Source organism: Globicephala melas, chromosome 14 (assembly GCF_963455315.2).
Source record: "Globicephala melas chromosome 14, mGloMel1.2, whole genome shotgun sequence".
Taxonomy (NCBI): domain Eukaryota; kingdom Metazoa; phylum Chordata; class Mammalia; order Artiodactyla; family Delphinidae; genus Globicephala; species Globicephala melas.
The window spans coordinates 40,980,704-41,398,040 of record NC_083327.1 but is presented as its reverse complement, the minus strand read 5'-3'; the positions used below and the strand labels follow the sequence as shown (position 1 = coordinate 41,398,040).

General features: G+C 40.3%; 4 protein-coding genes and 1 long non-coding RNA gene across 14 annotated transcripts in view; 3 read left to right on the top strand and 2 right to left on the bottom strand.

Annotated features, from left to right (window-relative positions):
• Positions 1–35,352, top strand: part of FYN (FYN proto-oncogene, Src family tyrosine kinase) — a 210,169-nt gene extending 174,817 nt beyond the window's left edge. For both annotated transcript variants that reach the window (XM_060283318.2, XM_030882814.3), the window contains 5 exons: positions 1,696–1,875; positions 3,834–3,910; positions 4,003–4,156; positions 22,882–23,013; positions 33,727–35,352. In XM_060283318.2, coding sequence (XP_060139301.1) covers positions 1,696–1,875; positions 3,834–3,910; positions 4,003–4,156; positions 22,882–23,013; positions 33,727–33,935 — 752 coding nt within the window. In that variant the 3' untranslated portion in view covers positions 33,936–35,352. The remainder of the gene's footprint in view (positions 1–1,695; positions 1,876–3,833; positions 3,911–4,002; positions 4,157–22,881; positions 23,014–33,726) is intronic.
• A 46,255-nt stretch (positions 35,353–81,607) lies between these two features.
• Positions 81,608–126,617, top strand: TRAF3IP2 (TRAF3 interacting protein 2). Of its 3 annotated transcripts, XR_009558666.2 has the most exons (11): positions 81,608–81,800; positions 93,705–94,538; positions 105,169–105,361; positions 108,665–108,843; positions 110,894–110,982; positions 114,687–114,755; positions 115,831–115,947; positions 119,703–119,777; positions 122,203–122,334; positions 125,830–125,950; positions 126,124–126,617. XR_009558666.2 is itself a non-coding variant. In XM_060283301.2 (9 exons), the coding sequence occupies exons 2-9, from the start codon at positions 93,713–93,715 to the stop codon at positions 122,347–122,349; spliced, it is 1,689 nt and encodes a 562-aa protein (XP_060139284.1). In that variant the 5' UTR covers positions 81,608–81,800; positions 93,705–93,712; the 3' UTR covers positions 122,350–123,376. The 3 variants fall into 3 exon arrangements, 2 of the variants coding, with proteins under 2 accessions (XP_060139284.1, XP_060139283.1); XM_060283301.2 differs by lacking the exons at positions 125,830–125,950; positions 126,124–126,617 and having other exon boundaries at positions 105,169–105,355; positions 122,203–123,376; XM_060283300.2 differs by lacking the exons at positions 125,830–125,950; positions 126,124–126,617 and having other exon boundaries at positions 122,203–123,374.
• LOC115866920 (uncharacterized) lies at positions 124,454–185,181 on the bottom strand. Of its 7 annotated transcripts, none has more exons than XR_009558671.1 (5): positions 185,013–185,181; positions 167,579–167,650; positions 139,898–140,022; positions 134,790–134,998; positions 124,454–131,550 (listed from the first exon to the last, which is right to left on the bottom strand). It is a non-coding gene; the product is annotated as an uncharacterized lncRNA (long non-coding RNA). The 7 variants fall into 7 exon arrangements; XR_009558670.1 differs by lacking the exon at positions 185,013–185,181 and adding an exon at positions 184,804–184,955; XR_009558672.1 differs by lacking the exon at positions 185,013–185,181 and adding an exon at positions 172,780–172,794.
• A 438-nt stretch (positions 185,182–185,619) lies between these two features.
• Positions 185,620–363,746, top strand: REV3L (REV3 like, DNA directed polymerase zeta catalytic subunit). Its single transcript, XM_030882819.3, has 32 exons — positions 185,620–185,760; positions 234,720–234,909; positions 240,125–240,199; positions 243,908–244,068; positions 248,916–249,015; positions 253,505–253,599; positions 254,172–254,276; positions 255,279–255,363; positions 255,451–255,599; positions 265,669–265,788; positions 268,522–268,759; positions 280,956–281,098; positions 281,738–285,905; positions 289,172–290,085; positions 291,943–292,022; positions 293,351–293,476; positions 305,722–305,914; positions 307,072–307,183; positions 312,902–313,017; positions 316,494–316,612; positions 323,390–323,508; positions 327,937–328,078; positions 329,690–329,934; positions 330,876–330,984; positions 332,846–333,052; positions 342,053–342,162; positions 348,718–348,832; positions 352,892–353,029; positions 354,844–355,034; positions 355,719–355,965; positions 358,190–358,399; positions 362,634–363,746. Exons 1-32 carry the CDS (start codon positions 185,622–185,624, stop codon positions 362,772–362,774), a joined length of 9,402 nt encoding a protein of 3,133 aa, XP_030738679.1. The 5' UTR covers positions 185,620–185,621; the 3' UTR covers positions 362,775–363,746.
• A 30,045-nt stretch (positions 363,747–393,791) lies between these two features.
• Positions 393,792–400,204, bottom strand: MFSD4B (major facilitator superfamily domain containing 4B). Its single transcript, XM_030882826.3, is given in 5 exon segments — positions 393,792–394,175; positions 394,177–395,387; positions 396,720–396,836; positions 397,946–398,114; positions 399,830–400,204. Coding segments are annotated over 5 exon segments (1,584 nt in total). The 5' UTR covers positions 399,881–400,204; the 3' UTR covers positions 393,792–394,139.
• Positions 400,205–417,337: the final 17,133 nt, after the last annotated feature.

The window sequence follows — 417,337 nt, the reverse complement described above, 5'->3', positions numbered from 1 at the left end:
ACAAAAATTTATTTTCAAACTTTGTAATTACCAATTTTAAATCATTACACGTGTTATTAGGATTTTGTTTCCTACTGAAGATAAAACACCGTGTTGGGGCAGTTCAGGTTCCGGATGGAAGGCTGTATAAGTAACCAGGTTGTTATTAGAGAGGACGATCTCACTCTATTTAAATTTGGGGGGTGCTGAAACACTCACATAGACCACTTACAAAGTGTCAAATTTCCCATTTACGTTTAGTGGTCAGCCTCTATAAGATTTGAATGAACTCTTCCTTGAACCACTTATTCTTTGATAATTTATATTTTTGTAGGTTGCATGCTGTGATTTTATGAATCATGTTTTTAACAGGGTAACAAGAGTTGCTCCACTTTATAGAATTTTTTAGTTCTAAAATCAGTTATATTAAATATAAAGTTAATTCAAACAAGCCCTCTTTTCCAAGTAGAAAACAATATAATCTTAGTAGATTTTTCTGTTTCCCTTATAGTTTTAATTCAAAGTCATAGGACTAATAATGGATACACATAGAATTTAGACTTCTTTTTTTTTAAATTTTGGTGCTGAAAGAGACTGGAGAGAGAATCCAGTTCCATTTCTGTACTTTACAGATGAGGTAAATGATGGTGATCATAAACCAGGCCTGCCTCTGAACCTCCTAGATTTTTTTTTAAACATGTGAAGTTCAGGTATCTCTATTCTTAGCTGCTGTTTAATTTTTCTTAGCTGCTGTTTAATTTTTCCAGTCTATCTGCTAGAAGGCATTGTTCTTGTGGCTGACCATCAGTAGGCTTGAGGAATTTTCCTTTACTGGTTGAAGTGTTGGCAAGTGGACCGAGAGCTTCTTGCCAATGCTTATCAGCACACTTAGCTCAACTTTGCAAGGACTCAGTCAAGCCGCTCATCCATTGCTGACAACCTGAAGTCTAGAGGTAGTCTCCACACGTCCTCTGTGTGTTGCCATGTATTTTTAAATGGCACACCCCATAAAACAGAACTTAATCTCATTTCTTCCATGCTCACTGTACTGCCTAAGGGGTGGCTCTTGGATGGCCAGTCCTGTTCTAACCCGTAGACTTTCATCCTTATGAAGAAGTGTCCAGAAAGTACTAGGGATCTAATGTACAACATGATAAATGTAATTAGCGCTGCTGTATGTTATATATGAAAATTGTTTAGAGAATAACTCCTGAGTTCTCAAGAAATAAATTGTTTCTATTTCTTTAATTTTGTATCTATTTGAGATGACGGATTTCACTAAACTTAATTGTGATAATCACTCCTTGATGTACGTAAATCAAATCATGATGCTTTACACCTTAAACCTATACAGTGCTGTATGTCAGTTATATCTCAGTAAAACTGGAAGGAAAAAAAAAAAGATGTATCCATCCAGAGCTTTTGATACAAATTTGTAATCGCATGGCTGAGCCAGAAGAGGAAAGTGATATATATCAAAATCACAAAAAAATTTTAAAGAATTATAAACCATGATATAGCCATAGCTAAACACATTTTTCCTGTTGAAAATACTTGACTGAGTCCTTACATTTGATTGTCTTTGTTCAACAAAAAAAAAGTTACATTTTTTTTAAGTTAAAATCCAACTTTATGCAAATAGCTACTCACTAAACAACTTCTTTTTCCATCAAAAGAGGATCTTTGGTTTGACTTGATATTGTGGGGTGTCTGCAGGTACCTGGAATGGAAACACAAAAGTAGCCATAAAGACTCTTAAACCCGGCACAATGTCCCCTGAATCGTTTCTTGAAGAGGCACAGATCATGAAGAAGTTGAAGCATGACAAACTGGTTCAGCTCTATGCGGTGGTGTCTGAGGAGCCCATCTACATTGTCACCGAGTATATGAATAAAGGTCAGGCCAGGCCTCTCGGGCTCCCCCTCACGGGAACCTGCAGCCTTGTTTTGGGGAGGGAAATGGAGCTGCCTGCTTGCTTTTTTCTTCCCTTCTCCATGAATCAAGCATTCTTATCAAGACGCACAAATTGTGTGCTCACTAATGAAAACATTTTAAGAACAGTCTATGACCTTGAATTTGCCCCCCAGATTCTTGAGAAGCGCAGTACCTTTTGCATGCTGCATGTGTCAGGAGTTCCAGCTTCTCTCCATAATTAAAGAAATTCATTTTTAGTATCAGGTGATACAGAGAGCTGTAATAGTTTGCTGTTATTTGGAATGCCAGAGCTTGTGTTAAAAATTAAACTTTTTGCAGGGCTGAACAATTAATATCAGACACTGATCTCTGGGTTAAATTTAGTCTCCCTTTTTTCAACATCTTTTTTTTTCAGCTCTCTTCTTAAACATCAGACGTAGAAAGACATGCTTTTAAAGAGCACATTTTAGTCTCATTCTTTTTCTCTCTTTCTAATCAAAGCAATATTGTTGGGGATAAGGCCAAAGATTGCTTTGTTTTGGAAAAATAGATGAACTAAACAAGAAACAGCCTTAAAAGGCAATTTGTTGTACATCAGAGGACACCAGTGTAATTTTTCCTTTCCACGTACTTTCTTTTAAAATATATTTGGAATTATTCTCTGACAGATTGTTTGTCCTTTGTACCCAGGGTTATTTGGTAAATAACTTTTCAATTAAAGCATGAAAAAAGTCACCAATGATCACATGAGCCTCCAGCCTCTGCCTGTGACTGTTTCAGCCCCAGTGTTCATTCTGAGCTCCTTAGGCTGTGTCATCACAGTGGCTCCGAAGCTCCAGCCGTTTTGTTTCAGATATCTTTTAAGGCCTGAATGGCCATGATCTAATGTGGGGAGCTACCTGCCCCACCCTGTATTCCTCAGATACTCTTTTCTTGATTTAAAATCTGTCAATAAGCTGGGCCAGTGATTCTAAACTTTACTTTGTATCAGGGTCACCTAACAGGCTTCTTAAAATACAAGTTTCTAGGCCAGAACTCCCAAGTTTCTGATTCGGTAGATGTGGGGTGGGACCCGAGAGTTTGCATTTCTAACTAGTTCCCCCGGGGTTGCCATTCTTGCTGGTCCAGGACCACATTTTGGGAACCACTCGGCTGGGTGCTCTTTTCCCCACTTCACTCTTGTTAGGGGTGCTGATTGGGAATGAGATTGAAGTGGTGCAGCCTTTCAGTATGTCCCTCCTGTGACATAAAGGGAATTGAGTCCTGTTTTTTCTAGTTTTAATCCCATTTCTGGTGTCCCTAGAAATGGAGTCACCATAGTTTTTTCTTTAAATGTATCAAGTTTTTATTTATTTATTTTGGCTGCACCAGGTCTTAGTTGCAGCACGCGGGATCTTCGTTGCGGCATGTTTTTGGTTGTGGCATGCAGGATCTGTAGGACTTCTTAGTTGTGGCATGCGGAGCTCGGAGTCTTACCCACTGGACCACCAGGGAAGTCCCACCATAGTTGTTTTTTTGTTGCTGTTTTTTTTTTTTGCGGTACGCGGGCCTCTCACTGTTGTGGCCTCTCCCGTTGTGGAGCACAGCCTCCGGACACGCAGCCTCAGCGGCCATGGCTCACGGGCCCAGCCGCTCCGCGGCATGTGGGATCCTCCCGGACCGGGGCACAAACCCGTGTCCCCTGCATCGGCAGGCGGACTTTCAACCACTGCGCCACCAGGGAAGCCCAATAGTTTATTTTTAAAAGGTAAAACTGCCGCCTTCCAATGCATAGATTTTCTTCTGCCCTGTTTTTTTGTGTAAACCTTTTTTTTTTTAATCGATAGCAACTATTTCATTTAATTACCTCGTTACTTCTAATAAGAAAACCAAATACAGCCCTTCGTCAGGAATTTTTATCTTTCAAAGGAAATCGAAATGGTTTTATGTTTTGCTCATAGGAAGTTTACTCGATTTCTTAAAAGATGGAGAAGGAAGAGCTCTGAAGTTACCAAACCTTGTGGACATGGCAGCACAGGTAGGCCCTGTGGTACCTCGATTCCTGCCTTAGATTTACTGACGTGGGAGTACATGGAGCCACATGTAACGTGTGTTCCTCGGTTTCCACAGGTTGCTGCGGGAATGGCGTATATCGAGCGCATGAATTATATCCACAGAGACCTGCGGTCAGCAAACATTCTCGTGGGGAATGGACTAATTTGCAAGATCGCCGACTTCGGATTGGCCAGGTTGATCGAAGACAATGAGTACACAGCAAGACAAGGTGGGCACTTGAATGAGGAAGGCTCCTGGTCACATCCCACTCAGCCCTTCCTCCCTCCTTCCCTTCCTTCCTCTGGAAAATATTTGGACTGTCATTCTTTGGCTAGGTTCTTCCTTCTTGATCTGGTGGGAATCTGACAGCTCTGCAGGTGGGAGACTGTTGTGGGTTCAGTGCGTGAACGAGATGTTGCTTTTTGGTGCGTGAGCGTCTGCTGATGTCCTCCTGGCTCGTGCCGCCCTCCTCCCTGCACCCAGGCTCGAGGCACTTTGCCTTGGGAGGAGAGGGCTGCGGAAGACCAAGAGAGCAGTCGAGTAGTAGCTCATCACTCCATCGAGGTCTCAGCCAAAAACAGAAGGCGCCGCTCATTGGAGAATTTAGCAAAGGAGTTATTTACAATGGCCCGGGCAGGGTTTAGGAAAACCGACAGGGCATGACGCGGCATCCCAGAGCTGGTAACAGCACCAGAACTAAGAACGAGAAGCTGTGCAGAGAGGCCCCCTCGGGTGGAGACGGGCAGCTGGGGCGGATCTGGGGGGTGCGCGGCCGAGCTCACTCTTCAGCCTTCCTCCAGATCTTCTGCCAAACCCCACTAGAGCCAGCGGTCAAAGGAGCCCATTGATGAGTCCTGATGGGTCCAGAGCAGGGAGAAGACGAGTAGAAAGGGGATGTAGAGGGCCGACAGAAGAGAATAACTCAGTCCCTGGAGAAGCTCCACCTCCTTTAATCATCCCCTCCATCCTGCCTCCTCCAAAGATTTATAGGAATTAACCTCTACATAAAATACATCTCAAACCAGCAGCCACTCCAGTGGGACAGCTTTTCAGATGCTTCTAGAGCAGTAGATACCGGGGAGGGAATTCCCGGCGTTATTTCCTTTCTTCCTGGAACCTCACGTAGTGGTCAAAGGATAAATGTGTGGAACTGAATGTGCAGTTTGCAGTCATTGTAGGTTCCTCATGGAAAAGTTAATGCTCGTGTCTGAAGGAAAGGGGTCACCTTCATTGTTATTGTTTTTAACCAAAACCTAGTCATTCCGAGCAAGGCTGAGCAGTGACCGGAGTGGATTACAGGGGAGTGCTTTCTACTAGAGGTTATCATGGCCACCTCTGTCATTCTTCTTCTTTCTTTCCTTCTTTTTTAATTCTTTCATTTCATGCCAATTCTTCCCTCCTTTTATCCTTCTCAGCAGTCTCAAGTGATGAGGAAAAACGCTAAACTAAGACCTTGCCTCGCACAGATGCTGTCCAAAGGCTAAATTACAGGTCGGTCAGACAGCTCGGCTATTTGAATTTCCCCAGCACGTGGCAGTTCTTGTCCTGGAGCCAAATGCCCACACAACAAGCAGCGCGCGTGCACACACACACACACACCCACACACCAGCGCATGGCCAGATGGTGTACCATATCACTAATCAAAGGCTCACAGGCAGCTTTGATTGGCTCCACAGTCCAAAGAGGAATGTGGATGTGATCTTGAGTCAAGATGAGCTACGAGGGTCTGAAGTGCCCCTGGGTCTGAGACCTGGGCCTGAATGAGAGAGTTTACCCTGAGGCAAACCTGTGAGATCCCAGCTCACGGACCCGGAAGGAGAGGAGAGCAGGTGAAGGTTGCGAGACATGAATCTTTGATTTAGGAAGGGGTGGGAATGGAGTGGGTCGTGTCAGCATCGTTCCGTGTGTGAGTGGAATTCTGGGGCTGGAGGGAGCAGTTCAGGATTTGTTTCTCCCCTTCTCCTGGGCTCTGGACTCTCTAGAATGTGTTGTTAACAGCCTTGAACCATCAATAACTGAGAAGGTTGCAGGGCCAGAGCCCGAGCATGCTGGCACGGATGCTGTTGACAGGGCTGGGTGTTTAGTTCACGGGGTGAGATGCCCCTGGCTGTGGCCCTGGGTGATTGGAGTCCGGGGGCAGGCATGTCAGGAGCCCCTCGAGGCTGTGCCCTCACAGTGTGCTGCTGCTGTGAGGCAGGGCCCGCGGGGCCACCCTCAGCCCTGGCCATCCTGCCTTCCTCCCTGGAGAGCTGTCCTGACTGCCTTTCTGGTGGCTTCCTCACCTCCACCATCACTTCCCAGATGCTGTCCTGACGCCCTTCAGAGGGTCAGCTTCACACCCTTAATTTCCAAATAGAATCCTCCACCCTTCCCTCTTAAAATTCTTTTTTCTTCTCTCTTCCCTTTTACAAGTATCTTCCCATCCATGCCAAACACTGGAAGGAGATAAGTAAGAAGAAGTAAATGAACTGGAGAACTGAACCGGGGGGGAAAAAAAGAAAGACTGGGGCCCCGGGATTTTCAAGGAGAATAAAAGAAATGCTGCAACGGAGGAAAAAGAAGAAGCAGGGGCGTTTACAGGATACCTACCCAGTGCCAGGCCCGAGCGGGAAAGATAGAAACAGGCTCAGAGGGGTTAAGTAACGTGTACAAAGTCACACAGCTAGTAAAAGGGCAGAGGCAGGATTTGAATCCAGGTATGGCTGGCCCTATCGCATCTGCCCTCTTAAGCTATGCTGTCTCTCATCAAGACAGTGATTAAAAGAACAGAAAATAAAAATTGAGAAGGTTAGTCATAAGCTCCTTTTTCCCCTTTATGGAAAAGGTTTTTAAGGGGCACTTCTAAAGTGCATGTGTGAGGGAGTTGGAAGGCCTTCATTTGCCAGCTCTGAGACAGCCCAGCTGTTTACAAAATGCCTCCCGAGGGTCTGCCCTGCCCGGGCCACTTTACGAGGCAGGCAGGGCCTGATGTGTAGCTGCTGGTGTGCTCTGCAGATGGCACGCGTGCTTCACGCTGAAGTTTCTGCGGGGGATTAGTCAGTTCCTCCAGACAGCTGTTCCACGTGCCTGAAGATATTTGCACATCAGGTTTTATGTTCCCCACAGGCCACAGCCAGGCCGCATCTTGATTATGGAAGTGTGGGCAGTGTTCAGAAGCGTGTGCCAATCACAGGTATTTTAGGACTGTGGGTGACCATTGTTTCTCAGCACAGTTGTGAGGTTCCCATGCGAGGCACACGGAAATGTCTGTTGCCCCCCTGAGTGGATGAGCTGGCATTTCCCCCGGGCACCAGCAGAGCTGGAATTGGGACCTGGGTTAAACTGCGCCTCCTCTGTTCCTTTCCTCCTCCCTGCCCCACTGGACTGTAAGCAGCAGCCCCGTGTCGGGGAGAAGGTCAAGACCAGACCCAAAACCTAGGGGGGTGGTCCTCGGCCGACAGCGTTCTGGAGGTCGCTAGAAGTCCTTTGGTATCGTTCATTCTCTGCTACCTCTGTGTGTCCCCCAGTGACAGCAGCTAGATCTTCTTTAGTCACAAACTCTTGTTACGTTCTGTCCAATCAGGATCTCTGAGCAATGACAAAATTAGTTATTTGAGCGCCTTTCAAAGTGAAAGGGCTTTGCTAGGAGCTGTAGATAGAAAGAAGCCAAAGACTGCACAGGGGCAGGCAGCAAGCCTGGGGTAGAACCAGATTTGAAACCCAGCCCTACCATCCACCAGCTCTGGGGCCTTGGGCAAGTTACTTAACGTTTCCACACCTCAGCTTGCTTATCTGTAAAGTGCAAATATACTCTTCCTGCTTTGTGCTTTAATTTTTGCAAAGATTAAGTGAAACAGCACATGTAAATTGTTTGGCGCAGTGCCCAGCACGTAGCGACTGGTAAACGAAAAGGACTTTTGTTGTCATATCCTGGACAAGACTAAGTTCTTGGGGGATAAACAGATGGGAAAATGGGCTGTAGACACATGGAAAGGCTCAAACACCATTCTGGAAAGGGCGAGAGGGATCAAAGGTAATTCCCTGGTGGTCACATGTACGTAATCACGAGGATAAAGTTGCCAACAACAGGAATGAGTGGGTTGGGAAGAAGGTCTTATTTTCAAAGAACGAGGGTGAATTTGGCTTGGGATTTGTAGAGCTTGAGGTGGCTGGAGCAGTATGTCCCAGCCTGGTGCCCAAGCCCAGAGAGGTCAGTCGGGGTGCCTTCACCTGCTGCCACTGCCATGGGGCCTCACCTCCCAGCCCTCCCCACCACGGCACCACCCTTCAGCTGACCGTGGCCTCTCACCCCCAAGCCGCCTGCACCCTCCCCTGAGGTCTGACCACAGCCCCTCCAGCCATCAGTTCCTCCAGAGCTCACACAGACCATGGGAGAATTCTTGACACTTTCTTCATGAGTTTTCAGGAGGCTCCGTGCTGACTAATGTTGATTTAAACATAACAAGCTCAGATAGACCTGGCTTATGTATCAGAATGGCTTGCTTTCGTGGACATTGATTACTTTTTTTTATTGAGCCATACTATACATACAATAAAATTAATAAGTCTGAAATGTACAACTCAGTGAACATACATATGTGCCCCTGAAACCAGCCACAGATGAAGACACAGACACTGCCAGCCCCCTAAGGACCTCCTCATCCCCTTCAACCAGTCACCACTCCACGTGGTAGCCACTGTCTCACCTCTATCACCGGAGATTCCTTTTTCCTGTAACTGAACTTCATATAAACAAATCATACAGTATTACTCTTTGGCGTCTAGTTTCTTTCTCATCAGGTCAGTGAGATTTATCCATGTTGCTGCACATAACAGTAGTTCTTTCCTTTTCATTGCTGAGTAGTATTCCATTGTACAGATAGATCCGTGTATCCATTCTACTGGTATTTCTAACTGAGGGTCTTTATGAATTTAGCTGCCGTGGTGGCGGTCATGTCCTCCTATCTCCTGGGTATGTTCCCTGCAGTGGAATTGTTGGTCTTAGGACAGGTCTATGCCACCCAGCAGGTTTTGTGGCTGTATCTTTAAAGATAGAATACACAGTCACTGTGTTGTTTCCTGGTGGTGTACTTCCCTGTAGGCTGCTAAGGCAGCCTCCTGATGAGGCTGAGGAAGCTGTGGTTGGCAGTCAGGAAGCCCGAGTCTGAACTAGCTCCCACTTACAAGGTTGGTGTGTCCCCAGGCAAATCACTTAACCTTTTTCAGCCTCATTTTTTAGCATCTGTAAAATGGAGGTAATAAAAATAATAACCTCACATAATTAGTGTGAGAATTAAATGGGCTCTCTATAAAAGTTGTTGGAGGGTTGTGAAATATAAAAACCATTCTTATAACCTGAAGTTTTTGTGTTTGATGTAAATTTTCCTTGAAAGGGGTCTTTATTTTCTTACCTAAAAAAGATTTTTAAGGAAAAAGCTATCAGTGATCAGTAAAGAAAAATCAACCTTGTAAGAGAAAAAATATATTATTTCATTATTTTACAGCCAATTCTATTTATCTGGGCAGTCACCATTTCATACTGCCTACATGCCCAAGGGCCCCTCTGACCACACAGCTGGGAGCCGGTGGTCTACTCACCATCTTCTCCAGCAGATTTGCCTTCTCTGTTGAGAACTGTCCCTGCCTTCTTGCCACTGTTGTTTTTAATCTTGTCAAGTCTAAACACCCATCACTGCTAATTAGCTGTGAGGCTTTGGACGAGTTACTTAACCTCTCTAAGCCTTTATTTCCTCCTCTGAAAACAGGGATAATAATAGTTACCTTCATCAGAGAATTGTTGTATACTTCCCTGAGAATATACATAAAACACTTAGCACAAAGCAGATGCTGAGCTGATAGTTGTATAATTTTAGTTAGTAGAGGTACCAATAGTAACATCACTACTGTTGATCCAGTGGAGTGATAGTACTGCGTGCGGGCTCCCTCTCTCCCTCCTTCCTTCCTTCCTTCCTTCCTTCTCTCCCTCCTCTGTCTCTGTGTCTGTCTCTCTGTCTCCACACACACACCCCTCTTGGCCTTTCCTGACCCCCTCCATAGGGTCTCCCACATGAAGGACCTGCCTATTTAACCCTTTCCTCTCCTGATTTGAATCATCACAAAGACAGGAACTTAGAGTTGCTCTGTATTTGGGGTTTTTTGTTTGTTTTAAGGTCTAAGTTAACGACAGGATCATTGTTGAGAAAGCAAATGTCAAGGCGATTTAATCTTTGGATCTTTGGAATGTATGTAAAAACAGGGGCATTTAGGACTTTGTATAAAACTTGCTGTAGGTTAAGGTTTGTGTATTAAATAAAAGAAAAACATATCTGTTCAAATGCTCCCAGTATTGAGGGTTTAAATTGAATAGATTATTATCTGGAGGAAAATTCACGTATAAATTTGACTGCAAAGAATTCATAATTGTTGCGGTTTTCATGTTAATTATTTCATGTTAAAATATTGTTACTGCATAAATTAACACATTCTTTCATGGAGAACATATTTTAGAAAGATTTGTTACTTTAATAACTCTTTGTGTATTAGAAATCCCAGATGCCTGTACTAATTAAATATAATCAGATTTTGGATTCAAAAAGCACAGTAGCCATTTAACACAAACAAGCAGGCAGCTAGGTTGAGAAACACAGTCAGGAAGAAGTGGATCCCTGTTTCTTTCAAATTTTGAATTTCACAATTCAGAACTGTGAATTCAATTCCTGTCCTTCCTTTGTATCGCAGTGACTGGGGATTATCAGACTCAGAACGCCAGCTTTCCAGCTCAAGGGCTCCTGCAGAATTATTAATCAGCCTCTTCTGAGGCCCCTGTAATCCGGTGGCAGATCAAGGCTGATCTCGCCATGAGATGCCCTCCCTCTGCCCCCGTCGGCACATGCGTTTCTTGTTCTCTGTCAACAACAGCACTGCAGTTCCCACACACTGTGCTGTGACCTGAACAGCAAATGTCAGGGGAGGAGGGGAAGAAACCCTTTTAATTATTGAATTTAATCTAATTCTTCCCATGCTAGAGAAGCAAATCATCCTTTGACGAAAAGCAGACCCCTTTCCAGTGCAGCCATTGTTTTAAGCGCTGAGCAGGAAGCTCTTCTGTTTGAACTGACCACGCCGCCGCCCGTGCCACGGTCAGGGGTGCTGGTCACGGGGGTGTCTGCTGAGAGCCCGGGGCTCCCCCGCAGAACGTCCTGCCCTCGGCCAGGTTCCAGCCCTCCTTCCTGCTGAGCGGAGGGCTGCATGCCTGAGCCGAGCCTGGTTCCAATCAAGCCTCCCCGATCCCGAGTTTGGTGCACCGCCGTCATGGGCGGAGAGGGCCTTCATTTGTATTCCACCGCGCACCCGGGCTTCCACCGGCTTTTCCGAGAGGGATGCTTTGTTTACATGCGCGGTCACAGCGGAGCCCCGGGGCCAGGTTAAGCGCAGGGGGGAGCGGGTCACACTGCCAGGGAGAGGCACGTGGGTGGTGCAGACCGTGTTATCCTCGGAGAAAGGACGTGTGGAAGCCAAAGACTAAAAGGAAAAGAAAATTCACCCCTTCCTCCCCCGCTCTTTCTTTTCAAATTAAAAGTGTTTGCACGGAGGAGGTGGACTCATTCCCTCCATCCGCATAGTCCGGCTGCCCCCTGACTCTGCTCCTGGGGGCCGGAGGGTGGGGGACAGATGGGCCTGCTGTAAGCCCTGGTCACTGAGAGCCGCTTGTCTGAATACCTTTCCCCTTTCTCTGAACCGGGCGGTCACGTTTTGTATTCCGTGTGGGTCTCTCTCTCCTTTGTGCTGCCTTGAGCAAAGCAATTGGGCAGTTGTTTCTGAGCGGTCAGAGCAAGTCCTTGGTCTGCGCACCCATGTTTCTTAGTAATCATCAAGAAGGAAGCAGATGGTCACCCTCTGTGATTTTAAAGTGTGTAAATAGGAGCTACATACTGCCAGCAAACATCAAAAATGTCACTTGGCTTCCTTGTCTTGCCTTGCTGGCAGAAGGAACTCCTGCATTTGTATCATCCTGATAATCAGGGACAGACAGTGCGAGTGAAAACTGTCCCATGTTTTGAAGGAGAGTGCACAGCAGCATGGGGCTGGTCTCCCCACGGGAGAGGCACGGGCGGGGGGGGGGCGGGGGGGCCGGGGGAGTGGTGTGGAAAAGCAACCCAAAGTGGTTATTGTCTTCTGTACATCGTCTCTTCCTTCCATTCCTTCGTGACTCCCAACCAGACCCTCAGTGTGACCACCAGCTGTTCCCAAGCAGTATCTCCAACCCCAGTGCTTTTCCTTGCTGCCTAGCAGACTTTGTGACATGATGTCAGACTGACCCAGGCCCAGTGCCCCTCCTGGGGGTGACTGGATTCTGGAGGTGATTTCTGTGTTGAGCTAAACCCCAGACATCCGTTTTTCACTTCGCTCTGAATTCTCACCGCCCTGAACAGCAGCATACAGATGGTTCCAGAGCCCTACACGCAGCTTTCTTACCTTTTGTTCTGGATAAAAGATCGCAAGTGTGGTGTCCATCGTACTCACGCTATGAATCAGAGTTTTTGTTCTGCTTTTGCTGAAGGATAATTGGAATTATTCAGCACTTTGGTGTTTTAGAACAGCAAGCAGGGCTCCTCCTTTCCTCAATTCCACCCAAGATAGCAACTTCCACAAATACCACCCCCCCACACACACACACACAGTTGGTACTTCAGACAGAGTCTTTTTTTTTTTACTTTTTTCTTTTTGGCCATACTGCGCAGCATGCGGGACCTTAGTTCCCCAACCAGGGATCGAACCCGTGCCCCCTGCAGTGGAAGCACATAGTCTTAACCACTGGACCGCCAGGGAAGTCCCAGGCAAAGTCTTCCTGATGAGTCTTAGATCTCCTTCCTGAGAGCACAGGGACCAAACACCCATGATTTCAGGAGATGCTAGTTAATTTCATTCTTTACTTTTGTGTTGCAAGTGAGAGTTATCCTGGGTTGTCATTGGTCACCATTGGGGAGGAGGGTGATGGGGAAAAAAGGCAAGCAGCCCGAGCTCCTCCCCTCCCCTTCTGGCTCCCCCATAGATTTGTAGAAGAAATGTCACAGCCTGCTTTCTGTTCTCCTCCATGTAAGGCACTTCGGCCCCTCCACAGTTTACCTGCCTGCCTGTCCTTCCTCAACTGCAAGACTCCAGGACCAGTGCCTTGCCTCCAGCCTCATCCCCCATTCTCCCGGGTGCTGGGTTTGCTCCCCTCTGTCCTCTAGTTGTCCTGATTAGGCTTTTAATACCCGCTGATGGACCATCTACTCCTTCCTGTCTGGTCCTCGATTTGGGGCTCCCCTTGGGACTTGGCTCATCCCTCTCAGCCTGAATATTCCTTCCACGAATTCAGCCACACTAGACTTGGGATCCATGCCTGGCTCGTCAACCCTCGTGTTTGCAGCGTGTTCAGGCCCTGCCTCTGGTCCTGGGTTCTTGTCTTCCTTAGCCGAACGTGGTCCTCCTCCACCCACATCCCCAGGGGGGACAGCACTCCTCCCTACTCCCCACCTCCTTCCTTCTCAGACTGCCTGCTCGCCGTTATGCATTTCAGATGGAATATCATCTCAATCCATTGTACCATTTACTTTTCGTTTATTTTTTTTTAAAAACGTGGTGCTAAAACCTTATGAACCTAAAGTAGAAATTGCAACAGAGTGTGTCACCAGGAATAACTGGAAAACACACAGTTGTATTACTCCAGACATGTTTGGGAAATTCCAAAGTCATTCCTTTGGCCTAGTGTGAAAATTCTGAGTTTTGCTTTGCCAAGTTTGAAATCATTGTTTTTGTTTGAATAACCGCAAAGTTCCAGGTCAGATCAGCTTTACCTCCTTCACAGGATATCCTGCCCTAGTCCTGCCTTGTCACCCCTCCTTTCCCCCCCCCCCACCAATATAATCAGCTTCCTGTTATTGGCGTAGTTCATGGTTTCTTTTATTCTCCAGGATAACTTTAAAGTTGAAGTACTTCACATTATTTAATCCTGGATGTAATAATTTGCAGAGTTTGAGGCTTCATAACTGAAGAGGCTTCTGGATGGATGTGTGGTGCAGAAGAACAGTGTCTGTTGTTGATGTTAGTGCCTTTCCTCCTTGCAGATGCTGTGAGGGTACCGCTTGCGTTCTCTGTAGGGAGGACTTGGCTGCTTTTACGCTCTGCTGGCTTTGCCTTCTCCACCTTGGCCCAGGTTTTAGCCATAGGGGATATTTTCAGGGCTGTGGAATTGGCCTGGTCACCATGGAAAAAAAAAAAGAGAGAGAGAGAGAGAGAAAGGCTTGACAGTCCAGGAATCCAGGAAGAGCCAGTGATGTGAGCTACCCACCGCCCGCGCCCCCACCCCCACCCCAGGCCTCTCCTGGCCCCTTCCTGGAGCCCCAGGAAGAACCGAGGGTCACATTGCAGCGTTCTCATGTGGCCACCTCTACCCAAGCCCCCAGTCCCTGGGTACTTCCTCTTTCCCCTCTCTCCTGAGTCCTCTTGTTCCTAAAGCCACAATTTAAGCTTTCTGTTGGGTTTGCCTGTGAGCTCTGTCCCACAGCTGCCTGGAATGTCCTAGGGCAGGAGGTGACTCCCACTGTGCTGGGGACTCACTGGAAGCTGAGTAAGTTCTCAGTGATTGGTTGCTGAGTGCATTGGGTTTTCCTCATCCTCCTTCCCTCCCGTGAAGTTTGGAGAGCTTTGGCTGGCCTGATGCAACTCAGTGCCTTTGCATTAAGATCCAAATAAAATAATAGGTGGCATTTATTTAGGTATAATGAGGCGCCAGGTACTGTGCCGAGCCCTTTAAATTATTTATAATTCTCATCACAACCTCATGAGGTTATCATCATCCCCAGTTTACAGACAAGGAGACTGAGACTGAGGGGGCTTTTAAATGGTCACCCAACAAAGCCAGTGTGCGTACCCAGGTCTGCCTGCCACTGGAGCCCCTCTCCTAGATGACTGCCCTGGCCTCCCACAAATGGCCACGCCAGCCCAGCCCACAATTTGACGTCTTTGCATTGTCACAAAGAATATTCGCTCCCCGTTTCCTGGCTGACTTCCACACGCCTAGTCCAGGAGGCGGACCTGAGAGTGAAAGGCTCTGCAGCGTTCGTTTGAGCATTTGAAATGCTGCTGCCATCGCCTTAATGCACCAAGGTGCATAAAGTACTGTAAGTAACTGAAGCAAGTGAGAACTGTTTCTGTTTAAGGCAGAAGAAAGCAGATTGCCTGGCCCCTGGGGATAAAGGACCTTCATTAACTTGATTGGGACCTGGGGGTTGGGATGAGCCGTGCTGACCTAATGAATTTAGCTGGTTACCCTGTTTTCACTTAAAAACCAAGCCTTCAGTTAGACTGTCCTGGAGTGTGGTCAGAAGGATTTTCTTCCTGTAACTGTAAGGGTGAAAATAATTATTTGTTCCACAGCTGCATTGTGTCACTCTCTTCTTTGTTCCGTTTGATTAAATTTGTGTAAAGGAAGAGAATCTCTGTGGCCATCAGTGTTGAATAAATTGCTAGGTTGACCCTTTAGCCAATTAAAACATTTATTGAGCAGTTGCTGTTTAACCAGCCTTAGGCAAGGTACTGTGGAGAAGATCAGTATAAAACATGGTCTCCAACCTCAAGGGATTTGCATTCTATTTAAGGAAAGACGCAATAACTAGTAGAGAGACGTGTCAGAAACACGGACGTGGCAGTAGTGGCTGAGTGTTTGGGGTCTGGAGCCAGACTCCCTTGGCTCCAATCCCAGTTCCACCATTTACATGCATCCTCTGGCATATCGTTTTACCTCTGTTCAGTTTTCTCATCTGTAGAACAGGACCGTTATTGGTATCTGCCTCGTATGTGTAAAGCACTTAGCATGACGCCTGACACTTAGCAAGCACTCGATACATGTTTAGCTATTGTGGGAGCTACTATTGTCAAGCATTAAACTGTTGTTTATAGCACTGATTCCCAAGAGCACTGGTGAGAACGATGAAGGCTGGAGTAGTCACAGGTGACTTGATGAGGCAGGTGGGACTTGAGCTGAGCAGGCTTTAGCTAAGCAGGCGGAGGGAGAGATGACATTTAGGGTATGTTAATGTAGAAGAAGCAAGTTCACGGTTATGCGGAGTGCAGGGTACAGGTTACGGGAAAGCAAACTAGGCTAGAGTGACTGTGTTTGGGGCAGCAAGAACCAAAGTTGAATAGATATGTGGGTCCTAGAAAACTGGGTGGGGGATTTTGGCTTAATGCAGTAGGGAACGCACTGTATGGTTGCCGGGAGGCAGGTGTGGACGTTAGGAAGCTGAGGTTTAAAAGGATTAATTGGAAAGACAATGAGCTGAAGGCAGGGCACCATGGCTGGAGGACCAGAGGGATGAGGTCCCAAATCAGGTTTTGGCAGAGAACTTAAACAGGAAAGGGAAAGTTTGAGAGACTCGTCAAAGAGGGAAACAAGAGGCCTTGTTGATGGATTGGATATTGGGTTTAAGGAGAGGGAGAAGTTCCAACCAGCTTTCAGGTTTTTCACCTTGAAGCCCGGCAGAGTAGGAATCTGACCCCCAGAAAAGGGATAGTAGAAAGGAACTCCATTTGCATCCTAGAATATTAAAGTGAGAATCAACTTTGTCAGTCATGTAGTAAAATTTTCCACCTACAAGAATTTCTTTTATAATAAACTGTCTTATTCATAGTAAAATGATTTAATGAAAAATAAATCTAGATTTGTAGTTGCCACCTTTGAGATAAAGGCAGGACATCCTAGAGGCTTTGTCCCTCAGACGTTTGCAAATTGAGAACCAAGACTTCAGATGAAAGACAGAGTCTGTCCAGTGTTTCCCGCCCAGTTCACACAGAGATGCCGGGCAGGGTTAGCCATGAGAGCGGGCACGTTCCCCCAGGGAATCAGCAGAGAGAAGGGTCTACAGCACTTAGGCCTCTAACACACTTGGAATTAGTGAGAGGGAGACTGAGGAAAAGCCTACAGCAGAGACAAGAGAAATGCTAGAAAGAAAGGAAAAGCATCAGGGAAGAATAAACTCAGAAAAGATCATTCATTTCTCGTAGAAATGTTTGAGGTTTACAAAGTGTTGGAGTATGCTAAGTAAGTTTCACTCCTTTGTTTCTGAGATGATTTGTACTACCCAAATGTGAAAAGTGTGCTAAATAGCACAAATGTGACTAGAGCCACAAGTTAAGTAAACATGATGACAGAAGTGACGATAGGCACATCATCTACCCCAGGGGCCCCCAACCCCCAGACCGGTATCAGTCTGCGGCCTGTTAGGAACCAGACCGCACAGCAGGAGGTGAGCAGCGGGCGAGCGAGCGAAGCTTCATCTGCCGCTCCCCCATCGCTGGCGTTGCTGCCTGAACTATCCCCCCTCCCCCACCCCAGTCCATGGAAACATTGTCTTCCACGAAACTGTTCCCTGGTGCCAAAAATGTTGGGGACCGCTGATCTACCTAATTGCTAATAGACACCCACAGGCCTTGAAATGTCATGATGCTTTTCAAGAGTTTTGAAAAGTCAAAATGCTTTTCACGTTCTGGCTCATCACAGATCATTCTCTAGGTAATAACGCGTTATTTCCATGTTTTAAAGACAAGGAGAGGGTGAGGTAGAGGATGCTCACAGGCCCCAGTGGCTCCCCACCACACCCAGGTGGGATCCGGAGTCCTTAGTGTGACTTGAAGAACCCACAGAATCTGTGCTTGTAGCCCATTTTATTCTTCTTTATAGCACTGGTCGCTGTCTGACATATATAATGGCCATTCGTTTATTTTATCTCCTTCCCAAGCTAGCCTGCAGGCCCCCTGAGAGCAGGAGGTTGCATTCACTCTGGTAGCCCCAGCACTAAGGACCACGCCAGGCACATAGGAAACTCCAGAAATACTTACGGTAGGAAGAGAGAGAACAAAACCAGTCCAGCAGGGGTGGGATCTTTTGTTGTCTTGTGGACAAACTTTGATAACGGAATAAATCCACAGCTCTCTCCTTTCTCTTACTTAAAACATGGACGGTTGTTAACCTTACTCTAAAGAAGACCAGTGAGGTGGAATGATTGCTATCCAGTCACCTGCTTCCATCCCAGTCTGTTAAAAAAAAAAAAGGATTTTCCACTTTGTTTGGCTGTGAATGCTCCAAGGCCTCTGGCCACCTTGTCTTTCTGCGGCTCTTACCCCCCAGCTTCAGCCCCAGGCCCCTCAGAGAGCCAAGTCCAGGATTCCCACCACCTCAGACAGGTGCACTCAGACCCAAAGGGGCTCTGAACACCCTTCATCTGGCACTAAAATCAGGGTTTTTCCAGGTGTTTTTAAGTTTCATTAGTGTGTGACAGATGCTTTTCTACTGTAGTTGACAGTTGTCAAACACGTAGAAGCGCATCCAGATGGTTATAGACAGCGACCCTGGTCACTGGGGACAAGGCGAGGACTGGCCAGAGAGCAGGGAACTGACAATAAGCCCCATGAGGAACCGACGTTGTTCAGCCGGAAGGGAAGGTCCGGTGGCCTACCAGCGTCCAGTCACTCATTCATTCAGCACCCCCTTACCTAGTGCCTTTTGTGCATGAGGCACTGGGCTCAATACTGGAGACATGGTGGCCATCCAGAAAGACACGCACCGGCCCCCGAGGGTATCTATGGAGAAAAACGCACTTCTGACAGCTCACACGCTTACTGCACTTAAATGGTAACAGCCGCAAAGAACCAGCCACTCTGGCAGTGCAGAGCTAGGGAAACTGCCCCAGTCTTAGTGCCCGGGCCAGGGTTCCCGTGCCAGAAGCACTTAGGCCAGGAACAAAGGAGAGCAGGAGTCAACCATGGGGCAGGAGTAGGGTGGGACTTGCGGCAAAGCCAACAGCCTGCCTGGAGGCCCTGCAGCAGGAAGGACGGTCAGAGGAGGTCATGGGGCCAGTGAGACAACAGAGGAGGTGAGGCTCCGGATAACAGGAGGAGGCTGGGGAGTAGGAAGGAGGGACCAGAGTGTGCATGTGGGCCCAAGTGGAAGGCAGTGCAGGAAGCAGGCAGGTGGCAGGGAGCAAGTGAGGACTGGAGTGCACGTAGTGAGGATGAAGAGGGACAGACACCTTCAAGGGTGTGAAGTAGACTCAATGTGGACGACACTAAAGCAGCAGAGGCCAAAGATAACTCCATGAAGATCTGTCGAGCTCGTCTAGGTAGGCTCCGTGCTGCTTACCTGAGTGCACAGTGGAGAACCAGTAGACACGGCATCCAGAAGGAAGATTCTCAGCATTCTGGTGTCCTCACTTAGGCAGCTTCCAAGGCAGCACACACTGAAAAAGCAGCAGAATCGTGGGGAGGATACATTGTGGATATTGTGTTTGAGAGGCCCTGTGAGGTCCCAGTGGAGGCTCTGAGGAGGGAATTGGTTTTACGGGTCAGGAACTCAGGAGGGGAGGTCCTATCAGATGATACAAATGCAGGCATCACTGGAGTCAGGACAGTCGTTGAAGCCACGGGAGTAGAATCTCCCTGTTGGTCACAACGCTGATGCCCACTCGTTTCACATCTCCGGAGACTTTAGAGAAGCAGGCGTGAGGTATCTATAAGAAATGATTATTTAAAACACTGCTATGTTTACTCGACACAGAAAATGATTTAGCCTGAGGCTAGCTGGTCCTCTTGCTATTCTGGGAGGTAAGTGACCAAAGTACAAAGATAGTCTACCTGTAGAGTGGTTCCAGGACCTGGGCCCCAATGACAGCACCAAGTCAGGCTCTCAGCAATGAGTTAACCTTGGGAAGTTGGTAAAACCTGCAGACACTGCCTGGAAAACATCGGTGGAAAAGATGCTTTCAAGTCCATACATAAATACACATAGATTATGTGTGGCCTTTGTCTGTTGGCTTAACAGAATCCTAAACTGTTTAATTCAGTAAGAAATAAAAACTAGAGTGATGATAATTTCTGTATTGTTTAGTTCACCTAAACATTGAACGAGCACGCTAAGAGTTTCCAGGTCCTTCATAGCCTGTGGTATCAGTGGCACAGACCATCATACTTGCATCGGCTGCTGTTGTTTCCTCCAGTGAAGTACAGAGGAGAGGAAATTGTTTCGGCATCTAATCCTGTTCCCAAACAAGAGAATTTCAGGAAGAGCAAATCAGCTAGTTACATGACAACACCAAGTTCATTGTGGTGTAGGTGTCCTGACGTTGTCCCCTTTTTTCTACAAATCCATACCAATTAGAAGACAACTTTGATCCTGGCTTTATGCCTGCTGTGATATCTATGAAAAAATCTGAGGGAGGAGAACTTTATTTTGAAGGAAAAGGCAATGTTTACACCTAGGAGGTCCTTCCTTCCAGGCTTCTGAGGTTTCCTAACTTTACCCGAGGAGAGAGCCCATCCAGCCCCCAGCAGGGTGGTATCCTTGGCAACCTTAGGGATGCTGTTCTCAGAGACTGGGATTTGCAGTGTGCAACCGCATGGCCATTTGCAGAGACCCCTGCCCAAGCCCCAGGTGAACTCTCCCTGATGTGGAGCTGCATCTGTACCCTCAGGAGGGGGGAAACGAAAATGAGGGGAAATTGAGGTAATGAGATGAGTAGAAGAGTGAGCACTGATTAGTTCTTCTCAGCTGAAACCTCACTTAATCACTAATAGCTTATCAGTGCTTTAATTGAACATTTTGTCTTCCTTGAAACTGTGAGTTATCTTTAGAGAACCTTCTTTTGTCAACAGTGGCTGCTATTTTGGGCCCAAAACAAAGGAGAAATCAGACAAAGACATTCTTCATTTTTTCCCCTCCAAAATGTATTAGGTGTAAATACATTGCTTATCTTAGAAAGAAAACTAGTGCAAAATAAATTTATGTAAGTACGCTCCTGCTCGCAAGTCAAAGCACATATCTACAAATGATTTCCTATCAGAGATCCATTACAGCCTTTGTTTCAACTTATATTTTGACGGTTTATATATTACAGTTCTTGTTGTAGATGATACAGTGAGAAAATAAGAAAGCAGGCTAGCACAACTGACTGATATATTGATAATTGCTTTTTTTTAATCTGAAATTATGAAATCTTCTCTCAGAAAATCCAAAATGACTTTATCCCAATTTTAAATAGTTTACTTTCAGCAACACTCACATCTTGAGCAACGTGGAGTGATTCCAAGAAGGGAAGAAAGGCTTTTTTTGCTTGTCATTTTATTTGCAGGATTTGTGTCTGCACAGTGGAGAAAAATGTTCTATTTGCTTCGGAGACAGACATAGATTTCCAAGCCATTTGGCTCAAGAGATGGTTTAAATAGGAATGAATTTAATATACCTTTAATTCTCTGAAATAAGAGAATTCCAGCTGAGGTTTGGTCCAGGGCAAAGTTGGCTCTCGACACTGAAGAAAATCTATCACATTAATCCCAGAGGCTCAGAGTCCAAAGCTGCGTGAACAGAATGCTGGAGGATAGGAAGTGTGAGAAGAATGCTTTGAAAGAAACTTTAAAAACAAAATGACTGTTCAGAGAATACCAGACCTTGCAACACTTAAGCAAAGATATAAGTAATTATGCTTGAGAAACGTAGCTAATTAAAAATAACTCGATGCATAAAAGGAAGAAAAACTATAGAATAACTTCTCTGTTCCAGTGTTAATGTGAGATGCAATGGAATAAAATAGTAGGATTTTTTTTTTAATTTCATTTCACGGGCATAGAAGAGATGGAGAGGAAAATTATATTGCCAGAAAATGCCAGGGTAGATTTGCTGAAGATGTTATCATGTGCTGTATTTAAAACAAAAATCTAATTGCTGTAATTTATCCTAACCTCTGGTTATTAAAACACTGCTAATTCAAAGATTTTAATCATTTGCCAGTTTTACACATAATGGCTTTTCATAGAAGAGACTGTGAAAATTTCTCATTTTGTCAGCCTTTGTATGTTTTTTTTAGGAGTTCCTAAGTAAAACTAACATGCTTTAAACATATAATTTTGTTTACATCACTAATAAAAATTGCCTGTTTAGTTTGTTCAATGAAATATCTGAAACTGCTTTATCATCGTTGAGCCTAACGTGTGAGAGTGCAGGCTGCTGAATCAATTTTAATTCCCCGTATATACATCTCGCTTCAGAAGAAGCAGGGTGGACCCCACCCTTCCTTTTTGATTAGAGAAAGGATTCTTTTAATCGGAGACATTTGAAAGAAAAGATTCTACTCACTTTGGCACAACATTTGCTTCTTCGTCTTGAGAAATCAGACTCATAAGACAGTCATTGAGACAAAACCACTGTTTAAAAACAAACATTAGATAGTACCCTGTCTGGCTGGTGGGAGAAAGGTAGGGAGGTAAGCAAGGGATCATACAGTGCAGAAGAAAAAGCTATCCCAGAATTAAAGGTGGCCACTATCAGGGGAAAGGGTGGAAGGAAGAAAGAGAGTGTACAGGGGAAGTAGACAGAGGCAAAGTCATTTCTCTGCTGTAGATGTAGGAGGCGTTGGGGAAATACAGCCCATCTCAGCATGACACCTGGGCGGCAGCAAATTGTCTCCACCCTGGGAGAAGCGTGGTGGCTTGATCTGGTTTTTATGTGCCTCAGTAAGAGCAGACTATGGTCTTACATACTAAAGGATTCTTGAGAGTAGCAGTGTGATTTAATTCTATGTGTATTTATTAAAATATAACTTTATCTGAAAGCAAAAGAAAAAATATATAGTTTCCTAAATCACAAGTTAGCCCTACCTCCAGACCAAACCTATGTCTTACAATAGGTTTGTAGATTCGAGTTCTAAAGGCCAGAACTTTAAGCGGCCTTGAAGCCCAGCCCTTTGATGGGACTTGCTTAAGGCTGCAGAGCCAGAAGCAGACCCCACAGCTGCTCAGTCCTAGTCTGCGTCCTGTCTCCCCTCCTTCCCATCCTCCTCTCTGAACCTGATCCCAGGAAAGCACTTCCACTTGCTCTTCCTTCCCAGCCCCACGCCCAGCGCCATGCTCTCTGCCTGACAAGTAACCGGGTGTTCTTCCTGCAGGTGCAAAGTTCCCCATTAAGTGGACAGCCCCCGAAGCAGCCCTGTACGGGAGGTTCACAATCAAGTCTGACGTGTGGTCTTTTGGAATCTTACTTACAGAGCTGGTCACCAAAGGAAGAGTTCCGTACCCAGGTAAGGGCAGGGCACAGCAGAAATGCGCCTGGGTGGATGCTCTCCCAGCACCATTTGGGGAACCTTCACCCTGTTTGCCTTCTAAACCCCATCCTCAGCTTTCTGCCAAGCATGAGTTTGAAGCACATGGACAGGTATTTAGCCAGAGAAAAGCAGAAGTGGGAGCCCCCGTGGTAGGTAGACAGGCAGCCACCGTGAGCCGTGTGCCAGGATTAATGCAATTAGTAGCTGGTGAATGCTTCAGCCCGCCCCAGTTCGTGGGTTCTCTCCCCTCTCAGTAAGAGTGTGGGTCCCTGGCTCCCAGGGCAGAAGTGTCACTGGCAGAACCTCTGCCCAAATGGAGTTTGCAGACACTTCTGGGAAAGAGGAGAAAAGCCCTCACGGCTTTCTGATTACTCTGTAGCACTGACCCATGGAGTGAACCTGGCAGGAAGATGTCAGGACCTGCCCCCTCTGCAGGCCCCGCTCCAGATGGCCAGAGACAACAGAGGCACATGGGAAACACAACTTAGAAGCCACTCACTGCACGTGTCTTGGTTTTGTTTTTTGTGGGGTTTTTTGTTTGGTTGGGGTTTTTTTGGCGGGGGGCGGGGGGGGTTGGCCATGCCATGCGCCTTGCAGGATCTCAATTCCCAGACCAGGAATTGAACCCGGGCCACTGTACTGAAAGCCCAGAATCCTAACCATTAGGCCACCAGGGAACTCCCTCACTGCACGTTTCTGAACAGTTAAAATATGCTCTACAAAAGCAAGTATAGTGTAAAGACATTGGACACTCTTAAGCCCTGGAATTTTTCTGGATTATCAGAGTCATGCTCTCCAAAGAAACCACGGGTTTTAGGTTATTCTCGCTTGAATTCATTAATTTAGACAGATGGTGACATAAAGGATAATCGTGCCATTTTACCTCCACGCTTTAGTGGTTATAGCGCAGGGATGATCTGCTTTCTGAAATGTTAAGGACATATTTTTCAGTTACTGTTGAGTGCAGAAAGAACCTAGCTCCCCATCATTCCCTGCCTAAGAAAGGAGCTTTTAAAAATAAAAAAGCAGCGACAGAAACGATAGTGGAGATTAATGAGGAATTGAGGGCTCTTGCAAATCCTCAGTTTGTAATCGTATCTTTGCAGTCAGAGGAGCCGGCGAGGGCCGATTAATTTGTAATCCCTTTGTTCCCTTTTTATGATTGTTTCTGGTCATCTTGGGAGAATGCAGAGAAGTAAAGAAGATCTCTTTCTGGGTTGGTCGTAGCCTCAGGACTCCTAGGAGAGCCAGGTTGGCACAGAGGCAAAATTGACAAATTCCCTGTCTCTGAAGCACCAGCACTGGGCGGTTAGAGATGCGGGCGGAAGGCAGTTTTATTGATGCTGTGGCGACTGCTGCCCCCGGCACGCACCAAGTGGGCAGCTGCTCTGGGAATAGCCAGCTAGCAGGGCAGAAAGGGCCGCCCCGGAGGGGCCTGGAGCACAGCACGGGCATTGTTGAATTGCTCCTCAAGGGGGAGAATGTGCAGGTCTCGGGATTTTGAAGATGTGAAGGCACCTCTTTTTTTATTGTCTGAATTTTGAATGAATCTCTTCCTGAGTCCCCCAAGTTTCCAGCCACCCGATGTGTTAAATGCAGCTGTGGGGGAAGGTTAACGTTCTGCGTTTCTGTGAAGCCTTTCCTTCCAGGAAGACAAAGCTGCTTTTTGTTTCTCAGGGTCACACGCAGAAACCAAGACAAAGGGGAGAGGGGGGCGGCAGCCTCGGAGAAGGAAGGCAGGTGTGTGTTTCTGAGGGAGAGTCTTTTGTCACGTTTGGTTTGGGCATAAAGAAAGCGGCCTCACTTTACAACTTAGGCTGGGATTTCCATTCATTCGGTGTAGCGTCAGTAGGTGTGACCACGCCTGGCATTTTGCTCGACCTGGGAAATAAATATAAAGAAGGCATTCACACTCTCAGCAAGCGTTGATGAGAACGGTCCTCAAGCAAGACGCTGTTTTAGTGGCTGGAGCTAGAACAGTGAGCAAAGGAATGAATCCAGTCCCTGCACTCATAGAGCTTGCAAGCCAGATGGATAAAGTGTGCATCAAATCCAGGAAGAAATCAGCCTTTCTTCTTACTTCTCTGTCATTAGAGGAAATCATCTTCGAGGGATGGAGTACTTGAACTCACCCACCGTGGGCCCCCAATCTTAATTCTGATAATGGGGGAGGGGCCCCTGATTCAGGTATCTGCATACAGCAGGTCCTGAGAAGAGCCTTTCACTCAGAATCCCGTGAGGATGGCAAAGGAGTTGGACAGGGGAACCAAGTCCGCTTTACTGCGCGGAGTTACATACTCTGAGCAACTGCTGACGTGCCGGGGGCTTTGATAGCCACCCTGATTCTGCGAGGGCGGCAGAGAGAAGGGGCCACGACTGGGAAGCTTCACAGAGAAGAAGGCACGTGGGGTTTCCCCCTCAAGTTGAGGAAGAGGGTCCCAGACAAGGACGGGCATGCGGAAGGGCGCCCGCTCAAGGAGCCTCAGGCTTAGTCTGCGGGGAAGGCCGTGAGGCAGGGGTACCCGGACCAGCAGCTGGAAAGCCTGGCCAGAGCCCGCCGTGAGGGGCCTCGTGCTGCCACAGGGAGGCCTGGCCGGTCTGCAGTGGTGGCCAGGGGGCCGTGGCAGCGAGGGCGTGATGGGAGCCACGGAAAGTTGTTCCCTGACCTGCCCCTCGCTGTGGACGCTGCTTGTATTCGTTCTTTAACACAGCTGTAATCATATTTAATTGGACTTCTGAATCTCACAGTACACTCTTCTTGAGGGATCCCTTTTACAGAGAGGGATTCCAATTATAGGATGATTACCTTAATGAAGAAGAGCAACCGCTAAGGAACAGTCATTCAGCTTCACCCATTGTTGCCATGGAAGGAAGGCCTTTCCTGTCCGCGTCCTCGCCGTCTGTTGGTGCGACCGCGTGGGCAGTATGTGCCGAGGGGCTGCTTCTCCGCTGCCCTGAGTCCTCGTGCCTGTGGACAGCACCCAGGACAGACCCCTAGTCCCTTTCCACCGTGATTTCCATCCTGACTTCTCAATGCAGTTATTTCTCAGGTGGCTAGAGTGTATTTTCAAGTAATTCTTGTTTCAAGAGCAGTAGGTGGAGATACACTTTTCTGAACTCTTTCATACCTGAGAGTGGCTTTCTGTCACCTTCACACACAGGAAAGTTACTTCGGCTGGTGGTGAGGATGGGGGTCAAGGGGGAAGGGAAAGTGACTTCCCCACTGCCCCATGGTGGGCTGTCATCCTCTGGTGCAGTGACCCCCTTTCATAGAATTTCCCGCTTCCGGTCTCTCCCCCCTTCCCCTCCCCCACCATTTTATCACTGTCACCACCAGAGTTATCCTGGAAAAACACAGACCCGCTTATCCTACTCTACTAGTTAACAAGTCCATGGCTCCCCCTTGCCTTCCAGATAAACTCCAGAAGCCTTTGTTTGCATTGTCCTTCATACCTCTTCCCTTCAGTCATTCCGCAAGTATTTATTGAATACCTACTATATGCCAGGTGCTGTTTAGGCCCCAGGAGTGTAGCTGTGGACCAAAAGACAAAAACTGTCCTCCTGAACTTTTCATGCCTTAGAGGAGACAGACAATAACACAAATAAGCAAAATGTATTCAGCACTGGCTGGTGGTAATGGGTAAGGAGAAGAATAAAACGGGGACGGGGATAGAGGGTAGCAAGGGAGGACCTCCCCAGGAAGATGACATCTGAGGAAGCGAGGCTCAGGGTCCATACCTGGGGGAGGAGCCTCCCTTCAGAGGCAACCGGAGCACAGAGGCCCTGAAGAACCGCCGCGAGGCCCGTGTGTCTGGGGCAGAGGGAGCCAGAGGGCCAAGAGGCCCCAGGCAGATCGGTAGGGTCTTCCTGGGTCACGGTAAGGACTTTTGCTTCTACTGTTAGTGAGATGAGTGACTGATGGGTTTTGAGCGGGCGACACGACCAGATGTGATTTCTTGCTCGCTGCGTGCCGACACTTCGCACCAAGAGACCTCTCTCAAACACGCAAGTCTCTCTTCTCAGCTCCACTCCCTGCCTCCGAATCCTTCAAAGCCCGGCCCAAACGCCCACCCCCTCCTTTGTGTAGCCTCCTTCATGTCTCTTCCTGGGTTGCACCTTCTGCTTGCTTCCATGCCACTGGGTACATCTCTGCTGAAAGCCTTGTCTTTGTGTCTCTATTTCCCAGTAGCTCTGAACTCTGAGAAGGGGGCTCCTTTTATGTGTTCCCCATGCCCAGCACAGTGTCTGCCCCTTAGTACTCTCAGGACGTCTAAGTGAATGCATGGATGCATGGATGGCTATAGGCAGGGGGAGAAAAGATTATGCCTATGAGGCTTTTAAAACAAGACTTTGCCCATAGCCTGCAAAGCCTTTCAGCTCTATTTCGTCATCTCCACAAATAAATATAGCATGTTTTTTCCCAGCCACAAAGTAGCCTCTGTCCTCAACGTTGTTCTGAGAAATTGACCCCGTGATCAGTTCAGACACCATGTCCCAGCACCGTTCTAGGCAGAATGTCCCGGCCATTCAGTGCCCCGGCTCTCAGCTGAACACCTGCTTTGGGAATTTGGCAGGATCTGACAAAGCAGGAACATTCTCTTAAGTGTATCACATTTATTCATCCATTTGAAGCACTTTCAGCTCCTTTAGCAACTGACAGCTGCCTGACTTCCGTGAATGCGTCTAGTCACTTGATAATGACTTGAAGAGGAAGATAACTAGTGAATGTATAGCATTTTCCTTAAAGAATTAGAAGTCTCCACCTTTGTCCTCCCTCTGCCCCACTCAGATGCCTCAGACAGAGCCTGAACTGTAGACTTAAATTCCTCTGTGTTCAGCAGCCCATCACTGTCGCCTGCACCCTTATCCCCACTGGGCCCAGCGTGATGACAGGAGCAGGTTTCTCTTGGGGTGGGAAGAAGTTAGGGCTCTGCCGCCAGGAGAATGGGAGGTGGGATGAACCTTCGAATCTCAGCCAGGGGTGCTTTGTCCTCCCTGCCCCCATCCACAGTCTGCAGGCTTTTTCTTTCAGCTCCTGGTGTTCCCTCCAGAGGGAATCCTTCCTGGAATGCCCAGGAGTCGTGTTGTCACCTCCCCCCACAAAGTTTCTCTTGGCCAGTGTGGCAGGTGAAGGAGAGAGGGCGGGAGGAGAGGGCAGTTCTTCCCTATCTGTGCGTTTCCGCGGCCTTCCCGGTGGGCACCCTTACCCTTACTGTCCCTTTTTCACGTTTCTGGGACAAAGGAGCTGTTCGTGATACTGTATTATCAACTTTAAACAACTTTATGTGTTATGGCACCTGAGTAGCCGTCATCTCTGTATTTATTAACAGAGTGGGCTTAATAAAAACAGCTGTCCTGAGCTTATCTGGTTAAGATGTGGAAAGAGAAACAAAACTAGTCATCCTTGTGCCTTCTCAAGGTCACTCCTTTATTTTCAACTATACTCGTGGAGCAACATCTATCTGCCCAAAATCTGTACTTTGATCTCATAACCAGAACCTAACTTGAAGCGTCCCAGTTGTAGCCTGGTAAGATAACTAGAGCACACGGTGATCTGATAACACGCTCTCGGGCTGAGCAAGCCATTACCTGCGCCCTCCTTCCTTCTGCCCTCCCGGCACTCCCAGAAATGCTCAGCAGACAAGTACACAGAAGGGCTTTTTCCAGGGTTTATGTAGAGAAGCCAGGGGGAGCCTCGGTCGGAAACCCTTATGCACAGTAGGGTCTAACTTCGTTTCAACGGAAAGCTCGGTTTGCTCAAGTAAGCTGGATATCTGGGAACCTGAGCATCATTCCCATTGTCAAAGTGCTTAATTATAAACATGGCACAAAAATCCAGGTTCTCGCAACCCCTAGTCCGACCCAGGATGCAAACCTGAACGGGTAACAGTGAAGATCCCCTATCGTATAGAGATGGCCCCTCGGAGATCCATATTAGGAAGCTACACAAACGGAGAGCTGTAAAGCCCAACACCTTCCGTTCATAGAAGACATTTTTTTTTCAAAGAGCTAAAAGCACAGTGAATGTGGAGGTATTCTCTTGACAAGTGGAGAAACTGAGGCCAGGGGAAGTCGAGTCACCTGCTGAGAGACACAGAGTCGAAGTAGTGAAGTGGCTCTGACAATGAAAATGAACAGTTTTCTTCCCTAAAGATCCCAAAAGAAAAGCGAGGAGACTCCACCGAGTTAATACCTAGCTCAAGGAAGAGGAATAGGAAAGTGTAAAAGAAAAGGAGGAAGGGGAAAAGAAGGAGAGCGGGAAGGAAAACACACACACGTGAAAGAAGACATTGTCGGCAACCATACGTAGTCAGGGTTGCAAAGTGAGAGTTCGGGAACCTCGAGGAAGCCAGCAGCATGAATTGGAAGGTTAATATGGTCATAATGGCAGGAAGCGAATGCAGTCCACTCGGCCAGAGAATCTCAGCTGCAGGATTTGGGGCAGACCAACTGGAAAGGATGCTACTAGTGGCCACGTTTGAGAGCCTGAAGTGCAGGGTGGCAGGAGGCCCTCATGGAAGATGCAGAGAAGAGCAATTTGAAAAGCAAACCCCAGCACGGCAGGCTACACGGATTTTCTGTGAACTGAGGCCCACTGGGTTGTGCCCTGTGAGAGTGACCAGTGGAAATGGCCCATTTTCCTGACTGACGCCAGGGAGAGCAGGAAGGTAAGGAACTGCTGAGGTGGGAGCAAAGGAGGGCAGGCTGGAGTGAAAACAGAGAGCGCGTCTGCTCGCTGGCCGCCAAGCCCTGCGCCCCTTCTCTGACGCAGAGGTTGGGGACCAGGCAACACACCCTGGGGGGCTTTATGGCCATGACACTTCCCACAGTGAGACACCACCGGCTGGTAGAGACCACCCTCCTATTGAAAAACAGTCTCTACTGCAGCTTCCACTGAGAACTGTTGGTGACAAAGTTTCCCTAAAACATACACCATATTTTAAAGTTTCTATCTTTTCTGTTTCTCCCCTGGCCTTCTCCCCACTGAAGAAGGAAGAAAAGGGCAGAACATTCCCAGGCACCCTCCTCCACCACTGCCCCCGTCCCCGCCCACCCTCCTGTCTGCTTCCTCAATTGGAAGCAAGATACGAAGATTCATCTCTTCCAGTGTTCTCGTGTCCCTCGGGACTCTGCTGACCACCCTGGCACTCAGTCTTGTGTGTGTCCCCTTCCCAGTCCCTGGCCCTCACCTCCCAGGTGTTGGATAAAACCAATGTCTTGGGAAAAGTGGCTAAAAAGAGGGAAGATAACAGTTTTCTTTGTCACAAAAATATGAAGCCATCTAAAAAGGAAACATGAAATAGTATAAAGAGGAAAATCCATTTTTGCTAAAAAGAAATTCTTAAATATGATTTTTCAAAGTTCTTAGAGCCAAGAGTACTATTTTTAAAAAAATAAGAACACAACCCACTTATTCAGGGTGTTGTTTGTGAAATAAGAACTGACCCAAGCCTTGCCGAGTGGGCATCTCTTGGTGGCGCGGTTACTGCCGCCGAGGCCCATCGTGAAGGTGTCAGGTCCACTTCTGGCTTATGGCTGGTTGGAAAAGAGCCAGCCCCATTCACATTGTCATTGGCAGCCAAGTGCGTTGTCTTATATCCCACTTTTCCAGCAAAGCTGACGTTGGTATGTTTCTCTTTGGCCTGGTGTGTGGAATCGGTTTTGTGTGCTCCCCATGCCTGGGGAGCCTGGGTAGAGGCATGAGAGGGGAAAGAGGAGAAGTGAGTAGAGGGTGCAGGCAGAACGGAGGTGGAGAGTGTGCCCAGGAGCTGGCGGCGAGGCTGCTGGTGCCCTGTCCCACGTGGTCCGAGGTCCAGCTCCGTCCCTGGTCACAGCTGCCTGGGAAGCAGGCTGCCTCGGGAGACGCTACGTGCTGAGGGTCAAGCTGCCGCATCCGCTGTGTCCCAGGCTCAGGCAGAGCACTAGAAAATCAGGCTTGACCCAAGCGGCCAATTAAACTTTCCATTGGTGGAGACAATCAAGAGTTTCTAAAACATACATGCAATCCTTGCATTTGAGTAGTTTGTTTTTCAAGGACATGCAACATTTACTGACATAGGGCCACGGAGCAATAGGAGAATGATTAGTGATACTCCGTGGTGTGGTTTTGGGTGGTCTCAGTGCCAGAGTAAAGCATTAGAAGGCATTTGGGGGTGGGTTGTACCACCTCCAGAAGGGCCTGTCACACCTTCCGAGGTTTTAGACCTTCCACCTGTGGCTTCTGAGATAACTGGTATTATGAAACCAAGGTCTGTACTGAAATACAAAGCAGGCGCTTTGGAGAAGGCCCGATACGTGCTTATGCTCTCTTCCTGACCCTTTCGGGGTGGCTGGAATGTCGTGGCTACTGCCACTCCTGATGCCGGAGCGTCCCAGCCAAAACCCTTGGGACTGGATGTGCCTCAGTCTGACTCGTTTGTTTTTGTTTTTTTTTAGAAAGTCCATACAGTGCTTAGACCATAATTTATATAACACCCTAGGAGAGTCTGGGGCTGCACTCTGTGTTCAAACACATTCTTACTTCTATAGCGATATGTATGAATGAAGAGAAACAGTCGATAGCCTCACACCAGGTCAGGCTTTACGGCCGAATGAGGTGAGTTTGGATCAATTTTGCTGCCAAGTGAGTTTCCAGAACTTTTGCTTGGCAGAGCTTGTTGGATTTGGGGATCGTGGATAAGGACATGCTGGTCCCTGTCCCGTGCCCTGGTTTGTCCAGAGCTCTGCAGGACACTCCAGTGTCTCCCCTTGCTTCCAGCTCCCCCGTTCCATCCCGAGTTGTCAAAATGAGTTTTCAGTAGTGGGAGGAGGATGTAAGGTAATAAGCCTCGGAGCTGACTGAACGTCCAACTGAAGTGGGCCCCTGTAAAGACAGGCATGGTGCAGAGGCAGGGGAGCCAGATTCACTCACCGAGCCTCTCTCGCTAAAATAAGGGTCACCCCCGAAATGTGACCAAGGTTATATTAGAATAATTAAATCGCAGGCCTACTTCAACACAGCAGGAGTAACACACGGATTTTACCCCCTCAAGGAATTACAGTGGCAGAGAATGAGAAAGCATCCTGAAAGGGTTTGGATAAGCATGTGACTGACAGGGCTGTGCTGGACGGCCACGGGAGCCGGGATCAACCCAGCTCCAAAAGCAACAACAAAGAGAACTGACAACAGATCCCGAAGTCTGAGTGTCCCCCACTCAGGGGGACAGGACTGTGACCTGGGCCCAGCTACTCTGGCCAGGCTTACAGGGTTCCAGCCAGCAGGTTGCCACCTCCTCCAGCATTAAAGGGAGCTGCTACGTGTATGCGCTGTGTCCTGCTGATGACATCCCTGAGAGCTGGGGGAAGAAATCTGGGTTTCTGAATGGCTGGAACTCGGGCTCTTGCTTTTGTAAATTAACTGGGTCAGAAGTTGGAGAGGATTATAGGCTCAGGGCCAAGGAGCAGCCAAAACATACAAGGGCTTGGCAGGCAATGGCAGAACACGATATGGCAGAAAAGGGAAGGAAAACCAGAGGAGAGAGCCTGGCAGTGATTGGGAAAGGGGTCAGGGCATTCGGCTCACCCCAAGTGTGGTATTTCCTGTTCTGTCAAGAAGGCCAACGTGCAGGGAGGTTGCATTCTCCTGAGGGTTAGCAATCTCCCAGAATGTCTCCTGTTAGCTCCAGGCATCCTGATGTTTCACTATCAGGCAGCTCCCCCGGCGGGTCGCAAAGGTCTCCAATGATAGATGGCCTGTCCAAGGTCATCAGTAAACACAGACGCCCTGTCTCCCCATCGCAGTCATCAAACCTCAGGGCACCTAGGGGTCGCTGGGCTGGATGGTGCCCAGCGTGGTGGCGTGATGTCAGATCTCAGACAGCGGGGCACCAAGAGCTTGCCCAGGCACGAGGACGGCCAATTTATGAAGTTCATCAATGGAGCTCACGGGTCCTGTGAACAAAGGACGGTTTATTTTTCATTCCGTGGATTTGTTCTTATCTGCTTCATTCATATTTTTCTCAGATTAATGGAAGTGTAATTTACATACAATAGAATTCAACAATTTTAAGAATTCAGTGAGTTTTGTCAAACATAAATAGTCACACCTCCACATACAGGATATAGCACATGTGTTGGCAGACTACAGCCCGTGGGCCAAATCCGGCTCCCACCCTGTTTTTGTTTTGTACCTTTTTAGAGTTGTAGAAAAATAAATAAGATGAAGAATATGCGACAGAGACCGTATGCAACCCGCAGCACCTAAAATCTTTACCATCTGGCCTTTAGGGGGATGGTTTGCTGATACAGAATGTTTCCATCACTCCTTGGTGTTCCCTGCGGCCCTTCTGCAGGATTCCCCTCCCCCGCCCCCCTGGCAACCACTGACCTGCTTTCTATCACTGTAGTTTTACCTTTTCTAGAATTTCATATAAATGAAATCACACAGTATGTTGCCTTTTGTGTCTGGCTTCTTTCACTTATAATGCTTTTGAGATTCATCCTCTGGGGCTTTGCGTGTGTCAGTAGTGGGGTCCTTTTTTTATTTCTGAGTGGTGTGATAGCCCATTAAAGACAGGGTCTAACTTAAGACAGCCCTCAACATGTTTTAACCACCCGCAGGCTCCACGTAGAAGAAAGAGGAGGTGCAGGGGGCGGTGGCCGTGGCCGGGCAGCCCGGCGCGCCCGCTCTCATGGCCCTTGTCTTTGCAGGCATGAACAACCGGGAGGTGCTGGAGCAAGTGGAGCGCGGCTACAGGATGCCGTGTCCGCAGGACTGCCCCATCTCCCTCCATGAGCTCATGATCCACTGCTGGAAAAAGGACCCCGAAGAGCGGCCCACTTTCGAGTACTTGCAGGGCTTCCTGGAAGACTACTTCACCGCCACAGAGCCCCAGTATCAGCCTGGTGAAAACCTGTAAGACCTGGGTCTGCAGAGAGAGGCCTGGTCCAAGAGGCTTCCCCGCCCCCTCCCCATTAGCTTTCAATTCCGTAGCCAGCTGCTCCGAGCAGAGCAGTGAGAACTGTCCAGGATCAGATTGCATGTGACTCTGAAGCTGACGAACTTCCATGGCCCTCATTAATGACACTTATCCCCAAATCCGAACCTCCTCTGTGAAGCATACGAGACAGAACCTTGTTATTTCTCAGACTTTGGAAAATGCGTTGTATCGATGTTATGTAACAGGCCAAACCTCTGTTCAGTGTAAATAGTTATTCCAGTGCCAACGATCCTAGTGCTTTCCTTTTTTTAAAATGCAAATCCTATGTGATTTTAACTCTGTCTTCACCTGATTCAACTAAAAAAAAAGTATTATTTTCCAAAAGTGGCCTCTTTGTCTAAAACAATAAAATTTTTTTTCATGTTTTAACAAAAACCAACCGGGACAGGTGTTTGTTTTTTATTCTTTTTTCTAAATATGAATATATATAATATATACATCCCTGTACATACACCATGTGGGTGCTAACGTGGAGACCGTGGCCGACGTGGGCCACAGAGCTTCGGGACCCAGAGTGAGGATTTGACTGGAAAATCAACACAAAAGCACCGGTGTTATTCTGAAAACCAGTGGCCTCGTTCTTTGGCTTTTGCAAAACATGATTTGATTTTTTTTTTTTTAATTTGGATTGCACTTTTTTGGTTCATGACTGTGCTGTAGATGGCTGTTACTTTGACTCTTTTCAGCAGCACCCCGCCCCCAGCTGAATTCACAAGTTCTGTTTCCAGTATTTGCTTCGACTTACTACGATCTTGAAACTTAAAAGTGAGCCTCTTTAAAGCAAGCAAGTGGCCAATACTACCAGGGGAACTAGAAGATGGATACCACACAAACTTCTTGTATAAAACATGAATGCTGAAATGTTTCCAACTTTTTTAATTTAATAAACCTTGTAACCACATTTAAATGGTCTAAAACCCATAGCACTGTAGTCGTGGCAACCTGCTAAACTTTCTCATTCAACTAACCCTTATGGGAAGGTGAGGGTGGGAGGTCGTACATTTCCCATTGTAAAATAAGTGTTTGAATGTCCTGTACTGCTAATGAAATGACTTTCTCTATGTCCAAGGGTCCTCCAGTGAAATAACTATGCACTACTTTACATCTCATGGGGAAGCACAAAAAAACGTATTACATTCTTAGTTGCTGTTTGTACCAACTTTGAATTACATATGTTTAACAAGTCAAAAACCCTATTTCTATTGAGTTTTTAATACTGAGTGGCAACTCTGAAGTCTTAATTCCTTTTTTGTTACGATTTCTTTGTGAGTTTACATTTTTGAATTGTTTAACTTTCTTAATTTAGTAATTAAAAAGACAGCATTTTACATTTGAATTTTTTTTTTGTTCATTTGTTTAAATCATGGAAGGTACTTTAGGAGTGACATATCTGTCCCATACCAAGTGGTAAGGAGTCACCTGGAGAATTTAACCATTGTGCAATGATTTCCAAATGGCAGAAACATTCAGAACACCTGGAGTGGGGTTCCCCCCCCCCACAAGAAAGGCTGGGCTATTGTCTAGTTAATTCAGAGGATTGTTAAAGGAAGACTAGGCATACCCTAACATTTTAATTTATCAGGCATTTTTGCTAACTAAAATTTTCTGTGTCCCACTTGTAGGAGAAAGAGACAATTGCAAGAAGAATCTTTCTTGTCCTGGAGTCAATACATATGTTTCCCAGTGTCCCTCCACCCCTGTAATGAAGTCGCTCAGCAGGGGAACAGCCTGGTGTTGCAGAAGGGGCAGTAGGTGGACTGGGCCAACAGGCGGGGCCTGGCTCCGCACTCATTCAGCTGCACGCATTCAACAGCCACCTGGAATCTCGCCCTTTCAGGTCCTGTCCGTAGAAATGAGGGGGTTGGATAAGATTTGCTGTAGGCTCCTACATCTGAGATCCTGGGATTCTAAGATCACTGATGACGTGTAGAATTACACAAAGAGGACAGTTTTCTTGCTGAAATAGCCTTTATATTTAGAAAGTTTCTGACATTTTTTAAGTGAAACGGATTTTCTGGCTAACCAACTTTTCGTGGTGTTGGTTTTGGTATTAATACAATTGCTAAATTGATAAAATTGCAAAGATCTTGTTACATACGATTATCACAATACTGGGCAATTTATTAACACATTCTAGATATTTTTAAAGATATAACTTTGTTTTTCATCTTCACTTCCCAGTAGGTCGGATAATTTTCAAGTACTCTCTGGGGGATTTTTGTGTTTGTTTTTGACTTGGTCATTCAAAAAGATCTGAAAAAGTCATAACAGCCTGTTTTAAACAGATTTTTAAAGGAAAGCAGTCTCTTCAAAGTATAGCCTTCAATTCATCAGTTGAGTTAACTGTGGATTCTCTCACATGAAGCAAAACTCAAGACTTGGGTTAACTTGAGGACACACTTATGAAATACAGCTCGCTGGAACCATTCTGAAACAGAGTAGGGTTGCAGACTAAAGGGAAAAGAGTAGCTATAAATATGAAGAAATCAGAGACATTTCAGGTTTTTTCTTCCAGGAAACTTATGTGATGCCAAGAGATCTTGCCGAGGCAGACCAGTCCAGGCAAATGAAACACCACCTCCAGGGAGTCCCAACACCTCCCAAGAAGCCTCCCTCCCTCGAAAGTTTTAGAAGTTTGGGGTTAGGAAACTAAATGCACTAACCAAAAAGTTCTCTTGTATCTTGAAAGGTGCCTTAGCGGCACCTAAGTGATGGTGAAATATTTTTTTGTCTTTCGTAACCTGGCAGTGAGTAAGGACCTGCTCTGTTCCCTGAGGAGAGCTGGCATCTGGCATTGCTTTGCTTCATACGGAGGCTTCCTAATAATCTCGTTCTTTTTACTTTTTTTTTTTTTAAATTGGGGCATAGGTGTTTTACAGTGTTGTGTTAGTTTCTGCCGTACAGCGAAGTGAGGTAGAGTCCCCTGTGCTATACAGCAGGTTCTGATTAGTTATCTATTTTATACATATTGGTGTATATATGTCAATCCCAATCTCCCAATTCATCTTTTTACTTTCTTAAAATCAAATAATAAACCTACTGGAGAAGACAACTTGCCAAAGCTCAGATGTTGTAAATGAGACAAAATGATTTCTGTTCACCCGTGCTCACTCCTCACACTGTCCACCGAGTCCACTTTGTTCACAGCATACTGAGGGCCGGGAGGACCAGAGAGAGGACCAGTAGATGCAGGGCCTCCCCCGTGTTAGGGCATCAAGTTGTAGACTGAAGCCAATGATGTGTTCCGCTCTACCTCGTGCATGGCGAAGAAAGGTGTGTAAGGGACCAGACATTTCCACAAGATAAGTTAAATGTATTCATAGTCCTTCAGATACAGCCACACAACTGAAGATTCCCTGACAAGCGCCAGAGGGTGTTTACCTGCCTCGAGAAAGACAGGAATCCTCCTGTGGTTAAATCTTGGCACCAGAGGACTTTTCTAGTTGTATTGGAGCTGCAAAATTTTTATCTGAAATTTCCTATGGGACTTTAAGAATGTATACTGTATTAATTGGAATAGTTCTTTCATGAGTCCTGAAGAAGGTAAGGTTTTCAGCAGAATGCAGAGGAGGATGGCACTGAAGCCCGCTGCATGAGGCATGTCATCTGCTCCTTTGTCATGGCTCCGGACAAGAGAACCTCACTTGACATAATAGGCATTTCCTAACAAGTTGCACTGGGATAAAATGGCGTTTGGTCGATTCATTGCCGAAAGGTATTTTAATAGGTTTAGATAAGTTTTGTTGGCTTTCTTACCACTATATATTAAACTGTTGGAATTCAATTAGGCCCTCCAAAAAATTTTCTGGGAGGGAGGGAGGGAGAGAATAAGGGGGAAGGAGGTAAGGAAGGGAGTGAGGGAGGAAATAATTCCGGAAGGGCAAAAGGGAGAGCGAGAAGAAAGGAAGCTCAAACAAATTCTTATCCTAAAAATGATATTGTGGGGTACAGATTTACTAAGGCGGGTACTAATAGTATATATATTTTATTTCTCAAATATAGATTGTAACCACAGAGAAGAATGAAATTAGTATTTCATGAAATACTGAATACTTTTCAACAGGATGAAAATTAGTATCTCTAATATCTTTGCAATATCAAATGAAATTTCATAATTTATGTATACCTACATTCTCAGAAATTTTTCCTAATAAATTCCTAAATCATACCTCATTCTTTCCAAACATGCAAAATATTCAGAATTCCATTGGGGGGATGGAGATATACCTTATTTTTTAAATTACTTCTGATGACTGGAAAGAAAAATAAGTGGTTTTCCAGTATGACAGGGACTATTCTAAGGAGAATGTGATCAGTGACAAATGACTGCTCCCCCCAGCAGCCAGGACCCTATGCTCCTTTCCAGAATACTTACTGCTCTTCTAATAATGTGTTTAATAATATGACTCTTCTCTTAATGCATTTTCCCCGCCAGATTGTGAGCTCCTTGAGAACAGAAACTGCCTTATTGTTCACCAGTCTTCTGCGCCAAGGGCAGTGATGAGCTGATGGTCGATGTTGGATGAGTGGGTGGATGGCTAGATGGGTGATGCCGTCCTGTGGAGTGAAAGGTAGACCTGAGAATAACACACCTGAGGGCCTGCTGAGCATCCCGGGATTTGCTGTGAGCTGCCCAAGGCACTAGCGCTGCCATTGTGAATGTGGGCTCACCAGTGTCCATACATGATTTGAAGCCCCAGTCTGTGGTCTGAAATGAACACCGTTAGTGCTTCCCGAACCTTGCCCCAGAACTCGTCCCAACATCAATGGGAATAAACCTGTAGCCCCTGGGACCTGGGGCCTTCAGAGTCTCATTCTAACTTAGTCATTTTATGAAAAATTGGTATTTTTCCTAAGATATCCATTTTTCATCTTCATATAAAATACTTTTCCCATCCTTCAGGTTGTGCCTTGTTAACCAGCCTGTGGCTTGTAGTATCCCTGGCAAACCTCTGCATGACCCAGGGAGTGCATGTGCCCCGCTTGAGAACCATACCGCATGAAGATGTTGTCCGTAAAATAGTACTGCCAACATGAAAATATTGTAGTCGGGAGAGGTAACATTAACCGCCATCAATATGGAGTCTCTTTATTTGATTCCCTTTTTCACCCAGCAAAAACTAGCCCCCTGACTGAGACTGGGACAGAAGATGGGAGGGTTTGATAATGGGAAGAGGAAAACCGTCCAGAGCTGCCTGGAAGTGAAGGTTTGGTCAGGTCAGCCTGCTGGTACAAGACGGCAGCAAATGGGAGTAGACGGGGTGGAGATGTTGGTCAAGGAGGAAGAAACCAGAACTGGGATGAAAGAAGCCCTTTGCCAGGGCTCTTCAAGGCAATGGGATGACCAGAGAGGTGACTTTGGGTATGTGCAAGGACTCCACCATTCATTTCTTCTGCAAACGTTTGTTGAGTACTTATTATGGGTTAGACCCTGTGCTTAGCACTAGAAAGCCAAAGAGACAATTAGTATCCCCAGTCCAGTGAGGATGGAGACCCATAAGAGATAGTTGCAATAAGCTCTCCGTTGGGAGGAAAGACGGGTGGCAGCAAAGGAGTGCCAGATGGCCCGGAATGGGGAGTGCATGGGAGACTTCCTAGAGGAGGTGTTCCTAAAGGACAAGCAAGGTGGATTATGTAATGCTTAATGGTAAGCTCAGTGTTTTTTGCCTTTGGATGTGTTTCCTTCTGATCCCCAACCCCATTAGGGTCCAGCTCATGCTTTAAATATAGAAGGTGCTCAGCAAATGCATCTAAATGAAGAGAAACCAAAACGAAGCAAAGAAAAATCTAAATCTCTTCTTCTCCCTCCTCCCCACAAATGCAGACATTAAAAGGTACGTAGGTGCATCATTTGTTCTGATTAGTGCACTGCTACCTGGAGGGATGGGAGATAATACCATAAAAGGACAGAGAGTAAGGTTTCAGGCAGGGTTTGGGGATGTGGTTTGGACTATATAGAGTACGAGAATAAGAGAATTGCCTGGAAAGGGGCTTATAATAACGCCTCACTTCCTCTCTTAATAACAGTTAGTAGGGGGTTTTCTCCCATTGATGACCCCATTTCATTCTTTCCCATTTATGAGGCTAGTTTGCTTGAATCATCCAGCAACATGTAAACTCATGAAAGAAGGTATATACTAGCTGTTGCAAGGTATTCTGTTTGTTTTGTTTTGGAATTCTTTTCCCTTTGGTTAATTTCCAAGTGCTTGCTATGTAATAATCAATGAGCAGCTAATTGGCAGTAAGAGAATGAAATGGGTATTATTCAGATAGTGTTTTTAACAGAAGACGTACGTGTAACACTGTGGGGAAATATTAGTAAATAGCAAGAGATTTTAGTGTGTGTGTGTGTGTGTGTGTGTGTGTGTGTGTGTGTGTATGTGTACAAAAGGATTCATTTAAAGCCCCTCAGAAACTAAATCCAGGTGTGTGAATCCTTTCATTTTCAGACTCCTCCCAAGGGGTGAGCGGAGCCCCTAGAGATTGCCCTGGAGCACAAACCACCCTAAATGGAGCCTGAAGGTCTGTCAGTTCCCAGAGAGCAATGAGGAAATGGTAAGCAAATGGCAGCAGTTGCATAGAGAATTAGGGAATGAATAACAGTGCTTTCTGGTAAATTAACCATATTACATTGTGCACAGCAAAGTGATGGAAAAACCCTGTTAAAAATTGAATAATAATTTGCCCACATCATTTACGTAAAATGCATAATTTTCCTACTTCAGTGGACCTTAGTTTGATTTAAAATATGCACAACTCCAGTCCTGTTCACCAAAGCATAATTTGTGAGATAATTGGGAAGGGAAAGAGGAATCAGACCGTAATCAGCCCAATTCTGTGTGAACCACTTCACCTCCTCCCTCACCTGTGCATTTTGGAAAATATTTGTTTATACGTTCCTGAAGGTCTCTAAGTGAAAGTGCAAGGCATTCATCATTGTCCCTGCTATCACTAAACCATGACTTCACCACGTTTGAGAGGGGGAAAGCAATGCTTCGTTCTATTCAGTATTTTTCTGCTTTCATTCAAATAAGTACTAGTTTTTGAATTCTAGGGAAAATGGAAATGTAGCAAAGCTGTACTTAAAACAGCGAGCCAAGAACAAAAGCAACAGTGCACAGCCAAAGGAGACCTTGGAAGATGCATAGATAAAACAAAAAGCTGTGCTTGGCTGGGACTCTCTTTCAGAATCAAATGCAAAATGGAGAACATTGTTTCAACTGCAAAGATTTTGCAGGCTATAATATCTGAAATAGAAAGGCATCATGTAATCCACCTTGACATTCAGAAGCTGTGCTATTGCTATGAGTTATGATACTGGTTCCTGACTAATGGAGGTTTCCAGAACCAGAGTGGTCAGAGGTGGTGTGGAATTCCGGCAGTGGACTGGGTACCCTCCACTTAAACAGTGCATTCCCATGGCAATCACTGTCCTTTTTCCTTCCCCTCCCTCTGCTCCCCACCCCCACCAGAACCATAGAAATTTTATTCAGATATTCACTCATTCTCTTCATCCCCATTTCTCCACAGAGGGTCATTATTTACTTATTCCAGTGAGCCCTTAAATCTCAACTTTTCAGGGCAAGTGTGCAGCTGATTCTCTCTGCTTCTCCTGAGTGCTCTTCTTTTGTTGGCCAAATCCTGCCTCCTCTAAAACCCTGCTGGCCCCAAGAAGCTGAATCTTGAACCCCACAAATCTCAGCACTTCTTTCTCTTGGGTGCCTGTTTTGGATGAGCAAAGGGCGCCCCCCGCAATCCTACTACTCCTCCCCACTTCTTCCTTTTCTCCTACTAACCCCTGCCACTGGCCAAAGATTTATTAGACACTAGTTTTGTCCCTATGCCTCTTGCCACTAACTATAAATTGCCTTTCTGCAAATTAGAAAAAGCTACTCTACCTCAAGACACTTTGCTGCCACCTGCCAGAAAACTATTGTAATAAATATGCCAAGAGATCATGACTAGAATGCAAATGGTGCCCCCTAGAATTGTGCAGTATACAACTGGCACAACTGTATGTGACAGCCCTGTACTTGGAAATCACCTGAATTATCCAGGAAGCTGGTTGTAAAAGTAAGAACACAGCAGATCAGTCTTGCCTTTTTATGACAGTTGGCAATTTCAAAATCTAAATCTTTCGACCATGATCAAAAATTGCTGAGAGGCAATTTCTGGAAGAGACAAAGAGCCCCCAGGCAGCAATTCTTACAAGAATAAAGGGCTCTTGATTCAGCCCAAGATTTGGCCTGCTGGCTGGGCAGATATAGCCCAAACCACATTGGGTTGATTTTCAGGAAGCATCAGTTAGAAAGCTGGTAAGTTTCAATGCTGTGGGTACAGGAGGAAAGTGAACTTGGCTTATGTTTAGGTCAACCATTCCCCCTCCCTGGCGTCGGCTGCTTCGGTTCTTGTTGATCGCCCCATCTGTTCCCCTCCCTCCTTCGCATTCAGCACAACCTGCACATTCTGATGATCTTTTGCCGCAAAACAAACTACCCCAAAACTTAGCGGCAGAAATAGAAATAGTCATTTATTTTGCTCATGAGTCTGCGACTTGGACAACACTCATCAGGGACATCTCTGCTCCATGCGGCCTCAGCTGGGGCAGCCCCTTGGGACTGAAGGACCCACCTTCCCAACAGCTTACGCGCGTCCACACGGCTGATGAGTTGATGCTGGCTGCTGCCCAGGAGCCCGGCTGGGGCTCTTGCCGAGGGCTTTGGGTCCTCTCCATTTGCGCTCCCAGGTGGCTGTGAGGGCTTGTTGACACCGTGGAGCCCATGCTAAACCACCAGTTGACGCCTCATGGAGCAGAGACAAGTTGCCCCCGCCAAGCCCTGCCCAAATTTCAAATTTCTGAGAAAAATAAATGACTGGTTTTAAGCCACTGAAGTTTGGGATGGCTTGTTCTGCAGCAGTAGATCACCAGAATGTACAGGTGGGGCTGAACGTGGTGTGAATCCATTCCCACATCTTTCTGTGATGCCTCCCGGTGCTGTGGAATCAAGGAGGCAAAGAAAACTACATTTCCCAGACTCCCTTACCATGGGGATTATGAGTGTCCATCAGGCCATACCAGTGAGACATATTAACGCAAAGTTGGGAAGGCAGAAGTGAAGCAGAAGCCAATTTCCTGCAGATCTTGTCTGTTTTCTGCTGGAAAGCAAGGTCATGGGGCCCCTGAGGGCCAATCTCCAGCTTCATAGGTGTCAAGAGTCAGCTGAGGAGGTGGCAGTGGCTAAGCTCGGCATCCCAACATGCAGGCAGATGTTCCCAGCTTTCTGACCACATTCTGACCATTGTATTGCAGCTACAATGTTCATGAGGTCAACAGTGCCAGTGGCAGCCTCCTGAGTCCCACCTCCCTGAATGTGGGAAAGGTGGCTGCCCTCCTGGCAGGTCAGTTCTGCCACATTCTGGGAGTCATTCCCGGAAATCCAGCATAGAGCCCTCTCTTCTAGCCCTTCCAGCGAGTTTGTAATTCCACCTTTTTGCCTAAAATCCCTAGCGTGGTTACTATTTCCTGCATTGAACCCTGCAACTGACACCCAGGCGATCCTTAACATGCTGCCCCTTCTCAGCCACTTTTGTTCCTGCTTGCTTGCTTTCCCTCGTTTAATCATTCCTTTGGCAAATATTTATGGCAGATTTACCACGTGCCAGGCATTGTGCTAGACCTGGAGGACAATCGATGAACTAAACAGACATGGCTCCACCCTCGTGGAAGGAGCCAAGGCAAAAGACCAGGAGACAGCAAACTACTACCCTCAGGCAAAATCAGCCCCCTGCTCATTTTGTTTTCTTGGAACACAGCCACGCCCATTCACTTCTGTCTTGGCTACAGCTGATGTTTCCCTATAGTGGCAAATTTCAGCAGTTGCAAAAGAGACTGTATAACCCAAGAGCTGAAAATATTTACTACCTGGTTTTTCACAGAAAATGTTTGCCAGCTCCTGCATTAGATAAATAAAACTCCAAGTCAGAATCCTGTTGTCCCCACATCCAATCAATCGCTCTGTCCATTCTGCGGACACATGTGCCAAGCTCCAATCTCAGCTCTGAGCACTCCATGAGAACCGTCTTATTTAGTTCTCACAACAACCTTTGGAACATACCGTTATAATCTCTGCTTTACAGAGAAGGAAACTGAGATTTAGAGAGATTGGGGCTGGATGACTGAGTAAATGGTGAGAGCATTAACGGAGATGAAAGTCCCAGGAGGAGGAACTGAGAGTAGGCGGGAGCTGGTGGACTCGGTGTGGACTCAGGCACGTGAGGTGCCTGCAGGCATCCATGAGAGGCTGTCCTCGCTGATTTCCTGCTTGGTGTGGTGGGAAGGCATGATTTCAAGTCTTGCCCAGTTTTAGGTTCAAATCACAATTCTTCCATTACTAACTGTATGACTTTGGGCCAGCTACTTCTTCACATCTCCAAGCCTCTTCGCTTCTGTCTCCTCACGAGTGAAATGGACTCTTGTCAAAATGAAATAAGGGAATATGCACACAGCACCTAGCGTAGTGCTTGGTACGTGGAAGGCGTTTGATCTGTGTGGGCACCTCCCCTTCATCTTCAGTCTATCCTTCACGTGGTGGAGAGTAACCTAAAATCTCAGCCGTGATTGTGTTGTTCTCCTATTTTAAAAATATAATGGCTGGGCTTCCCTGGTGGCGCAGTGGTTGAGAGTCCGCCTGCCGATGCAGGGGATGCGGGTTTGTGCCCTGGTCCAGGAGGATACCGCGTGCCGCGGAGCGGCTGGGCCCGTGAGTCATGGCCGCTGAGCCTGAGCGTCCAGAGCCTGTGCTCTGCAACGGGAGAGGCCACAACAGCGAGAGGCCCGCGTACCGCAAAAAAAATATATATATATATAATGGCTCCCACTGACCCCCACTGGTGGAAGGGGACACATTTGGAGGGGCTGCCCAGTCCACACCCCTTTCTTTAAACTCCCTACCCCACAGCACTACACTCTCTACTGAAGGTCAGGTTTTTACCATATGACCCTCCCCGACACCAGAACAGCTGATGATACCAGGTCAGATGCCTGACGGGGAAACCAGTCCACTGACCGGCCGCTAGCTAATGAAGTTGTCTCCTTTAAGTTGGGACCAAGAATTAAGAGGCTGTGGTGACAGATGCTTGGCCTACAGGTTAAGTTGAGTCAGGATCAGAGATGGCCCCATGGGGGAGCAGAGGATGCAGTCTGCAGAGAGAATCAGTGGCTGGAGACCATGGGCCACCAGAGAAAGAGTGCCTGGGAACAGCTGCTGTCCAGCACCTGTATCTGCAGGTCCAACTCTACTTCCTGAGCACCATTTCTATGAGATTCCTCAAACCCCTGCAGACACCATTTTGTCACTGGAGCTAATTCCAGGGAGTTTAGGCCCCTGCAGTCCAGCTCCACTGTTTGCCAGCCTCATCTCTCCTGTCCCCTCTACCTACCATCGCCCCCGCCCTGGATCCTGGCCGTTGAACTGCCCACAACTTCGCAAGCATGCTCTGCACTGCTCCAGTGTTTTCCCCCTTGCCTGGAATGTTCTTTTGCCGTCTCTTCTCTTTTTTTTTTTTTTTTGAGCGTCATTTTTATTTAACATTTTGTTAAAATGAGTCAATCATATTTTTTGTTCAAGTCAGTCATTTTTTCATTTCAGAATTAAAATTTATTTCACTTTGCACTGTTTCCTGCTCAGCATCAAAAGACGTTCTAGGTTGTATCACTTTGTACAGAATTAGATGATATTCCCAGCCTTGTTTCTTTTTTTATTTTTAACATCTTTATTAGAGTATAATTGCTTTACAATGGTGTGTTAGTTTCTGCTTTATAACAAAGTGAATCAGCTATACATATACATATATCCCCATATCTCCTCCCTCTTGCATCTCCCTCCCTCCCACCCTCCTTATCCCACCCCCCTTATCCCACCCCTCTAGGTGGTCATAAAGCACCGAGCTGATCTCCCCGTGCTATGCGGCTGCTTCCCACTAGCTATCTATTTTACATTTGGTAGTGTATATATGTCCATGCCACTCTCTCACTTTGTCCCAGCTTACCTTTCCCCCTCCCTGTGTCCTCAAGTCTATGCTTTACGTCTGTGACTTTATTCCTGTCCTGCCCCTAGGTTCTTCAGAACCAATTTTTTTTTTTTTAGATTCCATATATATGTGTGAGCATACGGTATTTGTTTTTCTCTTTCTGACTTACTTCACTCTGTATGACAGACTCTAGGTTCATCCACCTCACTACAGATAACTCAGTTTCGTTTCATTTCATGGCTGAGTAATATTCCATTGTATATATGTGCCACATCTTCTTTATCCATTCATCTGTCGATGGACACTTAGGTTGCTTCCATGACCTGGCTATTGTAAATAGAGCTGCAATGAACATTGAGGTGCATGTGTCTTTTTGAATTATGGTTTTCTCAGGGTATATGCCCAGTAGTGGGATTCCTGGGTCATATGATAGTTCTAGTTTTTTAAGGAACCTCCATACTGTTCTCCATAGTGGCTGTAACAGTTCACATTCCCACCAACAGTCTTTTGCCATCTCTTCTCTTCTTAACAGCCTATCCATCCTTGGAGGTCCAACTCAAACCTCTCCTCCCTCCTGAAGCCCTCTCTGATCCCTCAGTCGTAAATGGTGACTCCTCCCAAGAACTCCCCGCACTCGGCTCTGGTCACCCCAGGGCCTCCTGCACCCTTCTTCCTAAGGGCTCCTTCTCGCCTCTGTACTCACTGCCAGTAGGAACTTGACACTCAGATATTACACTGAATTTACTCCAAGGGTTGTGAAACTTAAAATACGATCTGAGTTTCTTCAATAAAGAGTATTATGCCAATATAAGGCATTGTTCATTAAAATGGAAATGCATTTAGAGAATGCTTCAGATTAAAGGGATAAAGATCAAAGGGCACGTTTTTGGCCAGGAGTTCTGAGTCTTGCAGACCCAATTAAATTTAGACATTTTATTTCCTGAACTGATTAGAACCGTAACACTGGATTTGGTGCTGGAATATAAAACTTGGTGAAACTTCCAGGCTGGTGGAAAGTCTGTCACCTCCTTACTGCAAGTGGATGTTCTCATCTGACATTAAAGTTCCCGTGTCTCTTGCTGAAACTGGCTAGTGAATCCCGAAGGCCTGACTTAGAAGAAGCTTCCATTGTTGACACGGGACCTGTAGAGCCCTGCCCTTCGTTGGAGTTACAGGCACACCTGGCTTCCAGCAGATCAGGAGAGGGTGTGTCTGTGTTGCATGTTCTCACAGGTCCACTAGGATTCAAGATCCTGCAGACCAATGTTGAGAATAGAAAACAGCTGCTCGTGCAGACAGCGCTTGAGAAAATGGCTGCGTTTTGCCAGCGTGTGAGAATTTCCCCACCAGAATCCTGACTGCAGCCATGGCCAGGCCACTCCTCCAGGGCCCTCTGCCTGGGGCTCATCCCTGGGCTTGCTCTCCCCATCACACTCCCAGCCCAGCTAACCAGGCTCCCTCTGGACCAGCGGCTGGGTTTGGGGCTCTAGGTCATGGGTTGAGCCAAGCCCTTGGCCCTGAGTCCAGGGAGGGAGGGAAACCCTGCTGGGGAGGAGGGACACCAAAGGAGCTGGTGATGGGAGCCCTCAGGACACAGTAGTGGATGCTCTGCTCCAGACAGGGCAGCAGGGCGGTCTTGGCCACAGGCCTTCAGCTTGTGGAGAAGCCAACCAGGCCACATCAGGTGGACTTGACCCGACTCAACCCCTGAGAAAGCAGGTCCCTGCTGCAACGAGGACGGTGACCAGTGACCAGTCTCGTGGGAGCAGCTGAGAGGTGGGACTGGGATTTGGAGAGGGGGATAACCTGACTCCCGTCACGCCAGGTGAGATGCCCGACTCACATCTCTTCTCCTGCCTGATCTGGGGCCGCAAAGCAGGGCCTCAGCCTGGACATCAACCCCAGCACTTCAAGGAGGTGCCGTCCTATTGGATTTGATGAACTTGACCTCTAGCAGAGCATCCTGGAAGATCACAGACTTAACACAGCACAAGGGACTGGTTTTCAGAGCAAACCCCTGGTTTTATAGATGAAACTAGTAAAAGAAGAAAAATTCACTGAAGCGCCCATGTACTTTATCCTGCCCCCAACCTTGTCCTTTCCATAATGAGAATGTCTCCATGTGGAATGGCCTGCAGGGTCCTGTCCCTGGGCTGGCCACAGTGACGGATGCCCTACCTCACTCCTCATGCCCTCTTTTGAGAAATGTAACTCTCTCAAGCACCTCCCGTTACCCTTCAGAGATTCAAATATGCACCTGCAGAGGTGGGATGGAGAATGCTGTGTAGAGGGGATTCTTGTAACTGACAGAAACTTTCTCCAGAAGCAGAATGACTCTAGAGCTTTGTGCCCCATTTGGCGTTCTTAAAACTGAGAAACACTCGGGTGAAGTTGTCCTCCACCTCCGGCTCACAGGGGAGATCCTACCGTTAGTCTTTGGCCCTGCCTAGTCCAGTTAGCAGCTCTTACCCTGGCTGACTGCCTCCTCGAAAGCTCACTGCTGACTCAGGCAGCTGAGAGAACAGGGTCTGAAATTCCCATTCAATGCAGATTCCTGGACTCTTCTGATCTTGGGGCGAGATGCAGAAATGTACATTTTTGAATACATAAAGTTTTTCTTTCTGATGGCACAAGTGTAATATATGTAGATACATGTAGTATCTACTCAGTCTAAAAACAATAAACGTTCACACAAAGCAGTGCCCCCCACCCCTTCCCTACACCATTCCTTCCCACAGGTTATCACTTACCATCTTGGTTTGTGTCCTTATAATCCTCTTGGAACACATACATGGACAGGGCTTTTTCTTTTCTTTTTTTTAAAAATAAATTTATTTACTTATTTATTTATTTTTGGCTGCGTTGGGTCTTCGTTGCTGCGTGCAGGCTTTCTCTAGTTGTGGTGAGCAGGGGCTACTCTTCGTTGCAGTGTGTGGGCTTCTCATTGTGGTGGCTTCTCTTGTTGTGGAGCACGGGCTCTAGGCGCAGGGGCTTTAGTAGTTGTGGCACGTGGGCTCAGTAGTTGTGGCTCGCAGGCTCTAGAACGCAGGCTCAGTACTTGTGGCGCACTGGCTTAGTTGCTCCGCGGCATGTGGAATCTTCCCAGACCTGGGCACAAACCCGTGTCCCCTGCACTGGCAGGCAGATTCTTAACTACTGCACCACCAGGGAAGCCCAGGGCTTTTTATTTACATGAATGAAGCCATACTACACATACTGTTCTGCACCTTGACTTTTTTTTTTTTTTTAATTTATAGAGTACTTTTTTTTTTCTTTTTTTTTTTTTTGCGGCACGCTGGCCTCTCACTGTTGTGGCCTCTCTCGTTGCGGAGCACAGGCTCCAGACGCGCAGGCTCAGCGGCCATGGCTCACAGACCCAGCCGCTCCGCGGCATGTGGGATCTTCCCAGACCGGGGCACGAGGCCGTGTCCCCTGCATCGGCAGGCGGACTCTCAACCACTGTGCCACCAGGGAAGCCCAGTACTTTATTTTTTTTTAATTTTTATTTTATACTGTAACATAGTTTATTAACAATGTTGTATTAGTTTCAGGTGTACAGCAAAGTGATTCAGTTATACATATACATATACATGTATCTATTCTTTTTCATATTCTTTTCCCATTTAGGTTATTACAGAATATTGAGGAGAGTTCCTTGTGCTATACAGCAGGGCCTTGTTGGTTATGTATTTTAAATATAGTAGTGTGCATGCACCTCGACTTTTCACTGAGTAATCTGTCTCAGAGAACTCTCCGTGTCTACACATTGAGATCTGCTTTCTTCTTTTTAACAAATAGCATTCAATAGGATTCCATAGAATGAAAATAGCATCATTCATTTAACCATTCTTCCACTGATGGATAGTTAGTTATTTCCAGATTTTCACTGTTACAAACAACCTACATCCTTGCACATTTTTTGGTGGATATCAGCAAGGATTTCTCTTGGAGAAATATCTGGAAGTGGAATTGCTTTGCTGTTCATTTAAGTACATTCTTAAGTTTAATATGTACTGCTGAATTGTCCCATTAAACCACTTAATCAGTGTATGTAAGTGATCATTTTCGTGGAATCTTCATCTTTTTAACAAGTGCCCAGATGATTTGGGTGTGGGTGTCTAAGGACCATACTATGAGAACATAGTGTTTGTATTGGCTGACCATGGCTGCAATAACACTACACTTACAGAAGTTATCCCCAAACCCAGTGGCTTAAAATATCAAGTTTCGGGGTTTTTTTTTTTCTCGGTGTTACCTGCAGTTGGACCACAACCCAGCTAGGCTTAGCTGGACTCTAGGCTCAGAGTTCCAAGTTGCCCACTGCAGGACTTGGATCCAGGCTTCAGGTCAAGTTCAGGTCTGTTCCCAGAGTGTTTATGCTGAGGTCCAGGTTGAAGGGGTCAGTGGCTTCCTGGAAACGCTTATCTTATGGCTATTACACCCAGCCAAGCCAAACTTGCATACATTTTAAGTACAGTTGTTTCTTGGTAAGCAGGGGATTGGTTTCCATGACCCCCGCAATCACCAAAATCCACGGATGCTCAAGTCCCTTATATAAAATTGTGTAGTATTTGCATACAAGCTACACACTTTAAATAATCTCTAGATCACTTATAATACCTAATAGAATGCAAATACTATATGAATAGTGGTAAATAAGATGTAAATGCTATGTAAATAGTTGTCAGCGCACAGATTCAAGTTTTGCTTTTTGGAGCTTTCTGGAATTTTTTTCAAAAAATTTTAAAATATTTTCCATCCTGAGTTGGTTAAATTCTCAGATGCGGAACCTGTGGATAAGGAGGGCCGACAATATATCTAAGACCATACTCATACTCTTTTAAGACCTCCGCTTGCGTTGTGATCACTGATGACACGTCATGTGGCCAAACGCACATTAGTAGGGCAAGAGAGTATACCGGTCCTTGGTGGGAGCTCTGCAAAGTTACAGCAAAGGGAAGTGAAGAATCAGGGCCAGTTCTTTCACTGCAGTCTACCATAGTGGTTAAGGGCACAGGCTTTGGCTCCAGAACCACCTGATTTTGAACCCCTGCCTATGTGACCTTGGGGAAATTACCAAATATAGTTGACCACTGAACAACTCGGAGGTTAGGGGCACCCACCCCTGAACAGTCAAAAACTTGCTTTTAACTTTCCAGTTGGAGCTCCATATCCACAGTTCCACATTCACAGATTCAGCCAACCCAGGATCATATAGCTCTGTAGTACATATTTATTGAAAGAAATTTGTGTATAAGTGGACCTGGGCAGTTCCAACCTATGTTGTTCAATGGTCAACTGTATAGGGCTACTACTCCCCATTGTTGTGTTGAGATGATTCTCACCAAAAACATGTTTTGGTCAACTTTAATATTTGCTTTAGACAAGTGTCTACTTTTAATATTTAATTTTTAAATTAGATTTCAAAACTGCTTTTGTAGTGGCAGGGTTGTTCAGTTTCCCCGTGAAACACCCATGGCTACAAGTTAGAAAATCAAGTCCTGGCTCCCTTGCATCCTCTCATTAATGTGATACTTACACCTTCCTTTGTGTTCATTCAAGTGGGGTTTAGAAAGATTCACTTATTTCTTAGTTTATTTTTTTCAAAGAAAAAAAATGCAGTAATTACCATAATTCCTTAAAAGATTTCAATTTTAAAAATGAACCACCCAAAAATGATTAAGTGGAGTTTTCCAATAATCTTATCTATTTTTGAACTTTTTATTGAGCTCTAAAGCATTAATACATGCAGAAACTGTTTTAATTAAATAGTGTCAAAAATTATCATGTTGTGATTATTTACTGTATGAAATTCAGATTAAGAATTTTTAACTTGAGAATTTTTTAGGATTCTGTGTATTTCAAACTTCTATTTCTCAACAATTATCTTTTCCCCAAAAATTTAGTCTCATTTGTCTAAAATTTTAAAAAGGAAAAAACCGTCAGGAATTCCAAAGCACTGCTTACGATCAAAATGTTTTCACACACATACACAAAAAAACCTCTACAGATGCTGAAAACATGGCCCAGTTTGACTCCTCTTTAGACTTGGGAAGTTTACGTATTAATATATTTTAGACTAAATTGGTCATTGAAGAATATAAAAAGCAACATAGATGTATTAGTTTGCTAGGGCTGCTATAACAAAGTACCACAGCCTGGATGGCTTAAACAATAGAAATTTATCTCTCACAGTTCTGGAGGCTAGAAGTCCAGGATCAAAGTGTCTGCAGGTTTGGTTTCTTCTTCAGGGTCTTTCTCCTTGGTGTGCAGATGGAACCTTCTCGCTGTCCTCACATGGTCGTTCCTCTGTGTGCATGAATCCCTAACGTCTCTGTGTCCTCATCTCCCCCAGTCAGATTGGATTAGGTCCCACCTTATGGCCTCATTTTAACTTAATCACCTCTCAAAGGCCTTATGTCCAAATACGGTCACATTCTGAGGGACTGGGGCTAAGGGCTTCAACATACGAGTTTTGGAGGGAAACAATTCAGCCCATAACAATAGATTATGGACAAAATAACTTTTAAAAGTTTTAAACAGCTTTATTGAGATATAATTCGATTCACTCATTTATATAATTCACATGCCATCTGATTCATACAATTTAATGCTTTTCGTAGATTCACAGAGTTGTGTAACCATCACCACTATCAATTTTAGAACATTTTCATTACCCCAAAAGAAATCCCAAGCCCCTTAGCCATCACTCACTCATTTTCTTCCCATCCCCCCAGCCCTAGGCAGCCACTCTCTGTTTTCTGTCTCTATAGATTTGCCTATTCTGGACGTTTCATTTAAATAGTATCATACAATAGGTGATCATTTGTGACTGGCCTTTTTTATTTAGCATAATATTTTCAAGGTTTATGCATGTTGTAGCATATATTGGTACTTTATTATTTTATTGCCAAATTATGTTCCATTATATGGATATACCACATTTTATGACCCATTCATCAGCTGATGGACATTTGAGTTGTTTCTGCATTTTGGCTAATGTGAATATGCTGCTGTGAACATTCATGTATAAGTTCTTATGAGTTCATATGTTTTCAGTTCTTTTGGGTATATAACTAGGTATGGAATTACTGGATCATATGGTAACTCTATGCTTAACTGTTTAAAAATACTAAAGATTTCCTCAAATACTGTTATTCACACTCAATAATTGGGGAAAGATATTCTATCTTCATGGACTGGAAAATTTAATGTTATTAAGATGTCAGTTCTCTCTACATTGATCCGTTGAGTCAAGGCAATCCCAGTCAAAATTCCAATGGAAGATTTTATGGAAATTGACAACAAGATTCTAAAATTTGTAAGGAAATGAAAAGGACTTAGAATAGCCAAAACCATTTTGAAGAAGAATAATAAAGTTGGAGAAGTTATGCTATCAGATTTGAAGACTTACTATAAAACTATGAAGCAGAGTGGTACTGGGGAAATAATAAACAAATAGACCAGTGGAACAAAATATACTCCAGAAACAGACCCATACAAATACAGTCATTTGGTTTGCAACAAAAGCACCATTGTAATCCAACAGGAAAAGGATGGTCTTTTCAATATAATGCTGCTAAATCATTTTGCATGTACATGTGAGAAAAAAATGAACCTTCACATTTACTGCACTCTATACACAAAAATTAATTGGAGGGTGAATCATACTTCTAAATATGAAAGGTAAAAACAATAAGAACTCTAGAGGAAAACATAGTAGATTATCTTCACCTTGGAGTAGGCAGACTTCTTTCAACTATAAAAGTAAAACATGATAAATTGGACCTTTTTTTTTTTTTTTTTTTTTTGCGGTACACGGGCCTCTCACTGTTGTGGCCTCTCCCGTTGCGGAGCACAGGCTCCTGACACGCAGGCTCAGCGGCCATGGCTCACAGGCCCAGCCGCTCCACAGCATGTGGGATCTTCCCGGACCGGGGCACGAACCCGTGTCCCCTGCATCGGCAGGCGGACTCTCAACCACTGCGCCACCAGGGAAGCCCTAAATTGGACCTTTTTAAAAGAAAAATTATAAAATGAGAAAGTGATAGGGACTTCCCTGGCGGTCCAGTGGTTAAGACTCTGAGCTTCCATTGCAGGGGGCACAGATTCAATCCCTGGTGGGGGAACTAAGATCCCACATGCCATGCGGCATGGCCAAAAGAAAAAAAAAAAGATAAATTGGACCTTATTAAGCATAAGAACTCATGTTCATCAAAAACACCATTAAGCAAGTGAATCAGCAAGTCACAGACTTGAAGGTATTTGCAATACATATTTCTTACAAGGCACTCAAACCAAGAATATATAAGAACTACAGGTCTATAAGAAAAAGACAAATAATCCATTTAAAAATGGACAAAAGACTTGTACAGGCCCTTCACAAATGAGGATATCCAGATGGCCAGTAAGCAAGCACTGGAAAAAGTACTTTACAACATTACTCATCAAGGAAGTGCAAATTAAAATCACAATGGGATAGCACTGATTGGCTAACAGCAAAAGGGCTGACAATATCGATGTTGAGTGAGGATGTGGAGCATTAAAAGGTCATTTATTGCTGGTAGGAGTATAACTTTGTTCCACTGTTTTGGAAAATTGGCAGCAAAGTTAAGCATATGCCTACTACCCTATGTCCCAGCAATTTCACTCCAGGTATATATTCATGAGAAATTACTGCATATGCCTACTTGTACATGAATATTCATAGCAGCTTTATTCTTAATAGCCAAAAGCTGGAAACAATCTATATGTTCATCAGTAGAAGAATGGATCAGTGAAACTGTGGATAAATTCATACAACTGAGTATACTACATAGCAATCAATAAAGAAGAACAAGCTATTGATACACACCAAAACGTGGATGAAATCTCACACTATGTTGAGTGAAAGAAACGGCGCACAAAAGAGTGCATTCTGTGTGAGTCCATTTATATGAAGTTTTAAAACAGACAGAACTAATCAATGGTGATAGAAGTTAACCTGGGGCTATAGTGGGGTTGGGAGGGTGTTAACTGGGAGAACCTTCTGCAGTGAAGGAAATGTTATAAATCTTGATCAGGTTGGTGGTTCCACTGGTGTATACATAAGTAAAAATCCACTAGCTGCACGCTTAAGACTAGAGCACATTATTAAATGTAAGTTGTTCCTTGATAAAAAATAAATAATTGAGGGACTTCCCTGGCGGTCCAGTGGCTACGACTCCGCGCTTCCACTGCAGGGGGGCTCAGGTTCGATCCCTGGTAACTAAAATTCCACATGCTGCTCTGCCCGGCCAATAAAAAGAAAAAGAAAGAAATAATTGAGAAAGACTGCTCATATTGAAAGAGACTCTATAAGGATTTAAATTTAAGTCTACTCTCTCTTTGGGAGGCAGAAGGAATGTTTACCTTCTCTGAGCCTCAGTTTGTCATCTGTAAATAGAAATAATACCTCATTATGAGATAATATGTCATTTGTAAATAGTAGATAATACCTCTACTATTTTGATAATGAGCTAATGTATGTAAAATACGTCATCTAACTTCTCTCTCCCTCAGTCTTCCCATCTGTACAATGAGTATAAAAGTAGTAACTACCTCAATAATTCTGAGCTACTTCACAGAAAGCACTAAGAACAGTGTGTGACACAGAAAGCTTTTGATAAATGCTAATAGTAGCAGCTGTTACTGCTATTGTCAACGTTATGAATATGGACCAGATTAACTTCAAGGCCCATTGAGCTGCTGGAGGCATCTGTAAAACAAAAGCCAGGAAGATTAGGCGTTTGGCCTCTGACTCTGGTGACAAGGCTGAGATAAAACCCCGGGTCCCTTGATGCCCCACCCGGAGGTCTTTCCACCGGCACACGCTGCCTGAATAAAAGGAAGGAATGGGGCAAGTATGAATTCTGTGTTGATTTTCATGTGCCTGGCCCTCCGTGTCTGCCAGCAGAGTGTCTGTGGTCGTGAAGCATAAGGTGAGGGGAGAAGAGGCACTTCTGCCTCCTCTTCCCCTGTAGGTACTTGGATGACCACTGCTCCTAAATTACCCCTGATATGCCAGGTTCCCTCCTAAACAGTTTACACATTGAAAGGCCTATTACCCTCACATCACAGTTGAGAGAACTAGCAAACAAGGTGTCTAGGTGACTTGCCCAAGGTAGTAAGTGGGGGAAGCCAGGACTGAGTGCAGCCAGCCCGGGGCCAGAATCCACTCTCTAATCTCCGCGCTGTGCCGCCTCCCTAACGTGGGCTCAGCTTTTGTGGGAACCTTTCTTGGTCATGAATCACTCCTTGATGCGCCTCGCCCCCTCTCTTCTCCACCTCACCTTTTTGGGGTTTAAGGAGCCACAGCAGCCTTCGTGGTCCAGGCTCCCCCAGGGCAGAATTCACTGCCCCTAGTGGCACTCAGCTTCCTCTATAGCCTTATCCTCTTCCAGACCTGCAAAGCTGCCTCTAATGATCTGGCATTTGGGGATGCTCCAGGGCTAACCCAGACATGCCACTTGACATTTTTTGAAGATGACGTTTCCTTCCTCTAACACCCACCCCTTTTTTGGAGAGCAATGATTTATAGCACCTGGGCAGCCTAGCCGTCGCCATAAGCAAGTCTGTCAGGGCGAACGTGATTTGGGGCTTAGGTGTGTGAATAAGCCCTCAACTCTGTAGGCTCCAAGGTCCCTTGTGTTCACAAATGTCAACCTGTGCCACCCTGTTAAATCAAAGACAGAGCTGAAAATGTGGACCCTGCAGCGATGCTGGGGGACTGATAGAGATTTCATGTAAAAAGCCCCTCAAATGTTTGGTTCAGTGAGTTCTTTCGGAGCTCCTTTGTCCCAAACCAGAATTCTAAAGTGGAACCATGTAAACATGTGTCAGAGAATAAAACTGTTGTCACCCCCCCATCTTTCTAATTCGCTGGTTTCCCTGAAGTTCATCATAACCTCCAGAAAGGTGTCTATTGGGGGGTTAGAGGGGGCTGCCGTCAGGGTACCAGATTTCCTACACCAAGAAACCTCACAATAGAAAAAGCTTTTCCAAGTCTGGGTTCAGATACCATTTGCCAGTGTCTTCCCCCTCCCCAGGCCCTCCTTGTGTGTTCTGTTCTGCTCCAAAGGCCTCCGGCTGATATAATTTGCAATCTAATAAAGGAGTGAGCGGGTGTTAGAGCACACCAGCCTAGCTGCCTGTCACCATAGGAAACTGTGCTCTTTCCAGACCATCCTACATGGACTTTACACAGTGCCACGCTGCTGTCGAAAGTGATTTGCTCAGCGGGTGTTGGAGGGCAGGAGGCAGACCTTCAGGGGGTTTGCGCTAACCCTACTCGAGTCATATAAAGTCAGCCCCCGAGGCTCAGAGCAGTGTTCCTGAGGACCTCAGACGGCAGAGATCTGGGGTGATGCTCCTCCAAGGCAGACGTGGCAGAGGTGTCTCCTGGTGGCTTTAAAGCCTGACAGCAGTAAAACAGAGGAGGCGGCAGGAGTGGATCTTACTTGGGTTTTGCAGATGGCAGAAAACCCATGTGTAATATCCTTCATTACCAATGCACACTCAGAAAGAATCTGGACGTGTTGAAAGGAAAGAAATGAAGGGGAAAACATATTTAATATTTATCCATTTAAATACAGAAAACAATGCATTTTCTAAATATTTGCAGAGGGGATCACATCTGCCTCTGTTGTTCGGTGAATAACGGAGAGAAGAGTGGAACCCAGAGCTTGGGGCTCTTCCGGGGGCACTCGGTGTGGACCGGAAGTAGAGCCATCTGAAGTGGCGGAGGCTGAGCTTTGGCAGGAATGTGCTCCCTTCCTGGACCAGGACAAGTTCTCCTGGGCACTGAGGCCAACTGTGGGCCTCCAGGTCAATCCTTTTTGTACCAACAACTCCCAGAAGTGAGAAAAAAACGGGCTGAGACGTTCACCTTCAGGGAGTCTGTTCTGCTCAGTAAGGAATCCTAGTTGCCACGCTTTGCCCTCCACAGTAGGCCATGGAAAATTATTTTGGGACTCTGATATCCCACACTTAGGAGACACAGGATGGAAGAGAATATACGATCCATCTTCCTGGTTTTAACGAGCTCAAACAAAAGGAATGATGGGTCCCATCTCTCTCCTATTTAAGATTGAGGCTGTCCTAGGGGGTCTTAATTTACCCAGGGAAATTAACACTAGCTGCAGTAACAAAATCTCAGAAGTCTCAGAAGCGTAACACGCTTTAGTCCCGTTCTAATCTACTGTGGGCTGAGCAGCTCACCTGTATATCTTTCCTCTGAGCCGTGACTCAGGCTCTTTCCATCTTGTGGCACCACCATTCCCGAGAGCTTCTTTGAAGCCTCTACTGGATCCTCTGCCTTCATATGCCCATCAGTGAAGGGAAATGAACTGACAGTCTAGTGGGACCTTTTAGGGGCTAGATCTGAAAGGGGCATTGATTACTTCTTCCCACATTCCATCAACTAGAACCTGTTGCATACTCTGGGGAATGCTGTCTCCGCACGTGCTTGAAAGAAGAAATAGAATTGGTGGCCATCTAGCCGGTCTCCACCACATCTAGGAAAGGAGGTGAACCTTGAACTAAGAGCTCAAGGCCTGACAGCATCCCAGTTCTACCAAGAAGCAACATTGAATAATCCCACTCAATCCTGATATACATTTATGTCACCTACATAGTGTGATTTCTGGACCATCAGAAAGCTCTCTGCTCCAAAATACCTTCTCTCGCCTGCCTATTCTGGGACTTTACCATTAGAGAATCATATCATTGGCTTCAACATCATCTTGATCTTGTCTTTCTCTTTTAAGATGCATGCCAGTTATCAATTTATTGCCTCCTCAGCTCCAAGTTTATCCTTCGTTACCTGCTCTTCAAAAATGGGCCTGTACCCTTCAAATATTTTCCGTTGCAGCTGGCAGCATTGTAAGTTACATCAATAGAGGATGCTGGAGAGACACTGCAGGAGGAAGGGCATTTCTGTCCTGGCTCCCTTATGCTTGCCTGGCAGACTCCTGCAGCTTCCCAGGCTCCTGTAGCACCAGCAGCTTCTCCAGTGCCCAGCTCCTGTAATGCACAGTGGCCAGCAGCTTCCCTGGCACGTCCCTCACCTTGGGTAGTTTTATAGCAGAGTACTTCTGGTGAGATATCGCCCTGCGATCAGCTTTTCCTGCAACCCTAGAAAGCAGATTTCCAGCAAGTTCCCCCGGTGCAGCGTCCCGGAGTCTTCTCTGCCATCTGGTGAGCCACAGCTGTGCCCTCTTCGAGACGGTCTGAATCTCGGCCCTGGGGGCCTCTTCCTCAAGACCTCTGTCTCAGCCCTGTGGGTTGTTGTTCCTTATCTGCCATTCCTAAATTCTTCAGAGCTCTCTTTACTTCTTACTAACTCTTTGCTACTTTAATCCCCTGTTATAGTTAATAATTTTTTATGTTATACTTTCTCTGTTCCAATTATAGATTCTCCCTCTTGAGTGCATCCAGAGTCATAGGGGATGCAAATGTCCTTGGGGCTGAATTCACAGGCAGTCAATGACACTTTAGTGTAAAACAGTTTTGTTTCGTTTTCCTGGCATCTAGAGAGCAGCAGGTGCCTTGGAGCTGAGAGAGGGGACCATAAGAAGAAAGACCCAGCAGGGGATGTTGCAAAAATCCAAATGACAAACTTTGCCTATTTCACAGTTTTGCCATGGGCTGACTATAACTGTTAAGTGTTCATTTTTATCTCAGTGCAAAACATCTTTGGTTCCCTAGGGTCAGCCTAACAGCACCAGAAATAGAACGAAAACACTAGTTTTTCTAGTGAAGCAGCAACTATTGCACTTTGATAAGCTCTGTACGTTTCCCCCTTTGTTGTTTTGTTTCTTAATCACACATAAAAGTGTGTTGCCATAGAAAACAGAAAGAGGACAGCTCTGGACATTTTATTTCATTGAACAGAGCCAGGCTACTCCCTGGGTGTACATTAGCTCCTTCAGACAGGACATTATCACCTTCAGGCTGCAAGGAGAACGTGAATCAAAACTATGAGGATTGTCAGACAATGAAATGGCTCAGTTAAGGAGAGGCTGGCATTGCCTTTCTCTGGGGATTATTAAGAATAGGATGGCAGCTTGTGTCTTTAGGATGGTGTACGTGTGGTCTTGATTAAAAGCAGGAGTAGGAACAACAGCCAAGCTCCCATCCAACTTAAAAAAAAAACAAACTTAAAAGCAACATATCTACACAATTTAAAAAACAAATTGTACAGACGGCTTATTTAGAAAATCAACTGTCCTCTCTTTTACCTTCCTTCTCCCACCATCCACTGATTCCTGCCCTCTCAGTTCTCTTCATGTTGTGGGTTATATCTTTTTCATGTTCCTTCATTGTCATTCTCATGGGTCCTAGGAAGGGAGGAGACAGACACCCATGTGCACAGTCTGCCATCTTGAAAAATAAGCCTTCCTCTCAAGGTTGACTCAATTTTTTCTTAGGGACCAACTTAAGAAACAGAATCCAGTGCTCTGAAAATTCTCTGCTTGCCAAGTCAAAATGCATATATATATATGTATCATTTAAGTCTGTAATGGAAACATACTTCTTCCATCTAGTCTAGTCCTTTTGACCTTCTAGATATTTCTCTGTCCTATTGGCCACTTGTGTTCAGAACCCAGGCTTTTCGTCCTCATCCATCTGGTGCTCTTTGGACAAACATTACCTTGAACATCTACACTTTAAAATTTTCCACATAGGTCAACTGTTACAATGGCAGATTGTAGTATTATTATCAGGGTAAAAACAGCAATATTGGGCTTCCCTGGTGGCGCAGTGGTTGAGAGTCCGCCTGCCACTGCAGGGGACACGGGTTCATGCCCCGGTCCGGGAAGATCCCACATGCCGCGGAGCGGGCTGGGCCCGTGAGCCATGGCCGCTGAGCCTGCGCGTCCGGAGCCTGTGCTCCACAACGGGAGAGGCTGCAGCAGTGAGAGGCCCGCGTACCGCAAAAAAAAAAAACAAAAAAAAAAAACCCCAGCAATATTGCAAATAGTGTATTGGTTACAACCCCAGAGTGCTATGCCCTGTGAAGAGAGACACAGTGGCAAAGCAGCTAGAACCAAAGTGGCTGAAGTGTCAGACCCTCCCACCGTGTCCTTCCCCTCTCCTGAGGATGGGTGTCCCCTCTCGCAGTAACTGTCTCCTCGGCTGGGGCCTCCTGCTGTATACCTACTACCTCTGCCCTTTCTGACAGAAAAATGGAGGGCTGGGTGGTGCATAGAAGAGAGAAATTAAGCTAAATTAATCTTTATCCAACCCACCACTCACGAATCCATCTATACCTCATGTTTCCCAATTCCACTTCTCCTCAGCTGCCACAAACACCACAGAAGGCCCTGCCTGACAGGCTCAGATATGCTAAAGCCATGTTTTAATCAGTCAGGAGCATCACATTTAAGTTCCTTTATGCTCGTGGCCATTAGTCAATTATCTTTGTTTACTGACAGTTGTTTTAAAGACAGCTAATTGGGAGAATAGGATTGACATGTATACACTGATGTGTAAAAAATGGATGACTAATAAGAACCTGCTGTATAAAAATATAAATAAAATTAAAAAAGAAGAAAGACAGCTAAGTAGACAGCACTGGTGGAATGCACCTTTATCTGGCTTGGTGTTAGTGACAGGGAAAAGAGCTGGGACTTCTATTTTGGAAAAAAGAAAAAAAAAGAAAAAGCCATCAAAGCTCCTTAGCACATAATACATTTCAGCCATCAGAGCCAGAATCCAAAAGCGTAATAAAGAAAGGCAAGTGAAAAATGCTTATAATCGTCATATGTTAAATGCCTTATTTCCTGCCAATCTTATATCTGTTTCCAGAGAAGAGAAAGTTGCCCACTCTGCCAGCGCCTTTGTCAGCTGCCAGCTGTTACTTCCCTGGAAAGGGGGTCAGAAGGCTGCTGGTAGCTAGTAGCCAGCCAGAAGCTGCAAGAAAGAACCGTCCCTCATGGGTGTTAGCTGCTGGCTGATTGTCAGCTGAGAGCTGCAAGTTCTGGTTTAATAAAAGCCAGCGATAGATTTCAAACCATTTTTTTCCTTTTTCCATTTGTGCTCTGAAATTGTCGCGCACTCCGAATGGAACTCTGCAAGCACGCAGGCCTTTGTTCTGCCTTGTCAGTGCCAGCAGTAGAGTCCTCTCCAGACAGACACTTTGCAGGGTGGCCAGTGGGGTGAGGCGGGAGGAGAGGGGTTGGGCTGGAGAAGCGACACAATGCCCGGCGGCCCTGTGCAACCCGGGTGCGGATGGACACATCAGAGAGGGTTTCCTGAATGCTCTGAGAGGCCGGCTCAGACTCTGGTTGTTTTTGTGACAGCTGGTGGTGGAGTAGGATGTGCCGGTAGGTCAGAGTCAGAATTTATTGACTGAAGCCCCCTGAAATGAAATGAGTCACCAGCTCGCTGCGCCAGGCATGAAATCCAAATCTGAAACTGTCCCTAGGCTCACAACTGTTCCCATAGGCCAGCAGTCAAGAATTCCCTTCTCTGAGACGTGGTGTGGAACTCAGAGCTCTGTGGATTTCAGAGGTTTGGGCAAGAGGAAGGGGGGCAGCAGGAATTCTGCACAACGGTGTGCTTTAAATTCAGATGCTTAGGGGCTGTCATGTGCAATGCATCAACGATGAAAAATAAACACCCAGCAGAAGCTGGCTTGGAGTTGAGGCGAGTGCACAATAAATTTCAACTGGTTAAATTAATCGCTCACTGCTTGTTGTGAATATTAATCCCAGGGAGGGAGCTGGCTTCAACCCAATCAAAAGACAGGTGAAAACTGAGAACAGCAAAGCATTTGGGATCTTCAGAGGGAAGGCTTACCTGTGAGCCAGGCGTTGACGCTGAGTCCTAAAGAGAAGCAGAATCTGCAATACAGCCCCGCCTGCTTCACAGGCACAGCTGTGCTGCAAGACCTGCCCACCTTGCCCTCAGCCCTCACCTGTCCCCTCGGGGGCTCCTCAGGGACTTGTATGAGAAAGGCCTGGCCTGAGGCTGTGCAAGATGAAAGAGCCAAGGCTTCTAATTTGGTTTTTTTTTTATTGTAGTAAAATATACATGACATAAAATTTATCATTTTAACCATTTCCAGTTCGGTAGCATTAAGTACATTCACAGTGTTCTGCCACCATCACCACTACCAGTTTCCAGAATTTTTTCATCATCCCAAACAGAAACTCTGCACCCATTAAACAGGAGTTCCTCATTCTCCCCTCTCCCAGCCCCTGGTAACCTCTATTCTACTTTCTATCCCTATACATTTGAGTACTCTAGGCATCTCATATAAGTGGAATCATGTAATATTTGTTCTTTTATGTCTGGCTTATTTCACTTAGCATAATGTTTCCAAGGTTCACTTATGTTGTAACGTGTATCGTACTTCATGCCTGTTTAAGGCTGAATAATATTCTGTTTTATGTCTGCACCACGTTTTGTGTGTCCATTCATCCATGGAGGACATTTGGGCTCTTTTCACCTTTTGACCGCTATGAATAGTGCTACAGTGAACATGGGTGAACAAATATCTGTTCAAGTCCCTGCTTTCAGTTCTTCTGGGTATATACCCTGATGTAGAATTGCTGGATCACATAGTAAGTCTATGTTTAACTTTTTGAGGAATCACCAGACTGTTTCCTAATAATGATCTCTTTTGTCGTTTAGGGAATAGAACTGATCTCCGTAGTAGATGGCTATTTATGGAATGACCTTGATAGGACATGGTTGGCTGTGAAAGGTGAGATCCCTTTCAGTGATCAGGAGAAAGGTTACCACCCAGACAAAGGAACTAGATGGTATTGGCCTGATAAAGTTGCAAGAATATTGTCTTCCCTGGGTGGTGCTGAGCCAGGGGTCTAAGACCCTGAAAGAATGGAGAGAAGTCTCTGTAGAGAGGGGGCCAAGCTCTGCACCACCAGGGTCCGGGGTCCTAAGGTGAAAGATGACCAAGGAGATCTTTGCCAATGACGCTAGAATGCCTCATAGTTGATTTTATTGAGAAATTGCTTACTTGGTCTGCCCTGGGCTATAATTCCCCTCCATTGTCCCTAAACCTTCAGCTGAAATCTCTTACGTGCAAGGCCCTGCGAGCAAATGGGAGGGACAGAGAGGTGGGAGAGGGACTCTCCAAAGTTGGGGGAGATGGGCTGCACCCATGCTGAGTGGAAGCAGGAACTGAGTGTGGGGCATGTCAGAAATCCTACGGGAAATGAGGCGGGGACTGCAGCCACTTGGAGTAGAAATTAAAGGAAAAGACAATTGCAGACAAAGGGAAGACTTGGGGCTTTCCAGGTTATCCCGAGAATACCATGCCTTGGAGCAGAAGAACCAGAGCCACTGGAGGTGAAGCTCCAGCATCATATGTGGGCAGAATATTCGTGAATGTTCTAGCAGGCCAGAAACAGAGACTCGCCCTCTTGGAGCCAAGTTTCGGCAAAATGCACAGCCTGTGAAACAACTCTGTGGCGTTCAGGGAGCTGGGTGACACTGGGGCAGCTTAGTTTAGATCTAACTTCCCACTACCATGAGGAACATTCCCCGAACGAGTCACTCCGGGGCGATGCAGAGCAGGGACTGGCCTGGGAAGGTGAACTTGCTCAGACGGAGACGCCTCACACGGAGACAGGACCTCATACCGGTCTGTCGCCTCAGTAAGGCCACCGTGGGTATCAGAACCCTGACTTTGATGATCAGATTGGGTCACCTCTGTCCAGAGATTCATCTGTAGAAACACAAGGGAGGTTTCTTTCATCAATACTGTAAGCAACGAAAGACTTGTTATCATGAAATAGACCCACACTCTGTAGGAAGACTGAGGTGTCTTTTCATTCATCTCTAGTTACACTTTTACACAGCAAACTAAAAGATTCACTATCATTTTAGTTCTGAAACGAGTCCTGTGTTTCTCTTAGCTGAAGGTCTGGGGATTAGAGCCCATGTGACTAAGGGGTTACCCTCCCGTCTCCTCAGTCTGGTCCCTCTTCTGCACGTCCTACCTTGTTCTCATCCCACACCGTCTGCTCCGTGCAGGTTGTTCACACCTGCATCAGAGCCTTTATCACTGAGTCTCAGGCTTTGCCAATACAGGAAAGGAAAACAAATGATGCAAAAAATAAACCACTGTAGGTGCATGTCTGAATTCTAGAGATGGAGGGTGGGTGTGCAGGGTGAGGAAGAGAGGAAGCAGAAGAAAAATGGCTTGATTGTTTAGGAAAACACCTGTTTGGTTATGAAAGGTGAGCCTCCTGGCGGGAGAACCGAAGTCGTCTGCATAACGAGGTTGTAGGAATTAGGGGCTTCTCCCCAGGCATCAAGGGAGACTTGTGCCCCATTACCCAGAACAGGGTAAAAGGGATCAGAATAGGCTCCAAAAATGGCTAAGGTCGGGGCTTAAGGAGAAAAGGAACTCCAGTGAGAAACTCTCCATGACAGGCAAAGCTGCGGGTCCTCAGAATAGCGATACCTCCCTCGGGCCTGCGCTGTAGAATTTTGCTGCTTAAATTGTGGTCCACAGAATAGCAGCATCAGTAGCGCCTAAGAGCTTGTTAGAAATGCAGAATCCCAGGCCCCAACCCAGACTTTACTGGACCAGAATCTGTCATTTCAAAGCTCCCCAGGCAATTTATATGTACACTAAATTTTCATAAGTGATGTTTTTAGAGCACTGGTCTGCAGCTTTGGCTGTGCATTGGAATTGCCCAGGAAACTTAAAAAAATACTGACAGCCCACCACCAGAACTCTCCGGTGATTCTAATATGTAGCAAAATCTGAGAACCACTGCCTTAGAGGGCTCAAATCTGGGTTTTTTCTGGCTGTGCCCCTGTGCGTGGTGGGAGGTGTCCATGGGCCAGGGGTGCACTGATAAACAGGCTATCCAGAAAAAAAAAAAGGTTGATTTGTAGATTGAAATGTTTGCCAGTTTCCACTCCCCCCACAGCACAGCTGATTTCAAGCTACCAGTGCAACGCCCTGAAAGTGGAGTTAGGAAGCGATGTTTTTTTTAATAAATTTACTTATTTGTTTTTGGCTGCATTGGGTCTTTGTTGCTGCATGTGGGCTTTCTCTAGTTGTGGCGAGCGGGGGCTACTCTTCCTTGCGGTGCGCGAGCTTCTCATTGCGGTGGCTTCTCTTGTCGTGGAGCATGGGCTCTAGGCGTGCGGGCTTCAGTAGTTGTGGTGCACGGGCTCAGTAGTTGTGGCGCACGGGCGTAGCTGCTCCGCGACGTGTGGGATCTTTCCAGACCAGGGCTCGAACCCGTGTCCCCTGCATTGGCAGGCTGATTCTTAAGCACTGCGCCACCAGGGAAGTCCAGGAAGCAATGATTTGACTCTCAAGAACCTGTGCTAACCGGCACACCACTGCATGGGGCCAGTGGAGTGTGTCTACACCGAGTCTCTCCCCGTCCTTCAGGACCTTGGAGTACCCTGATGCTATGCAGCCCTCTTCCCAAAGAGGGTGGTTCAGAGTTTAAACATGGGCCACAGTGTTCACAGCTGAGGTCCCTCGTGTGCAGGATGTAGCTGGTGTTAGGAAGGGCATGGGAGAGAGGGTGAGAGTTGGGCCTCCAGTGCTTTCTTGCCCCATCCGTGTCAATGTAGGAGTGGGCCTGCCGAATAGGCATGCCCCATTTTGAGCTTGCAGCTCTTTCCTGAGCTCTGCTATGGCACGGTGGCCTTCTGTTATCACCACGCATCCCCGATCCCTAAGAACACGCTTAACATGCTGCTTTGGGCTTAGGTGTGCTTTGGGGAATCGGTGGGAAGACAGTGCTCCTGCACTGGGTGAGGGAAGGAGAGAGAGGACCCCACACGTGGGAGGCAAGAGGACTCGAAGGATCAGGAATTTAAGTGGGAATCCCCAGGAGGATATGACTCACCATCCACTCCCCAGGAGCCCTTGGAAATGTTGGGGAGGTACTGGACTTCCCACAGGATGCAGGAGATGGACTTAAGGCATTTCGTTTATTTGTTAAAGGAAGGATGATTTCTAAAGTCTGGAGGACTTAGGACAAAGAGTCCAGAGCCTGGAGTTGGATTGCAAGGGTTAAATTCCCAGCTCCACCACGGACTAGCCTGTGGCCTTGGGGAAGTGGCTTAAGCTTCCATTTCCTACTCTGTTTCTACCTTGGGGAGTGTATCGGAAGCTAGTGTGCCCTCGGAAGGCAGAGAGTTGGGGCAGATCCGGGGCAGGAAGGGGTCAAGGAGGGCAGAGGGCCAGGTGGCAGTCATGCTGGGAGGCCGAGAGGGGGCAGCCAGTGAGGAGGTGAGACAGAACAGGCTGCAGCTTCTGTGAGAGGAGTCTCCCGGGAAGTTGATGCCCTGAAAGAAGGGCACCCAGAACCGATGAAGGGAAACGATTAATGAAAAAAGGTCAAAGACAAACATCACCTCCTTCCCAGGTTGTTAGCCCCAGCCTTCTCCCTCTCACCCAAATGCCGAGTAACACTTCCTTTAAAATAGTCAAAGGGTGAGGACTTGAGCCCCACAAATTGCTGGAAACCCAGCCTCTCAAAGGACCTGAAAGCTCCCCAGAAGGCTGCCGTTTCTACCGTGTGTGTGTGTGTGTGTGTGTGTGCGCGCGCGCGCACGTACGAGAGAGGGAGGTTGGCCCGTGCGTTGTGAGGGTCTCATGGCCTCAGCTTCCTTGTCGGCCTCAATGACTGTCAGGCAGGCTCTTCTTTGCTTGTATGTTTCCAACCCAGAACTAGGCCATCTTCAGGGAGTCCCAGCCAGCAGCTTCCTCTCTTAGACTAGCTTCCCTTCCTTCAGAGGATGTGCCCTCTCTCCTGGGGCCTGGCCCTATCCAGGAGTCCCCAAGAGGGGAAGAGCTTAGTATCCCATTCTGTTCCAAGGCCTGTCTTAGTCCTCAAATCCTTTCTATGGTTGAGCTCTTCTCAAGATGATTAATAAGCTTCAAGGAAAATCTATCCTCTACCTAAAGCTCTTGGGGGGAAAATGGTTTCAGATACAATTTTAGTGTGAAACTTCCAGTAAGACAATCAAATCAAAGCCCAATAGGAGTCTTGTACAACATTACATACCTAGGATATAGGTTCCGGTGTTATCAGGGACCCAGACTCCTTTCCTCTTGTTGCTCCCCCATCCTTGGGGTGTTGCTGTCACCACATGGTCCCCCAACAGCTCACCCCCACCACCAAATCCACGCTGTAGCCAATGAGAAGGGGAAGAAGAGGAAGACATGCCCCTTTGCTCGAAGGGCATACGACACTTCTCATTTCTCTTGGATCAGAACCTAGTCCGCATGGCCATCCCTACTGACAGGAAGGCTGGGTAACAGAGTCTTTATTCTGGGGAGCCATTTGCCCAACAAAAGATTCTACTACTGGGCTTCCCTGGTGGCGCAGTGGTTGAGAGTCCGCCTGCCGATGCAGGGGACGCGGGTTCGTGCCCCGGTCCAGGAAGATCCCTCATGCCGCGGAGCGGCTGGGCCCGTGAGCCATGGCCGCTGAGCCTGCGCGTCCGGAGCCTGTGCTCCGCAACGGGAGAGGCCATAACGGTGAGAGGCCCGTGTACTGCAAAAAAAAAAAAAAAAAAAGATTCTACTACTATGGCAGAAGAAGAGAGTGAATGCCGGGGTTCACTCTGAGCCTCCGCTCAGACATCAACAACCCAAACTGGGTTGAGCTGCACCAAGCTTGGTCCAGTTCCCTGAGAGAGTGTCCTGGGGAAGGTGAAGAGCAAGTCAGCTTACCCTCCAGGAGCGCCGAGGTGAGCACTTAGAAGGTGCTCACATCGTCACCATCTTCAGATAAGAGCAAGGTGCCCAGTGGGAAAAGACTATTTCCACAGAGAACAGAAAAGCCCAACAGGGACCTGAGGCTCTGCCCTCACTAATGAGAAGACCCACAGGCTCTCCTCTACGTCTAGACCCTGTGCCAAAGAGAAAGAGGGAGAAATGCCAAATGTTCAATAATTACCAAGGAGAGACAGAACTGAAGGAGACTGAATTACTCTCACTGGCAAGCATATGGTCCTTTCCCCACAAGCTAGTGGAATGGGAGCTCACTAGGAGAGGTAGAATAGCTATAGAAAAAAAAGGTTGTGGAGGGACTTCCCTGGCAGTCCAGTGGTTAAGACCCTGTGCCTCCACTGCAGGGGATGTGGGTTCGATCCCTGATCAGGGAACTAAGATCCTGCATGCCACCGCGTAGCGTGGCCCCCCAAAAAAAAGGGTTGTGGAGTTTTGGGGGTTTTGGTGTAATCTAAAAGTTAAAACTCTCTCTGTCTCTGTCTCTGTCTCTGTCTCTCTCTCTCTCTGTGACACACACACACACACACACACACACACACACACACACACGAGTAAAATTTACCAGCCTATTGTTTTTAAGATGAAGTTCTAAGAGCATGTTTCTTACAGGTAGAACCACCACTATCCCTGTTTATGCAATCTGCCAGCCAGGCAAAGCTGAAAGGGAAGATCTTTTAAATGAAAAGAATACATAATTTTTCTCCTGCCAGGAAGGTGTGAGCATCAAGGCAACAAGCTGAGCCAGTGAAGACAAGTCTGCTTGTAATACCTAAGCTTTCAGGTGGCCTGAGAGGTAAGGTGGTCACTCTGTTTCCAGAACAGAATGCAGAGCAGAGCAGGCAAAAGCCCTCAGGAGGTACGTGGTTGGGCCTTTGGTTTTTTTGTTTTTGTTTTTGTTTTTTGCGGTACGCGGGCCTCTCACTGTTGCGGCCTCTCCCGTTGCGGAGCACAGGCTCCGGACGCGCAGGCTCAGCGGCCATGGCTCACGGGCCCAGCCGCTCCGCGGCATGTGGGATCCTCCCGGACCGGGGCATGAACCCATGTCCCCTGCATCGGCAGGCGGACCCTCAACCACTGCACCACCGGGGAAGCCCAGGCCTTTGGTTTTTGCTCAGCTGGATCCTCACATGTGTTTGGATTCTCTGATTTGCAGTAAATTCTCTAACATACAACACACCCTTATTTAATTGTTAGCATAAGAATGTCTTATTGCTGCATACGAATATTTTAATATCATCTACTATTTTGTTGAGTTTTGTTCCTTTACAGTATTGACCGATAACTGACTCTTGGTATACTAATTGAATTATGCATTTATTTGATAGTTATTATTATAATACTAGCTAATATTTATCGAGCACAATGCCAGACACTGCACAGAGGTCATTTTATCTAATCTTCCATAACAATCTCGGGGCTGCGGTACGCAGTTATGCAGTTGGTGCCCGGCTGAGAAGGCAAAATCAGCCCCAGTCCCCCACCCACCAAGCCCTGTGCTGGGGCAGAGGTCTCATGCCCCTGGAGGAAAGGAGATGTCTTCTTTACACAAAGGCAACAGCCAGAATCAGTGCATTGGGAGCCTTGATCACCAATGAAAGAGAGACCTTATGTCTCCCGTTATCCAGATTAAGAATCCGAGGTACAAAGAGGTTAAGAACTTCCCTAAGGTCACATGGCTGGCAGGAGGTGGTCGAGAGACTAGTCCAGCAGCCAGACTTGCAGCCCAGGCTCTCAACCCGGATGCTGTTGGTGTAGTGTCTTCCCCACCACCGGGAATGCTCAGTCTTAGGTTGTGAGTACCCAGAAGACAAGCATTTGTGTCCACATGAGTTACCTTGGGTTCTACGCAACACGCTACATCAGTGAGCAGATGAGATGCATTCTTGACACTAAAGGAATGATTGCTCAGCTCTTTGGGCAGAAATCTCCAGCTACTGCAGCCAGCTGCTTTAGACTGGAATTTCACGATGTAACAGGAAGAGAAGAGGCATTGAGAACTGTCAGGGAAACAACACCCTGAGGAAATCAACCCTCTAGATTCTGACAACAAACAAAAGTTTGGAGTCTGGAGGTCAGGCAGCCCAGTTTGCTCAGTGGGGAAAGCTTAACGAGAACTGTCCACCTACCTCCCTCGCACCCATACTTCACGTCTTTGTGGAGCCTTGAAAGATCAGTCTGTCCATAAAATATATCTGCCTTCTAACTTTGCACCCAAATTCCCCCCATTTAATGCATTTCTCTGGGTTATAGTTGTCCTACCTGCCACCAGCACCCTCCAGTTCCTTCCTGCTTGCTCCCTGATGCCTGAAATTCCTTGAACATGGAACAAAGGGTTTCATTTCACAGAGAGTGATGAAGCTTAAAATGCAAGCGCCCCTCAGAGAGGTAGCACAGTGATTTAAATTCACACCGTGTAGCTGAGGTATAAATGAGGGATCACGTTTTTTCCTGAGAGGACCTTTAGATGAGGGAAAGGCAGAAGAGAGAATAAGGATACCAGAAAAACTGGTGCTGGAGAAAGGACAGTCTAGAGAGGGTAAAGGGCCCAGGAAGGAGGTGAATCTGTGTGGCCTCAGCATATGTCCGCACCCACCTTGAGCCCCCGGTGGGTACTGGGCAGCCCGGTGCAGGGGAGAGGCGTGGCTTTCTTAGGGAGTCAGCTCTGGTCTGAAACCCAGCTGTGCAGCCCTAACAAGCTGCCTGACTTCTGTGCACCTTAATTTCCTCACCTGTAAAACGAGGGAAATAAAACCCACCATGCAGGCCTGCTTTGGGGACTATTTTATTTTAATTGTGATGAAATAACATAAAATTTACCATCCTAACCACTTTTAAGTGTACACTTCAGTGGCATTAAGTAGATTCACATTGTTGTGTAACCAGCACCACTATTTATTTCCAGAACTCTTTTGATCTTGCAAAACTGAAACTCTATACCCATTAAGCAATAATTCTGCGTTCCTGCCTCTTCTCAGTCTTTGATAGCCACCATTCTACTTTGTCTCTATGAATTTGACTGCTCTAGGTGCCTCAGCTAAGTGGAATCATACAGTACTTGTCCTTTTATGACTGACTTATTTCACTTAGAATAATGTCCTCCAGGTTCATCCCTGTCATAGTACATGTCAGAATTTCCTTCCTTTTATAAGGCTGATTAATATTCCATTGTATGTGTATACCACATTTTGTTTATCCATCCATCCATCGATGGACACGTGGGTTGCCTCCTACCTTGGCTGTCGTGTATAATGCTACTATGAACATGGTGTACAGATTTCTCTTCAAGACTCTCTTTTCTTGAGGGTTTCTTTGAGACCCTCAGTTCTTCTGGGTATATACCCAGAAATGGAATTATTGGGTCCTATGGTAATTCTATTTTTAATTTTTTGAGAAATCGCCACACTATTTTTCACACAGGCTGCACCACTTCACATTCCACCAATGGTGCACGTGGATTCCAGTTTCTCCACATTCTCCCTGACACTTGTTATTTTCTCATTTTTAATAGTAACTATCCTAATTTGTTTTAATTGAAGTATAGTTGATTTTCAATATTGTGTTTCAGGTATACAGCAAAGTGATTTGGTTATGCATGTATATGTATACATATATTCTTTTTTTCTATTCTTTTCCATTATAGTTTATTACAAGATATTCAGTATAGTTCCCTGTGCTATACAGTAAGTCCTTGTTGTTTATTTATTTTATATATGGTAGTGTGCATCCGTTAATCCCATACTCCCAATTTATCCCTCCCCACCCTTCCCCTTCAGTAACCATAAGTCTTGTCTTGATGTCCATGAGTCTGTTTCTGTTTTGTAAATAAGTTCTTCTGTATCATATTTTAGATTCCACATATAAGTGATATCACATGATATTTGTCTTTGACTTATTCACTTAGTATGATAATCTCTAGGTCCATCCATGTTGTTGCAAATGGCATTAGTTTATTCTTTTTTATGGCTGAGTAATATTCCATTGTATATATGTACCACATTTTCTTTATCCATTCATCTGTTAATGGACACTTAGCTTGCTTCCATGTCTTGGCTATTGTAAGCACTGTTATGCTTACACTGTTATGCTTACAAGTGCTGTTATGAACATTGGGGTGCATGTAATCTTTTCAAATTAGTTTTCATCTTTTCCAGATATATGCCCAGGAGTGAGATTGCTGGATCATATGGTAACTCTCCTTTTAGTTTTTGTTTATTTATTTATTTATTTATTTATGGCTACATTGGGTCTTTGTTGCTGTGCATGGGCCTTCTCTAGTTGCAGTGAGTGGGGGCTACTCTTCGTTGTTGTGCGTGGGCTTCTCATTGCGGTGGCTTCTCTTGTTGCGGAGCACGGGCTCTAGGTGCATGGGCTTCAGTAGTTGTGGCTCGTGGGCTCAGTAGTTGTGGCTCACAGGCTTTAGAGCACAGGCTCAGTAGTTGTGGCGCATGGGCTTAGTTGCTCTGCAGCATGTGGGATCTTCGTGAACTAGGGCTTGAACCTGTGTCCCCTGCATTGGCAGGCGGATCCTTAACCACTGCACCACCAGGGAAGTCCCTATTTTTAGTTTTTTTAAGGAACCTCCATACTGTTCTCCATAGTGACTGTACCAATTTACATTCCCACCAACAGTGTAGGAGGGTTCCCTTTTCTCCACACCCTCTCCAGCATTTATTATTTATAGACTTTTTTTTTTTTTTTTTTTTTGCGGGACGCGGGCCTCTCACTGTTGTGGCCTCTCCCGTTGAGGAGCACAGGCTCTGGACGCGCAGGCTCAGCGGCCATGGCTCATGGGCCCAGCCGCTCCACGGCATGTGGAATCTTCTCGGACCGGGGCACGAACCCGTGTCCCCTGCATCGGCAGGCGGACTCTCAACCACTGCGCCACCAGGTAAGCCTATTTATAGACTTTTTAAGGATGGCCATTCAGACCCATGTGAGGTGACACCTCATTGTAGTTTTGATTTGCATTTTTCTAATAATTAGCGATTTGAGCATCTTTTCATGTGCCTGTTGGCCATCTGTATGTCTCCTTTGGAGAAATGTTTATTTAGTTCTTCTGCCCTAACCATCCTAATTTTTAAATATAACCTGAATAAAGCTGCCCATATACATGTCCAAAAGTCAAACAAATGAGTACAGAGAAGACTTGGAGAATAACATGGGATTATTTATCACAGACTTTCTTGAAGGGCAGAGGATCCCTCCTGCTCTCTCACTACTACACTGTGTCTCCTCCACCTCCTCTGTGGGGCTCGTGCTACTTTCTCATCATCCCTTTCCAAACGTTCCTCTCTCATCTGACTTGCCCTGCTGTGTTCAGCCTCCACAGGAAGTAGAATCTGGTCTCAATGTGCTTTTCCCTCTTGGAAAGCAGCTGTCTGGAATTCTGGTGAATAAAATTTTCCACTCCATTATACAGATAATGAAAATCACCTGACATATAGTAGATAATAAATGGTAGCTAATCTTCTGGTACCTATCTCACAGGGGTACTGTGAACAGTTAAGTGCGTAAATAAATGCACACGAAGTTCTTAGAACACTTAAGCGCTGAGGTTAGCTGTTATTATTGTACTGGTGGTAATGGGGAGCTCAGTCTGTTAGGATCTAATCCCTTTGTAGCAAGAGATGCTGCCAACAACTTTGGGTCCAGTTGACCACTCTGAGGAAAGTCACCTTGGAGCAGATAATCTTTGGCCTTTCCAGAACTTTAAAGTGTTCTCCTTTAAGTATGCAAATGTAAGGTGAATAGACGCCATCGCCCTGGGGTAATGGAATGACAGAGCTTTTGTAGCTTGACAGAAGCTGCTGTTCCCAATATACCCTTTGTAGGGGAAGGAGATGAATAAATCTGTACGGGGCTCAAGGAACCTCTTGAAAAGAAAAGGATTGAGAGGTAATCCTTTCCACGTGAGAGTTTGTGTTTCCAGGACCCCTTTGCTAGATTTGTGAGGTCCTGACTGAGTCAGCTGACAGAACAGGAAACAGTTCTAGCGGGCAACTCGCCTAGAAGGAGGGCCACCTGGACGGTGGGGCAGCATCCCGGGGCTCAGCGGGGGTGGGGGGGGTGAGAAAGGTGGTGATGGGTTCTGGCTTCTGCCTGTGTCTGGCTGACCCTCTGGACTAGAAGCAGCCCACCAAAGCAGTGGAGAAGTAACCAGTGGCTCTACGGCTTTGTCTAGTGGCTAGTTTATTTCGAACCGCCTGTATCTCCACAGTTTTTGCTTCTGAAAGAGACACAAGAACATGTTGAGAATCTTACAATTTGCGTGCCTAGCACCCAGTGCACGTCTGGAATAAGGCAAGGCTCACTAAAGGCTGTGGGACTGGAGTTAGCCAGGGCAGGACCAGGCACTGGGAGCCTGGGCGTTTCTTCTCTTCCTGCCTAGGTTCCAGCAGTGACGCCAGAACTGAGTTATGGGGAGAGTTAGCCAACACCAGGGACCCTTTGGGTGAAGACCATCCTCCGGGAAATGCAGGACAGGAGTTTTCTTCTCTTCCTCGTGGTGTGTCATAGTTTCACTCTGCCATTTCAGCACTTAGAATCATAGCATTTAAAAATGGAAACTCGGACTTCCGGGAAGATGGCGGAAGAGTAAGACGCGGAGATCACGTTCCTCCCCACAGATACACCAGAAATACATCTACGCATGGAACAACTCCTACAGAGCATCTACTGAACGCTGGCAGAAGACCTCAGACCTCCCAAAAGGCAAGAAACCCCCCACGTACCTGGGTAGGGCAAAAGAAAAAACTAAACAGAGACAAAAGGATAGGGACGGGTCCTGCACCAGCGGGAGAGAGCTGTGAAGGAGGAAAAGTGTCCACACACTAGGAAGCCCCTTCGCGGGTGGAGGCTTCGGGAGGCGGAGTGGGGGAGCTTGGGAGCCGCGGAGGAGAGCACAGCAACAGGGGTGCGGAGGACAAAGCGGACAGATTCCAGCGCAGAGGATCGGGCCGACCGGAACTCGCCAGCCGAGAGGCTTGTCTGCTCGCCCGCCGGGGCGGGCGGGACTGGGAGCTGAGGCTCCGGCTTTTGTCGGAGCGCCGGGAGAGGACTGAGGTTGGCGGCGTGAACACAGCCTGCAGGGCGTTAGTGCGCCGCGGCTGGCCGGGAGAGAGTCCGGGGAGAAGTCTGGAACTGCCGAAGAGGCAAGAGACTTTTACGTCCCTCTTTGTTTCCTGGTGCACGAGGAGAGGGGATTAAGAACGCTGCTTGAGAGAGCTCCAGGGACGGGCGCGAGCCGCGGCTAAAAGTGCGGAGCCCAGAGACAGACATGAGACGCTAGGGCCGCTGCTGCCGCCACCGGGAGGCCTGTGTGCGAACACAGGTCACTAGCCACACGCCCTTCCGGGGAGCCTGTGCAGCCCACCACTGCCAGGGTCCCGGGATCCAGGGACAACTCCCCCGGGAGAACGCACAGGCGCGCCTCAGGCTGCAACTTCTCGCCGGCCTCTGCCGCCGCAGGCCCGCCCCACACTCCGTGCCCCTCACTACCCCCGGGCCTGAGTGACCCAGAGCCTCCGAATCAGCGGCTCCTTTAACCCCGTCCTGTCTGAGCAAAGAACAGACGCCCTCCGGCGACCTACACGCACAGGCGGGGCTAAATCCAAAGCTGAGCCCCTGGGAGCTGTGAGAACAAAGAAGAGAAAGGGAAATCTCTCCCAGCAGCCTCAGGAGCAGCGGATTAAAGCTCCACAATCAACTTGATGTACCCTGCATCTGTGGAATACCTGAATAGACAACCAATCATCCCAAATTAAGGAGCCCTGTGGATGAAAGGCTCTTGGTGCTCCACCCAGGAGTCAGTGCTGTGCCTCTGAGGTGGGAGAGCCAACTTCAGGACACTGGTCCACAAGAGACCTCCCAGCTGCACATAATATCAAACAGCAAAAATTTCCGAGAGATCTCCATCTCATCGCCAGCACCCAGCTTCACTCAACGACCAGCAAGCTACAGTGCTGGACATCCTATGCCAAACAACTAGCAAGACAGGAACACAACCCCACCCATTAGCAGAGAGGCGGCCCAAAATCATAGTAAGTCTACAGACACCCCAAAACACACCACCAGACGTGGACCTGCCCACCAGAAAGACAAGATCTAGCCTCATCCACCAGAACACAGGCACTAGTACCCTCCACCAGGAAGCCTACACAACCCACTGAACCAACCTTAGCCACTGGGGACAGACACAAAAAACAACAGGAACTACGAACCTTCAGCCTGCAAAAAAGGAGACCCCAAACACAGTAGGATAAGCAAAATGAAAAGACAGAAAAACACACCGCAGATGAAGGAGCAAGATAAAAACCCATCAGACCTAACAAATGAAGAGGAAATAGGCAGTCTACCTGAAAAAGAATTCAAAATAATGATAGTAAGGTTGATCCGAAATCTTGGAGATAGAATGGACAATAGAATGGACAAAATGCAAGAATCAGTTAACAAGGACCTAGAAGAACTAAAGATGAAACAAGCAACGATGAACAACACAATAAATGAAATTAAAAGTACTCTAGATGGGATCAATAGCAGAATAACTGAGGCAGAAGAACGGATAAGTGACCTGGAAGATAAAATAGTGGAAATGACTACTGCAGAGCAGAATAAAGAAAAAAGAATGAAAAGAACTGAGGACAGTCTCAGAGACCTCTGGGACAACATTAAACGTACCAACATTCGAATTATAGGGGTTCCAGAAGAAGAAGAGAAAAAGAAAGGGACTGAGAAAATATTTGAAGAGATTATAGTTGAAAACTTCCCTAATATGGGAAAGGAAATAGTTAATCAAGTCCAGGAAGCACAGAGAGTCCCATACAGGATAAATCCAAGGAGAAATACGCCAAGACACATATTAATCAAACTGTCAAAAATTAAATACAAAGAAAACATATTAAAAGCAGCAAGGGAAAAACAACAAATAACACACAAGGGAATCCCCATAAGGTTAACAGCTGATCTTTCAGCAGAAACTCTGCAAGCCAGAAGGGAGTGGCAGGACATATTGAAAGTGTTGAAGGAGAAAAACCTGCAACCAAGATTACTCTACCCAGCAAGGATCTCATTCAGATTTGATGGAGAAATTAAAACCTTTAGAGACAAGCAAAAGCTGAGAGAGTTCAGCACCACCAAACCAGCTCTACAACAACTGCTAAAGGAACTTCTCTAGGCAAGAAACACAAAAGAAGGAAAAGACCTACAATAACAAACCCAAAACAATTAAGAAAATGGGAATGGGAACACACATATCGATAATTACCTTAAATGTAAATGGACTAAATGCTCCCACCAAAAGACACAGATTGGCTGAATGGATACAAAAACAAGACCCATATATTTGCTGTCTGCAAGAGACCCGTATGCTAACACATATATATGGAATTTAAGAAAAAAAAAATGTCATGAAAAACCTAGGGGTGAAACAGGAATAAAGACACAGACTTACTAGAGAATGGACTTGAGGCTATGGGGAGGGGGAAGGGTAAACGGTGACAAAGCAATAAAGAGGCATGGACATGTATACACTACCAAACATAAGGTAGATAGCTAGTGGGAAGCAGCCGCATAGCACAGGGAGATCAGCTCGGTGCTGTGTGACCGCCTGGAGGGGTGGGATAGGGAGGGTGGGAGGGAGGGTGACGCAAGCGGGAAGAGATATGGGAACATATGTATATATATAACTGATTCATTTTGTTGTGAAGCTGAAACTAACATACCATTGTAAAGCAATTATGCTCCAATAAAGATGTTTAAAAAAAAATAAAATAAAATAAAATAAAAATGGAAACTCAAGGCTTGTCCAAGGAATGAATCTTTTCCTTTTTTCTTTTTTCCTTTCTTTCCATCTATTAAAGCTGTAGAATGACAAGTTCTGAGCATTAGGTCCAAACGGTTTTGTTTACAGAGGAGGGGAAAGCTGACCTTTATGGAATTATGCCTTTTGCAAGAATACTGAGCCACTCTAGAATCTGGCAAGCACAAATCCTCCCCTCCTAGACTTTTAACTAGAGGGAGAGGGCTGGCCCAGCTCTTGACTGCTCTATTATGCACACAGCAGCCTTCCCCATATGTAAACACTGCACTTTGGGAACCGGCACAGTCTCAGCCCCACCCTTTTATTGCCTACACCTTTCCCCACCCACATTAAGCGCTGTTGTCAAGAATTGTGCAAAGAAAACAAGTTATGTGGGCTCCATCCAAGCACATAAGGAAGGACAGACTACAGCAGGGCAACAAAGGAACGGGAGGAAACATCCCCACCTAGAAATGAGACAGTTCAGGAATCCTTCTCCACAGACTATCTGGCTGACCCTGGAGAGGTTACTCTAAGTCTTGAGCCTCAGATTCTTCAAAGGTAAAGTGGGAATGACAGTAGTAAGTGCATCTCACAGGACTGTTTGCAGGATTAAATGCACTAGCAAGTAGTATATGGTAGGTCCTCAGTGAAGAGTTCCTCTCCTGGGACTTCCCTGGTTGTCCAGGGGGTGAGACTGCATGCTCCCAATGCAGGGGGCCAGGGTTCGATCCCTGGTCGGGGAACTAGATCCTGCACGCACACCGCAACTGAAGATCCCGCGGGCCATGACTAAGACCCGGTGCAACTAAAATAAATGAATAAATAAATAAATAAGAAATATTTTTTTAAATAAGCGTTCGTCTCCTGTGCTGCCAGCTAAAAGGGTGTGTGTATTAGCCTGAGAACACCAGGGGGTACTGCTGGGGACCAGAGGTGTTCATTTCCTAGGCTCTCTGACACTTTCCCTGTCATCCATATTTCACTGTAACTGCCTCAGGCATGTTCAGATGGAAGTTTCTTGTGTTCAGGACACCCTCTCTAAACAGTTTACATCCTCAGGCCACTTTTCAGTGGGGCCCCAGCAAGGGCTCCTAGGTAGGAACCATTAACTCCTTCCCCCAAGTGCTGCCTTTCTGCTCGGGGTAAACTGAGATGGAAGGAAGGCCCAGCTACCAGCAATTAAAAGCAGCACTGCAACGCTTGGTATCTCCCCACAGAGCCCTTAGGCTGGGAGAATTGGAAAAACAGATTCCTCTTGTTCTTCCTGATGGGTTGTATTCCAAAGGCAGTACTTGACAGAAGCATCTTTCAGGCTTTTCCCAATCCATTTAAGGGCATTTAAGAGAAATGAAAAGTATCTTCACCCTGCCCTTTCTTTGATCTCCCTCTTTTTTCCTCCTCTTGTCATTCTTCTTGTCTTTTCTATTCTCATCTCCTAATACTGATAGCTTTTTCAAAGTATCCTGGTACCAACTGCTCCACATGCAAAAAAATGCTATTTTCCCCAAACTAAAAAAAGATTATTATAATAATAATTTTGAGGCAGAAAGCTCAAGGCCAAGATAATAAGTACAATTTTTAAATCTTTTTTTAAATGAATGAAGTACTACACACTTGTTGGAAAAGGAATCCAACATATGTATACTATACATACACATATGTACAGTATACATATTTTATATCAATACTATAAATAGGATAAAAGCCCTCTGTTCTGACCCATTCCCCTCAATCCTTTTCCCCAGAGGTGATCACCACTTAACAGTCTGGTATGCATTCTTCCAGACATTTCTGTCATTTTTGGTTGTTTAGCAGATATGTAGTACTTGCCAACTATGTTCTGGGCAGAGTGATAGGTGTTGGAACCAATGGTGAATAAACATAAATAAATATATATATATATATATACACACACACACACATGTATTTGTTATATCTATCGGCAAAAATGAGATTATGTTTCTCAGTGAATAATATCTCAGAGCCACTTTTCCTTGTATGTGGAAATAAATATATACATTAAATAAATATTTATGGTTTTTAACAGCTGTGTAGTATTCCACTGTAAGGATACACCAAAATGTATACACCCTGTATATGTCATTTTAAAAACAAGCAGCATTCCCTCTGCTTGCAGAACATAGAGCAACCTGCTCCACATGGCTCACTTGAACAGAACCTGGTGGTCTGGATAGGGGCTCTCTGGGGCCCTTCCCCTGCTCGAGGGTAGAGGGGTGGCCAGCCGAGTGGGCTGACCCTCGGGACTCAGCAGGCAGGCAGAGCGTCCAGGAACACAGTGCGCCTGCCCAGCACCCAGCTGGCCAGTGGGTAACTGAGTTCACACCCAGGTCCCTCTGACTCCAGAGCTGCGGCCAACACAGCTCCCATTACAGTCTGCCGTCCTGGTCATCCTGTTTCTAGCATCTCCTTTGGCAATAAACTCTGTAGGCACTGATTAAGCAAGGAGAAGGAAAGGCAAGGAAATAAACTTGAGTACGTGAAAAATGCAGCCAGAGGAGGGCTGTGTGTGTGTGTCAGGGGCGGGGGGTGGTTCTCAAAACTAGTCACTTTTCCATGCGTGTGGATGGGGCAGGGTGTGTGTGCACGTTTGTGTGTGTAGGGGGATGGACAGTGAGTCCTCCCTTTGTGATTAAGAGCAGCAAATGCAGTTAGAGACAGTAAGAAGTTTCTGCTTCATACTTCTCCCCACGATCTGCCCCCAGTTTCCTCCTCTGGAGCTGCTAATGAATAACCGATCTTAACACCCAAGTTCAATCCCCTCCCCAGTCACCGTCTCAGGCCAGGGTACCAGGACGACGACAACGCTGAGGTCCAGGGCAGTGGGAACATTCCTCAGCAGTTACTTAGCTGGGTGGTTAAAAAAGAAAAATGCAGCCTAATTGGCCAGTGGCCTTTTCTAGTGAATGAAGGAGGTTTCTGTTTTAAGAAATAAAGTGACTCCTCAGCGGCTGTTGATTCACTGCCCACAGGGAGATTTTTGAGCCAAGGCTTCCTAGCCTCGGTAGAAATTTGCATACAACTTCCACTTCCTGCTTCGGAGCCTGTTCCGGCTTTACCTGGGCCGGGAGAGGGTGGAGGGAGGCCCGGAGTGACCCAAGGTGGAGTGACCCAAGAAGGAGAGAGCGCGATCACCCCGTGGCCCGGTCTGTTTGTCCGTGGTGGCTCTAAGGTAAGTTGTTCAGAGTTGTCACCTGCCGCGCCTTACTTCTTTTTGACCTGTTTCCCAAAACAGTTTTCTCCTTTACTGAAATGTGCTGCCTTACTTTCCTCCACCCGGCTCTCCCCACCTTTCGTTTGTTTGTGTACAGAGAGACCAGCTTGGGCTGGGAAAATGACAGCTACGTTTCTGCTGTGAGAAAATGCTGGTGGTTTAGTATTTCAGACGGGCGAGCGAAGATTAACTCTTTGAGGAGTGGAGACACACACACACGCCTGTGTTTGAGTACTTAGTGTCCCCACAAGTTTCGATTAAGAAGACAAGCCCCATTCTCCAGGGAGGGAGCCGGGGATGGCACAGATTAAGGAATTGGCTTCCAGCCTCAGACACGTCAGTGGCAGAGTTGGAGGGAGAACTCCCAAGTTCTCTTGATCCCTTTTTCACTCGGGGGAAGAAAAATCAACACCACGTTCTTGGGCCAGGAAGTTCATCTCCGCTCTGTGCTGGCTGTGGCGCCCTGTCCGCTCCTCTCCCACAGCCCTCCACCCTCCCAAATGGCCCAGACATCTGCTGGCACGGACAGTAGGCCTGAGCCTTTAGGGAAAAGCAGGGCAGAAGTGCTATTATTTGATCTTAGAAGCTAATCGAGCGTCCTATGACTTTCAAGTTCAAGATGATTTCTTAGCATAGGGGGATATTTTTTGATGAACGGGGGAAAAAAGAGACCAAATAAATAATAAAAGCAGAGGACAAGAAACTTGGTTTCAAGTTCTCACTCCACCCCTTGCTGGCTCTGTGACTTATGCAATTTACTTTGGTTTCCCTAGGCCTGGATTTCTTCATCAATAAAATGTGTGTGGGGTGGTGAGCTAACAAGATTATGTCGAAATTCTAACGAAATAAGGCTGGGGTGATGGGAATCCCAGAGGGGTAGCCATAATGGGTGGTCTTAGAAGAGTGCGTTTTGTTTACTGATTACTCAAATACATTCATCTCACCTCTTGCTACTAAGAGATAGTTAGTCCCTGGAGGAAAAGGACTCCTTTCTTAATCCTTCTCTACCCTCTAGCACTCAGTATACTATCAAGCACCTTGTAGGCACTCGGGTTTCTTCCATATAAGCTGCTCTGATTTGTTTCACTTACCTGCTCTCGAGGCAAAAGGTGAAGCCATAGCCTGGGTAAGAGGCTGAGAGCAGCGGCGGTGTGGTGTGCTGGGCTGCCACGTGGCTCTGCAGGAGGCTGCCTGGAATTTAGGTGTTATTCTTGGCTCTAGTTAAATAGGAGAAAGCAGGGGGTTTCTTGAATTAATTTATGTCCCATTTGGGTTACCCAGGAAGAACCAGTCCGTGCACTTGCCCACAGAGTCAGGGCAGGCCCGAGAGCTGGCAGACGAGCCTGGCTCCAGAAGGCTACGTTACTGACTTAGCAGGAGCTGGAAACCACTCCTTGGCTAGACCAGTCACTGTGTGTGGGGCCTTTAATGGGGGGTGAAGGGAAGCTGTGAAGCACGTCTAGATACCACGTAAGGGTGATGACTAGGATCAGACGCGTTATTTGATGACCGACACACAGAATCCTTAAGCTTTTCAAAAAAAATCCTTATTGTTTCTTTTGAGCTGTTATTCTCCCTCCATACAGTTCAAACAGGCCCTGACTGTGTGGGATGGACTGACTCACGGCTTTCGGTATTGCTCAGCTGTTTCTGTGGAATATCAAGGCCCTGGTATGGCCCCTGTCATGTTTTTATATGGCTCTCTCTATTACCCTGGGTTGGGAGGACAGGAATTTCAAGATGTTTCACCTGTGATGAGTTACTGATTTTTTTTTTCTTTTCAAATAACATGCACCACTATCTGAAATCAGGCTGTTATTTGCTGCCAGCCTAGCTTTGATCCAGAAAGGCCACCCACAGTCATTCCTCATCTGGTGTCATTTGTGATGAGGTGGCACTTGACAGAAGCCCCTGCTCTGCTCCGTGCCTGGGGTGGGCTGACTAGGAGTGAAAGCATGTTGGGGAGCAGACTTTTAACTCGGGGGTACTCACTTTGGGAGGGTGCAAAGATGGAAAATATGTAAGCCTGCTTCTCTCAAGATTAAGGTGTTAGTGATTTTCAAATGCTCTGAAAATAAGAGAAGAAGGCAGTCATAGTTGCACGAATTCAGAATCATAGTTGCAGGCACTCAGAAAGATCGATTAGGCGGGTAGTTTGTCTAAATTAAATCTACGTTTAGAAGAATCGAAATCTCGGAAATATCCTGAATTCTAATCATTTTTCTGCTACAGGAAAATTTAGATTAGCCTTTCAAAACACATATGCATTGCGGGCAACTGCTGCAGGGAAAACAAAAAAGAGCACAGACGAGCCATATTAAACTTTAAGTTCCTTTCAGATCCAACGAAATGACCCCTAATGTTTGATCACAGTTCCTTATCAAAACAACCCTGCAGGCCTTCCGTGAGAAAGCATCTGAGGATTAGAATCAAGAAGCTCTCCCTTTGGGCCTCTCCTGTTTCTCCTAGTGCATTGTCACCGAGATATTTTTAGTTCCTGAAACCCAGGCTGTCCTTCTCCCTCGGACATTTGACATTCTTTGCGTCTCTTGCCCAGCAGGCCTCCTACTCGCCCACATGTGCTTCGATGCCTGAGTGTTAAGCTCACCCTGTGCCTCTGTGTGTGTGTGTGTGTGTGTGTGTGTGTGTGTGTGCGCGCATGTGTACAGATGTGTACACAAACCTTCCTGGGGACCAGAAGTTGTAAATTGGCTGAGGGAGGAAGGTGGGCTTTCATCCCCTCGTGATTCGCAGAGCTGAGCCAGTTTGGCGTGGTTCCCTGGTAAAGCAGCTGAGATCAAGCTATTCAGGACTGACTGGAGCCCCCGGCCTGCTTGACCCCCTTCTTTCATCCTGAAGACGCAGGCTGGCTGGGGTCTGGGCAGCTCCCTGAGCGCTAATGGAAACCTGGCCCTTCCCCACCTCACTGTTTTCCTGCGCTCATGGTTCCAGTGTTTTTCCTCCTTCCTCTCCCAGGCGGGGTCCCAGGTCTCCCTCCCACCTCCAATTTCCCTTCCTCCTCCTCTGTGCTGTCTGCCCAGATTCTTCCCAGTTCAGCAGCTTACCTGTAACACTTTTGCCTTTTGCCTGCATTCATTCTTTCCCTTCCCTTTCAACTGTAATACGTAAAAATCACAGTTTAAGCAAGCCTCTCTCCTCCACCAATAAAGGACGAGTTTTTTAAACTTTTCCTTCAAGGTTTCCCACTCTCGTTGCTTCTCTTCCATTTTCCTTTCTTCCTTTCTATCCCTTCTCCTCCCTCTGCCGATTTTTTTTCCTTTCTGCCCCTTCTTTTCCTCACTCTGGGGTCTGGACTGAATTAAGAATCACGAACGTGTGTTTAGAGAAACCTTATCTGAAACAAAACAAACAAACAAGAGAACCCATGGGCTTGTTTGAGGTTGTTCTCTAAACGGTTTTTACCAGCTTCCAGCGTGGTGGAGTCAGTCCTTTCCCATTAGCCCCGTCATTGAGTTGAGCAGCTCAGAGGAGTTGCAGAGCAAACCTCCGCACATCAGGTCGGGTCACGCTGCACCGCCTTCAGCCTGCTGTGAGCTGTACTGTGCAGGGTATGAACAAGGGCCAGTAAATGTTCCCTTGTCTCCAGGGCTCACCACTGCTTCCAATCCTCTGGCAAACCAAATGGAAGAACTTCTCTGTCTGGGAAATTCTGCAAGTAAACTTGGAAATATTTCCTCACTGGAATTTGAACCTGAGCCACACAGTTCACTCAAAACCAACTTCCACTAAGCAAACCAATGTTGGGAGAGTTTGCATGCGTTGGGGCAGTAAACAAAGAACATTAATGAGTTTAAAGATTTTTTTTAAATCCCAAATTTTTGGACAGTTATGAAAAAAATTACTCCCTGGAGAATGAAGTAAGACCTTGAGAATCTGTGACTGCAAGGATCTGGTCCAAAGTGCATCTGAGGATCTTCCTAGCTGTAAATTTATATATTTATTAATATGTCCACCTGAAATATTCATGCTGTGTGTCTCTAGGACCCTTCAACCCTATTGTTGACCCAAAGAATGCTTTTTTAAAAAAATCCAAGCAGTTGGTAACAGCAAGCCTTGATCATTTAGGAGGTGGTAATGTGGTTTATTAATTACTCAGGCTGCTCACTCCTGCCCTTCCTCTGTTTCTTGCTCTGCTATTTGTCTTCTTCCAGGGACATAACACCTTCATTAAATCCCATCATCCTTGCCTCAGAGGCGTCCCCTGGAAGATATCCCCTCTCTAGATGCATCGCCAGTTATCCTCACCCTTTGTTTGTGCTCTGTCAACAAGTTTTCAATTTACTTTGAGTTCAGTTTATGATTAAAATTTAATGAGATCCAATCAAGTGCTTTTCTCAAATCAAGATGCCTCTGCAGTCTCATGCACATCCTCTATTGTTGTGGCATGAAGGAAAGCCATCACAGGTTTCCAGCCTGGCCATTCTTCATAAAACACAGGTGGCATGTATCCATGCCTCCTTAGCTTCAGGGTGAATGGTTCTGAAACCTATCTATTCCAGGAGCTTCTAGGGTTTACTCAGCTCCTGCCATCCCCTTTCTCCCCTCCCCCACATCGCTGTGCAAGTCAGTGCCCCCAGCTGACAATCAGGTGGGTTCAGTGCCCAGGCTCTGGTGCTGAACTGCTTGGATTTGAACACTAGCTAGGCTACTTACTGGCCCTGCGGCGTTGGGAAAGTTACTTACCCTCCCTGTGTTCAGTTTTCCCATTCCTAAAACGGGGCTGACGACAGTACCTACAAATAGGGTGGCTGAGAGGATAAGTTAATACATGTAAAAAACTTGAAACAGTATTTGACACATAGTAAACATTTAACAAATATTAACAATTATTGTTAACAAAGGGTAAGGTTTCTTAAGTATATCCATTTCATTAGGTTTATATTGATTTATCAGCATAAACTATATCAGAGCTTGATAAACTACAACTGTCGAGCCAAAGGTGGCCTATGGTCTGTTTCTGTACCTGCCTATTGCTAAGAATTTATATTTTTAAAGGGTTGTTTAAGAACAAACAAACTAACTGAAAAGCAGGGTATGAGACAGAGACGGTATGTGGTCCACAAATGTGAACTATTTACTATCCGGTTCTTTACAGAAAAGGTTTGCCAGTGCCTGATCTATGTGGTTTAATGGAAAGAGGTAGGAGATCTATAGGCTAGAATTGGCGGTGACTTTGGAGAAGCTATTTAATGTGCCCACAGCTCTGTACAATAGGAATGGTGAAGTGAAACCACGTACCTCACCTGGGACCCAGCTGTTTTAAGGACCAGATGAGATGACGTATATCGAATCTGCCAGAAATACACATGTTGGTTAAAAAGATATGGTCTCCATACATTAGGTTCATATAATAGGTTTAGCGTCCAGGTATAAAACAAGTGAACATTGTTTAGAAAACAGTTCTAAAGCCAAATCACTTGTTGTTGTAAAAATAACAAAATAGCCATTGTTTTGGGAGAGCTTGATATGGGCCAGGCCCTACAGTCAGCACTTTATTTACACCTTCTTCTTTTACCCTCCTATGGGGCAAATGCTGTCATTTTCCCCACTTTACAGATGAGAAAAATGAGGCCCAGAGAAGTTAAGTAATTTTCTCAAGGTCACACGTCTAATCGTGCAGCTAGCAGAGAAAGAATTTAATCATGGAGAGATTGAATCTAGAGCCTGTGCATTTAAGTCCTGCATATTTTCCACATCCTAGAATATGTATTTATTCAGGGTAAGCCCGTCTGGATGGCAGAAGCCACAGTTAACTGTGAACATGGACATCATATCTGTGAATATGTGCCCTGAGAGAGACTTGTGCCCTATGCACACCAGGATGGGGTCTAAGAGATCTGCAGAAAGCGAGGCGGGCGTGGTGGGAGGAAAAGAAGCTTTGGGATGAGCGATGAGATAAGAAAGGTAGTGCTGCGAAGACTGATAGGCTCTGTTTCGAGAAACTAATAATTTAAGGCAGAATGTGCTGGAGGGGAGAAAGGTTGCTGGGAACAGACATGAGCAAAGACTTGGAGGCAGCAAAAGAGAGAGAAAGAGAATGAATGGGAAATTCTGTGAATGGGACACCAGGGAGCATTGTCACAGGGGATGTCAAAACTACTGATGTCTGGATAAGGTCTTATCTGCAAAGCCAGGCTACGCGGGAAGGGTAGGGGGCAGAAAGGAAGCGAGAGAGGCTGGGACAGAAAAACTGACAGATTTGAAGAAAGATGCTGGTCAGAATCTAGGAGCTGGAACCACAGCTCACAGTCCAAAGGGCAGTGAGATTCCAGAGAAAGAAAACTGCTGTCTCTTGGGTCAGATCAGAGTAAGAACCAGGCTCACACACACCACGGTTTCACCTGGTTGTGTGGCCCTGGGACTAGCCCTCCATTCCTAGCTTGTGCCACCCCAGTCCCACCCACTCCTACCGTGGACAAATGTCCCCATCCTCTGCTGAACAGTCTTTTGTGTTTTATGGGACGGTTCACTCTCTCCTGGGTGGTCTCAGCAGTGCCTCGCTCACATTGATTCTTAATCTTTGTGAACATCAGAATCACTGGGGGAGCTTCTCCGTTTCCTTTTTTCCTTTTTTATCTTTTAAGTAGATATACAGGTACTTGGTACAAAACTTAAAAGGTAAAAAATGCTCTGAAAAGCAAGTCCCTCTCCTGCCCCTGTTCCCAGTCACCCAGTTCCCTTCCCAGAGGCATCCTCTGTTCCAGCTTTCGGCTGTGATGGTGTGGGCATATGCAATCTCAGATCGTACAAAGGGTAGTGTACTCTACACACGGTTCTGCTCTTTCCTTTTTTAACTTCACAGTAAATCTTGGAGATGGTTCCACATCAGTTCACACAGCCTTTCCTCAGTCTTTTCAAAAAGATACAGAGTGTTCATTGTAAGGCTGGACCGTAGTTTGAAAAAGCAGAACACTTTTGGACGCGTGGGTTGTTTGTAGTCTTTGCTGTTACAAACATTGCTGCATTGCCTATCCTCGTAGCCTCTTCGTTTTAAATAATATGTGCATATCTCTGTAGAGGAAATTCTTGGAAATGAAATTACTAGGTCAAAGGACATAAGATCTTAAAATTCTGATAGTTATGGCCAAATTGTACAGATTACACTCCCCTTGGCAAAATATGAGAGAACCTATTTACCTGTGGGACTTAAACAGCAAAAAAAAGGGAGCCCTGGCCCCGCCTCAGAATCTCTAGGTGTGAGGCCTGGACATCTGTATTGTGAGCCTCAGAAAGCGCTTCTGAAGCAGAAACTCTCCTGTGGTCCCTGGCCAGCCAGCCTCTCCCTTCCCCCAGGGGTTTGAAGCGATGAGCTAGACACGGCTGTCGTGCTCCAGCCTCTCCCCGGCTTCCGGCTTGGAACACTCTTCCCTTCATAGCTGCATGGCTTGATTCCTTCCAGCTTCATCCTGATAAGCTGAGACTGTCTAGAGCACCGCCAGCCCTGGGGCTCACCAGGGCCTGGCTGGCAGGTCTTCTGTCCCCCTCAGGGGTCATAGACTTCTCCTCTAGGTCATGGCTAGAAAACAGGGCTTTTCCACTTAAATCCAATTGCCACCCGCTGTTAAGGATGGGAGCACAGGCTGTGCCAGGGTTACAACTGCCTGGACATCATATAGAGAAGGGTCTGGAATAAAACAGGGAAATTAGAAATGGTTAGGAGCGATGAGATACTGAGTTAATTTTTTTCAACGTGCATTATTATTTTTTTTACAATATTGACATTAAAGACCAAAAAGTAGGGCTTCCCTGGTGGCACAGTGGCTGAGAGTCCGCCTGCCGATGCAGGGGACACGGGTTCGTGCCCTGGTCCGGGAAGATCCCACATGCCGTGGAGTGGCTGGGCCCGTGAGCCATGGCTGCTGAGCCTGCGCATCTGGAGCCTGTGCTCCGCAACAGGAGAGGCCACAACAGTGAGAGGCCCGTGTACCGCAAAAAAAAAAAAAAGACCAAAAAGTAAAACTGTCATTTCCGACCCAAGCCACTGATCTGCCCAAGGCCCTCTGATGTGGCATCGGTGTGTAGTTTTTCTCTGTGACACCCTCAGGAGGGTGGCAGGGTTTTTCTGTCAGTTCTGGCCGGGGTCTAGGGCTGGAGGGGCCCTCGTGGTGACTGCAGGCCTGCCCCACCCTCTGCTGTTCTTCGGGAAGCTCTGAGGATGCAGGAGGAGACCAGCCGCTTTCCTGTGTGAAGCAGAACAGATGTCCCAGCACACTGGGTGGTGGACTCACTGTTATTCTGCCAGTGAGGGTTCAGGTCAACCCTGCCGTGGGGGGTTGGGACCTCTTCAGGCATGGCCCAGGCCCGCCTCGGGGCCTGACACTTAGTGGAACTTAATACATATTTGAGAGGAAGAGAGGAAGAGGGAAGGGTATAATTTCAAGAACTCTGAAATCCTCCCTGCCACCTTTCATGAGCCTGAGATCCTCACTGTCAGGGATCCTTCCAGCTACATGGATCTGTCTCCTCTCTGAAACAGGCATCAATCATTCATTCATTCAACAAATATTTATTGAGCACCTACTATGTACCAGGTATAGTTCTAGATGCTGGGTATACAGCTGTGAACAGAAGAGTCAAAAATCATGCCCTCATGAAATTTACATTCTGGGGAAGCGGGGAGACAATAAACAAGGAATGTACTAGATATTTGTATTTATAACATACATTTTATAGTATATATAGTGGTGATAACTGCTACAGAGAATGATAAAGCAGGGAAGGGAGACAGAGAATGCAAGAAGCATGTAAAAATTTTAGAGGGTGACCAGGGAGCCCTCACTGAGAAAGCAAGAGCTGAGTAAAGACCTAAAAAAGAAAGGAATCAAGCCATGCAGATATGTAGGGGAAGAGTGTTCCAAGAAGAAGGCACAGCAAGTGCAAAGGCCCTGAGGTAGGGCCTTTGATTTCCTGTATTAGTTGTCTTCCTTGAGCTGGATCACAAGCAACTTGAAGGTAGGAATAATGTTTTATGTCTTAAGAAATAATTTTGTTTACCTTTCACAATATACCCTCTTGTACCTTTTGAGTTTTGTGTCACTTGTAGGTATTACCATTTGTAAAAAAATTTTAACTGAGCTTATGCCTCAGAAGAGGGGGTACACAGCACAGAGTTGGACACATAGTAAGGCTCAGTAATCATTTGCTGTTTGAATATTTGTACAAATTTGAAACATCAGAGTTCATTTTGTTTTTTAAAGATTACTAATCCCATAGCTTTCCTGAAAGGTTGTTCACTGCCATGCCGGGTTTATTCACTATCATCCGAGGAACCGTCTGTTCATTTTCAGACCAATTTCAATGCTAGAATTCCCACCCTAGGATGGACCTCAGATTCCCAGTCACTGACCGCACTCTGGAGATGACCACATTTGTCACCCTTTTTATTAGCTTCCTCTAAGTCCTTGAAGGTTCCTCAGCTAGAAGAGAATTTGCAACTTTTTAAATATAATTTAAGTTTTTTAGGGAAGCACTTCTAAGGTATTCACATTTGAAGACCCAGGGAGAATATAAACAATTGTACCTGAAGTGTGGAAAATGAATATGAATTGCATACCAAGAAATAGCTAACAGCATTTAGTTCTCTTGCTGGCTGGCTCACTGGCTGCCACTCTTACCCTGACCCCCCCCCCCCCCCCCCCGCATTCAGCTGTGGGCCCACAGATGCTTGCAGGAGATTATGCAACACTCAGCCAGCCCTTTGGAAAATACTTCTGTTTCCTGACCGGCTGAAGAGCATGTTGTATGGCATATCCAATTTCATAGCTATAGAAAAATTGTAAGAAAGAAGGGAAAACAACGGTGAACATTTTAAACTACTCAGTAGTTGAAATATGTGTGTTTTGGGTAGGTATCATCAATTGAAATCAGTTGAAATTTGTGTGTTTTTACAGGGTCTAAGCAATTTAGGTGATGAGGTCTATCCTCTGCAGAGTCAAGGGGCAGGAAGTACACCCAGCCTAGACAGCAGCCTAGAAAAGAGCCAGCCCGGGGCAGGGGACACCAAGGCAAGGAGGGAGGGCCCGCAGGGACTTGGAGCCTGAGGGAATTTTCTGTTGTGCCAGGAAATGGTACAAAGGTTGTTTGCAGCAGATGGGTAAGTCTGATACCAAGTGAGAGTCAGAGAAGTGTTAGAGGGCATTCATTTGGCAGGGAGTGCAGGGCAGATTGAGGTCTCTTTCTATAGGCCAGGAAGATAAATTTGGTGGGAAACTACTGATCCCACTTCTGCTCTTTGCGGCAGCATTTTTTTTTTTTTTTTTTTTTTTTGCGGTACGCGGACCTCTCACTGTTGTGGCCTCTCCCGTTGCGGAGCACAGGCTCCGGACGCACAGGCTCAGCAGCCATGGCTCACGGGCCCAGCCGCTCCGCGGCATGTGGGATCTTCCCGGACCGGGGCACGAACCCGTGTCCCCTGCATCGGCAGGCGGGCTCTCAACCACTGCACCACCAGGGAAGCCCTGGGGCAGCATTTTAAAATGTGTGCTGTCTTCTTGCCATTGGGTTGGGTACTGGGCACAAGAGAAGGGGAATTCATAATTTTCCAATTTGTCTTAGCACAATAACTGATGGGCATCGTGCCTTTGGGCACAGTAAGCCCTCAGTGAGTGTTCGTGGTTGAAATTCTACAGGGATAAAATAGGAATTTAAAAATCCACACACCCCCGCCCCGCACCACCCCTTCTCCCTGTATGGCACTTGAGGTGTGCTATGTACGAGGCCTGCACGGAACAGGCAGCCAGGATTTTTCTTTTCATTTCCTCGCTCCCACTCTCCCTGCTCTGGAGCCTTCTGCAGGCCTCCCGTCATCACCCTGTGACATCTTTTTCCGTGACCTGCCTCCTTGCTTCCCCTGGAGGCTAAGCATCGTGGGACATCATCTCAACCAATCTTCTGATAAGGGGAGGCGAATTTTCTTTCTCATTCTGTCATGTTGATTGAGAGTTCTGTTTTTATAGGTAAAACCAATATTACCTGGACTGTGGGCTGACTGCTCTGTGGGCTAAAGGCTAGTTGAGCGAGCCTTGTCCGTGCAGCTACTACATCACAGGCCAGATGGTCACGCAGGCATCGTGCAAGAGGGAATTAAGCCCTCCAAATGACCTATAGTTGTAAGTGGAAAATGTCACTATGACCTTTTTTCCAGTGCTTTTGAAACTCAGGCTTTAAAAATCTTTTTCTTAAATTGGGCAATAGTCACAGGGGGCAAAAGTTTAAAACTTCAGAAGGTAAAAACTCTCCCCCTCCCCCCCTCAGCTTAGCTCCATTCTCAAAGGCAACCAGTGCACCAATGTCTTGTGTGTCCTCCATCCACGTTTTATACGTGTGTAAGCAGTTGTGCTCACACACACACACACTCCCCTCTCTTTATTTTTTCACACCAAATAGCAGCATCGTATACACATTGGTCTGCACCTTGCTTTTCTTTAATCACTTAACAGTATATTTTAGAGATCATTCCACATTCGTTACCGAGATTTCTTTCATCATGGATTCCAAATACAGATGAAATAACCCACATTCCGATTATTTCTCCTTCCTCACAACTTGGCTGTTGATTTTCACCCGTGTCTTTCCCTTGCTGGTGTATGACTTCTACCACATAAGGGTCCAGTCACATTCTTTGAATCGCCTTCCAGATAAAAATATCTTAATAAGCCTTAGTGCCTTTGCCTGGAGGATAAGTGAACAATTTTTACGTGATCAGGGCTCTGCCAGTGCATTGGTGTCACTCTACTGTTAATTTAAACCACATCTTGAATGAGGTCCCTTAAGGTCCTAAAGCGGGGGACTCCAAGAAATGATCTGACTTCTGACGCTGTGGCATGTTTTCTCTTGTTCCAGAAACTAGGATGATCCGAAGCATTCCTGTGGAGGTTGATGAATCAGAACCATACCCAAGTCAGTTGCTGAAACCTCTCTCAGAATATTCCCTGGAAGAAGAATCCGAGCTCCCTGCTCCAGATACAAGGGACATGGCCCCCAACAGCTTGTCTGCACCTCAGACCCTTCACTCTTCCTCAGGAGACTTTTCTCACGCTCACCCAACCCTGAAGCTTTCAAACCGGCAGCCTGTGTCCCAGCAGGTCACCTGCCTGCGCACTAAAGTCCTGGCAGAGAGTGAAGACAGCTTCTGGAGGAGACACCCAGACCCCGGCAAAGATTTTCCCTTGGGCTGCTCTGCAGCCAGCGAGCCTGAGGCTGAGTCTGTGGTTGGAGCCCTCACCCCGGAGCATCAGTTTTCACTTATGGAAAAACGTAATCAATGGCTGGGATCTCAGCTTTCAGCAGCTTCTCCTGACACTGGCCATGACTCAGACAAATCAGACCAAAGTTTACCTAATGCCTCAGCAGACCCCCCGGGCAGTAGCCAAGAGATGGTGCCACGGGCCCGGATCCACAGGAACCGAGCGGCCCCAGACCTGCGTACGATCGACACGGGCTATGATTCACAGCCCCAGGACGTCCTGGGCATCAGGCAACTGGAAAGGCCCCTGCCCCTCACCTCCGTGTGTTACCCCCAGGACCTCCCCAGGCCTCTCAGATCCAGGGAGTTCCATCAGCTTGAACCTCAGAGATACCCAGCATGTGCACAGATGCTGCCTCCCAACCCTTCCCCACAGGCTCAGTGGAACTATCGCTACTATTGTCCTGGAGGCCCCGATCACCTGGTGCCATGTAAGTGAGCTTTACCTCCTCTGGACATTCTGGGCTGGGTAACCGAGTAAATGGGAATCTCACGTCAATGTCTTGCATCGTTAGACCAGCACAGACAGATCAGAGGGCAGGGAGGACATTTTGCTTCCTATGAGGCCTTCCGCATGTGATTGGATTTGCAAGGGGCTTTAGAATAATGCTTTATCTTGGCCCAAAGCCCGTTCCGCTTGGAACTTGCTTCTCTAGGAAACTTTAAGTATAAAACAGATTCCTCTCTAGGGTAGTTTTAAGTGAAACTTGCTGAGAGGCAGGGAGACGACTCAAATAACTTCTAGAAAACTTGTTTGTTATCCAAATTCTTGGGCATCTGGGTTTTTCCTTCTTTACATGCTTCTTCTCCACCTTAGATTTTTCAGAGAAAGGGGCCTTCTGTCAAAAAAATCAGAAGGTGCCCAGAATGTCATTGAGACTGAATTCATGCATGACATGAAGATCCAGTTGCTCCTGTGATTACATTGCTAAAAGGCCTTTGGAGGTTGAATCATCAACATCTACCCTACCATCTAGCCACACTTGAGGACTGGCAGTCCCCCTAACTTGTTGAGCTGTTTCACATCCCCCTGCATTTGCCCACATTCTTCTCTCTACCCAAGATGTTTTTCCCCTTTGTGTACATTTGAACCAGTTCTATACCTTTATTCTTTAACTGCTTTTTTGAGATCTAATTTATACACTATGAAGTTCACCCTGCCCCCATTTAGGTGTACAATTCAATTTAGAGTTATACAACCATCACTATATACCTCTTTTAAGACTTAGCTCAAGTGTCCCTCTGGCAGTCTCCCCAGATCAGTCCCTCCTTTGGGCTCTCTGTTTCCTTATGCTCTGCCTGTTGGGGTACCTAATGCCAGTATGGCATTTACTTATGGACTTGTTTACTTCTCCTTCCAGACTGTAAGTTTTTGCACATTCAGCAAAGGTGTATTTTCTTTTTTTTTTTTTTTTTGCGGTACGTGGGCCTCTCACTGTTGCGGCCTCTCCCTTTGCGGAGCACAGGCTCCAGACGCGCAGGCTCAGTGGCCATGGCTCACGGGCCTAGCTGCTCCGCAGCACGTGGGATCTTCCCAGACCGGGACACGAACCCATGTCCCCTGCATTGGCAGGCGGACTCTCAACAACTGCACCACCAGGGAAGCCCAAAAGGTGTATTTTCAATCCATAATTCTCCAGTATTTAGCACAGTGACCAGCATATACTAGATTCTCAATAAATTATTTCTGAATGAATGAATGAATGAATAAATAAATAATATGTATCAGTACAGTAAGCATCTCTGAAAGTGATAAAGTCTTAGACTGAGATAAAAGGTTCATCACAATTCTTGATGTCAGCTCTCTAAGACGCTGCTGGAAAATAACAATAGGGCTTTACAGATGAAACATGGGGCTGGGAGGTGCAATATTTTTCTTAGCAAAATAAAACACCGTATCAAAAGCAGTTCAAATGGTCTGACCAAAGAGTCTGACCAAAGCTGGTGCCTAGCTTTAAAATAAATTATAGAAATAATTACACATCCTATAATCAAATCACAATTTATGTATTTATACATGTGAATTTAATATAGCTTTAATATAGCTTTAGGAAGCTTAATAAAGCTTCCTAAAGCAAATGGAGCAACAGAGTAATTCATAATTTAAAAAAAAAAAAGTGAGGTAAAGGAATTTAACTTAGAAGATGCTTGGAAGAAAGCAGGCAATAATGAATGTGAGTTAAGAGTGAGGCTAAGAGGGGCTTCCCTGGTGACACAGTGGTTAAGAATCCACCTGCCAATGCAGGAGACACAGATTCAAGCTCTGGTCCGGGAAGATCCCACATGCCGCAGAGCAACTAAGCCCGTGTGCCACAACTACTGAGCCTGCGCTCTAGAGCCCGAGAGCCACAACTACTGAAGCCCACATGCCTAGAGCCCGTGCTACACAACAAGAGAAGCCACTGCAATGAGAAACCTGCACACCACAACAAAGAGTAGCCCCGCTCACCACAACTAGAGAAAGCCCGCACCCAGCAACGAAGACCCAACGCAGCCAAAAGTAAATATATATATATATCTGCATGTGCCAAGTGCTCAATAAGTATTTGTTAAAAACAAAAAAAAGAGTGAGGCTAAGAGATGAGGAAGCAGCGGAGCTTCGGGAGAAAGAGCCCCTGAGGTCTACAACTGGGACTCTGGTGTTGGTGTGGGATGCTGGGAAGTCAGCTGATTGGGAAGCAAGGACCTCACTTGTACTTTGAGCACCCAGGGATAGGATGGGTGTGGTGGCAGAGTTCCTTGAGCATGAATCACTCACTGAAAACTGAACCTTGGCAGGGTCAGGATTTGCATTTTTTTCTCAACGATTTCTAGGTTAAAAAGGAATAATTTTGTGGGAATAATACCACAAGATACTTCTTTTTAACATTCTACTATCTGCATTTAAAGATAATTTTTCTGATCATAATACTAATGTTTGTTCACTCTCAAAGTTGAAATATGCTCAAAAGCCATGTTTCCATCACCCAAAAATAATTCCTTATTGGGGTTTGACATATTTACTGGGTTTTTTTCTTTGCATATATATTTAATATAAAACTAAAATAATTTCAGTGTAATTCTTCCAGCATCACCTAAAAATGCTGCATATTATTTCATCAGATGGATCTATCAAGTTGTTTTTAAGTTATTCTCTGTTGTTGGACATTTTAAGTAGTTTCCGATTTCTGATCCAAAAAGCAATGATATGATATATCATGTACATAAGTTTTTACCTGCATTTCTGATTAGTTTCTTAGATTAATATATAGAAGTGTGAATACTTCATCAAGGGCTTTGTGATACTAAGTCCCAAGCAGTTGCCTTTAACCACTAACAGGGGAAAGCCCCATTGTGATAGACAGAGAAAACATGGACTCACGATTGGAGAGTTCCAGGAAGATCTTCTCACCTGTAAATATTTTTCCTGTTGAACCCTGAAATGGCATCGTTAGCAATCTAGTCTTTGGAGGTAAGCATTGCCCTCTTTGGGCAGGCTCTGTTAAAATGCAAACGCTCCCACTGGGAATACCTTTAGTCTCTTAACACTTGCTTTCTCTCATCAGATCCCCTCCCCTTGCTCTCTATATTATTTCCTTCTCTTGAAGTCGGGGAGGAAGGGGAGCCTAGGATCCTGGGAGTGAAGATAAGTGATGAAAGGCAGAGAGGAGAGAACTTGGACAGGAGAAGGGAATAATTCACAGAACACATATAAGCAGCGAATAAGCATATGAAACCAAGCTTAATATTACTGAATTTGAGAAATGCAAAATTTTTAAAGATGTATTTTTCCCAATCAGGTGCACAAAAACAAAAAAACCCTGGGACAACATCTAGTGTTAGTGGGTTTATGGGGAAATGAACTTCCCCATCTACTCTTGGTAGGATTATAAACTGGTACAGTCTTCCAAGAGACAATTTCACTATCAAAATTTTAAATGGGTCCTCTTTGGTCCAGCAGTCTCACTTGTAGGAATCTGTCCTATAGACACATTAAATGAACATATAGAAATACCTGAATGAGGATGTTTATTAAAGCATTGTATTAGAGTAAGAATAAAAACAGTAAAATGCCTATCAGTAAGGGGACAGATTATAGTAAATAATTATAAATTAGTAAATTATAAATAATTATCAAATTATGTTATAAAGAATATACATTATTGTAAATAAGTTGTGATTTATTTATACCATAGACTACTAGGTCCCTGTTACATAGACATAAAAAAGGTTAAGGGAGAAGCATGAAGTGTTGATCCCATACATGTTATTTTTTTTAATTATATATGTTAAAGACTCCATTAAAAAGTGTGTAAGATGGCCCCAACTGTTAACTGTGATCAGGGGGAAAGGGGAACAAGGAATTAGGAAGAGACAGGGAGAGTTTTCTTCTAACTCTACATATTTTTGTTGAATTTGTTAGAGCAGACAGGCATTACTTTTATAATTTAAAAAATAAGTAAAGGGACTTCCCTGGTGGTACAGTGGTTAAGAGTCTGCCTGCTAAAAAAAAAAAAAGAATCTGCCTGCCAATGCAGGGGACACGGGTTTGAGCCCTGGTCCAGGAAGATCCCACGTGCCGCGGAGCAGCTAAGCCCGTGCACCACAACTACTGAGCCTGTGCTCTAGAGCCCGTGAGCCACAACTACTGAGGCCGTGTGCCACAATTACTGAGCCCACGAGCCACAACTACTGAAGCCCGCGAGCCTAGAGCCCGTGCTCCACAACAAGAGAAGCCACCGCAATGAGAAGCCCACACACTGCTACGAAGAGTAGCCCCGCTAGCTGCAACTAGAGAAAGCCAGTGCACAGCAACGAAGACCCAACACAGCCATAAATAAATAAATAAGTAATTTTAAAAAATAAGTAAAAGTTAAAAAGAAAAAAGAAAAGTAAGGGGGAATGAGAGTGTACAGGTGGGCTCAGCCTAATCCACCCTGCATGTGCCTTGGTCCTAGTTCCCAGGGGCATTATCACAGGGAAGAGGGTCAGGGTCGGGCTGTGTTTGTCAGGGAAATTCAGTGCTTACAGTTTCTCTTCAGGGCAGTGCAAGCCCAAAATATTTATGAAGCCTCCAATAGCAATGGCTCCCAGGAAGGTTGCTGTGAGGATTAAATGAGATAATGTATTAAGGACACTAGGAAAGTGGCTGGCTTGTAGTAAGCCCTCAATAACTAGCAACTCTTAGTTATTATTGTTATTATCTAAATGGATCCTGTAAAGTACCCCTCTACTTCTAGATCCCTCTCGCTGGCACAGATTTTAAGCATTCAAAGCAGGTGTATAAATGCTTAGTTTCATGTCAGGGCTGTAACTGCATTTAATTGCCAACAAAACCACTTCAAAAGAGCTGTTCATCTAAGTGATGCTCGTGCAGTTGGAAACCATGGCTACGTGGTTCTACTCGGCTTTAGAAGAGTATTACTTCCTCATCCGTTAATGAAAATATAAATAAATAATGATCACCATGCAAATGGCATACCTTAGCCTTTGCAAGTTAAAGAAAAAATGGTTACTGGTCACCCCTTTCATGTCAAAAAAAAAAAAAGTTATCAAAGCAGGTGAAAACAAGAAGTGGGAAAAGACTGTTTCTTTCCTCCCCCCACCCCTGGGAGAAGTCAGCCTCTTACTGCCTCAAAATCCTTCCACTGAAGGTCACCAGACTGGAGATCATGGCTATGCAATCAAATAAAACCCATGACGCAAATAAATTAGGAGAAAAGAATGTATTAAGTCTAAAAGACTCATTTTACTGTAAAATTCTTGCTTTCTCTACCAAGGAGACTGAATAAAATAAACCTGTGGGCACATGCCTACTATTGCTCATATGGACCCCAAGGAGTGATTATTTGTATGCTAGAATGCATGCACAATCAAAAGTAAGGAAAAAACAAACCAAGTGGAAGAGATGAGAAAGAAAGGCGTTGCCTTTCAGGAACTACAGCTGTTTACAGCTGTGAGAGTTCCTGTAACAGTTTATGCGGGCCCTTTTGTTTTCCTGGCTAAAGTGATTGCGTTATATCATCATGTCTTTTGACAACTTGAAAATCAGGTTTTATTTTCTCTCTCATAAATTCTTTTAATACCATTCTTAATAAGGAAGAAAAATGTTGAATGTTTTGACTGAGAAGTGGAAAGCCTCGTTTAGGATTTGGTTTACAAATTCCAAGTGGTCAAAGCCCAGTAACACGAAGACCATGTGTACCCAGGCCAGGAGGATCATAAGATTGACAAGAAACATACAGTTCTGGGCACCTATTCATGATGTGCAAGATTTGTATTTTTGTTTTGTGATTCACACTGCGTCAGAATCTAGGAGTTACTGTGCTAACAAATCACTTGTCTATCACATTCTACAGAATGCACTCTCTTGATGGAATTTTAGGCATGAGGACAAGTCATTGGGGGAGATATTTTAGGCAGTGATTCTTAAGTCTACCACGTAGCTGGCTGCTGGCTTGCACACCTCTCTTAGGCACTGAGTGTGGGTTTGTGTTTCCAAACAAACATCCATAGACACACAGATTTCCTCTTTCTCTCTCCATTTATTTTGAGCTACTAAGGAGAACTCTAACCTATTTATTTCTATTCACCGCCTGCCTAGCCATAAAGGTTCAATGATATTTGTTGAATGAACAAAAAGAAATCTGTTCCCTACTTCCTGGGAAAAGGAGTGATTCCCTAATCATGAGTAGAGACTTTGTCATATCAAGCCTTGGAAAGCCCATCTTTACTTGTCTAATAGGAGAGCAGAGGAAAGAAAGGAGGTCAATGAGATTTGGAAACAGACCTTGTTCATTCATTTATCAACTTATTCAACAAATATTTGCCCAGTTCTCTGCTAGGCACTGGGTGTGCAGGGGTGAATACAACACACATGGTCCTGTCTTTGTGGAGTTCACAGTCTACTGGAGATAAGTCTATAGATAAGAAGAAATGGGCAAACAAAATAACAAAGTGTATGTGTTATAAAGGAAATAGCCAGGTGTTAGAACAGACATTAATAGACAGGATGGTGAGAGGAGGCCTCTTTGAGTAGGACACATGTGAGCTGAAATCCAAAGGAAAAGAAGGTCCAGGAAGCAAGGAGTTTGGTGTAGTTAATGTACCAAAAGCAAGTGAGTGGGGCTGGAGCAGGGTGAGCAGGGAGAGAATGATATGCTAGAAAATGAAGGAGGCAAGGACTGTGGTAAGGAATTTGGATTTTTTTCTAAGTTAAACTTCTTTAGGAAAACAAAAAATTGAACTCTATAATCCTGAATAAGGAACTTAGAACAGTACTTGGCATGTAACAAGTACTCGATAAATGTTAGCCATTATATATATAGTACCCAGCTAAACTAGCAAGCCTTGGTCAAAATAGTGGAACAAAACTATCAAAATTTGAGCAATGAAAAGACATTCATTTACCCAACAAATACAGATTTTCTTTCACAACTTTTCCACACAACCAGCCAAATTCCAGACAAAACCAGTCAAGTTCCACTTACAAAAAGGAAACCTTGGGTTTCCCCGGTGGCACAGTGGTTAAGAACCATGGGTTCAAGCCCTGGTCCAGGAAGATCCCACATCCCGTGAAGCAACTAAGCCCGTGCACTACAACTACTGAGCCCTCGTGCCACAACTACAGAAGCCCACAAGCCTAGAGCCCGTGCTCCGCAACAAGAGAAGCCACCGCAATGAGAAGCCCACGCACCGCATCGAAGAGTAGTCCCACTCACTGCAACTAGAGAAAGCCCACGCACAGCAACGAAGATCCAATGCAGCCAAAAGTAAATAAATAAAATAAATTTATTTAAAAAAAAGGAAATCTTATTTTTGATTGACCCTCTGATATTCAATATTTCTTTGCTTTAACAATCAAAGGACAGCATAGAGAACTCTATTGTCAGTACCCTAATTTCAAAAATAGATGAGGTGGATCATTTTCATCTGCTCACACAAAGCAGTGTAAGTTTTTATCACAGGTGGCCATTTCAGAAATGAGACTTACAGCTAATCAAACACTTAGCCCACATGCCTTAGTGATTTTAATGATATGATTAGTTGCTATGAGACAAAAACCTGTTGTGTGAGGAATAATCTGTTAGAAATCATATGTCCTTGATTCAAAGGCTTTTGATTAACAGCACTAACATCCACCTTCTGGAAAAGAAATAAACCCTATGATTAGAGCTTGGTAGTCCTTTTAAAGCAAATAAAACCTTATTAGCCACTTTTTAATGGATATGGGAAACAAGAATGGCTCTAAGCATTAAAAACTTTCAAGGCCACTGGCAACGTTGCTCCTCTTCTCCTTGTCTTCCTTCTTCCTACTTCCAGAGGAGACACTGAAAAATACCGCAGATGGAGAGCAGATGAGACATAGACAGTCTAGAAGACCCAAGACCTAGCAGGCAGACTGTGTAGTGCTCCATGGCTTCGCTTGTGTGCGTGTGCGAAGTTGGCTTTGTAACTCTTCAGTCTTCATTCATTCATTTATTGAGCATCCCCTGGGTGTCGGCACTGTGCCTGGAGATGTGGTGGCAAACAGACACAGTTCATGCTTTCACAGAGCTTAGAGTCTCGTAGGGAAGGCAGGTAAGAAGTTGACAAGTAAGGGTCTTGCTTACTTATACAAACATGATGAGCACTAGGAAGAAAATAAAATAGGGAGAAAGGATTTGAACAGATGAATTCACTGGTGAACAGGTGATATCTGAGCTGAACCCTGAATGTCGAGATGTTGATCTGTAAAGACACAGGGCAAAAGAGTCTGGGCAGAGCGGATGGCAGACTCAGGGTCCCAGAGGTGGGGTACTAGCTTGGGGCGTTCAAGAAGAAGAAAGACAGCCAGGATAGCTGGGGCTTGGTGAGCAGAGTATATAGTAGGAGGTAAAATCAAGAAGGGCAGAGACCCGATCCTGCAAGGCGGATTTTAAATGCAGTGGGAAATCTCTGGAGGTTTGTACCTATAGCTGGTTTTGTAAATGGTCCACTCATACAAGACTCACCTAAAAACATGGCTGGCCTAGTGACCTGATAGCAGTGGCACTTTTTAACCCTGTTCCAGCTAGGGAAAACAGCAGCAGGAGAGACCAGCCCTGTAGCCCTGGAACTCCAACTGGTGAGCTGGACCCCTTGCAATGTGTCTGACCTGCCCCAGGAAGGCTGTAAAGACAAAACCTCAGTGGTATATCTTGTTCTAGACCATAGGCGGCTCTGTGGTCCTGTCTCCCCATTCTTAGAGATGCCTTCCATGTCCGGGTCTTTATCAGCCAACGGGCTGGGATAGACTCAGTCAGATCCTTTTATCCTCCTCCCTTTCCTTAAGCCCCTAATATCGTAACCAGGCCTAAGCAATAGCAGGGCAAGGGTCATGGTCAGGGCCAGGAGACAACCTGGGTTAAGAGGGGTGTGGTCAGTTTTGCCAAAGGAAGCAGGACAGGAAGGACCTAGCTGATGTCACAGGTCAGAGCAGACAATAGACTAAATCCAGGGATTCTGACCATGCTTGAGAGACTGGCTTGGGCACATTTCCAGGGTCAGTCAGCCAAGTTTCCTGAGTCCAGACAGTGGGGCCACACTAGTGAAGTGAATACACATATTATTTGTCTTCTGTACTTGAGGCCAATAGTCCCCTAGATGTTCCCGTGAAAACTTCAGTGGTTCCTGACTACTTACCAAACTAGGCATAAAGTTCTCAACCACATTCTCGCTCTCCACATTCTGGTTCCAACCTTCTTTATCTGTTACTTTCTTGCTCACTTCCTAGTTTTATTTCACTTTATATCCCGGCACGTATCCTACCTACACAGCAGGCAAATTGGTTATTATTTATATAATCAGAAAAAGAATAAAGACCAATAAATATCTTTTGAAAACCAAGGTTCTTTCTTGCCCTAACTAGCTATGCCTCCTCCATCCTCCAAGTTCTTACTTGGGCAGAGGTGGCAATGCTTGGATTACCAGGATGTGCTCATGGTTCATTTTGCAGGGTTATCCACTTGGCTCTCTCCAGTCCCTCTCCAAGCTAGGCCCACCCCTAAGATATATCAGAGCTCTCAGATTTCCCACACCTGAGCCCCTTTGGGCCCGGACAGTTCCCCCAGAGCCTTCCTCTCCCACCCTTCCTGGGTTCCCTTGCATCCCTCCTCTGACCTTCACTTCTCTTCTCTCACCTGGTCAGGCAGGTTGCCCTTCTTCCTTTGGGACTCTGCTACTCCTGGGCCTGGCTGGGACCAACTTTCTCCTAGGTTACAAATTCATATAAATCACTGCCAGGCCTGGCTTTGCTCTGAGACTGCCCTCTTCTAACTGCCCTGGCCCCAGGTGCACATAGCCTTTAGCAACAGAGGATTGAGAAAGTTGGGAGGTGTTGCCAACTGGTTGGTTACTTCCCAGAGGTATGAGCCAAGTTTTCATTCATTTACTTCTTCTTGAGGGATTGTGTGTGTGTGTGTGTGTGTGTGTGTGTGTGTGTGTGTGTGTGTGTGTGTGTGTGTGTGTGTGTGTGTCCAGGGAAGGAAAAGAGCAAGTAGTGATTCTGTATCTATCCTGAGGATAATTTCTCCTAGCCTTGGGTTCTAAAAACTTGGGGAGTTATGGTAGGAATAGTGGTGATCTGGGTCCCTTGGGATGTATCTCACCTGCCCCAGGAAAGCTGTAACAGCAAAACCTGGGCAGTATATCTTGTCCTAGACCAAAGGGGTCTCTGTGGTCCTACCTCCCCATTCTTAGAGATGCCCTCCAAGTCCTAGTCTTTATCAGCCAGGCAGCTGGAATAGGCTCAGTTTGGATTATTTTAAGCATCTTATTTAAATAGGGGCCTATGTGGAGCTTTGTACTTTCCAATTAGAACACCAAACTCATGATTTCACAGATGTTTTTATTTAGGAAAAAAATAAAAACAATGACTCAATTTCATGAAAGCAATCAAGTAAATAATAGTACAGAAATATGGCAAACATCTTAGAGGTGGTAAACGTTATCTGGAACCCTCAGTTGGTATCAAGACAAAAATTTGCACTGAGCTTACCTCTCCTTTCACACAAAGGAGCTAGGGTCAGCCTTCCCTGTTTTCTTTGCTGTCTTTACCTGCAGATGGCCACGACTACCCTCGAACAGCCTACCAGCAAGTGATCCAGCCGGCTCTACCTGGGCAGGCCCCACCTGGAGCCAGTGTGAGAGGCCTGCACCCTGTGCAGAAGGTCGTCCTGAACTATCCCAGCCCCTGGGACCAAGAGGAGAGGCCTCCACAAAGAGACTGCTCCTCCCTAGGGCTCCTGAGGTATCAGTAAGTACGATGGGGCCAAATTTCAAACAGTTCTAACATGAAAAAGAATGATGCCAATGCAATCAAAATGTATCTAAACTCTCTGTTGGTTTGCTACCCAGGCTGCTGACCAAGTCCCACACTGGAACACCCCACCTAGACTTTTCAGGTCAGGAGGAAAGGGAAACTGGTTGATAAGAATCTCTTTACCAGACACATAAAGCCACTGGTGACTAGTCAAAATGCTCTTGAAGGAAAGGCTCTTAAGATGCTAAGTCACACCTGCTTCTTTTACTTTCAGATCCCCTGGCCTTTTAGCCCCCGAAATAGTTTTTTATTTTTACTATGGCTGACTTCCAAAGCTATGAAGTTCTTTTTTATATCCTTAGTTTCTACACCTGTTTAAGACCATTTCTTACTTTGAAATTTTAAATTCAATTCATTCTTAATAGAAATTTAAAATAACCTGTTATTTTCTTTTGTAATAAAAGAATTCACACATGGTGAACACCATTATTAGGTCTTTCCGATACTTCTTCCAGAAAAACAGTTTTGGTTTTTCTTGACTTTAATTGTTTAATCCTTTAATCATATTTCTCTTCATTGTTCTTTTTTTTTTGTAAATTTATTTATTTATTTGTTTTTGGCTGTGATGGGTCTTCGTTGCTGCGTGCGGGCTTTCTCTAGTTGCGGCGAGCGGGGGCTACTCTTCGTTGCGGTGCTCGGGCTTCTCATTGCAGTGACTTCTCTTGTTGTGGAGAAGGGCTCTAGGCGTGCAGGCTCAGTAGTTGTGGCTCGTGGGTTCTAGAGCGCAGGCTCAGTAGTTGTGGCACTGGGCTTAGTTGCTCCACGGGATGTGGGATCTTCCCAATCAGGGCTCAAACCCGTGTCCCCTGCATTGGCAGGCAGATTCTTAACCACTGCACCACCAGGGAAGCCCCATTGTTTTCTTTTGACTCTTCAAGTTTTCCTTTTCTCTTAATTTATAGATCTAAACCATACAGGAACAACTCATGTACATGGAGCTTCCTAATTGATGACAAAATTGGAAAGAGAGTAGATAAAATGTTTGCTCTTGCTCAAGCACGACTTTTATATACCACTCAGAGTAAATCTATATTCTGTTTTGAGAATGGAATGAGATATGAAGGTCCTATTAAAGCAGTTTTTTTCAGAAATAGAGAAATCGGTAATCAGATCCAAAAGTTTATTGAAAGAAAAAAGCCCACTCTATTTACAATGGCAGATAAGGCACATCTGCCTTTCCTCTTCACTCAAAAGCCGACAAGCCCTCAGATTTTCTTTGCAGACAGATGCCTTATTTTTTTAAAAACAAAATTGCATGGAATTTATATAATGGAATTAAGTAATGATTTACAGCCAGATAAGCACTCTTGCAGAAAAAATATCTAAAATTCCAAGAAAACAAACAAAATTTAAGCATCTTTATGTTTACTGTTGAATAGGAGAGGCAATAGTAATTTTTAAATTAAACTTTTATTTTGAAATAATTTTAGATATGCAGAAGAATAGCAAATGTAGTACAGAGTAACCGCTTTCGTAACATCAATTTAAGCCTGCTATGGTCTCCTTGGATTTATTTTATCATTTTAAGATAATGAAAAATAAGTACAGGTAATGAAGCTAATTCTCCTCTTACTGGTCTTTTGAAAGAGAACCTTAATACAGAAAATTTACTCTGTCATTACTCTCCATGAATATTGTTTTATATGAAAGTTTTTGAATATTATCAAGGCCTTTGCTTTGTCAAGTAAGCAACCGTCTTTTATAACAACTAAGCAACTTTGGGTACAAAGGCATTTAATGCAAAAAGAATATGGAACTGGATCCCCATTAGATGAAGGCATATTTCGTAAAAAAATTTTTTCTACATTAATATAAAATAAAAATAACTTCCTCAAGCATTCACAATTAGAAATATAATATAGTTGAGATTCTGTATAATTTTATTTTAAATCTTGTTACATAGGACTTTCAGAATTTTTTTAATACTCTCGGGTAAAAATATGAAATCATAAGCAACAATCTAGGCATATACACACAGATTTTATATTCAAAACTTTTGTAAAATTTAGAATATAAAACAATTTCAAACATAACAAATAACAAACATTCCTGTTCCCACTACCTACGTTTTTTAAAATGTTAACAATGCCACATTTACTTCATATTTTTTTGAAGAAATAAAACATTACAGACACAGTTTTAGTCTCCATATCAGTTAGAATTCAGTTACAGAAAACAGAAGCAACTCTAGCTATTGTAAACAGAAGGGATTTAATATAGGGAATTGGGTACTTACAACATTGTTGGAGGTTGGAGGAGCGAGTTTTAGGCTGGGCTTCCAGGAATGATCCCAGAGCAAAGTCACAGAACAGGAGACCAGAGAGGCTGCTTCCTCTGGCATGGTCAGAGAGGCGGAGGGTCAGAAAGCCACCGCGGAGCCCTCCATTCTAGGCCATGCTGCCACAGCACACTCCAGAATCCGGAAGTTGCCACCACCTCAGCTACTGGAAACATTTTGTTCCTGCTAGGTCTGCACTGGCAAAAACACGGATGCCCATGCCCTGCCCTTGACACTGTGAAGCTGTAACGGGACACTGGGATGCCTCCTGATGAACTCGGCACCTCATGACAGACAGCCCTGAACAACAGAAACCACAGAAGTGGCAGAAGCATGGCCTCCATTTCCATCTACCTTCCAAATCTCACACGAGTGCATCTGGTTGTTCCTCTCAGCAGACTGTTCATGGGAATATTTGGGTGACCAAAATAATAATAAAGATGCCATATAATAATATGGTACAAACCTCTTTAAAGGGTCTTCAAAATCAGATTTTCATTCGTATATTAACATAGATACTTTTAAACCTACATGGTCTTTTCTATCTTTTGAGATATAATTAAATGTTATCTATTGTGAGCTAAAAGTTGTCTTTTTATCAGAATGCCTAAACACCAAACCTTGTATGTCACCCATTGTATTACTTTGTTTTCTTGGTGATCTTGTCCGAACTGTACCTGAGACTTATCTTCCCCATTAGACAGTCCTTAAATTGAGAAATCAAATCCTGCTTCCCTCTTTGACCCCTAGCACAGGCCCTTATAAATGGCAGCCCCCCAAATTGCTCATTGACCAAAATCTCTGCAGAAAAAAACTCTGTCCTTCTGGGTCAGGAAAGAAATGGAGGCAGAGGAGAGAGAGAGCTCACTGGTATTTCCCATAGTCATTAAAGGCTTTCTGTCCCCCTAGGTTTGTGTTTATAAAACATGAACATTTACTGTGAATGTATTCCTTTCCAGGGGCCGGCTTTATAACCAGCCACCTCATAGAGCTGGTGCTCCTGAGGGGTCCTTGGAGTGTCCTGCAGAGTTGAGACCGGAGGGTCCCCAGACTCCATCCCCAGCTGCTATCCCTAGACCCCCAAGTAACCCTCCAGCCAGAGGAACTCTGAAAACAAGCAATTTGCCAGAAGAACTGCGTAAGTTGTTTGCGATGTTGTTTTTTTCCTTCTTCTTGTCAGGTCTTATACTTTAAGAGTACTTGATGATTATTCATCTATAATCTTGGATATCTCTCACATACTACACAGTGAAATGAAATTTCCTTTTCTCCTTTTTGTTAAAAAAGTAACCAGGAAAAAAAAAAAAAAAAGTAACCAGCATTTTGTAGGCCTGTTTGTAGTGATTCTGACACTACCTGCAATACTCACAAAGTGCTTAACGACTAGCTTTTTCTTCAACATGTACTCCAACAACAAATGACCCCCACGCTTTTTCCCTCTTCTAAATGATGCTCTTAAGTGGACTTGTCCCTGGATAGATTGATTAGATGTCCATGTGGTATTGGCCAGGGATCTAGCGTCTCACCATAAATTAGCAGCAGCCTTCAAGAACGAGGTCATTTCCTGTAGGAATAAGCAATCTTGTTTGGAAAAAGCAGTCTCACATTCTCCATACTGCTTTACAACCAAATGCAAACTAAGCCTCTTATTTAAAGAAACATTCGACTAAGTGTCAGGTGATGATGCTTTTTCCACATTTTGCAGCCAGAACCACTTTGAAATATCACCAAAATGTTCTCATATTAAGGTCTGTCAGGACAGTAAGTTCCAGAAATCTTAAGAAAACAGTCACTACTTGTGAAATTGTTATATTCTGTTGTGCTTGCTGGAATTCTAATAAGCCCTTTCCAAATCTAGGCACTGCTTTGAACCAACTTAAAATTAAGCCCTTTGCATTTGTTAATTCCAACTGGGGGAATCGATGCTCTTTGGTCATTTAAGGCTCTGAAAGATTTCTATGACAATGATACATTGCTGTTTTTTTTTTTTTAATTTTGTTTTAATCTTAAAATCTTAGACATTTAAATTTCGAGCATTTCTGGAGAATGGAAGATGTTAGGATATAGTCTGGGTGTCCGTTTATAGACCATATTTATCTTACCATAACCTATAAAGGGAGTCGTAAAATTCTTACAGAGGAATTGGTTGAATATTAGGTGTCGAGAAGAAAATAGAGTGCTATCAATATGCCTGGCTGCTTAAATGAGTCAACATGACCGTTGAACATACTTCCATTTGAGAGCTGTGCTTCAAAAAACAAGAGCCTAAGCGTAGATAAGTAGGTTCTCTCCAATCCCCGCTTTCTTCTCCACCCTCTGCCCCAGGGCTTCCTGAGATGTAGCCAGTTGATTCCAGACTAAAAGCCAATACAGAGAGATTATTCATCTACCACATTAACACGCTAGCCAGATAATTACCCAAGACTTTAGCCTGGGAAAACACTGGTTCTCACCCTGACTGGGTTAGGCTTATGGGCACAATCCCATCTGCTGCTCTAGGCTGACTCAGGGAGAAGCAAGGGAGTCAATGATGCTGGACCTGCCAGAGGCGGGCTCTCTCCTTCAAGCTGCTGAAGTTCTTAGTAACATTTCTGAGCTGCGCTTTAGTCTACTCCAACTTCCTGGCCTTTCCCCCACCAGTGAGGGGAGAAGGGGGAGGAGAACCATTTTCTCCCTCTCCTCTCTTGCTCTTGTCAAGTTCAGGGCAGCGGAGAGCATCATGAGATCAAAAGAGGACACTGCTGGGTGGCCCCTTAGCAGGGCTCAACTTCCTGGCCCGCTGTGAGAGTATTTTTTGGGCACAGAGCCAAGTGTCTCTAATATACCAGGGGTGGCCTGATCTTAAGGCCCCGCAGGTTCTGGGTGATGGATTTTTTTGTTAACGCATCATGTGGTTTTTCAGAAGACCTCCTCTGCTTGTCTCAGCCTGCCAGAACCCTCTCTCCTTTCCATGCACCCTGAGTAGTCTGCATTCCCTTGGACAGAACCCCCTGCCCCTTTGGGCCTGCAGATCTATGTCCTGAGGACACCAGTTCACCCTGCTGTAGCCATAGCCCTTAGACCACTCCCATCCTGAGGCTTCCCTTCATTATTCTAGAAGGACAAAAGACATTGCATACACTTTTCAAGTGTGGTTTAGAATAGAATAATTTGACTATTTTCTAATAAATGTGAAAAATCTCTCTTAGGGAAAGTCTTTATTACTTATTCTATGGACACGGCCATGGAGGTGGTGAAATTTGTGAACTTTTTGTTGGTAAATGGCTTCCAAACTGCAGTAAGTATTTTATCCAAAGAGAAGACTGAACTGTTAAAGTGAGTATAATGAAAAGAAAAACAAGAAAAATTATAAAGAGCTGTTGATGTTTTAAGCTATGTTATTTGATTTACGTGATTATGAACTAAATGCTTATGGATTCAGGTAATTATTTTCTAGAGTTTAAACTCTCCAAAGTCTCCAGCATGTTTTTCCTGCATGCCTTTTGAGCGACCCCGAGTGCCTCCGTACAGCCAGAACGGCATAAACGCTGAGCACGTATGCAGCTGGTGCCTGGCCTGAGGAAAACGCCGGGTTCTCACTGCACTTGGCATCTTTGCCCATCCTCACCAATCATGCCTGCTTTGGTTATGCTTCCTGTGGTACAGGAGGCTGCAGGCTTCACCAGGTCACCTACTCATCTTACAAGGTCCTTTCGTTCTGCACTGGGTCGTGAGGTCTGCAGTGGAGGCCCCTGCAGCCTGGGGGCCCCACTGTGCGAAGCTGCTGGTCCATCCGCACTTTGCTGCAGCAGCAATGCTTCTGGACAGGGAGGTACCTGGCCAGGTTCTCGGCTGGTCTAGGCTAGTTCAGGAAGGTAGACGCCCCAGCCCTGCTGTTCACTGTGATCTTAGCCTAAGAAATCTCAGGAAGCACATGCTCTTCAAGTCCCCTGCAGTGCTTTGAAAAAGCTCAGCTTAAACCCATGTAAGTTTTCCTTAGGATAAATAGAGAACCACAGGAGGCTACTCGGAGGACTGGCTTTCCTCAAACGCTGAGATCGCTTCTCTTCCTTCCCAGAGACCTCCTCTGGGTATTTAGAGATGGTCAATTCTAAAGAGTGGTGAAAGATTAAGGGAAATATCTACAAATAGGAATGTTGAAGGATAAAGGATAAATGTTGACATTTAGTAGCTAAATGTCAATTTTAAAGATTATTTAGCATTTCTGACACGAGTTTTATTCAAATTTTTTCTTCAGTCTATAATTATTTTTAAATGGAAGTACATGAAAATTGTTAGAAGTATATACTTTATACACTCCAACTTCATGACTATATAAATACACGACTGTATAGAGACCAACATTTCAGTTTCTCATTTCTGGGATAAGAAACACTGTGGCAACCATGATATAAAATCAAATTACAAGACATAAGGTCAACATTTCAGAAAAGATCTTACTTTGGGTCCTTTCCAAATAAACATAGTGATTGTCTCTGGAGAAGAGGACAGGTTTTTGTGACCTTAACAATCAGGGGCTGCTTAGGCCAAGTTTAAAATTGTCCTTGATCCTCATCACTCTGAAGCCTGTGGTAGAATCCCATAACCCCATCCTGGACAGCTAAGTTACTATATTGATACATTAAGGTCCCCTTAGTGGAGAAAAATAAACTTAATGGGTAATTTAATAAAGGGACAATTTTCAAAGTTCTAGGTGAGTTTTAGGGAATCCACAGGGAATAAATAGTTCAATATCCCAGGACTAGCAAAAGCAGGAGGTCTAAAGAGGCAAGGGAACAGCAACACCTGCAACCTAAAGGGGGTGCTATATTGGCTTGCCAGGGCTGCCACAGAATACCACAGGTGGGGGAGCTTAAACAACAGACGTTTATTTCCCCACAGTTGTGGAGGCTAGTAATGTAAGATCAAGGTGTCAGCAGGGTTGCTTTCATTCTGAGGTGTTTTCCTTGGCTTGTAGATGGCCATCTTCTCCCTGTGTCTTCACCTGGTCTTTCCTCTGGTCTTTCTTTATAATCTCCTCTTATAAGGACACCAGTCATATTGGATCAGGGCCCACCCATAAGACCCCGTTTTACTTTAATCACCTTTTCAAAGGCCCTATCTCCAAATACAGTCACAGTCTGAGGCACTGGGGGTTAAGACATATGTTGAGACATATGAATTTGGAGGGACGCGATTCAGTTCATAATAGTGGCTGGGTGGAAAAGTTGGCCTGACAGGAGCTGTGGATTTTAGTAGAGTTCTGGAGAGACTAATGGAAGATCTCCAGCACATTGTGCCGCCCAGAATGTCCACCTCCATAGCGAGGAAGGATTTAGGTGCTGGGGTAATAATAAGAATGACCATTTATTGAGTACTTACTTCATGTCTGGCATTTTGATATGCCTTTTCCACACTAACTCATTTTAATCCTCACAACCACCCTAGGAAGCAGGTTTATTAACCACATATTACAAATGAAAATATTAAGACTTAGAGAGTTTCGGGAATGTTTCCCAAGTCATGCAAGTGGGAAGGGCAGGAGCCAAGAGGAAAGCCAAGCTGCCTATCTCTTCCCAGCCCTGACATCACATTGCTTCTCTCTCATAGAACAGAAATGGATAATTGGTACAACCTCGGAGAGCTGCAGAAGCTCTCTCAAGATTACCTAGTGTAGTCACTGGCCATTGGACATTTTAAAGCAGGAATCGTCCAAACCAAAAGGAAAGCCATTCCATTTTTGATGTTCCATCAGTTAAAAAGAAGGACATTCTGAACTCATATTTGTACTATATGTATCTGAGTTTGGTGTACACAAGGCAGGATCTTGTTCCATAGGAAACTTAGAACCACGTTGAAGAGATAAGGCAGACATCAATAAGACATTCAGTAAATGAAAGAATGCTGTAATAATGTGTTCATCGTCTAGCACCACCAGTGGTCACAAAGGGGTAGAGTTCATTAAGGTGAGGAGAAGGAAGTCAGTGCGTGAGGAGGATTCACAGAGCAGGGGGGCTTGCACTGTGCTTTAGGGTGCAGGGGACACCAGTGTGGGGAGTAAAGTAGACAGGACACGCGTGGAAAAGAGAGGTAAGCCTGGATCATGGGTGGCACAGAAGCTTGCTGCATGGCTGGGACTTGACTTGATGGGCCCTAAATGGCGGCATAACATGTAGGAGCATTGATCTGGGAGCAGTGTGGCTGAATCAAATAACCCCTCTTCGAGGACACTCTCCTTGTATCGCCCATTTCCGTATATAACCCCTCTTCCAATCGTGAGCACCTTGTGCACAAACACACTGCTCTCTGGCTGCAGAACAAGGCTGAGCCCAAGAAAGGCCTTCTTATTTAGTCTTCTGTAAAACAGAAAATAACTGGTTTTTCTCCCCTTCGAAGGCTTGATATTTAATACCAGTTTTTTCAAGGCCCAGGAGTTCTACTTCTTGACTTTCATCATAAACCTTTTCCCCACCATCTCAGTAATTGTTTTTGTGACTGTTTCTTGGACTTGTTTCAAGTTTCATGCAATCCTTTCTAAATATATAGATCGAAACTGGACATAATACCATAATAATGACCTGGCTAATGCAAGCAAAGTACCATATCGTATCTCAGTACACAATGTTACGCATCCATTAAAATGCTCCAGAATCATGTTTGCCTTCCAAATTACAGACATATATATATATATATATATATATATATATATATATATATATATATGCGTATGTTGCTGGCTTACATGCACCTGGTGGTCTACTATGTCTCTCAGATTTTTAAAACATAATTACAAATACTAAATACTCAAATGCCTACTAATCTTGAAATAGGAAACATTTTAAGAAAATTGTATCTTGATTTTTACATTTACCGGCTCCTCCTTGCAAAAAGCATTAGTGACTTTTTCAGTCTTAAATATATATAGCTTCTTGTGCTTTCTCTTCCTTTGCATCTAGACAGAGCTTCTCATTAAGAGTCACTTTCCACATCTTTTTCTTGTAGATTGACATATTTGAGGATAGAATCCGAGGCATTGATATCATTAAGTGGATGGAACGCTACCTTAGGGATGTAAGTACATTCCAAAATTCTGAACTTTTTTCTTGTGAGTAAGATAATTAGCTTGGGGAGTTATTTTATCAAAGAAGCACTGACACACCCACCAAGGGCAAAGCAGACAAAGTCCCAACAAAGCTTCCCTTGTTGGCAGCCGTGCAAAGACTTGGAAAGGAAGGATGGGGTCACCCTCCTGGACATGCACAGGCAGGAAGTAACCGTCGAACCAGACACAGGTGGTTGATAACAATCAGAGCAAACAATTTTTTGACCAGAATAGGAAAGGAGGAAATGAAGGCAGGGAGTGGGGAGGGAGCGGCAGAATTCAATTGAATCTGAGGCCACCCCAAATGTTTTGTGGGATCAGGCTGAAGGGGTTTCCAGGGCAGCCTCACAGGCCGTGCAGCACATTGCCCACAGCCCCCGGCGCCCCCGGTGCCCCCTCACAGCCTTGTGATTTGTTTTCCACTGACAGAATCTATACCGACCACTGGGACACTTTGTGCTTTAACAAGATAGAAATTGATTGCTGCCAGCCTGTCCGTGTCGGCCGCCTCTTTCGGAGGGAGCGGTGGGGGACAGAGTCTCAGCAGGCTGGGGTTTTGAGGCTTTTCCTTTTGTCTGCAGCCTGATGTTTGCCTTGTGCTGAAGGGTCTGCTCCTCGGCAAGCAGGGCAGTCAAGGGTGCAGTAACTGACAGCTTAGATCCTGCTGCCCGAGGGAGGGGGTTTTCATCGTTGTCGTTGCGGAGCCATTTTGCCACAATGCAGAGTCACTTAGTGATTCCGGTTTTCATTAGACGTTTATTAGCGATGGTTGTAGAAATCGGTGGGCAGAACCGTGTCCATCTAGGAGAGCCGGAGCCATTCGCTCTTGGTGTTTGAAGGGAGCTGGGGAGGGAGACAGGGGAGGAGGGGAGGCAGGAGTCTGCCTGGGCTGGGGCCGTGCCTTTCGCTTTCTGCGGATGGAGGCCCGGCCCTCCATCCTGCAGTGTATCAGAGAAGGCTCACAGTCCTGCTGGCCGGTTTCCAGCCTGCCTTCACCAAATGGACCACACTTCCATAAACATGCTTTCTCCCTCTCATTAACAGAAGACAGTGATGATAATTGTAGCAATCAGCCCCAAATACAAACAGGATGTGGAAGGTGCTGAGTCGCAGCTGGACGAGGATGAGCATGGCTTACATACTAAGTACATTCATCGAATGGTGAGTGAGGAAACCAGCACCTCGCCGGCCCTGGGCCCTCGGAGTCGGGCACTTTCTTCTGTGAAGGCCTGTCCTTCACCAGAGACCAGCCGGCTGATGGGTGAAGAACCCCCGCAGGAGAGGCGGGTGTTGGTTCTTGCTCCGCCTACCTTCAGGACCTGGGGCAAGTCCCCACACCTCTGGGACTCAGTGTACCTCTCAGTAACAGGGAGATTAACGTGTGATCTCTAAGTTCCAAGATTCTGGAAAGCAGTGCTTCACTGGCTTGGTTGTTTGTCAACAAATGTGAAACCTGGGGGGTGTGGTGGGGTGGCGGGAGACAGGGCCGTGAGGGGAGTGGGCTCCTGCATCTGTGTCCTGTTCTGTCCCCTGCCTTTTCAGAGAGCCAGAGTAGTGCAGCCAGAAGGACACCGCCTGTTGTGTCAAAGAGACTGTTCAAATCTAGCTTCCTCCTGCACAGGCTGTGTGACCACCGGCCAAAGGCTTAAACCTCTTTGTGCCTCCATGTCCCTATTCAGAAAATGGGTCACTAACACCGTGTTGTTGTGAAGATTGGATGAAATAATATCTGTGGAGCACATGGCACAGATCAGATGCTCGGTCAAGGGAAGGGATGTTTCTAGCTCATGATATATGAGCAACACCTGAACTATGGGGGCCTGGTCAAACTCAAACCAGGGGGAGACATTTATAGGAAGTTCGACTTAGCATCTGACAGAACATTCTGACTGAAAGTATCACCAGCTTTGGAACTGGCTGTGTTATGGACAAGCAGCCTCCCTGCTTTTCATGACTGTATAGAGCCTGTGGAGATGGTGCCTGTTTGACTAGGATGCCGGGCTAGACTTGTGACTGTCACACTCTCCTGTAGAGTCCCTTTAGGTGCCCATATGTGCTGGGGGCCCTGGGCCTCCCACCCTACCCAGAGCTGTCTGCATTTCTCAGGCTGGTTTACCAAGGATTCTGAGACTTAAAAAGGCTTGAAACTCACTGGTCTAGAACTTGTAAGCTCCATTTCAGCTCGAGCATTCCACAAGGGGGAAAGGCACCTGGAATGGGCATAAAAGGTCACTGATTAAGACAGGAAGATGGGGCAGGAAGCAGACATGGCCCAGATGGAATAAGTAAGCAGGACCAGGCAGGAGGCAGTCAGGCGGTCAGGGACACGCAGCTTCACCTCAGGGGAGGCGGACTGAAATCCAGGTCTGTCCTGTGGGTCGGGAGTACCGGAAAAAGGCAGGCTGGCTGGGTGGGTGTTCCCCATCTGGGTCTTCAGAGTCTCTGGCTCCTCTTCTACCAAGTGCCGACCACTTACTTGAGCTCAGAACCAACGCAAAGCAAAAGCCGAGGCAAGGTAGGGAGGTCAGAGAGCGAGGCCAAGGAGTCAGGAGATAAGTATCCCTCCTGTTCCATTCTTACCCAGCCTGACAGACCCTGGTGAGGCCCAGGAAAGCCACCCTTTCTGCCCTAAAAGGTCATGGCTGGTTCTGGGTGCTGCTATCCCTCGGCTGTCTGCATGGCCCCGAAGCACTCATGTCTAGGAACTGCCAGTCCTGGAGCCGACAGCGCTTGTGTGTGAAGGGCTCCAAGTCCTGTCAAGCTCTGCTGGTGTGTGGTGACGCCAGGCAGTAATAGGCAGCTGGACCTCAGGGCTTTTCTGACGGTGCCCAACCATGAACCAGATTGTCCCCAAACTTGGTTTCTTGGGGCAACAATGTCTCGGGCCCTTCCTCATCACTGGAGGGGTCGAAGAGGCCAGCTGCAGAAGTGCCTTCCTGCCCACCTGGCTGGCTTCCTGGTCCCCTCCAAGCAGCAGGAAACTCCAGGACAGAGGGAGCGAGGAGGTACCCATGAGTAACTGCATCATAGAGCCAATGGCTCCCAGAAGGCCCATCTCTGGAAACATAAGAGATGATGAAAACGCACCACTGCCGGGGTAGCCTAGTGGACAAGCAAAATTGTACAGTATGCAGTGTCCTGGAAGTCAGGGACTAAATCCAGTTCTTCACTTTTACCTTACAGGCCCTACACCCTTCCTCTCACTTGTTTGTGTTCGTGTGGTTGGTGCTTTTAGTTGCACCTCACTCGGGTCATTTTAAAATATGCCTTTGGTGTCGTCTTCTGATTTTTAATGTGAGATGGCACTGAGAAAACACCTCATGGAAGATTTGTGTGTGTTGTGACTGTGTGTGTGTGTGTGTGTGTGTGTGTGTGAGTGTAAGAGTGAGTGTTTATGAGGCTGTTTCTATGGTGATTTCAGTCATCACCACTGTCACTTTCTTCTCTGTTCTGTTTTTATTCCCATGCATGGTGAAGACTTCTCAGTTATAAAAATCAGTTGGAAGATGAGATAGTTGGGAACACATAATTCCTCATCTCCTTTGTCATCAGATGATTGAAAGCTTTGTGCTGGTTACAGGATTTGAAAGGCTCTAACTCCTCTCACGTTGAAAATTCTGGTTTTGATAGAGTTCTTGGCAGCTAAATCTTGCAGGGCCACCACAGTGTCAGAGCAAGTTGGAAGTGGTGTGGGAAACCTAAAGCTTGGCAGACGGAGCTTTCCTCATTGACCTCCTAGCCTCGCCTCCCTCGGCCTCCCTCAGCCTCCCTTGCCCTCCTGTGCTCTGGCCTCAACGCATTACTGGCTGGTCCCAACCCCACAAACATTTCTTCACACCTCCAGACATTTGCTCATGCTGTTTCCGCTGCTGAGAATGTTCTTCCCCTCCCCCCATTTTCCCTGTCTGACCAAATTCCTATTTTCTTTTAGTATCCAAATGACAACTCCCTTGTAACTCCTTCAAACCACTGGTGTAGAAAAGGATGGCCCCCACTGGGCTTCCACAGCGATTTGTTCATACCTTTCACACTGCACTGTGGTCGGTAGTTTTCCTTCCTGCCTGCTCATTAAACCGCTGGCTTTGTGAGGATAGGAATTATATCCATGGTGTCTGGTAAACTGGTTCTCAAAAAAAAAAAAAAAAAAAAAGATCCTGATTTGTAGCATTTGCCCATTTCCATGGTACAAATACTCTCACATGGCCGATTTCAACCTACCAATGTGAAGTCACTGAACACAGAATTGGGAAGAGATGCACATGAGTGGCTTCTGTGAACTGCTATGAGGCAACTCAGCACACCCTGTAAAGTATCCTAGTCCTTGAAACCCTAAGTCCAGCACAGAGCATGACTTTTTTTTTTTAATCTCAAATAGATCTTTGATTTTTTACACATTTTAAAAATATTTGACAAGTGGTTTTCAATAACAGTAACAATAGTTCCTTTATTTTCCTAGATTTTCTCGTTCTCTTAGGTGTTTTATTTTCTTACGTATTTTATTTGGAGAAGGGGTCCTTACCAGACTGTCAAAGGGACCCATGGCATGAGAAGATAAAGTGAGTGTCTTTAGAAGACTGGGGAGAGACAGAAGCTATTGTTAAAGATATGCACAAGATGGAGAGCCCAGTGTGAGCACGACCCGGGCACTGGGGTGCGGGGCCTGCCTTCACAGCATGGGGGAGAAGGTGGTGGTGCCGGCCGGGCCCCCTGACCACAGAGCATGACTTTCAATAGGCCTTCGATACATGACCGATGAATGAGCAGATGGCATACATGTGTGATGGAGAGTTTAAAGTTATGAGTGTGTGGCACTGAAGGAAATCAGAATAAAAATCCCGTGCGGGCTTGCATGATCGTGAGTACCATTGATTCATCCTCATTCCTGAAATTAATCCTTCAAGTGTGTTCTCTTCCAGATGCAGATTGAGTTCATAAAACAAGGAAGTATGAACTTCAGATTCATCCCTGTGCTCTTCCCAAATGCTAAGAAGGTAAACAAACAAACGGTTTGTTTGTTATCTGGGATTTTAAATGGAAAAGCTTGTCAGCCCTTTATCCATCCTTCGAGATAGCAGTGTTGCCAGAAAGATCAACAGGTTGTAGCACTCAGTTGAGCAGCGTGAATCAGGAAGGTTTCAGAGCTTTACCTGATAGACCATCCTAATTGTTCAAGCAGCCATCACACACAGAGAAGTAGTTTGTGTTGTAACTCATGAGACGAAAAGAGACTGTTCATCTGATACTTCTTATCTCTTGCACATAAAAGTCGAGATGTGTGCATTTTTTGCAGGCTGTTCCACGGAAATGTTTGGTTACACACAGTTCAGCTCTCAAAGCTGTAGAATATGGGAATTAAACCTATACAGTTACCGAAGGGAACTTTGCTGTGGGTCATATGAGGGTTTTTTCACTGGAAGGGCAGGCCAGCAGATTTGGAGAACGGGGGCAAAAACATCTGAGGTCCCACGCCAGGCTTGGAGAAGCGAAGGCAGCAGTGTAGTAAACATCTTGGGAGCCACACCACGGCACCCTGAGCTCAGGCCCAGCCCCACCCTGGAGGATCCCTAGATGTCAGGACTGCACTGAGACTTCTGCCCTGGGTGAGGGAGGGTTCCATTTATGGGAACGGGACCCCTGGGGTTGCGCAGTTCACAGCCTGCCAACAGTGTGCTTTCCATCCCTCGCCCAGGCTCTGACTGCTCTCACTGCAACATGTCCTTCCTGGTCTCCCTGTGTCCGCTTTGACCCTGTACAAGCCATCCCCTGTGCTGCCATCAAAGAAGAACATCCGAAATGTAGATCTGATCTGTCTCTGTCCAGCTTAGAAATTTTGTGGTGGTTTCCTACTGACTACAAGATCACATCGGTCTTCCTTAGTATGGCGTGCTTGGCCCGTCAGAAGAGGGCTGTGCTGCCTGCCTGGCCTTCCCTCTCGCCACCGTGCGCACAGATGACACTACGCCCTGGGCACGGTGGCCTGTTTCAGCTTGCCCTCACACACGCCCCACTCTTTCATGTTTCTGTGCCTTTGTACTTGTGCTCCCACTGCTCTGCCGTGCCCTTCCTTGGTTGTGTGTCCAGCGAACTCTTGCTTATCCCCATAGCACCCAATCCCTCTAGCCTCTCCTCCCCCGTGCCGATGTACTGAATAGTCCCTCTCTTGAGAGCTCTTAATTATAGTACCTGGAGTCAGTGGTGCGTGGCTGGGGCTGTCTGGAGTAATTGTTTAGAATTACTGGAGCGTTATGGTGATAGAAAAAAGCAGACCAGCTTTTAGTTGGTTTTGTTAATGTTTTTTAAACTTCCTCAAACAGTCCCCTTGTTTACCCGCTCTCAGGGCAGACTGCAACCCCCCTGCTGCCCCGGCCACTTGGCATGTTATGGCCTAGAAAATAGTTACATTTTGACTCCATCATAAGACTGTGAACTCCTCAAGGCAGTAATTGTGTCTTTTTCATTTGGGCATCATCAATACCCAGCATGGTGCCTGACCTACAGCAGGTGCTCCTGTCTAAGCTCATCCTGCAATCCCCAAAGGAGTCCTATCTACTCAGTGAAAAATCTCTGAGGCCCTATCTGATACAGCCCCCTCTACTTCCAAAACCCCCCCCCCCTACTCTCTTTCATTCATTCTTCTCTGGCCGCACTGGCAAACATGCTTCCACCACAGGGCCTTTGCACTGGCTCTCCTAGCTGCCTGGACCCAGACATCCACAAAGCTTGCTCACTACTCTGTCACGTCTTTGCTTGTTTTCTCAGTAAGACCTCTCCCTCACACCCTATTTAAAACTGCAAATCTTTCATCCCTGCCCAGCACTTGCTACCCCTTTTCTCTGTTTTATTTTTCTCCACAGCCTGCATTACCGTTGAACCCACTATATATTTTACTTATTCATTGTCTTTCTTTCCCCAACAGAATGTCCACTCCCCAAGGGCACTCTGAAACTGCACCCTCACGATCCCTGGCTTACAGGTTCTGCTTTTGCCTGATAACTGCGATCTGGTGGGCTTCTTCTGTGAGCCAGCCCTGTCGCTGGAGTGAAAGGATAATGAATTAGATTAAGCCCAAAGACTTGGCACCCTTCTGCGGAAGCCACAGAGGAGTTCACACCACTCTGCATGACTTCCGTCCTACCCCTTTTATGGGATCATGGTGAAAAGCACACTGAGATGCAAAGGGCAGGTAGCCTGGGAGACTGAAGGAAGATGCTGGACACATGTGCTTTCCATAACAAGCTACACAGCTTGCACCCAGAGCCATTTCACACTCGAACCCCTTCCGAAAGCAAAACAGTACAACTCCCAGAAGAATTGAGTAGGAGACGCCCATGAAGGAAAAATTGGGAACTGAATCTGGGATCTAGAGTCCAGGTTTTTCTCTAATGGCTTTTGCTTCTGTCACTCTCTCTCCCCTAGGAGCATGTGCCCACCTGGCTTCAGAACACTCACGTCTACAGCTGGCCGAAGAATAAAAAAAATATCCTTCTGCGGCTGCTCAGAGAGGAAGAGTATGTGGCTCCCCCGCGAGGGCCTCTGCCCACACTTCAGGTGGTTCCCTTGTGACTCCCTCCATCCCCAGATCTGGGGGCCATGCCACGTTTGGGCCCCTGTTCTGACGAGCACTCTTCTGGCTGAGGCTGTGTGGCAGCGTTCAGGGCTGTTGTTTTCAGTCCCTTCCTGAGGGGCCCTCCCACCCCAGAAAACCTGTTCTGCAGAGTCCTCTTCCTCCCGGCCACCCCAGACCTCAAAGGACCTTGTCTTTGAAACAGAGGCCACGGATGCTCTGCATTCCCTTCTTCTTAAGGCCACTGCAGGTTCCTTCTAAGAGTGTGACGTGTCCAGAACGGGCTCTCAGCACTTAGCAAGTAGACAGTACAAGTGACATTGCAATACATGTCAACGACCACACTCTCCCATCACTTTGGGCTACTTTTCTGAGTTAGCCAGATGCTGTGTGTCTTTAGACCACACTGATTCATGTACAAATAATAAAATATTTACTCTTTTGTAAAATTGTGTTTCACTTATCTCAAAGGACATAGATATATATTAATTTATCTAGGCAGGTGCTTCCCGGGACATCAATAAAGCTGCTTAAATAGAATATTAGACAAATGTAACAGACTACTTTGTATTAAAGGATTAAGGCCAGAGAGTTAAACAATCCCTTTTAACTTAATCTTGAAAGCTTTATTCCTGCAGTAGAATTTTTTGAACAAAACAACTTTGTACCATACACAGCCATGATTCTAAATAAAATCATAGTTCTTAGGAAGATGAGTACTTATCAACTATAAATAAGAAACCTTGCTGATGAATTGCAAAGAACACTAGTTTTCTTTACATTGTAACCTAGATGTCTACTGGGTACAGTGAATGTCTTTGTTTATTTTTGTTTTTTTGTTTTTTTGCGATACACGGGCCTCTCACTGTTGTGGCCTCTCCCATTGCGGAGCACAGGCTCCAGACGCGCAGGCTCAGCGGCCATGGCTCACGGGCCCAGCCGCTCCGCGGCATGTGGGATCTTCCCAGGCCGGGGCACGAACCCGCATCCCCTGCATCGGCAGGCAGACTCTCAACCACTGTGCCACCAGGGAAGCCCAATGTCTTTGTTTTTAAAACTAGGAAGAGAAAAGAAAAGCTAGTATACCCGAAGTCCTCATTTGTAAGACTTTATGACGAGTACCTTTAGAGTCATAGCATTTGGGACCTGGTAAAACTGACGTACTTGTTTAGTTAACTCAAAGTGCCTGGAAAACACCCCAGACACAAACATCAAGGCTTCCTCCTCTCTTTTTATTGTCTTTTTTGGAGGTGACACCATCATTAAAGATTCTACACAGAGTTGTACAAAAGTGGCATCAGCAATGATTACTCTGAAATGTTTCTAGTTTGTGGAGGTTTAATAATGTGATGTTATTACGCCTTCCTCACTTCGGAGGCCTGTTCTGAGCCCTCAGCCACTATTCCTCCCCGAGGTGAATGATGAAGGAAGTTACCCTGGTCCTCATGCATTCATCTGCAGGTTTGCAGGGGATGGAAGTGGCCTAGGGCTGACTCAGTAATAATAACCTCTTAGCCTCAAAGCTTTATTCAGACCTAAACTGATGTTAGGGGTGACGTGTGCAGAGTGCAAGGCTAGAGTCTTATCTGATATTTAGTGACTAACTGAAAACTTACAACGTGATTTTTAATTTCAGTGACTGGTTTCAGAATATCTGCCTGGTTAGTTCAATTTCTGTATTATTCAAAGGCATCTCAGTTCATGGCTACAATCGAAGTATTAGACTAGCTCTTTCTCAGCGCAGTGCCCCCCAGAATTGTTGTTGATACCGTTTTTCTTTGCTTCCTATTAAACAAATCACCTGTTTAAAGACTGAGCTCTTCTCGGAGCCATGTCTGCGAGGGAGGCAGGCCCTCCGTTTCGAACATTCCAGACCCTGTTTCATGATGTTTTGCCAGGAGCCTTCTTAACCTCAGTCACTTCATCAGCCACTTTGCCAAATGCCCCATTGTCACCATCACCTTTGCCAAATGAATTGCAAAGTCCTGTGACCACTGGGAAATGATCCAGAAAGAGTCTCTCAAAACACACGATCTTTCTGTTTCTTCTTAATGAACCAAGAAGAATCAGTGAGACCCACCTCCTAGTGGCAAATGAGAGAGAAGGAAAGTTAGAGTATGGGAAAATGTCACAAAGAAGAAATGCCTCTCCCCCTGAAGAATTATGCAATATTTTTCAAGGTATATCGTTCTATAAGGGCCCATGAACCAAATAAACCACCACCAAAACGAGAAAGGATGAATGAAATCACCAATGAAAATTTAATTCCCATATCATTTATTTCTGCCAGGGAATCTTCAGTCTGGAAAGGACCCTAGAAATCATGCACCTCTGCAGTTTTGTTTCAGGCATGAGAAAAGTGAGGTGCAGAGCACCCGTGGCTCTGCTAAGCTCACCCTTGGGCTAGAACACCCTGGCTTCCAGTCTACAGACATTTATTCGGTGAACCTAGAAAACTTTCTGGGTTTTGATGGTAGATTTATTCAACAAATGACCCAGTGTCTCCTGGAGGTATACTGGGCCTCATGAACATAGGAGAAGGCTGAGGGAAGATGCACCTCTGTCCTCTGGTGGCTGGAGGATTAAACGATCATGTTGCAACTTGTTCTGTGGGAGATTCTTTGGGGGGTTAATTATTGCTGTACGGAGGGTGACTTTTCTTGAAGTAGTTTGGCATGTTTATTTTATCCTGCTATTCTATGAAACCAAGGCACAATTGAAAAGATCTTGACACCTTCCAGAAGCTTACAGACAAAACCCGCCAGTAGATCGATTTCTTTTCGTTGTATCTGGCCAATCTCCAAAACAACAACCATGAAAAGGCTTTTATTTTTCAATACTGTAATAGTCATCTTTCCCTCTCCTTTTCTGTTTTTTCTCCCTCCCGCTCCTAATTCTACACGAGTGGTACTCGTTGGAGTAATACTTAGCTGTTTGGAACCCCTGCATTACCCTTCATGAGAAATGTGTGGGTCTGGCTAACTCTCCTTTGGGTGGAGGGAGGCTGCAAGAAGGGAGACACATCAACAACACAGAGGAGCCTCGCTCATTCAATACAGCTGGCACTGGGGAGGCCTGGTGCCCAGGCAGGACAGCATGTTCCTAACTTAATACTGATTTGTTCCATTTTCTATTGCAAAAGGCTTTCAGATAGAATCACTGGTGGGAGGCTTTCACAGACCCTGGGCAGTCACGTGCTGCCCACCCACCCACGTGAGCTACAGCCCCTCCATCTGTGATGGTGCATTTGCTCCCAAATCTTTAGCCTCAAGCCAAGCAGGTGGGACCTGTAAGAGGAACACTGTAGTGTAGTTCTCTATTTAACTGCCCAAGAAGCTTCTGAGTCTGGGGCTAGGTCATGCTTACTGGGGTGTGTAGGAAGTGATAGTTGAGCCTTTGCTGAACAATGAAAGTCTTGGAGGAGCGAAGTGTACCTGGGCAAAGGTGACCATGTTCTGGACCTGCCTGCTCTTTTCTAGAAACGCTTGTACGGAAAGAGTAATTGCAGCCCCCAGATCTCCCAGGACTCGTAAACTAAGACCAGGAGGGCACACGCTTCTTGTCCCTGGCCTGACCTCCTTTGCTGCCTTCACCAGGAAGGTGCTGACGGTAGATGGGGGGGGTGGGGGGGCGGCGGCGGGGAGGGAGAGGGAGAGGGAGGGCGAGAGGGAGAGAACTCATGCCTGATGGATCCCATTAGGCTTAGTGTGCAAAGCAAGTTGAGATGAAGTAGCTGCTCTGGTATGCGTCCAAAACTGCTGTTCTATTTTTAGTCTCTCCAGCGTGCTTCTTAGCCCCGCATTGTGCGCCTGGGCACCTGGATCGGCAGCGAAACATGGAGCTGAGCCACTCATTTGTAAAGCTGGAAGGAAGGAGGCCGTTGATGCGGGGCTTGTTTATCGCTGACGGGGAAGGGAGACCTGGAATGTTAATGAGGACGGCTCTCTGAAGCATGCCTTCATGGTTAGCCAGGAGTTCAAAGGAAGAGGCAGGCTCAGTCCTGTGCCGAACAAATGTGAACCGTTGATAGAGGGAAGGAGAAATCAATTATGCTGCCGCAGGCCTCCATGTCATTGTGTTGCAGTTGTTAGGAAAGGTAGGACAAGGACCAGATCTCAAAAGGAAACAAAGCCACATGGCCTTGAAGTATAACGAGTTTGCCATGGCAACTGATGGAAATGAGCCTCCTGGGCACTGAGCAGGTGTGTTATCTTACAGAATAAATATACTTCTCTCACTCCCAGGTTTTTATAATAAAACCTGTGTTTGGATTACTTTCCCCTCCTCTTTGTTACCCAGAGAAGCTGGCTGTTGCTCAATCAGTCCAAGGCTCTAGTGAGGGAAATGTAATCGGTGTCATCAAAAGGGCTGCTTTCGAGAAGCTGCCGCCCGGCTTGGCTGCCAGCCTCGTAGCTGAGCAGCAGCTGGGCCACAGGTACCTGTCTGGCTTTTGCCACCTTCCAGGCGACGCCCGGCACAGAAATCCACCTGGTCACGCAGTCACGGAGGCGTGACAGGGAGGCCCTGCTCTCAAGCTGGCACGGTGGTCAAAAGCTGCGTTCTTCCAGGGAGAGGAGAAATGTGAGAAGGTGAGTTAGGGACCCGACCAATTTTCAGCATCCTGTGTTACCCGGGATAGGGGTCAAGGGTTCCCTGAGTTTAGAGATTAACAGATTCTATCTTCCAATCTGTTGTTATAACAAAGTTCAGTTACTCAGAAACTTGCAGAGAGCTGCTGTTTCCCTGAACTTTAAATCGTCCCTCACAATGGGGTCTGGGGTGGCAGATTCTCGGGTCTGAAATGCACACAAAACGTGGAGATTTTATAAAACGCTCCTGAGTCAGAAAGAAAAGTTGACTTTGCACTGTTACAAGGCCAAAAATAATACAGCAGGATAGTCCTATTTTCATTGCTCTCACTTTGTGACTAAAAGAAAACTTCCACTCTGGCTTCAAATTGATTTTCAAAGCAAGATGCTCATTCATAAGAGGCTCCTAGAACATGGACAGTTCTAGACTAGGTTTGGGCAAAACAGCCAGCCTGAGGAGAATTGTGCAGTCGGGGCAGCAGCTAATGCTCCACAGCACCTAAACCCCATCCCCTGCTTCTGTATGGGCTCCTTCTTGCCTCCAATGAGATGCCCAGCATCAGCTCCTGCTCCTCTGGTAGAGTCTTGTCCCCCCAGACGATGCCCCGGCTGCCCCTCCACACATCACCTTATCTTTGACCCTAATAAGAAAAAATAATGGCTGCCTGAAGAATGAATTTAAGCTGTGGTGTCAGCGTGGAAAGGGTTTCATGCACTAGCCCTCCTAGGCAAAGGGGTATCACCAAGTCCAGGCACTAAACCATGCTGTGTAGTATGCTTAAGAGGGGGCGGGGGCATTCCAAAGTGAGTGGGCAGGGCTTTCCCACAGTCAAGTTTTTAAAATTCAAGATTCTAAACTAGGTCTTTGGATACTAGCCTATACTTATTCTTTGAAAAGACACGTGAAGCAGAAGTCTCTGATATCCCAGTGTGTGCATGAAAGTTCTGGTTCCATCCTGCTACCATTTCTAATGAAACTGTCACGTAAAAGCTAAACCAGAAAGGTCAGGGGTATGGTGGGGAATGGGGAGGTTTAAGCAGCAGTCAGTCACAGATCAGCAACCAACATCCAGTTATTTACTAAATGCCTACTATGTGCAAGGGGCTTATGCTTGGCACAGAGGTCAGTGATACATGCTCTTGCCCTCCAATTATTTAAAATCTAACTGGGGAGAGAGGCCGTCATGTGAAAAGAGATTACCCAAGGCAGCGTACAGTAGACGCTAAGCAAACAGACCAGCTGGTCCCTTTTCCCTGCTCCTCACTATGACTGGGGACTGAGCTCTCATTATGCAGTTTCAAGGTCAGATTTTCAAAGAAGCAGATGATTGGAGACTTTTCCTAATAAATAGAAGATGTGCTCACTCCTCCTCTCCACATACACCTTTTAGATTATAATATTCAGGCCCTATAAATCACCATGTAAATGAGATCTGAGTTAGGAGACAGAATTTAAGAAATGGGAAAGTATAAAAATGCATCACAGAGTGTGCATATTAAACCAGTAAATGACAGTGCAGCCCACAGGGCATACATCAGGCCTCTCTAGACAGCAGCTTAGACCTGTGCCTCAAGAAGCGCCAGACAATACTGTAGTTGCAAGATGAGGAAGTGCTTTTTACACTGCAGCCTCCACATCTGGGGGAGCAGAAACCTAGCCGGTACTGGGATCAGCTGCGAGAGAGCAAAGGGATTTCTGCACTCTGTTGGGTAGGGTCTGGGGAGTGTTCGAAGTTGAGTCTGTCAGCTAAATATACAAGTAACTGAGCGAGAGAGCAGAGAATGATAATGTGCTGGAATGGGCAGAGAGACTTTCTCCATGAATGAGTATCGGCATGGTCCAGTTTCCCCAGACAAAATCTGTGGCAGAAAACTGACCAAGCTGATCTGTGATGTGTCTTGACGTGTTTCGTACTTGAGTGAGTGGTAATCAGACAACCCTGAGTTTGAATCAAACCTGTTCGCTTACAAGCTCCGTGATCTTTGGCAAGTTACTTTACCTCTCAGAGTCTCAGCCATTGAAATGGGGACAACAGAACCAACTCCTAGGGAGGTTGTCGGGACAAGGTAAGACGGGTGATATAAAGCTTCTAGAATAGTGCCTGGCACAGAGTAAATGATAAATTTTCCTTCCTTTCTTGCCCTTTCCTTCTTGCTTTCCACCTCATAATTAATGATTACTTATGGGAACTTTGGATATTTTCTTATTTCTAAAAAGTCAAATAGCAAATCCTAACAACAAACTTTCATTTTAAAAATGAAGCCTTAGGAGAGGTCAGCATATGAGCTTTTAAGCTGAAAACTTCCGTCTAGTTTTTCAGAGAAACTAATCAGCACAGTTTGTTTTCTTAATAAGGCCTGCAAGAGGCCATAGCAGACTCAGAACAATCACAGCATCTGGAGACAGCCTTCTTCCTCTAGCATCTTGCTAAGGAGCAAAACTCCAGCAGCACTGGCTTGGACGATTAGAGTTATAACACATCAAACTTGGCAATGAGGTTTGACTTTAAAGGAAACTAACTTTAGAGATTCACAACGGGGCCTCAAAATTAGGAAAATGGATTTGAAACTATTTTGAAAAGTAATTTGAAAGGCAGTATTGTGTTCATATTATACCTATTACTTAAAAGCAAGTTTTGAATTCAGGTTGGGAAAACTGCTATGCTCTCCCCTGGCTCTGCTTTTCCAAGAAATGAGGTATCACTGCCTTTTCCTCCCAGTCCACTGTGAACCGTCCAGCCAGGGAGAAAAGTGGGGGTGGGCCTAAGCAAACATTTAGATTGGAAGTTAATTACCATATTGATTAGTGTTTCTTAAACCTCTTCCTTTTTTCCCAAAAGGAAAAAGTTCTCTTGAGACCACCTTTTATGTTGACTTAAATAATTTTCATCATCTTGTTCCTTAAATACGTGCCAATGTATAATTAGGTATAAATGCTTTATACTTATAGCTCATTAAAAACTATAAGTACACAAAATGAAAAAGTTCTAGACGTCTGTTGCACACAGTGTGAATATACTCAATACTACCAAGCTGTACACTTAAAAATGGTTAAGACAGTAAGTTTTAGGTTATGTGTTTTCTTTACCACAATTAAAACAAACCATAAGAAGAAATCAAATTTAACAAGCTAGATAAAAACAAGATCACCAGATAAATTCAAATAAGAAACATTAATTTAGTGTAAAAGTGGTAAAGTTTTGCTGAAACTAAGTAGCCAATGTTGGATTTAATTACAATGTATACATGTAATTATAAAAGCATAATAAGATGCTTTTATGCATTTTATGTCTCAATTGTTGACCTAAATATTTGATTATGAGCATGATGGACAGTCCTTTGATTCGCAATCATTATCATTACCATAATTTTTCCTTCCATCAGGTTACTCATTTGAAACCATCAGTTGATTATTTTAATTGGTCCAACTCATCTAAAAATGGTTTTCTCCAAAATATAATATTGATAATTATTTTTTTAAAAAGCTCCTAACAAAAGTCCTTCATGGAGAATATTTGCAAGCTGATATGCCATATAAACACACACACACAAACACATCTGTCAATAATCTGAAAAAAGTGGCTGTTTTGCCTAGCTTCTTTTGAGTTCAATATATGATACCAAGAGACCTGTAATGACTCAGTTTTCTCTCTACTTTCCTCTATTTGAACTATTGTAAAACTTCACTTATACCAGTGCCATGATTCATTTGGCCTTCACTTTGCATGAGTACATCATTTGTGTATCAAGTCAGCCAGCTCAGTTCTTTTTTCATCAGCCTGTGACAATTAAAGTAGCATGGTTATTTTTATGATGGAAAGTCAAAATTAATTTATTAAATAAAGACATAAATCTCATCAGTGAGCAGTTTTAGATTTATAGTTGGTAAGAAAACGCAATATAATTTTTACTGAACAGAAATCAAGATGGTTTTTGTATTTTGATGCCAGGAATGCCAATCTAAAACTACCACCAGTTTAAAAGTTAAATATTGACACATTACTAATCACACGGTACCAACCCAATTTTAAACACAAAGCACCAACACTAAAAGTATGTGGTTATAAAACGAACATCCCAGATATGCTTATATTTTATAATGTAAGTTTTTTTTCGATCATCATTGAAATGAAAACACATTATTACTGATGGATCATCAATAATACATACACAGACCTCTAGTTTGAGGAAAAACTGATACTATATACATAGATAATAGAAATCTTTAAAGAATTAGAACACTGCAAAAGTGGAGTGAGGAGGGCATCCCACGAGTGGGATAGCTGGTGCCAGTGCCCAGGCAGCTCAAGAGAGCCACCGCTGCAGAGGGTCAGCTTAGCTCAGTGTCAGAGCCAAAGCAGGCTGAGAGGATGGCTCAGCGCAGGGTGGCCCAGGTGGGCTGAGGATTGAGGGTGGGAGGGGCAGCCCGGCAGGAGGTTTCAGAGCCCACGTGGGGTGAGGGGAGTGTTCTTGCAAAGGCATAGCCTAGTGCGAGATGTTGGCGTCGAGGCAGGGTGAAGAGGATATTTCAGAGCCCAGATGGGGTGAGAGGCGTATCTGTGTAGGAAGGTGGTCCAGCACAGGTTGTTATAGCCAAAACAGGTATGTTACCTAATAAGATACAATAAGAACACAGCATCACTTCTGTGGTATTCCTGACAAAGACATATGCATAACTTAATCATGAGAAAACATCATATGAGGGACATTCTGCAAAATGACTGGCCCATATTCTTTCAAAGTGTCAAGGATATTAAAGTCTAGGAAAGGTGGAGGAACTATTTCAGATTGAAGGAGACTGGAGAGACATGGGGAATAATTACATGGTGTGGTTTGGAACTGGAATCCTTTTGTTATAAGGTATGTATGGAGAAATCTGACTGGAGTCTGAGGATTAGACCCCAGTGTACCAATGTTAATTTCTCAATTTTGCTGTTTGCACTGGAGTTGTAGGGGAATGTCTCTGTTTGAGCTATGTCTCTGTTTGAGTTGTAGAATGTGAGCTATGATATTCAGGAGTAATGGAGGAATTGGATTGACAACTTCCTTTCAAATATTTCAAGGGAGAAAAGATCTTTGTACTTTGCTTGCAATTTTTCTGAAAATTTGAGATCGTCTCAGAATTTTAAATTTAATGAGATTGAGGAATGTTGTTTCTTTCTTTAAAAAAAGAGGACCAAAAATTCATGTATAAAGTCTGACCAACTATATAGAAATGTCTTGCAAAGTGGTAAGAGTTCCCATATTAAGCACTTATAATGGGTCAGTCAGATGTTAAACTAAACAGTTTGTGTATCTTATCTTATTTAAATTTCACACCAATCTTACAAAGTGGGTACTACTAGTATCATTTTACAGATGAAGAATCTGATGCTCAGAGAGGCTGAGTAACTTGCCCAGGCTCTTAACAAACCTACTGTACTGCTCAAGAAAAAAAAGATTGGAAAAAAATTTCCAAAAAGATTGGAGATTTTTTTTTTTTTTTTTTGGTGGTACGCGGGCCTCTCCCGTTGCGGAGCACAGGCTCCGGACGCGCAGGCTCAGCGACCATGGCTCATGGGCCCAGCCACTCCGCGGCATGTAGGATCCTCCTGGATCGAGGCATGAACCCGTGTCCCCTGCATCGTCAGGCGGACTCTCAACCACTGCGCCACCAGGGAAGCCCAATTGGAGAATATTAATAGCAGTAGTCTCAGGGCAGTGGGACTACAAATAACTTTTGGTTTTTCCTTTTGTAGTTTTCAATATTTTCCAAAATATCTACAATGGCATGTTACTTTTGTAATTAGGAAAAAAGAGAAAGTTGTCATTTACAAAATAATCATTGTGGAGCGATGTTGTAAAAATATGTTGATTATTCAAAACCATACTGAACAACCCAAACTATTACTAGTGATACTATCTCTTAGTAGTGATATTATTGATGACTTTCATTTTTAATTTTTTGCTTCTCTGTAATTTACTGTTTCTATAATTAATTTATTCATTCAACAAATACTTACTGAGCATCTACTATGATTTATTTTTATAAGAAGAAATAATTTTTAAAGAAAAAAATGTACTGTATAAGTCCAGAGTTGTAAATTTTATTCAAAAGAGCAAGGAGGAACAATATGTGTGCTTGGAAAAAGACAGGGCACCAAGATGTTACTAGCAGTTATGTTTCAGTGGTGAGTTAGTGGAAAGTTTATCTTTTCTTAATACTTTTCTATGCTCTCCCAGTTTTCAACAATATGTATTACTTCCACATTCTATTCATGGCTGTGTCTCCAGTGCTTAGAAGAGGAAGTGGCACATGGTAGGAGTTCAAGAAGATGTTTTGAATGAACGAATGCTTTTGATTACAAATACCAAAAATATACAGTTTTTAAAAACAGCAATAAGGAGTTCCCCAGTGGCCTGGTGGTTAGGATTCTGGGCTTTCAGTGCAGTGGGCCGGGTCCAATCCCTGATCGGGGAACTGAGATCCCGCAAGCTGTGCAGTGCGGCCAAGGAAAAAAAAAAACAAAACAAAAAACAGCAATGACCTTTATTTATTCATTCCATTACGGTAGTTGGCAAACTGTGCATTCAACCTGTGCTTTCCTAAGCTGGAGAAGACATAAGAGAAGGCCCAGGTGTAGTAGGGCGCTCTAGTGGCCATTTAATGGGTGGTGGTGAATGGGGAGAACCATGTGATGGGAAGACAGGGTGAGCAGAAAGAGGGGAAACTATTCAGAAGAACACCATAATGTTATTTTATTGTATTTATTAAGATTTCTATTCAACCTACTTTTAGGAGAATTGATGACACACCACTATACCAGCGTATACTGAGGACAGATCTTGTGTTGTATAGCTAAGTTTCTTGGTAGTGGTACCTGAGGTTCACAGAGGAGTGGGATGAGGTTGGGATGACTCAGTCAGAAGCTCCTGTTTTGCTTGTAATTATGAAGCTCATTTTTCTGGTTTTATAAAGTAACATGGATCAAAACCCTAAGAGGGACTGGATATTAGACCAGTGTGGGAGAGATGTCCCTTAGATGGTCCATGAATCAAGCTGACCACCCAGCATCCATCTCTCCACTTGGCTCTTCAACTCTCAACTCATTTTGGAGGGAGGTTATGTGCTATGTGATTTTGCCAAATTTGAAGATTCTCAAAAGTCACATGAAGTAGTCCTTATGTGTATCCAGGGATTACTAGAAGAAACAAACCTTGCTGGTCATCCTTGAATCCTTTCTTTCTCTTACAGCAATACATGGGCAAATTCTGTTTGTTCTACCTTCAAACTCTCTCCAGAGTCTGACTACTACCCAGTCTCTTATCTTACTTGGATTATTGCAAGAGCCTCTCAACTATTCCCTGCTTCAGCCCTTGGCCCCTTGGTATATTTTCCTCACAGCAGCTACAGGATTCTTTTAAAACCTAACTCAGATCATGTCTTCACCCAAACATCTGCAATGGCCATAGCCCTTATAATAAGGTGCCCACTTGGGTCCCACAACTCTCTCTTATGTCTCTGACCTACTTTTCTACAGCTCTCCCCTTGCTCGCTCCCCTCTAGCCATCTTGACTTCCTTGCTGTTCCTCAAACATGCCAGGCAAACTATGCCCTTGCTGTATCCTCTGCAGGATGCTGTCCCCACCCCATCCAAACGGCCCTCTCTCTCTTCCTTGGGATCTCTCCTCAAATGTCACCATATCAGAGAGACCTTTCCTGACCATCTCTGTAAGTGGAAACCAGCTCCCCAGACACCATCTCCTTTACCTTGCTTTTTTTCTTTATAGCAATCATCATCATTGGGACAGTTCTGCCCACCAAGTATGTCTGATTTTCCTAAACATATGATATGATTGCACTTCCTCACCTTTTGAAGTTGGGTGCAGCCACCTGACTGACTTTGTCCAGTGCCACGTGAGGAGAAGGGTCGTGTGTCCCTTTCGGGCATAAGCCAGTGCGCAGTTCACCACTCTATCTTCTCCCTCTCCCACAGAGACTGGCCATGCTCCAGATGGGGATTCTCCGGGCAGCCTGGGTCCCAGAGTGAAGCTGCACAGAGCTGAGCCCCCAGCTGACCTGCAATGAACACCCAGTGTAAGTCAGAGATAAACCTGGTTGTTTTAATCCACTGAGATTGGGTTGTTATTACCACAGAGTAACTAGCCTATCCTGACTGACACACTCTGCCATATTCCATACTTGTTTGCTGTCTCCCCCTCCCCCTGTCTAGAATGTAATCTTTTTGATGGTAGGACTCTATTCACTGTTATATCTCCAATGCCTGGAACAGTGTCTGGCACGTGGCAGGTGTTCAATAAATAGCTGTTGGCTGACTGACTGAATGATAAATTGATCACCCCAGCTGAAACAGGAAGATTTAACAATGGCAGGTGTTACTGTTCCTGGATGCATCTACAAAAGCATTCCTTCGATCTTATCTGAATGGGAACAAAATGGTTCCAGATTCAAGATTAGAAGTGCAGCCGCTCATCTCACCAGACACAGTCTGAAAGCACAAATCACCTATGGGTACATAACCTAGCGAGCTGTGAAAGCACATAACGTAGTTAAAGTTACAACACAAATGGAGATGTGGCATACTGCTGAGGGGACTCAGTGACAACCGTAAATAAAAAGCATTGGCAACATTTGTGTCGATGCTGACTGCTGATGTGGTTTCCTTTCCCCTGTGTGGACATTAGCATTTGTAATGAACTGAGCTTCAGAGGCCTGGGATTTTATCTGCCGTTATCACAAATTGGTGTAGGAGCCCCTCTCAGGACTTTTGCAAAAGCCATGTGTGCTTTTCTGAGCCGCTTTCTTTTCATGGGCTTCCTCCTGGTATGCCTGAATTTGGATGGGGATAATGCATTTCCTGTATCATGTGGCACCGTACAAGGAAACGCATTGTATCCCCTAGGAGGAAGAGTACATCTGTAAGTAGTTTTTAAGAGTGTACTGAGGATCTTGTTAGGGTGGCTTATTCTCCCAGTTCCATTTGGTTGATGAAGTGGATCACGTGACAAATGTGCATAATAAACTGCTTCAGTTGCTGCCAGTGGGAAGCTCAACCTATAAAATGCGGAATCTCACGGACTCATTGAGGGCCGAGCAGGCTGATCACTGAAGAGAGAAGTCTGCCTCATTGTGAACTGTCATTTCTCACTGCCTCATACAATGCACCAGTGTTACTAGGCTTTGCTTTTACTTCCTCCCAAAGTAACTGCCTTTCCACTTTATTCCTAATTCAAACTGGAAAGGCAGTTGTTTCTGTATATGATTCCCCAGAGAGCAAACATTATTAAGATATGCAAGTAACCATCCATTAAATATACCTGCGAGGAGTCTTTATGTTTTGTCATTTAAAAAGGAAACGTATGTACATCAGAAAGTAGGATTGTGGGAGCTTTTTTTTTTTTTTTTGCCTCTTTCATTCTCTTTTCCCCTCATCCTTTTCTTTATTTTCTTTCTCTGTTCCATTAGCTTATTTTTTCTCTTTATATTCATTGGTAATTCCCTAATGACTACAGTCATAAGGGATGTAACTTGTCTCCCATTTCCATGGGTGGTACAGACAGTGACATCCAAGCCAAAAACCACAGGTGACCAACCTATTCCAGGAGTGATCTAACTTGCAGCTCATTCTAGATGCTCCTGGGTCACTAAGGAACAATGACTGGAGAAATAAAAAGCAATAATGCAAATTTTAGCCCTAGATATGATCATAGGGAAAATGAGGAAAAAGGAGGTAAGTCAATTTGATTCACTTCTACCACGGAGCATCCACATGTGCTCAGCACCAGACTAGGCACTATGGGGAGCCAAAGAGAAAGCACACGGCCCTTGAAAGTCAGTGAATAAAATATGGTGTACGCTGACATATCCAAATGCCATAATAGCACAGGCAATAGGGCCTTAAGGTGGTGCCAGGGGGAAGATCTCAGTGAGAACTTAAATGGTCAGGCACAGATTTGGGCTGGAGGCAGGAACTGAGCTAGACCTTGAAGGACAAGTAGATTTTGAATGCTGTCAAAAGAGCAAAATAGTCTATTAAAGAGGTCAAGAGTGCATGACATCTTGATCAAGTTCAGCTGTTTGGGACACCTCACAGCCCCTATTTCCCAACTAATCACATGTCAGCTGCACAGGTTATATAAGAACATTAAATATATATATATATTTTTTTTCATCAGATGTTAGTATAAGGCAATTAACCACAACATGAAGTACTGAGATGTCACATCTGTAAGCTTTAAATCGATTGTGAAGACAGCAGAGTTGTTTTTCTTGTCTACCAGTGAGTGTCATGGATTAAAAGTGCTGCTGAATTTAAGGAAATTACATTTAAAAAATGTAATCTGGGAAATGAGAGCTTAATCTTCTAGCAGCAAAACAGTTTATGAAACTTCTTTTGGAGACTTTTCAAAATGTGAGATTTGGCTTTAGTGAGTTTAGGGAATTTTCCTTTGGCGACAGAAAGCTGGCACTGGGACACTATAGAAAGCCCCCGGCACCTTAGCTACCTCCTTCTGACTCTGATTTCTGGCAAGAGCCAGAAAATCCCTGGCTCTTTTCTGCAGAGGAATGGCAGGACTTGACAGCAACTGTTGAGTTCACACAGAGATGGGGAGTGCCTTGTTCCCAGGGTCAGCTGGGGTGGGGCTGAGAAGCAGCCCAAGGCCAAGAGCTTGACTTCCTGACCCTTGCAGAAAAGTGCAGTGCTCTTTAATTTATTCCTGATCGGAATACTTTGCTGTGGTTTTCCTTTTAGAAAAGGAAAGACATGCCCTTTTAACCATTTCCTCTCAAAAGACCTTTGTTAGATTTGATTTAGTTGTTTCAATACCAAAATAGCTACCACATAGAAAGTATTACTAAAAATGTCTCCTATTCCTGTTTCACATAACTCAGTAATATGTTTCTGAGGTCTTGCGCCTGGGACTATTAGTCCTTTTGGTTGTGAGGGACTGGAAGGAAAAATTAAATAGAGTTTATGAAAAATAGAAAGAAACCCTTTTGGACCATCTCCTTTACTCCGAACGCTATGAAACCTTGAACGTAGGGGTACACACACATGGTTTGCCCGTGTGCAAGCATACACACACATACTCTGACACATCACCTATTTTACTAAAAAATATTATGATAGAAAACTTCATTATTTTTGTTTGTCCTGGTTGTAGTCCTTCAATGATGGGCACCTGAGAGGCAAATGTTTGCAGGTAGCTGAAGGTACAGCTATGTGTTCTGCCCGAAACCTAAAATTAGATTGAGTTGACAATTCTATCTGGAAAGATTTTTCCCTCAGTGTTTTCATTCCCAAAATGAAACAGTCCTTACAGTCCCCTCAGTTTCCTTACAGTCCCCTCAGTGTTTTCATTCCCAAACTCTGCTACCTCCCACTTCCTGCAGAGACTGGAGTCATCGTAGATAGTACTCAAAAGTAATAACTCCTGAGAGACTCTCTCTGCAAAATCAGCATGCAAAAGGCTGTTGGCCGCAGAAACCAAGGACTCTTGGCTATAGCAGTAAAATGTTAAAGCCACGCAATAGTAAAAGGAATCTGGGTTTCCTGTATTTTAAGTTGTCTATTGTTTCATGCTTCGCTTTAGTGAAATCCAGAGAAATGAATTAAAGAGTTCGCTTTTAGAGTCTTTATAAATGTAAGGTATTTTTGTTGTTATTCCTTGAAAGATGATGAAAATTAGGTGCTGAAATTTAGAGGCCTTCTGAAAATGACTTGGAATAATTATATTTGTTAAACTGGGCAGCCCTGATATCATATGCTACATAAGTCAACGTTCATTATTCTTTAATGATTCTTTGCAATTCTTTTTTCTAGAACTTTGCAAGCTTGACTTGTGTTCACCTTGCTGTGGAATGTTTTAAAGGGCATTTTATCTAATAGCAGAGGAAAATGATAAATTATAGATGTCAAATCTTATAGTAGTGATTTAGGTAGCTAGGGTAAGATTGTAAGCAATAAAATAAAAAATTTCCCAATCAACCTCTACATTAGAAGCAAAAAAGAAATTGCTGTCTGCATAATTAAAGCGAGACATGTCAAGATGCTTGTTAATATGCTAATATGAGGGCTTTTTTTTTTTTTTTTGGCTGCCTGGGTCTTCACAGCTGCTCGAGGGCTTTTCTTTAGTTGTGGCGAGCAGGGGCTACTCTTTGTTGCAGTGCGTGGGCTTCTCACTGCAGTGGCTTCTCGTTGCAGAGCAATGGCTCTAGGCATGTGGGCTTCAGTAGTTGCAGCACATGGGCTCAGTAGTTGTGGTGCACAGGCTTAGTTGCTCCGCGGCATGTGAGATCTTCCTGGAAAAGGGATCGAACCCATGTCCCTTGCATTGACAGGTGGATTCTTAACCACTGTACCACCAGGGAAGTCCCTGAGGGCTTTTTTTAAAAAAAAACAAAAAAACTTGAAATCATAAAGCAGAATACTTGGAATATTTATCAGTTTAAGCAAAGAAGTTCTGTATTTATGAATGAGTATGAAGTGATTTCATTGTAAGTGTGCTCTGGAAATACAGATATCAAGAAAGAAAAAAAAAAACCCTCAGTCTCTTAAGCATTTGGGGTCAAGACAACAAGGTGGTTAAGTGTTGGCCAGGGTCTAAATTTTCACCATGTCCCTGTCAGCTGTGTGACCTCATGCAAGCTATTACTTAACCTCTCTGGGCCTCTGTTTCCTCGGCTGTAAAATGGAGAAGATAGTGGGTCCTACCTCATAAGGTAATTGTGAGGATTACAAATAAAGCATTTAAAATAGAATCTAACAGAGCAAGCACTCAATAAAAATGGTTGTATAATATCTTTCCTCTGCCCAAACTCCCTGGAGCTTTTCCTCTTACTACCAGTGAAAGCTGACATCCTTATCATGTCCTCTAAGGCCCCATACAACTGGCCTGTTTTCTTTCTGACCAGATCTCAGACTGCTTTCCCTCCATGCTCAGCTCACACGCTGACCTCCAGGCTGCTCCTCAGACACACCAGGCACCCTCTCATCTCAGGACCCCTTGTCTTGAAAGCTGTCCCTCAGACATCCTCAAGGCTGGCTTGTCACTTCCATCAGGTCTTTACTTCAAAAGCACCTTATCAAAAAAAACAAAAAGCACCTTATCAATGAGACTTTCCCTGGATCACCATCTAATATACCTCTTGATATTTTACAGTCCCCTTTTCTACCTTATTTTTCCCCTTAGCACTAACTACTTCCTAACATACTATATATCTTACTAATTTATCTTTTTTACTGTCTACATCTTCCACTAGAATAGAAATTGCAAAAGGCAGGGATTTTTGTTTTAGTTGCTGTTGTATCCTCAGTGCCCAGAATGGTGTTTGTTACAACAGTAGCTGTCAATAAATATTTGAAGGCTGAATGAGTGGATGATTTTCCTTAATTTCTAAAAAATAATAATTATATCCTATACATATACTTCCTCAATCCAAAGTTTAATGAAATGTAGTTTTTTTGTCACATACATTTTCCTTGGTTGCAGTGATGACTGTCAACCATTGATACAGCAACAACAGCTCCTTGAAGGCCAGATAAGCATATAATGAAAGTGAAAGGACAAGGTTAGGCCACCCTGGCCGTGATGCAGCTGTTTCTTCTAAGCCTTCATTAGTTCACCTGGAGGAAGAAATAATGCTGCTCGCTGCACCTCCCTAGTTCCTTCTTCAGCCACAGATAAATCAGGGACAACTTCTGATTTTCCCTTGCTACCCTGTTCTTTTAATACCTACAAAGGGGTAGGGAAGCTTCTTAAGTAAATATGGCACATGATTTCCAATACCTGAATGTATGCAAGGGCAGAGTATATAGAATACTATTGAGTTACCAATGGGGGAGGATCTCTCTCTCTCTCTCTCTCTCTCTCTCTCTCTCTCTCTCTCTCTCTCTCTCTCTCTCTTCGCCCCCAGGGGTTATTTAAAGGGCATTTCTAAACACGGACACGTTACAGGGGGTAGGAGGTAACATGGAGGATAAAAGTCCCTGAACATCTACTGTGTTCCCAGCGTGGCTTCACATACTACATCTCCTCACAACCAACCTGCATGGTTGATATTATCATCCCCAATCTCTAGATGGGGAACTGAGGTGAGACCAAGGCTCAGAGAGGATAAGTGGCCTGTCCAAGGCTGCCTGACTATTAAGTGGCAGAGCAAGACACGGAGCGGTTATCAGGAACATGTCAACCACTTTTGTTTTCTCTTTCCTCTTTGCCCCTATAAGCACTTTCCTAAGCATTAGAACAATTTGTGTGTCTTGAGCCAACAACTTCTGAATTAGAGAGTTAGTGCTCATGATGGATTTCTGCCACAGCTTAAAGTTGGTGGCTTAAAACTATTGGGATCTCAGCAGCTTCTCCTCTTCTCATCGGTGAGGTAAGGACCTGCACCCTAGGGATGGGCTGACATGAGAGGAAGAGCAGCAGAAGTTCCCATGGGCGCTTGAGTCAGTGCAGACTCCTTTCACTCAACTTTATCCTTTCACTCAAAATCTAGCAAGAAGGTTGCACACAAATATTTATCCCTATAAAAATTTTCCACTTATTTTCATGTTCATTAGTAAGCTATCTTTCTTTTTTCAGTGTTCTCTGCAGGACTGTGAACAGGATCCAACTGGGCTTTACACCCAATGTGAATTAAAGAAATTATGGCTAATAAATATTACAATAGCAGCTATGATTGAATACTTACTATGTTGTAAGCACTGTGCTTACAACACATGCTTTTACACAAGCACAACACTGTGCTTTTACATGAGTTACTTAGCTTAATCCTCTAACAACTCTAAACTCCTATTAACCCATTTTTACAGATGAGAACATTGAGGGTCACACAGGTTAATTGGCCAAGGTCAAATATCATGAAAAGGCATATCTGTCATGTGAGCCCAAGCAATTTGACTCCAAGCACCAAAGTTACGATCACGAGGCCATTGGTCTGCAACATTAGAATCACCAGAGAGCATTCTAAAACTATCCTTGTCTGGGTCTCACCCCGGAGAGTCTGACTTAATTGGTCTGGGCTGGGCCCCAGGCAAGGATGCTTTTTGAAAGCATCCAGGTGATTCTACCACAGCCAGGTTGAAAACCCCAATATATAACATAGTCTCCATGCTTAAGCATACTACCCAAGGTCAGCTGCTAGGAAGTGGTGGGGCTGTGTGCTGAATTCAAATCTGTGTGGGTTCAGAGTTTGGTTCAGTCATTACCGTCACCTTGACCAGGACTCTACCACTTCCACCCCAATACCACCTTACAACTTTCGCAGCATATTCCAAGACGGAGAAATAAAGGTTCTCCAGTTAGCATATCTTATGAAAGACGTTGCTTTCAGGAAATATTTTCATGACTTCTTAAATAATCTAAAGCCTCTTATTCTCCTCCTCCTCTTCTTCTTCCTCGTCTTCTTTTTTAAACGTGTGGCCTCTGGAAAATATTTCAAGTATAATGGCAAAACATCTAACTTTCCTATGAGCTTAAAAAAATGAAGTGGTTCTTCAGAGTAAACAAAAAAATCTTTTCATCTAAAATTTTACTTTAGACCAATTCAGTGCCCTGGGACTTAGTTCTAGTGTTTGGCTCAGGTTTCTGGCACTGAGCACTGGGCTCTGGCCTCAACCCTGCACAGGGTCACCTTACAGCTGCACCTCAGGGCTACTCGCCAAGAAGCTGGTCTCATGGCAGCACCACCCTATGGCTTAATACCAGAACACTGAGCGTTGATAGCGAATCTGGCTGAAAGCAATTCATGTGACTGCAACTCTTTAGCAAACAACTTATGGAAGCCACCTGGTGAAGCACGGTACCACCCTCCCACGTTTCTGGGAGAAAAGAGAAGTAATTTTCATTAGTTTCTCTAGGAGCAGAGAAGGGTGTTTATCAAAGTTTAATTTACAGCCAGTAACTTGTGGATTGATATAACCATCACATAAAAGGAGAAACATCTGTCACTTTCATTTGTAGCCGTGTTTGTAGCAGCTCTTTCAAAAAGGAAGACTAGAGGCCTGCTATCCTGGTTTGGGGGCTGTATGGTTAGGCCATTCAAGATGGCTGTTTCCTTGCTCTCTATACATCCCCTCCTTGACCAGTGCCTGCTTCACTCACATGACTATCCAATCCTCTTAATTATAGGGCTTAATTAGTCCCTGGTAACTGATGAGCCCACCTGACCTGGCTTCCCCCCTGTAAATGGTAGCCTCCTTCTCCGCCGCCCCAGTAGTGAAGGCTGCTGTCACGTCCTGCCTGTTGTCTGCCACACATAGTGGGGTTTCCCTCCAGGATCCTTTGTGTAAGCTCCCCCTATCCAATAAACCATTGATGGTTCTGTTGCTATCTCTGGGCTCTTCAGTCTCTGAGGCTGGGCAACTGCAGAGCTTGAAGGGCTGGGGGGTACAGCCCAACAGGGACAAAGAGATCAGTGTCTGAAACCTGGTTTTCCCGCTAACCAGGTGGGTTTGGGCAAATAACTTAATCTCATTTTGCCTCAGTTTCCTTATATATAAAATAAAACTTCGAGCTTGTTAAATGAAGTCTAAATCTCAGTCCTAAAATTGTATTACATGTATAAATATTTATAGCTTTTCTAATTGGTGTAACCACTTGAAACTTATCTTCTTACTAGAGAAAAATCTGGATTTCTAAAAGTCTGTGGTTGACATTAAAGATGGAACTTAAGAACAAGGAATTGCAGAGTTTTAGCTGTAAGAAGCTAGATACATAATATGCCCCAACTTCCTCATCTTATCTTCTCCCTCTTAGTCTTTTTTTTCCTTTCTTCTTTTTTCAACAAATATTTTCTGAGTTCTGGTATACACCAGGCACTGAGCTAAGTGCTGGAGACCAAAACTGAGTTCTTAGCCTTAAAGAACTTCCAGTACAGTGGACACAGACAAGTGAACAGGTGATTAAAACACAATGGAGTGAGGCTACAATAGAGGTGAACATAGGGTGCAATGGAAGACAGAGGCCAGTCTCAAGGTGAGGTAGGGGTGGGAGTCAGGGAAGGGTTCCTGGAGATGACATCTAAACTGAGACCGACCGGGAGAGGGGCCACATTTCTAGGCAGAAAAGCAGCATATACCTTTGAATATCACAGAGGCAACTCTGGAAAGGTGGGGAATATTTCCCCAGGGCATGCAACTGGCCAATGACAGAACTGGTGGTACAACTAGAGCTCAAGGTGCTAACTCCAAAGTTACAGGCTTGGTTGAATGTCAATGACATGAAGTAATAGTTTTTGTTTTTGTTTTTTCGGCACAGGTGAAACATCACAGTGCCTGCCTTTGTTGCCATCACCTTAATTAAGACTCAAGCTCTTCCCTGGTCTCTCTCCATTTAGGATCTCCCCGCTCTGGCTCCAGTGTCTTCAGCAGTAACTCATCAACACAGTACAGTCACATCACAGGCCCATCACCTGAGAAGCACCACAACCAGTCTACTCCAGGAATGAAGATCTTTCAGCTGCTGAGTGGTGTGGATGGATAAAGAGCCTGGCTGACTGGTTTAGGAGACAATCCAGGTTAGTGACAGCTCAGTTACAGGACAGTTATAAGGCATCATGGTTGTCTTCAAATATTTGAAGGGTTGAAGGAGGGGTTAGATCTAGTCTTTGTGGGTTGAAGGGGAAGAAGAACCAAATGGATGTATATACGTACAGATAAGTTTATCTTCCCTAAATAAGAACTTGAGGCTGGTTGCATTGGAAGTAATGAGTATCTTTACAGCAGAAGTATTTAAAACCAGGGCAGAATGACCACTTGACTGGGATGTTACCAAGGGGATTCATGCCTCTAAGATGTGATTTATAGAAGTCTAATCAAATCCTTCTGGCTCCAAGCTTCTGTGATTCTATATTTTCACACTTGGCCCAGGCCAACTGAGGTCTAACTGTTCTAGTTTCTTATCTACTCTTCACAAAGTATTTACTCTCAGTTCTAATTAATTAGCATTTGCAAGCACATTATTTTTACATTTCTAAGCAAAGATACTCTTATTGTTTTTTTGTAATATTTAAAAAGGCAATTTAGTGTTGGGTTTTCTTTTTCACATATAGCATTGATATATCGATATTTACCTCTAGGTAGTGAAGCTACTATACTTCTGTGAGAAAATGGGCAGTGGCACACGCACACGTGCACACATATACACATGTAGTCTGGTGTGTGTGTACTGCCTTATTTTAGGTATGCTTTGTCTGTGTACTTGTATGCTGTTCATGCTAGGATCCATCCTCTTTCACACCCAAAGAAATTTTACAAACTCTTCCTTTCCTTTCTTTCACGTCTGTTTTTATTGTGGACACTGTGCTGCTGTTCCCTGAGTCTAAAGATGCGGGGGGAGAGAAGGGAGAGTGCTGTCAGTGAAAATTGAAGATATTACTGGCAGTTCTTGCAGGTGCAATTTTGATTTTGTTAACCACAAATTATTTTCAGAGAGCAGTGGCAAAAGATGATTTATATTGTTTTTTAAGGCAGAATTCTCTGTTGCCAACATAGTAGAATAAGACTTATAATATGTTTTTACCTGATTTCTATGCTTGGTGCATGTAATGTGTTATAAATCAGATATATTAAATAATACTTTGTTTTAAATTAGTATTTGGATAATATATTATGTGGGATCTAAAATATGTATGTTTCAAAACCACATAATAGCTTTTCAAAAGGAGAAAAAGAATGCAAGTTTATTTTCTAAGTGTTCAAAATCAAACAACATTAAAAGGACCTGTCAAAATGAGCTGGCTCTTCCCTAAAAGCCATGGAACATAAATTACTTTAACATACTCTGCAAAGGAACTTGTCCTGCACTAGCTCCCATAAGCTGCCTTAGAGAGAGGTTTATGCTCAACTACACATTAGGAAAAAGAAGCGTTCCACAGCTGCTGGTTCGTAACAGCTTATTGTGCACTGAGAGCGATGCTGGGAGCGGCTCAGACAGTCCCTAAGCACTCGGTGCGAAGTTGTGGGTTAGGGCCTCTGGGAGAGCTGTTGACTGTGCGCAGGATGAATAAATCATTTCTCTCAAGGTAATCTGTGGCGGGCTTCCCCTCAAAGAGTCGTAATCATCTGGCCTCTGCATGCAAATGTAAAAGTAGAGCATTCTGTTGTACTGAAATGGCAGCACATGGAAAAGAGCACCACCAAAAATGACAAACAGAACTTGCAGGGGCAGCAGCAAGCAGCTCTGTATTGGCTGATAGACTTTTTCCCCCTTCCAGCTGTTGCTCATAAGATAAAAATGTTTTCCCTATTGATTTTTTGTTTGTTTGTTTACTGTAAAGAATGGTAAAAGTTGGGGGGGGACACCAGGCAAAATCCCCTAAAATCACTGCAGGGACAGAGCCAGGACCTGAGGAGGGCAGGTGATTTTAAAGAGAAAGAAAAGGACAACTGGGAGCAGAGGATGGGACAAAGTCTGCAAAGCCAGAGAGCAGATGACAGAAGATTCTACAGCTGCTCACTGCAGCTGCTCTAATAGTCTCCTCTGCTTCAGAGTAGAGACAAATGTGTTTAGAAATGAAAGGCAAGAGGCCATGGGAAAAATGTATCTTCCATTTCTAACCAACTGGAATACAGTCTTCACAAAGCTCATCTTGTTCTCATGAGGTGGTTATTTTTAGGATTCAAATATAGGCAAAATACGAACCAGCAAACCCTATGTGCTTCTTAGCTGGAAGCGCAACTGGGTTGCGCCAAGTTACTGAGAGCACATTGCAATTTCTAAGGACAAACTTGTAGTTGGAGCCTTGAACATTAGAAATGGTAGCAATTTAGTAATATGATAGTTTATGGCCTTGCCCAACTGTTTCTGAACTCGTAAAATGCTTTGTCACATGTAACCTTAATTTTTATATGCTTTAGGCCACATACTGGCTTTAAGCCATTCTTTCTTCTTTTAAACGCAATATGAATAAGGGTAGTTGATCCCTCTACTCTGACATGATTTCCAAGAACTCTGGACCCTATTGAGCTCTGTGCTATCCTGAGGAGTGGCTCTGGTTGACTTGAAATCCTAGCCTGAGGAGATAAATACATGATTGGGGAGGGGGGAGGGGCAGGCCAACTCTACCCACCCCCATATTTCCTTCAGGGGCCATAGGCCTCCTAAATGGTAAGGTTTTCGCCTCCTTGATAGCAGAGAGCATTTATGATTAGAAAAAGATGTTCTTCAAAAATGTCAGCAACTGAGAGAAGTCACAAAAGAGGAGGAAGAGAGTGAACTGTAACTGCATAGTTACTGGTCTGTTTTACAGATTTAAAAAATATAACAGGCTCAAAAACTTTAGTAAACTTGTGTAATGTCACACAGGAGGATCAGAAGTCAAAGGTCTGTGAGACTCTAAAACTTTCTACTACAAGACAGCACGGCGCGGCGGTGAGCGGGTGGCGCGTCCCAGAGCTCCCTAGAGCTCTCCCTTCTGAAGGGTTATAAAATGCAGACAGAGAATGTGTATTTCATTGATTCAAAAAAGTTGAAGTCATTTCTGAGGCTATATGCCTTTGCGGGGCAGTGGCACCCTCCTCCCAACTCCAGCAGGGCACTTAGAAACCACGTGAGTTTGCTCCAAGGCCTCCCGCCAGGCCTGAGTCTATGGAGGCCTACGGCTAACAGGTGCATGATCCCCCAGCTCAATTAGGCACGACACAAATCTGATGGGCCAGCGGTCCACAGTGTATGTTGTAGTCTGAGCAGCCTTAAGGATAACAAACATGCCACTGAATGCAAAGCACTTAGTTCTTTTTTTATTTATTGGAGTATAGTTGATTTACAATGTTGTTAGTTTCTGTGGTACAGCAAAGTGAATCAATTATACATATACATATGTCCACTCCTTTTTAGGTCCTTTTCCATATAGGTCATTATAGAGTACTGACTAGAGTTCCCTGTGCTGTACAGTAGGTTCTTACTAGTTATCCTTTTATATATAGTAGTGGCAAAGCACTTAGTTCTATTGAGACATGTTCTTACCAACATGTTTAGAGAATTGAGATGATTGCAATGAGCAATTCAACTAACAGAATTATTCTGACCTCCAGCTTGAGCCATATTCATCATCTGACCCCACTCTGTCTAATCCTAAAGTACCTCACATGACTCCCCCAAATCTGTCCGTTCCAGAGACGAGGTCTCTTTGTTGTTCCCACATGGCTCCCTCACTCCTGCCTTTGTGCCCCAGCTGCTACTGAATCCTCTAACATGCCTTCACTTCCCCTCACCCAAGCAAATCCTACACCATTTTTCAAGGCCCATCTCAACACCCAAGTTTTCTCCAGTGAGTGTGCCTTTAACTCCAGTCAGCTTGCCTTTAACTCCAGTCAGCAGTGGCCTCTAAAATCCTGAACAGCAGTAACAAGTATCTCCACTCTTCATTTTCATATTGATTATGTTCAAAGTAGAACTTGACTGTGAGTGCTCTGTAAACTCTCGTTATCACATCTTTGTAAATACCCACCGTCATCAAATTGTAAGCACCTTGAAGGCAGAGGCTCTGTTGACAAACTAAAATGACTGGCAAAGAGTACCACAGCAGTGATTTTATTCCTAACCCCAAATCTATTCTTGTGTTCACTTTGGATTTAAACCAGATATGAGCTGATGAATGCCGTCCTTTGAGACTCAACTAAATTAGCTCAAGTCCTGTTCCTTTGTGCAGTGGGAACCCTACATTCCTCCCTAACTGTTTGGGGGATTCTGGAAAGGGGTGGGGGTAGTTTACAATTTCTCTTTCTAGTCACATCTGGCTCCAAGTTCTTGCTTCTGTAGACCTGCAGACTTCAGTAGCTGGAAGGAGCGTATTGCTATCCCCGAGACCACCATCTCCAGACATGAAACTCAGCTCCTTTTCTTGTTTCAGTAAATGGGCTGAAGCAGGAATGATGCCCACTTAACGAGAAAAATCAGAAGTGAGGCATATGTGTCCTGGGTCTTCACATATTAATGCTTCATTGTGGGTACTATTTGCCTTTGAAGATTTAGAAGAGAAATGCTTTGTATTAATTCTTCATTACATAGAGTAGAATGCTAGAAATTTACTTAGAATTTTTCTTTGCCATTTTCTAAGTGACTCTGATTTATTACTTCAGCCATAACCAAGGAATAAACGAAAGCTGCTTCATTATTTTTCATGTAGGACAGCATAGTAATTGCTAGTTAAACATATACAGAGTTCTGAAGTTTAATCATAATTTTACTTCAAATAGATATTACTGTGTTTTCTGGTTCTTTGGCCCAAATGGGATGCTTCTTGTTGAGAGGGGCAGTATAATGTATTGGATGAATACAGACTCTAGCGTCAGACTGTGTGGATTCAAATCCTATCCTATTACTTACTAGCTATGTGACTTGATAAACTACTTAACCTCTCAGTAACAAATGGGGCTAAGAATAGTACCTAGCTCATATGGATTAAATAAATACGTGTAAAGTGTTTTGAACAGTGTTTGACACATAGAGAACACTCTGGGGGGGTTAGTTGTTTTCTTTATTTGGTATCACATGGTTTATGCTATATATGCATTGTTATGGGCTGAATCGTGTCCCTTCAAATTCATATATTGAAGCCCTAACCCCAAAGACCTCTGAATGTGACTGTCTCTATTAGAGGCAGGGCCTTTAAAGCAGTAATTAAGTTAAAATGGGGTCATTAATCCAAAATGACTAGTGTCCTCATAAGAAGAGGAGATTAGGACACAGACAAATAGAGGGATGATCATGTGAGGACACAGAGAAGGCAGCCATCTGCAACCCAAGGAGGGAGGCCTGAGAAGAAACCAAACCTACCACACCTTGACCTTTGACTTCTAGCCTCCAGAATTGTGAGAAAAAAGTCTGTTGTTTAAGCCACGCAGTCTGTGGTATTTTGTATGGCAGCCCTAACTAATACATGTATCAAAATTAAATTTGGTAAAAAAAAAAAAAAATTAAATCTGGTGAGAAACTAATGGTTTGTCATTACATTTCTCGCAGCATTTAATTGGTAGGTTATCTTTAAGTTTTGATTTTTTGTGAGTCTGAAATCATAGTGGTTAAGAGCACTGAGCTCTAGTCTTGGTTCTGTCACTTTCTAGCCATGTACCTTTAGGCAAGCAAAGCCTAAAGACATATATAAGGACTGTTTAAGCCCCACTACTTCATGGGTATGTCAAGACTAAATGAGATAATACGTAGCACAATGCCTGGCACACAATAAATATTAAGTTAATGAAATTCTGTCTATCTAAATGTCTTCTGATGGTGGTGCAGAGGGGAAAGGGGAAAGCATTTTCTCAGCGCCTGACATTTTCTGCTTTTTTAAAAGAACAGGTAAAAAATAAAAAATAAAAGATAAATAAAAAACAAGGTAAGAAAGCCGAGGTCCATAGAAATGAAGTGATTTCTCCAAGGTTTTAGAGAGTGTGGTGGAGCTGGGATTCACAGGCAGGTGCGTGTGACTCCAAGGTAGACTCTCTTTCCACTATACCACATTACCTTTCCCATTAATTTTCCTAGGTTCTAGTATGCCGTTCCCAGTACCTACCTAAATGCATATATATATATATATATATTTGATGCATGGGGCCAGAGCACTAGGAAATTAAATATCATTTTCAAAGGGGCTTTTCACATATGAAAGAAAAGCAAAAAAAGAAAAAATAAAATAAAATCCAACCTTTAGGTAGAAGTAATTCTAGCTTTGGTAACTCTACTGTCCTGCAATGGAGACGTAAGTGATTTATATTCTCATGTTGTGGTGTCCTGATTTGAACCAACAGACTGCGATTTCTAAAGGATTATAACTTGTGCTTCTATTGGACCAACCCCAACATCTAATTTTAGCACAAAACTTGGTCTGGCAATATTTACTCCCAGTTAAATAAGTGTGTTCTCAATTGCTAATGGCTCTCTATTTCATTTTGTAACTTTTCCGTACGCCCCCAACCCGGGTCAGGAGTCACAGACCAGCTACCTATGGAGTTATTTTAAGATACCCAACAAGGCATTTTCCAACTAGTTTCTTTAACAAAACAGTAAGGTAATCATTTCTTGAATCATTTGGTTTTTACTAAATTACTTCCCAGAAAATATTTAATTCCATCACGTGAGCAGTTAACTCACATATTTATTTTATTTTTGTTAAAAATAGACTAGCCCTTAAAGATACCAACTTTTAAATGTCTCAGTGTGAATAGCCACGTACACATTTCCACCACTTTAAAAACAGAAGTCCAAAGCTGGGTGATGGGACTATTTTTCTAAGTAGAGCTAAGATGGTTACGTGAACTACTTTGCTCTAGAAAGTATTTTTGCTACTTCACTAGTTTTGTATTATGATAGAAGCTTGGTTTACATGATATTAGGTACTTGGGTTTGAAATGTGAAAACCCCGATGTTCAAAAACTCTTTAATCCGGTAGAAATAGTTTGAATGCTTACTGTAGATCACAGTGCAAGTCTGCAAGACAAATAACTGGATTGTTACTGTCAACAGAATGCAACAGCAAAAGGCTGAAAACTTTTTAAAAATCTTCACATCTAAAAGAATACAGACAGCATAATTTGAGGCAAACAAGGAAGCAGAAAGGCTTATCCTGCTCCTTTTGCCCAATTTCAAGGGTAGTAACTATGTGGGAGGGCTCCATAGTTATGTCAAAGGGTCTGAAAATCCATATATTCTCCAAAAACAGTTTGAGGGTTGCATAAGAAAGAGGTTAGAAACCACTGGCCCAAGCCTCCCTTTGACTTTCTTCCTTCTGCGTCTTCAGGAAGGGATGAATAAGAAAAGGAGAGTAGCTGTAAGTGGAAGTGGAGATGATGGTAAAGCAGTATTTGATGCCATTTTCCTCAACCAAGTTGATGAAAGTTGTGGAATGGAGGACAGTTAGGATGCTATTTCTCCTTTGTTCTATGCTAACTCAAGTACTGAGTTACAATACCCTCAAACAGAATTCAGCCACTGCATGGACAGAGACTATTCACCTGAATTTCTGTAATTTGAAGTCCCTCAAAATGACTGGAAGGGCTTGGAGGGTTTCTAAACAAAGCAGGCAATTAAATTGCATTATTTCCTAAACTAAGTCAATATCAAATTGAAAAAGGATCGGTAGAATTTCCAGTCAGGTGGCACAGTAAATTCATGCTTCAATTCATCCTGTATGCTCTAAACACATGGTAAGGCAGATAAAGTAGAAAAAGAGAAAACCAAAAGGTCATTGCTGGGCTCAGAAAAACAAGATAAACATCTTTGTGCACTAGAAACACAACAGAAATGCAAAGCAGTGAGCTGGACTAAAGCTTCAGCCTATCAGGGCCTGGGTCTTGAAACAACTAGTGGCAACTGGAAATTTAGTTCTGGTGGAATACCAAGGCTAAAATGCTCTAGTCAAGATGGAGACCAAAGCCAGCATTGTTCTGAAAGCCAGGAACTGGTGCAGACCTACCATCCTGGTTTCCCTAGGACACTCTCTGCTTTACCAGTGAAACTCCTGAGTTTCCGGAAACCCCATAGTTCCGGGTAACCAGAGATGATTGGTCACCTGACTTTTCCCAGCCTCACAAAAGGAAGCTGGACAAAACTACTGCCAATATACTTCCTGGACCTGTGGGTTTATCAGAAGCAGTGGACCCAGGAAAGGAAAAGGACAAAAAAACATCATTACAGCAAGTGAACTGAGATACCACCTGGCTCAGTTAATAGATTAGACGTATTCCTAATATCGATACGGAGCTGGAGTCCTCTAAAGCCATTTTAAGATCTTGTTTATGGACTGGAGTCTGGAATGGGGACAAGGGCAGATGAAAATATTCATTAAATTGGAGATGGGGTAAGAAAGAATAACAGAAGTAACTCCCACTCAGTGATTGTGCAAATCAAAATTCCAAAACACAAAGAAGTTAATGCTAAAAAGACAGTTGTGCAATGATAGAGTAAGCAGTACCAGACTAGATCTCCTGCTATAAAAAGTTATAAAAATAAAACAATATATAAAACAACCATTTTCAGAAGTTGAACAACAGGCTGTATGGGACTTTGTTGCCTGGGAAAAGAAAACAAATGAGTTGAGTTCCACAAATGCCCCAGCTTTCTGCCTGGAGGCTCTCTGTGAATTCACAAAGAAGGAAAACTTAAGCAGAGGATGGTGGTTTTGCTGAGTTTAAGAGACTGGAGCTCAGGAAGTAACTGCAGTTTGAAGAACAGAGTAGCAGAGAGGAGAAAGATGTGCAGAGACAGAGTTCCAGAAATCTGCGTAAGGGTCATCTTGAGTGTTTGTTTGAATATTAAGATGCACATGCATAAGATAGGACCCCATAAGGCCAGGCAAAACTACTGGGAGAAGAACAACTCTCAGAGAAAGAACTACCGGGGATCTGAGACTTAAGCAACACTTTAACAGAGATGGGAAGCATTTGAGTTCCAACCGGTAGAGAGACCTCTTGAACATGTGGGTGCTAAGAGACAATCTTCCATGGCATTTTTCCATGTCTTGTGACAATTTTGTCCCAGATTACCTTTCCAAGGATATTTGTATATCCAATAGCCTTTCGATGCTATAGTGTCACCCTCCAGGACAAAGGGCAAATTTGTTTCCTGACCAGGGTAATAAAGAGAATGGCTCCTTCCAGGGCAAAGTTTGGACAGGTTTGCTAGCAGCTATCTTATAAAATGAGAGGTTTCCTAAGCTCAGGGTTCCTCAGCTGTGATACAGATCCACTGTGTGTGTAACATCCACTTGGATCCACTCTGCAATGCCCCCATGATGTACAGGAACCAAGGGAAACCAAGGAGAATATGAAGCTCAGGATGCCTGTTGTGCTGTAATAAAGTCCTTTGTCTCTGACCTAGGAGTCTCCTGTTTTCTGCCGGCATCTAGGCTGCTGTTGTAGGCTTGCAAGTAGGATAAAATCTCAGACACTGAATAGTCCCTGACTGACAGCATTTAATAGAGACTTCAGAAAGGCAATACTCTAAACGTATAGCTAAAGTAGCCCTAAAGAGTTCTTTAAAACAGGCGTTGGCAAATCCAGCCTACAGAACAAATCCAACTGGTTTCGAATGCCTTTTGAGAAAATAATGTTTTTTACAATTTAAAGTGTTGTTTAAAAAAAAAAAAAAGAAGATGCAAAAGAGACTATAGCCTGTAAAGCCTAGAATACTTACTACCTGGCCCTTTAAAGAAAAACTTTGACTCCTTCTGCTTTAAAACCATCTTAACAGGGATTCCCTGGTGGCGCAGTTGTTGAGAGTCTGCCTGCCGATGCAGGGGACACGGGTTCGTGCCCCAGTCCGGGAAGATCCCACATGCCGCGGAGCGGCTGGGCCCGTGAGCCATGGCCGCTGAGCCTGCGCGTCCGGAGCCTGTGCTCTGCAACGGGAGAGGCCACAACAGTGAGAGGCCCAAGTACCGCAAAAAAAAAAAACAAAAAAACACCATCTTAACAAAGCTTTAAAACAAGACTTGAAAGGACCAAGCTGATCTGGAAGTAAATTAACTGCCTGCTGGAACAAAATACTCTCAAAAGGAAGACTAGAAAGTCTAGAAGCTCAACAGTATGGTGAATACAAGATCCAGCAGCAAAGAAAATTAATAGATGCATAAAGAAGCAAGGAAATGTAACTCATAACTAGGATAAACTCAGTCTATTACAATTAATAGAAAAGGACTTTAAAATGTCTCTTATAAATATGTTCAAGGATATAATAGAAAACATGAAATAATTTGGAAACAAGTAGAGACATTAAGAAGTTTTAAAAATCATATATAACTTCTAGAGCTGAAAATACGTTCTTTGAAATAAAAAATTTTAAATTTCTTTGGAAGGGCATTACAGCAGCAGATTATACACTGTGGAAGCTCAGTGAACCTGAAAAATGGACAATGGGAGTTATACAACCTGAAGCACTGGGGAGAAATAAAAGAAAGACAGAGCCCTAGTGAAGTGTGGAACAACATCAAGGAGTGTAATTCAGAAGTAGAAGAAAGAGTGTGGCAAGAAAAAATATTTGAAGAAATGATGATTGAAATGTTCCCACAGTAGATGAGAACCATTAAGTCACAGATTGAAGAAATTCAGTAACCCCCGAGAGGGATAAACACAAGATCATCACACCAAGGAACACCATAATTAAGTTGCCATAAACCAACGATAAAGAGAAAATCTTAAAAGCAGCCAGAGGAAAAAAAGATATATTACATAGAGGGGAACAGAAATAAGAATGATTACCAATTTTTCATCAGAAACAAAGCAAGCCAGAAGACAAGTGCTGAAAGCAAACAAACATGCAAATAAATAAACATCATCAACTTAGAATTCTTTATACGAAAATGTAACCTTGAAAATGAAAGCAAAAGAAAGACCCTTTCTGGATGTGTTGGCAAGTGGGAAAGTCTACCCGCTGGGTTATAGTCTGCTTCTGAGTGGACTTGACTGCTCTGTGGGACCCAAGTGAACCTGTAGGTTTGTTTCTGTTTTGTTTTTTTTTTTTAATTAATTATTTTGTTTTATTTTTGGCTGCGTTGGGTCTTCATTGCTGTGTGCAGGCTTTCTCGAGTTGCAGCGAGCAGGGGCTACTCTTTATTGCCGTGCGCGGGCTTCTCCTTGGCGGAGCACGGGCTCTAGGCACGCAGGCTCAGTAGTTGTGGTTCACGGGCTCCAGAGCGCAGGCTCAGTAGTTGTGGCGCACGGGCTTAGTTGCTCCACGGCATATGGGATCTTCCCGGACCAGGGCTCGAACCCGTGTGCCGTGCATTGGCAGGTGGATTCTTAACCACTGCGCCACCAGAGAAGTCCCTCTGTTTTTGTTTTATTTTAAAGCTGTGCCACACAGCTTGTGGGATCTTAGTTCCTCAACCAGGGATTGAACCCTGGCCCTTGGCAGTGAGAGTGATGAGTCCTAACCACTGGACCGCCAGGGAATTCCAGAACCTGTAGGTTTGACTGCAGAGGGGGGTTGAATATAAATGTTGCCATGGCTGCTCTTTACTGGTACTGGCCACTTGCCAGATTCTGCTCCCTCAGATCACAGTCTCCTGAAAAGGAGAGTCATCTGGGACCTACCAGGCTGCACTGAATTGATCTGGTTGTGCCTTACACACACACACACACATAGGCATAATGACTGATTGCTTAGAATGAGTTCCTCTCGATTACCATTCTGGTTGTGCCTTAGACACACACACACACACACACACACACACACACACATAATGATTGATTGCTTAGAGTGAGTTCCTCTAGGATTACCATTTTTTCTCTGAATTAGTTTTTTCTTTAAATTTAACCTTCAGTTTTGAGTCACTTAGTTGGCTGCTGCACCAAGTGATTCTTTGGTTTTATAGGTTGCCTCCCAGTGATGCCCGATGGGATCAGCACAGCCCCAGGTGCCAGTTGCTAATGCCTATAAAATACCACCATCAGCGCCCCCCCTCCCCCGCCAAAGGAGAATCATTTGAGAGTTCTTTGGACTTCATCTTCAAAAGTAGCCAAAGAATTCAAGTGACAGGCTATCCCAGAAAATCTTTTGCAGTTAGTGAAATTAGGGTATAACTAAGAACATTCAGAATACTACACACACAGTTTAGGTGATCTTGGTATAGTGGTGGGACAGCAGTGATTATAAAATGAAAGTAATTAACATGTACATGCTCTCTTGGGGGAGACTAAAGGAAAAGAGGTGTTCAGCCTAGAAAAACATTTCTTAGTGGATTTCCTATGAAGTCAATGTGTCTTGGGTTTAACTTTGAAACAAATTAAAGAATTTAAAAACTGGAAAAAAAAAAAAAAGACCCTTTCTGACAAACAAAAGTGAGAGAATTTGTCACCAACAGACCTGGACTACAAAAAATGGTAAAGAAAATTCTTCAGTGTGAAGAAAATAATACCAGATGGAAAATTGAATACACACAAAGGAATGAACATTGGAAATGGTATACATATGGATAAATATAAAATAAATTTTAGGGAATTCCCTGGTGGTCCAGTGGTTAGGACTCTGTGCTTTCACTGCTTGGGCCTGGGTTCAATCCCTGGTCAGGGAACTAAGAGCCCACAAGGTGTGTGGTGCAGACAAAAAATAAAATAAATTTTAAAAAGATTATTAACTATTTAAAACAGAAATAATCACAGTGTACTGTGGGTGTATAAAACATATGCAGAAGTAAAATGACAACAAAAACACAGAGGATTGGAAGGGAGAAATGGAAGTATACTATTGTAAGGTGAATAGTATTGATATAATATTATTTGAAGGTAGACTGTGGTAAGTTAAAGATATGTGTTTTACCCTAAAGTAACCCTTAAAAAGCTAAAACAGAGGCATAACTAATAAACAATAGAGAAGATAGAATGATTTAAAAATATTCAAATATCCCAAAAGAAGGCAGGAAAAAAGAACTTAAAACAGATGGGATAAATAGAAAACAAAGAGCAAGAGAGCAGACTTAAATCAACCATATCGATAATTATAGTAGCTGTAAATGGACTAAGCGCATCAATCAAAAGGCAGAGAAATCTCACTGGAAAATAAAGCAAGACCTAACTGTATACTGTCTATGAGAAATACATTTTAAACATATAGATTAAAAGGACTGAAAAATACAGACAATATAAACACTAATTATAAGAAAACTGAAATGGCTATATTAATATTAAAGTATACTTTAGGTCAAAGAATATTACCAAAAATAAAGAGGGATGTTTCATAATAATAGAAGAGTCAATCATCAGAAAGATATATAACAATTCTAAATATGCATTCACTTAATAATAGAGCTTCAAAATACAAGAAGTAAAAACTAATAAAACCAAAGGGAGATATAGACAAATTCACACTAACAGAGATTTCTACTCCTGTTTGACTAACAAAATAATTGATAGAACAAATAGACAGAAAATCTGAAGAGATAAACATGACTTTTATAACACAATCAACCAACTTAGTCTAATTAACATATACAGAACGCCCTATCTGAAAACTTCAGGATACGCATTTCTTTTCAAGTGCACACAGAACATTCACCAAGAAAGATTATTTGCTGGGCCGTAGAGCAAGTCTCAAAAAAATTAAAATGAAATTAAAAAAATACGGTTTCTGACCATAAAATAGAATTAAATTAGAAGTCAATATAAACGTGCAAAATCCCCAAATATCTAGAAGTTAACGTAATTTTAAATAGCCCATAGGTCAAATAAGAAATTACAAGAAAGTATTTTGAACTGAATAATAATGAAAATACAACATATCAAAATTTGTACAATGCACATAAAGCAGTGCTTAGAGGGAAATTTATAGCGGATCATCTTTGATTAGGGACCATAAAAAAATAAATATAAATACTTGAATGTCTGAATTGAATTAAAAAAAAAATTAAATAGCAAGCTATCGAAAGATAAGAGAGTTCAAAAGGAATTGATACATACCTTTTTTTCCCACAGTATATTTCTCTTAAAGTATACGAGAGTCCCATAATACCTCTAAATGAAAAGAAATGCCTATAGAGAACCAACTGAAGCTAAAAGTATATTTAAATTATAAATCTGTAAAATAGAATTGGTGAAATAGATTTTAAAATTTTAGTCAGCATGACTAATACTCCCACGTCCTTTTCCAGTTACGTTCTCATAAAGACAGAGTCATACTTTCAATAAATATTTATTGAGCATTTACTATGTTTCAGGAATATACCAGGAATATGGGGGGGAAGTAAAAAGGAAAAAAAGTCTCATCCACTCATGGATTTTGCTTGGGGTGGGGGCAGACAGACTATAAACAACAATTAACAAGTGAAAATACATAGTATTTCACCACATGGAATAAGTGAAAAATAGAACAAGGAAGGTGGGGTGGGGGAGGGGCAGTTGTAATTTTAAAGAGTGGACAGGAAAGGCCTTATTGAGAAGGTGATGTTTGAGGAAAGATCAAAAGAAAATAAGGGAATGAACCATGTAAAAATCTGGTACAAGTGGCATGAGTGTGCCTGGTGTTGGAGGGAAGATGAAGAGGTCCCTGCGGCTCGTGCAGGAAGAGCCCAGGGAGAAAAGCAGAAGATTGAGTAGAGGGTAAGGGGAGGCCGAGGGCAGGGAAGACCAAATAGGGCCTTGAAAGCCTTGGTAGGGACTTTAGCTTTTACCCTCAGTGAGATGTGACGCCTCTGGAGCGTTTTGTGAAAAGGAGCAGCAAGATTTTGGATTTTCACAGAAGCATTCTGGCTGTTGAGGTGAGTACAGATTGAAGGGGAGCAAGGGCTGAAAGAAGAAGACCACTCAGGAGGCTACTGCAAGAATCCAGAAAGAGCGCTGAGAGCTGCTTCCACCAAAGTGGTAGCAGTTTATGCAAATGAGCCAGTAGGGAAGGTGGGAATGATGATGCAGGAGAGGGGAAGGTTGCTGATTCACTGTCTTTGAGTAGGGGGGAAGGGATAGGATCTAGTACACAAGCTGCAGAGATACAGAGCTTGGTATGTTTCATTCCAAGGAAGGAAGGCAGAGAATATGCACAGATACTGGCAGGTGACTGTGCTGGTGGCCAGGGGATCTGTGGATATTCTTCCCTGATTACTCCTATTTCTCAGTGAAATAGGACACAAGGGCTGAAAAGGAAAGAGGGAAGGAGGTATTGGTGGCTTGAGGAGGAGAAGGTATGAAACAGTGGATTAGGAGAGTAAGCGAATGAAGTTGGTCTTCACAACCCACGATACATTTGAAACAGTTCTCTAAACATTTTGCTCCTGAATCTATGTACATGAAGAAAGCATAATTTTGAAGCCAAGTAATTATCAATGTCTATCTATCTTTATTATCCATATTCTATTCTGGAGAGAGAAAGAAAATTCTGCCTGCTAGTGAAGGTAGATGTGCCTAGGAAATGTATAGCTCAGTGTGAATGAAATGTTGGCAGATTTGTAGCTTTCTTATGTTTTCGCAGAAACTAGATTGAGGTTCTCTGTTTTGAATTCCTTCTTTATTACAAGACTACCTTCAAAAGAGATTCAGCACATTATAAATTTAAATGCAGTTATTATTATGTGTATTTCCCATTTACCTGTACTCTAAGATTATAGCTGAAGTAAAAACTTAAGGGAAGAAATTAATGTCATAGAGGGAAAAAAATACTTATTTAAGAGGCTGGAATGTTAGAATTTTTCCAAAAAGACCATGAATTTTCTAATGACCAACTGATGTGGAAAGCTTAGAAAAGATAAGTGAGTTTTTTTTTTCATAGCCTGCAGATACCAGCTAATAAAATCATCTGAAATAAATAAGGGTGCAAGTTGTGTCATAAACATGCCAAAATTATAAATTTATAAAACCTCTGATGAGGTGGCAAGGAGACTAATTATCATTTTATATTTCTTCTATTGATGCAACTCAGGAAAATAGCAAAGCAAGCTTGGTATTATACAAGACATGAGCAGTGTGTTGGTTCTCCTAAAACATCTTCTCCTAAAACTCTGTATTTGAGAAAAAAAGAATTCATACCTAAATTACCACATTATTGGACTACACTTACAGGTATATATTTTTCCAGAATCTAAACCTTTTGTAAATGTCTCATCATCTCAAATACCCCTAATTTGGGATCTCTCCGTGTCGATATTCCAAGATGGGTACCTCCTGCACCCCCAGCATGTTGATCCAAAGAACAGGTGTCTTTACAACAGATACATTTTTAAATGATGTCGTAATGGGTTTTCCCTTTGTATGTGGGGGGATGGCAGATTATTATTTAAGAAGATTAGGCCACTTCCTGTAATAACTGCTGCTCATGTTTGGGAATAAGATTTTTAAAAAATCATTAGGAATATTTAAAGCCAACTGAAGACTCAATACACTCTACCTTTTGGTGTGAATGAGGCAAAATTAACCAAATTAACTTGCTGGTTCTTAAGCAAACATTCTGGGTTCTAAATATGCTGTTCCAATTACTCTTTTGTTTTTTAAATTTTTGGCTGCCTTGGGTCTTCGTTGCTGCGCGCTGGCTTTCTCTAGTTGCTGCGAGCAGGGGCTACTCTTCATTGCGGTGCGCAGGCTTCTCATTGCGGTGGCTTCTCTTGCTGCGGAGCTCGGCCTCTAGGTGCGCAGGCTTCAGCAATTGTGGAATGCGGGCTGAGTAGTTGTGGCTCACAGGCTCTAGAGCGCAGGCTCAGTAGTTGTGGCGCACAGGCTTAGCTGCTCCCTGGCATGTGGGATCTTCCTGGACCAGGGCTCTGAACCTGTGTCCCCTGCATTGGCAGGTGGATTCTTAACCACTTCACCACCAGGGAAGTCCCTCCAATTACTCTCAAAGACAGGGGAATGTAGTTACAATTCTTAGGCAGAACTATTTATTCTGCTTAGTTCAAGTTTTGGTTTTAAATGGCTTTAGGCAGTTTTTTACTCTTGGGCAAGGGCTGTCCAGCAATTCTCAGGTAGGTTTGACTTTTTCCAGATGGGCAGTTTTAAAAATATTGGTTGAAAATGAGTAATACAAATAAATGTTCAGATTAGATCCAACCCATGATCATGAGGGCCTTTGGTTCTGTGGATGTACTGAGGGAAGCTTGTCCTCTGAAGCTGCTTCTCTATAGGTTAAGAATGCATACCAAAGCAACCTGATTTAAAGAAGCACTACATTATTAATGCTTGAAATATTATGGGGGGGAAGGACCCAGATTTTAACGTAAAAAAATTGTAAAGGGCTATTCATATTTTCAGCCCATGTTACCACTTGAAGTAAAAAGAATTTTTATAGCTCACTGAAATGCTTTATTATTTATCCTAAATTTGTCTTTTCATTCCTTCACAGAAAGGAAATGTAACAAATAAGAAAAAATTTCAGTCATAATGCCCCGATATAAAATATACCTTATAAATAAGTTTTAAAAAATAATTGCTGAACTGAGCATCTTGTTTTATTCACCTCTCATTTGCACATGTAATTGAAGGTTGGCTGTGCTGCACTCCAAATTTCACTCTGCTTCCATCAACCATGTTCAAACTTCGAAAGTTTCTCAGGTTTAAATTTCCTTGCTTTCTGATACTAGTGCATCTATTTTGTGTGAAAGAGGAGAGAGCATGCCTTATGTTGATTATTTAAATACACGTCTAATCCTAAAGCCTTATGTGCATCATTGATATCAAACAGAAGCTATAAAACCTGGGGAAACTTAGAGCCAGCCCAAGTAAGCTTCTTTGTTTGGAGCTTGTTAGATCTTCCTCAGGAAAACGGAGTCTGTGTTGGCCTCTGCCTCTGTGTCTGAGAGAACTCTGTCCACATGCCTAATGGGGTGCCATTACAGACCACTACCATCATTCTCAGCTTCTCCAGGGTAGGCGCTCACCTTACTTACTTGTCCATCATGTAAGTACCTATTCAGTACTTACAGATATTAAATACTGAATACATCTTTGTCAAATTGATAAATAATTCCATAAGCCAGGGTATTTGAACTTGATGACCTTAAAGTTTCTTTTCTGATCTAAAATTCTATGATTTCTATTTGTCTCAACCTCTACCTATAGATTTTAAGAAATCCTAAGGATGTTTACTTAATGAATAATATACAAAAGTTGCCAATTTGGTCATTAATGAGGTGTTAATCCTTTTCCTGCATTATTTTAGTGATTTAAGACCCAGAGTGAAGTAAAATCCTGTTAATAGTTATTCTAGATCAGTGCTGTCCAATAAAAATAAAATACAAGCCAAAAAATACAAACCACAAATGTAATTTAAAATATTCTGGTAGCCATTTTAAAACAATTAAAAGAAACAGGCTTAAATTAATTTTAATATATTACTTAACGCCATATATCCAAAAATATTGTTTCAATATGTAATTAATATAATTAAGATATTTTACATTTTTGGTGTGTGTGTTAAGTCTTCAAAATCCAGTGTGTATTTTACACTTGTACACCTCAATTTGGACTAGTCACATTTCAAGTGCATATGTGGCTAGTTAGTGGCTGTTCTTTTGACAACACAGTGTTACAGCCTGTTGTTCAAGTGCTCTATGGACCAGGAGCTTGTTAGAAATTCAAATCCTTGGAATCAGAATCTGCATTTTAACAAGTACTCCAGGTAATCTGTATGGACATTAAATTTCAGGAGGGAGTATACAAATTCTTTTTCCAGTGAAACTTTGCTTTGGATATTTTTATAACTTTCTCTTTTCCTTTTTTGTTTTGGGCCACACCATGTGGCATGAGGGATCTAGTTCCCCGAGCAGGAACCCATGCCCCTTGCAATGGAAGTGCGGTGTCTTCACTACTGGACTGCCAGGGAAGTCCCCCATGTTTTTAATTTGTATAAATTTTTCATGTGTCATGCTTCCTGGGTTTCCCACTCCCCACTTTTAAAATAACTTGTTTTTTATTCTAGTTATAAAAGCATAACCTGTTTATATAGAAAAATTCGAAATTAATTTTTCTATAAAATAAAATTTTTGTATAAAAAAAACATCACTTGTCATCCTACCAACCAGAGATAACTACTATTGACATTTTGGGTGTTTATCCTGCCAGTCTATAAAATGTTGTTTATTAATTATATAATACACAAATAAATTCTTATAATTAAAACAATAACATGTAAAATGAGGTGCCCTCAACTACTTCCTCAAATGCAGTCCCCTCCTGATCCATTCACCAGGTGAAGGACATTTGGGTTGTTTGCAGTTTTGGGCGATTATAAAGTTGCTATAAACATTGGCTTTCAGGTTTTGGGGTAAATATGTGGGAATGAGATTGCTATTAGAAAACTTTTTTAAAGGCTGCATTGTACTTCAGCATTTGAAGGTATATGAATATATATTCACTTATTCATTCAATTAATGAATATTGAATACTAATGCTGTATTAGGCAATGAGAATATAGCGAACGTAGTATTGGTCAGCATTGGTCCCAATCCTCATAGAATTTTTGTTTTGTTTTGTTTTGTTTTGTTTTTTGCGGTACGCGGGCCTCTCACTGTTGTGGCCTCTCTCGTTGCGGAGCACAGGCTCCGGACGCGCAGGCTCAGCGGCCATGGCTCACGGGCCCAGCCGCTCCGCGGCATGTGGGATCTTCCCGGACTGGGGCACGAACCCGTGTCCCCTGCATTGGCAGGCAGACTTTCAACCACGGCGCCACCAGGGAAGCCCTAGAATTTGTTTTTAATCAAATCCCTATTAATAGACATTTAAGTTATTTCCAATTCCCCTATCATAAACAATGAGTTTTAAAATTTCAATTCAGTCATCTGCTGTCTACCCAAAATTTTCCTTGGAGTTTTCAAGGGAAAAAATGAGCAACCAGGCAGTTAGTCTTGGTTGAGAGAGTCACCCGACTCTAACCACAGCACTGGTTAGAGGTGGGTGGGAGGTGGGAGGGTAGAATCTAACCTCAGGTAGCTGTTGCAGGTTAATTCTAGGTTAATGTGGAGAACCTGGGATCATCCTTCATCTTCCTAGGCCAGTGGTTTTCAAACTTTAGTGAATACCAGGATCACCTGGAGGGCTTGTTAAACCAGAGATTCCTGGACCCCACTTTTGATTCAGTAAGCCTGAGATGGGTTCATTAATTTGCATTTTTAACGAGTTCCCAGGGACATATTTTGAGACTGCCCTAGGCTATTTCTGGGAGTTTCTGAGCCTGATATCTTAAATTTAGACTCTCCATCAGTGGTTAGGAATTCAGAGATCTAGAAGTAGCTATCTTTGAAGTTACTGGAGAAGTTATTAATGCAGATGAAACATCTGTGGGCCTAGAGGCTCCTTTGCAGGATCACCTGACAACTCCAGTTCTTGAATTTTATTTCTTTTCCTCTCGACTACTATATCTTCACGCAGATTTTCCCGAGTTACGCTGGTTGGCAGGGGAGCCTGTCCTCTGGCACTCTCAGCACCATCAGTAGGCAGGGAGGGACTCCAGTTGAAGGGTTCTTCTGGAGCCGTGCCTTAATATCAAGCTCCAGTTTCCTCATCTGGGTTAGAGATGATTGGGTTTCCAGCTGCAGGAGCCTAGTGATAATGGCAAGGCATTTACCTGACTTCAGAAGGGCTGAGACGAGACATGCTTACCCTGGATTTGGGGGGATCTTGAGGATATGAGCTAGCTCTGGGAGCTGCAGGGCCCAGGTCCCCCAGGCAGAGGAACCACAGTTCTAAGAGTTGCTGGTAAGTGTAAAGCTAACTCAGAGAAGGCTTTTTGGTTTTCTTCCCTTAGCTGGTTTGGTGGGCAAGTTCAAATGAGGGATATGTGGGTTCATTCCCCTCATAGTGGTTTGAACCCAGTTTGAATCCAGACACTCACTAACTCCAGTGCTAACTAGTTCTTGGAAATTTTCCTCATCTGTAAAATGAGGACAGCACCCCTATCCCTCAGAGTTACTATGAGGACTAATACAGTAACATATGTAAAGCACCTTGTTAGCTCAGTACTCGACACACAGCAGGACCCTCTTTATCTTCTGGGAGCGTGGGTCGGAGTGAAGTTGTGGCACATCATGCTGTGGGACCTTCAGTGGACTCATCACAAAGGATGTTTGATTTTCTTTGTATATATGGGTACTGGCATTACTACCTCTGGAAAATGAGGCTAGCTAGCATTGGGGGCCTGCTGTCAAGTCACTCACAAGCATACACGTTCTCTAGAGAGGAGGTAAGACTGGAGCCTATAATAGCTGCCAGGATAAGAGCCTGGGAGTGTAGGAATGTAAGGTCAATTTAGAAGAATGAGAGTATAGGTTGGCATGACAAAACCGTGCTTTCATTTGTCATTCCCAGATACTCTAAAAGGTTAATAATACTTGTAAGTTCACTGTATACATTATTCCAACAACCTGACTTATTTGCAGTTTAGTACCTATGTTTATACTCCAATTTCATGTTTTACTAGTCAGGAATCTTTTCCTGTTGTCTTAGGCATATCTCAGCCAGTGAAAATAATTTCCCCCCATGTCAGAAACTTACTCAAAGAATAAAATAACCAGAAGCCTGCTTTTAAAAAAGTCTGTAAAATGAAAACTTTGGATACAACAGAGTATTTGTGAAGGTTTTTTTTTTAAATAAAAAGTCCTTAAAAAAAAAAGGATAAAAACAAACTCCACTGGCAGAGGAAACAGTAAATCATTTCAGAATGGAATGTACAGAGTGCACTCCCATCCCCACACTCCTACTGTCCTGAGTTCCTGCTACTTTTGTTGAAGACGCATCATGGATGTGAATCTTCACTACAGTCTTCTGACTCTGCTCCCGTATCTCCCATACTTAGTGGAAGGGAAGATGGGTGGTGCTGTTCCCTAGGACTTCAAATGCTTCAAAGGAAGCATTTTCTCACTGAAATGATGTTAAAAATGGTGTTTGGGTTCCCTTAACTGTGAATTAGATAAATTACTGAGAGCTAGCCTGAAAAGCTAATAGCCATTTCAAGATTGTTTCTATGAGAAACACATTTGTAGGTCCAAAAATTGGCTAATGACCAACAAACATTTGAAATACAATCTGTTATAGATTGGGAAATGACTGAATATTTTTAAAAAATTGATTTATACAACTTCTTTCAAGTGTGCAGTAAGCCACAAGCATTTCTTGAGTCCCTGAACATGTTGCATTAACAAATGTAGTGCAGTACCTGTACTAACATATCACTTAAAGTTCAGACATAACTTGGGGGTTTGTCATACTATTTGCTCTACTTTTGTGTATGTTTGACATTTTCATAATAAAAATAACATTTATTTGAAATTCTTTCAAATAAAAATACTGCATTTCATTAAAAAAAACCCTTTCAAACATAAATTTCAAAATTCCTCAGGGGATCAACCTAGGGCAAAATTGGAAGGCAATATAAGAACACCTAATAAGAAGTAAAAACTTGAATTTTGAATTGCATCCATAATATAGACAGCAAATCAGCTATCAAAATGTTGAAAACATTTGAAATAATGGACCTATTTTAAAGCCTCCAAAATCTCCTATCAATGTTGTTTATAATTAAGAATCTTTCAAATGCCTAAGTAAAAAAAACAAAACATTGCAACTGATGTAAAAAAGGAAAATGAAATTCATCTTTCAGTATATTTATCTCTTTAAGATGTAGCTTGATAAAAGTATGCTAGACTTCCTAAAATATAATTTTATTAAATTCAGAGTTAAAACATTTACTCTTTAGATATCTACAGCCAACTAATAAATTTCCTATAACATCTTTCATATATTTTATAAACAAAATATTTTAAAAACCTACAATGTCATGATGTAAAAGAGAGCAATAATTATAATAGACAAAATAATAAATGAAATATGATATGCCTTCTGCTATGTACCTATGAGTTATACCAAATAATCATTACAACAGATGTCCTTAGAGAACAAAGGAGAATGAGAAAGTATAAAGGTAGAGGAAGGCATGGAAGATATTTTCTGTTATCATCTACTGTGTGGTCTTTCACTGCACTATTTTTTAAACAAAAAAAGGTTTCCGCCAGGGCAAGCCCCACTTCAAATGTCCCCTTACCCTCCTGACTAGAGAATAATGTGTTTGTGTAGTATATGATTTCATCAGACAAGGCTGTGAACACATGTGATTTATTCAATGATCCTATTCTGCTTCCTTTTAAAGATAAAGAATGCATTTAAGTCGACTGTGTATGAGACTGTGGTCATTCCTTAGAAGGCTCCATTCAAACAGAGAATAACATTACCTTATTTTAAAACATTAAGAGTGTAGCCATGTCTTTGGTCTTCATTTTCTTTCCAGGCAATATCAATGAATACTTTATTTTAAAAGAGAAAAATATAAAACACAAGTAATTACTTTGAAATTGTTTTAATTTTCTTTGTATAAGCAAAACAGCCCTGTAAAACATTCACTTTTCAAAAATCTTTATATATAAACAACAGTGTAGGATGGAAGAAACAACTAAAAACAACACAGCCACCCACACAACAGCTCCTAACAGTAGGTCCCGTCAGGGTGCAGCTCTCATGAAAACAAGCTGCTCACATTCCCAGAACCACAATCCCCAGGGAGGAATCTTGTCCTCTTTAACTTGCTGGGTGGTAGAGCCCAGAGGAATTACTCAAACTATGAAAATCCCAAAGCATGGTCACCTAGGGGGAAATGAGGAGACATATGACTTGAGCATGATAATTATTTTCTTGTAGTAACAGTAAAGAAAACAACCTTAAGTGGTAAAGGCTGCATGAGTTCCAACTTCAACAGGTAGCTAACTGTGTATGTATTTTCCAGACACAGCATTTGTTAGCTAAGGCAGAACACACAATGTATACTTGCCACTGTCTTTCAAGTAATATTCTCTAAAGTATTCACATTTATTGATTATAGATACATGTAAGTGGTATTTAAAATAATAAAACATAGTAAACACCAGACATACTATTCTAGGTACTTCATATAGTTTATTTCACTTAATCCTCACAGTAACCCTATGAGGTAAGAACAATTATTATTCATGTTTTACCAAAAAAAAAAAAATCTAAGTCATACAGAAATTTAATGATTTGACCAAGATCACATAACTAGAATGCAAAACTAGGTACCTTGTCTCCAGAGCTCTTGCTTTAAATTTAGCTCCAGTTCTGTCTCATGAAATCGGATTTTTAACCCCACTATCACAGAACTATTCTTCCAAGACTATAAATTCTGTTTCTTCTCTGTGAACTTCCACCTCTTCCAATGAAAATGCATAATTGTTCATCTTCTGCCTCCCAACTCACCTTCTGGTTTCACCTGCTTCCGTGTACAATCTGGACCCCTAGTCATTTCAACTATGCCCTCCTCCCCAACTCCTCCCCAGGCCTCTCCTACACAGTCAAACCAAGGTGGTTGCCTGCACCAGCTGTTTCTGTTCCTACCACTGCTTCCCAGCAGTCAAGCATTACTGCTGATCCAAGTATTAATGGTATTAATGGTCCCAATTCTCCACCCCTGTGTGAACTCATGCCCTTTGCCATGTCACTTTGCAGCTTCTCTAAAAGGTGAATTCTATTTCCCACCCCCTTGAATCTGGGCTTGGTCACACAACCTGCTCTGTCCAATATGAGGCAGAGGCAGAAGTGCCAGTGTGTCAGTTTGGAGTCTAGGCCTCAAGAAGCCTTGTATGTTTCTGCTTGCCCTCTTAAAACTCTTCTTCCAGACAAGAAGAAAACAAAAACATCTGAAAAAAACAAAAACACTAATTCGAAAAGATACATGTACCCCAATGTTCACAGCAGCATTATTTACAATTGCCAAGATATGGGAGCAACCTAAGTGTCCATCAACAAATGAATGGATAAAGAAGATGTGGTATATACATCCAATGGAATACTACTCAGCCATAAAAAAGAATGAAATTTTTCCATCTGAAGCAACATGGATGGACTTTAGCATTATGCCAAATGAAATGTCACAGAAAGACAGATACTGTATATCACTTATATGTGGAATCTAAAAAATACAACAAACTAGTGAATATAGTTTAAAAAAAGCAGACTGACAGATATAGAGAACTAGTGGTTACCAGTGGGGAGAGGGAAGGGGGAGGGGCAATATAGGGGTTGGGGATTAAGAGGTACAAACTATTATGTATAAAATAAGCTACAAGAATATACTGTACAACACAGAGAATATAGCCAATATTGTATAATAACTATAAATGGAGTATAGCCTTTAAAAAATGTGAATCACTATATTGTTCACCTGTAACTTACATATAATATTGTACACCAACTATACTTCAATTAAAAAAATGCTGCAGTGAAAAAAAACCCAAAACCAAACTCTTCTTCCATCTCCATGAGAAAGGCATGCTCAGGGCAAGCCAAAGAGTCCCAGGAGGATGACAGATATGTGAAACAGAACCCAGCCCAGAGGAAAACCCACATTAGGCTTTCAGATATATGAGCAAGCCCAGCTGAGATCAGCCAACCTTCAGACACTTGAGCTATAATAATAATTACTGTCTCAAGCCATTGTGTTTTAGAGTGTTTATTATGCAGTAAAAACTGAGACATCTACGTCAACTTTCTTTCTTGCACTCCCAACCTACTGCAAAAAAGTATCCTTTGTTTTTTTCTTGCCTTTGTTCTCTCACCACTTATTTTCATTATCTGTACCAATTCTCTCTTAATTGACACCAAAAACCTCTAATGGTCAGTCCTATCTCGCTTGGCTCTCTCATCCACCTGACACCTCTGTTAAATTTGCCCTTCCTTGATTGTACGGCACTAGTCTCAATTTCTTCGATTATTTCATGTACTTCAGGGGCTTATCTTCTCTTCCACTCTTCTGGGAGGTTATTCATTCCCCCTAACAGCAACTGTCATTCATTTGACTCACACATCTTTATCTCCACCCCCTATCTCCCTTCTAAGCTCTAGTTCAATTGGTTCTCAAACTATAGTTTGCATTAGAATCACCCAGAGGCCTTACTGATATTCAGATTGCTCAGGCCCCACTCCTCAAGTTTCATATTCAGTTAGTCTGGGGCGGGGCCTGAGAACTTACATTTCTAACAAGTTCTCGGGTAATGCTGATGCATCACTTTGAGAACCACTATTCGAGTTTCATATTTCTAACAGTCTCCACCTGGTTATCCACAGGTGCCTCAAAAATCACATACAGTGTCAATTAGAGGTTTTTTATTGTAAGCCCTAGGAACCAACTTGGGCTAACTAAAGCAAAACAAGAATTTATCAGGGAGTTCACAGAATCAATGTGAAGGCTGGTAAACCATGTTCCAAATAAGAAAGGAACAGGAAAAGAGACTGCTTGGCAGTAGGAGCCTTACCTCTAAGTCTGCAGAAGTAAACAAGTGTTTCTTGTGTTCTTGAGTCCCTCTGTTCAAGATCAATTCCAAGTGAGAGTCCTTTACCCACCCCCGAGTTGTACCAGGGCAGTGATAGAAAGGATTATGGTGGAAGTAGCCACTAAGGACTCCTCTTCTTTCATACTGTCTTAGTTCAGACCCTCATAATCAAGCAGGTAGATTACTACAACAACCTGTTAACTGGTTTTCTTGTTCCTAATCTAACCTCCAATTCATTCTCCTCATCATCTTCAGTTATCTCTTTAAAACATGTCATTTTCTGCTTTGCCTTGTATGGTGTCGTGTTCCTGTCTTGTTTTAAGTAATAAATTGCTTTTCTTTATGTGCAAGTGGTTGGGATACTTTTGCCTTAGCAGACTGATAAAATGGAAAAGTAGTTTTAGAAGGTAGAGAATACATCCTATTATAAAATGAAGATCGATCTAATTAACCTAGTAACCGGGAAACGATCAGAAGTGGTCCCAAAGTTTTGCATAGAGACCCCTCTAGGAGCCTTTAAGAGATCAGTATCTCGCTAGACTAAAAACTTCCTCATCTAAAGGACCCAGTCCTCATTGTATCACCAGCACCAGCTCATAACAGGCACTTAAGAAGTCGTCTCCAGGTCTTCCCTGGTGGCGCAGTGGTTGAGAGTCCGCCTGCCGATGCGGGATACGGGTTCGTGCCCCGGTCCGGGAGGATCCCACATGCCGAGGAGCGGCTGGGCCCGTGAGCCATGGCCGCTGGGCCTGCGCGACCGGAGCCTGTGCTCCGCAACGGGAGGGGCCGCAACAGTGAGAGGCCCGCGTACCGAAAAAAAAAAAAAAAAAAAGAAATTGTCTCCAGGCCCTCCTTACTTTAGATTACTGTCTGTATTAGCCTCCTGATTCCCTGGTTTGCAGTCTCTACCTGCCTGTCTCCTCACTACCAAATCCTTCCTGTATAGCACTGCTAAATCAAGCCAATCATCATTTCCTGCTCAAAACTTTCTGACTCCCCAAAACATACGTGCCAACTCTAAACTCCTCAGTATTCAAACCCTTCCATAATCTGGTTCCAACCAACTTTTCTAGGCTTTCTTCCACTCCTTACATATACTGTCAACCAGTCTAGACGAATAAAATTTCTTTAACCTTTTCTGCTCTTGTTGATTTGGTTCCACTTTTTGGAATGTGTTTGTTGCATGTGTCTATCCTACCCTACCTCCAAAGTCTAGTTAAACACCTGTCAGTGTTCCTAATCTTTTTTTTTTTTTTTTTTTTGCGGTACGCGGGCCTCTCATTGCTGTGGCCTCTCCCATTGCGGAGCACAGGCTCCAGACGCACAGGCTCAGCGGCCATGGCTCACGGGCCCAGCCGCTCCGAGGCATGTGGGATCTTCCCGGACCGGGGCACGAACCCGTGTCCCCTGCATCGGCAGGCGGACTCTCAACCACTGCGCCACCAGGGAAGCCCTTCCTAATCTTTTTTAATCCATGAATCACATCCCAGGTTCTTTTGGTCATGTCTTCTTGTACCCCATACCCCTTAATTCCAGCTTAAGGATTTTCTATTCGAAGATTTTTAAAATTAATGTTTTGTTTGTATAAATACTTCGTAAGAGTTGAACACATACTATCTTAAACTATCATTATATACTTGTATTATTTGTTTTACCAGATTTTAAGAGCATTAAGCTTTGTTACTAATTAATTTTCTGTATTTCCCAGAAATTACTCTAGTGCCTTACACATAGTAGTGATGAGTACAATCTGTTGAACAAATGAAAAAATGTTTATAATATAGGGCTAGTGTTTGAAGTTGATCCCCTTTAGATAGCAGCCAATGGCTGTGCCGGGAATTTCTGAACTGCTGGAATCAGGGGGTATAAATCTTGGTAGCTTGGAACTAGAAGGTGAGTCTAAACCAAAGATGATCAGGTTGTAGTCAAATGCCAGGAGGCCAGACACATGCATCAAGTAAAAAGATCCAAAGGTCAAACCTGAGATGAAATATAGAGCAAAGGGTATGGAATCAGGCAAAGATGCAGTAGAAGCAACAACAGTTTAAAACAGGTTGATGGGGATCTGGGATAGGGGACTTCATCGCACTTACCAAATCAAAATGAGTGGTTTGTTGGTAAAATGGAGTTGCCTAAGAATCAGAAGTTGGGCTGGCAGCTATTTATCATTTCTAGCAAAGAAACACATACATGGAAATAAATTTATGATAGCAAACATAGTAAAATATAAACAGGCCTGCGTTGAGGGGTAGATTTAATTTGAGCTCCATTTTCTTGCTTCTGCTCTGTCATCTCAATTTATTTCACACCTTTGCACAAGTTCACATCCGAGTTCTAATGTATTTTTTGATTCCTTTATATTATGGATAAAGAAAAACATTTTAAGAGATATAGTATCATAGTACTCAATACCAAATAGAAAAATTCAGAAAAAAATTTTTGCTATAGTTTTTAGACTTTTAATCTACCAATCAGTAAAGCTGCAATAAGAAAACTATACCTAATAACCATTGATTTTCCTACATTGACTGTTCACGGACTGGAAAATTCCAAGAATATTTCACAAAGGTTTAAAAAAATTTAATGTAAATTAAAAAAATCCTAATTATAAGAAATGCATATTTTATTATTGAGAGCTCTGAAGAATTTAATTCCTACAACCTACCTTGCCCTATAAACCATTTGTTTTGTTTGCCTGTCAGTGAGGTTGGCGTGAGGAGCAAAAACGCAGTGTTTCCTTGTACTAATTAGCAGCAAGCATTGTGGCAAAAACAAACGTCCACATGAAAAGCACAGCAAAATTCACTTTAAATCCTACTGTAAATATGCAAAAGTCCTCTGCATGAAGTCCTCTACAAAAGTCATCTGCATTTATTTTTATTGTAAAATAAGTTTTATTTTGAATTAAATGCTAAATGAAGTATGCTTTTAAAACCTATGTTATTCTTCCTGATATTACTGAGAGAAGGATAAACTCCCATATTAACTTCTTTAAAATTTAATATTTGGCAAGCAACATAGAAGAGCAGGAAGATCACTTACCAAGGAGCTACGTTACCTGGGTCCCACTTACACTTGGGGTCTTAGGCAAGTTATTTATTCTAAGTCTCAATTTCCTCATAATAAAATCTAAAGACTTGAATTAGTTCAGTGGTTCTTGCAAGGAAGATGCTTTGGAACTGCCTGTGGATATTTCTGACTTGGTAGATGTGAGAAGGGAGGGCCTGGGTAACTGTGACTTTATAATATTTCATAAGTGATTCTAATGCATATTACTGCCTAAGAACCAATGGTCTAAATAATTTCTTGGGTCCTTTGCGATTCTAAAACTCTACTTTTTACATCCAATCAATGGTCTTTTAACAGCTCCTAGCTTTCATCATTATTCTCTTCTTAATAAGTGTATTTTAGGAAATAGAGAAGCTGTAATTATTATTATTAATAATAATTTATTCTAAATTATGAATAATAGCTTACAGTTACTGAGTGCTTACCAGTTCTAAGATATTAACTCATTTAAAATATGTAATTTAATCCTCACAATCACACTGTGAGGTAGGAACTAGTATTATTATCTGTATATTACAGATGGGAAAACTGAGGTACAGAAAGTAATTTGCCCAAAATCACAGAGCAGGTAACTAGGGAAATTGGGCCGGAGAGCCTGAACTCTTAACCAGTATGCTACGCTGCCATTCAATAAATGAACTATACGTACAAACATATCCAGCCCTGTTCCCCATACACATAGCACTGCTTTCCCTGCTACTTTTGGGGGAAAAAAGGGTGTGTTTTTAGAAATTTGTGGGATCAGAAATGATGGAAAGGGGAAGCTGGGAAAGGCAAGAATGAAATGACTTAAGTGAGCTAAGCCTAAGACCCCTGTCCTGAGTGACAACAACTAGAGACTTGGATTCACAAAGGCCTCTAAAAAGGGTAATTACGTGTAGGAATGATTTCCCTTCCGTTATCATTTCATTCCATAATGTTTAAGACATGTTCTTTTTGACTGATCAAATATTAATTTTAAAAACATTAGAAATTTACCTTATTGGATGGACTAGACCCAAAACCATAAAGTAAAACAGGAAAGTAAGTACAAAAGCCAAGTTAGAGAGTCAGAGAGGGTAATAATTGAAATGATCCAGCCTAATACTAATTTTTGGTATACAAAGAACTTATAACACTATACCTTGGCTTATTAAGTATGAGATTCAGATGGTAGAGACTAATACATTATAAGGATAACCTTCTCTTCCCAACAGTATAGATAAAGAATAATCTAGCTGAGGTTGGTGGTCCTGAATTTACAGTGTTAAATGCCAATCTGCATAGCAGTTATTTTTTCTGTCTGGGTGCACTCAGCAATCTGGGAGCAGACGCCCAGTTAGAGCTGTTGTTTTGTCAGGTAAGTGATATCAGGGCAACAGGGCAAAGGAGATGTGGTTCCTGGCAAGAGAGTGGTAATTTAAAATAGAACGCAGCAGGAGATGAAAGAAGTGAAGGCAGGAGAAGGCTGATAGGGAGAAAGAAGAGAAGTCTATGGACTGGAGGTCCCAAGTCAGAGAAACCTGAGAAGGGTGAGAGGCTGCAGCAGAGTGAGGAAGAGTACTGGAAATGAGATGTTAGGGAACTGAGAATGGCTGTACTGGGAGTAACTGAGTGACAGAGCTAGGATGAAAGTTCTGGCCAGACAAAGTCAAGTCTGCATTTATGAGGTTAGAGGTGAAACAGATTGGGTGTATGACAAATCCAGGATGTGGCAATAGAAGCGAGTGGGTGAAGATCACATCCAGGAACTCTGAGGCTGGTGCTGGGTGAGCTGTCTACTTGGGTGATGAATTCACTCAGGATGACGGGAGGAACGCAGGTAAAGAGGAGGACGTAAGCCACATGTCATAGTCATTAATAAATTAAGTCTTGCAAGCCTCTGAATATGCTTAGTACAGGGGACTGGGTATTCGGAAAAAGGTATGCTTCCCCCTTATCTATGAGTTTTCTTAAGACTAATCTTTGCTCTACTTTTTAGATTTAGCAAGAACCTCTGCTTCACATTTTCATCTTAAGGAGAGGTCTTCTCTGCTAAAGTCGAATGGAAAATGAAATTACCTGCTAATTCAGGCAAGAAAAATCTCAGCTCCCTACTCTCATAAATTTGTGAAAATAAATTGTTTAAAAACAAATTACAACTCAGTTGCCCTAGTTCTGGTTTGAAAACATCTGGTGAGACCACTGGGTACAGTTTCCCACTACTCTTTTTTTTTTTTCTTTAGGTATAAAAACACACATACAAAGGTTTCTTATAATCTTGAAAGAACAGGGTGGCAATGCTATTTACTGACAGGCTGACCTTTACACAAAGAACCCCAACCTTCAACAAGCTGAAATTACTGTTACAGATGCCTTCAGAATATTGTCTTCTTCAGAAAGCATCATGTTTTGTCCAAGTCATACAGAAGTGGCTATATTATGGACACCATTTGGTCACCAAATGGTGCAAGGCAGAGGGCAGGGGAAAATTATTTCTGCAGTACCAACTATAAGTCTGATACTGTACAAGGAAAAATAGGAAATGTCAAATATGATTCCTAATGTCAAGAAACTTACAATTTACTTGTCAGTTACATAATACTTTAGCCCAGAGCTATGTCTTACATTTTTTTGAATCACTCACAGCATCTAACACAGGACTTTATAGATATCAACAAGAAGTTAATAAAGTTAAAACAGCAATACAAAATGTTTAGAATTAAGTAATAAAATACATGTTTAATATAAATGACCAAAACAGTTGAGCTTGTGTCATGGCAATCTATGAAAAATCTTGCTCCTATTCTAATTTTATATTTTTATTTTGAACATGTACTGACACAGGAAGGTCCCTATTCCTACTCATTGAAATCTTCAGGGAAGAAAAGAGCCAGGTCAGCTTTCCTTAGAGGAAGGAATTGGAGGTCAGGCTTATCCTGCACTAGGGCATCAAAAGTAACTGAGTCCTTACCCGCAACCTTTCTCAGATAGTCAAGGAAACCAGCCTTGAGCAATAGCTCTTCTAAGCATGCAAAACTATAGGTCAAGCTGTTATTGAAACCCTTTCCCTCTTGGGTTCTTTGATTTTACATTATATTGTTATCCTTCCATTCACTTATCAAAAAATTATTGAGCACCTACTATATATCAGTGATGTATTCCTATTATTTCTGATTCCTTCACTACCTCTTCATTTTTCTACCCTACCACTCACACTTTCTCAGTCCTCAGGTCTATTCTTTTATATCATCTATCTATCTACCTACCTATCTAGTCCTTCAGAAAGTGTACCAGTTCTCTGAGGTTCCCAGCCTTTAGGCTGATATCTCCCAACTTACATATCCAACATAAAAGATGGAAGGTCTTTTTTTTTTATACAAACTATTATTTTATTTATTTATTTTTAAATTTTTAATTGGAGTATAGTTGCTTTACAATGTTGTGTTAGTTTCTACTGCACAGCAAAGTGAATCAGCTGTACATATACATATATCCCCTCTTTTTTGGATTTCCTTCCCATTTAGGTCACAAGATGGAAGGTCTTAAACGTCCTGCTACACCTCACTGATCATTCCTTCTGAGTATTTCCTGCTGGCATCTCTTCCTCTAGGGAAGTACTAGGTTCTGAAATTTTTTCAACACTTTTAGTTTGTCTTTTCACTCTGTACTCTATCCTTACACAATTTCATCTCCCTCTCCGTCAATCGCTAAGTTTAAGAATGAATTTATTTCTATTCTCGCTCTTTCCATGCTTAAGGTCTTCATCAAGCCTGTTGCCCTTACTTTTATCCGGGTAACTCCTCTTCCTCTTTATTTAAATATTAGCTTAAAGTCATATTCTTCAAGAAAGTCTTTATTCTTCTCTCTAGGCTAAGTTGGACAGCTCTGCCATGTGACTTTATGTCACCCTGTCCTTTTCTTTTGAAGTATTTGTCATCTCAAATGATCTGTTTAATGGCTGTCTTGTCCACTAGACCAGGGGTCAGTAAACAATAGTCCGTGGATAAAACCCAGTCCCCCCGCCTGTTTTTTAAGTAAAGTTTTATTGGAACCCAGACACTCTTTCCTATATGTATTGTTGATGATTGCTTTTGTGTTTCAACGGCAAAGTTGAGTAGTTGGGAGAGAGACCATATGGCCTGATAAGCCTACAATTTATCTGTCCCTTTACAGGAAATTTGCCAAACCCTGCACTAGACTATTAGCATGAAGGCTGAAATCATGCCTGTCATTCTCACTTCTATATTCCCAGCACCTAGCATAATACCTGGTACATAAGTATTTTTGGACTAATTGTATTTCAGCCTCAAGCTTTAACCCATCTTGTCAGTGATATGAATGAGATCACATTAACTGGCCTGTGTTTATAGAAGCATTATAATCACTGCTTATCCAGATAATGATTGCAGTATTCTAGTCCAAGGCGGGTACAGAAATTAACCAAATAAAACACAAATGAATGGACTATTGCAACCACAGGTAAGTGCTCTGGAGAAAAAGAAACACAGTACAATTCGAGTGTGTAACAGAGAACCATAATCAAATATATAGCTTGGGAAGGCTTCCCTGGGGAAGTGACCTTTGACCTGAAATTTATTTTTTATTTTTTAAAGATCTCTCTTTTTAAAAAATAAATAAATAATTATTTATTTATTTTATTTTTGGCTGCATTGGGCCTTTGTGGCATGTGGGATCTTTCTGCTGTGGCGCATGGGCTTCTCTCTAGTTGTGGCACCCGGGCTCCAGAGCGTGTGGGCTCTGTAGTTTCAGCACGCGGGCTCTCTAGTTGAGGTGCGTGGGCTCAGTAGTTGTGGTGCATGGGCTTAGTTTCCCCAAGGCATGTGGGATCTTAGTTCCCCAACCAGGGATCAAACCCACGTTCCCTGCATTGGAAGGCAGATTCTTTACCACTGGACCACCAGGGAAGTCCCGACCTGAAATTTAAAGAATGAACTAACTGTGCAAAAAGAGGTGGAGAGAGGAAGAGCAAACCAGGCAGAAAGAATATCACATACAATTGTCTCTTCTTTGGAGAGAAAGAACATGGCATGTACTTGAAACTGATGTTCTTGTCAAATAATGAACAATAAAGTAAATTCCTTCAAAGTTAAGAGTAGGATCCAAAATGGAGCTAATCGGTGGGATATTTATAACTGTAAAATTTGAAACATTCTGTTATTGGCCGACAGTAGGAAAATGGAAAACTCTTGTATGTCCATGGCACAGCATATTATGTATCCATTAGAATAATTTATACGAAAAATTCTAATTTGCATGAGAAATGTTTCTGCTACAATGTAAAGTGAAAAAAAACGGGATTATTTCCACTGTGTAATATACTTATAGAAAAATTTTCTAGGAAAAAAGGGGCTAAAATGTTAATCATGACTGCCTTTGGGTGGGATTGAGTGTCCTATATTTTCTTTATGGTTTTCCATAATTTCTTTCCTATGCATTTCAAACCTTTAAGATTGGAAAAATACATTTTATTGAGAAAATAAGGAAATATAAGTGTTGGTCTGTGACCTACACATCTGACAGTAAATAGTCTTTCCTGGTCCCTGGAGGGATGTAAAATTAGGATCAAAACCCAGGGGAGCTCACTGTCAATAACAAAAATTATTAGTGGACGTTTTCCTGGAATGTGATTTAAGCTGTGAATATGTAAGTGCAGTGGGGACTTTGGGGCCAGGGAAAACCAGCCTGAGATATGCTGCTCTACAGACACACTGCTTCTGAGATTTTGAATCCTGATTATTTAAACTGAGAACTTAATCTAATCTTACTCTATGTGTGTTTGGTTTCTTCCTGCCTAGTCATGATCCATCAGAAATGCCCCAATATCAGGTCTGGACATGTAATTTAAATGAGGTCCTGGAAAGCTCAATCAACAATTCTAATATTACTCTATTCTGAAAGCTTCTTTTTTGTTTCTCAAACATCATCTTTAATTTATAGGCTCAATGGTCTCTCCCTTAAAACTATTACTGCTAATTTATGGAAGTGGAAGAGTTGAGAGTTGTTTTTTCAAAGTGTTGCTTCTCCCTGTAACTGAGTAGATTAATTGGTTAAAAAGATAAGAACAGAGAGAAATTCAGCTCTCACCACAATGATTAATTTGACTTTCCTTTAATTTCTTTTAAAAAGAGACATAAAATCCCATTCTTTTAGTCAAAAAATATTTTATCATTCAGGCAATACATATTTATGTGTCTACCTTATACCCAGACAGCTGCTACGAATAAATTGGGGGAAACCTGCATGAAGTCTTTTGAGAGTGAGGAGAGCTGATGGCAATTGCCTCCAGAGTTTGCCATACTTAATTAGGTCTTCCAAATCCCTTCTGGGAGGAAATGAGTTTCTTTACCATCATGGTTTCATAGAGGTCAGACACTGTATGAAGGATTGGGTAAAAATTTCCCTTAGAAAAGATCAACTACCATTTATATGCATGTGACACCTAAAACCCACTGATCCCCTTTAAACTTTCATCCCAAATGTTTGTTTCATCACCAAGGTAGGTGGTATTATTTTTCTGACAATGGAAAAAAGGTCACCATAATTCTGCTCTCCCAGGTATGAGAATTTTGAAATCTTTTTAACTCAACTCTGTATTTTGCTCTGCTTGAGAATCCATAGCAAAAATTGCACATGACCTTTCCAGGATCTGCAATGATCATGGTTTCTAGCTGCAGACAGTGGAGTCCACTAAAGGAGTTCAGTAGAGAGAAGTAACTCCTCTTTGGGGGGCACTTAGAAATGTATGAGGGTATTTTTATCACAGTGGCATGTAGTGCCCAGGGGCCAGGGATGTTAAATATCCTGCACAATAAAGAATTGTTTCATCCAAAATATCAGGAGAAGCCCCCTTGAGAAACACTGAGCTCAGGGTCAACTTCATGGCATGCAAACTGTGCAGTCATACAGGGCCCTCTGCTTGCTTTAATGGTCTGCAGTTACCATTCTGAAAATCTTAATACTTTTATGTTTGAATGTCTGTTTTATAAAAGAAGTGGTACAATGGATCATACCTGCAAGCAGAGGAGGCAAACTGTTTGTCTTCTTGCTTACTACCCAGTTTGCATACAGTCTGCATAATGCCTCACAAGCACAGGATGCTGGTGAACCTAAGCATACAGGAGCTCTGGGAAAGTGACTACAAGGCAAACATGTTATATCTATGACTGATTTAGTGGAGGCGCTGACAGTTCCAAGAGACTATGCTTTCCATTTCAACCAGAACTTGCTTCAGGTGCAGAAAGAAGATAATGGCATCCTAAGAAATACAAGTGACCAAAGAATTCTATCGTAGCCTTACTTGTGTGTGTTACTTCCCTGTATGACCATTTACACTGAAAATGATGACATAGAAGGAAGGGGAAAGGCAGGGCAACCCATAGTTCCTTTCCCTTCAGTCCTTCCTTACTCAGGTTGGTAGGATATGTGCGTATCAAGAAGGGAAAGAAAAACAGCTGAGTTAGTTTTGTGCTGCATTTACACTGTTCTGATAAGCAAAAAATACATCCTCGTGGCATGTACAAGCTACGAAATATGAATTGTGTCGTTTTGGTGATTTCATGTATGAGTTAAATGCTCTTATATTTGCATTTATAAATGGCACTGCACAATATAACGAGAAATGGTAAAATTCATTCTAATAATTTAAAATTCTAATTTTTCTTAGAATGACATTAAAAAGCAAATTTAAAAACAGCATGACAGGCTGAGGGAGAGATGACGGAAGAAAGAAAAAGCTTTGTATTTTAGTACGTATAATGGCACTTGTTCCCTGCTTTTTGAACAGGGGCCTTACATTTTTCATTTTGCTCTGGGCTCAACAAATTGTGTAGCTGACTGTGACTGAGCTAGTTTAAGCAGAAAGGGATTAAAGGATGGTATTTAGCTCATAGATCTCTGAGAGAACCAGAGAACCAGGCTTGGATAATACATGGCTAGAAACAACATCCAGGAAAAACCAAACCGGGAAGAACACTCATCCCACATCACATCCGCTATTCTAGCAGAAAGCCATCCTAGCACCACTTGCCAGTCAGCACCTATGACTCTCAAAATGGATGCCAGAACTCCTCCCCAGCTACCCAGAAGAACCAGACACCTCCACCACGGTGTTTGCCAGCAAATCCCATCTCCCTGAGTGCAACTGAGGCATCACGTTGCTCATTTTCAGATCTACGTCTTGAATGGGTGCATCTGATTGCTGGAAACTAGGTTACATGTAGTGAAACGCTGAAGCCAACATATAATTGTTAGCATCTTCTCCAACTAACTCCCCATTCAGTGAAGTCCCTTTGGTAGCTTGGGAGTATTCACACCATGAAAATGGGTCAATGCTACAAATCAGGTTCTTTCCCCTCCTCCAGCCATTGTTAATGATTTACTAGCACACCACTCATCCATGCCAGTATGCTAGTATTTTTTAATTTTCTAGCTTCTAAAGTACAGAAAAGCAAGCTAGAAGGGGGGCTGGATAAGTGTTGAATAAGCCATCTTATAATATCTACCAAAAAATTATGGTATCCATTGCCTTGTTCTAGATTATAAATTGCTAACAGACATTGAACAGTATTGGTACAGAAGGCTGAGCAGGTTTTACTAAAGGCATGACATGATGAGTATAGGTTAATGAACTAGAAGAGTTAATAAAATGTCACTTGATATGACTGAAATATATTTCTATGATGCTGGACTATAAACTCTCTAAGGGCAGGAACCATGTCTGTTTTGTTTCTCGCTATATCTCAAATCACCTGGCAAATAGTCACTCAACATTAACAGCAATAACAAAAACAGATGCTTTAAGTTTGTTAAGTATAGAGGTCAATTTCGGCATTTCTCATATTGTATGTAGATAACAGTTCCAAATGATTTTATTGTTTTCAGATGAGTTAAATTTCTGGATGTCAACGTTTATTATGATACTTTCACATACATTATCTCATTTGATTAAGCCTTACAACATCCCTGAAAAGTTAAAACAGGAATTACTATCCATTTCATAGATGAGAAAAAAAAAAAACCCCAAAATAGTTATCTTTCCAAACTCATTTACCTAGTAACTGATGGTTTAATTTTTCATTCTCTGACTCAAAATTCCAGAGCTCTTTCTTACCTCAGGAGAATATAATTATAAAACACATTTGATAATGATTAATTAGGGGAGTACTGTCAGGTTTTCAATTTGAACATTAAGTTAAATTTTATTACATGCAATGGACACAATATCTTAATTTCATGCTGCAAATGTTTTTCTTCAAGAGTGAACATTCTTTCCTTGGAGTTCTAGAAGGATTTGAATGATGGTTGCAACTGCCTTTTCTTAAAGTAAATGAGTTGATTCAAGAGGTAGGAGGAAAGAAACCCTTTTCTAGAAATAGCTAATCTGTGAATCTCATACTTTTACCTTTTTCTAGTTAGGAATAATATAATTTAAATATTATGGATGTACTTTATAATATAGTACAGGGATGCTCGATTTTATATTACTTAAGAATCATGACAGTGGTGGGTGGTCCAGGCCCCATACCCCAAAAATGTGATTTAGTAAGTGCCAAAATATTAAAGAACACACTAGTGCCATGAAATACTGTGAGAATCACTGGTACTGTGCATCTGATATTCAGCTTGTACAAATTATTTTACCAGAAAATGCATTTAGTATGGTAGTCCTATTTTTAAGTCACTTCTATACCTTTCTAAAACTAAAATCAAATTAGATTTTGCCTCTTAAAATATTAAGTAAGGTCCTGTATATTAGTAGAAATCTTGCCACCTATGTTTACAATCATGCTCTCAGGTTGAAAACTGCAAGCTAATTTGCTGTGGTAATCAGTCTCGAATCCCTCGGAACATAAACTCTTATTAGCATTATATGTTATGGGATTTATAGACAGCTTACCAGTGATCTGTCCCTCTGGGCCTTTTGCTTTTCCTACTTTAAGAACCACAATGGTTCCAAATGAGGATCTCTCACACCACTTCAAATATACGGCAACCTACTAACCATTAAAATAACACCTGTATAATGCACGTGTGAAAGAATGAACTCTAATTAGAGTAGATTGAAAACGACTGTCAAAAGTCCTAATTCTGTGGCATATTTCAAACTTGAAACCACGGTTTCTGCCTTCTACTGCTTCAATCTTTTTGATGGGAAGAAACCTTAATGGATTTTTAAGTGAAACTCTCGTTGCACGGATAAGGAAACTGAGGCCCGAAGAAACCAAATTATTTGTCCAAGGTCACGCCCAATATTAGTGACCAAGTCAGACAAAAACCTAACGGTTCCAATATAATGGCCAAGCCAGCTGCATCTGTTACTACCCTTTTTTTGCTCTCCGTTTCACAACTGCACCCCTATTTCCCCCTCCCCCCCGTTTTTGGATAAAGTTGTTTTGTCTAACGGTCCCCCCCCACCTCCTTTTGCTTTTATGCCTTAGGATAGTAAAACCTTACACAAACCGTTAATGAATAACACTGGGAGTCCACACCTGACGTGGTGACTTTCTTGGGCCTTTTCTTCGGCCGAAAATTTCGCCGAAAGGCTCTTAATCCTACGTTCCGCGGGGAAGGGAGGGGAGGAAGGGGAGGAGGGAGGTCACTGGGAACTCACAAGTCCTTACATGTCCAGGCGCGCGCCCGGGACGCAGCCTGTGGGTCCTAGGAGGAAACCAAGGAAGGACATACTAGGGCGAGAGGGGAGGAAAGGGGCGGGAGAAAGACACCGCGGTGGGAAATCCCTGTGCACTGCATCTGCCAAGCCCTGGCAAACCTAAGCAGAGCTGAGCGTGAATAAAACTCATTAAGCGGCCGGGCGCAGACACTGCACAACAGCAGCTGAAGAGGGAGCGCGGTGGCTCGCGCCGCATGTGGGGGAACGAACGGCTGGGCGGCTCTTTTATAGGCCGAAGCCCGCGCTCGCGCGCCCCCGCCTCTCGCACCGCCCCTGGGCCACGCGCGAGGCCGCTGCGTTACCTGAGAAGGGCCGGCTGCGTCCGCCGCCCGCCCTCCCGCGAGGCTGCAGCGGCACGAGGGCTGCGCCTCGCCTCCCCGCGGGCGGGTTTTCTTACCTTGTAAAAAGCCGTTTCCGCGGCTGCCCCCGCCTACTCTGCAGAATGTGAAATGGCGGTCGGCGAGGCGAGCGCGATCACCGCGGCTCCGGCCAATCCCGCCTAGCCACCGAAACGGCCCTGAACACTGGCGCCCCCCTCCCGCCAGGCCCTCCGAGCCCATCCATGACATCGGCGCTCCGCCGCCCGCTCCCTCCGCTGCCCCTCACCCAGGTAGCCGTGCCCACCGGCCGAGTCATCGATCCTCCGCGCCCTGTGCCGGCCGAGCTTTCCGGCAGCCTCAGCTCTCGCTGCGTGCCCGGGGGCGGGGGAGAAAACACCTACTCGGCCCCCGCCTGGATGTCCCGCTGGGGCGCCCTCCCGGTTCCCTCCCTTTCCTGCCGCTTCCCCTCCCCCAACTACTCACAGCCCTCTCTTCGCCGCACACACAACCCCCCTTCTTCCCTCCCCCAGTGGTTGCGTCCGTGACATCATCATCATGGCAACAAGAGCTGCAGCCTGGGACGGAGGAGCCCGTGTGATTCCCGGCGGCGGCGGCAGTAGCAGCAGCAGCACCAGCACCGACGAAAGCGCGAGGGCTTCCTTCCTGTCGCCCCTCGCCGGGTGCTCCTGAGGAGGCGGCGGCAGCAGTGCCCACACCGCCCCGCCCGCCGCCGCTGTTCGCCGTGTCTGAGTGTGAGGGGAGGGGACCGAACCGCGGAGAGGAGGGGGCGCCGCCGCCACCGCGGCTGTGGGGCCGCCGCTGCGGAAGGAGCCGCCGCTGCTGCTGCCGCTGCCAGGTCTCTAGTGAAGAGGAGGTAGTGGCGGCGGCGGCGAACATGTTTTCAGTGAGGATAGTGACTGCCGACTACTACATGGCTAACCCACTGCAGGGGCTGGATATCTGCCAATCCCCCCTCACCCAGGCCCCTGTCAAGAAGGTGCCGGTGGTGCGAGTCTTCGGAGCGACCCCGGCAGGTAAGCGGGCGGGAGCGGCGGACGCCCGGGCAGCCCTCCCCGCCGCGCACTCGCGCGCACGCCGCCGGCCTTCTCCGCAGACCGCTGCCGCGTCTTCCCTCCCCTTGGCCCTCCTCGCCTTTCCTCCCGAGCCTGACGAGAGGCGCAAAAATGGGGGTCCGCGCGGGCGTTGCGCGCCGCCCCCCGCATCCCATCTCAGGCGGGGAGGCGGCGGGCGCCGAGTGTTTACACTGCGTGCGGCGGTCGGGAGCCGGGTCCGCACTTGGGGTCGCGGGCGGGCGGAGCGGGCACCACTCTCGCCCCGGAGGACGGGTCAGGTGGCCGCGCCATGTCCTCCGTGAACGGTTGCGCGGGGCCCCGCTCTGAGGTCGGTCGCTGGTGGGACCGCGGACACCCTCTGCGTCTCCCAAGTTCCCCTTGCTGGAAATATTTTTCAGAGGAGTGGGGAAGTGTCAGCTCTGTTGTCAGTCGCGCCTCGTCGCCTCTTCTCACCAGCGCTCTCCTCTGCCCCTTCTGGAGATGCTGTGGGCTGAAGAATGGTGCCTGGGGCCAGATAATCTTTCTTGTTGAAGTGACCATGTGGTTCTGCTGTGAGTGCAGGTCGTAACTCCTTAGAGTTTAAAGTAAAGCCTCAGAGTCTGGGGGACAGGGCTGCGTCCCCAGGTGCCTTGCTTTCAGGGAAATGTGTATCCACGGAAGTAGGAAATGCGTGTTGATGTTGCCCAACGTACAACATCCCACTTAATAGCGTGAATTTCATAGGAACCACATCTAAGTCCAGCAACGCAAACATTAAAAAAAAATGCCCCTGTGCTGGGGTGTAGCATTGCATTTTAAATACACGTACATCTAAGACAAAAACAATTTTGAAGAACCAGTGGGGTGGGGAGACAAGCTACGTTCTCAAAAGCTCTTGGGGATTTATGATAATGTAAGTAGGATAGTGGCCAAATTTACAAGGTTTTTAATTGTTTTGCTTTTCTACATGCTTTGAACTGCCTTTGTGAAGTAATGGAGCTGCCTCCTAGAAAGAGATGCTCTTACCTCTAGCTATGTACTGTCCTTTGGGATTTTAGATAGCGTTTCCCACTTGATGCTCCTTGCTCTAATCACCATTCATCTTATTACTGCAGTCAGTTTTCCTGTGGGCTATCAAGATAATAGCACTTTCCCAAACACAAGCACTCTAAGCAGTTATCTTTTAATGTGAATTCTCTTCGTTAAAAATTTCAATGTTGTTAGTGAGATTTGATAGAATGCTTCTTTTTAAAACAGTGAAAAAGATTTTGATGATATGGACTTTTTAAGATGGGGCATTTGGGTGCTGTTAACAATTTGTTGAAAGTGTAACACCTGAAACTTTGGAGGCTGGAGAACAGAGGCAATAAAGAGTTCTGAAGGATAGATTTTCTGCTCTTTTAAATATAGTGGTGCTGTCTTTGTTTCTAATTGGAATTTCAGTGTAATATACTGTTGTGTTTTTTTTCACTTCAGGTGCAGAGAAGGAATAAGATAGGGATGTTGATATAGCTCTGTTCAGCCAGATTTTGAAATTTTAAAGGGACATGCTAATAGGATATACTGTGGCATTGCTGTGTATTACAGTTTGTATGGTTTGGGTTACTTTTCTACACATAGTTTTTTTTTTTCTCTGCACAAGTCATTAAATATGTAACCCTGAGTGATTTGCAAGCTCTGTTTTATAGGAAAGTTTTGTTTGTGGAAAAAAAGTGAATTTCAGAGTGAGCTAGGAGGAATTTTATTATGTGAAAAAATATTCTTTAAAAAATAAAGAGTATGGTGTACTTTTGTGTTTCTCAATATAAAAAAATATAGAAATGTGAACTAGTCTGTAAAAAGAAATACGTGTTTCTTCCTCTTGGACATCTTACAATAGATTACCAGCATCTCCCCCTCCCACCCCTTAAAAAAAAACTGGATTAAAAAATCACTGAAATGTATAATGTAAATCAATATAAAAGTTAGACCTTTTTGTACATACATTGAAAAATATAAAACCTGATACAGAGAAATCCAGACTTCAAGTTGTTAAGGATAATTGAATTGAGTTTGCTATAAATATAGTTCACAAACATAAATTTTTGTGTTTCCTCAAAAGGTGAAAAATTTTGACATCACTGGCATACATTTAGAGTTTACAGCTTTCAGAATCAAGCCAGCATTTTTAGCATGTCAGAAACTCCCAGTAAAATTAATATTAATTGAACATAAATAAAAACTGTACAATTATCTGCTTCTGAATTCTCTCCCCAAAGAAAAGTAGTCCAGTCCACCTAGTAAAATAAATTTTGAAAATAATTAATATAAAAAAGAAGTCAATTTGACGTAGTAAAAGTCTGAATGCTAGAATTTTTAATGAAGACAGATTTATTGTTTGAAAGCACAAACTATATCTACTAATTAGTAAAATTAATGAAAAATTGTAACACATGATAAATCTACGTTAGAGTGTCATAAACTTAAGTCTTTCATACATAGGAAATTTTGGAAGTCCTCAATTCTTTACCTTGGTTTGGAGAAAATATGTTTTTAAACTGAGTTTGCTTTTCAAATGAAGTTGTGAAAAATAACAGCAGAAGAAATTTTCTCCCAAATAAAATGACCATTTCAGATTTATATTATAAATTTTGAACTGATTGGTTTATTACATTTTTACTAGTTCAGTTTTCCTATTATTGCATGAAAAGTGTTTTTCTGCTTTAGAAAACAGTCCAGTTGACTTCTGATTGTCCTGTGTTTTGAGGGCATATTTGAGTAATTTAAGAAATAAATTGTCTTAGGTTTAAGAGCTCTCATATCTTAAGTTGGTGAAATTTGAAAAGGTATTTTAAAAAGTGGTACATTCAAATTTGAATGATAAATCCTGACTAACTGATTTAATCCTTTGGTGGTTGAGGATATTGGTTCCTGAGAGAATCAATTAAATTTTCTATATATAAGTGATGGAATTATTTTTAAGAAACCAAAAACCTCTTCTGCTTTTCTTTTACTCATTTAAAAATGTCTTGAATATTGTTTTGACATACAATGTATTTAGCAATATAACAGTTTTTTGGTAACTTGTTTTAGTGGTGGGAAGCAAGGTTATAAATAACTAAAGTACAGGACAGCGTTTTTTCACTTAGATTTGAATATGGGTATGAGTGCTCTGGGAATTCACTTCAAATAAAATCCTAAGGCTTTATTGTAAGGACCTGACTCAGGTGGATCTGGGAAGCTGCCCAGTTACCACATACTAACTCTTGCTTATTAGTTGCCTGATGTAACTCATTTCATGTTGAGCTTAGACAGCTTTCTCAGTTTTCTCAACATCAATTTAAACAGAATTATCCTTTCAAAAAGCTTCCCTGCTGAGATGCAGAGTAGGAGTAAACAGAAGAGTGTGAGTGAGATGTTCACATAGCAAGTAATTAAACAAAGTAGGACAAACAGACTATAGAGGGAGCTGCTTGACTTTAAGATTACTGTAAGGAACTCTGCCATCTCCCCCCCTCTAAGTCTTCCTCCAGCTAGTGAAAATTTTAGTAGATTGTTCTAGATGCTATGAAATCAGGTTATTCAACATAAGAAATTGATAATTCTGAAATGCTGTATAAAGTTATGTAGTTGCATAATCTCACTTTTTGGGTATTTTGGTGGATTATTAAATAAATTTGAGATGAGTACAATTTTGAAAGCTACAGCATTTATCAACAACTCAGATTACGAATAATTTCTCTAAAAAAAGTCTTGTTCATAGGCTTTTTTTTTAAACCATTTAAAAATATTTTAACATCACATAATGCCTATTTGAAATAAATATTAGAAAGATTTTTCAGGAGCACTACTGAGATTTAGTGATTTACCACAAACAAAATTAGTCAGTTTATTTAGTAGGTATTTGAAGCTTGAGTTGCAAATTTTGTTAGTTTTCTGTATTGTGTTTGACTTAAAATAACCATCAGTTAATCAGAAGCTTATTAAGCAGGAGTCCTCTTAAATCTGTGGACACAGTGGAATGTTGTAGTACGTGATTCAGTTCATTCAGTGAACACTTAATGAGAACCTACTGCATATATATTGAGCTATGCTTTAAGTGCCGTCGTTATGAACAACTTTTACCCTCCAGAAGCTCACAATATTGGAGGGATGATAGACATGTAAACATAAGTCAAACATAGTTTAATTGGAATATAAAAGAAATGGAATATAAAAGAATATAAAAGAAATGTGTGTAAGACAAAGTGAGGACTCAAAGGAGGACATGTTCATTGACCACCTAGCAGGCAAAAAGGGGAGTCAGGGAAGGCTTCATGAAGGAAGTATGGATTAAGTCATTTTAAAGCAATTTCAAAAGAATATTAAAATTCTGATAGAGGAACAGATACAAGGTAATTCACAAATGGAGAGAAAACTGCTCTTGGCTGGGCAGCTTGGCAATGCATATCAGAATCCTTGAAATGTTGTTTTTTGACCCAGTAATTCCAGTTTTAGGGATTTTAATCTATGAATGTAAATCTTTTGGCAAAATCTGATTATCTTTTGAATCCATCTACTTCTTTCATTATCCATCACCACCCTAGTCTAAACTACTAACATTTTTGGATGCATTTACAATAAACAGCCTCCTAATCTTGGCCTACCCCAATCTATTCTGTTCCCTTCTAATCTGTTTTCTACACTGTAATCAGGAATCTTTTCAAAATGCAAACCTGATTATATCACCATACTACTTGGTATGCTTCGGTAGCTTTCCATTGCATTTAGGATAAGGACAAAGCTACATGTCTTATGTGGTGGCATCTACATGTCTTACAAGGTCTTGCACAGTCTGGTCCCTACCTCTCTATCCAGTCATGGCTTGAGCCATGTCCTTCTTGCCTTGCTCTTTATGTTCCAGCCATATTGACCTTATTTCAGTCCCTTATTCTTGCCATGCTCCTCCCTCAATGAGGGCTTTGTACCTGCTGTTCCCTCTGCCTAGAACGTTTTTCCTTTTCCTTCACCTAAACTCCAATTTGTCATTCCTCAGGGAAGCCTTCCATAGACTCTCAAAGCTCCATAAACTCTCCTTCATAGCACTTGCTATAGTTGTAATTTTTATATACATTGGAGATTGTTTGTTTTTCCCAGTAACCTCCATAAATGCTGGTAATGCGTTCATTTTTGCTCACCATTATAGAGACAGTGCTGACCACAGTGCTTGAAACTCAAGCATTTGTTGCAAGAATTAATCAATAGATGATAGGCATAACAGGGAACAGCCCCAAATGTTCAACAGCTGAGAAATGGTTACATAAATTGGGCATATTCATTTAGTAGAATTTATGTCATTAAAGTCATGTTTTCATGATTATAATATAATATATAATAATATGGGAAAATGCTATCAGTATATTATATGAAAAAAATCAGTTTGCAAAATAGTCATTTATGCAGAAAAAATGCACCAGAATATAAAGGTTGGTTATCACTGGGAGGTGTATTTTGTATTTTTCAGATTTTCTTCAGAGAACATGTATTGATTTTATAATTTGGAAAAAGAAACTATACAAAATTAAGGAAAAGCTGTCAGAAATATGGGAAAAAGACTTGAGGTTGATATTGGGCTCCCAAATAAGTATCAACTAAAATGCATGATTGCATGATGATAGTGTTAAACTTGATTATATAAATTCAGTTTAGGAACTGCAAAATGATTCTTATATTAAAGAAAACCAGTAATTTCTAGTTTTATTATACTCATTTATATGTAAACTGATTTTAATTTTAAAATGTTTTGCAGAGTAGGATGGCTTTGGCACATGACAGCAATGAAACAGAGCAGAGACTCTAATATATGTAAGAACTTAGTGTATGATAATGGATGCTACCTTTCCTGTCAGTAGTGGAAAGAATTCTTTAATAAAGTGTTGGCTTCCAGATAAGTGAGAAGATTTAAATGTGAAAACAAACAAAAAACGTAGGATAATTATTTTAATTTAATCTAGGAATGGTGAAGGCCTTTCAAAGTATGAAACAGAACTGAAGCCAGATTGCTGAATTTTACACCGTAAAAATAAAATTCTGTATAATGACAAAAATCATAAAGTTAAAAGAAGAGTAGACTAGTAAAAATTATTTGTACACTTTTCACAAAGGACTAATTTCCTCTTAATATACAAAGAGCTCCTAGAAAACAATCCAGTAGAAAAAGTGAGCAAAGAGAATTCATATGAAAAGATGTGCAATTTTATTATAATGAAGATGTAAATTAAAGCTACAGCATACCATTTATCACCTATCTAATTAGGAAAGATTGATTACATAGTATAACTTGGGGAGGGTGAGAGGAAGGGGAAATGGGCATTCTCATATATTGCTGGTGGGAGTATAAAATGTTCATTTTCTATGGAAAGCAATTTGTAAATCATTTTCAGAATTTAAAAATGCACGTATATTTTAGTGGTGGTTTTTTTTTTTTTGGCCGTTTCGCGCAGCTTGTGGGAACTTACCCTACTAAGGATTGAACCCGGGCCCCTGGCAGTGAAAGCCCAGAGTCCTAGCCACTGGATCGCCAGGGAATTCCCTTTTTTTTTTTTTTTAAGTTCTTTTTTACTTTTTCATGTATATTTTGATCTAGCAACTTCATTCAAGAATTTTATCCTTTAAAAGATATTATATATGTGTTAAATGAACATATAAGAATATTTGTGGCAGCATTGTTTGTCATTGCAAAAGGTTGGAAACAACCTAAACATAAACCAGTAGGGGAGTAGTTAAGTATTATTATGGCATATCTATTCAATGGAATACTAGGCAGTCCTTAAAATAATGAGGCAACACTATGTGTACTGCTGTGGTGCCATGTCTGATATATTAAGAGGAAAAAAAGCAAGATGCAAGACTCCATGTGTGGTATGCTGCCATTTGTGTGGCTTAAAAAATATATATGTATGTATAAAATATATAAATATATGTAAATAAAAATATAAATATATATTTATAAGTATATATATTGTACACATATATCTGGAAGGATACATGAGAGTTTTGTAACAGTGGTTGCCTCCAGTGAGGGTAACTGGTGGCCTAGAGGACAAAGGTGGGAGTCTAATTTTTTTATAGTTTACTGTTTGGTAACTTTGGGATGTTTTTTGCCATGTGCATGGGATACCTGTTCAGAGTTAATTTTTTTAGGTTATGTTGTGCTTGCAAGAATTGGTAAGGAAGAACAAAAATAAAAGGGCATAGTAGTCCTAAATAGTTGTCAAATGATTACTGCAGTACTGTTTAATTTTAGGTTTTAATTTTACTGTTTAATTTTAGGTCTTCTAATTCAGAGCTTCCAGTTGATGTTATGTGGCTCTGGGCACTAGTTGAGTGGGGTCTGAAGGTAGGGTGTGGGGTTCCTGTAAGCAGAGAGCATGATGAGCATAACTAGCAGGTATTGCTTTGTTTGATACTTTAAGTACATTAAAGAAGGTGCTTTACTATTTGGAATCTACTTCAGCCAGCCAGAGTATGCAGCTGCCTCTTGTCAAGAAAGGATCGTGGAGCTGTCATTGGAGTTTGTATTCTGGGTGCTGAGGAGTGTGTCATCCAGTGCAAGGTGCAGCCACTGATGATGAGAGGACTGGGTAGCAGGGATGTTGCACTGGGGGGCCTAGCTCTACGCCTGAATTTTGCCTGTATTGGATTCTCTTAGCTGTTTGATGTGCCATTTAGCTTGTTGCAAGGTGACTGCCTAATAGTGCATGTATGTTCTGAAAAAGTAAATCATCATTGTTATTTTGAAATATTGCTCCTGATGTGAAAAAGGTTGGATTTGAAATTCATTCATATTGTTACAAATTTTATTTAAATTAAAAAATTTCTTCCATAATTATATAAAGAAAATGTGATAAATTTTTTTCATCAAGTACCATGTCGATGCCTCCAAATACCCTCTTGTTGGCCAGTGTGCTGAACAAATATTATTTACAGTGTGAAAGGGGTTGGAAACACTGTTCTGGTGAAATTCTCTCATTTTATTTAAAGAAAACTGATATCTAGATAGATAAGCTCAGGGATTTGTCCACTTTACAGTTGGTTGGTGTGGGGCTGGGTCTGAAAACTGGGGATCTTGACTCGGCCCTTACTGCCTCACACTGGCTCCCCAGACCTGAGGGAAAATTGGAACGGCATTGGTTATAATTGAAAGACGAACATACAGACGTTAAGAGGAAAAAAAATGCACGTACACAGTTTAGAAATCTTTGAGGGCCTGCTGTGTCTGATAGTGCTTAGACTCTTCCTGTAGACTAGGTTATATAGTAGGATTTGTTTTGTGATAACTGTAGCTATCTCCTTTTAAAGAATAATATAAAGGTTAGACTATAACAAGAGGAATTTAGGACAGATATAAACAAAAATTGATACTAGAATTGTATGTATATAGTTTTCCAAAGAAAAGGGGAATGAATCAGGAGACCTTTCAAGTTCCTCTGGTGCTGTAATTAAACTTTTTCTGGTCTTGCTTTTTATTGGATTAGAATTTGTTCAATTAAAAATGAGTGAAAAATGATTGGGGTTTAAGTAGGTTGGGGTTAAATAGGCTTCAAAGAAAGTTGCCATTAGCCTTAGATATTTCAGAGAAATACTTAGAAACTTATTAAGATACGGGATACAGGATGGTATATGTCACTTCGGTACCTGGCTGCCATTTTAACACCACAGTGATGCTAAATAAGAGAGGAAATAAATAATGGGAGTTAAGGTACACTAAACTTCGGGTAAAATTGTGTTAACTTATAGTTTCCAGATAAGATACAGATAAGGCAGGAGTAGGTGTCTTAGGCAATTTAAAGAAAAACACTTCACTGTCTAGACATAAAGTAGATGCATTTTGAGACCAAGACAAATTATAAGTAAAACTCTCTTAGTGACAGCTATGTAACCTTTTGGTGTGTGGTTGGGTGGGGTTTGTTTGTTTTTTGTTTATTTTTTTGTCATTTCTTTTAAGTTTTCCAGATGATCTTCTGTGTTTCTTCCAGTTCTCTGTAGATTTTTAAGTATTTCATTTTTTTAAGTGAAAAATATTTTTTTGCTTAATTAGTATTGGCAAACTGGACTGTTTTCTGCAGCAGAAATTGAATATATGCCTAGCAAAGTAAATTTGGAGGAAAAAGGGCAGTAATTGTCTTCTGAAAACTTAGGGGTTTTTTGGTCCAATTCTGTTTTCTTTTTAGATGATAGCTGTGGGAAGTACTAAGATTTTGAGGTCCATTTCCTTGGGGACAGTTATTTAATTTTCTTTGGGTTAAGAGAGCATTTACTATATATATGATTCAAAGAATAAAAGAAAGCATGTTACCTCAAAAATGCTTGTGTAGTATATAACAGTTTAACAAGAGTTTTCTATTTTTCTTCCATTTATTACAACTACCAAGGAAGTATAACAAGGATTAAAAGAAATATCTTATTTTGCATATATATTTATACTTCAAAGTAATTTATACATTAAATTAGGTTTTGTTTGAGATGGTGAAATGAAAGAGTTTGTAAGTAAGAATACATGTTGATATGTGAAAAAATGTGAAGTTAAAACATGTTGACATACTCCTAGTTTCTCAGAACAAGAAAATGACTAATCTAAATTTCATTTCAGAATAAAAACCAAGACAAGCCACATAAAAGCAACCTAAAAATTAAACTGTCATCATATTATTTGTTTTAAAACTATGGAATAATATATCTGAGGAAGATTTCTCTCAAAATTGTTTTTCTCAATTTCAAGTAAGTAATTTATTTTGGTTAATATATTGGGGATGAGGGGAGGTGGGGGTGAACCTTGGCATTGAAGTTGATAAATCTACTCATCCTTAAAGTAACAACTCAAATATTAACCACTTTAAAGCCTTCTGTGACTCCTTTGCCCATTCCCAAAAGATTACCTCTTTGGTCTTCCACAGTCCTAGCCTCTTTTCACATGGCTGATAAAGGACTGACTACACTGAGTGTTGTGTTTGTCTGTAGGAATAGTCATATGGCACTACCCTCGTGTGCCTCCTGCCCCTCACCCCTACCCCAGGATCCTCCACACTGCCTTCTGCTGCTAAGAAACCCTGGATAAGTTATTTTATTTCTGTGAGCCTTAATTTCCTCCTCTGTAAAGTGAGTTTTAATAATTTCTACCTCATTGGATTATTATGATTAAACATGGTAAGCAGCACATATCTGGCATATATAGTAACATAACTGTTACTTTCTTTCTACCCCTTCTAACTCCAGAATCTGCCACATTACTGCTATATACCAAGCACTCTTTAAAATGTTTGAGTTGAATTGAAGTGAAAAATGGAATTTTTGTAGCATTTATTCATTCCTCAGAATAGGACAAACTAAAATACCTGTACATTGTGGTGTAAGGCTCTTTACAGTTGGTCACTGACTCATATGTCTTAAGTCTAGGTAATTACTGGTTTAAAACACTTTTAAAAAATTGGCTATGTTTTATAAGTACCCTACCCAGGCCTGATTTTTCTTTTTAAACTGTTGATGTGTGTATGTGTGTGTGTGTGTGTATATATATAGAGAGAGAGAGAGAGGGAGAGAGAGAGAGAGAGAGACAGAAAACTATCCAAGTCTGATCTTGCCTTGAAAAAGGGCAGTGTTAAGCCATTGATCAAGGAGTAACTACAGTTTTCCAATACTGCCGTTTAGGTTAAGTGTATTTCTTGTGAAAGAGCCTTATTTTCCAAAGCCATTAGTAGTGCCTTCTTTTTTTAAAATGATGATAGAATGAGTTGGAAGTGTGTGCGCACCAGAGATCATAGTAAAGGTGACAGTGGGAACTATCGCTCTCTTCTTTTTTTGTCTTTTGTGAATTAGTAACACACACACAAAAATTGAAGCCTTTGGTTTTAAACCCATTTAGTATTGTGGAATGTGGACCAAATGAATTTATTATTGCCTAGAGTTTCAATTTTCTTCACCATATTTTTTCTACATATATTTCCAGGTTTTCTTTTGTTTTGTTTTTTAATAGCATTGTCTTCTGGTTTTTTTCATGAAGTTATTAGAAATATTTTCAAATTAATTTTGATTAATCACACTTTGGTTGATGTTGCTTAGTGATTATAAAATAGAAGCCAAGTTAGTCAAAAGACTTTAAGGTTACATCATTTTACTAACAGAGGTTATAGACCATTTATTGAGCCCTTACTGTGTACCTTATTCTAGTGTTTTAATTTTCATGACTCTATAAAATAGTTACTACTATCTCCGTTTTACAGTTGAGGAAATGAGGCATGAAGAGATTAATTAACTTTTGCCTGAAGTTATTCAGCATATGTTTACCTCATAGCATGTGAGAATTAAAATGAGGGAACATGTATTAGGCCATTACCTGCCTAAACAGAAGAAGCAGAGAAGCAGAATCTGAGATGTATGTTTCCTAACACTTCCAGAATCTGATAATAGCCATTACTGAGACATGACAGTGACCATGAATGTATTCTTATTCATTAATGTTTTTTGTAATAAATATACCCTGCTACTCTGTACTGACCCTTTTTTTCCTGAGCAATATTAATGTTTCCTCTCAGATTCATGTTATCATTTGAACTGAATTATTTTGTTTTTATGTGTATGTGTTTATAAGGTGACGGTAGGGCTTTACTATAATATCAGTCTGATATAAAATATTTTTATAAGTTAATTAAATAATATATGAATATATTCTCATTGTGAAATTTAAAAAAGCAGAAACAGGCAAAACAAAAATTTTCCTTGGCCACTAATCCTGTTCACCTCCCCACTTGTATCAGTTTTTGTTTAGCAAACCTGCCCCAAAACTTAGTGTATAAAACAATAGCCATGGGCTTCCCTGGTGGCGCAGTGGTTGAGGGTCCGCCTGCCGATGCAGGGGACGCGGGTTCGTGCCCCGGTCCGGGAGGGTCCCGCGTGCCGCGGAGCGGCTGGGCCCGTGAGCCATGGCCGCTGAGCCTGCGCGTCCGGAGCCTGTGCTCCGCAGCGGGAGAGGCCGCAGCAGTGAGAGGCCTGCGTACCGCAAAAAAAAAAAAAAAAAACCCAAAAAACAATAGCCGTTTGTTAGCCCATGATTCTGGCAAGGGCTCAGTTCAGCATTTCTGCTCCTGCTTCTGGCTGGGCTTGCTTATGCGGCTGCAATCAGCTGAGAGGTCGTCTGGAAGCCAATTGGCCTAGAATGGCTTCACTCCTATGTCTGGATATTGGTGCTGGGGTGGCAGAGAGCCATGTGTCTCCAGAAGGCTAGCCTTCATGTGGAGGCAGTAGTAGGATTTGTAGGAGCAGCAAGTGAAGGCAAGCCCCATATATTTTGTCTGATGGGCTAAAGCAAATCACATGGCCAAGCCCAGAGTCTGTGTGGGAGGAATTTCCTAAAAGTGTGTGACTCATTAGGGGGCCATTACTGCAACAATCTGCTATACCTCTGTTGATGGCCGACTCATTTTTCAGAAAACATTCGTCAGTGTACAGTGCGCTACTCTTGAAAAAGTATAGTGTTTAAGCAGTTTATTTACCAATTCAGATAAATTTAGTGAATTTCTTGTTCTCAGTTGTTTTATTCCATTCTCATCATCCTTCAGCATCATTCCTGGTCCCATTCACCCAGCAGATTTAATTGATCACCCACTAAGTGCACAGTAGGCCATCATGAGGTGAGGAGCAGATGGAGCAATACTACTGTGTTCATCATCAAAGTTTCTTAAACTTGTCCACCTGTCTGCTTCATTATATGAACAGTATTCTATAAAAGCAGACAATTACTAACAAATTTTTTAAAATGACCCACAGCTCACACCAGCCTGAACATATCTTATGTACTACATTTTTTAAATGTCTTACAAGGATTTCTTCCAGTAAGAAGAACTATATAATACAGAGGTTGTTTCAATCTGTACTCCCACCAGCAGTAATGAGACTTCTTCCATATTTTCACCAAGGTTATGGTCTCAAATGTTTTGATCTTTACCAATCTAATAGATAAAAATTATAGATCTCAGTGTAGTTTTAATTTGCATTCTTTTATTATGAGTGAGATTGGATGTCCTTCCAGATACTTGAGAGCCATTTGTATTTCTTTTTCAGGATACCACTCGTTTATCTTTTACCCACTTTTCTGTTGTGAGTCTTGGTCTTTTGCTTACTGATTCCAAGGAGCTCTTCATATATTAGGAAAATTGGTCTATATCTGTGAATTGAGTTGCAAATATTTTTTCTAGTTTTATTCTTATGGTAAATACATTTTATTTAAATAATTTTTTTTCATTTTATAACAAAGTTTGTATCTTAAATGACGCTTTTAGAACACATTTAGTTGAGGTTAGGTTTAAGTATTAGCTTTGGGAATGGAAGAACACTTATTTAGAGAACTTACCTTCCAAAACCCTGACTTAAAATGAAAAGTTTCAAAAGGATCCTATCTTTGATATACTTTTTTCTCTTCTAAATTTGGTACTATCATGAGACCACTCCTTTTGACAGACCAGTCCAAGAAGTAGGATCATCCTTTGGAGGGTAATTTTTAGATGATTGACTGTAGAGCATAGGCGGAAAATACATTTCTGTTACTTAAAATAAATTGTTAATAATGTTGCTTTGAGTGTTATCTAGTTCAGTGTGCATTGTGTGTATGTGTTTGTGTGTAATGTGTACAGTATACACACATATATAAAGTGGTAGTGTTTCAAGCAGTGCCCTCGTATAACCCTTTATCTCTTTAGCCAGCCTTTACCTAATCAACCATATAGCTATATTAGTGTGGCTACATTTGGCTGTTGTTTTTCCAGTGGGCCACAAAGAAGAAAGACAAACAGACTGTGACCTTTTTTGAGAAAGCAATAATGCTACCCATTACCCAAATAATATCCTACATTTTTAATAAGATTGTAATGAGGTAGGAAGAGGATAGCAGAGGCATCTACGATATATGCAGCATCTGACATTATGAAATACTTTGACTTCTTCCCTTGAGTTCTATATAAAAGTGGAATAGAAAACTGCAAGGCTAAAAAGATTAGCATGTTTTAAGTCATTTAATGTAGTTCTCAAAAGTTTTTAAAGTTGGCAAACCCTTTCTTCATAATCATTTTACCCAGCAGCATCAAAAAAAAGCAAAACCAGACAGGAATCCTTAAGTGATTCATAGTGAGGAATAGTAGAAAACCCTTTTTTGCCATGCTTTACATGGTTTTTAATTTTTCAAAGTTGTCAAGGTATTCTTTAGGGTCTGTTATATCATCAGTATCTTTATAAATGTTTCATCGACAATTAAATTTTTCTATTTATTTGTTACCAAATTGTTGACATACTATTATTTCCTTGATTGATTCTTTTAAAAAAATTCTAATATTTCTGAGGTTGTAATACATCTCACAATGTGTACATTTAACACAGTAATTTTTTCTCCTGAAAAGCTAGTATTAAACTGATGGTACATCTTATAATAGATGACTTCCTGAAGGAAATGTGACATTTCATAATTTGTTTTCTTTTTTTTTTTTCATCATTTGTTTTCATTCTCTACTTATTTTTAATCTGTTCTGTCATGGAATGAGACTTTCCCACTTTATTTTGTTCTTCACTTTCGCTTTGCATCTCTAATTGTTTTAACTTTTGTATATTTTGATGTTGTGTTATTGGCACATAAAGCTTTATAACTGATAGGTCTTTTTTTTTTTTTTTTTTTGCCGGACGCGGGCCTCTCACTGTTGTGGTCTCTCCCGTTGCGGAGCACAGGCTCCGGACGCGCAGGCTCAGCGGCCATGGTTCAGGGGCCCAGCCTGTCTGCGGCATGTGGAATCTTCCTGGACCGGGGCACGAACCCGTGCCCCCTGCACCTGTTTTTTGGCTGCACTGGGTCTGTGTTGCTGTGCGCGGGCTTTCTCTAGTTGCGGTGAGCGGGGGCTTTTCTTCATTGAGGTGCGTGGGCTTCTCATTGCGGTGGCTTCTCTTGTTGCAGAACGCGGGCTCTAAGTGCATGGGCTTCAGTGGTTGTGGCACGCAGGCCCTAGAGTGCACGGGCTCCAGTAGTTAGTTGCAGCATGCGGGCTCAGTAGTTGTGGCTCGCGGGCTCTAGAGCGCAGGTTCAGTAGTTGTGGAGCACGGGCTTAGTTGCTCCGCAGCATGTGAGATCTTCCTGAACCAGGGATTGAACCTGTGTCCCCTGCATTGGCAGGTGGATTCTTAACCACTGCGCCACCAGGGAAGTCCCCTAACTTCACCTTTTTTCACATCTAGTCCTTATAAGGTCACTAACGTGATCTTTCTTAAACCCAGATACCATCCAAATGTTGACATTGACAGTGGTACAGGAAAATAGGTGAAAAACAGCTAACCTAAATGTTTAAAAATAAGGGATGGTTATACCTATATGGTACCTATGGTCTGCTATACAGTCATCAAAAATCTTACTAAGAAAGAATAGAAGGGAGAAATGTCCACTTGCATGACTAAGTGAAGAAAATAGGCTTCAAAGTAGTTTGTACAGGGCTTCCCTAGTGGCACAGTGGTTGGGAGTCCGCCTGCCGATGCAGGGGACATGGGTTTGTGCCCCAGTCCGGGAGGATCCCACATGCCGCGGAGCGGCTGGGCCCGTGGGCCATGGCCGCTGAGCCTGCATGTCCGGAGCCTGTGCTCTGCAACGGGAGAGGCCACGGCAGTGGGGGGCCCACGTACCGCAAAAAAAAAAAAAAAAAAAAGTAGTTTGTACAGTATGATCCTTCTGTTTAAAAATGTATATAATGTAGGGACCTCCCTGGCAGTCCAGTGATTAAGACTTTGCCTTCCAATGCAGGGGGTGTGGGTTTGATCCCGGGTCAGGGAGCTAAGATCCCATGTGCCTGTGGCCAAAATACCAAAACATGAAACAGAAGCGATATTGTAACAAATTCAATAAAGCCTTAAAAAATGTACATACTGTAAACACAGAGAAAAACAAATAACACCAGAGTATGAACTGTTTATCTCCAGGTGGTAGAATTGAGTAATGTTTTTCTTTTTTGTGTTTTTTTATATGTTTTGAATAAAAGCACTTTGTAGTTAGGGAGAAAATTAATAAACCCAAACATATAAACTATTCACATTATTCTCCTGTTTGAAGCCATCACTAGCTTCCCATATTCTACAGAGGTGTTTCCCCAGAAGTAGTCCATGGGTATAACTGCTTTAGAATCACCTGGTGTACTTATTATAAGTAAATTTCTGGGGTCCACCCCAGGCATATGAAATAAAAACCTTTGGGTTTATCCTAGGAGTGTGTACTAGGAAGAGCCGCCTCTGATTGTTATATACTCTGAAGTTGTCAAATTGGCCTGCAGTATTCAGTAAAACTCTGGATGATATAAAACTTTTCCATGATCTGACACCTGAGTGCCTTTGTAGCCTCATCTTCCTCCCCAAGCACTTTGCTCTTCAGTTTGAACTGCTGGCCCTTGACCAGATGCATATTTCATGGCTCTGCATTTGCTTTTACCTTAAGGAAAGCAGGAACTCTGGCTTTTCTGGGTGTGGAGTGCCTGGCATAATTTTGTCCCTCATAGAATGTTTTTGATGACTGGAATGACCATGTCCATTCAGTGAATTCTTCATATTTCAAAACTGTCCTGAGATATCACCTCTATTGTGAAGCTCTCTTGACTTCAGTCAACTCAGAGTTGATTGCTCCTTTGTGCTGTCATTGTACTTGTATCTCTGTTAGAGCAGTTATCATATTGACTTGTCTGGCTTCCCTATTTAGAGTGTAAGTTTCATGAGGGTACAGCAGTATGCTGCCAGTCTTTGTGTCCTTAGTGCTTGTTGCCTAGACATGCAATAAAAATTAGTAGAAAAAACTCATAGTGGAAGGACAAATATTGTATGATTCCACTTATATGGGGTATCTAGAATAGTCAGATTCATAGAGAAAGAAAGTAGATTAGTGGTTACCAGGGGCTGGGGGAAAATGGGAAATGGGGACTTGTTGTTTAATGGGTGCAGAGTTTCAGTTTGGGATGATGGAAAGAAATGTTCTAGAGATGGATGGTGGTAATGGTTGCACAACAGTGTGAATGTACTTCATACCATTGAATTGTATACTCGGAAAGGATTAAGATGGTAAATTTTGTATATGTTGTGGCACCAAAAACAACAAAAAAAACAAAACCACCTCATGAAGGTAAAGACCTTGACCTATTTACTCAACTTTCTTCTCTGCTGTTTCTAATGTTGTTTAGTTTCGTTGTTAATTGTTTTCTTTTGACGTGGTAGTACTTGATTTTAAAGATGTTTGAAATTGATGTACAGAGAAAGCCCATAGGAGTGGCTTCCCTGGTGACACAGTGGTTGAGAGTCTGCCTGCCAATGCAGGGGACACGGGTTCGTGCCCCAGTCCGGGAAGATTCCACATGCCGCGGAGCGGCTGGGCCTGTGAGCCATGGCCGCTGAGCCTGCGCGTCCGGAGCCTGTGCTCCGCAGCAGGGGAGGCCACAACATTGAGAGGCCCGCATACCGCAAAAAAAAAAAAAAAAAAAGGCACAGTCAGAGAGAGCCCATAGGAAAATCTATAACAAATCAACTTAGTTTATAAAGTAAAGGGGGGAAACATAGTATCTACCTTTAAAAAATCACATATTTAAAGAAAATATTATTATGATATTACAAATAGAAATTAAAATTGAAGTGGCTGTCACCTGCTACTAACCAGTATATATTGGTGAAACAGAAGTAGTATTGCATTGTGGAATTTCAGACTTGGTAAGGTCAAAGGGTCTTTTTCCTCTACTTGGAATTGTTTTCCTGCTCAAGTCCAGGATGATTGTCAAGTGACACATTGAGTACCTTGGCAGTATCCTAAGTGGTTTTTTTTTCCTCCCCACCTCCAGCAACCCCTGGTCTAATTACTATAGTTTTGCCTTTTCTAGAATTTCGTATAAATGCAGTCATACAGTATGTAGTCATTTGTGTCTTCATCCGCATTGTTGCATGTATCAGTAGTGTGTTCCTTTATACTGCTGAGTCATATTCCATTATATGGATATACCATTCACTGGGAGCTGGACATGTGGAGGTTGTTTCCATGTTGGTCTATTATGAATAAAGATGCTGTGAACACTCATGTACAAGTCTTTGTATGAATATATATTTTCATTTCTCTTATAAATACTTAGGAGTGGGATTGCTGGGTCATAAGTTTACTTCATAAGAAACCACCAAACTCTTTTCCAAAGTAGCTATATCATTTTCCATTACCTCCAGCAGTGTTTGGGAGGTCCATTTTCTCCATACTCTCATCAACATTTGGTTCTGGTTTAGTCTTTTTAAAATTGAGTTCTTTCTAGTGGGAGTATAATGATATCTCAGTGTTGTTTCAGTTTTCATTTCTAAGGACTAAGGGTACTGAATATCTTTTAATGTGCTTATTTGCCCTTGACATATCTTCTTTGGTGAAGTATCTATTCAAATCCTTTGCCCATTAAAAATATTGTTTTCCTTCTGCTCTGGTCCCCCTGCCCCATTATTCCATTACTTGGCCCTGCTCCCCTTTTCTCTGTGTCCTTTGGAGAATGGTTTCTTACACTTAGAACTTCCCAAACTCCCAGCTCAGGCCGAAGGCATTTCCATACTCTTCATGTAGAGTTGTGAATCTATATTATTTTATATGGGAACTCTTAATGATTCTGTCTCCTCTCTGAAGTTCTCCTGTAACCCATGTGGGATAAATTTAATGAACAAATCACTTTTCTGGCTCTTTCTCTTGTGAGATGACTAGGATGTTTAATACCTCATTCCACTCTTGAGTACTCTTTTAAGATTTACAGAACCAGTACTATCCTTTCCCCCTTTTTATACTTAGTCATTCCACTCAGGAGGTGGTATCTTAGGTTTCTTGTATCAGCTTCCACATAACACAGACTGGTTGGTTGTCTTTCCCAGCCAAAACAGCATAAGCAACAGATTGAGGAGAAACAGATATGAGAACCCAGCTTTCTCTTAGTAAGCCAGACATAAGAGAGATTTACAAAAATGTAAAGCAATTTGTCTTTGCACTAATCTTTTTCTTTTGGAAAACAAAATGAAATGTTATTCGTGTTAATGTGTAATAGGTTTATTATTATTATTATTATTATTTTTTTTTGCGGTACACGGGCCTCTCACTGCTGCGGCCTCTCCCGTTGTGGAGCACAGGCTCCAGATGTGCAGGCTCAGTGGCCATGGCTCACGGGCCCAGCCACTCCGCAGCATGTGGGATCATCCTGGACCAGCGCACGAACCCGTGTCCCCTGCATCGGCAGGCGAACTCTCAACCACTGCGCCACCAGGGAAGCCCTATTATTTTTAATGAATGAAAATGTCAATACTTCATGTATTTCTCAGTTTTAATATGGTTTCTAATATGGTTAGTATTGGTATAACCCACATAAACAAAATTCTTTGGGGTCCTCCATAACTTTCAAGAGTGAAAAGCAGTCCTGAGACCAAAAGTTTTCAGAACTGCAATAGCTAGGGTTTATTGAGGACTTACTACATGTTTTTACTTATTTAATTCTTAAAACAGTACTATTACGTAGGTATTATTATCTCCAGTTTACTAATGAGGAAATCGAGGCAGAGAGGGATTAAGTAACCTCTCCTAGTTCGTATAGTTAGTAAGTAGAGAAGCTGGGATTTAAACTCAATTGGTCCTTTTCAAAATTTTAACCTCTTGCATTCTTCTTCCCAGTATACAGTTAATCACTAGTTCCTGTTACTTCTTCGTTTAAAATATTTTCATTTCTCTCTTTTCCTGTTGTCACATTCTAGTCCGGGTCCTTGTTGCTTCATTCTTAGAGGTGACAACTTCTATTTGTGCTCCTTCTCTGTTATTGTCAAATTAATTGTCCAGATGTACAACTTTTCTCATTTTTTCCCTCCTATCAATAATCTATAATAGCTTGCTCTTGTGTATTACTTTAAGTCTATATTTTCCTTTTTTTTTTTTTTTTTTTTGGTAGTGTGTATAGCACTTATCCTCCACTTTGGGGACTCAAATTCCATGTATATGAGTCTGTGTAAAGTTGTCACATAGGTTACTGATCATTTTTTTTTTCAGACTTATTTCTTTGTGCTTTATTTTGGACAGTTTCTATTGCTGTGCCTTCAAGTTTATTAATTTTTAATTCTGGCATTTATAATGTGCTATTAATTCAACCATTGTATTTTTCATCTCAAACATTTATTTTTCTTCTCTGATGAGATGAAAATTTTGACTTGTGTTCTTTTTATATTGTCCATGTCTCTGCTTAACATGTTTAAGCATTCTTCTACTTTCCTTAACATATGGATTACAGTTATAATAACTATCTTGATATCTTTGCTAATTAATATCTGTCGTTTCTTGGCCTTTTTCTATTGCTGCTTTTTCTTCTCATTATAGGTCATATTTTCCCGTTTCTTTTCATGCCTGATACTTTTTTATTGGATGCCAGACATTATGAATTTTACCTTGTGTTCTGGATATTTTTGTATTTCTAGAAATATTCTTGAGTTTTATTCTGAGACACTGTTGAGCGATTTAGAAGTAGTTTGACACTTTCAGTGCTTATTTTTATGCTTGGTTAGGTGGGACCAGAGAAAAATTTATCTAAGGCTCATTTTGCTCCACTACTGAGGCAGTAACTTACGATTATTCCACCTGATGTCCTGTGAGGTATGAGATTTTTTCCCTTTCTGAATGAAACACACATTATTCCTGCCACTGTCTGAGCCCCTGGGGTTGTTCCCTCTGCTCCTTTTAGTTCTTTTCCTGCTTGGGGTAGATTCCTCACAAGAATGTGGTGATATTGCTCTAGAAAGACTTGAGGGGGACCCTCTGCAGATCAACCCCACCCTCTCTCTGCAACTTTCTCTTCTCTGGTACTCTACCAGACAAATCCTAGCAATTTCCTCAACTCAGGGTTATTGCTGGGCTCCACCTAGGTTCCTTCTCCCTCTGCTCCCTGGAAACTCTAAGCAGGGAGCTATTGGAAGGAGCTCACATTGTTTCCCTTCTCTCGGACTTACTCTCATGTACTAGCCTTTGTCCAGTGTCTGAAAATTCATATATTTTTCTGTTTTTTTCATTGTTTCAGGTAGGAGGATAAATCTGTTCCCTGTTACTCCATCTAGACTTGGAAGTCCTGTCGATTCATTTGTTATAGGTTCAACTCAAGTATTAGCGCTCCTCCAAAATGTTTCATAATCCATTTTTTAGTCAGGAATCATTTAGTTGCAAAGAACAGAAGCCCTTTCAAAGAAGCTCTAACAAAAAGGAGATTTATTATTATAATACAGAGAAATCTATCAAATCTTCATTGCATGGTCTTTTTTTCCATTCTCTTCTTTGCACACTAGTTTCCTCGGCAGAGTTCTTTCCACTCGCCTTTGACTCTCCTTTGCCAGGGTATTAACTCTGGCTTTAACTTAATATGACCTTTCAGCTCTAGTCCTTATACTATGTAATCAGATTACCTATTTATGGGACTAGCCCTTAGGAGCCAGAAAGTTAATATTAATCTTGGGTTAGCAGGGTTCAGTAGTGACATGACCATGATTAATATTAAATAAAAGTAAAAATTTTTAACTAATAAGCATTTAAAACAAGTATCTTGCCTGAGAAATACCAACCTGTAAATTCCAACTGGGAAATTAAAGTCTCAAATAATAGTCAATAAACACAATGTTTGTACCAAGGTAGCTCAGACATTTTGCTGATTTTTTTTTCTTAATAAATTGATTGATTGATTGACTGATTTTTGCCTGCGTTGGGTGTTCGTTGCTGAGCATGGGCTTTCTCTAGTTGTGGCGAGCGAGTGCTACTCTTTGTTGTGGTGTGCGGGCTTCTCATTGCGGTGGCTTCTCTTGTTGCAGAGCATGGGCTCTAGGCCTGCAGGCTTCAGTAGTTGTGGCACATGGGCTCAATAGTTGTGGTGCTCTGGCTCTAGAGTGCAGGCTCAGTAGCTGTGGCTCACGGGCTTAGTTGCTCCGCGGCATGTGGGATCTTCCTGGATCAGGGCTCGAACCCACGTCCCCTGCTTTGGCAGGTGGATTCTCAACCACTGCACCACCAGGGAAGCCCTGCTGATGTTTTTTGATTAATAAATACCACGGTTCATCTGAAAACATTCACCGAGCATATATTATATACCAGACACTGTCCAAGGCACTAGTGATTCAAACAAGTTTATACTCCAGAAAAGGGGTTGGCAAACTACAGCCCTGAGATCCAAATCCAGCCCCACCACCTATTTTTATAAGTAAGGTTTTGTTGGATCACAGCCCCTCTCATTCATTTTTGTGTTATCTGTGGCCACTTTCATGCTTCAATAGGATCTGAGTAGTTGCAACAGAGACTATGGCCCACAAAGCCTAAAATTTTACTATTTGTCCTGTTACGGAAGTTGCCGACCCTTGGCATAGGGTGATTATATACATTTTTTTAAATATAAAAAGTTTGACTTCTTTTTGCAGTGTTAGGACCTTCTTTAATCAGGTCTTAGACTTTGACCAAAATGAATATTTATAAAGAGGTTAAATTTCTTTCCTAAAGTCCTGACATTAGATTAGAAGTTCTCAGTTTCATTAATTAAGACCATAGGATTGTTTTGTCTCTTAGTTAATTTCTGGTTGGATTTGAGATATCTCACATGAGGGCATCTGGGTTTACTGGTGATTCAGAACACATGTGGTATGGTATTTGGCAAGAGGCTAAAGGCCAAGTGTTGCAACCACCCACATAACAATCTTTTGCAAACCATCAAATGCTTTCTGTAATTTTAGAAATAAAACCAGATTTTTTTTCCCTGCAGTATGTTAAAACAAAAAAGTAATATGCTTTGAGATGGTAAGTATAGTTGAAAATTAACTTGTTTTCAAATGTAAAAATTAAACACAGAACCTCAGGAAATACCATCTGAGTCTAAATGTGCTTGTGAGTTTAGTATGTAGTTCCTCTCTGTTCACGGTATCATTAGTTAAGGTAAAGAAGTCTTATACAGATTTGCATGAAGTTATTCACCCTTCAGGTCTCTGCTACTATGAAAAGAATAGATGTTATTCATTTTTAATATGTGCTTATCTCTTTTAAATGCAATAGCTGCTAATCTCAGTATCAGATGCTAGATTCTCGAACTGCTCCACAGGAGATTCCCACTGTAGAGAATCTAAGAAAGAAAAAGTAAAGAGTCCCTGTGATTGGGGGAGCTTTTATAACTAAGATAACCATACATCCCAGTTTCCTTGGGATGTTCCTAATTAACCCTAACATAATTATTAATAGTGCCCCCCTTTATTGTCAAAAATCCTAGTTTGGGTGACATTATATGGTCATCCTCTTTATCTATAATCATGTTGACCACTGAGCAGCTGAACCTGCTTTAAACTTTAGCATTTAACCAGCCTCACCATTTATTCTGATCCTAATTCTCACAGGCGAGTTGGTAGATTGATGGCTGCAAGACAATACAGTTGTTAAAGTGAAACTTAACTCATACATAGGCTCATCTGATAGCAAGAACCTAGATTGTGTGGGTTTCTGCAGCTCAAAATCCTTTGAATCCCCTTTGAATCACTGCTAACAGTGAACTTTTTTTGTAGTGTCTAGGGACTTTCTCAATCTCTCTCCAATCTTCTTTTCTAGGCTTTTCTTTTCCTATTTTTCTTTCCCATGAACCCATATTTCAGCCCCACTCATATAGTTGGATTTTCCTGAATATATTCTGTGCCTTTTCTAATTTTTATACCTTTCTTATATTGTTCCTTTTAATTTTTTCCTGCTCGTTTTCCAGTCTCCTTCTCCTATCTATGTCTGTTAAATTCCTACCTATCTTTTAAAGTGCGATGCAGATATTACTTCCACGAAGCTTTTTTTGCCACACCCCCATTCTAATTAAATTCTCTTTTCTCTAGGTTCCCTAAGCATTTTGTTTCTGTCTCTGTTATGTCTTATCATGTAACTTGGTGCCCCAACTCTGTCCCTAGCTCTTTAAAGGCAAGAGACTGTATTTAATTCATTTTAAAATCCACAATGCATATACAAAGCCTTTTGGATACTAGGTGTTCAGAAAAAATGTGTGTTCAATTGTTCGTGTATTCCTCTAATTTCTTTAGAACAACTAGGCTAGAAAATATCTTATTTAAAAAAATTTTTTTAGTAGATTTATACCTAAATTTATTAGTAAATACATTAAATGTAAATGAGGTAAATACTCCGGTGAAGACACAGAGATTGCTAGAGTGTATACAACAAAACAAAATCCATGTATATGCTCCTTACATGATACAAAGTTTAAATGTAAAGCACAGGTAAAAATATGGAAAAAGTGTATCATGCAACACTAACCAAAAGAAAGCTTACTATTCCAATATAAGACAAAGTAAATTTTAAGTCAATAGCATTACTAGAGATAAAGAGATATTTTAAGAGATACAGGAAATATTTTTAAAAGAGATTTTCTTTGTGAGCTTTGTAAGGGTAACTTTAATATGCCAAATTCTAGATTTATTTAATACCTTTAATTATTATTTCTTTGTTCTACCTGCATTCTTTTTTTTTAAATTGAAGTATAGTTGATTTACAATGTTGTGTTAATTTCTGCTGTACAGCAAAGTGATTTAGATATATATATACACATACATTCTTTTTTATATTTTCTGTTATGGTTTATCACAGGATATTAAATATAGTTCCCTGTGCTATACAGTAGGACCTTGTTGTTTGTCCATTCTATATATACTAGTTTGCATCTGCTAACCGCAAACTCCCACTCCATCCCTTCCCCACCCCCCTCCCCCTTGGCAACCACAGGTCTGTTCTCTATGTCTGCAAGTCTGTTTCTGTTTCGTAGATAAGTTCATTTGTGTCATATTTTAGATTCCACGTATAAGTGATATCATATGGTATTTGTCTTTTTCTGACTTTCTTCACTTAATATGATAATCTCTAGGTCCATCCATGTTGCTGCAAATGGCATTACTTCATTCTTTTTTATGGCCAACTAGTATTCCATTGTGTGTGTGTGTGTGTGTGTGTGTGTATACACACACACACCCCATATCTCCTATCATTCGACTGTTGATGGACATTTATGTTGTTTCTGTGTCTTGGCTTTTGTGAATAGTGCTGCTATGAACATAGAGGTGTGTGTATATTTTTGAATTATAGTTTAGTCTGGGTATATGCCCAGGAGTGGGATTGCTGGATCATATGGCAACTCTATTTTTTAGTATCTTGAGGAACCTCCCTACTGTGTTCCATAGTGGCTGCACCAACTTACATTCCCACCAACCGTGTAGGAGGGTTCTTTTTCTCTAGCATTTGTTATTTGTAGGCTTATTTAGTGATGGCCATTCTGACTGGTGTGAGGTTGTATCTCATTGTAGTTTTGATTTGCATTTCTCTAATAATTAGCGATGTTGAGCATCTTTTCATGTGCCTGTTGGCCATCTGTGTGTCTTTGGAGGTATGTCTATTTAGGTCTTCTGCCTGTTTTTTTTTTTTCTTTTTTTTTTTTGCGGTACGCGGGCCTCTCACTGTTGTGGCCTCTCCCGTTGCGGAGCACAGGCTCCGGATGCGCAGGCTCAGCGGCCATGGCTCACGGGCCCAGCCACTCTGCGGCATGTGGGATCTTCCCGGACCGGGGCACGAACCCGTGTCCCCCGCATCGGCAGGCGGACTCTCAACCGCTGCGCCACCAGGGAAGCCCCTGCCCGTTTTTTGATTGGGTTATTTGTTTTTTGGTTGTTGAGTTGTGTGTGTATTTTGGAAATTTAAGCCCTTGTCTGTTGCATTGTTTACAAATATTTTCTCCCATTCCATAGGTTGTCTTTTTGTTTATGGTTTCCTTTGCTGTGCAAAAGCTTGTAAGTTTGATTAGATCCCATTTGGGTCTTTTGCTTTTATTTCTGTTGCCTTGGGAGACTGACCTAAGAAAACATTGCGACAGTTACGTCAGAGAATGTTTTGCCTATGTTCTCTTCTAGGAGTTTTATGATGTCTTGTCTTATATTTAAGTCTTTAAGCCATTTTGAGTTTATTTTTGTGTATGGTGTGAGGGTGTGTTCTAGCTTCATTGATTTACATGCAGCTGTCCAGCTCTCCCAACACCACTTGGTGAAGAAACTGTCTTTTTCCCATTGTATATTCTTGCCTCCTTTGATGAAGATTAATTGACAGTAGATGCATCTATTTCTGGGCTCTCTATCCTGTTCCATTGATCCATATGTCTGTTTTTGTGCCATAACTGTTAATAATCAAACCATCATTTGTCCTTGATCTAGTGAATGTCAATTGCGAAGTTTTGTTATAGAATTCTAATCAGTACTCTGATCGTATCTTAAACTTCTCATTTTCTTCACTCAGAATAATAATTAGCTTTTTATCTTGCATAACTTATGAACTGAGGATTGTGGCTTATAAATGAAATAGGATAAGTCAGTTGGTCTCATTTACCTCATTTGTGTTATAGATTATGTTCTTGGGTCATCAGGTATGTGATAGATAAATTAAGTCTAAAGTTAATCTGTTCTCATGTTAGGAGAATTAGGATTATAACACCACTAACTCATTGGAGCATTTCAAATTAATATAGTATCTTCAGCTGCTCAGCACTTAAAGGTACACTTTATATTTCACCATATTCTTGTGAGGTGGATGTTGGTTTGAAATACCTGAGAGCTTTGGAAACCTATTAGGGGGAACCTTACAGTGGGGTTAACATCAGATATAATGGACCAGTAGATTCTTTCATAGACTTTAAGGAAGAGACATCAAATTCTTCCAGTTACTTCCACTTCTGGAAATTCATCTAGATTGGGCCAAGAGGCAGGTTATGTATGTTTGGGGCAGTGGGGGAGGTGGTGGGGCAGTCCAACCAAATGGCAATCTCACTCTCAGTGTTTGGCCCTTCAGTCTACGGTGATGACTTAGGGTCACCTTGAATTGTGTCACCATAGACCTTCATCAAGAGGGGAAAGTAGTAGCATTTGATAGTACAGAAGAATTCTCATTCTTAAATCAGAATAACAAAGTTAATTGTGGTCTGAGAAGGAGCTCAGGGTTGAAGAACTATCTTTTATGATATGTTTAATTTATTTATTTAAATGAGCATTTCTTTTTTCATTTTGTTTTCTAGAGGTTGGATTTTTAAAAAATTTTTATGTACTTTATTTTATTTTATTTTTGGCTCTGTCGGGTCTTAGTTGTGGCATGCTAGATCTTCATTGCGGCATGTGGGATCTTTCGTTGAGGCACAAGGACTCTTCGTTGCAGCGCACGGGCTTCTCTCTAGTTGCAACGTGTGGGCTCTCTGGTTGAGGCGCGCGGGCTCCAGAGCGTGTGGGCTCTGCAGTTTGTGGCACTGGGCTCTCTATTTGAGGTGCGCGGGCTCAGTAGTTGTGACACACGGGTTTAATTGCCCTGCAGCATGTGGGATCTTAGTTCCCTGACCAGAGATTGAACCTGCGTCCCCTGCATTGGAAGGGGGATTCTTAACCACTGGACCACCAGGGAAGTCCCTATGATATGTTTTAAAGAGAGGCAGATTGGTACATTTTCTAAATAGGAGATTAGAAATGGATGATTTGACAGATTTGAGAAGAGACTTGGAAGGCTAAAAATTGTCTAGAAATGCTAGAATTAGGAGAGTACTCCTCTTGGCAATTGATAAAATTAAATAGGAGAAATTGGTGAACATATAAATTATTTTCATTTAGGACAGAATATAGGTTATTAATATAGGAGATATTATTTGACAAACGCCAGATAAATTTGCAGTCAGCATTGGCAGAAGTAAAGATTAGGATGGAGTATGGATTATGGAAGAAACATCAATGTTGTTAACTGTGAATAGGTACTTCCTTTTAATCACTAATTTCATTTGATAAAAAATATGTCCCTGGAGTTTTTGTTTTTTTAACTTGTTTGAAGTGGTGCTTTGGTAAAGTGAAAAGAACACTAGACTAAGAATCAAGAGCTTAGAGTTCTTCGGTTTCTGAGGTCCTTGAACTTCTCAGTCAGTTAAATGTGTGACTTTAGGCACTCTGAATCTCTTGTTTCATATGTTAAATGGGTAAACAAACTGAGATATACCCATACAAGGAGTTACTGTGGAGCAACAAAAAAGAATGAACTACTGATACATGTGATGTCATGGGTGAACATCAAAATCACTGTGCTGGGCAAAAGAAGTCAGGCACAAAAGGGATATGTACAGTGTGATTTCATTTTTATGAAGTGCTGGACAAAACTGTTGTGAAAAATCAGAACAGTGATTGCCTCAGAGGAGGTAGGGATTGACTGAAAAGCAGCACAAGGGAATTTTGGGGGTGATGAAAATGGGAAATGTTCCATAACTTGATGAAGATACACATGTTTGTCAAAATTAATCAAGGCACGGTGCCTGTGCATTTCACCAAATGGAAATTTTATGACTCGTCCCCCATTCCTAACAGAAAAGAACAGTAAACAAATAACTGAATTCTAGTTAGTAGATATGCCTTTCTCAGTGGAAGTGGTTAGTAATTCTAAAACTACTTTTTATGTTTTCTAAGTTTATGCAGACAAGTAAATATATTTAGGAAAATGGTAGCCAGGTTTCACACTGTTGGACAAGAGAGAAACATGGAAATGGGAACAACTAGAATGTCTCTGGGGTATTAGGTTGGAGTTGGAGGTACCAGTATGAACTCAGTTTTTACTATATATAGAGAAAGATAGATAAGTAGGTCAGTAGATTGGGTGGGAGAGAGAGAGAAAGAAAGGAGGGAAGGAAGAAAGAAGTAAATATAGCGGTGTGTATATGTGTATAAATATATAAATTTCCTAGCTCTGTTTGCTTAGAGGTTCTGGAATTGACGACACCCCCAAAGCAATAGCAATGAACACACTTTACATCCAGATCTTGATTTCTAAATAGCGTTCTCACTAAATGTACCTTGGAGAGAGAGCTGATTGCATGGCTGGGGCAGAGAATGTGCACGATGAGCCTGGAACATCTTACTGTTCCAGAAAATAAGAATGTGTTCAGGTAGTGATGGGAATATATCAGAAGGACACAAGAGGGGCTTCCCTGGTGGCGCAGTGGTTGAGAGTCCGCCTGCCGATGCAGGGAACACGGGTTCGTGCCCCAGTCCGGGAGGATCCCACATGCTGTGGAGCGGCTGGGCCCGTGAACCATGGCCGCTGAGCCTGCGCGTCCGGAGCCTGCGCTCCGCAACGGGAGAGACCACAGCAGTGAGAGGCCCACGTACCACAAAAAAAAAAAAAAAGGACACAAGAATTCTGGTTTCCACTCAGACATGAAAAAATTAGAAGTTGTCACTTTTGTCCTCACAAGAACAAAGTTGAACGATCTAAAAATAAATAACTCTGCTTAGATCCATAAGAGAGTTGAGGTCACAGAGCAAACCAATACCCTGGAAACTAGAGAGACAAATACAGAGAATCACAACTTACCAGGAGCAGAAGCTGATGGAGCCAGGAACTGGTAGGAAAACTTAAACTGTAACTGATGAACTTCCAGAAGGTGAGTGTGGATTAGCTTGAGAGTTAAAAATTCCTGGGTGCTCAGTTTTAGGGAAGGGGTCCCACACTTCTGTGAGTTTTTCTTCTACGAGTTCTACCAGGTTCTCACAGCAAAGATTGGGGGGGAAATCCCTTTATGCTTCCAGCAGAGGGAGTGGAATAGTAACCATTTTGAAATATGCTCAGAGCATTCTGTTCTCCCCCTGCCCAAAGGGGGAAACTACCAGAGCCTAATCAACTTGGGGAAAGGGAAATACCCAGCTCCAGCTCCCTTTAGCCTTGTTGCCTCATCTAAGAGGGGAGAAAAGGCCTAGAGGCACTTGCGAAGGCCACAGCCAGGAACACAGGGCCACTAAAAGACTCAGACCTAACCATAAGGTTACAGAACATTTTTCCTTCCCCTTATATCGTACCACCACATCAATGGGGCTCCTGTATAGTAACAGGACTACAGATGGAAAAACTACAAGGCTTGCACTTTATTTAAGGAGTTTCTTGGGAAACTCAAGACAACAGGAGAGACAAAGATAAGGACATTAGAGGAAATTTTAGCCTCTGATACCTGTAGCTACAGTAAATATAGGCTAACTCCTAGTCAAATATGGCAGGGATTTTAGAATTGTCAGACTGGGAATTTAAAATTAAACTGATTAATATACTAAGGGCTCTAATTGGAAAAGTGGATAACACATAAAAACAGATTCATAATGCAAGCAGAGAGATGGAAACTCTAAGAAAGCATCAAAGGGAAATACTAGAAATCAAAAGCACTGTAATAGAAATGAAGAATGCCTTTGATGGACTCATCAGAAGGAAAATAGAGGAAGGAACAAAAGAAATATTTGAAGTAATGGGCTGAGAATTTTCCAAAATTAATGACAGAGACCAAACCACCAATCCAGGAAGCTCAGAAGACACCAGATACGATAAATACCAAATCTACTCTTAGGCATATCATTTTCAAACTGTGAAGAATTACATTGGACTTCTTCACAAACCATGCAAGCAAGAAGAGAGTAGAGTGAAATGTTTAGAAAGGAAGAGCATCAGAGAAGACCAAGTGAAGGTAAAACCTTTGTTTTCTTATTCTTTTTTTTCTTATTCTTAATTGACATAATAGATCTGTTCAAAATAATAATAGAAGCAATGTATTAAGTAATTACAGGTTTTGGAGAAGTGAAATGAATGATAGCAATGTTATAAGGGAAAAGAGGGAAGAATTTGGAATACTATTATTAAAAACTTGGAATACTGTTATAAAGTACTTGTAATATCTGTGAAGTGCAGTCGTATAGTGTTGTTTGACAGTGGATGTAGATTAGATTTAACTGTATGCTGCAAACTCTAAAGCAACCACAAAATTCAGTTTTTCCTTTTAATACTTTGAAGATGTCAGTCCACTGACTCTGGTTTGCATTGTTTTTGATAGGTTTGGCAATATGTTTCTGCCCAAAAGTTTGGACGCCAGATTTTCATGATTTATAACTCTGCTTAATTCGGTCCCCCGTGTGACCAATTTTATGCTTAGTAGAACTAACTGGCCATATCAGTTCGGTACTCTTAAATAACTAAACATAGTCCTAAGAAAACTTCCTTTTAATTCATACACAAAAGTTGTAGGGTATTTGGGGGAGGAGGGGTTGAGGAATGGGAGAAGGCTATGCTGCTTCTGCCTTTTGACAGAGCAAATATTCAATACAGTGTAGTACCAGAAAACTACTAGAGCTAATCAGTGAATTTGTAAAGTAGCAGGGTACAAAATTAATGCACAGAAATCTCTTGCATTCCTATACACTAATGATGAAAAATCTGAAAGAGAAATTAAGGAAACACTCCCATTTACCACTGCAACAAAAAGAATAAAATACCCAGGAATAAGGAGACAAAAGACCTGTATGCAGAAAACTATAAGACACTAATGAAAGAAATTAAAGATGATACAAACAGATGGAGAGATATACCATGTTCTTGGATTGGAAGAATCAACACTGTGAAAATGACTATACTACCCCAAGCAATCTACAGGTTCAATGCAATCCCTATCAAACTACCAATGGCATTTTTCACAGAACTAGACAAAAAATTGCACAGTTTGTATGGAAACACAAAAGACCCTGAGTAGCCAAAGCAATCTTGAGAAAGAAAAACAGAGCTGGAGGAATCAAGCTCCTTGACTTCAGACTATACTACAAAGCTACAGTCATCAAGACAGTATGGTACTGGTACAAAAACAAATATAGATCAATGGAACAAGATAGAAAGCCCAGAGATAAACCCACGCACATATGGTCACCTTATTTTTGATGAAGGAGGCAAGAATATACAATGGAGAAAAGACAGCCTCTTCAATAGTGGTGCTGGGAAAACTGGACAGCTACATGTAAAAGAATGAAATTAGGACACTCCCTAACACCATACACAAACTCAAAATGGATTAAAGACCTAAATGTAAGGCCAGACACTATCAAACTCTTAGAGGAAAATATAGGAAGAACACTCTATGACATACCTCAGAGCAAGATCCTTTTTGACCCACATCCTAGAGTAATGGAAATAAAAACAAACAAATAGGACCTAATGAAACTTAAAAGCTTTTGCACAGCAAAGGAAACCATAAACAAGATGGAAAGCAGCCCTCCGAATGGGAGAAAATATTTACAAATGAAGCAACTGGCAAAGGATTAATCTGCAAAATTTACAGGCAGCTCATGCAGCTCAATATCAAAGAAACAAACAACCCAATCCAAAAATGGGCAGAAGACCTAAATAGACATTTCTCCAAAGAAGATATACAGATTGCCGACAAACACATGAAAGAGTGCTCAACATCATTAATCATTAGAGAAATGCAAATCAAAACTACAATGAGGTATCACCTCACACCACTCAGAATGGCCACCATCAAAAAATCTACAAACAATAAATGCTGGAGAGGGTGTGGAGAAAAGGGAACCCTCTTGCACTGTTGGTGGGAATGTAAATTGATACAGCCGCTATGGAGAACAGTATGGAGGTTCCTTAAAAAACTAAAAGTAGAACTACTATATGACCCAGCAATCCAACTACTGGGCATATACCCTGAGAAAACCATTATTTAAAAAGAGTCATGTATCACAATGTTCACTGCGGCTCTATTTACAATAGCCAGGACATGGAAACAACATAAGTGTCCATTGACAGATGAATGGATAAAGAAGATGTGGCACATATATACAATGGAATATTACTCAGCCATAAAACGAAACGAAATTGAGTTATTTGTAGTGAGGTGGATGGACCTAGAGTCTGTCATACAGAGTGAAGTAAGTCAGAAAGAGAAAATCCAATACTGTATGCTAACACATATATATGGAATCTAAAAAAAAAAAATGGTTCTGAAGAACCTAGGGGCAGGACAGGAATAAAGACGCAGACGTAGAGAATGGACTAGAGGACACGGGGAGGGGGAGGGGTAAGCTGGGATGAAGTGATAGAGTGGCATGGACTTATACACACTACCAAATGTAAAATAGATAGCTAGTGGGAAGCAGCCGCATAGCACCAGGAGTTCAGCTTGGTGCTTTGTGACCACCTAGAGGGGTGGGATAGGGAGGGTGGGAGGGATACGCAAGAGGGAGGGGATATGGGGATATATGTATATGTATAGCTGATTCACTTTGTTATAAAGCAGAAACTAACCATTGTAAAACAATTATACTCCAATAAAGATGAAAAAGAAAAAAAAATACAGTGTAGTAGTTCAGTTTTGTTGTCATTCAGTTTTTATTGTCTGAAAAAAAACTTTCTTACATTGACAGCTCTTTCTTGATCCTTAATTTCTTTATCTGCTTTGGTAATGATTAGTTTAAATGGAACATCTCTCTATAATTTGACAAAATATCTTAATGTGATTCAGGATTCAGTGCATCATTATTTGGAGATAAAGATGTATAAGTGGTTTTAGTGGCTAATGTTTGTATTTCTCACTTTATTCATAATTTATTTCTGTAATGCAAATCCACTAATTCATTTTAATGAATGCATTGACTCTAATGGTATATTAAAAATTAAGTCTTCTCATTAGAGACCTCTAAAGAAAACAATGAGTATGGGTAGGTTAAAAAATATATATAATAACACAGTATTGTAAATCAACTATACTTCAATTATATATATAATTATATATAATAGCTTTATTCAGATGTAGTTCACATACCATACAGTTTACTTATTTAAAGTGTACAATTCAGTGTTTTTGAGTATATTCACAGAGTTGTGTAACTGTAACCTCACTGCAATCAGTTTTAGAACATTTCTGTCACTCTAAAAAGAAACACCATATCCAGTAGCAGTCACTACTCACTCCACCCAGCACCATCAGTCCTTAAAACCTCTAGTAACCTTTCTGTTCCTGTAAATTTACGTATTTTAGACATTTCATGTAAACGGAATCATACAATATGTGATTTTTTGTGTGTTTGGCTTCTTTAACTTAGTATAAGGTTTTTGAGATTCATCCATGTTGTAGCATTTATCAGTTCATTTGTTTTTATGGCTGAATAAATATTCCATTGTATAGATGCCACACTATATCCATTCATCAATTGATGAACACTTGGGTTATTACTACCTTTTGGCTGTTACGAATAATGCTGCTATGAGCATTTCTGTGCAGGTTTTTGTGTGGATGTGTATTTTCATTTATCTTGGGCATGTGTATAGGAGTGGAATTGCTGGTCATATGATAACTGTGTTTAACCGTTTGAAGAACTGCCAGTCTACATTCCAAACCAACCACAGCAGTTAACATTTCCACCAGCAGTGTATGAGGTTTCCAGTTTCTCCATAACACTTGTTATTGTCTGACTTATTGATTGTAGCCACCCTAGTGGGTGTAAAGTCATATTTAATTGTGGTTTTGATTTGCATTTCACTGATGGCTACTGATGTTGAGCATCTTTTATGTACTTATTAGCCATTTTTATGTTTTCTCGTAGAAATGTCTATTCAGATCCTTTGCCCATTTAAAAACTGGGTTATTTGTCTTTTTTCTTGTTAAGCTGTAAGAGTGTTTATTCTAGTTACAAGTCCCTTATAAAATATGATTCCAAAATACTTTCTTTTATTTCTTAATTTTTTTTTTTAAGTTGTTTTTTTACTTTCTTTTAGGTAGGTAAACTTTTAAGGTCCTTGATTGTTTAGCTACCATAAAGTATGGTTGAGCAACTTACTAGATTTGCATAATTTAATTATTTGTAACATTTCACTTATGTGCCTTTGAAAGAAAATTCAGGCATTTATATACAAATTTGACTGGACGGTTTAAGTTTATTTTGATTAGCTATTAATATTGCTTTAAATCATCTGAGTTGAATTTTCAAATTGTAATCAGATTATTAATTTTACTGCAAGACCTTGGATTACTTAAACTTTTAGTCAAAATACCACAAAGATTAATATGTGTGACCATTCTGGCTAAAACGTCGGAAACTAAAACAACATTTGTTTTACAAGTCAGAATTTTATTTTTAGCAAAGGTTAATAAGCGCTAGTTTTTTAAATGAAATTTAGTCTGAGAGGTACACATTTTCTTGGAGATTCTAGCTTGAAACCACTGTTAGCAGTTTAATTTTTTAAGGCTAAAATTTGATGGTATACCATGGTGTGTGAAATAGTATCCAAACTGAGGCTCACAATCACAGTGGAAGTAAAGGTAATTACTCATTTCCTTTCTATAATAATAATTGCAAACTAAATTACATATGAACTTTGGGCATGTCATTTCATTATTTTTTTGACATGTTAATCATAAAAGAATTTGTATGTTATATTTTGCTGTTGGTTATTTTACTGCTGTTTAATATGGAAAGGCGGTCCTTAATTCAGTCCCTTCTAGCCCCTTGCAAATAGGGGGAGGTAGAAGGACATTATATCTTCATTAGCATTTGAAAAGCAATATTTATAGGGAGAAAAAATAAAAGCAGGCAAATTTTCTAGTAGACTCAATTTTTGAAAGCCCTCTTAGGAGTTACCCAGTATGAAAAAAATCCTGTTGTTTCAGTTTTCTAACCATAAATTCTCAATTCTCTGACATCAACTTTGGAGGTTCTACAGTTCAATTCAGTTGTGACACTAACTACCTGAAGTTTGTGCAGACCCCACAGGGTAGGGGATCAGTCCCATAAGATTGTCCCCACTGTCCCCAGCCACAAATGGGATCCCCAGGCCACCTGCACTTCTGTTCATCCAACTACAGATTAGTTGGATGAACTAATCCCACAACCCCTCCCTCAGCTCCCTTTCAGTTTCAATAAATTGCTATAACTTACAGAATTCAGGAAAGTGCTATACTTAATACAGTTTATTTAAAAGGATACAAATGAGCAGCCTGATGAAGAGATACATAGGGCAAGTTTCAGAAGGCTCCTGAGCACAGATGCCTCTGTCTCCATGGAGCTGAGATGGCATCATTAATCAGGAAACTCCCCAAAGCCTCATTGTTCAAGAGTTTTTATTGAAGTTTCCTTACAGAGGCAAGATTGATTAAGTCATTGACCATTGGTGATTGAACCTGAAGATGAGATGGGGGGAATGGTGTTGAAAGTTGCAACCCTCTGATGATATGGTTGATTCCTGGGTAACCAGCCCCCATTCTGAAGCTATCTAAAGACCCCACCAAGAGTCACCTTATTAGCATAAACTCAGGTATGGTCAAAAGGGGTTCATTGTGAATAACAAAAGATACTCCTGTCACTCAGGAAATACCAGCGGTTATAGGAGCTCTGTATCAGGAATAAGGCACAAAGATCAAATATATACATATTTTTAAAATTATACCACACATGCTTATCTAACATATATCAAAAACCCGCTGTATTTCAGGCTCTCTGCTAGACATTAAGAATAGGAAGAATAAGAAGACATTATGTGTGTGTTGAAGGAACTCACACTGTAGGTGTGAAGACAGAGACAGTGAAGTTGTGTCTTACAGGAGGTTAGGGTCTGAAGCTAAAGGTAAAAGATTAAAACCTCATAGGGAGAATTTCTCCAACAGTCTTTTAAATTGTATGAAATCTATCACACTACCTTTCAATGAGTCCAACAGCTTAGTTTTCCTCAGTTTTGACAGTAATCATGGTCTCCTCAGTTGAGCTCTAGTTAAGATAGTTGGTCTGTGATCAGGGCCATGTTTTATGAACACTATTAACTGTATCTTTTAAACAATAGGATCATACTTAGTTGCCTCTCTCAATAAGAGCTGCTTCCACTGTTAGAGGCATGTAGGAACTGAGAGACTATCTAAGGAACAGAAGATTTATATATCTCATAGTGCTGGGGGATAAATTTATTGACTGGACATACTGGTACCATTTAATTGTGTTCTCATATTATTCATTTGGTCTCCTCCTCTGTCTCTTTCCATCTCCCTCCATCCCTTCCTACCCAGTAAATAAGACGCTTACATGATGTGATTCCACTGTGCATAAGCATATGTGTAACATAATAAGTGCCATAATAGATTTATACAGTTGCTGTGAGGACATAAATGAGAAAACAAGTTTTAAACTTACTTTTGTAGGTAAAGGAAGATGTTCATAGTTGAATTAGCAAGTGAGCTCGTGCTTCAAGAATGAGATGCAGTTAGTTTTCCATCCAAATACTAATCACTTTATTTTCTTCAAAAAATTCTCTTTAAAAAGGTACTCTTTATGTCAGTCTCTTTCCTATTTTCTCAGTGATTCTTCTGGTTATAGAGTATGTTAATTAATTCAAGGGAATGTACTGAGCACATCTGAGACATGGCTGAGGCAAAGGAGTCTAATCTCCAGAGTTTCTTTGGCTTGTGGTAATTCTGTAACTTCTTCTTATTTTGCATAGTACCCCAAATTGTACTGGTGAATGTAAAAGTGGGAAAATTGGTCTTCCCCATTGAATAGAGAACTACAGATCAAGATATAATGTGCCCTTTGGCCACCTACACAGTTATGTTACAGTTTAACATCTGCTATTTTGCTCTTTGTTTTCTCTGTGTATAAAAGCAGGAAGCTTTTTTGTTTCTCTGCTCCTCCATTACAACCTTATTTTATGCTGAATAGATATTTTCTAGTATACTATTTTAATTCTGTTATTGTTGCTTGTGTATATATGTGTTTGTGTATATTTAAGTTATTTTCCTTGTGGTGCCATGGCGATTACAGTTGACATCTTAATTTAAAACAGTCTAGTTTGGATTAATCTCAATTTAATTTTAATATATAAAAACTTTGCTCCAGTGTAACACCATTTATACAAATTACATCTTTATACATTATAAGTCCATCAACACAATTTTTTTTTTTTTTTTGCGGTACGCGGGCCTCTCCCTGTTCTGGCCTCTCCCGTTGTGGAGCACAGGCTCCAGACGCGCCGACTCAGCGGCCATGGCTCACGGGCCCAGCCGCTCCGTGGCATGTGGGATCTTCCTGGACCGGGGCACGAACCCGTGTCCCCTGCATCGGCAGGCGGACTCTCAACCACTGTGCCACCAGGGAAGACCAGCACAATTTTATAATAATTATTTTATGCACCTATCCTTTAAATGAGTTAGGAGAAGAGTTACAAATATACATTTTTATTATCTTTTGTATTTACTTACATAGCTACCTTTACTCCTGCTCTTTATTGCTTAGTGTGGATTTAATGTACTGTCTGTTGTTCTTTCATTTCAGGCTGAAATGAAATACCCTTTAGTATTTCTTGTAGGGCAGGTCTGCTAGTGACGAATTCTCTCAGTTTTCATTTATCTAGATATGTCTTAATTTCTTTTTTCCCACCTCACCTAGCTCTCCTTCACTTTTGAAGGGTACTTTGCTAGGTATAGAATTCTTGGATGCCAGTCTTTTTCTTTCATCCTTTGACCATGTCATCCTACTGCCCACTGGTCTCCATGGTTTCTAATGAGAAGTCAGCTCTTAATCTTCTTGAGGAAACTTTGTATCTGAGAACTGTTTTGTTTTGTTTTTGCTGCTTTCATGATTCTCTTTCTGTCTTTTGACAGTTTGGCTATGAAACATCTAGATGTGGATCTCTTCAACTTTGTCCTACTCGGAGTTTATTGAACTTTTTAGGTATACATACTAATGTTTTCCATCAAATTTGGGAAGTTTTTTGTCATAATTTTTTCAAATATTCTTTCCACTCTTTTCTCTCTCTCCTCTCCTTCGGAAACTCACATTGTGTTTATGTTGGTATACTTGATGAAGACCCACAGATCTCTGAGGCTCTGTTCATTTTCCTTTACTCTTTTTGTTCCTCGGACTGGGGAGAATCTTAACTGACCTCTCTGAAGTTCACTGGTTCTTCTGCCAGTTCAAATGTGCTGTTTACCCCCTCTAGTAAATTTTTGATTTCTGTTATTGCTCTTTTCAACTTGAAAATGTCTGTTTGAATCTTCTTCTTATTGTTTTAATTTCACTGGGTGGAAATATCCTTTTCATATTTAAATGCCAGCTTTCTATTTGATTCTTTTTTATAATTTCTGTCTCTTCATTTTTATTCTCCATTAGGTAAAACATGACTCTCAAACTCCTTTAATTCTTTAGACATAATTTGCTTTATTTCTTTGAAATATTTATAATAGCTGGTTTAAGGTTTTGTCTAGTAAGACCAATATCTGGGCTTCTTCAGAGACAGTTTCTGTTGACTTTTTTTCCTATGTATGGGCCATACTTCCCTATTTCTTTGTATGTCATAATTTTTTCGTTGGAAACTAGACATTTTAAATACAATAAAATAAATTGTCACATTTTAAATAATGTGACAGTTAAGAAAATCATATTTCTTCCTACTCCCAGGATTTGTTTTGCTCTGTTATTGGTGTTGCTGCTTGTTTCTCTCGTGATTTTCCTGGGCTAATTCTGTTCAGTTTTTGTTCTTTGAAGTCTGCTCAGCTAACTCAGTGATCAGTTACTGATTAGCCAGAGATTTCTTTAAATGACTTGAACCAATAGGTCTCTATTCAGCTTTTGCTGAGGGGCTTTGTTTGTGTGCATATGTTGAAGCAGAGCTTCAAGGTCAACCAGAAGTGAAAGATTAGGGCCTTCTCAGGTCTTCCTGCACATTCACACAGCTCCTCACATGTGCCTAGCCTTCTAAATTCCCAGGACTATTGCGGAGCTTTTCAAAGCCCCTTATGGACATTTCATTCCTCCGTTTTTTCTTTTAAGTATCTTGGTCAGCCTCTTATTAGCTGCAACTAGTAAAAATCGCTCAGGCAACTGCAGTGTTAAACAGTTGTTGATGACTATTTTCAACAAATATGCTGCAGATAGGACAATACACATAGAATGAGCTCTTGAGTCTTATCAAACAAAGACAAGCCCTGAGAATGGAGTATTTTAGCAAGGTGCAAGGCACATCAAATAGTAACCGTTTTCTGAGGCTTTGGGAGAACTTCAAATCTATTCTGGTCTCTCCAGTATCTGCTTGGCTTTGGGGTTTCACAGCTACCATATTTGCAATATTTTGGTTTTCAAGATTGATCTGGAGCTGGGGATGAGAGATTGAATTCGGTCAAGTTAAGACACTAGAAAGCTTGCTCTTCTTGCTAAGAGTCAACTTGTTTTCTTGAATAAACATTCCTTAGATTGTCACAAGCCTTTAAATTAATGTCAAAGCTAAAAATAAAGTTGATTTTGACAATATTTTGCAGTATTCTTTTTTTTTTCCGGTATGCGGGCCTCTCACTGTTGTGGCCTCTCCCGTTGCGGAGCACAGGCTCCGGACGCGCAGGCTCAGTGGCCATGGCTCACGGGCCCAGCCGCTCTGCGGCATGTGGGATCTTCCCGGACCGGGGCATGAACCCGTGTCCCCTGCATCGGCAGGCGGACTCTCAACCACTGTGCCACCAGGGAAGCCCTGCAGTATTCTTAAAAAAAATTTTTTTCTTGAAGTATAGTTGATGTACAATATTATATGTTACAGGTGTACAGTATAGTGGTTTATAATTTTTAAACGTTGTACTCCATTTATAGTTATTATAAAATATTGGCTATATTCCCTGTGTTGTAAAATATATCCTTGTAGCTTATTTTATACATAATAGTTTGTATCTCTTAATCCTCTACCCCTATATTGCCCCTCCCCCCTTCCCTCTCCCTACTGGTAACTACTAGTTTGTTCTCTATATCTGTGAGTCTTTCTTTTTTGTTGTATTCACTAGTTTGTTGTATTTTTTTAGATTCCACATATAAGTGATCATCATAAAATATTTGTCTTCCTCTGTTTGACTTATTTCACTTAGCATAATACCCTCCAAGTCCATCCCTGTTGTTGCAAATGGCAAAATTTCTTTCTTTTTTATGGCTGAGTGGTATTCCGTGTGTGTGTGTATGCATATTGCACAGCTTCTTTATCCATTCATCTGTTGATGAACACTTAGGATGCTTCTGTATCTTGGCAATTATAAATAATGCTGCTCTGAACACTGGGGTGCATATAACTTTTTGTATCAGTGTTTTCATTTTCTTTGGATATATACCCAGGAGTGGAATTGCTGGGTCATATGGTAGTTCTGTTTTCAGTTTTTTTGAGAAACTTCCACACTGTTTTCCACAGTGACTGCACCAATTTACATTTCCACCAACTGTGTTTGAGGGTTTCCTTTTCTCCACATCCTCACCAACATTTGTTATTTGTGTTCTTTTTATGATAGCCATTCTGACAGGTGTGAATGATTAGCAGTGTTGAGCTAAAAGATGCAGTGTTGAACATCTTTTCATGTGCCTGTTGGCCATCTGCACTTCCTCTTTGGAAAAATGTCTGTTCAGGTCTTCTGCCCATTTTTAAATTGGGTTGTTTGTGTTTTTGATGTTGAGTTGTATGAGCTATTTATGTATTTTGGACATTAACCCCTTATCTGTCATATCATTTGCAAATATTTTCTCCCATTGAGTAGGTTGTCTTTTCCTTTGACAGTATTTGCCAGTATTCTTGTTGCTTTTATGGAGGAGCTGGTTTTCCAAGGTCCTTCCTCTGCCATTCTGGAAGTGCCTTTTCCCATTTTTGTATATTTTTATCATCATTCTGCTTCCAGTCTCTGACCCAGCCTCTCATTGCTTGCCTTTCTCTTATACATTTCTACTGGACCTTTGGAACTCTGGTTCCATGGCTAACATAGTTACATTCTCAATTATTCACTGACTATTACCTCCCTTTCTTGCCAGGCAGCCCTTTCAGGGGCTGATTCTCTCACATCCCACATAAATCAAAATCCTCTATTCCTCCCTTAAATATTAGTATTCCTCAAGTTTCTGGCTTACACCCCTTCTCTTGTCTATTTTCCCTGAACATTCTTACTCAGTTGTTGCTCATACTCTCAAATCTGTCTTCTTCTCTAGCTCAGATCTCTGTCTTAAGCTCCTCATCTGTATCTAATTTTGCTTAACATAAATCTTCATTTGGAATTTCTACAGACATGTAAAATTCCTCAAGTTCAAAACAGAAATCAACCTATTCTTCTTTCTCAGTTTTCTTTGAATGACATTCCCATTTGTCTAGTTGCCTAAACCAAAAATGTGGGTCATTTTTTATTCTTTCTCCTTTACCCTACCTTCAAATTACAGTAAGTGACCTTTCAGTTCTGTGCCCTAAATCTTTCGATTTAGGTTTTCTTTATCTCTACTAACATCTCCTGCCTGAATTATTCCAACAGCCTCCAAAACAGATCTTCCCATTATAGTTCTGTCCCCAGCTTCTCCACAATGTGTCCAGAAGGGAACTTTATAAAATGCAAATCCAAATAGGTCACAGAGTCCACACAGACACACATACACACACACACACACACACACACACACACTTGCCCTTCTCTCCATTGCATTCCTTGCTCCATCCTAATTGCCTTTTTCCTATTTCCAGACCATGTCATGTTCTTGTTTGCTTTCAGGTATCTGTACCTACTGCAGTATTCTTTCTCACTTTGCTCTTTTATTGCTTCCTCAGGAAAGCCTTCTTATATTCTCACAAACTGAGTTAGATACTTCTGGATATAGAATTACCACACTGTAATGGCCTATTTATTCGTCTTTATCTCCAAGTAGAATGTCAAGTCCATGAGATCCAGGGCTGTGATTATGAGCAGCCTGTGGCCTAGCACCGAACATTGGGCTTCCACAAATTATTTGATGAATAGAGAATTTATGCCTACATGTATGAACGACAGAACCAACCATGTTCAGCACTGAGAATACAAAGATATATTAGGCAGACGTATAAATAAAATAGGCCTTTGAAACATCTGGTGTCTGAGGGATATAGCTGTTAGTAATGTAGGATTAGTAACTTAAAGCCAATGATTCTAAATAAAGTCCTGTATACCTTAGTTGAAGAAATAAAATGGCGTGAATGTATGTGAGACCCCAAAGCATTATTTATGAATGAAAGGAGAAAATGAAGAGAAACTATTCAACAGGAAGTTATATACATATGCCCTTTATAAAGTTAGTGTTTATACTTAGTTTTTGTTTTATTTTGTTTCTAATTTCTAGGTCATTGAGAAGTAGGTGACTTCTTCCTTCCTGCCTTTCTTTTACACAAATTGTATAATATTTAGAAAATATAAGCAACAACAAAAAAAAGAAATCACCCATTATCTCATTTAATGTATTATATATAGTTTCATAACTGAATTAAATCTGAACATCACCAGAAATAGATATGTCATAAACATCTTATGCTAGGAAATATACGTCAATACCACCTATTGCTGAGGTTAGCAGACTTTTTCTCTATGGGGCCACATAGTACATTTTTGAAGCTTTGAGGGGCTAGAAGGTCTCTGTCACAGCTATTCAACTCTTCCTGTAGCAAAAGCAGCCATAGACCCTTCCAAATGGGTGTATTCCAATAAAACTTGATTTACAAAAACAAGTGGCAAGCAGGATTTGGTATGAGAGCCATAGATTTGTTCTGAGATACAGATATGCCATAATTACTTAATCTTGGGGAAGTTTATTATCTTCAATTTTTTACTATTATTAGTTATACTCTCTTAACATTTTAATATCTAAATCTGTATGTACATTCTTAATCTTTTCCTTAGCATAAATTCTGAAAAAATGTAATTTCTAGGGCTAAGAGTACATCTTTAAGACTTTTCCTTTTTAAATGAGAATAGGTGAGATAACATTTGCTTTCAAACTGTGACTATGAGGAGTTTTGCTTAACTCATTTTGTGGGTTTTGTGGGCATGGAAAAAGAAAGACTGGAGGGAAACGTTGAGTTAACGATAGTAATATAAAACTTAAAAAGAGATGTTCCATGAAGAAAATATGAAAAATTTCATAAGTACAGATATTCCTGTTCACATAGCCAAGTTTGTTTGTTTGTTTGATAGCTCTGTAGAGTTTTGTTTAAAATCTTGTGTCGATTGAGATTTGGGAGATGGGGTTTGCAAATTACAAAATGAGCGTTTCTTATTCAGTCTCCTAAGATACTCTTAGGTCAGCATGATTTAGATTGTGATTACCAATCAGCTTGTTTTTTTAAAAAAAGAAAAAAGAAGACGCCATTAAATTTTCCTGTTCTGGTTGACAAGGAACTCTAATCAGATCAGGGTTTGGCAAATTACTATCCATGGACAAAATCCCTCCTGTTGCCTGTTTTTTTTTGTTGTTGTTGTTGTTGTTGTTGTTGTTCTTTTGCGGCATGCGGGCCTCTCAATGTTGTGGCCTCTCCTGTTGCAGAGCACAGGCTCCGGACGTGCAAGCTCAGCGGCCATGGCTCATGGGCCTAGTCGCTCCGCGGCATGTGGGATCTTCCCGGGCCGGGGCACAAACCCGTGTCCCCTGCATCGGCAGGCGGACTGTCAACCACTGCACCACAAGGGAAGCCCCCTGTTGCTTGTTTTTGTAAGTGAAGTTTTATTGGAACACAGCCATGCCCATTCACTTAAGTACTGTCTATGATTGCTTTTAGACTACAACAACAGAGTTAAGTAGTTGTCAGAGACAGTATAGTCCAGAAAGCCTAAAGTATTTACTGTCTGCCACTTTACAGAAGAAAATTTGCAGACCCCGGAATTAGAGGAATGGCACCTGTTAGTCTTTCTGTTTATTGAAAATGGATCCACAAAAACAAAAGTAATTTTGCTACAGATAAACTAACAAGGTTTTAGAAGCAGAATTAATTCAGAGCCCAAATCTGGGCACTTAAAATGTAGAAGAACACGTGAGAAAACAATATAAGAAATGTTGGAATACAGAGGACTTTATGTGTAGTGTAATTCTAAGTTATGTGAAAGATTAGATTTAGAGCACCCAAGTACTGGCTGTTACAGAGGCACCTACCTTAGTTATAAAAGCCCTTCTTACACACAGTTGGAAAATAGCCGATTCCACAAAGTTTTGCTGTAGTGTCTTTAAAAGCGAGTAGTTATACTGTGACAAGTTCCGTGGCACTTTTCGTGAAACAAGCTTGTGCAGTTTCTGAATGAGACGACATCAGTCAAATTGGAAAATTCACACTCTTAAAAATTTTTTGAAACCTGTGTACATAGGCTTATTCCCCCAATGACAGTCTTTATCCCTACTGTATTTGTTGCCTTAATTCAGTTTCACATGACAATAATAGGGGGCATTCAGAAAGTAGGGATATTTTCTTTCTTTGGATCCACTTTACCTGGAAGTAGCTAATATCCAGGATCCCAAATCATTTAGTAAGGTTTTGAAACAGCATAGCTTTTATTAATTTTATAAAAAGTTTCTTAGAAGAATCCTGTGTGTGGAACTCTTTGGAGTATAGTAGAAAAGCCTCTAGGCTGAAGTCAAGCATTCCTCTTCACTAGGCCGCTAAAACCTGAATCCGTAACCAGCTACGTGGACTTTTATGAGAGAGAAGCCACTAATTTAATGCTTACAAGCACTGATTTTAGGGTGTTTTCTCACAGCCGAAAATAATCTTGAGTGAGGGAGGTCAGGGTAGACTAGTTTATCTCTGAGGGACTTTACATCTGTATGGCTCCACATATTTGTGTGGGATAGAGCTGATGGAGGGGAAAAAATAAAAGTGGTCTGTATCTTGTCAAGATAAAGCGACGCTCTGACAGAACCACAAATTTTATAATGATAAAAGACAAGAAATTGTTGTTCATTTTTACACACTTCTCTTTCTTTGTTTAACTTTTGAGTTTCCTTTTTTTATCTTGTTTCTCATAATTTCTGTGACACTTATTCTGTATTAGAGCTGTTGTGGTTCTGCCAAGAATTCCTTAGGCCGTGGTTGTTCTTCAGGAGATTGTTCTTGAGTAAGGGTGGTGAGTAAAGCACTGAGCTATCCCTACTGCTGGAGAACTACACGGAGGTGCATCTGTGTTGATTTAGTGACTACAGCTTTGCATGGGACGTTGGGTCATTCAGGGTAGGAAAGTGCAATAAGCTGGAGATCCTTTATGTTCTTCTGTAATCCTGATGGTGGTGCCTTAGTTGTATCAGAGTCCCTCTGTTTTCATAGATTTGTTTTTTCAGATATTCTAGGCTTTCACACCATTCCTTCTCCTTAAGCAACTATTCTGTTTTGCTGGTGGTTCGTTCAATAAATATCTGGTAAACACATATTAATGTGTTTTGTGCTGGATCCTGGGGATATTACTATCATTCAAACACAACACCAGCTCCCAAGAATTTGCAGTCAAATGAGAGAGAGAGCCCAGTAAGAAAACAGGTGTTTACAGTACAAAAATAAGAACTTGAGGAATTAAGGATTAAGGAAGCCAATATTTACTTTCTTAAAAACATTGAACCAGAATGGTTAAATGGAAAGAGCATTGGTTTTAGATTTTGTTGATCTGCTTTTAAATCCTGATTCAATTACTTAATAGGTATGTGACTTTGGGAAAGTTAACCTTTGTGATACTTGCAAAGTTGTACTAAGTTTTAGAAATAAATATATATAAAGCACTTAGTCCAGTGCCTGCTGAATAAATGATTTCTGCTTTTTTTTCTAAATCATACACCGTAAATTATTGTTCCAAAGCCTATAAATAGAAAGATCATTTCTCTGGCCCCTACTTCATAGGAGATGTGAAAAGAGGATATGGTAAAATTTTTTATGAACTTTGTGAACATCCTGCCTATAAAGAAACTATTAGAAATCAGATTTTATTATTATTCTTATAAAGCTTACCCAGATTTACATTATTAAGATATGGACTGTAAAACTCATATCTTAAGAACTTACAATATTGCTTGTGAAATATGCTAGTAATTTTGTAACCACCGGTCTTATATTTTATTTGTCAACTTAAAAAGGGGATACTTTTCTGTCTCCCTACCTCCCTTACCCCGTAGTTTAGCATGCCAGTTACTTTTTTTTTTGCGGTACGCGGTCCTCTCACTGTTGTGGCCTCTCCCGTTGCGGAGCACAGGCTCCGGACGCACAGGCTCAGCGGCCATGGCTCACGGGCCCAGCCGCTCCGTGGCATGTGGGATCCTCCTGGACCGGGGCACGAACCCGTGTCCCCTGCATTGGCAGGTGGACTCTCAACCACTGCGCCACCAGGGAAGCCCGCCAGTTACTTTTAACCAAATTGTGGTTTATATCCAGAAGTGTAATGGTTATAACCTTTTTTCATGAGATGTTTAAAAAGCATTCAAATAGATCATCAGTAAATTGATAAAATATCAATATATTTTCTTAAGACTCGTTCATCATTACAATTTGAATTTTTTCTATTTGAAGAATTGAAAGCTGCAATATTTAGGAAGTAGTATCATGCATATTTAGAAATAAAAGAGAATGGTTAAAGAATTTGCTTTTAACTGAAAATATTTTTTTCATTCCTTTGAAATTAAGTAACATAAAATTAGAAATTAAAATTGGTCTAACAGCAACACAATTTGTAATTTTTCAAAAACGTCAAAGTTGGTAGCTCAAATGAGAATACTGTACTCGGGAGGGCATAGATCTTATTCCATTGTGTGACTTTTCCAGTTTTGCTATACTTTATGTAATAACTATTCCAGATTTATTTGTTAATTCTGTTATAGCTGTACCTTAAAAATAAGACAAGCTGATGTTATTCACTGTAAAAAGTGTAAATACAAGTATCAACAGAACATAGAACTATTTTCTATGTATTTTACATAAATCACCCTAAATTATAAATAGGATAGTGATCAAACAAATACTTTCCTACCAAAAGAAAAAGCCAGTGGAACAGAGTGGGATAAGAGGTGGGAGAGAAGCCCTAGGATTGTGTTGGCAGGGCAGTAGTAAGTGACAGCATGAGAAGAATTCATGTGTTCTTCCATCACTGCTCTTCTCCTCTCTGTTTGAATTAGACAAATAGCATGTGCCCAAGGGGAACGAGGGACAATGTTCAGAGGAAAGGAACCACTTTTATACAGCCCTGCCAGATTCATGAGAATAATGATGCATCTGCTTTTTGTTGCTGCTGTTGTTACTTAACCTTGTCGTGGATACGTTACTTTTTCGGTAGCACTTATTTTGTGGGTTCTTACTCATATTATTTTCTCTATCATGGCTATACGGGATTGTCTGTTGGCAAATCAGCACCATTTACCCCTTCTGCACCTTGCCTGATGTAATGGCTTCCTGGAAAGCGTGCATGCTGTTTTTTTTCCCTCTTTGTGTCTCCCCTGTCCCACTCCATCAAATGTGCAATTTAAATATCCAGAAGTCCATTACAGACAGTTGATTTGTAGGGGTTTTCTTTTGATTTTTTTTTGTCTGTTTTGATTTTTTTTTGTCTGTTTTGATTTTTTTTCCCTAGTAGCAAAATTTCATTTTTACCCTTCCCAAACCACGCCCCCCCTCCACATAGCAAAACTCCACACACTGGATGCCAAGACAGACACATTCATTGATTTATTTAGTAAACTTTCAGTGAGCTTTTGTAAGCTTCATAACACGGCGTTAAGTGGTATTATACGGCAAGGGTCCCCAACTGCTGGGCTCTGGACCAGTTACCAGTCAGTGGCCTGTTAGGAACTGGGCCGCATAGCAGGAGGTGAGTGGCAGGCGAGCAAGCAAAGCTTAACCTGCTGCTCCCTATCGCTCGAATTACTGCCTGAACCGTCCGCCCCCCCCCCCAATTCCGTGGAAAAATTGTCTTCCATGAAACCGGTCCCTGGTGCCAAAAAGATTGGGGGCCACTGTTATAGGGCAATTCAGTGAAGTACGTAAAAGTAGTTAGATTGTGAGGGTGAAATATTCAAACATATTTGCACCAAAACTACTATTTAAATCAAACTATAATGCTTATATTTATAAAATGCTTCTAAATGTTCTGTTGTAAAATGTAGTCAATACAGGTGGCTTTAACTATGGGTTAGTTTCTTCAACCCTTCCCTCAGATAAGCTGTGTTGTCCTTAGACCATTTAAATGACTTGTATTCTGAGCTTTGTAATGTTAAGGTTTTAAAATGCATCTCAAGTCTAAACTTTACAATGTGTTACATTTTAGGTCAGAAGACATGTCTTCATCTACATGGCATCTTTCCTTACCTCTATGTGCCATATGATGGTTATGGACAGCAGCCAGAAAGCTATCTTTCTCAGATGGCATTCAGTATCGACAGAGCACTTAATGTGGCTTTAGGCAATCCATCTTCCACTGCTCAGCACGTGTTCAAAGTGTCGTTAGTATCAGGAATGTAAGTATATGATAACATCTTTTAAAATTTCTATTTATCTGTATTTATATTACTGTTCTAGTTAAAAGAAAACATATCCAATTCAAATATACTCTGTTCATTTTTCTTTTATTTCTAATCTAATGGAACCAAGGTGAATTTCTTACTGTAACTTTTTAAAGTCCATTTTTATTGCAATGAAAGATAGATGGTTAACAGTAATTTTTGTTTTAACTTTTTCCATTTCTCTGCTTCCTAGAACTGTAGAAATTTATGTAATTTATTCATCAAGTATTTATTGAGCACCTTTTATATTGGTGAACAAAACAAAGGTCCCTGCCCCCATGGAGGTTACATTCTAGTAATGGAAAACAGAAAGTAACCAACAGATAGAACATGAAATAAATTTATTTATTACATGATAATTAATGCTATAGAACAAAATATGTAGAACAGGTAAGAAGGATCAGTAGTATGGGGTGGGGAAGTAGTCTGGTGGCAGTTTTGTATAGGGTAATCAGGGAAGGTGTCATTGACATGGTAAATGACATTTGAGCAAAGACTTGAAGGTGAGGGGGTGGGAACAAAATGGAGGCCAGGTGTCTGGAGTGGAGGGAAAGGAGAGTGGACAAAATGAGGTTAGAGAGATATGACAGAATGGAGATCATGTTGGCCAGTGGGTCGCCAAAATCACTTTTACCTGGTTTGACAGCCATGAGAATGCACCTCTCAGATCTCCAAATACAAAGAGCATAATTGAACAACGGTCCCAGCTACTGCACTAAAATCCATTTATCATCCTGTGTAAACTGAAGCTGCTTTCCATAGGCTACTCCCAGCCATTGGCTAAGCAGAGCAAGGCTACTAAGGCAGGCCTGTTTCTGGGAGACACTTGGTAACTCTGGGACAGCCTTTCTGAACTTCCACTAGAATCACACTGCAATAAAAGACACTTCCACTCATCTTCCCTCTGTCCCTCTCTCCTTCACTTAGATCAGACCTGTGTCTAAGTCTTGTGGCTGTCCCACCCTCTCCTGAGTTCATCCTCATATTCTCTCACAGGTGCTTCCACTAACAAATTTCTTGCACATTTTGACATCTACTTCTTGGAGGACTCAGACTAACACACTTGAGAACTTAGAATATATTCTTTGGTCTCACCCCACATCTGATGAATCAGATACTCTGGTGGTGGGACCCAGAAATTTGTGAACCTTTCTGCTGATGCTGATACATACTATTCTATTTTGGCTATTGCATGATTTTGAGCAGCCAGGATCTAACTTAAACTTGAAAGGGTTCCTTTAGCAACTGTGGGAAGAATAGATCATAGGGGCATGAGAGTTGAAACAGGGAGAACATTAGGACTCTTGTTTCATTAATCTGGGTGAGAAAATATGGTGGCTTGAACTAGGGTAGTAGCAGGGGAGTAGTGAGAAGTGGTCAGCTTCTAGATCTATTCTGAGGGTTGAGTCCCCAAGATTTGCTGTCTGATTGGATGAAGTTTGTGAGAGGAGTCAGGTATGACTACAAAGTTTTGAGTCTGTGCAGATAGAGCAGGCTGGCGGGAAAGATTTAGAGCTCGTACTGGAACATATGAGTTGAATACATCTGTATGAAATCCATCTTAAATCTGTCTACTTCTTCCACCTTAATCCAGGTTTTCTTCTGGACCACCACAGTATCCTTTTAATTGAATTTCCTTCTTCTGTTCTTATCTCACTCCAGAGCTGCAGAAGTACCTGTCTTGTAATGTAAATTGGATCCTTTTAAAATCATTTAAAATCCTTGAGTGGCTTCATATTGTTTATACATTAAAATTTAAATTTCTGACCCCTGCCTGCCTCTGTAACTTTGTTCACTGTGTTCCATCCAGAAACACTGGTCTTCTTTCAGTTCCTCTGATGTGCTGAGCTCTTTCCCACCTTTGTACATGCAGTTTCCTTTCCTTGAGTGCGCTACCCCTCTCCAGTCCTTCAAATCCTTCACCTCTCCAGAGAAGTTTTCTCTGACTTCCCTCCTTAAAATAGGTTGTTGTTATTATTATTCTGTATCTTAGCCCATTCTTTGTTTTCTTTAGTACTTTACTATAGTTTGCAGTTATTTTAATTTTTTGTTTATTAGTTCTTATGTGTTTCTCCCACCAGCCTGTAAGTTCCATGAGAAAAAGGACCATGTTTGTCTGTCCATCATTATATCCCTTGCACCTTGTATGGTGTTGGGCACTTAGTAAACAAGGCTCAATAACTATTTGTTTGGATAAATGAATGAGGTAAAAGTTCACACCCATCCTATGATAGCAACAATTAGGTTAAAGATAATCATCAGCTTTATATTCTAATTTTTTTATGTTTAATGATTCCTCGGAACTTTCCTATACATATTCTCATTTCAAAGTTGAATCTCCAAACAGCCTAGTGGAATGAATAATGAGTCACCAGTCTTTCTATATGTTTGGTGGGCATTTGTTAAAAGCATAACCATATTTTTAAGAGTTAGTTGAGTTACAAATCTAGAGACCTGGAAGCAAAAGATGAGCTGTTCAGTCTAATTTATGGCTGCCATTCTCTTTTTTCTCCCATTCTAATGTTTTCTATGTTTTTTTCTTATGTAGGTCCCCTTTTCCCTTACCATGCATTGTAGCTTCTATGATTCCTTTACTCCTTCAGTATTGCCTACTCCTCTAAGTAAGCAAGTTGCATCTAGCTATCAAATGAAAACGTGAACAAATTTAATTCCAGTCTTCCTAGACTGTGTACTATACTGAAGCTGGGTTAAGAGAGAGGACCATGACCTTAGGCTCATTTCAGGGGTTCCTTGTCACTTAGCTATCATGATTCTAGAAAATATTCTATGAAAAGATTCTTAATCCATCTAAATTAATTAACTGAGGGTTTTTTTCCACTATCTGTGCTCATTTTTCTTCTCATTGTTATATTAAAAAACTAACTCCAATTATCAGATATAATTTTTAAAATATAAACATATCTACTCTCGAACTCTGCTCCATTCTACTTTCTTTCTCCCAGAGAGTCTCCCTGTGGAGAAATTCTTTTGGCAAAATCAACTAAAGTCAACAGCAGAAAGTAAGAATTGCAGGTTAAATTATACAGAGACTTTCTTGGCTAGAAGAAGCAGAAAACTGAATTTATAGAATTTCCAGGCTGTATTTTGGGGCAATAGTTACAAAAGCAGAATCCTAGATTTACAAAGAATTGTAGGGATTTGATAGTCTTGTATTCAGTTTTTGAAATTTATAAGATTCTAATTGTAAAATCCTGAAGATTTTTAGCAAAAACAAAGCAAAGATAATGTGGACCACAGCAGTGCAGATTTAATTCTCTTTTTTTTCCATTTATCTGGCTAAAGGTATAACTCCTATCTTTAGACAGAGAGCTATATTTATGTATATGAAAAATACCAAAGCAGGAGGAATAAAGAATTGAATTTTGCTGGTGAGAGAGAATGAGATCATTCATATAATGTGTGTTTCACCCCTTCCTTCATGGCAACAAAAATGGGGTGAGCAGCATCAAACTAGACAGGAAAGGGTAAGTGTTATTTAAAAAAAAAAAAATGGTAAAGGGTAGGGGATAGGGAGTGATGGTCAGAGTAGACCTTTCTGAGGAGGTGAGTTTAAGCAGAGACCTGAATGAAGACTGAAAGTAAGCCATACAAAGGTTCAGGGCAGAACTTTCCAGGCAGAGGGAATGGCAGATTACTTGAGAGTGGATCAAGTTAGAAGGGGCTGAAATGTTTAGAATGGCTGGAGGAAAAAGGAAGAGTGGGTGTGAGATAAGATTGGAGTGAGTGGTAAGGATGAGACAAAGAACGTTTTAGACTTTTTTTTTTTAAATAGAAATTGCTTTACAGCAATCATACAGATGGTTCTGACCTAAAGACTTGAAATAGTTTATATTAAAAAAAAAGTTGTTTAAATATACCTCAAATAATGACTCTGTTGCCAACTTACTCCTGTATTTGAGGTCTGCTACACTGTCAGACATGACAGAGAGAAATGGTGTCCTAATGAGGGTAAGTTCTATCTAGTGCCCATCATAAGGGGAAAATATTTTTTTTAATGAAAAGAAGTTGAGTTTATCCACCTAAAGATTTAACCAACCACTATTTACAGACAAACTCTAGGCAAATACTTTTTATTATTTTGTCTATAAATTCAGACCTATTTATATATTGTTTCTAATTACATCACCTTTGAAAATGGTAGTCTGTATATCAGAGTTTCAGATCCTCCTGAGATGATATAACATGATAGCCCAACTTATTCCTTCTTGCATTGAGGACTTGTTTCTCTCCCTATCACATAGATTTTTGCTTCTCCCTTTCCCCCCTCTAGCTGATACCCTGAGAAGAACCGAGCCTCAACATAAATAGCGTCCTTAGTAAAGCTGTCGTCTTTTCAATCTCTTAAGTTCCTGTCTACACAGTTTTCACAGGTTTCCCTTGATTTGAGTGTGTTTTATACACACATACACATATGTACATATGTATAACAGGTAAATTGTCTCTGCTTAGTGAACTTGTAAAATTAATAACAGAGACAAATAAGGAAAGTGATACAAATTCTGTCAACTAAAGGACTTTGTTGATGAACAGCTTTAGTTTTTGACAGAAAAAATAGGAAATGGGAAAAGGTATCAGGAAGGTCTCTGTTCTTCTCATACATGGTCTGAGTAAAAAGCCACTTTTTAATAGAGCCATGATGATTGAAATGAAGGTATAAATAGTTTGCTGCTCCTTTTTGTCCCTAGTTTTTTTTTTAAGTGGTATTTTTAAACTTTTTTAAAAGAAGTAACAAGATTTTTTTTTTTTTTTTGCGGTACGTGGGCCTCTCACTGTTGTGGCCTCTCCCGTTGCGGAGCACAGGCTCTGGACGCGCAGGCTCAGCGGCCATGGCTCACGGGCCTAGCTGCTCCGTGGCATGTGGGATCTTCCTGGACCGGGGCACGAACCCGCGTCCCCTGCATCGGCAGGCGGACTCTCAACCACTGCGCCACCAGGGAAGCCCGTAACAAGATTTTATAATGTCATATGTTAACCTTGTGGTAGGTTTAATTGAAAAGTCTTGGAGGTTCTTTTGTTTTTTTGGGGGGCGGTTGGTAATATTCAATGTAAGTAAGACTGAATTCGGCCAGCTGAGTCCATTTAGGACAATAAGTTGCATTATTTCATCTCTGATGAAAATAAATTGAAATGTCTTTTTCTTTTATTTCAGGCCTTTTTATGGTTATCATGAGAAGGAAAGACACTTTATGAAGATCTATCTTTACAACCCTGCAATGGTGAAAAGGTACAAAGATAAATGAAATAAAAAATGAATAACTATCACTTAAGTATTTTAATAATAAAAAGAAAAATCTAGAAGAAAGGCCTGTATAGTTTGTAGCATTATTAAAGAAAGAGACCATAATATGTACATATATGTGTAAAGAGAGAGAGTCATAGCTTGGACTCTAGGAAGGATATTTTAAGGGTAAGGGACCTTGTTTTACACCCAACTGCTGCTTTTCTGTCTTAGAGAGTTTGTAGAAGTATATAAAGAGAGATGATTGGCTGCCTTGTGTAATAATCCTAGTGCCCTGCTAGCCAGACCAAATGTTCTATACCAAGAGAAATTCGTTCTTCAGTTTCAAAGCAAGGAGAAATACGTGAGAGTGAGGCCAGAGTGGGAGAGCTTTCTACTGTGAACTTAACCACTTTTCAGTACTTAAAAGATTTTTCTGATGAGATAGGTGATGTTATTAACATTTTTTCCATATTGTTTAATGAAATGTATCACCATTTAGAAGATTTATATAACTTAGTGGATCTATATTTTCCAAATGACCAGTGCATGATGTTAGAAAATTATGCATGGGTAAAAATACTCCAAGTGTTAGGTAGACCAATAAGTTTTAATATAACAGAGTACAAAAAGTTCATTGATTTGGTTTCAAATTCCACATTATTGCTGACCTTTAAGAAACTACCACTCCATTGCATTTCCATGTAGTAGAAACAAAGATCAACGTTTACCTGAAAAGGCTATTCAGTTACTCTTCCTTTTTCCAATTATTTATCTGTGTAAGGCTGGATTTTCTTCATATGCTTCAACCAAACAATATATCAAAACAGACTGAGCTGAAGCAGATGTGAGAATCCAATTGTCTTCTATTAAAACAGAGGTTTGCAAAGATTAAAACAATTCCTCTTTTCCCACTAAATTGTTTTTGTTTTGGAAAATATAGGATTTTTTAATATATAAAACACTGTTATTTATGTTAACATATAATGGGTTTATTGTTGTTATTTTAAAATTAGTAAATAAGTTTCTTAAAATTTTCTGTTTTAACCTGATTTGGTAAGTGTCAAATCAAACAAAAGGTCTTTGACGCTGTCAATAAATTTTAAGAATGAAAAGGGGTCCTGGGGCCAAAAGTTTGAGAACCATCAAAATAAAGCTCTCTTAATTTTCAATCAAAGATTCTTAAAATCTATTCACAGCCAGTCTGTCCTTCTCACTGCCTATTACAGTGGAAGAGATTTACCCCCTTACCTCTAAAGCTCATATTCTACCCTCTTTGACCTTTGCTTCCATCTATCAGTTATCCCCATCTCCCTTTCCACACCATTTAAATATTAATAAGACTCTGTGAATTTTACACATACACACATTCATACTCAAAGACATTCATACTTACAGCTATTCTCCCAGAAGATTTTTTTTTTGGGGGGCCTGTGTTGGGTCTTCGTTGCTGTGTGTACAACTTTTCTCTAGTTGTAGCGAGTGGGGGCTACTCTTACTTGCAGTGCACGGGCTTCTCATTGCGGTGGCTTCTCTTGTCACAGAGCATGAGCTCTAGGCGCGCAGGCTTCAGTAGTTGTGGCGCGCAGGCTCAGTAGTTGTGGCTCGCAGGCTCTAGAGCGCAGGCTCAGTAGTTGTGGCACATGGGCTTAGTTGCTCCACAACATGTGGGATCTTCCCGGACCAGGGATCAAACCTGTGTCCCCTGCATTGGCAGGCGGATTCTCAACCACCGCGCCACCAGGGAAGTCCCCTCCCAGAAGAATTTATCTATACTTTGTGGATTCAGTGTCTTACCTCCCATTCACTCTTTAACTTACTCCAATATAGGCTCTACTTCAACCATTTCACTCAAATTGCCTTCATTAGTGACCTCAGTGTTGTTAAACCCAATTAACACCTCTTTGTCCTTACCTTTTGACCACTTGTCAGTGCTTAGGTACCTTAATTTAGGCTGCTTTGATGTAAACCTTTTCTGGTTTTCCTCATACCTTTCTAGTCATTCATATTTACAACATTTTGTTGATTCCTCTTTTAACATTGTGGTTGTTTCTTGGACTTTTGTCTTAGGCATTGATTTTTTTTCTCTCTATATGTTCCCTTCACTTTACAGTCTTATATACTCCCATTTTTTAAAATCTTTGTGCATTTGGCTTCCAAATATATATCAGTAGCTTGAATTTTCCTCCAGAGCTCCTGACCAGTATATCAAATCATCTATCTACTGGATAAATAGAAAAGCACTATAGTTAAGAGTGAGGGGTCAAGTCAGAGAAAATTTGGGTTGAATTTTAGCACTTCCACCTTTTATTTGTGTGATTTTGGACAACATTTTGATCTAAGACCCAATTTCTCTGTTTATAAAATGGAGATAGTAGTACCATAGGTTTGTAGTAAGAATTACTTGAGATTAAGCATTTAGAGCACCCAACACAGTGTCCAGTACATAGTGCCCCAAAATATGTTTGCTTCCTCTACTCTGTTAACAAAATTATCCTTATCCTCATCCTTATTATCATTTCTAATAGTTTTATAGAAATCTCCCTGAATACTCCAGTATACCTAAACTCCAGTATATCTAAAACTGAGTTTGTCTTTATTTCCTCTCCAAATAAAATCCCCAAACAAACCTGTTTTCTTCCAGTAATGTAGCACCGCCAACTAGCTGCTTAACCAAGATATCTAGGCATTATCCTCAACTCATATTGTCTCACCCTTCATATCTAGTTAGTCATCAAGTCCTGACCATTTTATTCCTTATATGTCTCCTGAATCAACACAGTTTCATGATCCTTGTTGAAGCCACCATCATCTTAGTTTTTCTACAGTAATCTCTCACTCTCTGTCTGTAGTGTTCTGCATTCTCTAGCTAACCTGGTCATTTCATTTTCCTGCTCTTCACAGGCAAATTCCACCACCTTTTCAGATGTCTTTAATAGGCTCTGCATGATCTGACTTCTCATTACCTCTCTACCCTCCCCCTACCACCACCATAGCCTCTGTCTCTAAGCCTCACTCAGTGGTTTCAGTCCTTGAATAAACCACATTTTCTTGTGACCCTTCACATGTGCAATTTTATTTGCATGAAATACTCTTCTCCTCTCTGAGAAAAAGTATTTCCAGTTCATTGTTTAGTCTCCTGTTTTAGAGACTTCTCTTCAAGAAGGCTTTGCAGAAGCTACAGTCTGGTTAATATCCCTTCTAGATGTTTCATATACTTCCCCTGCATAGCACTTGCACTATTTATAATTGCCTGTTATTTGTATTCCCCATCATGAAGGAAAAATAACTCAGAGAATAAAAATATCAAAAGTGGTAACATCTCTGTGTGGTTGATTGAGTCATATGTCCTTTTTTAGAATTTTTGTGTAATCTTTTCAGAATTTTTTCTGGACTTTTTAAAAAAGCTAATATTTTAAAAATCCTTTTGACATCTTAGGTTTTTCAGTATAGTTAGCATTAAATTAGTTTTAGAAGTCAAAATATTCTTCATTCAAGGCATTTTTTGTCATTTTCTTTCAGAGCATGCAGCTTACTTTAAAAGTTGATTTTAAACTTTCAATTTCCAACAAAATACAAATTTCCAGTATAATTGAAATCAAAATTTTGTGTGCTAGTATAATGTGTTTTATTCTCTATATTTGTATAATCACCGTTTCACTTAACATTTTAGGAAACATAATTTTATGATATAACTTTTTTTTTCTAATTTAGGATATGTGAACTTTTGCAAAGTGGAGCCATAATGAATAAATTTTATCAGCCTCATGAAGCGCATATTCCCTACCTCCTACAGCTCTTCATTGACTACAATCTGTATGGAATGAATTTAATAAATCTGGCTGCTGTCAAGTTCCGAAAAGCAAGGAGGAAAAGTAAGGTTAATTTTGCAAGTTCAAATTAAAGCTTTTGAAACAAGTATTATGTAATTTATGATTTATAAAATAATATATATTTAGAAAATAAATGCTGAGTGGATAAGGAATAAAAAGAAATGTGCAAAAATGTCTTAGAGTTTATCAAGAAAAGAATCTCAAAATAAATTTTTTTGGTAATAGCTTTATTGAGATATAATTCACACGCCTTACAATTCACTCATTTAAAATGGACACCTCTGTGGTTTTTAATATATTCACAGAGCTGTGCATCCATCACCACAATCAAATTTAGAACATTTTCAGCACCTCTAAAGGAAATCTTTATCAATCACCCCCAGTCTTCCCTTAGCAACCATGAATCTTCTTTCTGTCTCTCTGTTTGCCCATTCTGCACATCTTATATAAATGGAATCATATGTTTATTTATTTTCACTTAGCCTAATGTTTTCATGGTTCATCCATGTTGTAGCATATATCAGTATTTCATTCCTTTTTATGGCCAGGTAATATTCTGCTATGAATATGCTACATCGTTTATTGATTCATCAATTGACGGATGTTTGGGTTTCCTCATTTTGGCTATTATGAACAGTGCTGCTGTGAACATTCATGTACAAGTATTCGTGTAGCCATATGTTTTCATTTCTCTTGGGCATATACCTAGGAATAGAATAAAATGCTGTAACATCTTTTGCATTTTATTGTTGGATTCCTTCTCCTCTACTTAAAACAAAGTGAAACCAACATTTTTCCTCCAACCCTGCTGTCCTTTATGTTATAATTATTTTCTTCGTTTTCACTGACAAACTTTTAAAACCAAAAGTTAGCTTTTTTTTCTCTTGTTGTTTACCAGCTATTCTTTTTTGGTTTAACTCCTTGGGTCTCTTCTACCATACCCAAACTGTGCTCTGAAAAGTAACCAGGGAGGACTTTTTCCCCCTGAATGGTGGGTTAGGTTATTGGGATCCACCGTCCTACTAAAACCAATTTAATAACTAGGTAAGATTTTTTTTTTTAATCTATCACAGAGATTATAAACAATAAAGAAGTACTGGCCAAAAGAGGAAATAGAATGCTGAAAACAGCCTTTGCCCTGAGGGGTTTGCTAATCCTGGCTGCCTCCATTGAGACAGCCTTACTAGGTGAGGGAGCCAGAAACAACAACTCAGGGCCTGCTGGACAGGTTGGAACCCTCCAGAATAAGGTAGGGTTTCAAAGAGATATACCCAAACTAGGAAATGGAACAACTTTGAGACAGTTCAGTTTGAATCTCTTGGAACTAAAAGAGATTCCCAAATCTAGAACTTCATCTTAGGTGGTGGGATCATTGGATATCCATATGCCAGAAAATAAAAATAAAAGAGACCAGACATATACTTCATACCTTGTATAAAAATTAACTCAAAATGGATCATAGACTTAAATGTAAAATGTAAATCTATCAGACTTCTAGAAGAAAACAATGAGAAAATCTCCTGACAAGTTGATTTTGTCAAAGTTAAAAACTTTTTCTCTGTAAAAAATAATATTAAGAGAATAAAAAGATAAGTCACAGACTGGGAGAGAATATTTTCAAATAACATATCTGATAAAGTACTTATATCTTGAATAATATAAAGAATTCCTAAAACTCAACAAAAGCAAACAACCCCATTAAAAATGGTCAAAAGACCTGAACAGACACTTCAACAAAGAAGAAGATATAAAGATGGCAAACAGGAATAGATGATTCTCAACAGTATATATCATTAGGGAAATGCATTTTAAAACCACAAAGAGCAACCATTACACACCTATTAGAATGGTTAAAATCCAAAAAAAACTAGCAATAAACAAATGCTGGTAAGGATGGGAGCAGCATCAACTCTCATTCATTGCTTGTGGGAAGGCAAAATGGTGTAGTCACTTTGGAAGACAGTTTGGCAGTTTCTTGTAATGTTAAATATAGACTTAACATATGACCCAGCAGTTACACTCCTGTATGTTTACCAAGTGATTTAAAACTCATGTCCACCTAAAAACCTGTATGCAAATGTATATAGCAACTTTATTTCATAATTGCTAAAAATCTAAAGTAACCAAGATGTCCACTCAGTGGGACAATGGATAAACTGTTATATACCAATACAGTGGAATGCTATTTGTCAGTAAAACACATCAAGCTCTTGATTCATACAACATCGATGAATCTTTAATGCATTTTACTAAGTGAAAGAAGCCAGACCCAAAAGACTACAAGTTGTTTGATTTTATTCATACAACATTCTGGTAAAGGCAAAACTATAGAAATGTAAAACATATTAGTGGTTGCCAGGAGTTGGAGAAGAGGAGAATGTTGACTACAAAGCCAATATATAGGGGAACTTTTTTTTTTTTGGTAGGGGAACTTTTAGGATGAAGGAATTCTTCTGTATGTTACTGGCATGGTGGTATGATTCTATGCAATCTTGAAACCCATGAAATTGTACCTTAACCAAGTATTGATGGTTAACATCTCCAGTGATGGCATATGGATATCGTGTCCCCTCTCATGTGATATGATGAGGATGCTTCACCTCTGTGGTATTCTTCATGGAAACCCATAATAACAATCTAATCATGAGGAAAACATCAACAGACCCAGATTGGAGGACGTCCTGTAGATGAACTGACCAGTACTCATGACTGTCAAGGTCATGAAAAACAAGGAAAGACTGAGAAATAGACCAGAGGAGACTAGGGAGACATGATAACTAACTACAATGTGGTACCCTACATTGGATCCTGAAACAGAAAATGGACAGTAGTGGATAAACTACTGAAATTCAAATAAAGTGTATAGTGTAGTTAATAGGAAGGTATCTGTGTCAGTTTTTTTGTTTTGACAGATGTGCTTTGATAATGTAAAATGTTAACAATGGGAGGGGTGTGGTAAGCAGATTCAGAAAATGTACTATTCTTGTAACTTTCCTGTATCTAAAATTATTCCAAAATATAAAGGTTATTGGGGGAAAAAAGAAAAACAGTTTGTTTATCAGTGTCAAATATAGCTGGGAGTTCAAGAAGAATTGAGGAATGGAAAATGTTCTAGAGAGTGTACGGGAGGTATTTATAGGAAAAGGAGGTCAGTTTTACAAAAGTTTGTTTCCAGTAGGTGAAAAAGCATGAGGAAAGTTCGAATTAGCAAATATATGTAAGCCATTTATTTTAGTTATAAAAGTTAAATGAGTATTGGAAGGGATTTTTTTTTCAAAATACGGAAAATTTTTACAATTTGAAGGCAGAAATATATGAAATTTCGTTGGGGGAAATTAAAAGCAGGGAAATTTCAAGTATGGTGAAATGTTTATTTTAGGTTTTTGTTTTGTTTTGTTAAAAAAATAGATAAAAGATTATAATGAAAAGAATAGGTGAATTTTTTTGTATTATATTTTGTCATGTAATATCAGACACATAATTAAATGGACAGTAAACTTATTGTAAATATGTTGCATATATATGCACAACTTAACATTTTAATCTTGTAAGACAAGTTAATTTAGTACATAATGTAGTCTTTTGAAAATAAATTCAAAAGTGAAAAATATTTAGAAATTTTAATACTACATATGCATATACCATTTTGTCTTATTATTCAGTTATATACTCAGTTGCCAAATGAAACGGAAATGTTGCTAATTACTGTTGTTAAGGTGAAGTATATAGAAGTACTTAAATAGAGTAAATATTTTTAGCATCATAGAGGGATTTTTTTTACAGTTCTCCATAGTGCCTTTATATTACATTTTTAACATCCAGAGTTGAAAAGAATTATATATGTATTTTTAAATAAAATAATACATAAAGTGGAGGTAAAGTGTGAATTTTTATACTGTGATAACTTTGAATTAGTAAACTTGTGTAGATTTTTCACTCATATAAATTTCTTAGAAAATAATATTTGTGTTTTAATTTACAACTTGCAAAGTAATTTCATATACATGCCCTAGCCACATAACAGCAAAGCCTTCAGAAACTTCTGAAGGTATATAGAATCAGTTACATGGTTTGTTATGTGTTTTGTTAATATAGCAAAGATGGTAAGTCTAATTAATTACATAATTTTGTGATCAAGCTAACCAAATAAGAAAAAGTATCAAATTTAGTTGGAGAGGATTGCAAATTTAATATCTTTCTTAATGTTAGGATTCCTTCTATGCCATTCACTCAAGCTTTCTTTATCTGAAAATTTAAATTCCCCATAAGAGATCACAAAAAAAATTGCTAAAATTTAGAGACTACTTCCAAAGCATGGCCCCAGGACTCAGTTTCTACAGCTGGGACAACTAAGCAAATGCATGGTTCCCTCCAACTGCTCGTCAAATTGTATTTGCATTTGCCCCAGGTTTCCACTCACTGTTATTGCCATTACTTTCGAAATGCATTGTGTATTTTCTTTTTATTCAGGGATTAGCATTAAAGTATGTTTTGAATTTTATCTGGAATCTGATTTCCACTAGAATTTTAGTTGAGGCTCATATAGAATACCCTAGGAATTTAAAGTCTACAAAAATTCTTAGTTCTTTATTTTTAAAATGAGATTTGAAGCATACCTATCACAATAGCGCATTTAAATGTATCATAATTCTATTCTAGTATGAAGGTATTGTGGCCATTTCTCTTTCATATCCATATATTGCAAATACTTTTCCCCATGTCGGTTTGGAATCATTACTCTCCACTGTGCATATGCATTCCGGTATGTTTATGAATTTTTAGGATACAATTTTAGGAACTGGTCATATGGGTTGTTTACTAATATACTTAAAGGGTAATTATATGTAAGTTAAAAGTGGAACTTACCCCTTTTACCTTTTTATTCCTAGGTGATCCATTACGTGCGAGTGGATCTTGCAAGAATCAGCTACCAGGAAGAAATTCTCTTACTGGTACTTTATTTCGGTGGGAAGAAGATGAAATACCAAGGTTAGTTTATGTTGTAAAGGAAAGGAAAAATTATTTACATATATCCTACTCTATTCAGAAGTCAATGGTTAGCATAATTTAATTTTAACCTTTATTGTAATTGTTTTTTATCTGTAAGTTTATCAAAAAAGCAAATCTCAACATTAGTGTGTTACATGGATCATAGATTTCAAGAACAGACCATGAAAATATACCTAGTTATTACCTAATTAATAAAAGAAATCTGGTTGTGTTTATACTTCTCTCCAACATCCATCTTCTTTGTACATTCTAAATTGACATCCTATAACTTGTCAAGTAAAAATTGCATAATAAAATAACAATCTAAAACCTAAATGGCGGGACTTCCCTGGTGTGCAGTGGTTAAGAATCCATCTGCCAGTGCAGGGGACAAGGGTTCAATCCCTGATCCGGGAAGATCCCACATGCCGCGTAGTAACTAAGCCCATGTGCCACAACTACTGAGCCTGTGCTCTAGAGCCCGTGAGCCACGACTTCTGAGCCCGCATGCCTAGAGCCTGTGCAAGAAGAGAAGCCACTGCAGTGAGGAGCCCACACACCGCAATGAAGAGTAGCCTCCACTCGCTGCAACTAGAGAAAGCCTGCGCGTAGCAAAAAAGACCCAACACAGCTAAAAAAAAAACCTAAATGGCCAATATTTTAAATAAAAATAACCCCTAAATATTTCCAAATATTAAATATTTGTGGGGAGGGCTTCCCTGGTGGTGCAGTGGTTGAGAGTCCGCCTGCCGATGCAGGGGACACGGGTTCGTGCCCCAGTCCGGGAAGATCCCACATGCCGTGGAGCGGCTGGGCCCGTGAGCCATGGCCGCTGAGCCTGCGCGTCTGGAGCCTGTGCTCCGCAATAGGAGAGGCCACAACAGTGAGAGGCCTGCGTACCGCAAAAAAAAAAAAAAAAAAAATGTGTGTGTGTATATATATATATATATATTTGTGGGGAAAAAAGTGGGTTGACATAATGTATATATGAATAATACAACTTATAATTTCTTTTGACTTTTATTATTTATTAGACTTTCTTAGAGGCGGTAACATATTCCAACTGTTTAGATTTCCTTACCATAAAGCAGATATATAATCAGTACCTATCTAAATTATCAGTAATAGCTTAATCTACATAGAACTCAGAGGTTTTCTGTTTTATGCCACAAAGTTGTTGCCCAAGCTTTCTTGATTGTTTTATTGATCATTTGGATATTGATAGGGTGGTATGGTTTCCTCTTTTCACTACACATATGTCACCTGATACGTTTCTAAGCAGATATTTTTTATGTAAAGTGCAAAGTAGAAAAAGTGTTTAGTGAAGTGACTTTATTTTTTATTTCAAGGTAAGAAAATGTGAATTTATTAATCAGTTGAAGATAAACTGTCAAAAATATTTGTTTAGAGCTTAATTTATATAGTTTAAGATCTTAATATGTTCTTCACAGAATTTCCATATTATAGAATTACTTGGGCTTTTTAAGACCTAAAATTAAGAGAGAATCTCATTAAATGATGATGGAAATACATTGTTTTATGACTGGAATATTATACCAGAATGAGACTTCAAAGACTTCAAATGGACAGTGACTTGCTTTACTTCTAGATTCAGTTAACATGTATCAGGACTTTTTGGTAAAAGTTGTATATGTACACATACACATGTACTTCTAGGTTCCCTCTCAGATACAGCAGAATTGTTTTTATAATTGTGTTGAAGTGGTATCAACTTTAGAGACAGCATTATTTACCACATCAAATTCAATTTCTAATCAGTCCAGAGCAAAGTGACTGACAAACTATTTACTTTCTCATTTTTATGCCTGTGATACAGTTCCTCTATGTCTCTAAAATTGGAGCAAATCAACTTAACCCAAGGATTTTACCTACTCACTAGATCCCGTGGTTTTCAAAGTTCTACATTAACTTGTTTTTTGCATGATCAATTCAAGTCTAGGTTTATTTTTATTTGAAGCCTTTTTGAACAAACATCTTTCTGGTTAGGTCATAAGACTATAGTAAAGCTTCACTGCTTATGAGTTAGTTTGGAGAAGCTCTCTGTATTATAATGAAAAGTTCGAATCATTACTTTTAAGAGCAAAGATATGAAAAGGCAAACTAGTGAAACTAGACAAGGTATTCAGAATTAGAATTTATAATAAATGTAGGCTAGCTATATATTTTTGTCCCAAGTTTTTAGGATTCTTATATTAAACATGAAAATCCATAATTTTATCAAATACAGATAACATAATGTCAAACATTTTTGCCAAATCAGTGCTCTTAAATTTTATTAGTCTCATTTTTATCCCCAGTACTAGCACCTTCCTCTGGGTACCTTTTTTTGTTTGGTTTTTTTTTAACCCAAAAGTATTTTATATCCCTTCACAAACATTTCAAGGTCCATAACAAATAGAGAGCAACAAACTCATAATGAGATAAGAGTGCTGAGTTAGCAGCTGTACTAACCTTACCTGCTAGCTCGTTGTAAATTACCACATATCATGGACCTTCAAGGTCATTTGCCAGAGTGTTAAATTCACAAAAGTTGAGTCTACTGCAGTAATCTCAACCTGGCTGTCCATCAGAATGATCTGAACAGATTTTTAAAATTGTATATGTCTGAACTCCACCCTCAGTGATTGTAATTACTGACTGTAATTGTCTGTTGTGTTAAGCTATGAACAGAAATGTTCAGAGAGGCATGGTTTTCTAAATACCATTGTATTGCTTATCTACCTTTCATGACTAAAATGAATGGTCTACATGTATTTGCTGACTTGATTTTTTTACTCACACTTTTTCTGTTTACTGGAAACAAATTTTTAATTCTGAAAACTACTTCCTTTCCCTAGGAACTCCTCCTATACTGAATGTCTGAAGTAGGCAAGAAATAGTTGTAAATTTCTACTATGAGATTGCATTATTTTTTTTTTTTTCTGTGGTACGTGAGCCTCTCACTGTTGTGGCCTCTCCCGTTGCGGAGCACAGGCTCCGGACGCGCAGGCCCAGTGGCCATGGCTCACGGGCCCAGCCGCTCCACGGCATGCGGGATCTTCCCGGACCAGGGCACGAACCCGCGTCGCCTGCATCGTCAGGTGGATTCCCAACCATTGCGCCACCAGGGAAGCCGAAGAGATTGCATTTTTTAATGTTATTGTTTCCCTCCTTTGTCACAAATGTTCTACTCCTGGAAAGTTCACCCTTGAAATGTATAGTACACCGCTTCCAAAAGTGTGAAACTTTTTAGTATAAAGGAGAAAACTGTTGGCCAAAAACTATTTTATCTGGTACTTTAATTCATGGCATAACTGATGTTGGTAAATTATATGGGTAAAGAAGACAAGCTATATTGACAATTACTTTTTCTGAAAGTTAAAGAGATGGATATATTGTGATAGGTTGACTAATAGGTTCCTTCTCTGTCAATGGTAAAAAGATATGTGTGTGTTGTGTCTATACATATATATAAATAGTAAAAGTTTTGTGGTTTAACAAATTAATCTCTAATATTCCATCAAAATTTCTGTTCAAACACCCATTCCTTAGGTATAGACAATGGAAAATGAGGTTTTGTTAATGTTTCTCGTAAAACATTTTTAAATGTTTCAAATATTAATGAAATCTTCTATCATCCACTTTCTAGTAAAAGTTCTCTCCTTTTCATTTGGTGTCCCTGTTGGTAGGAGATATGAATTTTGGAATGGATAAACTGGGATCCATACTAGTTGTCATGTTTATTCTGTCAAGCAGGGACATTTATGTGACGTCATCTGAAATCTTTCATGTGGTTCTGATGAAAAACAAAAATGCTTTTGAGTCAAAGAGCATTAGTGGGGAATAGTTCTGTAGTTCTCATAAAAAGTAATGACCTCATGGTGTCACCTCTTTTCCTAGCTATGATCCCACTATTGGACTCATGTGGTTTCTCAATTCTATAGTTATGGAAAATTTTTAAACATTCTCCAGCTTAGCAGTAGTTGAGGGCAGGGAGAACACTATCATTTGCTCACTTTTCAGTATGTTCACCTCCCCTCATCTTTTGTTTTATATATATATTCCCTCCTCATTTTTAAAAACCATCTACGATTGCTGAGATAGATGCCTCTGGGCAAATAATTGCATGTGTGTATGGTTTTTGATGCATCCCCTCTGTTGTCCCTCTGTTATCTTATCCCATCCTGCCCTGGATGTGACCCACATGCTGAAACATTGTACATTCCTTTTCTATAAAATATAATGAACCAAAATATGTAAAATAGACTCCAAAAGTATCTCAATGGAGTTGTCAATTTTGTGTTTCTCTTCCTGTTTTTTGTTTCTTTGTATATACACACAGTATCAATTATGTCATGAATAATTGTGGATTAATATAATACCACTGGTTTTTCTGGTTACCACATAAACATGAAAAATTGTTAAGTAATAAAAATCTTAAGAAAGTTTTCTCTTAATTATTGTGTCTTTTGATACTTCTTTAATACAGCTCTTTAATACTGGAAGGTGTTGAACCACAGAGTACTTGTGAATTAGAAGTGGATGCTGTAGCTGCTGATATCTTAAATCGGTTGGACATTGAAGGTATATACACAGTTATTGTTAATATATGTTTTTATTTTTAAAAATCCATGACCAAAGGTTGGAAAAAGTAGGGAAGAAAACGTTACTAGGGAAGTGAAATTACTTAAAGAAGGAGGATGTAAAATGTTATGAAGATTTTTTTCTGTACCTCTGATGAGATAGTCATTATTTTTTCATTTATGCTTTCATTCATATGAGTTTGTTTGCATAGACATGAACCTAAAGTAAGTGTGACACTAAATAAATTAGCCATTATAAAAGAATTTACTATGCTTTGCCTTTTAATTTTTTTATTTCCAGGTTATATACCAGGGAGGAGACTTTTAGGTCTGCTGGCTATAATCAAATGTTTGAATCTTATTCACTTGCTGTGTTTTTGGGAACTAGTAGGAAAACTAAAAAAGGAGTAATACAGTAAATATAGGTTGGGATAATTTGTCTGTTTTATTACACAAAGTAGGTAATTGTTTTTCTTAAAAGACAGTATTTTTTTTTAAGTATGGATTTCTTTTCTTTAAGCAAGTATTTTTCACTTTGACCCTTGTAATATTGAAGTATTATTATGATTACAGCTCAAATTGGTGGAAACCCTGGTCTACAGGCCATATGGGAAGATGAAAAGCAACGGCGAAGAAACAAAAATGAAACTTCTCAAATTAGTCAACCCGAATCACAAGGTATAAATGATTTTCTTTTAACTGGATATTTTAATGGAAAAGTTTAAGCCATTGAGTTTTTACTGTGACATTAGATTTTGCTTTTCAAACTACCTTTAAATTTTCTATATATATTTTCCCTATTCTCATTGCTCTGAACCATAATTCTGTACCTCCAAAGTGTCACTCATTGTCTCTCTTCGCATGAGAAATTGACATCTTCATTGGCCTTGGTTTTCACTGGTAGTACCTTTTTCTCCTTTTTCATTCTGTGGTATGTTTTAACCTCTTGTATTTCCAAATGAGCTATAGAATACTTAAAGAAGAGCATGAATCCCAACTTAGAAACACTTCATTTAATTCATTATGCTTTGAAAATGTCACCCATGAAATTCTGCCCCCATGTTATTTTCTGGGTATGTCATATAAATTCTGACTTTGATTACCTTGTACATCTCTGAAGAAAATACTCATTTTATTTTTTACTAAACCCTGCTATATTCAAAAAGAATTTGAAGGGGCTTAATTAATGCCATGGATACAACAAAAATTTTTAAATAAAGGTAAAAGAATAGAAGACATAATTCAAAAGGCAAAGGTATTTGAAATACAGTAGTAAGCCTATACTGAAGTCCAATTAAAATTTGTATTATAATCTCTTGGACCCTAAAAATCCTTTGATAAGTTTTGAATGCCTTTAATTTCTTTTAAAATAGAAATATTTTATAAAGGGAAAATTTCTAGGTTCGGGGTGTATGATACATTTATAGGTAGAAAATAATGTTTTTCTCTTTTAGGTTTAAGTTGTAGAACTTAATCTTAGACTGACTTTAAGTGCTTAATTTCATAGCTTCAGTAACAACCATTTCTCTTTTGTTTGATTTATAATAGGACTACTTTTATGTGGTGTTGTATGTGTCAAGGATAGGAAATTGCTACTATTTTAAAAGCTCTTCTAGGAAAAAGGAAAATATTTCATTTATTTGCTTTCTACATTTTTTAATGCACTTTTAAAATTCAAAGATCACAGGTTTGTGCCAGCAACAGAAAGTGAAAAAACATTTCAGAAGAGACTTCAGGAAATTCTCAAACAGAATGATTTCTCTGTGTAAGTGGTTATTTATTATAGATCTCAGAACTAATTTTATTGCTTTGATATATAGTTTGTTATAAAGGATATGTTTTAATTAAGCAGAACATTATCAGGATCTGTGGACTACAGCGATGGATCCCAGGAGTTCTCTGCTGAATTAACATTGCACTCTGAGGTTCTGTCTCCTGATATTCTTCACTGTACACCGGCTAATATGGTAGAAGTCCACAAAGACACAGAGTTGAGCAAAGGTGAGGTTTTCTTTCAAGTGTACAGAAAATACCATAACAGACATCCTGTGTATCTAGCACTGAGATATAAGTATTTGGTTGAGTTAGCTAATTTTTTTTTTTTCCTGAGAAATAAACATCATTGATGTAGCAAAGACCTCTCTCCCATTCTTTTACCTTTTCTTCATCTCTAGAGGTAAGCACTATTCTGAAGTTGGTACAAACTGTTACAATATATGATTTTGTGTTTTCTTATATATGTATGTCCAAAACATATGCTATTATTTATTTTTTGTGGTACGTGGGCCTCTCACTGTTGTGGCCTCTCCTGTTGCGAAGCACAGGCTCCGCACGCGCAGGCTCAGTGGCCATGGCTCATGGGCCCAGCTGCTCTGCGGCATGTGGGATCTTCCCGGACCGGGGCACGAACCCGTGTCCCCTGCATCGGCAGGCGGACTCTCAACCACTGCGCCACCAGGGAAGCCCATATACTATTATTTTAGGTTTTAGATTTTACATAAATGGTGTCCTACTTGGCGTAGATTAAGTAACTTGCTTTTTTTCATTCAACGTTATGTTTTTTAACAACTTAATTAGGGTATAATTTATGTAACATAAAATTCACTCATTTTAAGTGTATAACTCAGTGATTTATAGTAAATTTACAGAGTTGTACTAACATCTCCGTAATTCAATTTTAGAATAGTTCCTTCTCCTCATAAGATTCTTTGTGTCCATTTGCAGTCACACCTCCAACCCCAAGTAACCACTCATCTTCTTCCTTGTCTCTCAAGATTTGCCTTTTCTGGATATGTCATGTAAATGAAATCATACAAAATGTGATCTTTTGTGCCTTGCTTCTTTCACTTAGCATAATGTTTTCAGGCTCATCCATATTGGAGTATCTATCAGTATTTCATTCCATTTTATTGCCTAGTAGTAGTGCATTCTACTGATATATTTTATTGACTAATTCATCAGTTGATGAAAATTTGAGTTGTTTTCACTTTTTGGCCCTTAAGAATAATGATGCTCTGAACATTTATGTCTTTGTATGGGTATATATTTTCATTTTTCTTGAGTAGATAACAAGGAAGAGAATTGCTGGATCGTTTGATAAATTTGTGTGTAATTTTTAATAAATTGCCAAACTGTTTTCCAAAGTGACTGCACTGTTTTACATTCCCACCAGCAGTATATGAGGGTTTCAGAAACCCCACGATCTCACTAACACTTGTTATTATCTGTCTTTTTTTATATAGCCATCCTAGTATGTGTGAAACGGCATCTCATTATGGTTTAATCATCATACCCCTCATTAATGATGTTGAGTATCTTTTGTGTCAGCAATAATAACTTTGGAATCTATCCTTGTTCTTACATGTTTCTAGGTCATTCATTTTAGCTGCTGATTAGCATTCTTTTGTAAGACTAAACAAGTGTTTCTGTTTTCTACAACTATTAGATGGTTTTCACTTTTGCACTGTTGTTAACAGTGTTATGTCTGTCACCTTGTGGCCATGTGCAAGAGTTTCTTTACAGAAGACATACAGAAGTGTAATTTGCCAGGTCTTAGGGTGTGTGTATTATACTCTACCTAGATAGCATCTATTCTAACAGGGTTTTTGTAATACAGTTAGCTTATACATGATTGGTAAATAAGAGAATAATTAAAGTTTTACTTAGAAGTCATGTTGTTTCGCATAAAATTTTTTTAGGCAAGAGGAGCCAGAATAGGAGGAGTAGAATTGCAGGCTTCAGTAGGAAAGGAAAAGCCCTCTTTTCACTGCTGCATTGGCAGCAGGGGCTCTTTTGACTGTATTAAACAACAGCTAGAAATGAGCACCTACACCCACCCAGGGCTTCCTCCTTCCCTAGAGTTGCATCCTAGTGTTGTGCCCTCTGTGACTCATGGCAGGTTTCACCCTCTCCTCAGTACTTTAATGGCAGTCTTCTGGCTCAGAGCTCTATTTCCATTTGCTTTGTCTTAGCATCTGCGAGCCCCATCCTAATCAAAATGTACCCAGAATTTCCATACTATTATTTTCTGTGCATTTTTAATATCTGCTATGACAGCCTCCAGCCACACTGAGCTGCCTGCCTGACTGAGCAGTTTATTTCCTCAGGTACCAATTATTGATTTTGTTAGTGTTCTCATTACAGAGTTGCATAAGTTTTGTCTTAGCCTTTTATTTTCCTTATAAGCTCAATTTTAGTGCTTAATTTTTCAGATTTTGAGGTATGTTAACAATAAAACTATCACATTTGGTAGTAAAGCCAGTATTTCACAGTTGCTCTATAAAATGTACCTAAGTTTATATTCCCACGATGTGTTAGAGCTTAAACTTCCCTACATCCTCAACAATATTTGATAGTGTAAGGTGTAAAAATTTTTTGCCATTCTCATTCTTTGAAATCTAAATCTCCTTAGTTTAATCTTCATTTCCTGATTACTAATAAGTTTGGGCATTTGGATCTCTTTATCTGAGAATTGCTTATTCATGTTCTTTGCTCATTTTCTACTGGATCTATACTCTTTTTCTTACTAATTTGTAGGAATTCCTCATATTTTCTGGATATCAAGCCTTTATCAGTTATATTTATTGTAGAGATATTTTCTCCTCATCTAGAATTACACTTTAAAGTCTCCACAAAATTTTTTTTAGCTTTTTTTTTCGATTTTCTTCCCTTTTCTCTTTTTTAAAGTGTTTTATGTGTCTTCAATTTTAACCTTAAATTTAACAGTTTTTTTCCTTTACTGTTTGGTTTTTGTGCCTGGTTTACAATTCCTTCCCTTTCTGGATGTAATGAAAGTTTTCATCCTTAAGGTTTATGTGTGCTTACAGATTGGTTTTTCACATGTAGGTCTTCAGTTCATTTGACATTTTACTTGTGTATATAGTAAGGATCTTATTGTTATTTATTTTTCTAGATATAAAGAGCTAGTGGTTCCAACATATTTATTGAAAAGTTTTTTTTTTTCACTGAATTCCCCAACCTCGGTTGTGTTCTCCCATGTTAATGTCATACTGTTGTAATTACTGTTGCTTCGTAAGTAATGATACATATCAGCAGCAGATCTTCCCTATTTAGCTTCAAAATTATCTTATTTACTCTTTTTTTTAATACATCTTTATTGGAGTATAATTGCTTTACCATGTTGTGTGAGTTTCTGCTGTACAACAAAGTGAATCAGTTATATGTATACATATATCCCCATAACCCCTCCCTCTTAAGCCTCCCTCCCTCCCACCCTTCCTATCGCACTCCTCTAGGTCATCACAAAGCACCAAGATGATCTCCCTGTGCTATGCAGCAGCTTCCCACTAGCCATCTACAAAATTGTCGTATTTACTCTTGATCTTTAAAAAAAGCTTTCCCAGGGCTTCCCTGGTGGTGCAGTGGTTGAGAATCTGCCTGCTAATGCAAGGGACACGGGTTCGAGCCCTGGTCTGGGAGGATCCCACATGCCACAGAGCAACTAGGCCCGTGAGCTACAACTACTGAGGCTGCGCGTCTGGAGCCTGTGCTCCGCAACTAGAGAGGCCGCGATGGTGAGAGGCCCGCACACTGCGATGAAGAGTGGCCCCCGCTTGCCACAACTAGAGAAAGCCCTCGCACAGAAACGAAGACCCAACACAGCAAAAATAAATAAATAAATTAATAAACTCCTACCCCCAACATCTTATTTAAAAAAAAAAAGCTTTCCCATGTTAATTTTAAGATCAGATCGTTTTGTTTCTGGGAAGAACCCTGTTGAGATTTTATTGGAAATTTATTGAATTTATAGACCAGTTTAGAAACATTTTAAATCTTTCTATATATCAAATTAGCTCATTTATGCACATGATATATTTCTCAGTTTATTTGCTCTTCTTTCATGTCTTTCAATAAAGTTCTGCAATTTTTCTGGTAAAATTATTTTATATCTTTTATTAGATATACTCCAGGTGCCTTATAAATGTTGCAGTTTTAAGTTTAGCTTTCAAAAATTACATCTTCTAATTGCTGGTATTAGGAACTTCACTGACCTTGTGTGTCAGTCTTACATCCAGCAACTTTTATTAGTGCTAATAGTTAATATGTCTTTTTGATTGGATTTTCTGTGTATAGAGTCATCATCAGAAAATAATAATTGTATTACTTCCCTTCCCATCCTTATACTTTTTTAATGTTTTAATGCAGTGCTTAAGAACTTAACGATGATATTAAGTAGATATGGAAAAAAAAAACGTTTTTCCTGGCTTTAAAGTGAATGCTTTTATATTTCATCATTAAGTATGAAATTTACTACAGCATATTGGTAGATAAACTTTATAATCAGTTTATTATCTCTTGTTTCTTGCTTCTTAAGAAGTTTGGGGTTTTTTTTTTTTTTTTGGTTTTTTTGCGGGGGGAGGTACGCGGGCCTCTCACTGTTGTGGCCTCTCCCGTTGTGGAACACAGGCTTCGGACGCGCAGGCTCAGCGCCGTGGCTCACGGGCCCAGCTGCTTCATGGCATGTGGGATCTTCCGGGACCGGGGCATGAACCTGTGTCCCCTGCATCGGTAGGCAGACTCTCAACCACTGCGCCACCAGGGAAGCCCGAAGTTTGGGTTTTTTGAAATCATGAATGGATATTAAATTTTACCAAATTTTTTTTTTGAAAATATTGACATAATCAGTTTTTCTCTTTTATTCTGTTAATATGGTAGTTAAATTAATAATGTTAATGTATCTAATGCTAAACTATTCTTGCACTCCTGAAATAAATCCTTTGTTGTCATAATGTAGTGTGTTTTTTTAAATGTTGCTATATCTACTTTGATAATATTTTGTTTAGAATTGTAACTTTTTTTTTTTTCAGTAATTGAGAAAGATTCATACTTTGTCCCCATTAAATGCATTGTGGAGCTTTTCATATTTTTCAACTCTCCTTTCAAGAATTTTTATTAGATTGATATAATCTATATCTTAGAGGTTTGATAGATCTCATCTGTAAAACCATCCAGAGTTATATAGATTTTTGTGGGTTGATTTTATGTGGCAGGGGTGGGGGGGTGGGAAGTAAAGGGAGTGGATTTTAAGCTATTAATTCAACTTCCTTAATTGTTACAGGTCTACTCAAGTTTTCTGTTTCTGTTTGAATCAGTTTATATCATATTTTTCCTAAGAAATTATCCATTTAATCTGATTTTTCCATATTTGTGGTATAAAGTTGTTCATAGTATTACTTTAACTTGCCTCTTTTACCTTTGGCACTTCAACTTGTATTTCTAACATTGTTTATGCCTTCTCTCTATTTTGTTGTGATCATTCTTGCCAGTCTTGTCTATTTTGTTATTAGTGTGAGAACCATCTTTTGTTTTCACTGATCTCATTTTTTTGTTGTTTTGAGATGACCTATTTTCTGTGGTTTTTTTGTTCTTTCATTTTGACTAAACACTATTAGGCTTGCTATGTGTGTTAAAATATTTCTAGGATGTGTTAAAAATATTTCTTCCTGAAGCTTCTAACTCTCTTTTAAAAACTGTTGAAAAACACTTAGTTTTAAGTCTGAATATCAGAAGGAGAAAAATAGAACTGTTTCCAATTAGCTTTCTTTAAACTGCTTGCCATATTTTGCTATATAGTCTTTTTTTTTAAGATTATTGAGGTGTTTTAAAAATTATTTTTAGCTGCATTGGGTCTTTGTTGCTGCACGCGGGCTTTCTCTAGTTGTGTCGAGTGGGGGCTACTCTTCGTTGCGGTGCACGGGCTTCTCATTTTGGTGGCTTCTCTTATTGCGGAGCACGGGCTCTAGGCGCGTGGGCTTCAGTAGTTGTGGTACGTGTGCTCAGTAGTTGTGGCTTGTGGGCTCTAGAGCACAGTTCAGTAGTTGTGGCGCATGGGCTTAGTTGCTCCGCGGCATGTGGAATCTTCCCAGACCAGGGCTCAAACCCATGTCCTCTGCATTGGCAGGTGGATTCTTCACCACTGCGCCACCAGGGAAGTCCTATATAGTCTTCTTTTCCCCTACTATTATGTGCTTTTTATTCTCTCTCTCCCTTTGATTAGATTATGAGATTCATTTTATCTTCTAAAAATTATTTAATCCCTCTGTACATTAGACCTTCTATAAAAATCACATGGCAAAAGACTTACATTTTAAAATCATGAATTAAAAGATATGGAGAAATATAAAGTTAATGTAAAATGAATTATTTCAAAATAAACTGTACAGAATTTTTTTTTCTTTCTTTTTTTTTTTTTTTTTGTGTGGTACTCGGACCTCTCACTGTTGTGGCCTCTCCCATTGCGGAGCACAGGCTTGGGACCCGCAGGCTCAGCGGCCATGGCTCACGGGCCCAGCCGCTCCGCGGCATGTGGGATCTTCCCAGACCAGGACACGAACCCGTGTCCCCTGCATCGGCAGGCGGACTCTCAACCACTGCACCACCAGGGAAGCCCTAGAGAATTTTATTATTTAAGTCGGACAACTTGTCTTTTCTGTTTGTTTTATAAATTTTATTTTATTTTTTGTAAGTGGTAACATTTTTATATTAAAAAAATGTTTTTTTGAAGTATTGTTGATTCCCTGTTGTGTATAATTTCTGCTGTACAGCAAAGTGACTCCATTATACGTATATATATATTCTTTTTCATATTCTTTTCCATTATGTTTTATTACAGGATATTGAATATAGTTCCCTGTGCCATATCGTTGGACCTTGTTGTTTATCTATCCTATATATAATAGTTTGCATCTGCTAATCCCAAACTCTCAATCCTTCCCTTCTCCACTCCCCTCCCCTTTGGCAACCACAAGTCTCTGTGAGTCTGTTTCTGTTTTGTAGAGAAGTTCATTTGTGTCATATTTTAGATTCCACATATAAGTGATAACATGGTATTTGTCTTTCAAAGTCTTTCTGACTTACTTTGCTCAGTATGATAATCTCTATGTCCATCCATGTTGCTGAAAATGACCTTATTTCATTCTTTTTAATGGCTGAGTAGTATTCCATTGTATAAGTATACCACATCTTCTTTATCCATTCATCTATCAGTGGACATTTAGGTTGTTTCCATGTCTTGTCTGTTGTGAATAGTGCTTTTATGAACATAGGGGTGCATGTATCTTTTTGAATTATAGTTTTGTCTGGGTATATGCCCAAGAATGGCATTGCTGGATCCTAGGGCAACTCTGTTTTTAGTTTTTTGAGGACCTTCATACTGTTTTCTGTAGTGGCTGTACCAACTTACATTCCCACCAACAGTGTAGGAGGGTTCCCCTTTTCTACACACCCTCTCCAGCATTTGTTATTTGTAGTCTTTTTAATGATGGCTATTCTCACTGGTGTGAGGTTATACCTCATTGTAGTTTGATTTGCATTTCTCTAATAATTAGCAATGATGAGCATCTTTCATGCGCCTAATGGCCACCTATATGTATTCTTTGGAGAAATGTCTGTTTAGGTCTTCTGCCCATTTTTCAATTGGGATGTTTGGTTTTTTGTTATTGAATTGTAGGAGCTGTTTGTATATTTTGGAAATTAAGCCCTTGTTGGTCACATGATTTGCAAATATTTTCTCCCATTCTGTGGGTTTGTTTATGGTTTCTTTTGCTGTGCAAAAGCTTATACATTTGATTAGGACCCATTTGTTTATTTTTGTTTTTATTTCTGTTGCCTTAGGAGGCTGTCCTAAGAAAACATTGGTATAATTTATGTCAGAGAATGTTTTACCTATGTTCTCTTCTAGGAGTTTTATGATGTCTTATATTTAAATCTTCAAGCCATTTTGAGTTTACTTTTGTGCATGATATGAGGGTGTGTTCTAGTTTCATTGATTTACATGCTGCTGTCCAACTTTCCCAACACCACTTGCTGAAGAGACTGTCTTTTCCCCGTTGTATATTCTTGCCTCCTTTGTTGAAGATTAACTGTCAATACATGTGTGGGTTTATTTCTGGGCTTTCTGTTCTGTTCCATTAATCTATATGTCTGTTTTTGTGCCAATACTATGCTGTTTTGAGTACTGTAATTTTGTAGTATTGTCAGAAGTCTGGACGGGCTATGCCTCCTGCTTTGTTCTTTTTCCTCAGGATTGTTTTGGCAATTCTGGGTCTCTTATGATTCCATATAAATTTTAGGAATATTTATTCTAGTTCTGTGAAAAATGTCATGGGTATTTTGATGAGTATTGCCTTAAATCTGTATATTGCTTTGGGTAGTATAGCCATTTTAACAATATTAATTTTTCCAATCCAGGAGCATGGGATATCTTTCCATTTCTTTGAGTCATCTTCAGTTTCCTCTGTTAATGTTTTGTATCAATAGTTCTCAGCATATAAGTCTTTCACCTCCTTGGGGAGGTTTATTCCTAAGTATTTTAATTTTTTTGATGTGATTTTAAAAGGGATTGTTTGTTTACATTCCCTTTCCGGTATTTCATTGTTAGTGTAAAGAAATGCAACTAATTTCTGTATGTTAAGCTTGTATCCTGCTACCTTGTATTCATTTATCAGTTCTAGTAGTTTTTATGTGGAGTCTTTAGGGTTTTCTATATATACTATCACGTCATCTGCATATAATGACAATTTTACCTCTTCCTTACCAATTTGAATACCTTTTATTTCTTTTTCTTGTATGATTCCTGTTGCTAGGGCTTCCAATACTATGTTGAATAGAAATGTTGAGAGTGGGCATCCTTGTCTTGTTCCAGAGTTTAGCAGGAAGGCTTTCAGCTTTTCATCATTATTATATTGGCTGTGGGTTTGTCACAAATAGCTTTTGTTATGCTGAGGTATGTTCCCTCTATACCCACTTTTGTAAGAGTTTTTATCATGAATGGATGTTGAATTTTATCAGATACTTTTTCTGCATCTATTGAGATGATTATGTGGTTTTTGTCTTTTCGTTTGTTGATGTGGTGTATCACAATGATTGATTTGCATATGTCGAACCATCCTTTTGACCTTGGGATGAATCCAACTTGGTCATGGTGTATGATCTTTTTTACGTGTTGTGGGATGCAGTTTGCTAATATTTTATTGAGAATTTTTGCATCTATATTCATCAAAGATATTGGCCTGTAATTTTCTTTTTAGGGTAGTGTCTTTGTCTAGTTTTGGTATCAGGGTAATGGTGGCTTCATAGAATGTCTTTGGGAGTATTCCTTTCTCTTCAATCTTTTGGAAGAGTTTGAGAAGGATTGGTATAAGTTCTCCTTTGTGCGTTTGGTAGAATTCACCTGTGAAACATCTGGTTCTGGACTTTTGTTTGCAGGGAGTTTTTTTATTACAGATTCTGTTTCACTTCTAGTGATCAGATGATCTGTTCAAGTTATCTGTTTCTTCTTGTTTCAGTTTTGGAGGGCTGTATGTTTCTAGAAGGTTGTCCATTTCTTCTAGGTTGTGTAATTGTTCATAGTGTTGTCTTACGGTTTTTTGTATTTCTGCAGTATCAGTTGTGATTTCTCCTCTTTGATTTCTTATTTTGTTTATTTGGGTCTTCTCTCTTTTTTCTTGCTAAGCCTGGCCAGAGGTTTGTCAGTTTTGTTTATGCTTTCAAAGAATCAGCTCTTGGTTTTATTGATTTTTTTCTATTTTTTTAAATCTCTACTTTATTTATTTCCTCTCTGATCTTTATTATCTCCTTCCTTCTGCTGACTTTAGGTTTTGTTTGTTCTTCTTTTTCTAATTCTTCTAGGTGATGTGTTAGATTGTTTATTTGAGCTTTTTCCTTTTTCTTAAAGAAGTCCTGTATCACTATGCACTTCCCTCTAAGAACTCGTTTTACAAATTTTAATGTACATGGATTTTTATCAGAGTAATATTACTGTCTGTACATACTAGGTAGGATTTAGAGACTAAAGAGATTGTAAATATTTAGTGATTCACAGTTTCAGGGTTTTTTGTTTTTGTTTTTTTAATTACTCTGTATGACTAGTTAGATATTCCTGTGGCTTTCATTAAGTTTTATTATGGTTTTATTTAGCATATGTCAGCAACACTTCAAAATTTTAAATAGGTTTACATTGTAATGTTTCCTAATTTATACAAATTCTAAACAGTAAATTTCAGATTTAGGTCATTTACTTTAATGTTTTTGTACTCTTTGTCCTCTTAAGGTCATATTAGACACAAAGTGGAGGAAGCTCTTATTAATGAAGAAGCAATTTTGAACCTCATGGAAAACAGTCAGACTTTTCAGCCTTTGACCCAAAGACTGAGTGAGTCACCAGCTTTCTGTAAGTAACAATTGTGCCATAAATTTTCAGTGTCTTATATCAACAAAAGTGCGTATGTCAGGCGGTATTTTTTTCTTTGATTTGAAGAGGTTAATATTGCATGTTTGATAAATTCTTAGTATAAAAATGAAATCTTGCATTATGAGATGTAGTAGCTTCTTTTTTGTTTTCTACACAGCTTTTTCTGAAAAATAGTTGTGTAAGAAAATAATTTTTTTTTTTTTTTTTAACTTTGTTTGGAAGAGAACCATATTGTTTTAAGGGGAAATATGCTTAATTTGAATTAACATTCTCCAAAGTTAAGAACATTAATAAAATACCATAATTTATTCTTTCTTGGTAAGTATCAGGAATTTCCCTGGACAATTCCTTTCGAGCTGTTAATTTTTGACTAGCATGTAGAACATGACAGTTATTTCTGAGTATCTTTGCATCTCCATAAATGCATTTTCATTAATATGGTAAACCATTTGCTAGATTTCATTTCAATAATTTAGTCTAAATTACTGACATTTTTCAGAAATTTATTTAAATTTTCTTTGCAAAAAGTGAGATATCATTGAACTTCATGCCTCTTGCTTTGCTTGGTATAGTGATTTTATGTTTCTTGCTCACTTTCCGTTTTTCCATTCTTACTGTATCAAATGAGGTATAGCATCAAATGTTATCCTACCTCTCTACAGTGTCTTCTCTCTGTTATTTACATTTTCATTTGAGTGGAAGATTAATTGAATGACTAGGGACAGTACCAAAATTATTGTACATAGTCATATTTCAAGAACATTTTCTATGGAGGTAGGTAGCTTTTTTCTTTTTTAAATGAATGACATGAAATACGTAGAAAGAAATGATCCAAAGACCACATTTAAAAATTAATTTGAAGTTTATAATCTAAATGTTTTATTTCTCTGAGTAAATAGATATATATATACCTAAGTTATATTTTAGTTATAAAAAACAAAAAAGAAATTGAAAAAGAGAGACATATCCTTATTTCATTATATTAGGCAAATATAATGTATCACCAGCTGATATAATTCCACCTTGCATAAGGTTACAAAAAATGTAATCTCAATGTTAGAGATCTGAGAATCAAATATCTATAAATCATTTGCCAATGTTAACCATTTTTAAAGTATGAGGCAGGAAAAATTAACTGCAATTCTAGATTAAGAAATGGATTTTTGCCAAAATGGCTCTTATAAGCAAATATCTTCAATTTTGCCTTACAGTTGGTAGCCTTACAGTTGGTAGCATGATTGAACCAGTAGCATGATTGAACCAGTTTGTTTAATGTCAACAAAGAAAACCTGAAACTTAATAGTTTAGTAAATGGGGAATATATTATCTCATTTTACAGAGAAAAAGGTTGTGTACTAGATTAGAACAAACCTCCATCTTTATGATCTTTTTTTTAAAAATAATAGCTTTTATTGGGATATAATTCACATATTATAAAACTCACCTTCTAACATGTACAGTTCAGTGGTTTTTAGCATTTCAGGTATTTATGCAACCATTTCCACTACGTAATTCCAGGACTTTTTTTTTTTTCTAGGACATTTTTATCACCCTAAAAAGAAATGCAATACCCATTTGTAGTCACTTTCCATTTTTCATTCCTCTCAGCCTCTGGCAACCTCTAATCTATTTTCTCTTTTGCTGGATTTACCTATTTTCGGCATTTCATATAAACAGAATTATATAACCTTTTGTTTCTGTATTCTTTCACTTAGCATAATGTTTTCAAGATTCATTCATGTTGAGGTATATGTCAGTATTGCATTCCTTTTTACTATTGAATAATGTTGCATCATATGGATATATACCATATTTCATTTTTCCATCTTTCAGTTGATGGATATTTGGGTTGTTTCCACTTTTTTGGCCATTGGGGTAATGCTGCTATGATTATTCACGTATAGGTTTTTGTGTGGACATATGTTTTCACTTCTCTTGGATACATACCTAGGAATGGAATTACTGGGTCCTCTGGTAACTCTGTGTTTAGCATTTTGAGGAACTGCCAAACTTTTTTTCCCCAAAGCAACTGCACCACTGTACAATTCGACCAGCAGTGTATGAGGGCTCCAATTTCTTCACATCCTTGTCAACACTTCTTATTATCTGTTTTTGATTTTAGCAACCCTAGTGCATATGATGGTGATATTTCAGTGGTGGTCTTCAAGGTTTTTAAGTAATGTTATTAATCACTTTTAAAGCTCTCTCGTGTTTTGCAACTACAGGTTTTGTTTGACTGTCCTGTGAGCTAAATACAGCTTAAGAGAGGGATAAGGTGTTCACATTATCATTTTTAAGGCACTTCCTTAGCATTAATTCATATATTTATTATATATTTTATATTTAGTTTGATCACTTGTGATTATATTTGGTTTAGTGCTCCTCAACCTTGCTTGTGCAGTAAGAGATTGAGCAACTTGTTAACGTGCAAATTCCTGGGCCCTACATCAGAAATTCTAATTCAGTAGGTGTGAGATGGTGTCTGGGAATTTTCTTTTTAAGGACACAAAATCATGTGTAATGCAGGTGGTCCAAATATTACACTTTAATGGAAGAATTACATCAATACATAAATCTTTGTACCAGCTGTATCCTTTCAGCATGTGCCAGCATCTGTGGTTCTTGTTGTTGTTTTATATATAATTGATTTGAATTATTGAATTACTTAGAAAATTTAAGTTGTTTGTTGGTGATGCTTCACTTGTTTTATAGTGGACAGTAGTCCTGATGAGGCTCTGGTACATCTTCTTGCTGGTTTGGAAAATGACGGATATCAGGGGGGAAGAAATAGGATGCCATCATCATGTCGTTCGTTTGGAAACAGTAAAAATCCTCAAAATAGTGATGATGAAGAAAATGAACCACAGATTGAAAAAGAAGAAATGGAGCTTAGTTTAGTAATGTCTCAGAGATGGGACAGCAATATTGAAGAACATTGTGCCAAAAAGAGGTAACTTTTTAGTTATTTCAGTTGCTTTACCTTTGATCATTATCATTGTTCTTTAATCAGAAATTATTACTTACTATTATTCATAATAAAAAATACCTAATAAACTAAATTGACTTCTTTGAAATCTCTTTTAAATAGTGTGTAAACTTTATATTCCAAGCAAAATAAAATTTTGGTACATTTAAAAAGATTAAACCTAACTTTATTTTTTTCTATTATTAACAAGATATAATTGATATACACCACTGTATGAATTTTCGATGTACAGCATAATGGTTTGATTTGCATATATTATGAAATAATTACAACAGGTTTAGTTAACATCCATCATCTCATATAATTACAATAAAAAGAAATGGGGGAAATTTTTTGTCTCCTTGTAATGAGAACTTTCATATATATCATACATACAGCATATATATACATACGTACATATGTATCATACAGCAGTGGTAACTATAGTCACCGTGTTGTACATTATATCCCTAGTACTTATTTGTCTTATAACAAAGTTTGTGTCTTTTGATTACCTTGCTCCAATTTGTGCTCTCCTCATAAACCTAACTTAGAAATCATTTGTCTGTATATACAATAGTAATATATGGGTCATAAATGGGGCAAAATAGAAGTGCCTCCTTATCTCAGAACTTGAGGAAAAAAGAATGCCCTTTGAGAGTTAAACTCTTATGGGTCGGAGCAACAAATATAGAGTCAGCTTGAAGACAAGGAATGGCTTCTAGGTCTGATTAGATCGAAGGAGTTAAATATTAATGAATGAATGAATGTCAGAAGCAGTAACTGATATTCTGTTCCATTTCTCAAAGAAAATGAGTAAGATGGCAGTGTGGTTTTCTTTTTTTCTTTCCTTTTTACATTTTAACCTTTTTTTTTAAGTATAGTTAATTTACAATGTTGTGTTAGTTTCAGATGTATAGCAGAGTGATTCAGTTTTTTATATATATATATTCTTTTTCAGATTCTTTTCCATTATAGATTATTATAAGATATTGAATATAGTTCCCTGTGCTATACAGTAGGCCCTTATTATTTATCTGTTTTACATAAAGTAGTACGTATATGTTAATCCCAAATTCCTAATCTCCCCTCCCCTCCACTGTCCCATTTGGTAACCATAAGTTTGTTTTCTATGTCTGTGAGTCTTTCTGTTTTGTAAATAAATTCATTCGTATCATATTTTTAAAATTTATTTATTTATTTTGGCTGTGCTGGGTCTTAGTTGCGGCACGCAGGATCTTCGTTGTGACATGCAGGATCTTTAGTTGCAGCATACGGGGTCTTAGTTATGGCATGCAGACTTCTTAGTTATGGCATGTGGGATCTAGCTCCCTGACCAGGGATCAAACCTGGGCCCCCTGCATTTGGAGTGTGGCGTCTTACCCACTGGACCACCAGGGAAGTCCCCATTTGTATCATATTTTAGATTCCACATATAAGTGACATTATATGATATTTGTCTTTCTCTGTCTGACTTAGTCCATCCATGCTGCTGCAGATGGCATTATTTCATTCTTTTTTATGGCTGAGTAATATTCATATATATGTATACGTGTGTGTGTGTGTGTGTATATATATATATATATATATTTATTTATCCCACATCTTCTTGCCCCATTCATCTGTCGATTGACACTTAGGTGGCTTCCATGTCTTGGCTATTCTGAATAGTGCTGCTCTGAACATTGGGGTGCATGTATCTTTTTGAACTAGAGTTTTCTCCAGATATATGTCCAGGAGTGGGATTGCAGAATCATATGGTAGCTCTATTTTTAGTATCTTAAACCACCTCCATACTGTTCTCCATAGTGGCTGCACCAATCTACATTCCCACCAACAGTGTAGGAGGGTTCCTTTTTCTCCACACCCTCTGCAGCATTTATTATTTGTAGACTTTTTAATGATGGAAGTTCTGACTGCTGTGAAGTGATACCTTACTGTAGTTTCGATTTGGATTTCTCCAACAATTAGTGATATTTAGCATCTTTTCATGTGCCTGTTGGCCATCTGTATGTCTTCTTTGGAGAAATGTCTGTTTAGGTCTTCTGCCGATTGTTTGATTGGATTGTTTGGTTTTTAAAATTTCTTTTAAAATGATTATTCCTTTTATTTTATTTTAAATTTTTTATTTATGGCTGCATTGGGTCCTCGTTGCTGCGTGTGGGCTTTCTCTAGTTGCGGTGAGTGAGGGCTGCTGTTGTGTTGCGTAGGCTTCTCGTTGTGGTGGATTTTCTTGTTGCAGAGCACGGGCTCTAGACGCGCAGGCTTCAGTAGTTGTGGCTCGCGGGCTCTAGAATGCAGGCTCAGTAGTTGTGACATGGGCTTAGTTACTCCATGGCACATGGGATATTCCCGGACCAGGGCTTGAACCTGTGTCCCCTGCATTGGCCGGCAGATGCTTAACCCACTGCACCACCAGGGAAGCCCTGTTGTTGTTTTTTTTAATATTAAGCTGCATGAGCTGTTTGTATTTTGGAAATTAAGCCCTTGTTGGTCGCATCATTTGCAGATATTTTCTCCCATTCCATAGGTTGTCTTTTCATTTTGTTTGTGGTTTCCTTTGCTGTGCAAAAGCTTTTAAGTTTAGTTAGGTCCCATTTGTTTATTTTTGTTTTTGTTTCTATTACTCTAGGAGATGGATCCAAAAAAATTTTGCTGCAATTTATGTCAAAGACTGTGCTATGTTTTCCTCTAGGAGTTTTATAGTATTCAGTCTCACATTCAGGTCTTTGATCCATTTTGAGTTTATTTTTGTAAATGGTGTAGAGAATGTTCTAATTTCATTCTTTTGCATGTAGCTGTCCAGTTTTCCCAGCACCACTTGTTGAAGAGACTGCCTTTTTCTCTGTTGTATATTCTTTTTTTTTTGCGGTACGCGGGCCTCTCACTGTTGTGGCCTCTCCCGTTGTGGAGCACAGGCTCCAGACGCGCAGGCTCAGCGGCCATGGCTCATGGGCCCAGCTGCTCCACGGCATGTGGGTTCTTCCCAGACCGAGGCACGAACCTGTGTCCCTTGCATCAGCCGGCGGACTCTCAACCACTGCGCCACCAGGGAAGTCTTCTGTTGTATATTCTTGCCTCCTGTGTTGTAGATTAATTGACCTTAAGTGCATGAGTGTATTTCTGGACTTTCTGTCCAGTACCATTGATCTGTGTGTGTGTTTTTGTGCCAGTACCATACTGTTTTGATTACTGTAGTTTTGTAGTATACTCTGAAGTAAGGGAGCCTGATTCCTCCAGCTCTGTTCTTCCTTCTCAAGATTGTTTGGCTATTTGGGGTCCTTTGTGTTTCCGTACAAATTTTAAAGTTTTTTGTTCCAGTTCTGTGAAAAATGTTATTGGTAATTTGGTAGGGATTGTATTGAATCTGTAGATTGTTTTGGGTAGTATGGTCATTTTTAACAACATTGATTCTGTCAATCCAAGAACACAGTGTATTTTTCCAGCTGTTTGTGTCATCTTCAGTTTCTTTCATCAGCATCATATTTTTTGGAGTACAGGTCTTTTGCCTCCTTAGGTAGGTTTATTCCTAGGTATTTTATTCTTTTTGCTGTGCTGGTAAATGGGGTTGTTTCTTTAATTTCTCTTTCTGATCTTTTTTTAAAAATATATAAATTTATTTATTTAATTTATTTATTTTTGGGTCTTTGTTGCTGTGAGTGGGCTTTCTCTAGTTGTGGCAAGCGGGGGCTACTCTTTGTTGCAGTGCGCAGACTTCTTATCGCGGTGGCTTCTCTTGTTGTGCAGCGCAGACTGTAGGCATGCGGGCTTCAGTAGTTGTGGCTCACGGGCTCCAGAGCACAAGCTCAGTAGTTGTGGTGCATGGGTTTAGTTGCTCTGCAGCATGTGGGATCTTCCCAGACCAGGGATCAAACCCGTGTCCCTTGCATTGTCAGGCAGATTCTTAACCACTGTGCCCCCAGGCAAGTCCTCTCTATCTGATCTTTCATTGTAAGCGTATAGAAATGCAACAGATTTCTGGTGTTAATTTTGTATCCTGCAACTTTACCAAATTCATTGTTGACCTCTAGTAGTTTTTTGGTGGCGTCTTTTGGATTTTCTATGTATAGCATCGTGTCATCTGCAAACAGTGACAGTTTTACTTCTTTTCCAATTTGAATCCCTTTTTTTCTTTTTCTTCTCTGATTGCTGTGCTGGGACTTCCAAAACTATGTTGAATAAAAGTGGCAAGAGTGAGTATCCTTGTCTTGTTCCTGATCTTAGAGGAAATGCTTTCAGCTTTTAACCATTTAGTATGATGTTAGGTATGGGTTTGTTATATATGGCCTTTATTTTGTGTGTTCCGTGTGTTCCGTCTATGCCAACTTTCTGGAGAGTTTTTATCATAAATGGATGTTGAATTTTATCAGAAGCTTTTTCTGCATCTATTGAGATGATCATATTTTTTGATCATGATCATGATTTTTATTCTTCAGTTGGTTAATGTGGTGTATTACATTGATTGATTTGCATATATTGAAAAATCCTTGCATCCCTGCGGTAAATCCCACTTGATCATGGTGTGTGGTATTTAATGTATTGTTGGAGTCAGCTTGCAAGTGTTTTATTGAGGATTTTTGCACCTATGTTCATCAGTAATATTGGCCTATAATTTTCTTTTTATGTGATATCTTTGTCTGGTTTTTGTATCAGGATGATGGTGGCCTCATAGAATGAGTGTGAAAGCATTCCTTCCTCTGCAGTTTTTTGGAGTAGTTTCGGAAGGGTGGGTGTTCACTCTTCTCTAAATATTAGGTAGAATTCACCAGTGAAGCCATCTGGTCCTGGACTTTTGTTTCTTGAGAGTTTTTAAATTACTGACTCAATTTCAATACTGGTAATTGGTCTGCCCATATTTTCTATTTCCATTTCTTTTTTAAAAAAAATATTTATTTATTTATTTAGCTGCGTCAGGTCTTAGTTGCGGCATGTGGGATCTAGTTCCATGACCAGGGATTGAACCTGGGCCCCCTGTGTTGGGAGTGTGGAGTCCCAGCCACTGGACCACCAGGGAAGTCTTTCCATTTCTTTTAAGTTGTCCATTTTATTGGCGAGTAGTTTCTTGTAGTAGTCTCTTATGATCCTTTGTATTTCTGTGGTGTCAGTTGTATCTTCTCCTTTTTCATTTCTGATTTTATTGATTTGGGCCCTCTCCCTTTTTCTCTTGATGAATCTGGCTGAAGGTTTATCGATTTTGTTTATCTTTTCAAAGAACCAGCTTCTTAGTTTCATTGATCTTTTCTATTGTTTTTTTAGTCTCTATTTCCTTTATTTCTGCTCTGATCCTTATGATTTCTTTCCCTCTACTAACTTTGTGTTTTGTTTGTTCTTCTTTCTCTACTTAATTTAGGTGTAAGATTAGGTTGTTTATTTGAGATTTTTCTTGTTTCCTGGGGTAAGCTTGTATGGTTATCATTATAAACTTCTATCTTAGAACTGCTTTTGCTGCATCCCATAAGTTTTGGATTGTAGTATTTGCATTTGACTTTAGATATTTTTAGATTTCCTCTTTGACTTATTCAGTGATTCATTAGTTGTTTAGTAGCATATTTTTTAGCCTCTGTATGTTTGTGGTTTTTGCAGTTTTTTTCTTGTAGTTGATTTCTAACCTCATAGTGTTGTGGTTGGGAAAGATGCTGGATATGATTTCAGTTTTCTCAGATTTACCAAGGCTTGCTTTGTGGTCCATTACGTGATATATCCTTGAAAATGTTCTATGTGGACTTGAGAAGAATGTGTGTTCTGTTGCTTTTGGATGGAGTGCCCTATATATATCAGTTAAGTGCATCTGGTCTAGTATGTCATTTAAGGCCTGTGTTTGCTTACTGGTTTTCTGTCTGGATGATCTGTCCATTGATGAAAGTGAGGTGTTAAAGTCCCCCACTATTATTCTGTTCCTGTCAATTTCTCCTTTTATGCCTGTTAACATTTGCTTTATATTTTGAGGTGCTCCTATGTTGGGTGCATATATATTTGTAATTGTTGTATCTTCTTGGATTGATCCTTTGATCATTATGTAGTGTCCTTCTTTGTCTCTTATAACATCTTTATTTTAAAGTCTATTTTGTCTGATGTAAGTATTGCGACTCTGGCTTTCCTTTGATTTCCATTTGTGTGGAATACCTCTTTCCATATCCTCACTTTCAGTCTGTATGTGTCTCTGGATCTGAAGTGAGTCTCCTGTAGGCATCATATATACAGGTCCTGTTTTTGTATCCATTCAGCCAGTCTGTGTCTTTTGGTTAGAGCATTTAGTCCGCTTTCATTTAAGGTATTCACTGATATATATGTTCTTATTGCCATTTTGTTAATTGTTTTGGATTTGTTTTTGTAGGTCTTTTTTTCCCCTTTCTTTTGTTCTCTTGTGATTTGATGACTGTCTTTAGTGTTACGTTTGGATTCCTTTTTCTTTTTTGTGTGTATATTATAGTTTTTTTGTTTTGTGGTTACCATGAGGTTTTTGTATAGCAGTCTGTATACATACATGCTTATTTTGAGTTGCTGATCTCTTAATTTCAAATGCATTTTAGATACACTCTGTATTTGTACTCTCCTCCTGTCATGATTACTATTTTTGATATTATATTTTACATGTAATTGTTTTATGTATACCTTAACTGCTTATTGTGGATACAACTGATTTTACTACTTTTGTCTTTTAACCTCCCTACTAGCTTTGTGTGTGGATGATTTCCTATCTTTGTTGTATGTTTGCTTTTACCAGTGAGCTTTTCCATTTTGTCATTTTCTTTTTTCCATTTGTAGCCTTTTCTGCCTAGAGAAGTTCCTTTAGCATTTGTTGTAAAGTTGGTTTGGTGGTGCTGAATTCTTCTGGCTTTTGTTTGTCTATAAAGCTTTTGATTTCTCCGTCAAATCAAAGAACTTTGCTGGGTAGAGTATTCTTGGGTGTAGGTTTTTCTCTTTCATCACTTTTAAGTATATTGTGCCACTTCCTTCTGGCCTGCAGAGTTTCTGCTGAAAAATCGGCTGATAGCCTTATGGGAGTACCCTTGTATGTTATTTGTTGCTTTTCCCTTGTTGTTTTTAATATTTTATCTTTAATTTTTGTCAGTTTGATTACTGTGTGTCTCAGTGTGTTCCTCCTTGGGTTAATCCTGTTCTCTTCAAATATTCTCTCATGCTCTTGCTCTCTGTCTTCTCCTTCTGGACCCCTATAATGCAAAAATTAGCACTCTTGATGTTGTCCTAGAGGTCTCTTAAACTGTCCTCATGTCTTTTTTTTTTTTTTTCTTTTTTCTGTTCAGCAGCAGTGATTTCCAGTACTTTGTCTTCCAGTTCAGTGATCCATTTTTCTTCCTCATTTAGTCCACTGTTGATTCCTTCTTGTGTTTTTTTCTTTTCAGTTATTATATTCTTCAATTCTGTTTGATTGCTCTTTATATTTTCTAATTCTTTTTTAAAAACTTCTAATTTCTCATTATCTGTATCCATTCTTCTCCTGAGTTTTTTGATCATCTTTATGATCATTACTCTGAACTCTTCCTCAGGTAGACTGCCTATCTCCACATCACTTAGTTCTTCTTCTGGGGTTTTATGTTTTTCCTTCATGTGAAACATATTCCTCTGTCTTCTCATTTTGTCTAAATTGCTATTTGTATTTTTATGTATGTGGTAGGTTAGTTACGTTTCTCAACCTTGGAGAAGTGGCCCATTGTAGGAGATGTTGTATGCATCCCAGCAGTGCACTCCCCTCTCATCACTCAAGGGCCCAGGTCCAGGTGGTCCCAGGATAGTGTCTAGTCTGCATTTGCAGACTTGGTCTTGCTTGAAGTTTTCTTGCTTCTGGTGTCTGCCTCCCAGTGTGTGAGGCTGGTCTGGAGGCTTGTACAGGCTTCCTGTTGGGAGGGGCCAGTGCCTGCCCACTGGTGGTTGGAGCTCGGTCTTGACCCTCTGGTGGGCAGGGCTGTGTTTAGCGGCTCGTCTAGAGGTGGCTGTGGGCTCAGGAAGTCCTTATGCAGCCTGTCTGCTGATGGATGGGGCTATGTCCCCACCCAGTTTGTTGTTCAGCCTGAGGCGTCCCAGCACTGGAACCTAAAGGCTATTGGGTGGGCCTAGGTCTTGGTGCCAAGATGTCAACCTCCAGGAGAGTTCACACAGATGAATGCGCCCCGATATGTCTGCCACCAGTGCCTGTGTCCCAGGGTGAGACACAGCTACCCCCTGCTTCCCCAGGAGACCCTCCCAGACCAGCAGGTAGGTCTGGCCCAGGCTCCTATCAAATTACTGTTTTTGCTCTTGGTCCCAGTGTGTGTGAGATTTTGTGTGCACTGTTTAAGACTGAAGTCTCTGTTTCCCCCAATCCTGCAGAGTCTCTGCAATCAAGCCCTGCTGGCCTTCAAAACCAAATGCTCTGGTGGCTCCTGTTTCCAATGCCAGACCTCTAGGCTGGGGGAGCTGACATGGGGCTCAAACCTCTCTAATATAATTATTCTCCAGTTTGTGGGTCCCCCACCCAAGCGGTATGGGACTTGATTATACTGCAAGTCTGCCCCTCATACGCAACTCACTGTGGTTCCTTCTTTATGTCTTTAGTTGTAGAAGATCTTTTCTGGTGCGTTCCTGTCTTTTTCATCAATGATTGTTCTGCAGTTAGTTATGATTTTGGTATGCTCGTGAGAGGCGGTGAGCTTAGTGTCCTTCTACTCTGCCATCTTGGCCACTCTCCTTGGCAGTGTGTTTTTCTAAATCAGTTTCTTGTGAGCTTGATTGATTTGAGTCTGCCCCTGAGCTGTATGCTCTGTGTGTGGAAAAAAATTGGGCCTCTGAGCTTAAAACACTGAGTGTGCCTCTACTTCAAACTTCTGTAGGCAGTACTAAAACTTCTAAAGTCTGTTTTTGAAAGATGAATGAGATTAACCTATATATCATGTTTACACACATATGTATTACATATATACATATATAGTATTATAAGTATATATGTAATGTACCTCTAGTTTCTCAACATTACCTAATATAAAAAAATAAATTTTCTGATACCATCTCCTGTTATCTGAGTTTATATCAGAACCCTCTCTTCTATATTTTCACAGTATGCTCCTACAAAGAATTCCATTTTTATTCTGTGAGTAGGAAATTCCAAACCTGTGAAATATTATTTCATACTTCCTTCCTAGTTTCACATACTGAGTTCCCTTTGCTGTCACAGTGTTAAATCGGTCAACGACTCAGCTCCTTGACCTTTGAAGACCTAATTTTACCTGAGCCAGACAGAATCAATGTTCTATTTCCTGATAGATTTGACCCTCAACAGTGTCATAAAAATTCCTTTTGCTGATATTTCCTAATCTGTTAAAAAAAAAAGGGGGGGGGTTGAAAGGCATACAATTTCTTGTAGCTATTCTATAAATATTTTTGTCAATTTTTTTCTGTATAAACTTTATAAATCTTTTTATGAAATATCCTGTTCAGAAATTCCTCAACCACAACAACATCTTTTGGAGCATAAGCAATCCTAAATGATAATAGACAGTGGTATAAAATGGCTTTATTCTTGTGTCTCTGGTTCTTATTTCTGTAATGACACCACTTTGCCTTCAACTTCTGGAAGTTTGTAACTTCAGTGTCATATTTAATTTGCTCTCCTTTACACCTCTATTAGTTGTTAAGCCTATCTAGTTTAAGCCTTCATTATTATTTATCTGGAATACTATGAAATCACTTTTTAACTGGTCTGCTTGCTTCTAGTTCTGCTCCCCTATAATAGGGGTGATACTTACGATTATTAAACACTTTGTGGGCACTTAGAGAAGCAGAGAATATCAAGACCCTTCATGAGTTCAAATCGTGCTCTACTGCCTTTATATCCATTTTAAATATGGTTACTTAGAGAAATGTAATAATCATATTGAATCTTAATTTCAGCCAGATATTTAACAAAGTCTTACATAGCATCCTTGTGGATCAGGAGTATACGTGGTAATAGTGACTGATTATGTAGGTTCACAGAGAACTTGCATGATTTTGCATTCAAAAACCACTTAAATGCTGCTGTTTGCCAAGTTTCATGCTAGATTGAATTCAGATTGTCAGAAACATTGGAGATTGGTAATTCATTGAATGACAAAATATAGATTCGAAAATATCTTGAAACTAAAAAGATGATGCCTAATAAAGTGTAGAGTCATAGGTTTTATGTTCAGTCAGTCAGCTTCACAAATATAGACTAGATAGACCTACGATTCATTCTGGGCTTAACAATTTCTGTGGGAAGGTCATAAGTTTTACTTTATTAAGAGCACAATAAATCTGTAGTGTTGTATGGTTGCCAAAACAGTGAATTTGATTATTGTCTACCAGCTGTACCTGGGGTAACATTTATTATTCTGACAGATTTTGGATTTTGTTAGTAAAATAATCATAGTATTTATTGATGTATTTAAATCTTGCTATAATAAATAGGATTGCTTCTTCTATATTTTAGCTAAATTTGTTGACTGATATTTTTATTTGATCATGTGGCATTTCATGATGCATTTTTCTTACTTCCATTTGTTTTTTTCTTCATTGTTCTTTCATTGTTTTGTTTTGATATTGTTCATTTGATTTTTACCTTCAACCTATTATTAGCATTTCTTCTATAGTTTCTTAGATTATACCTGGTTTAGCTATTTATACTTCCATGCCCATATTAAGTAGATACACATTCAAATATGTAACATTTTTATAAAATCACCATCTCCTTGTTCCCAGTGGTGCCAACATGTTTAAAATAATAGGCCTGGTTTATCCCATGATTAATTAATGCTTGTGTGTTCATTGACTGGACCAATTCTGTGAAAACCAACCCCAGGTTAACCTTGGAAAAACAATCCTGAACATTTTATAAATGTATATTAAAGAGAGATTGAATAATAGAAGTATATTGTCTAGAAGAGGAGTCATTTAATTCTATTGATACTTGTATATTGAATATTATATTCCTCCTGAGTACCATATTTTAAGAATACTGAAAAAGGAAAGGAAAGGGAAAGAAGAGGAAGAAAACTAGACGGATTTGTTAACACTGTCACTTTTAAAGAACAGGAGAAAGAATAGATAATGTTTGGTCTAATTAAAGAGGAACTATGGAACAAATGATAATGCCTTCAAATATTTTAAAGGTTATCATGTGGAACATGGCATAGACCTTGCTACATATGGCTACATAGCACAAAGGCAGGAATGAAAGATTTTTGTGTAATATAGGAAGAAAATTACTAACAATTAGAGCCATTGATAACAGAAAAGATTACCCTGTGAGACAGCAAGCCCTTTATACTGAGAATATAAAAGTGGAGATTGTAGGGTCTGTTAAAAATAAGATTTTTGCATTGCTTAGAAAGCTAGACTAGATGACCTCTAATAACTCTTTCATCTCTTAAGAGTGATTTTAGGACAACTTGTGATTTGGGGAAGGCTTAATGGAAAAACTGTTCCATGTATAATAAAGCAATATTTTCAAATTTTCAAGACAAGTGAAAGAAAAAATTAGGTATGGATAGAAAGTAAGTTTGCCCATCCAGATAGAAGGGAAAGTATCAAGCTAGGATCTAGTGAAAAATTTAAATCAATATGACATGAAACTTAAGGAGAGTATCCATCTGGGTTTCACAGTCCATCTGCATTCCTCAGCAGCCCTACTTTATAGCCACTGCTGGGATTGACTCAACACCTGTACTGCTTCCTATCCTGTCTCTGATCCCTTTTATTTGCTCTTTCAGCCCTGACCTGAATACCCCCTTGCCTATCTTTTTGTTTATTTTTTCCAATTAATAATGTAGTGATTGTGTATTTATAGACTTCTTAAAATATGCTAGGATGCCACCTTTTTAGAAATTACCAGGTTCTCACCCAAGCTGTTATGTGTATATCTAATGGTAAGCTGAGGGGGAGACTATAAGGAAGAACATAATTAGATATGATAATCCAGGATATTGTGGAGCTATGAATACAGGAATGATGGTGTCTTCTAGCTCACATGAAATGGATTATACAGTCTACTTACAATAACTTTTGGTAGGGCATGATACCAAAGCAAAGTAAATCTGCTTTTCTTTTTTAAGTTATTTTCAGATCCTGTTTATTCAGTTTTACTATTATAGGATCAAATTAGGCAAATTGAGTCTGACATGCTTTTTTCTAAGGCTCATACTCACTGGTGAATCTTAATATTCTCTAGATCACTGTGCAGAAATACCCATAGAAGCTCAACGGAAGAAGATGATTCATCTTCAGAAGAAGAAATGGAATGGAGTAATAACAGTTTGCTTCTAGCCAATCTTTCTATACCTCAGTTAGATGGAACTGCAGATGAAAATAGTGGTAAGTAAAGTAGTCTACTGTATTTCACTATTTAGGGGCAGAAAATATATTTGATTTTGAAAAATATAATCACACTCTCTACATAGTTGGCTAAGTGAGGCTATGACAATACTGTTAGATTTTGTCCTTCTGCAGGATGATTTCTTTTGAGAGAATGTAGATATATGATTTTTTCTCATTTCTAAGAGTATAGCGTTTATTAATCACTGATTTAGAGCTTTATAAACTTTAATCAGTTTATCGTCATAACATTTAAGTAGCATAGGAAACTATAAGAAATATGCTCAGCTTATTTGAAGTGATAATGCAAAGACATGTTACTTTATGGAAAATTTTGAAGGTGACAGTATTTTTCCCCTTATTCTCCCAAAAGGCATGAATATTGATATCATCTATTTCTGATCAAAGAAATATGTGTTTAAAATAATGACTACTAATCAAATGTAACTGACTCTTGATTTTTTAGATTATGGTATTATCCTAATGATAGGAATGACCTTTTTGTTGAGATAACTGTTTTAAACATACGAATTTAATTTCATATAATTTCTTTTCATGGTGATAGTATCATGGTATGGGAAAATATTTAAAAAATTAAAAGGGTGGAAGTGAAGTAAATTCTTTTTTCCCCCATTTCAGACAATCCACTGAACAATGAAAATTCTAGAACCCACTCTTCTGTGATTGCAACAAGCAAGCTATCAGTAAAACCTTCCATCTTTCACAAAGATGCTGCTACATTAGAACCCCCATCTTCCGCTAAGATTACCTTTCAGTGTAAACACACAAGTGCCCTTTCTTCCCATGTTTTGAACAAGGAAGATTTAATTGAAGACCTTTCACAGCCAAACAACCTAGAGAAAAGTCTAGATCATTCAGTTGCTTCTTTTGCAAATGAAAGCACTTACTCTATGAAATACCCTGGGTCTTTAAGCAGTACTGTCCATTCAGAAAACTCTCATAAAGAGAGTAGTAAGAAAGATGTCCTCCCAGTATCTTCCTGTGAAAGTAGTATTTTTGATTATGAAGAAGATATTCCATCTGTCACAAGACAAGTACCAAGTAGAAAGTATACAAACATTAGAAAAATTGATAAGGATGCCCCTTTTATACATATGAACCGTCACACTAACGAAAATACATTGGGCAAAAATTCTTTCAACTTTTCTGACTTAAATCATTCAAAAAGTAAATTATCCTCTGAAGGAAATGAAAAAGGAAACAGTACAGCTCTGAATAGTTTATTCCCTTCGTCACTGACTGAAAATTGTGAATTGCTATCATGCTCAGGGGAGAATAGAACTATGGTGCATTCTCTTGATAGCATTGCTGATGAAAGTGGACTAAATAAACTTAAAATTAGATATGAAGAATTTCAAGAACATAAACCAGAAAAACCAAGCCTCAGCCAGCAAGCAGCACATTATATGTTTTTTCCCAGTGTTGTTCTTTCTAATTGTCTCAGTAGGCCACAAAAACTCTCTCCTGTCACATATAAACTACATCCTAGCAATAAACAGTCCCGGTTAAAAATGAATAAAAAGAAGCTTGTAGGTCATCGAGAGAATTCTGCCGGAACTACTGAGACTGGATCCTCAAAAGATAATTGTATACAAAATAATCCTTGTAATAGTAATTCTGAGAAGGATAACGTATTGGCCAGTGATTTAATTAAGGCCAGCCGTGGAGCTTTTGAAAATAAAACATCTACAGACAGTTTTGTAGACTGTCACTTTGGAGAAGGAGCCTTAGAAACTGAGCAGTCCTTTGGATTGTATGGAAATAAATACACACTTAGAGCCAAACGCAAGGTAAATTATGAGAATGAAGATAGTGAGTCAAGTTTTATAACACACAACTCAAAAATTAGCCTACCTCATCCCATGGAAATTGGTGAAAGTTTAGATGGAACTCTCAAATCTCGAAAACGCAGAAAAATGTCTAAAAAGCTGCCCCCTGTCATCATAAAGTATATTATCATTAATAGATTTAGAGGGAGGAAAAATATGCTTGTAAAGCTAGGAAAAATAGACTCTAAAGAAAAACAAGTAATATTAACAGAAGAAAAAATGGAACTGTATAAAAAGCTTGCACCTTTGAAGGATTTTTGGCCAAAAGTTCCTGACTCCCCTGCAACCAAATATCCTATTTATCCACTAACACCAAAGAAAAGTCACAGAAGAAAATCAAAACATAAGTCTGCTAAGAAAAAAACTGGTAAGCAACAAAGGACAAACAGTGAAAATATTAAAAGAACTTTGTCTTTCAGGAAAAAACGGTCACATGCTATTCTTTCTCCTCCCTCACCATCTTATAATGCTGAAACCGAAGACTGTGACTTAAATTATAGTGATGTTATGTCTAAACTAGGTTTTCTTTCTGAGAGAAGCACAAGTCCCATAAACTCTTCTCCACCTCGCTGCTGGTCTCCCACAGATCCAAGAGCTGAAGAAATTATGGCTGCTGCCAATAAAGAAGCAATGCTTTTTAAGGGTCCTAATGCATATAATAGCAAGACTGTTAATTCCCGTATAGGAAAAAATAGTCGAGCAAGAACGCAGGTTAAGAAATCAAAAACAAAGCTTGTTAATCCCTCTGTAGTTACTAAGAAAAGGAACAAACGAAATCAGACAAATAAACTAGTAGATGATGGAAAAAAGAAACCAAAAGCAAAACAGAAACAAAAAGTAAATGAGAAAACTACACCAAGAAAGCACATAACACTAAAAGATGAAAAACTAAAATCTCAAGCTGGTGCTGAAGTTAAGTTTGTGCTGAAACATCAGAATGTGTCTGAGGCCTCAAATAGTTCTGGAGGCTCTCAACTACTTTTTAAACAGAAAGATGTGTCACTAATGGGCTCTGCTATAGATCATCCTCTTTCTGCTCCTCTCCCCACTGGAATTCATGCACAACAGAATTTATCTGGCTGCTTTTCTTCTTTCCTAGAAAGCAAGAAGCCTGTAGATTTGCAAACATTCCCCAGTCCACAAGATAATTTGCATTCATCAGTTGTTTGTAGTTCTTTGGGACCTGGAATCTCAAAAATTAATGTTCAGCGGTCTCATAATCAAAATGCTATGTTTACTCTAAAAGAATCAACCTTGATTCAAAAAAATATATTTGACCTTTCAAACCATTTGTCTCAGGTAGCACAGAATACACAGATGTCTTCTGGTATCATGTCTCCAAAGATAGAAGAGAATGCAAATGTACAAAAAAACTATTTGTCATCTCTTGGAAAGTTAAACGACTATCGTAATTCCGTAGAATCAAAGCCAGACCAGACGTATGCCCCTAATTTTTTGCATTGCAAAGACAGTCAGCAGCAGATTGTGTGCATGGCAGAACAGTCAAAGCACAGTGAAATTTGTTCTCCAGGTAAAGCAGCTTCAGAGGAAAGTCAGATGCCTAATAATTGCTTTGTAACTTCCTTGAGAAGCCCAATCAAACAAATAACATGGGAGCAAAAACAAAGGGGCTTTATTTTAGATATGTCAAATTTTAAACCTGAAAGGGTAAAGCAAAGGTCATTGTCAGAAGCAATTTCACAAACCAAAGCACTTTCTCAGTGTAGAAATCGAAATATGTCAACACCTTCAACGTTTGGTGAAGGACAGTCTGGACTGGCAGTTCTAAAAGAATTGTTACAGAAAAGACAGCAGAAAGCACAGAATGCAAATAGTATGCAAGACCCATTATCTAATAAACAGCAATCAAACAAAAATATCTCTCATTCCCTTGAGCATAACAAATCAATTAAACGAACACGATCAGTAACATCTCCAAGAAAACCTCGAACTCCCAGAAGTACAAAACCTAAAGAAAAAATTCCCAAACTTCTTAAAGTAGACTCTCTAAATTTACCAGCCTCTGGCCAGTTGGATAACTCCCTATCGGATGATAGTCCTATCTTTTTTTCAGATCCAGGATTTGAAAGTTGTTATTCACTTGAAGATAGCTTGTCTCCTGAACATAATTATAATTTTGATATTAATACAATAGGTCAAACTGGATTTTGTAGCTTTTATTCTGGAAGTCAGTTTGTCCCAGCAGATCAGAATTTGCCTCAAAAGTTCCTGAGTGATGCAGTTCAGGATCTTTTCCCAGGACAAACTGTAGAAAAAACTGAATTTTTAAGTCATGATAACCAGAAGTGTGATGAAGACAAACATCATGCCTCAGACTCAACCTCATGGATTAGATCTGGTACTCTAAGTCCTGAATTATTTGAGAAATCATCCATAGATAGCAATGAGAATCATCGCCACAATCAGTGGAAAAATACCTTTCATCCTCTAACAACTCGGCCTAATTCAATAATGGAGTCTTTCTGTGTCCAGCAGTCAGAGGATTGTCTAAATGAAAAATCTAGATTGAATAGGAGTTCAGTAAGCAAAGAAGTGTTTCTTAGCCTCTCACAGCCAGGCAATTCAGACTGGATTCAAAGTCATACCAGAAAAGAAATGGGACAGTCTCTTGATGCAGTCAATACCTCTTTTACTACAATACTATCTTCCCCTGATGGTGAACTTGTAGATGCAGCCTCTGAAGATTTGGAATTGTATGTTTCAAGAAACAATGATATGTTGACACCAACTCCTGATAGTTCACCAAGGTCTACCAGCTCTCCCTCACAATCTAAAAATGGCAGTTTCACCCCTCGAACTGCTCACATTTTGAAACCACTTATGTCCCCACCAAGCAGGGAAGAAATTATGGCAACTTTGTTGGATCATGACCTTTCAGAAACTATTTACCAGGAACCATTTTGCAGTAATCCTTCTGATGTACCAGAAAAGCCCAGGTAATCAGAATTATTTTTTCCCCTTGGGTTGCTCTGAATAATTATAATGTATGTAACAACATTTGGTACCTGACTGCTACTTTTTTGGCTGTGATATTGTATTTGTAAGTATATCATTGTGAAAACAATTTATAATTATGGACATATTAAGAAAATTCACTAACTAGCTGGACAGTTGCACCTAGAGAAATTTATTTAAGTTGATCAGTGTTGGTCTTGGATCTGCTATTATTTTGCACTGCGTCAACATTAAGGATTAGAGGCTCACTATGACATGATGCCAAATTAAGAAGGATGTCATAATACTTAATACTTATAAAAGTATAATTATCATTTTAAAGATGGTATTTATTTCTAAAATGGTAAACTTTCATAATTTAAAAACTTCATTTTTAAAAAGTGTTTGAAAATAAGCATGCATATGTTTTAAATACTGCTATGATATATCTCTAAATGAAGATTATTTTAAGTTGTTTCTATTACATACCACTCTCTTTTCATGTTGCCAACATCTTCAATCATATTGTTACTATTGTTAGTTTGTATAGTTATTAGGAGTGCAATATGGATTTTGGTTCCCCTTATCTCTTCTTTCAAGAATCTTTTCAGAGAAGTGGTAAACAGAGAGACAGATGCACACACACACACACACAGCCAATAGCAAAATCTGAAGGAATCACAGCACTGGCCTATTTGTAAACCAGTAGTTAAGTAGGTATCCTGTCCTGCCTGCTTCATCAAGATATAGAACATATCTGATAAGAGCTCAGTTGGGGAACATGGCTTAATCCAGGAAGTTTTAAGTGATGGCTTTTGGTCCTGCCCCCGTTTCTTTGATCCCTTTTCCTAATCAGTTGCAGAGAGAGGCAGTTCATTTCAGACATCCAGTCAGAAGCAGAGAAGAATGGCTAGGACTGCTGAGGCAGACCCTGCTTAGTCTAAATGATGGAAAGAGATATGAAGTGCCAACTAAGGCAAGAGGCCACCCTGCATGTATGCACTGACCTTGAGCACCACCATGCTCCTGACCCTAGTGAAAGAGACAGTGAGTGCTGGGCTTTTTACCCGAAGATTGGCAGTAATTTCTGCAGGAGTCCATTTAAGAAAGGGGTGAGAAAAAGTCATCAGAAATATAGAGTAGAAGAAGTTCCCTCCTCTGAGGACTTGAAGTAAAGGGCAGAAAATACCTCCCCCTACCTTACCCCCATACTTCCTAAAACATAGTTTTGCTGTTCTGTTTTGCCCAGTACCCACATGTGGCCTTTTAACATGAATGGAACTCTTTCTTTTTATTTCACTGCCAGAATATATGAATATATAATCCTTAGACATTAGTTTCCATTATTTTGGAGGCTTTGACTTTACCAGTAGTGATTATGGTATATTTTTTCATTGATCTATATTTTCTTCTCAGCCTTACACATCTTTTTAATTCCCAGTTAATTTATCATGTGCTAGTCATTTACTCTGTGTTGCTATTAGTTGTTGTCCAACTTTGACACTTGTTCTGCAGCTGAAATAAAAGGAGGATAGTCATGATATTTGAAAAACAATCTTTTTTTAAATTAAAAACTGTGTATTCACTGTAGAAAATTTAGGAAGTATAAAAGAAGAAATGAAAATTACACCATTTCTCTACCTAGTATCAGCCACTATTAATATTTTAATGTGTTTTCTTACTTTTTTAAAGTATAGCTTTTATTTTGTTTTATGAAATGTTCTGACTGTAGTCACAATATTGCATTGAAATTGATTCACTTACCATTATAATGTAAACATTTTCTAAATTTGAGTCTGTTGAAGCATCATTTTAATGGCTGCATAATACTCTATCATGTGATTATTACTGGACAGAAAGGTTGCTCTCTGTTTTGCTACTATACATAATTATGTGATTAGTATGTTCTTCATAAAGCATTTCTTCTATTTTGGAATTTTTACTTACAGCTCTTGAAGTAGGATTACTGAAAAATTTAAGGCTCTTCATATATATTAATTACAACATGAGCTGTAGCAATTAGCATGCTGCTGACAGTATTCAAGAAAGCTGAACCTACCACACCTCAGCAATTTTTGCTATTTTTACTTCATTATGATCTCTGTATTATTAATATTAGAATTGGGTATAGTCACATGACATGTGTACTCATTTCCTTCAATAGCAATAATCCTGCTTCTAATTTTTCATAAAGCTGCAAGGTGGGTGTTGGGAAGGTGTTAGATCCTGATTATGGAGTTAAATAGTAGGGGCCAAAATCTTTCCATGTAAAGGGGAAAAGGAAATGTAACTCTGGTGCTGCTCCTTCAGCTTCAATCAGAAAACAAGAATTCAGTTCATTGAGTTTTATCTAGAGAATGACCTGGTCATTTGGGAAATCATGCCCTATGAGAAGTAACTGAAGAAACTAAGAACTATCTTCATATCCATGAAAGAGATACCATGAAGAAGAAAAAGTAGAGTTATTTTATGTTGCTGCAGAAGGCAGAAATAGTACCAATGGATATGTCAGAGAAGGAGAGAGGTTTAGCTTAATATTTATAATAACTATTGGAAACTAAACCATGTTACCTTTTAATTAGTGATTCCTCACATACACATACATTAGTAGCACTTAAATTATGTGGGCTCTGCCAACTCCTAAGTTCTTATGTTAGTATTAAACCTTGTCATGTAAAGGGAAGAAAGAATTATGGTAGTTTACCTCAACTGTATATAATTTTTTGTAATATTTAAGGGAATTTGATAGGGTACAAAGATTTGTTTGAACTGACTGGCTTTGCTGAACTACTATGTACAGAGAGTAGAGAATGTAGAAAGAGGCTATAGATAAAATCCAGGGATATAGTCTCAGATGGTAAACTCTTCCATTGTTTTTATCCTAATGTGGTGACAGTGGAAAATTATTTAAGATCAGTAGAGGAAAGGAATCTGATGAGCTTGTACCATCTCCTTGAAGAAAAGAAGGCTTCATTGGACACTTCAGACAAAAACAAATACCTTCTTTCCCCGGTATTGATGATACCTTCCGAAGGAAGTTAATTTAGTAGTCATATACCTGTGAGGAAAAGCATATTGAGATTAAAGATAGAGTGTACCTGCATAAAATGTGTGTGTTGGAGGGGATGGGTAGGGTGTGGAAAGGGAAGAAAGGTGGCATTTTTAAGACTCCAAAAGGAACTTTTAAAAATATCTAGGTTAAGGAGCTAAATATTTTGGTAATTGCTCTTTGAGGCAAAACAGTTGTTCTAAAATATATTGTTTATAGGGAGATCGGTGGACGGCTTCTCATGGTAGAAACACGACTTCCAAATGATCTGGCTGAGTTTGAGGGAGACTTTTCCTTGGAAGGACTTCGTCTGTGGAAAACAGCATTCTCAGCAATGACTCAAAATCCAAGACCTGGGTCACCCCCTCACAATGGCCAACCAATTGTCAATAAAGGGTCAAGTAATAGCCATAAAATGGTTGAAGATAAAAAAATTGTGATTATGCCTTGCAAATGTGCCCCAAGTCGACAACTGGTTCAAGTATGGCTTCAAGCCAAAGAAGAATATGAACGTTCCAAGAAACTGTCTAAAAAGGAGCTAACTGGAGTTGTAAAATCTGATGACAACTTCAGCTCCTCAGTTAATCCAGATGACAAACCTGTAGTGCCTCCAAAAATGGATACAACTGCACACGTACTCCCCACTACAGCACATACCAAGGAAGATGTTGATAATTCTCAGATTGCTTTACAAGCACCAACCACAGAATGCAGTCGAACTGCAAGTGAAAGTCAGACGCTGCCACCAGTTGCTTCTGCAGATGATGCTGAGAAAGAAGAGGATGATGATGATGACTATTGTGTTGGTTATAGCTCCCCTGATTCTCCAGTGATTCCCCCTTGGCAAGAAGCAACATCACCAGATTCCAAAACATTAAATGGAGGTGACAGACCCTCATCACTAGTAGAGGACCTACATTCTCTGACTATTGAGAACTTCTTAAAGCCTGTAAAAGATGGTATACAGAAAAGCCCCTGCAGTGAGCCTCAGGAACCTCTAGTGGTATCCCCAATTAATGTTAGGACAAGAACTGGGATATGTGAATCACTTTGCCTTCATAGTACACCAATCATACAGAGAAAACTTGTGGAAAGGCTTCCTGAGGCAACTGGCCTTAGCCCTTTGTCAACAGGTAAGTTTTACAAGTAACAGAAAGCCTCCATAAAGCTTTTCAATAGACTATGTAATGAAAATCAGATATTTTTAAATGAAATTTTAGCTCAGCTAATGAGAGATTATTGTTATTTTATCATGTCTTGGAAAGACATCATCACCTGGAAACTTTTTTATTTTTCTGCTGTGAAATATACTTACATCTACTTCCATCCTGTCTTCTTGCCTTCTCGGTAAAATATAGGAGCCCTCTCAGAAACCTTACCTTCTTCTCAACTTGATTTTTCCCATTGGCTTTGGTATATACCCAAATCTCTCCCACCCTTTGAAATAGAAAAAAAAACAAACACCTGCCTTGACCTTACAGCTGCCGGCTTCTGGTCTTTTTTCTCTGCTTCTCTCCTTTAAAGCCAAATTTCTTAAAAGATTTCTCCAATTTGACAACTCTATTTCTTTACCTTCTACTCATTTCTCAACCCACTCCAAACTGGATTGTGCCCCCATCATCCCGCCAGTATGGCTCTTGTAAAGATTCTTTATAACCTTCAGGTAGCTAAAGCTAATGGATGTTTTTCAGTCTTCCTATCACATGCCCTCTAAGCAGCCATTGTCTTGCTGACCACACCTTCCTTCTTTGAGCTTCCTCTCCCCTTAGCTTTTCCCCTGCTCCTCTGTTTCTTCCTGCTTGCTTTCCTTTGAAGCTTATCTCACATTCTCAGTTATTATCTGAATATTGGAGTTTATTAAGGCTTAGCCTTAAGCTTTCTCTCTCTGTGTTCTTTCCCTGTATGACCTAATTCCTGCCCACAGGATTACTATAGATAACACAAATTTAAATTTCCAGTTCAGAACCCTCTTTTAAGCTCCAGAACACTATATCCAGCTGCCTTTGGCATTTCTACTTGAATGCTCAAAGCCACCACAAGGTCAGTATTTTTTTAACTTAATTTGTGATCTCACTGCATTCATTCACCACCAACCACATAGCACACTTTATGCACACACATACATGCCCGCACATTGAAAACCATTGGTCCTCTTTCATTTTTCCTTATTTCAATGAATAGTACCACCATTTCTCTGTCACTGAGTTACACAGGTCAGAAACAAGGGATTTATTTATAATACTCACCTGATTGCCTCACTGCCCATCCTGTGGTTTCCACACTTCTTTGTTTCCTAAATTACCCAGATCTCTCTACCTCTGTCTCTGCCACTACGAAGCCCTCGTCTCTCACCTGGGCTTCTACCCTAGCTTTCTTATTCACCCTTAACCAGTCTCTAGGTTTTTTTGCTCAGTAATCAGGGAAAATCCACACCCTGTGGAAAGAGTAGTTAAGAGTAGTTAAAATCCACACCCTGTGGAAAGAGTAGTTAATTCCTACTCTTTCTTATGATTTTAGCTCAAAAAAGCCTTCCTAATCTCCCTGGCTAAAAATTACCAATTATATTCCCCTTTGTTGTACTTACCCCAGTTATAATTTTATTTTTCTGTGTGTATTGATATTTGATGAATGTCTGATTTCCTCTCTAGACCCCACAAGGGTAGATACTGTCTTTTCCTCCTCATCATAAATACTTGATAAATCAGTGAATAAACGGATTAAGTGATTCCCTAGGATAATAACTTAGGTATAAAAATCAATAATTAAAATCTAAATGTTATTATTTAATACAAATTTTAAAAGTTAGTGTGGGGAACCCAGGTTTGAATTAGTTTCATTTTTAAATTATGAAGTCTTTGTGAGGAATTTATAGGACAGTACTCATGAACGGTACCTAAGAGTTTGGAAAAACAACAAGAAAACAAACAAAAAAACCCCACAGAAGCAGGCAATTTTGATATGCATGTTAAATATAAAATTTCTTTCTACAGAACCCAAAACCCAGAAATTGAGTCATAAGAAAGGAAGTAACACTGATGCTTTTAGAAGAGTACTCTTAACACAAGCAAAGGTAACTATGCTAAACATATTTAAAGATCAGTGGATAAGATCCATTCTTATTCCTAGATTTCAGTTAGATAATTGATAACTTTGTGTCTCAATTTTTTAATTTATTATATTTTTGCATCATTTTATGTACATATCTTTGAGACAACAAGAAATTGCCTAATTTTTTTAAAGTTTTTTTTGTTGTTGGGATCTAAAAGATTCTTATATGTAAATACAAATATTACAGAGAAAGTGAATATGATAGCCAAAATGTGGATTATGAGGATACAAATACATTAACTGATTACTGGCAAAATCAGAACAATCCAATGACAGCAGAGCTCAAGTAAGTGATTTTTGATCCCACCAAAAATATATCCTTTTTCTTGGTTTATTACTTTTTTCTCAAATATAACATTATTGATTTTTCAGTTCATTTTACTAAGTAGCAAAGGAAAGCAACATTATTTACTACTGAAACTCTGAAAAATCATAAATGTCTTTATTCAAATACTAAAAATTGTGGTAATACTTAACCTAGAAATATATGGTTATGTGAAAAAAGTATACATTAGACATGTATCCTTAGAAATATATGATAGTGATCACTTCTCTATTGGTCACTTCTCATAAATATCATTAACTACATAAAATATATTTTAGTATTTTTATTTTGAGATTACAAATGCTTTTTAAAACTTTCATTTTTAAATCAGTATTATTGAATTACAAGTCATATATATTAAAAACAAGTACGAGTGTATTGTGAACATAAATCAACACTTTGGGGAAAATCGTTAATGGATGTGGAAATCAGAAAAAAATATTTTTTTAAAAAATAGATTCTATTCTTTCTAACCCCTTGAAAATTATTTATGCTTTAGTTTATCTTTCAGATACATGTTGTATTAGGGTAAAATAAAAACCCACAATTTCAAATCTTCTTTAAACTTTAGCCAAACTAGTTGCAAATACATTGCTTGCTTGCTTGCTTGCTTGTCATACTTCCAAGAAAGGTCAAGATAAATGTCCTTGTGGTAAAATGTCAACTCTCTGCAACACTATTATTTTCAATATTTTGGGTTTGTAAACTCAAAAATCAATTTATGGTTGGCTTACAGATTATATCAGATATTTCTACATATATATAGTTCTAGTATCTTGAATTACTAGCCTGAAAAAAAATGCTAATAAAATACTTAAGTTTCTTCTTGGATCTAAAGAGATGATGCTAGTTTATCGTGTATTACTAAGTACATAAAGTATGTTGTCTAAGCAGAAATAAGTAATCAAAAAGAAAGGAAATAATTGCTCATTTATCTTTTTCTGGCTCTGTGTTTTTTTTAATAGAATCAGTGTGCAGCAGTAAATACTCCAAAGAAAGACACTTCCCAGATTGATGGACCATCTTTAAACAATACTTATGGTTTCAAAGTCAGCATACAAAACTTACAGGAGGCAAAAGCTTTACATGAGGTAAAACGGTAACAGTAAGGACACATGCACTTTAACTCTTACGTTTTATTCTATGGTACAAGTATAGAAATTTTTTACTGACAGAGGAATACATTGAATTCTATACCTGTTAATCTCTATTTCGTTCTTATTATCCTTTCTATTTTATATATTTATATAAAACAGAGAAACTTTAAAACTAGTCATCAGTTACTGAGACTGCTTTGTGGTTTCACGATTTTCACAAAGCTTATACCTGAAATTTTAAAAGAAGCTAAAATTAGAAAAGGTTTTTTAGCTATTGGAAACTCTGTATGTTACTCTGGGATTATATTATATCCCATCCCAAATGTGATGTCTACTTGTGTTTTCTATTTGGTTGGCTCAGTGGATTAGTGCTTGCTACATTTGTTCACATAATCTTTATAAACCAGTTACCTTCACAGCACAGACTGTATGCAAAGACTCGGAAGCTATCTTGTAAAAATGTACATTCTCACTGGAGAATATGTATGAATGGTTCACTGTAAATTTATGTGTATTAAAGAAAACACAACAGTAACATATGTGACTGGCAATGAGGTGAAAATTAGAATATATTTTAGTTGTTTATACCTGTCCTGTCAGTATGGTAGCCACTAGCTATGTGGCTATTGAGAATTTTAAATTTGGCTTATACATCTAGGAATGGAATTTTAAATTTCGTTTAATTTTAACTAATTTGTTTCCATTAAAAATTTTGCAACCTCATTGAGATGTGCTATAAATGTAAAATGCATACTGCTTTCAAAGACTTAATAGGAAAATAGAATATAAAGTACCTTATCAGTAATTTTTTATATTGATTACATGTTGAAAGGGTAGTTTTTGATGTATTGGATTAAATGAAAATATTTTTAAATTAATTTAACCTATTTTTACCATTTTTTAATGTGACAACTAGAAAATTTTAAATTATGTATGTGACTTTCATGATATTTCTTTTGGTCAGTGCTGGTTTATACAGTCGTTTTATGTTTTTGCCCTTGTAGCAGAGAATTTGATTCTTTTGTTGGTTTTTTGGTCTCAAGTCAGTTCTGTCTTCTAAAAATTGGATGAATAGACTAAGAGGAAACTTTAAATATTGTCCTCATTTTTACCCTAAATTTGAACTAAGAATTGTACTTTTGAGAATTAGATTGGAACATAGTCTAATTCCCTAATTGTTTATTTGTACATTTTTTCATTCAACAGCATTCATTTAGTTCCTGTTTTATACCTGGCCTTGTACTCTCCCCTGAAGCCCAGATAAATTAAGTAACAAACTCAGGAATATTTATCTTATCAAGTACACACCCGAAATTCGAAATTTAAAATACTTTGTTAAAAAATATTTATTAAAGCAAATTTGATACACCTTAACAAAAAGACTTGTTACATTTGATTTTTCTGTTATTATTTGAAAAAAATATTTTTCTTCCAGTACTGTTATTTTATTCTACGTAAACCTGTTTCAGAATCCTGGGCCTTCTTGAAGTTAAAATCACTTCGGGGGTCCAGCAGGTTGCTCACAGCTTCCCATCACATGCTTCCTTCATCTCAAGGCACACTCCAAATAGCCACCTGGTAGTCAAATAGGGATTGAACCAAAAAAATATCTACTATACTCTATTCCGTTTTCTACAAAATTGTGCTCACAGCATTTTTTCCTGTTTCCCATTACCCTGGGCTAATCTCTCTCTCTCTTCTGCATATAAATACTCAATTCAGAAGAGAAAATTTGCAATTGTTGCCCTTTCTTTTTTTTTTCAACGTCTTTATTGGAGTATAATTGCTTTACAATGTTGTGTTAGTTTCTGTTGTATAAAAAAGTGAATCAGCTATATGCATATGTATATCCCCATATCCCCTCCCTCTTGCGTTTCCCTCCCACTCTCTTTATCCCACCCCTCTAGGTGGTTGCAAAGCAGAGCTAATCTCCCTGTGCTATGCAACTGCTTCCCACTAGCTATCTTTTACATTTCGTAGTGTATAGATGTCTTAGTTACTCTCTCACTTTGCCCCAGCTTACTTCCCCCTCCTTGTGTCCTGAAGTCCATTCTCTACATCTGTGTCTTGATTCTTGTCCTGCCCCTAGGTTCTTCAGAACCATTTTTTAAAAAAATTCCATATATATGTGTTAGCATACGGTATTTGTTTTTCTCTTTCTGACTTACTTCACTCTGTGTGACAGACTCTGGGTCCATCTACCTCATTACAAATAACTCAGTTTTGTTTCTTTTTATGGCTGAGTAATATTCCATTGTATATATGTGCCACATCTTCTTTATCCATTCATCTGTCAATGGACACTTAGGTTGCTTCCATGTCCTGGCTGTTGTAAATAGTGCTGCAGTGAACATTGTGGTACATGACTCTTTTTGAATTATGGTTTTCTCAGGGTATATGCCCAATAGTGGGATTGCTGGGTCATATGGTAGTTCTATTTTTAGGTTTTCTTTTAGTTGTTTTTTTTTGCGGTACACAGGCCTCTCACTGTTGTGGCCTCTCCCGTTGCGGAGCACAGGCTCCGGACGTGCAGGCTCAGCGGCCATGGCTCACGGGCCCAGCCACTCCGCAGCATGTGGGATCTTCCTGGACTGGGGCACAAACCCATGTCCCCTGCATCGGCAGGTGGACCCTCAACCACTGTACCACCAGGGAAGCCCTATTTTTAGTTTTTTCAGGAACCTCCATACTGTTCTCCATAGTGGTTGTATCAATTTACATTCCCACCAACAGTGCAAGAGGGTTCCCTTTTCTCCACACCCTGTCCAGCATTTATTGTTTGTAGAATTTTTGATGATGGCCATTCTGACCTGTGTGTGGTGATACCTCACTGTAGTTTTGATTTGCATTTCTCTAATGATTAGTGATATTGAGCATCTTTTCATGTGTTTGTTGGCAATCTGTATATCTTCTTTGGAGAAATGTCTATTTAGGTCTTCTGCCCATTTTTGGATTGGGTTGTTTCTTTGATATTGAGCTACATAAGCTGCTTGTATGCTTTGGAGATTAATCCTTTGTCAGTTGCTTCGTTTGCAAATATTTTCTCCCATTCTGAGGGTTGTCTTTTTTATGGTTTCCTTTGCTATGCAAAAGCTTTTAGTTTCATTAGGTCCCATTTGTTTATTTTTATTTCCATTTCTCTAGGAGGTGGGTCAAAAAGGATCTTGCTGTGATTTATGTCATAGAGTGTTCTGCCTGTTTTCCTCTAAGAGTTTTATAGTATCCTCTAAGAGTTTTATAGTATCTGGCCTTACATTTAGGTCTTTAATCCATTTTGAGTTTATTTTTGTGTATAGTGTTAGGAAGTGTTCTAATTTCATTCTTTTACATGTAGCTGTCCAGTTTTCCCAGCAGCACTTATTGAAGAGGATGTCTTTTCTCCATTGTATACTCTTGCCTCCTTTATCAAAGATAAGGTGATCATATGTGTGTGGGTTTATCTCTGGGCTTGCTATCCTGTCCCATTGATCTATATTTCTGTTTTTGTTCCAGTACCATACTGTCTTGATTACTGTAGCTTTGTGGTATAGTCTGAAGTCCAGGAGCCTGATTTCTCCAGGTCCATTTTTCTTTCTCAAGATTGCTTTGGCTATTTGGGGTCTTTTGTGTTTCCATACAAATTGTGCAATTTTTTGTTCTAGTTCTGTGAAAAATGCCAGTGGTAGTTTGATAGGGATTGCACTGAATCTGTAGATTGCTTTGGGTAGTAGAGTCATTTTCACAATGTTGATTCTTCCAATCCAGGAACACAGTATATCTCTCCATCTGTTTGTATCATCTTTAATTTCTCTCATCATTGTCTTATAGTTTTCTGCATACAGGTCTTTTGTCTCCTTAGGTAAGTTTATTCCTAGGTATTTTTTTCTTTTTGTTGCAATGGTAAATGGGAGTGTTTCCTTAATTTCTCTTTCAGATTTTTCATCATTAGTGTATAGGAATGCAAGAGATTTCTGTGCATTAATTTTGTATCCCGCTATTCTACCAAATTCATTGATTAGCTTTAGTAGTTTTCTGGTAGCATCTTTAGGATTCTCTATGTGTAGTATCATGTCATCTGCAAACAGTGACAGTTTTACTTCTTCTTTTCCAATTTGTATTCCTTTTATTTCTTTTTCTTCTCTGATTGCCCTGGCTACAACTTCCAAAACTATGTTGAATAATAGTCATGAGAGTGAGCAACCTTGCCTTGTTCCTGATCTTAGAGGAAATGGTTTCAGTTTTTCACCATTGAGAACGATGTTGGCTGTGGGTTTGTCATATGTGGTCTTCATTATGTTGCAGTAGGTTCCCTCTATGCCTACTTTCTGGAGAGTTTTTATCATAAACGGGTGTTGAATTTTGTCAGAAGCTTTTTCTGCATTGATTGAGATGGCCATATGGTTTTTCTCCTTCAGTTTGTTAATATGGTGTATCACATTGATTGATTTGCATATATTAAAGAATCCTTCATTCCTGGGATAAACCCCATTGATCATGGTGTATGATCCTTTTAATGTGCTGTTGGATTCTGTTTGCTAGTATTTTGTTGAGGATTTTTGCATCTTTGTTCATCAGAGATATTGTTGGCCTGTAGTTTTATTTTTCTGTGACATCTTTGTCTAGTTTTGGTATCAGGTTGATGGTGGCCTCGTAGAATGAGCCTGGGAATGTTCCTCCCTCTGCTATATTTTGGAAGGGTTTGAGAAGGATGGGTGTTAGCTCTTCTCTAAATGTTTGAGAGAATTTGCCTGTGAAGGTATCTGGTCCTGGGCTTTTGTTTGTTGGAAGATTTTTAATCACAGTTTCAATTTCAGTGCTTGTCATTTGTTAATATTTTCTATTTCTTCCCGGTTCAGTCTTGGAAGGTTGTGCTTTTCTACGAATTTGTCCATTTCTTCCAGGTTGTCCATTTTATTGGCCTATAGTTTCTTGTAGAAGTCTCTCATGATCCTTTGTACTTCTGCAGTGTAATTTGTTACCTCTCCTTTTTCATTTCTAATTCTATTGATCTGAGTCTTCTCGCTTTTCTTCTGGATGAGTCTGGCTAATGGTTTATCAACTTTGTTTATCTTCTCAAAGAACCAGCTTTTAGTTTTATTGATCTTTGCTGTTGTTTCCTTCATTTCTTTTTCATTTATTTCTTATTTCTGATCTGATCTTTATGATTTCTTTCCTTCTGCTAACTTTGGGGTTTTTTTGTTCTTCTTTCCCTAATTCCTCTAGGTGTAAGTTTAGATTGTTTATTTGAGATTTTTCTTGTTTCTTGAGGTAGCATTGTATGCTATAAACTTCCCTCTTAGAACTGCTTTTACTTCATCCCATAGGTTTTGGTTCGTTGTGCTTTCATTGTCATTTGTTTCTAGGTATTTTTTGATTTCTTCAGTGATCTCTTGGTTAATTAGTAGTGTATTGTTTAGCCTCCATGTGTTTGTATTTTTTTTACAGTTTTTTTCCTGTAACTGATATCTAGTCTCATAGCGTTGTGGTCAGAAAAGATACTTGATACAATTTCAGTTTTCTTAAATTTACCTAGGCTTGATTTGTGACCCAAGATATGGTCTATCCTGGAGAATGTTCAATGAGCACTTGATAAGAAAGTGTATTCTGTTGTTTTTGGTTGGAATGTCCTATAAATATCAGTTAAGTCCATCTTAATGTGTCATTTAAAACTTGTGTTTCCTTATTCATTTTCATTTTGGATGATCTGTCCGTTGGTGAAAGTGGGGTGTTAAAGTCCCCTACTATTTCGGTGTTACTGTCGATTTCCCCTTTTATGGCTGTTAGCATTGCCGTGTGTACTGAGGTGCTCCTATGTTGGGTGCATAAATATTTACAATTGTTATATCTTCTTCTTGTATTGATCCCTTGATCATTACATAGTGTCCTTCTTTGTCTCTTGTAGTAGTCTTTATTTTAAAGTCTATTTTGTCTGATATGAGAATTGCTACTCCAGCTTTCTTTTGATTTCCACTTGCATGGAATATCTTTTTCCGTCGCCTCACTTTCAGTCTGTATTTGTCCCTAGGTCTGAATTGGGTCTCTTGTAGACAGCATATGTACGGGTCTTGTTTCTGTATCCAGTCAGACAGTCTATGTCTTTTGGTTGTAGCATTTAATTCATTTACATTTAAGGTGATTATTGATATTTATGTTCCTATTACCATTTTCTTAATTGTTTTGGGTTTGTTTTTGCAGGTCTTTTCCTTGTCTTGTATTTCCTGCCCAGAGAAGTTCCTTTAGCATTTGCTGTAAAGCTGGTTTGGTGGTGAATTCTCTTAACTTGCTTTATCTTTAAAGGTTTTAATTTCTCCATTGAATCTGAATGGGATCCTTGCTGGGTAGAGTAACCTTGGTTGTAGGTTTTTCCCTTTCATCACTTTAAATATGTCCTGCTACTCCCTTCTGGCTTGCAGTGTTTCTGCTGAAAAATCAGCTGTTAACCTTATGGGGATTCCCTTGTATGTTATTTGTTGCTTTTCTCTTGCTGCTTTTAATATGTTTTCTTTGTATTTAATTTTTGAGAGTTTGATTAATATGTGTCTTGGCGTGTTTCTCTTTGGGTTTATCCTGTATGGGACTCTCTGTGCTTCCTGGACTTGACTGACTATTTCGTTTCCCATGTTAGGGAAGTTTTCGACTATAATCTTTTCAAATATTTTCTCAGTCTCTTCCTTTTTCTCTTCTTCTGGGACCCCTATAATTCGAATGTTGGTGCATTTAATTTTGTCCCAGAGGTCTCTGAGATTGTCCTCAATTCTTTTCATCGTTTTTTCTTTATTCTGCTCTGCAGTAGTTATTTCCACTATTTTATCTTTCAGGTCACTTATCTGTTCTTCTGCCTCAGTTATTCTGCTGTTGATTCCTTTTACAGTATTTTTAATTTCAGTAATTGTGTTGCTCATCAGTTTTTGTTTGCTCTTTAGTTCTTCTAGGTCCTTTTTAAATGTTTCTTGTATTTTCTCCATTCTGTTTCTGAGATTTTGGATCATCTTTACTATCATTACTCTGAATTCTTTTTCAGGTAGGTTGCCTATTTCGTCTTCATTTATTTGGTCTTGTGGGTTTTACCTTGCTCCTTCGTCTGTAATGTATTTTTTTGTAGGGTTTTTTTTTTTGATGGGTGGTACTGTATTTCTGTCTCACTGGTTGTTTGACCTGAGACGTCCAGCAGTGGAGTTTGCAGGCAGTTAGATAGAGTTGGGTTTTGGTGCTGAGATGAGGACCTACGGGAGGCCTCACTCCGATTGATATTCCCTGGGGTCTGAGGTTCTCTGTTAGTCCAGCAGTTTGGACTGGGAGTTCCCACCACAGGAACTCGGGCCCAACCTCCAGCCTGGGAACCAAGATCTCGCAAGCTTCATGGCACGGTTAAAAAAAAAAAGAGAGAGCGAGAGAAAAAGGAGCAGTACAATATCAAAGAATAAAAAAATAAAATTAGAAAGATAGAAAATACGTTAGGAAAAATTAAACTATAATTGAAAGAACTGCAACAAGGTAAAATAAAACCACAACAGAAAAAAGAAAGGGTGGGGGGAACAAGCCAAAAGGAGAGAACGATAACAAAGTATAAAGAATAAAATAAAATTAGAAAAATAAAAGATTTATTAGGAAAAATCAAAATATTAAAGAATCAACAACATTGAATCAACAAAGCAAAAGAGAACCCCAATCTAAAAGAGGAAAAAAGAAAAGAAAAGAAAAAAAAAAGCCTTGGCTATGGGGGTGGAGTTTAGGTGGGGGGGTGTAACTTAGGCAGAGGCAGGGTTTAGGGTGGGGCAGGACCTAGGTGGTTGGTGGGGGGGGGGGTGTGTGTTCAAGTGTGGGGCAGGGCCTCTCAGGTGGGAGAGGCAGCACATGGAAAGGAGGGCCTCTGGAGTGTGGAGTTCCAGAGTTTGGAGGTAGGGCCCTGAGTGAGGGTGTGTGGGTGAGGTTTAGGCCCAGGTATTGTGGTGGGTCTCTGAGTGTAGAGGTGGGGCCCTGGGTGGGGGTGTAGGGGCGGGGCTTGGGCTCCGCTTTGCAGGAGGGAGGCTTGGAGGGCACAGGATTAGGCCCGGGAGCCCAACAGGCTCCCTGGTGCCTAAGTAGACAGGGAAAGCGCTGGCCCTGATCCCTTCCATTTCCTCGCACCACTCCCGCACCATCTCCCCCAGAGTCTCCCCCATCACCGCTGGACCCCTAACCATGGGTGGGTCCCACTGGGTGTAGGAACTCCTGCCCTCCCCGAGCCACCCCTCAGCCGGTCCCAGAGGTCCAGCCTTTACTTTTGCTCCCCCTTTCCTCCCTCCCATTCCTTCCGGACCCGCACAGCTAGAGGGCACCTAGGTGGGCAGAGGATCAGGCCTGGGATCTCATCAGGTTCCTGGGGGTCCACGTGGGCAGGGGACGCCTGGCCATGCTCCCTTTTGATCCTCTGCCCTTCCAGTGGTCCCCCAATTTCCCCCTTCGGTCGTGGGATCCCTTCCCCTCCCCAGCCGCCCCTCAGGGGCAGCAGTCCTGGGCCACCTCCAGTTCTCCCCCTTCACTCCCCCCATGCCCCACGTCCTACCCAGTCGGTGGGGGTTCCTCCCGTGCCCTAGGTGTCTATAGTCCCCCACTGGTGTCTGGTAGGTGCCCTAGCTTTGAGGAGATGTAAATCCACGTTCTCCTATTATGCCATCTTGACTCTGCCCCCCTTGTCCCTTTCTTACCCATGTCTTTACTGATAACACTTAGTACATCTCTCTCTCCATCTCTTCATTCCATATGTTGGCTTAGAAAAAAATGCCCCTAAGAACACTAATGCATTTTATGTCGAGGAATAAAAAGGCAAAATTTGAGTGTGCAGTTTGGCCTGGTATATGAATAAGTCAACCTCCAAGACTCTTTTTGACCTGAAATTGTCTTCAGGCTTCTCCATAGTCTTTCCACGTGTTCATTGTTTCCTAATTAAAGTGGGTTTTTTTTTTGTTTTGTTTGGGTTTGGAGAGAGGTTTTCCATTTCACATTTTTGTACATGCTTATCGTTTAAAAGAATAAATCCTGGAGAGTATATATTTAAAAGTAAAAGTTCTTTTCATTAGCTCCCCATTTTACTTGGTTTAATTTTTTTTTAATATTACTTGTTTTTTAAAAAAATAGAAACAGCAATATATATTTCTTAAGGAAAGTGGTGGATTTTTGGAAATTTGTTTTATTCCATATGCCTTATACATGCATAATTAATGTTCTTATATTTTAAAAAGTACTTAATAACAAAGTTACTAATGAATGCATGCACTATTACATACATGTACATGGTAAAAAATTTAACATGGCATGACAAAAAGATTACCACAATGTTCATTGCAGCTCTATTTACAATAGCCAGGACATGGAAGCAACGTAAGTGTCTATCAACAGATGAATGGATAAAGAAGATGTGGCACATATATACAATGGAATATTACTCAGCCATATAAAGAAACAAAATTGAGTTATTTGTAGTGAGGTGGATGGACCTAGAGTCTGTCATACAGAGTGAAGTAAGTCAGAAAGAGAAAGACAAATACCGTATGCTAACACATATATATGGAATCTAAGAAAAAAAATGTCATGAAGAACCTAGGGGTAAGACAGGAATAAAGACACAGACATAGAGAATGGACTTGAGGACATGGGGAGGGGGAAGGGTAAGCTGGGACGAAGTGAGAGAGTGGCATGGGCATATATACACTACCAAATGTAAAATAGATAGCTAGTGGGAAGCAGCTGCATAGCACAGGGAGATCAGCTTGGTGCTTTGTGACCACCTAGAGGGGTGGGATAGGGAGGATGGGAGGGAGGCACAAGAGGGAGGAGATATGGGGATATATGTATATGTATAGCTGATTCACTTTGTTATAAAGCAGAAACTAACACACCATTGTAAAGCAATTATACTACAATAAAGATGTTAAAAAAAAAAAAGACAAAAAGATTTCCATTGAAAAGTAAGCTTCTCTCCCACCTGACTAAGCAGTCCACTTCCCCAAAAGCAATAAACAGTTTTATATTTTTTGTCTCTTTGCAGACATTTTCTATGCATGTACTTAACATTTTTAACATACATGGAAGCATACTACACTCGTTCCATTTATCCGTGTATTATGGTGGTCTTTCCATTTTAGGACACGTAGATCTGGCTCATTCTTTTGAAAATTTTAAAGGCTACAGAGTTTTCCATTCTGTAGTTTTTATGGAAGCCACATAATTTATGTAACCAGTTCCCAACTGATAGACATTTAGGTTTTTAGTCTTTTTAACTTATAAAAAACTGAAAATATTATCATCTTTAGTGAACATCTTTGTGCATATATTTTGGCTACATATATGAATATATCTACAGGCTTATTCTCAAGAGTATAAATGCTAGATCAAAGGATATGTCTTTTTTTCTAATTGAAATATAGTTGATTTACAACATTATATTAGTTTCAGGTGTACAACATAGTGATTCAATTTTTTTTTTTTTTTTTTTTTGCGGGCCCAGCCACTCCGTGGCACGTGTGATCTTCCCGGACTGGGGCACAAACCTATGTCCCCTGCATCGCCAGGCAGACTCTCAACCACTGTGCCACGAGGGAAGCCCAGCAATGCTTTTTAAACAACAGTATCTCTATGATTGTCTTAATCTTTTACTTGCCTCTGCAGATAACACTAATGCTTCATCAGTTCTAATGTAATGGACATAAGACATATCCAACACCTAAATTTCAAGAGCAAAGGAAAAAGTAATAAACTTCTGATGAAACCCAAGTGAAGAAAATACCCAAAACCTATGGGAAAGTTATGTAGAATGCAAACTCCTCTTACAGATAAGGTTATGCCATAATTTTGCAGCTGAAATGTTCAGGATCTTAATCTATTTTGAAATAAAAGTGAAGTTGAGGGCTTCCCTGGTGGCGCAGTGGTTGAGAGTCCGCCTGGGGATGCAGGGAACACGGGTTCGTGCCCCGGTCCGGGAAGATCCCACATGCTGCGGAGCAGCTGGGCCCGTGAGCCATGGCCGCTGAGCCTGCGCGCCCGGAGCCTGTGCTCCACAACGGGAGAGGCCACAACAGTGAGAGGCCCGCGTACCGCAAAAAAAAAAAAACAACAAAAAAAGTTATTATAAAATAATGGCTGTATTTCCCTGTACTGTACAAAATATCCTTGTTGCTTATTTATTTTATACATAGTGTTTTTTATCTCTTAATCCCCTGTCTGTATCTTGACCGTCTCCCCTTCTCTCTTCCCACTGGTAACCCCTAATTTGTTCTGTCCTTTTAAAATTTTGGTAGATATTTCTAAGTTGTCCTCCAAAGATATCTACCAAATTCTACTCCCATCACTAAGGAGAGCCTTGCATTTACATTTCTTCAACAGATGGCATGCAAGATAAATACAAAATATAAATCCTTTATTAAATTTATATGATCTGAGTAATTACCAGTAGTCTACTAATTTTTCATTGCCAGGTATATGTGTATTACTGGTACAATGATGGCTATAATTCTAGCTGTAATCATTAATCATCCAACATATATCTTGTTTTTCTTACCCAGAGTTTATTCTTACTCTGTCTTAGAAAGATAACAAAGGATTACAGTTAAGAAGAGTTTTTATTAGCATAGGAAAATAAGTGTAAAAAGCAAAATATTACATTTTTTGCATTATATGTCAAAGAGAAAATGTGCATAGGCAAAAAGCTGGCTATTGTGTAGTTGACACCATACAATTCTTATGATTTTTTGTTTTCAGGAAAAACTGTAATGAAAAATCTGCCTAGTATGTACAAAACTCTAAATTTAAGTAGCCCTCAGAGGATTAATAGGTAGGAGTTTCAAACTAAAAAATATCTGTCTTTTCCGTTTAAAATATAGGTAAAACTATAATTAACTGGGTAGAAAGTAAAAGGTAAAATCAACAGACTTTGGTTTGAATGTACGACCACCTGGACTAGTCATTCTCTTTCTCAAATAGAAATTGCGAAAATTCAGAGGCACTGCATGTACTCTAGACAGATAGTTTTAAGTGTGTGTTGTCATTAAGAAATTACAGCGTAAGCAGATTTTCTAAAAGAAAAACGTGAATTGATTTAAGCTAATCTTAGAAGTAAAAATCTAGTTTTAATTTGTGGAGTGTTAAGTTGTGAATGTGTCCTTTATAACCATTTTTTTCTGTAATTTTACACGTGTATTTCCTTAGAGTCTTAGTGAAACATACTTCTTTCGGCATGTCTGAAAAAAAATGTTTAAAAGTGTGATTTTTATTTCCTTTTATAGATACAAAATCTTACTCTAATCAGTGTGGAATTACATGCTCGAACTAGACGAGACTTAGAACCAGATCCTGAATTTGACCCAATCTGTGCTCTGTTCTACTGCATCTCATCTGACACTCCACTGCTGGATACAGACAAAACAGAACTCACAGGTGTAATAGTGATTGATAAAGACAAGACAGTCTCTAGTCAAGGTATTGTTCATTTTTATTAATTTTATACCTACCTACATTAGGATGAACCTTTTAATGGCACAGTTTCTTTGCTCAAGATCTAAACCAAGCAAGCATAAGGAACTCCTCTGTAAAATGTTTGCTGAGGTGGGAGTAGGAAATGTTGTCTATAGCTTTGTCCTAAATTCATTATTCTTGAATTATTGTTAGAAGTCAGAAACAATACAATATAAAGAGCTTAATAAAATTTCCAATTAGCATATCTAATTTGATCTAAATATTATTATATAAAATACTAATTGTTAATACTGAAGTCAAATAATTGTGTACGTTGGGTGGACAGCCTTCCTTATATATGCATGCTGGTATTTTGCTGCTAATACAGAGTTTCTCTTTACTTTAAGGAGTTAAGTTACTACTGTAAGTTAATGGTTTATAAAAGACTTAAGATATATTCTAATTTTGTTGATATCTCTTCCTAAATACATACACTTTTGGTTCAGAGGTACTTCATATAGGATACCATGTAAGGCAGTTTATAAAATACCAGGTGTTCCTCTGCAATTTTAAATAGTAATATGTGAATTCAGTCAATTGAGGAGGAAGTCTTAACATATAACAAAACTGTACAGGAATTTGCAGTTTAATCAGTGATGTGCTTGAGCTGGCTTGTACCAGTTCACAAGCCAATGCTAAATTTTCATGAATTTTTTGAACTAGTTGATGTCACATTGGTAGTTTCAAATTAGCCATGGTGGGAAGTTTTCACATCTTGGATATAGACAAGAAGTACAAATCAGGGCTTTTTTTTTTTCTTTCCTGGAGAGGTGCTTATAAGCATTCTCCAGCATACCACTGAGTAAAATATTCTCCACTAAGCAAGCCTCTTCCTGTAGGAAGAAACAAAGTAATAATATTTCTTTTTGGGTGACACGTTATCTGGGGAATTTTGTGAATGTAGACTTTTCAGGAAAATAATTGAAAATATGAAATTTGAATTTTCAGTTACATGTACTAGAAAACCTTTAAGAAAATTTTCAAGAAACTGAGCTAATTACATATTTACTTTGGGGAATGCTGTCTCATTTTAAAGTATTTTAGGTGCATAGTCTTACTCAAAAGTAAGGGATAATATTACTTAAACAATTACATGTAATAAATATTTTGTTTATTCTTAGATATCAGATATCAGACCCCATTGCTTATTAGATCTGGGATTACAGGACTAGAAGTTACCTATGCTGCTGATGAGAAGGCACTTTTTCAAGAAATTGCACATATAATAAAGAGGTATTGTTTTGTATTTTCTGATTTTTTTTTCCAGTTTTTGTTCAGAGTCCTTTTGTGCTACTTTTGATTAATATAGGTGAAAGTTAAAAATAGGAAGTGATGGGCTTCCCTGATGGTGTGGTGGTTAGGAATCCGCCTGCCAGTGCAGGGGACACAGGTTCAAGCCCTGGTCTGGGAAGATCCCACATGATGCCGTGGAGCAACTAAGCCCGTGCGCCACAACTACTGAGCCTGCGCTCTAGAACCTGCGAGCCACAACTACTAAAGCCCATGTGCCACAACTACTGAAGCCCACACACCTAGATCCTGTGCTCCGCAACGAGAAGCCACCGCAAGGAGAAGCCCATGCACTGCGACGAAGAGTAGCCTCCACTCGCCGCAACTAGAGGAAGCCCACATGCAGCAACAAAGACCCAACTCAGCCACAAATAAATAAATAAAAAAGAAAAAAAATTATTAAAAAATTTAAAAAAATAGGAAGCGAATACCTTCCTATGGCCCTTGAAAGAAAAGTTAGCCCGGAAAGGATTTTGCCCTCATCTCCAACCACCATCACCATTTCCAGCAGATTAGGAATAAGAAAAGGAGTATTCTACTCTCAGGATTTGGGGCCAGTGAAAGAGAAATATTAGCTTAGCCTCTAGCTTTCCCAGTTGGATTTTAGCATTTTTCTATGGTGATGAAATAATGGGTAACTGTACTAAAGTTAAATTGTATTATTCATTAAATAGTCTTCTACCTTGGGAGCCAGCCACCATTTCAGTACCTCTTTTCTTTTTCTTTTTTTTTTTTTAAAGAAAATTTTTTCTGAGTTTTAAACAAATCAGTATTTCCAAAAAACTTTGGAATGTAATTTGTTCATAAATTTAGGACTATCTGGTACATACTTTTTTGTGCACATAGTTTCTTGAAAATCTCTTTTGACCATTTGATAGTTGGCTTTGATGCTTGATAGTAGAATCTTGTCAAAATTTATGAAAGAGTTTTTAACCAAAAAAATTTTAATTTAAAAATTAAACAATTAAGTGGATCTCTTTTGCATTTTCTCAAGAGTATAACTCTTAGTAGCCATTGCCCATTGCTAGATTTAGGTTTTTAAATGCCTAAAGCAGGCTGGAAAATACTCTGGATCCTGATGTATGGATAAAAGCTGTCCTTGAGCGTGTTGTTACACTCAAGCCTTTCTGTTCTGCTTTTGTAGTCGAACTTTTTCCTATAAAACTGAGACGATATCCTGCATTAAAGATCAAGGTGGGGCTTCTCTGGTGGCGCAGTGGTTGAGAGTCCACCTGCCGATGCAGGGGACACGGGTTTGTGCCCCGGTCCGGGAAGATCCCACATGCCGCGGAGCGGCTGGGCCCGTGAGCCATGGCCGCTGAGCCTGCGCGTCCGGAGCCTGTGCTCCGCAATGGGAGAGGCCACAACAGTGAGAGGCCCGCGTACTGCAAAAAAAAAAAAGAAAGGTCAAGGTGATGTTTTACTAATTCAACATCTGATTGCATCCCAGATGGGTTAACATAAACCATTTTGAAAATCAGAAAACCAGAAAACGTTTTCAGTGAAACAAAATTAGATTAAATGTCAAAGCATAAAAAAAATGATATGCTGCTACCCACCACTCTAGGGAGGAAAAAAGAGGAATGTATTTTTACTATTTATTGCACCGGTGACTGGATGGATTCCCATCCATTTGAGTCTTGCCATTGTCAGTCCTATCTTTTATCTTCTCATAGAGATATCAACATGTCAGGTACTTTTAGTACCCCCACTGCAAGCAGCTTAGCAAAAGGAACATGTAAGAGTTTTAGGCAGATACCATTTTATGGGCCAGCACATATCCAGTAATGTCCGTGGGCTTTGTATGCTTGTCTTCTCCTTGTTAGGTTTATTCCCAGCAATAGGATTACCTGTGAACATTGAGAATCTTATCAATCATTTGCAAGTGTAGTAACTTTCTTAAATGTCCATAACATGAATTATACTGGTTGTTAAGAAAAATGCAGTAAACAAAATAAAACTAACTTCTGGTTCTTATTCAAAAGATGATATGGCTATTAGAAAAAGAGAAAAATGCTTAAATATCAACATTTCAATTCTGTAATGTCCTTTATATATTAGTCCAAACAGCTCCCTAAAAGATTATTTCCTTCTTATACCTCATTTGTTGAGCACCTACTCTACACAGGTTTTGCTAAGAGCGTAGGCTTGGGAGTCAGCCAGCTCTGTCTTTTTGTCTTGAGCAAGTTAATTATCTCTCTAAACTTTGGTTTCCTCATCTGTAAAAGGGGTAATAGATACGAGAATTAAGTGAGATAAAGCACATAAAACTCTTAGCCTGGTCAGTACTTAAATATTAACTCTATGTGTAAGGTACAGTTCTGTGCTGAATATAAGATTGAATAAGATATAGATGCATATTCTCAAAGAGTTTTATTGTCTTTATTTTTCTGTTCTTAATATTTACCTGCTCAGGTGGCAAACACATAAAATAATGCAAAGCGATATTACACAAGTAAAACCAAATTCATTATCTTCTTGTCACAAACATTTTTCTCTTTCTGTATTTCCTTGAACTATTAATTTCACATTTCCCCGGACTCCCTAACTTAAATAATTTAAGTTTTGAGTCCTACCTTTTTTTCTTCTCTATTCCATGCATTACATCCTATCCATTTAACCTCAGAATTATCTTTCAAGATCATTCCTTCTCCCCTCCCCCTCCCCATGCCCATTGCTACTCCCCTAGAGCCCCCTCACCTCTCATCTGTACAGATGTTATTGGGTTATCTAAAATATTAATTGTAAAGCAGCTTTTTTCTGCCTAAGCAAATAAAATTATTTTCTTATTTGCTGCTTTTTCTGATGCTTCATCAGAAGCACAGTTTTGTTCTTCACTACTAATCCTATCTACCCAACCTTGTTCTTTCTATAACTTTTAGAAACCTGGTAGAGTGAATAAAATTTACAAAAATTGCAGAACAAGTCACCAAGATTTTGTTATTGTCACTGAATGTTTTCACAGAAGAAATATAGAATCCTTGGGACTTTGAACTTGAAAAAGATGTTTTCTGAGCTTTGAGAGTCTTGTAAAACAAAACAGCCTCTAGGTCAAAAAATAAATATAATAGATCTGAAAAATACTGAAATGGCAGTTTTTCTAAAAGAACAAAATATTAATAAATCCATTAAGAGAAGCATTAAGGGTAGCTTTCTGTTTTTTCATTGGTAATCTCTGAGCAGTAGTAGTTTATAAAATAGGTACTTGTTAATTGAGAAAAAAATACTTTCAAAACATTATCAGAAAATAAGTGTACTTAATCACTCTATTAGTCAGTTACCACAACAGAGCAAGTAGCTGATTGGAATAATAATTCTTGTAAATAAGTAGATGTTTCATGAATCAAAAAAATTCAGTTGAAGAAGGTGGAAGAACTATTTAAGAGTCAACAGAAGGGCTCTGTAATCATCTGGCATCTTCTTCATGTTGTACCCATGTTTAGAAATGTATGTGATAGGTACTCCAGCAATCTTCCAAAGTCTTCTCTTAAGACCAAGGTTAACTGTGACCAAATTGTAATGCCTTTTCTAAATATTCTTAGTATTAATGCAGTCAGCTGCATGGGTTCTTTCATGTGTGTATGGGAATCCTTCAAATCTCCTTTCCCTGACGATCCTTAGAGTCACTTAACACTTCTGCCCCAGTTTCTCAAATTTAGACATTACATAGTTAGCTTTATAGGGAGATGCACTTGTCATTGCAGATCATCTTTGACTGCTCTGAGAAGAGTTTAACTTTAATGGAAGAGTTGATGAAGTTGCTATCAACAAAGATGTGTTGAGATATTGGATGTTATTTTAGAAGACTAATGAGCAGGAAGGGTGTTGGGAGACTTCTCTTTTCTTGAAGCCCTAGGACTTTTCTGGACTTCCTTTTTAAGAATTAATCTACCCTTTTAACCTCTGAGACTGAGCCTTTGCCTCATTGTTGCATATTGTCTTGCTTGCTTTTGCTTCTCCCCACTCTCTCGTGTTATAATCCTGCTCTTTGTTCCAGAATTACCAGCCACGTGGCACTTTCTACCAAGAAAACACTTTTATAGGTCGGTGAAAAGATCCATTTGGCTGTTCTGTTAAATTAATCATTTTTATTAAATTAAGTGGTTTTCTCAGAAATTTCAGTCCTTTTTATATAGAGGAAAGCACATGGATATATGTTATCTTTTTCTCCTGACAAGTTTGAAGGCTACTTTGTAAGTCTGTAGTATAACACTGGATCACAAGCAGATCACTGGATATTGAAATTTACGTTAGGGAATGTATTTTATAGGGCCTTTAAGGAATAGGAAAAATGAAAAGAATATTATTGCAGAAGTTTGAGTCTAGTTCTTTTGACATTAGCCACTTAAGTAAGGAGACATTTTTGTGACATTCTTATTTTTATTATAAGTAAAAACTAATGTCATTCAATACCCATTTAAAGAAATTAGCTATGAAAGTATGATAAAATATTAGCAAACCAGTTCTAAAAATAGATCTGGTCTTCCCATGATCCATTGTTACCACAGACTTGCTGAGTAGCCATATATTGCTTACATTAGTAAACTGGGGTAATCTATAACTGTAGACATTGGTGAAACTTAATAGTGTTAAGTGATGTAATATGGACAGGCTGCTCATCCCATAATTCAGAGTGACTTTATAAGCAGTTACGTAAAACCCAGCTTTATAAATTTTTGTGATCTTTCACTCTACTTTTTTGGCTTTTATGAATAATGGTACAATAATCAGAGTAATTTGGAACTTCTAATTTGATAGCATTACAGTAGTTTTCACTCTCAAAAGTTTTTGTTCTCCACCTAAGACTGTAATCAGTTCTTCTCTTGCCCACACCATTTTCCCATTGAAGTAAATCTTCATGCTTATTTTCCTTTGTACTATAATCAGACTTTTTTATGGTGGTCACGGTGGAAGTCCTCAGAAGAAGCACAAAGCAGCTCCTTCTAAGGTGGATGCAGATCGTCAGTTCAGTTCTACCAGTGCAACTGTGTGACCACAGTGAGCGTATTTTTCACCTAGTTTCTGATGTTTAGCTTCCCCACATTAATCTCACCCCTATTAATATTTAATTCTTCCATTAAACTGAGTCACCTTCCTCTTAAGTTTAGAGGACGAACTTATCGTTACAGAGGCCTTACTTTATGTGAGGACCAAGTCTTTACTAAGAGGGAAAAGGAAGAAATTTTCATTTTTTCCTCAGCATTACAACTGTTTAAGGACAGTAGAGGGAGAGGGGTAGAGAAGTGACAACAAAATGACCTGGGGGATCATTTTCAAAATACAGTATCCACACGTGCCCTCATACTTCACCCTACCCCTACCCACGTTATATCTCAATTATACCCTCACTCATACACTTTACTGGTAATGCCTGCCTCCCACCCCAATTTTTAGCAGCCTCTTTGCCAAGTCATATCAAGTAAATACATAATCTAAGTAAAAACTACTTTTGCTTTTACAAAAGTAGCTTTGAACTAAGAACTTAACCACCCCACCCCTTCCTCTAAAGAAATTCTATAGGCACCACTATATCACCCTTTTCCACCTGAGAAACATTATAAAATGTAGATTTTTAATTTTGTAATTTATATCATAAAGAAGTAGTTCTGCTTAAAGGTTCAAACGTGTGGTCCTTGTTTAATTTTTTCATTCCTTCTTTAGGTATGATCCTGATATTCTGCTAGGATATGAGATTCAGATGCATTCCTGGGGTTACCTCTTACAGAGGGCTGCTGCACTGAGTGTTGACTTATGCCAGATGATCTCTCGGGTGCCAGGTAGGAAGCACTATGAATGTTTTATTGTTAACTACAGGGAAAATTACAAATAAAGACAAGATTATTGTTTTAGCCTGATTTTTAATACTAAATTGTGTAAGTTCTAGATATACATAACTCCATTATAAACTTTAATCATACATATATCCCATTTTTATCCAGCTTTTTTTTTTTTTTTTTTTGGCGGTATGCGGGCCTCTCACTGTTGTGGCCTCTTCCGCTGCGGAGCACAGGCTCCAGACGCGCAGGCTCAGCGGCCATGGCTCACGGGCCCAGCCGTTCCGCGGCATGTGGGATATTTCCAGACCGGTGCATGAACCCGTGTCCCATGCATCGGCAGGCAGACTTTCAACCACTGCGCCACCAGGGAAGCCCTATCCAGCATTTTAACATAAATATTTTTCTGCATTATGAGAAAGTCTTTATAATCATTATGAAGCACATAACATTTCTTTGACTTGATATACCATAATTTTATTTTATTTGTCTGGTTCTATGTTTTATCCATTTGGTGAGGAATGAGGAGATGGTAGAGGAACACTAACTGTTTTTTTTATTTGGGTGTCAGGCTAAAAAATTACATGAATTTTGAAGGCTGTTCCCCAATAGTGTGATTCTAATTGAAGAGAGGGGCAGTAATAATATTCATACCAAAATTACTTTTTTTTTTTTTTTTTTTGCGGTACGCGGGCCTCTCACTGTTGTGGCCTCTCCCGTTGTGGAGCACAGGCTCCGGACGTGCAGGCTCAGTGGCCATGGCTCACGGGTCCAGCCGCTCCGCGGCATGTGGGATCCTCCCGGACCGGGGCACGAACCCATGTCCCCTGCATCGGCAGGTGGACTCTTAACCACTGTGCCACCAGGGAAGCCCCAAAATTACTTTTTAAAGCATTTTTTAAATTATGTTTTGTTTATAGTTACTGAATTTTTAATAACTTTGTTTTAAAGGCCCCCCCCCCAAGTTGGACTAGGACAAAGTAGCATATACTTTGGGAGGCGTAAAGATCACATACAAAATTAGTAAAACCAATCAAGATACCTCCTGAAAGGGGTTATGAAGTCAATAAAATATCTAAAGTGTTGGTAAATGGAAAGGGAAAAGTTGAAGTTGAAGAAGATTCAAGGACAGTAAATATTTTGAGCTTTGCAAAAGTTTAGAAAAAAAGGCAGAGCTGCTTTTAGTTTTTCATTGCATTAATTGTTTGTAGCTTCTCTGTCCCTTGAGTGATAGGAATAGTGATATATCTCAATTTTTTCAACATTTCTTTGGGCATAGGTTTCTGAACATTCAGGATAGGTAGCATGGGTGTTCAGTGCACTTTAATTAATTAATTGTAATGACTAAGGTATATGACTTCAGAATAATGAATGAAAGCTCCTGTCCTTTTAGAACACTGCTGAAACCTTTTTTATGAGGCAACATGGTGCAGTAGAAAGGGCATGCAGTAGAAAGGGCATGCAGTAGAAAGGGTATGCAGTAGAAAGGCACAGTAAAGAGCACCAATGGTAAAAAGCACACATTCTGGAGAAAGACCACCTGGGTTCAAATCCTGGCCAGCAGGATTCAGACATCCAACAGGATAGGTTTCTTAACTTATCGATACCTCAATTTGTTCATCTGTAGAATAGGGACGTAACAGAACTTATCTCATAGTGCTATAATAAAATACTTAGAACAGTGCCTGAGAACATAGTAAACATTATGTGTTTGTTAAACGAAAAAATGAAAGGAAAAACACAACACTTTTTTAAACTTTTTTTAAATTGATTTACAATATTGTGTTAGTTTCATACAGAATAGCACAGGGAATTATATCCATTATCTTGTAATAACCTATAATGGAATATAATCTGCAAAAATACTGAATCACTATGGTGTACACTTGAAAAAAATCTCTTAAACATTATGTTTTTAAAATAAAGACGAGCAGTAGGTTTGTGTACATGGTCTTTGGAGTCAGGTAACCCAGGTTTAGAATACTGGTTTTGTTACTATTTGGCCTGGGACAAGATAAAACATTTCTGAGTAGAATGTACTATAGTGCAAAATAAAAATGATACTAACATAATAAAGTGGCTGTATTAAAATAAAATAAATAATGTTAGTAAAGTTCTTAGAACATAACAGACATTCAAATATGGTAAATATATTTATTATTCTAGAGCCTCTATCAACAACATTCATGTGTACCCAGTGTTATATAGGAGAAACAAATTTTAATTTCTAATTCTAGATAAAATCATCACTTAGAAACTAGACTCAGAACTCTGTTCACTGTAAGAGGAACTCTTCATCTAGTTCTCCATATGTAGTTAATAGAATTTCACCCTGATAATGAAAATCATTAATTAAGGTCAACAAATTTTCAGAGATTTTTTTTTTTAATTTAAGGACATATTTTATTTAACTGAATATATTCAGATATTATCATTTCAACATGTGACACAAGCCTCATTTCTTGGTACACGGGCTTCTCACTGTTGTGGCCTCCCCCGTTGCAGAGCACAGGCTCCGGACGCGCAGGCCCAGCGGCCATGGCCCTCCCCCGTTGCGGAGCACAGACTCCGGACGCGCAGGCCCAGCGGCCATGGCTCACGGCCCCAGCCGCTCTGCGGCATGTGGGATCTTCCCAGACCGGGGCACGAACCCGTGTCCCCTGCATCAGCAGGCAGACTCTCAACCACTGTGCCACCAGGGAAGCCCCAGAGAATTGTTTAGGTTAAAAATTCTACCATTTTTTTCCCCAAGAAATGACCAGTTTAATAATAAATATTTTTCATCCAAACACCAAAGAAATGATGTGGTGTTAGGTATTTATAAAAATAGCACCAGGGCTTCCCTGGTGGCGCAGTGGTTAAGAATCCTCCTGCCAATGCAGGGGACACGGGTTTGAGCCCTGGTCCGGGAAGATCCCACATGCCGTGGAGCAACTAAACCTGTGCGCTACAACTACTGAGCCTGTGCTCTAGAGCCCGTGAGCCACAACTACTGAGCCCATGTGCCTAGAGCCCATGCTCTGCAGCAAGAGAAGCCACCACAATGAGAAGCCCACGTACCACAACAAAGAGTAGCCCCCACTCACCACATCTAGAGAAAGACCGTGTGCAGCAATGAAGACCCAATGCAGCCAAAAATAAATAAATTTATTTAAAAAACAAATAGCATCAGTAATTATCATATTTAAAGAGAAAAGCATTTAATTTTTTAAAAAGTGTATATATGTGTTTTTATTGTTGAAAAATATATACAGTTTTCAGATACATTTATTTCACAAAATTATAACTTAAAGAGGAAAGAAAAATTGTTTTATTAGTCAAAATAATGATTTTTCTCTTAAACCTAATACAAAATAAACTGTGAATTACATTTAATCTTTAACCTTCATCTTGAATTTTTATTCTCATTTTCTTTTGCATGGTTTGCTTGGAAATTTGGTTTCTGTGAGTCCTGATGCAACCTATATTCATTTCTATAGATGACAAAGTTGAGAATAGATTTGCAGCCGAAAGAGATGACTATGGGTCGGATACAATGAGTGAGATAAATATTGTTGGCCGAATTACATTAAATCTTTGGAGAATCATGAGAAATGAGGTAAGGTACTTTATCTGAAATTTGGTTTGGAAATAAGAGATTAGATCAATATATAGTGATTTCATTATAGAATATTAATATAGCTTCCTATATAGCTTATGCTTATTTGTGAATTATTTTTATTATACTTAAGTAGAGTTTCAAAAATAAATACTACTTTCTAAAATGCAAAGCTATAGAAGTATTTAGCTTTGTTATTGATGATTTTTTTTCCCCTGTTTGTGTCTAAGCACAAATAGCAGTGGCTATAAAAGTCTACAGCTATCATAAAATGTTATCTTGTATGTATGGAATGTTGTGTAATTTCATCATTTTTTGCTCTTAAATCATTTTTACACTCGAGGCCAGATAAACTCAGCTTGACCTTTTTGATTTATTACAGTAAGAAAAATTTAGTCTAGATATAGGAAAGAACTTTTTGAACTAGGGATATTTAAAACCTGGGTCAATTGGAAACACATTACTTGGAAATAGTTAATAGCAGCATCCAGTTGAGTCTTTGGGGGCCCAGGTAAGGATTTTTGGTAGTATGAAACTATGTTATTAATATGCAATCACTCAGAGAAATAATTCTGTCACCAAAAATGTAAGAAAAAAGATACCTACAATAAATTGCTCTATTCTCAGATTTTGGACTTGTAATATCAGATAAAATGTTTAACTTTAAGAGAGAACTCTATTCTTCAACTACTTCCCTTTGAAAATACTTTCTCTTTCTATTATACTCATTATCCGCTGTGATCTTTTCTGGCTCTTCTAGATTTATATAAAAATTTGAGTTTCCAAGCATGCCCTCTGCAATTCTTTTGGGACCAATCATGGAGTAATTCTTCCAGATAAGAAAATATGCTCTTTATATAAAATTTAGGTATTCCCATTTTTATTTTCTCTCTGCACCATGAGCTTCAAGTTATGCTCACATTTTATCTAATTTGAAAATGTACCATACATGTATCTGCTTGAGGATAATTTTTATCCTATTGTTCTTAAAATATTGTCAGCACAAGAATCTTCCAACATGGGTTTGAACTACACAGATCCACTTATTGGTGGATTTTTTTTTTCTCTGATAAACACATACTACAGTACTACATGATCCACGGGTTGGTTGAATCTGCAATGCAGATTTGCATCTACAAAGAGCTAACTGTAAAGCTATACACAGATTTTCAACTGCATGGGGGTTGGTGCCCTAACCCCTGTGTTGTTCAAGGGTCCACTGTGATTCCTAGTGACACGGCATAGGATATGGAAGGTACAGAGATTGTGTGATGTATTTGGTTTGTATATTCCATTATGTATTTCAAACTTCAGTCTCCGATACTGCCTGAATGAACACATAAATTAAGTATATAAACACAAAATTAAATTATTGAGTCTTACTTAGTTTTAGGGATCTTTTCATTCCTGAAGATCCAAAGGGCAACTATAGCAATTATCAACTGTTAGCTTAAAAAATCACAAATTAGAGAGTAAATATTTTTTCAGAGTTTAGGGCTTTCTTTAGTCCTTACTGGAAATTCTCTCTAATTCTAGACTACATATATACCATCTCTGATCTTTATTTGTATCTGTGCAGAACAACTGTGAAAAAGTTACGAGTCAGGTAATTTACACCACCACCACCCCCACTTCCTAGATGTGCCATATTAGATTATCACTTTTTTCCTAACCCTAAGTACTCCTGGCAATTTGGAAATTTCCGTGAAATCCTGAATGAACTTGTGGGAAGTACTGTCTTGTATCTCTAGGTGGTATAGGATTTTAAGGGTTATGACTTTGGCCCTAAGAGTTTCTTCATATTAGAGGCCCTCAAACTATTTTTTCTGGATTTAAACAGTTCCAGAAACTCCTTTTTTATCTTTATTTCTTTTATCTGTATCTCCCTCATGACACTTAGCTGTTTCTAGCTCTTTGTTTTCTTAAATATTTATAGTTTGTTTTTAATGTTCCTTATTAAAAATAATTTATATTCACTCTAAAAATTGCAGAAGAGTATGTAAAATGAAAGTGAAATCCAACATCTCCACAACAGTTGCACCCCCCAGATACAATTTACAGTTGAATGGATACCTTTTTTTTAATGCTACTTTGGATTTTTAAATTTTTTAAATTTGTTTTTTAATATACTAGTTTTCACTCTCCTGCTTAACATAGAATTTCTGCTGTTCCCTCCAGACTTTGAATCCTCGGTAACAAAGTGCCTCTGAAATAGTGCTCATGATATACTCGACTGCTTGAATGAAAGAATAAATGACTCTTCCCCAGAGGATTACATTTAGAGGCCTTCTGGATATCAACTTAATCCAGGCCTTACAAGAATTTGCAAACTAGGTTGGAAATATATCTGATTCAATTCAACAAATATTACGGAATGCCATCTCTAATGTACAGATTTGGGGCTCGGTTTAGATCAAATTAAGATTAAGGGTATAGCTGGTTCCTCCATTTTAGCAGGCAGATTATCTGGGTGCAGATGTTGTTAGGTGGGTAGCCGTGAGGATGAGAAGTTCTCTTCTGGTTGCTTCAGTTTCAAGAGCTTCAGGCTCTTTGGGTTTGAGGAGAGAAGAGTTATTTAGGAGAATTTGAGAGTGATTAAGAAAATATAGAAGCTAGGCATTGACAGCCCATTTGAGCTTTGCATCAGCAAATTAAAGAGATACCTGCCAGCTGTGTTCAAATTCACAGATATAAGTGCAGAGTAACAGAGGGTTAGATTTGAGCACAGCTCAGAAGCAAAGGGTTGTGGCTTTACTAAAATTTAATTAATTAAAAGGAAGCAAGAGGGGGCAGGGAACTGAATGTTAGTGCAAGGTTGGGATTATAATGACTGACTGTGGAATTTGAGCTAGGTTAGGAGCAGAGAGGTCAGGGCACCAGGGGGAGTAACCCGGAAGGAGACGGTGGTTGGAGGATGGGTTACATGAGATTATGGAGAGGGTACAATTACTGGTAATCACAGGTCTTGGAGTATGATTGTCGGAGTGGCTAAGGTGATATGGAGGCACTGATGTGAATTACCTCTGAGACTTATTTTCTGGTAGCAGTGTGGAAGGGGGCAAGACCAGAGGTAGGAAACCAGTGAGAACATTATTGAAGTAGCTCAAATGAAAACTGACAGTGATATAGCGATTCACAAAACAATTTAGAGAGTAAATCCACAAGAATTGGATGTACAAAAAGATGAAGAGGAGGAGGTGTCAAGAATGATTGTCAGGGTTCTGGCATAGATGATTTAAGATCATGTTTAGGTGGGAAAATGAAGATTAAGGATATAGAGCATGAGGTATCAGTCATATCCAGGTGAAAGATACTCAACAGACATTTCAATAGGGAAGTCTCAAATGTGGGGTAGAGTCTGGATTAGAGGTACAGTCTTGGAAGTCACATGAGAGTGTGGTTGAGCTCACCAAGAAGTGAATGGAGAGAGCGATCAGGATTGAGCCAAGCACAATTTTGTGAATGAAAATATTTTGAGGATCAGACAGAGGAATCAGATGCTACGAAGGAGTTGTCAGATAAGATAGTGAAGAACACTCCCAACAGAGTCACTAGGAAGGTCAGATGCTTCCACACAAGCATGTAGGCCTGCATCTCAGTTTGGAACACTGGAATCTGGTTCTAATATTCCCTATTACAGCATCAGTCTGTCAATAAGCATCTGTTAGGTAAAATAATACGCTCCCTTGTATTCATATTTTATCTTATTTATAAGGCACTTTTATAGACTTGTCATTTTTGACTTCTGATACTCACAAACTTGCAGGATAAGTAAGACAAGAAAGTAGTGAGGTATTATTCAAGATGAGAAAACTGACATTCACAGAAGTGACTTGCCTAAAAGCCTCATAGCTAGTATGGGGTTAAGAATCAGGATTGTGGGCATGCTCTCTGTCTTATTTTGTATATTTTATTTTAAGCATATATAAGGTAAAACATGTATAAAATAAAATATATAAAATAAGCTCTCTGAGAACAGAGAGCATGTTTAAAATGAGTATATGTCTGTGTATGTATGTATATACACACATATCCCATATATATTATATGGCTTTGATAGGGCATCTATCACTGACCCCATACGCATGTAAGAGCCAGATGAGACATAAATGATATATACATTTAGAGGAAACGCTGTTGAGTCTTGGTGCAGAGTGAGGAGGGAGTGGGAAGGAAGTACAGAGATGTTCTTGCTGTCGAACACTCTAGAAAAGGAGATAGACTTGTCACCAATAATTAGTGTGTATTAGGGTGCAGAGTAAGCAGCTGAAACAAAAAATACCACATGGCAATGAAAAAGAATGAAATATTGCCACGTTGAACAATAGATGAATCTCAAACATAATGTTGACCAAAAGAAACCAGATAAATAATAGTACATATTAAATGTTTCCATTTATATGAAGTTTAAAAATAGGCAAGACTAATCTGTAACTTTGGTGAGTATTGAGTGGGAAAGGGCACAAGGGAGCCTTCCAGTGTCCTAAAAATTTCTTCATATGCATGGTGGTTACATGGATGTATACATAAAAATTCATGAGTTGTTCACTTTAAATTTGTGTATTTTTCTGTAGAAAGTTTATGTCAACCAAAATTTTTAATTGAAGACAGGGGAAATGATGAACAACTGCAGGAATAAGGTGATACAGGGTAATAGGGCACAGGTGCTTCCTTATGGTCTCCTTCCACTTTTCTCAGTTCCCTTGCACTAATTCTCTGATTGCCTCTCCCCATTCTGAATAATTTGTTTCTGAAGTGACTAACCATTGGGTACTGCACATTGACTCTGTGAATGGAAAAGTGTAACCATACCTCTATCCGCTGATTCCTTTATCAGTAAAATAAACGGCCAAGGACTATAACACTTTCTTCCTCTATCAATTCTGACTTTGATCTACATAGTACATTTTTCCAATGTTTAACTTACTCAGATTGCCTTCTAAAACAAGTAACAAACTCCTAATTCATAGTTTTAGATTCACTGTCAACTTATGGAGTAAATCACTCTAAAGATTGGAACATTCTAAAGGTGGATCATCTTAATTTTAGAGTTCATGTTTCCTTCCTTTAATTTTACTCACAGCTGGGATTATAGGTGACCATTTTCATGCTTCTGTGACACTAAGAAGATCCAAAGTAGAGTGGGTGCTATAAGGTCATAATATTTTAGTCTTAATCCAATTTATGACATAGTTCTATTTGAAATAAAATCAACTCAGAACATAGGTCTGCCATCTGCCTCAGATATTGGGGACCAATTTCTAAAATTTTAGTTTGAGATCACAGAATCCCCTAGTTAATCCTTATAGGTCAACTTACATAGCAAACTTCAAGTTTTCCCATAATGAGAGAGCTGCAGGACAACATGGTGATCTTTTCTGTAGAGATTTTTTTGATTGTTTTTAATGACGATATATACTCTAGCAGAAGTTTAGGTTTGGTCTGAAGTGCTATTCTCTTTATTAGGTAATCATGTAACTACCTGAGATCAGATATTTGGTTCAATTTTCTATGAAACTAAATAGAAAAAAATTTTAAACTAAATTAAAATATTCACTAGCATGTAGAAGAGTCATTCAAATATGGGAATTTTATAATAAAATGAGTTATTTATTTTTGAGAGAAGTACTCCAGGGCAATACTGATTTTTGTAAAAGAAATGGTAATTTACTTCCATTTACCCCCATAATGGGTTAGTACCTGTTTTATACTGGTGACTTTAGAATAGATAGCTTCATTCCAAAGTTTAAAAGTCTGTGTGTGTATGTGTGTGTGTGTGTGTGTCTCTCTAAGTGTAAGTACATACACATACTCCGAAGTATGCCACATTCTGATGCTGTTGTTCTGGAGATTGATAGAAATTGTAGATAAAGAAGACCAGTTTTTTGGGGGTCACTGCACTGAGATGAGCTTAACATTCAATCCCTGTTTTGTACTTGCTGGATTGTAGAAGTGGAAAAGAATATATTTTAAAATTGTAATATACAAATGTGAAGTGCTGTTTGAACTATTCCTCAGAACCTCGAGCTGACCTAAGAATGGTGACTGCTGGTTCCTTAATTTCCATTTTACACTGAAATACCTGCCATTGTTTAGACTGCTTGTGTCTTGTAGGTATTTCTGAGAGATCATCTAGCTAGAGGTATGTTTTATGAATTTGGACGCTTTTTCAGTATTCTTCTCCCAGTAACACAGCTTTCACCTACATATTTTGAAGATGGGAAACATGCTGTCATTTCTTTTTAATCTTTTGCTTTCGGAATGAAATTGACTCTATAATGTCCATATATCGGGTCTTAGTACTGATGTAATTTTTGGGAGCAGGATGAATGCCTGCCTTTAACTAGATAACTCATCCTCGAATCTGTGGGAGCCTGTTAATCAGCATGTCATCCAGGATCAAAAAGTAAGTACGGAAAGAACAAAAAATTAACTTGCTTGACAGTGCTTGTTTGTCAGTATTTGTATTGGCATAGAGTATAAACAGAAGTGATAAGAACTGGGATCTATAAAGTAAGTATTATATGAACAAGTTGAACCTCTTCAGGTCTGATTATTTTTCTAATTAAATATTAATTTATTACAAACATTTCTGTCCAGTAGGCTATATATACATAGTTTTAAATTAATTATGATTCAGTTGTAACACGAATCATTTTTACAAGTAGCTTTCATATCTACTATGAAAAGTTAGAAATAATATTTAGGATTTTTTAGAACCCATTTGCATGTAAGTATGAGCATTATTATAATGGAGTTTTCCTTTTCTTTCCTTAGGTGGCTCTAACTAACTACACCTTTGAAAATGTGAGCTTTCATGTTCTTCATCAGCGTTTTCCCCTCTTTACTTTTCGAGTCTTATCAGATTGGTTTGATAACAAGACAGATCTATACAGGTAATGTTTTATAACTCTGAAGAGGATAATATCTCTTTTTAAAAATCAGTATTGTTGGAGTATAATTTATATACAATAAAATGCACACGTTTAAAGTATATTGTGCAGTGACTTTGAAAAATGTATACACCCTGTAATCACTACCCCAATCAAGATAAAGAACATTTCTAACACCCAGAAAATTCCCTTATATAGCTTTGTAGTTAATCTACCTATTCCTTAACCACCCAGGTAAGTATGAATTGAATTTCTATTACTATAGATTAGTTTTGTCAGTTTTAGAACTTTGTATTATTAGAATTATTTACAGTCTACCGCTTTGTGTCTGTCTTCTTTCAAGAAACTCAGCATGTTTTTGAGATGCAACCACGTTGTTGCATGAACCAGAGTTTGTTCCTATTTTTATTACTAAATAATATTCAATTGTATGAGTATACTACAATTTATCCAGTCACCTGTTGATGGACAGTTGAGTTGTTTCTGGTTTGAAGCTATTATGTATTAAGCTGTATGCAGGGCTTTGTGTGAACATACATTTTCATTGAAGAAAGTGCTAAATCGTTTTCTTTGCAGTTCTTCTAGGGGAAGACTCCTGGCAAGAAATTCTCTCAGCCTTTATTTATCTGAAAATGTCTTTCTTTATCTCACCCTTATTTTTGAATATTTTCACTAATCCTGGGGTTGAGAATTATTTTTCTTTCACTGCTTTAAATTCCCTTTTCTCCTGGCCTTCATTATTTCTGATGAGAAATCAACATTTGTTCTCCTTTTTCCAGTGTATGCTATATATATATATATATATATATATATATATACATTTTTTTTTTTGGCAAAGTCAGGCTTAATGAGTGGATGGCTGCTGCTGCTGTTTTTGTGTGTAAGACTTATAGTGGAGGCAGGGGAATTAACTCACTTTTCCTGGTCCAGAGTTAGTCTTTGAGAGGTCCTGCTCTCCCAGGCCTCGAAGATGAGGCTTTCTCAGCATTCCTGCTCTTCCCACAGTGGTGATAGACTTCTGCTTTCTATCACTGCCAGGTCCTGGCCCAAGCAGGTTTCCTGACTCTTCCACAGAGGAACATGGCTTATGCTTCTACTCCTTCCCCAGGAGTGGTGTTTCTTTGCCTGGAATCTATGATGGGAAAGTTTCCTGCCCCTTTCCCAGTGGTAGACAGCTACTGTTTGTTACTTGGTACAAGGCCTGTGGTTGGAACAGGGGAGGTTTCCTGCCTTCCCTCGGGTGCAGCTTTTACTACTACCCCCTCCCAGCTGTAAACATCTTTTGCATCTCTTCTCTTCCCAGAGATAATGGATCTTTGCATAAACCCTAAGGATTGGAGAATTTCTTGCTGGTCCCACAGTAGCTCAAGGCTTTGCTTCATATAAGAGAAGGGTTGGAAGAAGTTGCAGGGTTTTATTCCTGTGTGCACTGTCCTGCCCCCAGTCTTTCTTGTGAGCACTTGGTGGAGGCTCGTGGAAAAAGATTTCCCTGGTGTCTAGGGCTTCCAGTGATTCTAAATTGTCATGCTAGCCCATACGTGACCTTTAAGAATTTATTAACACATTAACAATTTCATTTTTACCTGCTTTTATGGCCGTTGCATCTCCCTCCTGTTCTCTGCCAAAGATGAAATAGGTTATATGTCCTATCTGTTCTTCTAAGGGTTTGTTACCTATGAAATTTATTTCACCTGATTTTTTTATAACCTCAACTTACTGATGATCTCAATAATCTCTATGTATATTATTCTATTTGACAGTGTCCCATAGACCCTTGAGGCTCTGTACATTTTTCTTCAGTCTTTTTTCTAACGACCTATCTTTAAGTTTACTAACTTTCTTCTGTCATCACCAACCTGCTGTTAAGAACAATCAATAGCGACTTCCCTGGCTGTCCATTGGTTAGGACTCTGCACTTCCTCTGCAGGGGGCACAGGTCTGATCCCTGGTCAGGGAACTAAGATCCCGCATGCCCCACAGTGTGGCCAAAAAAAAAAGAATAACCAATAAATTTTGTATTTCAGTTATTTTTAGTCCCAGAATTCTCATTTGGTTCTTTCTTTTGATAGTTTCCATATTTGGTGGATTTCTCCATTGGTTAACTCACTAAGATTACATTTTTCTTTTAACTTCTTGAATATCTTTTCTTTAGATTTTTGAACATACCTATATGTTATCTGTTACTATATCCAACACCTGGCCATCTCTGTATTAGTTTCTGTTGACTGCTATTTTTCTTAACTGTGGGTCATATTTTTTTGTTTCTTTGCATGATTATGTAATGGATATTGCTCATGTTCTGTTGTACAGATTCTGGATTTTATCTTCCTCTGAAGCATGTTTATTTTTGCCTAGTAGGCAATTCAGTGATTGGCTGATCACCTTGAACTTGTGCAAACCTGGTTTTTGTGCTTTGTCAAGGTGGATTTCTGAAAAGCCCAAAGTGTTTCCTAAGCCCCTCCAACTTGACAAGACTCAGTCTCCAGATTCTATGTGCATATTGTTAGTGCTTGGTTTTAGGTTGGTCTACAGTTGGCTTTACTCTGCCTTACTCCTAAGGCATGGTTTTTCTGAGCTCTCAGCTGGATGCCCAGGTTGTTAATAAGGGGGTAATGAAGTCTCTCCACTCTGGCATGGCTAGACCTCCAACTGCAACACTATCTAACAAGTTCTGTTCCAAACTGAAGCCCAGAGCAGCTACTCTCTAGTAAGTCTCATGTGGTTTCCTCCTGCTCATTTTCAGCATAGCCCTGGGCCAGTTACTCACAGGGAGGCCCCACCTTACTTCTAAATGCTAAGCCTGCCTCTTGCACAGGTGCCCTGTCCCACAGACCCCAGCGGCAGCTGCCTGAACTCTGATCCCTGCCTCCTCAGCTTAGCAGTATAGCCAGCTCTGCTCAGACTTAGCGCATTGCACCGTGTTTAGAAAATTAGCTCCATGCAGGCTGGGGCTCACCTCATGAGTTTCCCTTCTCTCAAGGAGCATGGCCCTACATTACCTATTGTTCATTGCCCAAAAACGATTCCCTTGACTCTTTTATCCAGGAGGGCTAGTCTAGTACCAGTTACTCTACTGTAATCAGAACTGAAAGTTCCCATCTCTACTGTTCCTTAGGTTAAAGGTAAAATGGATAGTAATAAGCTTAGAAAATAGCTGTATAAAGAACATAGTCCTAAAATTAATGTATCTGATGTTTGAAATGAATGAAGCTCTGCTTATTGAATTGTAAGGCCATATGATGGTGAGGATAGGAAAGTCTAGCCTTAAAAACAATTTGATATATTTGGGGAAACTGCTTTCTGAGCATGTCAACTTATTCTCCAGTCTCTTTTAAGGAATCTCAAGGAAGTGAAGTTAAATCACAGAAAGCACTGAGCTTATGATCAAAGCCTTATAGAAACAGAAGCTTAGGAGAAGTTATATACCAATAAATAAAATGAAACTTGATATCAAAGTTAACGTTGAAAACTACATTTGGTGGTTTGTTTATATACCCTAGAATGCTCTAAATGTATATTTTGCTGCCTCTAATTAGGTATTATCTAGGATATGTATGTTTTTGCCAAGTGAAATCGAGAATTGGACTTAACATATTTAAAGGAACTGAATCCACACATAATGCATTATCTTAAGCTTTACATTTGGCTATATGTATTATTGAAGGATCACATGAATGATCTTAAAAAAATACATATTAAAATGTGATATGGGGGCTTCCCTGGTGGCACAGTGGTTGAGAGTCCGCCTGCCGATGCAGGGGACACGGGTTCGTGCCCCAGTCCGGGAGGATCCCACATGCCGCGGAGCAGCTGGGCCCGTGAGTCATGGCCGCTGAGCCTGCGCGTCCGGAGCCTGTGCTCCGCAACTGGAGAGGCCACAACAGTGAGAGGCCCGCGTACCGCAAAAAATAATAATAATAATAAAAAATAAAATTATTTTCCTGATTTTTCTAAATCTTCACCAAATTACTCTGTTTCTTTCCATAAGACACCAGTGCATACTTTTTTTAAGACTGGTATTAACAGTGATAACCCAAAGCCTACATGTTTTTTAAAAGCCTTTAAATAGCATAATTATAATTGTATAATTATTGCATCATTAGCAGTGGCATCTAAGAGACAGTGTTAATTTTTTATAATAAAAATAGAGTAAAATCAAGCAAAATGTTGAAAATAATTATCCTTAGTCTTACCACCTTATCACAAGCATTATTTTAAACTTTACATGTTTTCACTAGGTTTTATGCCCTTGAAATATCTGAAATTTTCTAATGTTTAACTCCTTAACGTACTTTGCTAAAGGCTCGATCATGACTCCCTCCGTAAATAACCTCACTTTTAATAGGTAGTTTTTGACATAATGAAAACAGTACTAGTTTCAAGTATACAAATTTTTCTCAAACATTCATAGCATGGATTCTCTTTTAACAGATGGAAAATGGTTGATCATTACATTAGCCGTGTCCGTGGAAATCTCCAAATGTTAGAACAGCTGGACCTGATTGGGAAAACCAGTGAAATGGCTAGACTTTTTGGCATTCAGTTTTTACATGTACTGACAAGGGGTTCACAGGTAGGAAGTCAATTTTCTTGCACACCTGAAAGTTCTATGTGAATGATGTATGTACTTTTGAGATGTCTGAAGTGATTTGTTGGTTTTTTTTTAACTTTCTTTCTGGTACCAACTTTCTAGTACCAATATATACATGTAGCTAGTTAATCAAATCTTATAATTTCATTTTCTGGAAAAGCTTTAATCCACTTAATAGCTCTGCTTTTTTTTTTTTAACTTTGTTACAGCTCCGCTTTTTATTTTTTCTCCACACCAACTTTTTGGCCACTGCTGAGTTTTGCATGATAATAAGAAAATAAATGGCTATGCCCTTGAGGATGGTATTATGTTCCTGAATACTGTCAGTGTGATTAGGGATGACTTGAAAGGCCGCTCAGAACTGGGGATGCGGCAAAGAAAGTCTACCTCTCTTTTGTTTTACATTCCTACTTTTGGCTGTTCCAACTCCCAGCAGATAACTTTAATATAAAAAAAAGGAGGAGGATTTGGGAATCAACATAAGTGGGCTGTATCACTTTTTTTTAATGTTAAAGAAAAATGGGAGCTTGGAAGCCATTTAACTCATCTCTTTCTAACTAGTTTCCCAAGGATATAATGAAAGATTTTTGTTTAAATGCCTTGCTGAAAATGGTTTCATGATTTTATTCCACAAATGTTTATTTGAATACTTCTAGTGTGTTAAATAAACACTGTGCTAGCCATCCAGGATACTACATTAAATCGCTTAGTTTCCTTAACCTCATAAAATCTTTTATTTTAATTATTTTAATTATTTTATATCTATAACATTCCCCCAATCTACCAATTCAGTATATATAGCAAAACTAGAGCGCTAACTACTTTGGCATTACCTGTTGCTGTATTTAATTTTATTGCTATTATTAAATAGCTTATAAAGCTATTTATTTTACTTATTTATACTCCCACAAGTTTTAAAAACTATTTGATCTGGCTCATAATAAAAGGCAAAGATACTTTAAAACTACATGAGAATACTTCAGTGAACCCATGCTGGTTCTTGTGAGTGCTTTCTTTTTCTAAACTATAAACCGTCTGCTTTATAGCAGTTATTATAAACAATCAGTAATTGCTTGATGGGACCAGTATTAACCTGACTACCTTTCAGTTTTGGAATCTTGTGTTCCTTCTTGGGAAATTGAGATAACATTTACCCATCTCAAGTGTCCTGACCCCCATTCTCTAATTTTCCCAAATTTGTCAAAGATTATTGGCCAACTTTTTAAATGAAATTGTCAAATTGTACAACTGTCTCTTCTACATCTGTTTATTATGATATTGCTATCTTTAAATATTAAAAGAAATCTAATTGTGTCTGTCTTTTCAAAAATAATTTATTGTGTAAGTTATCTGACGTATTTTGCAGTTTTTATAAAAGTTATGGGAATAGGAAAAGGACTTATGAAGGGTTCCCTTCTGATACCTGAAAGCCGATTAAATAACCAACATTATGTAACTGTGTTGTAAGAAAAGTCTTACAGCCGTATTTTGAAGAGTAAAACATCCCCCAAATGATTTTCACATATTCAAAAGACCAGTATATTTGTATTTAAGTTTCTTCTTCTCTCCCTACTTCTACCTCTCTGCCTGCAGTACCGTGTGGAATCAATGATGTTGCGTATTGCTAAACCAATGAACTATATTCCTGTGACACCTAGTGTACAGCAAAGATCCCAGATGAGAGCTCCACAGTGTGTTCCTCTAATTATGGAGCCTGAATCTCGTTTCTATAGCAACTCTGTTCTCGTTTTGGATTTCCAGTCACTGTATCCTTCTATTGTGATTGCATACAACTACTGTTTCTCCACCTGCCTTGGCCATGTGGAAAACTTGGGGAAGTAAGTTTTTTTTCACATTTACAATTACTTTGTTGTACTTTGTATTTCTTACTAAAATTAGACATTCTTTGAGTGCCTCTTTGCACATGAGACTGCCCTTACGAGCAAGATGAATGGGCTGTAGCACATCTAGTCCGCTCTTTGTAGTTACCTTACTAATTAATTAACATGGATCACCATATGACTGATTGAGCATCATGGATGAATAACTCATATGAAGAAGACTGTGAATACGATCAGCCAATTTATCTGTTCCATCTTTGTGTATATCTATGGTCTCTTTTTAAATAAGAGTTATATTTAATTTGTTGGTATAAATCACTTTTCAGTGGAACAGTTTGAGGATTATGGTCTTATAACTTCGGCTATGACCTCCTCTTGACTTTCCTTAGAAATAGTTCGTTTTCTAAAAAAAAGTTAAATTGCCAAATGTTACATTTTATTTTTTCATGTCAACCAAATTTTTTCTCATAAGAAATATACAGTCTTCCTTTATAATGATTTCTGTGTATTTAAAACCAAGTGTTATAGTTTTAGTCTGAAGTATATTCACTCCTTATAGAAAGCTTTTATGGAAATTGTATTGGTAATTCTGTCTTTTTAGTAAGAACAGGAATTTGGAAAAGTTAGTTGCAGTCTTTTTACTTAAGGCTTAAATTTTTCTTCAGGGAACTTAGTGTAAGGTAGTCATATGTTGAGCTGAAATTTGGTATTTTAGTATAGATTTTTCCCATGTACTTTAGGATAGTGCTATTTAAGAAATGTTTCTAATATTTGAAAAACTGCTTTTTGGTAACTAAACATATTACTAAGTATATTAATTCATGTTTAGATGTTTAAAAATGAGTTTCCAATAGAATTAGAAAGATTCCTAAAATTGCCTAGAATCTCTGTTCTATGATTTGAGAAAGTATTTGCTTAATTTTTTTTTTTCTTAACAGGTATGATGAGTTCAAATTTGGCTGTACCTCTCTAAGAGTACCTCCAGATTTACTTTACCAAATTAGGCATGATATCACAGTGTCCCCCAATGGAGTAGCTTTTGTCAAGGTAATACTCTTTTAGAAATGAAAGGTATCAACTGTGGCTTAACCTTTGGAGAGCTGATCGTTTAGATGTTGTTGGCATATAATACCAAAAAAAAAAAAAAAGTTTGCTTCAATATCTTATCTGAGAAAGTCAAAGATATAGGGAATCTTCCAAGAAATTTTTTAAATCATTTAAAAAAAAATAGTAATCTTGTTCTGCATGAATTTAGGTTTAAAATCTTTTAATTATAAGATTTTAGCTTTTAATGAACTATTGCAAGAAATAAATGTGCCTATATACCTTCTGCCCTTTATTAGAATCTGGCAGGCTTAAGTAGCTATTTTATGATCACAACAATGTTAACTTATAAAGATTAAAATTGCCTTAATGTGTATACTTTACTAATTGTTTTATATACTTTAAATTAAGAGTGCCTTAGAAATAATGATATTCTAATGTATTTATTGATTGTATTTTTTAAGAAGATACCCAAACTAATAACAGAGTCCCTTTTTTCTCTCCTTTGTCTCCCCTCAAAAGAAACTAAAAAAGCCTCATAAATGAATAAAGACAAATAGGAAGAGATCTAGGAGAAGATTATATTGCCTCTCATATGCCAACTTCATTCCTTTCTTTTCTATTTCCTTAGCAGTGAGTCTGTACTAGAATCGTGGGATGGTAGGGTGGTTGGTGGTGGTAGCATGGACCCCGCTAGCCCTCAAATTCATTCTGGTGTACTTAGCAAAAGTATCATCGTTCTCTACCAGTAAGAGGATGCTGTGTTTAAAGAGTACTATAAAATTAGCCATTTAGATATGAGGAAAATTTTTACCAAGTGAGTTCATGATATATTACATTTTGGAAAATATTACATTTTAACATAATAACATATATTATGTCTTAATATAAACATTATGGCTGCTTCAGAAGGTACACAGAATGAATTAGAGGTTACAATATGTTTTCATTGTCACATATCTAGCAGCTTATTATTTTATCTCCCTTTAACAGCATTTTAAGAACTTGCATCTACATTTTGACCCAATGTGTAAAGCTTAATGAAAACTAGATTTTTTAATATTCAGGAGTGTGATTATCCTATTCCTGAGGTTTTAATTGTTCAGTCCAACATGCATTACCTTGCACGTGTCTGTGAATCATCTTCAGAGTTAATACTGTTTTGTGGTTTTCATTCCTAGTGGAGTTCTCATAAATTCTCCCTAGTCTTGATTAATACAAATGATTTTTTTTTTTTTTTGGCATCAACAAATTTTATCACCTCACTATTCATCCCCTCTTCCAGATTGCTAATAAATATAGGCCGGAGGGGATGGCTTAGTGGTCTAAGCATCAGATTTGAAATACCTAGAGTCCCTGGAACTGCAGGTTTGAATGTCAGCAGAGTCAACCCAGCTCTTCATTCTTCCAAGGTAGATAAATGGAGTTCCATGCAGATTACTGTGTGGGGTCATTAGGATGAGATCTTTAAAAACTGAGGTTTGTTATGAGTGATACAAATCCCGTGTGTCTTTCTGAAAGAGTGGGGGTTTGGATCAGAGTTTTAACAAAATTTCCCTCTGAACTCATTATATGGTCTCTTATGTACTAGTTGGCATCCTCCTCCCTGGAGGTCTCTGAACTCACATAGTAGTGCTACATTAGATTTATAAACATTACAGGAACGTTTTAGGAGAAAAGTCCTCTTCAAAAGAAAGAAAATGTGATGATTTTATATTGATGGCCGCTCGTCCTGTGGCCACGCTATTGTTCGTATGTTTCAATTCATGACAGTTGGCCATTGTTATACTTTGTGCTTCCTTCTTAATTGTCTAAATCTATAATGTTTAAGGGATTTAAACATTCTTTTTTTCCTTTATGATAGCCTTCAGTAAGAAAGGGTGTGCTACCAAGAATGCTCGAAGAGATTCTGAAGACTAGACTGATGGTGAAGCAGTCGATGAAGGCTTACAAGCAAGACAGAGCCCTTTCACGAATGCTCGATGCACGTCAGCTAGGACTTAAGCTGATAGCAAATGTCACATTTGGCTACACAGCTGCTAATTTTTCTGGGAGGATGCCATGCATTGAGGTAAGTGATAAAAGTCTATAGTTTTTTTCAAAAGAGACTAAAGCAGCATTAAATGAATGCCTATTCATTAAAGCATTTTGTTTTGAAACTTTAGACAAAATGGTTTCATTTCCATAACATAGGATCAGTTTTTCTCAAACCAGGACTTATATATTGATATATACATATTCTTAGGAATTTGTGCGTTTTCTCTGAGAACTCTCTGTGTTTTGTTCAATCATAATTTTAGAAATTAGCATACACATATTTCTGCATAATCTGGATGACCCTATTGTAACCAATTACTGACATGAGATTTCAGTGCCGCCTTTACAGCATTGTTTACAGTAACATTGGTACTAAATAATTCCTTTTAATGTGTTGATAGAGGTCTGATGATAGTTCAGTTGTCTTCTCCAAATGTCAGAGTAAAAGCAATCATTCCATATTTACTAGTGTACCAGTAGATACAAAGCAGAACCTTTCTTTTGCAGTGGTAGTTGCAATTAAAAGACACTTTTCATTAAACAAGACTGATTTCTTGTTATTTACTAAATTAGGGTGTTAATTTGACATGAATACAGTATAGTATGACAGAGTAATATAATAATTTACTAATGGTTGGGAAAGGAACAGAGTAAGCTTGTTTGCTTGATGATCTTTTCATGCCAGATGAAGGCTAGAGCATTGTGGTATACCATATTTGCAGTAGTTCAATAAGGGAAAAGCAGTGGAAGAATCAAGTTCCCACAGAGCTCACAGTAGGCAAAGTAAACTCCAAAAACCTGTGCAAGGGACTTCCGGTTTCATGTCCAACATGTAAGAAACTGCAAGTCTCTACTCTGTCCTCACACTAAGTAAGCTGAACAGACAGAAAAATCAACAACTCTTCTTAGATCTGTCAGAGAGGTGAAGTCACAGGGTAAACTGCTGCCCCCAAAACTGAAGAGACCAACAAGTGTATACAGAGAGTCACAACTTACCAGAGCAGAAATCAAGAGCACAGATCTCTGTGAGAACCAGTGCCATGGTAGGGAAAACTGAACTATAAATGATGAATCGCTGGAGGCTCAGGGTGGACAAATCTGAGTGATAAAAACTCCAAAGGACCCAGTCATCAGGGTCCCCACACTTTTGTGAATTTTACCTCTAGGAGCTCAACCAGGTTCTAACAGTGAATATCAGAAAAAAAATTCCCTTGTGCTTCTGGCACAGAGAGAGGAAAAGAACCATTTTGAAATACACCAGAGCATTCCGTTTTTAACAGAGTCTGCCCTCAGGAGAAACTATTTAACCAGAGCTTAACCTGATGGAGTTTTATCAGAGCCTAACTGACCTGGAGAAAGGGAAATATCCAGCTCCAACTGCTGTAGCCTTCTACATGGAAAAAAAATACTGCAGCCCACTCTAGTCATCCTGTCCCACCAAAGTGGGGTGAAAAACTGAAAATCACATGTGAAGTCTACAGTCCAGAGGCACAGTTCACTGAAAGACTGAGACCTACTCGTAGGACTAAGGAGCCCTTCCCCTCCCCCGACACCTTACCACCACATTACTAAAGGCCTATTTATAGCAGTTCCGTTTACCCAATACATCATGTCTGGCTATCAAAAAAAAATTGCAAGACTTACTAAAAGCCAAAAAACAGTTTGAAGAGACAGAGAAAGCATCAGAACCAGACTCAGATAAGGCAGGGATGTTGGAGTTTGTCAGACTGCAAATCTAAAACTATGATTAGGATGCTAAGAGCTCCCTCCAGTAGCTAAAGTAGACAGCATGCAAGAACAGATGGGCAGTGTAAGCAGAGAGGTGGAAATTCTAAGAAAGAACCAAAAAGAAGTGCTGGAAATCAAAAATCCTGTAACAGAAATCAAGAATGCCTCTGACTACTATGCTGAACATGGCTAAGAAAAGAATTTCAGAGCTTGAGGAAATCTTAGTAGAAACTGCTAAAACTGAAAAACAAAGAGAAAAAAAGACTGAAAAAAGAGATATCCTAAAACTGGGACAACTACAGAAGGTGTAACATACATGTAATAGGAATTCCAGAAGAAGAAAGAAAGGAACAGAAGACATACTGAAACAATACTGAAACAATAATGACAGAGAATTTCCCCAAATTAACGTCAGGCACCAAACCACAGATCGAGGAAGTTCAGAGAACACCAAACAGAATAAATGCCCAAAAAACTAAACCTAGGGACATCATTTTCTAGGTTTCTAGATACTGCAGAAAATCAACACTAAATTAAAAATCCTGAAAGAAGCCAGAGGGAAAAAACACCTTGCTTATAGAGAAGCAAAGGTAAGAATTATATCCAACTTTTCCTTAGAAACCACGCAAGCAAGAAGAAAATGGAGTAAACTATTTAAAGTGTTAAGAGATAAAACTCTTCAACTAGAAATCTGTACCCTACAAAATTATCATTCAAAAGTGAAGGAGAAATTAAGATTTTCCTCAAAAATTGAGGGAATCTGTTGGCAGTAGACCTGCCTTGCAAGAAATGCTAAAAGAAACTCTTCAGTGAGAAGGAAAATGATAATAGGTCAGAAACCTATATCAATACAAAAGAATGGAAGAGCATCAGAGAAGGAATAAGTAAAGGTAAAATAAACACTTTTATTTTTCTTATTCTTAATTGATCTAACAATTAACAATTTGTTCAAAATAATAATAGCAACAGTGTATTTGATTATGTTTATATACATGTATATATAAGTAAAATAAATAACAAATGGTACAAGGAATGGGAGGAAGGGATTAGGATTATTTTATTATAAAGTACCCACACTACCTATGAAGTGGTATAGTGTTTTGAAAGTGGTATATTTTAAGTAAATATAAATATTGCAAAATTTGGGGCAACCACTATAAAAAGTTAAAAAAAAATACAACTAATGTGTAAGAAGGAGAGAAAAAAGAATCATATAAAACAGTCAAAACCACAAAAGGCAGTAAGAGTGGAAAATAAAAATAGGAACAAAAACAAAGGCAACACATAGAAAATAAAATCAGGAAGGACATAGTTGAACAACATAATCAACTGGATATAATGGACATTTATAGACTACTTCATCCAACAACAGCTGAATACATATTCTTCTCAAGCTCACATGGAACATGCACCAAGATAGACCACATTCTGGGCCATAAAGCACTTTAACAACTTTAAAAGAATAAATCATACAATATCTGCTTTCAGATCACAATGGAATTAAACTAGAAATCAGTAACAGAAAGATAGCTGGAAAATCTCCCAAATACTTAAAGATTAAGCAGCATATTTCTAAATAACACATGGGTCGAAGAAAAAAAATCTCAAGAGAAGTTTTTAAATATTTTGAACTAAATGAAAATGAAAACACAGCTTATCACAATTTGTGGAAGTCAGCAAAAACAGTACTTAGGAAATTTATAGATTGAATGCATATATTAGTGGGAAAAAGACCTAAAAACAATCATCAAGTAAGCTTTTACCTTAGGAAACCAGAAAAAGAACAAATTAAATCCAAAGCAAGCAGAAGAAAAGAAGTAATAAAAATTACAGCAGAAATCAGTGAAATTGATTTTCTCAATTGATTTCATGTTTTCAAAGAACCCCAAAGCTGGTCTTTTGAAAAGATCAATAAAATCAATAAATCTCTAGCCAGCCTAACTAGGAAAAGAAAAAAAAAGAAAAGAGTACACAAATTGCAAATATCAGAAACAAAAGAGGGGATATCACTTCAGTTTCCATGGACATTAAAAGGATAATAAAAGAATATTATGCACACAAATTTGATAACCTAGATGGAGTGAACCAATTACTTGAAAGACATAATCTGCCAAAACTTGTACAAGAAGAAATAGGCAGTCTGAGTAGGCCTATATCAAAGAAATTGAATCATTAATTAATAGCCTTCTAAAACAGAAAGCATCAGACCCAGATGGGTTCACTGTTAAATTCTACCAAACATTTATGGAAGAATTATACCATCTCTCTACAGTCTCTTTCAGAAGATGCAAGCAGAAGGAGTACTTTCTAACTCATTCTAATTACCCTAATACCAAAACCAGACAAAGACATTATAAGAAAACTACATATCAATGTCTCTCATGAACATAGATGTAAAAATCCTCAATGAATATTAGCAAATCAGATCCAAAAATGTATAAAAACAGTTGTACACCACAACCAAGTGAGATTTATTCCAAGTATGCAAGGTTGGTTCAACACTGAAAAACCAGCTGAGAGCCATCATATCACATTCAGGTTAAGTAAGAAAAATCACATGATCATGTTAACATACAGAAAAGGCACTTAACAAAACCCAAAACCCATTCATGATACAAACTCACAGGAGACTAGGAATAGAGGAGAACTTTGTCAGTTTGATGGAGAATATCCACCAAAAAACCTACGGCTCACGTTATACTTAACTATGAGAAACTTGAAGCTTTCTCACTAAGATCAAGAACAAGACAAGGATGTCCCAACTCATCACTGTTTTTCACCATCATACTAGAAGTCCTGGCTAATGCAATAAAACAGGCAAAAGGAAATAAAAGGTATGCAGATTGGGAGACTTCCCTGGCGGTCCAGTGGTTAAGACTCCACAATTCCAATGTAGGGGGTGCAAGTTCGATCCTTGGTTGGGGCACTATGATCCCACGTGCTGTGCCATGCGGCCAATACAATAAATAATAAACCTTTAAAAAAAAAAAGGTATGCAGATTGGAAAGGAAGGTAAAACTGTCTTTGTTTCCAGATGACATAATCCTCTATGTAGAAAATCCCAAAAAAATGATGCACAAAAAAACCCTCCTGGAACTAATAAGCGATCATGTAGCAGAGCTGCAGGATACAAGGTTAATACACAGTGTATACCAGCAATGAACAAGTGGAATTTAAAATTAAAAACACAATACCATTTATATTAGCACCCCCCAAAATGAAATACTTCGGTATAAACCTAACAAAATATGTACCAGATCTATATGAGGAAAATCCCAAAACACTGATGAAAGAAATCAAAGAACTAAATAAATGGAAAGATATTCCACGTTCATGGTTAAGATGACTCAGTATTGTCAACATGTTAGTTCATCCCAAATTGACATACAGATTCAATGCAATCACAGTCAAAATCCCAGCAAGTTATTTTTTTTTGATATTGACAGACTGATTCTAAAGTTTACATGAATGGGAATTCCCTGGTGGCCTAGTGGTTAGGATTTGGGGCTTTCACTGCTGTAGCCTGGGTTCAATCCCTGGTTGGGGAACTGAGATCCCACAAGCTACTCGGCCAAAAAAAAAAAGTTTACATGAAGAGGTAAAAGACTCAAGAATAGCCAACATAGTATTACAGAAGAATAAAGTCAGAGGACTGACTTACTGTAAAGCTACAGTAGTCAAGGCAGTGCAGTATTGGCAAAAGAATAGACAAGCAGATCAATGGAACAGAATAGAGATTCCAAAAATAGACCCACATAAATATAGTCAACTGATCTTTATCAGAGGAGCAAAGGCAATACAGTAGAGCAAAGACAGTGTTTTCAACAAATGGCGCTGGAATAACTGGACGTCCACATGCAAAACAACATGAATCTAGGGCTTCCCTAGTGGTGCAGTGGTTGGGAGTCCATCTGCTGATGCAGGGGACACGAGTTCGTGCCCCGGTCCGGGAAGATCCCACATCCCTCATGGGCCCGTGAGCCATGGCCGCTGAGCCTGCGCGTCTGGAGCCTGCGCTCCACAACAGGAGAGGCCACAGCAGTGAGAGGCCCGCGTACCGCCAAAAATATATATATATATGTGTGTGTGTGTGTGTGTATGTGTATATATATATTGTGTGTGTGTATGTATGTGTGTGTGTATATATATCCTAACCTTAGAATAAGAATTTGGGGGTTTTGATCTGGCAGTAGAAGTTGAGGAGTGGAGTTCTGCCAGGAAGTACGCTACTACCTAACATGTTGAAAACTGAATGCCAAGCAACATCTGCCTCCTTGACCCTGGACTTTTCAGATATTCTGAGGTTAATGACTGCAAGCTTGCATTTGGCCCTTCTTTACATGCCAACATCACAATTTAATAATGTTAACTTATTTATGAAGTCATTAGTGGAAAAAGCTGTCAGCATCACAGAAAGGGTCTCTCGTGAACATGTCACAAGTTAGCTCCAGTGGAGTCAAAATGGAAGCTACTGTCTTTAAAGGCAAATAGACTACTGACTATGGCCGTGTGCTTTCCTTCAATGAACACACAATCAAAAATATTTGACAGTACCACCAAGATCACATAAAATATGCTAGATCTAGACTATCAAAGAGAAGGACAAGACTTTGTAAGCAAGAATTCCTGTAAGAATGCAGAGAATGAGTAATGTAGCTAATAGTTGTAGGTTAATGTCTCTGTCTCAGCTCAACACTGTCACCGATGTGTTTATTCCATAAATTAAAAATTTTATGTCTTCACATTTTTCTCCTAAACTATTTACTGTTCATGATAAAGCTGTATATACACATACATGTATATCTGACAACTTTTTCAACTGGCTGTTCATTGTCTCTTTTTCTTTTTTTGTGAGATATAATTGATATAACACATTATATTAGTTTCAAATATACAACATAATGATTCAATATTTGTAATATTGCAAAATGATCAATATCATTTAGACCACAATAAGTCTAGTTAACATCCCTCACCACACATAGTTAAAATTTTTTTCTTGTGATGAGAGCTTTTAAGATCTACTCTCTTAGCAACTTTAAAATGTACAATATTATTATTAACTATAGTCACCATGCTGTACCTTACATCTCTAAGACTTATTGTATAACTGGAAGTTGGTACCTTTGACCACCTTCACCCATTTCCGCCCCCCTCCCCCCCGCCACCTCCTGCTTCTGGCAACCACCAGTCTGTTCTCTGTATCTATGAGTTCAGTGGGGTTTGGGAGTTTTTTTGTTTTAGATCCCACGTATAAGTGAGATCATAAAGTATTTGTCTTTCTCTGTCTTACTTCACTAAGCATAATACTCTCAGCGTCCATTCATGTTGTTGCAAACGGCAAGATTACCTTCTTTTGTATGGCTAAATAATATTTCATTGTATATGAACCCCATTTTCTTTATCCATTCATCCATCAGTGGACACTTAGCTTGTTTCCATGTCTTGGCTATTATAAATAATGCTGCAGTGAACATGGGGATACAAATATCTTTTCCAGTTAGTGTTTTTGTTTCCTTCAGATAAATACCCAGAAGTGGAATTGCTGGATTATGTGTTGTTCTACTTTTAATTTTTTGAGGAACCTCCATACTGTTCTCCATAATGGCTGCACCAATTTACATTCCCACCAACAGTGCAGGAGTGGTTCCCTTCTCTCCACATCCTTACCAACATTCTTTTCAGAGAACTTTTACTTTAAATATTTTTCTTATTATGACTTTTCAGGATCCCAACCATTGCCTGAATTGTGAAATCAATTAATTTCCTCTTTTTAAATCCAGTCTCTTGGCCCTGTAATGTTTTTCAAATTAGGAACTATGACACAAAGTAGCAGAATCAGTTTTAATGTAATTGCCACTCCTTCTCTCCCACTGTCCCCCCCCCCCCCCCGTGCTCCTCCCTCTCATGCCTCTAAGTCCTTCATACTGCATGGACTTCAGGGCCAGCTGCAAAATAGTTCTGACTCTTCCAGATATAGCTTAAATGGGTCAGACTAGACAGCAGGAGGCAGACATTTAGGACCAGTATATGTGTGTATTTGTATGTGTATATCTCAAAAGCATATTGGACTCTAACACTCTATGGCTCACCCATTTAGCTATTTGCTGTCACATATTTTTATCTTGTGTGAAAGTGGCAAAAGATGACAGATTGAATATTTTATTCAAACTTGAATTTCAATTAGGTGACCTGATTTTTTTTTAATGTATTAGGCTATAGTTCATATTCTCAAGGTTTTCTAATGCACTAAAGGTCTCAACAGGATTCATGATCTTAATTTAAAACCCAAATTAAGTTTCTCTTGTCAGTGTTTTATTTATTCCTTTGTTCATACACTTAATATTTCCTGTGTAAATGACTTTAAACAGCCTTTTAAAATAAGTATTATTCAATCCTGCATTTAGTTCAGATAATTCAAACTTTACAGTAAAAGGGGAAAGATCATTATAAATACTGTTTGCATCTTAACACAAAAGAAAAAGTGCATAATTCTTATTTTAAAACTTTAAAAAGTAATGTTCCATTTATGCTGAATGGCAGTTTCCCCAACCCTTAGCTTTAGTGAGTTTGATCAATGAAGCAGCAGTGCTATACTAGTCTCCTTAAGTTCTTTAACTATGAAATATAATTGGCCTGCTTCTCATATTTGTCAAGATCCACCATCTTCTTGTTTTGTCAACTTATGCCATGATCACTGTTAAAACTCAATCACCAATGAAAGAACTTAGACATATATCTGCCTACTTGATTTAAATTGAACCCTTGTAATATATTTTCTATCATATAATTATGCATTTTTCCTTGTATCAATGTTTAGTGTCATCTAAAAAATATGTATAACCGATCACTGAGATATAGGTTCAGCATAAGCTTTACTGATACTGAAAAAAATGATCATAACACTCCAACAGAAAAATTTTGAAAGACACACATGCACATACATAGTGTAATTTCCTGCTTAGTTGGTTATAAAGGCATTTTAGAAAGTCCTTGAATAAATAAGGCTTTTCCTTCTAGGATCAAATGTAGCTATGTATATAGTACAGTCCATTGTACTCACTGATACACTCACAGGCAAGTCTGTATATTGATTGGTTTCTTTTAAATTATTCATTCATCTCATTTTCTTCTTGAGTACTTGTAGAAAGAATGATGGCACTGGTGATTTTTGTTTTTTTTAATGTTCTTTTCTCCTTGTTTCATTTTTAGAAATAATAATTAAAGTTAAGTATTATATATTAAAGTCTGTTGTCTTATACTAAACTACATTAAGAAATTATTTTCAATGTGTTTGTACCAACAGGTTGGTGACAGTATTGTTCACAAAGCCAGAGAAACCTTGGAACAAGCTATTAAACTGGTGAATGATACCAAGAAATGGGGTGCTAGGGTTGTATATGGTGATACTGACAGGTAATGAACTTTCTGTTTTGTAGTTGTCTTCTTGCATCTCCTCAGATACTCATTTCAGTGTGTGGAATGGCTTAAGGGTAATCCTTCCTAAAAACAGAGTTCTACCTAAGTTCTTTTCAGTCCTTATGATCTTGTGATTGGAGTTAACACAGGTCCTGATTTACCAGATATGATCTTAAGAGACAGAAAATGTATATGACCTGAGCCACAGAGTGCGAAAATTCCCAAGGCATCCCTCCAGGTAGCCAAGTAGATAGGGATCTGTAAAACCTGCATACACAGGAGTCTAATCTGTTTAAAGAAACAGCTTTTAATGTGAAGAATCCCTCAGATAGCTGCAGCTCTCTGAATTTAAATATATATCTTAAAATAATCAAACTGTTTTTGAACCACAGTTGCCAAAGATGTGAGTGGTTAACTTTTCACTGGGCCCCAAAATCTGTTGACCTTCTTCTATAAACAGTGCAGATTCCAGATACATTTTCCATTTGATTCCAGAGGCTCACAGACTTCCTGAAGCCCATCATCCTGAAGCCCATTCTATCCAAAGGATAGAACTGCCTTTGAATCCTGAATAACCTCAGCCTGCTTGCTTGCTTTGATATTTTTCAGGGCCCAGTTATTTATGTAACATCTTATTTATACGACTTACTAAAATTTTTCTACAATATAGGTATTATGCAAATTTCTTAGAGTCTGAAATTTTTTTCATATTGAACGCTTAGAGTCACAGTGCGATCATTCTAAGAGCACTTGCCTCAGGAGCTCTGATCACTTTACAGTGCAGTGGAGCAAGCAGAGATAATGCTTCTAATCACTAAAAATAGCTTCTAGGTAATCTTTAAACAGCATTTAATCTTCTCCAGTTTTTTAATGCATATACAATCAGCATAATCATATTAATGCTGAATGAGACCTTTCCTCCTATAGCAGCTGTTTCATTATCAGCAGGTGGGGATAGTTTCAAGTTATCCAGGCCCCAGTTATCCATAGTCTCTACTGTTCCCCGTCAAAAGCCACTCCTCACTTTGACTTTGGGTATTTCACTGCTCTGTAAAACCACTTCTGCTGAATAGTCTAGCAAAATAAAAATTACTGGAACATAGTTTTTCACCTTGTTAGCAGAGCTCCTCACAAAATATTTAGGGAAGAGGAGAAAGTTAAACTTTAAATTGTTGAGTTTAATTCAGGGTTTAAACACATCAGTAGTTGACAACACACACCCAGAAGCAGAAGTTGGCATGATTCTGACTGTAAGATTTTTAGGCATTCAAACAAACCAAAAAACACAGAATGTCAGAGCTGGAAGAGGACTTTTTTTTTTTTTTTTTTTTTTTTTTTTGCGGTATGCGGGCCTCTCACTGTTGTGGCCTCTCCCGTTGCGGAGCACAGGCTCCGGACGCGCAGGCTCAGCGGCCATGGCTCACGGGCCCAGCCGCTCTGCGGCATGTGGGATCTTCCCAGACTGGGGCACGAACCCGTGTCCCTTGCATCAGCAGGCGGACTCTCAACCACTGCGCCACCAGGGAAGCCCTGGAAGAGGACTTTTAGGTCAGGAGTTTTCATGACCTAAAAGGGTCGGGAGAAAACCCTAGGGGCACATTCTCAGATGCTACTTAAGAGCAGATTCCCCTGGAATAAGAAATTTGTCTAAGATTGCCCAACTAGTTAGCAGTGGAGCCACAAATTGGTATGTCTCTACATAAGACATCACAGGTTTTTATTATTCTAATCAAAAGTGTAGGAACTTCCCTGGTAGTCCAGTGGTTAAGACTCTGCACTCCCAATGCAGGGGGCACAGGTTTGATCCCTGGTTGGGGAGCTAAGATCCCATGTGCCACACAGCACAGGATAGATGGATGGATGGATAGATAGATAGATAGATAGATAGATAGATAGATAGATAGATAGATAGATAGAAAGAAAGAAAGGGAGGGAGAGGGAGAGAGAGAGAGAGAAAAGAAGAAAAAGAAAGAAAGAAATTGTATTTGCAGATTTGCAGTATCTTTTTTTTTTTTTGGCTGCACTGCCTGACTTGTGGGATTTTAGTTCCCCGGCCAGGGATCCAACCCGGGCCCTGGGCGGTGAGAGCGCCGAGTCCTAACCACTGGACCGCCAGGGAATTCCCTGCAGTATCATTAGAGCTTTTGACTACCATTCACCATCTGATTCATTCAACAAATGTTTACTGAAATACACTGTATGAGGGCAGTTCACTCTAGGGCATGCATTCTCAATGGTAATAATACTGCCCAGTAGCGCACAAGTTGGTCCTCGAGGAGCAAAGAAGTACAGTGGGTTTTGGCCCCACAAAGCTCAACCCTACCCAACAACATTTTAATCCTTAGTAATTACTTTCTCTTGTTAAGTTTACTTTTAACTTTTTTGGGGGGAGGACAATAATGATAACATACTGAGAAGCACTGCTCTAGGGATAATAAATGTATGCTTGGTGGAGGGAAAGAGTTCTTAACCAAGAGTGAGATCTGGATTCTTTTTAGCTGTGCTCCTAGCTGATTGCATGGCCATCAACAAAGTTGCTTAGGGCTTCCCTGGTGGCGCAGTGGTTGAGAGTCTGCCTGCCGATGCAGGGGACACGGGTTCGTGCCCCGGTCCGGGAAGATTCCACATGCCGCGGAGTGGCTGGGCCCGTGAGCCATGGCCGCTGAGCCTGCGCGTCCGGAGCCTGTGCTCCGCAACAGGAGAGGCCTCAACAGTGGGAGGCCCGCGTACCGCAAAAAAAAAAAAAAAAAAAAGTCACTTAGCCTCCCTGAGGCTGTCATCAGAATGAAGGAAATCTGATACATGATGAAGAATGACCATTGCCTCCCTCTAGTTTCAGGACTGCTGACTTTATGAATCTTGGAGTCTAGCTAAGGGAGATTGGTTAACAAAGCATCAAAATTACTGTTAGAAGGGTGTTTCTCTCTCTAGAGCAGTTATGCATTATTGTCCATTTAGACGGTATAAATGTAAACACCCTGACTATCTTTATATTGTAGTGGTTCAAACAATTATTCTATATAATAGTGGTTATCAATAATATTTATCCAAAAAATAATAATACTTATCCCACCCTAGTGGGATAGACCTACTCCCATCAGTTATTGAAGCTCTCTGTAGTAGTGATTCTTAGGCAGGGTAGGGAAGGACGTTTGACAACACACATACTGCCAGGGCAGCAGAAGGGTGGTGGGGAACTAGAACAAAAATCTCTTGGGAAATTCATCTGAGTATAATTGAGAAAAGCCTCCTAGGTGATTCTAATATCCTCGCTTAACTCCCCACCCCATGTGAAATGAAAATCACTGCTTTAAATGTGATCTATCAACCAAAGATAAACATTATTTAACTACATTAAAAGCACCAGTAACAGACAAATAGAAACTTTTTTTTTTTTTTTGGCTGTGCCACACAGCTTGCAGGATCTTAATTCCCGGACCAGGGACTGAACCCACTCCCTTGGCAGTGAAAGCATGGAGTCCTAACCAACTGGACCACGAGGGAATTCCCTAGAAACTTATAAAACAGTCTTTCTCTTCGTAGGCTGGTCACCTACATTCTGTTAAGTGACCCAAAACTTCCATTAATCCTGGTCAGCTCTCTTGAAGCTTAGCTCCAACTAAAACTAGCCAAAACAACACAGATGAACTCAAGTAAAACCCCTAACACTACTAGGTAAAATCTCAAATATATACCCTATAATAACTTTTAAGATGTGAAGTATGTATTCCTTTAATTTTTTATCAACTTTATCAAGGTATAATTTTTAACAAAAAAGTACATAGTTCAATATACAAAATGTACAGACCCATGTAATCAGCTGCCACCCCAGTCAAGATATAGAATATTTCTATCACTGTAGAAAGTTCTGCCATGCTCCTTTGCAGTCAGTCTCTCACTTTCATCCCCTACCCCCAGGCAACCACTTACCTGATTTCTATTACCATAGCTTAGTTTCTCTGTTCTAGAGCTTTATAGAAATGTGTGTAGAAGCACTTCAATTCATTATTGCATCTGAACATTTTAAGCATAATAATCTTTGTTTTTTAAGTTTGGCATTTACATCTAAAGTTAAACATACCCCCTTAGCATGACTCAACAATCCTAATCCTTGGTATTTACCTAAGAGAAATGAAAACTTAGGTCCACACAAAGACTTGATGCACCTCTTCATTGCAGTTTTATTCTGATAGTCCAAAACTGCAAACAGTCCAAATGTTCATCAGCAGATGAATGGATGAACAAATGTAGCATATCCATACAATGGAGTACTATTCAGCAATAAAAAGGAACCAGTTACTGCTACTTTAGCAACATGGGTGTATCTCAAAAATATGCTGAGTGAAAGAAGCCAGACGTAAGTATGTACTGTATATTATATAAAATTCTTGAAAGACAAAACTAATCTATAGTAATTGAAAGCTGGTCATGTGTTGCTGGGAGTGGAGTGGAGAATTATTGCAAAGGAGTACAAGGGAACTTTATGGGGTCATGAAAATGTCCCTATATCTTGATTCCGGTGGTAGTTACACAAATATATTAATTTTCTAGGGCTGTCACAGATTTGGTGGCTTAAGCACAGAAATTTATTTTCTCACAGTTCTGGAGGTTTGAAGTCCAAGATCAAGGCGTTAGCTTGATTAGCTGTGCTCACATGATCTTTCTTCTGTTCATGTACATTCTTGGTGTTTCTTTGTGTAATTTCCTCTTATAAAGACACCAGATTAGGCTCACCCTAACCACCTAAATTAGAGCATCATTTTAACTTAATCATTTCTTTAAAGGCCCTATCTCCAAATACAGTCACATTCACAATGGGGGTTAAGGTTTTCAGCGTATGAATTTAAGGGGCACAGTTCAGCCCATAGCAAGCCTATACGTTTGTCAACATTCATGGAACTGTACACTTAGAATGTATTCATTTTATTATATGCAAATAATATCTCAATGAAGTTGATTCTTTAAATAATCTTTCAAAAGGAAATTTTGTAATAATCTGTTTTTTTAAAGGCTATACTGGTATAATGAGCATCAGATGGGCCTAGAAAGAAAATATTATAAAAAGCTTTAGGTGGTTCAGAATATAGCCTAGCTTAAAAGTATAATTAGCTATCTAAGGCCTATTTGTTGTGCGTTATGTTAAAATTAATTCAGATTGATAAATTTTTATTTTCAAGGCCTTAAGTAATATTAAATAAATACTCCTTAAGCTTTTCAGATCAAACTCTAACACAAGTACTATCTGCAATATTGGCAGAGAAAGAGCTTTTCAAAAAAAACCATCCAAATGAGACTGAAAGTCCAATATAAAAGCATTTAAGAAATAATAAGATTGGTTTATGTGGCTCCAAGAATCTTAAAGTCCATGTTTCAAGATAGTATTCATTTCTACTATTTAATGTCTTTCCCCTAAAGTTATAAATGAAGATCAGCTTTATAATCTCTATTCCTTAAGTATATTTATTCGCCATTACTTCTTTTGGTCTCAGATTGTGGTATATACTGAAATGTAAAGTGCTATTACAGAGTTAGCTGGATTATATTAGGAAAAAATGCCCAGTACTTTTATCAGTTATTTTTTAGTATTTTTCATATTAGATTTTTTTTAATCCGTATTAGAAATCCTTCCCTCTTGACCTGCATATACTGATGGTGGGATTGTATGTCAGAAATATCTTTCTGGACTTCAGTTTCACATTATCTTTCAAAAAATATTTTTAGTATATACCACTTATCTAGAAATTCCTCTTCTAGGAATTTATTCTAAGGACATAGCTTGCCAAGTTATTATTATATATTAAATATTAGAAAAAAAATTTAATGACTTAGATTTCCAGTGGTAGGGGTTTGGTTAAATTATACTATATCCATACATTGAAATACAGTACAACTGTTAAAATAATGTAAAAGAAGTGACATGGGAAAATGTTCACAATATACCATTAAATGAAAGGAGAAAGTTATCAAACTGTATGATCTGTGATCCCAAATGAGAAAAGATTTACAGATGTACACAAAAGCCTTCTAGTATCTTTTTTCTGAATGGTGAGATTATAAATGGCTGTTTTCTTTGTGCCTTTTTTGTGTTTTCTAACTGTTCTTCAATGAACATATTTTACAAAATATACATGTGTTCTTTTCTAAGTTGGGTGGTTCTGGAAGGAAATTCCCTCCCATATCACAAGTAAATTTTCCATTTCTTTATAGTCATCATCTTTTATTTTGTGACTGACATAACTGTGTGTCATGGAAAGCTGTAAATGTATAGGAATGACCCAAGACCTTCTTGCCAGCTGTGACAGCTGTTCTGTGTGTAGCTAAACTAGAAACATTAGATGTCTTAAAGATCTGTAACAAGATATACCGTGAGCACACAGGAAAGTGTGACAAAACAAGAAAACTCAGGTTGGGAGCAACTTAATAAGGAAGCGTAAGGGGGAAAAAAAGGTTTTCCTTGGTTTTACAGTATTATCCAGGAAAGTTACTATTGATGAGATTTTTTTTTGTTACAATGCCTTCCTCATTACCCTACTTTATTTTTAATCCTCTTAGTATGTTTGTGCTACTGAAAGGAGCCACTAAGGAGCAGTCTTTTAAGATTGGTCAGGAAATTGCTGAAGCTGTAACTGCTACCAATCCTAAACCAGTGAAATTGAAGTTTGAAAAGGTAAGAGAAATGTAATACTACTAACCACATATAAAATTCATATACCTTCTGTAGATTTCTGACTTTTTCAATACATTTTCAGATTTTATAATGGTATATGGGTCTGTGAAAGTGTTAAAGTATTTTTCCCTTATTTTTGTATAATTTTCTCAATTTTTTTTGTAATGTCTTATATAAAGAAATGAAAAGACTATTCCAGTTAACTATCGCTGTGTAACCCCAAACTTAATGGTGTAAAACAAGCACCATTTTATTGAGCTTACAGATTTTTATGGGTCAGGAATTCATGAAGGGTGCAGCTGGGATGGCATGTCTCTGCTCCACAACGTTTAGGTCCTTAGCTGAAAGCTAAGGACTGAAATCACCTGAAGCTTGCTCACTCTCATGTCTGGGGGTTGATGCTGGCTGCCATTTGGGACACCAGGTGGGGCTGTGAGCTGGAACACCTACACTTGGCCTTTCCCTGGGGCTACTTGTTCTTCCTCACAGCATGATAGCTGAGTTCTAGGAATGAACATCCCAAAGAGAACCAGATGAAAGCCATTTTGCTTTTTATGACCTAGTCTTAAAATCATATAGCATCATAGCCTGTCTAGATTTGAGAGGGAACATAGGTCCCCATCTCTTAATGGGAAAAATGTCAGAGTCACACTGTGAGAAGGGTATGTGGGATAGAAGATATTATTTCTTTGGAGAATGCAGTCTGCCACAGGACCTTCGACTATTTTCACTTTACTTTGGATATGAAATATGCATTTAGTTCTTTCTGTATAAAACGTACTGAGCTAGGAGAGGTGTGGAATGCAAAGAAGCATGAGACACAGTCCTGCCCTCTAAGAGCCAATAATCTAAAAGGAAAGATTAGAAATGTATGTAAATGATCTTTCATTGTAAACTTAGGAAGCAGTCTCCCTAAGCACTGTAGGAGTGCAAAGAAAAGGTATTATGTCCTCCTAGGCTGGATGGGGAGACTCCATGTAGGAGGTATACATTGCATTCTGTCTCAGAAAATGGTTAGAATTTCAATAGGCAGCCACGGTGCTGCAGTCATTCTGCACAGAAGAAAGTGGTATATAGAAGGATATGGAGTAGGAAACGCACAACATGGGAATACAGAGTAGCAGGAGAGAAGTCTGGAAAAATAAAGTTAAGACCAGATTATGGAGTGTCTTGAATGCCAAGCTAAAGTGTTTAAACTTTATTCAGGAAAGTTTATCAAACAAAAGCATGACAGAGCTTTTTGGGGAGGACTGGCCTCACAGTGGTGTGGAGATGGACTGGAAAGAGAAGAATCTCAAGACAGGATGCCTTTTGCAACCTGTATGTCCTGAAGTAGTGAGATAAACTAGCGAAAATAAACAATTCAAGAGAAAATGGAAAGAAGGATGGGCAGGAGTTAAAAGTGGTTGATTTAGGAGAGCAGGTGTGGAAAAGATAAAAAAGGGAGAAGAGAATCAAACATGACTCCCAAATGTTTATCATGCACCTACTCTGAAGCAAGAATTGTGCTAGAAGAGATTCAGAGAGGACTTGGATACGGTATCTGCCCTGAAGAGTGAGCATTCTAATTGCAGGGAGAGAGGGAAGAAAAATTAGAAAACAGAGCGATAATGAGCGCTATTCTAGAAGTATGTGTGTGATGCTGTGGACATTCAACCTATCTGGCAAAGTGAAGAGCATGGTGTCCTTAGAAAATAACACCAGACGTGAAAATTTACCTGAGATAGATCACAGGCCTAAACATAAAAGCAAAAACTGCAAAACTTCTCAAAGAAAACAGACATTTGTTAAGAATCGTGATGCATATGTTCATGAGTATCAGTCTGTAGTTTTTTTGGTTTTTTTCTTGTATTGTCTTTGTCTGGTTTGGGGACAGGAAAAAAAAATCTGACCTCATAAAATGAGTTGGAAGTGTTTCCTGTTCTACTTTCTGAAAGAAAAAGTGTGTAAAATTTTTTCTTAAATGATTGATAAAATTCATCAGTGAAGCAATCTAGTCCTGAAATTTTATGGCGGGGAAGGCATTTTCAATTACAAATTAAATATCTTTAATATATATTATTCAGGTTTTCTTCTCATGTCAGTTTTAAAACTTGTGATTGTCAAGGAGTTTGTCCATTTCTCCTAAGTGGTCAAATTTATTGGCATGAACTATTTATACTTCCTTATTGTGATTTTGATATCTGTAAAATCTTTAGTAACATCCCTTTCACTTTTGATAATTTGTTTTTCCATTTTTTTCCCCCTTGATCATTCTAGCTAGTGGTTTATCCATTTACAGAACTTTCTGAAGAACTGTATAATTAATTTCCACTCTTTATTATCTCCTTCCTTACACTTAACTTTGGGTTTAGTTTGCTTCTCTTTTCCTGTCTTAATTTAGAAACTTGAATCATTGATTTTAAACAAAAAATTTTAATATAAGCGTTTAACAGTAACAAATTTCAAAACACTACTTTAGTTTCAAATTTGGTATCTTGTGCTTTTATTATTATTCATTTACTTCAGTGATAATGACCTGTAGGTTATTTAGAAGTGTGTTAAGTTCCAAATTTTTAAGGATATTCCAGACATCTTTTTGTTATTAATTTTAATTCCATTGTGGTCAAAGAACATAGTCTATATAATTTCAATGCTTTTAAGTTTGTTACAGTTCGTTGTTTCGTCTAGCACATGGTCTCTTAGTGAATGTTCCCATATGACCTTGAAAATCCCTGTGTATTCTGGTTATTGGGTGGAATGTTCTATAATGTCACTTAGGTTAACTGATAGCGTTGTTGAAGCCAACAACAATCTTACTGATTCTCTGTCAATTTCTAGAAGAGAGGTGCTAAAGTCTCCAAGTATAATCATAGATTTGCCTGTTTCCTCCTTTTAGTTCTGCCAGTTTCTATTTCATGCATTTTGAAGTTTTCTTATTAGGTGCATATACATTTATGGTTATGTATCTTCTTGACAAATTGATACTTTTATCTTTGATAATATTCCTTATCTGGAAATCTACTTTTTCTGATATTAATATAGCCACAACAGCTTTGTTTTGATTAGTATTAACAAGTGTATCTTTTTTCTAACCTTTCTATGTCCTTATATTTAAAGTGGATTTCTAGTAGAAAGCATATTGTTGTATCTTTTTGATGGGATCTAATCTGATCATTTCTGCCTTTTACAAGTTACATTTTTTACACCAATTTTTACACTTTCTACACCATTTTTACACTTTTTACACCACTTACATTTAGTGTGATTACTGATACAGCTTTGGGGCAGAGGAAAGGACCAATGTGGTAACATAAAAAGGGGTGGGGACACACACCCATTCATCCAGGAATTCCAATTCAAGGTATTTATCCTGCAGATTTATCCATGCACGGTTGTTCACTGGAACACTATTTGTAACTCCAAAAGATTGGAAACATCCTAAATAACCCATAGTAGGTAACTGGTTACAAAAATTATTATACCCTCATAAAGTGGACTGCTATGTAGCTACAAAACAAAATGAGCTTTCTTGTACAGGATGGAATGCTCTCCAAGATAAGTTATTAAATGAAATAAGCAAAGTACAGAGTGATGTGGAAGGTAAGCTACCCTTATGTATATAAGTACATGTACTTAGATAGAATATTTCTGGAAGAATATACAGGAAATCAATAACAGGATGCCTCTGTGGAGGGGAAGGTAGACTTTTCATTGTATATTCTCTTATAACTTTTTAATTTGTACCATATAGTAGGTGTTACTTAAAGTCATTTTTTAAATTGTTTGAAAAGATATGATTGAAGACTTTGAGAGAGCAGTATCAGCTGAGGAAGGAGCAAAATTGATAGTGCAAGTAAAGGAGTGGGTGTGTGGTGAGGAAGTAGAACAACTCACTTTGTGTGTTTTTACCTGCAAGTGTTGTCTCATTTTGTATTATGAATTCGTTGGGCCCTAAGCCACATTTAGAATTTTTTATAATTGACATCTGGTTAAAGAGAGAAAAAGGCATATAAAAATAAGATATTCATGGTTGGAAAAAAATGGTTATTGATAGATATTTTATTAATTTCGTCACAGGTATATTTGCCCTGTGTCTTACAAACAAAAAAGAGGTATGTGGGTTACATGTATGAAACATTGGATCAAAAGGACCCAGTATTTGATGCAAAAGGAATAGAAACAGTCAGAAGAGACTCCTGCCCTGCTGTTTCTAAGGTAAGTTTTATCTGTCTTGTTGTCATCTTTAAGAAATAAGTGGCTAGGACTTCCTTGCTGGCACAGTGGTTAAGAATCCATCTGCCAATGCAGGGTACATGGGTTTGAGCCCTGGTCTGGGAAGATCCCACGTGCCGCGGAGCAACTAAGCCCGTGCGCCACAACTACTGAGCCTGCGTTCTAGAGCCTGAGAGCCACAACTACTGAGCCCACATGCCACAACTACTGAAGCCCATGCTCCCTAGAGCCCATGTGCCACAACTACTGAGCCTGCATGCTCTAGGACCCCGCATGCCGCAACTCCCAAGCCTGCGTGCTGCAGCTGCTTTAGCCCATGCACCTAGAGCCCATGCTCCGCAACAAGAGAAGCCACTGCAATGAGAAGCTTGCAATGAGTAGCCCCCGTTCGCCGCAACTAGAGAAAAGCCCACACGCAGCAACGAAGACCCAATGCAGCCAAAAAAAATAATAATAATTTTAGAAAAGAAATGTGGCTAAAGAATCCGGTACAAATCCTTAAGCACATATCTAGGTGGAGGAACTATATAGCCTATATGACTATGTATAACTATAAGAGGAACTGTATGATTTTTTGAGAACTTCATTTCTAATGAAAACAACTTATTTAAGTCCTTAGTTTCTGACTTCTCCCACACCTTACCTTTTATCACAATTGCTAAAAAACAACACTTGAACTTGATAAAAATTTCCTGTCTAATCACCTAGAGATGATATATGGCAACACCCAAAAGCTATGGAGCAGGATAAAGAAGGGAAACTGAACAGAGAAATTTCATAAGTAATGTAATCCATCCTAGATTAACTGAAATTCTGTTTACTTGGGTTACCAAATACAAGTTAGGCAGATTTCTGAACAATGGTAATATAAATTACCTAAATTTCTCAACCATAGTATCTCATATTTATTTTTTCTTTATTCAGGCCCAGATTCCTTCTATAACAAACCAAAAATAAATGGTATAAATGGAATAGCACTCTATACACTGAGTTTTACGAGAGCATTAAAAGCATAATAGATTGATAGCAACCTATTATGTCACATATAATATTATGTAAATTTGAGATATTTTTTAATACTAGTTTCTGGAAAAGATATCCAGTGCATTCTTCCTCTGAGGGAAGAATGGTGCCTTGGCTAAGTTAGCAACTTCTTGTATAAATATGTATGGATTCCAGTACTCAGAATAAGATACAGAGCTTTCACCTGGAACTAATTTAAATTCATTCCACTGCATAAATCTACTGCATGTCAGTCATTTTCTAGTAGAGATACTCCAGCACAGAAAATTCTATCACAGTTAGTATATATTTACTGACACTATAAAAAGGCAAAAAGACTGACTTTATTTCACTGCTTGGTGATGTTTAACTTTATTTCACTGCTTGGTTATGTTTAAACTTCTCTCTGTCCACCTGAATCCAGCCCTTTCTATAATAGGGTTAATACATGAAATGATGTCTGGCTTTTTGTGCCTGGAGTGTTCTTGGCTATTTAAGACAACTTAAATGTTTCGTGTTGCTCATCACACACAGCAAATGTTTCATCTGCATGTCATCCCGATATGATTTTCCTCAAACTACATAATACTCTATTTTTAGAAATCACAAGTTAAATAAAGTCTCCAAAATATTTTCCAGTTTCAATAATTTTTATTATCTAGTCATTGTAAATAGCAGATTGTTCAGACAGATCAGCAAGTTTCAGTAATTAACGTAATTGAAAGTATAACAGCAATGATGAAATATATTGGGGGATATTTTTTCCTTATGAGCATATCCATTTTTTTTTAAAGATACTTGAGCGTTCTCTGAAGCTGCTATTTGAAACAAGAGATATAAGTTTAATTAAACAGTATGTTCAACGACAATGTATGAAGCTTCTGGAAGGAAAGGCCAGCATACAAGATTTTATCTTTGCAAAGGAATACAGAGGAAGTGCCTCTTACAAACCTGGCGCGTGTGTGCCAGCCCTGGAACTTACAAGGTAATGATGTGCACAACAGCACAACCCCCAATACCTAGTAAGTGTAGTCCTGGGATTTGGAATGGTTTGGAGTAGATTAATAGACACCCAGTCTGCAGGCACAGATACACAATTGTCTATTCCCCTGCCCACGTGAAGCCTTACTAAAGTGAGTGGGTGACCCCCATATGTTGCAAGTTCTAAAGAAGAAGAAAGAGCTCCTCTTCTGGCCTTCCCTGCAGAAACTAAATTTAGTGAAATTGTAATCTGATACAGAGCTGGAATTGATTGTTTTTCCCATATCAGAATCACTAGGTAGTCCTTAATTTTCATTTACCAAAGCACTGAGATGGTATCATTCTAGAATCAGATCACCTAATCAGCTAAATTTTATCCTCCATTATTAGATTTACAATAGTTAATTCTTAGTCTTAGGGGATAGAAAACAATTTAAGGTAGTTGATATCTGCCAACTCATATTGTTCTCCATGTAACAGTAATTTACAGAGTAAGTTTTATTAAACTCTCACAGCATATCCACTTGGTGCCAACTAAGTGAAGTGTATACAGTTGTCAAAAAAGTTACTTGAAGGTTCCCCTTGTTGATTTCTCATGGTTTCATTATTGTTTAATTCTCATTTAATTTTCTGGAAAGATGCCTTCCATGACAGTCTTTGAGTGACTATTTTATTTGGATTTAAATAGGAAAATGCTTACTTATGATCGGCGCTCTGAGCCTCGAGTTGGGGAACGAGTGCCATATGTCATCATTTATGGGACCCCTGGAGTACCACTTATCCAGCTGGTAAGGCGCCCAGTGGAAGTCCTGCAGGACCCGACTCTGAGACTGAATGCCACTTACTATATCACCAAGCAAATCCTTCCACCCCTGGCAAGAATCTTCTCACTTATTGGTATTGATGTCTTCAACTGGTATCATGAATTACCAAGGGTAAGCCTACTAAATAGTACCTGTGCTGTGACTCTAAAGAGGGAATTCACTTACAATTTTCAGTAGAGCTAAAGATTTTATTTACATGCTATCAGAGCAAAGCAAATGCTTTATTATCCTATACCAACAAAGGTGCTACATTTTTCTGGTTTAGTTTTCTACAAACACCTTCCCAGCTTCTGTCAGATTGGCCAAATTATAGAAGATTAAATCCAAAACTACATCAATGGTAAACACTTAACTATAAAATAACTCAAAGCAGCTAATAAAAAGTAAACAAAGGAGGGGCTTCCCTGGTGGTGCAGTGGTTGAGAGTCCACCTGCCAATGCAGGGGACGCGGGTTTGTGCCCCGGTCCGGGAAGATCCCACATGCTGCGGAGCAGCTGGGCCCGTGAGCTATGGCTGCTGAGCCTGCGTGTCCGGAGCCTGTGCTCCGCAACAGGAGAGGCCACAACAGTGAGAGGCCCGCGTACCACAAAAAAAAAAAAAAAATTGAACAAAGGAGAGCAGAAAAATCCCTTCAAAATGGGTGTTTAAGAAATGTATAGGATGTAGTAGCTAGACATATTCCTGCAGAAACCAGACTAAGGAAATAATGTTAAAATAGCACTTTACTAAAGTAAAACATGCAATGTGGAATCTTACCAAAGGGAGTTTTGCTTGAACTCTTTTTTTCTTAGTTTACCCATTAGAAGCCTGAAGGAACGATTTGTGGTTCTGTAATAATCTGGGATACATTACTCTAGGAGAGTAGCAGTTGTTATCTGATGTTTAGAATTAGATCTGTCATTTGCTCAGACTATGAAAGGCTGAGGGTATGCAGGAAAACTGATAAAAGTTGATAATTAAATTATTTTTACTTTCTCAGTGAGCACTTAAGGCCTCAAGGAAAAGAATAAGCTGGGAAACTGAGGTTGAAGCTGTGCTTCAGAGAATCTGTGCTGGCCAACATCTGTAATGCTGTGTCCTGGCTCTATGCCACAAAGCTATTACTATTTTTCATTTCATCACCAGCAAGAATGTTAAAACAATGGCATTTATAAAAGGCTGACCTAATAACTTTTATGCAGAGTGACTTATAAGACAGCAAGGGAGTACACCAAGGGTATGATTGTAAGATGATGTTATTTCAGTGTGAAAAAGAGTATCAGAAGACATCTCTGAAACCAGTATTACTTCAAATGAGGAATGATTAGGGAACATGTATCTAATTTCATTTGAAATGTTCCAGGTTTACTTTTACTTGAATTTTGCACCTTACTGCCTAACAAGTTATTTTTAACCTTCCACTTACCTTGCTGCCATGGCCCAAATTGCGCAGCCTTAAACAGTATCTACTCTTAACCTGGATTTCTTCCTCTGTCCTCTGTGATCTCCACGCCCCCATATGATCTCATACATCTACATATCTCAACCAGAAAACTGAGTGACAGGGATTTCCCTGGTGGCGCAGTGGTTGAGAATCTGCCTGCCAATGCACGGGACATGGGTTTGATCCCTGGTCCGGGAAGATCCCACATGCTGCGGAGCAACCAAGCCCATGCACCACAACTACTGAAGCCTGAGCACCTAGAGCCTGTGCTCCACAACAAGAGAAGCCACCGCAGTAAGAAGCCCACGCACTGCAACGAAGAGTAGCCCCCGCTCACCACAACTAGAGAAAGCCTGTGCGCAGCAACAAAGACCCAACACAGCCAAAAATAAATAAATTAAAAAAAAAAAAAAACCGAGTGACAGGAGACTATTTTTCTTTTTTATTGAAGTGTAATTGACATACAATCTGGTATTAGTTTCAAGTGTACGACACAGTGGTTTGACATTTATATACATTGAGATGATCACCATGATAAAGTCTAGTTATCTGTTACCATTTAAATTTATTATAATATTAGTGACTATATTTCCTATTCTGTATATTATATCCCAATGACTTACTTATTTTATAACTGGAAGTTTGTGCCTCTTGAGACTTTTTTTTTCCCAAAAAACGAAAACAAAACAATATTATCTGATGATATTAAAGTGTAAAGGAACGACTTTGTTCTTTTCTATAGCCCCATTGTCTAGAACAGTGCCTGACATATAGTAGCTATTCAGTATTTGTTGAACAAATGAAATAATGCCTTAGTAAACCTGTAATTAGCATGAGAATAGCCACTCTGCTATGAAGCTGGCTCAGACTTATTTCTGAATTGATATTTTTCTGAACTGTTGTTTTTATAGATCCAGAAAGCCACCAGCTCCTCTCGAAGTGAACCTGAAGGGCGGAAAGGCACTATCTCACAATACTTCACTACCTTACACTGCCCTGTGTGTGATGACCTGACTCAGCACGGCATCTGTAGTAACTGTCGCAGCCAACCTCAGCATGTTGCAGTCATCCTTAACCAAGAAATTCGAGAGTTGGAACGTCAGCAGGAGCAACTTGTAAAGGTACAACCTTGTTCAAAAGACCCAGAATCCCAAGCAATCTGATTCTTCAGGGAAATGTAGTCAACTCTTGAGGGAGGTGTAGTGTAAGGTGTGAAACTCTGGTGTGAAAGTGGAATAAGGATTCTAAGTTAATAAACTTCCTAAAAATATCATAATTGAACTAAACTATTAAAAATGGCTAAATTTGTTTTATAATTTAGTTTTTGTTTTTATAGAATAGTGTATTATGTTTATTAGAACCATAGAACTACAATGTCCAGCCACCCAATTTCTTTTATAATAGTATTTCTAAAAAAGAAAGAAAAGTACTAATTGCTTTGTCTACCATATCTACTTACCATTCTCATAAAAATCTGGTTTTCCTAGAGAATTGCTAGTAAACTTGGAAGGTTTGCAATTCTGAGAGTCAAGATAGAAAATTAACAGTTAACATGATTTAATCTTCCTATCTGCCAGAGGCTGGCTGTTCTAGGCCCTCTTACAGATGAGTAAACTGACACAGAGGGATTAAGTAATTTGCCCCATGTTCCACTGGTAATAAGCAGCCGAGACGGGATACAGACATAAAATACAGACATAAAATGCAGAGATAATTTTTCAAATGTGGAATTCCAGCAGAAATAAACAATAGGAATCTCTTGAAATAAGTTAGAAAATTAAATCTAAAGGAAAAAATATTATAGCACATTTTTTTAAAGTAGTATATTTCTTAAAGGACTGATTATATCTTCTTATAGCATCATGTTTCAAGTTGCAATTTTAGCTTTCAGGCGAGAGAATAACAATTTTGAGGTGGAGTTTGTTTGTTTTGTCTTTAGAAGAGCAATATATAAGGTTATTATTGGAGTGTTTTAAAACCAACCAGATAATTGAAAGGCAGTGTGATATAGTGGAAAATGAATCAAGCTGATAGTAAGAACATCAGGATTCCAGTCTGGACTTCATAGTACTGGCCATGTCCTCTGGCCCCAGTTTTCTCAGAATGTGGGTTGATGCTCTTTCCTAGGTCCTATCTAGCTCTATCATTGTGAATTCTAAACGACCACTCCTGGCAGCTCGTCTGTTCATATGCCTAATGTAATCCAACCACCTATGTAAAGGCCAGGTTCTACACCATGCCCCTCAAGGTAAAAAGGCTTCTGAACCAAGTCAGAGTATCCACAACCTCCTAGGAGGACAACCTAGCTGCCACACAGTTGAAAAGGGAGAGAAACCATCTCTTGAGAGACTAGGCTCTTAGAATAGAAGGATGATTAAGGACTGGTAAAGTAGACACTGTTTCTTCCGCACCATTCTAGCTGCTATTCTGCACTGGCAGAAAACTCTTAAGTTGTATAGTGTATAGCCAGTCATCCAGAATGCATTAAACAGATTTCATTAAGGACAGTAAGATCTCAAGGTATGATTATTTTGATGCAACCACAGAAGCCTAGCTTACTGAAATGATAAAGTGGCTTTTCCCTCTCCTAAATAGTTGTTAAGTACGCTCACTTTCTCCTTCCCTTATGTTACCATCCTAGTCCAACCACCATTATCTCTCCCCAGACTCCTGCAACAGCCTCCTACCCTGATCCCCCGCCATCCTGTCCATTCTCAACACTAGCTCGAGCTTCCCCACCGAAGAGAAAGTGAGCCCAGTGAGGGCAGAGGCCCTGCCCTTCCCTTGCTGAGTTGGCTGTGCCTAGCACGGAGTCCAGCCCATGGTGGGTCGTACACATGTATTAAATGAAGAAACAGCTTCTTGCTGAATGCACAGTTAAAGCAGCAGTAAGTCATTGGAGTGATTGCCAAGCAATTTGCAGCCACTCTGTCCCAGTTTTTGTACCACTTTGTACTAGTGGTTCTGGTTAGTACAACCACTAGTCACTGGGTGACCCCAGCTTCTGTTTTTTTTAGGTTACTACCCCAATGGCAGCAACCAGCCCTCATAGAAAATTCCCTAGTTGGCATCTAGTACAAGGTGCAAACATGGGCAGGACCTCCAGAGCTCCACTGATGTCAGAGGCTGTGAGTGGCCTCTTCCCTGGACCTTACTGTCTTCTGTCCCCAGCAACATGCACTATGCTAGTTGGTGCCATCAATTTAACCACAACCTTCCTTCAATATTAGGTCTTATTTCTTATAAAAATGCAGTTTTAAAAGTAACGCTGTTTAAAATAAGGATGGTTCATCATCTTTAAAGGGATATTTTAACTTTAGGATTGTTTTTTTCCTAAGAGGATTAAAATGTGTGTCTCCTGTGCACTAAATAATCTGTAGGAATTTTCATAAAGCAGAAATTACAGGAGATAAAATGAGAAATTGTCAGAAACATTAGTAATAGATTTGATACACCTCTCAGCCCAAGACCAGTCAAGTGATCAGAAATCAGTACAATTATTAAAGATCTACACAACATTATAAGATAGACCTTATCCAACATTAGAGACTACACCTTCTTTTCAAGTGTTATGGAATGTTAAAAAATTGAACATATTTTAGTCTATAAAGAAAACCTTAATAAACTTCAGAAAGTTGAAATATTACAAGCTTATCAATACAATTCTATAAAGCTAGTAAGTTAATTATAAACTCAGAAAACAAAATGATCCTTCTACTTGGAAATTTTAACACTCCCTGTTAAACAAACAACACATATAAATTCTAGACAACCATAGCAGATCTCAAAGAAAAATTCATCAACTTAAACACTTTTAATAAAAAATGAACTTAAGCATCTGACTGAAAATTTTTTAAAAAACAAGAAAGTAAGCCAAAGGATAGCAAAAAGAATCATTAAATATTAAAGCAGTTTTTGTTTTACGTTTGCTAAAATGTAAGTTTCCAGGTTGTGGTGTTTAAAGTTTTAAACGTAAGCTGCTCGGGGTTTAAATCACCAGTAAAGGATCTTGAAACTAAACATTGAGTTAAATTTAGTGAGGCAAGTAATTCCATCCTGGTTTATTTATCAGGCAAGCACAGCAAGTGCATAAATATTTATCAGTTTGTCCTGGCACCTGAACGTAGCTGCAGTACATAGAGCTGCAGTGCAGACATTCCATATTTGGGAGTAGGTTTGAGTCTCTTGGCAGAGATCTAATTAGTGAAAGTCTTCAAAGTAGAACAGCAGCACACTTACTTTTCAAGAGAGCATGCTGAAGCACAGGGCTCTCAGTAGTTTGCTTGTGGCAGTATCATAATACTGGTACAGTAACCAGCGTGCTCAGAAAAATGGGCCTTTCAATTGCCTGGAAGATACTGGCGCAAAGAACAAAAATTGTTTGCCCTGTGAGACCTTTAAAACAGAAGCTGTTAGATACAGATCAGAGAATTAAGTGGAGCAGATCTGATTTCTCTCTTAAAAGGTTAGTATGGTAGCTGCTATTTGCTATCCCTTTTTTTAATCACTTGGATACACTATTCACATAAAAAATCAGCATATATTTTCTTGACCCTTGGGGCCCTCACTAGTAGCCTTTAACGTTTTTCATGTTTTATCAATTTTTTAAACTGTATGTATAACTTCAGACTTTACATATTAAAATCTGATCACTGGGTAAGACATTATAATGCTTCTCTTTAAAAATTGCCTTATGATTTATTATTTTCCTTTAGATCAGATCTCATTATACATTAGAATCAACTGAGAACCCTAAAATGTACAGATTCTTAGGCTCTTATGCCCATAGATCCTGATTCATTGGTCTGGGATGGGGCTGAGGCATTAGTCTATTTTTAGGCTCATGTACGTAAGCCAGGGTTGAAACTACTGGTCTGCACTACTACTTTCAAATTCACATGCTTTGATTTTTTTTTTCCATACTGGCATTTTCTCTTCTGAAATAAGAAAGTGGGTAACATTTTTATGATTGGCATACAAAATGTTTAATATAAGTAACTTGAAAGAATAGTGTACATAAGCGCATTTAAGAGACAGTCTTTGAATGGTAATTGGGTAGCCTATTATGTGTATGTTAATATAATAGGATTCTACCATAAATGAAAGTTGATCTTTGGGATGAAATGAATCCTTAGGGAATTTTGTGCTCTGTGGTTTGTGAAATAATATCCTTTAGAAATGTGTCAACTTAGGGTTGGCTATGCTTCAAAGAAATGAAAATTAATGAAACTTTCTGTAATATGTGCCATATGTCTGCCTGTAATCTGTGGTGGGTCATAAAGGAGGGATTATAAAAGTTGTTACATCTAGATAGAAACTTTCCTATCATTTGATGTACTCCTCTTGTACTTTCAGATATGCAAGAACTGTACAGGTTGCCTTGATCGACATATCCCGTGTGTTTCTCTGAACTGCCCAGTACTTTACAAACTCTCCCGAGTAAATAGAGAATTATCCAAGGCACCATATCTCCGGCAATTACTAGACCAGTTTTAAATTGTCAATATCACAGAATTCCAGGTGCTATTTTTTTCAGTGTTTACCACTAAACTGTTGTGCATGGTGCTTTTTCAACTTTCATCGAGTCAAGTGTGTTCATTGTCTATTATCTGAAGACTATGAAGACTTTTATGCTGAGTTAAAAATTGTACTTGTTGATCTCTGAATAGCTCACTTCTTCCAGTGTACAAACCCCTCATCCTTTTGCCTTTTCAACATTGTTTTATAATGCAGGTGTCGAATTTGCTACGGTATGCATAACATCTTGTAAATCCATTTGAGTAGATCATGTTTACTTCCCTGTGGAAGGAGCACTGAAAACCTCTTTAAAAAAACATTCGTGTTTTCCTTGACCTGTCTGTATCAAGACGTGTTATATCCATTCACTTCATAATTTTGACTGCGAAATATTTTGTAAATACACTTTTTTACTTTTCAAACTAAGTAAAATAATGTGCAATGAATTTTATACAAATGATTTTCAAGTTGTTTGGTATATTTCCTCTAGGTTTTGCTTGACTCAGAGTAGAGTTGTTATTTTGATCAAACTGTGCAAACAATAGTACCATGTGTAGCATTTTGAAAGTTATTTTCTAAAACCGCTGTCTTGCTTTAGCTATTAATGGGGCATTGTGAGGAACTGTGCAAAGACTTTTTTGTTACAAACCTGTGGGCCTGTTGCAATACTTTAAAAATAAAAAATTTTATTCCATTTTTGCTTGTTTTGTATAGACATTTCTATTGCTTCTAAATATGCTTAAAATATTTTCTTTCCTTATGTACTGTACAGTTAATCTTATTTGCCATCATCTTGAACACAAAATGCGTATTTAGAATATTTGTATAACTGTATAAAATAAAAAAGGAATTATGTGGTCAGTGCATTGTTTTCTAAACTGGAAATCATTGTTTTAAAAGTTAATAATGGAAACCATATTAAAACTGAATAAACTACGAAATACAGCAGTGTGGTTTTATCTTGCTGTAAATAGAATGATCTTCTGTTTTATAAGCCTACATTAGTTACATCCTCCCTACCCTCTCTGAATTTTAATGAGGTAAATTTAACTCGTTATATACTAATTGATGTTGCAATTCCCTAACCAAAACTTTAAGATTTTTTTTTAAACGGGAGCAAGTAGTCTAGGAAACGTTTAGCTCTCATCCATGTTCATATTCATTTAGATAATACTTAATTTTGAAGCCAAGACTTTACAACGGGAAAGCAAAAATTTTCTTAGTACTTTTTTAAAACTTAATGCCAGGACTTCCCTGGTGGCACAGTAGTTAAGAATCTGCCTGCCAAAGCAGGAGACGGCACAGTAGTTAAGAATCTGCCTGCCAAAGCAGGAGACTCGGGTTCAAGCCCTCGTCCGGGAAGATCCCACATGCTATGGAGCAACTAAACCTGCGTGCCACAACTACTGAAGCCCATGCACCTAGAGCCTGTGCTCCGCAACAAGAGAAGCCACCACAATGAGAAGCCCACACAGCAACTAGAGAAAGCCTGCACACAGCAACGAAGACCCAACGCAGCCAAAAATAAATATTTATATTTAAAAAACAGTTAATGCCAATATTTTCAATAGAAAAAAATTAACTTTAAGATAGAAAGCTCATCTGGTTATGCACCAGAAGTAGGTCTAGGTACTGCCGAATTCAGTACTTCCAAATATTGGGATTTGTCTTCTGAAAATTATATGGTAAATATGTAATCAAAGAGATATAAATCATGGCTGCACATTATTTCTCCTAAGCCCTGTGGAGACATCATAAATCGGCACTTCTGTGGATCATTTTTGTTTGGGAGTCTAGAGCTAGTCCTTAGAATTAGAATTTTCTTACCCTTGCATGGGTGGCCATTGATGAACTATCTATTACTTTCCCTTTTCTAAGTTCTGTGTTATCAGGACTTCCACTTATATTATCTTTCTCATCAATGTAGCTAGACACAATATTCTCAACAGAATAATCATTCTTAACCTCTTTATAATTGGACATAGCCAAACTAGCAAATGGTTATTCAATACTAGTGCCCAAAACAAGCTCAAAACTAGTTTTAAGCACTTAGCATATCTCTGGTTCCCTTTTGTGCAGGGAAATGCCTCCCTTCTAACTCTGTCCTCAGAGTCTGTAGCCTAACTGCCTTTTAATGAGATGCATCTGCTGTTTCAGTAACTGTCACCAGTGAGGGTGCTGAAACATGGACCTATTTTACCAAAAAATATTTTATAAAAAGCTTCAGTATACTTTCATAATTATTTCCCCTCCCTTTTAGAACAGCTATTAATAAAGTTTTGTGTTTCACCCAGACCAGAAAAAAAAAAAAGTTCATTTTCTGAGTAATGCTAAAGAAATAATCTGATTAAACATTCCCTTAAGGTTAAAACATCATTTTCTCTCATTCTGACCACTTCCCACCAACGTGTTTCCCTAGGTGTGAAGTATTAACAAAAACTACTTACAACTCTAGCTCCCCTCTTCACTCCCACAGAGGTCCCAGTCAACAGTGGAAAAAAGGCAAATGCTGAGCCGTGTAATACTAATTCTACATGAACTTCAATTTTCTAATAGTGTCTGTGAAGAAGGCCAAAACATTGGGGAAAAACATTAAAATGTGAACAGAAGAGCAGTTATAAAGAATTCTTAGAGGAGGTAGTCCTGTGAGGGCTGGAGAGTCTGTATTCAGCCCTGCCAGTTGTCACAGGACATGCCCTCACTAGTCTCAGAAGAAGCACGTTCCCTGCCATCAAGAATGCTGCCCTTCCAGAGCTGTATTTTATACTAGTAGAATCTTGCTGCTGAATAATCACCTTTCCATCTACTCCCCGTTGTTTTCATAATAGCTGAAGCACAGGGGGCTTCCCTGGTGGCGCAGTGGTTAAGAATCTGCCTGCCAATGCAGGGGACACGGGTTCGAGCCCTGGTCCAGGACGATCCCACATGCCACGGAGCAACTGAGCCTATGCGCCACAACTACTGAGCCTGCGCTGTAGAGCCCGCGAGCCACAGCTTCTGAAGCCCATGAGCCTAGAGCCCGTGCTCCACAACAAGAGAAGCCACCACAATGAGAAGCCCACACACCACAACGAAGATTAGCCCCTGCTCGCCGCAACTAGAGAAAACCCGCACACAGCAACAAAGACCCAACATAGCCAAAAATAATAAATTTATTTTTAAAAAATAGCTGAGCACATGGATATTCCTTAAACACCTATCAGATAAGATTTAAACTGATTTCTCAGCTTGAGAAAAGTATTTCTTAAAATACACATTTGATTTTATAAAGTAAAAATAAACCTGGCTATAAATGACATTACTAGCACTCTGCCAAGAAAAGGGGGAAAAGAAGGGAAGGCAGCAGTGCACAAGCAGCTATTTTCAGGCTGGATATGTCCTGATCTCTCTCAATGAGACCTGCACCTCTTGGGAGGACAGTCTGCCAATTGCACTCTACTCATTGTCACCCTCCTAAATACCCATCTCTCCCCTGATGTGAGGAGACATGTTACCTTTAAACATTTTTGGTTTTATAAAAGTGAATGAATTCTGATACCATTAATGCTCTGGAGTTCTGCTTAATAAGTAGCTTTATGTAAGAAAATAGTCATGGATTGTTTCTAGCATTTGGGATCTGAGGAGGAAGTCTAAGATACAGCACTAAACCCACAGCATCTGTCTCATTTCCTCACCCTCATAACTCTGTTTTGTCACTTTGGCCAGCTCCAAGAGTGGCTTACAAAGAAAAGTATCTTGTAGAGGAACTTTCAGATTTGTAAAATCAGGTTTCCGTGTATATGTGGGGAGAAAATGTGACCAGGGAGACAAATCAAAATACCATCTTAGTGCCTGGGAGTCTCTTACTGACTTACTTCTTGTTGGAGGGAAGGACAGGGAGGTTGGGGGTAAATAATAGGTTAAGAGTAAGGAAACCCTGTGCCCTGGGTTTCATATGATTGTTCATGGTAATGCAGCCCTTTGGAAAAGCAACTAATTTGGTCACAGATACTAAGAAGTTTAAAAATAGTCATATTCTTTGAAAACTGAGGATAATGCCACCTGCCCTAATAGAGGCTTTATGAATGGGAATGTGGCGAATGCAAAATAGTTACACAAAGTATTAGTCATTCAATAAATATTTAATGAGCATTTAAGATATGCCCCACATTTTGCTCATCCAGAGAAACCAAGGTAATCCCCTGTCCTCATGTATATCACAGTCTATTAGTAAAGACAGATAATTGACATTGGTTTCAAGATGATAAAGATTTTTTGCCTCTTCCTCCTCCATCAGATAAACCCAAAAATAAAAAAGAGAATGCCAGAATTGATCACTGTTAGAGAACTTCAGGAAGGCTTAGCAATGTAAGACCACAGGTGGGAACTGAATATTTAAAAGGAGCGGTTAGTCTAGTAGGCCAGCACTAGCCCCAGGACCAGGCTTCACCCACTAGTGGGCAGGCACCAGCCCTGCCTGGGGTCTCCTGGACCCTGACTCTGCTGACCCCTGAGACAGCACTAGCCCCAGGGCCCCTTGGGGTTCCACAGCCAGCCACCTCATGACCCAACCCTGGCAACTAGCAGGCAGTAGCCTGTGCACAAGGCAGGGCCTGGCAACCAACTGGACCAGGGGCCAACCAAGCCTACTAGACTGCTCACACCAGTCAGCCTGCCACAACAGAAGGAGCCACACAGCCAACAGAGGAGGCATCCCTAGAGCATACAGATCTGGTGATGAGAGGGGAGTACACTGCTGGGATACATAGGACATCGACTGCAAAAGGCCACTTCTCCAAGGTCAGGAAATGAAGCCAACCTACCAGATACATAGAAATTTAAGTTAGGGAAAATGAGGTGATAGAGGAACATATTTCAAATGAAGGAACAAGATAAACTCCAGAAGAAGAACTAAGTGAAGTGGATACAGGCAGTCTATCCAAGAAAGAATTCAGGGTAATAATCATAAAGATGATCAAAGAACTTGGGAGAAGAATGGATGCACAGAGCAAGAAGTTAGAAGTTTACAACAAAGAGTTAGAAAATATAAAGAACTACCTACCAGAGATGAAGAATACAATAACTAAAATGAAAAACACTAGCAGGAATCAACAGTAGATCAAATGACAAAGAGGAATGAATCAGCTAGCTGACAGAGTAGTGGAAATCACTGATGCTGAACAGAAAAAAGAAAAAATAATTAAAAGAAATGAGAAGAGTTTAAGAGACCTCTGGGACAACATTACGTGGCACTAATATTCACATTATAGGGAGATTCCAGAGGGAGAACAGAGAGAGAAAGAAGCTGAGAAAAAATTTGAAGACACAACAGCTGAAAACTTGCCTAACCTGGGAAAGGAAAAAGACATTCAAATCTGGGAAGCACAGAGAGTCCCAAACAGAATTAACCTAAAGAGAACCATACCAAGACACACTGTAATTAAAAACGGCAAAAATTAAAGATAAAGAGAGAATATTAAAAGCAGAAAGGGAAAAGCAAGAAGTTAATACTGGGAACTCCCATAACACACTATCAGCTGGCTTTTCAGCAAAAACTCTGCAGGCCAGAAGGGAGTGGCATGATATATTTAAAGTGATGAAAGGGAAAAGCCTACAACCAAGAATACCCAGCAAGGCTCTTGTTCAGATTTGATGGATAAATCAAAAGTTTTATAGACAAGCAAAAGCTAAAAGAGTTCAGCACCACCACACCAGCACTACAAGGAATATTAAAGGAACTTCTCTAAGCAAAAAGAAATGACCACAACTAAAAACTTGGAACTTATGAAAGGAAAAGGCTCATCAGTAAAGCCAAATATACAGTAAAGGTAGTAAATCATCGACATACAAAGCTACTAGGAAGGTTACATTACAAAAGTAAAATCATCTATATCCACAATGAGCAGTTAAGGGATGCACAAAATAATTAGATGTAAAATAATGACATCAAAAACAATAACTGTGAGAGTACAAATGCATGGCTGTTAAAACGCATTTCAAATTAAGAGATAAGCAACTTAAAACAATCGTACACATATACATACTCTCTCTCTCTCACATACACACACACACACACACACCCCTACCTCATGGTAACCACAAACCAAAAAAATCTATAAAAGATACACAAAACAGAGAAAGGAATTACAATCTAACACTAAAGATAGTCATCAAATCACAAGAGAACAAAAGAAGAAAGAAAAATAAAGACCTACAAAAACAACCCCAAAACAATGAACAAAATAGCAATAAGAACATAATCAATAATCATCATAAATGTAAATTGACTAAATGCCCCAATCAAAAGACACAGAGTGGCTAAATGGATACAAAAACAAGACCTGTATATGCTGCCTACAAAAGATTCACTTCATATCTTAAAGACACACAAAGACTGTAAGTGAGGGGACAGAAAAAGGTGTTCTATGCAAATGGAAATCAAAAAAAGCTTGAATAACAATATCTATATCAGAAAAAATAGACTTTAAAACAGACTTCTACAAGAGACAAAGAAGGACTTTACATGTGATCAAGGGATCAATTCAAGAAGATATAACAATTGTAAATATATATACACCCACAACTTCCCTGGTGGCGCAGTAGTTAAGAATCCGCCTGCCGGGCTTCCCTGGTGGCGCAGTGGTTGGGAGTCCACCTGCCGATGCAGGGGACATGGGTTCGTGCCCTGGTCTGGGAGGATCCCACATGCCGCGGAGCAGCTGGGCCCGTGAGCCATGGCTGCTGAGCCTGTGTGTCCAGAGCCTGTGCTCCGCAGCGGGAGATCCCACATGCTGCAGAGCAACTAAGCCCATGGGCCACAACTACTAAGCCTGCGCTCTAGAGCCTGTGAGCCACAACTAGTAAAGGCTGCACGCCCTACAACCTGTGTGCCGCTACTACTGAGCCCACGCACCGCAACTACTGAAGCCCGTGTGCCTAGAGCCCACGCACTGCAACAAGAGAAGCCACCTCAATGAGAAGCCCATGCACCAAAACGAAGAGTAGCCCCTGCTCACTGCAACTAGAGAAAAGCCCGCACAGAGCAACGAAGACCCAACACAGCCAAAAAATAAATAAAATTTTTTTTTAAAAAAAATATATATATATACACCCAACATAGGAGCACTTAAATACATAAAGCAAATATTAATGGACATAAGGGGAGAAATTGACAGTAACGCAATAGTAGCAGGGGACTTTAATACCCCACTTACATCAATGAACAGATCATCCAAACAAAAAATCACTAAGGAAACATTGGCCTCAAATGACGCATTATATCAGGAACACTTAGCAGATACAGATAGAAGATTCCATCCAAAAGCAGCAGACTACACATTCTTTTCAAATGCACATGGAACATTCTCCAGGATAGATCACATGCTAGGCCACAGAACAAACCTTACTAAATTTGAGAAAACTGAAATCATATCAAGGATTTTTTGTGACCACAACACTATGAGACTAAAAAAACAACTACAAGAAAAAAACTACAAAAAAACCACAAATAGGCGGAGGCTAAACAATATGCTACTAAACAACTAATGAATCACTGAAGAAATCAAACAGGAAATAGAAAAATACCTGGAGATAAATGAAAACAAAACGATCCAAAATCTATGGGACACAGCAAAAGCAGTTCAAAAAGAGAAGTTTACAGCAATACAAGCTTACCTAAGGAAACAAGAAAAATCTCAAATAAACAACCTAAACTTACACCTAAAGGAACTAGAAAAAGAATACCCAAAATTGATAGAAGAAAAGAAAGCATAAAGATCAGAGCAGAAATAAATGAAATAGAGACTAAAAAACAATAGAAAAAAATCAATGAAACTAAAAGCTGAAACTAAGGGCCTACAGTATAGCATAGGGAACTCTGCTCAATATTCTGTAATAACCTAAATGGGAAAAGAACTTGAAAAAGAATGGATACATGTATATGTATAACTGAAACACTCTGCTGTACACCTGAAACTAACACAGCATTGTTATCAACTATACTCCAACATAAAATAAAAAAATTTTTTAAAGAAAGAAATGAAATAGAGACTAAAAAAATAGAAAAAAAAAATCAATGAAACTAAGAGCTGGTTCTTTGAAAAGGCAAACAAAAGTAAAAAACCTTTAGCCACACTCATCAAGAAAAAAAAGAGGGCCCAAATCAATAAAATCAGAAATGAAAAAGGAGAAGTTACAATGGACATCACAGAAAGACAAAGGATCGTTAAGAGACTACTACAAACAACTATCTGCCAAAAAAATGGGCAACCTACAATAAATGGACAAATTCCTAGAAACAAATAATCTCCCAACAGTGAACCACCAGGAAGAAACAGAAAATACTGAACAAATTACCACTAACAAAACTGAATCAGTAATTTAACAAAAAAAGAAAAACCCTACAAACAAAAGTTCAGGACCAGATGGCTTCACTGGTGAATTCTACCAAACATGTAGAGAAGAGTTAATACCTACCCTTCTCATACTATTCCAAAAAATTTCAGAGGAAGGGGTGCTTTCGAACTCATTCTATTAGGCTACCATCACCCTGATAGCAAAACCAGACAAAGATATCACACAAAAAGAAAATTACAGGCTAATGTCAACGATAAAAAAATGCAAAAGTCCTCAACAAAATTTGAGCAAACTGAATTCAACAATACATTAAAATGATTATACACCACGACAAGTGGGATTTATCCCAGAGATGCAAGGATTTTTCAATATCCACAAATCAATCAGTGTGATAAACCATATCAACAAATTGAGGGATAAAAACCATATGATCGGGACTTCCCTGGCAGTCTAGTGGTTAAAACTTCGCCTTCCAATGCAGGGGGTGTGGGTTTGATCCCTGGTCAGGTAGCTAAGATCCCACATGCCTCATGGCCAAAAAACCAAAACATAAAAAAAAAACCAATATTGTAGAAGCAATATTGTAACAAAATAAAGAAGCAATACTGTAACAAATTCAATAAAGACTTTAAAAATGTTCACATCAAAAACAAAAAAATTTTTTAAAAAAACCCAAAACACCATATGATCATCTCAACAGATGCAGAAAAAGCTTCTGACAAAATTCAACACCCATTTATGATTAAAAAAAAAAAAAAAACCCTCCAGAAAGAGGGCATAGAGGGAACATACTTCAACATAATAAAGGCCAGATATGAGAAATCTACAGCCAGCATCATACTCAATGGGAAAAAGTTGAAAGCAATTTCCTCTAAAATCAGAAACAGGACAAGGATGTCCAGTCTTGCCACTTTTATTCAACATAGTTTTGGAAGTCCTAACCACAGCAGAGGAGAGAAAGAAATAAAAGGAATCCAAATTGGAAAAGAAGAAGTAAAACTGTCACTGTGTGCAGATGACACAATACTATACACAGAAAATCCTAAAGACACTACCAGAAAACTACCAGAGCTCATCAATGAATCTGGTAAAGTTGCAGGATACAAAACTAATACACAGAAATCTGTTGCATTTCTATACACTAACAATGAAAGATCAGAAATTCAAGAAACAACCCCACTTACCATCACAGCAAAAAGAATAAGACACCTAGGAATAAACCTACCTAAGGAGGCAAAAGACCTGTACTCCAAAAACTGTAAGATGCTGATGAAAGAAACTGAAGATGACATGAACAGATGGAAAGATATACCATGTTCTTGGATTGGAAGAATCAATAGTGTCAAAACGACTATACTTCCCAAGGCAATCTAATTCAATGCAATCCCTATCAAATTACCAATGGCATTTTTCAAAGAACTAGAACAAAAAAACTTTTTATTTGTATGGAGACACAAAAGGCCCCAAATAGCCAAAGCAATCCTGAGAAAGAAAAACAGAGCTGGAGAAATCAGGCTCCCTGACTTCAGACTCTACTACAAAGCTATAGTTATCAAAACAGTATGGTACTGGCACAAAAACAGAAATCAATCAACAGAACAGGGCAGAAAGCCCAGAAATAAACTCATGCACCTATGGTCGATTAATCTATGACAAAGTAGGCAAGACTATACAATGGAGGAAAGACAGACTCTTCAATGAATGGTGCTGGGAAAACTGGACAGCTACATGTAAAAAAATGATATTAGAACACTCTTTAACACCATACACAAAAATAAAATCAAAACAGATTAAAGACCTAAATGTAAGACTGGATACTATAAAACTCTTAGAGGAAAACATAGGCAGAACACTCTCTGACATAAATCACAGCAATATCTTTTTTGATCTGTCTCCCAGAGTAATGGAAATAAAAACAAATGGGGCCTAATTAAACTCAAAAGCTTTTGCACAGCAAAAGAAACCATAAACAAAATCAAAAGATAACACACAGAATGGGAGAAAATACTTGCAAGCAATGCAACCAACAAGGGATTAATCTCCAAAATTTACAAAGAGCTCATGTGGCTTAATATTGTAAAAGCAAACAATCCCATCAAAAAGTGGGCAGAAGACCTAAATAGACATTTCTCCAAAGAAGACATACAGATGACCAAGAGGTGAATGAAAAGATGTTCAACATCACTAATTATAAGAAAAATGCAAATCAAAACTACAATGAGATATCACCTCACACTGGTGAGAATGGCCATCATCAAAAAATCTACAAACAAAAAATGCTGCAGAGTGTGTGGAGAAAAGAGAACTCTCCTATACTGTTGGTGGGAATGTAAATTGGTACAGCCACTATGGAGAACAGTATGGAGGTTCCTTGAAAAACTAAAAATAGAGCTATCGTATGATTCTGCAATCCCACTCCTAGGCATATATGCAGAGAAAAACATGGTCTGAAAGGATACATGCACCCCAGTGTTCATTGCAGCACTGTTTACAATAGCTAAGACAAGGAAACAACCTAAACATCCATCGACAGAGGAATGGATAAAGATGATGTGGTATATATATACAATGCAATATTACTCAGCCATTAAAAAGAATGAAATAATGCCATTTGCAGCAACATGGATGGACCTAGAGATCATCATACTGAGTGAAGTAAGTCAGACAGAGGAAGACAAATATCATGTGATATCGCTTATATGAGGAATCTAGAAAACAATGATACAAATGAACTTATTTACAAAACAGAAACAGACTCACAGACTTAAAGAATGAACTTATGGTTACCAGGGAGGAAGGGGTGGGGGGATGGGATAGTTAGGGAGCTTGGGATTGACATGTACACACTGCTATATTTAAAATGGATAACCATAAAGGAGGCAAGAATATACAGTGGAGAAAGGACAGCCTCTTCAATAAGTGGTGCTAGGAAAACTGGACAGGTACATGTAAAAGTATGAAATTAGAACACTCCCTAACACCATACACAAAAATAAAGTCAAAATGGATTAAAGACCTAAATGTAAGGCCAGACACTATCAAACTCTTAGAGGAAAACATAGGCAGAACACTCTGTGACATAAATCACAGCAAGGTCCTTTTTGACCCACCTCCTAGAGAAATGGAAATAAAAACAAAAATAAACAAATGGGACTTAATGAAACTTCAAAGGCTTTGCACAGCAAAGGAAACCATAAACAAGATCAAATGACAACCCTCAGAATGGGAGAAAATATTTGCAAATGAAGCGACTGACAAAGGATTAATCTCAAAATTTACAAGCAGCTCATGTAGCTCAATATCAAAAAGACAAACAACCCAATCCAAAAATGGGCAGAAGACCTAAATAGACATTTCTCCAAAGAAGATATACAGATTGCCAACAAACACATGAAAGAATGCTCAACATCATTAATCATTAGAGAAATGCAAATCAAAACTACAATGAGATATCATCTCACACCAGTTAGAATGGCCATCATCAAAAAATCTACAAACAATAAATGCTGGAGAGGGTGTGGAGAAAAGGGAACCCTCTCGCACTGTTGGTGGGAATGTAAATTGATACAGCCACTATGGAGAACAGTATGGAGGTTCCTTAAAAATCTAAAAATAGAACTACCATACGACCCAGCAATCCCACTACTGGGCATATACCCTGAGAAAACCATAATTCAAAAAGACTCATGTACCACAATGTTCACTGCAGCACTATTTACAATAGCTAGGACATGGAAGCAACCTAAGTGTCCATCAACAGATGAATGGACAAAAAAGATGTGGCACATATACACAATGGAATATTACTCGGTCATAAAAAGAAATGAAAATTAATTTTTTTGTAGTGAGGTGGATGGACCTAGAGTCTGTCATACAGAGTGAAGTAAGTCAGAAAGAGAAAAACAAATATTGTATGCTAACACATACATATGGAATCTAAGGGAAAAAAAGGTCATGAAGAACCTAGGGGCAAGACGGGAATAAAGACACAGACCTACTAGAGAATGGACTTGAGGATATGGGGAGGGAGAAGGGTAAGCTGTGACAAAGTGAGAGAGTGCATGGACATATATACACTACCAAATGTAAAATAGATAGCTAGTGGGAAGCAGCCACATGGCACAGGGAGATCAGCTTGGTGCTTTGTGACCACCTAGAGGGGTGGGATAGGGAGGGTGGGAGGGAGGGAGATGCAAGAGGGAAGAGATATGGGAACATATGTATAACTGATTCACTTTGTTATAAAGCAGAAACTAACACACCATTGTAAAGCAATTATACTCCAATAAAGATGTTAAAAAATAAAATAAAATAAAATGGATAACCAACAAGGACCTACTGTATAGCACAGGGAACTCTGCTCGATATTATGTAACAACCTAAATGAGAAAAGAATTTGGAAAAGAACAGATACATGTATATGTATAACTGAATCACTTTGCTGTATACCTAAAACAAACACAATATTGTTAATCAACTATACTCCAACATAAAATAAAAAGTTAGGGCTTCCCTGGTGGCACAGTGGTTAAGAGTCCGCCTGCCGATGCAGAGGACACGGGTTCGTGCTCCGGTCCGGGAAGATCCCACATGCCGCGGAGCGGCTAGGCCCGTGAGCCATGGCCCCTGAGCCTCCACGTCCAGAGCCTGTGCTCCGCGATGGGAGAGGCCACAACAGTGAGAGGCCCGCGTACCACAAAAAAAATAATAAATAAATAAATAAATAAAAAGTTAACAAAAAAATGACCATCTCAACAGATGCAAAAAAAGCTGCTGACAAAATTCAACACCCATTTATGATAAAAATTCTCCAGAAAGTGGGCATAGAGGGAACCTAACTCAACATAATAAAGGCCAGATATGATAAACCTACAGCCAGCATCATATGGGGAAAAGCTGAAAGCATTTCCTCTAAGATCAGGAACAAGACAAGGATATCCACTGTCACCACTTTTATTTAACATAGTTTTGGAAGTCCTGACCACAGCAATCAGAGAAGAAAAAGAAATAAAAGGCACCTAAATCAGAAAGGAAGAAGTAAAACTGCACTGTGTGTAGATGACATGATACTATACATAGAAAATCCTAAAGATGCTACCAGAAAACTACTAGAGCTCATCATTAAATTCAGTAAAGTTTCAGGATACAAAAATCAATATACAGAAAAACTGCTGTGTTTCTAGACACTAAAAACAAACAGAAAGTGAAATTAAGACAACAGTCCTTTTTATAATTTACAATTGCATCAAAAAGAATAAATAAATAAATAATAAATTTAACCAAGGAGGTAAAAGCCCTATACAGTGAAAACTGTAAGATACACACTGATAAAAGAAATTGAAAACACAAATAAATGGAAAGATATTCCATGCTCATGGATTGAAATAATTAATATTGTTAGAATGTCCATACTACTCAAAGAAATCTACAGATTCAATGCAGTCCTGATCAAAATTCCAATGGTATTTTTCACAGAAATAGAATAAACAATTTAAAAATTTGTATGGAAGCACAAAAACCCCAGGTAGCCAAAGCCATTTTGAGAAAGAAGAACAAAGCTGGAGGCATCATGCATCCTGGTTTCAAACTATATATAGAGCTAGAGTAATCAAAACAGTATGGTGTTGGGTGGGGGAGATACATAGATCAATGAAACCTATAGAGAGCCCAGAAATAAACCCACACATATATGATCAATTAATTTACAACAGAGGAGTCAAGAGGATACAATGGGAAAAGGATAGTCTCTTCAATAAATGGTGTTGGGAAAACTGGATAGCTACCTGCAAAAGAATGAAACTGGACCACTATTTTACACCATACACAAAAATTAACTCAAAATGGATTAAAGACTTGAATGTAAAACGTTAAACCATAAAAATCATAGAAGAAAACAGGCAGTAAGCATCCTGACATCTGTCTTGGCTATGATTTTCTGGATTTGACAACAAAAGCCAAGGCAACAAAAGCAAAAATAAACAAATGGGACAATATCAAAAAGTTTCTGCACAGCAAAGGAAACCATCAACAAAACAAAATGGCAACCTACCAAATGGGAGAAAATGTTTAATATCCAAAATATATAAAGAACTCACATAAATAAATAGGAAAATAAGGCAATCTGACCTAAAAACAGGCAGGGGATGAGAATAGACATTTTTCCAGAGAAGACATAGATTGCCTACAGTTATTTGAAAAGGTGCTCAGCATCATTCTTCATCAGGGAAATGCAAATCAAAATCAAAGAGAGATCACCTCACAGTGTTAGAATGGCTATTATCAAAAAGGTATGAAATAACAAGTATAAGCAAAGATGTAGAGAAAACGGAACACTTGTACACTGTTGATGGAATTGTAAATTGGTGCAGCCACTATGGTGAACAGTATGGAGTGTCTTCAAATAGAATACAACTATCATATGATCCAGCAATTTCACTTCTGGGTATTTTTCAAAGAAAATTAAATCACTTTCTTGAAAAGATATATGCATGTCTATGTTCATTGCAGCATTACATACAACAACCGAGACATGGAAACAACCTAAGTGTCTATCAACAGATGAATGGATAAAGAAAATGTGATATGTATGTACGTGTATGTGTGTGTATGTGTGTATGTGTGTGTGTATGTGTATATATGGTGGAATATCAATCATAAAAAAGAAAATCCTGCCATTTGCAACTACGTGAATGGACCTTACAATATTATGCTAAGTGAACTAACTCAGAGAAAGACAAATACTGTATAATATCACTTTTATGTGGAATCTAAAAAAAAAAAAGCTGAACTCATAGATACATAGAACAGATTGGTGATTGCCAGAGGTGGGGGATGAGGAGTAGGCAAAATGGGCGAAGGGGGTCAAAAGGTAAAAACTTCCAGTTATAAAATAAATAAGTCCTGGGGATATAAAATACAGCATGGTGACTGTAGTTAACAGTAGTGTACTGAGCACAACAAAGGAAACCATAAACAAAATGAAAAGACAACTCACAGAATGGGAGAAAAGATTTGCAAACAAAGGGACCAATAAAGGTTTAATCTCCAAAATATACAAACAGCTCACGCAGCTCTATGTCAAAAGAAAACAACCCAATCAAAAAATGGGCAGAAAATCTAAACAGATATTTCTCCAAAGACAACATACAGATGGCCAAGAAGCTCATGAAAAGATGCTGAACATCACCAGTTATCAGAGAAATGCAAATTAAAACTACATTGGGGTATCACCTCACACCAGTCAGGACGGCCATCATCAAAAAATCTACAAACAGGGCTTCCCTGGTGGCGCAGTGGTTGAGAGTCCACCTGCCAATGCAGGGGACGCGGGTTCGTGCCCTGGTCTGGGAGGATCCTACATGCCGCGGAGCGGCTAGGCCCGTAAGCCATGGCCACTGGGCCTGCGCATCCGGAGCCTTTGCTCCGCAACGGGAGAGGCCACAACAGTGAGAGGCCCGCATACCACAAAAAAAAAAAAAAAAACTCTACAAACAGTAAATGCTGGAGAGGATGTGGAGAAAAGGGAACCCTCCTATACTGCTGGTGGGAATGTAAATTGGTAAAACCACTATGAAGAATAGTATGGAGGTTCCTTAAAAACTAAAAACAGAACTGCTGTATGACTGAGCAATCCCACTCCTGGGCACATATACAGAGAAAATTCCAATTCGAAAAGATACAAGCACCCCAATGTTCATAGCAGCACTATTTACAATAGCCAAGACATGGAAGCAACCTAAATGTCCATCAACAGAGGAATGGATGAAGAAGATGTGGTACTTATATACAATGGACTATTGCTCAGCCATAAAAAAGAATGAAATAATGCCACTCTCAGGCCTAATCAAGTTCATGGAAGATGAAATGGGCATGTAACAATAAACCAAGCCCCTGCTTCTTCATGGAAAACACTGGGGACCCTTGGACATTGTGGTCAGTTATGCTTGAAATCCTATCATATCTGGCCCAATGCCAAGTCTTCTAGAGGATTTTATTTATGAGGAGCCAGAAAAGGCCAAGCTTTGCTCACAGTCCCTGGCATGAGGCAAAGGTACAAGAGGATCCCTGCACAGAGTGAAGTGCATAGTTGTAAACTAGGTCACTGAAAGTAGAGATCGTAGTAGTCAAATAAGGACACCAGGAATGTCCCTTATAACTGCTCCCATAAGACAAGGGAGAATGAATGTGATCATTTAGTTTCTCTCAGCTTAAACATCCCACCTTAAAAAATATCCTTTCCCAAGACTCCAGTAAAGGATGAAGGGGGTGGGGAAGTTGCTGTATACCTGAATCATGATCCAAGTTAGAAGTATTTAACCAAATTATCACCATAGTTGTTTTAAACAAGTTAAAAAATAGGCAGTCTTTCAGCTGCTAGGTGCTGTACAGAAGGGAAGCAAGGAGAGGCATCCCAGTTTCTGCCTGATGTGCAATTTTTAAAATCTCCTTTCCATTCTGAAACAGACATATCTGTAATCCTCTTAATTAGGGAAGTATCATTCCAATAAAATATTAACTAAAATATGCAGCTAGTAATAGCTTCTTTGGTGGACTTTTAACAATTAGGTCATAAACTTCTTAAGAGGAACTGAAGGACCAAAAATGCTAGATGTCATCAAAGATATTAGACGTCATTTCTAAAATATCTATGTGAAGTGAAAATAAAATACTATTCACATTTTAGGGACCAATACACTATATCACATACATTTTGGAGCACTCACAAGCCAAAATCTAGAAATATTCTTGACTAATTTCTGGAGAGATGCCAAGCTCACTTTTAAACATCCATGAAATGAAATGAGACACAAATCTTATCTTAAAGCAGTATTAGTATTTACTTATATCAATATTTTACTCAAACAAGCTTTTACATTGTACAAAGCCACGTAAACAGTGAACAGGCTTAAATCCGGATGTAGTAAATCTACAAGATCATCACCCCTACTCCATTAAGCCCCCCAAATCAAAACTGACTGGCAAAAACCTCTCTAGAAGGCCAACCTCCAAAAGGTTCAGGTTTGGTTTTGTTTTGGGCAGAATTTCAAACAATATTGGTTACTCCCTTTAACTGACCAAGCACTAGCAGAGGTAACAGGAAATAGGAGAGTTCTTCTCCATTTTTCCTTCAGAGAAAGCACACAGAATTTCAAGCATCCATAAAAGAAGCATGACATAACCAAGCTGTAAATTAGCCTTTAAAAACCACTGTTAACTAGCAGAAGTTCCAGTTCTTTGCACTGATAAAAGCAGTGGTTCTCAACCTCTACTGCACATTACATTACCGGGGGTACTTCCAAAAACATCAATACTCAGGCTCCACTTCAGAGCAATTAAATTCTTACTTAAGTGAAAATGCTGGCATCAGTAGTTTTTAAACACTCCTAGGTGATTCTAACAGCAGTTACGTTTAAAAACCACTGGAGCAAAGACTCATCACTAGACCAGGGAACAAGAATACATGCTGCAATCACGTTTTTCCCTCAGGCCATTTTTCCTCCTAGAGCTTATGGGTTCTGGAGGGTGTAGCAGCAAAATGTCACTTTGCCCTGCTTCTCTATGACTAAGCTCTTCTCATATCACAGTCAGGAGACACCCCCCACCCCGCGCCCCCCACCTCCGGCCACTGAGATAAACCCAAGGTAACAGGGTCATCTAACTGGTTCTGATCTCAAAAACAATAAATTTCAAGCATCTTGAACATCTCCCATAAGCCTGACTCCCTAACAAAGCAATTCTATCCCTGGTTTTTGCTGCACTGGTATCTGAAGACTTGTCATGACCTTTGCGAATAAGATAATCATGTGGGAGAGTTACTGCTTTTCCATTATGAACAGACTAACGCAAACTTGGAAACCTTGATAGGTATTGCTTTTTTCCTTTAAATACTTGTGTTTCTGTTTAGCAAGCCAGTCCTTCTCTTGCTCTCTTGCAGGTAAACTTTTCCTTTCCTAAATGCTTCTGTCTCTGAGTTTATTCAACAAGGGTAAAGGCCCAAAGAGAATGTGGACCCAGAACTTGGTATCTCCTCCTAAGGGCAAAAAGTTCTCCGCAATTAAGTGAAAGAGCTGAGGAATGAGAACCGGCTCAGTTAACCCACAGGTGTTCCTAGGTGTGACCCAAGATCCAATTCAACCATAAATGCCGCCTTTGGCTGCTCTGAACAAATGCCGGGGCTGGTGTCAGACTCCTCTGCTGCAGCCTTCCTCAGCAGGTTTTCACTATATTTAACCTCAACTGCACTGCACTGTGCTAAAGAATTTTCATAAAACTCTAAATCAAGAATCACTCCAAAGATTACATGTAAAAATACTGGAAATGAACAGACACAAACATGCACCAAGGAAACAAGAGCTTGGTTACTTTACTGACTTTTCTGGAACTAGGTAAAACCTACTTCAATAGGCTTTACTGACTCTTCAGCTAACAGAAAGACTGTCATGGCAAATCTTAGTTGAAATAGTAAAGTATAAGCTTGATGAAGGCAAGACTCTCATCTGGCTTGTCCTCTGCTATATTCCCGGGGCTGATACTGAGCATGGGAAATGCTCAGTAGATTATCTGTTAAATGACTGAAATGTTTAGACTTGGAAATCTTTCTGGTTCACAGAGATTAGAGCTTTAATAATATCTCGTGACAACTGGAAATCCTCTTGTATCTCACTCAAGTACAAATGCTACCTTATTAAGAGAGAGCTTTTTTCCTTGATTGAAATCAAACAGTTCACTACTAACCTTGCCTAATAAGCTCTTCAAAAAAGATCTGCCATCCAGTGTGACTTTGTTTTTCCAATTTTTGATTCAAAACATGAACAAGACCATCATACCCAGGGCCTAACAATTTGAATTCCATTCGAGCATCCTCTAGCAAATATCCATTAAGCCCAGCACCACCCCAGGTACAGAGCAGACAGGGGAACTTCCTTTTCGGTTGTCACAGCTCCTGACTCAGAGCAGCGGGGGGAGGAATGTCGAGATGGCCACTCTCTGGATGGAGGCGACAGGCACTGATCCAAGGGGGGCCCATTAACAGGCTGATCAGCAACTCCTGAGGCCAGGCTCTGCCCAGTAAGGGCAATGGCAGCTACTCAAGTCATTCAGACAGGTTCCTTCTGGAATTTGGACTAGAGATATACAGAGGATGGGCCAAAGGAAGGAGGAACAGGGAGAAGTTCCACAGAGAGGCAGAGCTGCTTTGAGAAACAAGCAGAGAGCAAGCAGCCTGGCCACAGCCCTGGACCCACCCCAGCCCATGGTTCCCTGACTACACCACCATCTGGTTCCACGGTGGTCAGAGGGGTATCTGTGTTTATAAACAAAGGAGAACATGACACAAGACCAGCCATTTAGGAGAAAACTGGGATCAAAACTCCAAAACACATGATAATGATACTTGGTACTCCAAGGACAGGAGAGGAAGTTCATTAATACTTAGTCTACCGTGCCTAGCATAAAGTAAGCTCTCAATCATTTGCTCAGTGACTGAACAAAGATTGGAAGCAGAGATAACAAAACTTTGAGGTAGATACCTGACATATGAGTTCATTTATTCAGTATGTGGGTGATACTAAGCTGATTATAATGGGCCAAAAGTCTGCCTAGAGTTTGAAGCAATACTAATGAAAGTGTTTCTCCTCTTCCTATAACTGGTCTCTTCTGGAAGAAGTGCATTAGGATAATATCTAAGCAGAATAATAAAAATAAAGCACCCCCCAAAATTAAAAATAGAATCATCATACGATTCAACAATTTCACTTGTGGGAATATACCTAAAAGAATTAAAAGCAGACTCGAGGACCTACTGCATAGCACAGGGAACTGTACTCAAAATTTTGTAATAACCTATAAGGAAAAAGAATCTAAAAAAGAACATATGTATATGTATATATATATGAATAACTGTGCTGTGCACCTGAAACACAACATTTTAAATCAACTATACTTCAATTAAAAAAAACTTTTTAGAAAAGCAGACACTCTAAAAGATATTTGTACATCAACGTTCATAGCAGCATTAATCACAACTGCCAAAAGGTGGAAGCAAAGCAAGTATCCATCAACAGATAAATGGATAAACAACATATGCATACAATGGAATATTATTTATTCTTATAAAGTTAATTCTGACACATGCTACAACACAAATGAACCCTGAAGACGTTATGCTAAGTAAAACAAGCTGGTCATGAAAGGACAAATACTGTTTGAATCCACTTATATGAGGTACTTAAGAACAGTCAAATTTACAGAGACCGAAAATAGAATGATGGTTGTCAGGGGCTGAAAGGAGGGTAGAATGGGGAGTTATTGTGCAATGGATTGAGAGTTTCAGTTTTGCAAGATGACAAATGTTCTGCAGATGATGGCAGTGATTGTAGCACAATAATGAGAATGTACTTAATGACACTGAACTTACAAATGGTTAAAATGATAAATTTTATGCTATGTGTATTTTATCATGACTAAAAAGAATTTTTTTTAAAAAAAGAAAGGACCTTATTAATCTCAACAAATGGTTCAGAAGCTAGAAAGCCCAACCTCTTAAGCTATTCGTGTCATCTTAAAACTTCAAAACATTTCTCCAGGCCATCCATTAACTAACATAACCAAATGCATCAAAGGTGAGCTGCAATAATTTAGAGGCCAGAAACTAAGGCATTCTGCAATTAAAAATATAAGTCAAGGGACTTCCCTGGTGGCGCAGGGGTTAAGAATCCGCCTGCCAATGCAGGGGACACGGGTTCGATCCCTGGTCCGGGAAGATCCCACATGCCGCAGAGCAGCTAAGCCCGTGCACCACAACTACTGAGCCTGCGCTTTAGAGCCTGCGAGCCACAACTACTGAGCCCGTAAGCCGCAATTACTGAAGCCCCCGTACCTAGAGCCCATGCTCTGCAACAAGAGAAGCTACTGCAATGAGAATTCCGTACACTGCAACTAAGAGTGGCCCCCACTCACTACAAGTAGAGAAAGCCCGTGTGTAGCAATGAAGACCCAACGCAGTCAAAAATAGATAAATTAAAATGTATATATATATAAGTCAAAAGGAAAACATGAAACAATATGCAAGAATTAATAGCCACAGTGCAAGAACCTAAGGGATCCTCTCTAAAAGAATTCAAAGAGGGGCTTCCCTGGTGGCGCAGTGGTTGAGAGTCCGCCTGCCGATGCAGGGGACACGGGTTCGTGCCCCGGTCCAGGAGGATCCCACATGCCGCGGAGCAACTGGGCCCGTGAGCCATGGCCGCTGAGCCTGCACGTCCGGAGCCTGTGCTCCGCAACGGGAGAGGCCACAACAGTGAGAGGCCTGCGTACCGCAAAAAAAAAAAAAAAAAAAAAAAAAGAATTCAAAGAAATAAATAGGGCAGAAATAGAGGACAAGAAAAGACATAATTATGATAACCACAGAAAAATGTTGGAAAATAATTCTCTTTGACTGTAAAAATTCAGTGCTATACAATTTTAAATCATTAAATATGAAACTATTTAAACCTAAATAATAATCCAACTCAAGTTCAACCTAGCTCAAATGCCAACTGGCCAAAGTGCATTAAAAGAAAGAGCTTAAATACTCCTTCTGATAACCAAGGTCACCAGCCTTGGTTTGCTTCTTTTATATACAAGGAAAACCAAAACCTTCTCTTTTAGATCACCAGGTCTTTCTTAAATGCCACAATTTATACTACACCATTTGACAAGGTATCTATCACAACCTTTGTGACCCCAGATAGTAGTTAATTAATCTCTAGACAACAGGAAATAAAGACTTCCTGGAAATATCTGTGTGATTACTTGTTTGATACCTTGCTTCTCCAACTGGACCTGTGCTATCCAATATGGCAGCCACCAACCCAAGTAGATACTGGACAGTACGGCATTAGAGGTAAGTTCCCTGAAGGCAGGAAACTTCTGACCTTTTCACCAGCGCACACGTAGCACCTCCCACAGAAACTGCCAAATAGGAGGCATTCAATAAACATGTGAAGTAAATATTCAACAGCTAATGTGGTAAATGGAGAGGACTGAAGAGAACTCAGAATAGTGTGTGTAAGAGGAGGGGGTTCATGGGGAGTGCAGAATCCCAGAGATCTAGGGTCAGATTTAGAAAAGCTAAAACAGGAGGAGGAACCAAGATGGCGGAGTAGAAGGACGTGCTCTCACTCCCTCTTGCGAGAACACCAGAATCACAACTAGCTGCTGGACAATCATCAACAGGAAAACACTGGAACTCACCAAAAAAAGATACCCCACATCCAAAGACAAAGGAGAAGCCACAATGAGACGGTAGGAGGGGCGCAATCACAGTAAAATCAAATCCCATAACTGGTGGGTGGGTGACTCAGAGACTGGCGAACACTTAAACCACAGAAGTCCACCCACTGGAGTAAGGTTCTGAGCCCCACGTCAGGCTTCCCAACCTGGGGATCCAGCAACTGGAGGAGGAATTCTTAGAAAATCAGACTTTGAAGCCTAGTGGGAATTGATTGCAGGACTTCGACAGGACTGGGGGAAACAGACACTCCACTCTTGGAGGGCACACACAAAGTAGTGTGCACATTGGGACCCAGGGTTAGGGGCAGTGACCCTGGGGGAGACTGAACCAGACCTACCTGCTAGTGTTGGAGGGTCTCCTGCAGAGGCGGGAGGTGGCTCTGTTTCACCATGGGGACAAGGACACTGGCAGCAGAAGTTCTGGGAAGTACTCCTTGGCATGAGCCCTCCCAGAGTCTGTCATTAGCCCCACCAAAGAGCCCAGGTAGTCTCCAGTGTTGGGTTGCCTCAGGCCAAACTACCAACAGGGAGGGAACCCAGCCCCACCCATCAACAGTCAAGTGGATTAAAGTTTTACTGAGCTCTGCCCACCAGAGCAACAGTCAGCTCTACCCACCACCAGCCCCTCCCATCAGGAAACTTGCACACGCCTCTTACATAGCCTCATCCATGGCAGAGAGCAGAAGCAAGAAGAACTACAATCCTGCAGCCTGTGGAACAAAAACCACATTCACAGGAAGATAGACAAGATGAAAAGGCAGAGGGCTATGTACCAGATGAAGGAACAAGATAAAACCCCAGGAAAACAACTAAATGAAGTGGAGATAGGCAGCCTTCCAGAAAAAGAATTCAGAATAATGATGGTGAAGATGATCCAGGACCTCAGAAAAACAATGGAGGCAAGATTGAGAAGATGCAAGAAATGTTTAACAAAGACCTAGAAGAATTAAAGAACAAACAGAGATGAACAATACAATAACTGAAATGAAAACTACACTAGAAGGAATCAATAGCAGAAAAACTGAGGCAGAAGAACGGATAAGTGACCTGGAAGACAGAATGGTGGAATTCACTGCTGTGGAACAGACTAAAGAAAAAAGAATGAAAAGAAATGAAGACAGCCTAAGACCTCTGGGACAACATTAAACGCAACAACATTCGCATTATAGGGGTCTCAGAAGGAGAAGAGAGCGAGAAAGGACCAGAGAAAATATCTGAAGAGATTATAGTCGAAAACTTCCCTCACATGGGAAAGGAAATAGCCACCCAAGTCCAGGAAGCGCAGCAAGTCCCATACAGGATAAACCCAAGGAGAAACACGCCGAGACACGCAGTAATCAAATTGGCAAAAGTTAAAGACAAAGAAAAATTACTGAAAGCAGCAAGGGAAAAATGACAAATAACATACAAGGGAACTCTCATAAGGTTAACAGCTGATTTCTTAGCAGAAACTCTACAAGCCAGAAGGGAGTGGCATGATATACTTCAAGTGATGAAAGGGAAAAACAAGGGACAACCAAGATTACTCTACCCAGCAAGGATCTCATTCAGGATCTCATTCAGATTCAATGGAGAAATCAAAAGCTTTACAGACAAGCAAAAGCTAAGAAAATTCAGCACCACCAAACCAGCTCTACAACAAATGCTAAAGGAACTTCTCTAAGTGGGAAACACAAGAGAAGAAAAGGACCTACAAAAACAAACCCAAAACAATTAAGAAAATGGTCACAGGAACATACATATCGATAATTACCTTAAACGTGAATGGATTAAATGCTCCAACCAAAAGACACAGGCTTGCTGAATGGATACAAAAACAAGACCCATATATATGCTGTCTACAAGAGATCCACTTCAGACCTAGGGACACATACAGACTGAAAGTGAGGGGATAGAAAAAGATATTCCATACAAATGGAAATCAAAAGAAAGCTGGAGTAGCAATACTCAAATCAGATAAAACAGATTTTAAAGAATGTTACAAGAGACAAGGAAGGACACTACATAATGATCAAGGGATCAATCGAAGAAGAAGATATAACCATTATAAATATATATGCAACCAACACAGGAGCACCTCAATACATAAGGCAACTGCTAACAGCTATAAAAGAGGAAATCGACAGTAACACAATAATAGTGGGGGACTTTAACACCTCACTTACACCAATGGACAGATCATCCAAAATGAAAATAAATAAGGAAACAGAAGCTTTAAATGACACAATAGACCAGATAGATTTAATTGATATTTATAGGACATTCCATCCAAAAACAGCAGATTACACTTTCTTCTCAAGTGCGCACAGAACATTCTCCAGGATAGATCACACCTTGGGTCACAAATCAAGCCTCGGTAAATTTAAGAAAACTGAAATCATATCAAGCATCTTTTCTGACCACAACACTATGAGATTAGAAATGAATTACAGGGAAAAAAAATAACAAACACATGGAGGCTAAACAATACGTTACTAAATAACCAAGAGATCACTAAAAAAGTCAGAGGAAATCAAAAAATACCTACAGGCAAATGACAATGAAAACATGACGATCCAAAACCTATGGGATGCAGCAAAAGCAGTTCTAAGAGGGAAGTTTATAGCTATACAAGCCTACCTCAAGAAACAAGAAACATCTGAAGTAAACAATCTAACCTTACACCTAAAGGAACTAGAGAAAGAAGAACAAACAAAACCCGAAGTTAGCAGAAGGAGAGAAAATCATAAAGATCAGAGCAGAAATAAATGAAATAGAAACAAAGAAAACAATAGCAAAGACCAATAAAACTAAAACCTGGTTCTTTGAGAAGATAAACGAAATTGATAAACCATTAGCCAGACTCATCAAGAAAACGAGGGAGTCGACTCAAATCAATAAAATTAGAAATGAAAAAGAAGTTACAACAGACACCCCAGAAATACAAAGCATCCTAAGAGACCACTACAAGCAACTCTATGCCAATAAATTGGACAACCTGGAAGAAATGGACAAATTCTTAGAAAGGTATAACCTTCCAAGACTGAACCAGGAAGAAACAGAAAATATGAACAGACCAATCACAAGTAATGAAATTGAAACTGTGATTAAAAATCTTCCAACAAACAAAAGTGCAGGACCAGATGGCTTCACAGGTGAATTCTATCACACATTTAGAGAAGAGCTAACACCCATCCTTCTCAAACTCTTCCAAAAAATTGCAGAGGAAGGAACACTCCCAAACTCATTCTATAAGGCCACCATCATCCTGATACCAAAACCAGACAAAGATACTACAAAAAAAGAAAATTACAGACCAATATCACTGATGAATATAGATGCAAAAATCCTCAACAAAATACTGGCAAACAGAATTCAACAACACATTAAAAGGATCATACACCATGATCAAGTGGGATTTATCCCAGGGATGCAAGGATTCTTCAATATATGCAAATCAATCAATGTGATACACCATATTAAAAAATTGAAGAATAAAAACCATATGATCATCTCAATAGAGGCAGAAATAGCTTTTGACAAAATTCAACACCCATTTATGATAAAAACTCTCCAGAAAGTGGGCATAGAGGGAACCTACCTCAACATAATAAAGGCCGCATACGACAAACCCACAGCAAACATCATTCTCAATGGTGAAAAACTGAAAGCATTTCTTCTAAGATCAGGTACAAGACAAGGATGTCCACTCTCACCACTATCATTCAACATAGTTTTGGAAGTCCTAGCCACAGACAAGTCTTTTGTCATTTACAGAGAGTTCTGGGTGCACTCTGATGCTTTTGCAAAAATATTCCTACAAAAGGGTTTCATCTTCAAGGAATTCATGGAAAAGACTCTGAGAAGTACAGGTTTCTGGTAACTGACTATACTGCTGAACTGAATGAATTAAGCATTTTCAGAACTCTAATGGAAAACTGATGAATTCAGAAAAGTGCTAACAAAAGATCAAGATGAAAAAAAAAACTGATTACATGATTACATGTGACTGAGTGAACTGATAAGGATGATTATAATTTTTGTGACTTTCTGTTTGAATAAAAAAAAAAATCCCACAAGGACTCAAGAGGCAAAAAATATACAAACCAATTTTCAATGCAAAGTAAAGGAGCTGTTACAGTGGAGGAATACTGGACTGAATGTTAATATTATGACATAGTATGAGTGTGTTTCATGTTTGCCAATTGCAATCATTTTTGCTTTTGTTGTGGTCATCCATTTACAAAAAAAGAAAGAAAAGAAAAGCTAAAACAAAACAAATGAAATTCCCAAAAGTAGCAAAGAACTTGACACTCCCAAAAAGTGGACCTTGCTACCCAAAGTGTGGTCAATCCAAGGGCCAACAGCACCTAGGAGCTTCTTAGAAATGCAGAATCTCAGTCCTACCCCAGTCCAACTGAATTAGAATCTGTATTTTAACAAGCAATTCTAATGCACATTAAAGTATGAGAAGCACTAGTCTAGTTCTCTACCCTTCCACATTGAGCAAGTAACCCTCTCTCAGCAAATTTGAAAAAAACACTATGTACAACTGCATGTAAATCTACAGTAATCTTCATAAAAATTTCAATTAAAAACAAAAAACAGGGCTTCCCTAGTGGCGCAGTGGTTGAGAGTCCGCCTGCCGATGCAGGGGACACAGGTTCGTGCCTCGGTCCGGGAAGATCCCACATGCCGCGGAGCGGCTGGGCCCGGCCGGTGAGCTTGCGCGTCCGGAGCCTGTGCTCCACAACAGGAGAGGCCACAACAGTGAGAGGCCCGCGTACCACAAAAAAAAAAAAAAAAAAAAAAAAAATTCTGGGACTTCCCTGGTGGTCCAATGGGAAAGACTCCGCGCTCCCAATGAAGGCAGCCAGGTTCAATTCCTAGTCAGGGAACTAGATCCCACATGCATGCCGCAACTAAAGATCCTGCATGCTGCAACAAAGTTTCCACGTGCCACAACTAAGAGCCAGCGCAGCCAAAATAAATAAATAATTTTTTTTTTAAAAAAAAAGAACATTTCTAACAAACTTTGAATCATACGGGAAGCTTTTCTGTATCCCTTCCCTATCACCTCTACCTCCACAGCATCCCCATAGTATGAACAAAACAAGGGCACTTAAACACAAATACAGGGCATCCCAGAAGAATATATCTACTTCCACTAAGAATTTTAAGCTCTATTTTAGTAATAACTTTTTAAGCAGCAGGACTGAAAATGGTACATTGCTATGGTAAAACAAAAGTTCTGGTTATGAGAAAGCTATCCTGACTATTCAGTAAATCTACCTGAAACAAAATCATTTTACATGTAATCTGGGTCTCACACATTTTTTAGGAATGTGTTGCTATACTGTTTTTGTTTTGAATAAACTACAATTCTTCAAACTAAAAACCAGTCCACCAAATGTAGTATCAATATAATGTGGACACAAAATTCAAGTTGTTTCTGATACCGTATCTGGTAGAAAGAAACTTTTTTTTTACCCCTTTACCCTTGACTTAGGAAATTAAGTTGATTAGAAATGTAAGAACTCTCCAGGTGTTTAGGATTATGATTACTCATATTTGTCCCTTATATTTTTAGGTATTTCCATAATCTTCTATCATGACCTTTCTTTATACCTTCATTACTTGTATAATAAAAACTGATTTTTAAAAAAGATTTTCCTTTAAAAAATAATAGTAATTGAAAAATGCTCTCAAAGTGTTCTTGGACTTTACTATGAAAATACAATTAAACTGAAACTTACCTATTTCCCTCATATTATGCTGCATTTGAACGGGTTTTAAAAAGCACAGTGGTAAAGGACACAAAATAAAATCTCAAGAAAAAAAAGCCTAACTCCGAGTTAGGTTTATTGGCCTGGTCTATGGAGCACTTTCCATCCCCTCACTAGGACATTCAGTGGGCTGTATCTATAATCACTTTCAATGACTGCTGAAGGTCTTTCTTCCCCCCAGCTCAAACTTTCTAGCTCTCTTGAGTTTTGCAGGTACCTGAGTATAGCAGACACACTCCAGGGTGACCCCCAATAATCAGATACATCTCTATACTAGCTTCTCCCCTTGAGTTTGGGCAGATCTGCGACTTCCTTCTAGCCAACACGATATGGCAAAGGTGACAGGATGTCACTCCTGTGATTACATTATATTATAAAAGACACCAGCTTAGCCGGCTCTGGTAAGAGATTCTCCCACTGGCTTTGAAGAAACAAGCTGCCATACTTTTGAGAGGATCTAAGAGAGGGCCACACAGCAAGGGTCTGTGGGAGGTTCTAACAATCGAGAATGGTGCCTGCTGACAGCCAGCAAAAAACGGAGACCTCAATCCACCACATCAAGGAACTGAATACTGTCAAAAACTACACGGCCCTGGAAGGGAAGCCCAAGCTCCACAAAGCAGCACAACTCTTCCAACAGCCTGACTGCAGCCCTGTGAAACCGTGAGTGACAGTGACACCGTGCCCAAACTCCTGACTCAAGGAAACTATGAGGTTAAAGAAACAAAAACTCCGCTGTTTTAAGCTGTTAAATTTGTGGTAATTTGTTACTCAGCAATAGAAAATTTCGGTATTGGTTATCTGTGTATCAGCAGACACTTAACTAAGAACTTATTATTAGGATGAATGCTAATTCCTGAATTGTAATAAGTCTTATCCTTCCAATATGGAAATAGATTATTAAACTTTAACAATGCCTATAATCTCATCTGGCCATTCACATTTTGGTTTGTGGAATTCTAATGCATTTTTCATGGATTTCCAAATTTTCTGCCATGTTCTTATTAACTTCTTTCCCTGAGTTGCCTTTTTACCCTTTAAATGTAGATGCTGCAGGCAGAATCCCTATTCTAGCAAGCCGCGCAGATGCCAAACAGTTGCTACTGCCTGAATTCCAACAACCTGAGAAGAGCAGTAAATGGAGCAGAGATAATCTCCAAGTTCTAGCTAAGAGAAAAATACAGTATAAAAAGAGCAAGAATAGGCTTTTCACTGCTAATTTCTTCACCAGCCCTCTCCAAAACTGTCAGATTGTTAATATGAACCAATAATGGACAGTGGTCAAGAAAGGTAGTTTTCCACTTAAAACAAAGGCAAATTTATAGAAATTAGATAAAAAGTAGACATACTGCAACCAAGTAGAAATTAGATATTTTTCAGCCTAAAATGTGCTAAAAAGAAGTGAATAAAATCTGTCATCAATGCCAGTCATTTATCAAAGGATAGCCCATTTGCCATACTCATGATCCCTGGCTCTTAGGCTCCCAAGCCACTTTCTAATCATTACTTTGGTTTCCCAGGTATTTCAAACTAGGCAAAGAGGAAGCCCAGAGGGCTTCAAGCATTGTATCCAGAGTATTGTATCCACCTGGGGGATACAAGTATTCCAATCCTTGGAAAAGACTGTGTCTCACTGTAAGTTAAACTAGCAACCTAATCTACAGCGCGTACAACATGATTACCAACCGGACTTAATGGGGAGCAATTCCTGGAACAGCAAGGCTCATACCCACACTGTGTTACTGAGCTAGGGAAAGGACCTCAATAGACCCTGTCCACAGCCCTACTACTAACATAGTAACCCTGAAACAGCTTTAAAAATCGGAACAAGGCATCTCCAAATCCTGTTTGAACATAATTAGAGAAAATAAGCATATAAAAATAACTTCTTTTTAAAATGTCTGTAAAAATAGTATAATCTCCATAATTGAATGCATTACTATAGTCACTGAAACTAAGACACTGATTGTAAAACACAACACTACTTTATAGAAGTATATCGGAAAAAAAGGTCAATTAAGTTTTGCCACAATGTTAAATGATCATCGATTTCAACACATATTCTGATTTCAGAGATGTTAAAAATGTGAAAAAAGGTGCATCTCAGAATTGATGAAATACAGTACTAAAAATGTATTCTTCAGACAATTATTCAAATAAAGTATTAAACACTGAGTCTCTTAAATTGACACTATTCATAGTAGCACATTCTTAAAGCTATCAATTTTTTTCACTTCTCATTTGAAATGAAGAATGGGGTGACACATATTGATTTCTAGCAGGTATCTTGCACAAACTTTAAAAATTATGGATTCCCAGTTTGAAAGTCATCGCATTTTCATTAGAGAATCACAGATCGGGGATGAGATAAACGAGACCTATATAAGTTAAATGACTGAGTACAGGGCCAGAAGACTAGTGAGCAGCAGTGGAGGCCTGAAGCCAGGTCTGTGCCTGTTCTGTGTTCTCTTCACAGAAATCAGAAATCATATGAGTAATTAGCATTTTCTGGTCCAACACTACAGACAGAGGGAAACAGTAAAAATCTCTGTCCATTTTCAAAGATGCTCTTTTATGAAATGATTCTCCTCAGCTTCCCTGGCAGAATACTGACGACGGATAATTTGTTCAGCTAACCAATTCAACTACTAAACAGTTTCATTCTATCTGAATGGCACCCAACTTCTCAAAAACAAATGCCTTCTCTGCACACTCTGAGACCAGAAAATATTGCCTAATCAGCCACATGCCACCAAACGCTAGCCTCACAACAGGATCCAGTTGTATGAGATCATTGGTTCTTTACGAAAGGCTCTGGGAATGACAAAACATTTCAAAACCTTTTAGCATTTGCTATACTTGGACCTAGAAATTTTGACCCCCAAAGATTGTTGAAAATCTGTTATGCTTTGCTCTGACTGGCCTCTTTACAACTGGTGATTATTCAGGGAAGTCAGTAAATAATTCATCTTCTCTAGCCCTTAGTCCCTTTTGTCCTGGTTTCTTGCAAGGTGATTCACAGGGGACTTGCCCATATTAACCGGAGAGGACTCAAACATTAACGCATTTGAGTGGGACTGGTTGGAGACGTCAGCTGTGGGCTCCATCAAAATATATCTAGATGTCTCTATTACAGAATTCCTCATTGTATCATTCATTTCGATCACTTCAAAGTCCATTTCATTCCATTTTTCTGCATCATCTTCTTCATTCTCTTCCTCATAGTCATTTAGCCCAGAGCTAGAGAGCAAAGCTTTCTGGTCCTCGCTTTTACTATGTTCTTTATGCTGACGACTGATAGGCAAGGTGGCTAATTTATACAGCACAGGAAATAAAACAGCAGTGGCTACTGATGACCCCAAACAGGTGTACAAAACTACAGGCAAATCAGGGTATTTTCCTTGAAGAATTCCAATTACTGCAGGAATAGCCATTTCTCCCAGGGCAGCACCGACTACAAAAAATGCTGCAGCTTTCCCATGGATGGTCGTGTACTGCTCAATCCAAGACACACCACTGGGAAATGTGGTTGCCATTGAGGCGCCATACACTGAAGTTGCTATCCAGAGACAAACTCGGCTCTTGTTGAAAAGCACCAGAAATAAAGATGAAGCCAGGCTGCCAATGTTGCTCAACACAATCATGGTTCCAGGTTGTAAACATGTAGCAAAAAAGATTGCCATACCCCTGCAGGCTGCAAAGGTCCCCCAGAAGATGGAGTTCAACCCAGCCGCTTCACTTTCTTTCATGCCAGCATGGGTGGTTGCAAAGGAGAAAACGTAAGAGCCATATGTTACCTCGGCTCCAACATAAAAAAAGAAGAACAGAAAAAGGAGACAAAGAAGGGCATTGTGATATTTAGCTCTTCGAAACCTCTGAGTAGATACTTTTGCTTTATCCTGCCTTGAGCTTTTCTTTACAAACAGAGCGAAAAAAAAGAGAGAAACTACAAAAATATAAGTACCGATAACAGCGTAAGCCCACAGTAAATTCATATCGTCAGGTATTCGAAGCAGAGATTCTGAGTCAGCTTCAGATGACTGGTTGAGGGCAGAATGGTTAAAGTCAGCCTCTGTGTGGTTTTCAGCAGACACCATCCTGCCCAATGCCAATTTAGCCAGCAGGGGAGCCAAAAAGGCACCCAAGGCAAAACTGAAGTGTAAGGCCTGCATATGGGGGGCTCCTTTGTCCCCCCAAATAGCCAAGATTAGGACGTTACCACCTACCAATGAAAGATGGGGAAAATGATTTAATCATAGTAACTTAGTTTAAAAAAAGTCCAAAATAGATGAGTCTATTTTACATGGCACAAGGATTATAATATTCTAAGTTATCAACTGTTGCAACTAAGTCAATTCTATGATTAAGAAACTCTAACTCACCAATACCACCAGCGAACTCTAAGCACTGGAACATCACACACTCACAAATGGGATTCTACAAGCTAATAAACCACTATTTCCTAGAGCCAAGTACATTAGCCCAAGGCTTTTTATAATATAGTTCTAATACCAGGGATAGGAGGGGTGGGGGTAAGGAAGGATATTTATATAGTTATTTTTAAACATTTTAAATATATATTATCATCAGATAGTGGCCAAATTACCAAATTTTTCTGTACCTGCAATCGGTAGCCACTTGAAGAAAATTATTTATGTATATGGCAGATGCAAAACACATGTTCAGGAACCTGAACATTACAGGATTCTGCTGTGCCCATTGCAGGAAACAAGGAACACGGACACCTTCTAACACACTCAGTTACACTGTCTATGTATCTACATGGTGAAAGGCAAGAAGCCTCAAGTCTTGTGTTTTCTCTCTTTCTTTTTAATATATTTGCAGATAAACATACAATTCCACACAATTCCATCCTGTAATTTCACAACCAAATTAAGCCCCAAGTAAAAAAATATTTCCCCAACCTATCAAATAACAGGAAGAGGGGGAGAACGTTGGTTTCAGGGGTGAACAAATGTCACATATGTTATTTAGTAGGTTTTAAAAGACATGAAGATACATGGAGAGGATCTCCTGCAGGAGGGCAGGAACTTTTGAGAGAATAGGAAAAGAAGGGAAATAATACACAGCACAGGTTTCTCTTAGTTCAAAAGGCAGAGTGCATTGTAAATTGGAGAGCTGCTTCTATGTTTCCTCAGCCAAATAATGGTTCCAAACTTGGTTTGTTCTATTAACCTGCCAATTCCTGCCATATTACAATGATAAAGTTCTATCCCGAAATGCAAACCTGCTCATCTGCACTGTAATTACCCACATGGGGGCCCCTTCCCTGTTTGGATACTGTAAATCAACAACCTCTCAAAGAACAAAATTCTCTGAATTCACTCTGTGGTTGGCTGCTCAAAAACGGGCACCCTACTTGGCAAGAAGAGTAGTTGCCGGAAAGGTGGCTCTGACCTAGAGACCCCATGACCAACTCAGTAGGTCAGTGTCATTTTAGGGGACACTGCAAGTGACAATTTAATATCATATGCTCTACTTTTTCTAGTAAAAAGTCCCTACTCCCAGAGTTGACAATGAAGGGCTCACTGACCTGTATCCAGGATGCCAACTGAAACACCAAAGATGGACATCATGACAATCAGTACCACCGCGGCCTTACAAAATGGAACAAGATAAAGACCAATTGTGGTAGCGAACATTGACATCCCTGAGAAGAAAAGTAAAAGTCAGCTATAAAAAACACTATTTATGGGAAAGGGTTATGGATCAAGGCAACATCATAAAAACTCCCAAAAATGTAAAAACAGGTCAAATTAAAATTGAGTAATAATGAGTAGATGAGAGGTTTAGCTTCTACTAACAGTTATTTCATTTAAAAGCTTTTATCATCTTTATGGACTATAAAATATATGTTATTCTACTATAAATACATTTCTAGTACTGCTAATAATCAAACCATACATTATACCACAAGGCAAAGTTTTATAGCAAAACAGAGCTCAAAAATCATTCATTTAAATGTTTCATATTTAACAACCTAAAGAGATGTTTAGATATGAGGTAAAAAATAAAAAAGACAAAAATTAAATGCAATTACTATAGTAGTTCATAGTAGAAATGTATTAAACAAATTTGGGGAATAGGGAGGGAAATATAAGAAGTATACTCTTTCGACACACTATGGAAATCAGAGAGATTATTTACTCCTTCATCAACAATGGTAAATTATCTCCTTACGTCCAAAGCAGTTTTATCACATTAATCCAGATTTTCTTTAAACATGTCAATTTATCCAAAAAAAGAGTAAGTTAAAAGCTTTGCCATCTATTTTGAGAGTGAGGTAGAGAGGCCTGGGGTAATCATTAACATGGGGCAGCTGGGACAAAATTGAGCCTTCATCATTTCACCCACCATCCCCTCCCACCTCATTCTCAGTCCAGGGTCTAATCTGGGGAGGTTCAAGGAGTTTATTCTGATCTATGGCCCCAGGAGATCTGCCCTAAACCCTGACAATCAGAGCTCTTTGGACAACTTGTATGTTATCCAGTGGTGGTGCCTAAACTACAATGAAGGTCGGGAAGGCTAAGGATCGCTAACACACTCCAGGGCTAATCTAAATTTCCAGAGGGGTTTAGACCGGATTCCCAGTAACTGCCAAGATGAAAGCAGGCACCAGGGAAACCTGACTTCCACTGGGGATACCTAAACACTACCCTTAAGTTGTCAACCATTCTGCAAGCCAGTATGTTTCATATTTATAAACAAACTGTAAATTCCTCGAAAGTCACAAAGAAGCGAAAATTGTTGTTTACTTACCCAAAAGAAGAAAATGATTCATAATGTCAAAAAGAACTCCACCAATCACAGAGCCACCCAAATATCCAAAGGCACGGCCCACAAAAATCAGAGAAAGACTGCTGATATTGCGGTTCACATTTGTTGCCAAATCTTGAAACGTGGGTCCCAGTATAGCGACACTCATTCCCTAAAATTTAAAAAGACGTAAGTTTTCATTTACAATCATGAAAATAATGTCTATCTAGGTGGTAGCTTTTTTTCAGTATTAAAAAGGGAGGAGGAGATTTCAATGTAATGTAGGAGATTAAGCCCCACAGTAAAATTCATAATGAAAATACTAGTACGAGTAGAGCTATAGACTCCTATTTCTGGTGTGCCAAGTCCTAGTGCTTTTCTAGTTTTGACAACTCTCGATTTTTACAAAATTCTTTAATTCTTTTGGCTCTTTGCTGCAATTGTTTCCTCTTTGAATACCAGAAAAAAACTACAGTATTTGTATTAACAGTAAAATGTAACATTAAAAAATTTATGAAATAGTTTTGAATAGTCTGAAATATACTGCACGCACAAATAACACCAGAATTTTGAGGTTAAAAATTTAAGTTAACAAACCATCAAAATATTATCCCCATTTTTTGATGTTGTTAAAACAGCAATATTTCTGGATGTACATGGGGTCCTTCCTCTGAACTACACATATAAAACATGTAAGAGATAAACAATTTGAATGTTTCTAAATCGACATTTTTCTTCAAAGAAAACCAAAGCCTCAGGAGTACTGTCTGTAAGGCTTTCTTAGAGAATATTACATATGCGTGTATGCAATGACTTTAAAAATAAAATTTTACTCAAAGACATGTAACTTCAGCAAAAATTAGGGGCTGCAGTTGGCTTTCACAGGAAATTCGCTGGACACACAAAAAATGTTTCCAATCGGTCTACATTTCAAGAATAAGTGATTCTAATTGCACGAATTTGCTCTAAACGCTTGGGTGTAGCCCCTCTCCAGGCCTGAGCAGTCCCCAGCTACGGGCAAGCTTGGGCACAGGCGCAGAGTAAGTGCCTAGTACAGGAAGGGAAGGCTGCGCCCCAGCTGTAACCAAATTAGTTCCCGCCTGCAAAGCACTTAAAAGGACCTGGCACATCATCTGCAGTGACGTTTCTTCAAATACAAATACTCTAAGAATCAAGCATGGCTCAAAGGAAGAGACACTAAGTGGTCACAGGTGACTCTGCTCAGAGGACTCACCCTCCCGACTCCCCAGGATCTCAATATTTAAGACAAGTGACCACAGGGCGGCCAAAGGGGTTGGCAAAAGGCCAAACTACCCTTGCAGTTTGTTCTTAGAAAAACACTGAAGGACCTGAAATTTTGTTTTACATAAAACTGTAGGCAGAATAAGAGACATTATTCCTGGCTCAACCACTTAACCAGCTGTGTGGTCCGAAAAAGTCACTTTCCCTCTCTGGGTCTATTTCCCCACCTGCAAAAATAAGGGGTGAATTTGGTCAGCCGAGGAAGATAAAAAAACCAGTAGAGCAACTTTGTGCAATAATTTGGGGGTTGGCTGAACGCAGGAGGCGGGGGGGGGGCGGCTTCGGGGGAGGCTATAAACCTGGCAACCCCTCTTGCATCCCCCCGACCCCACGGAGGAGAGGTAGAAAGGTTTGCTGGTGCTGGAAAATATTTTACGAAAATCGGTTTCACACTTGACAATAGCCCTCTAAGATTATAATTGTGCCCATTTTTCAGATTATGAAACTGAGGCCCCGGCAGATTAAGGAGCCCAAGGACACCCAGTCTGCAAGCGGCGGAAACGAGGCAGGAGCTCGGAAGGCCGCGCTCTCTACAGGACTTCTGCTCACGCCTCGGCCTGGGAGGGTTCCAGCCCCGGCTCTCACCAGCCCCAGGAAGGCGGCACACAGGAGGACCGTGATGAACCAGCGCAGCATGCTCCCAGCCCGGCCGCTCCGCCGGGAGCCCGCCACCGCCTCCGGCTCATTCTCCGTTGGGGCCCCGGCCGGGAAAAGCCGCTGCCCGGCAGCCTGGGCCCCGGCACCACAGGGTTCCAGTTCCAGCTCCAGCTTGGAGGCTCGCGAGCAGCGGTCTTGCTGCCGTCCGGCTTCTCAGAGGAACCTCGAGAACTCCAAGCCCTGCCCCGGCGCCGCGCCTCCAGAGCCGGCGGTCTCGGCTGGCGCCACCTCCCCGGGGGAGGCCCTAGTCCGGGCGGAGGACTAGAACTTCTGAACGCGCCGGGTGTAGCCGGCAGCGGAGGCGCGCCCTCGCACACGCAGGGCGCCTGCCCGGGTCACGTGGCGGAAATGTGGCCTCTAGCCAACCACGGCCTTGCCTCAAACCGGAAGTTGATAGGGTTGCCCAGGACACTGGACGCCGCGCTCGGGCCTCAGCATCACACTTAGCTGAGCTCACAGAGGCCCTGTGGGCGGGCGCCGCGCGGCGGAGCGAGCTGAAGCCGCAGCCTGGGACCCGACGAATCAGGAGGGAAGATGCAGCCAAGCCGTCAGGAGGAAGTGCAGGCCAAGAAATACAAGGTATGGCTTCGCTCCCTCTCCCCGGGTCTCCTGGGGGGTAAAGGGAACCCCAAGGTCTGTCCTTATACAACTTTCTAAAATTCCTGCCCTAGTTCCTTTAAAGTCTGTCGTCTATTGATCTGCAGTTCATCTGTTACTCCACAGCATTTGTTGAACCACATATGTAAGCTTTCACGTGTATGATCTCAATTGATCCTCATAACAACACTCTAAATTACGTGTTATCCTGATTTTAAGATAGGAGGATTGAGTCATAGAAACTAGTAACTTGCCCAAAGTCAGCGAATCAGTGGACACAATAGCTCAAGAAATCTGGAGCCAAAACTGCGGTTTCAAGCACACTCTCACCCCCAGTCCCTTCAAATAATTCCATTGTTGTAAGGAAGTGGAGCAGGGCTTTGATTTGCAGAATGCCTGAATAAGGTTATGCCAGTGGGGGCTTCTCTGGTGGCGCGGTGGTTAAGAATCCATCTGCCAGTGCAGGGGACACGGGTTCAAGCCCTGGTCCGGGAAGATCCCACATTCTCCGGAGCAACTAAGCCCGTGCGCCACAACTACTGAACCTGTGCTCTAGAGCCCGTGAACCACAACTACCGAGCCCACGTGCTGCAACTGCTGAAGCCGGCGCGCCTAGAGCCCGTGCTCCACAACAAGAGAAGCCACGGCGATGAGAAGCCTGCGCACCACAAGGAAGAGTAGCCCCTGCTCGCCGCAACTAGAGAAAGCGCGCACGCAGCAACAAAGACCCAAAACAGCCAAAAATAAAAATTAATTAATTATTTTAAAAAAGTTATGCCAGTGGATGAAGGAAAGGCCTTGTTTTGTGTATCCTACTCTAGCTTTTTGTTTCCTTTTGCTCTTTGACCAAACAGACCACAGCCTCAAAATGTGTAAATATTTTTTTCTCGTTTATCTGAAATGTTCTTTTCCACCTGATTACTCTCCAGCTCACCCACTTAAACTCCAGATTATACACACCTGAGTCTTATCATCATTTCCCTTGCAACCCATCTCTCCAGCCCCATCCATTTGGTCATTAATCACGTCCCAGTTTACCCCAGAAAGTACAGGTGTTATGATTTAAGAGAACCTGTTTTAGTTTTTCAGAGTCAGGGAATGTCTCTGAGAAAAGTGTAATGTGATTGAAACAAAAGGCATATACATATGTTAAAGAGAATAGAATGTGATATGGGAGAAGTAAGTTAGGTCCAAATTGTTAAGGGCAAATAATTCTTCTGCCTCCATCTCTTTCTCCTCTCCTTCTGGGACTCTGATGACTTGTATGTTAGACCTTTTGATATTATTGCAGAGATCCATGATGCTCATATGTTCTCTTTCTTTTTTTCTAGTTGTTTTTTCCCCTCTCTGCTCTTCAGTTTAGATCATCTCTGTTGATGTCTCTATCTTCAAGTGCACTGCCTCTTTCCTCATCTCCATTCTGCTGTATCCACTGAATTTGTTTATTTCGGTTATTGTACTTTTCAGTTCAAATTTTCCACCTGGTTCTTTTTCATCGTTTTTCTCTGCTGAAGATGCCTTTCTTTACATTTATCTTTACCTCCTGGAACATGTAATAGCTGCTTTAAATTCTAGGAAAATGCCAACATCTGTGTTATCTCAGGGTTTGTGTTTGTTGCTTGTCATTTCCCTTGGGATTTGGTCACATCTTCCTGTTTCTTTGTATGACAGGTAATTTTCTATTGTATCCTGGACCTTGTGACAGTTACATTACGCAGACTCTGGGTCCTGTTAAAATCCTCCTCTGGAGAATGTTCGTTTAAGCAGGCAATCACCCTGATTGAGTTCAGGCTGCAAGTTTCGTATCGCCTTCTGTGGATGATGGTTCCAATCTCAGTTCAGTTATCAAAGCCTGTGCTGTGCTGTGCTGCTCTGGGCCAGTCCTGAACATGCACCACTCAGGCATTCATCTGAGACTTGGGCAATGATTTAACACTCAAATCAGTTGTCAAAGCCGTTGCTATGCTGCTTCGGGTGTCTGTCACACACAGGGGCAAACCCAAGGGGCTTGCGTGGTTCATACACAAAATTTTAGTGATCACCTTCTCTAGCTCTCCCCTCCCCACCTCCCCACTCGCTTTCCAACCCAGAGCGTCTCCATTTCTCAGTTCCTTGAACAAGGAAGATGGGGTTTCTATCATTCTATCTCATTGCCTTGAAGGGTTTTTTTTTCTAAGTTTTGATTCCCCTCCTTGGTTCACTTTTCAGAGTCCTCAGGTACTTGCTCTTTGTATTTCATCGTGAGTGGTTAGTTGTCATCAGTGGGAGAGGGGCTGGAGCAGGTTTATGATGACAACACCGAACCAGAACTATCCCTACCTATCTTTGAAGAGTCAGCTGAGGTGTTACTTCCTCTAGGAAGCCTCTTCTGACCCTCCTCTCAGTCTCGGGACTATTTTAGTTTCCCTCCTTTGTGCATAATTCTCATAGGCCACCAGCTACTACCTATAGAATTTTCCTATTTATGTGTCAGCTTCCCTTTTATACCAAGAGTGCCTGAAGGAAGGTACTGTGTCTTATTTATCCTCAAGCATAGTGCCTGGCACACAGTTTGTCTTCAGTAAATGTTCGTTGAATGTAGTAGACTTTTTCTGAACAACCTAACCAAAAATCTGAATTCCTATGTAGCTATGCTACTCCTAAATGTTCTCACACATTCTAGCTTGTGTTATAGTTATTTCAACACTTCTCTTTAGTTCCCTAGGAGATTGTAAGCTCAATGAGATGGAAACCATGGATCTCATGTCTCTATCTCCCCTGTGGCATTGTGTTATATACTTAAAATATTACATAATTGAATTGAGGTTCAGTTAACTAATTTTAAAGTTAAATGTTTTAATTCACCCTGAATAAACAGCAAAAAAATTTTTTTCTCTAGATGGAAAGATCTACTTTCTGATTCTCCCCACTTCACTCCTGAAAGCAGCAGGATACTTTTTCCACTTGCCTCCAGAGGTCACTCACCACCTTTTTTTTAAAAAGGGGTGATTAAAATAGGGCATTGCTTCACGCAGCTTTCTCTTTAGACCATTTTTGAGAATAAATCTTTTTGTGTGAGACAATTCAAGAGAAATAAAAATGTTGATGGGCCATTCTTTAAATAAATATAGTTTTATTGATTCCCTTGAAAAAATGGATATTCTACAATATATATGACAATTTATCTTTGAAGAAAATATCTGGGTCTTAGTGGCTAATATGGTACTACCTTGGCATATTTGTGAAATGGCAACAGGGAGGCAGGTTTTTCATCTTTCAACTTAAAATTTTACTTTGGACGAGAATGAGAAGTTAGATGGATTATGTTTAGGGACTGCATATCACTGCTAGGACCAATTTAATCTTTATTCTCTGGAGGGACCATCCTTTTTACTTATCAGTAAATGTCTCATTAGTGCTTAAAGTGCATCATGAAAAACTAGGTGTCATCATAACTATTTCTATCAGTATACTAAACGATCATTCTTTAACCTCATCTCTAAAAGCCCAGTCTATTAAAACCAACTCTCACAAAGGTTTAATTTCAGTAAGATAACGCTCATGTTTGTGCTATGTATTCTGAAAAGTGAGAAATAATATTGAAAGTATCTAACATTGGTGTCTGTTTGATGGAATTAACGTTTTATCTTATTAAAAATAAAAAATTACTGTTTTTTCATGAAATTTCCTTATAAAAATATAAACTTAAAATTTCCTTTAACTGGATTCATTGTAACATTTGGGGCTGCAGGACTCTGAATCTACCATCATAATGGGCTCCTAGGCTGTATTGGTCAGATAAAATCTTTGCTGTACTGTACCATTATTAGCCAAAATCAATATATCAAGAGAATAAAAACAAAGCAACCAAAAGTGAGAGCATGGCTACTGTAGACTCTGCACAGAAAAATAGGATAACATTTCTTAAGGTACTAAGGGCTTCAGAAGCAATTAGGGTCATCTGCATCAAAAAAGAAAGCCCCTTTAGGGCTTTAGGTACTTTGTAAGGGATATGATCTCCATCTGTACAAAGAAGGGGCCACTTATCCAGAGCTGTACACTGCTCTGCCCTGGAACAAAGGAAAAACTGGAAATTACAGATGGCTTTTAGCATTCTTGTTTAATCACTGCCATCTGATACCACACTTGATACTACCTGCTTGGAAAAAGTCCAAAACCTTTGCAGAAATCCCCACAATGACAAGGACTGTTGTGTTGCTGGACTAGGAACAAATACTAGTAACAGTATTTCTTTTTAAGTTGCAAGCAAACTATATAAAATCCCACCTGTTCATTTACTTAGTCATTAAATAGCTATTAAACATCTAGCATGTGCCAGGCATTGTTCTAACAGTGAAAAAACAGTCAAAAATTCCTGCCCTCATAGACAAGGGAGACAGTGAACAAATACATTTGTAATGTTATGTCAGATTGTGATGAATACTCTAAAGAAAAATAAAGCAGGAAAGGGGGATAAGAGTGATGGGAGGGGGTTATTTTAAGTTAAGGTAGTGTTGGGGAGGGCTCTGTGAGTGATGTTTGAACAGAACCCTAACTGAAATGAGGGAACCGAAGGGCAGGAAGAGCAGTCCAGAGAGAACAACAGGTGCAAGGATCCATTAACAGGAGTGAGCTTGGTGTGTTGGAGAAATAAGAAAGGCTGAGATCAGGCAGTGTTCCTGACTGGGTATGCCTTATGTTAAGGACTTTCTGGGTATGTTAGAAGAATACACTAGAGGCGGGCAGGATGGAGAGTAGAGAGAACAGAGATCTAATTAGGAGGTTATTTGATTAGGTCAGATTTGTGTAGGTGGTGAGAGTGTTCAGATTTGGGAACTATATTGAAGATAAAAATAATAGTATTTGCCAGTGAACTGGGTGTATGAGAGAAGGAATATAAAAAATGACTTCAGGGACTTCCCTGGCGGTCCAGTGGTTAGGACTCCCCACTTCCACTGCAGGGGGCACGGGTTCGATCCCTGGTTGGGGCACTAAGATCCCACATGTCACACGGTGCAGCCAAAAAATTAAAAAAAAAAAAAAAAGACTTCAAGGATTTTGACCTATGTCAAAGAAACCCAGAGCTGGACAGTAGTTAAGGCTATAAAAACAGATTTTACTCAGGAACTATTATAATAAGGGAAAAGAGACCTCAGTATAAAACTGGGCTCAATTCTGAATACAACAAGGAAAAGTGGGAATTTATAGCCAAGGATCCTGGTTGAGGGCAGGGGGAAAGGTCAGTGGATAGAAAATTATTAAGAGGGAACAGAGTAAGGGGGTTTCTGGCTAAACCAGCCTAGCAGGAGTCTTGCGGAAGGCAGGCCAGGCTGATTCAGCATCACCAGGGGGATGTTGGGGATGAGCAACCCAATCAGATATCAGAGTGCTCAGCTATCTAGGGTGGGGGCTCTGGCTAAACCACTTTAGCAGGATTCTTGCTGAAACTGGGTGATGCAAATGGTAGTCCACAGTTGAGGCCTTGTTGGGAAAAGGATTCAGGAGAGACTGTTATCTAAGCAACTGGTAAATAGTGCTCCTCTTTATTCAGGTGGAAAAGATTGTGGAAGGAGCATGAGCGCTGCTGGGAAACGGAAGAAAATCAAGAGTTCAGGTTGAATGTGTTAAGATTATGATATTTATTAGACAATTAAATGAAGGCATCAAGTGGGCAGCTGGATATTCAGTTCAGTGGAAGGATCAGAACAGTAGATATAAATTGGGTGTTATCAGCGTGTAGATGGTATTTAATACTGTGTAACTGGGTGAGATCACCTAAATTGTGAGTATAGACAGAAGAGGGCCAGGGAGTAAGCCCTGAGGGCATCCCACATGTAAAGGTAGGAAAGATGAGGAATATCCTGCAAAGGAGACTAAAATAAGAAGGAAATGAAGAATGTGTGGTTTTAGAGGCCAAGTAAACAAAATTCAGGAAGGCGTGTGATCAGCTGTGATCGGTGGAGAATACACTGGATTTATAGAATCACACACATGTTCTTAAATAATTATGTAACTTTCCTCAGCCTCACTTTCCAAGTAGGTAAATCTGGAAAACCAAACTGAGGACTCTTATCTTTTGAATTTAGGAAGCTATTACAGGTTTTTGAGTAGTAAAGAGTATCAAGATGAAAGCAGAGGATTAAGAACATTAGCAGGCAGTAGTTGAATTGGAGCAGGAAAAACTAGAGAATGCGAAATGATTTTAGTAGTTTTATTACGTAGTTCAGCAAAGAGATAATTGTCTTTGTGCCAGAGTGGTTTGGTGAGAATGGAAGCATGGGTATGGAGGCAATAATTCCCATGACCTTTCTTTTTTGTCTGTTTTCTTCTGTATGTACATGTTCCATGGCAGTACCAGAATTTCTATATAAGAGGGCATAAGATGGCAAGCTGGTTGGAATGTGGGGAGAATTAGGGGACTTGTATTCAAGATAAATCATTTTTACTTCGATTGTATTTTTATTTAGAGTGGCTGAGCGTAAGGAACTAATGGAGATTTTGAGTAGGCCAAACCACTCCCCTATTCCACCACAAGCCACCCCTGAGTAAAGGCTCAAACGATGTGAAACTATGGCCAAAAGAACTTAGATCTAGCTTTCAGGCCACTTCAAAGAGAGAAACTATGTACAGCGGAAAATGTTCACCCAACCCAGCTCTTTATGAGGAGGCTGGGCAAGGGTCAGCTCAGTTGTCCATTAGCTTGAGACAGAAATGATTCTTATCTCTTGTCTCAGTGGTGGCTAGACCTATTGGGAGTTCAGTGAAGGGGAGCTGAAGTAGTCAAAATCCATGAGAATGGGTCAGACTGAGTCATTAAGCAAAGGGGCCTGGTGACGAATAGGAGCTGAAATAATGAGCTAAAATAAAGGGGTTGAGAAGCCACAAGAATGAGGAGTTAAGGCAAGGACATGGACCTAGCATGCCAAAATGGCATGTTCATCAAGCCAAACTTACATCTGGTTTATGTAATGTCAGTTACCACAAATAGTTTATTATATTACTATGTTTCTTGACAATTAGGGATCATTAACTATATAATCAAAAGAATTACTCAAAAATGGTTTATTGGATCTCTCTGATTAGGTTTTCAAATGATTCCTGGCTTCTTTGATGATAATTTCATAAAGAAGTAAAAGTAATCTGCTGTGGACTAAATTGTGTTTCTCCCAAAGTTCATATGTTGACGCCCTAACCCCCAGTGTGATAGTATTTGGAGGTAGACCCTTTAGGAGGTAATTAGGTTTAGATGAGGTCACGAGGGTAGAGCCCGCATGATGGGATTAGTGTTCTTTTAAGAAGAGGAACAGACACCAGAGCACACTCGCTCTCTTTCTGCCATGTAAGATCACAGAGAGAGGAGGGCAAGCATCTGAAAGCCAGGAAGAGAGCCCTCACCAGGGAAGTGAATCAATCAGAACTCTGATCTTACTTCCCAGCCTCCAGGACTGTGAAAAGTAAATTCCTGTTGTTTAAGCCACCCATTCTAAGGCATTTTGTTATGGCAGCCTGAGCCGACTAGGATAGAATCCATCACAGTATTGTTTTGTGTTTTTAATGCAGTCATGCATTAAACTCTTCATGATAATAGCTGAGTTAATCTTTAAAACTGCATATTTTCTCTTATACGCAACTATTTTAAATGTAGACTGTGATTATTAAACCTAAAAAAGCCCTGTTTAATAGTATTATTAACCTGTTAAAATTATATTGATGTTGCCATTTAGAGATGGTGAAAAGAGAGAATGATGAATAAGTGAGATAGATCAGCTACTCAGGCTAGACCCCAAGGTCAAGTCTTTTCAGAGCTCAACTTTCCAAGGTTAGGAACTCAATTATTAGTTCATCTAGAACTGATCAGGTCCCAGAAAACTAACTGATATGAGCAGACCACAAGATGATAATTTACAAACAGAGTGATCTGCTCTGTATCTAGTATTCCCTAGATCTAGGCACTCCTCCCCAGTGAGCAGGACCAGTCTGGAAGTCAAATGATAGATTAAACAAGGGTCAACAAACTAAAGCCCACAGGCCATATCTGGATACATTGTTTTTGTAAATAAAGATTTATTAGAACACAGCCACGCATATTCATTTACACATTATCTATGGCTAATTTTGCTCTACAGTGACAGTTGAGTAGTTGTGACAGAGACCTCATGGACCGCAAAGTCTGAAGTATTTACCACCTGGCCCTTTACAGAAAAAGTTTCATGACCACTATATTTGAAGGTTCTCTATTAAAGTAAAAAATTAAGCAGAAGGAATTATATATGTCCTTAAAACTGTAGAATCAGATAAACTGTCCTTTCCCACTGTCAGGTTAATTTGGGGGCTATATTAGCAAAATCAGAACCCTAGAAGTGCTGGGCATATACTGACAAATGCTTACCATCTAATGCTCTTTTAAAAAATATCCTTGACTTCTGAATTACAGTCTTCCCATAAGTTTATCTCTCATTGTTATGATTTCTACATTTCTGTCTTTCCTTTTAGGGAGATGACCTAGCCTGTGTGAAGATTTAGATAGCACCTACTTTTATTATCAGCATTATCTTTATAAATCATTACTTTAGTATGTTATTTTCTCAGAAGATTTCCACAGATAGCTACCTCTGTCCATTTAAAGTTGGTTCTTATTAGTTTCAAAATGTGAATTCCCCCCTTCCATTTTCGGGGTGACATTTTCTGACTTTGTCCACAAATTCTTAGAGTGTGTTGCATCTGTAGCTGTCAGATCAAGGGTGACCCACAACATGCACTGACCATCTCAGTTTCTCAATATTGAATCATAAAAGGAAGTTTTTTCCTGCTGGTCAGAAAGGTTCAAATGAGCAATTATTGGTAGCTTTTAGCATCCTGTCAGCTGGTTATCGATTGATTGCCTCTTAGCACCATATTCACCCTTAAGTACCTGCTCTGCAATGATGGATTGGACCATTAAGCATTTCTCTTTTATAGTGGGCACAGTGCTGAAATTCTCAGTAAAGGGCGCTGGAGGGACATTGTAGGAGGAAAGGGGCTTCTCCTTTGTTTTTTTGCTGCTATCATTTTCATTATTGCTGTCATCACTGTTAGAGTATCATCATTATTACTGTAGCAACTGGGAGATACAACGTATAGCCATTTTTTAAAATAAATTTATTTATTTATTCATTTTTGGCTGTGTTGGGTCTTCGTTGCTGCCTGTGGGTTTTCTCTAGTTGTGGCAAGCAGGGGCTACGCTTCGTCGCGTTGCACGGGCTTCTCATTGCGGTGGCTTCTCTTGTGGAGCATGGGCTCTAGGCACACGGGCTCTAGAGCGCAGGCTCAGTAGTTGTGGCTCACAGGCCCAGTTGCTCCGCAGCATGTGGGATCCTCCCAGACCAGGGCTCGAACCCATGTCCCCTGCATTGGCAGGCAGATTCTCAACCACTGTGCCACCAGGGAAGCCCCCTTACACTATTTTTAAAGTGTGGTATTTATTTTTTTTTCCACCATGGAGTTGTAGAAGTTTCTTATATAATTTGGAGATAAACCCCTTGTCACATATATGGTTTGCAAATATTTTCTCCCATTCCATAAGTTACCTTTTCACTGCGATGATTGTTTCCTTTGCTGTGCGGAAGCTTTTTAGTTTGATGTAGTTGCACTTATTTTTGTTCTTGTTGCCTGTGCTTTTGGTGTTATATCCATGAAATCATTGCCAAGACCAATGTCATGAAGTTTACCACATTTTGCAATCATTTGTGCTATTCTGAAAGAAACAATAAAACCATCTTTCTGGTTTAGGAAAAATTTGTTAAACATTCCAGTAAATAGTAAGACGGTTTTCAGACTTTTCAGAATGCTTTATCTCACAAGAATGCTATTATCGTTGCCAACTTTTCACCATGTTTCCTTGTAAAGTGGTCACTTAATCTTGATGGTTTCATTGCTTCATTAGGGAAAAACATGTTAACAAAATGGGCATATGGCAACCGTTCATTTGTGGGCAAAGATATAAAACCCAACTTGAAATATTCAACTGAATATTGATCATTTTTCTCTATAATTAATGAAATGACTAAATAAGTATATTCTTGTAGATCAAATTGCTGTGAATGCCACATTACAAATACAGACCTAAGCTGTATTAGATGAGTATCGACTACTCAAATACCACGAGTGGCATTCCCTTGATGATTTTCCAAAATGGAGACCCACTCATGGTAGAGTTCAAACTAAAACAAAATGCAGTCTTCCCTTGAATTACATGATAGTTTATGTTTTTGGAAAATTTGGTGTTTATTTGGAACTATGCAAAAAAATTTATGTTTATATGTACAAGAGGTTTAGAGTCTAGGCTCAGATAATTAAAAGCAAGCTTTTTTCACTCAATGAATATTTAACAGGACATTCAAAAGTTGGACAGTGTGTGGGACTATCCCATCCCACACATTGTAGGATGTCTAGCATCTCTGACCCCTGCCCACTAAAGGCTAGTAGCAACTCCCAGTTACTGTGACACCCTCACAGATTTCCAGAGTACCCTCTGGGTGCAATAAGACTTCAACTGAAAACTACTCATGTAAACTGTCTGCCTCAAAGCTTCGCAAATAGTATTCTCTGAAATGGCCAGGGGCAACAGAAGTTAGTGACATTTCTGTTGTATGCTATAAGGATTCTAGATAAAGGTATTCTTTCACAAGATGCTTCATAGTAAAAGTTCACATGTGGTAAGAAATTCAGGGGTACTACCTTTGTTCGTAAGCTTCAAAGCATTTAAAAATTTATAGGCATACAGTGATAAAGGATTGTCATTGCTAGGTGGCAGAGCTTCCCTTACCAATGAAAGTTGCTTGCTCTCTAGTATCTAAAGAGACTAGTCTTTGTCTAAAAACTGTGATAATGTCACCTGGGACAGATGCCTCATGAGAAATGCCATTCTCCGTAAGGCCCATGACAACCATTACCATTCTCTATTGCCGCTAGGCCCATAACAAAGACCAAATCTCAACATGATTCAGGGGGACAGGTACACACTGTGATCCAGGAGGACATAGCTTGCACACCAAAAGAATTGCAATACTTCATTAATATATATTAGCAGAAACCTGGTGAGTGTGTAGGAGTAGATGCTCAGGGTATTAGAGCAAGGAGAGCAGAATATAACATTAGATCCAGCTGAATTCATTGATATGGGTACACTTTACTGGATACTGTGAATTCAAAGGGTTAGATCGTGCAGCTGGAGTTGGCTGTAACAGCTTACTTGGATGACTAAAATTTGGAGGCAGTGGTGGTCTACAGTTAATGAGGTTGAGATGCTAGGGCTTTCTTGGCATGATGTAGCGGAGGGAATCCAAAGGTTGGCCTCAGTCTTTTTTCATAGCAAACTTCAATCCTTAAAGATTCTGAAGCAATGCCTACAAGATCTCAAAGGAAAGAAGGCATGAGCCAAACTCTGTCAGGTATAGAAGCAAAAGACAAATAGTCTGAACATGAAAGGACACAGGGAATGTTATTTCCTTGACCCTGTTGGAGAAATCTGTTAGAAGATTCAGCCAACCAAGAGATGAGTGGGAAAACAACTGCAAAGGGATTGGCAATGATTACTGACATGAACTGTACGACTAGGACAAATGTGGGGATTTTGGTGACAGAACAGAATATAAATGTTGTTAGCCCTGATAATGTAGAAATGATATCAAAAATTAGTTATATCATTAAATTAGTTATATCACTAATGAAAGGTGGGAAGCAAAGGGTGGAGAGGGGTAGAAGTATACTGATTTCTTCATCTTCCATGACTAGGGGTCAAAGTTATCACTTAATGCTAGTAATTCAAGTAGTAGAGTTATAAGTATTCTTTTGAACAATGCAGAGTAAACACTAAGAGAGCGATTACCTACTAAAAAAAGGTGATGGAGAAAAGGGTGGGGACGAGGAGGAAAAGGGTATTTGTTAATTTTGTCTTTGTTCATAGTAGAAAATTATTAGACACTGTCAGACGAGGAGGGAGAAGATGGATTGTTCAATGAGTAATGTCTAGTATCAAATTGGATAAACATTAAAGTAGATTCCTACTTCATACCATACCTCAAAATAAATCAGAGTTTAGAGATTTAATGTAAAAATGAAACCATAAAGATATTAGAAGGGATTTTAAGAATATAGTTACATAATAGGGTAGGCCTTTCTAAACATATAAGCAATGAGGGAGTCTATAAAAGTGAAAACTTTCGTTTAAAAAAAAAATCAATGTAAAAAGACAAACTGGGGAAATTTTTACCAACACTTTAATTAGAGTCTCACATGATATATGAAGAGCGCTCACAAACCAGTAAGAAAAAGATAAACCCCCCAACAGAAAAATAGAGAAAGGATAAGAATAGATAATACCCCAAAGAAGAAATGCCATGGCTGAGAAGTTTATGAAAAAATATTTACACTAATTAGTCATAAAAAATGCAAATGTAGACAAATATTGTATGATTCCACTGTATGAAGCACCTAGCATGGTCAATTCATAGAGACAGAAAGTAGAATGGTGGTTGTCAGGGACTAAGGGGAGGGAGGAGTGGGGAGTTAGTGTTTAATGGGTACAGAGTTTCAGTTTAGGATGATGGAAGCATTCAGGAGATGGATGGTAGTGACGGTTGCCCAGTAGTGTGAATGTACTTAATGCCACAATACACTTTAAAATGGTTCAAATGGTAAATTTTATGTTATGTAGATTTTACCACAGTTGAAAAGACTCCTGAGGATTTTAAAGAAGGACTCTTGTATTTAAGGATTTAGGTTCATCTGTAGGAGACTGTGAGAAGAGAACTTTAAACCCTGAAATTAAGTCTGATACTATGATAATTCTTTGATTGAGTCATACCTCTAGAAACTTTGTTTTCTGTATACAATAGAATTCTATTTTTTTCCTATAAAAATTGCTTCCTCAAGAGAGTAAATTTTAGAGACTGGTTCAAGATGGCAGAGTAAAACGATGTGCGCTCACTCCCTCTTGCGAGAGCACTGGAATCACAACTAATTGCTGAACAGTTGACAGGAAGACACTGGAACTCACCAAAAAGATACCCCACAACCAAAGACAAGGGAGAAGCCACAATGAGACAGTAGGAAGGGCACAATCACAATAAAATCAAATCCCATAACTGCTGGGTGGGTGACTCACAGACTGGAGAACACATACCACAGAAGTCCACCCACTGGAGTGAAGGTTCTAAGCCCCGCGTCAGGCTTCCCAACCTGGGGGTCCAGCAACGGGAGGAGGAATTCCTAGAGAATCAGACTTTGAAGGCTAACGGGATCTGATTGCAGGACTTCGACAGGACTGGGGGAAACAGAGACTCCACTCTTGGAGGGCACACACAAAGTAGTGTGTGCATCGGGACCCGGGGAAGGAGCAGTGACCCTGGGGGAGACTGAACCAGACCTACCTGCTAGTGTTGGAGGGTCTCCTGCAGAGGCAGGGTGAGGCTGTGGCTCACTTCGGGGACAAGGACACTGGCAGCAGAAGTTCTGGGAAGTACTCCTTGGCATGAGCCCTCCCAGAGTCCACCATTAGCCCCACCAAAGGGCCTGGAGGCTCCAGTGCTCGGTCACCTCAGGTCAGACAACCAACAGGGAGGGAACCCAGCCCCACCCATCAGCAGACAAGTGGATTAAAGTTTTACTGAGCTCTGCCCACCAGAGCAACACCCAGCTCTACCCACCACCAGTCCCTCCCATCAGGAAGCTTGCACAAGCCTCTTAGATAGCCTTATCCACCAGAGGGCAGAGAGCAGAAACAAGAAGAACTACAATCCTGCAGCCTGTGGAAGGAAAACCACATTCACAGAAAGATAGACAACATGAAAAGGCAGAGGACGTTGTACCACATGAAGGAACAAGATAAAACCCCAGAAAAAAACCTAAATGAAGTGGAGATAGGCAACCTTCCAAAAAAAGAATTCAGAATAATGATAGTGAAGATGATCCAGGACCTTGGAAAAAGAATGGAGGCAAAGATTGAGAAGATGCAAGAAATGTTTAACAAAGACCTAGAAGAATTAAAGAATAAACACCTAGAAGAATTAAAGAGCAAACCAACAGAGATGAACAATACAATAACTGAAATGAAAAATACACTAGAAGGAATCAATAGCAGAATAACTGAGGCAGAAGAATGGATAGTGACCTGGAAGACAGAATGGTGGAATTCACTGCCGCAGAACAGATTAAAGAAAAAAGAACGAAAAGAAATGAAGACAGCCTAAGAGACGTCTGGGACAACATTAAGTGCACCAACATTCGCATTTTAGGGGTCCGAGAAGGAGAAGAGAGAGAGGAAGGACCCAAGAAAATATTTGAAAGATTACAGTCAAAAACTTCCCTAACATGGGAAAGGAAATGGCCACCCAGGTCCAGGAAGCGCAGAGAGTCCCAGGCAGGATAAACCCAAGGAGAAACATGCCGAGACACACAGTAATCAAATTGACAAAAATTAAAGACAAATTATTGAAAGCAACAAGGGAAAAACAACAAATAACATACAAAGGAACTCCCATAAGGTTAACAGCAGATTTCTCAGCAGAAACTCTACAAGCCTGAAGGGAGTGGCATGATATACTTCAAGTGATGAAAGGGAAGAACCTACAACCAAGATTACTCTACCCAGCAAAGATCTCATTCAGATTCAATGGAGAAATCAAAAGCTTTACAGACAAGCAAAAGCTAAGAGAATTCAGCACCACCAAACCAGCTCTACAACAAATGCTAAAGGACTTCTCTAAGTGGGAAACACAAGAGAAGAAAAGGACCTACAAAAACAAACCCGTAACAATTAAGAAAATGGTAATAGGAACATACATATCGATAAATACCTTAAACGTGAATGGATTAAATGCTCCAACCAAAAGACACAGGCTGGCTGAATGGATACAAAAACAAGACGCATATACATGCTGTCTACAAGAGACCCACTTCAGACCTAGGGACACATACAGACTGAAAGTGAGGGGACAGAAAAAGATATTCCATGCAAATGGAAATCAAAAGAAAGCTGGGGTAGCAATACTCATATCAGATAAAATAGGCTTTAAAATAAAGAATGTTACAAGAAACAAGGAAGGACACTACATAATGATCAAGGGATCAATCAAAGAAGAAGATATAACAATTATAAATACATATGCACCCAACATAGGAGCACCTCAATACATAAGGCAACTGCTAACACCTATAAAAGAGGATGATTATAGACGCAAAAATCCTCAACAAAATACTAGGAAACAGAATCCAACACCACATTAAAAGGATCATACACCATGATCAAGTGTGATTTATCCCAGGGATGCAAGGATTCTTCAATATATGCAAATCAATCAATGTGATACACCATATTAACAAATCAAAGAATAAAAACCATATGATCATCTCAATAGATGCAAAAAAAGCTTTTGACAAAATTCAACACCCATTTATGATAAAAACTCTCCAGAAAGTGGGCACACAGGGAAACTACCTCAACATAATAAAGGCCATATATGACAAACCCACAGCAAAAATCATTCTCAATGGTGAAAAACTGAAAGCATTTCCTCTAAGATCAGGAACAAGACAAGGATGTCCACTCTTGCCACTATTATTCAACATAGTTTTAAAGGAATTCAAATTGGAAAAGAAGAAGTAAAGCTGTCACTGTTTGCAGATTACATGATACTACACATAGAGAATCTTAAAGACGCCACCAGAAAACTACTAGAGCTAATAATGAATTTGGTAAAGTTGCAGGATACAAAATTAATGCACAGAAATCTCTTGCATTCCTATACACTAACAACAAAAGATCAGAAAGAAATTAAGGAAACACTCCCATTTACCATTGCAACAAAAAGAATAAAATACCTAGGAATAAACCTACCTAAGGAGGTAAAAGACCTGTACTCAGAAAACTATAAGACACTCGTGAAAGAAATCAAAGATGACACAAACAGATGGAGAGATATACCATGTTCTTGGATTGGAAGAATCAATATTGTGAAAATGAGTATACTACCCAAAGCAATATACAAATTCAATGCAATCCCTGTCAAATTACCAGTGGCATTTTTTACAGAACTTGAACAAAAAATCTTAAAATTTGTATGAAGACACAAAAGACCCCGAATAGCCAAAGCAGTCTTGAGGGAAAAAACTGGAGCTGGAGGAATCAGACTCCCTGACTTCAGACTGTACTACAAAGCTACAGTAATCAAGACAATATGGTACTGGCACAAAACAGAACTATAGATCAATGGAACAGGATAGAAAGCCCAGAGATAGACCCACGCACCTATGGTCAACTAATCTATGACAAAGGAGGCAAGGATATACAATGGAGAAAAGACAGTCTCTTCAATAAGTGGTGTTGGGAAAACTGGACAGCTACATGTAAAAGAATGAAATTAGGACGCTTCCTAACACCATACACAAAAATAAACTCCAAATGGATTAAAGACCTAAATGTAAGACCAGATACTATAAAACTCTTAGAGGAAAACATAGGAAGAACACTCTCTGACATAAATCACAGCAAGATCTTTTTTTGATCCACTTCCTAGATAATGGAAATAAAAACAAAAATAAACAAATGGGGCCTAGTGAAACTTAAAAGCCTTTGCAAAGCAAAGTACAAACAAGATGAAAAGACAACCCTCAGAATGGGAGAAAATATTTGCAAACGAGTCAACGGACAAAGGATTAATCTCCAAAATATACAAACAGCTTATGCAGCTCAATATTTAAAAATCAAACAACCCAATCAAAAAATGGGCAGAAGGGGCTTCCCTGGTGGCGCAGTGATTGAGAGTCCGCCTGCTGATGCAGGAGACACGGGTTCGTGCACTGGTCCAGGAAGATCCCACATCC

Coding starts and splice junctions, on each gene's coding strand:
- TRAF3IP2 (XM_060283300.2), top strand. CDS start 93,713: ATGATCCGAAGCATTCCTGTGGAGGTTGATGAATCAGAACCATACCCA. Junction 108,844..110,893: donor CAATTTGCCAGAAGAACTGC/GTAAGTTGTTTG, acceptor AATCTCTCTTAG/GGAAAGTCTTTATTACTTAT. Junction 115,948..119,702: donor CTAAGTACATTCATCGAATG/GTGAGTGAGGAA, acceptor GTTCTCTTCCAG/ATGCAGATTGAGTTCATAAA.
- REV3L (XM_030882819.3), top strand. CDS start 185,622: ATGTTTTCAGTGAGGATAGTGACTGCCGACTACTACATGGCTAACCCA. Junction 268,760..280,955: donor GAACATTGTGCCAAAAAGAG/GTAACTTTTTAG, acceptor AATATTCTCTAG/ATCACTGTGCAGAAATACCC. Junction 293,477..305,721: donor AGGCAAAAGCTTTACATGAG/GTAAAACGGTAA, acceptor TTCCTTTTATAG/ATACAAAATCTTACTCTAAT.